The sequence below is a fragment of the Ovis canadensis genome, chromosome 8 (assembly GCF_042477335.2).
Source record: "Ovis canadensis isolate MfBH-ARS-UI-01 breed Bighorn chromosome 8, ARS-UI_OviCan_v2, whole genome shotgun sequence".
Classification (NCBI taxonomy): Eukaryota; Metazoa; Chordata; class Mammalia; order Artiodactyla; family Bovidae; genus Ovis; species Ovis canadensis.
The window spans coordinates 93,202,636-93,705,780 of NC_091252.1; the positions used below are offsets into that span (position 1 = coordinate 93,202,636).

General features: G+C 45.7%; 3 protein-coding genes, 2 long non-coding RNA genes and 1 pseudogene across 8 annotated transcripts; 1 reads left to right on the forward strand and 5 right to left on the reverse strand.

Annotated features, from left to right (window-relative positions):
- Positions 1-407: 407 nt before the first annotated feature.
- Positions 408-44,257, reverse strand: TMEM242 (transmembrane protein 242). Its single transcript, XM_069598791.1, has 4 exons — positions 43,873-44,257; positions 43,258-43,358; positions 34,985-35,122; positions 408-2,876 (listed from the first exon to the last, which is right to left on the reverse strand). Exons 1-4 carry the CDS (start codon positions 43,958-43,960, stop codon positions 2,778-2,780), a joined length of 426 nt encoding a protein of 141 aa, XP_069454892.1. The 5' UTR covers positions 43,961-44,257; the 3' UTR covers positions 408-2,777.
- LDHAL6B (lactate dehydrogenase A like 6B) lies at positions 15,579-19,091 on the reverse strand. The gene has a single exon (XM_069598790.1). The coding sequence runs from the start codon at positions 17,188-17,190 to the stop codon at positions 16,045-16,047; it is 1,146 nt and encodes a 381-aa protein (XP_069454891.1). The 5' UTR covers positions 17,191-19,091; the 3' UTR covers positions 15,579-16,044.
- A 36,290-nt stretch (positions 44,258-80,547) lies between the features above and the next one.
- LOC138445031 (uncharacterized) lies at positions 80,548-88,888 on the reverse strand. Its single transcript, XR_011258714.1, has 3 exons — positions 88,607-88,888; positions 86,893-87,143; positions 80,548-81,472 (listed from the first exon to the last, which is right to left on the reverse strand). It is a non-coding gene; the product is annotated as an uncharacterized lncRNA (long non-coding RNA).
- A 1,059-nt stretch (positions 88,889-89,947) lies between these two features.
- Positions 89,948-379,631, forward strand: ZDHHC14 (zinc finger DHHC-type palmitoyltransferase 14). Of its 4 annotated transcripts, none has more exons than XM_069598801.1 (9): positions 89,948-91,121; positions 260,726-260,898; positions 303,936-304,094; positions 338,129-338,266; positions 341,686-341,734; positions 358,322-358,424; positions 359,677-359,786; positions 366,116-366,218; positions 378,351-379,631. In XM_069598801.1, exons 1-9 carry the CDS (start codon positions 90,877-90,879, stop codon positions 378,747-378,749), a joined length of 1,479 nt encoding a protein of 492 aa, XP_069454902.1. In that variant the 5' UTR covers positions 89,948-90,876; the 3' UTR covers positions 378,750-379,631. The 4 variants fall into 4 exon arrangements, with proteins under 4 accessions (XP_069454902.1, XP_069454904.1, XP_069454903.1 ...); XM_069598803.1 differs by having other exon boundaries at positions 378,396-379,631; XM_069598802.1 differs by having other exon boundaries at positions 260,726-260,886.
- A 27,401-nt stretch (positions 379,632-407,032) lies between these two features.
- LOC138445132 (uncharacterized) lies at positions 407,033-409,053 on the reverse strand. Its single transcript, XR_011258740.1, has 3 exons — positions 408,460-409,053; positions 407,737-407,925; positions 407,033-407,635 (listed from the first exon to the last, which is right to left on the reverse strand). It is a non-coding gene; the product is annotated as an uncharacterized lncRNA (long non-coding RNA).
- Positions 409,054-472,564: 63,511 nt separating this feature from the next.
- Positions 472,565-473,177, reverse strand: LOC138445372 (protein S100-A10 pseudogene; annotated as a pseudogene).
- Between the last annotated feature and the right edge of the window lie 29,968 nt (positions 473,178-503,145).

Genomic DNA, 503,145 nt, shown 5'->3' on the forward strand with positions numbered 1-503,145 from the left:
ATAACCTGATAAATTTCACAATCCTTTTTTAAAAAGCCTTGGATTTTAAACAGGTTACATATGAATCCCAGACGCTGATTACACCTGTTTAATTAACAATACCGCAATTTTAACAGGGTAAAATAGTCCAGAGAAAAATGTTAATTATGCACTTGACATTTCATTTAAAACTTTTTCTTAAAACTAAAAGGTTTCATTATAAGAGATAAATTTCAAATGTACTTTATTAAACTAATTGCTAATTAGAGCCTAAGCAATTATAAAGAAAATACACAATGATATTCAACCAGAGGTTATTTTTCTGGACATACTGACATAGTAAATGTGTCTTTAAAAATTTTTAATTCACCTGGAGACTCAATACTTAGGCAGGTACATTTCTGGTTAGAAACACTTGTTAAGATAGGTGATAATTGATCTATTTATTTATTTATTTATTTATTTTTTCAGTATTACAGCTCTATTTTCTCAATGAATTTTTGAGTCCCGGGAGAGAGCTGAAGGACAGGAGGAAAAAGCAGTGGGAAAAATGTGCCAAGGAATCCCCTTCATAGCCCGCTGGAAAATTTGCTAAATATCTGACCGGTGCTCACAATTTCATTGGTCTGATCCTTGCCACAGAGAAGAAAAAGGACAGAAGAACCCCCACCGGCTTGTGTAACAGCTACTGGGGCTCAGCAGATAGCACCTTTGGGACATGCTGAGGAGTAGCCTCTCCAGAGTCCCTTAATTGTGCTGCCTGCCACCCGCCTGTTCAAGGGAACAAGAAATGAGAGATTGTAAAGGAATTAAGATTTCGTCAGGCATGTCCCTCCAGCCAGAGGAGTGAGGACTTCTTACCTTAACCGGAGGTCTTCTGGGATCTGAGACTGGGCTGTGACCTTTCTGCTGTGTTTGTTTTTTGCTGTCCTGGTTTCCAGCACGATGGGCCTTCCCCTGCGCTGGGTTTCTTCGCCTTCTGCTTCTAGCGAGGGAGCTTCGCTGAGTTGGGCTCCTGCTGTGCTTGGCCTCTTCCACGGGGAGGTTGTTTCAGCCAGGTTAAACCCGAGTCATGGCACCATAGATGTCACGTGAGTGTATGTTCCTCAGTTCTGTCTCCACAGCAAAGATTTGGAGCGACAGACATTAAAGCCCTTGGCGCATCACAGCTCTTGGGTCTTGGACAAACCGTGTTATAGCTCTTAGGCAAATCAGTGTTACAGCTCTATTTTATTTAGAGGATAGCAGAAGAATCCATGCTCGAAGCATGAGGGCATGCCAACCCAAAGACTCGAAGAGAAGAGAGTGGAGGAGCGCAGGGGAGGGAGAGAGAGAGAGAGAGAGAAAGAGGGCACGCACGCGGGAGAGAAAGAGAGCAGTCTATTTTAATATTGACAACTGAGATAAAACTACAAACTGTCAGGCAATGTTTAGGGACTCAGAATCAACTTGTCAAAAAAGTACATTTTATACCCACAATATCATTGCTTTTGCATGATATCCTTTCAGGTCATCACAGTCTGTTACTGGCTTCTTATCTAAGAATGTACAGGTTTACAGGGCCTTTCATGGCATCTGGTCCCATCACTCCATGGGAAATAGAGGGGGAAACGGTGGAAACAGTGGCAGACTTTATGTTTTTGGGCTCCAGAATCACTGTGGATGGTGACTGCAGCCATGAAATTAAAAGACGCTTACTCCTTGGAAGAAAAGTTATGACCAACCTAGATAGCATATTCAAAAGCAGAGACATTACTTTGCCGACTAAGATCCGTCTAGTCAAGGCTATGGTTTTTCCTGTGGTCATGCATGGATGTGAGAGTTGGACTGTGAAGAAGGCTGAGCGCCGAAGAATTGATGCTTTTGAACTGTGGTGTTAGAGAAGACTCTTGAGAGTCCCTTGGACTGCAAGGAGATCCAACCAGTCCATTCTGAAGGAGATCGGCCCTGGGATTTCTTTGGAAGGACTGATGCTAAAGCTGAAACTCCAGTACTTTGGCCACCTCATGCGAAGAGTTGACTCACTGGAAAAAACTGATGCTGGGAGGGATTGGGGGCAGGAGGAGAAGGGGACGACTGAGGATGAGATGGCTGGATGGCATCACGGACTCGATGGACGTGAGTCTGGGTGAACTCCGGGAGTTGGTGATGGACAGGGAGGCCTGGCGTGCTGTGATTCATGGGGTCACAAAGAGTCGGACACGACTGAGCGACTGAACTGATCTGAACTGAAAGAGATACCTAGCACACACACCACAGAGCGCGTTCGGGGCAGCAGCACGACTCCACTGCCTGACGGGCAGGACTCACTTCCAGGAGCGAGTCCTCCGCGCTCTGACAGCCACACACTCACAAGCAAGGCTGCTAAAACTTATTTAACTGGACACACTGAGGTACCACTGTCTGTTTATAAAGATTTTCCATCATACATTATTATTTTCAGGTAGAAAACTTGGCTTTCAACTTTTACAGTCATAAAAGTATTTCCCCTGGGATTTCCTTTACCTAGAGAAGATACCCATGTAATTATTTTGAAACAGTCTTCCTAACTTTTCAAACTTTGCTAACCCTAACCCCCTCCCCCTCCTGTGAACGTCACCAGATCAGCTGTAAAGGAGCAGCGCCCAGTCATGACGGCAGGCCTCTGTGAGGACACTGAACGCCGTCCGTCCCAGAGGCTCAGTCAGCAACTGCGTGTGTTCCTGAGGAGAACTCACTTGAGTCCCTTCAGGGCTGCGAGAGCCCCAAAGCCAGCCTTCCCCGTAGCACTCGTCCAGACTTCATCCACTGTGCTCCTCTCATTTGGATCTCAGTGCTTCCTCCCACTCAACAGCTGACTCAGAGTTCTTGGGAATTGCTGGAAATATTGACTGCATTTTATTTCGAAAGTCTTTCATCTGAAAGATGAAAAAAATCAGTCATCAAATGTTAAAAGATGGGGAAAAGAGCCAAAATTAGAGATGGACCCCGTTACTGACTGACTGATACGCCATTGCTGTGGGTACCAAACAAAGGAAGACCAACAAAAGGAAAGACTGTCCTTGCTGCCTTGGAAGACAGCAAGACAGACCTCGTTTCTTCTTCCTAGTAAAAGTCTGCTGGGCCTTAAGTAACATAAAACTCTAAATCTGAAAGGCAACATGCTCTATATCGTCAACCCTCCATGACATGTATTTCCTACCAGAAGACAGCCTATGTTGTTGGCCTTCATATGTAAAGATGCAGTTGAGAATGGGATGTCTATCTAAATAAATGAATCTGCTGAGGCTAAGAATTTGGGGGCCAGAAGGAAGGAGTGGGGAGAAGAAACTTCAGTTCAGTTGCTCAGTCGTGTCTGACTCTTTGTGATCCCATGAATCGCAGCACGCCAGGCCTCTCTGTCCATCACCAACTCCAGTTCACTCAAACTCATGCCCACTGAGTCGGTGATGCCATCCAATCATCTCATCCTCCGTTGTCCCCTTCTCCTCCTGCCCCCAATCCCTCCCAGCATCAGAATCTTTTCCAATGAGTCACCTCTTCGCATGAGGTGGCCAAAGTATTGGAGTTTCTGCTTCAACATCAGTCCTTCCAAAGAAATCCCAGGGCTGATCTCCTTTAGATCTGGTGGACTGGCTAGATCTCCAGGGGACTCAAGAGTCTCCTCCAACACCACAGTGCAAAAGCATCAATTCTTCGGCGCTCAGCTTTCTTCACAGTCCAACTCTCACATCCATACATGACCACAGGAAAAACCATAGCCTTGACCAGACAGACCTTTGTTGGCAAAGTAATGCCTCTGCTTTTTAATATGCTGTCTAAGTTGGTCATAACTTTCCTTCCAAGGAGTAAGCGTCTTTTAATCTCATGGCTGCAATCACCAACTGCAGTGATTTTGGAGCCCCCCAAAATAAAGTCTGCCACTGTTTCCACTGTTTTCCCATCTATTTCCCATGAAGTGATGGGACGAGATGGCCATGATTTTCGTTTTCTGAATGTTGAGCTTTAAGCCAACTTTTTCACTCTCCTCTTTCACTTTCATCAAGAGGCTTTTTAGTTCCTCTTCACTTTCTGCCATAAGGGTTAAGGAGGAATCAATGAATGGCAGAGAATGTTCTTAGGCACCGACAGTGTTGAGGAATCTACGTAAAGGTGTTCCTGGCAGACAGTGATCTGGAATTGCGGGCCTGGAACAGGAGTTTGGCGGATCCTGACGTGCAGGGTCAAGTCCACCTCTGCACACGGCCCCGAGGGCAGGGACACTAATTTACAGGAGGTGGATAGTCTTTAGTGTCGGTGGCGCTAGCTGCACACCGATTCATTCTTCACACCTAGATGGCCCTGTTCTGAAGCCACTACTCCAGAAGCACCACAGCACAGTGCTGCGGTCTTCCTGTTGGCCACACCCCAACCGGGCCTCCCCGATGGCTAGGCAGCAAAGATTCTGCCTGCAATGCAAGAGACTCTATTTCAATCTCTGGGTCGGGAAGATCCCCTGGAGAAGAAAATGGCTATCCACTCCAGTATTCTTGCCTGGAGGACCCCATGGACAGAGAAGCGTGGCATGCTACAGTCCATGGGGTCACAAAGAGTCAGACACGACTGAACAACAACTCAACCATTATTTCTCAAGGATACAGATCTCCTCAGTCAAACTGTGAAGCACCCTGGAATCACAGCAACATATAAGTCATTTCTTGCAGTGACTGAGAGTCAGCTAGTATTTTTTTTGTTTGTTTATGTTGATGCTTAATTTCAATCAGAAGCTGGACCCCTGTGCTGTTTCCCAGTTCAGGAGGCGCACCCCCTTTGGGACTTGTCAGTTCCGAGGCATTTACTCCAGTCATGGTAGCACCGCCGTTAGCACAGACCCTGGTATCGAGTAGGCCTCTCTGTTCAAAGGCCAACTCACGTGCCTGGGGAGCCTGGTTACTCTCACTAGGGGCAGAGTTCATGTGTGCAGCATGGAGATGACGCCTGCTTACAGAGTTGAGGACTGAGGCAACGCGCGTGGAAGCCCCGCTCCTGGCAGTGCTCAGTATACGTCAGCTGTTGTCACTACAGTGGCTTCAAAATACCATGTTCCAGGAACAAAGCTCGTGTGGATATAAGTATTATGGCATGTTTGTCAAAAGCATTAATTTACAGTCACATCATTTTGGTTTAAATATTCTGATAACTGAAGACACACAAAGTTATCCATCGTAAGAGATCTGTAGGTCCAGGACCACCCTCTCAACGTCTGGGTCCCAGACACCAGTCTTGACACACACACCCCCAGGGTATTTATGTCTCCCCGCAACCCCCTCTTCCATGCAGCCCTCTAATTTGTACTGTGATGAACCCTTCATGAAAGGTTTCCAGCTAAAGGCAGTACTCTGTCCCTGGCGGTCGGGGGGGACGACTGGGAATGCAGTTCTAAGCAGAAGCTCTCTAAATAGAGAGTCCTGAGAGCCGGGCTGTCAGTCACAGGGGATCACCGTTGGCACTGGGGGCAGGGATGCTAACTGTCTAGGATGGCCCACAAAAAAAGCTGCCTTGTCCAAAATGCCCAAGAATGCCCCCTTGAAGGGCCTTGCAGACTTTCTCAGCTGAAAGGCGCCTCTGGCCAGGGTTTGCAATGAGCTGCTTGGTTCTTCCCGGTTGCCTCTCTGATGGAACATCTGTTACAGCTGAGCCTAATGACAGGGTTTCCTGGTGGGGTATCAGCTACCAGGACATGAAAAGAATCATCTACCGTCCCACCTTCTCGGGGAGACGGAAGGAGGTCGGTCATTGCGAAGGTGGAGGCAGGAATGCGGATGAGGCCTGGAGGCAGCATGCAGAATGGCTGCTCTCCTCGGGCCGGGGATGGGGGTTGTGCTCCCATTTCCTCTTCTTGGCCCACTTTTTTCCTTTGCTCTAATTTCCTAAGGATGGTTTACTTGTTCCCAGGGTCATAAGTGAGTAACTGAACCATTAGAAGGAATCATATCTGAAAAACAGCTAAGTAGGAACAGACAGGCTTCCGAGCCCAGTGAAGGGAGGGAGACACGTGGGATACAGAGCATCGCGTGGCCCTTTATTTATTTACAGCTGTGGAGGCGTCCAGCCAACACGGCAGAGCAGAAAGACCTGAGCTCACTCCCAGGAGCACACCAGCGTCACAACTACCACCACCGATGAAATGACTAGAACCTGCCCGAGAAGAGCTGTTACCACAAGAGATGTGAAAAAGGACCCCCAACAGGACACGGGGGAATGGTGGACCGGCAATACGGTTAAGCCCCACATCCCCAGGCGGGTGACCCACAGAACCAGTACTCTGCACAGGCTCTCCCAGAGAAGCGGAAGTTCCGGCCCCACTCCAGTTTCTGTAGCCTGGGGGTCCTGTACTGGACGGCAAGCCCCCAGGGAATCTGGCTTTGAAGGCCAGTGGGGCTTCATTTCAGGAGTCCAAGAGGACTGGGGCAATAGAGTTCACTCCTAAAGGGTGCGCACAGCATCTCACAGACACCAGGGTCCAGGACAGAGGCAGTCATTCGACAGGAGCCGGGGTCAGCCTAGCTGCTGCTCTTGGAGCGTCTGCTGGAGAGCTAGGCGGCCACTGCGGCTCACAGTGGAGCACAGAAACGGGGCAGCCGTTCTTGGGAGCTCCCTCTACCACTTGGCACTGGTGCTGGTGGCGCCAGCGTGGGATCCTCCCTATAGCTCCTCGGTGTCAAGACCTGGCCCCCCGCTGGGGTACCTCAGGCCAAGCAAGTCCCACCCCCCAGTAGGCAGGCTGCCAAAGACCTCTGGAGCCCAGTCGCCTCATTTAGACACAGGACCCCGCTCCACCCATCAGTGGGCAGGCACTGGCCCCAGAGTCCCCTGGGCCCGGGCCCTGCCCTCCAGGAAGCCTGCTCTCGCCTCCAGACCAGCCGCCTCCACCAGGGGCAGGCACCAGATGCAGGAACACTACAGTCGCACAGCCTACGGAGCCCGTCTCCCCAGCACCAGGCCAGCCCAACTGAGTCAGGAACCGTCTCCTCCGCCTCCCCCACCCCCCACCCCCTAACCGCCCCCCCCCCCCCCCCGCCAGGGACCCAACAGCAGCCCCCGGGGCCAGCTCTGCCTGCCAGCAGTGCAAACACTGAGTCAGGAACCACTCCCCCGCTTCCCCCACCCCCCATCCCCTGACCCCTGCCCAGGGACCCAACAGCAGCCCTGAGATCCTGGGCCGGTAACCAGACCCCGGGGCCAGCTCCGCCTGCCAGCAGTGTGAGCACTGAGTCCAGGACCTGGTCTCACCCTGCAGTGGGCAGACAGCAGCCCCAGAATCTTTTAGACTCTGACTCCACACGCCAGTACTAGCCCCAGGGCCCCTGAGGTTCTGCATTCAGCTGCCTTGTGACCCGGTCCAGCAGCTGGCAGCTTCCACACAAGGGTCTGGCAACCAACTGGACCAGAGGCCAACCAAAACAGTACGGTACTGACACAAAAACAGACACGCAATCAGTGGGACAGCACAGAGCCTAGAGATAAACCCACGCACTTACGGTCACTTAATCTGCGACACAGGAGGCAAAAACACATAATGGAGAAAAGACAGCCTCTTCAGTAAGTGCCGCTGGGAAAACTGGACAAGCGAAAGGATGAAATCAGAACGTTCTCTAACACCATACACAAAAATTTAAAAATGGGTTAAAGACCTAAATGTAAGATTGGAAACTATAAAACTCCTAGAGGAAAACATAGGCAGAACATTATTTGACATAAATCACAGCAATATATTTTTGGATCTGTCTCCTAAAGGAAATGAAAGCAAAAATAAATGAGACCTAATTAAACTTAAAAGGTTTTGTACAACAAAGGAAACCATCAACAAAGTAAAAAGGCAACCTACTGAATGGGAGAGGATATTTGCAAATGATATGACTGATGCAGGGTTAATATCCAACAAGTATAAACAGCTCATACGGCTCATAATTTAAAAAATCAAACAACCCAATTAAACATGGGCAGATGACATGAATAGACATGTTTTCAGAGAGGACATGCAGATGGCCAACAGGCTCATGAAAAGATGCTCAAGATCCCTGATCATCAGGGAAATGCAGATCAAAACTACACTGAGGTAACACCTCACACCTGTCAGAATGGCTGTCTGCAAAAAGAACGCAAATAACCAGTGCTGGCGAGAGTGTGGAGAAAAGGGAACACCTGTACAGTACTGGTGTAATTTGGCAAATTGGTGTAGGCACTGTGGAAAACAGTATGGAGGCTTCTCAGAAAACTGAGAACAGAACTACCACAGACCCAGCCAGTCCACTCCTGGAAATATATCCAAACAACACTGATTCAAAAGATACAGACAGCCCAATGCTCATTTAGCAGCATTATTTATGATTGCCAAGATATGGAAGCAACCTAAGTCTCCGTCAACAGATGAACGGACGAAGACAATGCGGTATGTATACACTGTGATACTAATCAGCCGTAAAAAGGAATGAAATCCTGCCACTTGCAACAACGTGGACGGACTTGGGGGCATTACGCTAAGTGAAACAAATCCCACAGGGAAAGACAAATACTGTATGATCTCAGTTATATGTGGGATCTAAAAATACACACCAGGCTAGTGAATATAACAACAACAAAAGCAGACTCAAAGATACAGAGAACAAACCAGTGGTTACCGCTGGGATAAAGGAAGGGGGGAGGGGCAATATAAGGGTAAGGGATTAAGACGTACAAACCACTGGTATAAAATAAGCTACAAGGATATACTGTACAACACAGGGTATATGGTCAATATTTTATAACTAAATGGAGTATAACTTTTCAAATTATGGACCATTATTTTGTACACCTGTTACTTACATAATATGGTATATCACCTATACTTCACTGAAAAAGCCTTTTAAATTTTACAGCTGTGGAAATGGAAACCCAGCATCTCCTTATAATCAGGGCCTCCAGTTGCTTTCAGCAGAAAGGCTCACAGAAAGTTTCTAAGCTTGTACTATTCATACTACATGGATAGTTAAATGAAGACCTTTAGTTTTTTCCCGCCTGTTTCAATTTCTGATACGCAGATCAGAGGTGTCGGTCCTCTCAGTGATACTCTATCACAGTTCAACAGAACATTCCTCTGCTTAAAAATGTGCCTGAGAAAAGACTTAGGGACTGAGCACATTTAAGCAAATTATGAAGTAAATATACTGAGTTCCAAGATAATAATTACAACTATTGCCACAAAAGCATCCCCCTACCCTAACACCAGAGAAGTCCAGTGAAGACAGGGCATGTTGGGGACCTGAGTGTCCATCCAGCAACTCAAGTCTCACTCTGAAGCATTTTCTGGACTCTGGGATTCTTCCCTGCAGTCCTCCTTATCCCTCTTCCTCTCTGACCAAGAAGAATTTCTCTGTGGTTACAGACGACAAGCCTACCCTTCTAAACAGGGCCACTGCATACTGCCCCACTCCAGGATGCTCTCCTCAAAGACTGGGACACAAACGGCACTCCTAGGCAGTGAGCCCACTCCTCCAAGAACCTCATCCTTGAGTCCGAATGTTTGTGTCCAACAGTGCTGGGCTGTAATACTATCAGAAAGTAGCAGTCTCTTCAACAGTACGTGAACTGTGAACTTCCAGATGTTCAAGCTGGATTTAGAAAAGGCAGAGGAACCAGAGATCAAATTGCCAACATCTGTTGGATCATGGAAAAAGCAAGAGAGTTCCAGAAAAACATTTACGTCTGCTTTATTAACTATGCCAAAGCCTTTGACTGCATGGACCACAACAAACTCTGGAAAATTCTAAAAGAGATGGGAATACCAGACCACCCAACCTGCCTCCTGAAAAATCTGTATGCAGGTCAGGAAGCAACAGTTAGAACTGGAAATGGAACAACAGACTGGTTCCAAATAGGGAAAAGAGTACATCAAGGCTGTATATTGTCACCCTGCTTATTTAACTTTTATGCAGAGTACATCATGAGAAATGCTGGGCTGGATGAAGCACAAGCTGGAATCAAGATTGCTGGGAGAAATATCAATAATCTCAGATATGCAGATAACACCACTCTTAAGGCAGAAAGCAAAGAGGAATAGAGAGCCCCTTGATGAAAGTGAAAGAGGAGAGTGAAAAAGTTGGGTTAAAACCCAACATTTAGAAAACTAAGATCTTGGCATCTGGTCCCATCATGGCAAACAGATGGAGAAACAATGGAAACAGTGAGAGACTTTATTTTCTTAGGCTCCAAAATCACTGCAGATTGTGATTGCAGCCATGAAATTAAAAGATGCTTGCTCCTTGGAAGAAAAGCTATGCCCAACCTAGACAACATATCAAAAAGCAGAGACATTACTTTACCAACAAAGGTCTATCTAGTCAAATCTACGGTTTTTCCAGTAGTTATGTATGGATGTGAGAGTTGGATTATAAAGAAAGCTGAGCGCCAAAGAATTGATGCTTTTGAACTGTGGTGTTGGAGAAGACTCTTGAGAGTCCCTTGGACTGCAAGGAGATCCAATCAGTCCACCCCAAAGGAGATCAGTCCTGAATATTCATTGGAAGGACTGATGCTGAAGCTGAAACTCCAATACTTTGGCCACCTGATATGAACAACTGACTCATTGTTAAAAACGGATGCTGGGAAAGATTGAAAGCAGGAGAAGGGGACGAGAGAGGATGAGATGGTTGGATGGTATCACTAACTCAATGGACATGAGCTTAAGTAACTCCAGAAGTTGGTGATGGACAGGGAGGCCTGGCATGCTGCAGTCCATGGGGTTGCAAAGACTCAGACATGACTAAGCGACTGAACTGAACTGAGCAGTCTCTAAGGCAGCAGTTCTCAGAGTATTATTGACAATAGGAAAATGATTACAAGTAATTTGTCACTAATATAGATTTTCTGATTGATATTCTAGGTTTAGAATAGATTCAAGATTATGCCTCCAATAACGTTACTACTCACATTCACACCGCAACAGCAACAGAAGGGCGATGTAGCCAGTATGCCAGGAGTGACCATGGGATATTACTACACATTTACTGTGTCTGTCTTGGCAAGGAAAAGAACAACATGAAATTTTTGGTGTTATATATAGTGTGCTGAAAAATTACTTAAAAGCTGAAGCTATGTCCTCAATTTAATGAATTTGAGAAAACCCTTATAGCATCTAATAAACAGACAGCTGGTGGAATTGAGCGCTCCAAATTTTAAAAAGTCTTTGCCATTGTATAGCTCATTTAGCTTCAATTTTCTCACTTGCAGGTACAGGATGGCTGCCAGCCTCGGTGCTGAGGTTAGAATAATGAAAGCTTTATAGGACCAACTGATGACAAAGCCTTTGGATATATCAATAATTACAGTGCCAACAGGAATTTTGAAGAACCTGGAAATTCAGCTTCTTCATAAAACCGAGTAAGACTGTAAATGTTTCCTGAACAAGAATAATGTCTGCCATTTAAGATCACCTATGTGCCAGACTCACCAAGCAGTAGACTTTTATGTAGCCTTCACAATTCTGGCGGAAATGAAGACCACCACTTTATATATGAGAAACCAGAGGTCAAAGAGGTTAACCCACCCATGGTGATCTGATTTGTAAGATCACAACTGCCTCACTGACATCCAGGCTCTTGCCCCACACCACTCTGGTTCTACGACCTAGAAAGACCTCTACAACTTCTACTCATGTGCCCGCTTTCCCTAAAAATGACTTAGCTTGAAATATGTACTTCTTGCAGTAGTGACCATGTTATACAGAATGCTAAGGTGATGCTGTGAAAGTGCTGCACTCAATACGCCAGCAAATTTGGAAAACTCAGCAGTGGCCACAGGACTGGAAAAGGTCAGTTTTTATTAATGCCAGTGTTTACTGACAGCCAGTACTCATCTGCTTCTGGACACAGGGGGTAATACTTCTCTCTATAAGGGAGAGATGAAGCCTTCTGAAGTGAACAGTGCAAAGAAGTAGAGGAAAACAATAGAATGGGAAAGACTGGAGATCTCTTCAAGAAAATTAGAGATACCAAGGAACATTTCATGCCAAGATGGGCACAATAAAGGACAGAAATGGTAAGGACCTAACGGAAGCAGAAGGATTAAAAGGTGGCAAGAATACACAGAACTGTACAAAAAAGGTCTTAATGACCCAGATAACCACAATGGTGTGATCCCTCACCTAGAGCCAGACATCGTGGAGTGTGAAGTCAAGTGGGCCTTAGGAATTACTACAAACAAAGCTAGTGGAGGTGATAAGAATTCCAGTTAAGCTATTTCAAATCCTGAAAGATGATGCTGTGAAAGTGCTGCACTCAATATGCCAGCAAATTTGGAAAACTCAGCAGTGGTCACAGGACTGGAAAAGGTCAGTTTTTATTCACATCCCAAAGAAGGGCAATACCAAAGAATGTTCAAACTACCACACAATTGCACTTATTTTACATGCTAGCAAGGTAATGCTCAAAATCCGTCAAACTAGGCTTCAGCAGTACATGAATTAAGAACTTCAAGACTTACAAGCTGGATTTAAAGAGACAGAAAACTGGATGAGAGGGGAGTTTGGGGGAGACTGGATACATGTGTATGTATGGCTAAGTCCCTTCACTGTTCACCTGAAATCATCACAACATTGTTACCTGGCTGTACCCCAATACATAATGTTTTTGGTGTTAATAAAAATTTCCGTGGCATTTTTTCAAAAAAGAAAAAAAGGGCAGAGGAACCAGAGATCAAATTGCCAACATCCGCTGGATCAAAAAATAAAAGAATTCCAGAAAAAACATCTGCTTCATTGATTACAGTAAACCTTTGACTGTGTGGATCACAACAAACTGTGGAAAATTCTTAAAGAGATGGGAATACCAGATCACCTTACCTACCTCCTGAAAAACCTGTATGCAGGTCAAGAAGCAACAGTCAGAACCAGACATGGAACAATGGACTGGTTTAAAATTGGGAAAGGAGTATGTCAAGGGTGTATATTGTCACCCTGCTTGTTTAATTTACATGTAGAGTACATCATTCAGAATGCTTGGATGGATGAATCACAAGCTGAAAGGAATCAAGATTGCTGGGAGAAATATTAGTAACCTCAGATATGCAGATGACACCACGATAATGAGAGAAAATGAAGAGGAACTAAAAAGCCTCATGATGAAAGTGAAAGAGGAGAGTGAAAAAGCTGGCTTAAAACTCAACATTCAAAACACTAAGATCATGCATGGCATCTGGTCCCATCACTTCATGGCAAACAGATGAGGAAACAGTGGAAACAGTAGCAGACTTTTTTTGGGGAGGCTCGAAAATCACTGCAGATGGTGACTACAACCATGAAACTAAAAGATGCTTGCTCCTTGGAAGAAAGGCTATGATAAACCTAGACACCATATTAAAAAGCAGAGACATCACTTTGCTGACAAAGGTCTGTCATCAAAGCTATGGGTTTTCCAGTAGTCATGTATGGATGTGAGAGTGGGGCCATAAAGAAAGCTGAATGCCGAAGAATTGACGCTTTTGAACTGTGGTGCTGGAGAAAACTCTTGAGAGTCCCTTGGACTGCAAGGAGATCAAACCAGTCAATCCTAAAGGAAATCAATCCTGAATATTCATTGGAAGAACTGAAGCTGAAGCTCCAATACTGTGACCATTTGATGTGAAGAGCCAACTCATTGGAAAAGATCCTGATGCTGGGAAAGGTTGAGGGCAGGAGAAGAGGTCAACAGAGGATGAGAATGGCTGGATGGCATCACCGACTCAATGGACATGAATTTGAGCAAATTTTGGGAGACAGTGAAGGACAGGGAAGGCTGGCATGCTGCAGTCCCTGTGGTCTCAAAGAGTCAGACACGACTGAGGGAGTGAACAATACTTCCCTACGCTCTTGAAGTTAGGCAACTATGTGACTCATTCTGGCTAATGAAATATGAGTAAAAGAAATCTGTGTCACTTCCAAGGTGAAACATATTATTGCAACTGTTCCAGCCTCCAGGCCCCTCTTCCCTTTCCGTAGCAATCACAGAAGCCTGTTTGCTGCAGTGGTGCCTCAAGATGAAAGAAACTTGAGGTATGAAGCCATCCTGTGGAGGTCCGGTTCCCTAGAGAGTTGCATAAACCCAGTGAATTTTAGGAAAGAAAGAAACCTTGAAGCCACACAGTTGGAGATTATTCTTTTACTGTAGTATAACCCAGCCTATCCTGACTGACATAGCTGCTGAAGAGAAATCACAGAACAGACCTAAGGCAGGCTCTGATATCCTACACTATTATGCTAAATTTGGCTAAAACATGGAAAAATAAAAACTTAAGGGTTGGACAAAGGGGAAGAGAAACTTGGTGTTAATTAAGCTTAAATAGGTTTTAGAATCACCTGGAAAAACCAAACCACCACTCTTCCCTTCAGGGAGCTCAGCACTTTGATTAATCCCATTATATGACACAGCCTCCGAGGAAATCAGAACATTTTGATATTTTCAATGAACTAGTGTGGGAACTCTTGATCAGCTTGGTTAAGTAGAGTCAGTTTTTTGGGGGTGGATTATAGTCCTATGTCTATGTAGTAAAACTGGACTAACCAAGACTAGGCTTAATTTAGAGAGTAGCTGCTGGTCTATTTCAATTTTTGATTAGGCCTGTTGATACCCACATAAATCTAAGAATGTCTGAACATACCATGTAATTTATTTCATATTCATTTGCATTAGGAAGGCTAAGATTCTCGTTTTCTATTAGTCCCACTATTTAGGTGAAGGTCAGACAAGCATCTTTCTCCTAAACCTTCACTGTATCACATCCATACAGCCTAGAATTTGTAGAAATGTCAATTGATTTAGGAATAAAAAGTGAACATGTAACTTTCCGAGCAATACAATCCCTGAATACTCATTAAAAAATGGTCAATAATTATGACAATGATTAACAGGGCACAATTCAAAAGCAAAAGCTTTCTGTTAATGCACAGTAAACTGAGCAACAGGGATGACCCTAGAGTGTCTTAGGGCCAGGGCATGCTCTGCAGCTAAGACTCAGCCCAATAAGAACAATTTATAACATGCTTCTTGATTTAAGGTGCTAACAGGTCAGGTTCTCAGCAGCAGTTCTAAAACTATTTCAATCAGCCTTATTTTTAGTAACTGAACCACCTATGACTGTCAGGCCTCTTCCTAAAAGCTTTATATTTTACTGCGCTAAATAATAAAAAATGTATGACATTTTGACTCGACTTGTTTGACTTCATATGATTAGAACGCTAGATTTTTAATTTTAAAAGATATGCAGCAAGCAACAAAGATTTATTGTATAGTACAGGGAACTACAGTATCTTGTAATAACCTATAACAGATAATCTGAAAAATAACATATATATACATTTAACTGAATGACCTTGCTGTACACCTGATACACTGTCAACTATACTTCAATAATATATAAAGAAAAACTTTGTAATAGTTACCAACCAAATCACTATCATTTTCATATTTTACCTAATGATCCTGCTTCACTGGCACACATACATGAGCATGCACAAACACAGAACACACAGGACCTGCTTGCACTCCCATTTTATGATGCTTTTTTTTTTTTAAGCCTGGCTGATAGATTGTCACAGGGGAATGAAGATACTGATGGCTCAATAACAAAGCTTCCATGTATACGTTTATTTTCACACTGTATAGGAAGTTACTTATAAATGAACATAGGTATAAGGCACTCAGAATAAAAGAACAAACATGTACTTAATGAAAAGAATCAATTTCTGTAACACAACAAATACCTGCATCCCACATTTTTTTTTAACAACTGGCAACTCTACATGCACATACACACAGAAAGTAAGGACTGGTAAATCACTGGTATAATGATTGATACAGCTAGTACAATCATTGGCACCTTATTTGATGCAGTCACTTAGGAACTGTTAAAAAGTATAACCTAGCATCTGGATGCTAAATAAAAGGGAGGGGAGGCTAAATAAACAGGGGAGTCACTCTACTCCCTTCTCTTTCCAAGTTTTAGGAATTCAAGTTTATTCAAAAACTAGACATACACAGAACCATAACCACTATCTTTCTTAAGTAACCTCAGAATGGTAGGTAGTTTTAAACAACTTTAAAACTTAAGCTCCTTTTGAATATCCCAAAGTGTTTTTGCACTCTTCTGCAGACGAGCCTCTTCTTCAGGGGCCAATTTTACTTTTATAAGGTCAGTAATACCACTCTCCCCCAGGATACAAGGAACACTGAGGAATACATCTTCATTTATTCCATAGAGACCCTTAATTCTGGTGGAAACTGGATGCACTCTCCTAAGATTCTTCAAAATACTTTCTGTTAGGTCAGCTACAGAGAGGCCAATGGCCCAAGAAGTATAACCTTTCATTTTAATAATCTCATAGGCACTAGCAACCACATCTTTGTGAACATTTTTCCACTGCTCGGGATCTTTATCAGTTCCTATATCTAAGTTCAGTTCCTTCAGAGGGACACCGGCGATGTTCACTCCACTCCACACAGGAACACTTGAGTCTCCATGCTCTCCAAGGATCCACCCATGACAGCTTTCAGAATGGATACTAAGCCTTTGCCCAATCAAGAAACGGAAACGGGCAGTGTCCAGATTACAACCACTTCCAATAACACGGTTTTGGGGAAACGCACTCAACTTCCAGGCTACGTACGTCAAGATATCCACCGGATTGGAAACCACAATCAGTTTGCAGCGGGGACTGTACTGAACGATACTGGACATCATTAGCTTAAAGATGGCCACATTTCGCTGAACTAAATTAAGGCGTGTTTCTCCTTTTTCCTGGCGTGCACCTGCCGTGATAATCACGAGGCTGGAGTTTGCAGTGACAAAATAATCTCTGCTGGAAACAATATTTGGCATTTTCACAAAAGGGCTGCCGTGCTGAAGATCCATGGTCTCACCCTTCAGTCGGCCTTCATCAACATCCACCAGGGCGAGTTCATCGCTCAAGCCTTTTAAGAGGATGCTGATAGCACAGGCCATGCCAACCGATCCAGTTCCTACGATGGAGATCTTACTGTTGCGAACAGGCTCCTCCGAAGTGCAATTCTTCATCAGCTCACACTTGACGGTCGCCATCTTGGACGCAGGGGCCATGGCCCAGGCGCCCCCAAGGGGAACGGCTGCCGGCGGGCGGGGGCTTGGGGCCATTCCCAGGCATAGGAAATTTGCCCTTACAGTGCCCGCTCTCTGGCTGGCCCGCAGGATTCCCACAGTCCAGCTCATGGCTACTCACTTGAGAGGTGAAGGCAGAAAGCAACAGGCACCCCTAGAAGCTCCAAAGGAAAGAGCTGTGACCGTTGGCCGGTTCTCAGCCCTCAATGCGGCTGCGTAAAGCCGGGGCCTCGCGACAGCTCCTCCAGCCCCTCCAGCCAGCTACTGCGGCTGCGCAAGGCCGAGGTCTCGCGACAGCCCCTCCCGCCCGCTACTGCGGCTGCGCAAGGCGGGCTCAGCTCACGTGGCCTCTAAAGGGCCTCTACGAAGTATCAAGAGGGGAGGCTACTTCTAGCAAATGAATTCTGGAGTTAAAAGTTTTAGAAACTTACTAATTCTCTAATGCATTGGAGAGAGAATTACACATACTTAGATGTGTAATGAGCCAACCCAGATCCTTGGGATTGCTTATTTTCTGTTTTTATGACATATGCCAATAAAAATATTTCCATTAAATACACATGAAAATACGGTTAAATGTTCTTAACGATATTCCTGCCAAGAATGATCAACCAGGTGCGAATCCTTTGTCTCCCAATGGCCTCCTGCACCATTTTCCTGCATCTGTGGGAAAAGCAGGCCTTCTGTTTCCCGTTGTACCCATTTCAAGAACCTTCTATTTGGAAAAACTTCCGCTGCCTTTATGCCTATTAGGACCGTAACTGTGGGGGAGTTGCAGGATCCTGACGACAGAGGGAAGGAGCCCACTGTGAGCCACACAGTAAGAACTCAGAGGGTTACTTCAGTTCAGTTCAGTTGCTCAGTCAAGTCTGACTCTTTGCGACCCCATGAATCGCAGCACGCCAGGCCTCCCTGTCCATCACCAACTCCCGGAGTTCACTCAGACTCACGTCCATCGGGTCGGTGATGCCATCCAGCCATCTCATCCTCTGTTGTCCCCTTCTCCTCCTGCCCCCAATCCCTCCCAGCATCAGAGTCTTTTCCAGTGAGTCACCTCTTCACATCAGGTGGCCAAAGAACTGGAGTTTCAGCTTTAGCATCATTCCTTTCAAAGAAATTCCAGGGCTGATCTCCTTCAGAATGGACTGGTTGGATCTCCTTGCAGTCCAACGGATTCTCAAGAGTCTTCTTCAACACCACAGTTCAAAAGCATCAATTCTTCAGCGCTCAGCCTTCTTCACAGTCCAACTCACATCCATACATGACCACAGGAAAAACCATAGCCTTGACTAGACGGACCTTAGTCAGCAAAGTAATGTCTCTGCTTTTGAATATACTATCTAGGTTGGTCATAACTTTTCTTCCAAGGAGTAAGCGTCTTTTAATTTCATGGCTGTAGTCACCATCTGCGGTGATTTTGGAGCCCAAAAAATAAAGTCTGACACTGTTTCCACTGTTTCCCCATCTATTTCCCATGAAGTGATGGGACCTGATGCCATGATCTTCATTTTCTGAATGTTGAGCTTTAAGCCAACTTTTTCACTCTCCTCTTTCACTTTCATCAAGAGGCTTTTGAGTTCCTCTTCACTTTCTGCCATAAGGGCGGTGTCATCTGCATATCTGAGGTTATTGATATTTCTCCCGGCCATCTTGACTCCAGCTTGTGTTTCTGCCAGTCCAGCGTTTCTCATGATGTACTCTGCATATAAGTTAATAAGCAGGGTGACAGTATAACAGCCTTGACGTACTCCTTTTCCTATTTGGAACCAGTCTGTTGTTCCATGTCCAGTTCTAACTGTTGCTTCCTGACCTGTATACAGATTTCTCAAGAGGCAGGTCAGGTGGTCTGGTATTCCCATCTCTTTCAAAATTTTCCACAGTTTATTGTGATCCACATAGTCAAAGGCTTTGGCATCGTCAATAAAGCAGAAATAGATGTTTTCCTGGAATATCTCTCATGAAAAGGAAAGCTCCTGGTCAAGAGTCCTGATTACAAATGACTTCTCATGTAAAAAGATGACGATACTATATCTTAAATGTCTTTAAAATGGCAAATTTTGACCCAGGCACAAATCAAATTGCTGATTAAAGTAGTTTGTACAACATGGCATCTTATATGAGATGTAATTCTTACTTAATTATGTAATTATATCTTGCATTCCTCTGCATATCTCTGGTCAGTCTTATGAACTTCCTTTCAAATTTCTAACAAAATAAAAAATTTACATTTGATGAAATGATGTACATATATTTGTATACACACACACACACACACACACACACACACACACACACCCTTAAACCCAATAAACTATGTAAGTCCAAATAAAATTAATGGTACTTTCTCCTCACTTATATAAACAGAAGTCTGACCATGTAATGATTTCTCAAAGCTTTCCTCTCATATAAGAAAGTGGTATGCTCTCCCCTAATGGAGCTCTTGGGCTTCCCTGGTGGCTCAGTGGTAAAGAATCCACCAGCCAAGCAGAAGATGTGGGTTCAATCCCTGGGTCGGGAAGACTCTCTGGAGAAGGAAATGGCAACCCACTCAAGTATTCTTTGCCTGGGAAATCCCATGGACAGAGGAGCCTGGCAAGTTGCTGTCCATGGGGGTCACAAAAGAGGTGGACACACTGAGCAACTAAACAGCAACATCAAATGGAGCTCTTGGATATGCAGGCTCCTCACGGGGTGGGGGGGGGAGGGGAACACCTGTGTATATGTACAAAAAAATACTGTGTTTGATGAGATGGCTGCATGGCATCAACAACTCGACGGACATGAGTTAGAGTGAACTCTGGGAGTTGGTGATGGACAGGGAGGCCTGGCGTGCTGCAATTCATGGGGTCGCAAAGAGTCGGACACACTGCGCAACTGAACTGAACTGAACTGATATATACATATATTCCATTTTAGAATACTAAATCTTGACAAAATGAATATTTTATATTCAGACTTGAAAAGCTATTCTCACTCTTCCTGCCACTGAGCTGCAGTCCAGGAGGAGAGGAACAACAAGCAAGGGAGTTGGTGAGGGTGAGCAAAGTGTGGTGATTAGCAGAGCTCCTGCATCCTGTTTCCGGATGACTTGCTGGCACCCTGTTTAGATGGCACAGCACAAGCTCCGTGATACATAAATTGGAACAGCACCATACATATGAATTCGCTTCACCCTGGTGGTCAGATACATGGTAACCATTTATCAAATTAAAAAGTGGAATCCTTTAAATGATCTTTATTTAACGGTGGCTGACATCTTAGAGGAATCCCCTTAAAACACCAACTTCTGATACCTACTGTTTCTTTTACCTGAGTCATAGCTTAAAATGTTTTAACCTGATGCCTGCTCCCACCTTCTCCCTATAATGACTCCTTTCACCAGTCATTTTCCTTATAAGTGTTCTTGAGGATGAAATTCAAGGACATAAAGACTTAGTTAGATGGCTTCTTTCTATATTAATTTTCTTCCTAGAGTTTGAACCTGTGCAGAAATACAATCACTATGACAGCTGCCTCTTCAGTCTTTCCCCTTAGCCACAACTAAATCAATTTTGAAAAAAATAACACTCTATAAAAGTATCTCAAACACAGCCTTTTATTTATAATAAGTCTTGCGATAAGAAGGAAAGAACTAAAAAAGATGAGATGACTTCAGTTCAGTTCAGTCTCTCAGTCGTGTCCGGCTCTTTGCAACCACATGAATTGCAGCACGCCAGGCCTCCCTGTCCATCACCAACTCTCGGAGTTCACTCAAACTCATGTCCATCGAGTCAGTGATGCCATCCAGCCGTCTCACCCTCTGTCATTCCCTTCTCCTCCTGCCCCCAATCCCTCCCAGCATCAGAGTCTTTTCCAGTGAGTCAACTCTTCACATGAGGTGGCCAAAGTACTGGAGTTTCAGCTTTAGCATCAGTCCTTCCAATGAACACTCAGGACTGATTTCCTTTAGAATGGACTGGTTGGATCTCCTTGCAGTCCAAGGGACAGACTCCCCCAAAATGGAGAAAGTCAGCTACAGTTAACCAGCTCCCTAATGACCTTCTATCTTAGGTGGCTCATTATTCCTTTTGAATGGAAAATCTAACTCAAATTATCTATTCCAAATTCACTTTAATATTACAGCTGAAGGCAGGATTATACCATACTACTATTGGTTACAGCACTTAGGAGGGAGGAAGCAGAAAATAAAGATGACCAGTGAGCAGCTGAACCAACACTGGTTGTAAACTAAGTCACCTGGACTTCCATCCCTAGCTCTCAATGCCCTTTTTCTCTCTAGGAATCCAGTTCAAATATTCTACCCTCTCCTAAGTCTTTTACAATCTCTCAAGGAGAAGTCTTTTTAAAAATCTGCCACCTCTGTGTACCTCTCTCCATTACAGGATTTATCACACACAAACGTAATTACTTAAGAAATTGTCACTCCAAAAGGAACACCTTTTATTTAACAGCATATCTTTATCCTCTAGCACAGAGCTTGGTACATGATCAGGGATTCAGTCACTGTTCATGGTAGAAAACAATGAGGAAATAACTACAGAACTGAGTCAAGTAAGGCTCTGGGAGCTAACAAGTGAGAATGAGATGGAAATACAGGGCTGGAGAATCCACCTGGTGTGGAGTTTTGAATAAAGGGGTAAGGAAAATGGTGCCTATTGGGGGTTTTTTTAGCAAGGTTGATACAATAAGTTTCAGATAAAGCTATGAGTAAACTAAAAGATTTCTTAATCCCTTTCAAAACTAGTATCTACCTTTACCAAGTTAGAACATAAAATTAAAAAAAAGTATACAGTGCTAGAAACACAGTAAAATAAATATGCAAAGGCAGAAGGAATATTTTTATCCTTGGAAGTTATTTAAAATATTTTTTTCTATGGAAAGTTTTAGAAAAAATAATCCATGTGCAAATGGATTTGAAAAAGAAAAAAAAGATGCAATGAGGGTTGTGTTAATATTACAAGCAGCAAGCAGAGCATTATATAAACACAATTATTTTTTTAAATCTTGTGATTTAAAAATCGTACCATGCAAATTGTAGTTTTTAAAAAATTAGTGGGCTGTGATTCTATTGCTCATAAATACACGCTCTATCTAACTTTGTAATCCTCATGTGGGGGTCTTTAGAAATCACAGAACCTGAAAGCATTTTCTTTCATCAGCAATAGTGGGACTGCTCGGGGAAGGACAAAAGCAGGGCCACAAAGCTCTGCTCTGTGAGTAGAACAAAGGCAGAACGTCAATTCAAAAAAACCCAGGGGCCACCTTCCTACTCATGGCATATTCAAATACTGTAACATCAACTGGGAAGCTGCTCGTATTAACCATTAAAAAGGAAAACATGAAAACATGGCACAAAGAAACTAAAATTCATTAATGTGTGTTTAAACACACTAAATCGTATCTAAAGAGTGAGAAAGAGCCTATGGTCGAAAAATTAAACTAACTGCATAGGTGCTGTTTACTAAGTCAGCTCATTTATTCTCTGCAACTGGACTAATAATACATATACTACTGTAGTCCTCAGTTACAACAGCCTTACCCATCCAAAAAAAAAAAAAAGAAGAATGTTTGTGTATGGAAGTTACTTTCAATTTGAGGTAGAAACTTAAGTTATCTTTATTTAAAAAAACTCCAAACTGCTAAAACAGATTTAATTTCATGTTGTAAAGGTTAAAGCTTAATTTGCCTCCATCAAGGCCATGAACAGGGTCAACAGCAGCTGGGAACAGTAAAGAGGGGAAGGAGTGTCCCAGGCGGGCAAAAGGACAAGGCTCTGTTGCTAGAAAGAACACGACCTTTCAGCAGGCGTAGACCTCTGACCATGACAAAGGATGAGAGGAACAGCTAGACTCTCAACGGTGGCACTCCTGACATTTCGGAATAGACTATTCTTTGTGGCCTGTCCTATGCACTGTGGGATGTTTAGCAGCAGCCTGCAATGCAGGAGACGGGGGTTCGATCCCGGGGTCAGGAAGATCCCCTGGAAGAGGAAATGGCACCCCACTCCAGTACTCTTGTCTGAGAAATCCCATGGACAAAGGAGCCTGGTGGGTACAGTCCATGGGGTCCCAAGAGTTGGCCAGGACTTGCAACTAAACCACCACTGACCTCCATCCGTTAGATGCCCCCCTGCAGTTATGACGGCCGAGAGGACCTCCAGACACTGCCAGCTCTCTCTCGTGGCTGGGGGTGGGACCCAGCAAAACCGCCCCCCACACTTCCCCCACCCCAGCTGAGAATCAACGAGTTAAAGCATAAGCAGGGGCCGGGCCACAGAGGGACTCATAAACCGTATCAGGGAATCTGGAATGTACTCTCAAGGGAAGAAGGAGCCACTGAAACAACACAGCGGCGTGATCAGATTTCACCCCGCAGAGCACCTCCTCCGTTCGAGGCTCTGGTGGGTGCTGAGGACACAGCAGGGAATGAGGGAAATGACGGTGCCACCTTCTTAGAATTTAGGTTCTTCTCGCAAAGACAGAAACAGTTTTTAAGTGGTTAGTGTAACTTCATTTTGCAACAAGCATTATGAGGAAAAGAAAATCGGGCAACACCAAAGAGGAACTGAGTGGAGGGAGTGAAGAGGCTCTTGCATTTGGACAATTAATCAGATAGTCTGGGGAAGTGTCTCTGAGGAGGGGAAATAAATCTGGGCTGAAACCCCAGATGGCCACGTGGAACCAGCCGTGCAAAGACCCAGGGAAGCAGTGTCCTGGGCAAAGCTAGAAAGGCTCTGTGCAGAAATAAGGCAGGTGTGCTGAAGGAACAAGAAGGTCCAGGGCCAGGTTAGTGCAGGGGATGGGAGGGGTCCTTGTCGGGGCTCAGGTGAGGTCAGGGAGGTTGGTGGGGCTACATCCTATAAGATTTCCTCAACAGGAGATGCTGAAGGGTTTCTAGATAAAGGAGTGACGTGATATGACTTACATTTAAAACATATCTGTCTGGGAAAAAATTCTAGGGAAAGTGAAGCTGAGATACTAGATAAGAAACCATTTCAATACACCAGGCAAAAATGGAGGTGGAGAGAGATGAAAGAGCTGGGCTATGTTTAGCAGCAGAGCTAACAAGCACTCATGGTTTAGATGAAGGGAAAGATGGGAAATGAGAAAATCTAAGATGATTCTCTGCTGGGTTTTTGGCTTGAACGATTGGGGAGATGGGTGTGGCACTCACTGAAATGGAGGAGACTGAGGGAGAAGCAAGTTGGGGAGAAGGTAAGGAAACCCAAGAGTTCTGGTTAGGAGCTGGGGCTTTGACATGCCGTGAGACACAAGAGATGGACCACGAGTGGTTTCAAGGCAAATCTGAAGGTCAGGCTGGAACTGTATATGTGGACACTGTCAGACTGTAGATTGCTTTTAATCACCGGCACCAAGGACTGAGTTCAGATGGAGAACAGGGGTCCAAGTATGCAGCCACCTGACACGCCAATGCTTCAGGGTCTGCAGGGGATGAGCTGGCAAAGGAGACACACACAAAGGGCAAAGTGAAAGGCACAGAAGCCGAGAGACAGCGTCCATGGAGGGGAGAAGGCTCACTTGTGTCAAACGTTGCTGAGAGATCAAGTAACAGAAGAGTAAAGACCAGACCTGGACCCGGCAACACGCAGGGCACCAGAGCCCTGACACCAGCAGTTTCAGGGGTGCTGGGAAAGAAGCTGGACTGAGGATAAACGGGGGAGGAAGTAGAGACAGGGATCACAGGCAACTCTTTCAGAATCTCTTCTATGACAGGAAGCAGGCAAATGGGCTGGTAGCCAGAGAAGACAAGACTTCTAGGTGGGAGAGACTAGAGCACGTCTCTACACACTGCAGCAGAGGGAAGGCCATTGATCAGCAAAGGCTGGGGATAATTACGGGAGCGAGGTCCTCGGGCAGAGGCAGGTGGGAGGAGGTCGAATGCCCTCATGGGAGTGAGGCTTTGGTAGTAGCATCTCTTGGCTCTCACAGGCATGTCAAAAGGCCCACCATATCCATGGTATGGCTGTAGGCAGAGGTGATTGGTACAGCCTACCTCAGCTGCAGGCAGGTGTGGGGAAGATGAAGCCCAGTGTGTCCTAGCCGCGTGTGGAGAAAGACTACAGCAGGGCCAGGTGGGAGGCAGGCAGAACCAGCGTTAGCTATGATAAGACGTGTGGGGCAGGAAGGTGCCCCCAGCCACAGGGCTGTGGGGGCCGAGTAGCAGCAGGACTTGGTGACACATCAGACTGAGGCGGGGAGAAAGCGTGTGGTCATGAATAAAATCCAGCTTTTCAGTCTAGGCAGCACTGCTGGATGGTGGATGCTGCTGCCATTCACGCAAGTGATGCTGGGAGTAGGCTGGAGGCTGAAACGGGAAGTAAATGACAATTCAAGTGGAACCACACACGACCCCAGCAGGACATCCAAGATCAGTGTCCAGTCAAATGCGCCCACGAGCTAGGAGTTCAGGGGTCTGGCTGGAGATGCAGTCCTGGCAGTTGTCTGCATGAGGAGGAAGCCACTGGAATGAACAGAACCATGGAGAAAATATAAGGGCAGAGGAGGAAACTACAGTAAACAGGGGGGTGGGAAGCGAAAAACAACAGCCAAAGCAGGGTCATGAAAAAGTACAAAAACAACAAGAGCTTTGAAAGCCCTGAGTCTTGTCACAGCTAACATTGCTTAAAATTGTTAGAAGTATTTCAGTCAGGAAAACTACAGAGAATATTTCATATTCTGATTGATAAACTGAAAGTTAAAGTGTCTGCTGCTCAGTCGTGTCCGGCTCTTTGTGACCCCACGGACTACAGCCCACCAGGCTCCTCTGTCCATGGCATTTTCCAGGCAAGAATACTGGAGTGGGTTGCCATTTCCTTCCCCAGGGGATCTCCCCAACCCAGGGACCAAACCCAGATCTCCTGCGTCACAAGCAGATTCTTCACTGTCTGAGCCACCAGGGAAGCCCAATTGATATATTTTTTTCCATAGTTTTAGATATTTGTAAGGGACTAACCAATAAGAGGTTGGAGCAGGAAATGGCAACCCACTCCAGTGTTCTTGGCTGGAGAATCCCATGGACAGAGCAGCCTGGTGGGCTACAGACCATGGGGTCGCCGAGGGTCAGAGGTGAAGGAGTAGGTGCCTCTGAATAGAAAGCTTAAGGGGAAAGCGTGCGCTCTCAGGTCTTCACCCCAGAGCACTCTGGCCAGAGATCAGCTCACGTGAGCCCAGTTTTCTACGCTCAGGGAAGAAAGTAAGGACAAAGGAAAGGAGAACACGCGACACCGAGGCTGCCAGCCCTCCAGCGGCGTTAAGACTGAGAACACTCTTCAGGTACTCAGGCCTGATTTGGGTCAGGCCCGGAACGAGAAGGCTTCTGAGGCAGGGCTTGTCTTCCCTGGTAACTGTTGCACATTCTTACTGTAATATGCTGGGGGCCCTATTTTACTTATAGAAGGAAACTGATGGGTTTTTAAAAGAGGAATCTTGCCAATATGCCAGAACAGCTGAATCCCTTCTTCCCTCCTCCCTTGGCTTTAAAAAAGAAAAAGAAAAAAGAAAGTGCATCAATCATTATCTCCCATTTTAAGCAGAGCAAGCCCCTTTGACTCGGTCTCCCTGTCACCGAATTGCTTCTCCACACTCACAGAGTGCCTCTCACCACTGGGAGGCCCAGCCCATCAGAGCTGCCCTGGAATGGGAAGGAAGGGGTATAGAGATGTTCTTGTCACCTCAGACCTGAATTTAACCGGTACACAGTGCCACTTCCAATTAATTTAAAAACGATTCTAGGAAAAACATTTCTCAACACTTAAGCTGTTTGAAGGCCCGAGAGCTTGACAGATGGAGCCATTTCTGCAAGGTCATGATGACGTGTTCTGAGTTGTCAAGGAGGTACCATCAGGAAGAGGAAGCCAGGCTGGGGCTGCTGACAGGCGGTAAGCAGCATAAGAAACTGAAGCTCTCTTCCTTGAGGCAGAAGCTGGTAGAAATCTCTGGAAGCACTTAAGCTAGACTAGGCGAGGACACAGAAAAATGTTTCAGCCTCTTTTCAGACTTCCCCTGCAGACCACTCAGAAGTGGCTACCAAGAAACCATTTGCCAGGAGACTCCAATTTGTTTTTAATCTTTAACCTAAACCAATGAATAGTATATAGCAAGAAGTCTGCTTCCTTCTCAGATATCTTAGAAGTGGAAAACTCTAAAGCTTTCCCTTAGTTTTATTTTACATATGGCATTTGAGCATTCACCCTACAATGCTGCTTTCATCTGAAACATAGTGAAAGAATAAATGCACTTAATATGAGATACACCAGAATGTTGGTAAAAACCGAAATTAGCAAAAAGTCAAGAGATCTGACTGTAACTAGCAAAAGCCCTCAAGCTGGTCATAAGGTAATTAAGAAGTGGGCCTAAATATTAATATAAAAGTATTCCTAGCAACAGCTACCAAAAAGAGACTGGAGAAAGTAAGTTTTATTAGAGTACATCCCATATTGTCTCAGAGATGGGTGTAACAGTCCTTCCTGTAAAAGATCTTTCTTAGAATACATTCAGATGGCCCACAGGCACATGAAAAGGTGCTCAACACCGCTCATTACTAAAGAAATGCAAATTAAAACTACAATGAGGTACCACCTCAGACCAGTGAGAATGGCCATCATCAAAAAGTCTACAAATAACAAATGCTGGAGAGGGTGTGGAGAAAAGGGAACTCTCCCACACTGCTGGTGGCAATGCTGGTCCAGCCACTATGGAGAACAGTATGGAGGGTCCTCAAAAAACTAAAACTAAAAAACAGAGTTGCCATTATGATCCAGTAATCTCACTCCTGGGAATATATTAACAGAAAACTGTAGCTCAGAAAGAGACACGCACCCCTATATTCACAACAGCACTATTTACAACCACCAAGACATGGAGACAACCTAAACACCCAGCAACAGATGCGTGCATAAAGATACGGTACACACGTACACAATGGAATATTACTCGGCCAGAAAAAAGAACAAAACAATGCCACTGGCAGCAACATGGATAGATCTACAGGTTATCATATTGATACTAAGTGAAGGAAGTCAGAAAGAGAAAGACAAATGCCAAAGGATCTCACTTCTATGCAGAATCTAAACCATGACACACAGGACTTACCTACAGAACAGACAAAGGGAGCCGACTTGCAGCTGCAGGGGGCAGGGAGGGCTGGCTTGGGAATCTGGGACTAGCAGGTGCAAACTAATATACAGAGAATGGATAAACAAGGTCCTATTGTAGGGCACAGGGAACTACATTCAATATCCTGTAATAAGCCATAATGGAAAAGAACTTATTAAATAAGATCTTCCTTAGACCAGGAAAGGGCTTTCCTGGTGGCTCAGCTGGTAAAGAATCCGCCTGCAGTGCAGGAGATCTGGGTTCGATTCCTGGGTTGGGAAGATCCCCTGGAGAAGGGAAAGGCTACCCCCTCCAGTATTCTGGCCTGGAGAATCCCATGGACTGTAATAATCCATGGGGTTGCAAAGAGTCGGACATGACCAAGTGAGTTTCACTTTCACTTACAACAGGAAAAGTCAAATGACAACTTTTAGAGAGATGTTTAAAATATGTTTGTCTTCACATGTTTAACTTTTAGTTTTTTAAAGAAAAAGAGGTCTGGGCTTTTGAGAAAAAAGCAACCTATATTAAATGAAGAAGATTGGGGCTGTAATCGCAGATCATTCCCATAAAAGCCTGTACAGCAGCAGGGTCTTCAGAGAGACAGGTAAAAGGAGACATTTTCCATATGTCAGACTGGCAAAACTTCAGAGTAATGAAAGCCACTAATGGCAAGGAGGCTAGGCAACTTGTATACATTGCTGACATCTTCTAAATTTTATACATTTTCCTGTGGGGAAATTTTAACAACAGATATCAGAAACATTTTTAAAAAAATACACTTTGATTCAACAACAACATCTTGTCTTTAGAACACATTTCTTGACAAAACACAGTACAGAGAGACGTGTGCCCACAGAGGTTCACCATGGCGCCTGAGAGCAGAAAATCACAATCCAAACGCCGCCGGCTGCCCAGGTAAATCACAACTCACAGCTGAGCACCACACAGCCATTAAAAGCAATGGAGACTGAGGCACTCCACGGTGCAAAGATGTTCCTGCGACTATTCAGTGAAAAAAGTTCTAGAGTAGTACAATAAAAAAATATTTTACAATTATACGAACATGCCTATACAAGGTCTAAATGGATGTTTCTACTCTAACAAGTGATTACAACTCAGAGATTTCTGGTGATTTTTTTTTAACTTTTCTGCATTGACTTTTTAAGCAATAGGTACATATTTTTTTACAAAACACAAAATCATCTTTGTTTAACAAAAGATAGGTCCTAAATATTTTTCTTTAAAAATAAATACCAATATATATAAATAAAAACAAATACCTCTTATCCCATGGTTTAAAAAAAAAACCATTTATAAATTCATTTTTAAATTAAAATCTTGGGACAACTTAAGTATTTCACAATAAATGAAAATGTTTCCATTCATGGTTTTATTACTATCAAGGTTTTAGCTCCTGTGAAGACAACTGTAAGTGACTTGTAAATTTTAACTATACCAAGTACCATGAATATATTCTATACAAACTACAGTAAATGTTAGCAGTGGGTGATTCTGACCAGTATTTTGAGATAACCTCACCTCAAACAAATGTAGAACACAGGTCCATTAGGCATGAAAAGCTATAATGATTTCTATCATATTAATCAGGAATTTTTTATACACCAAATGCTTTTCCTTCAAAGGGAAGGAAAAAAAGACCAAGACAGTCTAACCATAAATATGCTCAACCTCTCAGTCTATATCGACTACAAACAATAAAAGGTAAAGAAGTTACCGTTTAAACAACTGTAGGTGGCACAGTTTTCCTTTTGACAATTGAGGGGTCACCAGTTAATATCACTAATGCCCTTATTACCTGCTTGAAAAGCATTTGCTCTCCACAAGTCTCTAAACTTAACATGAACCCATACTAAATGTTCATTCTTTCCACAGTTCAGATGCTGTGATAAAATAATCACATGATAAAATACCATAATTCAAAGTAATTGATGAGCCCATTCTGAGCAATGAGGCCATGCCCACAGCTGGTGAGCAGGGTGGAGCTGGTGTGGTGATGCCAGGCTGGACCTGCACTGATTCTGACTCGAAGGTAGGCAGGGGTCCCACTTTAAACCCTGGGTACCCTGATCTGCTTCAGCTGGCTGACAAGACAGCTTCCACTAGCTCTCTCCTTTTCTGGAATCTCTTCTTAAATGATCCACCATTGTGTAAATTAAAATTTTTTCTTTATATCTGATACATTAAACATGTTCCATGTGAAATGAACTTCTACACTAACTCTGAATAAACAACGAGTAAATCCAAAATATTTCTAAGAAACTGAAGAGCTTTGCTTTAGGGCTTCCCTGGCCACTCAGTGGTAAAGAATCCACCTGCCAACGCAGGAGACACTGGGTTCGACCCCAGACCCAGGAAGATCCCAGAGGCCGTGGATCAGCTAAGCCCGGGGGCCACAATTATGGAGCCCACGTGCCGCAACTACTGAGGTCTGCACGTCGTAGAGCCCGAGCTCCCCACTAGAGAAGCCGCCACAGTGAGAAGCCTCTGTACCGGGAAGGCAGCGCACCACAGCCAGAGAGCAGCCCCCGCTCACCGAAACCACAGAAAGGCCCACGCAGCAACCAAGACCAGCACAGCCCAAAATAAAATAAGTGGGGAAAAAAAAAAAAAAGCTTTGCTTTAAGCATTTTCAACATGGTCCCTTTTAGGCCAGCAGATGGAGCTGTGAATTAAAACAGGGAACGCGAGCTGCTCTAGGTCAGCCACTAGAGGGCACCCTTTTTCATGGAACTGGTTTATACCAGAGATTTATTTACAATTTAACTATCTGAAGCAGGAATTGATTCTGATTTACATGTGTTTATCTAGAATGTCCATCTCAATACTATGTGAATGCAAAGGCTAGGACCATTTTTGCTCAACATTTTTTGACTAAAACTTTTCCTTCCTCACAGAAGAATGATATTTCCTAGTTCAGTTTAGGCACTCAGTTGTGTCCGACTCTTTGCGACCCCATGAATCACAGCACGCCAGGCCTCCCTGTCCATCACCAACTCCCAGAGTTCACCCAAACTCATATGCATTGAGTCGGTGATGCCATCCAGCCATCTCATCCTCTGTCGTCCCCTTCTCCTCCTACCCCCAATCCCTCCCAGCATCAGAGTCTTTTCCAATGAGTCAACTCTTTGCATGAGGTGGCCAAAGTACTGGAGTCTCAGCTTCAGCATCAGTCTTTCCAATGAACACCCAGGACTGCTCTCCTTTAGGATGGACTGACTGGATCTCCTTGCAGTCCATGGGACTCTCAAGAGTCTTCTCCAACTCCACAGTGCAAAAGCATCAATTCTTCGGCGCTCAGCTTTCTTCACAGTCCAACTCTCACACCCATTCATGACCCCTGGAAAAACCACAGACTTGACTAGATGGACCTTTGTTGGTAAAGTAATATCTCTGCTCCTTAATATGTTATTTAGGTTGTTCATAATTTCCTAGTAAGAGGCAGTAAATAGTAATAAAAGTTCATCCCTGGAATCAGGGCAACCTCATGGTTATCATCAAAACTCTAAATGCAGAACTGAAATATATACCACATTGCTCTCCATAAGCCTCAGAGCAGAGTCATCTAACAAGAATTTCTTTGGAAAATCACCCATACTGTCCACCAGGGAGCTCTGTCTTAGCTCAGTGCCAGGCTGAGGGAAGACCCACATTTGTCGTTTGAATAAACAAATTGATAAACACTGCAGCTTTTAAGAGATGTATCCTAAAAAATTACCAGCGGGTTCATTTTTCTGAGACTTCTCAGACATGGCAAAAGTGCCAATCTAAAGAATCAATAGTGCCAATCAGAAAAGAATTCGGCCCCTCAGATATTTTATTTAGGTAATAATCTCTAATCAGTGCCATAAAACAAAAAGTTCACATCCTAGAAACTAAAATAGCACAGCTAGGGGACACATGTACACCAGTGGCTGATCCATGTCAATATATAGCAAAACCCACAATATTGTAATTAGCCTCCAATTAAAATAAATATTTTAAAAATAGCACAGTCTAGCCCATAAAGCCCAAGTTCTCAAGCATATAATGTAGAGCCTAATTTTGTTGGTCTATGAAAATCTGGATTCATTATGACTCTTCTAAATCAGACTGTTCATATTTGTAAATACCTTAAAACTTCACTACTTGATTTATGACCTATGCTGAACTCTAGAAACATTATCAATTCTGTGCACTCAATGTGATGTGCTAACAGACTGCCATTTTTATAGAAATCAAAAACTTAATAACTTGACTCTTACTCGCATCCCCCTCAACCCCGACACAGAGTTCATATGTGGTCAAGGAGGCTTTGTGAACTCCCCAGCAGTTGTGCTTTATAGTCAGCATAAATTAATAAAAATAAAACCTAGGACTATTTTTTTAAAGCAGTATTACTGTTAAAGCAATACATATTTAAGAGTTACAAAGAAAAGTAAAATAAGAAATTGACCCACACACCCATAATTCATTCACATATTATCACCAGACATATTTCCTCCCAACCTTTTCCATTTGTTTTCAAATAACGGCTCTCATACTATAGGAGGAAAGAACAGCCCATCCTATACCAGACTGAGGTCAATTCTGTTAGGAGATGAGGTTCACATTGAAGATACCCAGTAAAATCTGTCAAGTTATCAAGACTGTGGATCATGCCACAATCAAAACCAAATTCACTCGCTCCGTGCCCCTGCCCTGGCCCCTTGGACCTATTCCTTTATTGTCCATCTTAGCCAAGGGAGGTAAAACTGGAAACAGGCTAGGTTCTGCAGATCATCAGATATGCCTTCAAATCTTGACTCTGCCAATTACATGCTGCGTGATCTTGGGCAAGTGACTGACCTGAGTCCTCATTTCCTAATTTATAACACGGGAGATATTAATACCTCCTTCATAGTTATTGAGAGGACTAAATAATCTGCTATGTCTAAAATGTCTGGTACAATGCCTGAAATGAAGAGATTTTACATTGGTCAAAAGGAAAACTGAGGTGTCTAAAACTCATCAAAAAATCTTCAGCCACAAGTTCTCTAACTTTTTCAATCAATCCCCATTTTATTGTTACAGTGACTATTGGGCAGTTACTTTAAAATATAAAGATTAGACTAGGAAAAAAGCAGTCTGTCAATATATTTTAAGTGAAAAGTACACTAATGCCTATGTAGTTATGATTAAGCCAAATGTGAACAATTTAATAATAACACCTGTTACTCCAACAACCCCCCCCCCCAACCCTTGCATTAATTTCTCCACACCTATCAGCACACACTATTGTCAACCCGCAATGCGGGAGACCTGGGTTCGATCCCTGGGTTGGGAAGATCCCCTGGAGAAGGAAATGGCAACCCACTCCAGTACTCTTGCCAAGAAAATTCCACGGATGGAGGAGCCTGGTGGGCTACAGTCCATGGAGTCACAGAGTCAGACACGACTGAACGACTTCACTTTATCAGCACACACACATGCTGTTAACTCAACCAATTTAAAAAACACACACTCTCTTGATCCCATTCCCCCTTGTAGCTACGACCCCATTTCTTCCTTTCCCTTTAGAGCCAAACTCAAGACTTGCCCACACACAGCCTCCAATCTCTCTCCTCCGTCTCCTTCACATCCACTCCACTCAGGCTTTATCCACCACGACTCCGCGTCGCCAGCTCAGCAAAGGATCGGTTCTCATTCTAACGCGACGTGTACCCAGCATCCACCTGTTTTCACTGGATCCAGGTCGCCATTCTCCTGGGTTTCTCTTCCTCTTTGGTAGGGAAACCTCCTCGATATTCCTTAACCTCGAAACCTTAGAAACGCCCAAGAGCTCCTTCCTCAGATTTCCTCTTTCTGCTCTGCTTTGTGAGCTCATCTGATCTCATGCTACAGAAACATCCCAACGAACTTTTTGGCCAACTCAATAGTACCCACATACTGAGGAGTCTCCAATTTATACCTTCACCTGACCTCTCCCCTGAATTCCACCCATCTATATCTAACTGCTTACTTGACTCTCCACCTGGCTCCTGGCTATCTAAAAGCTCTCCCAAACTCACAAGCCCCGGACTGGGCTCCTCACATGATCCCCTAATATCTGTTCCACTCACACTGATCCCGTTGATTTCCTAGTTGCTCAGACCAAACCCTGGAGACATCCTTGACTTGACTTTCACCTCTGACATTCAATTTATAACAAATCCTTATTGCCCCTACCTTTGAAACACTGATATAACTGGAACTTCTTTTCATCAACTCTACTGCAGCCACCCATTCTAAACCACTACCAACTCCCATCTGTCACAAAGAGCCTGGTCCACAGAACTTCCCATTATTCTGAATGCACAGCTCTTCAGCTTGGAGTATAAATTACACACACACAGGCACTAAGTCTTTTCCCAATAATGTGTAAACACATTAATAATTGAAATAACAATTTTAAAATGCTTTAACTATTTTACAACGATGTTTATAAATATGGATGTCAAACAGCATAGAAAGCTATTCCAAATTAAATTTTCCTGAACAAGTAGCTCTTGCCAATTTATACAGAAAGACCATTTGCTATGAATTAGTCATTACTTTAATTATATTTGAAGTTTTACCACCTTCAAATATTTAAATTATTTATATGATTTACTAGTAATGACAAGCCGCCTAGTTATTAGCAAGAATTCAGTCAATTCTCTGTCATCACTTCCTAAGACAATAAATAAACGATACACAAATTTCAAAATCTGGACGATTTAGGCAGGACAAAACAGAATCCAGATACCAACTGTAAGACTGTAGTTACTTACACTGTGCACTCCTAAAGCCTTCCAGACTGCGAAGCTGATCACACCGACCCCACACCAAGCATAAAGTGAGCCCCAGCCCAGGGCTCGCAAGGCCAGGGAAGACCCGCTCTCCGGTAAGGCAGCTGTGGCCATACTTCCCTGCAATGAAGACAGAAAGGCTGAGGTAAAAATCATCACTTTGAAAGAATAAATATTTGGAGAGCGTTTGCAATTAACGACTCTCTGGTAAGCACCATGATAACTGGAACATTGGACCAATCCAAGTTCAAATTCCAGCTCTGCTACTTAACAACTGCATAACTTAAATCACAATTTCTCTGAAAAACATCTGAGTGTGCAAGGCACTGTGCCAGAAGCCAGGCTAGGTACACAGAGCAACTTCTTTCTGACCAAATACTTCGGTCCTGGGGTGGGACTGGGGGACACAGCCACCGAGAAGTTATGACCGAAATGGAAAGGGCAACAGCACAGCATGTATGGACAGGCCATTATGGACCCAGAGGAAGGGGCCACCCGATCCACTCGCAGCAAAGGGACGCTCTACTGAATGTGGTTAGCCGCTCTTCCACATCTCCTGGTTTATGAATAAGCTGCACAAGTGGTATCCACACACTAAACGCTTCTTTTCACTACTGATACTAATGATTAAATTAGACTGATCAGAAGGACCAAAGCCACACTTTTCCTTATGCCATTAAATGACCATGAATCCTATTTCTAAATGAGATTAATTTTTTATAAGATTGCAGGACTGCAATCTCCCAGGGATCCTGTATTTCCAAATACTACATAACAGTTAATAATTATATATGAAAAGAAAAGTGAAGAGTGTTAGCTGCTCAGTTGTCTCCGCCTCTTTGAGACTTCGTGGACTACAGCCCGCCATACTCCTCTGTCCGTGGAATTCTCCAGGCAAGAATGCTGGAATGGGTTGCCATTCCCTTGTCTAGGGGATCTTGCTGACTCAGGGATCAAACCCAGGTCTCTTGCACTGCATCAGATTCTTTGCCATCTGAGCTACCAGGAAAGCCCCGATAATTATATATAGCTTTATATACATATATATATATAGGCAGGCAGATATATGTATATATGGCTTATATTGCGCCCTTACTATATGACAAGCACTGTTTAAAGCATTTTGCATGTATTAATTCACTCAGCCTCACTCTGTGAGACAGGTACTATGATCCTCCTTTCACTAAAGACCAAACTAAGGCAGAGAGAGATTAAATAGACTTGTTCAAGGCTTCACAACTTATAAAAGCTAGAGCACTTCAGCAGTCTAGCTTTATAGACTAACAGGAATTTGCCATTCAGTCATTTCTCAGTTCTGATTCTAAATACAACACAACACAAAATGTAAATGAAAGTATCTTTTTAAGTGGAAACAAATCCACAGTGTAAATTAGAATAAAAACCATCATTACTTAGGGTAATTCAAATATTCACACTGCTGAAAGAGACAAAGGTGTGATAATACTTATGGTTCTACTTGAAACCAACTATGGGACAGTCACTTATTCCCACAGTTTGAACTGAATATGAAATATAATTTATCCTTTGGAAAAATCTTAAAGGAAACTGTAGAATTTAGGAAATCTTAAGAATTTATTATTTTTCTCCATGGGCCTGTCTGCTAAAACACATTAAACATCAACAAACAAAAATAAAAATTTTAACTTCCTCAAAAGCTGAATCTTACTTTTTTCTGATTATACAATCACTGAGGAAAATTTGGTATGTATAAAAAATACGATGAAATAAAAAAAACTTCCATATTATCCAGTAAACCATGGTAAATATTTTGACATTTTAAAAACAACTTAACACCACTAAAATGTTTTTAATCTTCAACTTTCATCTTCTCACAGTGTCAAGAACTCAAATATTTTTAAAGGTTACACTGCACTGACATCATAATTTACTTAGCCATTCGTTATTAATATACACTAGCTTCAGGTTTTTATATTAATTTTTTTGTATTAAAAACTTCCTTGTGCCTAAACAATTATCCACATTTCTGATAAAGTCCTTGGGGGAAATTCCTCAAAACAGAATTACTAAGTGAAGGAATCATGAATATTTTATAAGCTGATAGACATACAAAGTGTTTTTCAAAACGTTTTACTAAGTCACAATGCTGTTTTATGAGGACCATTTCAAGCTAGCCAGCATCAGATGGTCTCAGGTAAACTAAAAACACAAAAAAGAAACCTCTGAAATTTACATAAGACTATTTATATTTCTACTGTTACTGAGAATGCGTATTTGTCCAAGTTATGAGCCAACGTTTACGCCTTTTGAATTGCACATTCATGTTATATACTTAGAGTCTTCTAATTTGTATATTCTTTCTGTATTAATGTACTCTGAAGCCCTATCACATGTGCTGTATTATTCCCCTAGCTTGCTTGCTTGTTTATGATGGGCTCTTACTTTCTTGACCAAGGACGGAACCCACCCCCCCTGTAGTGGAGGCGCAGTCTCAACCACTGGACTCTCAGAGAAGTCCCAGGTTAATCTTTTTATTTTGCTTGTTTGTTTTTGGTCAAGGATGCATTCTAAAGATTTTAAGCTACCTGCCCACATCTAAGTCACAGTCATTTCTCTTTCCTTCTAGCTATACTTTTGTTTAAAAAACTTCTTTACCCCTAGCTTTTTTATTCATCTGATATTTACTTTAGTCCTGTTAGAAGCTGATAACTAAAGGGAGTTCACTTCCCCCAACAGTTTAGCAACTGCCCCAACACCATTCTATGAATTAATCCTTCTCCTCTCAAACTTTTTTGAGAAAATTATATACAGAGGTTTCTAAGCTAACTTCATACTATGAATTTTATACCAGAATCACATAGATGTAATTACAGAATCAGAAGTCTGAATATTCAGAAAGTATTTACATCATACACATTCAGTTAAGTTCAGTCGCTCAGTCGTGTGCGACTCTTTGCAACTCCATGAATTGCAGCACGCCAGGCCTCCCTGTCCATCACCAACTCCAGGAGTTCACTCAGACTCACGTCCATGGAGTCAGTGATGCCATCCAGCCATCTCATCCTCTGTCATCCCCTTCTCCTCTTGCCCCTAATCCCTCCCAGCATCAGAGTCTTTTCCAATGAGTCAACTCTTCGCATGAGGTGGCCAAAGTACTGGAGTTTCAGCTTTAGCATCATTCCTTCCAAAGAAATCCCGGGGCTGATCTCCTTCAGAATGGACTGGTTGGATCTCCTTGCAGTCCAAGAGACTCTCAAGAGTCTTCTCCAACACCACAGTTCAAAAGCATCAATTCTTCAGCGCTCTGCCTTCTTCACAGTCTAACTTTTACATCCATACATGACCACAGGAAAAACCATAGCCTTGACTAGACAGACCTTAGTCAGCAAAGTAATGTCTCTGCTTTTGAATATACTATCTAGGTTGGTCATAATCTAGGTTGGTCATAACTTTTCTTCCAAGGAATAAGCGTCTTTTAATTTCATGGCTGCAATCACCATCTGCAGTGATTTTGGAGCCCCCAAAAATAAAGTCTGACACTGTTTCCACTTTATCAATTATTTCTTAAGTTTTTACCTATTCATTCTTCCAGAAAAACCCTAGAACATTTTGTCAAGAGTCCTTCCAACTCCCACTCACCCCATTCATTGACATTTTCATTAGAATAACATCAAACATTAGCTAACTGATAAGAGAAAATCTGTAACATCCTGTCTTTCATCTGGAAATATATTTTCATTTACTCGTCTTTTTTTTCTTTTTTAGAAAATTGTCTTTATATTGCTCAACCCATTTATTTTTTATTCAACCCATTCTTAATAAAGGTTTTGTATTTTTTTTAGGCATGTATTTGTGATTGAGAATACTATTCACAGTACATAGAAACATTTTGTTTATCTGTATCCCCACACCTAAAACCTAACAGATCCTATCTAAAGGCATACTTTTTGCAGAAATAGCCTGGTCCCGACCAGATTCTCAAGAGATTTTCCTTAGCCATTTTCTATGATGAAAACTATTCTCTTATTTTATTCCTTCTCTCAGGCTGCTATAATTTCAGCGGTTCCCTAGACACTACAGACCTCACATAAATACACCAACTTCTAACTGGCTTATTTCCATCCAGAAGCAGTATCATTAACCAAATATTATTACACCAGGCTCAGTTTAGGTGCTCTGGCTTAAGTTTTATTTTTGAAACTTAAATTAAAAATTTCATATTTCCCTGAGGACAAAAACTGTATGTTATAGATATACAGAAATCCATGTTTTGCTAAGTAAAAAAGGTAACAATGGGTTATAAATACAACCCTTAATAACACAGCAATACTTCCAACAAAATCTTAAGTTTGCTAAACTTTCAGATTTTTTTTAAAAAAAGGTACATGCTGTATTCGTCTGTCAGTCTCAGAAACTGACTGTGAGGGAAGTGAGTTATTATCAGCTACTGTCTATATACTCTAAAACTAATTTTAGTCAAAATGATGTTAAAAACTGATTTGTTCTTAAGTTTTTAAAAGTCTAGTCATCAAGCTTTATCCACTGGAGTTATATGTCACATGGCCTTTATACAGCCTGCTCGAAGTTTTAAAAATGAACTCTCACGGACTGACAGCAGCAAAGACTGACTTGCCAAACAACAATGTTGCTCTTTAGATATAACTACACATGCATAAATCAAAGCTGTATTTTTCTTCAGCACATTGTTTATTCTTTTCATTTAAATTAAAATGAAGGCGTGTGTGCATGGAAGTTGATCTTAGCAAATCACAATGCAGTTATGATACTTAAAATCTAAAACAGAATAATTGTTTTCCATTATTTTGTATTTATAATACCTCTTATGCTGAAATACATGGTGCCTTTTATATTCTATATATTCTTAGGAAGATTTAATCTATTATTCACAGGTACAGAAACTATCAAAACAAATTTTTCGGTTTGTCAGAAAGTCAACTGCTTCCCTAAGAATAAGGTTCATGTTTTCAGTTTTTTTCTTTTTCAGTTTAATCTTGGGATAAATCTGATATAAATCAAATTCTGATATTTAAAAAGAATGTTCAATCTAGCGATTTCCCCCACACAGCATTCTTAGCTGATATATTTTGCTATATTCTTTACATCATAGAAAGAGCTGTGTTGCATTATACCAAAGTAAAGATTTGTTCTTATAATTTCTCAGAAGTTATAGCTGTATCAGAAAGATGATGACTCACCCTTTCTGTCTGTTCATTTCCTAAATGGGTCTTGAAATAACTCAGTTATTTGAAGAATATTTAACTTCCAAAAGAGGATGTGCTCAAATTTCCTGGTCTCAGGATCCATTTATACTTGGATCCCAAAGATTTCTGATTATGTGAATTAAAATAACCATCCTACAAAACATTTAGCACAAAAAGAAGCAATGTTTTACATTTTTGCTAATCTTTTAAATGTCTGGTTTAACAAAAGAGCTTTATTTTCACACATGCATCTATATTCCATCCGTTGCAATGTTTTTTGGTTGGAGTATACAAATACTCAAGACAGTAAAGAATCCGCCTGCAATGCAGGAGACCCAGGTTCAATCCTCAGGTTGGGAAGATCCCCTGGAGAAGGGAATGGCTACCCTCCTCCAATCTTCTTGCCTGGAGAATTCCATGGACAGAAGACTTGGCAGGGTACAGTCCATGGGGTCACAAACAATCAGACACAACTGAGCGACTAACACTTTCACTTTTTTTTTTTTAACTACAAATAAAATCTATCCTCACACAGGTATGTGGTCAGAAAAAGGAGTATTTTAATAGCCTCCCTTCTTTGATATATACCCAAACTCAACAAACAGTTTCTTAAAAATGATCTGCAATATGGAATAAAAAATCGTATCAATAAATTGTACTTTGTTACATTAAAATCCATTGGTCTATTTTGCATTTTGAATGGAACTTTCATCCATGCATCATGATCACTCAGAAAATACTGACTTGCCAAAAGAAGTTATCTTTCAAACTCCTGACATCATTTATTAAATATTAAAATCACATCATTAATATCACTACCAATCTCAGAAAAAAGCTTCAGGTGTTTAAGCAGCTGGCAAGCTCACAATGGCAGACACAAGTTTTCTAAATTCAATTTTTACCTATAAAGGGTGGAATTTTATTATCAGCGACACATACTAACAATTGCTTGCTTGAAGAGAAGGTTCATTTTGTTCATTTTGAAGAAAATGTCTACATACTTCTGAATAACTATCGTTTGTCAGTTGCTCTTTCAAGTGAAAACAATATATCATGAAAAAAAAGTGGCTAGTTCAGACTGTAACTCAATCACACAAGTGCTTTATCTTGAGAAAAACATATTACTTTGGTATAATGCAAAATGCTTTATGCGTACTTCCCATTTCTTCACACAGACTTCACAAAGAGGTTATGTTCAAGGGCCAAGATATTAAAAATAATTTTACTGCTTCAACAAGGATATTCTTCTGCAAAGATGGCATTAACCACAGGTGCGCTTAGAGGACCACAATGCCTGCTAGCAGGCCTGGGGCCACTGCCTCAACTACAGCACGACACAGCACTTTGTGCTTTACTGCTTCTGTACCACTAGCGCAAGTGTCTTAGCAGGATCACCATAGTAACTGACTTTACAGACCCCCCCAAAGGGTCTCAAGAATCCCCAGGGTTCTGTGGGCCTCAGGTTGAAAATCACTGTGTTAGATCACAAAGGCCATATGTGGAATCAAATCTTAGAACTGCAAAATAGAATGCAAAGTTGTGAACGTGTTTTTTTTTTTGAGAGAGAGAATTGCTAGCTTTCATCAGATTCTCAAAAGATCTGTAAACCAAAGGTTATCATGTTAACTTGGATTTAGAAATCAACCAAAACTCCACTATTAAAGCATCACTATCACTCAGGTTTCACTGATTTCTGCCTCAAGATACATATTTCTGCTCTGAAAATATTCTGTAACATAGGGAGGAAATGACCATGAAGTTCCTAACAGTGATTCGGAAAACTCCCTATGAATCCTGAATATATTCAGAGGGGAAACCAAATGCACTTTAATGTGGTCTCCCACCATTCTTAAGGCTTAAATATAATTGTAAGATTATTAAAGATAAATACAAGTCAAAAAGGAATTCAACTGGTTTATGATTTTTCACCTAACACTTTTTCCAAAGAAAATATCAAATTGTAATTATATTGATACTTGTGTGATTAGCTATATAACATTTGTCTCCCACACCAGACCTAGCTTCCTGAGGGGCACATGTTCTGTACATTTTTGTATCTCTTACACCTAGCTAGCACAGTGCCTGCACATAAAAGATCCTAAATAAACATTTATTTATTAAACATTTAAATTATTTATTGAAGAAATAAGTTAATGGATAAATGAACCATAAGATGTAGGTAGGGTAGAGACAGGACAATGCAGAAAAACCACCACAATGGGAAGAAAATTACTCAACTTGTCCATGACAGGCGACTGCTCAAACTTGCTCATGGAATTAGATTTTCTGCCCTCAGCTGGTTAGGCTCATTCAACCAAAATTTATTGAACACCTACTATGAGCTAAGGGCTTCCCTGGTGGCTCAGTGGTAAAGAATCCACCTGCCAACACAGAAGTGGGTTCGATCCCTGGGCGGGGCAGATCTGTGAAGGAAGAAATGGCAATGCACTCTAGTATTCTTGACTGGGAGATCCAATGGATAGAGCCTGATGGGCTACAGTCCACGGGGTGGCAAAAGAGTTGCACACAACTTATGTGACTAAACAACCACTCCATGCCAGACAATTTTCTAGGGAGCGGGGCTGCTGTACTGCACAAACATGCACGGTTTCCAGGTTCAAAAAGTTGGCCTGTGTTTTTCATCTATACTAAGATGCACTATATTTCAACATTTTAACATCTCTGAGCCAGAAATGGCTACTGCAGTGCTCTCAAGAATTTAACTGGCACTTTTGTGTGTGTGCTACATACAATATGGGGCCCCTTACAACTGAGTATAATTTACCTAGGTTGAGATTTAAGGTCATGTTGTGAATAGGAAATGTATTGGACGAGCTTTCAAAGTCTTGTTCTGCTAACAGTTTAAAAAGCACATAATTACTTTTTTAAATGAAAATAAAGACAGTTGATTAATTGCACCCTTTTGAATCTCAAAGTCCACACTGGTTTATTTCTTAGAGTAATAGGAAAGGCCATCAACACTTTCTATTCAAAACAGCTGCCACTGATTTATAAACAGTAATTGTGCTACCAACGGATTTCTATGTCACAAACCTTATTGAACCACTCAGGACTTTTCTTTTTAGCCAAAGACAACGTTGTGGCAAATCCAGCTAGCATTCCTGCTGCAGCAACAGAACCAAGGAAAATTCCACCTGTCAAGAGTTTGGGAGGAAGGAAATAGAGGGTGGGGAGAAGGAAGAAAAAAAACAAAAAACCTGAAGTTAAAAAGATGGACACAAATAAGTTTCAGATACTATTTAAAAATCAATTTGGAAATTCGAGAAACGATAGCTAAGAAGCTCCTGGCAAAGGTAAATGATGGCGGCTGTGAAACCTGCGTGGCCGCACGACCTCTGGTTCCTGAGGCCATTCCAGTGTAAGCGTCCCAAGAGCACAGAATAGGCACAGGGTCTCCTCTTTCTCCCGGGGACGAAAAAAGAGACACTGGGAGTTAGAAAGGGGAGGTGCGGGGGGAGACAGACAGAAACTGCAGAGGGAACGGGGTAAACGCAGCCTATACAGAACAGCTCGCGGGACCAGTCCACTGGACTCAGGGCACTCAAACCAAGGTCCGCCCCGGCAGCGTGTGCGTGGGGACGCCCGCTCCAGCGCAGGCTAGCGCCCCGGGTGACCCTGACCTGACACCCGCACCTCGCCCCACCACACCTTTAACCAGGAAAAGCCGGTCATCGGCAGACACCGAGGCCTCCGGCCGAGAGGACGGTCCAGCAGTCCCCGCGTCCCCCGCCTCCATGTTTCTGAGCCTTCGCTACTGCGTCCGGAGCCAACTGGACCCGGGTGGAAACGAGAGCGAGATTGAAGAGAAAGGTTCCGCTGCCACCTCCCTCTGTGCAACCCGAATATCCGTCCGAAGAACGACCTCTGCATGCAAACCTTCTCTGCTGCCCTCGGGGCCCGGGCGGAGAAGATGCTGTGGCTTGCACCCTGGGGGACAGTGTCTTCCAAGACTGTCTAACCCGGGAGGATCATTTGCCCGCTCCAAGGTGATGATCGCTGCGCTTCAATACCATACCTACTTGAAGCACTGCTCGGCTCTGACTCTAGGAGGCAGTGAGGCGTCGTAGATTGCGCCAGGAACTTAGTCTCAGCCTGGTTAGAGACCCCGCAGCTCGGTTTCCCGATCGGCTTCATACGGTGTCCAGGGAGTTGGCTTAGTCTTTCCTCCGTACTTTGCTGGGAAATTTCGTAACCGTAAAGCTGTCACTTTAGATGTAAGTGACAGGGTGAATATATGCTTTCATTTCTTTGGGGAAAATACCTAGAGGTGGAATTGCTGAGTCAGAGAATAGACATATACTTAGTTTTATAAGAACTGACTCATTTGAAAAGACCTTGATGCTGGGAAAGATTGAGGGCAGGAGGAGAAGGGGACGACAGAGGATGACATGGTTGGATGGCATCACTGACTCAATGGACATGAGTTTGAATAAACTCCGGGAGTTGGTGATGGACCGGGAGGCCTGGCGCGCTGCAGTCCATGGGGTCGCAAAGAGTCGGACACCGCTGAGTGACTGAAATGAACTGACCTGACAAGTTTTATGCTTGTAAGACTGCCGGCCAGCCCGGTGGTGATGCGCTTCCTACCCTAAAGGTTTGGTTGATCGGCCATCCGAGGGGATTGGATGCTAACTGAAGTGAATGGCATAACCCCAGCTGGGAGAGCAAAGGACCACCCTAAGGAGTTGCTAACTGGGAACTTCAAGGCAGCGCTAGAACGCTCACCATCTGTGGCCAGCAGACAGACCCGATCTTCAGACTCGGTGGCTGGTTTGCAGACACTGGTGGGTTCATTAAATGGCCACTGAGAGGAAGAAGCTGGTAGCCATAGAAAATCTTTTCAACCTCTCAAACACAGACACCTGAGGTCATCCTTGGAAAAATAAGGCAATCTGTCATTCCTGTTAGTTCTGAGCAACAACAAAAGCCATGAACTTCTTGAGGATGGGAATGGAGATATCTGTTCATTTTTACATGCCCCGGCTCTTAGGGTTATTACCTGGTTATGTAAAATAAATTTTGGGTGAATGAGTAAGGGAATGTGTCAGTTAAAATGCAACTAATAGCCCAAACATTAGGTCCTCAATCGCTTCTAAGCTCTGAGAACTTGATTGAGGCTCAGGTACCTCAGTTTCCCCACCTGCAAAATATAGAAACTGATAGTACCCCCCTCACAGTATTGCTATAAGAATTAAATGAAGCAAGGTAGGTAAAGGAGTTAGCATAGTGCCTGACCCAGACACTCAGCATATCTTAGGTCTAGTTATCATCCCCCTCAATTCCAGTAGCTGTTTGCAGCATTGATGCCCAGGTCCTATCACTGAAGATGGTGGCTCTGAAGGTCCAAGCAGGACAGATTACAAGCTCAACAGGGCTTCTGACAATGAGCCAGGTTGAGCACTACTGCTGTGTTTAAGTTTCTGACTGGGAGAAATCTCAAAGAATTTAAACTGGATTCTTTGGAAGCACAGCGTCAGAATCTGAAAGAGCTCTTTAAGTTGGCAAATGCTAAGCTAATTTGTTTAAGGTCGAAAACTCTGGGATTGGGCACTGGCAATTGGCTGTCAACAAACCCACACAGAAGAAGGGCTTCCCCTTATACACAGCGACCATAGCAGCTATTAATAACATTTATTTAGTGTTTTCTGTGCCTCTGACATTGCCCTGAATGCCTCAAATGAATTATCTCATTTGATCTTCTCCATTGTGGACCCTCACAAAAAATATTGCCTGCTGTTTCAATAAGCAAAGAATATTGCCCTCCATCCAGCTATCAGCCACTGAAGCTGCCCCAACGGGGCACCCTGAGGTGAAATTTGGATGAAGAAAAACAGGATACTAGCCCGAGATAGTTAAGGTGCATATCAAAGGAATGATTTCAATGAGCCAGTCTCTTGTGTCTTCTCATACAAAGAAAAACACTAAAATCAACTTGAGATGTCTTGCTTTTTTGATTAGCAGTAATCTTTTGATGTTCCACTACTTGTTTGTTTTTCAGCAAAAGCTCCTCAATATCCTGGCTCCTCCCTTCTTTTCTAACAGTTCCTCACAGCTATCTAAAAGGCTGACTTCCAGGCTATTTAGTCCTCAGTAAGGTCCTTAAGCGGAGAAGGCAATGGCACCCCACTCCAGTACTCTTGCCTGAAAAAATCCCATGGATGGAGGAGCCTGGTAGGTTGTAGTCCATGGGGTCGAAAAGAGTCGGACAGGACTGAGCGACTTCATTTTCACTTTTCACTTTCATGCATTGGAGAAGGAAATGGCAACCCACTCCTGTGTTCTTGCCTGGAGAATCCCAGGGATGGGGAGCCTGGTGGGCTGCAGTCTATGGGGTCGCACAGAGTCGGACACAACTGAAGCGACTTAGCAGCAGCAGCAAGGTCCTTAAGACTTAATTCAACTTTTCGGTTATGTGTTTTCAGTCAACATCATAAACTTTGAAAAACTAACTTGCTCAACGCATACAGCTGTTAAGCGGCAGAGCCAGGATTTTAAAGCAGCCGCATCAAGTCTTTATCCACTGCCGAGGGGCCCTCAAGCTTGAGGCTGATAACTGGAAGCACCTGGAAGGGCTTGATGACAACTAATTGCCATGCTGGGCTGTACTCAGTCGCTCAGTTGCATTGGAGTCTTTGCGACCCCATGGAATGTAGCCCACCAGGTTCCTTTGTCCATGGAATTTTCCAGGCAAGAATACTGGAACAGGTTGTCATTTCCTACATTAGGGGATCTTCCTAAAATCCATAGATTAGGATGCAGGACTGCTTTAACACTTGAAATTCTCTTCTCGCAAGACTATTTAGAGAGGAAAAGTCCTGGTTCCTCAACTCTCCCCATTCTTTGATGTCCCCCCACCAAAAGCACAGAAATTGTTTTTTTATTTTAAGGATTATATTACTATTTACTGTAATAAACAGAAGACAGGTAAAACATCTTTAAAAGTTACAGCGGCCAGGGCTCTGGAGCCTGTGTCTAGTTTGAGACAGCAATCTCAGACCCTGGGGGCATCTGTCTGTCCTTATTTCTGAGGACACGGTTCACAAACTTCTCCCTTCTTTCTAATTCCTAAAAGTAAAGGACAACTTTCCTCCTTCCTACATGAAAGCTCGTTTTCCTGGTAAAGAGAAGGTGGAGGGGCAATTCAAGCAAACGGACAGATACTCTGCCATAGAGAGCAATTTGCATTTTGACGATTCTTGTCAGACACACGCTTTGGAGAGGAGGGACTGAGACCTACTTGGACAAGGCGAGCTTTCGAAGGAATTACAACCCCATTCCTCATTGGCCCCAACTTCCTGTGCCTTGTTCTCTCCCAGGCCTAGCAAACGTGCCTGATAAAAGAATGGAAAGTCCCTGGCCCGGAGATTAGGCATCCCAGGCACCCCAAGTTAGAAGTCTTAAAGACAGTATTACCCAAGGTCTCATATTTCTACTGTGCCCACAACTGGGTATTTCAAGTGCAATCTGAATAATTGGTCTATTCTAGGATCCCTGAAATCTCATCTAGACTGGTTTCTATGGAAATGCAGGATACAAGCTCCAAACAGGAGGCTTGCAAACATCTGGAGCATAATGTGTTTGTAAGACAGGGACACTAGTTCTAAAAGAGCCAGACAGAGCATTTCCAAGTGGAAACCAGTGATAAGAAAGTTCCTAAATGATGCACCATGCAATTCAAGCGGGGCTGCCTTTTCAACGGAAGTATGAGTCCCTTTCAGCAAAATGTAATAGAACGGTCTGGCAAGCAAAAGAGGCTGCTGGGAAAACAAGTTCATCCAAGACAGGCTCTGTTGCTATTTTGGTGTTAGTTTTTAGTCAGCTCAGAGTCCATACCAGTGATGCCTCTCACCACATTCTTATTTCAAACCTTTTGGCCCCTGTAGGTTCTATTTCAAAATTTGACAGCTAGGAACCTGTTAGCATTGCAGTTCCCAGAATCTGGGTAGCCCTAGCTCTAGCTAGTTCCAAACACTGATGGGCTTTCCCCTCCAACTATTTAAAATAAATATTTCTTGAGAACTTTAGTTTCACCCTATTTAAAGTATGAGGTTGAATTCTTTTAAAAATCTGATAAGGATCACATATTGGCCATGCTTCTCACTGCTTCTTGATTTAAGGTAGCTGTCAAAAATGTAGTACAGAGATCTTTAAAAATTGCCTAAGTGTCTGCATTCCCAGATGGTGCAGTGGTAAAGAACCTGCCTGCCAACGCAGAAGACACAAGAGACACAGGTTTAATCATCCCCTGAAGTAGGAAATGGCCATCTACTCCAGTATTCTTGCCTGGAAAATTTCATGGAAAGAGCAGTCTAGTAGACTACAGTCTATGGGGTCACAAAGAGTCAGGCACAACTGAGTGACTGAACACAGTGCACAGAAGAAAAGATCCATTGGATCTTACACAAATCTATTAATGGAGCTTACCTTGAGGAAAGAGGGGTGGAAACTTTTTAATTGTATGTCTTCCACTTTCCACCTTAATAAGTAAAATGACTAAAGTGAAACTGAAAGTCTCTCAGTCACCTTTGATTCTTTGCAACCCCAAGCACTATATAGCCTGCCAGGTTTTTCTATCCGTGGAATTCTCTGGGCAATAATACTGGAGTGGGTAGCTGTTCTCTTCTCCAGGGGATCTTCCCAATCCATGGATTGAACCCAGGTCTCTTGCCTTGCAGGCAGATTCTTTACCGTCTGAGCCACCAGGGAAGCCCCCGGGAATCAACATTTTTACATATTTCTATAATGTTAAACCATTTTCAACAAGGGACCTAGTACTTTTATGGAAAGGGGAAAAAAGGAAAGAAAACAGTAAAAATGTTTTAAAACAGATCACCTGTTTAAAAGATGAATTTTCTGTTTAAGTAGAAATGTTATGTAGGCTTCCAGAGTAACTCACCAGACTCTGCAGTGGGCTATCAAGTGACAACTCTTGAAAATCATGGAAGCAAGAGTGAGAAGCATGTGTCAGGAGACTCTAGGCTAGCTGGGAACCCTGCCTAGAATCTGCATCCTACAGTGAACTACCAGAGCCTCTTAAACTCTTCCCAGTACCTGCTCTGGATTCCCAAAGTACAGCTGTTTGGAAGGGCACGGCAATCAATATCATGTGATATAAACGATAAGTATGGTAATAATTCCTCTTCAGTGAGCTGAAACCAGACTTCCAAAGTCTGAGTCTCATTACTCACTTTGGGCATCTCATTCCTTTGTCTCTTAGAATTGTAGTCTATAACCACAGTTCGTAACTGTTAAGTAACATGTCTGTCTTCATCACAGTGAATGAAAGTTGCCATTATAGGTTCTTTCCTTTCATTGTTTCTTTATTACAGAGAGTATCCTTTCTATCTTTTTTCTCTGCTATCAGTTGAGTTGTTATTGTTAATGATGGACCAGAAATCTTTTTGAAAGCTCTTATATTTCAGCCTCCACTAGATATTTTCCTATGAAAGAGTCATGCATATAATTTCAACTGTGTTCCTCGACTTCCTTGTGAGGATCAAATATGATCACATTTGTTCAAGCATTTTGTAAATTGTCAAGTAGTCTGGCAACATGAAGCAGGATTATTTTTAGTCCCGTGTGTGTATCCCAGTCATAGAAAACCCTCTAACATTGCCAAAAGTAAAATAGCTTTCCATTTATGCCAACATTATTCACTGCTTCACAACCCATTTTGAACTAGAATAAGAAAAACGCTCGAATTTGCTTTTTGTCTAACATCATTTCCATAGTCAAAGATAAATGTAAACAGCAAGTAATGTCATTAGCAAAAAATAAAGTGAGAAATGTGCAGTAGAATGTATTCCAGTATCAAATGCAAAGTTCAGCAATGCCAAACAGCAATTACTTTTGCACCAACCTACTATTTCACATATAGCCCCATGTTTCCTTCATGTTTACTAAGATCCATGATATCAACCAGTAGGGTCATTGTAAGGTCCTCAGATAAGACAGAATTCAACTTTTAGGTTAGGCGTTTTTTCAATTGACACCATAAACACTGAGAAACTAAGTTTCTCAATGCACACCTGTGAAGTGACAGAGCCAGGATTTTAAAGCAGCTTCATCAAGTCCTTATCCAGTGTGGAGGGATCCTCAAGCTTGAGGCTGATAACTGGAATCACCTGAAAGGGCTTGTTGACAACCAGTTGCTGTGCTGTGCTCAGTCACTCAGTGGTGTCTGCCTCTTTGCAACCCCAGGGACTATAGCCCACCAGGCTCCTCTGTCCATGGAATTTTCCAGGCAAGAATACTGGAGTGGGTTTCCATTTCCTCCTCCGGGGGAACTTTGTGACCCAAGGATCCGACCTGCGTTTCCTGCATTGATAGATGGATTCTTTACCACTGAGCCGCCTGGGAAGCCCCACTAGTATCATTCGTGCTTATTATGTGTATTGTGTTTATTTTTATTAACTATCCCTCTTATTCTGATATATTAAAGGTAATAAACTACAAAATGACTGAAAAACAAGTTCTCACATGTATGATAAAAGAGTGACTACATGAACTAGAACAAGAAAACTTTCTTGACTAAGTGAGATGTTTAGACTGAATTTAGTTTTCACTCATTCAGCAAGTATTAACTGAGCACCTATTATGGTCTTGGCCCTGGCTTTACTGTGATGGAGTCAAAAGGCACAGCCCTTGGTTCATTGGAGCTTATAGTTCCATGGCCCCTGCTTTTCTAAGTAAGTGAGAATTTCGTCAAAGCACTTTTTTGCTTCAACCTTTATGATTGATATTCTTTCTAGCTGTATTTTTTTCTATGTTATGCCTCAAAAAGTAAAATATGGACTGAACGGAAATTTTTATTTCTTGCTTTTGAAATCCGCACTGCTAGAAATCACCCCTTTAAATAGTAACTATCATTGCACATGTGGTTGTAGAGAGCCTAGAAGATTGGTCACCATCTGTCCTGGACTGTGTGAGCGTGCATCCTAAGTCGCTTCAGTGGTGTCCAGCTCTTTGTGACCCTATGAATTGTAGCCCGCCAGGCTCCTCCGTCCATGGGATTCTCCAGGCAAGAATACTGGATTAAATACTGGTTGCCATGCCCTCCTCCAGGGTATCCTCCCAACTCAGGGATTGAACCTGTTTCTCTTATGTCTTCTGCATTGGCAGGCAGCTTTTACTACTAAGCCTGTGCTGGGATCTTGGAATTCAGAGCAGGGCTTGTGGAGAATGGGCTGCCTCCTAGAAATATGCTCAGCAACTAAGACCCCAACAAATGATTCAGAAGCAAGCAGGCTTGTTCTGGGGGACAAAGAACATGGCTAAGCGGTCATGGGAAGAGACGTCTTCACTCTCCAGGAACTAGGCGGTCTAGTTGCGAGATGAAGCAGGAGGAATTCTAAGTCATTAGTATGGCATCATGAGATGCAGGGCAGGGGAGAGAGTCAGAAATTCAGACAAGAAGGTTGACATCACCAAGACATCTGCTCATGGAGAAGTCCTGACCTGGGCAGAACGAAAGACCCGGAGATGGTGACTGATCATTGCAAGGCACAGATCCAGTTAAAAGAGCAAGGGCGTTTTTAAAAAGAGCCCGTGGTCAGGAGGCCCGTTGTCAGATCCTGAGCCCTGAGCATTAGCAGGACTCTGTAAATCACAAGATGAGTTGAGAGGCCCATAGCGTGTAGACAGAACCTGATCAGGTCAGGGTGAAGGCCTGGGTGGTCAGGTCAGGTCAGGTCAGGTCAGGTCAGGCGTGGAAGGCTAGAGGAGAGGAAGGGAAGCAGATAAGACCTCTGCTTTATTTGTTCAACTTGTTCATTTTCAGGAGGGCCTCCATCCAGGGGTCAGGTGGGACTGCAGTTCAGTCTGCAGTTCACTCATCAAGACTGGTGCCCTCAGGCAGGGCTACAGTTGCCCCCAGGAAGGGGCGCTTTCTCTGGTTCATGAAACAGTATCACAGGAGTCAGGACTGGCTTTGGAAACATATTTGAAAACTTGATTTTCAGAAGCTAGGAACCAATTTAAAATATCCCTCCTGATTGGGGTATATCCCTTACCTGAAGTGTGTGTGTGCAAGCTAAGTCATTTCAGTCGTGTCTGACTCTTTGCAGCCCCATGGACTGTAGCCCTCCAGGCTTCTCTCCATGGGATTTCCCAAACAAGAATACTGGAGTGGGTTGCCATTTCCTTCTCCAGCGGATCTTCCTGACCCAGGGATTGAATGCTTGTCTCTTACGCCTCCTGCATTGGCAGGTGTGTTCTTTACCACTAGTGCCACTTGGGAAGCTCTACCTCAAGTATCAGTTCAGTTGCTCAGTCGTGTCCGACTCTTTTGACCCCATAGACTGCAGCACACCAGGCCTCCCTGTCCATCACCAACTCCCAGAGCTTACTCAAACTCACATCCATTGAGTTGGTGATGCCATCTGCCGGGGTCCAGCCCCGGTGGATCCAGGGAATTCGAAGGGTGGACGGCGTCGGCGTGGAAAGACTTGTTTATTTATTAATGAAAGATTAGATTAAGAAACTATAGTGTAGTAAGAAGATTAAGTGGAAGAAGAGGGCTGAATAGCTTGGTTTACGCGGAAGGCCAATAAAATCCCAGACAAGGAATTTGCACCATCTACGTTGGGCCACCGGCGCCCGCTTGAATATCTAAGGGTGCCTCGCCTTAAGCTCCCTTTCTCGCGGGTCTTAACAGCCGGGGCAAGTAAGTAGACGTGGAGAGCCTCCGCGCTCCAGGTGGAAATTCAGCCCGAAATTAAAGTAAAGAGCAGAGAGAGGGAAAGAGAGAGAAGAAGAAAGAGAGAGAGACACGGGGGGAGCCAGAGTGCCAAGAAACCAGGCCGGGAGACTAGTTAGAGAAGCTGGTCCAAGAAGCTGGCCCCCGGCCCCAGAAGCTGGCCCCTGGTGCTGGCCCCCGGAGCTGGCCCCCGGAGCTGGCCCCCGGAGCTGGCCCCTGGTGCTGGCCCCTGGAGCTGGCCCCATCCTTTATTGTTCAGAAGGCCTTTTATACTTTTTGATAAAACAGAGATCAATGGGTAACACAAGATTATGTAGCGTTCGCAGCTCAAGCTCTTTCTATACATCATTTGGCATACAAAAGGTCTCAGGTGATTTACATTATCTTCTGGCCAAGAGGCTTGTTAACACTTTTTGGCTCTCTTCCTTAATGAATGTTAATCTTGTTTCCCCTGAAGTGTTTTTCTTTAATCTACATTTCCTTAAAGCATTAGCATTAAAGTTACATCTCTATAGAACAAAGGTGCAGTGGGATATAACAAAGAAGGTACTTAACTCAAAGATCTAATGTTGCTAACACAAGGTCTACTACTTGTTATTTTAACTATATCTACAACTAAAGGATGTGAAAATTTGGCAGCAAATATTGATTCAACAAATGAAACCTTTAATCAGTCCTATTCTAAAGATTTTGACTCCTCGGAAGCTCCTACATTCCTAGGATGTTTTAAGCTTCCTGTGCCTCCTGCGGTCAGGAGGCCTCAAACAATCACACGCGCAGCTGTACGAGTCCTGCAGGCAGGCTAGAAAGCCATCAGAGGGTTTTTTGGATTAAAACACTCTTTTAAATGCAGAAGACTAAAGCCCTGAATTGACTTTTTCCAGAAAATGTCAGAAGAGTGGAAACGCAGAGCACAAAAGCCGGCAGATTTTTGTTGGGGTACATGCTTAGGAATTTCCAGAGGGGTCCCTGAAGTCTGAGCACGCCTTGCGTATGTCAGCTTCCTTCCTCATGACCTTGTCACGGGCGGGATTCCTCACACTGGCTCCCGGCAGCCATCCAACCATTTCATCCTCTGTCGTCCTCTTCTGCCTTCAATCTTTCCCAGCATGAGGGTCTTTTCCAATGAGTCAGTTCTTTGCATCAGGGGGCCAAAGTATTGGAGTTTCAGCTTTAGCATCAGCCCTTTCAATGAATATTCAGGACTGATTTCCTTTAGGATGGACTGGTTGGATCTCCTTGCAGTCCAAGGGACTCTCAAGAGTCTTCTCCAACACCACAGTTCAAAAGTATCAGTTCTTCGGTGCTCAGCTTTCTTTATAGTCCAACTCTCACATCCATACATGACTACTGGAAAAACCATAGCTTTGACCAGATGGACTTTTGTTGGCAAAGAAGAGAAGCCTGGTGGGCTACACTCCATGGGGTCCCAAAGAGTTGGACATGACTAAGTGACTAACATGCATGCTAGAAGTGGCAAATACCTTAAGGGTATTCAGGCAGAATAATAAAAAAAAAAATCTCAAGAAAGATTTCGAAGTATCCAGAACTAGATCGCATAAATAATTGCATGACTCGAGAAGTGCTAAAATGCATATAGATTCACAAAAATGTGTGAATTTATACATATTTGGGGGGGGGGGGTGTTCTTGCTTTTCAAAACTTTCCAGATAACTCTGATCAGCCTGGTTTGGAGACCATTGCTGGAGAATGAGGTGAAGATGCAGAGACCCAGGCCTTCCCTATGAAACGATTCTGGGCTTCTGAGTCTCTGTTAGTTCTCCAGGTGATTTTGACAAACACCAGACCTTGAAAACCACTGTCTTAAGAGAGATCAGAAGCCAAATATTGGAACCTTCGGTGGCTTGTTTGATTTTAATGAGGATTGCTATTGATTTTGCACGATCTTTTGAGAACTTCGAGTTCTCTTTTGTATTACTCTTTCCAGGTAACGTTTTCATCACAATGATTCTGAAAATAATAGTAGAAATCAAGTTCTTTGTGAAAAGAAAACTTATTTTTATTAACTGGTTTGAACCCCTGCAAAAATCACAAATAAATGGGAAATAAGTATTGTTAAAAAATGCATATAAATTCAAAATGCATTTTCAGAAAGTAAGTCACAAAAAGGTTGCTTCCAAAGAATGCTCAAACTACTTGAATTTGCACAATTTGAAAAAATATACATGTGACCTTTGGACAACTTTGTATAATTTTGGTTCACCAACTATTGCACTCTGTATTTAAAAGAACAGTCTATGATTACTTCTCACTGGGCCATATGTTTTCATTTTAGTGACATATTTTACTGAGATGTCTTTCTGATTTACTCTTTTATTTAAATTAATAACCTTCTAGAATGGGATATATAGCATGATAAAATATTTCACTATATAGTAAATTATATGCAATTTAAAAGAGAATGTTTTATCCAGGTCAGCTGTACAGGGCCCAATGCCCTTTTAGAAACATTCAGAGCATTTGATGGATTCACTGCTGAGTGCACTATAAATAAATACCACCTCAAATTCCAGACAATGAAAATGTACTAGGGGATACATCAAAGCTACCACCATTAATGACACCTCTTTCAAGGTGAGAGAAAGAGCCTGGACTAGTTGTCTGGAAACCAGGGTCAATTTCCCAGCCCTGCCAGGCATGGGGGATAACTGTCTCTATGTCTCTTCATTTGGGCCTCATTGTCCTCCTCTGTGAATAGATCAGCACTATTTAAAGTGTGTTCCATGTCATGTCAGTTCCCAAAGCTGTTACTTTCTATCTAGACAAAAAGGGGGGATGTGTTCAGATAAGACTGGCAAACAAAATGTAACCCATTGCTTTGCTTTACGGCCTTCCAGAGTCTTCAAGTGGAGAAGGCAGTAGGCAGACATTCTGTAGGGAATCTGACCACGGAACCCTTTGTTAGGGAGCATCCTGTACACTTTATAGTTTGAGAAACTGTGAACTAATTGATCATGAGGATTGTTTCTGCTGTCTCCCTCCGAACTTTATGATTGTAGTAAGGTTTGGAGACACGAGGCTGTTCCGTTCAGGGAGCAGAGAGCAATGCTTCCCCTTCGTACAGCTCAAGGTCAGGTCTAAAATGTAATGTGTCCACCCTTCAGTTAGTCTGAACCCAAAGGGTGGTCGGGTTAGTAAAGACCAGATTTCACTCAGGGGTGGAAGTTTTAATTCTACTTGAGCCAAAAATAACATCTCACTTTCCCATGTCAAGTTTAGAGCTATGCTTCACATTCTAAGAGAGAAGAAATAGAACTGTTTGTTGGGGGAGGGGGGGTCAGGGGAAGGGGAAATCCAAAAAGGTCATGAATAATCTATCGTTCCAATCAATTAGGAAGAAAAATACAGTCCCCAAAGCACATTCTGAATTCGTACAGTTGAGAAACCAAAATAGACTGACTTACAGCAGAATTAGATTTACTATTTCAAGCCCTGCTATATATTTATCCTTATTTGGTTGCATTTCATGGAGTTTCATGACTATGAAAATAGGAGTGACCTTATGAGATCACGGGGTGGGCTATCTTATATCCAGGAAGGATTTTACTGAAATTCTCCTAATAACAGTAGCAGGTCCATCTTGACTCCTGGTTGTAGAGCAACCAGTTGGCTCAGACCCGTTCTACATTCTACATAATTTCTCTTAAAGGAACACCGTGTGCTGCAGTTATAGGAGTGGCACATACTGGAAAAATCCAATGGTGTGTTGTTATAGGCTGATCACAACCTCAGCTTCTGCGCGACACTTGCAGAGGTTTATAGGTTTCCTGTCACACAATCATGTGACCCAGTTGCTCTAGCCAAAGCAAACTGGACCAGGATCACCACCAGACCCAAAGACCATGTCATCTGTAGGCCAGCAACTCTGCCCCATAGGAGCCCCGTTTATTGCATGGTTCCCTGGATCTGCAACACGTATGAAAGCCATGATCCAACTACTCCCCGCTCCTGAAACCCTGTGGGTCTCTGTCCTCAAGTCCTGAAGCTGTCCCCCAGGGTCTCCTATTCAGCTCCTCTTCCTCTGGCAGCCACCATCTGCTCATGTGTGATGCTGTCCCTAGCTCTTACGGCCTCTTTGCTAAAATTGGGAAAACGCACCCCTCTCTAACATAAAATTGTTTTGCATCAGTATATCATTGAAGAGCTGCACACCTGTGCCCCACGCTTCCCCACTCAACACACCCTCTGGAAGCCAGGGCCCACAAAGCTGCCAGGAGCTGAGTAGCTTGCTGTGTTTCCGATTATTACCAGCAGTGGGTTCTCGTACCCCACACTTCACCTTCAGTCCATTGTGGTGTCCCTCCAGGAGTCACATCTTATTCCAGGCCCTGGCTTTCTCCCTGTGTGCTGTGTTCCACTGAAGCACATCACGGATGAGTCAAAGGGGATCATTAATCACTGTGGATTACTAGTATACTGTTTTACTTCAGTAGACGTTTGACAAAGTCCTTTCTTCCATAACTCTATCAATAAGGTTGCTTGTATTTTAAAATTTTCTGTTTGTTGGTTTTTGTATTTTATTTGGCTGCATTGAGTCTTAATTGTGCCGATTAGGACCTTTGAGCTTCGTTGCAGTATGTGGGATCTTTAGTCGTGGCAGATGGGATCTAGTTCCCTAACCAGGGGTCGAACCCAGGGCCCCCTGCATTGGGAGCTTGGAGTCTTAGCCACTGACCACTAGGGAAGTCCCAGTCAGGTTGGTCGTATTTGAAGCTGGTGAGCACCAATTCCCAGAGAGTACTGATTTATGTCCCACTTGGAAGGAAACAGGGGTTCCCTAGTAGCTCAGTTGGTAAAGAATCTGCCTACAATGCGGGAGACCTGGGTTTGTTTCCTGGGTTGGGAAGATCCCCTGGAGAAGGGAATGGCAACCACTCTAGTACTCTTGCTTGGAGAATTCCATGGACAGAGGACTTGGTGGGCTACAGTCCATGGGATCGCAAAACGTCGGACACAACTATGCGACTCACTTTCCTTTCCTTTCCTTTTCCTGGAAGGAAACACCTGAAGCCACACTGTGGATCTCTCTCCTCGGCTCTGGCTGTTTTATTGTATTTGTAGATAACTTGGGCCTAGACCTAGAGGGCATGCTTGTTACATTTTACAGAAGGCACACAACAGGGAGGTTTCATGATTCAGTGAGTGAGAGAAATGTCTCAGAATTGCTTAGGCAGATTAGTGAAAGTGTTCGTCGTTCAGTCGTATCCAACTCTTTGCGACTCCATGGACTGTAGGCCACCAGCCTCCTCTGTTCATGGAATTCTCTAGGCAGGAATGCTGGAATGGGTTGCCATTCCCTTCTCCAGGGGATCTTCCAGACCCAGGGATTGAACCCAGGTCTCATGCATTACAGGCAGATTCTCCACCAACTGAGCCACCAGGAAGCCCCAGGCAGATTAGAACTAATGTCAAAAACAATCAAATTTTCAGAAAAATACAGAAGTACAGCATGGGAGTTTTGGCATAAAGCATTTCCTGTGAAAAAGACATGGGCCTGCAGTGATGCTGAAGCAGTGAAGGTGGGTGCCTGCTTGTGAGGGGTCTGCCCCTCAGCTCTGGCGTCTCTGGTCCATCTCGGTGGGAACATCCTCAGAGAGTAGGGCAGATGTAGGGGATGTAACTGGGATGAAGGGAAAGCTTAACCATGTCATCTAAGAAAAAAGAGTTCAGGGAAAGTGCTAAAGGAGGAGGGGGACTATCCCAGGAAACATGGGGAAAAGGGAGACCACGTAGATTAGGTTTCTTCACTGTAAGTAAGAATCTTCTGAAAATGTGAAACATCCCCTAAATGGATTTAGGGGCCTTGAATTATACTGTTTCCTGTCCCTAGGGCTTTCTGAGCAGAAGTAGGATTAATATCTGATGGCAATGAGCTAGAAGAAATTCTTGCCCTCGTGACAGGTTAGAATATCCCAGAAGGCTTATGTCACAGGACACGGGCCAGCTCAGCTCTGCTTGTCTCTGCAGCTTGGTTTTGTCAGCAGAGCAAGAACAGATTTATCTCTCAGGGAAGAATCACATTAATCAGGCTCCTGAGTCCAAATGCCAACTTAATACAGTGTAATGAGAAATATGGTAAAAACCATAATAGGAAGGCAGATAAGAATCAGAAGGTTGTGTTGACACCACCCCCCTTTTCCAGGCTGTGGCGGATTAAGGAGCCAAAAAACAAGGTGAGGAAAACTTTTAGAAAGAAATGGGGGTTCAGTAAGGTGGACGGCAGTAAAGTCAATCTTAGAAAAATCTTTTATCTTTCCTATATATTACGTGGAGAAGGCAATGGCACCCCACTCTAGTACTCTTGCCTGGAAAATCCCATGGACGGAGGAGCCTGGTGGGCTGCAGTCCATGGGGTGGCAAAGAGTCGGACTTGACTGAGTGACTTCACTTTCACTTTTCACTTTCATGCATTGGAGAAGGACATGGCAACCCACTCCAGTGTTCTTGCCTGGAGAATCCCAGGGATGGGGGAGCCTGGTGGGCTGCCATCTATGGGGTCGCACAGGGTCGGACACGACTGAGGCGACTTAGCAGTAGCAGCAGCAGCATATATTACAGTATATATACATATATACAATACATATATACAGTATATGTACATATATAGTACAGCTGATTAAAATACAAGCCAGAGAAAAAAGATCCCACTCTGTGTTGCTCACAAAACTTTACTACCACACAAGAGACCTGGAATACACCAGATTTCAGGTTCAAAAAACTTACCTGTAACGAGCTGTCAATTCTTAAAACTTGACAAAATGATTCAAAATTCATCTGAATAATAAACATTCAAGAAGGGCCAAGACATTTTTGAAAAAGCAATATCACAAGGGAACTTGCCCTGAAATGTTAAAATGCATGGTAATAAATTTAATTAAAGTACCAACAATACAGGGGTAACTAACTAGATCTGTGGAACTAAACAGAGTGTTTAATAGCTTACTAAACAATGAAGATATTTCACATCAGTGGAGAAAGTCCAAAAAATGGTTTTGGGACAACTGGCTGATTATCTGGGGGAAAAAAAAAGTTTAATTTCTATTGCATGTTACAATGAAACTATAAGTATTATGAAAGAAAATATAGATGACTATCTACTGGAATGCGTCCTTGAGTTGGAGAAGAACTTTCTAAGTGTGAAACCAAAGAAATAGATACAGACCAATTTGACTATTTGCATCTTAAAACTGCTCTATAGTAGAGAGTGCAAACGTGCTTGCTTAATCCCATCTCCTCTTTGTTCTTGCTGCTGGCAGTACCCATGAGACCAGTTCTGTCCAATGGGCATAAGTAAGAGTCAGCCAGTAGTCTCTTCCTCTGCCCTTTTTCCTCTGCCTGAAACAGAAACTTGACGGCAATGGCACCCCACTCCAGTCCTCCTGCCTGGAGAATCCCATGGACGGAGGAGCCTGGTGGGCTGCAGTCCATAGGGTCGAGAAGAGTCGGACACGACTGAGCGACTTCACTTTCACTTTTCACTTTCATGCATTGAAGAAGGAAATGGCTACCCACTCCAGAGTTCTTGCCTGGAGAATCCCAGGGATGGGGGAGCCTGGTGGGCTGCCATCTATGGGGTGGCACAGAGTCGGACACGACTGAAGCAACTTAGCAGCAGCAGCTGCAGCAGCCATTTAGTGACCATAAGATGACAAGCAGGAGGAGGTCAAAACAGGGCAGAGATGTGAACCCTCACATTATCAACCCTTTGAACCAGTTCCAACAGCTTGCTCTCTATACGGTGCTTGTTATGTGAGAGAATAAGTCTTTGTTTAAACCAGTGGAGTTGGTTTCTTTGCTACTTAAAATTCATTCCTGAGTCTGAGCTTAAGGCAAAATACCATATTTCAGTAAAAGTCAAATAGCAAACTGGGAAAAGTATCTGTAATATATGTCTAAAAGTTAATATTCCTATTGCTATAAAGAGCTCTATAATAAATGAGATGAATGAAAAATGGAAAAGAATATGAAAAGGGACATTAAAAAGTTCAAATGTCTAATAAATTAATGAAAAATTCAACTTCACTAGTAATCAGAAAAATATGTTAAAATAGTAACCTAATGATTTATCATCTATAAAAATTGGTGAACACTGGAACAATTATAATGTTTTCTGGAAGGCAATCTGTCAAAATATATCAAATGTCTTGGAATGCCCATGCCCTTTGGGAAACTGCAGAGAAATGTCTAAAGAGGTCCAAAGATTTGCCATGTTTGCTGCAGTTCTGTTGGTAATTTCAAAATGATGGAAATGGCAAAACTGTGCAATAACACAGCTCTGGATAAGTAAATTATAGAATTGCCTATCTTAAAAATTATGTATCCATATAACCTGCTGTATTAGAGGTATATTTGTTGACACACAAAAATGTTCATTATTCATTATTAAGTGAAGAGCAAGTTGAAAAACACCTCAATAAGGGTGAAAGATTTCTATGTTTATCAATATGTATGTCTGTGTATTTATGTGTGTGAAAACGGCATGGAGGAAAATGTATTGAGACATTAACATTATCCCTGGGTTTGGCCCACATTTTCAGATTATTTCCCTAATAAACATGTACTGCTTTTGAAATAAGAAAATCATTAATGTAAGAATATTTCTTGGTGAGCGCAGAGTTGAAACACAGGGATTTAGGATTGATTATTTAATGGTATCTGGCTGAGATTAACTGAGGTGTTTGTCTCATTATAAGGCTATCGGAACATTTTGAGTTATTCAAGCTTCTTCCCCTGCAAAGTAATTCGTTGGACACAGCTGATGCTTTTGAACTGTAGTGTTGGAGAAGACTCTTGAGAGTCCCTTGGACTGCAAGGAGATCCAACCAGTCCATCCTACAGGAGATCAGTCCTGGGTGTTCATTGGAAGGACTGATGTTGAGGCTGAAACTCCAGTACTTTGGCCACCTCATGCAAAGAGTTGACTCATTGGAAAAGACCCTGATGCTGGGAAAGATTGAGGGCAGGAGGAGAAGGGGACGACAGACGATGAGATGGCTGGATGGCATCATCAACTCGATGGAGATGGGTTTGGGTGGACTCTGGGAGTTGGTGATGGACAGGGAGGCCTGGCGAGCTGCGTTTCATGGGGTTGCAAAGAGTCAAACACGACTGAGCGACTGAACTGAACTGATGTTTGTTTCTGTGCTTCTCCTTTGACTGACCTGGCTTCAGATCATTTAATGTTTTCAGGCCAGCTAAGGCAATGGCACCCCACTCCAGTACTCTTGCCTGGAAAATCCCATGGACGGAGGAGCCTGGTAGGCTGCAGTCCATGGGGTCCTAAGAGTCAGACACGACTGAGTGACTTCACTTTCACTTTTCACTTTCATGCACTGGAGAAGGAAATGGCTACCCACTCCAGTGTTCTTGCCTGGAGAATCCCTGGGAAAGGGGAGCCTGGTGGGCTGCTGTCTCTGGGGTCGCACAGAGTCGGACATGACTGAAGTGACTTAGCAGCAAGCTAAGCCATATAGGTCTAAGGGTCCTTCTGCTTTTATTTTTTTATTTTTCTCTCTCATTATCACTCTGCACCAGGATGTCTCTCCCTATTCTGGGGACCCCTCACCCTTAGTGTGGGAGTTATATTTAATTGCTATTAAAGCAGCTATCTATATTTCTTAGTAGGTAATATGTTGTTCACCATGTCACATAAGCAAAATGAATTTGAGGGGCTTCTCTGGTGGCTCAGTGGAAAAGGAATCTGCCTGCCAATGCAGGAGACTTGGGTTCAATCCCTGGTCCAGGCAGATCCCAGAAGCCACAGAACAACTAAGCCCGTGCACCATAACGATTGGAGCCACAATTACTGAGCCCACGTGCTACTGAAGCCCGTGGACACTACAGCCTATGCTCCTCAACAGCGGAAGCCACCGCAATGAGGAGGCCATGCATCCCTATAGAGGAGCTCCTGCTTACGGCAACTAGAGAAAAGCCCGTGCATCAGCGGAGACCCAGAGCAGCCAAAAGCAAATGACTGGGGAAAAAAGCATTTGTGAAGGAAGAGCCTAAGGGTCTTTCTGCTTTTAAAGTAACTTCCTTTCTCTTTTCTGACCCAATCCAAGGGAGTTAAAGTTGAATTCTTTGATATGCAGAGTCTAAAAAGAAATGATACAGATGAACTTATTTCCAAAACAGAAACAGACAGACTTAGAGAGTGAACTTGTGGTTGTCTTGGGGGAAGGTTGGAGGTTAGATAGGGAGTTTTGGATCAACGTGTACACACTGCTATATTTAAAATGGATAACAAACAAGGACCTACTGTGTAGCACAGGGAACTCTGCTCAATGTTATGTGGCAGCCTGAATGGGAGGGTGGATATGTGTATATTTATGACTGAGTCCCTTTGTTCTCCATCTGAAACTATCACCACATTGTTAATCAGCTGTACCCAATATAAAATTAAATTTTTTTTAAAAAAATTGAACTCTCTGAAAGGAATCTTATTTCCCTGTTCCAAGATTTGGGGGAAGGGAAATGAGGGTAAGCCTCATGGGGTAGCCCCTAAATATTAGCTGAGGGATAGATATTGGAATCCTATACAAAGATAATTAGTACTTTGCTTTAAAGTGGGAATGCAAATGAGAAATGATCAAATGATCTTTTGATAACTCAATTCTGTGAATTCCTGTTCTGACTTCTAATTTCCCATTTATCACATCTCTTAAGACATCAAGCCATGAGCATAGATTGTATTTCCTTGACTGTATTTCTCAATCTCGTTTCCAAGCAATACTAAAAATGACTATTTCCCTTAAGGCAATTATCATCATGACCTTGCAAAAGCTGCATGTGCCAGTTGGAAATTCTCCAGAATTTCTTTTTTAATGATGGAAAATATTTTATTAAACTAAGAGCATGACTGATAGGGAAGTAGGTTGCATGAGAAAATATTGAAATTTATTGTAATTGCATATATCAACCAGGGTCCCAGAGGAGATAGAAAACCTCTTAGGTGGTTCAGCAAAAGATTCCTTAATGAAGGGACTGGACAGTGGAGTGGGCAGGTTAAGAGAGTTCGGAGCGCCAGAAATGAAAACAGTGGGAAGCTGTTACAGACCCTGGCTTGGTGGGAAGTGGGGGGCCTGGTGAGAGCTGGACTCAGACGGGAGGTGCTCACCCTGGCAGAAGGTGTGTTACAGGGACACATTGCCACTTGCTGAGCCAGACAATGAAGCGTGACGGGAACGGGGAACACTGCCTACTTCCTGCCTTCATTGCCCTCTGGTGCCTCCCACTGCCGGATCCTATCAGTTCAGTTCATTTCAGTCGCTCAGTCGTGTCTGACTCTTTGCAACCCCATGAACCACAGCACGCCAGGCCTCCCTATCCATCACCAACTCCCAGAGCCTACCCAAACCCATGTCCATCGAGTTGGTGATGCCATCCTATCAGAAACCCGCCAAAAGGGACCCCATGAGAGCTCCTCGGAGCGTGGAGAAGGGCAGGGAGGGTATGGAAGGGATTGGAGGGCACAAGCAGAGAAGGACCTTCTCCCACCTTAAAGGACGTTCTGTTCTTTACAGGAGACAATGCAGCAAGGACAACTTTGGCCATGCTCAGTTATGCTTCCTCAAGTTTTATCTAGGTATGTTTCCAAAAATGTGTCATTTGCAAGAGATTCTTAAAAAATAATCCAGCCCACCAGAGTCTCAGACAAATACACTGTTACGGACTGTAAGTTTGTATCCCCCTTCCCTCCCAACCGCCCAAATTCATAGGTTGGAACCCTAACCTCCTGCGTGAGGCTACTTGGAGGTAAAGCTTCTGGAAGATCATTAGGTTTGGATGAGATCCTGAGAACGGGACTCAGGGGACTAATGTCCTTGTAAGAAGAGGCCGAGACCGAAACGTGCTCTCTCTCTGCATGTGGGGACACAGTGAGAGGATGGCTGTCTGCAAGCCAGGGGGAGAGTCCACATCAGAACCCAACCAGGCTGGCACGTTGATCTGAGACCTCCAGACCCCCGGAACAGTGAGAACTAATTTTCTGATGTTAAACCGTGGCATTCCATCATAGCAACCTGAACTAAGGAAGATACATATCTAAAATGAAAAATGCAACTATTGAAGATGGTGGTTGCTAGGTTGTTCAATCATGAACTCTTTTGTGACCCCATGGACTGTCCCCACCAGACAGATTCCTCTGTCCATGGGGTTTCCTAGCAAGAATACTGGAATGGGTTGCCATTTCCTCCTCCAGGGGATCTTCCTGACCTGGGGATTGAACCCACATCTCTTGCATTGGCAGGCAGATTCTTTACTGCTGAGCCACCAGGCAAGCACTGAAGATAGTCATAGCTATCGTTTATCAAGCACATGCTCAGTGCCAGGCACTGCCAAGTGCTTTGCCTGAATGAGCTCCTTTAATCCCCATTTGACATAGGAAGAAACTGTTGTCTAAGGAATTTCTCCTCTCTTGCTCCAGATCATGCAGCTAGCCAGAGTGGAAGCTTCTATCACGGGAGGGCAGACTGTTGGAACCAGAGCAGGTGCTGTCAAAAAAACAGCACATCCCACTGTGCCAAAGTGCCCAGGGTGTGGGGGTGCGTGTAGTGGTTCTCAGCCACAGGAAGCTGTGTGCATCTGAGGGACCACTGGGGAGTTCTGGTAGGGTCGGTCCATCACCAGCTCCACGCTCCCTAGCACACCATGGTGCTGGTGGTTTAGTCGCTTAGTGGTGTCCGACTCCTTTTGACCCCATGGACTGCAGCCCACCAGGCTCCTCTGTCCATGGGATTTCTCAGGCAAGAATACTGGAGTCGGTTGCCATTTCCTTCTCCAGGGGATCTTCCTGACCCAGGGAATGAACGTGGGTCTCCTTCCTTACAGAGAGATTCTTTACCAATTGAGCCACCAGGGAAGCCCCCAAGCACACAAGAGCTGCTCTAATGAATCTAATACATGACCAGCACCGGAGTGAATCAGTGGCATTCTTTCACCCAGTCACCTCATGGTCCCTTTAATCAACAGGAAGTCTACCTAAATGTTTTTAGCTCAGTAGTTTGGAGGTGTGTTTGAACACAGAGAAAGGTTGCCACTTTTGGTCTGGATTACTCAGGTCAGCAGCCCACTAGATGGCCCCGCCAGGACAAGGTGCAGTGGGGCCAGCATCGTTCGCATGATAACAGAGGCAGGTGGCAGCAGGACCTCAGCAAAACCAACCAGATGTAATTTCAATGTCTGGAAGAGGTGTGGCCTGGCCACAGCGGAGAATCAAAAGAATTCAAATTCCAACAGGCAATGAGGAGTTAGAGAAGGTTAACTGAAACCTTAACGCAGATGCAGGTCTCCATCACCCCATCAGGCAGTCATGCTGAATGAAGATTTGGAAGATTAGATTATGCTACTCCTTGAGCCCAGGCTGGCCAGATCTTCAAGATCAACATCCCCTGCGAGTAAAGGACTTGAAGTCCCTCAGTGTCTGATTACAAAAGCTCACAGGTGCACCATTGTCTCGGGCAAATGCAGGCTCTGACAAATGTAGGCTCCTCTGGGACTCACTGCCGGGACAATAGTTGCAGTGTAGTTAGTTGCTCAGTCGTATCTGACTCTTTGCGACCCTATGGACTGTAGCCCAACAGGCTCCTCTGTTCATGGAATTCTCCAGGCAAGAGTACTGGAGTGGGTTGCCATTTCCTTCTCCAGTGGATCTTCCTGACCCAGGGGTTGAACCCACGTCTCCTGCATTGGCAGGTGAATTTTTTTTTTTTTTTTTTTTACTGCTGAGCCACCAGGGAAGACAATAAGTGATTTCAACACCTTGAGAGTACGACCCAGGTTTGGGGGAATGATGAAATTGTTCCCTCAATGGGTGAACTGTATTTCTAGTCCTAGGAAAGTTTAAAATTAAGTATGGAGTTGTTAAAGTCAATCAAAACATCACATTCATACTTTTTTGTAGTTTAGGAATACGTTTAAAATCCCCGAGGAACTTCCCTTGTGCCTGGCTTGGACGGTAATGAGGGAATTGGATGTGTGAACACAAAGACAGGCTAGCCTTGTGACTTCAATTTTAAATGTGTAATTAAGTAATTGATTTTAGACTTGTGATTTAAATTAAGTACAAAAATTTGATTAAATTTATAAACAGTATTGGAATGTTTAAGTGAACTGAGAATCACAGTATTTATAGGTTTAATTTATTAGATTTATTACAGTTGTTTTAAGTACTTTGAAAGGCTTTGCTGTTTAGGATAGGCGTTTAAAGCAGTTCAAAAGAAAATGGAATACATTAAATTTATAACTGCAGTTTTACATATTTGAAGGAATTTAATTAACCAAGATGTAGATGAGAGTGATTTTTAAAAGTTTCGTCTCTTTAACTTAATATAATTGGTCATCAGTGAAAGAAAAAGTGAAATTAATTATTCTTGTTTTACTAGATGTATAAATAGCCCAAGAGTTGTAATTTGAACTTGGAGGTGCAAGGAAAACTCAGTGTGAAATTCGGGCACGGCTTCCTCCTTTCCAAGCCCCTCACATCTTTGTCCAAGAGGCTGGGGGTCCCTGTGGCTTTATGAGGCTTTATGAGATTAGTGGAGAGGCTGCCCAGGCAGTGAGATGTGCAGTCACCTCTCCTGAAGGGACCGGGGACTTATACTGCTTACAAGGCCAGAAGGAGATCAGGCTTTGTCTCTGGGGAAATGCACTTGAGAAAGCCCCAGTTACTGTTCCTAAAAGAAATCTCCTCAGAGACAGGGGCCTGCACGGGCTACAGCAGACTACCGCTGAGAGAGCGCAGGACACCTCACCCACCCCACACGTACACACTTTATACTTTTAAAAAATATATATTTATTTGACTGTGCTGGGTTTTAGCTGCAGCATGTGGGATCTAGTTCCCTAACCAGGGATCGAATCCAGGCTCCCTGCATTGGGAGCCTGGAGCCTTAGTCACTGGTCCACCAGGGAAGTCTATACTTGACACTTTTGCCTAGATCAGAACTCTAGCCCTCGAGAAATAGTAGCTATTACTATTTGTCCAGACACTGTCGCTGCTTACCTCTGCCTCAAGTTCATTTGGTAGCTGGTCTAAAGGAATTACAATTTGTATTTTAAAGACAATGAATATTACTCAGCTTTTAATACGGCATAGATCTGTGGCCTGACACGATATAGCAGAAGGTACACTCATCTGAAGAGTTGACTCATTGGAAAAGACTCTGATGCTGGGAGGGGTTGGGGGCAGGAGGAGAGGGGGACAACAGAGGATGAGATGGCTGGATGGCATCACTGACTCGGTGGACGTGAGTCTGAGTGAACTCCGGGAGTTGGTGATGGACAGGGAGGCCTGGCGTGCTACGATTCATGGGGTCACAAAGAGTCGGACATGACTGAGCGACTGAACTGAACTGAACACTCATCTGACTGGCAGCAATTAGAAACAGAGTGACGTATTTTGAGCCAAGGAATTAAACAGCCCCCAAAGGAAAGAGTTGGTACTGTAAGACTGACACACCAGTTATATCTGAGTCATTCACTGAAATCTCCAGCTAACACTCACACCTGGGTACATAAATATGCAGCATCATCCCCAAATATACACCATGAGTCAGAGAAGGACAAGGATGACGTCAATGTGATGGGTACCAGATAAAAACCTATTGACAAGGTTGGACACACAGGAGTTACATCTAGGGTCTCATAGATGGTTGTGATAAAGCAAGTTTCAGTTAAGATAAAATCTAAATTATGTGGATTCCAGTTAAAACAGGGACTTAGTAAAAGATAAGTTTCTCTACTAACAGTAAAGGTACTTTTCTCCACCAACACTGATAATTTATTTTAGACCCCAAATTGAAGTGGTATAATTGATATGCATCTGAATAGGCTTACTAAGACATGCTAACATCCTTTAGAAGCACTATCTTGCTGTAACTGATATAGAACATATCTGTAATTTTCCAAGGCAATCAAGAGAATCTATTGGTAAGACTATCTTTTCCATCTATCAGATGCAATTTCCTTGATGGGAAAGTGAAAGGGGGCCATCTCTCCCATGTTGGCTGTTGCTGCTGGCAAGCAAAATTATGCATACTGCTGCTGCTGCTGCTGCTAAGTCACTTCAGTCGTGTCTGACTCTGTGAGACACCATAGACGGCAGCCCACCAGGCTCCCCCGTCCCTGGGATTCTCCAGGCAAGAACACTGGAGTGGGTTGCCATGTCCTTCTCCAATGCATGAAAGTGAAAAGCGAAAGTGAAGTCGCTCAGTTGTGTCCGACTTCGCTACCCCATGGACTGCAGCCTACCAGGCTCCTCCACCCATGGGATTTTCCAGGCAAGAGTACTGGAGCGGGTTGCCGTTGCCTTCTCCGAAATTATGCATAGATTTAATTTATTCTGAAATGTCCAGTCACTAGTGTTACAAGTTTTGAGTATTTTCATGAGATGGCTGGCTGGCTTCCGGATATCTGGATTGCCACTGCGATGGGATATTTCTGAACTCAGCACTTCCTTGATGGCCTCCTGCAGTTTACTTGCCTGATCGTGGCTGAGGTAGAACTCTCCAGGAGACCCACTTTGTTGGTCTTGCTTTGGGGAGGGTCATTCCTGGAGGTCAGCCTGAAGAAAGCTCCTCCATCCTTTCAATAATTCTTCTGTTTTTAAAAATTATTTGGCCGCACTGTGGGGCACGTGGGATCTTAGTTCCCTTACCAGGGATTGAACCTGTATTTCCTGCATTGAAAGTGTGGAGTTTTAAGCACTGCACCACCAAGGAAGCCTTCAGTTCAGTTCAGTTCAGTTCAGTCGCTCAGTCGTGTCCAACTGTTTGCGACCCCATGAATCGCAGCACGCCAGGCCTCCCTGTCCATCACCAACTCCCAGAGTTCACTCAGACTCACATCCATCGAGTCAGTGATGCCATCCAGCCATCTCATCCTGTCGTCCCCTTCTCCTCCTGCCCCCAATTCCTCCCAGCATCAGAGTCTTTTCCAATGAGTCAACTCTTTGTATCAGGTGTCCAAAGTACTGGAGTTTCAGCTTTAGCATCATTCCTTCCAAAGAAATCCCAGGGTTGATCTCCTTCAGAATGGACTGGTTGGATCTCCTTGCAGTCCAAGAGACTCTCAAGAGTCTTCTCCAACACCACAGTTCAAAAGCATCAATTCTTCGGCTCTCAGCTTTCTTCACAGTCCAACTCTCACATCCATACATGACCACAGGAAAAACCATAGCCTTGACTAGACGGACCTTAGTCGGCAAAGTAATGTCTCTGCTTTTGAATATACTATCTAGGTTGGTCATAACTTTTCTTCCAAGGAGTAAGCGTCTTTTAATTTTATGGCTGCAGTCACCATCTGCAGTGATTCTGGAGCCCCCAAAAATAAAGTCTGACACTGTTTCTACTGTTTCCCCATCTATTTCCCATGAAGTGATGGAACCAGATGACATGATCTTCGTTTTCTGAATGTTGAGCTTTAAGCCAACTTTTTAACTCTACACTTTCACTTTCATCAAGAGGCTTTTTAGCTCCTCTTCACTTTCTGCCATAAGGTGGTGTCATCTGCATATATGAGGTTATTGATATTTCTCCCAGCAATCTTGATTCCAGCTTGTGTTTCTTCCAGTCCAGCGTTTCTCATGAGGTACTCTGCATAGAAGTTAAATAAGCAGGGTGACAATAGACAGCCTTGATGTACTCCTTTTCCTATTTGGAACCAGTCTGTTGTTCCATGTCCAGTTCTAACTGTTGCTTCCTGACCTGCATACAGATTTCTCAGAAAGCAGGTTAGGTGGTCTGGTGTTCCCATCTCTTTCAGAATTTTCCACAGTTTATTGTGATCCACACAGTGAAAGGCTTTGGCATATTCAATAAAGCAGCAATAGATGTTTTTCTGGAACTCTCTTGCTTTTTCCATGATCCAGCGGATGTTGGCAATTTGATCTCTGGTTCCTCTGCCTTTTCTAAAACCAGCTTGAACATCAGGGAGTTCACGATTCACGTGTTGCTGAAGTCTGGCTTGGAGAATTTTGAGCATTACTTTACTAACATGTGAGATGAGTGCAATTGTGCAGTAGTTTGAGCATTCTTTAGCATTACCTTTCTTTGGGATTGGAATGAAAACTGACCTTTTCCAGTCCTGTGGCCACTGCTGAGTTTTCCAACTTTGCTGGCATATTGAGTGCAGCACTTTCACAGCATCATCTTTCAGGATTTGAAACAGCTCAACTGGAATTCCATCACCTCCACTAGCTTTGTTCGTAGTGATGCTTTCTAAGGCCCACTTGACTTCACATTCCAAGATGTCTGGCTCTAGATTAGTGATCACATCATCATGATTATCTGGGTTGTGAAGATCTTTTTTGTACAGTTCTTCTGTGTATTCTTGCCACTTCTTAATATCTTCTGCTTCTGTTAGGTCCATACCATTTCTGTCCTTTATCGAGCCCATCTTTGCATGAAATGTTCCCTTGGTATCTCTAATTTTCTTGAAGAGATCTCTAGTCTTTCCCATTCTGTTGTTTGCCTCTATTTCTTTGCACTGATTGCGGAAGAAGGCTTTCTTATCTCTTCTTGCTATTCTTTGGAACTCTGCATTCAGATGCTTATATCTTTCCTTTTCTCCTTTGCTTTTTGCCTCTCTTCTTTCCATAGCTATTTGTAAGGCCTCCCCAGACAGCCATTTTGCTTTTTTGCATTTCTTTTCCATGGGGATGGTCTTGATCTCTGTCTCCTCTACAATGTCACGAACCTCATTCCATAGTTCATGAAGCACTCTATCTATCAGATCTAGGCCCTTAAATCTATTTCTCACTTCCACTGTATAATCATAAGGGATTGAGTTAGGTCATACCTGAATGGTCTAACGGTTTTCCCTACTTTCTTCAATTTAAGTCTGAATTTGGCAATAAGGAGTTCATGATCTGAGCCACAGTCAGCTCCTGGTCTTGTTTTTGTTGACTGTATAGAGCTTCTCCATTTTTGGCTGCAAAGAATATAATCAATCTGATTTCGGTGTTGACCATCTGGTGATGTCCATGTGTAGAGTCTTCTCTTGTGTTGTTGGAAGAGGGTGTTTGCTATGACCAGTGCATTTTCTTGGCAAAACTCTACTAGTCTTTGCCCTGCTTCATTCTGCATTCCAAGGCCAAATTTGCCTGTTACTCCAGGTGTTTCTTGACTTCCTACTTTTGCATTCCAGTCCCCTATAATGAAAAGGACATCTTTTTTGGGTGTTAGTTCTAAAAGATCTTGTAGGTCTTCATAAACGCATTCAACTTCGGTTTCTTCAGCGTTACTGGTTGGGGCATAGACTTGGATAACTGAGAGATAAGAGGTAAGGAAGCCTTACCTCTCAACAACTCTTTAAGCCCAAGTTCCTTGTATTGCATCTTTTCCTCCTGAAGATAACTGGAGTGGTTTCTGTCTCCTGGCTCTGAACTCTGACACAGTGGAAAGGAGAAAAGGAGACAACTGAAGGAAAATCCAAAGGAATTATTGATAGGACTTGACGTGAAGTGGAGAGAAGGCAGAGAGGTGCCTGAGAAGGTACTTGGAAATGAGGAGCCTTGTTAACCACATACATGCGGGAGGTGAGGCTTGTTCCGTCTTAGACTCTGCTTTCATCACATTAATGGACCAAGAAGGACAGATGGCTACGGAAGGACTGGAGAGTGACAGGCCCTGGGGACAGAGATTTAAGTCATCAGCAAAAATCCAGTAACTGAAAGTGTGTAACGATAGATAAACTCCTTGCAGAAAACATTGTAGAGAAAAGAACCAAGAATAGTTCTTTATAGTTTTATGTTTTTATACTTTTAAAACAGGGCATCCCCTCGTAGTCCAGTGGGAGCTTTCACTGGAGCTTGGAGCTTTCATTGCTACAGCACAGGTTCAATCCTTAGTTCAGTCTTTGGTCAGGGAACTAAGATCTTGTAAGGTGTGTGGTATGGTAAAAAAAAAAAAAAAAGTTTGCTTAAAATAGAAGTATAACAAAAAGGGCACACATCTTGGGTACTCAATTCAGGAATTTTGACAGAGTAAACAAAATTGAACAAATAAAGATATAAACCATTACTGTCGCCCAGAAACCTCCCTTGTGCTTCCTGCCAGCCCAAAATCCTTCCAAAGGTAATCGTTATTCTGATTGCTATCACTGCATATTTTTTCCTTGCTTCTGAGTTTTATAAATGAAATCATGCAGTATGTAGCTTCCCTGGTGGATCAGGCGGTAAAGAGTCTTCCTCCAAAGCAGGAGACCTAGCTTCGATCCCTGGGTTGGGAAGATCCCCTGGAGAAGGAAATAGCAAACCACTTCAGTATTCTTGCCTGGAAAAATCTCAAGGAGTTGGAGGAGCCTGGTGGACTACAGTCCATGGGGTTGATTGCAAGGAGTTGAACACGACTGAGTGACTAACACTTTCATGTAGTATGTATTCTCTTGTATTTGCATTTTTTTTTTAACTCGACATAACATTTGTGGGATTCATCCATGCTGAACATTTACCAATAGTTTGTTAATTTTTGTTGCCATGTTGTATTCCATTGCATGCCTATCCCATAATATATTTATGCATTCTACTCTTGCTGGGTGTTTGTGTTATTTTCAGTTTGGGCTATTGTGAATAGCTTTACCAAAAACATTCTTCTTGTACACGTCTTCTGATGCATTTCTGCTGGGTATATAACTAGGAGTGGAAATGAGGAGCAGGGTATTTTGCCAAACGATTTTCCAATGTGGCTTTTTTAGTTAACTTTTGCTGCATCACAGACCACCTGGAAATGTAGTGACTTAATAGCTCATTGTTCTTTGCATCAGCGTAATGGAATGAACTCACCCGAGATGGCTTGTTCGTGCTCTCTATGTGTCTTCTGGAAGCAGTACTGCATTAGCAGTCAGCCACTGGCCTCAGACCCCTCTCTGGCTGGTTGTCTGTAGGAGGGGCGGAGCTAACTGGACAGTGAGTCACCCGTCATCCAGCAAGCCACCCTGGGCTCATTCACTGGGTGGTGGTAGCAGAGTCGCCAAGAGCAGCAGAAGAGAGCAAACTCCAACACACCAGCTCTTTTCAAGCCTCTTCTGGTATCACATTTGGTGATCCCATCAGCCAAAGCATGTCCCACGGCCAGGCCCTGTTTCAAGGAAACTTCATAGACCTTTTGGAGGCATAAACAGCAAAGTCAGTTGCAAATTGTGTGTCGACTGCAAATGCACACACAGACGGGAAAGATTGTGGCCATTTAAAAATCTGCGACAGGATTTGTTCCAATTCACACCCCTACCAGCAGTGATGAGAGGTCAATTACCGTGTCCTCACCAATCCTGGTTTTACCAATCTTTTTCATTTTAGCCATTCTGCTGGGTGGGTGGTGGCATCTTATTGTGTTTTTAATTTCCACTTTCCTGGTGACAAAGGCTATCAAACACCTTTCATGTGCTGATTATCTACTTGAATATACTTTTTCGGGAAGAACCTATTCAAGTCTTTGGTCCATTTTTAATGGAATTATCTGTCTTCTCAACTATTTATAGGACTCACACATATACAGACATATATATTCATGATTTATGTATTCTCACAGCTTGTTGCTTGCCTTTTCTTTATTTTAATGGTACTTCTGATAAATAGAAGTTCTTTTTAATAAAGTCCAATTTTCATCTCCTACTTTACATTTAGTTTTTGGGGTCCTATTTAAGAACTATTTGCCTAACCAAGCGATGAGGATATTGTTATTTTCTAAAAGCTGTATTATTTTACCTTTCCCAGTTAGATCTATGATCCACCTGGAATTGATTTGGGGGTGCATGCAGAGGATTAAGGTTAATCTTTTCCCATATTGATCCACCACCATTTGTTGAAAAGACTACTTATTTTTTTTCTGAGCTCTCTGGTTTATTCCAGTGACCTATTTTATTTCCTTTCACCAATACCACAGTTATTGAATTTAGCTTTCTAATAAATCTTGATGTCTGGTAGTGGAAGGCTTCCAAGTTTTCTTTCTTCATCAACATGTTTCCACTTTTCTTGGTCCTTTGCATTTCCATATAAATTTTAAAATCAATTTGCCAATTTTCAACTTCTCAGTCATCTACAGGCATTTTTTTTGGGGGGGTTACAATGACTGATTGCAATATTGATTGCTTTGGATAGAATTAACCCTTAAAAATGAGTCTTCTAATCTTCGAATTTGATATATTCTTTCATTTATTTAGGTCTATTTACAATTCTCTTAGGAATGTTTTGTAGTGTTCAGTGAAGAAACCTTGTGCATTTGATTTATTTCTATCAATTTGATGATTTTTGCTGTTATAAGGGCATTGAAATAGAGTGTTTCCCTCAAAACTGTTTTATTGCTGCTTCTTTGTATTTTTTCCCTCTATTTTCCCTATTTAGGATTTTTTTCTCTTTCAACCCCAGCAATCTTACTATGATGTGCCTAAGTGCGTTTGCTTTTGTATTTTCTGGCTTAGAGGTCACAGAGCTTCTCGAATCTGTGGCTTGCTGTCTTTTGTCGGTTAAGGGAAATAGTTTCTGCCCCATTCCTTCCCCTCTCCTGGAATTTTAATTACATGTATGTCAGAATTTTCCACCATGTCCCATGCATCTCTCACACTCTACTCACTATTTTCCTGTCTTTTTTTTCCCTTCTTCTCTGTGCTTCAGTCTGGATTTTTGAACTGACCTATCTGCCAGTTTGTGAATTCTTTCTTCTGCTTTTAATCTATAATTAAATCTAGTTTTTGAATTCTCAATTAAGTTACTGTATTTTTCAGTTCTTGAACTGCCATTTAATACTTTTTTAATAGACTCCAGTTCTTGGTGAAACTCTCTGTATTTTTAATAAGTTTCCATGACTATTTCAATCATAGTTATTTTCAAGCCTGGGCCTGAGAACCTCAATGTCTGGATCACACGTGATTCTCTATCGTTTTTTTCTTTTTTCTCTTGAATTTTGCTTATTCATCATATTTTCTGGCATGTCTGATAGTTTGGATTGAATGATGCACATTATGTATAAACAACATAGAGACTCTAGATGCTGATTACCTTTCCACAGAGAAGATTTACTTTAAGTTGACAAGCACATCACCTTGGTCTGGTCTGAGCTGACAGGAGGTGAGTTTCAGGTTTTGTAAGGGCTGTTTTTATCTCTCAGTTACCATACCCTTCCTCTCAGGGTAGGACTCTTCAGGGGTCTGAACTGAAAGTTTATAGAGTATGTGCCTTCGTTTTTGGAGGGTTCTGAATTACAGGTCTTGTTTTCCTAGCACCAGCAAACCACTTAGACTATAATGATTCTTTTAGCCTGAGAAGCTGTCTGTTGGGTGGTTTCTTGGGTTTTTCTTCTTGGACTGTGCCTGCTTTTTTGGGAATAGGTCAAAGCCTGAGGAAAAATGCAAGGGAAAGAGGAGAGCACTTCTCTAGAACGCTGTCTCCTCAGATCCTTTCAGTTTGATACCCCTGACTTCCACTTTTTTTCTCCCCAGCCCAGTGAGGCTCCTGCAGCACTGGATTATCTATCTATTCTCTACACCTCAGCAAATTCCCTGAGGAAAAGCATAGTGACATCTATCTGATTCCCCACAATGTTCTTTTTTTTTCTCTCTCTCTCCAAGATGATGCTTACTCCTTGGAAGGAAAGTTATGACCAACCTAGATAGCATATTAAAAAGCAGAGACATTACTTTGCCAACAAAGGTCTGTCTAGTCAAAGCTATGGTTTTTCCAATAGTCATGTATGGATATGAGAGTTGGACCATAAAGAAAGCTGAGGGCCGAAGAATTGATGCTTTTGAACTGTGGTGTTGGAGAAGACTCTTGAGAGTCCCTTGGACTGCAAGGAGATCAAACCAGTCCATCCTAAAGGAGATCAGTCCTGGGTGTTCATTGGAAGGACTGATGTTGAAGCTGAAGCTCCAATACTTTGTCCACCTGATGTGAAGAGCTGACTCATTGGAAAAGACCCTGATGCTGAGAAAGATTGAGGGCAGGAGGAGAAGGGGACGACAGAGGATGAGGTGGTTGGATGGCATCACTGATTCAATGAAGATGAGTTTGAGTAGGCTTTGGGAGTTGGTGATGGACAGAGAGGCCTGGCATGCTGTGGTCCATGGGATTGTGAAGAGTTGGATACGACTGAATGACTAAACTGAACTGAAGATCTTGACCTCTTCAGTTCTGGCAAGCTTTGGTTATTCTCTGTTGTTTTAATAGTTTGTTTTTATTTGGAGAGGGTGTTTTTTATAGCTGCTTTAATGAGAGAGTTGGACTTCCCAGGTGGCACAGTGGTAAAGAATCCACCTGCCAGTGAAGGAGACGTGGGTTTGATTTCTGGACTGGGAAGATTCCCTGCAGAAGGAAATGGCAACCCACTCCAGTATTCTTGTTGGGAAATCCCATGCACAGAGAAGCCTAGTGGGCTACAGGCCATGGGGTCGCAAAAGTTGGACAGGACTGAGCTACTGAGCAAGTGCATGCGCGCACATGCACGCACACACACACACACACGAGTTAGTTTGTTACAAGCTACTCATTTATAGATGTGATAAGTTTCTCATTCCTTAATATTTAAAAAAGTATTATGCAAAGGGAAAGTTATGTTGCCCTTGTGCAAACATCACTCAGTTCTTTCGCTCCCGTGTGAGCCTTCTTGAGATGCTTGTGTGTCTTCTGAGCCTGATTGCATTACTTGACATTTGGCCTCAAGCAGATCTGGAAGAGTTCTGACAATTTGGTCACAGCTTTTGTAAATTTCCATTAGCCACTGGGGACCTGAAGTTCCCCAAACTGATCTCTAGGGAACAGACTGGCTTCTGTGGCTGGGAGAGTGACTCTGGAGAGTTAGATGTTCCTTCAAGAGTGGGTAGGGGTGGTCCTTGCAAAATCTATGGGGATAAAATATGAGTTCATGTCACCCAAAATTTAACAAGGGCAACTGGCTTAAATAAATAATTCCCTATTAAGATATGGCTGTTGCTGCGTTGAGGGAAACGGTTTCCATAGGAAACAATAATAAAAATAGCATTATTTTTAAACTGAGAAGAAATGACACTTTGGCATCCAGATTTTAAAATAACACAGAAAAACAGAGGAAATGTTTGAAGATTAAGCTATTTTGGTTTTACAGCATCCTTGCTGTACTCTTTAGATTACATTACCTGGAACCACAAATTGGATGGTAATCCAGGATTCATGTAATGCATTCTGGGGATGCTGGAAATGAGGGTTGTGAGTGGGTGGTGGTTTACCCCACTCTTAGGGACAGTTAAAATTGCAATCTTTTTAATGTCTTATTTTATAATCATAATTTATAAATAAGGATTTTTTTCAAATTATGTAATCTTCACTGTTTTCCAAATTAAATTCCTCTGAAGAGATGGAGAAGAGGTCATTCCCTATAACAACATATGCTTGAAAGAGGTACTGAAACATCTTCAGCCTTTCCTGCAGGTCAAAAATATAAAACTGACCCTGGAATCAAAGGGTCAGGGAACTAAGATCCTGCACGCCCTGCAGCGTGGCTAGAAAAAAAAGGAAAATCTTCGTGCACTCTCTGGGACTTCTGGATAGTCCATTGGCTAAGACCCTGTGCTCCCAGTGGATGGAGCTTGGGTTCAATTCCTGATCCGGGAACTAGATCTCACATGCTGCCACTAAGAGTTAGCATGCAACTGAAGAAAGATCCTGTATGAGGCAACTAGGATATGGTGCAGCCAAACTAAATTATATTAAATTTTTTTAAAAATGAGCTCACTTTGTGCCCTTTGGAGACCCAGAAATGACCTTAAATCAAGTAATCTGTGTAATCTCAAGCAAATAACATAGCTTTTCTTCATCTCAGGGACCTCCCTGGTGGCTCAGAGGTCAAAGCGTCTGCCTCCAATGCGGGAGACCTGCGTTTGATCCCTGGGTCGGGAAGATCCCCTGGAGAAGGAAATGGCAATCCACTCCAGTATTCTTGCCTGGAGAATCCCACGGACAGAGAAGCCTAGTAGATTACAGTCCACGGGGTCGCAAAGAGTCGTACACGACTGAGCTACTTTACCTTACCTTACCTTCTTCATCTCAGTTTCCTCTGATATTAGTTACCCCTAATGAAAAGGGAAATTAAGTATTCACCCAACTGAAATTTGGGGATTGCATAAAAATTAAATTAAAAATTAAGTAATGTGTGTAATATGCTTCTTGATGCATGATTCTCAGGTACGTGTATTGTTTTATATGTATTATGTTATATATGTAATCAAACATGTATGATTGCCATGCATTGATGATATGCCATTCCAGGGCCACCTGGCTAAAATGAAAGGAGAAAGAGCCGTGCCTGGCACACTTTCTAAACACATACCCTCTCCCTCTCTCTCTCTCCTCTTTTAGTCTATTTAGCTTCTTTTAAATTAATAAGCTTCACTTTTAAAAATAATTTTATTTCTATATTTATTAGTTTTGGCTGTGCTGGGCCTTCACCACCGTGAGGATTTTTCTCTAGTTGCGGCGAGCAGGGGCCGCTCTCGAGTTGTGGTGCATGGGCCTCTCATCGCAGTGCCTTCTCTTGTTGCGATGCACTGGCTCTAGGGCTCGAGGACTCCAGCAGTTGTGGTCTGTGGGCTCTAAGCACGGGCGCAATAGTTGTGGTTCAAGGGCTTAGTGGTTCCACGGCATGTAGGATCTTCCCAGAACACGGATCAGACCTGTATCTCCTGCATTGGCAGGTGGATTCTTCACCACTGAGCCATCAGGGAAACCCCGGTCTATTGAGTTTAATCGTGTCTTCATCCCAAGGGAACCTGGCTAATAGATAGGGAAACTAGACAAGAAACCATGTCCCCTGGTAGTCACGTAAGGTTATAAACACTTTCTTGTGACATCATGGAGTCTTTCTAATAACAGACCTTGCTGCTTGCTGTCAGCCCCTGTGCCATTCTAGAGAGACTACAAAGTGATCTCATTGTCAAGGCCTTTGGTTTATAGAAACATCTTTCCTATTCATCAGAAAGCACAGGCTAACTGACACAATACACATGAGAATGGGTCCATAAACATCTCAGGTGCCATGCAGGATAGAGCGGTTTGGTACATGTTGCTAAGGTACTCGTCCCTGGGTTTCTAGGGTAACAGGCATCTCAACATCCCTGGGTCTGGATTCAGGCTATTCCTAGTATGATGATGATGACAGTCTGCTGCAGTCCCTAAAGATCTGTAATTTTTAATACCTCTTCACGACTCTGCTGTGTTCCTTCCTCACTGCACTGCCCATTCTTTCCACAAACTGGCCCACAACTTCTTCAAAGCATTCTCAGAAGCCAGAGTGACTTTCTAATTTCCACATGCAACATCCTCCTGCTAGACTGGGCAGCCTTTCTCTGTGGCATTTCACACTGAGTAGCGCCCTGTTCCTTCTAGAAGTCTGCCCTTCATTGGCTTCTTCAGAATTATCCTCCAAGATTTTTTCTCTGGACAAGCCTTCTTTGTTGCCTTGCTCGCTCTCATCTTCTGTCCCTTAAATATCAGCATTCCCCAAGGTTCTGCCCTGAGCTACATTCTCTCCTTGCTCTATATATTTATTCCCACATGAATCCATCACTCACATGCTTATTAAAATAATGAACCAGTGCAGAAAAGCCTAATGGAGAAAGTAAAAAAAAAAAAATTAACACAAAACTTTAGAGACAACGATTGTCACCTGTCAAACTATATTTAAGCATTATAGTTGCAGCGTTTTTATCAGAGTTGGATCACTCTACGCATGTGTTCTGGAGAAGGCAATGGCAACCCACTCCAGTACTCTTGCCTGGAAAATCCCATGGATGGAGGAGCCTGGAGGGCTGCAGTCCATGGGGTCACACAGAGTTGGACACGACTGAGCAACTTCACTTTCACTTTTCACTTTCATGCATTGGAGAAGGAAATGGCAACCCACTCCAGTGTTCTTGCCTAGAGAATCCCAGGGATGGGGGAGCCCGGTGGGCTGCCGTCTACGGGATCGCACAGAGTCGGACATGACTGAAGTGACTTAGCAGCAGCAGCAGCCCCAACTTCAGTATCTCCTGGAGCTCCCTGTGACTGAGCTCTTTCTGCAAATGGTGTAGCTGTGCCTTTCCTGTGGCCTTCACAGCATTAATTCAAGGGCACCCGAGGTCACACAGGAGAAGGTGGGCTTGCGGTGGTGGCACCTGTAGCATCAGGAGAGTTGTCTTTCTTCCTTGACTTTGGAATTTTCTTTTTTTGCCTCTGATTCAGGGTGAGTACAGATCCAGAGTGAATGTCAGATCCCATGTTAGCCACAGTACTCACCTGTGGCCCCTTGCTCTATTGTGTGCACAATCACTATTGAGAGTGCCCTTAGTTGCCTTCTGGATGCGACAGTTAATGCCAGAGGCTGCTTCTCACTTGTCTCTGCAGTCCCGCAGTCTGCAGCACATGCTTGGGACTCTGATGGATAAGACACAGTTCATCAGCATTACTCAAATTTATCTTGGGAGCCCAAAGCTTTTAAAGTTCAGACCTTAAATGTTTCATATCAGTTAGACTCCTCTTGTCTCCTTTTTCTTCTCCGTTCTCCTCTTCTATAGTCTTTTTTTTTTAGCCTACAAGAGATTTTTCAAAGCTTTGCTATATAAGCTCACTGAACATCTGCGAGATACCAAAACTTAACAAAATGGAACTTTTGTTACCTACTTTCCCATTTGCCAGAGGGGTGATAAATGTTTATCAGACAAAAGCTTGTTGAGATCATGGTAAGCTTTTCTTGTGGTGACAGATTTCCACGTGGACAGAGTCATCATGGGGGCTTGACAATATTCATGTTCAACTTAGCACTTTAACCTATTTTCATTTTTCTACTAAACTAAACATGTCTTTTCTTCTGTTCCAGGTATTCCTTCTTACAAAACGCCCATATTTTGCCTAAATATCAACAATCAACCTTGCTAATAAAGCGTTGCTCTGTATCTGAGTATCTGGATATCCCACAAAGCCAGAACGACACTCACTAACAACAGAATAGGCAATGTCAAAATAGAAAGTCCCTTACCTTTGGTGGTTTCTGGAGGGTAGATTTTTAATTGAGAAAACATATTGTTTGCAAATTCTTTTATTCATTGCAAAACAAATTGGGGTATGGAAATACAAAGGTAATCTCTGTTCTTCCAAAAAATGTTAAGAAATACTGTAGGAATATAAAAAGTTTAGATAATAATACATTAAAGATATAAAAACTCCCTCTTAGAATCATACAGGTTTCCTAGGTGGCTCAGTGGTAAAGAATCCACATATAATGCAGGAGACGTGGGTTTGATCACTATGTTGGGAAGATTCCCTGAATGAGGAAATGGCAACCAGTTCCAGTATTCTTGCTGGGGAAATTCCATGGACAGAAGAGCCTGGGGGGCTACAGTCCATGGGGTTGCAGAGTCAGACAGGACTGAGCAACTAACGCTTTGACTTTCTACTAGTGGACATACAGTTCTTCTAAGTTTTAATTTTTTTTTTTTACTATTAACAGCAACAACAACGTTTCAGTGAAACAGTACCAATGCTGGTGAGGAAATAAAAGGTGAAAAACAATCCTAGCTTATTAAAACACACATACACAAACACAAAAACCTTGGAACCTATGTCATTCCAGAAAGGATGTAAGATAAAGTTAACAGTTCGAAATAATTTTAAACCCAGAAATAAGCCTGTACTAGAATAAATTAAACTGTTTCTGAAGATGAAATATAACTATAGGAACAATAGAAAGTTATAAAAATGAAAACTTCCTGAAAATATATTAGATCAGCTATAAGTAAGACTATCCTGGATATTTTATATCCAAAGCAGGGATAACCTTCAGATTTCATTAGTGTATAGTTATGCACATGTCTGTAGAAGAATAAGGACCCACAGGTTTTCTGAATTAGCAATCAGGTAAATGACACCCCAAAGAAATCCTTGTGAGTGAGCAGACATATGTATATAAGTCTCAACTTCCTTTTGAAAGAAAATGATAGAAATAGTGAAAACTAATGAGAAAAGGAAAAATAATAAGAATACAAGTAATACCTGCTTGTGAACTTACTATTGATGAGCACTTTCACGTATTTTTTTGATCTCACAACAACACTTGAGGTGGGCTGATTTTAGTTATTCATTCCGATGAGGTTTTTATTTCCCACAAATGCCAAGGATGCCAAGAAAATTTGTCCTTGGACTTGGTTTCCATGTATTCAGAAAATAAATAGAAGTCAAAGAAGCCGTTTTACTGACTAGCTTTAGTTCAGAAATAGCATTAAACATTTCTCAAAAGCCATTCTTTACAGAGGAGACAAGACATTTTTGAAATCTACTTTGGATTCTTTTGAAATTCTTTCTAAGTAGCATTTCTAGTTAAGAAAGTGTTTCTTTGTTCTGCTCACATCCTTTGAGGAGCAAATGGGTATTGACTGTCCAGAGGTAGGTGTTTTGAAAACCAGGCTGGGCTCTCACCATTGTAACCAGAGTTGCAGAACTCAGGAGCTTTAGTCGTCCCCGTCTTCCTGCGAGGGCTAAATCTGAGACGTGGGAGAACTGTTTCTCATTGCCCTGAGGAAGCTTCTTTTTTCCCCATTATATTACTGGTTACTGTTCTTTTGTATATTTTATAAGTAACCAACAAAATCGTTTTGGAAACTTTGTACTTCATAATTTTTTGCTTCTTTAAAACTGCTGAGTCCATACATTTTTGCCTCTCAATTAATAAGTGCCTGTACTTTGGGGTGTCAGTTTAGCCTTGGGCTGGAGGCACATTTGGCTTTATCCTGCACCTGCAGCTGAAAGCAGTATGAACATGTTTCTTTGAAATTCTGCGAGGAACTGCAGGCCCAGAAGCAGCAGCAGTTGTCACCTAGACAGATATCTTGTAGTTTCGCAACATCACCTTCATGCCCGTGGCTGAAATCTGATGAGCGCCCCGACGTGTATTATACTGTGAAGAAACGCCAGACAAACCCCAAATGGACTGACATCATACAAAATTAGTGGTCTGGTTGTGGTTTAGTTGCTAAGTTGTGTCTGACTCTGCGATCCTATAGCCTACCAGGCCCCTATATCCATGGTATTTCTCAGGCAAGAATACTGGAGTGGGTTGCCATTTCCTTCTCCAGGGGAGCTTCCCGACTCAGGAATTGAACCCAGGTCTACCTACACTGCAAGCAAATTCTTTACTGACTGAGCTATGAGGGAATCCCAAAACGTCAAGATCAAGAAATTAAAAGGAGGTAGAACTGTTTCATACTGAAGGAGTAACTGCTAGATATGAACCTGGGCTGGATCTCGAACTAGGGAAGATCAACTATAAAGAGCATCATTCAGACATTTGATGAATTGGATTATGGACTGCATATATGTGTGTATACATGTTGCATGCTATGTCACTTCAGTCGTGTCCGACTCTGTGAGACTCTATGGACTGCAGCCCGCCAGGCTCCTCTGTCCATGGGATTCTCCAGGCAAGATTACTGGAGTGGGTTGCCATGCTCTCCTCCAGATCTTCCTGACCCAGGGATTGAACCCGCATCTCTTAACACCTACCTGCATTGGCAGGCAGGTTCTTTACCACTAGAGCCACTTGGGAAGCCCCATATATGTTTGCCTATAATTATATGAACCTCAAGAAAGATATATACTAAGTTGTTAACAGTGATTACTTGGGAAAGAGCGGGGATTGAGGATGAAAGGGAAAAATACCACACTTCAAAAAAGCAGAAAGGATGAATAGCACGCGTGACTTGATTCCATTTTTGTTAAGTGATAGATACATGTATGTGTGTGCATAGCATGAATTTCATAAGGATGGTCAACAAAGCCTTAATGACTGTTATCTTAAGGTGATGGGAATTTGAGCAACTTTTACATTTTTCGTATTTATGTGTAAGATAATGTTTTTTAACACAATGGTTTCCAATGCATGTTTATTGCTTTTATTGAAATACAAAAAAGTAATTTTTTAGCATTAGAAGCGCCAACAAAAAGTCACTGGGGAAATTATAAGAACATTTTGGATTAAATTTTTTCTGTCTCATCCAATTTTCTCTTGTGGTGCCGAGTTTATTAAACATCTTACATGTTTTGACACAAGATGTTCCCAGATGTGCAGAGTACATGTAAAAATCTGAGCAAACTCTCTGGTTTGGAAGGAGTTAGGTTGCCTGATTGATTTTCTGAGGAATTTTGTTTGGTATAGGAGCTTCAGCAATCACTTCCTAAGCTAAACGTCAGTCGCTCAGTCATGTCCGACTCTTTGTGACCCCATGGACTGTAGCCTGCCAGGCTCCTCTGTCCATGGGATTCTCCAGGCAAGAATGTTGGAGTGGGTTGCTATTTCCTTCTCCAGGGGATCTTCCTGACCCAGGGGAGAGATCTTCTTGAACCCAGATTTCCTGCATTGCAGGCAGATTCTTTACCATCTGAGCCACCAGTTACTTCCTGCCGGCCCTGAACTCTCAGAAGAAATCCTCTGGCATGCTCAAAGTTCTTCAAGGACCTGGTCCCTTTGACTTGGGCACTTTCACCACCCAGGTGCACTCATCCTGTCCTCCAAAGGTATACAAATCATTGCTGGGGGATCCCAATGTCCTCCCTCTTCACTGTGGAGACCACACCTTCTCCTGACTGGAGGGATTCTAAGAATGACTGACGTGGGTTTGTGGACTGCTTTGAGCAGGACTGGCCACCCACTCCAGTATGCTTGCCTGGAAAGTTCCAGGAATAGAGGAGCCGAGCGGGCTACAGTCCATGGGGTCCTAAGAACCAGACACGACTGAGCAACTAACACACTTTGAGCTGCTCAGATGCAAGTAACAAAGCTCTAATTTTGTGAGTAACACAACCCGTGTTGTCAGTAGACTCACTGAGGCAGATGAGACAAGGGAAAGAGCCTCTGAATTAAAGATGCACCAGCATACCAGGGAGGGCCAGCTCGGAGCCCTCGGGGAGGGCTCTAGGAGGGCGGTCCCATGTAACCAAGATGAAGAGTGAATGCTCCCGGGAGTTCTCAGCTGATAACACAGTTCAGCTTCCTCACCCTTCAGGAGGAGAAGCAGGGAGGCAGGTTCTGTGCCACTTCCCACAGTGGCCTGGAGGGTCTGAGCTCCAGCTGCCCACAGTGGTAGCTTCTGGGGGCGAGCCTCACAGGCTCCTCCTTCCCTAGCTCACTTCCCGATTATCTCAGCAGTGTTATCTGGAATCTTCTCCCAAGTAAACTACTTGCCCTTGAATCCTTGTCAATTTCTAATTGGAAACATCATGTGTTTTCCCACCCTTCCCATTTCCTTGGGAGCCTGACCCTTTAGTCCTGCCTATCAAATTCTGAGTCCTGGGGTCCCACTTTGCTACAGTCTAGCAGAGATCTCTCCTGCTGACATCAAGATATTCTTCCCTCCTCAGTTGGCAGTCAGACATGTATACTCTTCCATTGTGTAGTGGAATCAGACACGCAAACCTAGCCCCCAATCCTGACTCTGTTACTTACCAGCTGTGAAACCTTGGACCAATCACCTAACTTCTCTGATCTTTGGTATTATCCTCTGGGAAAGGAAGATAATAATCCTTACCTCATCAGGTTGAAAGTGAAAGTCATTCAGTCATGTCTGACTCTTTGCAACCCCAGGGAATAATACAGTCCATGGAATTCTCCAGGCCAGAATACTGGAGAGGGTAGCCTTTCCCTTCTCCAGAGGATCTTCCCAATCCAGGGATCGAACCCAGGTCTGCCTCATTGCGGGCGGATTCTTTACCAGCTGAGCCACCAGGGAAGCCCAGGAGCCCTGGAGTGGGTAGCCTATCCCTTCTCCAGCAGGTCTTCCTGACCCAGAAATCAAACCGGGGTCTCCTGCATTGCAGGCGGATTCTTTACCAACTGAGTTATGAGGGAATTGTCTCTTGATTTGATAAGCTAAATGTATAGCGAACCAAGACACTGCCTAATACAAGAAGGTATTCCAGAAATAATAGTGTTTTTATTATGTAATTTTCTTTCATTACTTACTTTCTCACGTGTCTGCATCTTGTTTTCCCAACCAGACGATAGCTTCTCTGCCATATTCAGCTTCTTTTATCATACTGTCTTGCAAGTGATAGGCACTAAATAATCACTAGTTATCAAATGGCAACCCACTCCAGTATTCTTGCCTGGAGAGTCCTGTGGATGAAGGAGCCTGGTGGGCTGATGTCCATAGGGTCGCACAGAGTCGGACACGACTGAAGTGACTTAGCAGCAGCAGCATCAGTTTTCTAAAGCTTTAAATCAAATAACGCACTCTTTCAATTCAAAGTTCGTTTATAAATTGCTATTCTGAGGCATTTTTAAGGAATTTTTTGCAGGTGACGCCTTTTCTGGACCTCAATCTTCTCACACTCAAAACAAATGTTTTGGTCTATAATTCCAGATGTACTGGGTCTTTATAGCATTAAAATATGGAATCTATATATTATTTTTAAATTTTTATTATATTGAACCATAGTTGATTTAGCCTTCAGAACTGTAAGATGTTACATTTGTGTGTGGGTGCTAAGTAGCTTCAGTCATGCCTGCCTCCCTGCCCCAACCTCAGCCCTGACCCTGACCTGGCTTTGCAGCAAAGGTGGGGAGTTTGGGGGCCCCCATCACGTGAAAGGAAAGGGTGTGCCATGAGTGTTAGGTTGCTTCAGTCATGTCCAATTCTTCGCGACCCCACAGACTGTATGCAGCCTGCCAGGCTCTTCTGTCCATGGGATTCTCCAGGCAAGACTACTGGAGTGGATTGTCATGCCCTCCTCCAGGGATGGAACCCAAGGCTCCTGTCACCTGCATTGGCAGGAGGGTTCTCCAGCACTAATGCCACCTGGGAAGACCAATTAATAGCCATGGTGGTGGTTTAGTTGCCATTGTTGTTATTCAGTCACTCGGTTGTGTCTGATTCTTTGGACTGTAGCACACAAGGCTTCTCTATCCTTCACTGTCTCCCAGAGTTTGCTCAAAGTCATGTCCGTTGAAACCCTGATGCCGTCCAACCATCTCATCCTCTGCGTCCCCTCCTTCTCCTGCCTTCAATCTATCCCATAAGTTTGAGCAAATATGGAATAGGAAGAAGCAAGGAATTCTTAGGAAGACAACTGCAAACAATCATATCAACTTATCTGGAAACTTGCTTGCAGTGGGAAATTTAGAGATAATTTTTAAAGACAGAGTTTGTTATCCTCCAACTAAACAATAACTAAAAAATAAAAAGTATAACCAAGACTCCAAAAAAAAAAAATTAGATCTTAATTGAGAACAAGAATCGTCATTTTAAAGCCACAAAGTCAATGGATTTAGTATACTAACTGGGCACCTGGAGAAAATGCGTTTGCAGTAAGTCGAATAACATCCCGTTGATCCCATGAGCTAAAGGAAAGGAAAGCATGGGAGAGTTTTCATTTGAAATGTCTGAGGCTTGGATCTGTTTCTTTAAAATTGTACAGCCTCAGAGTACTCTCTTTAATGTGCTCATTGGTCAAACCATTCGAACCTATTTCTAATCAAGATCCTACCCATCCTCCAATCTGATTTAGAATGGACCCTTGTAAATATTTTTTATTCATGGCTCCTTCTAATTTCATTTCATATTCTAACTGCCATTCCCGCCACTTTTTCCTCATTACAGGAAGCTCTTCCCAAATGGCCCCAGTTCTTTTTCTCTCTTGATTAAATCAAATCTCACCTCCCTTTGAAAACTGCTCACCTAGGCAGTGTTTAAGAAGGCAAATTCTCAGGGCTCTGGGTTCGATCCCATCTCTACCACCCGGCGCTTCGTGACTTCTGGCAAGTAGCTGTGCGTTCTCTTAAGCCGGATACAACAGTGTCTCGCAGGGTTGTCGTGAAGATTAGATAAAGAACATGTGTCATGCGGGAAGTGCCCCAGCACAGGAAAGGGGCAGCAGTCCACACCGTTCCCTTTGTTGGTTTCCATCTCCAACGGAGAGCACCAGCACGCTCAATACCGCGCCTCTCCCGCCCTCGTTGCGGAGCATGCAGGGATTTGTAGTTTTTTGGTCCCCTAGTTCCGGTTTCTCTCGGAGCAGCGGCGTGAGAGGAAGAACTACACATCCCATTGGGCCGTGAAAGGAAAGTGGGGCGCGGAAAACCGAGCGTCCCCGCCCGGCAGGCTTCGCTCCTGCGGCCCACCGGCTATGCCTGCGGCGGGAGGGCTCAGACCCCGCGGCAAACCTGGGGCCGAGCGCTGGCGCCGATCCGCGGGGACCGCCCGGCTTGGGCGGGAGACCAGAACTGGCCCTGCCGCCGTGGGAGCGCGCGGGGGTCGGGGGGAGAGAAATAAAGCGAGCAAATTGTGGAAGCCCATGGGAGAGAAGAAGTGAGAAAGGGCAGGGGAGGCAGCAACCCACGCAGAACCGGCTGCCACCGGGGGCTTGTCCTCCGAAAGGGAGTCGGAGGCCGGAGGGTGACCGAGACCGATTTCGCTGCCCCCTCCTTCCCGCAGAAACCTGGAAACCCGGCCTGGAAGCCGGCCGGGAGGCGGAGATCCTCCCCCGCCAGCAGCTCCCATCCTGGATTCTGGCCCGCCTCGGCACGCCCCTACCCACCCTGTCGCCCGGGCACCCCTATCGCCTTCCCGGGCAGCATTAGAGAACCCCCGCCCCTCAACACCGCGACCCGACCACGCGCCCCGCCTGGGAGGGTCACGCCTCCGCGCCGGTTCCTCGGGCCCCCGGGACTCGCAAGAATGGGTTTGCGTGTTGCCGGGTGAATGGGTGTCCCCAAGGCGGCTGCGACCGCGGGAATAAACCGGGAGGAGAAGCGGGGAAGCGGACAGAAATCTGCGGGGGAGCGATCAGCGGGTACCCGGCTGGAGCGGCCCCGGGGCGATGCTGGAGGGAACCTAGTGCCCACCCCCGCCCGGACACTGGCCTCGCCCGGACCGCCGGTGGGGACCGGGGCAGGGGCGCGGCAGTGCCCGTGCGGACTTCGCGGGGCGAGAAGGAGGGGCCGGAGGAGGAGCCCGGCGGGCGAGGCGCGGGCCACCGCCCACCGGGCAGGGAGGAGGAGGCGGACCCGCTCGGAGCTCGGCGCGCGCGCCGGGGCTCAGCCTTGCAAACAAGTGTCTGTGGCGCTCGCCCCGCGGCCCGGACACTAGCGCTTCGCCGCCCCCGGCGGCCCTCCTTGTGCCGGGCCTGGCTCCTATGGGGCAGGACCGATCCAGCGAGCCCCTGGGCGCGCAGTCTGCCACCCGCCGCCGCCGCCGCGACCCTCGGGCCGGGCGGCCCCGGCAGCTTCACGCGGGGGCCGCGGACTCGGCTCGGCTGGCGGGCGCGCCGGCGCGGGGTCGCCGCGCGATCAGCGGCGCCCAGGCTGTCGCCGAGCCCGCTCCCGACAGAATAACGTGCTTGGTTTCCCCACCCACCCCTGGGAGGGGTTGCCGGGGCCGCGAGCGGCCTCCCAGTTTCCATCGCTCTCTCCTGGGGAGGATCCGCCGCCGGGAGGAAGGATTAGAATAAACCTGAACCGCAGCGCAGAAGTGGCTCCCGGGGAAGCCGGCGCGGGGGCCGCCGCCTCGTGTCCCCTCGGGGCGCAGCGCTCGGGGGTCGGCGGGCCGGAGCCCAGGCGCGGCCCGCGGGCCGGGGGCAGCGGGGCCGAGCGAGCAGCCGTGCGAGTGGGCGGGCGCGCGGCCCACCGGGGGGCGGCCAGGCAGCCCCCTGCACCCCGCGGGGGCCCCGAGCCCCGGCACGCGGGCTGGACGCGAGCGAGGACCGCCGCCGCGGGCTGCGGGCGAGCCCCGTCCCTCTCGGCAGGGGATCGGGCTATGACAGCTGGGCGCCCCAAAGGGTTAACCTGGGTGTCCTCGGCAAAGTTGTCGCCGAGCCGGGAGCCCGTGTAGGGGCCGCGGCACCGAGGCTCGGGGGGCGGCCGGGCGGCCGGCGGCGGTCGTGGCTCGGCGGGGCCCGCGCGGCCGGGGGGCTGCTGGGGGTGTGCGCCCCCAGCCGGCTGCCCTCGTGGATGCCTCCCGGCGGCGGCGGGCCCATGAAAGACTGCGAGTACAGTCAGATCAGCACCCACAGCTCCTCCCCCATGGAGTCGCCCCACAAGAAGAAGAAAATCGCGGCCCGGAGGAAATGGGAGGTTTTCCCGGGAAGAAACAAGTTCTTCTGCAACGGGAGGATCATGATGGCCCGGCAGACGGGCGTCTTCTACCTGACCCTCGTCCTCATCCTGGTCACTAGCGGACTCTTCTTCGCCTTCGAGTAAGTGGCGGCGAAAGCTTCCCCGACGCCTGCACCCCCTCGATCCCTGACCCTCCCCTCGATACTTTCGTTTTCTAGAAGCTTTATCTGTTGTATATCGTTATATAATACAGACGCCCCACCACCACCACCTTTTTTTTTTTTTCTTTCAAAGGTCTGTTTGCTGGTCCGTCCCCAGAGATAATGCAGTTTTGGGTCGGACTCTAGGAGTGGAGGACAGGGCAGAGGGGGACACTTGGAAGGTGTACCCGCCTTGTTGAGTGGCACTTTGGCAGGTGGCTGATTCTTGGTGCTGGCCCGACTCCTAGAGTTTGGGGAATAGCAGTCCAGCCCAGATGTAGCCTTCTGTAGGAAGCGGGAAGGAGGTAGATCACAGAGGGGATCCACAGAGTTGGCCTCCTTTCCTAGTCAAGAGCTGTAAGGGCATCATGTTAAGCTCGACTTCCGAAATCTTCTACGCGTCTTTGCTGAATATCAAGAAATCTTGGTTGGTTGAGGTCTCAGAGTGTAGGCCACCCCATGTGGCCTGGAAGGATAATTTCATTTTTCATTCCCCTTTAGATGTTCACTCTTGGTCAACAGTTTCTGATTTACTATCAGGTGTCTAAACGCTTCACTGTTTTAAAAAAAGTTTCAATAAAAAAATGTTCCAAGCAAACACTTCTCCCACCCCTTCCTGATATTTGGAAACAGGTTAAAAAGGAGACTGTAGGCCTATTTTCAGGAAGAGTATGACACTGCTTGGTAACTTCTGACTCCAGAAACAATACTTGGGGACTTTAGAGCTTTAACTGGAAAAACAAAGTACATGCATGTCTTCTGTTTTCAGGAAAATCAGATTGGCTGGTAGCAGCTATCCTCCTGCCAACTAATGAGGGATCTTCTTACTGATTAATAGTATTAGATAAAGTAGTTTAACCACATTCCGGAATCAATTTCAATTGCTCTTATTAGGTCCAACATTTGCAATGCAACTTCTTATGTAATTCTTGGTATCTGATGCTCAATGAAACTTGTAGCTACTACTCCCCACCACCATTAAAAAAAAAAGCAATATATTTATTGGGGGTTCTTTGCTTTTGCTGTATCCTGGTTATTATGGGGCATGATAACGCTTCCTGCTTCTGTTGGGTAGGGTTCATTAAAACTTTCTGTGTATATTTACTTTTGTCTCTGATAAGTATTAATAGGCTCTGATTTTGTGCCTGATGTTTGATATTCCAAATGCTGACTCAGTCAGAAATGGATGACAGTGTAATACTATTCACTTAAAGCCCTCTGACTCTGAGGGGAAGCATTTTGCATCTGAACATTGTGCCATGATGAACAATTTTAACAGGATTGAATTAGAACAGGTGAGGAGAGAGATCTCAGATATAAGCCCCTGCCTCCCCCAGCCTTTCTTTCAGACAGCCCCTCCATTTCTGACTATGCAAAATGCTCAGGTCTCTCCCAGAGGTTTTAACTTTGGTGCACCTTTGAGACTAGTTGGTGGAGTCTGTCGAGGGGACAGAGGGCTGGAGGGTCAGGGTGTGGAGAGGCTTTCGGAATGACCCAATAAATGCCCTGTTGTTGCTGCTTCCGTTCTCCTTGCCTTCATCCAGAGTCATCCTCTGGTCCTTACGGACCTGGGGAACTGGAGCAAGGGGCCAGAGTTTGCAGCACAGTCGTAACTGTGCGCTGACTTGATGATTCCATGTGGCTGAACAGAAATGCCATTCTTCTAATGGCGGCTTTCATGACAGGGGGTCCCCTAGTCAGTGTTCACTATGTTCCTAACGTTAACAAAGTTTTCAGTGGATCCGTATTGCCATCTTTGCTCTTTTTAGCAAGGTTAAGAGTGGAGAAAGTGGATTAACTTTGTGATTGCATTGCACAGCTTCAGCCACAAGTGTGTTACATGTAGAATCATGAATATTTCAGCTTCTTTAACACAAATCCCCACTGGATGGTTAGGGGTCCCCTCCAGTTATTACTTACCATCTTTTATTTTCTTCTTTTCAAACATTGCTTTTTACTAAACCATCATAAATTCATTTCTACTTCTTCATCTCTGTGTGTGTTTCTTCCAAGAGTTCCCCGAAGTCCTCACTAGCAGGTTGTTAGGGATTTTTTTTTTTTTTTTCCTGCGTCAGTGTTAATGGATGGCTGTAGGAATAAACATGTGCTCTGGGATTTTGTTAGCTACTGTCGGCAGCTTCATTTTTAGATCGGCTCTACGTGTACATGTATCTTTGGTGTCCGTGAGCGTCACTTCAATTAGGTGATTTCAGATTTCAAGGAAAGAAGGCTCATCGCAGCACGAAACCTCAGTTGCAAAAAATCATAGGGCCATTCAAACTATAGAATATTATGCTTTGGCAAGAATATTTGTCCCTGTATTGCTTTTAAGTTCATTACCGTTGGTAATGCCAGAGTGAAATTAATTTGACTGAGTCTCAGAGAACCGATTAGTTACATGCTTGGGAAATGAAATGCCAGTAGACTAACAGAGATCAAGACAGAACGCCAGCTTTGTTTTGCTCATTGTCTGCCCTCCTGCTGCCATTCCTCCGTTATTTATTGAGCATATACTATGTGGTTGTCTGTTTGGGTAAATTTCATGTCTGGATAACTTTAATATTAGCAGAGTTCCATTTTTAAACATTAGACTCTGCTTCTCCATTCTGTCACACGAAGGCAAATACGAAATTCGAAAATAAGACATAATAACTTCTAAACTCAGTTTTAGACCTCCTTTACTGGAGCTCTTCTCCACCCCACGTCTCCTTTCTGACCTTGAGCAGATGGACAGGGAAGTGGACTTCCTGGGATGCAGCAATAGGTATTGATACTGTCTTCAACCCTGGAAGAAAGGCCGGGTAGAACAGTTATTCCCAACTTGAAGATGAAGTGACAGAGGCTTGGAAAGCAACCACCTAACATCACACACTAATTAGTGATGGGGCTTCAGGCAGCAAAGCCTGTGACCCTTCTGATGGTCTGGGTTGCTCCTCCTCCACGTGTAGAATAGTGGTCACAGGTGTGTGTGCATTTTGGCAAGACAGATCCCAAGATTCTGCCCAGAAGTATAACCCTAGACGCATAATTTGACTCTTCTAAGCCTTAGTTTCCCAGTCTGTTGAATGGGATTAATAATATCAACCGTTAAGTGTTGTGAAGATTAAAAGAAATATATTTAGTACAACATCTGATGAGTACCATCTACTCATTAGATGGTACCTATTATTAGAGAAGGGCTTCCCAGGTGACATTAGTGGTAAAGAACCCATCTGCCAATTCAGGAGACGTAAGAGATGTCTGTTTGATCCCTGGGGAAGATCCCTTGGAGGAAGACATGGCAATCCGCTCCAATGTTCTTGCCTGGAGAATCCCATGGACAGAGGATCCTGGTGGGCTACAGTCCATAGATTCAGAAAGAGTCTGACATGACTGAAGCAACTTAGCATGCGTTATTAGAGCAATAGCCTCCCAGGGACACTGGTCCCCCTTTCTGAGAACCTGTGAAGGAGGGAGTATGGGGGTTATGAAGCAAGCATGACAGGGATAGCATATTAGGGCTGAAAAAATGTGGAACTGTACAGCCAGCGGTTGAAACAGAGGAGCAGCTTTGCCCCCCCCCCGCCCCTTTTATCCAGACCCTGAGCAAGAACAGGGGAAACCTCCAAGAAGCAGGGACTGGATTTCATTTCCATTTTTGGAGCTACCATCTCAGAATGGAGAAGACAGAAAGAAAGCAACTAGAAGTCCACCTAAAGCAGCTCTCCAGTCTTTGCCAGTTAGGGCGGGGCTGTTTACCTTTGGGCATCTTTTATTCAACCTATAGAGGGCTGGTCCATTCCATGGGTGTTTAAGAGGGAAGAGAGGAGGTTGGTTGCAGTGCCATTGAGATGTCTCGCTACTCCTTGTACTTATTGAGGGCTGGCTCGTCAGAGACTCTCTGCAGTGTCTTTAGACTCACACCCCAGAATAGTCATTTGAAAAGATCCGTCTGCTAAGTCACTTCAGTCGTGTCCGACTCTGTGCGAGCCCATAGACGGCAGCCCACCAGGCTCCCCCATCCCTGGGATTCTCCAGGCAAGAACACTGGAGTGGGTTGCCATGTCCTTCTCCAATGCATGAAAGTGAAAAGTGAAAGTGAAGTCGCTCAGTTGTGTGTGACTCTTCGAGACGCCATGGACTGCAGCCCACCAGGCTCCTCCGTCCATGGGATTTTCCAGAAAAAAGTACTGGAGTGGGGTGTCATTGCCTTCTCCGGAAAAAATCAGTGAACATTATCAATTTCTTTCTCTCTGACATACACACACACAGAGCCCACTGTAGAGTTGAAAATTTGAGGGGAAAAAAAGCAAAAGTCTTGGTCCTAAAGTATTGAACTTTCATAGTCTCTTGATCACCAGGGCAGAAAGAAGGAGATGAACTGGGGTGCACATGACGTTCTTGTTTCCAGGAGCACCCCCTGAGGCCGGGGGAGCGATGCTCAGATCTTGGAGTTGACCGTCCCTTGCTCCTGTGCTGTCACCACAGACAGTTTGGAGACGTTACTAGAGCTGAAGCTGAGATTGCGGTACCGTTCTTAAATTTCTCCCCGCTGAGAAGTCCATTGGTGATTCTTTAAAAAAAAGTCCTGTTTTCTTCTCTCTTGTCGTCCCCTTGCCTTCCTGCCCTTCATTACTTCCTCTTCCTCCTTCTCCTCCTTTTTTTTCTTACCTTGGCTCCTCCCCTCTGAAATAACTGATAAATAATTGGTAGTCATTGGAACTGGAGTCCTGTTTGCCTTGAAGCTGGAACGAGAGACTGTCCTCCATAAATAAAAGTGTGATTTCCAGTAATAATGTCTCCCTTTTAGATTGGAAATCCTATATTATCTAGTAGAGGGTACTGCCTTATAATACATAAAGATAACCCATTCATTTATGTGTGATTAACACATAGAGAAGGAAATGGCAACGCACTCCAGTACTGTTGCCTGGAGAATCCCATGGACGGAGGAGCCTGGCGGGCCATGGTCCATGGGGTCGCAGAGAGTCGGACACGACTGAAGTGACTGAGCACGCAGGCAACACGTATAAATTCCCTGGGGATAGGGACTCTGTTTTGTTCACTCATATTCCCCCAGCATTTATAGTAGTACCTTGTGCATAGCAGGCTCTCAGTAAATATTTATCATTTAATGAAATACTGGTAAAACTGAAATACACTGAAAAACAACTTCTATGTGCTTTGCTTTTTCATTTTGTAAAGTTGGGAACTTTAATAAAATGTGGAATTAATAATATCTTATAGAACATTTGCCTTAGAAACATTGATTATAATGTAATTCAGAATCAAATATCATCCTTTTTCAAATGCATCAGTTGAAACAGAAGAAATCAAAGATTTTCTTGGTTACTTAGAAAACTAATGATAGAGTTGGGATGTTCTCTTCACCAACCAATATTTCTTTTTTTTTTTTTCTGTATTTTTTAACTAAATGCTTTAAACAAACAAAGCACTCTGTGATATATATCAAGGTTACCCAACAACCACCGGCGCCTAGAATAATTTTACGTTTTATACTGTCTTGACTTTGGATACTTGAATTTATATAATAGGATTCTTAAGAATTCTATTGACTACTTATATTTCACTGTTTGCTATTAGCTTAGTGACATCATGTTATGCAAAAAGGACTCCTGTAGGTTCCTATAATAGGGTGATGATGGTCAGTTATTTAATGGACTGTATCTATGTGCGTGTTTGCTTGCTCAGTTGTGTACGACTCTTGTGACCCCGTGGACTATAGCCCACCAGGCTCCTCTGTCCATGGGATTTTCCAGGCAAGAATAGTGGAGTGGGTCGTCATTTTCCTCCTTCAGGAGATCTTCCCAACCCAGGGGTCAAACCCACGGCATCTCCTGTGTCCCCTGCATTGCAAGTGGCTCCTTTTCTCTGCTGAGCCATCAGGGAAGCCCGTAGCTACATAACCTGGAGATTTTTCTTTTGCAGTACAATGCTGCACATAATTTATTCAAAGCAGAGTTTTTATTTCTTAGCAAGAGAACTTAAATTAAGGGTTTCAAGGACATGTGCTCCTTGCTTTGTAGATGAGGTTGTCAGGAAAGGGAAAATGGTGGTGGTCAATAGATGCTTATGGTCTTCCTTGGTGGCTCAGTGGAAAAGAATCCACCTGCTAATGCAGGAGACACAGGAGGTTCGGGTTCGATCCCTGGGTCAGGAAGATCCCCTGAAGGAAGAAATGGCAACTCATTCCAGTATTATTGCCTGGAAAATCCTATGAACAGAGGAGCCTTGTGGGCTATATAGTTCATCGGGTTACAAAGAGTTGGACATGACTGGGACCCAAATCAGTAGATGCTTTAATTAGATACACCCAGAAATTTGAATCTGATAAAGCGTTAGTTGGTTCAAGTAAGAGCTGGGGACCCTCTTAATGCTTTTGTTTAGTTCTTCACTAAATATAAAAGTTGGTCTGAATTCAAGCTAGTTTTTATAAATTGGATGATCTGTTTCTTCTGTTTACCCCCTATTTAAAAAATGTAGTATTAGATTGATACAGAAGATTTATGTAACACACGTGCAAATTTGAAATAAAATATTATAAAGAGCACCCATGAAACTGCCACTCACTCAAGAACCACATTAATATCAGGGCTTCTGAGTATTACATCCTCTGGGTTTCAGCCCTGGGCCATCTTCCTGCCACTCCCTGAGGTCATCAGTACCTGAGCTAGTCATTATTAATGCCTTGCCTTTTTACCCTCAAGCTTGTTGAATGTATGCATTCCCCAATAATACGTTGTTTCAGTTCAGTTCAGTTCAGTTGCTCAGTCCTGTCCGACTCTTTGCAACCCCATGAATTATAGCACGCCAGGCCTCCCTGTCCATCACTAACTCCTGGAGTTCACTCAAACTCACGCCCATCGAGTTGGTGATGCCATCCAGCCATCTCATCCTCTGTCGTCCCCTTCTCCTGCCCCCAATCCCTCCTAGAATCAGGGTCTTTTCCAAGGAGTCACCTCTTTGCATCAGGTGGCCAAAGTACTGGAGTTTCAGCTTTAGCATCAGTCCTTCCAAAGAACACCCAGGACTGATCTCCTTCAGAATGGACTGGTTGGATCTCCTTGCAGTCCAAGAGACTCTCAAGAGTCTTCTCCAACACCACAGTTGAAAAGCATCAATTCTTCGGCCCTCAGCTTTCTTCACAGTCCAACTCTCACATCCATACATGACCACTGGAAAAACCATAGCCTTGACTAGACGGACCTTTGCTGGCAGAGTATTGTCTTTGCTTTTGAATATGCTGTCTAGGTTGATTATAACTTTCCTTCCAAGGAGCAAGCGTCTTTTAATTTCATGGCTGCAGTCACCATCTGCAGTGATTTTGGAGTCCCCCAAAATAAAGTCTGACACTGTTTCCACTGTTTCCCCATCTATTTCCCATGAAGTGATGGGACCAGATGCCATGATCTTTGTTTTCTGAATGTTGAGCTTTAAGCCAACTTTTTCACTCTCCACTTTCACTTTCATCAAGAGGCTTTTTAGTTCCTCTTCGCTTTCTGCCATAAGGGTGGTGTCATCTGCATATATGAGGTTATTGATATTTCTTCCGGCAATCTTGATTCCAGCTTGTGTGATGTACTCTACATATAAGTTAAATAAGCAGGGTGACAATATACAGCCTTGACGTACTCCTTTTCCTATCTGGAACCAGCCTGTTGTTCCATGTCCAGTTCTGACTGTGGCTCCTGGCCTGCTTTTAGTTTGGCTTATTTTTCTATATAAAAATGTGAAGGGACTCCCCTGGTGGTCTGGTGGCTAAGGCGCCATGGTCCCAGTGCAGGGGGCCCAGGTTCAATCCCTGATCAGGGAACTAGATTCGCATGTTGCAACTTAGAGTTAGCATGCTACAACTAAAGATCCTGAATGCTGCAACTAAGACCTGGCACAGCCAAATAAATAAATATAAACATTTAAAAAATACATATAAATAAAATTTTCTTATATATAAAAAAGTAATGGAAAACATCTTTCCCTTTTGATGCCATTGCTTAGAAGGGTTGTTCAAAAGGTCCTGATACCGCAGGTCCGAAGGAAAACAGCTAATTGAGAAAATGCCGCCTCTTGAAACGAGTATAGCGGTGAAAACAGAAGAGATAGCAAGGATTAAGTATCATATCGCACCAGACCTTAAAGACCTATGCTTAATGATAAAAATTGCTCTTGTCGGAGCACTTGAAAAGTGCGAGGGAGCTGAGAGAACGGAAATGTTCAAGTCTGATGGGGCACAAAATCGAATTACTGAAGTGAACGCAAAACGAGAAATTTTCACACCATGCAGGGAAAAGAAAAAAAAAACAGTAAAAGGAATCAAGTAAAGAGAAGAAGGAAGCCCTCGATGACCTGTCCAGGTGATAACATCTATGCATAATAGGAATACCTGAAACAGAAGACAAAGCAAATGAAGCTGAAACTGTAATTAAGGAACTAACTGAAGAAAAATATTCAAAGTTAAGAAACTAGATCTACAAGTAGAAAAGGCCTGCAGGGTGCCATTAAGTTTTAGTGAAAAGAAAGCAGTACCTAGATATATCGTGCTAGTTTTTTTTAATTAGGAAAGGTAAAGAAAAAAAGTCCACAAGTATCCCAGAGAAGACAAGCCACTTATAAGAGGATAAAAGTTAGCCTGACCTCAAATTTTTCCCTTGCAACTGTAAATGTCAGAAGATAGTATCTACAGTTTTTGCTCAGAGGCTCAGTCTTATATCCGGCTCTTTACGACCCCGTGGACTATCAGGCTTCTCTAACTGGGGGATTCTCCCAGCAGGAATGGTGGAGTGGGGTGCCATTTTCTCCTCCAGGGGATCTTCCCCACCCCAAGATGGAACAGGTGTCTCTTTTGCCTCATTCATTGGCAGGCGGATTCTTTACCATGTGGGGAGCCCATCTATGGTTTTAAGGGCGAATAGTTTTGAACCAGTTAGATGTCCTGACAAGTTATTTCTGTACCAAGGCAATTGGAAGCGTTCACAGATATGCAGAGGCTGAGAAAATATATCTTTTAAGTACTGCCATTGAAAACTTTGTTAAATGATATACTGCAGCCAACAAAAAACATGGATTAAAATAATAAGACTAAGGAGGCAAAGGGATTAAAAACTTGGTGGTAAGGTTTAGTTAAACAGCCTTAAGGTTACAGTGTTATGTAGAATTATAAAACTAAACGCAAACATAAATATGTAAACTGGGTCTAAAATTTCAGCTTATGTCTTTATAAGCTTAAAAGGCATGCTAAATGTTCAATATGTAAAACAAAAAGATACTGCTTTATTTTTAGCATGTAAAGATATGCATTTTCTTAAGTTAAACATTAAAATAAACGGACTTTGTCACTGTGGACAGAACCTGTAGAATAAAGGCATATCAAATGTTAACCTGACAAAATGGGAAAACCAGTAGTATAGTTTTGTTTCCACTAGTTTTAATTACAGGGGTGGGAAAGTAGCAAATTTGTAATGCTAATACTACTAGTATAAAAAGAAACTTTATAAATTATCGATTGGGGTAGTACTGGATTGAAACCTTGTTTAAAGTACATCTTGCCTGTGGAAAATCAGTACCTACTGCTTTATGTAGTAGATCCTTGAAGGTAAATTTGACAATAAATGCTACAAATAGAGTACATATTCAAATTGTAGGGGAAGTGGTGGAAAACAGCAAGGAAGCATTAAAATTGGCATAAAGTAGATTGATACAGGTACTGCTGAGTTACCACACTCAAACTGGTTAAATATTCCTATTTTAAAAGATTAAATTGGATCAAAACTCAATCTATAATCCTGGATACCCACATTTGTAGAAAACCGTAAAAGAATTTAAAGAATATGAAAACAATTAGTCATAAGGGAGCAATATTTTTATTAGACAACTCAAGCTATAACATTTATAAAATATACAGTACAGGTTGTGATATTTAAGATGCTTTATGTGGTAGATAACATGAATCCATTGTAAAATAAATGTTCAATATCTTCCTGTAAGTGACAGTTTTACTGATGTATACATGTTTTTTAAAATTGTACATTTAACATTAGTACACTTTATGTACTTAGAATTAATAAAGTAATCCTTTAAAGAAAAAAAAAAAAGTAATGAAAATCTTTTATTTAGAAAAGCTCTCCCTCCCTCCTCTCTCCTTCCCTTTTCTGACCTGTTGAAGAGTAAGTTTCAGATGTCATGCTCTTTATATCCATATTTTTCTGCATGTAGTTCTTACAAGAAAGGTTATTCTGTTATACACACACAGTATTAGTATCCGTTTCAGGAAATTTAACATGGGTACGATAGTCCACATTCAAATTTTGCCTCTATCCTAGGACCAGTGGGTTAAAGTTTATCATCATGGTATTTGTTTTCTATTTATCTGTTTTTTTCTCTTTTCTTCCTTCTTGCCTCCTTTTAGATGAATTGCCTATTTTTAGCATTCTAATTTATTTCCTTTAAAAAATGTGGGCTATATTTCCTTGTTTTTTTTTAAAGTAGTTGTTTGAGAAATTAGAATATGCATCTTTACTCTTTAATAGTCTGCTTCCAAATAGTAATGTTGAACTTCAAAACTAATATGAGAAACTTATAATATTATAGTCCCACTTCTTTTACCCTTTGACTCTTATTCCCATATAGTTTATATCTGTGTATGATACAAATCCAGTAATGTTATTATTTAAAAGTGGTCAGTAGTATTTAAAGGACACAAATGTAACTATGTATATATATATATAAAATGAATATACTTTAAAACAAAACCTGTACACATATATAAAATCTAAAAGACACATACACTTGTACATATATGAAAAAGCAATAATTTAAAATAGAATTTTGTATTTATTCTCATGTATTTACCATTTACAGTACTATTTATTTCTTTAATATGCATTATTTCTCTTGGCCAAAGTACTTTTTAGCATTTCTCGTATGCAGGTCTGCTGGTGACAAGTTCTTAGTTCTTGTTTTGACAGTATTTGTTTCTGCCTTCATTTTTAAAGGATATTTTCACTGGATAGAGAATTCTAGTTTGACAGTTTCTTTTTATCCTGCCAGAACTTTGAAGATGTTGGCCCATTGTCTTCTGGCCTCTTGAATTTCTAAGATAAGTTAGTTCTTACATTTTCTATTTCCCCCTGTATGTAATGGGTGATTTTTTTTTTTCCAGCTGACTTTCTTTTTTTTTTTTTTCAACACTTGAATGAAGACATACTGAGGTGTAATTTTTCTTATAGGGATCCTGCTTTAGATTTACTAAAGCTTCTTGGATCTGTAGATTGATATCTTGAAGTTTTGGTAACTTTCCATCCATTGTTTCTTCAAAAATCTTTTGTCCTATTCTCTTTCCTTGCCTGGAACTTCATTAATTTATGCATGATACCATATTATATAGTGTCAGTAATGTCTAACATGGTGGCACAGCCGCAACCCCCTCTCCTCATCTTGCAGACATGGTTCTGGGATGAAGGAATATAGTCCCATACATCTTGGATTTTTAAAATTGTTTCACTTTTTTTTTCTCTTTGTGTTTCAGTTTAAATAATTCCTGCTGGTCTGTCTGCAAGTTTACTGATCTTTTTCTCTGCTGTGTCCTATCTATGATGAGCCCTCTTTGATACCTTACTTTTTGTTCTGAGCATTCCTGTGTTTGAAAAACTAGTTTTTAAACATGAGTTAAGAAAAATAGTCTCCATTCTTCTGCTGAAAATTTCTGTTTGTGTCCATAATTTCTACTGGATCCTTTAACACATTCTTTTTTGGTAGTTATTTCAGAGTCCTTGCCTTACGATGGCAGTATATCATCTCTGGACCCACTTCTTTTGGCTATTTCTTCTCCTGACTGGGGCTTACAGTTTCTACCTTCTTTGTGTTCCTCATAATTTTTGATTGCAAGCTAGATATTGTGTGTAAAAGAATTGCAGAGGCTTCAGTAACTTAAAAGGGCATGGACTTCTTTCAGGCCAGTAGTGTGTGGGCTGAGTCAATCTCATTTGTAATTGAAATGGGTGTGACCTTTGGTGAAGCTTTAGTTACATTCATTTAATCACTGACTTCAGATATTTTGAGGGAAGAATGAGAACTTTCCCTTTAGCAGGGACTGGGATCTGAATCCTGATAAAAACTCTTAATGCTCCACAGCTCAGCACCAGCTTACTGAGCTGTGGGAGATTTGCTTTTCAGGCAAAATGCCAGCTTTTGGGGATACTGGAGAGCTTTCTTTGCAGTCTTGTCCCTGCATCTATACCTAGGACATCTCTTTCTGCCCAGCTGTTTGCTCTCAGCTTTTGGATGGCTGCTGCAGTGCCCTGCGTAAAGGCTTGAAGTGCCTGAGAGAAATTCTCATTTTTCTATGCTGTGACCCCTGCCCTATCCTTGGGAAAGGTCCCATAAGTGTCAGGGCAGGTCTTTCTTAAGTGTCCTGCCCCATCCCAAGCTTTTGGTGTATTCTTGCCTGTATTTGGTGACGATCCACAGGGAAGAGTTGGCTGGTGGTACAGATCTACTCTGTGGCTGAGTCTCCGTGGAATTCGAATCCATATAGCAGTCCACATGTGGCCATTAGCCTGGTTAAAATTTTGCTAGTTTTTCCTTAAATCCTGTTCATGGTAGATTCCTGTTCTCCCTGCCATTTTGGTAGGAATGAAAGCTACTCTTGGCCTTTTTTTTCTCTGGGGATGGGCTTGACACGTTTATACTTCTTTGCATCCTCAGCTCCCTGATATATTTTAAAAACTGTCCTTTTGTAGCTAATCTGGCTTACTCTCATTGACAGAGTGGGAGTGATTGCTCTTATAACTTTCAACTTGTGATTTTTTTTTAACTTAATGTTGTGTTTCTCAGATTCATTTATGTTGTTGTACATCTATGTAATTAGTTTTTATTGCTTAAATATTTGGTTTATATACATATGCTCAATTTATTCATCATACTCTTTCTAATATTTCTTTGACTTCTCACTGGTTCTTGGCATTTACTTTCACTTTACAGAATATGCAAGACTGCCTCCGCATAGGCTTTGATTTCTTCTGAAGGGTGTCCTGGCACTGCCTGTGATATCTAGACCCAAATGCTTAGGTCTGGGTAACAGAGAGTTTAGCATGGGATGCATTCTGTTATGCTTCTGCATGATGATATTAATATATTTATAAAAGTAACAAATCATCACCATTGAAGTTGTATACAATTAAGAGCAAGGTTTAAAGAAATATACATCCTTACTATTTGACCTAAGTAGTGCAGTGGTGAAGAATCTGCCTGCCAATGCAGGAGACACAAAAGAGGTGGGTTCAATCCCTGGGCTGGGAAGATCCCCTAGTGTAGGAAATGGCTACCCAGTATTTTTGCCTGGAAAATTCCACGGACAGAAGAGCCTGGTGCGCTGCAGTCCATGGGGTTGCAAAGAGTCAGATACAATTGAGTCTACACGAATATGATGAGTGAGGTACTTTATCACAGATTTTATCTTCATCGTCATAGTTTGATGCTAGTTTTTAATAGATTTTAAGAGAAAGCTTTAGCTTTTCCCCCCTCATTGACAGCACTCTAGGTTTGGAAGCTCTTCCCTGATCTCATGCCTGACTTAGACACAGCCCCTCAGAGGACCTGTAGTTAAGATTCTGTTATTGACCTCTTCTCATGTAGCTGCTTTTCTTTGACAGTCCTGATAGAAGGATTTCTGATTGAATTTGCCAGCCCTCCCTGCTCTTATAGACTCTTTGGTCTCCCTGCTCTACTTGAGAGAGAAAAATCTCTTCCCCTTTCGTGATCGGCCCAGAATGAAGGGAAACGTGACAGCTGTGTGTGTGTGTGTGTGTGTGCGCGCGCGTGCGCGCGTGCATCCGTGTGTGTGTGTGTGTGTCCGTGTGTGTCTGTGTCTCCTTTTCTCTGGACTGCATTTCTCCAGTCGCTAGAGGTTGTCCTATGCTTCATTTAGGCTTGTTTTGATCCCTTCCTCCTTGACCCTTCCTCTGAGAGCTGTCCTGCCATTCGAATGGACTTCCCCATGGCCCCTAGAGAGTTTGGAAGTAGAACTGCCTTCAAGGGAGACTGTTTTCTTTTAGAACATTTTAAACATATTTGAACAGAACCAACTATTAAGAAATGTGAATTTCCATACATCTTCAAACTGGGCTTTCAGAACTTCCGACTTCAGAGGCCAACTGCCTGGTCTTTCTTCTGAGAACCACCAGAAGGTGACCAGGCTGGGCAGGGTGGCTGATAGAGGAGGGTGTAGCCAACGGTCTCAGGGGCTGTATGTGGTCTGCCTGGAGATAGTCTTATCAGTGGGGGAGTGGCTGGCCGTCCCACTCATTTGGGAAAGAGCTTAAGCTTTAGAGTCTGCTCTCTTTTGGTAGCTTTCAGGTGCTTCTGATGAAAACAGAGGAATAGCTTATTTTAACACAAAACACTGGAGTCTGTGAGAGGCGTTAGTCCCACTTACTGTGATGGAAAATTACTGTGTCTCCTTGTACAGACAGCAGAAAGAGGTTGGGTCCCCAACAGTGTGTGTTCCTGGCTGCTTCCTTGACAAAATTCAGCGTCCTTCCTCCCCATGCCCCCCTCCCCCGGCCTGGTCAGTTTTTCTTTTTCCTTTTCTCTCAGTGGTATAAGAGCATTTGACTATTTTTTTTCTCTCTCTCCTTTTTTTTTCTTTTTTAACTTTTTAAATTTACTTTGGCTGGGCTGGGTCTGCGGGCTGCATGGGCTTTTCTCTAACTGAGGGGCGTGGGCTTCATCGCAGAGGTTCTCTTATTGTGAAGCACCAGGCGTGTCTAGGGCGTGCAGGCTTCAGTAGTTGCTGCTGTGGGCTCAGCAGTTGCAGCTCCTGGACTCTGGAGCACAACCTCAATAGTTATGGCAAGAGGGCTCAGTTGGCACGTGGCATCTTCCTGGATCAGGGATCGAATCTGCGTCTCCCGCATTGGCAGGCGGATTCTTTACCACTGAGCCACCAGGGAAGCCCAGTGATCTGATCATTCAGGTTATATAATCAATGCCACTTATTGTCTTGAATGGTACTGTTTTGGGGGTTTTAATGCCATGAATTTCCCATCCATCCCTTCTTGATGGCAGATAAGGTCATACTTGAACATAAAAGCCAAAGTGAGGTTAAATTCTCCAACTCTATATAGTCTGTCTTTCTACCCAGGGAGAAGAATTCTGTACTCAGGTTATCTCACACCTATCAACTTGATATAAATTTCTCTGCTCCTTTTTAAGATAGTGAGCCATGCGAATTAAACTCCAGAATGGTCCCCACACACACGTTCAAATGATGATTTCTACTCTGTTTAGGAGAGCTGCTAGTTCATGTTTATACACCTATTCCATTAGCTTTAAGCATATTTTGCACAGAATATTTCAAAAGGTATGCTCTTTTCTTTTAAAAAATAAATAGATACTGAAAGATAACTGTCACAAAATTATTATTTAGTCAGGATTAACACTGAATAACATTGTGTAAAAAGAACCTCTTCTTTGGCTCAAAATTAAAAAAAATGGTAAAAACTATTACTTAGAATTATTAATTATGCCTTTATGGAAGTAGGAAGCTATTGCCACTATATATATTTGCATATGTATATTTTCAAATGTGGGCCATTTTTAAAGTTTTTATTGAATTTGTCGCAATATTGCTTCTGTGGTTTATGTTCTGGTGTTTTGACCTTGAGGCATGTAGGACCTTACCTCCTCCACCAAGGGACTGAACACACACCCCCTGCATTCTGTTTTCATTTAGAAGTTGAAGTGACAGCCAAACAGAGTCCCACTCATTTATAACTAAACTCTTCCGCCTCTTGGCTATGGATAGTTAGGATTGATGGCTCGGGCTAATGTCGTCTCCTAGAACATGAGAATAGTATTCTTCTTTCTAAAGAAGGTGTGAGGTTGTTGATTTCAGACTGTGGTATGGGTTTGTTCCTGCCACCCAGTGTTGACCCTAGTTATTTTCAAGAAAAATATGAAACGTTCCTGAGCGGGAGCCCGAATCAGCACACGAGGGGAGAGCTGCAGTGTGGAAACAAGTGAAGACGCCTTTTCCTTTCTCCTGAGTCTCTCTTTCTCCTGTATGAGTTTTCTCTTGCTATCTGTCGCAGCAAATCACCACACACTCAGTGGCTTAAAATGACCCAGATTTATTATCCAACAATTTTGTGGGTTAGAAGTCCAACACAGGCCCCCTGGACTGAAGTCTAAGCGTCCGCAGGGCATTCTCTTCTGGAAGTCCTCGGGTGATGTCCACACTGGCGCCTTTTCCAGCTTCTAGAGCTAACGTGCAAGCCCCTCTCTGCCTGTAGAGCCATCAGTGTTCTCTCTCTGGCTGCTTTCCTTCTGTAATCACACCTTCCTCTGACCACAGCCAGGAAAGGCCCTCCACTTTTAGGAGGAGACTTCCCTGGTGGTCCAGTGGCTGTCTCCGCACTCCCAGTGCAGACCTGGCTTTGATCCCTGGTCCGGTAACTAGATCTCACATGCTGCAACTAAAAGATCCCCCATGCCACAATAAAGATCTGATACAGCCAATTAATTAATTAATAGTAAAAAGAAGAACTCATGTGATTAGATTGGGCCCACACCCAGTATAATGCCCCAACTCGAAGCCTTTAATCACAGCAGCAGTCCCTTTGGTAATGTTAGGTAACACATTTGCAAGTACCAAGGTTAGGACATGGAGGTCTTTGGGTGGCTGTTATTCTGTCTGCTACACCCCCAACCCTTATCATTTCCATATTAAACTGGACTTGAAATGCTGAAGACTTTTATATACCCTCAAAGAAGGACTTGTTAATTAGACATCATAAAATGGGTAGACCCCTTATTTGCAGAATTCCAAGGTATTCCAAATGAGATGAGGCAGAGTATCTCAGGGATGGACTGAAGTTGACTCACCTGGTTAACGTCACAGGTAGGGTCCCCGGGGAAGCCGACGCTGAGACAGATTTGCCTGTAGAGCACTTAGCAGGGAGCACTCTCGGATCAGCACCTGTAAGGGGGCAAAGGGAGCCGCACCGGCTAGACAAAGTCTGTCTGTGGACCATCTTTCTGGCCGAGGGAAGAGGCTTTTATACCCCTGCATTGAAGGCAGGAGAAGGGGACGGCAGAGGATGAGATGGTGGGATGGCATCACCGACTCAATGGACATGAGTTTGAGCAAACTCTGGGAGATAGTGAAGGACAGGGAAGCCTGGCCTGCTGCAGTCCATGGGGTCTCAAAGAGCTGGACACGACTGAGTGACTGAACAACAATTAACCAGTGTTAGATGTTGACTGCCCCAGGAAGGGGACATGACCTCCAGTGGCTTCCTGAGATAGACTCTCTTAAAGCTGGCAGATGCCAACATCCTCAGCAGCTGGGGGCATGGGTACTTCTCTCCTGAAAGAATAGGTGGTGGGGTGGGACCGGGAGGGGAGGACGATTATCTGTCTGCCTGATGACAGCATCCAGTACAGTTAGGCACAACTGAGTCCTGCAGATAGCTCAGCTGCCCGGAGAGATGACCCAGGCTTTGTGGACAAACCAGCCGCAGGGAGAAAGAGGGAATCCAGCCTAACAGGTGGAGAAGACAATGGCAACCCACTCCAGTACTCTTGCCTGGAAAATCCCATGGACAAAAAAAAAAAAGAAAGAAAAAGAAAATCCCATGGACAGAGGAACCTGGTAGGCTGCAGTCCATGGGGTCGCTAAGAGTTGGAGACGACTGAGCGACTTCACTTTCACTTTTCACTTTCATGCATTGGAGAAGGAAATGGCAACCCACTCCAGTGTTCTTGCCTGGAGAATCCCAGGGAAGGGGCGCCTAGTAGGCTGCTGTCTATGGAGTTGCACAGAGTCGGACACGATTGAAGTGACTTAGCAGGAACAGCAGCCCAACAGGCAGAAGGCAGGCTCAGGGTGGCCCAGAGATTCAGTCTTGTTTGGAGACAGAGAGGTGTGTCGGGGAGGGCAGGGTCTCAGGCTCAAGGCTGAGGTTAAGTGAGAAGTTTGGTGCCTGGGGGGCTAGGTGGGGCTCTAAGTGCCAGGAGAGGCTCTTGTTCTTGAGACAAGACCAAGGTAGGGATGTGTTTCTAGGACTGGACATGGTGTCAGAGTAGAGTCGCAGCCTCTTGGCAGAGGGGAGAGCCCCCAAAGGCGGGGCTTCTGCTCTGACCCCTCTGGGTTTTCGTCTAAGGGCCAGCCTGGGTTTGGGGGTAGAAAAGAATAATGATGCTGGAAACCAGGCTGAACTTATAACTCAATTTCTTTCTCAGTGCATTAAAGACCTGTCTCCCCCAAAGAAGATTTTTAAATATTCCATTGTTTTCCTCCCCTCGGTCTACCTAAGACAGGATAATGGGGGTAATTAGTGATGCTCTAGAAAAAGACTGGGAAGAAGTACTGTCTGTTCTGAGTCAGGAAGACTGTGGATTATTTTATAGGAACACAGTACATTGTATCCAGTGAAACTATTTCTTCTTTAGAACAAATATCGCCATTCTTATTTATTTTCCATTTTTTTTTTCTATTTGTTTAGAGAAAGGCATTTTGTAGTTAGAGTGATTCCATTGTCAATACGGCCGCTGTTTGCATCTCCATGGACCAGCACCAGGGAAGAGAGGCAAAGCTTTGCCTGTGTGTCTGTGTGATTAACATAAGTGCAGGTTTGACAAATAGCCTGCTCACTTTCTCAGTATCCACAGGTTAATTCAGGCTCCAGAGAAAAAAATGGCTTTACTTGAAGTGTCTGGTCTGATACACTGATTAACATAACGACACTTAAGAAACCTGTGTGATTTTCTGGAGAGAGCCTCGCCCTGGAGAGTGGTGGGGCGGAGCCTCCCTGGGCTCCCCAGCTCCTTGTCTTCTGTTCTGCTGACCCCCGCCGTGTGCCCACCCACCTCGGGGGTGGGGGTGGGGGCCTGAGTGTTCCCTCTGCACCCGACATTCCAAAACTGCGGCTTTTTCAGACTTTAGGAGAGTGACCTACAGCCAGCACTCCATCCCTGAGATCCAGGACACAGTCCTAAAAGAGATGAAAATTGTACAAAGCTGCCCTTCTCTAACCATGTGCAGGGAGCCTTATTCTATTCTACCCTATTGTTTTATTCTAGGATATTTCACTTAAAAATGCCTCTTGACCCACTGAATAGATTTCATGACCCATAGCCTAGCACCCTCCACATGCTGTCCCCAGGCCTCCTGTCTTCACCCCCTGCTGTGCTCTCCATTTGACCTCCTCCCACTTGCAACCTTGCCTGGGTGAGGCTGCCCGCAACCCATCTTTCCTGCTCTTACTCCTGCCCGCGTGCCTCCCCAGGCCTTCCCGATGCCCCGGATGGTGATTCTTCCCACATGTCTGGCAGGCAAGGTGCTCCCTTCCTCTCCGAGGGCCGTGAGTGGGATGAGCACTCAACCTGGCCCGATGGCAGTCCCTCTGTTCCCGTGCCTCTGGACTGCTGGGAGGCACAGGCAGGCACCAAGTCAGTGCCTCCAGAGCTGCATGAAAACAATAATGCCCTTGGGTGGACAGGCCAGCTGAAACCTGCCTTTCCAAGGTTCTGACATCTGTTTCCAGGTTCCCATCCAGGCGTGGAGTGTTGGCGTCAACCGCCTTCATTTTTGATGTGTCAGACGCTGAAGCCTTTCTGCAAGATTCATTGCAGGAACACCAATGACCCAGCATTTAGACGTAGAGGTCAAAGACAGAAACGCTGGTGTTTCAAGTAATGGACTTCTAAAAACTATTTTTAGAAGCACAGAAATATGTAAACATAAGTACTTTTCAAAATAATGCTTTTCCCATGATTCATGTTGACTCTGGTCAATCTCTTGGCAAACTGTATTCTAGAATTTTACTTGCTGCATCTGGGAATCCTTTTCTTTTACTTCTGATTTTGTAATAGTAGAACTGTTTTTTTGTTTTTTTTTTTAATCTCCCCATTTTGCAGATGAGAAAACTAAGGCCTGGTAGACTAGATGACTCATTCAAGGTAACACAGAGGCCTAACAGCAGAGGCAGGGTGAGAATATATGTCTTCTGATTGCCGACCTAGGCCTCCCCTGCCCATCATCCCTTCTTGAGGTAAGGGAGGTAGTGAGAGGAAGTGTGATTTTTCTTCATCCTTGTAACTGTCAACAGATCTTGTCTTCAAGGTGAAATCCCTTTGAAAATTAAAAAATTTTAAAAGTCTTTATTTAATTTATTACAATATTGCTTCTGTTTTATGTTTTGGTGTTTTTGGCCATGAGGCATGTTGGAATCTTAGCTCCCTGACTGGGGTGTGAAGCCGCACTCCCTGCCTTGGAAGGTGAAGTCTTAACCACTGGATCGCCAGTGAAGTCCTGAAAATTTCTTGCTTTAAGCTTGTATTTCTTCACTGGGAAAAGTGATGAGTGAGCCACTATTTCCTCCCTCATTCTCAGACCGGTACATACTATTGCATTCTGAACTGTATCTGTTGCATTTCACAATAAAAAATTATGTTCATCTTCACCTGAGTTCATAGAGTTGGCTTTATTTTAGAGCACCTGCTTTCATTAAAGTCTAAGCACATGCAAGAAAATGCAAATGCAGTTCCTAATAAGCACGCTTGGATGGGAGATGGGTTTTTAACAAAATTTCTTTGTCTTGTCCCTTCCAGCAAATACCATTTTGCTGTTTCACCATCTATGATGAAAGTAAATAATCTTCTAGGTAATGAACCAAAGACTACATTTTGTGAAACTTGTGGTCATTTAGTTGGATTAGAATGAAATAGTCATTGGTGTTCCTTTATTTTTTCTTCCATTAAAAAAAAATTTTATTTTTACTTTATTTTGCTTTTCAATACTGTATTGGTTTTGCCATACATTGACATGAATCAGCCACGGGTGTACATGAGTTCCCAATCCTGAACCCCCCTCCCACCTCCCACTCCATATCATCTCTCTGGATCATCCCTGCCTTACCAGCCTGTGAAGGAAATGGCAACCCACTCCAGTATTCTTGCCTGGAGAATCCCAGGGACAGAGGAGCCTGGTGGCCTGATGTCTATGGGGTCACACAGAGTCAGACACGACTGAAGCGACTTAGCAGCAGCAGCCTATGAAGGGGCCTTCCCAGGTGGCACTAGTGGTAAAGAACCCACCTGCCCGTGCAGGAGACTCAGGAAACGTGGGTTCGATCCCTGGGTCAGGAAGATCCCCTGGAGGAGGGCATGGCAGCCCACTCCACTATTCTTGCCTGGAGAATCCCCATGGACAGAGGAGCCTGGCGGGCTACACTCTCCAGGGTGTCAAAGAGTCGGACACGACTAAAGCCACGTGGCGCCCATGCAGCCTGTGAAGAAGTCTGTTTCTTTCTTCCCTGACCAATGGACTCAAGGCTCCCAGGACCCAAAACTCCTGCACTATTGTTCCCTTAAGCATTCCAAAGGGCTGGCCTGAGAACCCTGCCTTCGTTTATCACGTTATTTCTCTGAGAACGCATTCCCACTTTCAAACTCCCGACGTAGGAATTAGCTTTGGGTGCTGCCTATTCACCAGAAAAGAAAGCTCTTTTCTCAGGAGCTGATTAGCTAAGCAGAGCTCATTAGCTTAGCTTAGTTTAGCAAGTATGATCTCATTAGCTAACGTGATATCATAACACACATGCTCACTGTGGGTCGAGGAGAAGGCGAGGCGGCCAAGGGAGGCAGCTCCCCCACTGCGAGGCTGCAGGCCCCGGGGCTCCTGCTAGACCAGTGGCAACCTGCGCCCAGATGGGTGCCCGGTGCGGGGCGGGGGCACTGCCCAGGCACACAGCCCGAGACTGGTACCCAGCGTGGCATGGGGACAGTGCCTGTCAGTGCCAGGTGCCTATGAAGGGCTTTCGTGCTTTATCTTGCTTGATCCTCACACGACCTGGACGCTAGCTGCTGTTATCAGTCCTGTTTTACAGATGAGAAAACAGATTCAGTCACCGGTCATTGGAATCTGTTGTCCATAAAACAGCATTTGCTAAAAGTGGCAGATGGCTGTTTTGGGCCGAGGTATAGGGCCGGGGAGTTTGTGTCCTGATCTGCTTTAGTCTAGCAATGATTCAATATTCTTTGCTTTCTGAAGACATCCTGCTACTGACAGAAGCAGACTATGAGTAGATGCTCTGAGCTGCTTTATGGAGGGTCTCTTTCTGCATTTCTTCCAAAGTGCAGCTGTTTGGGACTTCCCTGGTGGTTCAGTGGTTAAGACTCTGCACTGTCAACACGGGGATGAGGGTTCAATCCCTGGTGGTGGAACTGAGATCCCACAGGTGCTGCCAAAAGATTAAGAAAAAAAAAAAAGCCACAGCTGTCTTAAACCTCAGTTTTTTCTTCTAAACATGATATAGTAATAGCCTCTGGCGGTGAATGGCGGAGAAAACATTTCTGGAGCTTTTAAGCACTGTGCTTAACTCACTGCCACAGATGACTTGTTTTAAAATAAACTTTTAATTTTAGTGTGCTTTTAGAATTACAGAAAAATTGTGAAAATAGGTAACTTTTTAATTTGCTTGTTCATATTTCGCCTCTTCCTCGTATGCTCTTTAGCCATTGATAGATTTTTCTCCTTGGGTGTTAAGAGTGCATGAGTAAATTCTTTATGCACTTCTGGCATTTCAGGAAAAAAGATATACACAAATACATTAGAAACAGTGGGTGAAAAAAACAGTTCTCCCAAGTCAGCCCATGCCGTACACTCTTCCCCGCATGCCTTCAGAGGTGGTGAAGTTCAACTTTGGTGTGTGAAGAGCAGCAAAGCTTTCTCTCCTCTGTTTCATTTATTTTCCTGGTTAATTAAAAAAATATATTCCAAGTAGCTCAGGAACATTTTATCTCAAGGTCTGACTCCAGAAATGTGAAACAGGGAGAGACACCCATCTGGGAACATTTTTGTATCTCCAAGATCCTGTGTAACACCTAAGTAGGTTCAAAAAAGGTTTTTAATGTTCTTTCCTCATCTGGGGTGTGGAAATTTGACCAATAAACCTGACCAAGTGTATGTATCATGATTTAAGAAGTATGTTGTGTTTTTAATAACTCCACTACATATTTGCGTAAGGAACTGAATTTGAAGCAACGATTTACTCAAATAGAAATTTTTTTTTTTATCATAACAGCCTAGCAATGGTTTCACTTTACAAGTGAGGCTGTGGTTCAGTGTTTATAGACATAATGATTGATCTGAAAAAATAAAGCATTGTTAAAAGAAATTTTGTCGTGATTTTGTAATAATTCAGAATGGGGTATCAACTGAGAATTCTGGGTAATTATTCCCCAGCCCACCTGCTGTGACCTCAGTCTTTTCCTCTTTGTTCCCTTTTCTATTTGGAACATGCCACCCTTGGCATCATTTGTTGAATTAAGTCTTGTCCTTTTGAGGGAACACTCTTTTAAATATTAATTCCCAAGGGGAGGTAATAGTTAAGTTTGTATTACACCATCTCCAGAGTGTGTGTTCACTTGTCACTTTCTTACCAGGCCTGGGCTCTGAATAGGAAGCTACTTTGGGGGATGGTGAGGGATGGTGTCATTTGACTCAGGAGGGAGGGGCCCTGAGAAGCACAAAGGAAGAGGAAGTAGCTTGAAAGGATTCCAGCCAGAGTCACAGGGGCCCGTGTGTCTGTTTGGCTTTTCCTGACCCTGTGATGGGTTCACAGGTTTTGCTGTAAATGGGGTCATGATGATTATGTTGAGTTGATGATGTTGCTAGACCAGGACATTGAATTGATATGCCTTTGGTTGAGTATGATTTCAGAGCAGTTTAGCTCCAGAAATTGGATGGAATTTGGCTTGTTGAGTTAGTAGAGGGCGTAGTCCTAGACTCAGGAGGAGTATCTGTTTAAGCCAGAGGTTTCCCAAACAGCATCCTGATTGCTCCGTCACTTACATGGTACCTTTGTGTAAACTGGAGAAAGTCATTCCTTTAAGGTGATTTGTTTCCAGCTGTCAGAAAATTATCACTATGTAAATATTTGTTATTAAAACAAAGACATGTCTATGCTGGAAAATTATGAAAATAAAGCTATAACTCTGTGATGTCTACAGTGTAAATAGCGCCCCTTAATTGTGATGCTTTTGTCCAGAGCCCAAGCTGTACAACTGAACAGGCAGCCCTCCTTCTTTTTTCTCTAGTCTTCCTCTTCTTCCATTTGAGTGCTCACTGACCTACCAGCCTGAAGTGCAGAAAAGCCTGTGCCTAACTGCAGGTCAGAAAGGGAGGCAGGGAAAAGGAAGATAGAGTCCTGCTTTCGAACATCCAGGTATCCGCCGATAGTGTATGCACTGGCTTTTCATTGAAGCAGCACCATTTTCAAACCTTGGATTGCGAATGCCCTGGATATAGAATAATATTTCCATAAATATAAGAGGTACCCATGATGGGCCAGGAATTTGGATGTGTGCATGCTCAGTTGCTAAGTCGAGTACAAGCAGCATTGCAGAGATGACGTCTGGATGGGGAACCCTCCGCCCCACGGTACGGTTGTCATTTGGATGAAGGTCCCAGGCATGTCATATTCTCCCAAGGTTTTGCTGGCCTGATTTCCCTTTGTTCAGCCAAAATTTATTGGCTGCAAGAAAACTTCCCATCTATCCCTTAGAAGGAAAACTCACTCTTAATATTCTTCCCATTATGAAATTAAATTCTCCAAATAATTGTTTTAGACTGCTTAGACCAAGACAATTTTCACTGGAGAGGACACTGAAGCTATCTCAGCCTCAAAGTAAAAGCAAAAAAACAAAAACAAAAAAAAACGAACTCTGGGTGCTTTGGCCACATGATTATAATAAAATCGGTGTACTTTCAAGAAGGGCAGACCTGGGTGCCTACATGTTCATTTAATTAGTCTGATGGGACAAGCACTTCTTGTTTGCCTGGCTCCATGTTCTGTATTTATTTCGAGTTGATTAGGATGGCATGTGAACTTGGAAGTAAATAAACTTTGATTGGATGGATTGCTTGGCTAAGTAAACTCACCATCTACTTCTCAGAAATCAAATAATTAGGAAGCAGGTTGTTTTTCTGTGAGTGCTCTGTGCTCTTGTAAGTATTGTTGTCGTGCAGCTAGGAAATATGAGAGTCTTTCCTCAAGAAATGATAAAGGCCGAAGGTAGAACTGGGCCCAAGAAGGAGCCAGATATATTAATGATGATAAATCTTTAAGGGGTCATTTTGTTGGCTGGATCTGATATGTAGGGGATATGTCTGTTTTATACATCCATTTTCAGCTAGGATTAGGCTTGTTGTGGATAATAAAAAAACACCCCCAAGTAACTGACTTAATCAAGATAAACGTTTATTTTTCTCCCATATAAAATGTTAGAGGTCAGCAGTGCAGGCCAGGCAGCTCTGTCCCTCAAGGTCTCCAGAGACCCAGGCTCCTTCCTCTTATCCTTTCCTTATTTCCTGGGGTGACCTTTGTTCCTGTGATCAAGATGGCAGCCAGGGCTCCAGCAATTGCATCTGAGTTCCAGGCACCAGGATGGAAAAGAGAAGAAGAAGAAGGGGCCAAGAGGGACCCCCAACTGTGGCCTCCCCCCTTGCATTCCATCTGCCACGTCCTGGTCGTCAGGTCCTACCTACATGCAAAGGCAATTGGGAAATGAGTCAGATCTGAGCTTCTGCAAGCCTGCTTGACCTTCTGTGACTGAGGAAGAAGGGGCAAACTGTTCTTCCTTCCTCTGTGTCTGGGGAAGTGGCTGTGTTGAATTCACAGGGTGGCAGTGGGTGGTATCTTCTGAGGCCGGACTGGGTGGGACAGGAGGCGGGCCCTCTGGGGCCTTGATGCCGCAGCTCCTCAGCCTTCTAGTTTTGGAAGCTCTGATTAGATGCTGCCTCCTGGGGGCCAGGTCACCCTCTCCTGTGGCTGCCCTCTGCTCTTCCCAGTGTGGATAGCCCAGCGCTAGAACACAGCCGGTGACAGAAGACACCATGCCTCTGGCTGGTGGCGAGACTCCAGAATCCACAGAAGTGGTCAAGCAAATGAATCACCCTCAGCCTGCGCGTTTCTTCTTTCTCTTCACTGCCACCCTCATCCTAGGAGAGTGTTCTGTGGTTCCTGATGCCTCTACGGGTGTGGTGGCCTCCCGGTGGACAGGTTTTCTTCTCCTCGCCTGGCCGCTGTCCTAAGAGGTGGCCAGTGCCTCCTGGGAGCGGGCCTGGCTTGTCAGCACGTCCCCAGCGGCTTCTGTTTGTGGCTGGGAGCCTGCCCAGCCCAATGGCATCTGGTTTTCATTTCTGGTTTGGGATCCTCTGGGTCCCAAAGGTCAGCCAAGCTGCAGTCAAGAAATATGTTGTGCTTACGGTGTAATCACTTCCCACTGAAGGTGGGAAAACTCTAAGGGTAGAGTGTACCACATCATTTTAGTGTTATTCGGGCGTGGGGAATACTTGTCTAGGAAAATTGGCTGGTTTTCTAGACAAGAAAGCAAGAAAGAAACTGGCTGGTTTTCTAGAAAGGCTTCCCTGGTGGCTCAGATGGTAAAGAATCTGCCTGCAATGTGGGAGACCCAGGACGATCCCCTGGAGAAGGAAATGGCAACCCACTCCAGTATTCTAGCCTGGAGAATTCCGAGGACAGAGGAGCCTGGCAGGCAACAGTCCATGAGGTCGCAGAGCCAGACACTTTGACTTTCACTTCACTTTACAAAGAACAGGCTCTGAAGAAACAGTTGAGTAGGGAAGTAGCCCATCAGACGAGTCTAGTTCTCTTGGAAGTGTGGTGTGGTGTGGCAGGTGAAGGAAGCGATGGATGGAGTGTTACCTGCCTTTAGCAGGATACTTGACTCCTTCTTTAACACCATGAGCAGGAAGAAATAGCCCAGGCCAGTGGCTCATAGAACCACAGTTGATAAAAATTCCTGGGAAATTTTTGTTTTTTCTTCTGTATTTTCCACTTATATTTTTGACCACGCCTTTTCAGCTTTCTTCAAAGATAGTCTTTATCCAGGAGAAACTTAAATGTTTATTTTCTCTTAGATTCTGACTTGGCAATCCTGGTGAATTTCATTTATCTTTACCAAAAATCTGTTTTCCCTCCTGGGAGAGGATTATATTTTGTGACACCTCCGAAGTCAGAACTTAAGACTTGTTTTGACCATGGAAATGTGAGCAGAGTTTGTTCTTTTTTAGAAATTAATTTTTATTGGAATATAGTTGATTTACAGTGTTATGTTAGTTTCAGGTGTACAACAAAGTGATTTAGTTATATGTAGGAGAGAGGAGCCTGGTGGGCTACAGTCCGCAGAGTCAAACTCGATTGAAGTGACTTAGGACGCATGCACATACATAGATATGCTCTTGCTTAGATTCTTTTCCCATGTAGATCATTACAGAGTATTGAATGGAGTTCCCTGTGCCATACAGTAGGTCTTTATTAGTTGTCTATTTTATATATGTGTGTTAGTCAGTCAGGCGTGTCCAGCTCTTTCTGACCGCATGGACTGTGGCCCACTAGGCTCTTCTGTCCTTGGAATTCTCCAGGCAAGACTACTGGAGTGGGTTGCCATTTCCTCCTCCAATTTTAGCGTGTATATGGGAAGCTTTTTAAATGCCATCTTTTGCCTCTTGCCTTGGACCTAGTGAATCAGTATCCTAGGGCTTGGGTTGATATAGTGAGAGCAGCGATAAGACTCGGGAGATGTTATTTATTCAAAGCTATCAGTAGGTAGAAGAATTATCTCCAAAGTCTCAAGAGGTTGTATATATTTTATGATGCCATTTCCATCACGTTCTTGAGATGACAGCACTGTAGCAGTGAGCAGGCTGGGGGTTAGCGATGGGGTGGGAGGCCGTGACTGTGACAGGCCATAGCAGGGGTTTCCTTGTGTTTCCAGGACAGTTCTGTATCTTGGTATATTATACAGGAGATAAATGTCATAAAATTATATGCAAAGACACACCAAATAAACGAGTACATGCAAAAATGGTGCAGTCTGAGTAGAGCTCATAGTCCAGTTCACAGTGCTGTGCCAACCACCCTCCTTCAGCCCTGTAAGATGTCACTAACGGGGCAGGTGGGGTGATGAGTACTTTCTTACATAGAAAATGTGATCTGAGAGAAGTAGCTTAGGAGAACAAGAAGAGGAAGAGGAGAAATGAAGAGGTTGAGTATTCTGCACTATTTTTACAACTTCTTGTGAGTCTATAACTATTTCAAAATAAGAAGTTAAGAACTTTCCAGGTGCCTCTGATGTGCAAAGGCTGGTTGAGGGCCCACAGTCACTGGGTGGTGTGTGTGCCCTTGTTGGCTAGGGGTGGATTCGGGTGAAAGTGACGGGGGCAGGAAGATCAGCCTTGGAGCTGAAGTTCGTTGACTGTGTTGTCAATGGCTGCTTGATGGGATACAGTTTGCAGTGGGAAGTGTCTTAGCTTGAAGTGATCATTGCGTTCGAAATTCAGGTGAAAGTGATGATACAACTAAGTGATTTTGGTCAACTGGAGAATGAAGGGTCATAAGAACAAGATCACCTGCAAGGGGAAAGAGTCCAATTCGTAACACAGGTTGGAATCTAAGCAGAATCATGAAGCTCTAGGAGTCAGTTTGAAGGAGAGCAGCAGTGAGCATAAAGACTTGGAAAGGAAGGTCTTGGAAAAAAGGTACCAAAATGAGATTTTTTTTTTGCCCCAGAGCTTACAGATATGACAGCTTCTAGATCTATAGGCTTTAGAGTGCCAGCGGGTTAGCTGTTTGGGATTGTCAGCAAAGTGAAAAGGTTAGCTGACACTTCTGAGCGACAGATTGAAGTGAGGCTTCAGGAATAAAGTCTTGGAAGTAAGGGTGAGGGTGCATGAGGGAGGAAGAGAACTCCCTTCTGTGAAACGTTTAAATGCCAAGGGTGGCGCCTGGGATAGAGTGAGACTCAGTAAGTCTTTGTAGACGTGATGGCTATGGGATCCCACTGGGAGGGGAGAGGCAGCCAGGTAACTGCCTGTCAGGTCAGGACTTTGTCCTCACGACATCTAACACCTCGGAGACACCTCTCTAAAATACAGATGAGAAGCTGCCAAAGATGTATGTGTAGAGAGAGCGTGGATGGACACCCTCCCCTTCATATCTCATCACCTGCGTCTCATGGGTACTTTGTTGCTATTGTTAAGTCACTAAGTTGTGTCTGACTCCTTGCAACCCCATGGACTGCAGCATGCCAGGCTGCCCTGTCCTTCACTGTCTCCCGGAGCTTGCTCACGCTCATGTCCATTGAGTCGGTGATGCCATCCTCCGTCACCGCCCTTCCTTGCCCTCAGTCTTTCCCAGCATCAGGGTCTTTTCCAATGAGTCAGCTCTTCACATAAGGTGGCCAGATTTTTGGAGCTCCAGCTTCAGCATCAGTCCTTCCAATGAGTGTTCGAGTTCCTTTAGCATTGACATGGGGGCTTGCAGTTACAGTCTCTCTAATTCACTGTTACCAGTACTCACTGGTGTGAAGTCACTGCCTTAGGCACTTGGCCTGAGGAGGGAGAGGTATTATTTCATAGCTTTAAAATTACCTGAAATGGACAATGTTCTTTCAGAATGACGTTTTAAAAAAATTCTGCTTAAGGTGTCTCTCTTTTGGAGCATTTCTTTGAAGTCAGAAGGCAGCCAAAAAACTTCTCACATTCAGATACTTAGTGGGAAGAAAGTGTGGGTGATGGAGCGCCTTCTACACCGCATTTTCTAAAATGTCTTTTTTCTGGCTAAAGCACATCTCTGTGGAACCTCGGAACTCTTCTCTACCCACAAATCTCTTTTCTTTCTCCAGAAATGTGCCTGAATTCAGGGTTCTGCCAGTGGTGGCTTCTTACGGACAGTCCACTCCCTCTGGTCTATAAGTTTTCTATTAGATGCCATTGTATGCCTTGCTCTCAGGAAAGGCAAAGGAGTGCCAGAGCGTGGAAGACACGGTGAAGGTTTCCCAATGCATTTCTTTCTGTGCTTCTCTACTGTTGGTAGAGATTCACGAACCGTTCCCGTTGCCAGGAGACAGACGGATTGGGTTCCACTGCAGGTGATGTGGGACCTTGCCCTGACTCAGTGACTGCCTCGCAAGTACTCAGGGTTTTATGTAGATACATGCGGCACTAAGTCGAGGGTATAAAGGCAACCAGTGGCTTTGGATGCTTGGATTCTAGGAGCCCCCACATATATGTGTTTTATGTATGCATTATGTGTTATTGCACGTGTTAGCTGCTCAGTTGTGTCCGACTCTTTGCAACCCCATGGGCTCCTCTGTCCATAGGATTCTCAAGGCAAGAACACCAGAGCGGGTTGCCATTTCCTTCTCCAGTTATTGCATGAGGCATTGGAAATTAACTAGCAACTGAAACAGGCAAAGTTCTTACACTCACGGGGCTTCCAGTTCGAGGATTGTGTTAGTCTGCATCCTTGGAGAAGTGGAGGCAAAGGGATCACCAGTGTCTGATTGTATTAGGAGAAATGCCCTAATGGGGAGCGGGGGCGGGAAACAGGGAAGAAGCCAGAAGTGTGGGAGAGTCTTTGGACCTGCAGGTCTGACCCCAGTGAAGGTGACAAGGAGAGAAACGTGTGTAGAAGCATCCTGTGTGGTCTAGAGAGGTTTGGCAAAGCTGCTGGAGAGTCTTTGAGTCAGAATCAGAAGACAGGGGGTCCCAGGTCTCCCAGGAAATGGTGTGTCTTAGTATTTCCTCTGCTATCAGTCAGTGATTGGGGCGGTCCCTGGGAGTCGTGGCCCCAGCATGCACACCCAGAGATGGATGTCCAAGGACAGCAGCTAGGCTCTCCTTAGTCCATGACACTCTCTTCTCAAGGCTGCCGTGGAAAGGGCAAAGATATTAACAAAAACACACGAAAAAATGTAACATTAGAGCCGTGATGAACTCCGACAAAAGCCAAGTATATGGTGTTAGGAGAGTGCCATGGGGCTGTCTAACCTGTTGGGAAGTGGGGCTAGGGAGAGGGAACCAGGCCAGGGCAGGCTTCCCCAGGGAGCTTCGGTCTGAAGAATCCGGAGGAGTTAACTGGGAAAGTTGGGGAGGGGCAGCTCTCTTTGGGGCACTTTGTGATGATGGCTGTGGTCTGAGTGTGGGAGTTGCTGAGAGGAGCAGGAGTGGGCGGGGGAGAGAGTTAGAAGGCTGTCGAGGATAACCTGGTGGGGCGTGGACCAGGTGGGGCAGAGGAGATGGCGAGGGGTGAGGACCCCTTGGAGAAGGGAGGGTGGGCTGTGCTTAGATTGGATGTGGGGGTGGGGGTTGTGAATGACTCCCAGCTTCCTGCTTTGCAGCATCAGGTGCATAGGGAGGGGTGGAGGGGGCAGGGGGAGAGATGAAGAGAGAGTGTTTGGACTTGTTGAGCTTGGGATGCTCTTGTCTAACCTGTGAGTCACCTGTGTCTTGCAGGTAGTGATGTATCTAGGGAGAAAGTTTAAAATGAGAGCGAGGCCCCCTGGGATTTGAGAGGTCGAGCCGGGGAAGATGTCACAGTTACTGAGAAGTGGCAGAGAGGGAGGCGGAGGATAGGAGGGGCTGGTGTGGGACAGGAGCGGGGGAGGAGAGTGTTTTGAAGAGGGGGTGGTCAGCAGAATTGAATGCCGTGCTGAAAAGGATCGCTGCCTTGGGTAGCATGGAGGTGACCTTCACAAAGACTGTTGTGATGGACAGATGGTCCAGACTGGAGTGGGCTGAGGAATCAGTAGGAGACAGGGAGCAACCATCTCTTTAAAAGTTTGGCCACGAAGGGAAGACTAGCAGGAGGTCAGCAGCTGGAAATGGGCTTTCCTGGTGGCTCAGTGGGAAAGAACCCACCTGCCATCGCAGGAGACAGAGGTTCCATCCCTGGGTCAGGAAGATCTTGGCCACGAAGGGAAGACTAGCAGGAGGTCAGCAGCTGGAAATGGGCTTTCCTGGTGGCTCAGTGGTAGAGAACCCACCTGCCAAGGCAGGAGACAGAGGTTCCATCCCTGGGTCGGGAAGATCCCTGGAGAAGGAAATGGCCACCCACTCCAATATTCTTGCCGGATAAACCCCCCTGGCAAGCTACAGTCCATCAGGTTGCAATAAGAGTTGGATGCTGTTAGTTGGACTGAGCAACTAACAACAACAAAAACAACAGCAGCTGAAAGGGGAATGGGGCTGAGAGCCTTTTTCTCCTCCTTTTTTCAAACAGGAGAGACTGAAGTACATTTACAAGAACCCAGTTAACTCTCAGAGGAAGGGTCGGTTTACTTGGCAGTGCAGGGTTCCCCGAGAGGGCAGGACGGGTGGGTCAAAGCCCGGGTGGAGGGCTTGGTCTTGGGAAGAGGGACACTTCTCTGTGTAGTCAGAGAGAGGAGACTTGGAGGAAGACAGATTCTAAATATGGCGCTGGCAGTGGCCAAAGGTTTACTTTAAAATCCCCATGACGTTCTCATGTGCCTCCCTGACCGGGCACATTTACCTTGGACTTTAGCCTGAATGATAACAGTGTTTCATATTTAGTACCTAGACCCAACTACATATGAGGAAATTATCCAGTGCTTTTTGGGGGCAGTATTTCCTGTAGCTTTTAACATTGGTGATGATGCGGTGGACAAAATTAAACTCTACAGCTATATCTTTAGTACTAAATGCTAATAGTGTTTACCAAGGAAGGGGCAGGGGGCTAAGAAAAAAAAGAAGAATGTGGTGGACCATTTCAGACTGAGCAAAGCAGAGAGCAGAAACCTGCTGAAGACATCTGCTTTCACGCAATGGTTTTTTTTAAAACTCAGTTGCCCACCAGCCGGGTTTAGGCGGTAGGGGTGGGGGTGAGGGTCACTTTAAACGAACCTGGGGCCGTAGCTGAATGGCCCTCACACCTGCTGGAAGCTTCTGTGGTGACTGAATTCCCTGCAGGTTCTGCAGAGAGGCAGCTAGCCAACCCTAAATGCTTTGGGCAATGGTCTTCTTAGTGGAAACTGAGCCAGTTCTCTTGTTTGCCTGGGCTGACTTGGCCAGGTGAGGAAAAGTCGTCACCTGCGATAGAAACTTCCAGCCACCTTGATCAGCCCATCCATTTCCAGGAACCGAGGACCTGGGCTTCTTAACGTGACAGAAGTTTGAGCTGTGCTTCTTGTTCTTTCAAAAGGGAGGGTGATCATCTCTAGTTGCACCCATGTTGCTGCCAGACAGAGGCAGACTCAGACACAGAAGAGACTTGTGGTTGCCAGGAGCGGGGAGGGAGGGGAGGGATGGAGCCGGAGTTGGGGGTTAGTAGAAGCGAACTATTCCATTTAGAAAGGATAAGCACAAGGTCCTACTGTAGAGCACAGGGAACCATATTCAGTCTTCCGAGATAAACCATAACGGGAAGGAATATGAAAAAGAATATATATGTAGGTGTATAACTGAGTCACTGCCGTACAGCAGAAAATTAGCACAGCATTGTAAATCGACCATACTTTAATAAGATAAAGGAAAAGGTCTAGAGATTGCTTCATACATTGGGACGTCAGGCGCTGGGCAGGGAACGTTGAGTGTTGAGCTTGTTTCTGTAAGAATAAAATCTAAAGCGACCTTAGACATAAGAGGGTCACAGAGACAGTGCCAGCTCTGATGCTACCACCTGTGTGTCCGTGGCCAGCTCCCTTCCCCGCTCTGGGCTTTGACTTCCTCCTCTGGAAAAATGACTGAATGGCCTCCACTGTTGTCAAGACAAATTATTGATATTGTATTTATTGCCAGTTTATCAAAGAACCTTGCACGAGATCGGAAAGTATTAAAAAAAAAAAACACCACTCAGATGAATTTATAGAGGCGGGAAGGGGAGGAGAGTAGTAAATAAAGAATGAACAGATCCCTGCAACAAATACTGGAGTGGGTAGCCTATCCCTTCTCCAGGGGATCGTCCTGACCCAGGAATCGAACCGGGGTCTCCTGCATTGCAGGCAGATTCTTTACCAGCTGAGCTATCAGGAAAGCCCTGCTTATTGAATAAAGAGTGGTAACTGGGTCATATTAGGGCTTTTATAGAACAGGTAGGATGTGCTTCATGGGAGAAAAGCTTATCAGAAAAGAACTTGTCAGAAATCTGACATCCATTTTGTAAAATCCTGAAAGACTTTAGAAAGATGGATTAGAGGTTGGTGGTCCAAAGACCTCCACGGGAGGTATAATTTTCTAACCTGAAAAAATACCAAAGAGAATGTGTTCAGTGCCTTGGTGATTCTGATGATGAGCCAGGACAGTTGGCAGCCCTGGGTCTCAGGAGGTGGAGCCTTGAGTGCAGGGCTCCTAGAAGCAGATGACATTGAAGTTTTTTAAAAAGTGTGCATCTTGCTATTTCTTTTCAATCTGTAGTTCCTCTTCCCGTCTGAAACATTCGAATGAGGCTTGTTTCCTTGGGAGATTTTTTTTTTCCTCTGCATATAATCAGGCACACATTTTCAATGTTTCCAAACTGTTTATTTTTCTTGGATCCTTCAAAGGCGCACCGAGGAGGCAGGTCAGCTCTTTGTACGGTGAACCTATATAAAGCCGTAAAGTAGGTCACACTTGCATATCGGGTACAGCTCTGCCTGCCTCTTCTCCGCTGTGGAAATAATTGATCTAGAAGCACCCGGGTGGAGTTCTCAAGGACTGGTTCTTCTGTCCCTAAGATTTTATGTAGTGTGTGTGCTTCAGTCGCTTCAGTGCGTCTGACTCTTTGGGACCCTATGGACTGTAGCTCGCCAGGCTCCTCTGTCCATGAGACTCTCTAGGCAAGAACACTGGAGTGGCTTGGTTGCCGTGCCTTCCTCCAGGGGATCTTCCCAACCCAGGGATGGAACCTGCGTCTCCTGTGTCTCCTGCATTACAGGAGGACATTAAATAATTTCACTTAGGTGGAACGTGATGTGATAGGAAAAGGGCAGGGTTCGCAGGAAAGATATCCTTCAGCTTTTGAATGAGTTTCTTCAAGGCTGGAGCACAGTTCTTCGATGAAGGCTAGAGAAAAGTTCTTGCCAGCCAGGATTTTAAGTGTAAAACTGATGAAAGAGAAGGCAAACCCTGTTGAAGAAACACTGCTTTGGATGGCTGAGACTAGAGCTCTGCAGACATCCCCATGTTTGGCATTTAGTGTGGGTGGACAGTGGGTCAGAGTTGCCTTCACGTGGCCAGGACTGTCTGTTTAAGAACTCTTCAGCCTGAACTTCGTGTTGATGTGATGGAACCGCTGGCTGGACTGGGATAGTTGAGCCCAGCTGTGCAAGAGAACAAGGCTCTTCAGACCAGTTTATCCGCCGGGCAGCTGTTTTTATCTTCGTTATTGCCTTTAGTACTGCTCCCACCACCCTGGGGACCAACTGTGAATATATGATGACTTCACTTTGGCATGTAGGCCACCCTAGCTCAGAGTCATCAAGGAGCTCCTCCAAAGTCATCTGGGGGTTTCCCTGGCAGCTCAGTGGTAAATAAGTAGATAAAATTATCTTTGAAAAAAGCTAATGGGTCTTCATAGAACCATTCAACTTCAGTTTCTTCAGCATTACTGGTCAGGGCATAGACTTGGATTCCCATGATATTGAATAGTGTGCCTTGGAAATGAACAGAGATCATGTCACCCTGCTTATTTAACTTATATGCAGAAGACATCATGAGAAACGCTGGGCTGGAGGAAGCACAAGCTAGAATCAAGATTGCCGGGAGAAATATCAGTAATCTCAGATATGCAGATAACACCACCCTTATGGCAGAAAGTGAAGAAGAGCTAAAGAGCCTCTTGATGAAAGTGAAAGAGGAGAGTGAGAAAGTTGGCTTAAAGTCCAACATTCAGAAAACTAAGATCCGGTCCCATCACTTCATGGGAAATAGATGGGGAAACAGTGTCAGACTTTATTTTTCTGGGCTCCAAAATCACTGCAGATGGTGACTGCAGCCATGAAATAAAAAGATGCTTACTCCTTGGAAGGAAAGTTATAAGCAACCTAGATAGCATATTAAAAAGCAGAGACATTACTTTGCCAACAAATGCCCGTCTAGTAAAAGCTATGGTTTTTCCAATAGTCATGTATGGATGTGAGAGTTGGACTGTGAAGAAAGCTGAGTGCCGAAGAATTGATGCTTTTGAACTGTGGTGTTGGAGAAGACTCTTGAGAGTTCCTTGGACTGCAAGGACATCCAACCAGTCCATCCTAAAGGAGATCAGTCCTGGGTGTTCACTGGAAGGACTGATGCTGGAGCTGAAACTCCAATACTTTGGCCACCTGATGCGAAGAGCTGATTCATTGGAAGAGACCCTGATGCTGGGAAAGATTGGGGGCAGAAGGAGAAGGGGATGACAGAGGATGAGATGGTTGGATGGCATCATCGACTCAATGGACATGAGTTTGGGTGAACTGTGGGAGTTGGTGATGGACAGGGAGGCCTAGTGTGCTGCGGTTCATGGGGTCGCAAAGAGTCAGACACAACTGAGAAACTGAACTGAAGAGTGAATCTGGAAAACTATGTAAAACCTGGATTATCTTAAAATTATTCTTAAAGTATTATTGGCAGCTCTAGTTTCTCAGAGGGTAATAGTGGTGTGGATCATTGGTGTAAGTCTTGTTTGATTTTGGACTTTGTGTGCATTTGGGCTGTGTCTTTTAAGTTTTGTTCTGGGTAGGCAAGGTGAAAATTAGCTTGTTCCCCAGTTCACACTGACAGCAGGTAGCTAGAAAGATGATAAGGTTTTTGAGGACAGGGAGTGAAAAGAACTAAAAAAAATGAACACTTTCTTTTGGCTAATCTTAGAATGTATACATAGAGTCTTATGTGGATGAACTTTTAGGCACTGTTTTTTTATATGTTTGTTTTCCATGTGAGTTTCTGTGGATTGCTGGAGTTCTTTGGCCTTAATGAAAGCACTTTTCATCTTGATTTAAGAAATTGTGATAAGTACTTCCTACATTAAAAAATTCAAATAGTCCAGAGGCTATCAAATGAAAACTAGTTCACCTCCTCTTTGGTGCTTCTCCTCTATTTGTAACTCCTAGCAGTTTTATCGTGTCCTTCCAGAAATGCACACGCAAGTGTGTGTGTGTGTGTGCACGTGTGTAAAAGCATATATGTGTATGTGTATATATGTATGGGGACTTCCCTGGTGGCTCAGATGGTAAAGAATCTGCCTGCAATGTGGGAGACCTGGGTTTGATCCCTAGGTCAGGAAGATCCCCTGGAGAAGGGAATGACTCCAGTATTCTTGCCTGGAATATTCTATGGACAGAGTATATGCATATATATGTTTACTATGCAAATGGTTTTTGTCAGCTAATCACATATCTTGGGTATCTTTCCCTATTACCATATACAGAGCCTCTATCTCTTTTTAGGGTCTGCATAGCATCCTATAGTAGAGATGGACCATAATTTACTTAGCCAGAAAGGACTTCTAAGTTTCCAAGTTTTTAAGGCTGTTGTTAACTAGGCTGCAGTAAACATTCCTGTACTTACACAATGGCACATATATGTGACTTTGTCTATGGGACTGAATAAAAGGATGTTAACTGTTTCAGAAAATAATGACTTGAACTGATATAAAGTGGTGAGACCACTGCTTCCAGTGTGTCCTTCCCAGGATGAGGAGGCCTTTCCTAGAAGATCACTCAGTCATGTCTGACTCTTTGTAACCCCATGGACCGTAGCCCGGCAGACTACTCTGTCCTTGGAATTTCCCAGGCAAGACTACTGGACCAGTATCGCCATTTCCTACTCCAGGGGCTCTTCTGAACCCAGGGATCGAACCTGCCTCTCTTGCATCTCCTCCAGTGGCAAAAGGATTCTTTACCACTGCACCACTTGGGAAGCCCCAGCTGGTCCCATTATCCAGTCTTATACCGCTCACCAACTTCTGAGGGAAATACGTGTTGAGAGATCAACTTTTATACTCGTTAAAAAGATAAAGTCCCACAAGAGGGATTACCGGATTAGCAATTTTAATGCTAAATTTAAAAATTTCCTAAACTGCTTTAGGAAGATGTGGCCCCAGTTTATACTTCTGTAGAAGGCAATGGCACCCCACTCCAGTACTCTTGCCTGGAAAATCCCATGGACGGAGGAGCCTGGTAAGCTGCAGTGCATGGGGTCGCACAGAGTCGGACACGCCCGAGCGACTTCACTTTGACTTTTCACTTTCATGCACTGAAGAAGGAAATGGCAACCCACTCAAGTGTTCTTGCCTGGAGAATCCCAGGGATGGGGAAGCCTGGTGGGCTCTATGGGGTCACACAGAGTTAGACACGACTGAAGCGATGTAGCAGCAGGCATAAATCAGGGTCAGGCAGTTGTTCAGGAAGTGATCAGTGCTTTTTGGAGTGAACTTTGCTTTTTGGAGCCTGTCTAGGAAATGTGACATGTTTTTATTTAACTGTCCATTGTCAGGTGTGTGTGCCCTTTAGAAAGGATGGCAAAAGCAGTGGGGGAGAATGACAGTTTAAAAACTGTAGGGTTGGACAGGTGGGTGGACAAGACCTGTTCGTACTTCAGGGGCAGAAAGAGGCCTTTAAATTATTGATAGATGAAATACCCCACGGCTTTGAGTGCCTTTTTAATGCACAATGAAAACGAGACTCGTCCACCCATCCTGCTCTCCTCCACTCTCTCCATCTCCAGTCAGTATTCAAGAAACATGGTAGTGGGGTCTTCAAAGATAGCCGTTTTGAATAATTCACCAGGCATTTGTTGCCCTGTCAGTCGGAGCCCCACATGTGTGCTCTGAGATAAGAGCACTGAATTGAGTAGGGTGTGTGGTGGGGGGTGCGGGGGGCGGGGGTGCTAGTGAGGGCACTTTAGTGATTAGATCACTGCACTGGACTATTGAAGAGTCAGAGTGATTGAACTCTGAAATTCTAGAATGCCATACTTGTACTCAATTTAAAATGCTCTCAAGGGCTTGGAGCCCATCTTGTGGGACTTGAAATAGGGCTGGCCGTTCATGAGCCGTGGGCTCCCCAGATGGGCAAAAATGAGCTTAAATTTTCTGGCTTCTTCCTCTTGGGTTGTCCCTCCAGTCTTTGGTCTATGATGACGATAGTGCGGTACATTTATTACAATGAATCACCTGATCAACCTATACTGACACATTAACTGAAGTCCATAGTTTATATTAGGGTTCATTCTTTGTGTTGAAGTGTGGTATGGGTTTTGACAAATGTATAATGTTCAAGCACCTTTAGTTCTAGTATCAATCTATTATCAGTGTTGCTGGTATTGTGGAGCCTGGAAGAGAAGTTAAGAAGACTTTTTACAAAGAACTTGGAGTCTAGAAGTTTTCTATAAACCAGAGTACCAGCACACTGCCTGCTGATTGTGGGTTATTGGAATATTATGAGCTTTGAGAGCTTGATAGGAAAGTGTTAAAAAAGAAAAATAATAACTCACATTTGGGTTGTGTTTTGCATAATTATCTCACCCGAAAACTCATGCATTCATTCAGCATTTTCTGAAGCCCTTCTAGGTTTCGGGAGAGCCTTTTAGCAGCTCCCCAGATTGGGGGTAATTTATCTCCACTGCGCAGGTGAGAAAATGGATGAGATGGAGGAGTAACTTGAACCCAGGCATCTGATTCTCAGTACAGAGCCCTTTTCAACAGGCCACACTTCAGCCTGGTGGGAAAAGCCATTTTTCAGGCAGCTGGAGACATTTCTCAGGATGCTGTTGGCTCAGCGATCTTATTTAAGGGGATTGCAGCAGCAGAGGAGAGTGGGTTGAGGGCAGAATGTCAGAAAACTCTCCATGTCGTTAAGATGAATGTGGACATCTGTCCAAGTGTTACTGTTGGAGAAGCAATGCCAACTCTTTACTCATTGCTAGACGTTTCCCATACCTGTCTAATGAGTGTTCCAGGATTTATTTTAAAAAAAGAAAAACACAAATCTGCATCTCCACTTCTGGATTTTGCACCTCCATCCCACCCTTCCCAGATTTAAGTGAATAGCAGGAGACCAGTTCACTCCTGTGAAGGTAAACTCAGCCTGTGGCGTGATGTTACCAAGGGAAGCAATTAGCTCTGATTATATGGTGGGAAGGTGTTCAGTGGAAGGTTACTAGTCTTAATAAAACCCAAGTTAATTAAAAACTTCTCATGGGTCATTATTATTTGAGCATACTGTGTGGTCTATTTTTATTTAATGATTTTTAAAGATGTCTCATGTTTTTAAGCACTAGCCCGCCTCGGCCCCCATTATCAGAGCAGGCACGGTGGACTCTGATGACCAACCAGGAGGAGGAAGAGCTATGTGAGGCATTTGGATAGACCTATTCTGTGCATTTTTTTTGAGTTTGGATTTTTATATTTTGTACCTTTTTATTCTTTTGCACATTTCTTTGTGAGATAGAGTGACTCTTTCATAATCTGACTACCCTGCTGGCCTTTTGTATGCAGGAGTAAGGATCTGTGTAGTTTTCAGAAAAAAGCAAAACAGCTTAAATGTATGCATTTCAGTTACTTCACTTCCCTCTTTTTAAAAAGCAGTTGATTTACTTTCTTATGCATTCCTCTTTTCAGTTGATAAGGAAACGTTTCTGTTTCTCAAGGCCAGACAACTAGACTGTGAGATTGTTTGTCAAGAGACACACATACCTTCCCTCAAGACAGCTGGTACTTGAGTGGGTAGAGTTTAATGCCACTGGCATTCCTTAGCTTAATAAGGTCCTGAAAATAGTATTGACCTTGGATTCTAGTCATCTCTCCTGTGACAATAGGCCTTAGTTTTTCCACCTCAAAAACGGGTAAAATGAAGCCAATGGACAGGTTTCTAATGACGGAACTGGCACTGATACTTATGTGTTAGAGTCTTTTTATTATATGTGCAGGAGCACTTTTGAAATTCTATTTCCTTTTATTTAGAATTTGTGATAATTCATATAACACCTGGAAAGGCTGAGATATTTTACTTTTTTGTAGATTGTAAATGAAATAGGGCAAACATCCAGAGGAAGATATATGAAATATTTAAAAGAGCAAACTGTTTTTCCAACTCCTGAAATTTGTTTACCCCTTGAAATTGAAAGTAAGAAGTCTGACTGTATTTTTAAAATACTAAATTGAAGCTTCTCTTTCATTCAAGTGGGTGAGGCTTTGCTGAGTATTGCAGGATTTCCTGAGTATGATTCTTTTTAGCAAATATAACATCTAGGTTAGATTGGGATGGAGTATTCTGACTTGCAGATATTGGTGGAAGTCTGAAGAGACTTTCAAGCTTTCACTTGTTATATCTGAGGCTCTTTGACATAGGAGAGTGGTAAAGTCTCCATTATGTAAATTGGGAGAATGACTTCCAATCAACAGGTTAACTTTTTTTCCTTAAAGTTAAAAAAAATAAATTTTTTTTTTTGGCCTCGTGGCATTTGGGATCCTAGTTCTCTGACTGAGGATCTAACCTGTGCCCCCTGCATTATAAGCTTGGAGTCAACCACTGACTGCCACGGGAGTCCTCGAGGTTAACTTTTTAAAAATACAGCTTCTAAGTTGTTGAACCCGGCTAAACTCTAGGTGCTTCAAGTGCCATTTTGGGATTTGCAGGAAGGCGTCAACTAGGAGCTCATTAGACATGCAGAATCCCAGCCCCCACCCTGAGCTGTAGATTAGGAATCTGCTCTTACTAAGCCCCTCCCCCCACTCGCCCAGTGATCTGCGGGATCTGCGTTCAGATCAGGTTTCAGAGCACAGCCCAGACACCCCATCAGTGCCCTATGTCCACTCGGAAGCAAGCTGACCTGACACCCCATCAGTGCCCTATGTCTACTCGGAAGCAAGCCGACCTGGCTGACCTTCGAGGTCAGCTGGGTTTGTACTTCGAGTTCAGCTGGGTTTGAACTTGTCTCCTCCAAGGCACAGGCTTCTTTCACCTGCATTTTAACAGACACAGCCTTGTGCTGAAAACAAGTACAATCCTCCTTCCTATCAAGCAACACATTCACTGAAATGATTTCCGTAGACGTTTGAGAGGCAACCACTGTGTGATATATTTAAACTCACATTGTTCTGTTTGCAAATGTGTTGGAAAGAGTTATGAACAGGGGGAAAAAGCAAACCGTCAAGGCAGACTGCTGCTGACAGAATGACAGACAGTGGACATGAGGATTTTTGTTGAAGATTAAGGATTTATTGTTTATTAAGCAGAAAGAGTAGAGATCTGGTGGTGATGGTGTACAGCCCCAGCAAAAGTAGCATTGAGTCTGATGAGGTCAAACTCATAATCACTGCCCTTTTTTTTTTTTTTTCCCTAGCACAATTTTGAATTACAAGGGGGAAAACGGCAGACAGAGAACAAACAAGATCAGCAGGTTTTCTGAGGCTGAGACCATTCTGTCCACTCATGATCTGCACCGAACGCCTAATTAACAGAGTCAGAAAACAAAATCGGTGCTTCACTTTACTGTGGACAAACAACCAGTTACAAAGCCTTTCTGCGGGGCCTTGTTAAGTCTGTTCTAGGCCTGAGGCCCAGAAATACCGCCCCAAACAGTGATTTTAGTGAAGAGGTGGTACGTTGGTAAGAGATTTGGTTAATTATTAAATATACAAACCCCAAATCAGGAGTCATCGTTGGCCATCTCTCTTGTACCTCCCATGTCCAATCGATCACCAGGTCCTGTGAATTTTACCAAGTACTGATAAATATCTCCCAGATACACGCCTTCTCTGCATTCCACGGGCCCAGGCCCAGCTCTCTGCAGCTCTCACTGGGACCACTACAAGGTCGAGCTCACCCCCGTCCACCCCGCCTGCACCCTCCACTTCACTCTTTAAGGTCCAGCCACACTAGCCAGAAGGCTTCCCGGGTGGCGCAGTGGTAAAGAGTCTGCCTGCCAATGCAGGAGATGCAGGAGACACGGGTTTGATCCCTGGGTCGGGAAGATCCCCTGGAGGAGGAAATGGCAACCCGCTCCAGTATTCTTGCCTGGAGAATCCCATGGACAGAGGAGCCTAGTGGGCTACAGTCCATGGGATCACAAAGACTTGGATACAAGTGAGCGACTGGGCACACGTGCACGCACACTAGCTGGAGGGATCTTTTCATATAAACTCCAAAATCACATTGTTCTAATTTTAAAAAAAGAAACCATTATTTTTATTGGGATTGCATTTTACATTTCTAGATTAATTTAGGAAGAATCAACATAGTTATGTTACTGAATCTTTCAGTCTAGGAATAGACTTTTTGTCTTCTTTTGTGTCTTCCAGGTTAATTTAAATTCTCTTCATATAGATCTTGTCCAATCTTGTTACATTTATTCTTAAGAATTTCCCTCTTTTGTTCCTATTATAATCAGAGGCCTGTGCTTTCAATACCTCTTCAAACTGGTCATTGTTTGTATACAAAGTTTTGTTCTCCCTGAACTCTCTCGTGGTTAGCATAGTTTCTTAGTGGATTCTTTTGGGGTTTTTAGCTATACCAGAAGATCACATGCACATAGTGATAAGCTTATCTCTTTTTTCCCAATCTTTAAATCTCTGATTTCTTTCTCTCACTCAGGTGTGTTGGCCAGCTCCTCAGTGACCAATGATAGTGGACATTCTGTCTTACTCCTGAGTAGTGAAATGCTGTTAGTGTTCCCATGCTAGCTGCTGACTTTCAGGTCAAGATAGCTGTATTTTCTCATGTTAGGGAATTATCCATCATTTCTTCATTACCAATGCTGGTAAAGATTGAAGGCAGGAGGAGAAGGGGACAACAGAGGGTGAAATGGCGGGATGGCATCACCGATTCAGTGGACATGCTGCTGCTGCTAAGTCGCTTCAGTCGTGTCTGACTCTGTGCGACCCCATAGACGGCAGCCCACCAGGCTCCCCCGTCCCTGGGATTCTCCAGGCAAGAACACTGGAGTGGGCTGCCATTTCCTTCTCCAGTGCATGAAAGTGAAAACTGAGAGTGAAATCGCTCAGTCGTGTCCGACTCCTAGCAACCCCATGGACTGCAGCCTACCAGGCTCCTCCATCCATGGGATTTTCCAGGCAAGAGTACTGGAGTGGGGTGCCATTGCCTTCTCCGCAATGGACATGAGTTTGAGTAAACTCCGGGAGTTGGTGATGGACAGGGAGGCCTGGTGTGCTGCAGTCCATGGGGTTGTAAAAAGTTGGACGCGACTGAGTGACTGAACTGAATCTTCTTTACTGAGCGATTTAAAAAATTCTGACCTGATTGCATCACTCTGGTGCCTTTCATTGCTCTGAAGAGGAAGCTTTCTCACCTGTGTTCATCGCCTGGTCCTCCCGAGCCTCATCTGGTGCTTCTAGGGAATGCTGGGCCTCTTCTAAAGTTAGGACCCTTGGACACCTGTTTCCTCTGCTGTAGGGGTACCACTCTGCCTCCCACCCCAGGGCCTTTGCTTGAACAGCTCCCACCATCTTTCTGAGCTTGTCTCAGACTGGATTCCCACCCAGTAGAGAGCCAGAGTCAGGTCACGAGGTGCCTGGCGCAGTGAGTTCCAGGTGGCTGGGAGGTTGGGAGAAGGCCCTCAAGCTGGTTCAAGTTCTGATGACGAGAGCTGAGTGTCAAGCGGTGGTCCTGGGCTGGGAAGGAGGAACCGACCTGGGAGGTATTTTGGAAATAAATCCTCTACAGCTCGTCCACTGAATTCAGGCAGAGGTGGGGGACAGGAAAGGGACATCTAGGGTGCCCTGAGGTTACCTCTTGTGTGATTTGATGATGCCACGCACTGAGATGGGGATTTCACAAACAGGAGCAGGTTTGAGAGAAATGGGGGTGAATTCGGTTCAGACAGTCATCCAGCGATCATGGACGGTCTGGCTTTGGTGTGCTGGGCGCTACACCAGGCTCTCTTTTTTTTCCACGTGACGTGACAGGCACAGAGCTGTGAGCCTGCTGGGTTGGAGGGGCCTGGAGGGCACCCGAGGGGAGGAGAACGCCGGGTCCCTGGATCTGTGGGTCTGGAGCTGAGGGAGGGGCAGGACTGGGGACTCGTCTGTGGTGGGTTAGGATGGGGACTGCTCCCACCCTCTGCAGTGCTGGGCCTGGCCAGCTCTTCGGTCATGGCAATCTACCCAGGAAAGGGGGCTGGCTTTGCAGAGCAGGGTAGTGTTTTCTAAACCAGTGATCTGTGAACTGGTGTCCATCTAAAATTAGCCTGTGAAAAGATAGGCTCTAGCATGTATCATTAGGTGGAATGACAAGTAATTGAGGGTGAAATTTCCCACTTAAAAAAAAATCTCTATGCATATCAGGCCCGCTTACGTAAAAGAAGAGTGGGGGGACTTTCCCAGCTGCTCTTTCCAGTGGGCTCCCTGAAGCTGCGGGCTGGCGGGCACCCAGTACCCAGTGGGGGAGCACCGGGGAGGGGGCCCTTCTTTCTCCTGCCGCCTTCAGCTCAGGCCTGGGAGGATGTGGACAGAGAATGGACCTGTGGCATGTTCACTGGTGCCCTTCCCGCTGGTGCTGGGGGCTTCCAGAAGTTAACCACAGCACGCCTTTCGTCATTCGGGGTTCTGGCAGACATGCAGTGTTTCTGCCTGTGTCACGTCCCATCCCCTGGCCTTGGTGGGCCTTGTTGGCTCTTGACGCCCTTGGGTTTTGGCAGTCTGAGGTCTCCGCGCCCAGCGCTGGCACTGTTGTTCGTCATTGTTCCTGCCTCTCGCTTCGATCGCGCTTGAGTGACGTTCATGGTTGTGTACCTGGGTGACAGGAACAGTGAGTCACAGTTTCCCACACCCAGGACCTTTACTTCCTCCCCTTCAGGGGTGACGAGATTGTGTGTGTGGGTGGGGAGAGGTGGGTGACGGCCACAGTCCAATGACTGGGATCCAGGCGGGGGTCTGAGTCATCCCGCCCGGGGTTGGCGGTGGTGGGCAGGGAGGGGAGTGGTCGGGGGTGGAGGCCTGGAGGAGCTTCCTGAGGTTGCCTTGCCAGCATCTGGATACAGGGCACCTGGATACTGGTATCAAGACTTCTGGGTCATGCTCTTCCAGCTGAGAGGTGGAATCCCAAACTGGGTCATGAAATCAATTTAATAGGTTCCTGGTCAGAATTAAGAATGGAATAGAAGAGAACAGAAGATGGTACAGATGACCCTATTCGAAGGGCAGGAATAAAGATGCAGACGCAGAGAAGAGACAATTGGACACGGGAGGGAAGAGGGGGTGGGGTGAACTGGGAGACTGGGACTGTCATATATACACGACCGTGTGTAGAAAAGATACTTAGTGGGAGCTGCTGTGGAGCACAGGGAGCTTCGCTTGGTGCTCTGTGATGACCTAGAGGGGTGGGATGGGGAGTGGGGGGCCCTCAAGAGGGAGGGGATGTATTTATGCATAATGCTGATCCACTTCGTTGCATGCCAGAAGCTAACACAACACTGTAAAGCAGCTATATCCCGATTTTTGTTTTAAAAAAAAGAATAGAAAATAGAGTATATCTCCTTTGGTAAGGGTAAGGATTATTTTGTAAAATTTTATTTCAGTTTGTATGTGTGTGTGTTTTAGACTATGATATAAAAATGCATTTATTGCTATGGTTAATGGGCCCTAAAGTGTAAAAAAGCACTGCTCTGGATGGATGGTTGTCTTTAATGAGCTCTTTGGATAAGGATTGAGGATTATTTCTCCATTTTTGTATTCCCTTGCCTCTAGCTACATGTAGCATATATTAGGCACATCTGTAGATAGCTACTTGTGAGTGAAAGAAAGGGAGGAAAGAAGGGAAGAGAAGAAAAAGGAAGAAAGGAACACAGAGGAAGGACAATGGAGGAGAGGAGAGAAAGCTCTGACTTCATAGCCCCGAAGGGCTGGAATAAGGGGCAGATCTGCGGATCAGACTTTCAGTCTTCAAGCGCCTGCCGGGAGCTCTTTTCTTTTTTCAAAACATCTTCCTGGGTGATCTGAAAGGTGACTCAGTGAAGGCTCTCATAAGGATGGGTAGGGGGAACCAGCTCCAAACCAGACAGCTGAAGGTCAGGATCATCAGGGATGAAGGAAATGTCTCAGAAAAAGTTCCTGGAGTTTGTGTAATCTCTGCTCAAGGGACCTTGATTGGGTAAACGGTCCATTAAGTTTCTACTGCTGCTGGAACAAATTTCCACAAATTTGGTGACTTAAAACAGCACACGTTGATTATCTTATAGTTCAAGAGGTCGGAAGTCCAAAGTGGGTCTTACTGGGCTACAGTCAAGGTGTCAGCAGACAAGAGGGAATCACTGTTTCGTTGCTTTTTCCAGGGTCTGCAGGCCGCCACGTTCCTTGGCTTGTGGCTCCTGCCTCTGTTTCCTAAGCCAGCAATATTGGACTGAGTCCCTCTCATGCTGTCTCCTCTCCCGTGTTCAGTCCCAATTTTCTCTTCCACTTTTAAAGACCCCCGTGTTTATATCTAGGATGGAACTAGACAGGCTAATCTCTCTGTCTTAATATCAGCTGATTGGCAGCCTTCATTCCGCCTGCAGCCTTAATCGTGCTTTGCCGTGTAATCTAACATATTCACAGGTTTCGGGCATTAGCACGGAGACATCTTGTAGGGGCCATCTTTCTGCCTGCTGCGTGTGGTCCATTCTAAGATTGCCAATCAGTGGTGACCCCTGCCAGAGCCTTTGTGTTTATGTGGTGCACAGTCAGGCTGGGCATATGTGCCATGAGCATGTCATGGATGTGATAAATAGCTCCATTCATACAGAGTGGGGTAGCTGTCCCAGGGGAAAGGCTGATCTGACAGCTGGCTTTGGCTCCGTTAATTGTACAGCTAGGTTTGGGGATGCTCTCGTGTGGTACTTTCATAGAGCTGTTGTGGTATTGCTGATTCACTTGGTGAGGCTGATCGCGGTAAATAGCAACCATGTTCATCTGGCTCACCTACCCCCGTCTGCCGGATTGTGTGTGGAACACAGGGTGAAAGGGGTGAGTACGGGTAGTAGTGACTGAGTGCCTGCATCAGGCACTGGGCCGTGTCATTTGACTTCAGTCTTCAGAACAGCTGTCTTGAGGTTGGTGCATTACTCTCCATATCTAGACAAGAGGTAGGCAGGGCTCAGGAGGATGAGTAGTTCATCCAGCTGGTTTAAGTGGCAGGGCTGGATTCCAACTCTAACATTCTCCTCTTGGGAACCATCAAGAGGGCAGATGAATGCCTGGCTCCTAGCCCTGGACAGGAATGTTTCTTTGTTGGGTCAACTGTGTATGGAGGTTTCCCCCTCTAGAGAGGGGATGACAGTACCAGCATCTATATCCAGTACAAGGTGATGGGTCAATGACGGGGAAGCTGCTGTGGATGGGAATTCTGCTTTGATGACTAAGGATTGGTGACCTTAGTGTATCTGATGAAGGTTAAGGAGCAAGTTTCTACGTCAGTTGGTGATGGACCCGGAGGCCTGGCGTGCTGCAATTCATGGGGTTGCAGAGTCGGACACGACTGAGCGACTGAACTAACTGACTGACTAGTATGGCTGATGTTGAAATCTCTTAACTGTTGAGAGTATCCTTAGGAAATTTAGTCTGAACTGGGGGCCACAGCAAACTAGACCAGTTACCTAACATTTTCCCTTTGGCTTTTTGAAGAAATGTTCCTTTAGGGACTTCCCTGGCAGCATTTAAAGCTCCCTGCTTACAATGCAGGGAGTGCAGATTCGATCCCTGGATGGGGAACTAAGATCCGGCATGCTGCATGGTGCGACCAAAACAGAAGGGGTAAAACAAGAAACGCTCCTTTAGTTTCCCCCCCTTGGAAATGCTCAGCCAATAGCAATCTACCGAAGGGGCTCACTGGTTGGCCTCGTAGGAAGCCGTGGGAAGAAGCAGAGTTCACTTGCAGTTTCTGTTTGTGGCGAAATTTGTGTTCAGGTGCAGTTTGAGGCTTTTTGTGCTTGTATATATTTGATTTTTAAAATAAATAAAAAACAGTTCAGGCAAACAAAAGAACTTTGGCTTACTCATCTTTGTACCTCCAGTACTTGTCAGAATGGATGCTCGACAACTGTGTTGAATGAATGGTCATATTACTAATTCCTTTCTTGGATAAAATATCATATGAATAAGAGGCTGTGGGGGACAGAAGAGAGCAGGGTGGAGGCCTTACTTCAAGGTGCTTCCTGTCTCACAGATGCGTGTGCCCAGTGCTTTTCCTAGGGCTGTTAGTTGTATAGAAGGTGGAAAGCTTATGATGGAAGAGTTCATAAGTCAGCTGAGATTTGTAGGCACTGCTGCTTTCCTGAACAATTTAGTTTCTTTGTTGGGTAGCCTTCCAAAAGGAGGTGGTTTCTTGGATAATTTCCATTATAATTTAACTTAAAATTTGACTTTCTTTGAGATAGAATAAAGGGGTTTCCCAGGTGGTGCAGTGGTAAAGAATCCAGGAAAACCCATGAGACGCGGGTTCGATCCCTGGGTCGGGAAGAGCCCCTGGAGGAGGACAACCCACTCCAGTATTCTTGCCTGGAAAATCCCATGAACAGAGGAGCCCGGCGGGCTGCTGTCCATGGGGTCACAAAGAGTCGGACATGACTGAGCACACACATCATGTCACGTCATGTCAAATCACAAGGTAGGAAAGGTTTAAGATTGCGTGGAGACAGACCAACCAAAGCTGTTTCCGCATAATTTGTGAGCGGCAAAATGGCTTTCTTGCTGCTTAAGCCACTGACATGAGCCAAGTGTTTCCACCTATGGTGGCTGCTAAATTAATGTAGAAAAATGTAATAGGAAAAGCATCTTTTCCATGCTTCTTAATGTTGCCACATACTCTTGACATTTAAGCATGTGCAATTTTCTGGGACCATTTTTGTGTTTCTGAATCCAGATGGTTGTTCCAAAAGGAGCACTGTCCCTGCTGATCAAGTGGGAAGCAAAGAAATAAGTTTTCCTTCTGCATGAAAATCTACTTGGAGGGCAGTCCCGCTGTCGTCAAGGGACTGCAGCGCCTCACCTCCCAACATGCAGTGGGTCTGTTTCTAATGAAGATTTTCAATGGCCTGCGGTCACTTTTCTTTGAAAACCTTGTCATGTGCCTCAGCAGATGGCAAGTTTGCATTTGGGCTTGAAATCTAGCACGCTGCTGGCACGGTCGCTCTATTTCTTGAGACTTATTTGGGTAATAAGAATTTATAATTGAATTAAGTTGGCCCTCATACCTAATTATTTTAATTTCATGTGGGCACACGTTTGCAAGCTAAATGCCAAATGCCACTGTGTGTCTTTCCTGATCATGAAAAGAGGGTACTTTCCTTAGAGTAATTATAGCCTGTTCTTTTTTTTTTTTTTTTAGCCTGTTCTTGAATAATGATTTTTATTTGCCTGCACAGAGAAACTCATAGATATTCTCTGAATAATGGAAGAAGAAAATTGCAAAAGTCATGACTAAGACAAAGCCAGAGACTTAGGGCACTCTGAGGCTGGCCTGGGGCGAGATATTCGAGAACAGGTGTCTAACTACAGCTAACTTCCTTTTTTTAAAACAAAAACAAAAACCATTATTTATATTTAATTGGAGGATGAATGCTTTACAATGTGTTGGTTTCTGCCATGCATCAACATGAATCAGCCATGGGTTTATGTATGTCCCCTCCCTGTGAACCTCCCTCTCACCTCTCACCGTATCCCACCCCTCTAGTTGTCACAGAGTACCAGGCTGAGCTCCCTGTGTGTTGTACGGCAACTTCCCATCACCTTTCTCTTTTACATATGGTAATGCATATATTTCAGTGCTACTCTCTCAATTCATCCCACCCTCTCCTGCCCCCACTGTGTGCATAAGTCTGTTCTCTGCATCTGAATCTCAGTTCCTGCCCTGCAAACAGGTTCATCAGCACCACTTTGCTGGACAAACCACTTAACCCCCACGGCACTGTTTTGCCCGGCTTAACAGTGGCGGTGGGGTAGACACAGGGTCTCTTCTGCTTCTGATGACTCTCAGGTTGCATAACTGGGCTGCTGCGAAGGGCGGCTGTTGGTACCAACAGCAGGGCAGAGTGGCGTGTGCAAACATGCACAGATGCACCCGCTCGTGATGCGGTGGCCTTGACCAGTGTCCTTTCGGATGGAGACATTAACGAGCTGTGACATGACATGTGCCATGAAAATGGAGGATGCTTGGATGGCTTCCAGTTGGCTGGCTTGCATCTTCCCTGAGGGTGCGCTGGACTTGTGGGGAAAGGAAGTAGCAGCCACCAGGAGGGGAGGAAAACAAAAAACAAAAAAGAAGAGGTCCATTCCCTCCACGCTCTCACTCGGTTCCCGGTTATCGTGTCAGTGTGTGACTGCGCCAAGTGAACACATCATCAACAGTGTCAAGCCTGCGTGATGCCGGAGACGGAGCCTCAGGATGGGGTTTTTGACACTGTGTAAAGATGTGCTAAAGGATTTTGGAAAAACCCACCTGCAAAATTAGAGAACCTCCAACAACGAAAAGAAGCTAAGAAAGGAAAGCAGTATCGTGTTCTAACATAATTGCATGCCGATCATTTCAGTGTTAAGAGAAGCTAGCTTTTAAAATATATACTTATATCTGATAGCTCTGTTATATTTTGAGTTCAGGTCATGAATGATTCTGATGCTCTGAAAAGACTGATGTTGGGGGAGGACAGAGTCTCTTTCCCACCCACCCAGGTGAGGACCCTGCCAGAAACTGAGGCCTACTTACACTGGGCAGTTCTTATCAGCCCAAACCATGGCCAGGGTAGAAGAAAGTATTCTTTCTTCTGCTCTGTAAGTCCCCAAGAGGACTCTGCCTGATTAAATGATTTCAGCTTGAGGATGCTATCTGATGAAATGATTTCAGCTTGGTGGTCACTTCCCGCCCACTCATCTTGTGATGCTCCTAGGCGCCCTTAACCGTCATATGTGCGTCTCTGAAAGTACACGTCTGTGAATCATCCAGGCCACCGCAATAGCTGCCACAGGGCCTTCTTTTCCTATCCCCTGGGTACTTTCCAAATGGATCTTTCACCCAGTTTTATTCAGTTTCTCAAATTTGGTCCCTGTGGGTCAAGCCTCATGAAGATGCATGCTCAACAAGCTTTACGAGCAAGGTTACCAAAAAAAAGAAAAGAAAAAAAAAGGCACACCTGGCCTTTTCCCTTCATTTATAGTCCCGTGGAGCCATTTGCTTAATGAAACTGGACCCGCTCCACACCGGAGAGAACCCTTGTGCCACGAAGGGCTGGCTGCAGTCTTGGGAGAGGGTGCCTGCTCAGGGTTTCCATTCCTGTCTGCCCGCAGAGCCTTCAGAGCGTGAGCTGCCTGGGTCTCTCCCTCGGCTCATTTGCATTGACCTTGGCGCAAGGACATGATGCAGTTGTTCTGCCATCACTGAGCCAAGGCTGTCTGCCCTGGTGCTTGTAGAAGTCAGTGCATTGCCCTGTTAGGTCCTCCAGGTGGTACACACGTTCAGCCCTCTTCATTCTCATACCGGCGGTAAGAGCCTCACAGATGGGGAAACTGAGGATCTGTGACGGCACCAGGTGGGAAGGTCTAGTGTGTGACCTGATCTCCAAGGAGATTTGGTAAGTGTGTAAATCAATGAGAAAGATGCTAGCACGTGTGGAGATGTGAGAGAGTGCGGGAAGGGGGTGTTCTGGAAAGCTCTTACGGAGTCGGTGACATTGGGATGAAACATGAGGAGAGGCAGGCATGTAGACAGGTCTGTGCTTACTTGGCCAGCGTGTGTGTCTCTGGCATTAGACTGTGAGCTCAGTAGGGAACCCCCCCAATTCTTTTTTTTCTCTGTGTTGTATCTCAAGGCCTGGCGGAGTTGGGGAGAGCCCAGCACACGTGGGTGTGTGTGGTCCATGTGCAGCTGGGTCGTTCGAATGGGTGTGAACGTGGAGGGTGTCTTAGGGAGAAGAGCACGGGTGTGAAGAACTGCACTCTGTCTGGTTTGTTTTGATCTCCTGGGCAAGGAGAGGGTGCGAGGAGTTGCTGATGAGATAGGACAAGTGGGTGGACGTCACACTGGGGGAGCCTTTGGAAGTCTAGTTAAAGACTCTTTTGAGGCCAGTCCCCAGAGTCCTGCCAGAGGTCAGCTGTGAAAGAAGTCCTCTGCTTCTTCCTTAGTCGTAAAATGGAGACACTGAAGGTGGAACCTCTTGAGATTAAAAGATTAGTCATGTAAGTTCTGGCAAGTGTTTAGCACATACTGACCCATGATAAGTACCTGCTTGATTAGCAGTGGGCTATGACTGCTGTTCTTCACTCACAAGCCATCAGAGAAGTGTTGCTTTCTTGGAGGAAGAGATGTGATTGGGCTTTTAGGAAGATTAATCTGGCAGCAATCAAGGTAAGAGACACGGGTTCGATCCCTGGGTGGGGGAGATCCCATGGAGAAGGAAATGGCAACCCACTCCAATATTCTTGCCTGGAAAATCCCATGGACCGAGGAGCCTGATGGGCTACAGTCCATGGGGTCACGAAGACTCAGATGCGACTGAGTGACTGAGCGTGAGCGCGCCACCTGGCAGCAGCAGTAGGAAGGTCTGGAATGCCGGCAGAGACCTCACGGGAGTCAAAATGAGTTAGTAGGCGTTTGAGTAGCAGGTCCCGGTGGGGGGTCACAAGGACTTGAGTTGGAGGTTCTGGGAAGAATGTAGTGGTGGGCGCAGGGGCCAGAGATCTCACGGAGGCTGAGTCTGCAGGACCTGGTGACTCACTCAAGGGAAAGTGAAGGTGGGACCCTGAGTCCCCAGGGGAGTAACAATCCTGTTCATGACAGGAAGAGCTCCAAGCGGGTGCATCTTGCAAAGCTTATGTGCTGTTTGGGTTGTGTTGGCTCCGTGGTCCCCTGGGATTCCCAGATCTAGAGGTTCTGGTGAGTTAGGAGATCCTTTCTAGAACTCTGGAGCGAGATCAGGCAGGTGAGTCCATGGGGAGGTCATCTGTACAGCCCACCAGATAGAGGGGCTGAAGACAGGCCTGAGCTACTGAGAAGGGGCTGGAGTGGCAGGTGGCAGGGTAGCTGAAGAAGCTGAAAAGGGGTGGAGGGGCGTGGTCCTGCTTGTGACATGGTGATAACAATGAGCCCTGCTTACCTGGCCCCAACCTATGTCCACCGGTCTCCGCAGCGCACCTCAGGCCTCTCCCAATTGGTGTGGCCTAAACGAGGGCTGGGAGCCTGGGGTGCTGCGTCGGGGACCTCCACCGGTTGCCTTTTGCTGCAAGGTCATTATTTTCTGGTCATACGAAGCTTCACACTGGACAGCACATTTTCACTTTCGGATGGCACCCACATCGGCTATGCGGGACACCAAACTAGGTTAATGGACGTGTCCTTCTTCCTTAAGGAGGCCATGTCCCCCAAGAGGGTACCCAGATTCCCTTTATAGAGGCTTCATGTGCACTGAGCAGCTCGCGGGCCTCCTTGCCCCAGGCTGGAATGGGTTTGTTTTGCAGTGAGATTCAGGTTCTTAATATTTTTTAAAAGGAAGTAATGAGCCCCCTCGTGCCCTGAAAAATTCTTGTTTGTGCCTCTGTACAGCACTTGGGTCAATCCAGGGTCTCACGGATCCCCTGGAGACCCCAGTTTAAGAATCCTTCCCAGGGCTTCCCTGGTGACTCAGGGATAAAAAAATCCGTCTGCCGGTGTAAGAGACACAGGTTCAATCCCTGGTCCAGGAAGATCCCACGTGTCATGGAGCAACGGAGTTCGTGAGCTGCCACTACTGGGCTTGTGCTCTGGAGCCCAGGAGCCGAAACTACTGAAGCTCGAACGCTCTAGAGCCTGTGTTCTGCACCAAGAGAAGCCACCACGACGAGAAGCCTGAACACCGCGTCTAGAGAGTAGCCCTGCTCTCTGCAACTAGAGAAAAGCCCAGGCGTCAGTGAAGACCCAGCACAGCCAAATAAATAAATTAAAAAGAAAATCTTTCCCTTAAAGACCCAGTCTCAGCATTTCCTTGTTGCTAGTAAAGACCTTCTGTGTCAGGGTATGTATCTGTGTGCTTTGTCCCTCAGTTGTGTCCGACTCTTTGAGCCCGCCAGGCTCCTCTGTCCATGAGATTCTCCAGCAAGAATACTGGAGTGGGTTGCCAAGCCCTCCTTCAGGGGATCTTCCCAACCCAGGGATCCAACCCAGGTATCCCACATTGCAGGTGGATTCTTTACCAGTGAACCACCTGGGAATCCCATATTGTTGATGATAGTAGGATAATAAATTTGTACATTGAAAACTGGGAAAAATAGTCCTGTGAATGCTATGATTCATCCTTCCTCATGTGAAATTATGGGGTCATGAAGGCCACATTTCTGCAGAATAAAGAAAGAGCAAGTTGGACAAATTAATAGACCTCAGTGTCTGTATGGAATGGTGGGGTAAAAAATACAGCCAGATTTACTTTCTCTTTATTTTATAAATTATTTGATTTTCTGAATAGGGATTAAGCTAGTTAGAAGTTACATGTACTGAACTATTGTCTGATTTTTTTGAAGTAGAATATATGTAACATAAAATTTACCATTTTAGCCATTTTAAAGTATACAGTTCAGAAGGGTCACGTACAATTGTAATTAATTTCTAAATCTCCAAAAAGGTATGAAAAAGTGGAAAAGAGTGTAGGAAGATATTTGCCCAGAAAAATATACTTTTTCTTGTTAAATGTATTTGGTTGCACGAGTCTTAGTTGCAGTATCCAAGATCTAGTTCCCTGAGCAGGGATTGAACCCCCAGGTCCCCTGCATTTGGAGCATGGAATCTTAACCACTGCACCACCAGGGAAGACTTGGAAAAATATACTTCTTGAACTGAATGCTAAGGTGTCACAAGTTTAGGCTTCCCTGAGCAAGAAGAAAGCAAGCAAAAATGCTTAATGAGACTTCTCAGATTCTTGAGGTTGGATTTTTTTTATATGTAATGATTATTTTTATTTTGCAAGTGAAGTAGGGAAATCTCTAAGGTGTCCAAATGAAGAGAATTTTAGATTATAAAATTAAAGTCTGGACTTTGAGTTGCTTTTGGAAGTACGGAAAATCAGTGAGACACTTGAAAACAAATGTCAACTATAGAGAAATCTCTGTATTTTTCATCAGCTGAAGTTAACAAGTTATCTTCACATTTTTCCACAGTACAGCACAATGCTAAAATCCCATGTAGATTTGCAAATGTGGGGATCACCATAGTAACATCTATATTAAACTTTACATTTTAACGTTGTTAGTAAAAGATGCTGTGCCTTTATGAAAGGGCTTTCTCGGGGAATAAAATAATATTTTCCCTTTGACTCTACCACAGGATAGTTTCCCTTCTCCCAGGCTTTGTTTTTGAAATCCCAAAGTCTGAATGTCATGTTAGAAGCAATCAAAAGATTGGTGTTGGTATCCGGAAGCTGGGATCTTATTTCCAATAGCAGTTCGAGCCAAAATTATAGAATTTGTGGATGTGTTTGGCGAACGCGGAGAGTAGGGAAAGCTTTGGACAAATGTGTTTTATGTGATAAATTCGAGATATTGTACAGTCTGTGGTGAGTTCCAGGAGCTGAATTCCTCTAGAACTGGGCATTCATGCTGAGTGAGCTGCTTCACTGCTCAAAGAATCGTATTGCCAACAGAGGGCCTTCATTGCAGTAAATTGTGAGGGTCACGGAATGACTTTTCCTTAACACCCTGTCGCGTAGGGTTGGCACAGTTCCCCATCTAAAGAAATTGTCATTTCCCCCATTTTAGTGTAGGCATTTACATTCTAAGTTTCCTATTTTTCCTTTCTGCATTCGAAAAACATCTTTAGAGCCCTTAAGAAAATGGCAACTATAGTTGTAGAGTACTAGAATTATTTTTAAGAAATTGTAGGAGATATGTGAAGTTTTGTAAAGGTTGGAGAAGGACTGATTCTAAGGTATCTCTTTCTAACAAGAAAATAACTCTTCATGGAGATTGATTTATGGTTTAACTTTACTGGTTCTTGCTGTTGTTGTTTAGTCATTAAATCATGTCCAATACTGTGACCCTATGGACTGTAGCCCGCCAGGATCCTCTGTCCGTGGGATTTTCCAGGCAAGAATACTAGAGTGGGTTGCCATTTGCTTCTCCAGGGGAACTTCCTGACCCAGGGATCAAACCTGGGTCTCCTGTATTGGCAGGCAGGATATTTACCACTGAGCCACCTGGGAAGCCCCTAACTTTACATACATGTACAAATTAGATGTGTAAGCCATCTGCAAACAGGTGCTGAGAAGTCCCAGGGTCCTGAGTCTCACCACCTGGACTCCAGGAAGAGGAGAGGATGCTGGCCTAACCAAGCGTCTCTGTAGGAGGGACATGGGAGGTTCTCCACTCAGAAAGTGCTCCTCACTGGACTAAGGCCTGTGGAAGGGCCAGGGAAAGCAGGAGTCTTTCCTAGTCCACACACAGAGCAGTTTTAGAGGACAAGGTAATCGTGCATGAACAATAGAATTATTTTTGTTGTTCAGTCGATAGTTGCGTCCAACACTTTGCGATCCCATGAACTCCAGCACGCCCAGCTTCCCTGTCCTTCGTTCTCTTGGAGTTTGCTCACACTTGTCCATTCAGTCAGTGATGCCATCCAGTCATCTCATTCTCTGTCATCCCCTTCTCCTCCTGCCCTCGATCTTTCCCAGCATCAGGGTCTTTTCCAGTAACTTGGCTCTTCACATCAGGTGGCCAAAGTATTGGAGCTTCAGCTTTAGCGTCGCTCCTCCCAGTGAACAATAGAATAATGAAAGCTAAACTCCTTGCGATCCAACAGAGCTGTGTGTGAAGGGGAGAAGCAGCCAGCTGCTTGGGGTTCACTAGGTGGTTTTTATTTTTTTTTAGTTTGCAGAGAGAGATGAGCAGTGGTTCAGAGCATGAGCTCTCTAGCCAGGCTGGCTGGGTTCAAATCCCAGCCTTGCCACTTAGCAGCTGTGTGAACTACTTAACCTTTCAGGGCCTCAGTTCTCTGTCTTTAAAATGGGGATAATGATTGGAACCCAGGTGAGAGGGATGCTGAGGGATTAAGTGAGACAGTAAATGTGAAGTGCCTGGTTCACAGTATATGGTATGTAAATATTTGCTATGTTTATTTCTCTGTAACCTCATCGTGTTCTTCATGAAAGCCTGACTTCGTGCCTAGGGTCCCTATTGCTAGGGTGGGTTTAGCTTGACCTGCAGCGTCTAGGTGCTTCTCCCAGGGAAACTCTGCAAAGCTTGTGCCAAGTGGAATGAAGGGCCCTAAGAGAATGGCGATCGCTCTGAGGGTTCTGAAATTTCAACATGAGTATTTACAGAGGATTCACCTTCCTCAAACGCCGCATTTGCCAAATCTTGATTACTTTATTTCCTGAGGGATAGCTCTTCGTGCCTCAGATTTGCTCGAAGGAGGAGTTTGTCTGAGCAGTTAGTCAGGGAGATGGTGCTCCATCCCTTCCTCACCCATGGGCCATGTGATGTGCTGGGTGGGTCAGCCTCGTTTCTAGCATTTTCCTGATTAACAGCTGTGTGACCCAGGGCACGTTATCTGACTTCCCTAAGCCTTAGTTTCCTTATCTGCGAAAGGGGCTGATAATGATGTTTACCTCATAAAAGTTGAAAAAAACCTTCTGTAAGATGTTACCTTTGGGGGAAACTGGGTGAAGAGGACATGGGACCTCAGTGGACTGTTTTTGCAACTTCCTATGAATCTGTTTCGAAATAAAAACTTAAAAAATAGAAAAGCATGCAAAGCATTGCTCTTGGTCCACAAGTGCAAAGAAATTTATTGAGTATGCAGATTAATTTATTGAGCTCAGATGTACTCTGCCAAATATTTTGTGTGTATTCACTTATTTCATCCTCTGATCACCCCAATATGTAGATCCTGGGGTTACCCCCATTTTGCACAGAGGGAATCTGAGTCAAGCGAAGAGTGGGTCACTTCCCTTGGACCACTTCCTAGGTCCCCTTGAAATGAGTGGCGGAGCTGGTGGTTGGCTGGGAGCTGGGGTTATGCTGCCACGCTGCGTGCCTCTCCCGTCTTCTGTTGGTGGTGGAGCTCTGGGAGCCCTCTTCTCAGAAGCTATGGGCGCCTCTTTCGTCTGTGATTCATGCAGGGGAAGAGAGCCCTCGGATTTGAGAGTGCACTTGTGGCTAGTGTTACTTAATATATTTTTGGCAGCCTGGATGAAGTAGAGGTGCACATGTTTATGGATTAGTCGCTCAGTCGTGTCTGACTCTTTTGTGACCCCATTGACTGTAGCCCACCAGGCTCCTCTGTCTGTGGGATTCTCCAGGCAGGAGTATTGGAGTGGGTTGCCATTTCCTTCTCCAGGGGATCTTCCCAACTCAGGGATCGAACCTGGCTCTCCTGCCTTGCAGGCAGATTCTTTACCAACAGAGCCATCACGGAAGCCCAGGCAAGTTTATAACACTTACATACACCACCATGGTGGATTTGTTAGCATCATGAAAGATGAGAATAGAGTTCACAGCGGCCTTGCAAACAATGTATTAGGAAATAGCCATCAAAACAGCAGAGGCTTGACAGAGACCAGTTGAAATATAATTGCTGCATGGGAAGGGAGAGACTGGCACGGTCACAGATACGCTCCAAGAGGGCTGGCCATCTCCCTGGATGCCACTGGGGCGCTGCGGGGTTTCCTTGAATCAAATGTCCTCGGTATATTAATAGCAGCATGGCAAGGCCAGCTCAGGGAGTTATCTTCCCTCCGGCATTATCAGGCTCTTTTCAGAATACGATGTTGAGTTTCCTTGCTCAGTTTCAAGGGTAACGTGAAATTGTCCAGAGAAGAGCAATAAAAGCGATTGGGGTAGCCATGGCAACAGGGAAACTAAGAGACAGTGACCCATGGGCCTGCTCCGACTCAAGGTGTGTAAGGGTGTCTTCTTTTCTGGTTAGCAGCTCCCGTTTTACTTTAAAGAGCATCTTATTGCTGAGTTACAATCACCTTGAAGTTTGTACTAGAAAGAGCCTGCTCGATTCTCAGCTGTTCAACGGGCTGCCCTGTGTGTGGACTACGTGGGTCATCTTAGGGAGTCTTTTATAGTGCCTCCCTGGTGTTCATCACTGTCTACGGTCATCATCGGATCTGATCACTGTTGTTATGCCCGTGTTTTATATTATAAATGTGGATATGGGATCTCAGGCACTCTCCAGGCAGACTCCCCTTCTCCACAGTAATTAAACACTGAGACACCCTCCATTCCCGACCCAGGGCGTGATGGCCCTTGGCAGTCCCCCCGGGGCTTTCATGCGCCATCCTGCTTTGGAGAACATGCAGGTGAACGCGACTAGACGTCATCACCGCCTCCACGGCTGCCTTGCACCCAGCACCGCTGCCCCCCCGCCCCACATCCTTACCTCCTGAAGGTCTCCCCAATCTCTCAACATCAACTCCAACCCTGTTCTCAACACAGCGACAGGAGTAGTCTTAAACAGAAGTCCGATCCTGCCTCGCCTCTGCTCAGAACTGCCAGAGGCCTTGGTGGCCGGGAAGTCTCCGCGAGCTTGCCTGTTTGAATTGCCCTGGGCAGCCTCAGCCTCCACACTCTCCCACCCCCACGCGCTCCAGCCACCCTGGCTGCTAGGCTGCCCCCCGTCACCCCGGCCCTGTCTTTCCGGGTCTACACTCTTCCTATTTCTTCCTTTGGGAAGTCTTTCCCCTCAGATGCACACATGGCTTACTCCCTGTCTTCCTTCAGGGGTTCAGTCAACCTCCTCTTGCCTACCTGATTTTACTTCAATTTTTTTTCCCAAAGAGATCAGATAGGGTGCACCTCCTATTGTACCCCATACCCCTTAACTGCCCTACCTGAAGTAGGAAACCCCCCTATACTTCTTAGCTCCCTTCCTTCCTTATTTTGATTCCTTTGTTCTGATCGCTAATATAATGTATGCCTTACTTTTTAAAAAGTCTTGTTTATGACCTCTTCCATTAAAATGTATGCTTCTCAAGGGCAGTTTTAAACATTTCTTTTAGTCTCTATGGAATCTTCAGTATCAAGAATAGGGCCCCGATACTTAATATAGATATTTGTTGAAGAAATAGTGAGTAATATGGTTCATAATCAGTGTAAGTCTCCTGAAAGCAGCTTCATGGATAATTAATGATATGCACCCATTTTTGTATCCCCTTGAGGACTTGACATGATGCCTGGCACGCAGTATGCCCTCAATAAGTATTAGGTACCTTCAACCTATCTGGTGGGGTACAGTCCATGGGGTCACAAAGAGACACGACTGAGCAACTAACACTTTTACCTTCAACCTGCAAACAGGGCAGAGAGTCTCCAGGTTGGGAAGCTGACCTGTTCGCAGGGAGAGAACTGGGCCATCGACTTATTAGAGTCTTTTCTTGTTCCAGGGTCTTTGACCATTTCAGTGCCAGCCTAGAGTGAACCTGCCAGCCCCCAGATTTCTGTTTCTGCCCCTTTTTTTGTGTCTGTAATAATTCTGTGTCTTTAAATAAGTTATTAGGGGAAGCTGGAAAGAGGGGCCTAGTGATCTTTTAGGAGATGGAGACCATGGCAGAGGTGGAAAAATAGATGTAGCATTTTGTCTGAAAAGATCGCTGTGGCTTGGATCTTTCTGGGCTTTGCAAATCCTGTATTCAGTCCCAGCAGGTTTCTTCTCTTTCTGAGAAGAGAGCTCTTCAGCTGGAAGTTTCCAAGCAGACACCAAATACTTGTTCTTATTTCCAAATCTCTGTTAATTTGGTTATTATTTGTTCTCTGAGGCTGTAGCCTCCCCATCGCTTACTGCTTCTTGCAAGTGTTAGATTGGCAGATGTGCCGTGTGGGAGGAAGGAAGGAAAATTTCCTATGTTAATTTCTCTTCGACAAACACGTGCAAATCTAGACACAGCCTCTGATATAAAAAAGTAAACAATAAAAGAAGAATAAAAGAGAAAAGTTTCCAGTCTTGTATGTGTGTTATTTCCATACGGAAAAGATCCCATATTTTATGGAAACCTATGTTCAAAATATGTATGCACTTCTTTCTCATACACAGGATTTAACCAGGAGAGAAGGTCCTTCAATATCTCAGCTACAGTGGTTTATTAATGGAGAACACTGGGAGAAGTAAAATTGTTAAGAGAAAAATAATAAGACAAAGTAGCTCTACTTGAGGACCATTGGTACAGAATTAGAGTCAGTAATATGTGTTGAATTCTTATTTAGAGCCAGGATAACTTCCTGGCAATTTGTATGCTTTTCTTATTTATTCCTCACAAAAAGCCAGTGAGGTAGATGCTCTTACAGATGTAGAAACTGAGGCTTGGAGAGGTCTTTGTTCAAGGTCGTTCAGCCCCTGAGTAGCAGCACCACAAGGTCAAAGCTGGTCTCTGACTTCAGAGCCTGTGTTCGTACTTCTTGCCCTACGCTGCTTCCCTGGAACCCAGGGAAAGGGGCATGGTAATGCGAAAAGTATTCTGTACTTAACACCTCTGGCATACAGTGGTGCCTAGTAAATACTCACGGGATGAATTTTGGCATGAACAAGCTTCAGTAACGGTGAACACCAGAAGGTCGAGATTACACAAGAAAGGCAGTTTAGAGAATTCAGTTCTCCTTAGCTCAAACTGGCCCACACAGTCCAGCACTGCACTTGTAAGGAATTTTTCAAATCCAGCTGTCTAATAATCAGTGCCATCAATTATTGATAATCATTTGTTCTGGTAACCATGCAGTTTTCTGTGTGATTGAAAATAGCTCAAGCATGTTGCGTATCGCTGTTGGTCCCCTGGGCTCTTCTAGTGAGCGAGGCAGATGAAGATCAAACTCACTAGTGAAGTGGCTCTGATGACTTAGGCCAATGTATGTATGGATTTATGTTTTACTTTGGCTGTGCTGGGTGTTTGTTGCTGCACGTGGGCTTTCTCTAGTCGCAATATGCAGGCTTTTCATTGCGGTGGATTCTCTTGTTTCAGCACAAGCTCTAGAGTGTGGGGACTTCCCTCGTAGCTCAGTTGGTAAAGACTCTGCCTGCAGTGCAGGAGACCCGGGTTCGATTCTTGGGTCAGGAACATCCCCTGGAGTAGGAAATGACAACCCACTCCAGTATTCTTGCCTGGTGAATCCCATGGACAGAGGAGCCTGGAGGGCTACAGTCCATGGGGTCGCAAGAGTTGAACACAGCTTAGCAACTAGCCACGCCTCCCTGCAACCAGAGTGTGGACTCTGTACTAACTGTTGTGCACACGGGCTTACTTGCTTGCACAGCATGTGCATCTTCCTGGACCAGGGATCATACCAGCGTCCCCTTCACTGGCTGGCAGATTCCCAACCATCGGACCACCAGGGAAGTCTGGGCCAATGTATATGTCAGCTTTGCTACTGTAGCACACGGTTCCAAAAGGTCACTGGCTTTCAGGAGCAAATGTTTATTTCTTGTTCATGTCACACAGGGCTGCCCTTCAGACTGCAGGTTCCTGCATGGGTTTTCTCATTCCAGGAGCAGCATTTGTCTCTATGGCCTAGGCAGAAGCAGGGCGCCGCAAGGACCCCTGGCATGACGTTAAAGCTTTTCCTCTAAGCTGGCTGGTGGCACGTTTGTGTGCATTCTGTCTACTGCAACAAACTCCATGGCTAGTCTGGCCAGTGGAGCTGGAGGTATAGCCTAGCTACCAGGATGCATTGCAGGTCATGTGACAACGGCTTGTGGTGTGCAGTCTTCTTGGGGATGAAGACAGCGGGAGACATGGTCTATGCTGGAGAAGCTGGCAGTTGGCACCTTGTCTCTGCCTGTGTCAGGGGGAAGTCTGCATGCCGTCACCACTGTGGTTTAGGTAATCAATCCTGATTTATAAATATGCTCAGGGCAACTAAGTTCACAGTTCATTGCTCTCACTTCCAGTATCTGAACTCTCTTTGGGAACTGCTTTGGGAATGGTCATACCTGAATGGTCTACTGGTTTTCCCTGCTTTTTTCAATTTAAGTCTGAATTGGGTAATAAGGAGTTCATGATCTGAGCCACAGATTTAAGGGACTAGATCTGATAGATAGAGTGCCTGATGAATTATGGACGGAGGTTTGTGACATTGTACAGGAGACAGGGATCAAGACCATCGCCATGGAAAAGAAATGCAAAAAAGCAAAATGGCTGTCTGAGGAGGCCTTACAAATAGCTGTGAAAAGAAGAGAAGCAAAAAGCAAAGGAGAAAAGGAAAGATATAAGTATCTGAAGGCAGAGTTCCAAAGAATAGCAAGAAGAGATAAGAAAGCCTTCCTCAGCGATCAATGCAAAGAAATAGAGGCAAACAAAAGAATGGGAAAGACTAGAGATCTCTTCAAGAAAATTAGGGATGCCAAGGGAACATTTCATGCAAAGATGGGCTCTATAAAGGACAGAAATGGTATGGACCTAACAGAAGCAGAAGATATTAAGAAGAGGTGGCAAGAATACACAGAAGAATGGTACAAAAAAGATCTTCACGACCAAGATAATCACGATGGTGTGATCATTCACCTAGAGCCAGACATCCTGGAATGTGAAGTCAAGTGGGCCTTAGAAAGCATCACTACGAACAAAGCTAGTGGAGGTGATGGACCTATTTCAAATTCTGAAAGGTGATGCTATGAAAGTGCTGCACTCAATATGCCAGCAAATTTGGAAAACTCAGCAGTGGCCACAGGACTGGAAAAGGTCAGTTTTCATTCCAATCCCCAAAAAAGGTAATGCCAAAGAATGCTCAGACTACTGCACTATTGCACTCATCTCACACGCTAGTAAGTGAAAGTTAAAGTGAAGTCGCTCAGTCGTGTCTGACTCTTTGCGACCCTGTGGACTGTAGCCCACCAGGTTCCTCCATCCATGGGATTCTCTGGGCAAGAATACTGGAGTGGGTTGCCATTTCCTTCTCCAACATGCTAGTAAAGTAAGGCTAAAAATTCTCCAAGCCAGGCTTCAGCAATATGTGAACCATGAACTTCCAGATGTTCAAGCTGGTTTTAGAAAAGTCAGAGGAACCAGAGATCAAATTGCCAACATCCGCTGGATCATCAAAGAAGCAGGAGATTTCCAGAAAAACATCTATTTCTGCTTTATTGACTATGCCAAAGCCTTTGACTGTGTGGATCACAATAAACTGTGGAAAATTCTGAAAGAGATGGGAATACCAGACCACCTGACCTGACTCTTGAGAAACCTATATGCAGGTCAGGAAGCAACAGTTAGAACTGGACATGGAACAATAGGCTGGTTCCAAATAGGAAAAGGAGTACATCAAGGCTGTATATTGTCACCCTGCTTATTTAACTTCTATGCAGAGTACATCATGAGAAACGCTGGGCTGGAAGAAGCACAAGCTGGAAGCAAGATTGCCGGGAGAAATATCAATAAGCTCAGATATGCAGATGACACCACCCTTATGGCAGAAAGTGAAGAGGAACTAAAAAGCCTCTTGATGAAAGTGAAAGAGGAGCGTGAAAAAGTTGGCTTAAAGCTCAACATTCAGAAAACGAAGATCATGGCATCTGGTCCCATCACTTCATGGGAAATAGATGGGGAAACAGTGGAAACAGTGTCAGACTTTATTTTTTGGGGCTCCAAAATCACTGCAGATGGTGATTGCAGCCATGAAATTAAAAGACGCTTACTCCTTGGAAGAAAAGTTATGACCAACCTAGATAGCATATTCAAAAGCAGAGACATTACTTTGCCAACTAAGTTCCATCTAGTCAAGGCTATGGTTTTTCCAGTGATCATGTATGGATGTGAGAGTTGGACTGTGAAGAAGGCTGAACGCCGAAGAATTGATGCTTTTGAACTGTGGTGTTGGAGAAGACTCTTGAGAGTGCCTTGGACTGCAAGGAGATCCAACCAGTCCATTCTGAAGGAGATCAACCCTGGGAGTTCTTTGGAAGGAATGATGCTAAAGCTGAAGCTCCAGTACTTTGGCCACCTGATACAAAGAGTTGACTCATTGGAAAAGACTCTGATGCTGGGAGGGATTGGGGGCAGGAGGAGAAGGGGACGACAGAGGATGAGATGGCTGGATGGCATCACCGACTCGATGGACGTGAGTTTAAGTGAACTCGGGGAGTTGGTGATGGACAGGGAGGCCTGGCGTGCTGCGATTCATGGGGTCGCAAAGAGTCAGACACAACTGAGTGACTGAACTGAACTGAACTGAACTTGGGAATGGTAGGAAAGAGCAGGGTGATGGATTCTCCAGTCTCTGGTGTAAGAAGCTCTGTCTTGAGATGTGTGACCGTGGCTTTCAGAATACTTGCGGCCCAAGCTTCGGTTCTCTTTGTTTTTTGGCTGCTAGACACAGCATGCGGGATCTGAGCTCTCTGCTTAGGGATTGAACCCACGTCCCCCTGTGGTGGAAGCACAGAGTCTTAACTGCTGGACTGCAATGGAAGTCCCAGGATCCAAGTGTTTGGATAAGTGTGTGCTCACAACATGCTGGGGCATCACGTGGCCCTGGACTAAGAGAGCCAGTGCCTGGGAAGGGAGGAGGCAGTGGGTCAGTGGGACTCTGTGGGTGCTGGCCTGGAGGGCAGCTGGTGGCTGCAGAGCCCATAACATAGGACCTCCAGGTCACAGTCAGGGTACTGGAGTTAATAAGGTCAAGTAGTAGCCTGAGGGTTCAATAGGGAGGGTGGAAAGTGAACTCGTGCTGGAAATTGCAGCTTTGGTGTATGGATCTGTGATACAAACTTCTTTGGGAATAAAGCCATAAAGCACATTCCTGTTTAACCTCAGATAAATTTTTCAGAGCTTTCTGGAGTCAACGTCTTATTTTAAAAAATAAATAGCATTATTAATTCATTTATTCACAAGGCTCAGAAATCAAAAAAGGACAAAAGTATTTTCCGTGTAAAGTCTCTCCCTGTCTCCCAACTTCCTTCAGTTCCACTCATTCGTGAAACCATTATTAGTTTCTTATGTATCTGTCCTTCCAGAGACCCTTTGTGTGTGTACATAAAACATATTCTTTGTTGCTGAGAAAACTTCCTACAGAACAAAAATTACAATAGAAATGAATTGTGCTACATATATTATGTTGGATCTTTCAACAGGTGTTACCTCTGAACCTGATTGTTTCTCAGTATAAAGATTTTATTACTCAATATACTATAGGAAGGCCTTCCCAGGTGCCACTAGTGGTAAGAAACCTGCCTGCCAGTGCAGGAGACGTAAGAGACTCGAGTCTGATCCCTGAGTCAGGAAGGTCCCCTGGAGGAGGGCATGGCAAGCCACTCCGGTATTCTTGTCCATGGGAAATCCCATGGACAGAGGAGCCTGGCGGGCTGCAGTCCATGGCATCCCAAAGAGTCAGAGACGATAGAAGTGACTTAGCATGTACGCACATACTATAGGAAAAGTATTTTGTGTCAATATAAGCCTTTGCTCTCCAGTTAAATAATGTAAGAAAACAATGTTTATAAAAAGAGATAATACCTGTCCCAGCCCTGAGGCTGCTTGAGTTTAGCATCAGCATTACGGTTAACTCGGGACACAAATCCTTTATCCTCTGGGTGCCTTGGCTTTGATTGTTATTGTTCAGTTTCTCAGTCATGTCTGACTCTCTGCGACCCCATGGACTGCAGCACACCAGGCCTCCCTGTCCCTCCCCATCTCCTGGAGTTCACCCAAGTTCATGTCCATTGAGTCAGTGATGCCATTCAACCTAAAGCCTCAGCTTTAGTAACTACAGAATTGATGGAGTAATACTTTTTATCCAGCCTCAGAAGAGTAGAAGCCATGCTCTGTTGAAGGCACGCATAATATGCGTGAAGTTACTGGAAAAACGTCCACATGCTACACTAATTACTGTAGGAACTATGGCTGTTATCAGAGAATTCGTTTGGTAGAAAGGAGATGAGTAGATTAGAAATGGAACATAACAGCCCTCTTTCCTCTGCCTTCAAAGCTCCTCACAGGTTCCTAAACCTATTTCTCCAGCTTGCCTGTTTGTCGATGGCCAAGTAAATATTATTTCCATTAACTAAAAAGAAAAAAAAGAATGTTTGCAATACATCATTTCCCTGGCACTTTGCCCAGGGCTCTTTTATGCGGGTGTAGAAAGCGTTCCCGGGCGGGCACCAAGTAATACGCCTTTGCTGCCCCTGCAGAGATGCCTGCAGCCGCCCAGCCCCAGCCCTCTGGTCAGGTGCAGCTGGGGGGAGACCTTCGCTCCCCTCCTCTGGCTAGTCCTCAGCAGCTGCCCTCTTAGAGGCATCCGCTGCCCCTGGTAAGGCTCGTTGGTTTTTTTTTTTTAGAGCAATAATTCTAAGACTTTTTCAAGGAGGATTGACCCAGAACTTGGTCAAAAAACATCACTGGGCAAACATGAAGGAGTCATTTACCCTGTTACTAGTTTGAGGCTGACGTAGGTAACTGTCTACAGGTCAGACGGGTTAGGGTCCCCCTGCCGGAGTTAGGGGGAGCCCTGCGGAGCCTGTGTCTCACCACCCCCCAACCCCGCTCCTCTCCTGCCCCTCCAGTCTCAACCTTGGCGTTCATGTGAGGGAGAGGAACACGGACTTAAAGGAAACCAGGCTGTGGGACTTCCCTGCTGGTCCAATGGCCAAGACGCCACACTCCTGATGCGGGGGGCCCCGGGGTTCCATCCCTGGTCAGGGAACTGGATCCCACGTGCTGCAATGAAGACCTGGCGCAGCCCAATAAATAAATATTTAAACAGAAGAAAGAAATCAGGTTGTGGACTTTGAGCAAGACCAGAACAGCAGCCAGGGAACCGCTGGGACTGCTCACTGACCCGAATGGCTGCTCCCAGTGATGGTGAAACCATCCGTGTGGAGAGGAGCCACCCACACCCAGGTTTGCCATGAATGATTGGCTTTTCCAGCCCAACCAGGCAGGTGAATGAGCCGCTTGTGGTTATTTATGGCTCCTGATGATCTCATAACACTGCCCAGATGGCTAGTGTTAGAAACCGAGTTCTCTTCTTACTGGCTATGTGACCGACTGGGTAACACCCTGACCTTTCTGGGTCTCAAGTTTTTCTTCTTCTAATCAATATAAAGTGCAGGTATCTGCCTTTTTCGGTTATGTTAGAAATTAGATGTCTTAACATAGGTAAAACTTTCAGAACAGCGCCTGGCATATTGGACATACCGAGTGAACCCATGCATGCGTGAATAAATAAATATTATTTTATTATGTTTTGGAGTCAGCTAACATTGATGAACGTCTTCTGTGTGCCAGGCTTTGTGCAATCTTTACATAATACTTTAGTCCTCACAATGATCTCATGAACTTAATTTTTTTACATAAGTGAAGCAAACGAGAATCAGGAGATCAAGGAACTGGCCCAAAGTCAAACAGTGAATAAGTGGCAGAGGGAAAGTTTTAATTTGTCTTTCTGACTCCATATTCCATGCTTCCAGAATATGATTTTATGGGCAGTCTCTACATCCACAGTGAAACGCTTAGCGAGCACGACCTGGCTGCCAGCAGCGTCTCAGGATGTGAGTCTCCACATCCATATTTGTAATGGGATGGGCTTCCCAGGTGCCATGAGTGGTAAAGAACCCACCTGCCAGTTCAGGAGACGTAAGAGATACAGGTTCGATCCCTGGGTCGGGAAGACGCCCTGGTGGAGGGAATGGAAACCCACTCCAGTATTCTTGCCTGGAGAATCCCATGGACAGGGAAGCCTGGTGGGCTACAGTGCGTGGGGTCACACACGAGTCAGACACAACTGAAACAACTTTGCACACATGCACACAGTGGGATGGCAGATTTGGTATCACCAGGAGCCAGTGACGAGTCAAGCAGTTCTGAGGATGAAAAAGGCTCTGAGATAACACTACAGTTAGAGGACATGCTGCTTGCTAAATCCAGGAGAGTCAGTGAGTATTTTCCCACCTCAATTGCAGAAGACATTTTGGGGGCAGCCTTTGGTAAAAAGGCCTTCGTGGGCCGGCATTTCCCCACCGAAGGTTTTCCTCCAGCATCTGGAAGGTCCTACAAGAATGAGACCAAACAGGTGGAGGAGGGGCTGGTGGTCAGGGAAGGGCCGGGCAGGAGGACCGATGCAATGACCCAGGCAAATCTGAAGGGAACAGGGAGCCGGAAGTTGGCGTCAACACTTGTCAGGAACAAGGAGCCCAGTGGGAAGGGTCCCTGCGGAAACGGGAGTTGGGGGCAGTGATTCTGAGCAGACTGACAGAGCTTGGGCCTGGGACAGGAACCAGGGAACACTCCCAGTGACTCCTAGCAAAGAGAGCACACATGTGCATCCATGTGTATACAGAGCTTATGTATATACAGTTTGTGTGTGTGAGTCACTCAGTCACGTCCAGCTCTTTGCAATCACATGGACCATAGCCCTCCAGGCTACTCTGCCCACGGGATTTTCCAGGCAAGAAGTCTGGAGTGGGTTGTGATTTCCTTCTCCAGCAGATCTTCCCGACCTAGGGATGGAGCCCAGGTCTCCTGCATTGTAGGCAGATTCTTTACTATCTGAGCCACCAGGAAAGCCCCTATGTATAGTTTATATACACCTAAAACCATTGAAAACAATGGCTCTGAATTACTGGAGAGAAATTGCCCAGAGGGATGAGAGATTCTAAGAGTTACTTTAGCCTCTGCCAGCTTCTTACAGCATTTTTGATTAGACAAAGCCATCACAGTTTATTAAAAATAAACAAAATCAAGTTGGGCCAGAAATAGACAAAACCTTGGTTCATTCGTCTTGCCTCGTCTTCTTCCTGTGACATCTCCATTTCATGCGGTTGTCTGGCCAAAACAGTTTCTATTTTTAAAGCAGCAGAGGATGCTTTGGGGCTTGGGTTAGAGAGGCCAGCGCGGGTGTGCTTGGGGTACAGTGACTCGCTTTGGGCCAGTGTCCTTTCTCAGTTTCTGCCACCTCGGGGTAAACAGGCCACACGAGTGCAAGGCACCAGGTGTGGGGTGGAGGTGAGTTCTTTTAAGCCTGACGTCCTAGAGAAATTATTTGGGAAGTCTATTAAAAAGAGTCTGGTCTGAAAGTGAAACATCTCTCTTCTACTTTTTGATCCCAACCCTTTAATTTTTTTTAAAACTATATTTAGATGCAGAAAAAATAATTAACTGAGGCAAGATGGTTTTAGTTTGGAAAAAGCCTGGTTAACAGGGGTTGGGGGTGGGGTTAGGGTGTAAGACTAAAAGCTTCCAAATGCCTAGAGTTAAGTAGTTATGAAAGTAAGACGTCAAACTTAATCTCCTTCTCCCAGCAATTACTCCAGCACAAAGCCATCTCCGGGGCCCATGCCCCTTCCCCAGCTCCGCTGGCTTCGTGCGCAGTGCTGACCCAAAAGACTGAGTCCGTGGGTGGCGTGGAATTCATGAGGACCATTGCATGTCTTAGCGATTACCTTTCAACTTGATCATACGTCTCTGTTTATAACCTTACTCCAAAAACAATTTGGAGTGGCCATACTTCTTCCCTTTGACTTCCTGCAACCAAGTCTGAATGTGGTCATATCCATCATGTTAGGAATACTTGGCACCCATCTGAGCCCTTATCAGGATCCAGGTTCTGGGTCATCTAGATGCCAACTCCAGAAACCTATCCTTTATTCCCTAATGCACATGCTGTGTTCACACTCAGCTTTGCAGTTACCACTGACACACTCTAGCCTGTCCACAGCCACGTTCTCTCCATTCCTAAAACTCAGTTCAGGCCCTCTGCTGTGCTACGCTGAGTCACTTCTGTCGTGTCCAACTCTTTATGGCTCTATGGACTGCAGCCTTCCAGGTTCCTCTGTCTGTGGGATTCTCCAGGCAAGAATACTGGCGTGGGTTGCCATGCCCTCTTCCAGGGGATCTTCCCAACCCAGGGATCAAACACACAGCTCCTGCACCTCCTGCTTTGCAGGTAGATTCTTTACCACTGAGCCACCAGGGAAGCCAGCTCAATCCCTCAGCTCAGTTCAGTTCAGTCGCTCAGTCGTGTCTAACTCTTTGTGACCCCATGAGCTGTAGCACGCCAGGCCTCCCTGTCTAACACTAACTCCCGGAGCCCACCCAAACTCATGTCCATTGAGTCAGTGATGCCATGCAACCATCTATCCTCTGTCGTCACCTTCTCTTCCTGCCCTCAGTCTTTCCCAGCATCAGGGTCTTTTCCAATGAGTCAGCTCTTCCCATTAGGTGGCTGAAGTATTGGAGTTTCAGCTTCAACATCAGACCTTCCAGTGAACACCCAAGACTGATCTCCTTTAGGATGATCTGGTTGGATCTCCTTGCAGTCCAAGGGACTCTCAAGAGTCTGCTCCAACACCACAGTTCAAAAACATCAGTTCTTTGGTGTTCAGCTTTCTTTATAGTCCAACTCTCACATCCATACATGACTACTGGAAAAACCATAGCCTTGACTAGATGGACATTTGTTGGCAAAGTAATGTCTCTGCTTTTGAATATGCTATCTAGGTTGGCCATAACTTTCCTTCCAAGGAGTAAGTGTCTTTTGATTTCATGGCTGCAGTCACCGTCTGCAATGATTTTGGAGCCCCCCAAAATAGTCTCTCACTATTTCCACTGTTTCCCTATCTCATCCCAAATGTCTTTCTTGACCCTTCAGTTGACACATAGCTCTTCCTTTTCTAACTCCCTGATGTATTGTCTGCATCACGTGACTTGCTTTATCAGAATTACATACCAATATAATTATGTGTGTGTAGGCTTCCCTGGTGGCTCAGTGCTAAAGAATCCACCTGTTAAGTAGGAGACACGGGTTCGATCTCAGTTGTAAAGATCCCCTGGAGGAGGAAATGGCAACTTGATACAGTGTCTTTGCCTGCAAAATCCCATGGACAAAGGAGCCTGGCTTGCTACAGTCCATGGGGTCACAAAGAGTCAGACACAGCAACTAAACAACAACAGTATATTAATAATCACGCATATAGAGCATACACATGCATACAGACATTTATAAATATATAGTCTGAATATAATACTGTTATATCTGCTGAAGGTTTATTTGTGTATTTAGTCTCCAGAAGCCTCTGTTCTGGGATGAGTGGGTCTCCACTCAGAGCTTTCTGTTGCCGTGTGTCTCCCCATGGGGTCAGGAGCCCCAGGGCCAGATGGACACACCTCTACCTCCTTATAGACCGTGCTTTGGGTACTCAGGACCTGGAATTCCTTATCCAAGTGACCTTGAACCCACTTTCAGAGGCCGAGCAGGCTCTTCTCCACACTCAGGAGTGTCACTGTGGAACCAGGGGGGCCAGGGTAGGTCTAGGGGAGGGCGGGAGGGTCAATGGTGCTTGGACATGTTAGGTGGGCTGTCCCCATGCAAGGGACAAGGAACGGGGCCACGAGGGTGGGGTGGGGAGGTAGGAAGGCCAGGCTGGGAGCTGGGCCAGGAACGCTCAGGAGTTGAAGCATCGTGAATCGGAACTCGGCCTTCCAGGTTCATGTGGAGGACGTTTGTCGCGAAAAGAGGATCCTCCCTTTTTCATTCGCATTGTTACCTTGATTCATAACGTTTGCATATTAGGTACAGGGCGAATGGGTCCCCTGTACTTATCTATGACACCACGGATGTCGGGGCTTTCCTCCACTAAGCCACACTTAGAAGCTCCTTCCAGCAGTGTTGAAAAATATTTTTATTTTATTTTTTTTTAATTGTGGTGCTTAGTTCTGACTTGGAGTATCTGGAAGGCAATATAGGGAAACTTTGTCCTACCATGAAGCTTATCTTTCTACCAACTGAGGGTTTTTTCCTGTCTGGAGTATGTGTGGTGGGGAGATAAAATTTACTATATCTATTCAATGACTGTGTTGAATACAGCAACTTCACAACTAATCATAAAAAATCATTTTGCTCAACATATATATAATATATATACTTCAACAAACACTGTTTTTTCCATCTCTGTTGCATTCACCTCTACTGACATATACTGATCCTATCCTGCCCCCTCCTATTGTCATCTTTTATTGTTAATTACACAGGAATCGTGACCAGGCTGAGTGAACAATACACAAGGTCCCTCTCAGATTCTAGTCCTGTGCTTGGAACAGTGAAAGAAGTTTAATAAAACTTTGTATTTTTATGGCTTCCAACTGTTGGTACTATCATGGAGTGTCAGTTTCTTAAAGAGATTACCTTCCTATCTTTTTAAGTGTAAGAACTTATTAACATATTAAAATAGTAAAAAAGAAAAGGCTTTTATTTATAATTAGCCAATAAACCCTTAAAGGGAGACACTGTTATCTTCATTTTATAAAACAGAAAATTTAGGCTCTGAGAAGTTGGGTGACTTGCCCAAGGTCACACAGCTATGAGTCAAGAGTGAAAGTCATTTGACTTTGAGTGCAGGCCTCTTTGCACGTACCTGGCATCTCCCAGGCACCCAGGATTACAATCTTATAAACAAGCACAAACGTGTCAGAGAAAGATAAATTTCCTGTGGGGTGGTTAGGTTCATAAAGAAATAAGAAGCTTCAAACCCTGAAAGACTGCAGTTCTTCAAATGTATTCAAGACTTCCCCACCAAACATAGGTTTAATTGAAGATTAGATTTAAAAGGAATAATAGATATATATATAGTATATTATGTGAGTATTATTCAATTTCCTTTTAGGCCTGCTTTAAAAAAATCAGGTTTGAGGTATAATTTACATAAAATAGAATTCACACATTTAAGTGTACTGTTAGGTGAGTTGGACAAATAGGTTCAGTCGTGAAGGCATCCCACATAATAATGAAGGTTCATCCATCGGGTGTCTCTGGTGCTGTTTTGAAGTCAGTCCCTCCCCTGGCCCCTGGCAGCCACAGATTCACTACAGCTTTCCTTTTCTAGAATGTCATGTAAATGGAATCATACCAGATGTAGTCTTCTGCATCTGGCTTCTTTTACTTTCTTTGGGCCCACTTTTCATTGTTTATACTTTCACTCTTCGTCCTCGGGGCACATGACCTGTGCTTTACTCTCCTGAGGAATCAGAAAGCTCCTAGATGCCTTCTGATTTCTTACTGATGGGAAAATTCATTCTGAAGCTTCAGGGACCCCGGGCAAACCTCTACTCTGAATTTTTTCATGTACATTGATGGACTTCGTTGTCAGGCAGATTTACAGTTTGAACTGCAGCTTTTCCACTTTGTAACCATGGGGTCTTGAGCAGGTTTAATTTCTCTGGGCCGTGGTGTTTTCACCTCTAAAGTGGGGATAATAGCAGTATATACTGCAGAGGATTGTTTTGAGAGCACAATGAGATTCCATGTGTAAAGCACTTAGCACAACGTGGTACATCGTAAGAATTAACACATAACAACGAGCATTGAGACAGAGCCTTTACATCTGCTTTTTGTCTCATCAGAGGCCTCTGATGAGGTGAGGTTAAGGAAATGACCCGTTTACAGTATTTCTCAAGCCAAACGAATTTGCAGACTTTTCCATAACTGATCATGAGCCTTATCTGATGATGTTTTCAAGATACATGGTAACAACTTCAATAAATATTTATAAATGTTAGCAAATAAAATCATTCGAAGAGTAATAGTTCTGAGTCCATGAAGTGCACTGAGTTCAGAACGAAAGGAAGAAGTAAATCACCAACTTGTTTCATGAACTTCAGGAATTCCTGAACTCTCAATAGTCTCCTCCTTTCATTTTTTTGTAGACAGTTTTCTTTGTGAACTGAAGGGCCTGAAACTAACCAGCCCATGAATGGATCAACTTTATCACTTCAAGAGATAAATTAAAAAAAAAAACCAGTTTCTTAAGAAGTCATATATTTACTGCAAATCTGCTCGTGCATCTTAATAATTGGATTTAGACACCCACTCCTCGCATCTGACTCAGGTCAGCTAATGCAGGTGTGCAGATCGCAATAAAGTAGAAGGCAGCTGTGCTTCCATAAATATTATCCATGAAGATTCTTGAGTCATGTTTCCTCAAGGCACGTATCTGTGATCAGCACTTAATTTTACCCAGATTTTGACTTCTTACAATACTATGGATCTCTACATGCCCAAACCTGCTAGTGTTTTTATTTCATAATTATTGTCAACTGTGGGAGGGACTTTGATGTCAAAAATCTGCTCTTCCATTTTGCATGTCTCTGGAGGCTGATCCTGCCCTTCTTTCCTGTGTGATCTGACCCTCCCATCAGGATGGAATTTTGAGATGATGAACTGGAATGCCTACGCTTATGATTTCCAAAGAAACCAATTAACCTTTGCTGTGATCTTGACCTTCATCAGAGCTTGGAAATGCTAATCCTTGGTGCATCTTCCTTTGATAAATTTAGCACAAATCAATATCAGAAATAACAATTTCTGAGGTATTTGGAGAAGTAGCAATGACCTTGGCCATTTCCCCTGTCACGTGTTGTCTGGATGAAGAAAGCTGAAGTTCACACCTGCTCCTGAGCAGAAAGCAGAGTCATTCTATGAGTTGGACTGTGAGCGCCACAAGGCCAGTGTATTTGCAAGTCCCCACACCATTCCTGGCACATAGTAGGCTCTCTATTCCATAAACATTGTTTTGATAAATATGTCTTTCTTCAGTGAGCCTTTACTAATAAGGGAATGCATGGAACAATGAACTAATAAATTTATCTATTGCTGTACTGGGCTTCTCCACTGGCTCAACAGCATGGAATCTGCCTGCAATGCAGGAGACACGGGTTCGATCCCTGGGTAGGGAAGATCCCCTGGAGAAGGAAATGGCAACCTACTCCAGTGTTCTTACCTGAAGAATCCCATGGACAGAGGAGCCTGGAGGGCTACAGTCCATGGGGTTGCAAGAGTCAGACAGGACTTAGTGACTAAACCACCACCACCATGTTGTTGGACTACAGTTAAAAAATGTATTAAGTAAGAGAGCATTTGGTTCAGGTTAAACCAAGCTCATTTCTTTATTGTAATGGAAGAAGCATTTCAGAGAAATTAAACAAAGAATTCTGATACTCAGGTTATTTCCTGGAAGCCTTGGTTCTTGGCTGTAGGTTATTGAAGATGGCATATACTTTTGAGGAGAAATGAGAAAGCAGAGTAAAGGGACAGAAGGTGTCTGCTGGAGTCCCCAGGGGTGAATGAGGGTCTCCAGAACTGTGGGGGTCACAGAGGATCTGATGGTTCTTGGGTCCTGGGAACTCTTGTGAGTGGGTCAGAAAGTTGGATGCCCCTGGTGGTGCTGGCTAAGTCAGCGCTATAATGATACCTGGTCAGTGTGTTCTGAGGCTGAGGTCATGGCCCTCCATCGGCCCCTCCCTGCACCTGCATCTGACCTTGGACTGGACAGATTACCAGCCTCTGACTTATGTTTTACTGATATTTCTAAACTGCCTACCTACTGCCTGTGCTACTAATTTCCTAATGCTCTTAGTATTTCCCTATAAATGGATTCACTGGAAAGGACTTAAGTTTGTCCAAGAACCACTTAAACCATCTGCTTTATGAGTCACCCTTTGGGAAACACTGGCTTACTCAGCCTCAACCTGAAATACACCACCATTGCTGAAACTCCTTTCTCTCTAAGCAATATCTCTGATGTAGGATTCTTGTGTGTGTGTGTGTGTGTTGCATACGATCTCATATGCTGTCGCTTCAGTCGTGTCTGACTCTGTGACCCCATAGACGGCAGCCCGCAAGGCTCCTCCGTCCATGGGGTTTTCCAGGCAAGAGTACTGGAGTGGGTCGCCATTTCCTTCTCCAATGATCTCATATGGAACTTGCCTAACACAATTATGGATTTTTTTTTTTAAAGATTCAGTGTCTTATGCTTATTTAAAAATACAATACCCCCATGCTCTAAACGCTGTAATTTCAGTCTTTGCTTTTCATAGAGCCTATGAATTTCTTAATTTTATGTACTGTCAAGGAAATAGACTTAGATTTTATAACCTAAGTTAGAAAGATGTTTAACAAATCTCGTGAAAGATTGCTAAAACATAGGAAGTGTTCTTTTGAATACAGAAAGTGCAGTTGATCCTTAGAGGAGGGTAAGAAACTCAGTATCCTTATTCTCCTTGCCCCTGCCCTGTTACCTATTATAATTAGCTTTTTTATATGATAGAAATCTTCCGTTCTATGGAGTTTCTCTTATGAGCTGGGTTTATTTAGAATAACAGCAGATGTTGTTGATATTGGTTATCCTCAGGTTCTGAGGGGCATGTTCTTGAGGCAGGAATTCCAAAGGGATCTGCGCTTTTCATCTGTGTCCTTTAGATTCAGACAGACACTGTCTGAGTGTTGATCCTTTATTTCTAAGCTTTATGAAATCAGAATGACAGTGTATCCATACATAGAAACCCTAAAGTTTCTAGATTGACTATTCTCAGATCCCTCAGAATAAAGCTGTAAATCCTTACTACCTGTTAACTTTATTTTCTCTTGACACTCTGTGGGGACTCTTGAACCACTGAAGGGCTTTGATTCTAAGGCACATTTTTACACAAAATTGAGAGTTTGAAGTTTTATTATTTTGTTCTGTACTGAAAGGGATATTCTAATAATTGGTCCCCTGGGCTTAGATTTTAGTTTGACTAACTATCCTTGGTTTCAACTCCATTCTTTCAGTAGGTATTTATTGAGCACCTACTGTGTACCAGACATAGTGTTAGATGGTAGACGTGCAGCATCTTTCCTTCAAAGACCAGATGGAAGACTAGCCAGCCCGCCTGAACTTCTACTAGATTTCATTCAAAGACCATTGTGTTTTTTCATTTGTTTGCTTTATTTTGGTTTCGAACAGCTGTTGACCCATATATTTGCCATTTACTTCTGGTGGCCAGTGTGTTCTTTTCAATTCTGGCTCTGAAAATAACCTTCCTTTTTAGTTGACAGGTGTTGTTCCAAACTTTATGCTTATCTCAAGGGTTTTAAGTATGGGATGTATAACTTAGGTTGAGAGTGGTGAACAGTAGGGAAAATGTCATTTGCTTTGCAAAGTCCTCAAGGCCACAGATTCCTTGTTGGTAGCTGCATCTGGCTTTCATTTCCAAGATTCCCTCCTAGTGCAAGACAGTTACTTCAGCTCCAGTCATCACGTCTGCATTTTAGCCACCCAAAAGGTGAAGGGTCGAAGAAATAAGGTTAAAGTGTATGCATCAGCCAATTTCCCTGCCACATTCTCAATCTTTGCTACTTGTGAATGTACTTTTCTTCTAATATCAAAGTCATCTCTCTAAATCCTGTAACAGGTCACACTCTTTAACTCTAGAAGATCCTTGGATATGAAATATGTTTACCCAAAGAAGAAAGAAAAATGCAACATAATATTATTAAATTTTTTAATGTTTCTAATATATCTTTAAACACTAGCTAACAAAACTAAAAGTAGATACTAGAAATGAGTGCTCCCATTTTTCTCCCAGCATATTAAAATGTCTCCAAAAGTTTTGATAGTTTTCTCCATATTATTCAAAGAGTTATTTGATGGCAACTGCAGGCCAAGCTGGTGTTTTCTTTTGCTAATGCTATATTTGGTACTGACATCAGGTTTAAATGCTACCTAAACGACAGCATAAGCACAATATTGATTTCAGTCGGATCAGAAAGCATCCTTTCGTGAGTGTCTTGGACAGCCCTGGAAACAAGGCCGTTGGGCTGAAAACAACCCTCAGTTTAGGTGTTACCCATCTTAAAAATCTCATTTATCGCAAATTGAAGAGCTTTGCCCAGGCCGTCTTTCTTACTGCACGTCTATTGCCTAATGTTTCCTGGGAGACGATGCCAGGCCACTCTGAAAGGCAGCAGAAAGCTTTTAGAAGCGAAGTGAGCTGGCTATTCACCACAGTACCACTTTCTTCTGAAGTCCCCGAAGGGTTTCACAGTCTGAACTGGCAGGTTGCAGGGCGGCCACAGGGGGTCTGGTGCCCCTCGAGGCAGACAGTGTTGACCTTTCCGAAGCTGCACCGTCTACTCGGGCAGCGGAGGTGTGCCAGAGACGTAGGCAGAGCGGGGTGACCCGTGCCCCTGTCTAAGGGGAGGAGTACTCAGGAACAAAAAGGGACGAAGGCAAGGAAGAAGGCATCTGGGCCTCGGGGGGTTGTGGGGGTGAGAGAGGCTCATGTTGAGCTGTCGTCCCTTTTTATTACCGCCCTGCTCCCCTAAATGAAGCAGGAGAATCATGTGGAATCCCCACGAAGCTTTTTGTGGAGACTAGTTTTCCTCAAAGGCTGCTTCTCAATCCGGAGGCCCCTGTGATCTGGCTTTTGTTTGGTTTTGTTTTGTTTTCTCAGCAGGTAGGACAGTGGCGTCCTGGGCAGGGGACCCTGCCCCGTGGCTGCCCCACTGGCCGGCTGCGCTCATCTTCAGGACTTGGGCCACATACCGACCATTGTGATTTTCTTCGTGAGGAACAGAATGTAATCTTTCTTATAGTCAGCTGGGGATACAAGCGGCTCTTGTTAGAAGGAAAATGACTGTGGAACACAGCCTTTTCACTCAGATAAAGCAGTTAGTTTTAGACGGGTAATCAGAGAAACATGCTGGCCTGTTGTGCATCTGAGCAGAGCTCTCCCCGGCGCTTAGCTCAGTGTCAGATGACATTCTTTGATAGCTACTGGGTACCAGTTCCCATCCCCTTAATCTGACTCTGGGAGGAAGGTAGGGGAGGGCTGAGAAGAGAATTAACTGCAGGCCTGAGAGAAGAAACAGAGGAAATGGGAGTTTTGCTGTGTTGGTGATGCCTAGGTTTCATGAGGGCTCACTGATGTTTGCAGATTGCTGCCGCTGTTGTGAAATCACATTCTCTTCTGCTTCAGGAGGAGGCCTGCTGCTGCTGGCGGGCAGCTTTTCCTGCTTTCTGCATCCCAAGGAAGCCTTGCAGGCCTGTAGCCCTAGATTCTGAGTGGAGGTGCCGGGTTAGGGCTCAAGCAAAGACTGGTCCAGTCATGTGTTGATGCTGGTAGACTTTCGAGTTTGCAGTCTATCTCGAGGGCCTAAAAGTACTCTCTTGATATTCTCAGTTGATTTGCTTTAATACAGGTGCTGTTTTTGCAGTTTGTGGTCCAGGCGGCCCTCTGCTTGTATCGTTGTGTTTGAAAGCACTGGGTGGGGCAGTGAGACCTGGCTGGAGGCCTGGGCTCTCTGAGTTGGTGCCGGGTAACTGTGGGTGAGTCCCCTAAGCCATGGAAGTTGGTTTCTGCAAAGTGGGAAGGATGACCGGTGGCCAGGGCAGCACCTGGTGTTGCTAGGGGCATGCCATGACGTAACTTGTCTGAGAACACTTTTGAAATCGTCAAGAATTAAAGAGAGAGAAAGCATGGGCATCCCCATCTCGGCCATCTGCACTTCTTTGGAGTGCAGGGATGGAGAGAGGAGGGAACGCATCCAGTCATCCTGCCCTTTAATCACTTGCAGAAATTTATTTAGTTTTGATGCGGACCATTTTTAAAGACTTCATTGAATTTGTTAAAATATAGCCTCTATGTTTTTGTTTTTTTTGGCCAGGAGACATGTGGGAGTCTTAGGTCCCCAACCAGGGATTAAACCCAGGACATCCTGCATTGGAAGGTGAAATCTTAACCACTGGACTGCTAGGGAAGCCCCTCACTGTTTTTTAAGTTTGGAAATTTGCCAAGGAAGAAGGAGGGTTAGGAAGAGTTGTTTTCTTTTCTTTTTTTGTTTTACCATTATTTGGAGAATTCATTTAACCCTTTTGGTTCTGTCCACCTCTGCTTGAAGGGACTTCCCTGGTGGCTCAGATGGTAAAGCGTCTGTCTACAATGCTGGAGACCTGGGTTCGATCCCTGGGTCAGGAAGATTCCCTGGAGAAGGAAATGGCAACCCAGTCCAGTACAATTGCCTAGAAAATCCCGTGGACAGAAGAGCCTGGTGCAGGCTACTGTCCATGGGGTCACAAAGAGTCGGACACGACTGAGCGACTTCACTTTCACTATCACCTCTGCTTGAAATTACTGTGAAATGTTATAACATTGTCATGACTAATTCTGTTACACATGCTGGTAAAAGAAAACCAACTGAGTTGTCATCATCGTTTGGTTGGCAGCTGAGTTGGCCACCTGAGTGGTCAAGGTGTCCAGTGGTCATGGTGTCCAGTGATGGAGGGGCTGGGCCCAGGCTTCTTGGACCACATGGAACATAAAGGGAATTCAGGCCGTTCTTGGAACTCAGAGCAGGAATATTAGTTGGTGTCATAAAATCTGTTTTGTAGTTTGGGTTGGTCAAGGTCATTTGGGAAGGATATTTTCTGTAATCAGAATATGAGCTTAGCAATTTGCTTTAAGAATTCTAGAGGAGAACTTTATCCTTTAATGTTTTAAACTAGAAATAAAACTTGTACTGTTCTCTCTTTAGCCTTTGCCTTTGTCAGCAAGCAAGAATACGAGGAATCAAGTAAAGATAGCATAGTATTCAGCTGGAATCCTTACCAATCCTTGACATGCTATGTCTTGCTTTTTAAAAAAAATAAACCCGAAATTATAAAAATGTGATTTTTCTATAAACTGCTAGTAGGTGATATTCACATCAAGGATTGTGCCTGGAAATGAATTGCCCTTGGCCCTGGGATCTCTTTGGGGTCTGATTCCATGTAGATTCTGTGCTCTCTGTTTTAGTTGTTCTGAGGGGGTCTCATCCAGAGTCCCTGCTACCTGGTCCCCTAGCACCGTCCCAGCCAAATGCACCATTGAGAAAAGGACCCAGTGACAGAGCTTGAACGTCCATGTGGAGGTTTTACAGTTGGGGACTTGGGGTTGTCTCTGTCATGGAGACAGAGAAGGGCAAATCTGAACACCTTAAAACACAAGACCAAAGAAACCAAGTCACAAAACACTCGTGAGTACATCTGCTTAGACTGGCTTTGCAGGAGAGATGAATAAACAGCTGGTGTCTGTCTCCCCGCCGCCCCCCATCACCTGGGGCTGTTTCTCCTCTTTCCACAGTCAGTGTGTATGAGAGTCTGGTTATTGACATTTATTTATGTTTAAGCCTCGGAGTGTTTTTGTAGGGGAATAGGTGGAAGGAGTGTTATTCAGGGTAATTCTGTGAGATTGCTAACAAAAGTCTTTTTTCCTCTTCATAGTTCCCATGGTGATTTTTTTTGTTCAGTGCAGCATTGATCTTCTGGGTTTTAATTAGATTTTAATAGTCCCTAGGAGCAGAGTGTTGTGATTCGTTAGTATCTTCTTTTATTTAATATTTGTTGGCAGTTACATAAAATGGTAGGAAATCTATTCTGTTGATATCTGTTATGTTGCTTAATATCATAACAAGAATAGGAGGGTGCCATAAAAGGAAAAAAAATTAAATAGTAAATGATTTTGCTTCTTTTCCTCTTGAAAATGTCAATCCAGAATTCCTTTAGGATCAGCTAGTAAAATTCTGGGTTTTGGAATTCATAAAACTAGATAGGTCATAGAGGTTCTCAGTATATAGGCCTTAGCCTGGGCGATGCTTGGAATGGTGGGGTTACTGCAAGGAGAAAAGATCCAGTGTTGGCTGTAAGCAATACTTAGACACCGTATGTATGCATGCAAGTGCATGTAGAGCCTATTGTGACTAAGAAAGCAAGTTCAAGTTAAAAATATTAGTGGATTGACGATAGCCCTCTATAATTGTGTATTTTCTTAATAATCAAAAAATATAAAATACAACTGCTACCATATGGAGGTACAGACTTTTTTAACATTAAAAAACAGTCCCTATCCTTGAAATGGTCAGGAGCCCCTATTCTGAGCTACTTACCAGAGTAGCATAGATCCATATGTGAACTTAGAGATATATAGGATAAAGATATTTCTCCAAAAGTGTCTATGGAAAGAACTTTCTGGAAAATAGTTGCCATTCATTATAATGTAGAAAGAGGCGGGCATGGCAACCCACTCCAGTATTCTTGCCTGGAGAATCCCATGGACAGAGGAGCCTCCTGGTGGGCTGCAGTCCAAAGGGTCGTAGAGACTCGGACACAACTGAAGCAACTTAGCATCCATGCACGCATAATGCAGAAAAGGTGCTTTACAGCCCCTGCCATCCCGGCAGCACTCTGTGTTAGCGTGGGGTGGCGGCCCAAGCCTTAGAAACAGCTTGAGTTGGTCTCTCCTTGGCATCTCCGTTTCCCCTTCCCTACAGGCTTTAAGGTTTTCCCAAGTGTTAGGAGGGAGACAGTTCTTTGTTTCCACTTCACTGAAGGGGCAGTGGGGATTACAGGAAAATAAGAAACATGGAGTATGTTTACATACAGATCCAGGTTAAGTCACGTTATTTTCTGCCTCTGTGTGACTCACGTGTGCAAGTAACAACTGGCACTCTTGATTCCAGTTGATCCAGAACTCAAGATTCCAGACCTCTAGGAAGGTTCCAGGCTTCTAGGAAGCAACTTAGCACCCACGCTTGACCAAGCTTCTGCCATGCCTTGGAGTCACTTGCTAAGGAACACTGCCCATGATGTGGGTGGGGTTGAGGTTTGTGGGGAGACCAGAGCAGAGGTAACTGGAGGGAAGCTTGGTGTGGGAATCTCCGGAATGAGCACGCTTGAGAGCCTGGCAGGGGAGGGTGGCCTGTGTGTCCCTGAATGGGATGCCCCTAAATGGTGGCCAGGAGTGGGGCACAGTTAATGGGCGAGGCCCCCACTTCGTCATTCCTCTGCATCAGTCCATCAGCACAGAGCTGAGATGTCTTTTAAAAAGACTTCTTCCGGTATCTGCTTCTCCAAAGGTCGTTGTCAACACCCACGCAGCAATTCGCAAATTCCTATGATGAAGCTTGCTGCTTGAGGAATAGAAAAAAAAAACCAACTCTGAATCAGGAAGGCGTCAACATCATTCAATCTAATTTCCCTCCCTGTACAGAAATGCTTCTATACAAAGGCTTCCTAGAAGCCTGGAACCTTCCTAGAGGTCTGGAATCTTGAGTTCTGGATCAACTGGAATCAAGAGTGCCAGTTGTTACTTGCACACGTGAGTCACACAGAGGCAGGAAATGACGTGACTGACCCTGGATCTGTATGTAAACATACTCCACTTGCTTATGACTGGAGAGGTGTCAGAAAAGCTGAGGGAAAGAGTTTTAAAGAAGAGTGATCCGTGTGCACAGTATCGTGCAGAGAAGTGGCCGTGTGCCTTCGGACCATGGTTTTCTGCTCAGTTATGTTTCTTTGTCAGCAGAGATTGGTAACAACAGGAGGTAGGCGAGTATTTCCTGTATCTATTTTTTCCTGTTTGGACAATGAATCAAATGTGCATGTGCTCAAGAAAGCTACTTTTCCTGATTACCAGCCACAGCGATTGGCTTAGCAAGGAGCCAAGTTAAGGGCCGGCTAAAAGGCACATGCAGTTTGAAGTGGAGAATGTGATATCATGGCTGTGCACTTTTGTTTTTGGAGTCTGAAATAACACACGCATTCCAGGGCCTGGGAAATTCCCAGGTGGCCACCGCCCTGAACACTCTCTCATTGAATCTCATTAGGCTGTGGTAGTGGGTCCAGCTTATCACCTACATGGGGACATCTGGGGAGAGACGCCAGCAGTGGACAGAGTCTTCTGGGCCTCTGTGAATACATTTAATATAAGTTTCTCTTCCCCCTTGTTGAATAATGACTGTTACTAAAAATATCCTTAAAAGTGACCTCAGGGTACATCAGCAAAACGGAAATCAGGTCGATCACTGCAGGTCTTGAAACTTTGCTTCCCTGAACTCAAGGTACATACATTTTATTACCAGCCGGCAGTCTCATGGCTCACAGCACCCCCAAAGGCAGAGGCATTTGAATTGAATGTCCCCCAGTCATGCTTCCTGCGTGCGTGCTAAGTCACTTCAGTCATGTCTGACTCTTTGCGACGCTACGGTCGCCAGGCTCCTCTGTCCATGGGATTCTCCAGGCAAGAATACTGGAGTGGGTTGCCATTCCCCTCTCCAGGGGATCTTCCCAAATCAGGGATCTTTTTACATCTCCTGCAAGTGGATTCTTTACTGCTAGCACCACCTGGGAAGCCCCAGCCATGTCTCCTGATTTCCAGTTGTTAAGCAGCTATATTTTAGCTGCTGCTAAGTGCTAGGTCGCTTCAGTCGTGTCCGGCTCTGTGAGATCCCAGAGATGGCAGCCCACCAGGCTCCCCCGTCCCTGGGATTCTCCAGGCAAGAACACTGGAGTGGGTTGCCATTTCCTTCTCCAATGCATGAAAGTGAAAAGTGAAAGCAAAGTCCCTCAGTCATGTCTGAGTCTTCGCGACCCCATGGACTGCAGCCCACCAGGCTCCTCCGTCCATGGGATTCTCCAGGCAAGAGTACTGGAGTGAGGTGCCATTGCCTTCTCATGAGATGGCCTCTAATGTTACGTGTACAGTTGTGGATTGTTTGAGAATTTCAGCAGCAAAATTACCTCAAAGCTGTAAGCCTGTATCATGTTCTGACTTACAGGGAAGACTGCATTTTTCTTTCTCTTTGCTGCTGTTACTGTCTTCTACCACACCAGGGAAAAGAAGCAGTGTGGTCTCTTGTTCTCTGAGTTTTTAACTGACATGGTGCACATTCCAGGGACTTTTGACAAATGTCTGGCTCTTTTTGGTTAGGGAGAGAAATTTTATGTTCTCTCTTGTTTTCTTTTTTTATTGAAATATAGTTGATTTACAATATTTTGTTAGTTTCAGATGTACAGCAAGGTGATTTAGTTATTTTTTTTCAGACTATCTTCCATTATAGGTTATTACAAGATATTGAATATACTTATGCTATACATTAAATCCTTGTTGTTTATTTTACTTATAGTAATGTGTATCTGTTAACACCATACTCCTTATTACCCCTCCCTGCACTTCCTTTTTGGTAACCATAAGTTTTTCTATGTCTGAGAGTCTATTTCTGTTTTATAAATTCATTTTTTTAGATTCCACATGTAAGTGATACCATATAATATTTATCTTTCTTGAAGACTTACTTCACTTAGTATATCATATGTGTTGCTGAAAATGGCATTACTTCATTCTTTTTTAATGGCTGACTAATGTTGCTGCTCGGAGAAGGCAACGGCACCCAACTCCAGTACTCTTGCCTGGAGAATCCCATGGATGGAGGAACCTGGTGGGCTGCAGTCCATGGGGTCACGAAGCGACTGAGCGACTGAGCGACTTCCCTTTCACTTTTCACTTTCATGCATTGGAGAAGGAAATGGCAACTCACTCCAGCGTTCTTGCCTGGAGAATCCCAGGGATGGGGGAGCCTGGTGGGCTGCCGTCTATGGGGTCACACAGAGTCGGACACGACTTAGCATTGCTGCTAAGTCACTTCAGTCGTGTCCGACTCTGTGCAACCCCTTGGACTGCGGCCCACCAGGCTCCTCCGTCCCTGGGATTCTCTAGGCACGGGTGCTGGAGTGGGGTGCCACTGCCTGCTCTGATAGTTCCTTGCATAAATGTACCACATCTTCTTTATCCATCCCTCTGTTGAGGAACACTTAGGTCACTTCCATGTCTTGGCCATTGTGAATAGTGCTGCTGTGAACATTGGGGTGCATATATCTTTTTGAATTAAGAGTTATTGTATTTCCCAGCTGTGTCCAGAAGTGGATTGCAGGGTCATATGTTTTTAGTTTTTTAAGGAATCTCCATGGTGGCTGCACCAACTTGCGTTCCCACCAATAGTGTAGAAGGGTTGCTTTTTCTCCACACTCTCTCCTGCATTTATTGTTTGTAGACTTTTTGATGACGGCCAGTCTGACCAGTGTGAAGTGATACCTCACTGTAGTTTTGTATATTCTCTGGCTTCTAAAGCTCTCTGTTAGAACCTCTTTAGAAGATTAAGCATATTCTTGCTTTGCAGTACAATAGAATTTTCAGAAATAATTGATTATGTTTATAACTCTGCCTCTAGATGTCTGTTGTTTGCAGTGCCTGCCAGGGTATCCTGTAGCCTGGCTCTGTTTTCCAGGAATGAGCTCCCAGATTTGAGCTGAATCACCCACTGTCCCTAGTGGCTCAGTGGTAAAGAATCTGTTTGCAATGCTGGAGACCCGGGTTCGATCCCTAGGTTGGGAAGATCCCCTGGAGGTGGAAATGGAAGCCCACTCCAGTATTCTTACCTGGAAAATCCCATGGACAGAGGAGCCTGGTGGGCTACAGTCCACAGGATCGCCAAGAGTCAGGCATGCCTGAGAGACTAACACTTTGACTTTCAGCCGCTGTGAGGTGCCAGATGTGTGTACACATGACGCATGACAGATTTAGTTGTTTAATTGTGATCCTCACACAATTACTAAGAAGAAAAGGTTCAATTTCCTGAAATCCCATTGCAACAGTTGATGCCGAGGAGCATCGTCTCTTTCAGAGCAGGTCATGTGGAAGCTGAGTTCTCGTAGGTGGATGCACACGACATAGAGAATATTATCGTATTAGTCATTAGATATGCAGACACACAGGAGCGTGTGAAATCGTCGGAAACTAGATCCTTTGGTGGGAAACGCTCAATTTGGAATGTGGATACCTGAGATGAGAAGAAAACAGGAGAATGTCACAGCCCTCTGTTGTCTCTTTGGTGTTTGAAATACGGCATTAAGTAGGAATGTCAACCACTGAAAATTGTTTGTCAAGCCCACAACCTTGATCTTACACTGCTAAGTGTTGATAGTGTATGTGTGTGTGTGTTAGTCACTCAATTGTGTGCAACACTTTGTGACCCTATGGACTGTAGCCCACCAGGCTCCTCTGTCCATGGAAATCTCAGGCATGAACTGGATTAGAGTGCCATTCCCTTCTCCAGGGGATCTTCCCAACCCAGGGACTGAACCCAGACTTCCTGCATTGCGGGCAGATTCTTTACGTCTGAGGCACCAGGGAATATTGATAGTGATGTTTTACGAAATTGTCCTCCTAACTCCTACCTAGCACCTCACCAGAAGACATAGTTATTGAACCTAGAGGGAGAATCACCCAAAAAGAAAATAACCCAATGGATTGATCAGTCTTCCAGCTCTAGATTCTTCCAGATGAAGACAGCTATTTGGATTGATAGACTCTTAGACGTAAAATAATTCTCAAGCCGAGCAGATGTTGCTGGAGCTTTGTCTTCTCCCCCAACCCACTATTGTTCTGATAAAAAAAAAAAAAGAACATTACACTGATGATAAAACGTTAAAAATCACAGTAAACAAATATTTTTTTTCCAAAGCAGTAATAGAAATTCAGTCCATGCTTAAATATTTTGTCATTACAGCCACACACATATGTTGGAAATCTTTCCTTCTTCTGGAAGTTCTGAGCTTCTTAGAGGTTGGTTGGAATCATTCCCAGCTCTTGAGAAGACTGTACAGGCCTGTGTGCTCAGTTGGGTCTGACTCTTTGGTGACCCCATGGTCTGCAGCCCACCAGGCTCCTCTGTCCTTGGGATTTTCCAGGCAAGAATACTGTGGTTGCCATTTCCACCTCCAGGGGATCTTCCCGACCCAGGGACTGAACCTGGGTCTCCTGCATTGCAGGCAGATTGTTTACCGTCTGAGCCACCAGGGAATTCACTTAGAGGTGTATACATAATTTCAAACTCATCAAATTGTTTATGCTAAATATGAACAGCTTTGTGTATGTCAATCATACCTCAATAAATTTTTTTTTTTTTTTTTAAGAAAAAAGTAATGTACTGAGGCCTTCCCGAGGGCAGGCCAGCTTCTGTTCCTTAGTATTTATCCAAAAGTCTGAGTTGGGCACGCAGGCTCGTTCTGCCCTGACGTGGTCCATAGCCACCTCTGAGCCCACTCAGAGCTCTCAGAGGGAGATCCGGGCAGGGCCTTCCGCAGCCTCTGGGCTGCCGCCTCTACCTATGGGAACGTGTCTGCCAGCGATTGTTGTTCAGTTGCTCAGTCGTGTCCAGCTCTTTGAGGACATGTGTCTGACTTCGTGTCCAACTCTTTCCCATCTGCCTACAGGAACGTGTCTACCAGTGATTCTGGTTCCCATGACAACCCAGGGCCTCAGTTTGCCAGGCATCTGGTCCGTGGTAGCATTGTCCCCATAGACAGAGAACCCATTCCTTAAGGTCCCAGATCGGGTATATTCCTGGCCCTGTGCCCGGCACACATTAGCCATCCAGACAGCATCTGCTTAATAAGCAGCAAAAGGCAGAAGTCACATCTGTGGATTTTAAATATATTGAACTAGTTACAAAAATCGAAATACAAAAAATTTCAACTAAAACTCAAGATTGGCTTTTTCTGAAGAAAACCTGAAAACCTGGCCACACTGGGACTGTTGGGCAATAATTGGTGAGAGCTGTGCAGTGGCTATTACAGATAGAAAAACTTTGGGAAAGCATCCTAAATACATTTATTGAGCCACTGGGAAAATATTAAGAGAATTTGAATTGGAAATGAGATACATTGATATCACAGTAGACTGGTGCTACATAGGTTTTCACCTGTTAATGAACCCAGTGGAAGAAATTGGACCAGAAATAAAAGAAAATGCTTCTAGGAAGCAAAAATAACAGAGCATCATCTGCGTGTGTGCACACAGATTATGATGACTTCCAAATGTGAGTAGGGCTGGTGAAGTTTTGCAACCTGAAACATTCTTTAGGAGGAAAGCTTTTCAGACCTTGCCTGGGGAGCTGGGTTAGCAGGCATCACTCAGTTCAGTTCAGTTCAGTTGCTCAGTCATGTCTAACTCTTTGCGACCCCATGGACTGCAGCACGCCAGGCCTCCCTGTCCTTCACCAACTCCCGGAGCTTACTCAAACTCACATCCATTGAGTCAGTGATGCCATCCAACCATCTCATCCTCTGTAATCCCCTTCTCTGCCTGCTTTCAATCTTTCCCAGCATCAGGGTCTTTTCAAATGAGTCAGCTCTACGCATGAGATGGCCAAAGTACTGGAGTTTCAGCTTCAACATCAGTCCTTCCAATGAATGAATATTCAGGACTTTAGGATGGACTGGTTGGATCTCCTTGCAGTCCAAGGGACTCTCAAGAGTCTTCTCCAACACCACAGTTCAAAAGCATCAATTCTTCAGTGCTCAGCTTTCTTTATAGTCCAACTCTCACATCCATACGTGATTGCTGGAAAAACCATAGTCTTGACTAGACGGACCAAAGGCATCACTCGCCTTTGGTAATTATCATTGAGTCATCATGTGGGTCTCCCCCAGAGACATGAAAGCCTTGTGTGTGTGAGAAATGTGTCCTTTTCATTTCTGTGCTTCTCGGGTCTGTTCCGGCCCCTGCCACAGGCTAGCTCTATGGTCCTCACAGGCTCCCAGGGTCTAATTTAAAGCTTAGATCTGTGTGTCCCCACACCCAGAATTTTGACTTGGAAAGTCTGCAGTAGGGTCTGGGAACCTGATTCTGTGCTCTCTGTAGCTTGTATACAGCAGGAAATCCTCTATGATGTATTGCTAAGACGAACAAACTTAATAAGACTTGTGAGGAATTTAGCTTTTAAAAAATTTTTCTGGGCTGCACTGAGTCTTCCTTGCAGCATACAGTCTTGTCTTGTAGTAGCTCTTGGGCTTTCTCTAGTAGCAGCTCATGGGCTTAGCTGCTGCATGGCATGTAGGGATCTAAGTTTCCTGACCAGGGATGGAACCCAAGTCCCCTGCACTGGAAGGCAGATGCTTAACCTTGACCACCAGGGAAGTCCCAGGAATTTAGCTTTAAAATACAGTCTGTGGGTCTATGGTTCTTGCATTTTCCTGGTGATTTCTGTGTCTACGGGGCCACTGGCCTCCAAGCCCCCTCTTCCTGCGGAACCCACCCCCCAAACACACCTGCTTCTCCCCTGGGGATCCCAGGGGACACAGGGTTTATTTTACACTGTGCGACGGGCCCCCACAGAGAGATTCCAGCAGACCCACAGAAGTGGGTTTGTGCTGGTTAAAACTGTCTCATATGAGAAGGGAGAAATTATCCCAGGAGGGAGCTATTCAAAATTAAGAGTTTGAGGACTCGAAATAGCTGGGGAAATGGCTGATTTTGTGCAGGAAGCTGAACCTGTTTTGTTGAACCCAGTGGTTATAAAGCACCTGGGGGGAGCCGATGGTCTTGAAAGTGGTAGGACAGGGAAGGAAACAAAAGTTTAATCATTTCAGCCTTGGGAAAGAGCCCTTGGAGCCAGCACCATGCACACTTGCTGGTCAGACACAGAAGAGCTATCTCAGAGACGTTCAGAGGTCGTGTGTGTCTGTTTTCTCACCCGTGAAATGGACCTTGGGCTTCCCAGGTGGCTCGATGGTGAAGAACCGACCTGTAGGGCAGGATACATTGGGTGGGGAAGATCCCCCACAGAAGGAATGGCAGCCCATCCCAGTATTCTTGCCTGGAGAATCCCTCGGACAGAGGAGCCTGGCAGGCTACAGTCTATGAGGACACAAAGAGTTGGACACCACCGAGCAACTAAACAACAACAAAACAAAAACGGGCCTCACCAGGGCCTCCCTCCTGGGTCGAATGAAATGCTATAGCACCTCCGTGCTATTTCACCACCACTCCGTGGTCACCACGAAGGTCACCACGCTGCTGTTGTTTTTCTGATCAGAGGACACAAGTGGGATTCCTGCAGGTGCAGACCGCCTGGTGAAGGGGCTAATGGGAGAGCCACTTCCATGGTCCTTATAGGTGTATAAAAGGGCAGCTTGGCTCCTAGGGACTTCTCAAGTTTTCCAGCATTTATTGAACCAGGTGCAGACAAAAACAAGTGCCAGGTTTACAGTAGCGTTGATCAGAGGTGCTGTGCTGGACTGTGTCATGCTGAGTTGCTTTTCTGAATTAAAATGAACATTTTGTGCCTTGAAAAGCAAAGACAATGAGACCACTCGTGCTTTTGAAAATCTGGCTCATCTTAAGGCCTGTATTCATTTTTGAGTTCTCAATATAGTCTCAAGAACTTATAAATGTAGACACTCCCCCAGACTATGAGCTTCGTTTTCTTTGTCCTCCACTGGGGAAGTTTTTATAGTTTTTATACATATATTTTTTTTCTTTTAAACTTGTAAGAAAAAACTCTTTTGGCTCACTGGTCCATATTAGGCAGATGCTGGCAAAGGTGGATTACAGTAAAGATTAATTCCAAATAATTGTTTTAATTTTTTCCCTCTATTTTTAGCCTATCTGAACCATGGCATAGCTCTAGATCGTGAAGCTGCATTGTTTATTTACTTTCAGGAAGTTGTGACACTGTCTTGTGGCTCTGGGATCTTTGTCATTTCTTTACATTGCTGTTACAAAATAGGAAGAAGAAGGGCGTTTCCCACCCTCTACATTAATGTGTTAGGAGTTTTATTAAATTGTTCTACAAATGATGTTACATTTCCTTTGACACAGGCAAAATAATTAGCAGTTCCTATTGTGTTTTAATGCTGTGACTTTTATCCTCCTAGACTTTAATTAAATACCCTTTGCTGTTCAGTTAATGTATCTGTCTATTTACATCAATTTGACTGTAACACAGAGCACCTAGGTAATTAAATCAGTGCCCCATCCTGGATTAATGAAAGGGTTCTAGTTTAGGAGCACATCATCGGACTTTGGATAAAATTTGGAGAACTTTGCTCAGGAGCTTGCAATATATTGTCTTTGTAGCAAGCATGATTCAAATCACAGAGGTTTTTAAAATTATTATTATTATGTATTACTTGATAGCATATACGTAAGTTACGAAGCCAAGAAATAAAATGAACACTCCTAAGTCCACCATCTGGTCTACCACCATGCTGTGCTTCTCTTACAACAATCTCACAACCTTAGACTCTTTAACTTTGCCCAAATGTTAACACAAGGCTAATTTTATTTTACTTTTTTAAAAGAAGGAAATTGTAGATTCAAATTTGAGACCTATTTTCACTTCTCCTTCTGAATCATTTTGCTGAAGGTGACTTTCCATGAAGTGGATGATATACACCTTGATCATGGGTTTTTACTGTCCTTGTACACACATGTGATGGACAAAGAATGGTACCCTAACTATTTCTAGAGAGTTTCCATGAAGCACATGATTTCCTGCAGTGAAGGTCCTATTTCTTAAATCTGCTGTTAGTAACTCTCTGAGTATCAGAAGCACTAGAAAATTTATCTTTGTATCCCTAACACTTAGAATAGTGCCTGGGACTTAGTAAAGGCTCAGCAAATGTCTATTGTATTGGATAATTTAATAAATGGTCATAGAAAAAATTTGGGTAGAAGACTGTTTCAATACCATTTCATATAAGATCAGTTTGGGCATGTGAAGTCAAATGAATATGTACTGTTATCATTGTTGTTCAGTTGCTGAGTTGTGTCTGACTCTTCGCAACCTCATGGACCATAGCCCACCAGGCTCCTCTGTCCACAGGATTTCCCAGGCAAGAATACTGGAGTAGGTTGCTGTTTCCTTCTCCAAGGGATCTTCCTGACCCAGGGATGGAACCCGTATCTGCTGATTGGCAGGTGGATCCTTTACCACTGAGGCACCACGGAAGCCTGTATATACTGTATATATGTGTTGTTGTTGTTGTTTTAATGGGCTTCCCTGGTGGCTCAGCTGGTAAAGAGTCCGCTTGCAATGCAGGAGACCTGGGTTCGATCCCTGGGTTGGGAAGATCCCCTGGAGAAGGGAAAGGCTACCCACTCCAGGATTCTGGCCTGGAGAAGTACATGGACTATACAGTCCATGGAGTCACAAAGAGTTGGACAGGATGAGCAACTTGCACTTTCGCTTTCATATGTTTTTATAAACTGTGGATTATGAAGGGTCTACAAGTGAGTCAAACCCATCCCTCTTTAAACCCAGGGGCACCAGGGAGTGGTCCATGGGGAGACTGCATTGAGGTGCAGCCCTCTCCTCCTGTAATCACTCTCTAGTCTCTCAGTCAGAAAGGCAGCATGATGATGGGATTAGAACCCTGGAGTCCAGCTTCCTGGGTTCAGGGTCCTAGCTCAGTTGCTAATCAGCTGTGTGACCGTAGGTAAGTTACTTAACTTCTCTGTGCCTCCATTTTCCTCTCATGGGAGATGGGGCTATAGTACTGACCTCATAGGGATGTTTGGGGGATTAAATGAGTACAGTTACACACAGCTCTTAGACCTGCGATGGATACATCATAAGTGTAGTGTAAGGACTTGCTATTACTTTCTGGGCCTAGAGACGTTGTCTGTGGTGTTCAGAGTGTTTGCTGGCCTTGGGAAGTTGGTTCCTCACAGCAGGGCAAGTGGAGGGGTTCTTCCTCTCAGGTACCCCCGGTGGCCTTGCTCAGGGCTCCAGGAGGGCCCTCCCGGTGGACTCCAGGCCTTGGCATTTATCTGTCTCTTCCCCTGCCCTTTCCAAGTGTCCCTCAGGCCCTTTCACAGAAGAGTCTCTCAGAGCTTAAATAGATTTTCAGCCACTGCCTTTGCCTGAGGCTTCTGAGATCACAGGAGGTTGGTTTTCTTTCTTGAAGGTGTAAACAGAAGTGGCTGGGAGATGTTTACCTTTGAACCTGAGCATGTTATTATGAGGACGGATATGTCTAGGAGAGGCTTCACTTGGTCCCAAACGTGTGTTAAGTGGGGTCACACTCGGTGTTCACGCTCGTGCTCAGTCGCTCAGGTGTGTCCGACTCTTTGCGACCCCCTGGCCTGCAGCCCACCAGGCTCCTCTGTCCATGGGATCCTCCAGGCAAGAATACTGGAGTGGGTTGCTGTGTTCCCGACCCAGGGATCGAACCTGCGTCTCCTACGTTGCAGATGGTTTCTTTACCCACTGCATTGGGGTTGCACCGGGAAGCCTCATGAGACACTTTGCTGTCCCCTCCCTATCACAGAGGAGCCCTGCAATCTTAAGGAGTAGTTTCTGTGATTTCAACATGAATCTGATAAAGCACAGGCTTTCTACCTCTGGGAGTCGAAGTAGACAGACCCTTATCAAGTTAGACAGCGCTCACAAAAGAAGCAGCCAGTGTATTCTCCAGGGGCCGAGGAGGGGGCTTGGTTCGCTGACAGCTGCGGAGGGCCAGGTGCACAGGAGCAGTGTGACTCCTGGGGGCAGGGAGTGGTGGAGGGGGAAGGCCGCCCAGAGTGCGCGCTGACTCTGCTGGTCCCCTTGCTCCTGGGAGCATGGCTGCACTTGACCTCAGAAAGGCAGCACCTCAGAAGAGGCATAAAAAGTAAGGGCAGGAGCCTCCTACACTCGCTTTGGAATCTGGAGGAAGCATTCTGTAGCGATGCTTCCCAGGTGGTGCGGTGGTTAAAAAAAAAAAAGTCTGCCTGCCAGTGCAGGAAGACTCAAGAAATGCGGGTTGGATTCCTGGGTCGGCAAGATCCCCTGGAGGAGGAAATGGCAACCCACTCCAGTATTCTTGCCCGGAGGATCCCATGGACAGAGGAGCCTGGCGGGCTACAGTCCATGCGATTGCACGGAGTCGGGCTCGACTGAGCATGCACACAGGCCCAGACAGAGACAAGACGCTTCATCAACAGGAGGTTCATCTGATGACTCCTTTTCTGCCTCTGGCACAGGCGCTGCTGGAATAGCAGATGAACTATTTTAAGAGCAATGGGCTGTTGCGTTCCCTGGTGTCACAGCTGTGGGCTTTGGAGCGGTCCTGAGGCTGGGAAGAATTCTGTCACTGATGCTCTCTCAAATCGTCTGCCTGTGGCAGCGCCAGGCAGCAGAGATTGACCTTAGATTCCTCGTTGGTGGTGAGCCTGCTATGGCTACACCAGGCTCACTGCTTCTACTCTGCTACCCAAAGTTTCTCTGGATCGGATGTTCTTGAAGGGCTGACTAAGATGGTAAAGAATCTGCCTGCAGTACAGGAGACCCGGGTTTGGTCCCTAGGTCAGGAAGATCCCCTGGAGAAGGGATTGGCTACCCACTCCAGTATTCTTGCCTGGAGAATTCCATGGACAGAGGAGCCTGGCAACCCACTGATCATGGGGTCGCAAAGAGTCAGACCCAACTGAGCAACTAATACTTCCACTTCCTGAGGAAAATGGTTTTAAGAAAAACCCTCTCTGGGGCTTTCCTTGTAGCTCAGTTGGTAAAGAATCTGCCTGCAATGCAAGAGACCTGGGTTCGATTCCTGGGTCAGGAAGATCCCCTGGAGAAGGAAATGGCAACCCACTCCAGTATTCTTGCCTGGAGAATCCCATGGACAGAGGAGCCTGGCAGGCTACAGTCCATGAGGTCCCAAGAGTTGGACACAGTTTAGCAACTACACCACCACCACCACTCTCTGAGGGTAGTGGTACTATCACTGGGCACATTAGACCTCTTCACTATGTTGTTGTTTAGTCGCCAAGTCCTGTCCGTCTCTTTGTGACCCCATGGATGGCAGCACACTAGGCTTCCCTGTCCTTTACCATCTCCCTGAGTTTGCTCAAATTCATGTCCATTGAGTCAGTGATGTCATCCAACCATCTCATCCTGTTGCCCCCTTCTTCTTTTGCCCTAAACCTTACCAAGCATCAGGATCTTTTCCAATGAGTTGGCTCTTTGCAGCAGGTGACCAAAGAATTGAGCTTCAGCTTCAGCATCAGTCTTTCCAATGAATATTTAGGGTTGATCTCCTTTAGGATTGACTGGTTTGATCTTGCAGACCAAGGGACTCTCAAAAGTCTTCTCCAGCACCACACTTCAAAAGCACCAATTCTTCGGCGCTCAGCCTCCTCAGCCTTCTTCAGAGTGTAAATAGCACTCACTTGCTGTTCCTTACTCTGTGTTAGATGCTCTGATGTGGATGTTACATGTTTGAACAGGCTTCCATCGTTTTTATATAATAAAATAGACAATTTTCATATTACATGCAAAAAGGTGTAAGTATTACATACTCCTTATTCTCCAACCTTGAAAATAATTTTATAGGAGTTTTAAATAAAATTTGCTTTGCAGTGTTTATTTTTATGTTATTTTGTTATGAGGGAGTCATAAGATTGTCTGTGTAGGCTGAAACAGGCTGGTGAAAACCTCTGACAGCAGACTATTCAATTGAAAGCGTGGTTTTCTGTTCTAGCCTGGAGCTAACCTCTGTCGGCTACAGAGTCCTCTCAGTGCTAAGATTTTGTGTATACATTTTAACACTCCCACCAATTTTTCCCATGTGAAATGCGGAATGAAGAGAGTTGATATTTTATTGTATTTCATCTCAATAATCTCTAGAAATGTGAGGTAATACTTTCTGTAGATGAAGAACTTGGTAGTGGTTTTATCTTATTCTTTTCTTCCTTTTCTCTTAAAGTCTACACAGAAAATGGACAATTAACTAAGGAGAGGTTGAGGAGTCATGAGAATGCAGATTGCGTCCACATGCAGGAACCAGCTGCTCAGTGAACAGTCCACAGCAAGTCTCCTCCCCATCATCCTGGCCTCACCTCCCGCACCCCACAGACCCTCTGCTTTGAGGAGCTGCTCTAGTCACCAAGCAGTGGACACTGGCCCCTTCCCACATAGTTAACGTTGTTCTTATACATAGAATCATTTCCCCCATCAATTTCCTTTCCTCTTCCTGCCCAAACCCCACCACATGCACTTGCAGAAATTTCCCTCTAGTAATTATACCTAACAGAAAAATGTCACTTCCTCCAGGAAGTCTTCCCTTTTTACTCCAAAGGGAACTGAGTATTAATTCCTGATACTGCTTCATTACCTGCTTTTGGCACCAGTCCTAGTGTTGATGGTACCCATGCTTGGAACTGCTGTAATCAATCTATCGTCCGTCTACATCTATCCATCAATTAGTCATCTATCTATCGATCAAACATCAACTGTCTGTCATTTGTCAATCATTACTCTCTCTCTGGTCCCATCACTTCATGGGAAATAGATGGGGAAACAGTGGAAACAGTGTCAGACTTTATTTTTTGGGGCTCCAAAATCACTGCAGATGGTGATTGCAGCCATGAAATTTCTCCTTGGAAGAAAAGTTATAACCAACCTAGATAGCATATTGAAAAGCAGAGACATTACTTTGTCATCAAAGGTCCATCTAGTCAAGACTATGGTTCTTCCAGTGGTCATGTATGGATGTGAGAGTTGGACTGTGAAGAAAGCTGAGCGCCGAAGTGTTTGAACTGTGGTGTTGGAGAAGACTCTTGAGAGTCCCTTGGACTGCAGGGAGATCCAACCAGTCCATTCTGAAGGAGGTCAGCCCTGGGATTTCTTTGAAGGGAATGATGCTGAAGCTGAAACTCCAGTACTTTGGCCACCTCATGCAAAGAGTTGACTCACTGGAAAAGACCCTGATGCTGGGAGGGATTAGGGGCAGGAGGCGAAGGGGACGACAGAGGATGAGATGGCTGGATGGCATCACTAACTCAATGGATGTGAGTCTGAGTGAACTCCGGGAGTCGTTGATGGACAGGGAGGCCTGGCGTGCTGCGATTCTTGGGGTCGCAAAGAGTCGGACACGACTGAGCGACTGAACTGACTAACTCTCTCTTATTAGATCTTAAGGTACACAGTGTGGTCCTAAAGACAGATGTCCTTGATTCAAGAGTAGGGCTGAGGTCAGAGGGTGGGGCTGAGACTGGGCTGTGGCCAGAGGTAGGCGTGCAGTCTGGATGTCTGCAGGGAGTTGCTCTGGCTTATGAAAAATGAAAGTGAAGTCGCTCAGTCGTGTCTGACGCTTTGCGACCCGATGAACTGTAGCCCACAAGTTTCCTCTGTCCATACGATTTCCCAGGCTAGAATACTGGAGTGGGTTGCCATTTCCTTCTCCAGGGGATTTTCCCGACCCAAGGATCGAACCTAGGTCTCCGCTTTGGCTTATAATCCTCGGTAAAAGCATCGGAGTCTGTAGCTACCCTGGGGACAGGCAGGCAGAGGCCACAGTCCACAGGCAGGGGGGCCAGCCGGGCTGTGTTGGGAGCTGCACTCAGGGGGAGGAAGAAGCCAGGGTGAGTGGTGTGTTCCCAGCCACTATCAGCCTCAGTGGCTTTTCAGCTGCGGCAGGTCGGGGTGTTGCAGATTCCCCTGGGGCCAGCCAGGGCCCCCCTCCACCCATAGGCCTGCCTCTCAGCTACCAGGCGGCTGCTTCTGCTGTGGATGAGGGGATGGGCTCCTGGGCTTGGCCTCCAGCTCTTTGCTCTCTGGAGTGGCTGGGCTTTCCAGAGCTCAGGAGCATGGTTCCTGGTGACCGGCGGATCCTAGCTGGTCTCAGCTCCACTGTTACATGTATTCAGCTGGACAAGCATGTTCATTTCTGAGATGTGTCTTAGGTTCTTGTGACTATGACTCATCATCACGAGGATACCTGACTAGTCCTCAGGTTACAGATATAGCCCTGAGTCGCCTTGTCAAGGAAGAAACAGATTTTTTTTTTTTTAGTTTCTAATGATTTGTATTGTTTCAGCTGTATTTGAGGCATATACAACATATCCATATACGCATTTATAGATCAGTCAGTCAGTCAGTTCAGTTGCTCAGTTGTGTCCAACTCTTTGCGACTCCCTGGATTGCAGCACACCAGGCTTCCCTGTCCATCATCAACTCCCAGAGCTTGCTCAAACTCATGTCCATTGAGTCAGTGATGCCATCCAACCATCTCATCCTCTGTCGTCCCCTTCTCCACCTGCCTTCAATCTTTCCCAGCATTAGGGTCTTCTCAAATGAGTCGTTTGCATCAGGTGGCCAAAGTATTAGAGTTTCAGCTTCAGCATCAGTGCTTCGAATGAATATTCAGGACTGATTTCCTTTAGCATTGGCTTGTTTGATCTTGCACTCCAAGGGACTCTCAAGAGTCTTCTCCAATATCACAGTTCAAAAGGATCAGTTCTTTGGCACTCAGCTTTCTTTATAGTCCAACTCTCACATCCATACATGACTACTGGAAAAACCATAGCTATGACTATACAGACCTTTGTTGGCAAAGTAATGTCTCTGCTTTTTAATATGCTGTCTAGGTTGGTCATAGCTTTTCTTCCAAGGAGCAAACATCTTTTAATCTCATGGCTGCAGTCACCATCTGCAGTGATTTTGGGCACAAGAAAATAGTCTGTTAACTATTTCCATTGTTTCCCCATCTATTTGCCATGAAGTGACAGGACTGGATGCCATGATCTTAGTTTTTTGAATGTTGAGGTTTAAGCAAACTTTTTCACTCTCCTCTTTCACTTTCATCAAGAGGCTCTTTTGTTCTTCACTTTCTGCCGCAAGGGTGGTGTCATCAGCACATCTGAGGTTGTTGATATTTCTCCCGGCAATCTTGATTCCAGCTTATGCTTCATCCAGCCCAGCATTTTGCATGATATACTCTGCATATAAGTTAAATAAGCAAGGTGACAATATACAGTCTTGATGTACTCCTTTCCCAATTTGGAACCAGTCCTTTGTTTTATGTCCGGCTCTAACTGTTGCTTCTTGACCTGCATACAGATTTCTCAGGAGGCAGGTAAGGTCTGGTATTCCCATCTCTTTAAGAATCCTCCACAATTTGTTTTGATCCACACAGTCAAAGACTTTGGCATAGTCCATGAAACAAAAGTAGATGTTTTTCTGAAATTCCCTTGCTTTTTGTATGATCCAACAGATGTTGGCAATTTGACCTCTGGTTCCTCTGCCCTTTCTAAATCCAGCTTGAACATTTGGAAATTCCCAGTTCACATACTGTTGAAGCCTGGCTTGAAGAATTTAGAGCATTACTTTGCTGGCATGTGAGATGATTGCAATTGTGTGATAGTTTGAACATTCTTTGTCATTGCCTTTCTTTGGGATTGGAATGAAAACGGACCTATTTCAGTCCTGTGGACCTTTTTCAGTCCACTGCTGAGTTTTCCAAATTTGCTGGCATATTGGGTGCAGCACTTTCACAGCATCATCTTTTAGGATTTGGAATAGCTCAACTGGAATTCCATCACCTCCACTAGCTTTGTTCGTAGTGATGCTTCCTAAGGCCCACTTGACTTTGCATTCCAGGATGTCTGGCTCTAGGTGAGTGATTACACCATCGTGGTTATCTAGGTCGTGAAGATCTTTTGTACAGTTCTTCTGTGTATTCTTGCCACCTCTTCTTAATATCTTCTGCTTCTCTTAGGTCCATACTGTTTCTGTCCTTTATTGAGCCCATCTTTGCATGAAATGTTCCCTTGATATCTCTAATCTTCTTGACGAGATCTCTAGTCTTTCCCATTCTGTTGTTTTCCACTATTTCTTTGCACTGATCACTGAGGAAGGCTTTCTTATCTCTCCTTCCTATTTGTTGGAATCTGCATTCAGATGGGTGTATCTTTCCTTTTCTCTTTTGCCTTTAGCTTCTCTTCTTTTCTCAGCTATTTGTAAGGCCTCCTCAGACACACATTTTGATTTTCTGCATTTCTTTTTCTTGAGAATAGTTTTGATCACAGCCTCCTGTACAATGTCACAAACCTCCATCCATAGTTCTCATAAAAGTCACCAAGGGAACTTCCCTGGTGGTTTAGTGGTTACAACTCCACACTCCCAATGCAGGGGGCTCAAGTTCGATTCAGGATAGGATCCCGAATGCCAAGTGGAGTGGCCAAGAAAAGAAGAGAAGAAATAGTCACTGAGAAGTGTAACAAGACGCTGTAAGAGAACGTCTTGGGCGACAGGGCCTTACAGTTTCTGAAGCCCTCCTGGAGAGGTGACGTCCTTTAAGCTGGGCTGTGAAGGCGGAGTGGAGCTGAGAGTATGGAGGTGGGGGCTGCACGCCCCCTGGACAGGCAGGGATGAGAGGGACCGTGGCTGGAGCACAGAGCCCTGGGGTGGCCGCGGGAGAAGATGCCCACAGGGAAGGCCTCGTGGGCTGTGCTGGGGAGCGTGGATTTTATCTGAAGTAGGATGAAAAGCCGCCTGATGTTTTGAGAGGACCGTCATGGCTCCTGTGGGGAACAAATCCACAGGCGGGTGTGCTGGCCATCTTCTGTCTGTCTCTCCAGAGTCACGCTGACTCTGGTCCACTGTACTGGCCTCTGTGACCCTCTCACCAGGCCTGTCGGTCCTTTGCGGGGAGGATGGGCTGTGGGAAGCACTGCTAGTCCACTGGACACGGGAAGAAAGAGGACCCGGGGGTGTTATTTCTGCATCCCATCCCGTGGGCAGCAGCTGGGGGGTGGTTGAGCGTCTGCCACTGTCCCAGCCCGACAGGTGGCCCTTCCTGGGTCTCCCGTCCCTGGATGTCTGTTGTCCGCTTTCCTTCCGGCCCAGGGCTGGGAACGACTGCTTCTTATTGTCAGCCCTGGGGCCCCTCACCTTCTCTAGTTGGTTCCCTAATTCTGCCAGCATGCTGGTTAAGAGCCCCTTTGTTAAACTGTCCCCAGAACCCCTTTCTGAGTGCCAGATGCTTCCTCTTGGGACCCTGAGCCATGGGTGGGGACAGGAGAGGCAGAAAGGAAATCAGGTTTCGAAATCCCAGGTGGGAGATGGTGGCAGCTTGTGGCGGGGTAGGGACAGTGGAGATGCAGTGAGAGAAGCTAGGCTTGGGGTACATTCTGAAGCCTGATTGTGGCTTGTTGCGGAATGACAGTGGCCACCAGCACAGAGGTGACTGTGTCTCCAGGACAGGCGGTGGGACTTTGGGACTTTGTTTAGTTTCCTAATCTTGAGTTCCAGCCGAGCCACCTCCTCTTCTTATGCTGCGTCACGGCACGTGTCTCTCCGTTTTGGGAGTTCTCTGCCCTTGAGCTTGGTGCCAGGGTTCCCTAGAGGACCACACACCTCTGAAGGCCCCGAAGCTCTTTGTTATGTTGATGTGTCTTTCAGCATGGTATTGTCTTGATGGGGCCATTCAAGCTGCTTTAAATTTATCTCATTGTTTAGGAATCAGAGTGCAAAGAATTATGTTTATGGTTCTGCCTCAGGTATGTGTGACTTGTACAGGTTAGAACGGCCATGTCAAGGTGCTGTCTTCCTGCCCTTTAAATTTCACCTTGCAGACATTAGTTATCCTCAATAATTCCCATCATTATAATTGAAATAATCCAGTGACTCTAGGTTCATTGCTTATTTCTAAGTGCCTGTGAGGGCAAAGACCTTTTCTGTCATTGCTTTGATGCCAGCCCTTAGAACTGTGCCTGACACGTTGTTGGGGCTCAGTCAACACTAACAGATTAAATGTACACGTGTTGGCCACGAAGCATTTTCCTAATGGGAGTCGAGCTCTTCTTTCCTGTCATGCTCACACCGTCAGACTGCGGTGAAGGTTTCGTCTGGCGGTGGGGGTGCTGGCCGTGGAGGGCATTGTGGAGAGGCGCCGGGGAAACCGCATTTGGTAGTGACTGCTACATTTCCACCACACCATCACCAATATCACCAATACCCCTTGATCAGGTATTAGGATGTGTGGGGGCAGAGAAGAGTTCAGAGGATAAACTGATGAAGCGAGGCCTTTTGTGTTTCGTAGCTTGATCAGTTTTTGGCAGGTGACCTTCCCACGGATACTATTTCACATAGAAAACACTCACACAAAAAAGTGATTCACCATCTTTGTATTTTGGGAGTTGAGGCTTTCTGGGAAATGATGCTGAAATATAAACTTGGCTTCTGATTGTAGCTGGTTGGAAATGTTTGGCTCGAATGCCTGAAGCAGGGTGAGGGCACTTCACAAGCCTGTAGAACATTCTAATGTCCATGTTCCACGTGCTGTTTACCCTCTCCCCCCAGATACTCTGCCTACGCTCAAGCTGATCAACACTCGCTTCACAGCCCGTCAGCACCCCAACTTATTTGGCCTGAGTTGTTGCTCTCGGTGTGAACGGTGTGCTTCATTCTCAAGTCTGGATTTGATGACATCTAATGGTCCTCAAAGCGCATCCAGGCAGGCTGGAGTGGAGTGTGTGTGAAAGGCTGCTGCCAGCGTGCTGAGTGCCTTTGCAGTCACACTCTTTGCTCCAGCAGCCCTTCCAGCCGCATCCTCTCACAGGGCATCCAGACTGTCCTGAAACTGTGTTTTTTTGCACGGAAGCAAAGGCAAACCCCACCATCCCAGCCCTTCCCTAATCAACTCCATTTTAGAAATTTGGGTTTCCTACCTGCTGACACTCAGTAAGCATTTCAGTACTAGCCTTGTTCTTTGCAGGGGGTTATGCCTAACAAAACAGCAGTTCTGGTACAAGGAGTCTGACTGGGAGCCTTGAGCAGTGCATTATTTGTCTGTGAAGTTCATCTTTGTAAGAGAACAGCCGTTAATATTGGATGAATTGGCGAGTGAATTTCTTTTATACAAAATCACAGCGGGAAGATGTCCAAGTGATGTGGGCTCACAGGAATAATATTAATAGTAATGACTGGCCTCGACTGAGATGTAATACCATCCCTTAACCATATCATGATCATCAGCAACTAATTCCTAGAATCCCGTCTGTGGGAGGGTGGTGATTACTGTTCCTGCTGGGAGTATGGGAGGAGCAGGTCAGGGAGGGGGACTGTGGATGGGGCTCTGTGCACCCCGCTTTGCTTCCCCGAGGTGTGTGTGTGGACACACTCACTCCACAGAGGAGGGCATGCGTGCGAGCTCACTCAGTCGAGTCCGACTCTTTGTGACCCCATGGACTGTAGCCCATCAGGCTCCTCTGTCTAGGGAATTCTCCAGACAAGAATACTGGAGTGGGTTTGCCATTTCTTCCCTCCAGGAGATCGTCCCAACCCAGGGGTTGAACCTGCCCCTCCTGCTGCATTGGCAGGCAGGTTCTTTACCACTGAGCCACCTGGGAAGCCAGAGGAGGGCGGGCTGCTTTATTTGGAGGCCTTTGAGATACTGTCTTCGCCTGCATGCTAAGTCTGCTTCAGTCGTGTCTGACTCTTTGCAACCCCATGGACTGCAGCCCACCAGGCTCCTCTGTCCATGGGGATTCTCCAGTCAAGAATACTGGAGTGGGTTGCCATGCCTTAGTGTCCTCTTTATCTCTATTATTTGCTGAAAACCTCCCTGTGTGATGAAAAATGCAAAGGTATCCAAGGATTTGGGGGGCACAGACACAGCTGAACAAAACTGCGGCCAGGAATCCTCCCTTTGAAAATTCCTCACAGTGTTATAATCAGAGATAAGTGAAGTTGATAGAAATGGGAAGATTTGCTCCTTACAAAACAATGCTGATGTTAGAGTATGGACCCTCAGACCTAGAAATGAACTTGAGCCCTACCCCCCACCCCACCCTCCCAGTTAGGACTCCTTTGACAGGTGGGGAGGTTTGGACCTGGGGCAGAGTGTGGTGCTGGAGTATTGCTGGAGCAAGATCTGCTTTCTTCGGGTTGGGGTGCGGGAGGGCTTCACTTACCGGTAAAACTCCCCAGACCCACCCCAGGGCAGCAGTTTTGTTTGTAGAGAGGTTTCTACGAGAAAGTATAGGAGCAAGAAAGTTTATAACATCATTTCCCTTGTCCTGCCGGTGTGTTTCTGTATTTAAAATGTTCCTTCCTGAGCCTTAGCCAAAATGTTGTTTCTTCTAGACTATTCCCATTTGTTTATGCGGTTGGGTTTTGTTTTTGCTTTTTGTTCTGCTTTTCTGGCTCTCCCTGGGCTGCTCTGGGCTGAAAAACATAATTTTCCCACACTGATTTTGTGCGTCTTGTCTGTGATGTGCAGAGTTCCAGTGGCTGCATCTTAAAAAAAAGCGAAACCTTTTAAAAACCTGTAATTTAAAATCCATATCTGTAGCTCTTCAATTTTTTTTTTTTTTCTGTCTTGACACTTAGGAAATGAAGTGATTGCACTTGTTTTTCAGCTGGTGCTATTTATCGTTTGACGCTGTCAGCTACGTAACTGCATAACTGTCTCCCAGGGTGTTCTGGGGGACTCCTCTCTTGTGTAGGAGCCATTGTGTTATCACAGCCAGTGACGTCACTAAGTGCATCCTCCTAAGCCCGTCACGGGGTGATACTCAGCTGGTACTAGAGTACTCTTGCCAGGTCGAGCATCTCCTACCTTTATTATCTTCCGAAGCTGGCAAACTCTAGTTGACCAAGCTTCCCATAAAATGAAAGCCCTGGACAGGATGACTGTGTGTATTCCTTCCGGCTGTGAGATTCGACCGTCCTGATTCTTGCTCCTCTTTCTGTGCATTTAGTTCTCCAAGTGAGATCTTGAACCATTTATATAAAATTTCCGTCTCATTTCAACAAGCACATAAAGAGTGCCTACGAAATGCTAGGAAGACTGGGGTCCAGGGGCAGGAGAGGCCATTGTGCTCTCAAGGAACACAGTACAGTGGAGGAGACAGGAACACAACCAGCCTCTGGGCTTGGAGGGAAACCCTTTCCAGAGGACGTGGTGCTGCCTGGGAATCTTGAAAGAGAAATACGATTGAACCGGGTAGAGAAGCAGGGCCAGATGGAATGGATGGATGAGGCTCGGGAAAGAGGATGTGGACTGGGGTGCTGCCCTTCCACGTCAGGGTGAGGTGACCTTGGGAGCATGGCAGGAGTAGGGCTGGGCATCAGCGTGACGGTGTGCTGGTTACTGCGTGCCTCCGCTCAGCTAAACACGCCAGGTGAACATCATTTTGCAAGTTAGGATGCTGAGACTTAGAAAGGTTGAGGAACTTCCAGAAGGACACAAACGTCATGGTTAAAAGAGCCGGATCTGAATTTGGGTCTTTGTGAGACCAAACCTCAACCCCTTTCCTGGGGTGGGCATCTCTATGTCCCCCACCCCACCCCTCTGTCTCTGACGGGGGAAATCATCAGAGATGACAATAACCCCTCTTTGCCCCTGGCCCTGACTGCCCTGCTGGGAAGGTGGGTTTCACCCTGGATCTCAGAAGGACGTCAGAAAGGAGGATGGGGAACAACAGAGTAGAAAGTTTGGTGGGAAAGTGGCAGGTGATCTGGGTCGGCTGGCCCGTCCTTCCAGAGTGGACTCCGTTCCAGCAGTGCTGGAGAGAGCATTGCTGAGTGGTGAGTGCTGAGTGGTGTTTAGGGTCCCACAGACCTGGTCTTCTGTCTCCCGCCCACCATCAGCCTTTCTTGTGACCTCGGACCTCAGTTTCTCTGCGAATCTGTAAGGGTGAACAAAAATCCAAAGGAAATAAAAAATATTGATCATATCACTAGGTAGTTATTGAGCCTTTGCTGAGCATTATGCCAATTAATCCTCATAACAACCCTATGAGAGAGAAACGATGAGCATCCCCAGTGTATACTCACTGACTTGCCCAAGACCACACAGTGTAAATGGTGGAGCTGGGATTAAACCCGGATGAGAACCTAGACAGCATATTAAAAAGCAGAGACATTACTTTGCCAATAAAAGTCCATCTAGTCAGAGCTATGGTTTTTCCAGTACTTATGTATGGATGTGAGAGTTGGACATAAAGAAAGCTGAGTGCCGAAGAATTGATGCTTTTGTACTGTGGTGTTGGAGCAGACTCCTGAGAGTCCCTTGGACTGCAAGGAGATCCAACCAGTCCATCCTAAAGGAGATCAGTCCTGGGTGTTCACTGGAAGGACTGATGTTGAAGCTGAAACTCCAATATTTTGGCCACCTGATATGAAGAGCTGACTCACTTGAAAAGACCTTGATGCTGGGAAAGATTGAGGGCAGAGGGAGAAGGGGACAACAGAGAATGAGGTGGTTGGATGGCATCACCGATTCAATGGACATGAGTTTGGGTAAACTCTAGGAGCTGGTGATGGACAGGGAGGCCTGGCATGCTGCAGTCCATGGGGTCGCAAAGAGTTGGACACTGAGTGACTGAACTGAACTGAACTGAACTGAAAGCCTTTAACCTCCATGCCTACTGCCTTCTAGAAGCATGGGGTCCAGTGCATGGTTGAGAGTTAGAGCTTCTATCAGTATGATCCGAGTTGTTTATTATGATTCATTATTATTAGACAGAGATGGAGAACCAGGCAAGAGCTGAAGGGAGAGGGTGGAACCCAGGCTGGCAGCCTCATGACGGCCAGCCAGGAGCTTTCTCTTCCCCTGGGTCCCTCTCCCACCCTAGGCGGGCATGCTGGGGCAGCTTTCTCCCCCTTGCATCCAGGCCTCAGAGGCTCCCTCAGCCTTTCCTGTCCTTGCAGCTAGAAGATGCCCGGGGCTGGGAGCCACATGCTGGAGAAGCGTCCCCCTGCCTCCTGCTAGAAGTGGACGTATCAGGAGCGGGCTGTCCCCACTCACAGCCCTCGTGGGGTCTGAGGCCCACACCACCCCTTCCTGGGGGAACCACCACCAGCCCCCCTGCGTTCCCCCCCTCCACCCTCTGGGCGTCCCCAGCACATGGTTCCCTCTTCCTGGTCAGCCCTCACCTGGCCTTTGGCAGCTGACTTGTATCTTCATTTCTGAGGAGAGGAATGTGAAGGAGGGTTTGGTTTGGAGCAAGTGTTTGCTGTGCTTCTTTCCTCCTCTGTGACCGGGGTTCAGGCCCAGGGAAACCTCTCTCTTGGAGCCCAGGGAGCCAGGCCGCTCCTTGACTTGGGCGCAGGCATTTCAGGGTGTTCTCTCTTGGCATCTTAAGTCCACTTCCCCTGTGCCCCCCACCCCAGCTCTGAATTGGGGGTATGTTCTAGGAGATGTTGTGGAACTCGTGTTTATTTAATAGGTGTAGTCATCTCGTAGAGAAAGTTGAAAACTTGAATCTGCAATGCCTACCTGTTTTAGGGGTATTTATGACATGGGTTTGGGTGGACTCTAGCAGTTGGTGATGGACAGGGAGGGCTGGCGTGCTGCAGTTCGTGGGGTCGCAAAGAGTCGGACACGACTGAGCGACTGAACTGAACGAGCTTACATGTCACATCCCAAGCAGTCACTTCTTCCGTTGCAGCGTGTAGCCTGGCTTTGCAGGGGAGAGCCACGTCTTCCTGGGCCCTCCTCCTGTGAAGGGCCCCGGGGTCACGCCATGTCACTGCAGCATTCACTACTGTGTAGCGGTTATCCATCTTCGGGTTGGTAGAGCGTAGCTGTCCGCAAGGCTGAGGGCCTGGTTAAGCATCTTGGCGTTTCTTTGCTTACGTGGGTTGTGCTTTAAGAATAGCACAGGCGTTGGCCTGGACAGGCGTGGCTGCCAGGCCCAGGGCAGCCTCTCCCCTCCCAGGAGTTTGCATTCTGAGCAGCGGTCATGCCACCTATTTAATTTTCATAAATGAATGGAGCGTCTGTGTCTTGTGAGCTTGGGAAAGAGTTGTTACTCATTTTAATGGATTTTCAGGCTAACCTGACACTGTGCTGTGTTTACACTCGTCGCTTGATGGGGTTCGGTACAAGTCCATGGGTGGGGGGTGGTGTTGGGGGGTGGCTGTCAGCTGAAGTCCGTCTCCTGAAGAGTAAAAGCAGCCTGCTTATTTGGTTCACAGCTAATTCTGAAAACGGAGAGGGACTCTCAGGTTGCTCATTTTAGTTTTATTCTTGCTTTTCTCAAAGAAGACTGTTTAGAGTTGAAATTTTTTAGCAAATGAAAACATCGCTGGAGACTTAAATTGTCATGTTAACCTGATATACAGGCAAACTCATGTGTAGCTGCTTTTTTCATGAAAGTTGTCATACCTTAAAGGGAAAGTGTTAGTTGCTCAGTCATGTCCGACTCTTTGTGACCCCATGGACTGTAGCCCGCCAGGCTCCTCTGTCCGTGGGGATTCTCCAGGCAAGAATACTGGAGTGGGTTGCCATGCCCTCCTCCCAGGGCTCTTCCTGACCCAGGTATTGAACCCGGGTCTCCTGCATTGCAGGCGGATTCTTTACCATCTGAGCTACCAGGGAATCGCTGTAATACCCTAAAGTGGCACCAAAGAAAATCCCCTGACAGGGAATGTTAGTTTCTGAAATTTGCAAGAAAAAAATGGACAGATGTTTTTAAACACATTTTTTCAATTGTTTTCATTGAATGCTATAATAATGTTGTGACATTATTTCATTTCTTAGACATCTTAAATTTTATTTTATTTGGTTGCATTGGGTCTTCGTTGGGGCACATGGGATCTAGTTCCCTGACCAGGGATTGAACCTGTGTCCCTTCATTGGAAAGCAGATTCTTAACCATTGGACCACCAGGGAGGTCCCTAGATGTTTCAAATATTAAAAGCGTGTTGAGGGTAGAATGTAAATCTTGCCAAGCTATTCCGATGTTAGTGGCACCTAGATTTGGACATGGGGGTGGTGGTTATTCTTGGGGAAGGGGCTGGATTTGGTAGAACTAGAATCCAAAGCCCCGCCTGAGCTGTACCAGACCCAGGCCAGTACACGGGGGCAAGTCTGAAAATGCCCAGGATCAGGACAGAACACTCTGCCCTTTTAAGGCCACATGTATTTGAAAACAGTTTTTGCTCAGTCCTACGACATCCTTGGGAGGTGGTCAGAGTAGGTCCTCTGTTTCTGTGTGTGAATCTGCAGCTCAAAGTGGCCAGGTGGTTTTCTCAAACCTCCAAATCCGATCAGTTACAGGGCTTGGATGGGCCTGCGCTCTTACGTTCATTCCACAAAGGTTCATTGAGCATTTTGTGCGCCAGGACCTATGCCTGGAAAGAAGATGGGCCTGAGGAGCCTGGCTGTCTCAATGCCCTGCGAGCTTCCCTGATCCATGGGAAGGAGCTTTCACAACTTGGGCGTCTTCATACACTCAACTGAGATTTACTGACGGCTTCCTGGGGGCTTAATAGGAGTAAGACCCCCGTGACCCACTCCCCCATAGAGCTCACAGTCCGAAGAGAAACAGACTGAAGCAAGACAACACTTACTTGTTGTGAGACTGTGAGAAGGAAGCTCTGAGATCAAGACAAATATTTCAGGGTGGGATGGGGAGTGACCTCAGGTAATCGATAGGAAAGGCCTGCAGGAGGAGCTGGGGCCAGCAAGATGGTGACTGGGATGGCAACGTAGTTGGGGCTGGGGCCAGCGTGCAGAGCTCAGAATGTGGGATTTCCTCCTAGGGGATGGGAAGCCACTGTTTCTATGAGTGATAAGGTCAGAGGTATTGCTTTGAAAGCTTGGTCTGGCTGTTGGGTGAGGAGCAGGTTGGGTGGGAAGAGGGCCAGAAGGGGACATTACCAAGCTGCTGTAAACGTCAAGGGAGGGCTGACGCGGACCTGAACCTGAACGGGATGCTGGCAGGGAAGTGAGTGGATAGAAGAGGACAGACTGGGAGGTTGAACCTGTCTTCGGACTTCAGTGGGATGGATGGAAGTGAAAGAAAAGGAGGGATCGAGGGTGTCTCATAGGTTTCAAAACAGAGAAACAGAGCGGGTAGTTGTGCTGTTTACTGAAATGAGGAAGTTGGTGGAGGAGCAGAAAGAGATCATTTGTGGGTGAAGTCGGGGGGAGATGAAGGTTTATGAGGGTCTCAGAAATTACTTTCCATGTCTATAAGGACAGAGGTCATTGTGTACTCACGGTTTTCCAGTTCTGCTTTACATGCTTGAATTTGAATTAGGAAAATTACTTGGGTCCTTTTATCCACTTAATAAATGTAAAAAGTAATTAAACTTTTGTATCTTCTCATCTGGATGCACAGCCCTGTTCAAGGCCCAGGGTCTGTGAGCAATCAAGAAGCAGCAGATGTGATCCTTGGCCTTAGAAAGCTTTTAATCTAATTAGAAAGGATACATGAAAACCAACAGGTAATTTCCACTTGTAATTACCTAGAAAGTTCTAAAGGCAACACGTGATCAAGTGCATGGTGTAGGACGGACTGGATTTAAAATGTTGAGAGAATACACACACACAGGAGAGTTTGGGACACATTCATTAAGACAACTAGGGGGTCTTGGAGCAGTTGAGTCATGAATTGGACTTTGAAGGACATGTTGGCTGTTGCCTCGTATGGTGGACAAGGAAGTTAAGGCTCTTGGTGAGGTGTGTGGAAGGTTGGGGGAAGTGCCTGAATAAAGCCACAGAGGAGGGGAACAGCGATGAGAATGATAGTAATAACTATCAGTTCAGTTCAGTCGTGCCCGACTCTTTGTGACCCCATGGACTGCAGCACGCCAGGCCTCCCTGTCCATCACCAAATCCCAGAATTTACTCAAACTCATGTCCATTGAGTTGGTGATGCCATCCAACCATCTCATCCTCTGTCGTCCCCTTCTTCTCCCACCCTCAATCTTTCCCAGCATCAGGGCCTTTTCAAATGAGTCAGCTCTTCTCATCAGGTGGCCAAAGTATTGGAGTTTTAGCTTCAGCATCAGTCCTCCCAATGAATATTCAGGACTGATTTCCTTTAGGATGGACTGGTTGAATCTCCTTGCAGTCCAAGGGACTTCTTAAGAGTCTTCTCCAACACCACAGTTCAAAAGCATCCATTCTTCAGCGCTCAGCTTTCTATAGTCCAACTCTCACATCCATACATGACCACTGGAAAAACCATAGCCTTGACTAGTTAGTGAGTACCCTCAAATACCAAACACTTTGGTGGGAGCTATACAATGATCTCACTTAAATGTTAAAGTAATACTGCAACATGTGTCCCTCTTTTACATATACGAAAAACAAGCCTTCAAGATATACATTGCATGGAGTTGTGTAATTGGTGATTTGTACAGCGAGGATTCTAGCCTTACTCCTTTGGGATTTCATTCCTTCCTGATGAGAAGAGGGGCCCATGGTGGGACGTGCAAGGAGGAGGTTAACGTGGTACCCATGCACAAGGACGGGGCAGCAGGCCCATCACTGGGCTCCCTAAGAGCCAGTTGGAGGAGATTTGAGTTTGAAGTCAATTCATCGAGTGGTTCAAATACTCCTGGTTTCTAAAGCAGCACAATAAACCAAATAACCCCATGGCCAATACCATCCATATAGATAAAAGTGGTAAAAATACAGGCTGGATGATCACACCGGTCATCGTAGAATGTCGAAACACTCTCAGGGAAGTTAAGGGCAAGACAAGGATGCTCCCTCGAGTGCCGTCATTTAACGCTCTTCTGGAAGAGACTGCCAGTTCAATTAGATAAAGAAATAAAAGGTATAACGTAGGGGAAAGAAAGAGCAAAATTATCATTATTGCCAAAGATGAAGAGAATGAAAACTCAAGAGAACCAAAGCAGTTAGAAATGATATAAGAGATACCTCAGATGGCTAGTTACAGACTTTTAAAAAATGCTCCCTTAATATATGACCAATGAAAAATATAAAAATCATTCAAAAATTTAACCCAATATCTTAGTAATTTATACCTAGGAAAAATATTAGTTCAGTACTTCTAGGGAAAAAAAGTATAAAACCTACTGAGGGATATAAATGCATATTTAAATAAATGAAGAATTATTTTAAGTATCTAGATAGAATGTTGAATATAGCAAAGATGTCAATTCTCCCCCAAAATTAATCTATACATTTTAAAGAATTCTAGTTGAATTACAGCATGATTTTTGACTACTCAGATGCTCAGCGAGTGGTGTCCAGCTCTTTGCGACCCCATGGCCTATAGCCATCCAGGGTCCTCTGTCCATGGGACTGATTCTTCTGGCAATAATACTGGAGTAAGTTGCCCTTTCCTCCTGCAGGGGATCTTCCTGACCCTGGGCTCGAACCTCTTATGTCTCCTGCATTGACAAGCAGATTCTTTACCTAGCACATGTGGATTCTAGCGCCACCAATGGTTGGGGGAGGATTTAAAAAGTAATTCATGAGTTCATCTGAAAGAAAGAAAAGCTATGAGCATATATGGAATGGTTCTGAAAAGTAAATAACGATGGATGGAGAATGCGGGCATTTTTTGTTTTAAAACAATTAAATTATTAATTTAATTCTAATTAAAGCTGTGTGTTTCTGCTTTCAGGAGCGTCAGAAAAGTGGCACAGAATAAGACCTAAGAATATGTAAGAATTTAATCTGTTATAAACTCAGATAGGTTTATGATAAACTTTACATCAATGTGAGACAGATTAAAATTTTTTTAAGAAATGAGACCATATATAAATGCAGTAGAAAATAGCAATGACTATTTGTATAATATTGGGTCCAGGTAGTACAGTGGTAAAGAACTCACCTGCCAATGTTGGAGACATAGGAGACGCAGGTTTAATCCCTAGGCTGGAAGACCCCCTGGAGAAGGAAATGGCACTCTACTCCAGTACTCTTGCCTGGACAGAGGAGCCCAGCAGGCTATAGACCATAGGGTCGCAAAGAGTCAGACATGGAGGGATGTGAAGAAAGCAAGTACTCCGTGAAAGACAGAAAAGTTTGGTAAATTTTACTACAGGAAGTTTAAAATTTCTGTAAAAACAAACCCTCTTAAGTTTAAGGACGACAAAGCTGGACAAGTATTTGCAAGATATTCGTTACACAAAAGACTAATATCCTGAGACCAATAAGACAAAAGCATTCACTTAGTAAGACCTGAGTTCGATCCCTGGGTTGGGAAGGTCCCCTGGAGGAGGGCATGGCAACCCACTCCAGTGTTCTTGCCTGGAGAATCCCATCGACAGAGGAGCCTGGCAGGCTACAGTCCGTGGGGTCTTAAAGAGTCAGACACGGCTGCGCGACTAAGCACAGTGCAGCAGTAAGAAAACAGGTAAGTGTGACTATGCACAGGCCGGTGCACACACAAAAGAAACACAAATGGCTAACAAACATGAGAGAAAGGGACTCACCCCTTTAGTAATCAAAGAAATGAAAAGCAGAGTGCATCTGCCACAGGTGGCCCTGTAATGGCAACCACAGGGGACAGGTGGGGACTCGGACGCTGTCCTGGGTAGATTCACTGTGCAGCTGTTTTGGTGAGCATGCAGCGATGTCTATCAACAGGTAAAAGAAAGAGACAGATATCCTTGACCCTGATGTCCCATTCTAGGGATTTATCCCAAGAAAATTCTGTAATTCAGGTAAGCATGAGATATGGATGAGGCTTTTCACTGAAGTATTATTTATACCCCTATTGTTTATAATAGTGAAAGTGAAAGTCGCTCAGTCGAATCCGACTCTTTGCAACCCCATGGACTATACAGTCCATGGAATTCTCCAAGCCAGAATACTGGAGTGGGTAGCCTTTCCCTTCTCTAGGGGATCTTCCCAACCCAGGGATGGAACCCAGGTCTCCTGCACTGCAGGCAGATTCTTTACCAGCTGAGCCACAGGGGAAGCAATGTCTGTAATAGAAATGCCCAAACATTCTGAATGCCTGGCCAGCACTGAAAGCATCAGTTCCTGAGCAGCACAGACAGCGCGGCCCCCTTCTTGGTCTCATCCACTGTTCTCACCGTGTCTGCCCGGTTCCTGCAGGGCTCTGCCCACCTGCCCTCCCGTCCTTAGCCTCCAGCACGGATCCTGCGTGCTTCAGTGCGCTGTAATGTCACCCCGCTTTTGCCAGATCCTTCAGGGCCCCCTTCATGGCCCTGAAGCCATGTCCATGCTGCTGGCCTGCCAGGGCTGATTCTCCTCTCTCCCACCTGAACCTCCTCCCTGCCATCCACCTCCCCAGAACCTGCCCTGAACCTGGGAAAGGGGGGCCCATGCCCTACTTCCGTTAGGTCTTTCACCACTTCCTGCCTGAACCTGCCTTGTGAAGAGATGGATGGGGTGGCAGAAGCCAGGGATGTGTGAGGTCAGTAGGTCCATGAGTGGTCAGAGCTGGGGGCAGCACAGGCGGAAGGAGAAGTAGAGCAATGGGGAGCCAGGGAGGGGGCAGGGCCCCCTGAGGGCATGTCCTGAGGGTCCAGGGGCCGTGGCCACAGCTGTGGTCCTGATGAGGGGCCGCCTCCCTCTCTGCATGTCATCAGCAGGCCACACCCCCACCTGCCACCTCGGGCTACACGGCCACCTTCAGGGGTGTGTGCCCACCTGCCGCAGGTGGGGGGACAGGTGCGAGGAGGCCCCATCACTTTCTCTTCTGGTTGGGGTTTTCCCTGTTGCTGGAGCTAGAGCCCACACGTGGGGCTTTTTTCTGTGTTCTTCTCAGAGTCAGGGCAGGAGCCACGATTGCCCTTCGCTTCTGTCGCCCCAGCACCTGGCGCACCACCTTGCGTGCCGTGCGTGCTAAGTCTTGCCCGACTCTTTGTAGCCCCTGGACTGTAGCCCTCCAGGCTCCTCTGTCTATGGGATTCTCCAGGCAAGGATACTGGGGCGGGTTGCCATTTCCTCCTCCAGGGGATCTTCCCGACCCAGGGATCGAACCCACGTCTCTTATGTCTCCTGCAGTGGCAGGTGGGTTCTATACCACTACTGCCAAAGGGGAGCCCTTGCAGGTAGTGGGTACTCAATCAATATTTATGGAGTGATTGATCAGTCTAGGTCAGTGTCCCTGGAAACGGAAAGAAAGGAGAGGATGGTAAGGCTTTATAAATGGAAAAACCGTGGGACTTGATGACTGCGTTTACTTTTTTAAACCGACTTCTGTGAATGAGCCGGATGTGAATTTCTGTATTAAAATATAATTTGCTTAACTCAGAAATCGAAGGCGCAAAGCAGCCATTTGGGTGGAGAGTCCCCAGTCCTCAGGCCCCTCCATCTGGCTCGAGTCTAAAACCAGGCAGGCGCTTTATTGACAGGTGGCCTTGGCTGTCACCCTTCCTGACAGCTCTGGCTCCACAAACCCACAAATGAAAGGGGATTGGAATGGACGTGGGCTCGGAGGAAAGCGGCTGTAATGATTGATTGCATCTGTAAGTGGCAAGCGCCTTCATTGTAATCCTGTAATCATTATTTTGATTATCGCATTAGCCCTCGTGCTGATTTGCCGTTTTCAGAAGCACTCAGAGCTCACCCACTTCAACTGTGTGGGCCCCCCAGTTTCTATCACAGGGATTGGCTCACAGAAGCCAAGCTACCCCTCCCTGCCAGCACCATCTTCCCCTTAACTGTAACAGCAACCGCCGGCTGTGACAGCTCTGCAGTGAGCGTCTCCTCATTTATTCCAGGGAGCAGCCTTCCAGGCAGGCTCCACTTCACAGGGGAAGAAAGCCAGTCCCTCACTTATCTCTTCTCCCAGCACCGTAGTCTAAAACCACCAGCACCTCCTTCTTACATACCGGTCTCCCCACCTCCACTCTGGAGCCAGGTGAGTCCTTCCATAGTCACACCCCCTCTGTCACCTCCCTGCTCAGAACTAGCGCGAGTGGCTCCTTCATGGCAAGTACTGGGTCCCATCTGGATAGCTCCTCTGGTTCATCCTGCCTCCCACTGCCCTCCCTCTTGAGTTCCAGCCACCCTTGTTGTTCAATTGCTCAGTTGTATCCAACTCTTGGCGACCCCATGGACTGCAGCATACCGGGCTTCCCTGTCCTTCACTATCTCCCACGGTTTGCTCAAACTCATGTCTACTAAGTCAGTGACACCATCCAACCGTCTCATCCTCTGTTACTCCCTTCTACTCTTGCCCTCAATCTTTCCCAGAATCAGGCGCTTTTCCAGTGAGTCATCTCTTCGCATCAGGTTGCCAAAGATTTGGAGCTTCAGCTTCAGCATCAGTCCTTCCAGTGAATATTCACAGCTGATTTCCTTTAGGATTGACTGGTTTGATCTCCTTGCTGTCCAAAGGACTCTCAAGAGTCTTCTCCAACACTACAGTTCGAAAGCAATAATTTTTCAACACTAAGCTTTCTTTATGGTCCAACTCTCACATCCATACATGACTACTGGAAAAACCATAGCTTTAACTATACAGACGTTTGTCAGCAAAAGTGATATCTCTGCTTTTTAATACGCTGTCTAGGTTTGTCATAGCTTTTCTTCCAAGGAGCAAGCATTTTTTAATTTCGTGACTGAAGTCACAGTCTGCAGTGATCTTGGAGTCACCAAAAATAAAGTTTGTCACTGTTGCCATTTTTGACCCATCTATTTGCCATGAGGTGATGGGACCAGATGCCGTGATCTTAAGTTTTTTCAATGTTGAGTTTTAAGCCAGCTTTTTCACTGTCCAGCCACCCTGCCTGTCTCTTATTCCAGAAACCTTGGTGCTGCTCCCCACCCTGGGGTTCCGACTGCCTGTACGCCTGTTCCCTGCCCTGTCCCCAGCCCACCCTTCCCAGGGAGGCACAGCCAGTTCTGGAACGGTGGTGGTGGTGGGATGAGCCTTGAGGGCAGACTCTGCTCTCGTGTGCCTTGGGCTGACGCATGGAGGGAAGTGCTGTTCTTCGCCCGTTTAAGTCCTGTGGTACCTGTGACATGTCAGTCCCTGCTCTAGCTGCTGGGAATGTCACTGTGACCCCAGTGAAGACCTTCTCGTGGACCTTGCAGCCTAGGACAACTGAGAAATAAATTCAGGACAGGACAGGCAGGTTCTGAGAGCGAAAGAACATCAAGCAGGAGAGGTGCGATCGAGCAGGGGGTCAGGAGAGGGGCATTTCAGCCAAGATGGCCTGGAGAAGGCCTGGAGGAGGCCTTGCACAGGGGCCCCTGTGGAATGAGGGGGGCGAGGCAAACAGCCAAGGCCTGCCGCGCTCTTGGAGCGGTGAGAAGGCAGAAGGGGGCAAGGAAAGGACACGGGACATGATGACAGGATAGCGTCCTGGGGGTCAGAGTTGGGTTTATGCTGAGTGGGATGGGAAGCCAATGGAGGGTTTTAAGCAGAGGAGTTGCCACGTAGGTTTTAAAGTTTCCCCTGGCCCTTGCAAGGGCAGAGGCAGGGAGACTATGGAGGTGCTCCTGCAGTGGTCCAGGCAAAGATGGCGGAGCTCGGACAAGGCCCCTTTGGGGGACACAGTCCCGTGTGAGATGTGGCTTGAGGTGGAGCCACAGGCTTTGCTGAGGGATTGGATGTGAGTGTGAAAGGAGTCAAGGACGGGAGTGACTCCAAGATTCGATGGGGCATTTACTCGGGGCCTTTCCTTGTGATCTTTCACCTGTGAAATGCGCCTCCTCAGAGAAGATGCTCAGCCGTATGCCTCCAGTCTGGGTCCCTCCCTTGGTTTCACACTGAAAGAAAGACCCCTTTCCTCAGGCCCTTAGCTCATCTGTTAATTAGTGTGACAGCTCTGCTGAGTCTCTGCAAAGCCAGTGGAGCTGCTGCCTGCCGCCCCCACCCACCCTTTCCCTGTTCCTTCCCCCTCTTCTCCACACTGCTCCCTCCCACATCCTCTCCCCCTTCCTCCCATCCCATTCCTCCCCCTCCTCTCCTCTTCCTCCTTTTTTTAATATTTATTTTTTAAATTGATTGGTGATTGCTTTCCAATATTGGTTTGACTTTTGTCACACATCAACATGAATTAACTGTAATGTACATGTCCCCTCCCTCTTGAATCTCCCTCCCAACTCCTACTCTTTCCCACCCCTCTAGGTTGTTACAGAGCCCCAGTCTGAGTTCCCTGAGTCATAGAGCAAATTCCCATTGGCAATGTATTTACATCAGTTCACTTGCTCAGTCGTGTCCAACTCTTTGTGACCCCATGGACTACAGCACGCCAGGCCTCCCTGTCCATCACCAACTCCTGGAGTTTACTCAAACTTACATCCATCAGCTCGGTGATGCCATCCAACCATCTCATCTCTGTCATCCCCTTCTCCTCCCGCCTTCAATCTTTCCCATCATCAGGGGCTTTTCCAATGGATCAGCTCTTCACATCAGGTGGCCAAAGGATTGAAGCTTCAGCTTCAGCATCAGTCCTTCCAATGAATATTCAGGACTGATTTCCTTTAGGATAGACTGGTTGGATCTCCTTGCAGTCCAAGGGACTCTCAAGAGTCTTCTCCAACACTACAGTTCAAAAGCATGAATTCTTTGGCACTCAGCTTTCTTTATGGTCCAACTCTCGCATCCACACATAACCATTGGAAAAATCAAAACTTTGACTATGGGGCCCTTTGTTGGCAAAGTACTGTCTCTGCTGTTTAGTATGCTGTTGGTCATAGCTTTCCTTCCAAGGAGTAAGCATCTTTTAATCTCATGGCTGCAGTCACCATCTGCAGTGATTTTGGAGCCCAAGAAAATAAAGTCTGTCACTGTTTTCATTGTTTCCCCATCTACTTGCCATGAAGTGATGGGACCAGATGCCAAGATCTTAATTTTTTGAATGTTGAGTTTTACTCAACAGCTTTTTCACTCTCCTCTTTCACTTTCATCAAGAGGCTTTTTAGTTCCTCTTCATGTTCTGCCGTAAGGGTGGTATCATCTGCGTATCTGAGGTTATTGATATTTCTCCCAGAAATCTTGATTCCAGCTCGTGCTTCATCCGGCCCGGCATTTTGCATGATGTACTCTACATGTAAGTTAAATAAGCAGGTACATGCATCCGCGCTAGCCTATCCTTTCCTCCCACCCCTCCCTCTTCTCCCCCGCCCTGGTCCATAGGTCCTTCTCTGTGTCTGCGTCTCCACTGCTGCCCTACTAACACACTCGTCAGTGCTATCCTTCTAGATTCCGTGTATATGGTTAACTTGCTCTCTTCCTCCTTCTCCTCCCCCTCTCCTCCCCCTTCACCCCTCCTCTCTCCCTCCAACTCCCCCATCCCCTTCCTCCACCCCACCCCATCCCTCCTCCTTGGCGCCCTTCCCCCTCAGCACCTGGCTTTATATCTCTGGAGCCTGGCACAGGGTTTGGTACATAGTAGGCTTGCAACAAATGCTTGACTGAATGAATAGATGAAAGGGGCTTAGAGAGGTTCCGAAATTGCCCACATCACGTCGGTGGTGAGCCTCCTTTGACACCACTGTTCTCCCCAAGGAGCCCTTCTCCCTACTTCACGTGCCCTCCGTGGCTGCAGGGGCAGCATCGGCAGTGAGATTTCCAAACGGACGGGTGTGAGCTGGCCTCTGCTGGTTGCTTTGGATCCTCTCGCCAACGTGAGCACCTGTTCTCTGTCCGCCTCTCCTCTCCTCTCCCTCCCTCCCTCCCTTCTGGCTCCCCCCACCCTCAAGTGTTACCTTCTGGAGCACCTAATGACCCCTCTGGATGGGTCTGTTTGTTGTCGTATGTCACCCTGTGATGTGTGGCTTTTCCCTTGGTTGAGGAAATATGCCGAATGGGCCCTATGTCCCACCGGGGCTGCAGCCTGGCTTAGACCCTCCAGCCGTGTTTGGGTTTCAGACACACTCTCGGAAACTTCTGTCCCCTTTGCTCTGTTCTTTCTGAGCAGCCACCATGTCGGGGACAGAAGGTGGTCTTCTGAGGCCTCGGTGCAGTGGTGTCTCCTCTTTCTCCTCCTCCAGTGACCCCCTGGGGGAAATAGAAGCCACTGTCCATGAGGGTCCTGTGGAAGGTGGTGGGGCTCAGGGTCAGGTTACAGCCCCACGAGAGACAGGGAAACGGGCAGGCCCTGGGGTGAGGACCAGTGCAATGCTGAGTAACTGCATCCGCCTCCTACTGGGGGCCCCGTGGGGCCTGCTCAGGTTAAGAGAGAAAGGAAGTCCGGCCCACGAGCCTGGAGTGCGGTCCTACAGCAGCCACCGGGACACACAGAAGAGGGAGCTTTGTTCCCATGCCTTAGTGACACCTTCCTCTCCTGCAGCTGATGGATTCAGAACTCCCTGCAGTGTGCCAATCAAATGTGTTTTCTGGGGAGAATAAGGAAAAAGGAAAGTGAAGTCGTTCAGTCATGTCTGACTCTTTGCCACCCCACGGACTGTAGCCTACCAGGCTCCTCTGTCCATGGGATTTTCCAGGCAGGAATACTGGAGTGCGTTGCCATTTCCATCTCCAGGGGATCTTCCCGACCCAGGGATCGAACCCGGGCAGACGCTTTACTGTCTGAGCCACCAGGGAAGCCCCCCTGGGGAGAATAGTCACCCATATAAAAGCCCTTCCTGCATGGACTGGCTGCTGTGAGAGAAAAGTTGAGCTTGGATATGACCCTGGTGCCCGGGGCACCCCCAGGAGAAGTTCTGAGCCAGCACAACTCTGGAGACTCGTGGGGTTCTGCCAGGGAGCTTCTTGTCCTGCTCAGTGATGCTGTGCTGGGGATCCTGGGAGTTTGGGGTGCAGAAGCCTCTCCTGGGAGGTGGCCCCTCGGTGTCCGCAGGTCTGGGCGATGGGCTGGCCATGGTAAGATGCCTAGACCTGAGCCTTCAGAAGCTGTCCCGCCCCTAGGCGGCTTCCGCGGCTCCTCCTATTCAAGTGCAGTCCCGTTCTATATCTTCAAACCGCAGCAGCAGCACACTTAGGTATCAAAGCATCAGTGCCTGAGAAAGAGAGAACCAGGCAGTGTATTTTCACCTGGTCCTGCGTGCCCTTGTTTGTGAAGCTGTGTGGTCTACACCAGAACCCAGCAGGTGCTGACTCTTCAGAGGCTGTGGACATTCCCCAGTTGCTCAGCTGTAACACAAGTCAGTTGGGCCTCATCATTTCTAAGGTACTTTTGTGTGTGTATGCTAAGTCGTTTCAGTCGTGTCCGACTTAGGGACTCCATGGACTGTAGCCCACCAGGCTCCTCTGTCCCCAGGATTCTCCAGGCAAGAATACTGGAGTGGGTTGCTGTGCCCTCCTCCAGGGGATCTTCCCGACCCAGGAATCGAACCCACATCTCTTAGACCCCTGCATTGACAGGCAAATTCTTTACCATTAGTGCTCCCTGGGAAGGAACTTTATAAAGTCCCTTAATTTTGAAGGGCCAGAGACTATGAGTGGTCACCCTCATGCTCTCTGTGAAGTGCTGGGCTCTGCCTACCAACTGTTGCCCAGAAGGCAGGAGACACAAGGTCCCAGGATGTCTGTCTCTTCCCTGGCCTCTCCTGAGCCCTCTCCGCCAGCCACCCTCTGGCCCCACCCTCCTTGGAGGCTCTGCAGGCCTCTGTGCAGACATCCGATGGCAGTGACGACAATAATATCCATCCTCTATGAATCTTTCAATCCAGAGGGACAGGCAGGGCATTTGTTATTATTTCCATTTGAAAGATGATGACATGAAATTGAGAGAGGGCAGCCAGGATACAACACGTGGACTTTAATCCCAGGCTTCTGAAGTTCTTCCCAAATCCATGCAAGAGGCCTGCTACTGGAGGCAGATCTTTATAAAGAAGAACATAACTTATTTTCCTTGTAGATCTCAGCCCCTTTGGGAACACTGATTCCCGTAAAATCTCTCATTGCAATGCAGTTTGCTTTGTTTCATTAAGGAAGTTCAAAAGGAAATAACTTTTTTTAAAAATCCAATAAATTTGAAGAGAAAGAATGTTGAATTGCATTTTGTCGGCTGTAGGGCCTCAAATATATTTCATTTCCTGAATGTACAATCTCAAATGTGTTTTATATTCTGACTACATATCCTGCTTTTAAATAATAACCAGGGACAGCCAAACCAATAGGCAAGTGATAATATGCTCATTGACAACTTGAAAGGTTCTTCCTGCCCACAAAAAGACTGTGTTTTCCTATTTCATGTTTCTCTAGAAATAACATAAGTTGGAACTGGTATCTCAGCTTTTCTCTCTAGTTATATTACATGATTAAATAAGGCTAGGGCCTCCTAGAAGGCCTCTTCGGCTTTGTTTTTCTTTCCTTTGAAAAATGGATGTGGGAGGGATTTCCCTGGTGGTCCAGTGGCTAAGACTCTGCCTGCCAATTTAGGAGGTCTGGGTTCGACCCCTGGTCAGGGAGCTAGATCCCACATGCTGCAACTAAAAAGAGTTTGCTTGCGACTAAAAGAGTAGTTTGCTGCAACTAAAAGAGTCAGTAAACTGAAGTTTACTTCAGTTCAGTTCAGTCGCTCAGTCGTGTTTGACTCTTTAACTGCAGCACGACAGGCCTCCCTGTCCATCACCAACTCCTGGAGTTCACTTAAACTCACGTCCATCGAGTCAGTGATGCCATCCAGCCATCTCATCCTCTGTTGTCCCCTTCTCCTCCTGCCCCCAATCCCTCCCAGCATCAGAGTCTTTTCCAATGAGTCAACTCTTCGCATGAGGTGGCCAAAGTACTGGAGTTTCAGCTTTAGTATCATTCCTTCCAAAGAACACCTAAGGCTGATCTCCTTTAGTGCAGCCAAGTAAACTAACTTTAAAAAATGCATGTGGGAAAAGTGTACCCCACAGAGATTGAAAGTTTTTGCAACCCCTGCCCCCACCATCCTGTGCAAACTTCCATTTGTAGATTTCTTGCCAAACACCAATGAGATGCAGTCTTATATATTTTACAGTATTTAAATAGCTCTAATTTTGTTGTCATAAGTAACTATGTTTTTTTTTTCTAAAATTGGAATACAATAGATGTTTTTTCCTGTTTCATTTGCTTAACAGATGTTCATGATGCGTGAGCACTGAGGTGTTTGGAGAAGGAGGCGTAGTGGAGGTGCCCTTTGGGGGATGCAGGATTTTAGCAGGAGAAAGAGGCAGGAAAGAATGGCATTAATAAAGGTATAGGAGGACAGTGCAGGCATTTTGGGGAAATGTTGAAGAGTCTGGGTTAATGATTGTAGCTTAGTTATAGGGGATAATCCTGGAAAGCAGGTTGGGGTATAAGGGAAGCCAAGGTGTCTGTGCTCTCCCCAACAGCAGGGAGCAGTTGGAGGTTTTAGAATAATATTTGTGTGCACATTCAGTCTTGTTGACTCTTTGCAACCCCATGGACTGTAGCCTGCCATGCTCCTCTGTCCATGGAGTTTTCCAGGCAAGAATACTGGAGTCAGTTGCCATGCCCTCCTCCAGAGGATCTTCCCAACTCAGGAATCAAACCTGAGTCTCCTATGTCTCCTGCATTGGCAGATGGATTCTTTACTACTGAGCCACCTGGGAATCCCAATAGGGGAATAACATCCAGCGTGTGTGTTGCTCTGAAGCCTGAACCTTGCCCAGGCCATGAGTTCTCTGCTGCCTGGAGCAGCCCTGAGGGAGAGGGAGAGGGGCTGTGGGACTCAGCTGACCCAGCTAGCAGGGGCTGTCGAGCTTCAGCAACGAGGAGTGTGGCTGAGAAGAGATGAGATGAGGGAGGGGAAATGTGGGCAAGGAGAGGGTGGGACGGTCGGTGAGCAGCAGGGCTGCAAGGTCGGGGGAGCAGGGAGGACACTGCAAGGCACAGGCCTGGTCCAGCACGCAGACTCGAGGCTGTAGATGTCAACAGTGTGTTCACTAACCCACGGGCCTCCTAGGATAGGGGCCACCTTCAGGCCGCTGGCCCCTGCTCCCACGCTTCCCACAGGGGCGCTGGGCTCCCAGTGTTGCATCCAGCTCGCTTCTGATTCAATGCTTGGTGCATCTGCAGAGGGGTGATGCAGGCAGAGTGGAGGTTCTGGTGGGGGTGGGTGGACAGGGAGCACCTCCCAAGGTGCTGGCCTCTAGCACCATCGTCCTTATGTTGTGTCTCAGTCTGATCAGGCTGCTATAACAAAAATATTGTTGAATGTGTTAGTTGCTCAATCGTGTCTGACCCTTTGTAACCCCATGGACTGTATGTAGCCTGCCAGATTCCTCTGTCTATGGAATTCTCCAGGCAAGAATACTGGAGTAGGTTGCCATTCCCTTCCCCAGGGGATCTTCCTGACCCAGGGGTGAAACCTGGGTCTCCCGCATTGCAGGCAGATTCTTTACCGTCTGAGCCGTACCGTAGAATGGTAACTTAGATACAGAAATCTATTGCTTACAGTTCTGAAGGCTAAGTAACGCAAGATCAAGGCTCCAGCAGATTTGGTGTCTGGCCAGCATCTGCTTCCTGGTTCTTTTTGCTCTGACCTCACACAGCAAAAGAGGTGAGAGCTGTCTGGATTCTCTTTTATAAGGGCACTGACCCCATTTGTGAGGGCTCCATCCTCATGACTTAATCACCTCCCAAAGGAACGACCGCCAGATACCATCACACTGGGGTTTAGGTTTCAACACATGAACTTTGAGGGCAGATATACATGAAGTCTATAGCATGTTAGGTGGTGGATGGGCTTATGGATTGCTAAACTAGATAAGCTTTTCTGAAAACAGTGTTCTATAATTTTAAAGCAGTGTTTTCACTAGGGGGGAAAAAAAAACCCAAAGGCGGTTTCAACACAAAACACAAACAAAGAAGCCTGAATCCTTGCTATTCATTATGCACCATGTACTCAAAAATGCATCTAATGATGATGAGTTAGACTTCTACATTTTCTCATCCTAAAGCTCGAAATACATCTTGAATTAAATTTAAGATGCTTGAGTTCTCCATAGTCATTTTTGTAGACATGCTTGCAGGGAGTCAACATTTTGTGTATCGCTGCTGTGTGTGTGTAACTCTGAAATGTCCTCAGACAAGTATAAGCTAATGTTTCTTTCCACTGTTATTCTTACGGGATCAGAGAATCGTTAAAAATGTTTTTCTCAGGGTGAGCTCTAAGTCTGCGTTATTGTTATAAACATTCTGTAGTAACCCACTAGTGTTTACACGGTTTCATTTTTATTTGAGTGTGGCAGGTGGGTGTGCAATAGGTGTTTACTGAACATCTTAATATGAGATTTGCTTTAAGAACAAACTGCATTTATCAACATTATTCAGCAAACTTGTGTGAACTCAAACTACACTAACATTCTTTTTATTTAACGTCTATAACATTCTTATGCCAGTAAAGGCTGTCCTTTGAGAAGACAAAACAAGTTTGGGCTTTCATCTTGCCTTCTTTTTTTCTCTCTCTTCACTCTCTCAGTACAAGATAAAAGAATGAAATGCCTGATGGCTTCTCACCAGTCAGGCAGCGTGTGGGTGGAGGGTGTTTTAAACATTCCCACTCACGACAGAGAGTGCCTGTGAGAGGGAAGAAAATGCACGGATCACCATGATGCTTATTGAACTGGAGCTGGTGTAGCCAGGAGGGGCTGCGACAAACACTTCTACCAGCCCAAAGACAAGGCCGCATCGAAAAGCGCCTGTGGTCTTCTTGCTCCCAAAGCCCCTCTCTGTGTCTCCATTCTATCAAGTCTGTACCTTTCATGGGGCGTCCCTGGTGGCTTAGTGGTAGAGAATCCGCCTGCCAATGCAGGAGATGTGGGTTCAATGCCTGCGATGGGAAGATCCCCTGGAGAAGGAAGTGGCTTCCCATTCCAGTATTCTTGTCTGGGAAATTACATGGACAGAGGAGGTGGCAGGCTACAGTCCATGAGGCTGCAAAAGAGTCAGACACGACTTAGTGGCTTAACGACAATAGCTGCTTCACAAACTTGTGTTAGTTTCTGCTGCACAGCAGAATGGGTCAGCCATAAACATACGCACATCCCCTCCCTTTTGGACTGTTTCCTGTGCGATGCAGTATGTTCTCATTAGTTATCTATTTTGCATATAGTATCAATAGCATATATCCATGGGTCAGTCCCAATCTCCCAAGTCCTCCCACCCCCGATAATACAATTCTGATGTTTTAAGTCACCTGGGTTGTTGTACTTCCTTATGGCAGCCCTAGGAAATGAATACACATGCCAACTTGCACAAGCCTTCAAAGGGCTTCCTTTGATGCAGATCACAGACACCAGACTCATTATCCTCTTTATCTGCCCTTCTTGTGAACACAGTGACATAAAATGTTTTGTGGGTATAGAGGTAGGGCGGTCTAGCCAAGCAGAAACCCATGGTTATTCTCCCTGCTGTGGGTAGGCTGGTAAGTGGAGAAGAGTTGCTGGGAGTCTGCCGCCATAAGAGAGACCAGACACCAGGGGCCTTGGAGGGTCAGGGTCAGGCCAAGTAGGCATGGAAAGAAGCCAGAGTCTGCTCAGAATAGACTTGGAGAGAGAAGGAGTTATTGTTTAGTCACTAGGTCATGTCTGACTCTTTGTGATCTTATGGACTGTAGCTCGCCAGGCTCCTCTGTCTATGGGATTTCCCAGGCAAGAATACTCGAGTGGGTTGCCATTTCCTTCTCCAAGGGATCTTCCCGGCCCAGGGATCTAACCCGTGTTTCCTGCATTGCAGGCGGTTTCTTTACTGCTGAGTCATCACAGAAGCCCATTAAGAAGGAGACAGAGGGCAAAATACAGAATAACTTCATGACTTTGAACTTCAAGACTCTCTGGCTTTGAAAAATGATTCCTGGCTCTGGAGAGGGAGTATGATGACACTAATGAGAAAAGTGGGAAGGAATTTCCATTTTAGGAACAATTGTGAGTTCTGTTGCCAACTCATTAACTTCAGGAATTGGAAAGGGTGGAGTTCTTAGGTCTCCGGAAGTTCAGTAGTTGTAGAGAGCCTGAAAGGTGTGGATTTGAGAAGATGATGGGATTTAGGCATTCACGGATTATGAATGAGTTTTTACCGCCCTGTGAGGATTCCCCGAAAAATATCTATGAATAGACTAACTGATGATGGGTCTGTTTCCACTCCGTCACGTGTGGTATGGTCAGCATTATGGGCGTAATTCATGTTGTGCATGGGAATCCCAGGAGGGAGAAGTCAGAGGATTAGGTTCCAGTGGGCCCAGGGAAGCCTTCATCACATTTACAGGAGTTCTTGAATTTGGGGATTTGACCATTTGAGATTTGCGAGGCTCTCCTGATAGCACTGGCAGAAGGCCTCAGCCAAAGACAAGCAGAGTCTGTGAGCATGTGGCTCATGAATTATGGGATCAGAGAGTCAGTGCCAGCTTTCATTTCCCAAATGTTCCCCCTCATTTGGGCAGATGAGGAATCTGTGTCTTGGTGTCTTGCTGCCAGTTATACCGGTGATAGTGAGTCAGAATCAGAATCCAGTTTTTATGGCTCTTTCCACCATCCCAGTCAACAAACTTTTTAAAGTAATTGCCACGTGGCCAGTACTGGGAGATATACTTTCTTCTTTTCCTAACCTAGAACCTCATCCAAGGGACAAAGCCAGTCTCCCAGAGTTTGTGTGGTGAAGACAAACTCAACAGCAGCTCAATAGAAGGCAAGTGACCCTTTACACCAGAAAACTCAGGAAGCTTGCCTATTTCCTATCTATATCCTGGAATCATAATATTTGTCTTGTGTCCCGAGCTAGTGATATGAGAAAGCTTTGAGAGCTATAAAATGCACTGCTGTTGGAGAAGTATTATTAGCAATGAATGTTCAGAGAAGTGAGGAATTGGTGTAGACTTGAAGAGGCGGACTGAATGCAGCATTGGTAATGGGTAGTTTTGACAGAAGACATCTGGGACTGAGGCGGGTGCCAAGGATGAAAGACCATGAGCAGAGTCGGAAAAGTGTGAACTGGGGAGTATTTGGATCAGTTCATCAGTCTGACTGGGATGGGGAGTCACCATTCCTCTTCCAGCCAGTAGTTGAGGTCAAGTTTAAGTCAAAGCCACTTGAGGGACTTGAGGCGGAAAAGCACCATTATAGATATCACCATTGCACAGATGATTATTTTTTATTTGTGCAAGGTCTTTAAGGCACATTATCTCTGGAATCTCTTAACAAATGTCTGCCCTGCTGAGCATGGAGAAAAAATACATTACTGAAACAGATGTTAGCACTTTATCCATCCTCATTCTTGTCCTCCTCTGTTTATTTCTTTTACATGTATAAAACATCAAAATAAAAAGTAGAAAATTCAAATAAAGGTGGTAGTATATGCAAAAAACAGTGCCAAAACATCTGTTAATTTAAACCTAGGATTTTATTAATAGATTAAAGGTACCCATCGCTTTTATCTGTGTTTACTTTGAGTTGACTTCAATGGCTATTAGGCAGGGACAGCTGGCCGGGCAGGTTTTGACCCCGTCCGCTCAATGTTAATTCGATTCACATGGGTTCTTAACTGCTTTGCTAAAATGGAACTGTGTATGACTCTGTTTTTGTCTGTGGCTAGATGATGCATTCAGTTCTGAAAACTTGAAGAAAAAAAAACAAAACAGAAAATGCTGACAACCTGCCCAGTTTTAATCCCTTTTGCCCTCCTGCTCCTCATTAAAAAAAAAAAAAGCTCTTGCAGCTAAACTTTCCCTGGGGATCAAAAACATTTGGTGTGTGGGCACTGCTACGGGATCCTTGGCCAAAGAGCATTTAGTCAGTCAGGGCTGAGCTCTCCAGAGGCTTGGGTTACTGATGGGGGTCTTGAGGGAGGCTCACAGGATAAGAGTGGCATAAAATGCTGTGTGCCGTGTTGCATGATGGACTGGCTTTTCCTCACAGATCATCCTAAGCATACAAGTGACCACCTGCTTATGATGTTGGTGTGATATAATATTGAAGAAATACAGATTTATTTGAATTTTGCAACTCATAAGTCTGCGGTTTTTAGGACACCAGTAGCTTCATTCAAGGGCTTTCCAGGTGGCTCAGTGGTAAAGAACCCACTTGCCAATGCAGGAGACATTGGGAACACAGGTTCAATCCCTGGATTGGGAAGCTTCCATGGAGGAGGAAATGGCAACCCACTCCAATATTCTTGCCTGAAATCCCATGGACAGAGGAGCCTGGTGGGTTAGAGTCCATGGGGTTGCAAAGAGTTAGGTGCAACTGAGCGCACGCACGCACACAGACACACTCACCGATCCATTTATTCCTTCGACAAATATTCAGTGAGGACTGGGCATTGTTCTAGGACCACGTGCTAGCAATGAAGACGACACAGTCTCTGCTTTCAGTGGGCTTAAGGTCTAGTAGGGGTCACAGACCGCACATCCACAAATAGAGGTGTAATGCGATATCACAACTGTTGGGAGAAAATTCCAGAGGGGAAGACAACAGACCATGACTTGGGGCAGATTAGGCTGTTTCGGAGAAATTGCTGGGGAAAGCGTCTTTGAAGAGGTGACACTGAGCAGCTATAGGGAAGAAGTGTGGGATTCAGACTAGAGGATGTGAGGGAAGGGCATCCTAGGGAGAGGGGACAGGGAGAACAAAGACCCTGAGTGGGATGAACTTGGCCTGTTTGGGAATGGAAGAAGGTCATTGTGATCAGAGTGCTTTGAATGAAGGGGAAAGTGATAAAGATGACGCCAGAGTGATAACCAGAGGCCAGATCAGGGAGAGCCTTATGGACCGTGGTGAGGATATTAGGTTTTGTTCTGAGTATAATGGGAAGTCATTAAAAAGAAATCACCCTAGCAGCTGTGTGGAGAGTGGAGTGTAGGGGAGCAGGAGGGGAAACGGGGAAACGCAGAAGCTACTACAAGAGTCCATAGGACAGAGGAGGGCGGCCTTGATGGGGGCTGGTGATGGAGGAGATGAGGGGTAGTTGGGATGAGGAGTATTTCGATGGTTGACAGGATTTATTGGTGGAGGAATGTGGGGTGCGGTTACCTGGGAAACAGCTTTACTCGTATTCTCCAATTAGTGATGCCCCCAGGCCACAGTGACTAGCCCCCACCCCATCGCCCTAGAGTGACTGTGATCCCCAGTAGCTGAGCCCATGGTCCCTACATGAAGCTGAAGAATGATCAAGCCTTAAATGGCTTTTGAAATTTTAAATAAAAGTTTACATTTTAAATATGTTTTCCGTGAAGAATAGAATAAAGACTTTGCTTGCTTTGTATCACCTTTTAAAAAACCTTTCCTTAGCAACCTTTCAAAACCACAGCAGATGTTTCTTAGAAAAATTAAGTAAATTGCGGTTTCCAGGAAGAAGAGACCCATTACGGTGGGCTCATTAAGAAGTTCATTATTTAGTGTATTGGGAAGGCTGAGTTTAATTTACAGTTTCTTCTGCTGGGTAAGAATCCTAGACAGAATCAGGACAGCTAATGGTGAAAAGAAAGCAAATAATGAAAATTCAGATTTTTCTTTCCTCAGTTCTAGCATTTGAAATTTTAAATCTCAACTCAGTGTTGGGTGGACTCATTTTGGATTTCCTGTTTCCTTTTGTTCTGTTGTTATTCCTTCCTTCCTCCAAGGCTGATTATCAGATGTTTTTTCCCACTGCAAAAAATAATTCAACATACATTATATGGTTTCCAAATATTTCTATGATAACTATGTTATTGCTTTAGGATACTTTTGTAAAAAAAAATGTGTAAAATTGAAATAATGTGATATGGGAGATATTAACCATTTCTTGATCTTTTTCTGAATAAATAATCATCTTGGGAATCTATTCTATTCTAAATTAGCTGTATCCTTGAATATTTTTTGTTCTTTAAGATTACATTGATAGCCTGCAATTAGATACATTTCATTGCACTAATGAAATGCAATAGTTATATATCTATATATATATTTTTAAGATTTTTTTGATGTGGACCGTTTTTAACATCTTTATTGAGTTTGTTATAGCATTGCTTCTTTTCTGTGTTTTGTTTGGCTGGAGGCATATGCAAGGATTGAAACTGCACCCCTTGCTTTGGAGGGTGAAGTCTTAACCACTGGACTGCCAGTGAAATGCAGCCTCTAAGTGCTGATATTAAATCTGTGTTGGCTCTTGTTCTGGATCCACAAACACATGGAGTTAGAAAGAGTGTGTTTGTGTTCAGCGTGCTCCTCGGTGCCCAAAGCCAATATTGTTTTACCTGGAGATGCACAGTCAAGACCACCTCTGTGACTGGTTTCCTCATCTGTGGATCATGGATTTAGCTGTTCACTGGTTTGTAGCACTGGTCGCAGTCTATCAGTGGTTGGTTTTATGATGAATCTGGTTTGATAACAAGATCATCGTTCTTCGGCTTGCATATGTTGCTCAGAGTCTCCTTGGTTGTTGAGAATATAATTTAATGAGGCTTTACTTTTCTCAAAGAGGAAAAGTATTTCCAGACTCCTTAGGGACACAGGATTCTATTCTGGGCTGAAAGGAATTCTGAGACTAAGACTCAGCTGTTGACCACACGTGTTCAAGAACACGGGCCCTTATCAGCATCAGTCATTAACAAAGCACGGCTCTTATTCATTGACCATTTAGTATGTGATGCTGTAAATCCACCCAACAGTCTTACAATATTCTTCTGGTGGCAGAGAGAGAAAATGAGACTCCCAGAGAATGAATGGCTCTCTCAGGGGCCATGGGAATTGTCAGCAGGACCAGAGTCCACACTGGGTGGAAAGGAGACTGCAGAGTCGGAGCCAGCGTAATGCTTTTCCTTTAGGATATATACACCCTGGAAGGGAAGACCAAGAAGGTAATTGTTGAAGCTTCAAGAAGACAAGTCTATGTAAGCCAGGGCACCATGACTGAGTGTGAGTTGCCCACTTCGCCTGAGTGCTGAGAGACAGAGGATAAGGGAGCCATCAGACTTTGGTGGCGTTAGTCAGCTCTTCCAGGAGATACCTCGAGTGGAGTTTAGTTGATAACAGCTATTCTAAATGGTCCTTTTTAGGAGGTTTCGAAGCTTGTGCTCTGCAATCCCAGGTTGCTGACTGTCATCCCTGCACCTGGTCCCCCCCTCCCGTCAATCACCAGTCCACTAATGTGGTGACAGTCAGGGGTATCAGTTCATCTACCCGACTCCACCTTTTGCTCTTGGCCTGCTCGCTACAAGTGTCAGAAACGCCATTCGTGGCTCATTCATGGCTCATTGAGTTTTGTTGGTTTTGTTTGTTCGTTTTAAACCACATAACTCGTATCAGGATTCTTTTAGTTAAGGTAGTAGAAAGCCAGGTTTGAATTGGCTTAAGCAACAGGGAAGCACATTGGTTTATATAACTTGGCTCCTAAAGATAGAGTGATTCAGTGTTGATTCATCTGGCAGTTTCAGCAACGCTATCAGAGACCCAGGTTTTTTCCATCTGTCTGCTCTGCTGCCGCACAGACCACTTTATTCTTGATTGGCTCTCCTTGTGAGTGCAGGATGGCTGTGGGAAGCAGGTGGGTTTTCCCAGAAGTCTCCAGTAGTCCTCTCTTTGTATCTCCTTAGACCAGTTTCTTGTCTCCATTCCTGAACCAATCAATGCAAGAGGGGTGGGAGTCCCATACATGGTGCGTGGCTACCTTTTGAGCTGAGCTTAAATCCCGAAGCCACAGACTGCTGCTAACCGAGCAGCAATAAGTTGAATGACTGCTGCGTCAGCAACAGGGTCCATTTTACACAAAGACTCAGAGCCGCCAGAGCTTTCTGATGTGTCCTGTTTCCCATCCTTCCAGGCAAGATTTGGGGCTGATGAATAGTTTGATAGGCACGGCTACAAAATGCATTGCCTAAAGTTATTAGGAGCCAGGTGGTAGACAAAAACATCAAAACTTGCTCAGCCTCATTAGCAATCCAGGAAATGTAAATTAGGATCACAGTGACATACTTCTTTACTCCCACGAGAATGTGAAGTGTTGGCGATGATGTGTGTGTGGGAACTGGGCCCTTCATGTCCTCCTGGTGGAAGTGTCATCTGGCACCATCATCACTCTGGGAGAGGAGATTGTACTGTCCTGTAAAGTGGAACACACACGTACCGTTTGACTTAACAAAGGGAAATACACATTTATAGGTGTCAGTTCAGTTCAGTTCAGTCGCTCAGTCGTGTCCGACTCTTTGCGACCCCATGAATTGCAGCATGCCAGGCCTCCCTGTCCATCACCAACTCCCGGAGTTCACTCAGACTCACGTCCATCGAGTCAGTGATGCCATCCAGCCGTCTCATCCTCTGTCGTCCCCTTCTCCTCCTGCCCCCAATCCCTCCCAGCATCAGAGTCTTTTCCAATGAGTCAACTCTTCGCATCAGGAAAGGCTTTAGAATGGACTGGTTGGATCTCCTTGTAGTCCAAGGGACTCCCAAGAGTCTTCTCAAGAATTCAAAAGCATCAATTCTTTGGCACTCAGCTTTCTTCACAGTCCAACTCTCCCATCCATACATGACCACAGGATTAACCATAGCCTTGACTACACTGACCTTTGTTGGCAAAGTAATGTCTCTGCTTTTCAACATGCTATCTAGGTTGGTCATAACTTTTCTTCCAAGGAGTAAGCGTCTTTTAATTTCATGGCTGCAGTCACCATCTGCGGTAATTTTGGAGCCCAAAAAGATAAAGTCTGACACTATTTCCACTGTTTCCCCATCTATTTGCCATGAAGTGATGGGACCAGATGCCATGATCTTCGTTTTCTGAATGTTGAGCTTTAAGCCAACTTTTTCCCTCTCCTCTTTCACTTTCATCAAGAGGCTTTTTAGTTCCTCTTCACTTTCTGCCATAAGGGTGGTGTCATCTGCATATCTGAGCTTATTGATATTTCTCCCGGCAATCTTGATTCCAGCCTGTGTTTCTTCCAGCCGAGCATTTCTCATGATGTACTCTGCATATAAGTTAAATAAGCAGGGTGACAATATACAGCCTTGACGTACACCTTTTCCTATTTGGAACCAGTCTGTTGCTCCATGTCCAGTTCTAATTGTTGCTTCCTGACCTGCATACAGGTTTCTCAAGAGGCAGTTCAGGTGGTCTGGTATTCCCATCTCTTGAAGAATTTTCCACAGTTTATTGTGATCCACACAGTCAAAGGCTTTGGCATATAAAGCAGAAATAGGTGTATATACCAGGAAAAAATGTGCAATTCCTCCAAGAGACATGTTTGAGAATGTTCATTACAATACTGGTTGTAATAGCAAAAAAAAAAGACAAAAAACAAAACAAAACTTGAAACCAATCTCAATGTCCCAGAGCAGAACAACAAAATGCAACTGTGGTATGTTCACACAAAGGATTATTATACAGCAGTGGAAAATGAAGAAACTACAGCTGCATTTAGCAACATGGATATATCTTAAAAGCTTAATATTTAATTTAAAAAAGCAAGTTGCCAAAGATTACCTACAGTGGAATACCATGCTTAGCAAACTCAAAAGCAAGTAGATTTAAGCAGTACATTGTTAGGATATATCCATATGTGGTGAAACTATGTTGGAGAGCAAGGGTTGTTCTCTAAGGAGGGGTAGTTGTGAAGGTGAGATGCAGGCAGAACACAAAGTTGACCTCCAGTGGCGCTGATAATGAGAGCTGATCTTTAGTCTATTGACAGAAACTGGGGTGTTTTATTTGGGGCTTCATAACTATGGATGTGAGAGTTGGACTGTGAAGAAGGCTGAGCGCCGAAGAATTGATGCTTTTGAACTGTGGTGTTGGATAAGACTCCTGAGAGTCCCTTGGACTGCAAGGAGATCCAACCAGTCCATTCTGAAGGAGATCAGCCCTGGGAGCTCTTTGGAAGGAATGATGCTAAAGCTGAAACTCCAGTACTTTGGCCACCTCGAACGAAGAGTTGACTCATTGGAAAAGACTCTGATGCTGGGAGGGATTGGGGGCAGGAGGAGAAGGGGACGACAGAGGATGAGACGGCTGGATGGCATCACTGACTCGATGGACGTGAGTCTGAGTGAACTCCGGGAGTTGGTGATGGACAGGGAGGCCTGGAATGCTGCAATTCATGGGGTCGCAAAGAGTCGGACACGACTGAGCGACTGAACTGAACTGAACTGAAGATTTTTTTTTTATTGAGATATAGCTGATTTACAATGTTGTGTTAGCTTCAGGTGTATAGGAAACTGATTCATTTTTAGATATCTATTCTTTTTTAGATTCGTTTCCATTATAGTTTATTACAAGATATTACATATATTTCCCTGTGCTATATAGTTAGGTCTTTGTTGGTTATCTCATAACTTTCTTTCTATCCATCTCTCTATATTTCTACATGTCAACTATTACATAATAATTTTAAACATATAAGCTCCTGAGCACTTAAGCAAATGTGATTGGTTGCAGAAGAGTGGCAAAGTAACATGATTCTTGTAAAAGGAGGCCACATCTGATGAATCAATTAATGTTCCATGAGGGAACGAGCCATCGTATGGCTGGGGAAACCAGCAGCTGTCATCTATTTGGAAAAGCCTTTGGTTGAAGACTATCATAAGTCAAGGTATATAAAGTTATTGAAACCCCGACATCATTGTAGGTTGGGGAAATATTTACTCACAGTTAGGGAGGCAGGGATCAGAAGTGAAAAATAAATAAAGGCATTTTTTTTTTAGAAAGGAGGAGTAAACGAGCCTTCCTCTGTGGTGGCCAGTCAACCTTTGCCATATAAGACTTTTTTTTGGCCATGCCAGATGGCATGTGGGATCTTGGTTTCCTGACCTGGGATCGAACCTGCATCCCTTGCGTAAGAAGCATGGAATCTTGACCACCAGACAGCCAGTAAAGTCCCACCTTGTAAGATATTTTTAACGATTGATTTGAAGGAGTGATGTACAGGCAGGAGAATCCTTTGGATAGAGGGGGTACTGAGTACAGCCTGGGAAAACCCTGAGCGAGTGAAATTTAAACTCAAGACTAGGGCCTGTGTGGCTCCAAAATAGAGCAGGTGAGCTTTCGTTCAGACAGCTCATTTCCACTTCTCGTTCAGTTCTCCCCGGGGTGTCAATGTTCGGTGAGAAGACACTGTCGCTCTTGTGGTGAATGGCTTTTGCCAACTTAGCCTCAGAGAATATCCTGTCCTAGACTCTCTCAATGGTTAAATAACAGGTTCTGTTTCTCGTGAGGGCGGGTCTTTTGATGTCATTCACTTGATTCAGTACAGTCTTTCCATCTCCTTCTAGCAACTGCCTTCATCTCCCTCAACACAAAGTCTAACCACGAGTGTCTCCATTGGACAAGCGTGTTTTTTATCAACCTTTCTCTCAATGTCCCCATGAGTAAAAGGAGAAGGTTGAACTAGATGACGTCTTTTTTTCTTAGAAAAAAAATCGAAGTTTAATAACGTGTAAATGGAGAGACCAAGAAAAACTGAGAAACTCCCAAACTAGATGAGTTCTGAGGTCACTTGGAAATCCAAGCTTCTGTGACTCTGGGAATCTCTGTGTCAAGGGCCACATGTCCCCAGCGCCCCGCCTCTCCCAGAGTCAACACTAAGTTGATGTCCACTTGTTCTGCCCCTGCCCTTTGTGCTTCCGATAACGCAGACCTCTGTCATTCCCTGCAAACATTATTTCTCATTCGTTTTAGTTAATATTCCAGGTCCCTCTCCCTGAACCACACGATGATAGTAAACGTAGCAATGACAAGCCCGATCTTTGCAAAATCTTTTCCAGATTTATATTAGATATAGAACTTAGATGGAGGCGTGAACAAGCCCATCAACTTTAGGGGGCCTTCATCTGCTCACTATGTGAAACTTATCAATGGATGAGTTCTACTGGGGTCCAGGGGTATGTCAGTGTGAGCCACTGTCGGCAGCAAAGGAAAATAATCCTTCAGGGTATCGGGTAGTAGACACCACTGTGCTTCCACAAGGCCCCCCAGACAGCTGTCTGTCCACCAGAGGGAAGGAGGCACCTAGGACAGCAGAGGGCTGGCTTGTCCTGAGCTTCCTGTCCTCGGTGTCCACAGTCCCGCAGACTTGAGGCTTGGATGGCCACACCAGCTCGTGTCAGCTTGCTGGTGAGCTCTCTTCCTTCACCCACGTGTAACGTGGCCCCTCAGTGCTTGACGATCTCACCTCTTCCGGAACTTTCTCCTCTACGCTTTCCGCTGCTGCTGCTCTCTCGGGTTCTTCTTTTATTTTCTGAACACTCTTTCATAGTCACTGTTCTTTCTTGGCCTGTCTTCCAAAGTTCACTGTTTCTAGGGCTCTGCCACTGGCCTGCTCTGCAGTCTGCCGAAGAAGAAGCACATATGGGCAGATGGGTGTAGCAGGAAGCAGAGGGTCACCAGGGACAATAGGCTTGTGCAAACCGCAGCGGGCACGGCTGCTGTGTGACCCAGCGCCCTGCCCAGCAGCCACGTACGGCCCTCGGGCCCCAGTTTCCAGCAACGTCCCTCCTCCTCGGAAACCACCGGCCCTTCAGTGGCTTCAGCTTTACGTGTTCTGCCTATGATTTTGCCATTTTCCTTTTGATTTTTCCCCCCTCTTTTTAGGATTGAAAAATTAATGATATAAATGATTGTAAAAGTGTAATCAGAACTTACCTTTGTGATCTAGAAATCAAGTCGTGGAAAGTAACTGGCTGCAGCTCCACCTTTGCCAACCCCAGTCTTCATCTCAGAGCCGAGGCCTCAGTGTCGTCTAAATCTACTTGTAAAGTTCAGATCTTTTTTGTGAGTGAGTCCCAGAGTCACACTGTGGGGACAAAACAGCCTTGATTGCTCACTTCACATTTCTTTCTGGATGGTGGTTCCCTTTACTGCTGAGGTCGGACGGAATTTTAAGGTATAAAGTACCTTAAATCACCCTGGGCCAGGTATTTCTCTCTTAATATATTTGCTTCCTGGTGTCGTTTTCTATGATACAGAACAAATCATTCTGCTTGGAATGGAGTGGTGGGGTGGAGTAAAATAAATGGTTAGTGAGTAGAAAGCAAGAGTTGCTCAGTCTTGTCTGATTCTTTTTAATCCCACGGACTAATACAGTCTATGGAATTCTCCAGGCCAGAATCCTGGAGTGGGTAGCCTTTCCCTTCTCCAGGGGATCTTCCCAACCCAGGGATCGAATCCAGGTCTCCTGCATTGCAGGCAGATTCTTTACCAGCTGAGCCACAAAGGAAGCCCAAGGGTACTGGAATGGGTAGCCTATCCCTTCTCCAGTGGATCTTCCCAACCCAGGGATCGAATCCAGGTCTCCTGCACTGCAGGTGGATTCTTTACCAACTGAGCTATCAGGGAAGCCCTAGTGAGTAGAGGGGAAGAGAAATTTCATGTGACAGGACATCCGCTAGCAAGTACGGTAAATGTCCAGCAGATTTCATTTCCATGTTTGTTCAGCACACGTGTCGCATGTCCTAACTTCTTTACATCCTGTGATGTTCTAGAGGACCCGTGTACGTGTGTTCAGTGTAGCACCTAGTACAGTGCCATGCGTGCTTGCTAAGTCACTTCAGTCTTGTCCAGCTCTTTGCCACCCCATGGACTATAAGCCTGCCAGGCTCCTCTGTCCGTGGGATTCTCCAGGCAAGAATACTGGAGTTCGTTACCATGCTATCTTCCAGGGGATCTTCCCGACCCAAGGATCAAACAGGTGTCACCTGGGTCTCCGGCACTGCAGATGGATTCTTTACTGCTGAGCCACTGGGGAAGCCCAGAACAATGCCGTAAGCAAATGCTACTTTGGTAATGTTTGTGCAGTTGATTGTATTCATAGTAACTGGTAGACGAGGTGTTTGTTGTACCTGTTAGTGGTCTTGATTTATTAGACGCAGATGCACACACCATGTGCTCTAGGTGTGGAGGTGATGAACAGGAGCGATTCAAAGGTGGTAATAACCTGCATTGAGGAGGACAGTGATCAGCACTACCGTAAGCGCATTATTTGTATTAGACATTGCACAATACCCTCCTGCATAGGTCTGACACTTATCTTCATTTTAGAATTGATGTAACTCAAGCAGAGGGAGGTTAGGGAACTTGAAGTCACGCACCAAGTAAGCTGGAGAAGGCAATGGCACCCCACTCCAGTACTCTTGCCTGGAAAACCCCATGGACGGAGGAGCCTGGTAGGCTGCAGTCCATGGGGTCGAAAAGAGTCGGACATGACTGAGCGACTTCATTTTCACGCATTGGAGAAGGAAATGGCAACCCACTGCAGTGTTCTTGCCTGGAGAATCCCAGGGACGGGGGAGCCTGGTGGGCTGCCATTTATGGGGTCTCACAGAGTTGGACATGACTGGAGCGACTTAGCAGCAGCAGCAGCAGCAAGTAAGTGTGGAGCCGGGATTTAGCACAGTTACCCTGATGCAGGAGGCTTCCCTGTTGGCTCAGCGGTAAAGAACCTGCCTGCCAATGCAGAAGACACAGGTTTGATCCCTGGGTCAGGAAGATCCCCTGGAGAAGGAAATGGAAACCCACTCCGGTATTCTCGGGTGGGAAATCCTATGGACAGAGGAGCCTGGCGGGCTGTGGTCCATGGGGTTGCAAAGAGTCAGGCACAACTGAGTGACTAAACACCACCCTGAACCAGGGTCCACACCCCTGGCCACCCGGCCGACAGGGGGCTCCCTGCCAGGCTGGCTTGCCCACCCAAGAGCCCCTCCTTAGCCTGTGGCCGCCTGGACCTATGCAGCCTTGCAGTTCTGCTCTGGGTTTTGGCTGTTTCCTCAGGATTTTTACAGTTCATCCTGGCACGACATTTCTGTACCACGTAGAAGATAGTCTGTGGCTTCAAACACATTCAGACACACACCATGGGCTGCTTTTGGGAAAGAGCGGTAATAAATACATAGCTTATTTTGATGTGGGTGAACTTGTTGGGACAGATCAAAATACATCTGTCTTTCAGCATGCGTATTTTCTGATTTCTGCACTCATCAGAGTCCAGGATTCGGGAGTTCCCTGGGAGTCCAGTGGTTAGGCCTCTGTGCTTTCACTGCAGGGGACACAGTTTCAATGTCAGGGAATTAAGATCCTGCAAGCCGAGAGGCAAAAAAAAAACAAAACAGAGAACAGAGGATTCAACAACGCTAAATATTTTTCAAGCCATATTGTCGTCATTATTGAGGAGTTACGCATTTTACATATTACAGTTAAATACTTGTCCTAACCCCAGGAAATGCCTGTGTTTCTGCCTTTATATACAGTTAGTATTTCACTGTCAAGACAGAAAGCTCAAAAGAACCCAGAAGAGAGACAAAATCCTAGTATTCGGCACACGGAACAAGGCATGTGTGTAACTGTCATAACACTGATGTTTTATTTTCTGAAATAAAGCTTATACAGCCCGTCATTAAATAATGTATCCGCTTCTAAATCAGGCATAGTTGATGCTGTTATTCTTAAGGAGATTCTTTAGTGGAGGACACCAGGGGAGCTGGCCCCCCTTGTCTGTTACATCTTGCTGTTAAGCACAGATTGCTCTTAATAGCTTACTGCTCTCTGTAAGATGAAAACAAAATTGACTGTTCAGCACCATTCGCCTTCTCTTAGTGTCTACCATTAGCTTCCGTGAACGCGCACTAAAGTCTCAGGAACCGCCTATAGAAAAGATGTCTCACAGCTGCCAGTAAAGCCAGCGTCGGTCATTTAAAGAGTCAGGGTCAGATCTGATGGTAATTCAGCCCTTTCTGAATGTTCACACCATTACCTTAGCTGTTATTGCTCCCAATTACAATCTGTGTCCCATTTGAGATTCTGTCAGTGAAAGCACTCACGGCTTGTTTTGCCTTTTGCTATTTATTATTTAGTGGCTTCCCATGTGGCGCTAGTGGTTAAGAACCCATCTGCCAATGCAGGAGACATAAGAGATTGTGGGTTTGATCCCTGCGTCAGGAAGATCCCCTGAAGGAGGGCATGGCAACCCACTCCAGTATTCTTGCCTGGAGAACCCCATGGACAGAGGAGCCTGGCGGGCTACAGTCCACAGTGTCGCACAGACTTGGACACAACTGAAGTGACTTAGAACGCACATTTATTATTTACACTGTGCTGGGTACCTCACTAAATGCCATACATATTAACTTCATCCAGTCTTCATTATTACTATTGTAGCATCATAGTATTTGTATATTATATACTGTGTTATCATTATATATAATCACTATTGCTTTTGTTTTACAAATTAAGAACCTGAGGTTCAGAGCGTTTAGGCAACTTGCGATAGTCACACAGCTAGTGATGAAATATGAGCTCAGAATCTAGGCCTTCTCTGATCTGAAATTGGCTCCTTACCCACCCATCATACATCTGGAAGAGAACTCAGAAGCGTCAGTTTCCAGCCCCTTATTTTATGGACGAGCACTCGTGGCTCAGAGAAGAGCGATGTGCCCAGGGTCTCGCTCGTGTAAGTGTTGTAAGACCCCACACCCTTCCCACTGTGTCACTTGATGTCACAGTCCTTGCCCTTCTCTGACGGCGGCTGATGACTCCCATCAGTCTTCCTAACTGAGTTTGCTTCTCCAGAACTGGCTGTGTCTGCAGGAACAAAAGGAGTTGAGTTTTCATTGGGAAGTGCAGAAAATATAGCTTCAGAGATCAAAAGAAAAAAACAACAACTGGGATGTGGCATATTGAAGGCAAGCGAGTGTAAGTGGATTCTGGGCTCTTCCTCTGGGAGCCCATGGCTGTTAGGCTGGCGCTGGCTGCGGCTGCCTTCCCCTCTCGGGGTCCAGCGGGGAGTCACTGCCCCTATGTAAGGAGGTCTCCCTGCTCCCTCTGCAGGGGTTTCCGTCTCTATGGTCAGAATGCTGGCATGACATGACTTTCCTCTTTCCGCACCTCTGGTCACTTTCACCTGTGCTTACAGTGAGCTGTGCAAAGAGCAGACCCTGGATTCCCTGCTGTGGCTGCTGTGGCTTTGGTCTTCCTGGAGGGGGAGGAAGGGGTGGAAGGGCTTTGTTTTACGGGATAGGACAGCTCTGTATAATCAAAGTTATAGTTTTTCCAGTAGTCATGTACAGATATGAGAGTTGGATCATAAAGTATTGATGCTTTCGAACTGTGATGCTGGACAAGACTGTTGAGAGTCCCTCGGACTGCAAGGAGATCAAACCAGTCAATCCTAAAGGAAATCAACCCTGAATATTCATTGGAAGAACTTGTTGCTGAAGCTGAAGCTCCAATACTTTGGCCACCTGATGTCAAGAGCTGACTCATTGGAAAAGACCCTGATGCTGGGAAAGATTGAAGGCAGGAGGAGAAGGGGATGACAGAGGATGAGATGGTTGGGTGGCATCACTTACTCAATGGACATAAATTTGAGCAAGCTCCAGGAGATAGTGGAGGACAGAGGAGCCTGGCATGCTGCCGTCCATGGGTTGCAAAGAGTTGGACATGACTTAGTGACCGAACAATAATGACAACACAGCAGAAATATCCCTGGATGAGCCTGTTGTTTAATATTCAGATCTCACTGAGAGGTTGGACTGGAAAGGATACCAGGACCCCAGTGTGATACTTAGTCTCTCTGTGTGTTAGTGGATAGGGGAACCGAGGAGCGATCTGTGACAAATGTCACACTACTTGAAGGAACCCCTGAGGCTAGGCACAGCCCCCTGACTCTGGCTGTTTGAGTCCTGAAGCCTCTTGACCACTGAAAAGTCTCCCTGGACCTGACCTTGGGAAGGCTGACCAGCCTCTGCTCCCGAGGGGCAGTGGGGAGTGGCCACCTGGGATCCAAGCACTGGACACACGCCTTGAGTCTCCAGTTCCAGGAGGATGGAGTGTCGGGGCAGGGCTCTGTGCTCTGGTGACGTCTCCACTGTCCAGGGTCTGGTTCTTGAGCCTGGCAGGTCCAGAAGCTCCCCGTTGCCACTGTTTTCAGCAGCATTTGCATCCGGGTCCTCTCAGGTGTCTGTGGTATCAGAAAGATGCCTGTCGATTTAGTGTGACTGTTTTATAAGGACAGAATGTCCTTCTCACCTCTCCAGTGTGTCCCAGGCTAGGGACACTGAATGGATGGTTGGAAGGCAGTTGGGCAAGTGAGCAGTGAGAGTGAAGGGAGAGATGACCTTATTTGACATGTCGTCCGAGAATGGCGAGGCCCGATGACCCCCTCCATTGAACACAGCTCTGCTGACCAGAATATTGCCAGCCTCCTGATGGACCAAGAGGCACAAACACTGCAAACTTCCTCTCCGCCTCTCTTTCACTGTTTTTTTGAGCCGAGCACTGAGTGCACTCTGGCTGACGTGATTATAATCTCAGTTAGGCTTTCTTTTCTGAGCTTCGGGCCAAATCACACACAGAACGGAGAGCACCCCAAGCTTCTTAGCTGTCCTTTTTCAGACAGTCTCCGGAGTGACTTCCAGAGTTGCCTGCTAGCACCAACTGCGTGTACGAATAGATGTACATATGCATGATGGAGAAGGAAATGGCAACCCACTCCAGTGTTCTTGCCTGGAGAATCCCAGGGATGGGGGAGCCTGGTGGGCTGCCGGCTATGGAGTCGCACAGAGTGGGACACGACTGAAGTGACTTAGTAGTAGTAGTAGTAGTATGCATTTTGACGTAAACATTTGATCAAAATACAGGCAGGAAAGTGTACAAAATTATAAGCACAGCTCAGTAAAAGTTATGGGGTCATAGAGCAGCACTCAGAGCAAGAAGAAAACTGTCGGCATCCCACAAGCCCCCTTCCTGTCCCCCTAAGCCACTGTGTTCTCAAGAGGGACTGCTGTCCTGTGGGCACACTAGGTTGCTTCAGTCTTGTCTGACCCTTTGTGACCCCATGGACTGTAGCCCACCAGGCTCCTCTGTCCATGAGATTCTCCAGGCAAGAGTACTGAAGTGGGTAGCCATTTCCTTCTCCAACAACTGTCCTGCCCTCTAATAAATCATAGGTTTAATTTTGCTTGTTTTGAGCTTCCTATAAAGGAAACTCCCAGTGTACTCTTTTTGCCCAACATCATATTGTGATTATGTCCGTGTGTTGCATTGGGTACATTGATATCCTTACTGTACAGTGATATATAACTTATGAATACATCCTGCTATGGATGTGCTTGTAGTGTTGCTGTGAACATTTTGTGCAGGCTTCTGGCACAGATCAACGATATTTTGAATCTATCTAAGTTTGCTCTTAAAATAATTTTGTCCGAGTTCTGGGAGCATGTTCCCGTCACCCCTGTGGACAGGCAACAGTACCCTGAGTGCTCGTCTCTGCCGTACCATGGTGCCAAATGTGGACCTGGCCTATCTTTTCCGCCCAGACTATTAATCCATGTACTAAGTAATTCGTAATTATTTTAAAAATTTTTTGTTTTATGATGTGATTTTGTTTATTTACATATTTATTTATTTTTTGGCTGTGCTGTGTGACATGCAGGATCTTAGTTCCCCCACCAGGGATGGAACCCTTACCCCCTGCATTGGAAGGTGGAGAGAGTCTTAGCCATTGGACCACCAGGAAAGCCCCAATCCATAATTATTAGTTAAATGAATGTTTTGATGAGAGAATGGGACCTAAAATATTGGGCTGCCATAAAAAATGAAAATTAAGGCTTTGGTCTTTCCTGGTGGCGCAGACGGTAAAGAATCCACCTGCAATGCAGGAGACCTGGGTTTGATCCCTGAGTTCAATCCCTGGATCGGAAAGATCCCCTGGAGGAGGGCATGGCAACCCACTCTGGTATTCTTGCCTAGAGAATCCCATGGACAGAGGAGCCCGGCAGGCTACAGTCCCTGGGGCTGCAAAGAGTCAGACATGACTGAGCGATCAACACATTTGTGTTTGACCATTGCCACATTCCACCAGCAACAGGAAGGGTGCAAGAAAGGCGGAATCAGGGAGAAAAAAGGTCAGGTCTGAAGTGCAACAGGGCAAGAGGACTGAGAGGCTAGCAGATACAGAGGCTCTATGGGCCATCCTGGGAGCGTGTGAGTCACCAGACACAGGAAGATGCGTGGAGCTGATAAATGTCTCAGCCCCTGCAGGTGCAACATCATCCTCCAGAAGAAACCTGCGCCCCACGCCCACCCCATCTGCCCAACACAGACCAGAAGATGGTGGTGCTGGGCAGGAGGGGGGTGGCAGGGCTTCCTTTGCTTTCCTTTCTGAAAGCTCCAGCAATGTTGTGAGAGTGTACACCCACAGACCCGCGTGGAGGGCACAGGGGTCATTTGCAGCCAGGAAGCAGCGACATGACCGTGGGGCCCAGGCAAGGCCTCATGCATCACAGGGATCCTCGTCGCCTCGAACACCATGTCACTGAGCCCTTCCTCAGGAAACTGTGAGCCAAGAACAGTTCCCCCAAAGCAGGGGACTGGCGACTTTCCAGCCAATGTGATAGGGGAGGGTTGCACCCCAAAGGCCCGTCTTCCCCTAAAGGACCCCCAGAGCAATCAGCCGTATGGTGCATCTTGAAACTCAGCCAGATACACCCAAAACAGTGACCTCTGACCCTAAGGACATCAGCCCAGCTCAGACCTGAACCAAGAGTCCATTCAGGGGTTGGGGGCACCCGTGGTACCTCACCCTACATCCTTCAGCCACAGAGCCACCTACAGCCTTGGCACTTAGTACATTTCAGAAGCAGTGCTGGTATTTGATTTTCCTTTTTTATTTTTCAAGAAGATAATGTCATCACCTCGAGAGGAGAGAGTTGTTTTTTTAAAGGCTGCTGTGAGCAATGCCTGTGTTTGTCATCAAAGCCCTCATGCTGGCCACAGTGTGAGCTGACAGGTGAGCACCACTGGGTCACTATGAAAAGCCGTCACCTGTGACAACTTGAAAAGGTGTCTGTGTACGTGTGTGTGTGCGCGCGTGCGCACCCGCATGCATGTGTGTGTGCACGCGTGTATATGCATGTGTACACACACCCGAGCACTCATGGTTGTGGGCACACCGCCTGCAGGAAGCTGTTGGGCAGGCGGGTGGGGGCAGTGACCTTGCTGCTTCTGCACACACAGCAGGCTGCTTGCAGCTTTGTTTATTTTCTTGGAGTTTGAGGTTCCCTTGCCGGGTGGGAGGCCTGCTAGAACAAAGACCACCCACCTGCCATTGCTTTTCTTTCCTTTTTTATCTCCACCGAGGCCCTGAGTCTTAGTCCTGCTTGGGTGAAAGAACTGGCTCCTGCTTGACCTTCCTTAAGCCAAGGCGACGGGTTTACCATGAGTGGTTACATGTGGGATTCCAGCAAGTGGTACCTAACAGCAGTCACTTATGGGCACCAGAGGGGCTCTTAGGTATAGCCGGGCAGCTCCTCCTGTTCCCAGACCTCCTCTCTGTCCCTCCCACTCAGTCTTTGCTGCTTCGGTTTTCAGAAGCCATCTCAAAATGCGTCTTCTGGAACCTGGATTTAAGCCAAGAGCCCTTGTGTTTGTAGACCTCTCCCTACCTCCGCGTCCTGGTCTTGGGGATGATTTGCACAGTGAATTGATCACAAGGCTCGAGATCAGCGTAGTGTTGGTACCGTGTGATTTGTGGTTTGGGGGAGACACAGAGCAGGAGGAGGGCTACACGCCGCCCAGCAGCCGGTGTGAGCACGTCTGCATGTGACAGAAGCTACGTGAGCATCACTCTGTCATTGTTGCCCGCTGAGCCCCAGTGCCCAGCACCTCCCCTGAGTTAACCAGTGCTCTGTGGGCTGACTCATGATGAACCTGCTCTGCTAGGCAACAGGAGCCCCAGCAGCTCAGGCATGTGGGCGGAGGTGGAGTTCTCTCCTTTTCCCTGAAGTTTGTGGGCAAATGAGCAACTAAGTTTCAGTCCTATTTTCTATGTTGTGTTTTTCCATTCCTGATCTTAAAACCGTGGTAATGTCTCTACCTCCAATTAGAAGCAGAGAGACAAATTTTGCTTTGAAACAATCATAGGAAACAATGTCTGATTTTAAAAAACACCAAGACAAGTAGGACATTGCAAGGAAAAGAGACGGAGTCCTTACATTAAGTGCTAAGAATGCATGTGTCGAGTTTATCGGCTTGGCCAGAGGGATGGGCTCTTTGAGAAGAGAGAATTTTCTCAAAGGCCCTATCTTGGTTGCTCTAGACATGAATTGCCTTTGCATCAGTTCTGGAGGCGACTTTAACTGATCTAGTGAAGGTTCAGAACCATCGCGTCCCAGGTGACCAGCAGGTGAAGGTCTTGGAGCCAGGAGATTTGGGATTAGTCTCAGCTCCCGTCATTGGGAACGTGTGGTCCAAGAAAGGCCCTCTCCTCTCAGATCTTCCTCTGTTAATGGAAAAGATTCTGCTCTTTGATTGATCAGACATCTACAGGACACCCACCCGAGCCTGTCTCTTTGCTAGATCGTGGGGATGAAAAGCTAACCAACTGGTCCCTGCTCCCAGGGAACTCATGGGCTCCTGATGAGAAAGGAAATAAAATCAGCACTTAGGGTGCACTGGGGATGTTGATAGTCCAGGGTGGACACTGGGGAGCTGAGAGTGTCGCTCAGAAAAGACTTCTTTGAGTGGACAACACTTCAGCTGAGTTGAAGGGAAGGGCATTTGCAGGACAAGGTCACTTCCCATCTGAAATGTTGAGTCTGCCTGAGGCGTTGGGTTTCCAGGGTTCCATCCCAGCCCTATCCTGGTCTGGTTAGTGCAAGTACTTAAACAGGTTTGGGGCAGGAGTGTAATAGAGCTGACAGTTCACTTCCTGCCAACCTTGCAATGATAAGGTTCTTATCTGCTTATCTGGCTGTGCTGGGTGTTCACTGCAGCATGTTGGCTCTTGTTCCCTGACCAGGGATCAAACCGGGCCTCCTGCGTTGGGAGCACGGCACTGTCACCACTGGCCCACCAGGGAAGTCCCCCAAATGATATGGCTCTTGACAATTTTGTTTTAATTTAGAGGAATTTGGATTTTCACACATAAAATGAAACTTTATTATAAACCCCTTTACAATCGTACACCTTTCAAATTCACATCAAATTTAAAACCACATAAAATGTACTCTGTTTGCCAGTGGGTAACTGAACTGGGGAAGAAGGGAAAGACAAAATGTACATGCAGATATATATTTGCAGCCGTAGAATGTTGAGACTCAAGGGCTCACGGTGTGGGCAGTCCGTCCAACTCCATTCATAGATGAGCCGCGGGGACCCACACAGTGTCAGGCCTTTCTCATTTTGCTTCGTGGTGTAGAGTCAGGCATGTTAGCAAAGTTTGAAGATCTAGTAATCCAGCACCATTCCTGTTGCAGAGTACAGGCTCAGGAAATTCTGGAGAGCAGCCTTGAGTAAGGGGTTCTTATGGTTTCTACTCTGAACCTTAAGCTTTAGGGCAGGAGAAGTCTTGGGTGTGGGGAGAGTCTCCTCTGTTTCCTGGAGTGAAGAGGAAGGAGGCGCTGACCATGGATTCCTGGTTGGACCATTGGCCACACGTCTCCCCTACTGGGAGCACAGAGAGCGACTGTGATTCCTCCACTGACAGTTGACTGATTGAGGCTTCCCATCTGTATCGAGGAATGCTTGGTTTAGAAACTAAGGCCACATCATAGAGGGAAGACATTTGTGATGGTTGCATTAACCTAATTACCTGAAAATTGCTGAAGTATGTGTTGATAATGTATTTTTTTTTTCTAAGTCACAAAGTGGGGCTTCACCAGCTTTGGCGTATGGTGGTCCTGGAGTTGCCCTTTTCACTTCTACCTAGATGGCCTTTGACAGTGTGCTTAGGCACTGTTTAGTCATCAATCACAGCACCCACTCATAGGATGCTGTGAAAATTAAATGCATCTTTGTTTCAGGTCCCTAAGCCTATTCGTGAAAAATGTTAGTTCCTGCCTTTATAGACACAAATATTATGTCAAATGCCAAGCAGATAAAATGGCTTTGACGACTAAAATTGAGAAATTCTACCATCAGATAATTAGAGTGTAGACTTGATGCCCAATTTCCAATTAAATTCAGATGCCTGTGAGAAGCTGATAAATCCTGAACAGGAATGGACTTGACACCGTGTCCCTGGTTTTCATATCAGCTCTTTCATTACGTATGGGGCACACGATCTTGTTTGGGGCCCTCTTGTGTTGTTTTTTCCCATTTTCTGCTTCTGTGATCTTAGAGAAGTAACTAATTTAGGAAATATAGGCGTAGAAAAGGAAGTTCAGTATTATTTTTAATGCTATGGATTTTAAGGAAATTATTTCTTTTCTGATCTCAAAAAGCTACCAAGACCATTTTTAATATTTTTTTCTTATTTAAAAAGTAATTTTTAAGTAATTTAAAAATTATTTTTAGGAGTCTACACTCTGTAATTTTTCTCTTCTCTTTCTCTCCACCACCTTCCCATCCCCTTTCCTTCCTTCCACAAAGAAAGGGTTTAAAAAAGAAGAGGCCTTAAACAGTCAGGCTCTGGGCTCTTATTTCCAGAGTGCCCTCTAAGAGCCTGCCTTGCTGTCCACACTGCCACGCACTCTCTTTGTCTGCCGCCGGCTTCCTCCTTTTCTCAAGCCTTAGGGGCATTTGTCAATGGGAATCTACAAATGGCATTTTTAATTTCCATTTCTTGGATTACTAGGGAGGTTGATGGCCATTTTACTTTCTCCTTCTGAGTTAAGGTCCTTTCCTGCCCTTGGTGGAGGGGTGGGGATGGGCATCTGCTTTGTCCTGTTTTATAGCTTCTGAACTTTGAGATGTGTGATCCAAACACGGCTTTCTCAGCTTCCTGCACACCCCACCCCTCCCACCGCCACATCAACCATGTATTAACGGAAACCCCCTGGACTTTGGCCTGTGGTGTGCTCTTATCTTCAGCCTTCATTGCTATTGACATTTTTTTCTTTCTGTGTCATTATGAGGGTTCTAATGGGAGGCTGGGAAGAAAGTATCAGACTTGTTTAGCCCACTCCTATGCAAGCCCCACCATGAAGACTTGACTTTTTAATGCCACTCGCGATAACCTCAAACCCCGGGGCATAAAAGTTGGCATTGCCTGATTCCAGAAAGACTATTCTGTTAAGTCATTAACAGACAAAGGCTCACTGGTAAATGTTTCTTTCTTATTATTTTGCATAAAAGATGGAAATATTTTCTTGGGAAATTAAAAGAGGGGAGGAAATTACATGTTTGGTGGTATCTAGCACAGGATTAAAGAACTACTGTGGGGAAATAAAGAGATTTAAGACTATCTGTAGGAAATGCCAGAATGACTTATTGATATTCACTTCATTATTAACTTCACTTCTATTTGCAGTGTTTTAATAGGCAGTGTTTTCTAGCTCCCCGGTTTAATTTTAATGGCTCTTCTCCGGCATATGGTTGTGCATAAACTGTTTTCTTTTTCCATATTAGTTCCTTATATGTGTCTTTTTTTACACATGAAAAAATTGCATTTTCTGGTGGTCATTGTTCCTGTAAGATTCTCACGTTTCCTTGAGCACAGTCTTTAGACCACAGAGAAGTAGCTGAAGTTTTAGTTAAGTAGTAACAGAACCCAAACAAATAGTTCATAAGTTTTCCTTTCAGCCAGAAGAATCTCTGTATACTACTTTTTTAGTTGGGGGAAGTCACAGGTAGAAAGAATGTTCAGGATTTATTTCATGCATTGATGCTGCTCTATGACTGTAGAAAGAAGAATATTCCATTTTATTTGGCATAGGTAACTTCCAAATCTAGTCTGTGCCTGACAGACCCGTGTGTGTTCATGAGCTAGTGGTGTGTAACAAACGACCCCAGAATTTAGTAGCTTAAAACAACAGACATTTATTATCTTATAGTTTCTGAGTCAGAAATCCAGTTAGCTGCATCGTCTGGGGCAGGACTAGAGCCGCCTTTGTCTCCACGCTACTTGGAGGGGAGTGTCTGCTCCCAGACTCACTTTGTGCTTCTTGGCCAGCGGCCACCCTCATGACCTTGACCCCATGAGCCTCTCCATGGGACAGCTCACAGCATGATTCCAGGCCTCCCTCAGAGAGAGTCAGCAAGAGACAGTGAGCAAGCGGGGGAGTTGCTGTCTGTTTTGTAACTTCATCTTGAAAGTGATACCCCACCACTTGTTATTTCTAGAAGTCACTATGGCCACCCCCAAGTCAAGGGGAGCGTGAATATGAGAGGCAGGGATCTCTGGAGCCTTCCCGGGCGCTACCTCCTTGCCATGTAAGGACTTCTCTCTGTGGAGTTTCAATTACGATTCTGGGCATCAGAAGGCATGAAAGTATTGCCCCCTCTAGTCCCACCGCTGTTTCTGGATGTGGGGGAAGGGACTTTCCTGCCAGTTAAAGCCACAGGGTTAGTGACTGCTTTCAGACTGTCCCCACACACATCTCTCTCTCACAGACTCCTGAGGAACTGGCCGACTGGCCCACTCACCCATGCTTGCAGTGGCCACCAGTCACTTCTCTGTTTGAATTCCTCTTTGAGCTTGGAAGCCCCAACCTTCTTCTTCCCAGCCCCCCTGGCCTCTGAAGCAAATGGACAGCTGTCAGGGGCTTTTACGGTAAACTGCATGGAAGCCAGCTGGACTAAACCAAAATGAGGAACAGCGGCTAAGTGTGGAAATTACAGAAATGCACACAAGGGCAAGGCTAGCTCTCCTAGGAAGAAGGGGATAATATTGAGGGAGAGGTCCAGAATTGGCCTGCCATGCAGGAGACTCAAGAGACGCCGGTTTGATGCCTGGGTTGGGAAGATCCCCTGAAGGAGGAAATGGCACCCACTCCAGTATTCTTGCCCCTATCCATGGACAGGGAGCCTTGTCCCTGGGGTCGCAGAGTTGGACACGACTGAAGTGACTTAACACGCATACACGCACAGTATAGAGCCGGAGGCTCTGCTAAGGGTCTTCCACACAGTGACTCCTCCTCTCTCACACAAGCACTACCAGGGCCTGTCATCCCCTGTTGTTTGCGTTATTCCAGTTTAACCCCTAAGGAAACTGAGACCCCAGAGAAGAAGTCCCTTGGTCAGGTTGACACAGTAACTTCCAGACTTAAGAGCAGAAGCCAGTCGGTCCAATTCCAGGCCCAAGGCCTTCCCACAACCCTGCGGGGCTTTTCCCGGCAGCCCTCTGGACCTGACTGCTGGTTCCCAGGTGGAAGTGGGTCACGGTCTTGTCTGAACCGTGAGTCTGCTCGGTCTCACCAAGGTGAAGTTCTCAGGCTCCAGGCAAGGCTGTGGGGAGGGGATGGTGCCCTCCTCAGTTTCCTCCAGAACCTTCTTTGCTCTTTCAGGTTCACCTCAGGGCTCTTTTCCTTCTTCACACACAGGAGGCCTTTCAACATCCAGGCGTCTTGCCCACCCTCAGGCTCAGCATGGACAAGGAAGGGGCTTCATGCCTGCCCCTCCCTCAGGATTCTGTGAGCCCAGCCTTGGGTTGGACCCATGTGTGTGCACCAGCGCTCCACTGAGGGGGCTGGTTCCACTTCCTAAGACCTGTGGGCAGACCTCACGGCCGAGTTAGCCAACAACCACTGGAGGCCCCCAGCCAGGCAGGCGTTCAACTTTGTTTGCAGGCTGGGGTGTGCACTCCTGTGTAAGGAGATGGGTGCACGCGTACCTCCCTCCCGAAGAGGAGCAGAGCCGTTCATAAGACTTTGGGGTCACGAATCCTTTGACGAATCTATGGCCCGAGTAAAGGCTCAGCCTCCTCTTCTTCTGCCGGGCGCCTGGGCTGAGCATCAATCCCCATCACCAGGGCAGCTTCCTGGGGCCCCCACCTCCTCCCAGACCTGCGGTCCTCCTGACCCCCACGCTGCTTCCCGCACCCAGGAGGGGCTGAGCTATCAGCTTGTTGGCAGAACAGCCTCTACTGAGATTTCTTTGCTCACTTTACCTGTTTGCCTAGTTTCATCCCAGACATCCTATTCAAGAACACAGCATCTTGGCAAAGCCTGCTATTGCATTGAGACCACATTAAGATCCTTCCATCTTGCTCAGCCTCTTACATCTCACTCAGGGAAGAAGAGGAGGCAAACACCAATGGAAACTTCAAGAAACGGGCCAGAATAAGCCGACTGCCAGGAGATTTTTGTCCCTGGACACGCAGGCACAGCCAGAGCGTCTAGAATCTTCTTTTCGGTGTCCCTGCTTGGGGAGCTCTGCTGTTCGACATCATAAAGTCTCAGGGGCACTTAAGGTGTGAAGCGATGGCCTTCTATTTGGCAGTCACGTGCAGACAGCACTGTCAGGCGGGTGTCTCTGGAAATCTAGAATACCATCCCCAGAACCTGACACTTCTTTTGGGCTCCGCTAATTCTACTGACAAGTTTAACCCCCCTGGACGATGTAGGGCCCAAAATCTGGATGATGAAGACCTGGTCCAGTGGGAGATGTTGGCGTCTGATCTTCTCCCCTCCCCCTCGTCTCACTCTCCAGCTCCCCGGTTGACCCTCCAGCTTTGCCATCTGCTGGGCAAAAAAAAAACTCAAGGAATGCGGCCGCCGTCACTTAATTTATTGTACCGTTCATGACAGTAAACATCCTCCAAAAATTCCATCAGGAGAGCCAGGCATGGTTTCCTTTGCCTGAATTCCTGTTAGGGACTCTTTTATTAAATACTTTTTTCCCAGATGTGTCTCTGCCGTCTCCCTTAAGGTTGTCTCCACGATTTCCCCCAGAACTAATGAACTTCATTCTGCCTTTTGACCCCCTCTTTTAAAAACTTATCTAATAGCCATGTTTGCCCCTGGGCAGTCCTCAGGAACCTGTTCTATTTTAAAATGAACTGAAAAGATTTTTATCTCAGAAGTGCGTGGCTTAAAAGAAAACAAGAGACAACATGAAAGTCTAACCCCAAAAGAGTGTCATTGGAAAGGCACAGTTAGATGGCAGTTGAGGCATTAGCTGGCCAACAGCAACATGGTATTTTTCTGCTTGTCTTTTTTTCTAGTGAGTTCCAAGAGTTTCAGAAAGAGAGTATCATGGGACTTAGTAGTAGGCAGACTTCCAGGTGTTACCTGGCACCTGTATCTTCTGAGGTCCTCTGTCTCACTGTCTTGACAGGAGTGTGTGTTACAGTATGTTCAGTTCCGCACTGGGCTTCTTGTAAGTGGGGGGCTTTGGGCTTTCTGCACACCACCCTCTTCTCACAGGAAGCAAGTTACTTCTTGAGCATAACCTGGCAATTTTAGGAAGATTCTCTTTTTTTCATAAATGAAAATTTAGCATTATAACTGTCAGAATCTACCCCCCCCATTATATATAATGGATATATCCATTATATCCATGCAAAATCCACAATTTTACATAATACTGAAGCAAAACTAACTAGTACTATCTCTGTGTGGCATAGGGTATTTTGAAATAGCCAGAACAGTCTTAAGCATTTGCGGTCAAAGCTTGATTAACAGGGACTCCGGGAACACAAGCTCTGGTCTGTGTAGAAACTATGGAGCTGGTTATTTAGCAACTGGAATCGGGAAGCAGAGCCCAGGTTCTTGACCTTGGGGCGCTAAGGTGTTAGTCCCCCATTCATTTCACTGAAGCTCAGGGAGTGTCCTGAGCCATGTAGGGACCTGTGAGTGCCTAGAAGCGCAGAAACCAACAGGTGGGCTCTGGCCCCTGCCCTTGTGTCCTGCACATGCGTGGACCTGGTCCCACACCCCTCTCAGCCGCCCACACCTTTCCTTGGATGGAGTGGCCACTTCCCACTGCTCACGCCCCACGTGTTGGGGCTCCATCCTCTGCTCACAGCAGCCAGGATCCTGTGCTTAGCTATCTTTTTGGCAGGACAGCGAATCGTTTCCTTTCCTGCCCATCTGGTGACAATCCATCACAGACAGGTACCGTTGCCCATGACTCCTGAGCCTCCATTCACCCCAAACTGGGCAGGGCACCTTCCAGCTGAATCAAGTTTCAGGTTTTCTAGGCATCTTAATTTTATAGAATGAGGGTAACTGAGATCATTATAAAAAGGTGGAATCTTTTAAAAACTGTATTCCCTTATGGCTTAGATGGTAAAGAATCTACCTGCAATGCAGGAGACCTGAGTTCAGTCCCTGGGTTAGGAAGATGCCCTGGAGAAGAGAACGGCAACCCACTCCAGAATTCTTGGCTGGAGAATCTCATGGACAGAAGAGCCTGGTAGGTTACAGTCTATGATCTTGCAAAGAGTCGGACGTGACTGAGTGACTTCACACTTTCACTACCAAGAAAATGTGGAGGGTACAAATCAGAGATACAGACCTCATTGGGGGTTAATTGAGATGATGGGCTGTCATGCACAGGATTTAAAGACAGCAACATCTGATTTGAATGCTGGTTCTGAAACTTCAGTTGTGTGTATGTGTGTGTGTGTGTGTGCGCACTCAGTAGTGTCCAACTATTTTGCGACCCCATGGACTGTAGCCTGCCAGGATCCTCTGACCATGGAATTCTCCAGGCAAGAATATTGGCGTGGGTTGCTATTCCCTTCTCCAGGGGATCTTCCTGACCCGGGGATCAAACCTGTGTCTCCTCCATTGGCAGGCGGACTCTTTACCACTGCACCACCTGGGATGCTCCTAGCTGGACGGCCTTGGTAACATTAGTGATGCTCTTAGGGCTTAGTTTCCTCATCTGTAAAATGGTCTCAGTAATACCAAGGTCAGAGTCTTTTTTGTAGAGTGTACATGAAATTTAAAGTGAAGCTGTTTGAAGTGTAGATACTTGATCAAAAAAGGTTTGAAGTGTAGATACTTGATCAAAAAAGGTAAATTTTCATCCTCTCCCTGCAGTCTCCCTGTCCTGCTGCTTGTTACTGTAAAAGCTGTGCAACCACGTCTGTGTGTCTAGCAAGAGCAGACCTTCAGAGTTTATCAGTCCGTTCTGACCTTGTCTTCTGATCGGCTGGATAATTACACGGTGGGAGTCCTCCCCACCACTGGTGAAGAGACATGCATTTATTTTTTTTTCTTCTAGTGCAAAAGCATTTTCTTTACAAAGGAGCATAGTCAATACTGCAGGCAGCATTTTGGTGGTGGAAACAGGCCTTGTCTGTCAATGAACACGAAGTGTTGCCCCTTTAGACCAGGGGAAGATTAAATCCGCAGCCCCCAATAGCAAAAACCCAGTGAATTCCACATTGCTTTCTTTCCTACTAAACATAGGCACCTAAAGCTGTCTCTGCCTCATGGCCCCCAGCTTGGTGTCAAAATGTTCATGGGCTTGTTAATATGTTCACCTTATTTTGTGTTCATTTCTCTTCTTCGGTGGGGGGGAGGGGGGGCGGTGGTGGTGGTGGGACTTTTTTTCTTAAAACACATATGCAGCATTTTGCTTCTCCACTCAAAAGAACCATAGTTCCATTTTATAGAAGTATTATGTACTATTTTTCAAATTATGGTTTCTCTGCCATTGAAAATGACATTGTTTTTTGAGTTTACGAGTGAAATAGCTTAACCATCCAAACTCACACGCATCTCTGTCTAAATGGTTGGCTGCTTCTAACCTGTATTTATCCTCTATTATCTGCTTCTAAGAGGTTTGTGATGATGGGTATGTTAAAAACCACTCTTTGGTTCCTCTGCAACCTTAGGAAAATATTAAAAAGGAAGATTTACTTGGTAATTCACCTTCCTTTGCAAAAGGAGGAAGGTGCCCTCTTTCTGTTCTGGTAATGGGGGGAAATTAACCATGACATCTGGGTGAAGAGAGCTTTAGCAGAGGAGGAGTGGGAGCACGCGGAAATGAGTGCCTGCTCGGCTCCATGGAAGATTTCTTTAACTTTTCAACCGCACAGCAATCTTTGCTACAGATTGCCTTGCAGTTCACCACCCACAGCATGGATCCAGGTCTCTCAGGTCTGCTGTGATGATTATATCAAATTCAACTCAGCAAATGTTTGCAGAGTGGCTACTCTGCAGCAACAAGTGTCTGGGGGCTGGGGATACAGCAGTGGCTAAACAACCTGCAAAGACCCCTCCTGAGAGGTTGCCCCTGTAATGGGGTCCAATCTGGGCAGGTCTGAGAAGGCTTCATCTCACCCCATGTCAGTCAGCCATTTTCAACGTAGTTGCTTCGTGCTTGGTCGTGCCTGACTCTTTGCAACCCCATGGACTATAGCCCAGCAGGCTCCTCTGTGCATGGAATCTTTCAGGCTGGAGTGGGTTGCCATTTCCTGCTCCTGGGAATCCTACCAACCCGGAGATCGAACCTGTGTTTCTTGTACCTCCTGTATTGCGGGGTGGCTCCTTTAAAGCTGAGCCACTAGGGAAACCCATGGAAGGCCTGGAAACTATATACACAGTGATGGGTTTGGGGGCTCCATGTCCTTGTTGATGTCCTTCCTATTTGGCGATCTAATTCCTACTTAGCCATCAACACCCCATGCAGAAACCTTCTCCGAGTCCATCCAGGCCCACTGCACTGGTCCCCTTCACTTTCCCTCTTTGTGCTCTGTTATCTCTCACCTAACTTGCTGTTTTGTTTGTAGTTGACTCACTTGGGGTCTGTCTGTCTTACTGGAGAGTGAGCAGCTTGAGATCAGGGCTCTGGCCTTGATCTGCGTCCATTCCTGGCATTCAGTCCAGAGTGTTGGCGTGTAGCGGGTCCTCAATAAAAGTGTGTGAAGTGACTGAGTAAAGGAGCGAATAACGCTCAGGGACATGGGATACCCACTGTATCCGTGGTTCTTGCTTTCTATCTTTTAAAAAAATTAATTTGTTTTTTAACTGAAGGATAATTGCTTTACAGAATTGTGTTGGTTTCTGCCAAACATCAACATTTCTGCCAAACATCAACACTCTCTTTCTTTGTAGATAGCTTCCCCAGTGGCGCTAGTGGTAAAGAATCTGTCTGCTAATGCAGGAGGCATTAGAGACATGGGTTCAGTCTCTGGGTCTGGAAGATCCCCTGGAGGAGGACATGGCAACCCACTCTAGAATTCTTGCCTGGAGAATCCTGTGGACAGAGGAGCCTGCAGGGCCAGCGTCCATGGAGTCACCAAGAGTCGGGCACGACTGAAGCAACATAGCACACACACATCTTTGTAGAAACTTTCCAAAACTCACACAAAGGCCAACGTATTCTGACTTAGTACTACTTTATAACACCCAAGACCATTTTCCACAGCAGTAACTTCTGGACACTGGAGGGAGAGGACTTGGCCCAGTGTGACGGTCATGGCAGAGGCCTCAGAAATGCATAAAACCTTGTTCTCTGCTTTACCAAACTTGGGAGGGCGACCAATGCTCTAGGGGTGGAGCTCCTCAGAGCTGAAGCCCTGGGAGTAGCAGGGCTATTCCCTGCTAGTATGAGGGAGGAGAAAACAGGCTGCACAAACTGCAATGATACGCCGAGTGGTCCCGCAGCATCGCACCCGAGGCATCCCTGGGTCACATCCCAGGAGAGTGCCTGATGCCCCAAGGGTCTCAGGACAGGAGGAGAAGGCTCTCTGATGTTCACCGTGCAGTCTCAAAAGAGGACAGGGCTTCTTCATCCCACATAGGTTTCCTTGAACACATGATGATTAAACTAGTTTGAAGTTAGTTGAAAATGTTCCTATGTTGAATTATCCGTTCCCCAACAATGCTTATAACTGAGATATCCAGCCTTTGGATGCAACTCCAAGAACACTGGGTGTTCAGGGGTTGAATTTGCATAGCTTTTCATTCCCTCTCCTTCCCCAAGGCCCCCTTCCGCTTCCTGCTCCCCTTGGACCCACCCCGACCCAAGGAAAGAGAAAAGGAAAAGCCTTCGCTGAGTCTGAAGCTCTGGATCTGCAGAGGGTTTGCTGGGCACCTGTGACTGACGCCTGTGTTCCTGCCTCTCAGGCTTCTCTCAACTGCGTCTCTGAGGTCATTTTTCTTCTTGTTCCTGCAACATAGGAACACCAGGGTGCAGTGTCTCTTCCTTTCATCTGTAAATATGCAGTGTAAGGTAGAAATCTACAAGGATAGTGGAAGAACTTCGCAGTCACACTCCTGTAAGAAACTGCCTACAGACTAGCGCTGAGATGGGAGATAACTTGAGTTTCCTATTCTTGAATGTATGATACCCCATACCTCACAACACGCCAATCTGACAAGAGGCAACCTGCAGAAATCAAGGACTTTAGCCTTTTGAGGCTTTGATCTAACCTAGACCATGCCTTATTGTCGAGCATCTTTTCTATTGATCATTGGTTTTTTAAAATCACAGGTAGATTTTAATATTTTGTTAAACCTCCCCTTCTTTTTCAGTTCCATGAGTATTTATACACTTACATTAAAAAAAATTTTTTTTGGTAGCCCTGGGTCTTCATTGCTACAAGAACTTTTCTCCAGTTGCGATGAGCGGGGGCTGCTCTCTGTTGCGATGCTCAGGCTTCCCATTGCAGTAGCTTCTCTTATTGTGGAGCACAGGCTCCTAGGGCCACGGGCTTCAGTAGTTGCAGCACGTGGGCTCAGTAGTCGCGGCTCCCGGGCTCTCGAGCACAGGCTCAATAGTTGTGATGCACACGGCTTAGTAGCTTCACAGCATGTGGGATCTTCTTGGATTGGGGATCGAACCCGTGTCTCCACATTGGTAGATTTTTTTTTTTTTTTAACCACTGAGCCACTAGGGAAGCCCTATACACTTGCTTTTAATAATACATTTTTCCACTGCAAAAACAAGCCCTGTTTGATTAAGAAATATAAATTTCTTGGCCACAAGAGAAACCACTGCAGTGAGGAACCCGCACACCGCAGCTAGAGAGTGGCCCCCCTTGCCGCAACTAGAGAAAGCCCAAAGATGTAACCTATGGGTGCCTGGAGCTGGCTCCACCACACAGTCTCTGAATAAGTATCTGTTGAATGAACTGAAAACACAGGATAATAGGAAGTAGACTCGGGACGATCCTGTGTTTGTTTCAAGCATACATTTATATTCATAACTGGAAGAATATACCCTAAAGTATGACCTTGTTTTCCACGGGGAAAAGTGTTGAACCTGTGTCCCCTGAATCGGCAAGCAGATTCCAGGGAAGTTCCTGACCTGCTGATTTCTTATGGGTTCTGGGAGGCACCGAAAACAAGATGATGGCATTACTGTGGACATACTCCCTCTGAAAATGACACCAACAGCTGTGTGAGTGAGGACTCCAGTGGATGTATGGTTGCCGTGCCTAGGTGACCCCGTTAGGTCATTAAAGAACCAGTTTGGGGACAGAGAGATACTGACTTTCTTCTCCGTGATCCACATGGAAGCCTTTGGCTCCCCGGAATTTTGAATCAAATGCAAAATCATTTAACCAAAAAAGTTGGAAACGCCACAATTTCCCCTAACCATCCCTTGTACATTCTCAATAGTAAATGGGGAAAGGGGGCTGTTTACACACTGGGATTTGAAGCCTGTATTTTTAAACTAAGGCTCCCTTGGGTTCTGTGTCTATAAATAGACCTGTCTGGGTGGTCTGCGAGGCCCTGAATTAAGAATAATGACACTGCTTTTGTCACACAGGCGCTCCACAGGCTTCAGGCGAGACTGTGCTGTACAGAACCTTGCCTGTTGGAACCACATGTGGCCGGGAGGCCTGGGGAGAAAGCAGAGTCCTTAGTGACTGTCCTCTCCTCGGGAGAGAGAGCTTTACCACCTCTTCCCTTAATGAGCCTGGAAACTGCTGCTTCTGATGAGGGAGCCGCAGCCTAACACAGAGATGGTCCACGAGTCTCTGATGACACCGGGAGTCATCCTCGCGTTTCTGCCTGGAGTTCTCCTCTCCCTATTCTTCCTCTCGGGGTTTAAGCTTTCCCTTCCAATCTCTTTGGTTTCTGTTTTTTCCCTTTGGTCCCGCGTCCATTTATTTCAACTCCCTCCTTCGTATAGCATTGGTAGATTCATCACTACATGCAGCTGGTGAGAAAGGGCTTCAAACAATGGGTGCAGCCGTGGGGTGTCTTGAAGGGGGTTGTTGTTTTCAGTCTCAACCGACTCTTTCGACCCCGTGGACTGCAGCATGCCAGACTCCTCTGTCCTCCACTATCTCCCGGAGTTTGCTCAAACTCCTGTCCATTGAGTCAGGGATGCTATCTAACCGTCTCGTCCTTGGCCATCCCCTTCTCCTTTTGACTTCAGTCTTTCCCAGCATCAGGATCTTTTGCACTGTATAAAATCATCTCTTTTTTTCCATTCTAGGGTGTGAATGGATGTTATTTCTGAGACCACTTCTTTTCTCTATTTGTTTCCAACTAATGTGCTTATCTTTGCCCTGTAGTGCTACATTTATTTCTAAATACGTGATTAAGGAACAAATTATAAAAGTAATGGTGTTTATGTCCCTGCCTATAAATGAAAAATAACATTTATTTTAGAATGACTCATACGAAAGGGAGAAAGATCGTTTTTATTACCACCCTCATAATGCTGCTCTGTTATTACTTTAGACATGTGAGTCACTGGCTCAGATTATTTCATTTTGTGATCACTTGCCTTAGCTATTTATTACTGAAATGCATTGCAATCTAAAGTCTGACATTTAAAATAATCGCTGAACTTTGTGATTTCTAAAATATGGAGACTTCCTTCATGAGAATGCAACATCAATAAAGCAAGGCCACGCCCTCCTTGGTATCAGTTTTAATTGTGTGCCTCATTTCTGCGTATCAGTTCAGTTCAGTTCAGTTCAGTCGCTCAGTTGTGTCGGACTCTTTGTGACCCCACGAATTGCAGCCCGCCAGGCCTCCCTGTCCATCACCAACTCCCGGAGTTCACTCAGACTCATGTCCATCGAGTCGGTGATGCCATCCAACCATCTCATCTTCTGTCGTCCCCTTCTCCTCCTGCCCCCAATCCCTCCCAGCATCAGGGTCTTTTCCAATGAGTCAACTCTTCGCATGAGGTGGCCAAAGGACTGGAGTTTCAGCTTCAGCATCAGTCCTTCCAATGCACACCCAGGACTGATCTCCTTCAGGATGGACTGGTTGGATCTCCTTGCAGACCAAGGGACTCTCAAGAGTCTTCTCCAACACCACAGTTCAAAAGCATCAATTCTTCAGTGCTCAGCTTTCTTCACAGTCCAACTCTCACATCCATACATGACCACTGGAAAAACCATAGCCTTGACTAGAAGGATTTTGTTGGCAAAGTAATGTCTCTGCTTTTGAATATGCTACCTAGGTTGGTCATAACTTTCCTTCCAAGGAGTAAGCATCTTTTAATTTCATGGCTGCAGTCACCATCTGCAGTGATTTTCTAGCCCCCTAAAATAAAGTCTGACACTGTTTCCACTGTTTCCCCATCTATTTGCTATGAAGTGATGGGACCAGATGCCATGATCTTCGTTTTCTGAATGTTGAGCTTTAAGCCAACTTTTTCACTCTCCTCTTTCACTTTCATCAAGAGGTTTTTTAGTTCCTCCTCACTTTCTGCCATAAGGGTGGTGTCATTTGCATATCTGAGCTTATTGATATTTCTCCTGGCAATCTTGATTCCAGCTTGTGTTTCTTCTAGCCCAGCATTTCTCATGAGATACTCTGCATAGAAGTTAAATAAGCAGGGTGACAATATACAGCCTAGACATACTCCTTTTCCTATTTGGAACCAGTCTGTTGTTCCATGTCCAGTTCTCACTGTTGCTTCCTGACCTGCATACAGATTTCTCAAGAGGCAAGAATAGTTATTCTTGTGTTTATGCTTTCATATGTACAGGACAGAACAAAAATGTCAAACGTAGGGGGGTCATGAGCTACAGTTAACGGGAATTTTTTTTTTGTATGTGTATCCATTTGCCAGCAAAATATTAAAAGATGACTCAAATTGTTTTGCTATGGGAAAAAATTCTCTACTTTTTTGTTGTTATTGTTATGTAATATTATTAATATTACATGTTTATTGTGTCTTTCTGCTTACCTTCCTATACTTCAAAGGGCCATTCACATTGACAAGTAGATTCTACGTCTATTATCAATTGCGAAAGATTTTCCAAAGGCCACATGATCTTAATGTCTCTGTTACATCTTGTTAATATTGTTTCATTTTGTTTTATTTTTGTCTTCAAGTAAAGCTAATCTCCCAAAGAATGTCCTGTGAGGAAACAGAGAGCCCTAAACACCCAATAATGAACTCCAGATTTTCTATGTGAAATGTTTAAGACATTAGTTTAGTTCCAGGATTTTAACACAAAGTATCAATTTTAACCACCAGTAAATTCTAACCTGAGAGCCATTCTCTAAATAGAAATATAGAATTAATGAGAGTATTGATTCTGGAAAGGTCAGAATCTGGTGGTAAAATAATTTTGTCATGTGTGCTAAGTAGCTTCAGTCATGTTGAACTCTCCGTGACCCTATGTATTGTAGGCCTCCAGGCTCCTCTATCTATGGGATTCTTCAGGCAAGAATACTGGAGTGGGTTGCCATGCCCTTTTCTAGGGCCTCTTCCCTACCCAGAGATCAAACCCAGGTCTCCTGCATTGCAGGCAGATTCTTTACCATCTGAACCACTAGGAAATACATTAATTGCATAGTCTCTGATAATATAGCATCTAGAAAATGGCTCTATCCTTCATGTATAGACATCAAAATACAAATAATTCTTTTTTCTTAAAGATTTGAGAAGATTGCTATTAGAACTGAAAAAACTCCCTGTAACCTTTTTCCAGTGCTGTATGGTCTAATTATCACCTGGAAGGACCCTTCTTTACCTCTGATGTAGAGTGAGTTGACAGTTTGTAGTAGATATTTAACCATCGTATCTAAAGGCAAACAGCTCACTGATGTATATCACAGGAGCGGGATTATTATACAAACTTTTCATCATGATAGCCTTTGTTTTGTCTGGTGCTAAATTAACTCATTTCTTTTATGTTATGAAAATGCATGCTTTCAGATTCTTTTTTTTCTCTCCTGCACTTTCTCATTGAGCTTTATGAAGACAAAGATGCTTGTAGCCAGTTACCCACCCGGCTCTGGGTTGTATGTAGGTCACAATTCTTCAGACCGAAAGAGAGGACTCCATTTGGTGTTTATATCTTTGGCAGCTGCACCCTCGTCTTGTATCAGATCCAGGCCCTCGGGGGAAGGCGTCTTCCTCATCACAGATGGCTCTCAGAATCGGAGATCCCAGCCACGGTTGCTCAGAAATGTGAAGGGCCGTTTTCAAGTTGTCTGAGCTCGAGCTAAGAATTTTCTTTGCCGCTCACAGTGGTTCAGCTATTAGGTCGCACCAGTGGCTATGGGTTGGCTGAGATTTTCCCATCGGTCTTGGCTCCTCCTGGGGGTTTGGCAATCACCTTCCTGAGCTGGGTCTGCTTATTCCTGAGTCTTCACCAGCAGGACTGCAGATGCTCTCGGCTTTTTCTGAGCAGCAGCTTGAAGGTGTCAGTGTAGCCCTGATCTCCTTGTTTGCTTGGGGATCTGAATTCTTTTATACAAACCCATGCCCAAGACTCCAGTGAGTAACCGAACATTGTCCTTTGAAATACAGAGAGCGCCTGCTGTGAACATATGGTGTTTCATCTGCTAGAACTTTAGAGAGTGTTGCACACACTCAGCTCAGGTGCAGTCTTGCCTTTTCTCATGGGCAGAAGCATCCTAGATAGGACAGATCCTTAGCACCCGTTTGAAGGAGGTTCTAACAAGCTTAGAAGAGAGAGAAGCAAGTTCTGGACAGAGTACATTGTGATCTTGATGGTATGGCTGACTTGACTTCCCTGTAGTTTCCTCTATTACTGTAAAATTCAGTGACTAGGTCCCATTCATTCAACTACTCAACAAATACTTAACAAATACCTACCCTACGTGAGGCGTCATGCCCGGTGCTATGAAGGGCACATGGTAACCAGGGACTTCCAGTCCAGTGAGGTTCATGAGGCATGTCCACAAACAGCCACAAGTACCATCGAGAGCAGCAAACAAAGATACCAGGGAAGTTTAGAAAAAGAAACCAGCTCTTTGGCTTGGGGGTGAGCCAAGAAAATCTTGTCACCAGGTCTTTATGGAAACTTGAAAGTTGGGGAGGCTTTAACAAGGTGAGATGGGGGTGGGGGTGCTCCAGACCCCAGGGCTGGGTCACGGGCCCCTGTCTGGGAAGGTGGAGACAACGGGAGGCCTCCAGAGTCATCAACCTGGAGACGTGGCTGGGTGGCCCTGCGTCCAGTGCACTTGGGACAACGAGAAACCATTTAGGACATGTCTTACTCACTAACAGGGCTTCCCTGGTGGCTCAGGGTAAGAAATCTACCTCAGTGCAGGACACCTGGGTTCGATCCCTGGGTTGGTAAGAGCCTCTGGAGGAGGAAATGGCAACCCACTCCAGTATTCTGGCTTGGAAAATCCCATGGACAGAGGAGCCTGGCAGGCTACAGTCCACAGGGTCGCAAAGCGACTTAACGTTTTGACTTTGACGTGACTTACTCGTTAATGACATCTTGCTCTGGGAAGGCATACCTTTACGACTATGAGCAGGCAACCTCTGAGGTCAACCAAGTTACATTTCAGAACCAAAAGGGAAAAACGAAAACACTGAAGATCCACTAAATCTCCTTCACGGGAGGGTTCCAACAGCACCCAGGTCTCCATCCTGGGAGAGGCCAATGGAGCTCAAGGTGGGTCCCATCCTGTGGACTGGTCATCCAGGTCACGTTGTCCAGCTATGACCCGGCTGCAGCTGCTGAACAACTGTTCCAGTTGCTTCTTATTCAAACTCATCAATAATGAGAAGAGGAGAAAGCTGGCCTGTTGTGTTCTCTGCCCTTATTCAAACAGCCATTCGTCTGTTGAATTCTGAATTTAAATTCTAGAAAAATTCTCTCAACACAACTGATCATTTTTCTAACCATTTTATTAAAAAAAAAGAGGTACACCTAGAGTAGGTTCTTTAGACTAAAAACATTTTTGACTAATCTATATAAACCAAAATGTATTAGTATCAGGGTCAGTTTTATGCCTTCAGTTACGTATTGTGTTTATTTCTTTTCTAAAACAATCCTTTTATTTTATATTGCTGGATAGCCAATTAATAATCTTGTGGTAGTTTCAGGTGAACAGTGAAGGGACTCAGCCATGCATGTACATGTATCCTTTCTCCCCCAAACTCCCCTCCCTGAACTGTGTTGATTTCTGATTGTGGTACACTATCAGCAGCCTGGTGGGCTGCTGTCTATGGGGTCGCACAGAGTCGGACACGACTGAAGCGACTTAGCAGCAGCAGTAGCAGCACATTTTCAAGGCTTAATACAACTTCAGGTGGCTTTTTATATGACAGTAAGAGGAACAAAGATAATGCCATATTTTATGACACAAATGCTTTTTAATGATCTTTAGAGCCTGAGTTCCTTGCTATTAACTTGATTGACATCACAGTCAGAGATTTAATCAATAGCCTTGCAGCAGTTGATATTTATCACCAGCTCTTCACAGACATTCCATGTCGGAGTCCTCATTTACTTTAATGGACGTGCCCTGAGAAGGTGTTTATTTCTGTAGCCCGCAGCACTGCACCATATCCCAGAGCTGGGCCACAGTCCTGTGTGAAGGTTTCAGTGCAGTATTAAATGATTGTCACTTTATATTTAATATCTGAAGGGAAGATGGTCATTTGATGACAATTCTGCAGGACTGAGCCCCCTGCTCATCTCTTAAGCAAAGCTTTCCAACCCTTTCTCTTCCAGCTCCCTCTCTTTGTTTGGGGTTGAGTGTCTGAGGATCCTCCCCTGGTGAGGCAGACCATCTGGGAGGCACTTTGCACTCTGGGCGTTACTTTGCGCTCTGGGCGTTATTTTGCACTCTGGGTGTTACTTTGCGCTCTGGGCGTTATGACTCTGTGAGTCCATGAGGTGTTCCTTGATGCCCACCATGTCCCTAAATGTGACAACAGACTGACCGTGGTCCCTGCGGGGCCCATCCTTCACTGGGCTCCAGGCACCAGGCTGGTCTTCACTCTGCCTCTCACCACCTCTGCAGAGTGAGGGGGCAATGACGGTGGGTCAGGGCAGTGCTTAAAGCTGCCTTGGCTCCTGGGTCCCCGGAGCCGGCTGGCATAGATGTCCGTCTGTCGCAAGGGCACCTCTCCCCGACTCATCAAGACCCTGCCGCGTGTCAGTGCATTCACTGGGGACAGTGAAGGGGGTTTGAGAGTCAACTTGGGCCGTGTTTATCCGTTGGTAGCTCATCTTCTTCTGGAAGTGCACGTTCAGTTCAGTTCATTCGCTCAGTTGTGTCTGACTCTGTGACCCTATGGACTGCAGCTCACCAGTCCTCCCTTGTCCATCACCAACTCCTGTAGTTTACCCAAACTCATGTCCATTGAGTTGGTGATGCCATCCAACCATCTCATACTCTGTCATCCCCTTCTCCTATTTTCAATCTTTCCCAGCATCAGGGTCTTTTCCAATGAGTTAGTTCTTCAAATCAGATGGCCAAAGTATTGGAGTTTCAGCTTCAACATCAGTCCTACCAATGAACATCCAGGACTGATCTCCTTTAGGATGGACTGGTTGGATCTCCTTGCAGTCCAGGGGACTCTCAAGAGTCTTCTCCAACACCACAGTTCAAAAGCATCGATTCTCCGGCGCTCAGCTTTCTTCACAATCCAACTCTCACCTCCATACATGACTACCGGAAAAACCATAACTTTGACTAGATGGACCTTTGTTAGCAAAGCAATGTCTCTGCTTTTTAATATGCTGTCTAGGTTGGTCATAGCTTTCTGCCTGCCTACATCCTTTTAGTCCTTTTGGGAAACTGGTCCACCAGTATGTTCCCATATCTCATTAACCTCTTTTGGATAGATTAGGTCCAAAATATTGAAAAAAAAACACTTTCTTGCCTTTTGAGGGTGGCTTGCAGTTCTCTGCGTTCTGTGCCCTGAGCTGCCTGACCCAGGGAGGAAAGGCCGGGTCTAATGAAAACTGGTTCTAAGCCAGTGTCTCCTGTGTTAATATGATTCCAGGACTGGGTGGAGAATCATGTAATTCATGTGCTGTGTTCCCAACACAAAGGGTGCAAGCTCTGTGCATCTTACATCAATTATACAAGCAGGATTATTTTCATTTTTCTGCCAGTGTTTTTCCAAGCAGCCAAGGTTTATCTTAGCTAAGAAGGGAGGGTTAAACTGTCCATGAGAGAGAACTGCAGACCTCCTCAAATGTAGATATTTAACACAGATGAATTTTTAATGGAAATCAATTTTGCTTCTCCAAAGAAAAAAAAAAAGCCTGTAGGTTCTTGGAAAACACAGACTGCTTACTGTTATTACTGACATTGTATTTCTTTTCTTTCTCCCCTCCCTTCCTGCTTCCCCCACCTGTTGGCAGCTGCCCGTACCTAGCAGTGAAAATCACTCCTGCCATCCCGGTGGTCGGTGGCATTTTGTTCTTCTTTGTGATGGGGACCCTGCTGCGCACCAGCTTCAGTGACCCCGGCGTTCTTCCGCGAGCCACGCCTGATGAAGCCGCCGACCTGGAAAGGCAAATAGGTAACCCTGAAGGTCCGCCCTTAGCCTGTCTGTGGTCACTACCCACCTGTGCTCAGCCCCAGTGCGGGAGGACGGGCGAGGAGCCCTTGGAGGAAGGGCTGAGTCCCTAGGGAGGAGTCCCGATGTCTTCATTCACTTGGCCCGAGGATGACCTGAGTAGGAGGTGGGATGGAAAGTGGTTGGAGGTAAGGCCGACAGACTGGTGCGCTGGAGGTGGGCTGGTGGTACTGGCAGGCAGGCCGCCACCAGCCAGGCTCTCTGGAATCCGGGTGTCTGAGTCCGCTCTGAGAAGGGGCCTGCGAGGGCACTGCTGTGAAAGCTGTGGTTCTCGGTGGCTGCTCTTTCCTCTGCTTTCTAAAATATCAATCAGGAAAGGTTACACCTTAGACTCTGTCCTATTTATCCAGCCTAGGCTCCAGCATTTCTTTATTAAGGTTTGACAAAGATAATATGTTTCTGATATATATTGAGATGAATGGCTTTATTTTTCCTTAGATATTGGAAAGCCTGGGATTAAAAACTTACCGCAATCCATTTTAAAAATATTAAAAAACCAATCCCTATCCCTCATACAAAGAACCCTTAAAATCTCTTTTTTAATTAAAAAGAGAGCTCCCGCTTGCTCTTAAAAGTTTGCCTTTGTGAATGTATAGCTTTGCCGTGGTGCAACAATCATTTCACAAGCATGGCAGTGGTACTGTGGTGTCTCAGTGTGAATGTGAAGGATAGGTATGAAAAATCATTTGACAGAAATAGTTCTCTCCCAGTGGGCTTCCCTTCCCAGCCCACTCGGCTGAAAGACCCTCACTTTCCACTGTATAAAGAGGTACAAGTGTGAGTCTTGAAAAACAGTGCCTGCTTTGGTTCACTTCCCCAGATGCTGAAGTACAGTCATGTCCTTCTCTGAGCATCTGCCTTCATCCTTCATCCCTGGGAGGGGAGCAGTAAAGGGGTCAATAATGGGAGTGTGTGTGAGTTGTCTGCTGGGCTGCAGCCTTCTTGTGTCCTGAGGTAGGGAAGTAGGGAGACAATCTCTTAGCCACCACATATTGAGATTTGAACACAGGGCAATAATCTATAGTGTAAAGCCTTTGGTTTGCCATTCCCTTCTCCAGTGGACCACACTGTGTCAGACCTCTCTACCATGCCCCCCCACCCCGCCCCATCTTAGGTGGCCCCACAGGGCATGGCTTAGTTTCATTGAGTTAAAACTTTCTGTGATTATGGTTTCAGTTTGTCTGCCCTCTTGCAACACCTACCATCTTACTTGGGTTTCTCTTACCTTGTATGTGGGGTATCTCTTCATGGCTGCTCCAGCAAAGCGCAGCTGCTGCTCCTTACCTTGAATGAGGGGTATCTCCTCACCGCCACCCCTCCCGACCTTGAATGTGGAATAGCTCCTCTCAGCCCTCCTGTGCCCGCGCAGCCACCACTCCTTGGACGTGGGGTCGCTCCTCCTGGCCGCCGCCCCTGGCCTCGGGCGGGGGTATCTCCTCTCGGCTGCTCCTGCACTGTCGCAGCCTGGCACTCTTGGCCGCCACCCCTGACCTCAGACACGGAGCAGCAAATTTGGAAAACTCAGAAGTGGCCACAGGACTGGAAAAGGTCAGTTTTCATTCCAATCCCAAAGAAAGGCAATGCCAAAGAATGCTCAAACTACCACACAATTGCACTCATCTCACATGCTAGTAAAGTAATGCTCAAAATTCTCCAAGCCAGGCTTCAGCAATACGTGAACCGTGAACTTCCAGATGTTCAAGCTGGTTTTAGAAAAGGCAGAAGAAACAGAGATCAAATTGCCAACATCCGCTGGATCATCGAAAAAGCAAGAGAGGTCCAGAAAAACATCTATTTCTGCTTTATTGACTATGCCAAGGCCTTTGACTGTGTGGATCACAATAAACTGGACAATTCTGAAAGAGATGGGAATACCAGACCACCTGACCTGCCTCTTGAGAAACCTACATGCAGGTCAGGAAGCAACAGTTAGAACTGGACATGGAACAACAGGCTGGTTCCAAATAGGAAAAGGAGTACGTCAAGGCTGTATATTGTCACCCTGCTTATTTAACTTCTATGCAGAGTACATCATGAGAAACGCTGGGCTGGAAGAAGCATAAGCTGGAATCAAGATTGCCAGGAGAAATATCAATAAGCTCAGATATGCAGATGACACCACCCTTATGGCAGAAAGTGAAGAGGAACTAAAAAGCCTCTTGATGAAAGTGGAGAGTGAAAAAGTTGGCTTAAAGCTCAACATTCAGAAAATGAGATCATGGCATCTGGTCCCATCACTTCATAGCAAATAGATGGGGAAACAATGGAAACAGTGTCAGACTTTATCTTTTTGGGCTCCAAAATCACTGCAGATGGTGACTGCAGCCATGAAATTAAAAGACGCTTACTCCTTGGAAGAAAAGTTATGACCAACCTAGATAGCATATTCAAAAGCAAGTCAAGGCTATGGTTTTTCCTGTGGTCATGTATGGATGTGAGAGTTGGACTGTGAAGAAAGCTGACTGCCAAAGAATTGATTCTTTTGAACTGTGGTGTTGGAGAAGACTCTTGAGAGTCCCTTGTACTGCAAGGAGATCCAACCAGTCCATCCTAAAGATCAGTCCTGGGATTTATTTGGAGGGAATGATGCTGAAGCTGAAACTGCAGTATTTTGGCCACCTCATGTGAAGAGTTGACCCATTGGAAAAGACTCTGATGCTGGGAGGGGTTGGGGGCAGGAGGAGAAGGGGACGACAGAGGATGAGATGGCTGGATGGCATCACGGACTCGATGGACGTGAGTCTGAGTGAACTCTGGGAGTTGGTGACGGACAGGGAGGCCTGCCGTGCTGCGATTCATGGGGTCGCAAAGAGTCGGACATGACTGAGTCACTGAACTGAACTGAACTGAACTGAACTGAACTGAAAGCCTTTGGAGCCCAAGAAGATAAAATCTGTCACTGCTTCCACTTTTTCCACTTCTATTAATATTTGCCATGACATGATGGGAGTGGGTGCCATGATCTTAGTTTTTGTAATGTTGAATTTCAGGCCAGCTTTTTCACTCTCCTTTTTCACCCTCATGAAGAGGCTGCATTTATATAGCTCATCAATAATTTGTAAAGGCCACCCATGACGATCATTGAATTTGATCACATCCCAGCAATTTTGTGAGGAAGACTTTATCATTGCACCCATTTTACAAATAAGAAAACCCCAAGGGATTAGATGGAAGAAGATAGCAGAGCCAGACTCTTCAACCCAGGTCCCTTGGATCTCAGTCGTAGTTCTTTAGTTCATGTCATAAGGAAGAGAAAGAGGCCAGGGCCCAGTTTCCTGCAGGGACTAGGCTGGAGCCTGTAGACAGTGCATAGTCTATGCCCACGTCACTTCTGCATGAGCTTAAAACTCCTACTGGTGCAGTAGGCAGAGAGCCCAGTTCCTACACTGGCTGTTAACCATTTTCCTGCTGTGATCCTGTTTTCTCTCCCCTCTCCCCATTAGTGCTGGGAGCATCTGAAGAAGCAGCAAGATCAGGATTTTTTTTTTTTTTTTTTTTGCCTTTCTTACAAAGCGGATAATATAAGAGTGCCATTGGAATTCTCTATTATAAATGCAGATTCTAAGAGGCATTGCGTTTCCATTATTAATATTGAAGAAGTTGAATGATTCATTAAAATGCAATTTTCTTGTTGTTTCGTTTTCTTAAAGTTGATAACCTCAGAGCAGTATTTTTCAACATACTTTTCCACATAAGCCATTTTTAAAACCCAGCTCTGGCTGCATGCCCCTTCCCCCCAGAAACACAGATTGTGTGAGAGATGAAACCAGATTTCGTTTCCTGTGAAGGAGAGGAAAGGAGCTTCAGAGACAGAGCTTTGGAGTGGCAGAAATTAGTAGCCCGATACGTCCTTCCCCAAAGGCAATTAGATGAAACATTATAGATAAGATGAGACAAAGTAGTCAGAAATAGTCATTTCATGGCTCTAGAACCCAGCTGTATTAAGGAGCAGGTATTCATGAAAAACTGATGAACTTTGGGGCAGAACAGTGGGAGTCAGTGACAGTCCCTCTGGGACCGCTGTCATCCCCAGCCTGCGTTCCGAAGGTGAGGAAGCTCTATGTGGACACCATGCGCCCTGCGGTGTCCTTGTCTGAGGGGCTGACTCTGTTCGAAGTGGAGCATATGAATTTCCAGGTGGTGCTAGTGGTAAAGAACCCGCCTGCCAGAGCCGGAGATGTAAGAGACTTGGGTTCAGTCCCCAGGTCGGAAAGATCCCATGGAAGAGGAAATGACCACCCACTCCAGTATTCTCTCCTGGAGAATCCCATGGACAGAGGAGCTTAGCAGGTTACAGTCAACGGGGTCACAAAGAGTTGGACACAACTGAGGTGACTTGGCATGACGCATGCATGGAAAAAAACCTAGAAATGGAAACTTCCACCTTAAGAACTAGAAAAGGCAGAGCAAACCAAGCTCAAAGCAATTAGTAGGAAGGAAATGGTAAAGCTGAGAGTAGAAATCAGTGAAACAGAACACACAAATCAACAGAGGAAATCAGTGAGCCCCAAAATTAGTCCTTTGAGAAGATCAACAAAATTGACAAAACTTCAGCTATACTTCCCTGACTCCCCACTCCAAAAAGAAGACAAGGAGCAAGAGAGAAGATACGAGTTACCAAAATTAGGGATAAAAAGCAGAGGTGTCACCATTAAACCTACAAAAATTAAGAGGATTTTGATTTTATGCTACAAATTTAGACAGTTTAGATGAATGGACAAATTCTTAGAAAGCCACAGTTACCAAAAAAAAAAAAAACTCAAGAAAAAAAAATCTGAAAAAAAAAAAAAACCAACACACCACATAGCAAGTTAAGAAACTGCTTAGCCATATTTGGATTCATTTGAATCCAAGGATTAATTTGAGTCCTTCCTTTATGTTATACACAAAATTTTAATTTGAAATGGATCATAGACCTAAATATAAGAGCTAAAATGATAAACTTCTGAAGGAAATGTAGAGGAAATTTGCCTGACCTTGTATTAGGCAGAGTGCTTAGATAGGACACCAAAAGCAGGATCTATAATTTCCAAAAGGTGATAGGTTGAATTTCACCAAATTAGAAACTTTTGTGTTTCAAAAGCTACCATTAAGAAAATGAAAAGACAAGCTACATACAGATTGGGAGAAAATAGTCATGAATCCTATATCTGATAAAATATCTTATACTATATCTAGAACATATTAAGATCTCTTACAACATAATAAGGAGACAAACAACCCAGATACAAGTGGGTAAAGAATCCAACAGACATTTTGCCAAAGGAGATGTGTGGATGAACAATAAGCCCATGAAAAGATCCTCAGCATCTTTAATTATGAGGGAAATGCGAATCAAAGCCACAAAGATATACCACTTGACACCCTCTAAAATGGTTCCAACCAAGAGAGACTGCCGCTGTTGGTGAGGATATGGAGAAATTGGAACCCTCATGCATTACAGGTGGGGGTGTAAAATGGTGCCACCACTTTGGAAAATACTTCCTCAAAATCCCTCAAGAAGTTAAAGTCACCATATGACCCAGCAGTTCTATCCTACATATATATCCAAGAGAAATGAAACACGTGTCCTTGTATGCGCATTTTATCTAGTAGCCTAAACCTGGAAATAACCCAAATGTCCGTTGGCGGGTAAACTGATGAGCAATATGTGGTCAGTCCACATAATAGGATATTATTAAGCAGTGAAATAGAGCAAAGTGTCGACACAGGCTCCGACTTGGATAAACCTTAAAAATACTATGACAGTAAGTGAAAGAAACCAAATCCGAAGACTGTAGATTTTGTGATTCCAGTTAGATGAAGTGTCCAGAAAGGGCAAACTTTTAGAGACAGCAGATCAAGGATTGCCTGGGCTGGGGATAGGACTGAGGGCTGACCACACACGGACTTGTTGAGAGAATTTGTCAGGGGAGGATGAAAATGGTCCAAAACTGGATTGTGGTGATGGTTGCATAATCTAATAAATTGACTAATGATTATTGTATTGTACACTTACAGTGGATAACTGTTGTGTAAGGTAGCTTATACTGCAATAAGGCTGTCTAAAATAAAAGGGAAGAAGAGAGGAAAGGAGAGAGGAGGAGGAGGGTGGAGGAAAAGGAAGAAGGCTCTCCCATCCTCTGGGTGTGTGACTTAAGGCTAGCTGTACACTTTTTAAACCTCATCCTACCATATTCTTAACTTTAACATGGAAATGTTAAATGTTAGTTGCTCAGTCGAGTCCGACTCTTTGCTACCCCATGAACTGTAGCCCACCAGGCTCCTCTGTCCATGGAATTCTCCATACAAGAATACTGGAGTGGGTTGCCATTCCCTTCTCCAGGGAATCTTTCTGACCCAGGGATCAAATCCATGTCTCTTATGTCTCCTGCATTGGCAGGCAGGTTCTTTACCAGTAGCGCCACCTGGGAAGCCCCTTAACATGGGAATAAGAACCCATAGCCTGTGAGGTTCTTGTCAGGATTGGCTCATTAAATGCTAGAATCTTTTAAGAAAAATTCTCCTCTTTCCCCAGTCGGATCTCTCATCACCTTCTACAAACATAGATTCTCGTAAAAAAACGACCTGCTTTGTGATGGAAATAAACAGCAGAGCTAGTCTAATGCTTTATAAGCATTCCTCCCATATATCACTTGGCTGTGGAAAATAAGATAATGTTTCAATGAAATCTTAGCACGTTTATTTCATGCTCTCTAAAGAAGCAAAACACGAGATTTGGAAACTTTTTATTATTAGAGCTATTAATTCCAATTATCCATTGTATTCCTCTGAGTGTAGAAGCCCAGAATAGTCCCTTGAAACCAGCCATCTGAGGAACTGATTGATTTGCCAAGAATCTGAACAACGTTCCCGTCCTCAGATTTCTGGAGGGGAGTGGGTGGCAAGGCAGAGACTGTGTGTCTGTCTGTTCCAAGTCTGGAAACGCCTTACGCTTCTTTCTTCTGAAAGAGCTTTCCCAATAAATAACTCATGCTGTCACTGAAAAGACAGTGAAGGGGTCCAGGCAGTGGGGTCATTGAAGTCCTGCTTGGCAGCTTTACAGTTTGGGAAACTGCTCTTTCATTCCACTCAGGATTGATCATATACTAAGCAACTGATTTGGGGGCTAGAAAAAAATGATGATACCACATGCACAGGCTCCAAGCTTTTCACTTCAATTACCTTTCCAGGGATTCAAAATGGGGGAAAGGGCTGCTCTCCCTCCCGTCTTCCGTTCTGTGTGCATCTCGCCCCATCCCCTCCAGCATCCTGAGGATCAGGGGAGGCAGTCGTGAACTCAAACGTGCAGTCCTCCCGTTGGGCTCCAAAAACGAGGCTAGTTATTGAGGTAACTCTCGCCCTGTGTCACGGTAACCCTGACATCAGCAAGTGACCTCATGGCGGCTTGCTGAGGGTGGAATGAGATCAAAGGAAGCTGGTTGGCCTTTAAAATCACCTGGGCTGCGGTAGAATCTTAAGATTTATTGCCTCCACTCTGAACCTTTGACTGGGCGGCTAGAATGTCTGCTGGGCAGCACCCATCTACGTGCCTCCCTTCTATCTATTCTGACTCCCTGAGTCTCTTTCCCTCCCCTCCTTCCCTCTCTTTTCCCCCTCCTCTCCCTCCTCCTCCCCCCTCCTCTCCCCCTCCCTCCTCCCCCTCCTCCCTCCTCCTCCCTTTTCTTCCTTCCTCCTCCCCCATCCTCTCTTCTCCTCCTCCCCCCTCCTGTCTCTTCCCTCCTCTCTTCCTCCCCTACCTCCTTCCCTTTCTATCCTCCTCCTCCCTCCTTCCCCCTCCTCCTCCCCTTTCTTCCCTCCTCCCTCCTCCTCCCCCTCCCCTCCCTCCTCCCCTTTCTTCCCTCCCTCCTCCCCTCTCTCCTCTTCCCTCCTCCTCCCCCTCCCCTCCCTCCTCCCCTTTCTTCCCTCCCTCCTCCCCTCTCTCCTCTTCCCTCCTCCTCCCCCTCCCCTCCCTCCTCCCCTTTCTTCCCTCCCTCCTCCCCTTTCTTCCCTCCTTCCTCCCCTCTCCTCTTCCCTCCTCCTCCCCCTCCTTCCTTCCTCTTCTTTCTCTCTCTCACTCTTCAACACTGTTGGTCAAATTCTCATCATCCAAGAGTTTTCCTTGTAGTACACAGAACCAGTCACCTTTTCCAAGACAGGAGTCTGTCTTTCATTTCCTCCTAAAGTACCCTTGGGGCCAGGAGTCGTCTGGAGGAGCCGTCTAGGAAGCAGGCAGGCAGCATCTTGCCCCTGGGGAGGCACTGGCCTTGTCAGCAGCCTGGGTCTATACCATCCCAGGGAGCGCGGTTCCTGGGAAGTGTTCCTGGGAAACAAGATATGTTCACCATCTATTTGACTTGCTAGTTTTTTTTTCCAAAGACATTTTAACTCTTTGCGACCCCATGGACTGTAGCCTGCCAGGCTCCTCTGTCCATAGGATTCTCCAGGCAAGAATACTGGAGTGGGTTGCCATGCCCTCCTCCAGGGGATCTTCCCCACCCTGGGATCGAACCCAGGTCTCCTGCTTTGCAGGTGGAATCTTTACCATCTGAGCCACCAGGGAAGCCCTGTGTTTAAGTGTGGAAACATTTTATTTAGTTCTTCAGAAAGTTCACTTGGGTTTCCATTACCTCTTACAGAACAATCTGAACAAACTTTGAGGCCAACCCAATAACTGGAATTTAAATAACACTGGTGGATTTTCATTGAAGAAAATACTTTCTGAGGAGGACATTCTTAAGCCAGTTTAAGACCTTAATCAATATTCTCTATTGTAAACCTACACTATTTCCAATTTTTCCCATTTTGGCAATTTTTATTCTGCCAAAATTCTTTTTATTGGAGTGATTTCTGCATAAAATTTATAACTAAGATTTTTTATTGATTGGTTTTTATATTATGAAAGTTGCCATTATGAATTTTGTTATAGAACTATTATTCCAATATGACAGATTTTCCCTGTGCTTTAGTTTTTTACTATGTGAAATTTTTAAGCCATGATTGGTTTATTTTCATGTTAGTTATTTCTACTGGTAATATTCACCATAAAATCGCTTTTTAAGTTGATGGTTTCATTTATTGTTTTGCCTTATAATGAATGAGTCTCTTAGTGGTGATTAGTCTGTGACGGCCTCTCCCACAGACTTTGCAGGCGCTCTGTGTGCTGCATGCTAGACAGCCAGCCTCGAACACGCAAGAAAAAAAGGGCATCAAAAAGGGTTGCTGCAACTGGTTTTGCCAGTTTTCTTTTCAGAAGGTGACATTTTCTGATCGTTTCTCCAGTTCCTTCAGTTTGTTTCTTTTTAACTGGAGGATAAACGTTTTACAGTGTTGTGTTGGTTTCTGCCATACATCAACGTGAATCGGCCATAGGTGTGTATGTGTGTCCCCTCCCTCTTGAACTTCCTTCCCACCTCCAACCCTATCCCACCCCCTAGGTTACTTGCATCTCCCTCCTCACGTCCAAGGCGTCCCTGGTGGCTCAGTAGTAAAGAATCTGCCTGCTGATGCCGGAGACATGTGTTTGATCCCTGGGCCAGGAAGATCCCCTCCCTGGAGGAGGAACTGGTGACCCAGTCCAGTATCCTTGCCTGGGAAATCCCGTGGATAGAGGAGCCTGGCGGGCTACGGTCCATAGGGTAGCAAACAGTCTCACCTCCAAAATTACCACAGTTTATCCTTTGTGTAACTCTTATTTGCAGTGTGGTCATTTCAGGACCTCAGGAGCATTCTGCCAAACCAAGAACTCTGCCCAGAACTGAACTGCACCTGCCTCTGTGGGGGTCCTTCCTGCCTTTGCTATTCCCTGCCCCCTGCCACCTGCTTTCTGCCCTGTTTGTGCCAGGGTTACGATACTACTTCAATAGCTGTCGGACTCTCTTTTAAGTACCAACCTCAGCATTCACCTGTGTCCACTGAAATAAAATAGTCTCTGCTCTGTCCTGTGAAGCAATTGGCTTATTGGTCTGTGATGTCAGGTAGGATAGTATTAATAGCTATTTTCATTAAGTTTCTCTCTTGTGCCAGGCATTATGCTAAGCTCTTTGTATGTATGATCTCATTTAAGACTCACAACTCCATAATGTTTAGATACTATTCATGTTCCTATTTTATGTGGGAGAAAGCCGGTACTCAGAAAAGAAGGTCATTTGCTGAAGATCGTTTGACCATACCTTAAGTGTTAGTCGCTCAGTCATGTCCAACTCTTTGCGACCCCATGGACTGTAACCCATCAGGCTCCTCTGTCCATGGGATTTCCCAGGCAAGAATACTGGAGTGGGTTGCCATTCCCTTCTCCAGGGGACCTTTACGACCCAGGGATTGAACCCGGGGCTCTTGCATTGCAGGCAGATTCTTCACTGTGTGAGCCACCAGAGCTGGGAGTCAAATGCAGGTTCATCTGCCGTGACACCCTATGCCCTTAACCCCTGCTTGCTACTGTCCACCTGCTGGCCTGAGGGGAGATTTCTGGGACACCTGGAGTGGGTAGCACATCCCTTCTCTGTAAGTTACGTTCTCTCTCCCCCAGATTGTCAGTATCATCTGGCCCTCCAACTTCCCTGTCCCCATTGGCTGGGTCTCCCCATCATTGCCGCGGCTCAGAAATAAAGAGCTGTGTCTAGCCCACTGTGGCTAGTGGGCCCCGGTCTCACATCCTGAGCCCAAGTGGGAGGAGAAGAAGGACTACAGGGAAACACTGGACAATCGGACAGCCTGTTGGAGCTGCCTCGCTGAAGTCTAGACGTTCCCTGCTGCTGGTGGAGGACTTATGGGAAGAGGGGGCAGGGTGCCCTACTGCATCTGAAACGGCTTTCAAAAGAGGAAGAGATGAAGAGTTGTGAAGAAAATGACATCCTAGTAATAAAAGCAGATTCCTTGTTTGGGGGAAAACGCCAGAATCGTCAAGTGTGTACTCATGCCAGGGGAAGGGAAGGCAGTGAGAAACTCGGTGGGTGCTTATGATGTCAGAATTCCTGATTGTCTCTTTAAAAGCAAGTCCCAGCCTGGGAGAGCTGGGAACCAGATGTCACAATTCAGAATCTTGGTATTTAAGGAAATACCACAAGGTTCTGAAGGCTCTGGCTCTGAGGGAAGGAAGGAGCTGGAGATTTTGTTTGTCCCAAGGTTTTGGAAGGATGGGTGTGTTTCATCCAGGATGTTCAGTGAAGCCTAGGTTATTTCTTCTTCCTGTAGAAATCCGAACTTTGGGGAATGTACTATGCTGGAACTGAGGCTGGTTTCTCATGCAAACCTGTTTCCTTGTTTGTGAGTAAGGACATTTTACTGTGTGATGGTTGTTGTGAAGAATTATCATCCTCTCTTCTGGTGGAGACCCTGTACAGAATTGTCTTCGATCTCCTCCTGATATTGTTGTGTGTGGCAAGTGGTATTTTTTTTTCTTCTTCTTCTTATAGGAAAGGAAATTGAGGCAAGGTTGGGGGGGGGCTGCTATTTAATTCATTGAGATCACACTCTCGTGCCCCCATTGCACTGAGCCTAAATTCCTAAATCTCCATAGGTAATTTAGTGACCTCCCTCTATATTCCCTATCCTGAATCTATTGGGTGTCTCTTAACACAGTGAAGATTTGGCTTATATATATGTACATATGTTGGGGTTCTCTGGTGGCTCGACTGGTAAAGAATCCAGCTGCAGTGTGGGAGACCTGAGTTCGATCCCTGGGTTGGGAAGATCCCCTGGAGAAGGGAAAGGCTACCCACTCCAGTATTCTGGCCTGGAGAATTCCACGGACTGAACAGTTCGTGGGGTCACCAAGAGTCTGACACCACTGAGCAACTAACACTTTCACTTTACTTTCCCTTTCACATACGTACAGATTGGAAGCTCTTCTGTAGAATTGGTGAGCACCCTAAAACCAGTACTATCACTTCATTTCAGATAAGGGCAAATCTCTCTCTCTCCCCCTGTCTCTCACTGTGTCACAGTCTTTAAAGAGTTTGTGTTAAATCAGCAAAATGGGGACTTCCCTGGTGGCCCAGTGGTTAAAACGTTGCCTTCCAGTGCAGGGGGTGCAGGTTCGATCCCCGGTCAGGGAGCTATGATCCCACATGCCTCATGACCAACATAAAATAGAAACAGTATTGTAACAAATTCAGTAGAGACTTTGAAAATGGTCCACATTAAAAAAGAGAATCTTTTTAAATCAGCAAAGTGATGGCATAGAGCAATATTGTCATGCTTTACTTAAAAAAGAAAGTACAGTAATTGTAATCATTTCTCATATAGGAAGCCACAAAAGGGGAAAGGATGATGAAAGAACCAGGGCGAGGAAAAGGTCAGCTTCAAGGGAGCAGAGGAAGCCAGATGCTGCAAGGAGGGGAAGTGAAGGATCAAGTGGCATGAAAGGGATGGGAAAATTGGGACCACGTGGTTCAAGACTATGGCTGAAGGAAAGAGCAGGGGTCTGGAGCGAGTTAATGGGAATTAGAACCCCCGCCCCGCCACCCAGCAGTTAGGAAACTGCTGACTCATGGATCTCTAATACAAGAGCTTCTGAACCCACCTCCCTGACTGCAGGTAGCCTGGCGTGCTGCAATGCTCTGAGTCATAGGACACCCCCTCTGAAAGGGACCTCAGCAATCGTGGAAACCATCCAAAACAACTCCCTTGGTTTACCGAGATGAGTAAACCCAAGCCCAGAGAGAGACAGGTACAACTCTGCCCATGCTCACACAGTGCAACAGACCCGGGACTCCAGCCCTGGGACTCCAGCCCTGAGGTCCTGGTGCCACGGCCAGATACTATATCTCCTCTTTGACATTTTTGCTTCTGCAACTGCATCCCTAAATCCTTGCTACTCAAAGTGAGTCCATGGAAGAGCAACATCAACATCACCTAGGAGCTGCGTAGACCCCTAGGACCTCAGCCCCAAGCTCACCTACTGAAGCAGAATCTATGGTTTAAGGCAGACGTCTGCAGGTGATTCACGAGAAAGCGCAATAGCCCCACCCCCTAAAGCCTTCCACCGCCCACCCTGAGACCAGTGCCCAATCCCATGACCATCTCTCCAGCAGGCCGCGTTTGCTTCCTCTCCTGATAAGCTCCAAGCGATTGTATTTTCAGGAGTTTGGCTCACTCAACTTCATTTACCTTGAGCATTCAGTGTGATCACCCCGCCCTGTAGCCTTTCTGAGTAGGTGGCTTCACATTCTTTAATATTACTTGTTAATAACAACTAGTACACCCATGGCTGGTTCGTGTGAATGTATGGCAAAACCACCACAATACTGTAAAGTAATTAGCCTCCAAGTAAAATTTTTAAAAAGGTAAAAAAATATTACTTGTTAATAACAACTGTATCAATGGCTCAGAAGGTCAAGAATCTGCCTGCAATGCAGGAGACCTGGGTTTGATCCTTGGGTCAGGAAGATCCCCTGGAGGAGGAAATGGCAACCCACTCCAGTGTTCTTGCCTGGAGAATCCCAGAGGCAGAGGAGCCTGGCAGGCTACAGTCTATAGGGTCACAAAAAGTCGGACACAACTGAGCAACTAACACACATATCAATAAATACTTTCTCTTTGGATAGTGCTTTGCAGAGTTCAAAGTTCCTCTATGTTTTTATCATCAACAAACCACTATGAGACCCGGCTCTGTCACTAAGTTGACTGAGCCCCAGCTGTTCCACTTGATATGTAACCCTGAGAAGTGTTTTAACTTCTCTGGGCCTTGATTCTGATCCGTATAAAATAGATACACTAAGTGCAAAGTTCCATGCTAGTATTGTTATTCCATGGTTCTTAAACCCTTTTTCCTCCTTTGCTTGACCATGAAAATCTGGGGACCTAGATGCTTTAGAAGGTTATGAAGCTTATTCAGTGACTTAAACAGGAGTTGACATATTCTGTTAATAATTTTAGAATGCAAAGCTACATGCACACCCATGTAAATCCAGCAAGTAAACTGTAGTTGCTATGAAGCGAGATATTTATGTGACTCACTGGAATATTACTATCATTATTACTTTAACTGGTATGCTTGGGGGAGGATAAAGCAAGATGATGAAACAGTAGCTCTTGAGAGTGAAGGAATGAGTCAGCTAGTCACTAGGTTTTAGAGGGAAGTCAAAGCTAAGGCTGGAGGAGGAAATGGCAACCCACTCCAGTATTCTTGCCTGGAGAAGCCTGTGGACGGAGGAGCCTGGTGGGCTGCTGTCCATGGGGTCGCACAGAGTCAGACATGACTGAAGCAACTTAGCATGCATGCATGCATGCATTGGAGAAGGAAATGGTGACCCACTCCAGTGTTTTTGCCTGGAGAATCCCAGTGACAGAGGAGCCTGGTGGGCTGCCATCTGTGGGGTTGCACAGAGTCGGACATGAGTGAAGCAACTTAGCAGCAGCAACAGCAAAGCTAAGGCACTTCTCCAGGCAGGGCCTTTTGGGCAGAATGGGCTCTGGAGCAGGGATCTGGCCGCACCAGTGCGTGTGCTGGGCAGGAGGAGGAGGGAGGTAAGAACAGCCTTTCAGGAGAGAGATCCCCCCAGAGGAGGAGGTTAATCAGAAGAGTGGGCAGGCTCTTTGTGCTGGGGAGTGGGAGGCATTTTCTTATTACAAGTATAGAGCAGCATGAAAGGCAGGGAGGAATAAAAGGAAACAAAGGCTCCGGGAGAAGAGAGGAAATGGATGGGCGAGGAGGCGGGGCAGGGGCTTAGCTGGGAGGAGACCGAGAGGCCGATGAACAGGTGCGGGTCCCGGAAGGATTACGCGCCACGCTGAGCAGCGGACGCTGTGGTCAGAAAAGCAAGAGGTCTGCCTTGAAGTTTTCTTGGGAGGAGCTTTTTTATTTCTTCTTTTAACAACCCAGGGAGCCATCCCACTTGTTGCTTGGTAACATCTGCTGTTGAGTCTAAACTTAGTGTGAAAGTCGCTCAGTCGTGTCCGAGTCTTTATGACCCCATGGACTGTAGCCCGCCAGGCTCCTCTGTCCATGGGGATTCTCCAGGCCAGGATGCTGGAGTGGGTAGCCATTTCCTTCTCCAGGGGATCTTCCCAACTCAGGGATCGAACCCAGGTCTCCCGAATTGCAGGAGGATTTCTTTACCATCTGAGCCACCAGGGAATCCCTAAACTTAGGGATCCAACTTAACTGAGGGATCAGTTGTCAGCAGCCCCTTCTGTAGTGTCTGTGCTCATCCCTCACCCGCCAGATGCCCATGTGTCATTTATGCTCTCCCATGGGCTTTCCTGGTGGCTCAGATAGTAAAGGATCCGCCTGCTATGCTGGATACCCAGGTTTGATCCCTGGGTTGGGCAGATCCCCTGGAAAAGGGAATGGCTACCCTTTCCAGTATTCTGGCCTGGAAAATTCCATGGACAGAGGAGCCTGGCGGGCTACAGTCCATGGGGTCGCAAAGAGTCAACACGACACTTTCACTTTTTTTATACTCTGGGAAAGTTGAACTTTGCTGACATGTTACCTTGGCAGGGGTGGGGGTGGGAAGGTCAATGAAACTATGTCACAGTCATCACCCTCTGAAATTTTGATATCACCCACCCAACTCACTGTTGTTTTCCAAGTGAAATTTCTTCCTCCTCCTTTGGAATTTAGGACTGCAATGTAGGGATTTACAGCTGGTTTGAGGAGGGGTAGTAATATCTCTCTCCCTTCCTGTGTTCTCGAAAACTCAAATGTAAGTTATGAGAGATAGAACAACTGTTGTGTTTCTTGTTGATGAGTTCTGAGGCTAAGATCTGTTGCCTAAGAATATGAGTAGACTCCTGGCTGCTCTGTAGTCCAGATTTGTGATGGACATTAGCACTCAGAGGCTGCAAGTCACGTGAAAGAGGGCAGAGAAGGCTTGAGATGGTTCCGTCCGGAAGAACAGTGGGCTCCTCCAGTGGCTCTTCCTGCCACCACAGTAGGAGGTAAGGAGAAAATCCCTAACATTTTTCATGTATCCGAATTTATCTTCCAAGGCTCCTGTAGGAAAAAAAAATTAGCTTACGTAAGGTCAGAAGTGAAGACCATTTATATGGACACTGTAGATTAACACTTTCTAAGAGAAAACGGAAACCCGAGTGGGTGAACGCCACATTGCATGCCATCAGAACCTGGAGTGTGTGCTCCACAAGATCTCTTTACTTTCCTTTAAGGGTGGAAACTTGAAGTCCAAGGGTCCTTGAGTGAGTGAATGGATTGGGTTACTCCTTGTGCTCTATAGAAATCAATAGGACAGAAATAGGCTAAAACTTCCTGTGGTTTTATCCAAGCCCTCAGCCAGTTATGGGTGCTGCCACCAGGGGAGCAAGTGATGGTCTCTTCTGCCCCATTATCATCTCTGTGGCAGACCAGGAGACAGTGGCCGGGTGTTTCATTTCCCTCCATGTCGTTCACCTGTGCCTTCATCCACTCGACATCAGATTTAGCTGGAGACACCTTCCGAATCGCCTCTGCTGCTCTGCAAAAAAAGAAAGACACATCTTCTCTTAGATGCAGATGAGAAAGTTTTGCTGTCGTATATGATATTTATTGCACAAATGCCAACAAAAATGTCAAGTTCTAAGAGAAGAACTCAGAAATGAAAGCGGTTGAGAACAGGTCATGTGTGTGACTGTGGCTGGGGTTGAGAAGAAGCCGTTTGTCGTTGGACAGACTTCCGCACGGTGACGACAGAGAGATGACTGCATTTTTCTCTCCATGGGCACAGGATGCTTCAAACATTTATGTGACTATTTTTTATCTTGTGATGACATATCCCAGACACTTAATGAAAAATATTCCTGGCTGCCTGTTTAGTTAGAAAATGAATCATTATCAGTTCCTCTATTTTAAGCACAGCACTATCTTAAGTACTGTGGAAGAATCAAAAGAAGTCTAGCTGAAAACACTAAAAAGTGAAAGTGAAGTCGCTCAGTCGTGACCGACTCTGTGCGACCTCATGGACTGTCGCCTACTAGGCTCCTCTGTCCATGGGGATTCTCCAGGCAGGAATACTGGCGTGGGTTGCCATGCCCTCCTCCAAGGGATCTTCCCAACCCAGGGATTGAACCCGGGTCTCCCACATTGTAGACAGATGCTTTACCATCTGAGCCACCAGGGAAGTTCACTGAAAACACTGAAAGGCTTTAAAAAAAAAATGCATTTTTTTTTCACAGTTCTGGAGACTAGATGTCCCAGATCAAGGTGTTGGCAGGTTTGATTTCTCCTGAGGCATCTCTCTTGGGTGAGAAGGCTTTTTAAAACAAACAAACAAAAAGAAGGTCATCAAAGGCAGGTGGTCATAATGCAGGGTCTACAGTCATCACACTGTGGACCGCTTGAGGCAGAGACTCTTCGTGGTGGGGGCCATCCTGTGCAGCAGCGACCTCCCCTCTACCCACCCCACCCCTGCCCCAGCCGTGACAAGAGAAGTGTCTCTTGACAGTGCCCACTGTCCCCTGGGTGGTAGAATCACCCTGGACTGAGAAATTAAATTTGTGAGACTCAAGGGAACCAGGAACCAAGAGAAGTTAATGGGCGGAGGGGATTGTCGGGAGAAAGCAGATCCGAGCTGGCTCTCCAAAGACAAGGGGATGAGAACTGCCCCAGGCGATGTTCCTGGGGGTGGAGGTGGGCAGAGAACAGGAGAAAGGGGACACTTTTAGAAAGCAGGGACTGAAAAGGGCAGTCTAGGCACCCAAACGACATTTCTCCGCTAGCACGAGTGGTATGTAATAGTAGGGGCAATAGCTCACGGATCTGGCTGGTGTGTGAGGCAGGTCACAGCCACTCGGTGCAGATTCAACAGGCTAGAAAACAACCAGGCAAGGATGCAAATGACTCACGGTCTAGCAGCGCACGCTGTAGGCTGAGCGCTGCCTTCTTGTGTCAAGGATGTTCACTTCATCCTCTCAGCCCCTCGAGGAGGCAGGTGCTGTTGTTATTCCTGTTTTACAGCCGGAGAAACTGAGGCATGGAAAGGATGAGTCACCTCCAAAAGTCTCAACCAGTACATGGCAGAGCCCTGGACTTACCCCACCGTCCAGACACTAAGCCCATGCTCAGGGCAGGGGTTAGTCCAGGTGGTTTCCCGGGTTCCGGCATTGTCAACAAGAGGCAGGATGGAACCCAGGTGGACAAAGCGGGGGTTGAAAGGAATAAAAAAAACTCCAGTTTACAAAAACGTCAGGAATGTGTTGGAAGAGTCAAATAGACGCTCAGACTGTAGAGGAAGCGAGGGAAGAGGAGTCAAACGGACAGCTCGGATCCATCAGCCTAGGAGTCAGGATGAGGGGTAGAAGGTGAACTCTGGAGCTGGGGCTTTGAGCAGGAAAGACGGGAGGCCTGGGCTTGGGAGAGGGTGGCGGGTAGGCCATGAATGGGCACAGGTGGGTCTCAGCTGAGCTGAGGCAGAGTTTGGACTCTGCTGCTAAAGCAAGCCCGGAGAAGGCAATGGCACCCCACTCCAGTACTCTTGCCTAGAAAATCCCATGGACGGAGGAGCCTGGTAGGCTGCAGTCCATGGGGTCACGAAGAGTCAGACATGACTGAGTAACTTCTCTTTCACTTTTCACTTTGATGCATTGGAGAAGGAAATGGCAACCCACTCCAGTGTTCTTGCATGGAGAATCCCAGGGACAGGGGAGCCTGGTGGGCTGCTGTCTATGGGGTCGCACAGAGTCGGACTCGACTGAGGCGACTTAGCAACAGCAGCAGCAGCTGAAGCAAGCCAGAGGTGGGGGTAACCAGAAGGGAAGGTTGGGGCAGACGGAGGTTGGCCTGGAGCTGAGTCTGGGCCTGCTGGGGGGAACATGGGTGCAGAGGGACGCTCCGTGAGACAGGCCACGTGGTGGAACAGCAGGTGGGAGGAGGCAGCCTGGACCCTGGCAGCTCCATTCATGTGGTCTGGGCCCTTTGCTCAGCCCTCCAACCTGGGGGCCCAGTGTAGCGGGGGCTGTCCTCTTGAACCTGTCTGTTAGGTCATTGAAACAGTTGAATGAGATGCTGTACATGTGGGGCCTAGTACAGATCCACATGGGCATGCGTGCTCAGTCACATCAGTCATGTCTGATTCTTTGTCACCCCATGGACTATAGCCACCAGGCTCCTCTGTCCACGGGGATTCTCCAGGCAGGAATACTGGAGTGGGTTGCCATGCCCTCCTCCAAGGGGTCTTCCCAACCCAAGGATTGAGCCCACTTGTCTTATGTCTCCAGCCTTGACAGGAGGGTTTTTTTTCTTTTTTAAAGATTTAATTAAAGGAGGAGACTCTTGAGAGTCCCTTGGACTGCAAGGAGATCCAACCAGTCCATCCTAAAGGAAATCAGTCCTGAATATTCGTTGGAAGGACTGATGCTGAAGCTGAAACTCCAGTACTTTGGCCACTGGATGTGAAGAACTGACTCATTGGAAAAGACCCTGATTCTGGGAAAGATTGAGGGCAGGAGGAGAAGGGGAGGACAGAGGATGAGATGGTTGGATGGCATCACTGAGTCAATGGACATGAGTTTGAGCAAGCTCCGGGGGTTGGTGATGGACAGGGAGGCCTGGCATGCTGCAGTCCATGGGGTCTCTAAGAGTCGGACATGACGGAGTGAACTGAACCGAACCGAATTGCTTTACAGAATTTTGTGGTTTTCTGTCATACATCAACAAGAATCAGCCATAGGTACAGGGTGATTCTTTACGGCTGAGCCTCCAGGGAACCCCACACACAGCCTGCCGAGAGAGGTGCCCTAAGGATGATGTCAGCTGGAGGGGGACAAGCCTGAGGGCGCCATCAAGTGGCAATAACGGGGGGAGGCTCTGGTGGGGGCAGCGGCTCTGGGAGAGGACCACGGGGCTGTTGGAGTTTGCAGGTGCTGTTCTGATAGGAGAGGAAAGAAACTTGGCTTCCGCCGTGTTGGGCTTCTTTTCTCCCATGGGTCATCCAGTCCGTAACAGTCTTTATCTAAATGGCCAGAAATTGAGCCTCAGCGAAGGGCTGATGTTCATGCTTGGTGGAGGTACCTGGTTGGGTGGTTATGTGCAGTGTTGTGTTAGGTTGAAGAATGAGATCAAAGCGGATTTTTATTCCAGGGGCAGGACTTCCGTTGTTCTCATTTGTGAATTTAGTTCTAAAAAGAACTTCAGCCTCCAGACCCTTCAAAGGGCTTGTGGTGCCTCTTGTGAGCCGGGCACATCCCCGTCTGCAGACTTCCCAATTTCATTCCCTCGCCACTGAGAAAACAGCGTGAACAGCAGATGACTCCTCGGGCTGACAGACAGGAGAAGAGCTGAAGGCTGTGCCCCAGCATGAGGCCTCGTGCCGTGCCGTGCAGACCTGGGCAGAGTATCACGGAATGCCCTCCCCATTAACACCTAAAAATAAATATAAATAGAGATTTTTCACTGATTTCCAAAGAATTTTATTTAAAAAACTTTTTTGCCACACTGCATAGCCTGTGGGATCTCAGTTGCCCGACCAGGGATTGAACCCACACCCTCTACGTGAAGTGTTAGCTACTGGACCTTCAAGGAAGTCCCTCCGATGAATGTTTCACTTCAGTTCAGTTCAGCCGCTCAGTCATATCTGACTCTTTGCGACCCCATGAATCGCAGCACGCCAGGCCTCCCTGTCCATCACCATCTCCCGGAGTTCACTCAGACTCATGTCCATCGAGTCAGTGATGCCATCCAGCCATCTCATCCTCTGTTGTCCCCTTCTCCTCCTGCCCCCCAATCCCTCCCAGCATCAGAGTCTTTTCCAATGAGTCAACTCTTCCCATGAGGTGGCCAAAGTACTGGAGTTTCAGCTTTAGCATCATTCCTTCCAAAGAAATCTCAGGGTTGATCTCCTTCAGAATGGAATGAATGTTTAAACTGCCTCTAAACCAGCACTGTCCAATGGAACTATACTGTGAGCTGCAAATGCAAGCCCACACGTATCATTTTAAATTCTCTGGTGGCCACTTTATAAAGTGGTAAAAAGAAACAGATGAGATTAATTTTAGCAATATATTCTATTTCAGTCAGTTCTTCACTGTATTATCATATGAAGCGGGAATCAACATTTAGAGAGCATTGAGACATTTTACTTTTATCCTAAATCTTCCAAATGGAGGGTGTGTTTTACACATCTCAGTGAGATGAGCCTCACTTTTAGTGCCCAACAGCCACAATGGCAGAGGCCAGCGCGCTGGAGAGCGAGGCCCACACTCCCCAGCTGCACGCTGCCTGTCCAGAAACAGGCTGGTGATCAACTCTGAGCTTGATGGCATCAGCGTCACCCTGGCTCCCATTTGACTGACGCCTATGTACAGGAGTGCAGGTTTGTGGTTCATTTCCCACCTCATCTAGTTTGCATCGCCAGAGTGAGACGGTGTCAGAGCCATCCCCCCACCAGAGCACCCCAGATGGGCCGTTTAGTGACTGGGGCGGCCCATCCAGGCCATTACCAACTCCAGAGAAAAACAAAACTAGTAACTTCGGTGCCAAAATGGAACGCAAGCTTGTGAGAAGGAGGAATTCCTAGTATAAGAAAGGCAACAGCCCATTAATAAAGAAAGATTGCTTTCAGCCCAAAGCAACAGAAGACAGAATTGTGTCCCTGGTTTCATCTCTCCTGGCTGAGATCCTCCTTTCAGGTCCTTGTGATTCCATTTTTCCGCTCGACGGTGCACAGGGCGGTTCTAGGGGAGTCAATACTAAAATAATAATTACTGGTTTGACATTTCGCAAAAATCACCAAGAGAACTTTGGGGGTATAAAACAATATAACAGAGCGCAAAGCATGTGGAATGGGGATTTCTCTTCCCCGCGGGAGGCTCGTTTTTTTTTCCTGGCACAGAGGGGAGGGAGGAAGAGCTGGCTGGAAGAGAAAACATCTGGAAATGTGACCTGCGGAGAGGGAGAGGGCAGCCCAGCCCCCCGCCCTCCGGAACCCGGGTTCCCCTCCAGCTCTCAGCAAGAACGCAGAGGAAGCCCTTCTGATTGGAATCATACTTCAGAGTCACTGCCGCTCAAAACACAGTGTGACGGGTGAGCGCTTCCTGGGGCTTCCCATAAAGCCCTCCTGAGATAAAAGCCGTGAACAACTGCTCTTCCGGGCTGATAAACGGCTGTTGGTTTTCTCTCATCAATATTTGAATACCTATTTGTACAGTTGGGCAATTACGGATGCAGAGAGGCTGATGGTGATCACAGAAGCAGATCTCGGAGGTGATTCACGGGACACACTTGGCCGTCAGAAGTGACAAGCAGGGTTCAGCCCCGGCTCCTGGCTGCCTGGCCACCGCCTGGAACCGCGGTGCCCATGGCTTCGGTGCAGAGCGGTTAGCTGGCCGCCTCCCCCCTCAGATGCTCTCTGCTCTTGGAAGAAAAGTGCTGTCGTCTTCCACGTGTGCTTCTCATTTCTCAATATGTGTGTGCTCAGTCGCTCAGTCCTGTCCAACTCTTTACGACCCCATGGACTGTAGCCCACGAGGCTTCTCTGTCCATGAAATTTTCCAGGCAGGAATACTGGCATGGGTTGCCTGTCCTCCTCCAGGGGATCTTCCCAACCCAGGGATCGAACCCATGTTTCCTGTGTCTCCTGCCTTGGCAAGGGGATTCTTTACAACTAGCACCACCTGGGAAGCCCCTCTCAATTCTCAAAGTAATATTCAGATCACTAATTTCACTGTTCTGTGTTCCCTCATTTCAAGCCCCAGGTCCTCCTCACATGAGTACTATTTTGCAGGCTACCAGTTATACAAGTTTTACCCAGAAAGGAGTCTGGAAAAAAAGTTTTTAAAGGCCTGGAATTCATAGGAGCTTTAGGAGGTGTCTTTCCTCATTGTTAAAGGTTTTAGAGATGAATGTGAGAACCAAAATAACAAGATGATAGAAGGAATACAATCTGAAAGGAAATTAAAATAGAGCCCACTTCATGGAACTTAAGGGAGCAAAATTTAAACCTTACATGAAAAATAAATATGAGGATACTCACTGTAGAGTTATTTATAACAGTGTAAAGAATTAGGCTTCCCTGGTGGCTCAGTGGTAAGGAATTCACCTGCTAATGCAGGAAACTTGGGTTCAATCCCTGGGCTGGGAAGATCCCCTGGAGAAGGAAATGGCAACCCACTCCAGTATTCTGGCCTGGAAAATCCCAAGGACAGAGGAACCTGTCGGGCTACAGTCCATGGGGTCACAAAGAGTCGGACATGACTAAGCAACAAAACACAAAAAGCATTTGGAGCTTAAACGTACACCAGTAAAAAAATGGATAAATGAATTATTGTATGCTTCTGTGATGACTGCTATGAAGGAAGCCATTAAAACACTAATTTCAAAAATATATAATGACTATGGAAAAGATCCTAACACAATGTGAAATTAAGGTACACAGAATATAAAACTGTGTGTCCTGTGGAATGTTAATATGTACATAAGCATAGCAAAATTACTGGTAAGAAATATAAACAGGAGTTTTTGCAGTTGGATTGACCATAATTTTTTTAAAAAAGATATTTATCTTTACCTTGGATTAGACTATTTTATTTTTCTATTTTTTATTTTTGGCCTTTCTGTGTGGCATGCAGGATCTTTGTTCTCCGACCAGGGATTGAACCCAGGCCCCCTGCATTTGGAGCCGAGTCTTAATCATGGACCACCACGGAAGTCTCTGTTTTTCTTGGCCACATCGAGCAACTTGTGGGATGTTAGTTCCCTGACCAGGGATTGAACCCATTCCCTTGGCAATGATAGCACAGAGTCCTAATCAGTGGACAGCCCAGGAATCCCAAATTCCCCAAAATTATCTTAAAGTAAGTTTTCATTTTTTTCTTCATGTATTTCTGATATTCCAAATTCTCTATGATGAGCATATACTACTTTCATAATCAGGAAAAAAAAAGTAAATGTCATTACATAAACTCTAGCTGGTGTCATTGCAACCAATATTTACTAGACTGCTTGCCTGACCTTGACATATCACACACAGCGGGAGAGGGGAGTCTGAACTGCTGTCTGTCACCCTGAGTCTGCAGAACCCCCTGGGTGTCTCACCTAAACTGCTCATTAGAAAGCAGATTCCTAGGCCTCCTCCTGAACCTGCAGATCAGAGCATCTAGGAGATTATGGCCTGGGGGTCTGCTTCTAGCACACCCTCCAGGCTAGCCTTTTACAAAGTAATGCTTGAGGCCCACTGCCTTTGTGTGCTTGCGTGCCAAGTCACTTCAGTCATGTCCAATTCTTTGTGACTGTATGGACTGTAGCCCTCCAGGCTCCTCTGTCCATGGGGTTCTCCAGGCAAGAATACTGGAGTGGGTTGCCGTGCCCTCCTCCAGGGGAATCTTTCTGACCCAGGGATCGAATCTACATCTCTTAACGTCTCCTGCACTGGCAGGCGGGTTATTTACAGCTAGTGCCACTCGGGTATCCAGTGTCACTACCTTTAAGTATCAGCAGTGCGTATGGAGCATCTCCCACGTGTGAGGCTTAGACAGCACTGGGGGACGTGATGCTGATCTCAGGATGGAGGACACACAAGCCAGGAAGCCACTGAGTGAGGACCCCACCCATCGTCCCCTCACCACCTCCTACCTCCCCCTACACTCCACACCTCTCAAGTCAGGGAAGAGACCAGGACCCCTCAGAAACTTCTGGGTTCCTGGCAGGTGGCTGCCCAGGAGGTGAAAGAGAGAGAGGCAGGCTGGCTAATGCCTGGACCACTCACACATGAACATCTGTCATCTCAGCACCCACAGAGTGTCTCCCAGATACCAGGCACTGGAGCACCCCCTGGGATTTCTAGGAGAGTAGGATAGAGTGCTTGCCCAGATATAAGTCTGGAATCTGGAAGGGAAGGAGAGAGTTGACCCAAGGCCTGGACAGAGGAACGCCTGACCCGCAGAGAACGACGTGGCAGCATCCGGGAGTACTTTTTGGAAAGACCTTACCCAGGCTCAGCTGGGCTGGGAAGGAACCTGCCTCGTCCCCCAGCTCCGCGCTGGAAGAGGAGCCAGGGCAGGTCTGGGTGAGCGCACCCACGAGTGGTGGGCTCTTCCATTGCCCGGCTCTGACCACGTGGATGGGAGAGGAAGTATCCTCGCCATCCCCCACCCCCAGCGGAATTTCTTTGCATAAAGGGAGAAACATGTGCTCTTGCCTTATTTCCAGTTCCTGGTTCTTGAGAGATGCCTAGTAGACACCCTGCGAGGAACTGTACAGGCCAGGCAGCTCCATTTATTAACACTCTTCGTGTGTGCGTGCTGAGTCACTTCAGTCAGGTCTGACTCTTTGTGACCCTATGGGCTGTAGCCCTCCAGGCTCCTCTGTCCCTGGGATGCTCTAGGCAAGAATACTGGAGTGGGTTGCCACGCCCTCCTCCAGGGGATCTTCCCTATCCAGGGATCAAACCTGCATCTCTTGTCTCCTACATTAGCAGGTGGGTTCTTTACTACTAGCGTCACCTGGGTGTCCAGAACGAATTTGGCCATTTCTTTTTATTGGATGCAAAAAAGATGGAAGCGGGCAGGGGCCGCCTGGCTGGCCTGTCCAGGACTGAGTGCTGGGGGAGCCAGAGACTCAGCCTGGTGCTCCTGTGGTCCAGCTATGCAGGAACTGGTATGGGCAGCAAATGGGGGATGGGGGTTGTCCACCCCTTCTGTTTCAAAGACAAGCAGCTGAGGGCCTCTGAAAGCCAAACTTATGGGCTCTTCCAGTTTGTGGGGCTGCACTGCAATTCTGGGACTTTTCTAGAAGCCTGATTAAAATTGAAACACAAGATACTCTGGTCAGTTAATGGGCTCCAGGTGTGCAGTCACCCTGAGGGGCCCTTCTGAGCAGCTCTGTCCCGGGGAGGAGGCCTTAGTGTCCAGGCCAGCTCGAGGGCGCAGAACAGACCAGGTCATGCTTCCCTCTGGGACCATCAGGGCCCCCGCAGAAATGAAATTAGGCTGAACCTCGAAGAATTTCTCTGTCCTATTTCTTTCCAGTTGACAAAAGAATTAAGAAATTCCTACCCTGCTGACCAGATAATTTAAAAAATATATCAAGCATCACATTCTTGAGAGCTGAAACTGTTGTTTGGCAGTGGTCTCAGCTGGCGTCTGCTTACTATTGGGAAATGGGGGGGGGGCGGGGCTTCCCTTGGATAATCAGAGGCAAAAGGCATTATGTGTCAGACTCTAACTCACTCTTCATGCCAGCCAAGCTGGGGACCTGAGCGAGTCAAGTGATGTGCCAGAGGGAGGGAAAAAACCATCATCACGTTCAGAGGCATTGATATGTCTATATGGCTGGAAAATTGTTGGCCTCTAGAAAGTTTCATAGGGTGCATGTGTATTTTAAAAATAATATATATTTTATTATTGACTGACTAGTACATGCTAGTCTTTAGAATTGGATGCTGAATTCCCTTCTTGTCCAAAAGATGTTCAGTGAGCCTTGACTTTGACTGCAAGTCACGTTGTGCGCTTCGGAAAGAAAACAAAGAAAAATGACATTGTTGGTTTTCTTTTTGTCAAAATCCAGACTATGCTGCCATTGACTGCAAGGTTCTTACTCATAAATAAATTGCCTGAATTCTGTTCCACTCACACATTTTTATTTCCCGGTGCTTATAGTCCTTTGTTGGCTTCCCCGGAGTGGCTCAGCGGTAAAGAAACTGCCTGCCGTGCAGGAGACACAGGTTCAATCCCTGGGTCGGGAAGATCCCCTGGAGGAGGGCATGGAAACTCACTCCAGTATTCTTGCCTGGATAATCCCACGGACAGAGAAACCTGGTGGGCTACATAGTCCATAGGGTCACAGAGAGTCGGACACGACTAAAGTGACTTAGCACGCACACACGCATAGTTCTTTATTGAAGTCACGTTGAGCGCCAGTAAGGGCAGACAAAGTCACTACTGCTAATCTTAGGGGCAAAGGTAGATGCAGCTCTTCTTGCCTGATTTTCCACAGCCTTGATCATTTTTCAGACCTGGCCCTGGAGAACTCAGAGGTTTGGGCCTCTGAGGACTGCTGTGGGCCCCTCATGGTGAGGGTGAGATGCTAGAGATCGGTGGGTGAGCTCTTGGTGCTGCTATTTTTAGTAAAGGAATCACATCACTTCCTCAGGGACACAACCCAGAGTAAGAGGATTTGAATAATTTTATTTTAATCGCGGTAAGTGGAAAGGTGGTGATTTGAGGTTATTGGTTTAATAGTGATCCAGATGAACAAGCATTTATTAAGTGCTTACCTATGGTGTGTCTTCAACCCATTTACCATCTGCTTGTGGGACTAAAGCAGGAATACAAGAATGAGTTCACGGAGAACATAGGCAAGTTATTTAGCATTATTCAAACTTAGTCACACGCATATGGAAAAGCACAAAGCAAAGTGGAATCAGAAAGTTGGAGAACATGAGCCCTATGCCTCAGAACAGTTAGGAAACTCACTGGTCATCTCTCCAGTCCCCTGTTATACAGACTGGAGTAACCTAGGAGAGTTAAGTCACTCAGAGATGGCAGGGCGTGGAAGATGTAACTCGGTGTCTCGACTCCCAGGAAAAAGCACTTTTCCTCTTGCTTCCTCATGGCACAAATCTGAACAGTTATTTTGGCAGCTGAAAGCATGCTCTGCCCAGTAGCATGAGAGAAATACTATGCTGAGGTAATCTATGTTAAGTAAGTGAGCTAATTTTGTGACTTGGCCCCATGTCGTAATCTGTGGCTGCCAGAAGATCAGAAGGAGAATTAAAATTCTATGAGCTACACATGGCCCCCGACGAGTCAAATAACCTCCTTCTGCAGAGTTTCAGGAATGAGGGAAAAAAATCTAAAAAATATCTCACAACCCATCTTTAGAAGATGTAGAGAGGACATCTTTTTAAAATTACTGAATAAATTTGTGAATTCAAAACTGTTTTTCAAAGCAGTATACATCCATTGACATCTCATTTATGACACATAGGGAGCCAAAGTCTTCTCAACCCCTTCACAAATATTCTATGCCTCTTTCCAAACTGTTTTAAAAGTAAAATTATTTTTCTTCACAAAGTAATAATATATGTTGATTGTGGAAACCTTGATAAGCATAAAAGGAAAAATAGATTTTAACTTACATAGATTTAAATGTATTTCATTCATCCTACGAATCAGGTATATCCATGGTTAAGATCTGATGTATCCTAGTTTTGCTTCTCTGAGTAATGTATTTTTACACAAACATGGGCTCACATTGTGCATTACTATTTTGAAACGGATCTTTTTCTCTCTCTTAATGTGCTATGAACCATTCGCCTCCATATATAATGGGTGTATAGTAGTCCACTGTATGATCCTACGTCATAACTCTTTTAACCAATGTCCTCTATTGACATTGATGTTGTTCTCAGTTTTTAATAATCAAAAGCAGTGATGCAGTCAGTATTCCTGAAAGTTTCCCTTAGGTCAAAAGGCCTAAGTGTGCTGGGCCAAAGAATATATTACATTGTTAAGGTTTTGCGATATGTAGCCAACTTATTCCGCAGGAGGTAATATTAATTTATATTCACACAGAAAGTAATGAGATGTCTGTTCTCCTTTCTCTCACTGATGCTAAATGTTATCATTTAAAACTAATTTCTGGGTACTTGTCTTTTTGTTTGGTGGTTAAGACTCTGTACCCCTAGTTCAGGGGCCCAGGTTCAGTTCCTGGTCAGGGAGCTAAATCTCTCATGCTTCAACTAAAGAGCCCACACAAGGCAGAGAAGATCAGTAAGACCCCAGTGCAGACAAATTAAAATGAATGAAACTAAACTTTGACTTCATTTCTTTGAAACTGGGAGAAACAAACCATTTGTTTGAAACTGGGAGGAGCAAACCACGAACTTCTTAAATGTGTTTACTGCCCCTTTTCCTTTTGTGTGTGTGTGTGTGTTGCCTGTTCATTCTTTTTGCCCATTTTTTTAAATTGGAATATTTGCCTTTTTCCTAATCATTTGCAAGAGCTCTTTAAAGATACCCCTTTGTTACATATGAAAACAAATATATTTGTAATTTATAATTTGCATTTTATGGAGTTTTTTGACATACAGATTTTAAAACTTTAATCAAGACATCTTTTCCTTATGTATGCTACCTTGTCATATATTTAGAAAGGGTTTCCCCAACCCCCAAATCTTAAGTTTATATATATTTTTCTAGTTCTTGTATCTTTTTATTTTTTTACATTTAAATCCTTGGTATAAGATTCGAGGTATGGCTCCAACTTTAGATTTTTTTCCCCCTAAAAGATTGTTTATCCTGATTCCATTTATTGGATAATCCATGCTTACCCTACTGATTTGAAATTCTATATCAGACACAAAATCTCATAGAATTTGCATCTATTTGGGAATACTCTATTTTGTTTCAATGTTTTCATTCTCCCCCTGCCCCGCCCCCGCCCAGGACAATTATTTCCCCTCATTATTTTATTTTTGCAAATATTGTCACCTGTGTATTCTTCCAGATGGAACTTAGAATCATTTTTTTCCAGGTTGTCAAAATTTCCCCAGATTATATTGAGACTTTGCTTGGCAGTGTAATAGATACATGAAGTAGGCTAGGCAGAGAATGTCTCTCCATGTTTTTAAAAATATCCTTCAAGTCTCTATATGTGTTTTATAGTTCTCTTCATGAGATCTCCCTACTATTTTGGGGGGGTTAGGTTTATTCCTAGAATTTTGTGACTGTTTTTTCTGTTGTAAATAGGATTCTATCCCCCTTATAGTTTCCAAATGGTTGTTGCTAATATGATATATTCTAAACCTTCTGAAATGTGTTGATAGATAGATAGGTTTATAATAGTCAGCTTACTCAAGATTCTTATTCATTTTAACCATCCTGTGTTGACTAAAAAGAAAAGAGTATATGATCATAGTGGATGAGCATTTTTTATTAAAGTACAGTATATTTATAAATAGTATCCACTAGTTCTGTACTTCCACCCTTAATTTTCTTTTCCTCAGTGCTAAAGATAAAATCTTATTATTGTACAGAATGAGATAGAAGCTGGTTCTTGCATCCTTGCTGCTGCCCTCATATTAATGCCATTCAAATTTCAGTAAAAGCTGATCAGATTTTCCTGGTGATAGTGGTGACACACTGCCCTGCCCTCTCATGATTTCTAGTGCCCTGTTTTTACCTTTGTTCTCATCTGCTTGTCTTATAATATTGCAAACACTGACAACCCGAATTGATCTCTATCATTGTACAATATTTAGTAGCTTCTGACAATGCAGAAACTGTGCCCCATGGAGTAAAAACACACACAAATATTTCTCGCTCTGGCCTTCAATAGAGGAATTGATTTTCATTTATGCAGCACAGCAGTTTTCTGTGTGTGTTCAGAGAACTTTGACCAAATTTGAGGGAAATTAAAACTTTGCAAGCACAAAGCCATCTTTATTTTGTGTTTGTTTAAGGGTAAGTCTTTGCCATCCATGTGGGAAAAGAAACAGTATGGCAAAAAAAAAAAAGATAGTCATTAATTTTCATTTTGCTTTGATCATGTTTTGAATTAACTCAGTTTAAAAAGATCATAGCTACTAAACACTTTCTTTTTCTCCTTCCTTTAATTTTGATAATTAGTGATGTGTATGTATGTGTGTGTGTGTTACACATAGATAGATAGATAGATTAGGTAGAGATAATTTTGCCCTATAGGATTTGGACAGACCCTCCCCAAAAGAAATTATGATAATTATCAACATAGTAGCATTTGACAGTTCAGGGTCTTTTCATGAAATACAATGCCCTGAACTACAGGCACCCAAATTGTCATAGTTTCAACTAAGGCCTATTTTCTCCATTGGATCAATTAAAAAAAAAAAAAGACTCTCTTCGTCAGTGCCATTCAATGTTCCTATTTTCAGGAATGTATGCTTTCAGAACTATCTTAAAGAATATTGGATTTATACTCGTGGAATTATTTTTGCAATAGAATGAAGGCTGATGTTTGCCGCTCACAGTCACAAAGTTCATCGTCATAGTCGTCTCCTGAACTGTATGAGAGCACACACACGGGACCAAGCCTCCCCTTTAATGAAGTTTAATTTAATGGGCCTTCCTTACCTGAACTTGGCTTCCACTCCAGACCACAGCTATTATCTCTCATGGTATTTTTCTATCTGTGCTTCTTGGAACCGCAACACAAGACAAGTAGGTTGAGAATCACTGCTCCAGGCGATCTTGATCATCAGCCAAGTTTAAGATCTATTATTAAAAGTTATTTGTTTTTTGTTTGGTTGATTTTTAAAAAATATTTATTTATTTGGCTGTCCTGGGTCTTAGTTGCAGTACACAGGATCTTGGATCCTCGCTGTGGCATGCTGGATCTTAATTGCAGCATGGGGAATCTATTTCCCTGACCAGGGATCAAATAGGAAAAGGAGTACGTCAAGGCTGTATATTGTCACCCTGCTTATTTAACTTATATGCAGAGTACATCATGAGAAACACTGGGCTGGAGGAAGCACAAGCTGGACTCAAGATTGCTGGGAGAAATATCAATAACCTCAGATATGCAGATGACACCACCCTTATGGCAGAAAGTGAAGAGGAACTAAAGAGACTCTTGATGAAAGTGAAGAGGAGAGTGAAAAAGTTGGCTTAAAGCTCAACTTCAGAAAATGAAGATCATGGCATATGGGCCCATCACTTCATGGCAAATAGATGGGGAAACAGTGGCTGACTTTATTTTTCTGGGCTCCAAAATCACTGCAGATGGTGATTGCAGCCATGAAATTAAAAGACGCTTACTCCTTGGAAGGAAAGTTATGACCAACCTAGACAGCATGTTAAAAAGCAGAGACATTACTTTGCCAACAAAGGTCCGTCTAGTCAAGGCGATGGTTTTTCCAGTGGTCATGTATGGATGTGAGAGTTGGACTCTAAAGAAAGCTGGGCACTGAAGAATTGATGCTTTTGAACTGTGGTATTGGAGAAGACTCTTGAGAGTCCCTTGGACTACAAGGAGATCCAACCAGTCCATCCTAAAGGAGATCAGTCCTGAGTGTTCATTTGTAGGACTGATTTTGAAGCTGAAACTTCAGTACTTTGGCCACCTGATGTGAAGAGCTGACTCATTTGAAAAGACTCTGATGCTGGGAAAGATTGAGGGCAGGAGGAGAAGGGGACGATGGAGGATGAGATGGTTGATGGCATCACCAACTCGATGGACATGGGTTTGGGTGGACTCCAGGAGTTGGTGATGGACAGGGAGGCCTGGCGTGCTGCGGTTCATGGGGTCTCAAAGAGTCGGACACGACTGAACAACTGAACTGAACTGAACTGAAGTACCTAATACATATTCAAATGGGTGAATAAATGAAACCAGCACTGAGTAGCACCTGAAGCTCATTCTTTGAGGCTACCCTTTCTGTCTCCTATGAAGTAGACAGAAAAAGTTTGCTTTGCCCAACTCTCTACAAATACTTCTATTGTGTTTTTCTCAGTGTCTTGTTAAAGTCCTAAGTAGTCAAGTTCTCATGGGCCTAAGAAATGCCTGTTAAGGTTCTCATCTGACAAATGTTCTTTTCTTGACAAAGTTCTCCTCGAAAGGAGATCCAGCCTACAAGCCTTCTGATGACCCAGTCTAGAAGAAGCCCCACTCCTGTGTGGTTTCTAAGTGTAATTTTGCAACTCAAAACCGCATGCAGGGGAGGCAAGGTCAAGCCCAAGCCTCTTTATGAAATGTGGGTTTGCCCTTTACACTCATCATTTCTCCCTTCTTTGCCTGTCAGAGCTCACAATGTAAGCATTCCCACCACTTCTGACTTCTCAATTTATGCAGGTGAGGGGCTTGACGTCCCTCCCACTCAGAGCCAGAGAGCGTGGCTCCTGCCCTGTTCAGTTCTGATCACTGAGGACTTCCTAGGCAGCCATGGTCCCCGCAGCCAGCTGTGCTGGCCCTGCTGTGCTCCTGAAAGCAGGACCACCAGAACAGGGTTGAGCCTCAGTGGAATAAAGTTGGTACCCAGCACCACCATCACCCGCACCTCCAGCAGGCAGGCCAGTCTCTTATGGAAGATGCCGGGTCCCCTTGCAGCTCCCCATCCCCAGGAATTTGTCGTAGGTACCTTCATCCCTGCTTGGGAATTCCTCTCTGCATCTTTAGATGACTCTTCTCCATTTGAGGGCAAGTCTGTGGTCTCTTATGGTGGCCAGCCCCAGGCTCTTGCCATCTCCGTGCACATGGGCATGATGGTTAATCCCCTCTCACCAGCCAGCAATCTGGTTTGTTTCCAAGGCTCTCAGTCCAGCCCCAAGGGGGTGCAGTTGCTTCCCGCTCCACCTTGGCATCCACTCGTCTCTCACAGCCTCACCCTCTTTTCCCTAAGGTCCCCACCAGCTCCCGTCTCTTGCATCTCATTTCCTCTGCTGGTGTGCCAAACGGCACATCGGCTCCCTGCCCCACACTGCAGAACAGGGGTGTCCTCGGATGGCAGGAGAGCTAAGCACGCTGGGGAAAGCCTGCGCTTCCTTTCCAGCGTCTTTGCTGTGCTGATGCTCAGTCTCCCAAAGGGAACCCAGGATTTGGGTTTTCCTGAGAGCGGATGGCACACACTAAGGGATGCAGCCACACTGTGCTCTCCTTCCACCCGCTGGGCACTCCTTGCTTTCAAACATAGGCATGAGCACCTCAAGGCTCAGCCCTTGGCCCTCTCACCTTCCCACACCTTCTGACGTTACCTTCCTCCCCCGTGTCACTGTTGGACGTTTATCTCCAGCCTTGGCCCTTCCTCTGAGGTCCCGGTCTGTACACACACCTGCCCGTATGGTGATTCCTCCTGCTTAATACCAGGAGGTGATCCCCCATCCTCACTGCACCTTCCTGCAAATCCTGAAGCTCATCCTGGTCACTTGTTTACCACATCCGTTAATAACTGATGTTCAGTTCAGTTCAGTCACTCAGTCATGTCCGACTCTGTGACCCCATGGACTGCAGCACACCAGGCTTCTCGGTCCATCACCAACTCCTGGAGCTCACTCAAACTCATGTCCATTGAGTCGGTGATGCCATCCAACCATCTCATCCTCTGTTGTCCCCTTCTTCTCCTGTCTTCCATCTTTCCAAGCATCACGGTCTTTTCTAATGAGTCAGTTCTTTGCATCAGGTGGCCAAAGTATTGGAGTTTCAGCTTCAGCATCGGTCCTTCCAATGAATATTCAGGACTGATTTCCTCCAGGATTGACTGCTTTGATCTCCTTGCAAGGAGATAACTGATGTTACCATTTCAATATTTCTTTAATCCATTTATTTCTCTCCATCGTCACAGCACCACCATGTTGCAGAACGTTTTCATCTCTAGCTTATATTTCAAATCCCTTCTAACTGGTCCTAAATCCATCTTGCTTCTCCCTCCCCCCACCCAATCCATCTTTGAAATTGCAGTCAGTGTGATATTTTTAATTCCTACACAGCATAGAACTCTCCTTGGCTACTATGTTAGCGTTCTCTGTCTGGAGAAAAAGAACCAACAGGAGCTATAGATAACAGGAGTTATAGAAAAATAAATCCATAGATTTATTTTTAAGGAATTGGCTCATGCACTTGTAGGGGCTGGCAAGTTTGAAATTTGTTGGGTAAGCTGAAAAGTCGGGCAAGAGTTGTAGTCTTGAGTCCAAATTACTCTGGGCAGCAGGCTGGAAACCCAGAGGAAGTTTCTTCCATTGCCATCTCGAGGAGAATGTCTTCTGTGTTGGGGAAACTCCATCTTTGTTCTTAAGGCCTGCAACTGATTGGCTGAGGCCCACAATCCGCTTTACTCAAAGTCTACCAATTTAAATGCTCATCTCACCTAAAATTACCTGCAGAGTGACACCTAGACTGATGTTTAATGAACATCTGGGCACAGAGCTTAGCCAAGCTGACGTGAAACTAACAGTCAAGCTTCCTTTTGCATTTAGGCTGAAGGCCAACACCCCAAATCTGACTACAGGGTTCTGAGCCATCTAGCCCCAACCGCCTCCCCTGGAACTGTCCCCTGGTTGTTCTGATCCTGGTCACACTGGCCTCCCTTGGATTCCAGATATACCACCTGCCTCCAGTCTCAGGACTAGAAACAAGTTACTTACTCTCTCACCCAAAACGCCCTGCTCCCACTCCCAGTGTGCATGCACGCTCATACACACGTACATACATACACAACCAAGTAGCCCCACCCCCATCCCCACCGCCCGACACACACACGTTGCCTAGGGAAGCCCAGCTCAGTGGTCCTTCAGATCCTGGTTCCAATGCCACCTCTTCCGGGAAGAGGCCCCACACCAGGCAGCCTTCCCTGCTACTCTGACTCATCTGTGCATGACGAGCATTCAGTCGTGTGATTATAATTCATATCTGTCTCCTCCACTAGACTGCAAACTCTTTGAAGGCAGGGACCAGATCTCCTTGACGGTCTGCGTTGCCCGCCAGGGTGCCTCCAACTCTCGTGGGTGTTGAGAGAGTGAGTGAACTCTCTGGAAAGCATACCTGGCCTTGGATGTCACGTGTCTTCCATTTCTTGCAGCACTCATTCGGGCGACGCAGGGCCTGCCCTTGCCTCTGGCCCCCCCACGTCGGCTTCCCTTGTTCTCTCGGTCTGGCTTTACAGACACTCTCTGCTCCTCCTTGGGATGAGACCCCCTAAGGAGAGGACACCCCCCCTGACTGCCTGACATGTGGTTCAGCTTTGAAACTCTGTCTGCCTGAGCCTTAACTCAGGCATCAGCTTCAGTCCTTGAAGGCAAACGTTTAAGACAAAGTGACTTACAAAGCTTTTATTTTTTTTTAACTTTTTATTTCGCATTGGGGTATAGCCGATTAACAAACCATGTTGTGGTAGTTTCAGGTGAACAGCAAAGGGACTCAGCCATACATTCATGTATCCATTTTCCCCACAAGCCCCCTCCCGTCCGGGCTGGACTTGGCAAAGCGTTTAACTGGAGGAAGAGGACTGTCACCCTCCATGAACCCTCATATGCACTTTTGTATTTAAATATGTGTGGAAGCAAAGATGCTGCCACCCAAAATACTTGTGAGAAAAACTCCACATTTTTACTCTCTCGAGTGGAAACCTGACCAACTCTGTAGACAGACCAGCATTTCTTCTGCCTTTTCTCCCAAGCACTTAAAATAATAAGAGGTTGACTTGTCTGACATCGTCATGGTTAATATTTTTCTGTAAACTTGGAAGTTTACAAACTGTTAGCTAAGAGATTGCTTTAAATGGCTCTAAAAATAGCCATTCTGTGATAGATCAACCATTCCAAGGTTGGGTAGTTTGTGTCCCAGATGCTTCAGAGCGTCAGTGAAATGAGCCTTATGAAAACTGCAGGTTCGTTAGATCCAACAGCTGTCCTCCAGCACATGCAACTGGTATAGTCACGGAGGCTTGCGTATGAAGCAAGTCATACGGTTCCTGTGACTGTATCCTAATGCAGAGATGCTTTATCTTCATTCTTCCCAGTCTGGCAGACAGGGTATCAGCTAGTGAATGGTCTGTAAAACACCCATACGTCAGGGTATGATGCGTTCTGCATCTTTTTGATAAAGGAAAAGAATCTTAATCTACATTTTTTTGCAAATTGGGATTTTTTTTTTCCCATATGCATTTTTAAAAAGTGGAGTTTCAGGGACTGCCCTGGTGGTCCAGTGGTTAAGATTCCATGCTTCCATTGTAGGGGGCATGGGTTCAATCCCTAGTCAGGGAACTAGATCCCACATGCTGCACACTGTGGGCCAAAAAAAAAAGTGGAGTTGCGTTACTTTTCATGGTGGATTTCAGCAACTTTTAAAGCTCATCCATTTTCCCCCTGAATTTGGGGCGAGATTAAATCAGACGGCAGACAAATGGGTCTCTCAGCGTGTTAGCACTCTGATTCCTCCCAAGAAAAGATGGCTTGCTTTTTGGAGAGTGGCTTTGAAATAGGCATATATTAACAAACAACTTACTTAAGACCTCTGGAAGCCCAGGATTTCTCTGTGAGTGATAAGCTTAGTGAGCAGGCCATTTTGTGTCCCTGAACACATCGGCCTCCCATCCCCTCTCCCCAGCTCTCCTAATTCTTTGCCTGTAGGCTGACTTCGAGGTTAATACTAGACAGAAATTCCGTGACTGTTTCTGCCCCTGTGCCAACAACTCCCAGCCATTTGGAGGGGTGGTGGGGGCAAGGACTTTATGAAGCAGAAGACCATTTCAACCTTTTAAGTTTTTTTTCAAAATGCTAGTGTATAAAAACGTCCTTGAAAAATACTGACTCATATAAACTTGCAGAACTGTTAGAGGTTTTTTCCCCCCAAATTCTAGTGTTCTTTACCCATTAGCTGTTGCAGACTTTGACTATTCTTTTTCAACAGCTGCATTGTAAACCACAAAGAGCAGGTCTAAGAAGCAGAGGCACCACTGTGGTCAACAGTAAAAGCCAAAACCCAAACCACAGAGTAACTGAGGACTAGATCGGGAACTCCCCCACTGGGCCCTGAGATGCAGCCCTGGGTGTTTGCCATCCTTCCAGCTGAGGAGCAGGTCATGGCCGGCCCCTCCGGCCAGTGTGAATGTCGACGGAGCATGTATTTTGTCCTCAGGTGGGTGTTTGAAGCCTTGGGTTTCAAGGCTCCATTATCCCATCTGCCCTTAATTTGGGCATGCTAGGAAGCCACTGGTCTGGGGCAACAGTTGAATGTATTATGTGAAAGAAACAACAATTTGGAGGTACCCTGAAATACAATGAGAAGAAGAACTAAAGAGCCTCTTGATGAAAGTGAAAGAGAAGAGTGAAAAAGTTGGCTTAAACTCAACATTCGGAAAACTAAGATCATGGCATTCAGTCCCATCACTTCTTGGAAAATAGATGGGGAAAGAATGGAAATAGTGACAGACTTTACTTTGGGGGGCTCCAAAATCACTGCAGATGGTGACTGCAGCCATGAAATTAAAAGATGCTTACTCCTTGGAAGGAAAGCTATGACCAATCTAGACAGCATATTAAAAAGCAGAGACATCATTTTGCCAACAAAGTTCCATCTGGTCAAAGCTATGGTTTTTCCAGTAGTCATGTAGGGATATGAGAATTGGACTGTAAAGAAAGCTGAGCACCGAAGAACTGATGCTTTTGAACTGTGGTGTTGGAGAAAACTCTTGAGAGTCCCTTGGACAGCAAGGAGATCCAACCAGTTCATCCTAAATGAAATCAGTCCTGAATATTCATTGGAAGGACTGATGCTGAAGCAGAAGCTCCAATACTTTGTCCGCTTGATGCAAAGAACTGACTCATTGGAAAAGACCCTGATGCTGGGAAAGATTGAAGGCAGGAGGAGAAGGGGATGACAGAGGAGGAGATGGTTGGATGGCATCACCGACTCAATGGACATGAGTTTGAGGAAACTCCAGGAGTTGGTGATGGATGGGGAAGCCTGGCGTGCTGAAGTCCATGCGGTCGCAAAGAGTTGGACACGAGAGACTGAACTGAACTGAACTGAGATACACAGCTACCCATGTTGCCCGCCCCTTCCAGGTGGCGATGACTAAATGGGTCTCTGGACCAGCAAAAGATGTAAGGAGGACATGTAAAGGGACTTCCCTGCTGGTCCAGTTGTTAAGAATCTGCCTTGCAATGCAGGGAATGTAGGTTCAATCCCTGGCTGGGTAACTATGATCCCACATGCCTCGGAGAAACTAAAGAGATCCTGCCACAGTTAAGACCCGAAGCAGTCAAATGTTTTTAGAAAGAGAGAGAGGACCAGTAAAGAGCAACAGCCTCAAAAGGACCTTGAGAGAGGCGCTTCTGGGGCAGGGCGAGTCCCCAAGCTATGTGACTCTGACTGGTGGGCATGTAGGACTTGGGACATCGATCCCGTGCTTCCTGCATCCTTCCTCCAGACCGGCCAGGACAACCGGCCTTCCATTTGGCAGGCAGTTCCTGGGGACCTACTGTGTGCTGGACCCTCTGCAGGACAGCGGGAACACGAAAGCAGTCAGGCCTCGTCCCCCTCCCGGCACCACGTCTGAGGGAAGACTCAGAGATAAACCCTCATGGTCACCCCCCTGGTAGAGGGTCTCCCCTAGGGCCTGCGAGCCTCTCCAGCTGTTAAGTTCCTGCAACATCCCCAGCTCCCAGCACCCAGCTGGCAACTACGAGCACGACACAGATCTGTTGGCTGGATAAACACGCAGTCAAGTGCAGTGAGAGCCCTAGGAAGCAAGTGCCCTCAGCGCTTTTGCACAGGAGAGGCTTAAGTGGACCTTCTAGGACAAGGCACATCCAGAAGACAGGATGGCCCGAGCAGAGAAGAGATGCTGGGAGCCTGAACAGCAGGGCCTCGGACTCGGGTGAGATTGTGCAGCAGGAAGGGAAGGACCAGCCCGCACGGACGACCTTGGTGCACTTAGGAAGCAAGCTCTGAAGGCTAGTAGGACAGCAGACCAGGGGTGGCCGGGGACTCACGGCTCATCAAACAGTCTAGCAGGACCCCTCGCTCACCGCTGCTCATGTGACATCTCTGTTGTTTAAGGGTCCTCCATTGCCTCTGGTGCAGTAGTTTGCATATATTAAATAGGGAATCATTTATAACGGTAAACCTATTCAGCTTCCCAGGTGGCGCCAGTGGTAAAGAACCCTCCTGCCCGTGCAGCAGACTTTTGAAACGCAAGTTCCATCCCTGGGTCGGGAAAACCCCCTGGAGAAGGGAATGGCAGCCCACTTCAGTGTTCTTGCCTGGAGAATCCCATGGACAGAGAAGCCTGGAGGGCTACAGTCCATGGGCTAGCAAAGAGTCGGACACGACTAAAGAGATTTAACACACTTGCTACTTAAAACTGGGGTTTTTTAGGAGTCATTCTAGTGTGAATAAGTGCTTCTTAAAATATTTTTCTTGGCAAAGCAGTTTTTAAACTTTTCTGGTTAAACTAACACAAGTGTTATTGATTGGGTTATTGTTACTTTTAAACCTCTATCTGACTCTCTGGTTTTCCTAGTTTTTCTAGTTTTCCATGTTTGCAAGAGCTAAAGAGATACAGTAGATTTCACAGCTGACATAAGGCTAGTCATATGTCACAATTAAAGTCATAATTAATTTAGACCTCAGTGGCATTCCGTTGGCACTGGAAGAGCTCTGACCTTATCTTTGATGTGTTCAAAGCCAGTTATTTTTACCCTGATGCTGCAGGAAGTACACAGCCCCGTTGCCTCTTTATTTTCTCATCACAGAATCAGTTGGGATGCCACCCTCTTCCCATTATACATGCTTTGGAAGCTGGTGCTTCTCTGGTGCCTGCTGAACTCTGTTGTTTCATGGGGCAGCCACCTGGGCTGCCAGGCAGGTGGGGGATATGCCAAGAGAGGGTGTCCTGCCTGGCAAGGCCACCCAGAGTCCTTGGTTTATTATAACCGTCCCGCTGTTTCATTATTCCAAGTAGAATGACTGTCCTCAGTGGAAAGGTAAAGTAGAAGGGCTGTTCCTCACTCTCTCCCTGTCCCTGTTCCATGCCATTTACCCATTCACTATAAGAATTTAAAAATTTTTTTGTAAGAATTGTCTAAGATTCAAAGAGATCAAGGAGATCAAGCCAGTCAGTCCTAAAGGAAATCAGTCCTGAGTATTCATTGGAAGTATTGATGCTGAAGCTCCAATACTTTGGCCACCTGACGCAAAGCAGTGACTCATTGGAAAAGACCCTGATGCTGGGAAAGATCGAAGGCGGGAGGAGAAGGGGACAACAGAGGATGAGATGGTTGGATGGCATCACCAACTCAATGGACATGAGTTTGGGTAAACTCTGGGAGTTGGTGATGGGCAGGGAGGCCTGGCGTGCTGCGGTTCATGGGGTCGCAAAGAGTCAGACATGACTGAGCGACTGAACTGAACTGAAGATGCAAAGAGCACGATAAGGTCTTGGATAGTTAGGAGAGGGGGATTAAAAAGAAGATTGCGGTAAATGGGGCACCTCCTGAAATCATGACTTGTGAATTCTGTGAGTGAGAGCAGCCTGGAGGCACCGAGGGTGCCGCTCTGCAGAGACCATTGGCTGTTCCTGGTCACCAGGTTCTCCGTGTGAAAATGCTTGGGGCGCTGACTGTGCTGTGTGAAGCGGCCCCCTCCTGCCCACAAAGTTTTTCTAGATTTCTATGTTCTGTGAGTTTAGCTCTCTGCCACATACATGAGTGTATAGGGGTACAGAACCAAGAGGCATGTGAGGTTCAGAGGTGCACATGATGTGTGGATGGGCAGTGTTTATAGGCATCCCGGAGCTAGGTTCTCAAACTTCAAGATGTGTGGCACCCTCCCCCCTGGTGGGGAGGGGGCACAGTGACCTCGGTAGCTATGGGCGGGACTGAGAGAGAGCTCACATCTCTGACAAGCTCTCAGTCAGTGTGGATTCTGTGTGGACCGCAGTGACCAGGCCCTGCAATGGAGGTTCTCAGCTTTGGCTGTAAATTTCCATACATGAGGAGCTCTTGAAACCTCTGATGGCAGGCTGCACCCCTCCAAGGACATCAGAACATACATATATCTGAGGGTGGGTCAGTAGCATCAGTAGTTTTGAAAGCTCTCCATGCAATTCCTGCCCAGGTTGAGTTTGTGGGGTGGAGGGTGGGGGAGAGCTGAGTGGATCGTGGGACTCCTTCCTGTCACTTTGGAAATTTACCAAAAGTATATTGCAGCTGTCACTGTCTGACAGTTTCTGAGTTAAATGAACAGCTACCTTTAGTGTTTCCATCTCTGTTTTTGAAGAACACCGTGAAGTTTCCCAAGATTCCCTCTACCCACCAGGCTCTGCTCCACCTGTTTATCAGCCGCGGAGTCTCAGCTGAAGCCCTCACGGATATTCTCACTCTTCTCCATTGACCTGTGGCCTCCTGTTTCCACTGCTAGCTGCCCTCAATTCTTTATGGCTGTGAGGGGTCTAGATGAAAAGAGTGTTTTAGCTTCTTGTGGAGCAGGGGCTCTCAGCCCTACAGCACATTACAGTCACCAGGGGCGATTCTGATTTATTGGATCTGGGGCAGGTCTCTGTGCTAGGGGAGTTTGAGAAGCTTCCTGGGTGATTCTCATGTGAACTCAGGGAGGTTATAAGATTAAAAGAAACTTTAAAAAATAGTAGTTTCTTCAACATTTTGAAAACTGGTTCTAAAAATATTAAAGATGCTGGTCAGACAATAAACTACAGAAATTATTTTTTGTAATGTACATTGAATGATTTAGTTGGGGCTTTCCAGGTGGTGCTAAGTAGTAAAGAACCTGCCTGCTAATGGAGGTGGAGAAGGAAATGGTAACCCACTCCAGTATTCTTGCCTGGAAAATCCCATGGACAGAGGAGCCTGGTAGGCTACAGTCCATGGGGTCACGAAGAATCGGACAGGACTGAGCAACTTCACTTTCACTTTTCACTTTCATGCATTGGAGAAGGAAATGGCAACCCACTCCAGTATTCTTGCCTGGAGAATCTCAGGGACAGAGGAGCCTGGTGGGCTATAGTCCATGGGGTCACAAAGAGTCGGAGACTTAGGGACTGAAAGTGTCCAACACAGTTGGACACTCAGTCGTGTCCAACTCTTTGTGACCCCATGGACTATAGCCCACCAGGCTCCTCTGTCCATGGAATTCTCCAGGCAAGAATACTGGAGTGGGTTGCCATTTCCTTCTCCAGGGAAGGGACTGAGCAACAATGTTTATTAGGACAATGCTAACTGGGGAAGGATTTTGGTGCACAACAGTATGGCCCAGTGAGGCAGTCACAGGGGCATAGTCATTCAGGGCCCCCAGTTTGTATCTCCAAGGTGACCTCGGATGGATGGGGGAAGAGTGGGTGTGGCTCAGGGGAGGATCCCATCGGCTGGGCGGGGCCACGTGTGCAGCACCCCATTGGCCAGAGCTCAGTCACGTGGTCTCTCCCTCGTGCTTGGATTCCTGATTGCAGTCCCAGGCTCCAAAGGAGCGTAAATTCCGTGGGACAGCCGGCGCTCTGTGTTCTCCCGCATTTGTGTGTCAGGGGTCAGGTGCCTGTGGGCCTTGCACTTGGAAGTGCAGACTCCAGGCCGCCTGGGGGCAGGATCCTGCAGAGTTCACCTGCTGTGTTAAGCGCCTGTGCTCTTTTTTTTTTTTCTTTTCTTTTCTCCAGATATCGCAAACGGCACCAGTTCAGGGGGGTACCGCCCACCTCCCAGAACCAAAGAAGTCATCATCAATGGCCAGACTGTGAAACTTAAATATTGTTTCACCTGCAAGATTTTCCGGCCCCCTCGTGCCTCTCACTGTAGCCTTTGCGATAACTGCGTAGGTGAGTCAAAGCCAAAATTGCCTCTGTTCCATTTAAGGCTTGTGCTAAAATGTCTGCAGCTGATGGAGTAGCCTGATTTCCTTTGACCAGACCTTGTACTTAACGACAGCCAGCATGTGTGTCTCTTTAAACTTTCAAAACTAAGCAACTGGGTAACAGTTATTTCAGTCCTGTTGCCTCTGATTTGATCAACCGTCTGCCGCTGATCCAGTTCACCAAGCCTAGCATCGCAGGATATCTTTTTTCTTTTTACATCCTACAACACATCCCTATGACAGCACAATGCCCCAGGTCTTCTCTTTCCAGGGACCACGCACGCCAGAGTGGGGGTTCGTGTTCCCTGGAGGTTCCAGATCGGCAGACACTGAAATAAAACCATGACACCCGTAGACCCTCCATTGCCGGAGGGGCTGGCCACGTGTGTAGCCGGATTCTCCCAGCTCTTCAGAAGGCATTCTGCTTGGGGAGCTGGACGTCATGGAAGCCCAAGGAGAGGGAAAGGGGCAAAGGCCCAGAGACCGCTGGGCCCACAGTTATGTTGTTAGGAGGCCCCAGAGACCACCAAGACTTGCCCTCGCTGTCAGCTTGCTTCCTCCAGGACAGGCTAGGAAACGGGCAGAGGAAACATGGTGGAGCACAGAGGGCCTCAGCTGCAAGGCTTAGCCCTGCTGCTCGGCTGCCAGCACCGCAGCACAGCATTTCTGCCTCTATATGGGTCCCAGCCCCTGGGGACTACTTGGCAAGCTCATCCCATGACACCGAGAGATGTTACCCACACTTGCAGACCATTACTCTGCCCGGGGATGGAGCGTCTCAGAGATGAGGTTGGCAAGGAGACGGTGGAAGCCCCAAGTGACAGAAAGGGTAATGAGAAAGGGACCACAGCTTTGCCATGTGGGGGAAGACCCACAGGGAAGACCTGTCCGCCTTTAACAGAAATAACCAGGGGCTTTCCTGGAAAAACAGGCATGGAAGTCCTGTTAACCTCACACCTGAAAAGACAGAACACCTCAGAACACACCTGTTCCACTTAGTAACACACAGTCGACTGCTAACATTTTCCGAGCCTATTAGAATTCGTGGTCTCTATTCTTCTTCAGAAAAAAAAAAATTATATAATGTGTTTCCTGCTGTGCAAAGCTTTTTTGTTTAGTGGCCTGAAATTTACTATAACTTTTAATCTACAGTTTGGTAGGAAGTCCATGTCTTCCCTCTCAGACCTTTTCTTAGTTTTATTCACTTGGAAAAATTACTGTTAGCCTTTGCCTCCCCAGCAAAACATCATGGAATTTTGTGGTCTTTCTTGTGTAGTGAGAAGCAGTTAAGAGCCTGAAATCTGGCACCCAGTGACCTGGGTACAAATACTAGCTTCATGATTTAGGCATGCTACCTCAACTCTGTATGCCTTGATTTTCTCATCTTTATAATGAAGTCAGTTGCAGTGTCTACCTCTCCGGACGATTGAAAGAGCAAATGAGTTAAAGTGTGCAAAGCACTCAGCCTAGTGCCTGGCTTTTGGTAAATTCTCTGTGGTTGTTAGCTGTTACTCTGTTACTGCTTCTGCTCCCTTGACACTTCTGATTGGCTTTCTCGGACCAATGTCTGGGTCTACTGTAGCCCTCTGCAGGTGTGATGACCAAACCCGTCCCTGCTCCTGTATGTGAGGACACACACCAGGGTTTACAAGGTCATGAGACAGCCTTTGTGTGATTTCTGATACCCTTCCGGGTGACTCCAACCCCAGTGACCATCCCATGCCCATCTTGAGGACACTCAAGCCAAAGCAGCCCGGTGGCTTAAATATCTTCAGGGAAACAATCCATAGGGATTCACAGGATCCTTTCTTGGGTTGTAATTTTGGGATTACATGATGGAATATTATATGATAGGATAATATGTAACTTACACTCTTTCACCTAAAAATCTTCTGTTATTTTGCATATCTTCTCCTGGAGGTCTAATGACTTGTTCCAGTTGGCATTTACAGGGAGGGAGTGGTTACCTACAGACCTGAAGAGTTTATGGGACATCTCTCTTTTTTGTTTTTTAATCATTTATAAATGTGTTTACCCATTGCTAGATAACTGGCTGTTTCTATTTGTTCATTTATATTCCATCTGTAGGGTAGATGCCTAATCATGATAAAACGTTCCTTTCTGTCTCATAGTGTTTTAAAATTCTCTTCAATTATATCATAAAACACTTTCTGAAAGTTCCTCAAATTCTCTTGTTTGTTCCCTCCACCGTAGGTTTAAGAACCCTGATGTATTAGGTGTAAAATCCTCTTACCAGAATTATTCATCTAGTTAATGGTATACTTCTATGGTGGTTTAGTTGCTAAATCATGTCCAACTCTTGCGACCCCATGGACAGTAGCCTGACAAACTCCTCTGCCCATGGGATTCTTCAGGGAAGAATACTGGAGTGGGTTGCCATTTCCTTCTCCAGGGGATCTTCCCAATCCAGGAATCGAACCCAGTCTCCAGCATTGCAGGCAGATTCTTTACCAACTGAGCTACTAGAAATGCCCAGTGAGACAGTAAGAGCCATCAGTCCATAGTGTCCAAGAGCCCTTCTGATAGGTTCTGAGCAACCTTTCTGGTAACTCCAAGTCAGCATGGTAACCCAGAATTCCACAAGCAAGCCTGATGCTGTCCAACGAGAGGATGCAGAGCCGCAAAGGGAAAGGAGAGGAAGGGGGAAGGTTTGGGGTGGGCTCAGAGGAGAGAACTAGGCAAGGAGCACATTGCCAGTATCTGCCTCTAAGCTCCGTTTGACGGTCCTTGGGCTGAAAGTGGGCAAACTGTAATCAGGGCCCCGCTCTGTGGGGGATAGGTGAGGGGAGTAGCACACAGCTGATGGAAAGTAAATGTACTTGCTGCACTCGGGGAACAACCACACAGCGACTCAGACCTACATCGTTTTGGCTTTCGAGTTCATTACACTACATTTGGGCCGTGGGTGTGACCCATTAGCTAACCAACAGATTGGACCTTGTCCATTTGGGAAAATAAACTGGAAAGCAGTTGTCTCCAATGGAGAAGTATAATTGCAGAGTTTGCCACTACTTTATTTTTAGATGGCAAGTTTTTATTGAATTCTACTTTTGCAGCCAGGGGAAAAAAGTACAATGATGTGCTGAAAGCCAGCATTCAAACATGTGGCTTCCCTTCCATGGTAATGAATGGGCTCAGGTTGGTCCTTCCTAGGCGTGCAAATCAATGTCACTTTGTGCTGGTAGAGGAGAGAGGAAAATGCAGCTTTCGAAGTATATTTTTCTTTGTTAAGTAAGTTTGGAATGAGAGCAAAGTCGTAGGGGCTCTGTAGTTTGAGTCAAGGGCTGAGGGAAAAGCTTTTTGGGGAGCACACTCTGTTGCTAACATAGAACAGGTTAGCAGAGCCAGGGGGTTGGGACACGGCTCTAAGGACAGATGCCCAGGACTAGGTCCTGGTCGTGCCCTTGGATAATATGGGAACCTGGGCAGGTTACCCTCAACTGTTTCCACATCTGTAAGATGGGATGATCCCAGTACTGCCTTGTAGGTTTCTTCTAAGGATGAAGCGAGACAGTGCCCAGCACGCACCGACCTGGTGCCCTCCGAGGACTCACAAAGAGCCTGCCAGTGAAGTGTTGTTACCGTGTGTAATGGGAGCAGGCCTGCCACAATGCTCCCAGGTAACTGTAGAATGAGATTGTTATCACAGAGCGATGGGAGCCCACTTGTTTTCCTGTAATCTGGGAGGCTTTCCATGAGCTGCAGCTGCAGGAATGAATACATTGTCTCTCTCTCTCTGACTTTGTCTCTTTTTATCTCTGTTTCTCTCCCGTTGTCTCCTTGTATTGCCATCAAATTGCTTCTGTACATTTGAAACAGAATGTTTGGGGTCGTTTGTTTATCCAGGCAATTTTTGATGTTATAAAACATTTTTATACAACTGACAGCTGGGGCTAAGGGGTCATCTCTGTTTGCTCAGACCCCTAGGAGCCCTCAGGTCATTTAAAGGAGAATAACAGATGGAGTTGGAAAGCAAAAACTGCCCTGGGAAGGTCTTCTCAGACTAACTCTGTACGTTCCAGCCCCAAGTGAGCCCCCTCCACCTCCCCACCACCCCGGTGTTGGCCAGGGTGGACCCTTTCAGGGAAGTCTGCCCTTTGGTGGACTCTGGGCCAGTGTCAGAGTAGCCAGCAGCTTTCCCTGGAATTGGGTATGTTTTTCTTAACACAACCTAAACCTGTAATAAAAAAGGACTGACTTGAAAGTAATTTATTCACACACTGTGAACTAAATTAAGTTTGCCAAACACCGGGAAGGATCATTGCAAGCCTGCTCTACGAGAGCCTGTCTGATTTTGACCAGCTCAGCATGAAAGCAGCAGAAACTGGATCCCCAACTTTCTACCTCCTCTGGGCAGAGGGGAGCCCGTCTTTCTCTGAGACGCCACATCTGGAGGTGCCGTGAGGGCAGAGGAGGTGGTGCAGGAAGCCCTCGTGTTGTCAGCCCTGCAGGTCTCTTCCCTTTCACAGCAGATGCCCTGGCCCCTTTTTCTCCCTTCCCCTTCTGTCCCTTCTGGTGTGGATAGCACAGAGAGCCTCCAGACACCCTCTGCTGGGGCTCGTGCCCAGCAGTTTTTGTTTTGGAAGAGTTTAATTGTTCTTGCTTTTTTTTTTTTTTGGTGTTTTTTTGGTGTGGACCATTTTTAAAGTCTTATTGAATTTGTTACAGTGTTTCTTCTTCTTTTTTTTTTTTTTCCCTTTTGACCAAGAGGCAGATGGAGTCCCATTTTCCAGACCAAATATGGAACCCGCACCCCCAACACTGGAAGGCAGTCTTAACCAGTGGACCACCAGGGAAGCGCCTTCATGGCTGTCTTTAAATGCTCGCTCTTTCTCCCCTGGGCTCTCTACTCTGCTCTCCCTTCTGACCACAGTGTCCCCTCCTGTCCGACCAGATGCTTCCTCTGTGATGCGGATCTCTGAGTCGGAACTGCAGATGTCTTGTCTGCTCGGCACACTCTGCTGAGCCCAGTCACTGCTTCACAGCTGTACTCAATGTTAAGACGTCTGGTATATTTGAGAGCTAGAATCCTAGCTACCTTCTGATGTAGGGCAGCACTCTGGAACTTCTTTTTAACTGTTTGGGTATGCTGAGAGGGTATTCGTTTTCCGTAGGAAAACAGATCATTTGAAGAGAATGCAGCAAGCTAGCATTTTCATCTTCTTGGGGACCAAAAGAACCCAGGGATTTATGGTGCCCCTCCTGGTTTCCAGTATCCTTGCTTTTTACTGACATGTAATGAGCTTCTATGCGTCAGGCACTGTACTAGTATCTAGATGCTTCAAATCACTATTAAGAATCACTATTCAAGATCACTATGCAAGAATCACTATTAAGAACAGACCAAAGAGAATTCAGCACAGAAGGTATTGTGTTTATCACATTACATGGATCAAAAAGAGTAATTTTACATGTGTGAAGAGGTTATTTAAAAATTCAGTCATCAGTTATATACATCAAAAAATATTGCATCAACATACCTAAGGTAAACATTGTTACAAAATGCAAGGAAAGTTTGGTATAAACATCATGCTAGTGAGAAACAATACCTCTGGCTTTGTTGGCTCAGGTAAGCAAAATAAAAGTAAGAAAATAAAAGGTATCAATATACAGTTAAGAAATACATGTTGAACTGTTTTGGCAAAGTATGCTGATATTTTTTAACTGATTGTGGAGCATTTGCAAAATTAATCAGAGTAGCTGCACAAAAATCCCTAACCTCCTGAAAGCTACTAGGTACTTCACAGTGTGTCATCTAATGACACAATAGAAATCAACCACACACACAAAAAAATACACAAACCTAACCAATTATAATGGTTTTTTCAGGAGTAATTTTTATTTATTTATCTGACTGCACTGAGTCTTGGTTGTGACAAGTGGGCTCTTTTGTTGTAGCATGCAGGTTCTGTAGTTTAAGCACACAGGCTCGGTTGCCCCCATGACATGTGGGATCTTAGTTCCCCAACCAGGAATCGAACCCACATTCCCTGCATTGCAAGGCAGGTTCTGAACCACTGGACCACCAGGGAAGTCCCGAATTGCATTGTTTTTTTTTAAGAACCTTTTCATTAGCTCGTGGGTGACAGAGATTCCAAAATGGCAAGGGTGGAATAGTTGGAAAGCGACAATAAAAATAATGCAAAATAGAACTCCATGAGAAGGAATGGTTTGGAAAGCTATCAGGTAGCTTGTTGAAATGAAGTTGGAGGCTGCAGAACCAGGAGCGGCAGCCCGGAGGAGCCAAGGGAGGCTGGGTGGCTGAGCGCCGCGAGTCACACCTGCGATAGGATGGTCCCAGGAGGCGCAGGCTCTACCAGCAGGACGTCTGCGGAGCCGCCGATTCTGACTCTGCTGCTGCCATCGACTTGGAGCCAGGACTTGTCTGCAGCGAGCGTGGGCTCTGGAGGCAGAGATCGGGGTGGGAGGGAGCACCTGGACCTGATTCGTTTCCACACTTGGGTGACCAGTGAGAGGAAGAGGTAGCTGCTCCACCCTCCCAGGGGTGGGGCTCACCTCCCATCTATTCTGGGATTCTCTACAAACAGGAAGTTTACTTGGATGTCGGATGGCCAATGAAATGGAAAGTTTAGAAAAGTCTAGTACAAGACAAAACTGGATTTAGAAGCCAGTAAAGGAACAAAGCGGCCATCTCAAGAAGACAGAAAAAAAGAATAGCAAAACAAACTTTAGAACAGAAAAATAAAAACAGTACCAGATCTAATTCTTTGGCAAATAAACAGCCAAAAGATAGACTTCTGGTAGCAATGAAGTGGAAATAACAGATTCAAATGAGACATTCTCTCCACAAACGTAGGTATAAATTAAATGCAGTTTGAGGGAGGAGACGAGGTAGAACATGTCCAGTTTGATTACCAATACCGTTTTGGAAAAAGCTGATGTTTAGTCCATCAGTCGTGTCTGACTCTTTGCAATCCCATGAACTGCAGCACACCAGGCTTCCCTGTCCTTCACCGTCTCCCGGAGTTTGCTCAGACTCACGTCCATTGAGTCGATGATGCCATCCAACCATCTCATCTCCTCCTCCTGCCTGATTATTGGAAACTGTATAATTTCTACGTTCACTTTGGGGCTGCCCCTAAGCTTTCTGTAGTGGCACATGGGTTTTGTTCTGTTCCTGAGGGTTTCCTGTCCCTTTGTGTTAACCTTTATTTCAGTTTCTTTTTTCCTAGGGTCTGGAGTTTTATCCTTTTTGGTATAAGCAACAGGTCCTGTAACTGAAAAGTGTGTCAAGCAACCTAATTAGTGCTTTCTTTAAAAAATTGGGTGATAATTGTTTTACAATTTTGTGTTGATTTCTGCTGTACAACAGTGCGAATCAGTCATTATTGTATCCCCTCCCTTTTGAGCCCCCTTCCCTCCTCCATCCCACCCCTCTATGTCATTCACAGAGTGTGAGGCTGGGCTCCCTATGTTATATAGCAGCTTCCCACTGGCTATTTTACACATGATAGTGCTTATGTTAATGCTACTTTCTCAATTCGGCCTACCCTCTTCTTCCCCCACTGTGCCCACAAGTCCGTTCTCTACGTCTGCATCTCTATTCCTGCCCTGCAAATCGATTCATCAGTACCGTTTTTCTAGATTCCATATATATGCATTAATGATATTTATTTTTCTCTTTCTGACTTACTTCACTCTGTGTAACAGGCTGTAAGTTCATCCACCTTAATTAGTACTTTTGGATTCAAGTTATTAATCATATTTTCACCCTCTCCCATCCACTGACCTCTCTGGAGAGCTTCGTTTGCCACTAATTGTGTCTCCAACTCTTAACTTGAAATGAATAAATATAGATGTGAGATCTTTTGGCTGAAAACAAACTAGGAGGTTTTTCTTTTCACGGATAATCTATTGCAGTGTACCAAGGGTTTAAAGAAACTTGCAAAATGATGGATAACTTCAAGGCATATTACCGTCATTGTCGTGTAACTCACACTGTGTGAGAGTGTAGAGAAACCGGGATCCATTTCATGGCCGTGGGGAAGACTGCCGTTTGTTCATAAAAGGTCTTATTCATTGGTTAGACGGAAACACAGAGCCAGATGTAGCCAGCTCTAAACAATGTAAATGAAACTTTGGGGTGTGTATTTTTGGTATTAACTTATTCCCGGTTTTCTTATGAGCCACTCAAGTCCTTCTCAGAAAGTGAGGAGCTTTAATTAAGTCACTTATTATCAATGATTCATTGTTACAGCTCAAGTGACAGATGGCAGAATTCCAAGTAACCTTCCTAACTCACTTGACCATAAGATGACATTCTTTCCTGGAAGACTTTTCATCTCCTCTTATGTCAGATTAAGACTGACCCTGGTTGTCAGTACGTTGGGTTTTTCCTGTCTCTTCCGACCAGTTCACATTTCCTGTATTTCCCCGTTGGTTCCCATCCTGTAGGAGCCAGTAGCTCTTCTGTTGGCCCCTCCGTGACCTCTTCCCGGCCTTCCCCCCTGTTCTTCTCTTGGCTCCGCTCATCCTCCACGGAGTCTTCCTGCTGTAGCTGGGGACGCTCTTTTGTTGCATCCAGACAAGCTGGTCCTTTCTCTGGCCACCTCGTTCTCGACATGCCTTTCCCGCAATAGGACCCGCTGTATTGTGCCACCAAGAGTTCCTTCCAAAAAAATTAAAATTGAGAAAGCATGGAGGTACGTTTGAGGCAATAACCAAAATAAAATAAAATTCTACAAAGTCTCTTAGCTTTCAGAAGAAGTTCCTTCGTGACATGTTTGTTAAGGATGTGAGAATATGTAAGTAGATGTAAATTCCTCAAGATGGAGTACCCAGGCCTGGGGAGTAGAAGGAGGAGGGGATCGTACGCATGGGCAAGGTTGAGAGCCATAGGAACAGACTCTCGCTGACTCACCCTGGGTTCCACCACTGAGGTTAGGCTACCTGGGTGTTCTGGGAATTGCTCGTCTCTTGCAAGATCAGTGGTCAACAGTGAGGCCTCCCATGGGAGGTGTGGCTGACTTGCAACCTTGAAAAACCAGTATTAGTAAAATATCTACCATCTTTTGAGGCCTATTGGAAGCCATGCATTGTAAGTATAATTTTACAGATGAAAATTCATCAGTGTTGGTATTTCTTCTCTAACTCACCTTAGGGCCATAGTCCTCCGGGTGTCTGAGGTGGACACTAACAGGGTCTGACAACATGGGTAGAAGTCCACCAAGCTCAGTGGCCAGAGCAGGGCCCAGGGGTGGATGTTGAGAGTCAAGAGGCAGAATCAGGCCATGTCTGCAGAAGGCTTTGTAAAGCAAGCATTTGCAACTAATCCAAAAGGATTTCTTCATTGGCTGCCATGTGTAAGTAGAATGCAAAGAAGTGTAAAGTGGGCTTCCTGCCCTTGATGAGTTTTCTGCCGACTCACAACAAGTGAACTAACACCATAAAGAAATATTTGAAGGAATTCCCTGGTGGCCTCATGGTTAGGATCCCAGGCTTTCACTCTCGTGGCCCAGGTTCAATCCCAGCTCAAGAAACTGAGATCCCACACAGTGTGCACCCCCCAAAAAAAAGAAGGAAAGAAAAAAAATTGACCAGGTTGTAGCACTCAGGATATCTAATCTGACTTTAGGAGGGTGAAATGGGAGGAAAGGCTGGAAGAATTCAGGGGCAGCCACCCTGAAGCTCTTGGATATCTGTGGAGAAAGAGGGTCTAGACTGAGCTCCTATGTGCCAGGTTTGGGCAGGGCCCTGAGACAGTCTGATCTCACACATCAGTGTAAAGCGGAGATGCAGGATTGCAGAGATGTCTTCGCTGACTCTTGGCCAGTGATACAGTATAGCAAACACCCTCCAGAATCCCAGTGGCTTTGAACCAGCAGCATTTCTTTTCCTCACGTGTCTGTAGGTCAGTTCTGGGTTTAGCTCCAGGCACCGCTCAGGTTCATCTTCTCAGATTTGATTCCAGGACCCTGGTGGAAGGGCCTGCAGCTGCCAGGCATGTTTTCCTCATGGGGAGTCACTGGACTATATGATGGGGGAGCAAATAAGCAATATCTGTTACAGCTTCTGCTTCCAGTACATCTGCCGAGCCTCTAGCCTAACAAGGCACGCGACCATGACCATCAATGGGGCAGGGAAGGATGCAGCCCCTCAGGACAGGGAGCAGTGCGTATTTGCTGAAATTACCCAGTCTGTCACATGCAGGGAGACTTGAAGGCTGAAGATCAATTACCTCCTAAGCAGCAGTTGTGTGTCTTAATTCATCTCTTTAAAGCAGACGGTGCCTTCCAGTAGATGCCCAACAATCAGTTGTTTACTTGAGTTGACTAGACTTGAAACTGGCCTCTAGCAACAGATTTGGGAGTTAGGGAAGTTAAGGATGAAGCATACTTTACCAGCCCTGAAGTTTCTTCTTTCAAGATATTTGTGGAAGCAGCTGATCCAGCTGCTCTCTGTTGGGTGTTAAACAATAAATGGGAGTTGGGCAGGACTGAACTGTTAAAAGCCTGCAGAATGAATAGTGAAAAATAACCTGTGTGCCTTAGTTTTGAAAGCTTAATACATGTTTGGACATTGTTTTTAAAAAGCTATACAAATAATTTGGTTTGTTGGAACAGATTAAGTTTTATTTTTTAAAGGTTGAAAATACTTTAAATAAAGGACTAATTGAAATTTGGAATAAAGGAAGAAGAATCATTTCCTTAAGAACCTAGTACCTTGTTGTTCAGTTGGTAAGTCATGTCCAACTGTTTGCAACCCCATGGACTACAGCATGCCAGGCCCCTCTGTCCTCCACCATCTCCCAGAATTTACTCAAGTTCATGTCCATTTATTCGGTGATGCTGTCTAACCATCTCATCCTCTGCCGCCACCTTCTCCTTTTGCCTTCAATCTTTCCCAGCACCAGGGTCTTTTCCAATGAGTCGACTCTTTGCATCAGGTGGCCAAAGTATTGGGGCTTCAGCTTCAGCATCAGCCCTTCCAATGAATATTTAGGGCTGATTTTCTTTAGGATTAACTGGATTCATCTCCTTGCAGTCCAAGGGACTCTCAAGAGTCTTCTCCAGCACCACAATTCAAAAGCATCAATTCTTCAGCACTCAGCCTTCTTTATGGTACAACTCTCACATCCATACATGACTTCTGGAAAAAGCATAGCTTTGACTATATGAACCTTTGTCAGCAAAGTGGTGTCTCTGCTTTTTAATATGCTGTCAAGATTTATAATAGCTTTTCTTCCAAGGAGCAAGTGTCTTTTAATTTCATGGCTGAAGTCACCATCTGCAGTGATTTTAGAGCCCAAGAAAATAAAATCTATCACTGCTTCCACTTTTCCCCTTCTATTTGCCATGAAGTGATGGCAAAGTGATGGGGCTGGGTGCTATGATCTTGGTTTTTTGAATGTTGAGTTTTAATCTAGCTTTTTTTCACTCTCCTCTTTCACCCTCATCAAGAGGCTCTTTAGTTTCTCTTCTCTCTGTGGCATTAGAGTGGTATCAATCTAGTACCTATGAAAATGTAATTATCTTTTTTGATTAAAGAAGTGAAATGGACACATAGAAACAATTATACTAAAATAACTTGCATTTTATGATGCCATCATGTGTTTATGTTGGGTTTTTGACTTTTGGAGGAAGTTCTATGTACTACGTTATCTTCTTCACTGCTCACAACCAGCCTAGGCCTCCGTCAAGTGAGAAAGTATCACCCCCATTTGCGACAGAACTCAAATTCAGAGAGGGCAGGAACTGTCCACGGTCACACAGCAAGACTCTAGCAGCTGGGACCGGAAGACAGCCTCCCGACCCTTGTGTGAAAGTTCATAAACCACAGACGTAGAGCAGAAAGAAACCCAGCTGGGCCTGAAAGTCCACAGCAGGTGGACAAGTAAGACCTAAACAGGTGAGAAAAGGTGATCATTTCTGCCCCAGCCTGGGAGCAACGCTGGTCATCCAGCAGTTTGTGTCCGCCATGAGTGAGGCTCTGTGGATACAGGGCTGGGGCCGCTTGCAGGGTGAGATAGGCCAGCTGAATCACACATGGTCACCAGCGGAGGGAAGGCAGGCGTCTGGCACAACCTCGTTGGGCCTGAGCAAAATCATAAGTAAGCTCCGCATGCCAGTTGTTTCCTGGGATTATTGGGTTATCAGGACAAGATATGTGCAGAAGTACTTCAGATTTTTAAAAACCTCTCAGATGCATATGAAGATTATACTCTCTTCCCACAATTTTACCGCCTGAGTATCCTAGTTTTTATATGACAGAGGCTCTCTGTGCCTCCAGTCGGGCCTTCTCCTCCCCAGGGTTCCTGTGAGTCCTTTACGATCCCGGGGGAGAGTTTAATAGATCATCAGATAAAGCAAAGCTGATGGGAACACAGCAACTTGAGTGGAAGCAGTGAGCCCCAAACCTGAGGAGAGTGCACTGATCTACCCCGGGGCCTGGACAGAACAAGTTCCCCAAAAGGCCCCAAGCGGGGCCCCGAGTGAGATGCCCTGAGGACAGACAGTGGGACTGTGGCCTTACGCAGAGGCCTTATGCAGAAGTGCAGCCACTTGCTGGACCCAACTCCTTCCAAGGACGGACCTGAGCAGTGGCTGATACTCTTGGTTCTCCAGGTACTTAGAGCAGAGATCCCAGCTCTGGGCACTATGGATGAGACTCTGGGAGTCCACGAGCTTGGATGGGGAAACACTGACGTCTTCCATCTTACTGAAATCTAAAGGAGATCTACCATTTCCTCCTGTGGTGAACACAGGCATAACCAACCACGTCAGTCGTTTTAGTGACCCCTAGAAGCCACAGACATTTTCGTATGACACTGCGGACACGGACGATAGATCATTCACATTTGCTCCTACTTTGAAACCACAGTCGTTGATAAACTGTAGCTCTTGTAATTTGATATCGGAATAAACAAGCATGTATTCTACTATGTCACAACTTTTAAACTATTTTGAAAATGGTGTTTCTTACTGGTTTCTTTTGTTACCGTATGTATTCCATCAACATTCTTAGACAGGCCTGTGGCTTCATGAGATGCTGACAGGGTTCATGGTGCACAAACTAAGTTAAGAACCTAGGTTAAATCTTGTGTCGATTCTGCAGTTGTTAGAAAACAGACTCCTTCAGGTGGCAGGTAGTATCTCCCCACCCCAGAAGATTGCTGTTGATTTTTCTCAAGTAGTAGGCAGCAACATTTATTTCAAGAGTGCCGTTTTCCCCCAAATATTTATTTATTCATTTGGCTGCACTGGGTCTTAGATGCGGCATGTGGAATCTTTAGTTGCCACACGTGGGATCTAGCTCCCTGACCAGGGGTCGAACCCGGGATCCCTGTGTTGGGAGCATGGAGTTCTAGCCACTGGACCACCAGGGAAGTCCAGTGGAAGCCATTCTGGAAGTCCCACCATTTTTAAAAGCTGCTTTTTTTAAAAAAAGAATAACTATACTGGGCTTGTTCTTCCTTCCTCTCTTTCTTCCTCTTTCACTCTCAACCCAAACCCAGGTGTGCAGCACACACACACGCAGACACACACACACACACACACACACAGAGCTTCCTGCACTGGGCAGGCAGGCCTGGGCCACCCACCCAGGGTTCCTGCCAGCCCTGGTGTCCCGCCTGCTCTAGAGTCTTGGTTGTTTTGGGGGGACATCTGTGTCACCCTTTTGTTACAAAGTGGAGCACAGAGAGGTCAGGCAGGACAAGGGCTCTGCCACTGACCCCTCCCGGACCCTTCCTCCCCATCTCTGCACTCTCAGGCCAATAGACCCCTTCTTTAAAATTGTTGAGAATTTATTCCTTCCATTGTTCTTGCCTCAAGCCTTTTATGCTACTGAGAAATACTGGGAAGATAAGAACCCTTGGTATAGTTAAAGAAATTTAAATTTTCCCACAAAAGATAATATAATATTGTCTTAAAACTTGAAGCCAAGATTGTTTCTAAGTCCCACAAGGGTTTTGTCATGGTTTGGATCGTATGCCTTTTCACTGGAAGTTAGCAAAAATAAGTGTTACAGGGTTGACTCTTGGCTCTTACACATTCAGTTCGCAACAACATCACAGTAGCAGGGCTTGCCCTTGTGCCGTTCATCCTGTGATAGAAGTAACCAGTTTTCTAACCAAGCTGTTTGTGCCTAAAAAACTGTTGGCTATTACTAACTGATTTATGGGTTTGTTTTTCAGTCTGATGAACCAAAAATGCATTTTTCCATCTTTAATCATGCTGAATATTTGCTGGAGGACAGGAAATCACCAGCATGTGTGCCTGGAATTACTATAATGCTGTGCTCGGGGAGGCAGGGAACTTCTAGGCTAATGGCCCTTCAGAGCTGTACACAGGGCCATGCCAGCACTTCCTTCACTCTCCTGCTGAAGGCGCATCTTTTGGCTGTTGCTGGCGTGCCGGGCTTTGTCTAGGCAGGCTTTGGGGAGATGGTGGTGACAGTGATCAGCCCAGTCCTGCCTGCAGAGCTTCCCTACTGGGGAACCCGGGCAGATTCACAAACACCTGTGGCGCACGGTCATGCCTGCACACCTGTGGGAGCCTCAGAGGCTCCTCCCGTCTGATGGACACATCAGAAGAGGACGAGCTGTGCGGAGATCCAGAGCAGCAGGCGGCAAAAGACTAGAGGGACTAGAGAAGGTGGAGACTGCAGGCGGAGGGGCAGGACGCGAGCACTTGCCTTCCCGGTCGTGCTGAGGAGTTTCAATCTTATCCCAAGGTGGAGTGGGTGTATCAGCCACATGTTTCAGAAAGTGCCTTCTGTCTCCATTGCAGAGAGTGTACTGGTTGGTGATAAGGCCAAGGACAGGTATGAGGGCTGCTGCTACCCTGTCACGAGGGTCACAGTCATGGATGGATTCCAGGAATACTGGAAAAAGCCATGGGACTCGGTGCTTCATTAAACTCATGGAGTTGGGGCAAAAAAGAGTGTTTGATCCTCTGTCTCCTGAGTATGTGATTATCTCCCTATGTTAGAGAATTAATGCTTTGAAAGAAAAATCGAGTTCGCATATTTTCAGGGAATCATGACACAGTGACCTGAGTCTATAAAGAACTTTGTTGCTGTTGTTGCTGCTGCTGTTTAGTCGCTAAGTTGTGTCCGACTCTTTGCGACCCCATGGACTCCAAGTTTCTGTGTCCTTCACCATCTTCTGGAGTTAGCTCAAACTCATGCCCATTGAGTCAGTGATGCCAACCAACCATCTCATCCTCTGTCACCCCCTTCTTCTCCCACCTTCATTCTTTCCCAGCATGAAGGGCTTTTCCAGTGAGTTGGCTCTTCACATAAGATAGCCAGATTATTGGAGCTTCAGCTTTAGCATCAGTTCTTCCAGTGAATATTCAGGGTTGATTTCCTTTTGGATTGACTGGTTTGATCTCCTTGCAGACCAAGGGACTCTCAGGAGTCTTCTCCAACACCATAGTTCAAAAGCATCAATTCTTCAGTGCTCAGCCTTCTTTATGATCCAACTCATATATCTGTACTTGACTACTGGAAAAGCCATAGCTTCGACTATGCAGACCTTTGTCAGCAAAGCGATGTCTCTGCCTTTTAATACTCTTTCTAGGTTTGTCGTAGCTTTTCTTTCAAGGAGTGCATAACTCGCTTTAAGCACCAGAATCCTCTGGCTCTCGATCCAGAACGGGATCTGCAGAAACTTAAACACGAGGTCCCAGAGTCAGCAACGTCAGCCTCAGGGAACTGGGCACTGTGTGTGTCCAGCTGTGAGTGGTTGGCTGGTGTCTGAAGTCAAACACAGAGAAGTAAAACAAAGAGGGGTGGGGAGAGGGGGAAAAAGAAGTGCTAGAAAGTAGTAGGAAGAGAAATACAAAAGGGAGGGGGCAAGAGAGGCAAACGTGGAGAGGAAGTGAAACCTTGTGAGACGGATGTGGCGATGAAGGTGCTGAATCAGAGCCATCCATCTGGGGCGGAGATGTGGGAGGGAGATGTCCCTCACCTCTCACAGGGCTGGCCCAGAGCTGCCCAGGCTGCCTGCTGTGCCCACAGGGCAGACTCACAGGAACTCAACCCTGTCATCCATAACGCCCCTCACTTCCACAGTGACCACTTCTCCCTTCTGTCCAGCTGTTTACACAGTGATGTGAAGAGCAGTGTGAGCTTTGTGGTGTGTGATGTTTGGTCTCCGGCTTATAAGTCCATTGTCAATCCTGCTCTAAGCAGAAAGTGTCTCCTCCCCTATCCTGGGGCCTCAGGTCAGAGAACAGAAAGGGTGGAAGCAATGTTGAGAAGAAGCAGCAAGCCCTGCAAGAGCCCACAGATAACAAAACAAGGGACATCTGTGGACAAAGGCTGGGTCTGGGGCGAGTGCTTTAGCGAGCCTGGAGGAAGAAGAGCCTCGTCTCAAGGTGTCGGAATGAGCAAGGGGACCCCAGAGGTGCATCCAGGCTGGGCCGGTCCAGTCTCCTCGAGTGGCTGGCTGAAAGTCTTCAGCATTTCCTTGGAGAGAAAGACTCACAGATAACACCCTAACAGGTGTGTGTAGGAGTCTTGCCCATGACTTGGTAGGATGAGTCCTCAAGTGCTCATACCAGAGGAGGCTTCAGACATTCCCGACAGAGTCCTTCACTGGCATCATAGAGGCCCAAGGCATGACCCCACCCGCCTCCGTTCATGTTGTTCGTAGGCAGCTGAACTGGGTGGATCCTGTCTGAGTCAAGAATCCAGACCTAGAGTGGGCACCATCAAGTAAATTGCCTTCCCCCGTGAGGTTCTCAGAGGCTCATTTTGCGCATGCTTGTCACCATGGGAACCTCATAACCAGCCCCAGGAGGCAGAGATGGGGAGAAAGTCCGCAGACACAAAGGAGAAACAGCAGGCAAGGTTGGTTCACACCCTGGCAAGCAGGGGCCGCCGCCAGAGCCGTCGCAGAGCAGCTCTGCTCTTTGCAGGGTTGGGTCCTGGCTTGCTGGCCTCTCAGGTTCAGAGCCACCCTTTGGGAAAGGCCCCATTAGCCAAGCTGTCACTCTGAACCTGCGAAACGAGGTTGCCCACGTGTTCATCTTCAGCACATGACTCTGTGACTGGTCAGACTACAGGGGCAGCCAGGTCATAGTCAGAGGCTAATTTGTACCTGTAGGATGAGAAATATAACCCTCATGGGAAGTAGAACCTGCAGGGCTAGTCCTGGGGGTGCTTTCTGGGTTTTTGGGTCAGGTTCTGTCTTGTAAGTCCATGTATACTTTAGAAAAATGCTTTGCTAGAAGACTCTAGTAATGTTAAATAATGCATTTAAGAGTAAATCTTAAAACATGTCTTTTCTTATTCTGTGCATCTGTTTATGTATTTTAAAACTGTTTTCAACAAAAGAAAGAGACTGTATGTCCAGTGCCATGTTTTGGAAAATGTGTCCTTCACCTACAGGCAAGTCTCAACAGCAGGCCCTCTGGGGCACCCGGGCATATTTTTAGCCTGTCTTGGGTCCCTGCCATGGAATTCAACCACAGGGCCTCTGAGCGGCACTCAGGTCTACTTCTAATGCAAAGGTAAACTGGACCTAACCCAGAGGCGAGGATCTTGGGCCATGTTTTATTTTTATCTGACCAAGAATGCTCACCTCATTTCTGCCCGTAATTGTCAAACTGCAACTCGGCTTTAAAAATACTTTTCTTCGATACCCGGAAAAGCCACAAGCAGTTACTCCGGGCAAGCCTGTTTCTGTTGGTCTCTCTCCCCATGCGTGTGCCTGTGAGCCCGTTTGTGTGTGGCCCCTGGCTTCATGTCTCTGGGGGGGTCCATGAGCTCATCTCTGACCTCACGTTTGCTGCCTTTTGCCTTCCTGAAGGCTGTGTCTTGCTCTCGTGTCTCCAGCTCAGACCTCTCTTCAGAGCCTCAGACTTGCAGATGCATCTCTTTCCCAGGCACTTGGGGAGCTTAGAGACACCCCAAATGAGCATCCCCCAGGACCCCCACCTCGCTGAGTCCCCACACCGCCATTGGTTGCACAAGGTAAACACACCCTGTTTCTTCCTAGGTGGATGCATCTCCACTGGTGGGGCCAACCACAAGCTACCTTCTCACCTCACCTGGACGGGGGTCTCCTAGTGGACCCCCACCAACCACTCCTCTCACTATCCAGTCCACCTGCTCCCGTCCCCAACAGAATCTGATCACACCACCTCTCTCCTTAGAAGAGCCACTGCTGGTGGCTCATAGGCAGGAAGCCAACATCCTTTTTGTCTGGCCCACAGATCCGAGCCTGCCCGCCTCATGCCTCACGGCCTGGTCTCCAGCCTCAAGGGCCTCCTCTCAGTTCCTGGAAAAAGCCACATCCTCTCTGTGGACTCCTGGCCACCCCTCACGGTGGGCTTGAGGTGGTTCCCAGGGAGGCACACTCCTCCCTGGGCTTTCTGTGCTCCTTTAATGCTCTGATTGGTTATTTCTGATGGTCTCTGCCCCCAGGAGAAGGAGATGGTAACCCACTCCAGTACTCTTGCTTGGAAAATCCCATGGACGAAGAAGCCTGGTAGACTACAGTCCATGGGGTCACAGAGTTGGACCCAACTGAGCGATTTCACTTCACTTCTGCCCCCAGGAGATGAATAAGCTCCCTAAGCATAGCTCTGCCTGTTCCCCACCAAGAGTTCTCAGCAACCTGTGTCTCCCTGGCCTGCGGCTGCTCAGTTAACATTTGCTGAAGGAAGGAGTTCTCAAGACAAGAATATTAAAGTGGGTTGCCATTCCCTTCTCCAGTTTTACATAGGAACAATGATGCATAGGAACCTGGAATGTTAGGCCCGTGAATCAAGGTAAAATGGAAGTGGTCAAACAGGCGATGGTAAGAGTGAACATTGACATTTTAGGAATCAGTGAACTAAAATGGATCGGAATGGGTGAATTTAATTCAGATGACCATTATATCTGCTACTGTGGGCAAGAATCCTTAGAGAAATGGAGTAGCTCTCATAATCAACAAAAAAGTCTGAAATGCAGTACTTGGATGCAATCTCAAAAACGACAGTATGATCTCTGTTTGTTTCCAAGGCAAACCATTCAATATCACGGTAATTGAAGTATATGCGCCAACCACTAATGCCAAAGAAGCTGAAGTTGAACAGTTCTATAAAGACCTAACTAACGCCAAAAAATATGTCATTTTCATCATATGGGGACTGGAATGCGAAAGTAGGAGGTCAGGAGATGCTTGGAGTAACAGGCAAGTTTGGCCTTGGAGTACAAAATGAAGCAGGTCAAAGGCTAAGAGTTTTGTCAAGAGAATGCACTGGTCATAGCAAACACCCTCTTCCAACGACATAAGAGATGACTATGGACATCACCAGATGGTCAATACTGAAATCAGATTGATTATATTCTTTGCAGCCAAAGATGGAGAAGCTCTATACAGTCAGCAAAAATAAGACCGGGAGCTGACTGTGGCTCAGATCCTGAACTCCTTATTGCCAAATTCAGACTGAAATTGAAGAAAGTAGGGAAAACCACTAGACCATTCAGGTATGACCTAAATCAAATCCCTTACAGTGGACATGACAAATAGATTCAAGGGATTAGATCTGATAGACAGAGTGCCTGAAGAACTATGGGTGGAGGTTTGTGACATTGTATGGTGGTGATTAAAACTATCTCCAAGAAAAAGGAATGCAAAATGGCAAAATGGTTGTCTGAAGAGGCCTTACAAATAGCTGTGAAAAGAGAGGCAAAAGGCAAAGGAAAAAAGGAACGATATATCCATCTGAATGCAGAGTTCCAAAGAATAGCAAGAAGAGATTAAAAAAAAAAAAAAAACCCCTTCCTCAGTGATCAATGCAAAGAAATAGAGGAAAACAATAGAACAGGAAACACTAGAGATCTCTTCAAGAAAATTAGAGATACCAAGGGAACTTTTCATGCAAAGATGGACACTAAAGGACAGAAATGATATGGACCTAAGAGAAGCAGAAGATATTAAGAAGAGGTGGCAAAAATACACAGGAGAACTGTACAAAAAAGATCTTCATGACCCAGATAATCATGATCGTGTGATCACTCACCTAGAGCTAGATATCCTGGAACACAAGTCAAGTGGAGCTTAGGAAGCATCACTACGAACAAAGCTAGTGGAGGTGATGGAATTCCATTTGAGCTATTTCAAATCCTAAAAGATGCTATGAAAGTGCTGCATTCAATATGCCAGCAAATTTGGAAAACTCAGCAGTGGCCACAAGACTGGAAAAGGTGGGTTTTTATTCCAACCCCAAAGAAAGGCAATGCCAAAGAATATTCAAACTACCACACAATTGCACTCATCTCACATGCCAGCAAACTAATGCTCAAAATTCTCCAAGCTAGGCTTCAACAGTACATGAACCCAGAACTTCTTGACATTCAACATGGATTTAGAAAAGGCAGAGGAACCAGAGATCAAGTTGCCAGCATCTGTTGGATCATAGAAAAAGCAAGAGAGTTCCAGAAAAACACCTACTTCTGCTTTATTGACTAGGCCAAAGCCTTTGACTGTGTGGATCACAACAAACTGTGGAACGTTCTTAAAGAGATGGGAATACCAGACCACCTTACCTGCCTCCTTCAAAACCTGTATGCAGGTCAAGAAGCAACAGTTAGAACCAAACATGGAACAAAGGACTGGTTCCAAATTGGGAAAGGAGTAAAACAAGGCTGTACATTGTCACCCTGCTTATTTAACTTCTATGCAGAGTACATCATGAGAAATGCTGGGCTGGATAAAGCACAAGCTGGAATCAAGATTGCTGGGAGGAAATCTCAATAACCTCAGATAGGCAGATGACACCACCCTTATGGCAGAAAGTGAAGGAGAACTAAAGAGCCTCTTGATGAAGCTAAAAGAGAAGAGTGAAAAAGCTGGCTTCATACTCAACATTCAAAAAACGAAGATCATGGTATCCAGTCCTGTCACTTCATGGCAAATAGATGGGGAAACAATGGAAACAGTGAGAGACGTTATTTTCTTGGGCTCCAAAATCACTGCAGATGGTGACTGCAGCCATGAAATTAAAAGACGCATGCTCCTTGGAAGAAAAGCTATGACCAACCTAGATAGCATATTAAAAAGCAGAGACATTACTTTGCCAACAAAGGTCCATCTAGTCAACTATGGTTTTTCCACTAGTCATGTATGGATGTGAGAGTTGGACCATAACGAAAGCTGAGCACTGAAGAATTGATGTTTTTGAACTGGTGTTGAAGAAGACTCTTCAGAATCCCTTGGACTGCAAGGAGATCCAGCCAGTCCATCCTAGAGGAAATCAGTCCTAAATGTTCTTTGGAAGGACTGATGCTCAAGCTGAAGCTCCAATCCTTTGCCCACCTGATGCAAAGAACTGACTCATTTGAAAAGACCCTGATGCTGGGAAAGATTGAAGACAGGAGGAGAAGGGGACAACAGAGGATGAGATGGTTGGATGGCATCACCAACTTGAGGGACATGAATTTGAGCAAGCTCTCAGAGAAGCCTGGTGTGCCGCAGTCCACGGGTCACAAAGAGTCAGTCATGACTGAGGGACTGAACTGAATTGAACCGAACTGAAGGAAGGAGGGAAGGATAAAAGGGAGGGAGGAAGGAGGAAAGGAAAGCTGGATACTCCCCTGCCTTCTGCTTCACCTCTCCACAGTACCATTCTCTCTTTAAAAAGAGAAAAGCCTGTTATTTTTTTAGCTCAATGACTAGGCTACTGTTCTCCACTGAAACAAGAAAGTTTCTTTCCCCCAAGTCTAAGGTAAACAAAACTCATTTCTTATACCCTCAAGACCTCCCAGCAGTACAAACGAAAAATTTTAAACACCAAGAAAAAAGAGATGTAAGTCCGATCAGGGACCCTGATACCCCTGTGGGAGGGTGGAAATGACAGTTTTAAATGACTCACGATGTATTTAGGCTCCGTTACAGGTATAATATATGAAGTGAAGTGAAAGGCGCCGTCATGTCAGACTCTCTGCGACCCCGTGGACTCTACAGTCCATAGAATTCTCCAGGCCAGAATACCGGAGTGGGTAGCCCTTCCCTTCTCCAAGAGATCTTCCCAACCCAGGGATCGAACTCAGGTCTCCCATGTTGCAGGCGGATTCTTTACCAGCTGAGCCACACAAGGGAAGTGGTATAATATACATATGTGTTTATTTACTCAACAAATGTTTGAGGGCCTGTTAGGTGCCAGCTACAAATTTGAATAAATCAATAGTTTTCAAACTTGTTACCCCCTGCAACTCACAGTAAGGAATGCATTTTACATGGGAACTCAATGTACACAAATACTCAGATAGTTTAATGAAACAGAACTTGAGTATATGAAATGCCTTGATATTTTCTGTTTTATTCTTTTTTCATTGCTAAAAAAGTTAATTTAGACCAACTGCATTAATGTTATGACCCACTACTTGATCACAGCCCTTAGCTTGGAAAACCCCAAATAAACATAGGCCTTTCCTGTACGTAAAGCAGCTCTTGAACTGTGCCCGATGGCCTGTGGTGCTTATCCGGGGCGAGCTGAGTGCCATCCCCAAGAGGGCTGGGGTTTTGGGTGTGTCCCTTCAGGACCTGAGAATGGCACTTTTAGCAAAGCCAGTCAAAGGTAGGTACCTGCCTGTCCACCTTCTTAGAACAACTGAACTTAGAAAATCGATTGTCAAAATGAGTCACTTCAGTCTCAGCAAACTAAACCAATAGGTCCACTATTAACTAAGAATAGGCTGCAGGAAGTTGTATGTAAAAGGCTGGCTGTGAGTCCATGAGGGTGGCAGGGACCCTGGTTTTCATTAGATCTTTCAAAGCATTAGGAAATAAAAAAATAGAAGAATTGGTGCTCTCGAGGTTAAAAACAGAGCTCCTGGTATTTGTGAGGGACAGCACACGCGAGGATGGGCAGGGTTAACACTTGCTGCTCCGCACCACGCGTGCTCCTTCACATGGTCCCCCTTCCTCAGTCTCATCCCATCGCACCTCCCCCGGGCTGGCAGAACCCTGTGAGCCCCCTCCCCGCCCCACCAGGGGATGGGAGCTTGGTAGCTCTAGCGAGTATCAGCCAGGAGGCTTTTGCTGCTTGCCCCTACGTTTCTCTATGTGGAACGGAGATATTAGCCTATTGCTAAGCTTGACTCCTAATTTAAAGTTTTTCTGTTTTGTTTTTGGCTGTGCTGGGCCTTCCTTCATGCACGAAGGTTTTCTCGAGTTGCAGCAAGTAGGGGCTGCTCTTCCAGTTGCGGCGCTTGGCCTTCTCATTGTGGGGGCTCCTCTTGTTGGGCTTCCCTCGTAGCTCAGACGGTAAAGCGTCCGCCTGCAGCGCAGGAGACCTGGGCTCGATTCCTGGCTCGGGAAGAGCCCCTGGAGAAGGACATGGCACCCCACTCCAGTACTCTTGCCTGGAAAATCATACGGATGGAGGAGCCTGGTAGGCTACAGTCCATGGGGTCGCAAAGAGTCAGACACGACTGAGCGACTTCACTTTCTCAATTTCTTTCTTGCTCTTCTCTCTTGTTGGGGAGTGCAGGCTCTGTGTGTAGGCTTAGTAGCTGTGGCACATGGGCCCACGTGGGAGCTTCCTGGAGCAGGCATTGAACCTGTGTCCCCTGCATTGGCAGGCGGATTCTTAACCACTGGACCACCAGGGAGGTCCATTAACTCCTCATTAATCACAACTTCCTCCCTGAACTTGGCTCTTAGCAGCCCTCTCTAAGTCCTTTTGGGCAACCCAGTGGAATCTCTAGACAGTCATCTGTCACAAATTAGAAAAGCCACATTTCCAGGCCATAAATATTAATAGTTAACAGGTTGGTATGGGGATCCAAAGCGGATTTCATGTTCTGCTCTTGCCGTCTTGAAATTCTGAGTAATTTTTCAACAAAATGCCTTATAGTTCCTGTTGCAGTGGACCCCCACAGCCAGTCCTGGCAGTTAGACTCTTTGACCTGTTCTTTTGCGTGCCTGTGTTTAGAAAGGTAATTAAGGACCCGCTGACTAGAGCGTGGTGACTCAGTAAAGGGCTGGCATGGTTTGTACAAACAACCGCAACAAACAAGAAAACAGCACAATATTTAGAGTCTAAGAAGTCTGCTGACCCAGTTCTGGTGGTGGGGGTGATTATGTGGTACTCCGAAGTCTCTGAGTGTTTTAGGGTCACCGGTCAGCTCTGGGCCTAAGCTGGGTCTATAAGAGGGCCAGTTCTTATGAATTACATGTAGAGTTTCTACTGCAGAGGCCTGCCAGCATGTCCTAATTTTGTGTAGAGTGGGCACAACTGACTTCAGTTCTTGACAGGTTTTATTTAGCCACACAACCCTAATGTTTGAGTGGAAAAGAACCTTTAATGGCATATCTGATGGCAGAAGCCCAGAAACCTGCCTGGGTTTGAGATCCATTACCTTAAGAATCCCATGTCTTTTCCATAGCACACCACCAACAGTGGGATACCATGAGGCCTGGAATACAATATCAGGAATACTGGAAACTTAACTTGGGACTGCTTAGAACAACTCAGTAACCATTTGCTAGCTGATTGTTACTTTTTTTTTTTTTAGTGGTTGTAAATAGTGGATCATTTTAGAAAATGGAGGACTTCCCTGGGGGTCCTGTGGCTCCCAATACAGGGTGCCCGGGTTCAACACCTGGTCAGGGAACTAAGATCTCACCTGCTGCAACTAAGACCCAGTGCAGCCAAATAAATAAATAATAAATGAACATTTTAACAGGACACTCAAAGCCAGCGCACTGGGACAACCCAGAGGGGTGGGATGGGGAGGGAGGTGGGAGGGGGTTCAGGATAGGGACGCATGTACACCCATGGCTGATTCATGTCACTGTATGGCAGAAACCACCACAATAAAGTAATCAGCCTCCAATTAAAACAAATACATTTTGTAAAAAGAAAATAGAATATAATGAGGAAGCCAATACAGAAAGCAGATACGATACAGGTCTGTCTGCTCTAGTTGAAGGGGAAGGAAAGGTGGACCTCCCAGCACCCAGGAGCTGAATTAGGAGATGCGTCAGCCCCCTGGGGCTGCAGGAGCCGCCCTGGAACACAGGCAGAGGGCTGCCCTGATCTTATTTGCTTGGCGGTCCCTCCAGCAGCAGCGTGGAGTACAGACAGACTGGGCGGCCCAGGAAGGTTTCACAGTGGCTCATGAAAGAGGCGACAGGGCCTACGGCTGCAGTGGCCTTCAGAGTCAGGGAGCAGAAGCACAGAAAACGTGGCAGGAATAACACGATAAAATGAACTATCTTGTTGACCAGCCGGACGCGAGGGGTGTGAGCCAAGGGCGGAAATGAATGCGTTGTCTACCTTGGGCAGCTGGATGCATGGGGCCGCCGATTACTAAGAAAAGGCAGGTTAGCAAGGAGCAGGGAGGCTTAATGAACACAGCTGAGGGCCCGCTGAGTGAGAGGTGCCTATGGACGATTAGGTGGAAATGTCCAGCGGGCAGCTGGAAAGGGTGTGAACTCACCCACGGAAAATACATCAGTGAGAAGCGTAAAGGCGCCAGGGTGCACCCTCAGCTAGTGCCCGTGTGCTCGAGGAAGGGCTGGGGTTTATCCACTCCCAGCCGCACCCTGCCACACCTGGATGTTTGCAGCGAATCACCAAAGCTTGAACCGAAAGGACACGGGGATTGTGGAATCCCAGACACATGTCCCGAATTGCCCCCCAGGCAGCTGGAGAAGCAGGTATTCCAGAGGGTGGAAGGCCTGGGCAGAGTCAGCATGCTCCAAGGGTTTGGGAAAGCCCTACGGATGACTTCTGAGCATCACACTCCCCTTCTGCCCATCTGTGTCTAGCTCTGTTCTCTCTAGCTTCTGTTCTGTATCCACAGTGGGGAAGCCAGTGCTTGTCCACAGAGAGCCAGCCTGAGCCGCAGGAATCCTTGACTCTGGGAGGGCTGGGCACCTGAGGGTCTTCTGATCAGCAGATCTATCTCAGGGTATAAGTTGCTTCAAAGTGCATCTCCCATGCCTGCTTGTCTCTCCTCCTAGAAGTCCAGAATTTCCTCAACACTGGAAGCAGGAGCTGAAAACACATGTTAAACAAACCTAGACATTTTGAGGAAATAAATGTATAAAGTTGCCCTTTTGAGGCATTGTCGGTTGGTCAAGCCCCCTCTTTTGCTGTCCAAAGATGCTCAGCACTGTGCCAGGTTGTGGCAAAGCCAGGGCGGAGGCAAATGAAACCATGTGGGTTGGGATGGGGCGGGGGGTACAGGCCAAGGTTATGTTAAATTGTAATGTAAAGGTTACAACAGTTATGCAGTTACTAACTGGTTTTACACTGAAAAATTAGAGGTTTTTTTTTTTTTTTTTAAAAAATGGAGCTAAAACCTGCAGAATCTTAATTTGTGGGACATTGGTAAGGACTCAGGACCAGAAGAATCCATACAGGTACAGATAAAACACAGTCCCTTTACATTTAATTATACATCTCAAAGGGGTCTTGAAGTTTATTTCATCCAACTTTTTACATGTAAAGAAACTTAAGTCCTCATGTACAAGAGATGTATTAATACATTCAGCCCCACAGAGTTAGTTAATAAAATTTCTTTTTTTTTCATCTGCTTGTTTTTTAATTTTTACAATGTCATGTTGCTTTCTGCTGTACAACAGCTCGAATCAACCATAATTACATCCCCTCCCTCATGAGGCTTCTTCCTCCCACCTCTCTAGGTCATCACAGAGGCCCAGGGAAGCAATGGAGATGAAGGTGTAGAGGGTGGACTTGAGGACACGGTGGAGAGGGAAAGAGCGGGACAAATGGAAGAGGTCGCATCCATATGTGTACACGACCTCATGTGAAATGCATGGGGCTTCCTGGGTGGTGCTCGTGGAAAAGGATCTGCCTGCCAAAGCAAGAGACCAAAGATCCCTGGGTTGGGATGATCCCCTGAAGGCGGGCACTCCAGTATTCACGCCTGGAGAATCCCATAGACAGAGGAGCCTGGCGGGCTGCACTCCATAGGGTTGCCAAGAGTTGAGCACAACTGAAGTGACTGAGCGTGCGTGTGTATAATGGATAGCTGGTGAGAAGTTGCAGCTAATATGATTCCTTGATTTTATTCCTCTGTAAAGTTAAACAGATAGAACTCGTTTTCAGGAAAGGGGCTGAGAAGCAGTGAGAGGGAAGGAGGTAAGAAATCTTCCCTGATACATCGCTTTGCCCCAGATAGCACCCAAGGGCCACCATCTCAATAAACAATGTTTGCCAAGTAGGTTTGTCAAATCTGGACATCTCCATAAGAAGTTCAGTTCTTCTGATGTTCGATTTGCTGAGAATGAGGTCATTTTTTCACACGTTAGAGCACTTCTCGGTTGAGAGTGGGCCCCCCAGATATGAGCTAGGTCTTCATGTCCCCCAAAGCATAGATGCCCTGAACCAGAAGAAGACCACGGGGCCCCTGGCACAACTACCAGTCCTGGCGTGCCTGCGGTCCGCTTGTGTTCGCATTCCTGCCGATGTTCGGTGCCTGGAGCTGCAGGGGCCCAAGTGGGCTGCCCCAGGAGGAAGGGGCCGGGTCCTCAGGCTCACCTGGCACAGTGACCCGCAGAGAACTGGCATGGGAGGCAGGAACAGGTGGTTAAGTGTTCACCTGGGTTCCCACGCCAGCTCCTCCGTCTGCACGTTCCTCTTCTGTACGACGGGCACAATAGAACTGACCTCACCAGGTTTTGTGAGAATTAAGTGATGCCATACATGGGAAATACTTAACACAGTGCCTGGCAGGTAGCAAGGACTCAAGAAAGTTTGGATAAAAGTGAGAGGAGGAGGAGGAGATGGGGTAAGCAGGTGAGGTTGCTTTCCAGAAAACTCACCAGTCATTAAACACAGTGGCAAGGCTATTATTAGATTTTACCAAAAGATTTAGAACAGCATGAATTATTTCGTGTCTAAGAATGTGTTCCTCTAATACTTTAGCTTCATATTTAAATGTTTCTATTATATAATTCTTTGAATTACCTGGGAACAGTAAAGGCCTGGTAATAATATGTACCACTAGATCTCAGCATTCATCATGCAAAAAGCATACCTCATGAGACAAAAGACCAAAAAGATACCTCATGAGACAACATTTTTCTAATTATGGAGGGAAAAAAAAAATCCTGGTTTTCAAGGAAAAGTAATTTTCCACTTCATACCTTTAAAAATATTTAACTTAATTTAAATGTAATTGACATTTAAATGAGAAGTTTTACATCGCAGGTTTCACATGATTCTCAAGACACCCTCAGAGAGAGAAGTTGGGAGGACTATTCTCGAGATGCGGTCCATGGAGCCCAGGACCGCTACTATGGAAAACTCAGAACTGCTTGGCCTGAGGATATGACTTTATTTATCTCTTGGGGGCCTGACTTCTGGGAGATTTCAAATTCTTAACATTTTCAAACACTTTTATTCCTTTAACTGGCAACCTTCAAACACAGCTTTTGCAAATATGCTTCCCTTAATACTTCAGTGCATTTTTCTACCTCTGTCCAGTTTTAATATGTCTCCATTTCTCCTTATTTTTAAGGCCTCTTTTCCATGTTCCATCTCTTTGGAAAATCAAATCTTCCTTTAGTCAGAGTGGCCTAGTCCCTCAGCTCAGCCCCTGCTGGTCCTCAGTTGGCTCAATAGCGCCCTCCTCTGAAAAGTGTGGGGATAGCACCTACCTCGTGGGGCTGGATAAATGAATGGCACTCAGTGAAAGGTAGGGTTAATCATCATTGATAATGTTCTGTTCATTAGTATTAGTATCTAGAGTTTGGGGTTCCCAAGATAGGATCATAATTCCACCTGAGCTATGTTCCCACTGGCCATTTTAATGGAATCTCCTTTCTCCACTTAGGATCTGGTAACTCTGAAGTTGCCTGGAATTCCTCCTGGCTTAGAATTCTAGCTGAAGCCTCAGAGTCTCCCAATAGCCCCAAGCACCCTACAGAGGTTTCTAATAAACTCACCTCTGCTTCCCACCATTGCCAGACCGGACAGAGCCTGCTTCTGCGAGAGCTTATTCACACTAATAACCGTCCCATCAGTTCTTTTCTGCTTCCATCAGCATCTTCCAGCTCTCAGACTTCTCTGAACATCTTCAGATTTCCTAGTCCCCTGCCCTTTCCTGTGGTTGCCTGTGTGCATGTGTGCTTAGCCGTGTCCAACTCTTTGCGACCCCATGGACTGTAGCCCACCAGGCTCCTCTGTCCATGGGATTCTTCAGGCAAGAATACTGGAGTGGGTTGCCATTCCCTTCTCCAGGGGATCTTTCCCACCCAGGGATCGAACTTGGGTCTCCTGAGGCTCCTGCATTGGCAGGTGGATTCTCTACTACTGGCACCACCTGGAAATCTCATCTTCCATCAGAATATTCCAGTCTCTGCACCTGGCGGCCAGAAATAGTGATCACAGAGGAAACTGCCAAAGGCAGTTAAAGGCATTTCTTCCTGTGCTCAGCGCGTGTCTGTCGGGTGTGTGCTTCATGCCAGGCACTCAGGTACTGGAGCTGTTAGGGGACTAGACATGGCTTCTCACCTCAAGGCTTCACCTGGGAAAGGAGAGGAAAGAAGCCCAGAAACCACGCCAGGGAGCGTGATGCCCACCGAGGTGTGCGCAGGGTGCTCCAGCTGGCTGCCTCCAACCTCACGTTATTTTAGAGAAATTTCTAGGTTTGGCCCACGCCACCCTGTGCTCCATGTTCCTTTCCTCTTGCCCTGAGGCTCTGTCCCTCCATTCAGCACAGCCGAGCACAGACACCCCCACCACCTGCAACAGCCTAGCTTCGGGAAGGGCTCCTCATTCGATTAAGGGAACCCTCCACAGAGGCTGCAAGGGCAGAAACCACACCCTTCTGGCAGGATCCAGACCTCAGAGTAACAAGTTTAAAGTGTTTTTTTTTTTTTTAAATAAAAAAAAGAGCCTTCATCTCATCCACGGAGCTTCCCTGGTGGCTCAGGGGTAAAGAAGCCACCTGCCAGTGCTGGAGATGAAGGAGATGCGAGTTCGATCCCTGGGGGGGAAGATCCCCTGGAGAAGGGCATGGCAACCCACTCCCCTATTCTTGCCTGGGAAATCCAATGGACAAAGGAGGCTGGCGGGCCACTGTCCACGGGGTCGCAAAGAGTCGGGCACGATGGGTTAGGACATCACACACGCCCACCTCACCCCCAGGGCATAGGACACCAGTCAGTCTTCCCACACGGAAAATGGCAGTCTGCCCTCTAATGATGGTTGCCTGAGGAGTCTCAGATGCTGTGGCTGCACGCCACCACGTTGCCAGCAGTGCCCCCTCCCCAGGTGTCCTGGCCCGGCCAGCCCTGCCTCACTCAGGCCCTGGGAGTCAGCGTGTGTCGGCCCACCCAGGCTGAGCTCCTGCCACTCCATTTCTTGCCCTCAGCCCCTCAGGAAGGATGCTGTGTGCGGCCAGCGTCGCGAGCAGACGGAAATCACCGTATTCGATGTCCCTCTGTTAGACATTCGTTCTTGGGGTCTGGGTGCTGAAGCATCCTCACCAATGAGACAAGGAACCCCTGGAAGCCAGGGCGTGTTGGATACGCTGTTGTAGGTTGCCTGATACAGTGCGGGGCTCGCGGGGACACTTCCCCCAGGCAGTGGGGGCTGGCGGGCGAGGGTTCTGGACGCAGCTAGAGCCCGCCAGCCTGGCTGCCGATAGCCCTGCCACCCTGGGCAGTGTGCTTGCTCATGGGGATGTCCTTGGGGTAGCGTGGGGGCTTAGTCAGTCCTTGAAAAACATTTACTAAAGGCTCAGAGTAGAGTCAGCGGACAAAAGCAAGTAAAAATAAATAAGGTGATTTTTAGATAAGGTGGGTGAAGGCGGCAGTGGCTGTTTTGGCATCATCGGTGTAGAGCTGACATTTGAACCTGGGGGGGAATAAGGAGATTACTGGGTGAGACAGAGAGTCTGCAAGAAAAGAAGAGGTGCAGGCATAGCCTGGGGTGAGGGAGGCTCTGACACCCTTGAAATCAAGAGGAGGGAGGAGGGCACCAGAGTTTGGGGTTAGAGGATACTGGGAGGTGGCCCTGGGTTCTGAGCATCCTCCTTCCACAGAGATGCACGCCCAGCTCTCAGGCTCATTTGTGTGTGTGTGTGTGCATCACTCGGTCGTGTCTGACTCTTTGTGACCCCATGCATTGTAGCCCACCAGGCTCCTCTGTCCATGGAATTCTCCAGGCAAGAACACTGGAGTGGGTTGCCATTGCCTTCTCCAGGGGATCTTCCCGACTCAGGGATGGAACCCGAGTCTCCCGCTTTGCAGGCAGACGCTTTACTGACTGACCCACCAGGCTCGCTTACCACCAGGTATCCAACAGTCACAAAGGGGACCATGAAAAGCATTAAATCAAAGTCTTTCTCAGCAAGCCTACACTGTTAGCAGGATTTTGTCAGCCAAGAAAAGGGTTTTCAATAAGGCAAGTTTCCAAATGGAAATTGCTTCCACTGAGGGCTGCTGGAGAGCCACACCCACCCTGAGAGATTGCTCGTCTCCTCCGAAGCCCCCAGACCCGGTGCCCAGGGGTTTCGTGTGCATCATCTGTTGCTTTCCTCCCCTAGCAGCTCTGCCTCCCTCAGGAAAGTGCGTTAGCTTAGCTCACGGTGAGCTTTCTAAGCTAAGAATACACCTACCCCCTGCCCCCATAGAAATGATCACGGTGCCCCATTAAGACCTTGGTACTTGGAGTGGGGGCATCCATCGTGTTAATTCTGCCTCCCCAGCTCTGATGTCTCCTCTGCTGGTGGGCAACTCTCGATATAGTGGGCAGGCTCGTCCACCACTCACTTGGCATCTGGAGATCAGCTTTCACAGCTGGAACCAGAGGTCCCACCCTGACCTGGCCTTCTGTGTCCCCAGCCTCCACGTCTTAGTTTCATCTTCCATAGGTGTGTATTAAGCAGAAAAGAGGTTTCTCAAATGACAGCCTCAGAGTCTTAGGAAAATTTGGTTGATCCCAATTTCTTTTCTCTTTCTGCATGTTCTGTATAGACTTTTCCAGTGTATAGCCCATGTAGATCACTGACTTGGGGAAATGAGGTTGTTTTATGCAAGGTTTGGGCTTCCGTTGTGGCTCAGCTGGTAAAGAATCTGCCTGCAATGCGGGAGACCTGGGTTTGATCCCTGGGTTGGGAAGATCCCCTGGAGAAGGGAAAGGCTGCCCATTCCAGTTTTCTGTCCTGGAGAATTCCATGAACCATATATACTTCATGGGGTTGCAAAGAGTCGGACATGATTGAGTGACTTTCACTTTTCACTGTAACTTTTCCAGCTGTGTGGGGTTGACTACATGTTGACCTGTGACTCACACAGACACACCGTAGGAGTTGCTTTCCTTTCAGTGTCAGCATCTTACAGGCCATTGAGTTGTCACCAGGCTGGTGAGCTTTGAGATTTCTCTCGGGGTGACCAGCTGCTGCTTGCTTTTTTTGCGTGCAGACAACGATGACTCTTACCGTTCCTCTGCCACCATGGTCTCCAAGCATCTTCATGACCTTTTCAAGAAGTAAGCTTGCACTGGGCTTCCCAGGTGGCGCAGCAGTAAAGAATCTGCCTGCAGTGCAGGAGACCCAGGTTCGATCCCTGGGTTGGGAAGATCCCCTGGAGAAGGGAAGGGCAACCCACTCCACTATTCTTGCCTGGGAAATCCTACAGACAGACAGTCTGTGGGGTTGCAAAGAGTCAGACAGGATTGAGTGACTAACACACACAGGCTTGCACTGAACATAAAATATGAGATGAGTGATTTATGATAGGTGACCGGAAAGGAAGGAAACCCTGCCTCGCATAACTTTATAATGTTAATTTACATAGTCCCACCTCACAGCCTTCTCTGTATCTTTTCAAAGTACACATAGAGAGGTGTGAGATTTGGGTAAAAGCTAAGCTTGGATAAGAGTCCAAGTGAAAAGCTTAGCATTTTTCCCGTGGCAGGTGGTCTGCTGCGAGTGGCTGCGTCAGACACCCTGGATAGGCCTTTTGAGTAGAAGATCAGCTGAAAAGTAGAGCAGCACTCAGCCATTATTTAGAAGAGGAAGAGCGAATCGCAAACGCCTTACAGACTGGTGAAATCCCCAAGGTGGGAGGACACAGGTTTGGGATAACAGGATAAAAACGCCCAAAGTAGCGCTCTTTTCCAAATGCTCGATGCAGCTTGGGCATTGGCAAGACGGGATGAGTCCTGAAAAAGACCTGACCTCAACCCTAGTTCCACTGCCTCTGGGCTGTACAGACCCTGCAGGCAGCTTCCCTCCTAAACCGCAGTTTGCTCATCTGTAAAATAGGGTAGCAGCATCATTATCCTCATAGGAATGTTTCAGGGTCAAATGGATGGGTGTATGTGACATCTCTTCACAAGCTATAAAGCACCACATGCTGGTTCTTTTAAAAATGCTTTCCCAGAGAGTATTTGGCCCCACAGGACTCTATATGGTATCCTTGTTTGACAGGTAAGGAAGCCGGGAGTTGTGGGACTACAAGATCAGGTGTATTACATTATTTGAAGATCATAGATATAAATTTTTTTATGACTAGTGAAATGGCAGAGACATTTCTTGGAAAACAGCAGTAGCTGGAATGGGAGAACCGGGATTGTCCCTCTGTCCTGTCCTAGGCTCCTAGTGACCTCTCTCTCGGCCACTTACCATAAGAGATGGTCGCTCAGCACCACACACCGTGAAAGGCAGAGCCCCAGCCCCACGCAGCCCAGCAGTTACCATCAGAAGTGTTGTTACCATCTTAAAGGAAGATTATTCTATGAACCAAAGAGCTTTCTTGTACAAAAGAGGGAAATCTTTGAGTTTTCTATTGTAATAAAAATAGAATGCACATCCTTTGTTTTTTCAAAACAGCTAAGTTCCGTTGAAAGAATTATTGCTTTCTTGATGTGTCTTAACGTTGCGCGTTTCTCTGAGCAGTGCATTTGGAAATACAAGCAGAGAATGCTTTATTATGTTATCAGAGAATGGGAGGGGGAGCTCCCTCAAGTCAAAAAACATTCTATTAATTGATTTTCTGTTTGTTTTTTTTCTTTCTGCCTCTCATTTCAGAACGATTTGATCACCACTGTCCCTGGGTAGGCAACTGTGTGGGGAAAAGAAACTACAGATTTTTTTATATGTTTATTTTATCTCTGTCTTTTCTGACAGTCTTTATATTTGCATTCGTTATCACCCACGTCATCCTTCGTAAGTATGCTGGCGAAATCAGATTACGTATGTAACCATTTGCCTGACTTCAGTTTTCTGATTTAATTTTGATTTAAGATTTTTGGTCATTCCAGGCTCTCTCTTTTCTTTGTCCTTCTCCCTGCCCCCTCCTCCCTTCCAGCCGCCCCCCTCCTTTCCGTTTCTCCCCTCCCTCCCCTTCCCTCCTACCCCCATCTTCCTAAGGGATCAGACTCTTTCACTTACAAGACTTTCTCCTTGACACGTGGTCCCTGTTCCAACCTTGTAACTTCACTTTCTCTTCCACTTGAGGGATCCCCAGGAGGAACCATCCCCACATTTTCCCAGAGGATAATGTGTTGTCATGATACCCACTGAAAAACAGAACCTTTTTTTAAAATGTGAATCTACTTAAGCAGGAATTGTTACCCTCCCTAAAAAAAAAAAATGGGGGATAAAGACTGAGCTTTCTTACACACAAATCTATAAATGTGAGATACACATTTGATAAGATGTTTAATTATCTGCCAGAACATTGGCAAGCTATGAAGGAAGCAACTTTATTAAAAATGAAATTGGGATATAGGTGATTTTAATATGTATTTGCCTTAACAGATGGCATTTTTCACTCCCTTTTCAAAGGTCATAACTTTGAACTCACTTTCCTATAATAGGGGTGTGATGAGAAGGAAGCCACTTGGCTTTGACCTGTAAAGGTGAGCCTTTAAACTTCCATTACAGCTCCATTAGCAACATTAAAGACCAGCATCGCCTCTGTCCATATTCCTGAAGTACAACCATCCATTAGCAAGTCCAGAGCCTCTCTCTGGAATGTTTCTGGAAGTATCTAGACACACGCCTCACTTTCTTCCCCGAAGCAGTGGTTAGACCGATTAGACTGCAGCGTGCTAAGACCAAATTTAGATAGACACGTTCTCTACTTGCTCTCTTGGTGGGTTTGAATGGGGGTTGGGGGGAGCAGGTGGTATTGGAAGTTTCATATTAGTTTTTTACTTTGGACCTTCATGGACTATTCCAAATTTTCACAGGCATTTTAAATGCTAGTTTCCATTCATTCCTTCCCAGTCTTTTCATCTAAATGTAACACAAATTTGTAATATATGTATGAGAGCCATAACTTGCTGGGACAACAGGAAGAGGATTGTCACCGGTCAGAGACCCCTTTACCCTTCCTCACCACCTGGGAAGGATGGTCTGAGGGCTCTCTGGGGCACCTGTTTTATTTTCAGAGTCTCAAAGTGGCAACAATGTAACTAGGGTCCTCAGTTCAGTTCAGTTCAGTCGCTCAGTCATGTCCGACTCTTTGCAGCCCCATGGACTGCAGCATGCCAGGCCCCCCTGTCCATCACCAACTCCTGGAGCTTGTTCAAACTCATGTCCATTGAGTCAGTGATGCCATCCAACCATCTATCTCATCCTCGGTTGTCCGCTTCTCTTCCCGCCTTCAATCTTTCCCAGCATCAGGATCTTTTCAAATGAGTCAGTTCTTCGCATCATGTGGCCAAAGTATTGGAGTTTCAGCTTCAGCATCAGTCCTTCCAAAGAAAATGTATATATTAGCAGACAGAAGAAGCAGTTATTTATACAACTAGAGAAGGAAGAAGTACTGATATTCCAGCATATTTATGATACTGAAAAATAGTCTTTAAACATTACCTCTTATATCATCTTTAGCAACTTCAAAATGCCTACACATATATATAATATATAATCACACTGTATTTATGGCCTTGCCCCTACATTCTGGGTATCAGGCAGTTTTTACCTCACACATTAACTCTGGTAACACACAGGCACTCTCACACACACCGTGAAGCCCGTCACTTTCCACCACACTGGCATTTTCATTTCCGCTGCAGTCCATGGGGTCATAAAAGAGTTAGACACGACTGAACGACAAATTTTTGCTCATTCTGGTTTCAGCAAAATGGAGTTTGCTCTAGCTTATTCTGATATATTGTTAACCCAATCTTCCACCACCAGCCTCCCAAAAAACGCCTGCAAGTTACTGCAATATTTTGGACAAAAGCAAATAGAGGTTTTCCTCTCCCAGTTCTCCAGCCCCCACCACAACCCCACCCCGACCCCCGATTTGTGCTCAAGAAGGGCAGAAGCTTTACGTGACTCCGTGATCCCCCCTATGATTCTGAAAGCCTTGGCAAAGACAGAGAGCTGTTTGAGAGCAGCTGGGGACCGTGCCCCGAGTCCTCCCTGTCAGGAAGTGGACTCTGAGAGGGGACACCGGATAGCCAGGGGTGGCCAGGGAGGAAGCCTGTCATCCAGAGATCACCGGGAAGGTGACGTCTGGATTTCCTCTTAGAGGAAGCAGAGCTTGAGAAAGCGATATGGTCTGAGTTAAGCAGGAAAAGAGAAACCATCCCTTCTTGTCCCTCCTTGTGCCTCAAGATTGCATTTGCTCCAAGACCCACAGCACGTCCACGCCACCCCGGCCTAGCAGGGAGGGACGGGAACACCTCAAGCTTTCCTCATCAGTTCTTCAATCAGTTGGCGTCCTTAGAGAACACGGCACATTCTCGGGGCTCCAAGGTGGCCAGTGGACAAGAGGGGGTGGGAACTCGGGGAAGAACTGGAGCCATCACACCATTAGCCTCCCCCCAGCCAGCCTGGCTTCCGGTTCCACCGAGGGTCTGGAACAGACGACGCCAGGGAGATGCGCTAGAACCGGTCCCGAGGCGTCTGTCCTGTTTGGTCACTTCACTGCCGAGCCAGGGCCAGTTTATGTCCCCAGAACACGGGGACCCAGCCTTGCCAACCCAAGGTGGGGCCACTAAGAGCTCCTCCAAATGGGCTTTTCTTTCTCAAAAGCCTCTAACGCCAAAACACAAAATAAAAACCGCTTTTTGTCAGATGCATCGTCCCTCCGGCCCCTGAAGAAATGTTTTCTTGCACAGACAGTCTGTATTCACATGTCTCAAACCCCAAAGCAGTCAGCAATATAGACTTCAGGTTTATGAGTTTGTTTACTCTGGGTGCAGGAAAGGCGTCTTTGATACTTAGTCTAGTTTACAGGATGCCCAGGGTCAAACGTTAACCAACTTCGGGGAAACAGTCTTTGGTAAAAGAAGAGAGAAAATAGCATACAGTATTCTATTTCCCTATTAAAATGAGGAAAACAAAGGAGTAATCAGAACTGTAACTTATGGGAATGTATGCAGACATCCATCTGCTTTTACTGAACAAATATCCTCCAGATGTTGGGTCTGCTTATGAAATCTGCCATTTTCTTGTTGAATAACTTTGGTGGAATCTCACTGTCCAATCAGTATCGGAGCTCTACCAAATGTAATTTTATTGATCTCGAGGCACCGATTATTTTTGTGTAGATGAGAGGGCTTTCAGCATGAAGGCTGTTTCTTGGAAGTGATGTCTGGTTACTAAATTCTGTCTCATTCCCCCAGGTTCACAGCAGGCGGGATTCCTCAACGCTCTTAAGGACAGTCCTGCAAGATATCCTTTCCAGGCTGTGGTTTTTCACCACGTTAACGTGTTAAGTATTGGACTGGCCTTCTCCTCAGTAACTTCATCTTGGGCCTTGGCTTTCCTTCTCATAAATCATATTCCTTCTCCTTCTGTGAAGCATCCAAAGAGCTCCTTGATATTCACCTGCGTGAGTAACAGCCTTTGAATTGCTTAAACCTCGAAGTGACTCATTTAGCCTCGTTGAAACTGAAGTGCTCTTTCGCTGGGAAACTAAGCGTGAATTCTTGCCCACCTCCAGAAACCCACACTGATTTGTGTTAAGTCACATTGGTTTACAGAGTAGCCAGGCTGAGTTCCAGCTAACTTCATTTTGATCAGCAGGTGGTCCCTGCAGAATATTTATGGGCGCCCCTGTGTGGGGCCCTTCTTGTTGCCATCACATGGAGATTCTCTGGCCCTCTGTAGGTTCTGTTTAGGGGTTCAGTTTGGTGTCTGGGCAGTATGGATAACCCTGCAATTACTTCTCGAAACTGAACATCCGTTCATAGCCCTGAGTAGAGATGGGCAGTCTCAAGTCATCTGGAGTCATCCCATCCTCCCAGTGTACTCAAGCACGTAGCATAGTATTTTGAACTGCTTGAAAGAAAAACGTTCACCCCTGAAGTGCTTGAATGGTCTCCCACAGCCTCCCCTGCCCTCCTGGGTTTGACACTAATTGGTGTAGAGTCAGCCAGCTGGACGCACTGACCTGGCTCCATCTGAGACCCAGCTGTCTGTCTTTTTCATATAACCAGTTAGACTGGATTTGGGCCTCTCTAGTGGCTCAGATGGTGAAGGATCTGCCTGCGATATGGGAGACCTGTACAATCCCTGGGTTGGGAAAGTCCTCTGGAGAGGAGAATGGCAACCCACTCCAGTATTCTTGCTGGGATAATCTCCTGGACAGAGGAGCCTGGCAGGCTATAGTCATGGGGTCACAAAGAGTCGGACGTGACTGAGAAGCTACCCCTGGGAGTAAGCTTCATCATGTGGCAGAGAATTCTTAAAGAATGAAGAACTCTGCTAAAATGTACCTGTCATGACCATCATTTAGCTGTTAAGGTGAACCAGCTTGTGTGCCTAGAAGCTGGTTGTGTGCATGTATGTGTGTGGTAATAGCAGTAGTGGAGGTGGTGGTATTTAGTTAAATCTGTATGTCCTGTGTGTGTGTGTGTGTGTGTGTGTGTGTACTTAGATGGTACAAAGTGTCTCCTTTCTGGCATCTCTGTGTTTATGGGCAGCACAGAATGTTGGCAGTGAGTGCAGACTCTCTAGTCAGTTGCTAGTCTCTTAGAAAGGGGACAGGGGCATATGAAGATATATGAAGGCTCTTGGCGAGTACATCTCACAGGTTTGTCCTGTCTTCTGTTAATGATCTGAGAAGGTAGAGTTAGCTAGAAGTTGGCCAGAAGTCAAGGTTCTGCTGAGAATGAAATTCTCGACCTCTGTGGCTGCTAAAAGCAGGTCCTTTGGGAAATGCCATCTTTGTTTCTCTCCCCAACCCTGCCAGGGGTGATCATCCTCCTCCATCATCACCCCTCTGTGTCCTTTGGTTTTCAAGGCACATTGCTTTGGCAAATTTATAGCCAAGCCTTGCCTTTTCTTTCCTTAAGAAGAGGCTCGTCTCGGTCTTTCAGGAAATCAGTTCCATTATGAAAACATGCTGGTCTTGTTAAGTTTAATAAATGCAACTCGGAACCGGACTTGATATCTTAGGCTGTCAGCTGGAATGCTTCCTGAAGCCTCGGGAGTGTGGCAGCCTCAGCCACCTCCCCTCCCCTGTCCCCGGGCACATGCGTCTCTCCTGAGACCGTGGGTCTGTGCTGGATGCCCAGGAAACATTTCAGGCCATGGCAGCGGTCAATGAAGGGACTCCTCTCCGTGGGGTTTCCCTGGTGGCTCAGATGGTAAAGAATCTGCCTGCAATGCAGGAGACCTGGGTTCAGTCCCTGGGTCAGGAAGATCCCCTGGAGAAGGAAACGGCTACACACTCCAGTATTCTTGTCTGGAAAATCCCATGGACAGAGGAGCCTGGCAGGCTACAGTCCACGTGGGGTTGCAAAGAGACGGACACGACTGAGCGACTAACACTTTCCCTTTCTCAGCGGGGAGGGTGGAGAAGGGCTGACCCGAGCCTGGGGCATTTCAGCTGTTCGTTCTCCTTTGGGTCCCGCAGTTCCCACTGGAGCAGAGAGGGGCTGGGTGATTGGGTTTGTTGTTGCTGAGTCTTCCTGGTATCTGCTCCAGACCTCCTCACTCGAATCATAATCCCAGAGAAGGAGTCACAAAAGACAGGCAAGCGAGTCCTAGTCTGGAGTAAAAGCCTTTTAATTTCCGCTCTGCCACAATTAATAAGGTCTGGGGTCCTTTCTTTTAACTCTTCTGTATCTGTTGTTTGGCCTGTAATCGTGAACTGCCCTGAACTTAGCAATGCTAAGCTGACAAATGCAATGACATGGAACATAAGGGAGAATACTGAAGGCCAGAGCAATGCTTCCGTGCAAGGCAGGAGTGGTTTCAGAGAGGCTTCTTTCAGTGGCACTGTCTGCGACGGGCAGGCTCTGCCGGAACGTCCTCCTAGAGCACACACGTCTGCTTGTTCTCATGGTTGACTGTGCCTGTCATCTGTGTCATCAAGAGCACCGTGTTCCCCAGCAAGGGGAGCAGAAAAATGGTGCCGAGAGGAGCAACAGTGTATTTGAGTGGCACGCTGTTCATATGGAAAGGGGAGGAAGGAGAGAAATGCTCTTATTTGGTTTAGAGCAAATTTTAGCTGATTTTCCTTTGAAATATCATTCTCAGGTAGAGGTAAAGAGTTTCTCCTGTGGCCCAGAAAACTCATGAAAATCTCAACCACTGACTTTCCAAACTGCATTGCCGTATCCAGGGCTGACCCTCTCCAGCAACAACCGGGCATATTCCCCTTTTGTGGGTGCTCCCCAGGCATGTCCTCCACATTCGGGAGCTTGGCAGCCACATCTGTGATAGCACAATGGCTCTGAGTGCATGACCGACCCCTTCTGGCCTCCAGACACAGGTCCAAGGCCCCCTGGCACATCCAGGCTGGGGCCTGCTCTTGCACATGCCAGCTCTATCAGCTCCCAGCTGCTGTGTAACAAATGGCCACAAATGTAGAGACTTAAAGCAACGGAAATGTACCATCGCCCAGTTCTGCAGACCAGAAGTTCAGAAGGCTTGGCTGATTGGTACCCTAGATCCAAGGCTGAAACCACCGTGAGGCTGGCCTGGATGCTGATCTGAGGTCTCAGGGGAGCATCCTCTTCTGGCTCATTCGGGTACTTGACTAAAATCATGGGGTGTAGGACTGAGGCTCCTTTCCTGGCTCTGTCCCCTGACTCCAGACTCCCTCTGTCTTCAAGGCCAGTAACGGGGGAGCTCACACTCTGCATCTCTCCTGCCTCGTCCACTCGCGTCTCTGACCTCAGCCAGAAAGACTATCTGGTTTTAAGGAGAGGATGCACCCAGATCACTCAGGAAAATCTCCCTGTCTCTAGGTTCGCGGCCTTCAGTCTGCAAACTCCCCTTTGCCATGTGCATAAAGTATTCACAGATACCAGGGATTAGGGCATCTTTGGGGAGGCCACTATCCTGTCTACCCCACAAGCCCTCAGGTAAGGGGTACCCCAGGAATCAGGCACTCATGTGCAGGTGGATTTGAGAGGATTTTTCTCTGAACCCATTTGGGAAGCTCACTAGAAGTCACCAAGTCACTTTTCTTCTTTTTAATATTTATTTATTTAGTTGCTCCAAGTCTTAGTTGCAGCATGCAGAATCCTTAGATGTGGCATGCAAACTCTTAGCTGTGGCAGGTGGGATCTTGGTTCCCCAGCCAGGGATTGAACCTGGGCATCCTGCACTGGTCCAGAGTCCTCGCCACTGGACCACCAGGGAAGTCCCCACCAGGTCACTTCTGTGTCTTCCTTCCCTTCCTTTTCTGTCCTTCTGTTAATCTAGGAGAGAGGCGATGGGAGACAAAAATGGCTTTTGAAAATTTATATATATATTATACATACATAAATATATATACATTTATACATATGTAAATCTGTACTCACATATATGCACATATGTGTATATATGTGTATATGTGAGGGAAGCCAGGTGGGGCTAGTGGTAAAGAACCCATCTGCCAATGCAGGAGACATAAGAGACGTAGGTTGCATTCCTGGGTTGGGAAGATCCCCCGGAAGAGGGCATGGCGACCCGCTCTAGTATTCTTGCCTGGAGAATCCTGGTGAGGATCCTGGCGAGCTATGGTCCATGGGATCGCAAAGAATCAGACACGACTGAAATGATTTAACACACATATACACACCTGTGTATATATGTGCGTGTGTGTGTGTATACACACACATAGAAGAATCCGTACACACACACACATATGTATCTCCACCCTGAGTTCAGGTTGAAAATGTTAGTAGAATGCCTTAGGAGGTCCTCATTGAATTAGCCAGCCCTTCCCAGGGCGTGGGGACCACTATTGTCTAACTTGACTCCCACTGACTTGGTCCTCACTTGGTTTTGTGGGACCTCCTGACCCACTGTCACTCTGGGCTCCTGCCTGGAGAAAGATGACCTAAAGCTGAAGCCTGAATATCCCAGGGAGCTGCCCAGCCAAGCTACAGACCCTCTAATCAAACCACTCCATTTCTCTCTCAGGGAAAAGCAGAACCAACAGCAAGGCTGAGGAGGAATGTGAAGCAAAGCTGCCCAGTAGGGAGGGAGGAGCAGGGAGGGGACTTGAGAGGCCTGGGCAACACCCCCAACCCGGATCTTCTTTATTTTTTTCAAAAGTAGTGGAGCATTTGGGGAATGTCAAACATATCCGTACGTCAAAGTGAGGTGTTTCTTCTTCACAAAGCACAGACACTTTTTAGGTGTGCCTCTCACACTCCTCCCCAATCAATGCTCTGTCTTGACCAGGTACTTGCTGTTTGAAATACATGTTTTGAAGGAGAGTTCCTCTAATTGAGTGAGTCTCTTAAGAAGTGCTGAGTTCTGATGTTTTATCATAAACTCATATTCCAGAAGAAAAAGTATGCTTTGGGTCTTACTGGGTTATGATGTATTTTTGAAAAAAAAAAAAAACAAAACACCTCTGGTTATAAGGGATAAATGTCTTCCCTGGCGGCTCAGCGGTAAAGAATCCACCTGCCAATGCAGGAGACGTGGCTCAATCCCTGGGTCAGGAAGATCCCCTGGAGGAGGGCATGGCAATCCACTCCAGTAATCTTGCCTGGAGAATCCCATGGACAGAGGAGCCTGGCGGGCTACAGTCCATGGGGTTGCAAAGAGTCAGACACGACTTAGCAACTGAACAACATGAGTAATAAGTAAAGCTGGAGCCCCTCAGGTGGCTTGTTCAGTATTTCTGGCTCCTGCTGTTCCTCTGGACACCTGTATGACTTTGGAAGCAGCCTGGAGGTGGCTGGGTGGAAGCTTCTAAGGGCAGCTTTTAGTGCAGAGAAAGCCGCGTAAACCACCAGGCTGCTCAGGAATGGCATGGCCTGGGGAGGACAGGTCACAGGGACAGAGGTCCTCAAAAAGAGGATGCATCCTGCTGATCAGGGTGCTTGGAGATTCCAGCATCAGATAGATGTTAAACTCCGTGGCTCTAGCTCCCTCCCTCTGCTGAGGCGCTAGTTTGGGAGTCTCTTTTGAGGTGGTTGATTTATGATGGGTGAGACTGATGTGTGAAGTTTCACGCCCACAAAAGCTGTCTTCTGATGACAGCGGCACTGCCCACGGCGCGTCCTCACCGGACCTGCAGTCTGTGTGTGAATAGGAATCTGCAAAGCACCAAGTTCTTAAACAAGAGGAGGTTTTCCGGCTAAACTGCCCCAACCCAGGAGTGTCCAAGGCAGCCTCTGCAAGTGACCTCTGCAGAAGTGATCTCAGGCAATAATTTAAAACATTTCAGTAGCCTCTGATCTGATCTCCTGACCATGATACAAACCAGGCAAAGGTTTCTCACTGTGGGTGTCATCTGCAAAACAGCCAACTCAAAACAGTGTCATTGATGAAGCGAGAGAGATTAGAAACCAAAACGGCGAGGTAACCAGGACTCGAAAAATACTGCTATGAATGATGGGAACATGGATAAACTAAAAGCTTGTCATCGGGCCCACGTGGAACCGGTAAGGCCTTTGGGAGAAGAGCATCAGCCAGCTTGTTCAGGAAGTGAGCCCGGTGTCCGGGGGGTGGGGTCTGGTTCCAGAGGGGTGCAAAGCCCGAAAGGAGGCGGGCAGGGGATGCAGGTGAGAAACGGGCAAAGAGAGAGGGAGCGTCATCAGTGGCTGGGGCAAGAGTGCCTGGCTCTGACTCATTGGCCGGCACTGCACAGGCCCTTCCCTGACTGCACCTTGCCCTGCCAGTGTGGAGGGAGGGACCACCAGAATCACCCTTGGTAGGAGCACGTCCAGCCTGGAGCATCCCCTGTCCTCCTCTTCCTCCTCCCTCTCCACCTCCCGTTACCTGTCCTGGCTCCCTGTGACCATTTTCTCCCTTTGGTGTCTGCATCAGAGAAGCACGGGCATGCGGCGGCTGCCCGGACTTTCAGCGCCCCCTTCCCCACCTCCCCTGGGGGAAGAGACTAAAGGAGAATCTCCAGGGCAGTGGTCTTCAGTCCCCCCAGCCAGGTGGGTACGGGAAAGGAGGCCCTCCCTGTATCTGCGTCCTTCACGGTCATTGTGCTGAACACCCACCACATGCAGCATCTGCCAGGGTGATAAAGTCTAGAACAATCCGACAGCCCTGAGCCTCGAGGCACATTGACCAGAGGCCAGAGCAGCCATGGGCGGCAGAGGGACTCATTCTTCTCAACGAACGTCTGCGGATGCCAAGATCTGAGCTCTGACTCTGGTTTCTGAAAAGCAGAGGAAGTCTTCAGTGGCATAAAAATGCCAGAGTGTGCCCAGAGGAGGGGGAAGTTCCAGAAGGAGCCTGCACCTCCTGCAGGGAAGTCAAGAGGCTTCAGCAGGTGGCATGAGCACAGGGCTACAGAAGGTGCAATTCTGACCAGGATGAGTGTGGGGCGAGTAGGGGAGGCAGGAGGCTGTCTGCAGGGCTGGGGCCGGGCTTGGGTTCACTCCTTCACTCAGCACGGTTAGCAAAGCGGGCGCTGGGAGCCCTAATAGTGTCAGCACCCAGATGCTCTCACAGATGGACACACACACACACACACACACACACACACACACGGTGGGGCTGGGGGAGGACACCGTGATGGCTGAGCCCTGCCTGGGGGCCCAGATTGCGCTTATTTCACAGCACTGTCTGACAGGCATCCATGGCCTGATGGGCACCATTCTATTTTAGTGGAATTTGGTGGAAGGCTTCGAGTTGGCCCAGGGGCTGTCAGAAAGGGGGCACCTGGGGCCAATGGAAAATTTGTGAAGGCAGGACAGTTCAGTTCAGTTGCTGTCGTGTCTGACTCTTTGCGACCCCATGGACTGCAGCACGCCAGGCTTCCCTGACCATCACCAACTCCAGGAGCTCACTCAAACTCATGTCCATCAAGTCGGTGATGCCATCCAGCCATCTCATCCTCTGTTGTCCCCTTTTCCTCCGACCTTCAATCTTTCCCAGCTTCAGAATCTTTTCCAATGAGTTAGTTCTTTGCATCAGGTGGCCAAAGTATTGGAGTTTCAGCTTCAACATCAGTTCTTCCAATGAACACCCAGGACTGATCTCCTTTAGGATGGACTGGTTGGATCTCCTTGCAGTCCAAGGGACTCTCAAGAGTCTTCTCCAACACCACAGTTCAAAAGCATCAATTCTTCAGTGCTCAGCTTTCTTTATGATCTAACTCTCACATGCATACATGACTACTGGAAAAACCATAGCTTTGACTAGATGGACCTTTGAAGGCAGGACAGGTCTTCACTCACCCAGCTTTCAGGGCCCATCCATCCTAGAGTCTGATGCTGCTCACGGGGCCCAGGAAAAGATAGGACAGGTGCCTGAGGTCTCCCAGCAGGATCTCATGGGGAGGTTAATTGCCGGGGTCCAGCCCCTACAGGATCCAGGGGAACCTGAAGGAAAAATGGCATCGGCGGATGATTTAGAAAGAGATAAGGAAAGAATATTGTAGATAAGAAAACAGAGGCGAGAAAGAGGCTGATATTCCTTGGTTTACATAGAAAGCCAATAAAACTTCGAGACATAAAGTTTGCCCTGTTCACGGAGGCCACAGGTGCCTTCCCGGTCTCCCGAGGGAGCAAAGACGCAGAACGTCTTCCCGTTCAGGTCTTAGAAACCCAGGCAGATAAGTGAAAGCAGGGAGCCTCTATGCTCCAAGGGATCAGCCTGAAAAAGAAAGTAAGCGAGAAAAAAAAAAGAGAAAAAAATTAAAACACGGGGTGACCAAGCTTCTTTGAGCGAGGCCCAATAGCTTTATATTTAAAGGTACTTTTATACCTTGTCTTATACATAGAGGGAAATGAAAGATGCAAAGTCATACAGAGTCAGCCCAAACATTACATCTGTTTTGTCTTTATCGAAACCAGGATTTTTTCTGTAAACCTTTCCCATAAACAATATTGTGTACATTATCTTCTGGCCTTGGAGGCCTGTGAACATCTTATGACCCTCTTTTGATAAAGGCTGTTCAACCAGAAAACTTATTTTCCCTTGAAATGTTTTTTCTTATATTTCTAATCTATGTCAGCCTCATAAAATAACAAACAGAGTTACATTCGCACGAAGCAAAGCTGCAGTGAGTTACAAGAAAGAACCAATTAGCTCAAAGTCTGATGTGGTTAATTTCAAGGCTACACTTGTTTTTCTTACTTTTCAACTATGTTAACTAATGCATTCCCAGGTGCACAGTGGATAAGAGATATGGGAACTTAGCAACAAGCATTGGCCCAATAATGAAATCCTACGCCAGCACTACTCTAATAACTTTTAACTCTTTGAAAGGCTCTATGTTTTAGGCTTTCCGAGCGTCTCACAGTTCGGAGGCTGTAAATAATCGTATGTGTAGTTGCAAGAGTCTGGATATACCTGCCAAGCAAGCTAGAATGCTAACAGAGGGGTTTTGATTTGAAATATTCCTCTCATGTCCAGGAGACTTATTAGCTATAGCCTTAAGTTAATTTTCTCCAGAGAAAGGTGGTCAGAGATAGCCCCCTGTTAATGTCAGAGAAGTTGGTGAAAGTCATGAAATAGTAAAACAGACAGATTCTGGTTTGGGGGTAGATGCTCGAGAAAGCCTAGGGAGCCCCTTGAGTGCTGAAGCCTTGCTTAACAGTTCTCTTCCACATGACCTTTGTCATGGGTGGGATCTCCCGTGGTGGCTCCTGGCCACCCCCCATTTAAGCTCAGTGGCATTTCCAGAACTAGAGCTCAGCCCCCTCCACCCAGGGAACTGAGACTCTCCTCTGCTGCCGTGACCAGGCGGATGGAGGGAGTTCTGTGAAGAAGCACAGATTATGTCTCAGAAGATTGCAGAGTGGGCATGAAGTTTTGGGTTTTTTAAACCACCCAACTGATACAGGAACATATTCTCACAGAATGAATTTTAGTCATCAGGATAAAAAGGAAGTTTTGCCCTTGACCCCTCATCATTCTGTAGAGGGCTTGTGGGGTTTTGTGAGTCTTTCCGTACGATCTCCTCAGAGTTCAAATACGTATACTGTACGTGTGCGTTCATACACAGCAGATGGGGGGGACTGCTTTACCTGAAGGGAATCATATGTACCCTTTGAATTGTTCTACAATTTGATTTTCAAATATTTTCTGAAGGCATGTCAACACAAAGATGGCATTCTTCTTTCAACTGCTTAATAGAATTCCAGAGTATAGATGAACCATAGTGTATTCTTCTATAAATGACTGTTTAGACTTTTTTTTATTACTCAGAAAATGAGATAGTGGATTTTCTTGTATCTCTTTGTGCACAAGTGTTAGTATTTCTCTAGGATTGACAACTAGATGTAGAGTCACTGGGTTAGAAGCTAACATAGTTTAAATACTGTTTGTGGTGGTGGAGTTGCTCAGTCATGGCCAACTCTTTGTGACTCCATGGACTGTGGCCCGCCAGGCTCCTCAGTCCATGGGATTTTTCCAGGCAAGAATACTGGAGTGGGTTACCATTGCCCTCTCCAAGGGATCTTCCTGACCCAGGGATCAAACCTGAGTCTCCTGCACTGCAGGCAGATTCTTTACCAACTGAGCCACTGGGGAATATTGTCCCCTGAAGAGAGTGTGCCAGCTCATGCTCCATTTCTCCCCACCTTCACCCATGTCGGTGACAATCTCGTCAGGACCTTGATTTTGCCAATTTGATGGGAAGGGAAAAAAATCGTTGTTTCAGCTTGCACATATTTCCATGATTGTTGACCCTTTTTCTCACCTTGGTGCCAGTTCAAACTCTTTGAACGTATTTCCGTTGTTTGTTCTTTTCCTATTAGCGTGTTTTTTGTATATTCTCAGTAATAATTTTATAACTAGCTTTTCCCAATATTTTTCTCCTGACCTGTCACTTGCCTTTAAACTTAACTTTTTAACCCAAAAGTATAATTTATTAACAAGTTTTATCTATAAATCTCATCCTACATGGCTCCTGGGCTTCCCTGGTAACTCAGTGGCAAAGAACCCACCTGCCAGTGCAAGGACTTGAGCTCGATCCCTAGGTTGGGAAGACCCCCTGGAGGAGGGCATGGCGACCCACTCCAGTACTCTTGCCTGGAAAATTCCATGAAAGGAGGAGCCTGGTGGGCTGCAGTCCATGGGGTCGCTAAGAGTCAGACACGACTGAGCGACTTAACTTTCACTTTTCACTTTCATGCACTGGAAAAGGAAATGGCAACTCACTCCAGTGTTCTTGCCTGGAGAATCCTAGGGACGGGGGAGCCTGGTGGGCTGCCGTCTATGGGGTCACACAGAGTCAAACATGACTGACTCGACTTAGCAGCAGCAGCAGCAGCAGCATGCACCTCTATGGAGAAGAAAATGGCAACCCACTCCAATATTCTTGCCTGGAGAATCTCATGGATGGAGGAGCCTGGTGGGCTGCAGTCCATGGGGTCACAAGGAGTCAGACACGACTAAGTTACTTCACTTTCACTTTTATGCACCTCTATATAAGCATTTCGGAGAAGGCAATGGCACCCCACTCCAGTACTCTTGCCTGGAGAATCCCAGGGATGGGGGGGGGCAGGCCTGGTGGGCTGCCATCTATGGGGTCGCACAGAGTCAGACACGACTGACGCGACTTAGCAGGGGCAGCAGCAGCATATAAGCATTTAAGAGAAAGAGTTGGAAAGATGGAAAGACGATGGCCCAGTGATCCAGTCTGAAGGGTCCTGGTAACTTGATCTTCAATGTGTCTGTCGTGTAAATCATCAGAAAGTCAGCACCCCCAACCCCAGACTCAGTGACAGGCCCTCAAGTGACAGGAACACAAGCTGTAGTTTCTTATCTCTGTCTAAGGATTCAAGAATCATCTAACTGATGAGAAAAATAGGCTGACAAGTTCCTGAACCTAAATATGTAAGAGCATTAAAGGCTAATGTAGACATTCCATCTGGAGAACAAAGGGGTCTGTTGTTGATGTCTACTCATCCATCAGAGCCCTTCCTGTAAGTGAGCATGGCCTATCTTACCATCATTTGTAGAAAAACTAAAGGACAAAAAGATTACCCATATCATCTGTTCCTTGTATTTTAAGTATCAGAACCTCAGACAGAGACCTGAAGCAGAAAAAGATACAGGAAGACCCAGGGGTGGGTGGCCAGTGCCCACTGAGAAAGGCCACCTGGCACTAAGTGGCACCCCAGTCACATACGGGTGCTCAGAGCAGAAAGGGTCCAAGGCAAGCGTTCCCTGGCCGTTCTGGAATCTGGGGATTTTGGTCAATGAGGAAATTCACATGAAATACAGACTTTTCAAAATAAACTGTTATCTGGATTTGGCACTTGGCAAAAAAAAAATCCCGTGGCCAGCCTGGCAGCTGGAATGTGAGGAACTGGGCGATGACATGTCAGCAGAGACAAGTTCTTCCCCCGGGGCAGTGCTGAGGCTGTGGGACTGGTGAACGGGGTGTGATGTCGTGGGCAGTTTCAGCCGTGCTGTCGGAGCTCTGAGGCCTCAGAGTTAGGGCCTGTCATGGGATGCTCCATGGCCTGGGGCCTCAGGAAGCTCTTTCTCTCCTGCAAGTCTGGAGACCATGTTCTGTTCTGCTGTAAATTGCTGTCTGAGTTTTTATAAGTGGCTTGACTTCTCTGGGCCTTAGCTCTTCATTTTACAAATAACTATTTTGTCAAATGAAAGGATTAGAATAAATCAGGACATCTTTACTTAAAGTTCATGACTATCCATGGAGAGGCATCAGGGGCGTTTTTAAGCCTCCTGAAATTTAAGGGAAAAAAAAGTGTCTGTGTGGACATTTTTTTACTTTGCCAACAAAGATCTGTCTAGTCAAAGCTAGGATTTTTCCAGTAGTCATGTATGGATATGAGAGTTGGACCATAAAGAAAGCTGAGTGCCAAAGATTTGATGCTTCTGAACTGTGGTGTTGGAGAAGAGTCTTGAGAGTCCCTTGGACTGCAAGGAGATCCAACCAGTCCATCCTAAAGGAAATCAGTCCTGAATATTCTTTGGAAGGACTGATGCTGAAGCTGAAACTCCAACACTTTGGCCACCAGAAGTAAAGAACGATTCATTTGAAAAGACCCTGATGCTGGGAAACGGTGAAGGCGGGAGGAGAAGGGGATGACAGGATGAGGTGGTTGGATGGCATCACCGACTCAATGGATGTGAGTTTGAGTAATCTCCGGGAGTTGGAGATGGACAGGGAGGCCTGGTATGCTGCAGTCCATGGGGTCTCAAAGAGTCGGACATGACTGAACGACTGAACTGAACTGAAATGAAGGTTAAAAACCTTTGGTTCCATGACCTCTCACCTTTTACAATTCCCCAAATACTGAGGTGCCCTCACCATTGTGCCCGGCAATATTTCTGCATCTTTGCCAGGCCGCCTCTTCTTATTTACCTTCCCACGGGCAAGCAGACCCCTATTCCCTGAGGGTGGGGAGCTTACCTTCCCCCACTGTCCTGAGTGCAGGGCTGGGTGCCCCAAAAGGCACAGAGCAGGCATTTCTGGGATCGTGTGGAAACCCGAGGAGGGACACCCACCCACCGGCGTTTTTAGTCTTTTTCAATTCCCTAGCACCTCGGCGTGCAGCAGGTTGAGCTGGGGTTGAGGGGCATTTGAAACCATACTCTTGGCCACAGAGGAGGCTCTTGTCTTCCTGGGGGCTGGGGAAGACACATGGAGGCTGGCAGAGGTCACTGCTGTGCTTTGAAACATCTTTGAGGCAGTAAACATCCAGCTGCTTATTAAATTGGCTCCTACTGCTGTTGGCCTATTTCCACTCATGTCTTTTTTTTTTTTTAATCAGTAAATGGGTTTTGATACATTAAAGCAGAATTTATTTTTCTTAATCTTATTATGGTGTAGATGTTTTCAACATGAAGCTGTCGGGTCAGTGAGAGGATGCATTCTTCAGATATTCAGAGAGTGAATTTGAGGGGAGCGCAGTCTTTAAGGTGCCATGGGTTTGAGAATCCCTGATGAAGAGGGTCCCCATGTCCCCCAGCCGAGGTTGGGAACAGCCTAGAGCTGCCTGTCCCTCAGCAAGAATCAGGAAAGGACCCAGCCTTCCACACTTTGAAGGTTCAAATCCCTGCTCTGCTGTTTCCTATGCAAATTGCGTAACTGCTTCCTGCCTCGGTTTCCCTACAGGTCCAGTGGGAATCAGACTTCTCACCGCGTTGCTCTCTTATTCCACGTGAAGCCTTTGGAGCAGGGCCTGACACACAGCCTGTGATGCCAGCATTGTTAGGAATGGCAATGACTGTTTCTCCAGATGTCCTGTGGGTGATGGGGCAGCTATAGGGGGAGAGTCAGAGGGGCCTGCATCTCGCATGCTACCTGGAGTCTGTGTCGTTTTGACCCAGCTGTGAGCAAACAGTGGAGCTGCATTCTATTATTTGTAAAATGTTTCCAAAGCACGTGAGACATTAATATAGAACACTGCGTATTTGTTGGGGGAGGGGTGGCTATAAACCTTTAAAACGCCGCGTCTGCTGGTAACACTGCCTCCTTTTGGAGGTACTCCCGTCAGTGGCATTGCGAAAGGAATAGCAGCTGTGGAGCAAGCCCTAGCCACACTACGTGCTATGACCCCCTTCCACCTTCACATGCTAGCTTTCATATGTTCACGGATGGATATTACATATGTTTTGACAGGCCCATTGTTCTGCCTGGATTGTAAACTGTTCATGATGCATAAGTATTTCTGAGACTGTAGATGGGCTCTTCGTGTGTGTGTGTGTGTGTGTGTGTGTGTGCGCGTGCGTGTATGTGTGTGAGTCACTCAGTAGTTTCTGACTCTGCGATCCCATGGGCTGCAGCTAGCCAGATGCCTCTGTCCGTGGAATTCTCCAGGCAAGAAGACTGGAGTTGGGTGCCATTCCAGGCTCTTTGTGTGCGATTCAGTAAATAGATCTTTTGGTTCATTCTTCATTCTCTTTCCTACCCTGTTTCCATTCCGTTTGTCACTTCCTCTTTGACCTCTCTGCCCTCTCGATTTTCCCTTCCCGCCTGCACAAGCTCCGTGCCAGCGTCAGCTTCTCTCACACCACCCAGTTCTCCCAACTCAGGCTTCCTTGTCAGTTGCCCTGGGCTGCACTTCATCTCTGTTTCCCAGCCAGGCTCCCGTGTTGCTGCCTCCCTCCATCTGTGCCCTTTTGGGTAGGGAGATGAGGCTGGGAGGAGGGGCGTCTGTGAGCCCTGACCTGCAGGCAGGCAGTTGAGAACAGGATCATCTGCTATCTGAGCCAACGTCCCCATGCCCCCATGTGCAGCGAGACCTCCACTGTAACCATTTCCCTGTAACCCTGGCAGAAATCAGAGGGTTGCCCAGGTTGGTGGCAGGGGTCTGCTTCTCTCCATCTCTCTCTTCTCACTCCAATCCTCCCTACCCCTCTGTCCTTACCCACTTTTCCAGAATCCACCATAGACTTCTTCTTGGGATGTGCAGCTCCTCCTCCATCCCATTCACCTCCTTCCTCCGTGAGGACCGGGTGGGACCCCTGGAGCTCTGTGTGTTGGATCCGTAAGAGCCCAACTGCTCACACTGTTGGCACCTTGGCCAGCTGGGCATCGTTCTCTTGAAATGTCCTTTTAATTTCTGAGTAGGACTCTTCTGAGACCTTGCAGTTTCTAGAAATTTAAACCTTAGAAAGAAAAGCAAAGCATGTTTCCACTTTTCCAAGAGCAGACCCAGTGGTTTATTCTGATGTTGAATGTCAGTCAACAGGCGGGAGCCCATTCATGCCTCCTGTTTCATGCGCAGCCGGACAGTGGCATTTGTTAATCATGACATGGCAGATGGTGGCATTGCCCTGGCTGATATATTCATTTCTCTGGTCCAAAGAGAAATTATATCCAAACCTGAAAAAAATCAATGGTGATATATTACAGCATGATCTTAGCTTCCGTCCTTGGCACCATGAGGAAAGCACAAGTATTTTACTTTCTCTGGCCTGTCATTTATCAATGGCAAATGCATGATGTATATTTAAACTCCCAGACTTCTGACAATTTTTTTTCCCTGAGATCCATCTGTGTCTTGTAAACAGAATCTTATCAATATTTGTGGGACAGAAAAATTCTCTAGTCTTTTCAAATGGCCACACTCTTGGTTGATTTATCTCATCTGTTGAAGAATGCCAGGCTTTTTTTTCCCTTTGGTTTTAGCATATCTTGTGGAACTCACAGCTCCCCATCACTCAATGTCTGGTGTGGATCCAAGTTTCCTAGTTGCCTGTCAAATAGCTGAGGACAGACCTATGTGTCAGGGTTGGCTGAGGGGCTGGGATAAGGTCCCCTAAGAAAAAACCCCACTCACCCTGATGCCACATTGAGAAATGCCCCCGCAGTGTCAGAAGCCCATCCACAATGGGAGTGGGCATCCCATGGGGAGAAGGGCCATCCAGGGAGGGAGACACCAGGAAGATAAACTCTGCCTGGGTTCCAGTCGCCTGTGGTCAGCCCTGCAAGTGGCTGTCACAGCCTCAAATCAGGTCGGGAGAGAAACTTGTCAGTGCTCCAGCCCAGCTTTCAGAAGCCAAGGGTAGAGGTGGCGATTGAAGTGAGATTCAATATTGAGTCCATTCATTGAAGACCCAGGCCGCTGCCCACGCCAACCAGCATGCTCCCTGGTTTTGCTGCCACTGCCTGTGGCTGCACGGTGGGTCACGAGGAAAGTGCCAAGGTCAGGCGTGAGAAAGGAACAAGGCCTGTTCAGCAAGCCCACCAACCCCCTGCTGAGCATAAACGCTGCACCGTGAAGGAGGATGTGGCCTTTGTGTCTGCCCCGGAGGGCCTTCCCTGGCTGGGAGACCACCGACGCCAGGCTAGGTGGACGCCAGGGCCTGAGTGAGGGCCTGTGGGTGGCTCCTGTCCAAATCTCATTCATCCGTCTCCCCTGGGGCCCTGAGAATGTCACGGTCCTGCCAGTTCACCTCCTTGACTCCGGGCACCGTGCTGGAGGCCGTGGTCTGCTTCTTCTCCGTCTGGTCCATCGTGGGGCTCTCGGGTTTCCACACCTACCTGATAAGCTCCAACCAGACCACGAATGAAGACGTAAGTTCCTGTGGGGTGGGGCACGGGCGTGTTCTTTGGAGGGAAATAGAGAAAGAAGAGGTGGAGGCCGCCAGGTCTTCCGAGTTCCCTTTCCAAATGTGAGCCCCTGGGAGAAAAGAGCCTGCGGGAAAAGCATTTTCCGACGCCCATCTCCAATTTCTCTATTGCAAATCATCACATTGTCCTGACCATACCACTTAGATACTCAGGTCGGCCGGCTGACCCCTAATTCGAGGCCTGAGGTGGGCTTCTGCTCTGTTCCTTTGCAATGTTTTGGGAGCAACTTGCCACCCTGCCCCACTGAAGAGAGACAGTGCAGGCTGGCTTCTCGCAGATAATGATTCCATCATATTTTGGGAGGCAACTTCCTTGACCCCAAGTTTAACCTTTTATCTAGGATTATCTGCCTGTATTTAATGATGACAGAGAGGAGATATAAAACCAGAAAACCTAATGTTGGAAAATGTTTTGTCATGACTCTGGTCCCTTTTGCTCCGAATATTTGGATTCTGACAGAAGTCTCTGTCAGTACATGAACTAAATGTCTCAGAATTAGTCAGGTTGCCTTAAAGACTTGAAAAATCAGTGCTGATGAGATGCATGAGTTCAGAGACTATTAAGACAGTTACTTATGGTTGGTAACTAAAAACATCAGAAGTACTCTGCAGGAGTATTTAGGAGCTGAATCCAGGCTATCAATGGGCAATTGGAGGAGGCACGTTACTCCATTAATTCCATTACTATTTATCACATTAAATGTGGTATGAAAACATCCTCCACTGGTAGGACATCCCTGGTGGTCCAGTGGCTAGGACTTCATCTTCCAATGCAAGGGATGCAGGTTCGAACCCTGCGCAGGGAGCTGAGATCCCATAAGCCTCATGGCCAAAAAAAAAAAACCAAAACGTAAAACAGAAGCACTATGGTAACAAATTCAATAAAGACTTTAAAAACGGTGTTTAAAAGAAAAAGATCTCCACTGGCTTATGTGAACTGGCCTTTAATACCAGGTTGTGGAAATAAGAGATTATTTTCCCCAGAGAATGCTACTTCTCCCCCTGGTCTGACCTGCTGTTTGGGAATATTTCCAAGTTTAAATGCCAGTTGTCCTTGAGAAAAGTTCCTCGGTTTCCCCTGCTGAAGAAATGAGTAAAGACCATCACCCTCTTTATGGATTTCTCATGGTCCGATTGACCCAACCTGGGGCATTGGTGCGAGGCAGACTGTGTCACTGACTGTCCTTTTCTTTCAGATTAAAGGATCTTGGTCAAATAAAAGAGGTAAAGAAAATTACAACCCCTACAGCTACGGAAACATCTTTACAAACTGCTGTGTCGCGCTGTGTGGACCAATCTCTCCAAGGTAAGATTCAGACAGCTTTTGTTATTGTTCAGCCGCTCAGTCGTGTCCAACTCTTTGTGACCCCCATGGACTTCCACACTCCGGGCTTCCCTGTCCTTCACCATCTCCCAGAGCTTGCTCAAACTTATGTGCTTCCCTCATGGCTCAGCTGGTAAAGAATCCACCTGCAATGCGGGAGATCTGGGTTCAGTCTCTAGATTGGGAAGATTCCCCTGGAGAAGGGAATGACTACCCACTCCAGTCTTCTGTCCTGGAGAGTCCCATGGACTGTATAATCCATGGGGTCGCAAAGAGTCAGACACGACTAAGCAACTTTCACTTTCACTGTGTCCACTGCGTCGGTGATGCCATCCAGCCATCTCATCCTCTGTCATCCCTTTCTCCTCCTGCCTTCAGTCTTTCCCAGCATCAGGGTCGACCCAGGGAAGTGCACAGCCTCGTGTGTTAGCAGAGGGCTCAGGCGGCCACTGTACCCACTCCAGTGTGCCTGCCTGGAGAATCCCAGGGATGGGGGAGCCTGGTGGGCTGCCATCTATAGGGTCACACAGAGTCGGACACGACTGACGCGACTTAGCAGGAGCAGCAGCAGGCAGCCACTGTGGAGACTGCCAGCCCAGTCAGCTCTCTGCTCATACTACAGAGACACAGCCTTAAAGAAATAGAGATGTGACTTGTGTTATGCTTATTGTGTTATGCTTGGCATAACATTCCACTGAATTTGTGTCAAGTTTGGGAAAATCCCCTCAAGATCAAAATAGGGAAACTGAGGCACGGGACCCCCCATGAATTACTATAAGATGTTGAATGTCTGTGATGTGCAGGGGACTGTAGGGCGGGGCCTGGGACACAGTGGAGGAAGTGATTAGAAAGCCTGTAGAGGTAAGTGGTGAGAGCTGAGTCGTACGGAATAGACATGCTAGAATAGTTCAGAGGGAGCAGTCGTGTGGCCTGAAGGAGCTGAGACTCTGGTGATGGCGAGACGGCAGTCATGTTAATAATGGCTGTGGCTGACGTTTGTAGAAGAGCATTATGCTCTAAGTGCTTTACATGGGTGAACTTTTAAAACCTCACTCTGTACTTATGTGCTAAGTCGCTTCGGTTGTGTCTGACTCTGCAACCCTGTAAATTCCAGGCTTCTCTGTCCATGGGATTCTCCAGGCAAGAATACTACAGTTGGTTGCCATTTCCTTCTCCAGGGGATCTTCCCAACCCAGGGATCCAAGTGGTGTCTCTTAAGTCTCCTGCATTGGCAGGCAGGTTCTTTATCACTAGCACCACCTGGGAAGCCCTTCTGTACTTATGAGGTACTATTACATCCCATTATATAGAAGAGGAAACCGAAGCACAGAGAGGTTAAATAACACACCCAAGATCACACAGCTAGTAAGTCCTGACTCATCAGGACCCAGACCTAGGCATCTGACATCAGAACCTGTGTGTGTTAGCTAGTACCTGCTGCCTCCAAGTCAGAACTATGCAGAACACAGTCAGCTCTAGACTTTTCATGAGTTACACCCACGTATATAGACTATTTCCAACTGATTAGCCAAACAATCATCAACAGTATTTACTGAGTACGTTTTCCAGGTTTCTAGGGTGAGTTTCCAAGCCTTCCTCTCTTTTGACCTCTAACTGTGTAAATGGAGAGAAACCACAAAGCTGCTGGTTTATCTCAACTTTGGGCTTCCCTGATAGCTCAGTTGGTAAAGAATCCACCTGCAATGCAGGAGACCCTGGTTCGATTCCTGGGTCAGGAAGATCTGCTGGAGAAGGGATAGGCTACCCACTCCAGTATTCTTGGGCTTCCCGTGTGGCTCAGCTGGTAAAGAATCTGCCTGCGATATGGGAGACCTGAGTTGGAAAGATCCCATGGAGAAGGGAAAGGCTACCTACTCCAGTATTCTGGCCTGGAGAATTCCATGACTGTATGGCCCACGGGATTGCAAAGAGTCAGACACAATGGAGCGACTTTCACTTTCACTTTTCTCTATAGCTCCATGGCCAGTCATCACTGACATGTGCTCATGGATTGCAAACTGGGTTTGATCGTCAGGGAAACTTCATTAGGGAAGGAAGAGTGATCCTCACCCCACCCCACCCCCCAAAGAATATCAAGCATAGATTCCAAGGCCACTTGTTAATTGGCACTACCTTATAGTTCCTGGTGTCATTGGGTAATTGGAAATTGGCCATTTTCCAGTTTGTGTCTAGAAAGCTGAGAGCCCAGTTTGCCACACTTGACCTGAATTTGGGGGTGTCAGGGGGCCCTCCAACCTGTCCCTCCGAGGCCTCCTGTGGGGAGTGACGGCAGAAGGAACAGCCAAGGGCTCAGATGGAAGGGCCGCACCAGGCCAGAGAGTCAGGCATGCCCGGAGGGCACCCTCTCCAAGCGAGCACTAGGCTCACCCAGGAATCCCTCTTGGGGCTCTCCAGGCCAGAAAAACCCTCCAGAGATGCTTGGATTTTCACAGTTGAACTGTTTCCTCCTGGTGTGTGTTTATTTGTGGACACTGGGGATAGGCCGTGAAACACAGGGTAGACGAGGCCAAAGAGACCTGGACAAGCACCTCCCGTCGTCTCTAAAGTAGACATCTGCATCCAGGAGAAGAATTCAAAGGTCTCCCGTTTTATCCAGATCTCTTTTCTGGTTCCCAAGTCTTCGATTTGCACTTGGCAGGCACTGCTTTGTGTTGTTTATAGATCAAATCTTGTCGTAGCTGAAATTATTACTCCCACAACTGGATTAAATTTGCTGGTTTGGCCGAGTTGGGACTGAATTCTTTCCACACTCCAAGCCCCTCTGGAGCGGGGCATTTCTCAGCACTGGCCCTCTACTCGGAAGAGCTTGGCCGCTCTAGGGTCTGTGCAGAAAGCTGGGTGTTGCCCTCTGTCCCAGGTCCCTGGGCTCCCAGAGCTGGCATTGATGAAAGGAGGGGTGCTGCTTGTCTTCACTGCTCCCTCCCGTGGGCCTTGCTTCTCTCTGCCCTGCCTCACCCAACCCTGGGCCCCAAAGAGCGCCAGGGCATCTCACTGGCATCCCCGAGAAGCCTGTAGAATGAGCAGAGTCCCTCACCTCAGACGGGGGCCCAGGACCCCCCCTTGTGCCCAGCATCCTTGCCTCAGACAGGGGCCCAGGACCCCCCGTGTGCCCAGCATCCTTGCCTCAGACAGGGGCCCAGGACCCCCCGTGTGCCCAGCATCCTTGCCTCAGACAGAGGCCCAAGACCCCCCGTGTGCCCAGCATCCTTGCTTCAGACAGGGGCCCAGGACCCCCCGTGTGCCCAGCATCTTGCCTCAGACAGGGGCCCAGGATCCCCCATGTGCCCAGCATCCTTGCCTCAGACAGGTGTCTCTAAAGCATTCTCAGTGCAACAATGTGCTCACGAGGAAGGAAGAGTGTGTCTTCAAGTTTCCCCACAAGAGCCAGAGACCACGAGGACAAAGACCCACGATCGGTTCCTTGCAGAGCCTCCGGGGAGGTGGGGGCAGCAGGATGGAGACAGCCAGGTTTGGGGGAGGGGATTCTCGTAACCGCAGGAAGAATCGAAGACTGGAAAAGCAGAAAGTCCCAAGATGTGTTCAGGGTCAGGCCCTACAGGCTGATGCTGTGGGTCAGTTGGTTGTAAGAATTCTCTTGGCCACTGTTCCTGGGCTGGGGATGTCCTCTAGAGAATGTCAACATAAAGGTCCATCAAAGACAAGTCTGAGCAGTGGGAGGGGCTGTGATGGGGTCGGGGTGCAGGCCCCATGGGACAAGTGGGAGGGCTTCCCAGAGGAGGGGTTGTAAGGTGCAAGCTAAAGGAGCAGGAGGAGCTGGGGGAAAGGAATCACGGGAGGAGAGCGGGGACGGCATGTGCAAAGGCCCACAGGTGAGGGGAGAGCCCGGCTTGTCAGAGGAGGAACTGAGGGAGTGATGGGGAGGGGGGGCGGTCCCGGGGGGCAAGCAAGGCAAGAGATGAGATGAGGGACTTCCCTGGTGGCCCAGGGGTTAAGAATCCACCTGCCAACGCAGGGGGCACAAGTTCGATCTCTGATCCTGGTCTGGGAAGATTCCCACATTCCAGGGAGCAGCTAAGCCCGAGCACCACACCCACCACTGAAGCCCCCCACACTACCCCAAAGAGTAGCCTCTCCTTGCCGCAACTAGAGAACACCCCCGTGGCAATAAAGACCCAGCACAGCCAAAAATAAATAAATAAAACAAACTTTTAGAAAAGAGAGAGATGAGATGAGTTTAGGGAAGCTCTCAGGGCTTTCTAAAGGCCCAGGAGGAGACTTGGGGGTGGGGGCGGGCAGTGTCACAGTCCTGGGGGCATGGCTGGGCCTTGAAACAGGCTGAACACACAGGAGGGGGGCCCAGAACCACTTTTTCTATAATCCCTCCCGTCCCTTCTGACTCTCTTGATGACCTAGTTCTTTTTCTTCTCCTGGATGAAATCCCCTGCATGTCCTTTAATTTCTCCTGTCAGTTGGGGAAAAAAAAAAAAAGGACTCAGGGCACTTTCATTTCCTCCAAAATAGTGTCATTTCAGTAAATCAGAACTTCAAAGTTCCCTGAGAGTTAACACTTTCCTCCCCTTCCTCCCTACCAGAGCCAGCTAGATTCCAACATATCTTTTGGGGGGCAGACAATTTGACCCCCAACATGCCCCTTCCAGCCACCTCCCACCAGCTCTCCCCCAGGGCTGTGCCCAGCCCTTGCCCTCACCTCACCAGCCTCTGCCCTGGAACTCATCACTGGCGGGAGCTGGGGACCCCTCTCCCCAAGACGTCCTTCTGTGCCCTTTCACCTTTGATCTTTGATACCCTTGAAGATGGCTGCACACTTGCTAAGAGAACCCCTCTGATGGTCCTGTGTGGGGTCCAGCACCTCTCATTTGGCAGATGGAGGTTCTTGTTGCCTCTTTTTTTTTTTTTCTAAACCTTCGGGGGATTTGACTGAAACTGGATCAGAATCCCACTTGAGATTCTGCCACAGGTGTCTTTTAAGGGGTCATTAGTCTGTCACTTGACCTGAGGTGGCGGCTGTGACAACAACCCCTGTCTTCTGAGAGTAGACCTGCCACCTGGAGCAGCTTTCAGCCGCCCAGCCCCTACCCCACGAAGGGGAGTAGGTGGATACCTGGGTGTGCTCGGGACGTCTCTCAGAGGCTGCCGGGAGTGTGCCCCCTACACCGTGGGAGGCCTCAGCGGGAGCCCCACTTACTGACCAAACTGCCTGAGGCCCTTTTCAGTTCTGCCCTTAGACCCAAGGTCATCTCAGAGTCTTCAGTCAGGGAGAGAAACAGGCAACCCTTTTGATGGCAAAGTAACCTTCGCCCTTACTCCCACCTGGGCAACTGGGCCATAGAGTAAAGACAGACATTGCCCAGGAAACTTGTCTGCTGGAGACCGAGGACCCGGTGTTATCTGTTCAATCAGCAAGTGTCTGCTCGGAACTGGTGGCAGAGCCTGCGCTGCATGGCAAGCACGTGGGCACAGGCAGAGCCAGCGTGCAGTGGTATGATGCCCAGGGTGCCCGAGGCTGCAGGAGAGGGGCCGATGCTCTGGGGCGGGCACCCTGGGGCAGACAAGATGAAGCCTGCCCTCCCTCGGGAGCTTGCAGGCTGCTCGATGGAGAAGACGTGGGTGGAGATCCCTGTGACCCCAGCCAACAGTGACGTGGGCCATCGGGAGGGTCACAGGCAGGGCTGAGAGGAGCCAGGTGGGAAGAAAGCCAATGAAGCGTCAGGAGCGAGGCTGGGGGCCTCTAAAGACCAACACAGATGGGCAGGGGAGTGGAGGGTCTGGGCAGTTAAAAGCCAGAGGCTGCACAAAAAAATGCAGAGACAGCGAAGCAGATAGCACACAGTGGATGCGTGGTTTCTAGTCTGGGCCACGCGGGCACAGCGATGCTCAGACGCGCTGATTATGGAATGACGCTGGGAATGCGGTGTGCAATAAGATCTGGATTTAAGCCTGGAGAGGAAGGCTGGGGACAGGCTGTGGGCAGCAGGAAGGCCAAGCACAGGGGTCTGGGCTCTGCTGGCAGGTGATGGAGGCAGTGCAGCCAGGAGGGATGATGAGATCAGGATGGGACTGGACAGCGGTAGGGGGTGGGTCACAGCAGGTGGCAGGGAGGAGTCAGATGCTCCAGGCATTTTTAAGGACAGAAGTCTCCGACTCTGGAGGCTGACCATATGTGAAGGTGAGCAGAGGTGTTTTCAAAGGGGCTCAGGATCGGGGGGCATCACAGAGAGGGGGACCCCCCAGGGATGGAAATTAAGTGTTGTCGGCATTTTCAGCTTTTGATCCACTCGTCTCCTGCGTTGTTCTGTGTTCTCTTGTAGCCTTATCGACCGAAGAGGGTACATTCAGCCCGACACCCCGCAGCCAGCCGCGCCCTCCAACGGGATGGCCGCATACGGGGCCACACAGTCCCAGAGTGACATGGTAGGACCCAGGGCGCCCCACGAGGGCTCTTTCCCGAATCGGTGTTCACTGACCTGTAACAACCAATCGCCTAGCTTCCTAGGACACGCATGGCTCAGGGAGGGAAAGGAAGCTTGAAGTGAAGGCAGTGTCCATTGAAGGGTTAGCCCACCTGCAACAGGGGTGGGTGGTGGGTCGTTTTGTTCAGGGCTGTGTGGGAGGACTACTCACACAACATTGCCTCCAGAAACATCTTGGACTGGAAAGCCCCCTCAGCCAGAACCAGGCTGCTGTCCAGAGCGAGACAGAGCTGCCCAAGCAGGATGGACCTCTGGAGAGTCCCTGAGTCCCCTGCTGTCCCCTTGCCACAGTCTGTACCCACTTCCCCACCCCCTCTTTAAGTGTGCAGCTGGGTGGGGGGGTACTTGGCCACCAGTTCTCCCCACTTGCAGCCCAAATCTTAATCAGCCCTGCACGCCTTAGTGCAGAAAATCAGACAAGCTGTTCAGGCATTGACAGCAAAAAACAGACTGGGCTGGTCTCCAGAGAGGTCCCCGTGTCATGCATCTGTGAAGGTGGGGACGGATGCTTTGTTTTCAATCTGCACCTGGGAGGTGGGGCTGGGGTGGGTCTTTCCACGGGCACCTGAACTCACAGCCTGGTGGTCTTGACCCTCAGGGCCTTCACATTCCTCAGTGGTCTGGCAGGCACGGCCTCTCCATCAGGAGCAAACCTCTCTAAAGAAGTGTTTCTGGAAGGGACCCAGTGTGGCCCCCAGCGCTGTCTGTAGACCTGAATCACCCACAACAGAGGCCATGAAAACGGACTGGGACCGCAGATGTGTGTTCAGAAAAGAGGCAGTGACCCTCCAGGACTTGGGCATGGAGTCCATGTGAGGCCTGGGAGTGGGGAGCCAGGAATGCCCCCTGCCTGTCAGCTTGGGGACAAGATGACCATACAAGTCCCCAGTGGGAAATATCAAAGGAGGTGCCAGTTAGGGGAACTCTGATGTCAGTATGTGGACTTGGGGTCCCCTTGGATGCTTGGGGGTAGGGGGGCTGTCCTGCAGGCATCTGTACAGAAAGCTCGGGGGAGGTCTGCTCCCCCATACTTAGGAAGAAATGACGTGGTTTGTAGAAATTCACTTTGAAGTAGTGGAAATGTGAATCAACTTTATTTTATTTATCCTAGAAGTACTCCATCTGACATTTAAAGAGAAAAAAATATTATAACGTGTCCATGTTTATCATCAGGCTATTAATCTGATTTCATCTCACAGACTAGAAGATTATTTTTTTAAATCAACATTTATTATCCTTTGCTAACTTTCTCTCTACCTGCCCCTGCCAATTCTGGCCCCACCAGATCAAATCAAGTTTCTTGATCTAATAGAATAAGAGAGTAGTTTCCCAGAAACCAACACAATATTGTAAAAACAGTTATCCTTCAATTAAAAAATAAATAAATTTAATTATAAAAAAATAACCACGGGGGTGGGGGGATAATAGAATAGGATGATTCTGAAAGACAGTGGAAGGAAAAACTTTGCAAACAGGCAGATTTAAATAATACTGGACACGGCGGGAAAAGGCAAGAGTGTGGGGTGTAGGATCAGAGAGCCGGGGTCACAGTGACTGAGTCAGGGCTGCGTGATGTCAGTGAGTCGATTTATCCAGAGAGCCTTAAGTTAGCAAACCATACAATGAAGAGGCGGGTAATGATGTTCACCTCCCTCCTATCACCACTTTATAACAAAGGGCCTGGCACGCAGTAGGTTGGGGCTGGTTAAACATTCCCCTGCAGGGGATTGCTTTAAGGGAAGTTCTAAACAAATATTTAGTTTCTTCCTGTCTTCTTTTCCTCATTCCTTCCTTCCCTCGATTCCATCATATCTAGAAAAGGCTCCACCCAGAATGTGGAAGCAGGAACTAAGAGAAAAGGAGTTCCCTTTGGTGCCGTGACGTGGCCACACGGCTTCATGCAGTGATGGCTTCGGTAGGCTCAAAGTAACCCACAGGGCCAAGAGACAGGACAGGCGCATTTTGCCCACTAGACACTGTAAGCAAAGCACCTGTGTACTTCTCTGAGGACTATGAAAAGTCTTAAGACCTGAAAGAACTTATAAGCTCCGAAACATGAAAACAGCAAAATCAAAATTAATAAATGTTTAATGTTTGCAAGACCCATGAATATGTCAACTTCATTAATTGTTAAATCTAGCTTTCATTAAAATTTCATTACCTCTTAGAAATGATTTGTAGGTTGGGTTTTTCTCACTTCATAAGAATTCCCCAGCACACATGTAATTACAGAGAAATCATTACCAATTATAGAGCGAGTTGCTTATAGACAGATATATTTAAATATTAACTGCCTTGGGGCCCCCTGCACTTCCTGTCTCTCCATGGCCCCTGTGTTCGGAGAAACCCAGGCTTCCACTGGGCTTAAGGCTGGGAGAAGTCTTTTTGGCCCCTAAGGCTCCTACCCGCTGCAGGGAGTGCCCCCAGTATGTCAGAACATGTTCAGGGGGAGGCTGGATCTGAAAGGTCTTTAGGGGACTAAGATGAGACATGCTGTTCATGGCCCCACAGGTTGGAAACTGGGACCGGAAGGTGGGCCAGGAGGCAACCTGTGCTTAGCCCAAGAGGGAAATGCCCAACACCCAGAGCTCCCGGCGGGAGGGACCCCCGCCCACCCCCCCACCCCCCGGAGGCGCTCAGGCTGGGGCAGTCGGCGCCCCCGCGGTGGGAAACAGAGGACTCAGCGTTGGTGGAAGGGCTCAGGGTTCCTTCCGGTGCAGAGCCTGTCGTCCCGGCTGCCGCCATTCACTGCGCCAGATAACCTTCCATTCCTCTGTGCATTTATAGGCCATTCAGGCACTAGAGCATGAGTCTTTTTATTATTTCCGTTCTTCTTTATGGCGTCTGTGGTGTATGGACCGTGTTAACGGGAGTAAGGGGAGAGGAGACAGGTCTGAATGGGCAGGGCTGGCACCAAGCAGAACACGAAGGCTGACGAGTCTCTGCCCCGCCCTCCTCCCTCCAGTTCCTTCATGTTCACACGGCATAGTGTGTACCGAACCGCACACCTCAGCGGCACGGAGTATTACCATGCGCCCTTCCAAGGCTTTTATATAACTCACGCTGGCCCTCCGAGACTACTACTGATTTTATCCCCATTTTACAGACCAATAAACAGAGGCACAGAGGACTTCGGTAAACTTGCCCAATTCAGACACCACACTTTGACCCCAACAGTTCATGCTCCCCATATGCTTACCCTCTCCACATCCCATTACCCTCACCCTCTCTCCTCTGTCAATATCTACTCCTAGGAAAAGATCTCTTTTCAATCGTCTATGCATTGAAGGGAATTTAAGACAAATTTTCAGGAATATATGAATTCTAATTGTGGATGAAAGATTTTGTCCTCTATCAAAAGCATTTTAATAGACTTCCCTGGTGGCTCAGACAGTAAAGAATCTGCCTGCAGGAGACCCAGGTTTGATCCCTGGGTCAAGAAGATCCCCTGGAGAAGGGAATGGCAACCCACTCCAGTATTCTTGCCTGGAGAATTCCATGGACAGAGGAACCTGGCAGGCTACCATTCATGGGATTGCAAAGAGTTGGATACAACTGAGCGACAAACACTTACTTACTAAAAGCATTTCAAGCAATAATAATAACTGAATGTTTAATACTGTTTGTTCAGCACTATATCCCCATTGTCTAGACTAGTTCCTATGGTAGTTGAATTCAGAAGTGTTGGTTACATGAGAGAAGGAAAGTGAGAGAGAGATGGATTGCTATGTGCCAGGCACTGGGTTAAATGCGTTGCAATGCATTATCATCTCATTGAATCCTTACAGAATCACCTGATGTGAGTATTCTAATCGCCCCTTTGAAGAGACTGAGATTCGGGGAGGCTAAGTTCGTGAAATAGCTAACCAGTGGCTAAGCTACTATTTCGTCCTTAGAAGTCCGACTCTAAGGAAAGTACTCTTCTTAACTGTGTTCCAAAGTATCCCAGGTGCGTGGTCTTATGGGACAGAGTGACATGAAGTCTTCTCCCAGGGCAGGGAAACCACTCCGCCCAGGCCTTCTGTGCAGAAGGATGATAAATCTGCTGTGGTCTGTCACAAAACCAGCGGGGGACTGAAGGCAACCTCTCCATAATCTAACCTTGACCAAGCAAAAATCTATGAAGCTTCAGCCTCTCCTCTGTTACAATGAGTCTTAACCAATGACACATTAGCTCTTTTTTCCCTCTTCACTTGCTCCCCTAAGCACGAACCATTTCACAGCACTTTAGTATAAGTGTTGACGGTTTGTCCAGGTAGAAACATCAGTACCAAATGAGTTATTGACCTAGTCCAAGGGTGATCTCCACTGTTAAACTGCTCAGAGTTCATTCAGTTTCTTGGATCTGAAAGTTACCGTTTTTCATCAAACTGGGACATTTTGCCTATTATGTCTTCAATTTATTAATTTATTTATTTTTCCATATCTCATTTTCTCTCCTCCTGGGACTCCAATTACTCGTATGTTAAACCATTTGATGACATTGCCCCAAAGGATAAGTCCCTGAGGCTCTGTGCATTTTTCTTCAAACTTTCTATCTCATTTCTTCAAATTAGATCATTTCTTTTGATCTATCTTCATGTTCACTGATTCTTTTTCCTGCCCCCTCCAACTACTATTAAGTGAATGCAGAGAATTCTTCACTTTGGTTAGTATGCTTTTTAGTTCTAGAATTTTCTTTCGGTTCTTTTAATTTCTCTGCTGAATTTTATTTCTGTACTGAGATTCCTTATCTGTTTACTCATTGAAGCCATATTTTTGTATAGTATTTGAACATTATTATACTGCTTGAAGTCTATATCTGCTAAACATATCTAGGCTACCTTGGGTTTGGTGTCCACTTTTCCCCTTAACTCTAGATTACTTTTTTCTATTTATTTATATGTGTATTGATATTTTATTAAATACATTTTGGATAGTATATTTGTAGAGACTAGATTTTGTTATCTTCTAAAGAGTGTTGATCCTTGTTTTAGCAGGCAGTTCAATTAGTGGCTAATCATCTTGAACTTGTACAGGTGTGATTTATATTTTGTTAATGCAGATTTATGGGCAGTCCAAGATGTTTCTCAGGCCCTCTAGTTTGAGGGAGCTCAGCCTCCAAATTCTGTCTCTTCCAAATACGTGGTCAGGGTTTGACTTCTCCATCATTAGGGGTGGTCCTGGGTCTCCATTTAGGGCATGAGTCTTTCTCCTAAGGTTCAGCCTTCTGAATGCCCTAGCTGGGTGAGAAGAATGTTGACAAGGTTTGGGGGATGTTAATGTGATCAGTCGTCCCTAACACTCTTTTTCTCAACTTCCACTGTCTGTGTGCCTCTCTCAGCCTTATTACAGCTGCCGTCTCATTGGCTTCAGGGGAAGGGGGACAGGAGAGGGGACTCATCCTGCACGTTGGCAGCACAGCTGTTGGCTACAGACTTGGGGCGTTGGCCCTCATTAGGATCTCTGGCCCCCTTCTCTACATAGCGTCCTCTTCTGCAATGCCCTGCCCTACAGATCCAGCCGCTTAAGCTTCTGATCCTCTGATCTCTGCTTTCTCTACTCAGAAAAACTTCTGTATTCTGTTCAGCCTATACCACAGTGGGGAAATTCTCCCCAAGGAAAGGACTGCTTGACTACGGGGCTCACCTGTGAGTTTCTTCCCTTTCAGGGATCGCAGCCTTGCATTTTCTGTTGTGCCCTATTGAAAAATGTTTGCCTCACATATTTTGGCCAGTTTTGTATACGTCCTGTACACAGAGGGAATACTAGTCCAGTAGAGGTTACCATTCCTGGGAATAGAAGCCTTATCTTTGTGATCAGAGGACACTTTGCAACCAACACTGCCATATTCCTCAGACACACAATTTTGCTGCCCACTCCATCAACAGTAAATACTGATTTAGCTGTGGAACATGATTCCTCTGACCTAGAAGTATTTCTAGTGCTCACCTAGAAAGGAGGAACATTTGGAGACTTTATATTTAGCACCAGACTTGGCATGTTCCTTTGCAGAGAGAGTCTAGGTATCTCAGGCCAAATTTTTGCCAGCTGTTTTATGATTAAAGTCTAGATCAGAAAGGCATTTCGCAAATGATAGGAAAAGTGCTCCTAGGGAAGTTGCACTGTTTCAGAAGGTGAAGGTAAAGGCTTTAAGTCTTAGAAAAACATACTGATATTGCAGGGCCAGAGAATCAGGTAAATATTAATAGAGAGCTGTCATCAAAGTACCCACTGAGGTCTTACTTAGCATCTCAAAAATGGGACAATTCACTGTTAACTTACCATCTCACATAATTGGGGAATGGAGATGGTTAGTTAGTACCTAAATGATCTTCCCTCTACCACAGATTCCCAAGGAAGAAACATTAGAGAAGTAATGAAGTGACATCAAAAGTATTAAAATGATGTATGTGACCCAAGTATAGCCCTTGTCATATAAATACCTATGAATTTCTGAGGAGCCCACACTAGAATTTCGTGCACATAACCCCAGGGCCAACTGAAGATCATATTTTCATTATTCCTACTTTCCTTATTATTGGCATTTATTATTACCTTATTTTACTATGCATATCTCATTTGATTGTCAAATAATTTAAGTTCTGTGTTACATCAGGGTCATAGCTTGTTTAAAGCTGGCACGTGTAGCTACAAAGATCCTTTCAGATCATGTGCTAAACACGAAGATAGAAACAGTACATAACTGTTGGGCCATTTTTTTTTTAATCATTTGCTATATTTACGTAAACTCATTTTTAAAAAATAAATTTATTTATTTTTTAATTGAAGGATAATTGCTTTACAGAATTTTGTTGTTTTTCTGTCAAACCTCAACATGAATCAGCCATAATTAACGTCATTGTTAAATCCCCTCCATCCAATAGAAAAACAAATTAAAGTTGGCAGTTGCAAGATTTATTAAACTGGTCTCACAGGAGTCCTCTCCATGCAAAGTCTGAAAGTTCAAATATGATAGAGAAAAATAACTTGAGCAAACTTAAATGATAATGTTTTAAAAGAGAATAAAAACAAAGAACTCCTTCTAACCTACATTTTAGGTGAATTTTAGAAACCGATAGTGTTTTTATTAAAGTAAATGAGCATTCATAAGACCCCAGAACACAGCTTCACAGACAAGCAGAGATAACCAGTGCCTGATGCTAATACTTTTGACAGAATTGGAGCAAAAGAAGTAAATAATTTCCTTTATTCTTAATTCGTATAGGAGACCATCTAGAAAACTTCTGGCTTTGGGTTTGGCAGCATTTAATCTGTTTGCTAGGTTTATTTCAGACAAGAAAAAAAAAATAACATGTATGCCAGCAAGAACAATTTTATTTGAAAATCTGCAGAAACAAAAATAACTTATCTCTATGGCATTTTAAACTGTAACATTAAGTGATAATGTGTGTGACATCCGAACATCTGAAATGATACAGTTCTTTGCAAGTTAAATGCCAGCACTTCCTTTAGACAGTAAGTCAGCCAGCTGTCAGGGACTTCCTGCAACCACCGCAAATGTTCCAGCACTCCAGACAGGATTAGTTTTATGGTGCCGACAGAAGGGTCTGCCCATAGACATTCTCACAAGCAGTCTGGTTTCTAATCTATTAGTAGTCAGCGTTTGGATGATTTTTGGCCTAAAATAAAAAGGCGATTTCATAGGGTTCAACCTCGTATTTCATAAATGTTGTTTTGGAATGAAAGCAGGAGTTTCTCAATTTCCTCTTCTCAGTGATGGATTCTCACTGTCCAATCTCTGGCTGCTTGGTTGTTTTTCCTTAAGATTATATAACTGGTTAGATACATTGAAATATACCTCCTGGCTTCTTGGTGTTAATGCTGGACTATCAGCCCTTCTCCGAGGAGTGAGAGAACTAAGTGAGCAGGGATGGCTCCCTCTACTGGTTGAGGATAAGAGTCCTCAGATAAACAGCCAGCAAGGCAGGTTGGTGGAGTAAAAAGGTCAGAGAAGGGTTGTTGAGTTCAGTGGCTCAGCCGTGTCCCATTCTTTGTGACCCCGTGGACTGCAGCATGCCAGGCCTCCCTGTCCATAGCCAACTCCTGGAGCTTGCTCAAACTCATGTCCGTTCAGTTGGTAATGCCAGAGGGAGGGGAGGAAAAACAGAAGAAAGAGAGAAGAGGGGGAATAAAGTGGGAGGAAAGTCAACAAAGGAAAAATGGAGAAGGAAAGAGGAGGAAGAGAGTTGGTGAAATCAGAGAGAAAGAAAATTAAATAGAAAAATCAACAAGAAATGGGCCAATAAGGATTAGAAACAAAGGTTTAAAAAGGCAGAGGTGTAAGGACATTTTTTCATGGGTCATCTTCACAGTAACCCTAAAAATATTGGCCATTTTCTCCCTGGAAGTTCTCACACAGGAATTACAGCCAGGAAGGTTTACCAGCCCACTCTCCTTGGAATTCTGGCACTGTGCAAAATGAGGAAAAGGCTGGACTTTTTCCTTTTTCAATCAGATATCCCCTAGTCATCCAGTTTCTTCTAAGAAGATACTCAAAACATGCAAAGTTAATATCATGAGAATTATGAATTCCACTGGGGAGAGGCATCACGCTCTCCTTGGTTGGAACCCACATTAGTATCCTGTTCCATGCTGGTAGGAAATTTTTAAGGACAATATCCTGTGGAAGAAAGCCTGGTCCCTGGGCATCCCCAAATGGGAGCTGGTCTTCTAAACAGAAATCAGTTTGAATGTGGCAAACGGTTTTCAAAGTCATGGGTTACAGCAGGATTTAGACACTAAGGTTCAAGCTGGTCCCAGCAATGAGTGTGTGTGCTCACTGATAGAAGCTGGCCACAAGGGAAACTGGGGGAGCGGCCAGAGGGTAAGTTCATCATCAACATGAAAGCAGTCCCCATAGCAAGGGAAGTAGCCACAGCCAGGCTCCGAGAGACAGTCATCTTTTAAAATATTTAAAGAAATCCCTGTAGAAGAGATGATCATGTCAGATAATATGTCGGCATTCAAAACAGTCATTTTGAAAAGACTTGTAACATTTTCATTTTTGAAAGAAATTAAATGGTTTAGGCTACATGTTTTCTTTCACATATTTAAGTCCTTAAGCTTCACCCCTGGAAAATCAGAGAGCATGTTCAGCATGAGGCTGAGCACAGACTGGCTACAGTTGTAGCATGTTGTGGGTCTGGCCACAGGAAAGCATCGATAGACATATGCAGGAAGGGACCCAGGTTTGGAGGTACCTGAGTCATGCAATCGGAAGCTCTTTGGAAGAAAAAGAAACCAACTTGCAAAACAAAGCAAGTAAGGCCTTGGAAAACAAGCAAGCAAGAGGCCCTGAACTTAAGCTCATAGCTTCGGAGTAAACCACCTCCAGGCGTTGACTAGCAAGGGATCGCTGCCCAAGGTACGAAAGAAGCCAAGACTGCAGCATCGGTTTTTGAAGTGAGAAAGAACTTTATTGAAAGGTTGACCCTCAAGGAGACAGGACTCAACTGTCTCCTCCATCCAGTTTTGGGGCTAAAATGAAAGGGGTTGGGGGAATTTCAAACTTGGAAGCTGGTCGACTGGTCTTGAGTCAGCCCATACAAACCACGAGTGCTGCCAGAAACCAGGTTTTCCTTATTGAAGGACTTCTCGATTCCTGTAGGGCTCCAGTGCCAACACTTCTGTGGGTTCCATAAACTGAAGATTCCTGGTTCCAGGGTCATCCCGGAGACTTGGATTCCCATCTTGCATATGCACAGTGCTGTCTCTGTAAATATTTTCCTTGATTAAATCAACAATCTAAGCAGGCAAAACCAGTTTAAGTTGGTGCTGTTTCATAGGTGTCTCGTCTAAGTCAGCACAGGGGTGCTTTAGTTAAACTCTCAGAGGACCCCTCAAACTTCACATCAACTTCCCAGTGCATATGAACTCTCCAGAACTTAATAGACCATGGTTGGCAGCCCTTTTATCCCAGGGTTTTCTGATGGATGTCCCTGAGCTCTGTTGCACAGCATGGCTGGAAAGGCATGAACAGGGAAGGGAAAAGGTGCCTGATGGGAGAGACAGGAAGGAAGAGATAAAGAGATTGGGGAGCCATCTTCTCCCCTTGTGCCACTTGACCTTGGAAATTTCCTCCAGCTCAGACCTCTGACATTTTCCTGTGAGTCTGGAAGAGGTAGTCACAAGTACTTCGGCTGATCCCTAAAACAGAATTTGCCAATCAGTTTTCAATGTTTTAATAAGAGGCTTTCTTCAGGTCCGCAGAGACGAGCAAATCTGGTTGGAATTTCATCTTTCTCAAGATTGGGGGTATTGTGGGGACAGAGGTTTTAGGATGAACGAGGGCTTTCCAGAAAGAAAAGCTGAGAACCAGTTTTCATCATCCAGAAAGTGGCCTGACTCGAGCAGCATCTCAGCCCGGGGGTCGCAGGCCAGCTCAGAGGCTAAGTTTGAGCTCTAGGAAATGAAGGCAGCACGGAAGTTGAGCCACCATCAGCCAGGACACTAATTGGATTTTCATAACATGTTCTTTGCAAACCACAATATATCCAGAACCCTGGCATAGTTTCCAGGAGATGAATGTTAAATAAAGAAGGTTGCCCTTCCCCACCTCTGTTCTGTCAAGACTGAGCCCAGGTGCTGAACAGAACTGACAGTGTTGGAGACCGTGAGGGTCCCTGAGCTGCCTGCCTCCCTCAGTAGCCCCACGGCTCAGCACTCCCCAGCGGCCAGGGTCCCTGCTCCGAGCTGCAGCTCCCTGCAGGAGCGGAGAAAGCTGCACCCACTGCATAAGCACTGCTGTGGCAAAAGGTTCAGGTGATGATTTGGAAAATGCAGACACTAAAGGACCCAACGCCTGATAGCCCCTTTCTAGCACTTTTTAGTGGTATTTCTGTCTCATTCAAGTGGCTCCTCCACCCCTCTTCTGAAAGTTCCCTTGGCTGGGATGAAGCCATGATAGAAATGCCAGGATCTTCCCTGAGATTTGCTTTCCATTCTTAAAGCTCCATCGTGAGCCCTATTCTTGTCTGGAAGTGAGGTCTTTGAACTTCTGAAACCCACATACATAAAATATACCATTTTAACCACGTTTAAGTGTGATTCACAGCATCAAGCACATTCCCATTGTTACCCAACCCTCACTACCATTCATCTCCAGAATGCTTTTCTTCTTGCAAAGCAACACTCCATACATCAAGGGGTAACTCCCCAACCCTTTCCCTGTGGACCCCAGAAGCCCCCATCCTACTGGACTCCTCGAGGTGCCTCCTATAAGTGGATTCATACAGTAGTTTTCCTTTGTGTCTGGCTTTTGTCACTGAGCATGATGTCTTCAGGGTTCATCCACGTCACAGCGTGTGTCAGGATGTCCTTCCTTTTTACAGATAAATGTCTGTATCAGTTGGTCAGTCGATGGATGCTTACTTCCACCTTTTGGCTGCTGTGAATAATGCTGCTGGGAACATGGGTGTACACGCCCCGGGGGCAGGTGGGGTTGGTTTTGGTTTTGTTTTTTCTAACTGTTGTGTTTTTTGGTTTTTTGCTGTTGTGTTTTGGTGTTTTATTTTGGGTTTGTTTGTTTGTTTTTTTGCTGTGCTGGGGTTTAACTGCAGCATGCCGGATCTAGTTTCCTGACCAGAGATAGAACCTAGGCCCCCCCAACATTGTGAGCGAGCACAGAGTCTTAAGCACTGGACCAGGAGGGAAGTCCCAGGTGCCTGTATTTGCAAAATAGTGTGGGTAAACGTGGTTTTCAGCACAGGAGCCGCATCGACCTCCGCCCAGGGCAGGTGCCAAAGCCTGTGCCTCTGTCCCCGGGATTGTTTTTAAGTTGAGGCCTGTCTGCAAACAGGGGCCGGAGCATCCAGCGGCCGGGACCCTCCACCCCAGGTCCCCATGGGTGACTGTTAGTTTGAGCAGCTATTCAGACTCCAGGTGTCTCCAAGTGGAGCTGGGCTACCGCGCACGCTCTCCACCCTGTCTGACCCAGATGTCACTAACGGGTTTCTCTCTCTCTCGCATCCCGCCCCTTCCTGCCCTCTGTGTCCCCTTTCCTACCCGCCCCTCCCGCCAACCCCCTTGCCATCTCTCGCCTCCTCTTTGCTGGCTCCCTGCCACTCTCCAGTGCGACCAAGACCAGTGCATTCAGAGCACCAAATTCGTTTTGCAGGCCGCGGCCACGCCCCTGCTGCAGAGCGAGCCCAGCCTCACCAGCGACGAGCTGCACCTGCCCGGAAAACCGGGCCTGGGCACGCCCTGCGCCAGCCTGACGCTCGGGCCGCCCACGCCACCCTCCTCCATGCCCAACCTCGCCGCCGAGGCCGCGCTCACGGACATCCTGCCCCTGAAAGACGAGCACATGGGCCACCAGTTCCTGACCCCAGATGAGGCGCCCTCACCGCCCACGATGCTAGCAGGCAGCCCGCTGGCTCACAGCCGCACCATGCACGTGCTGGGCCTCGCCAGCCAGGACTCCCTGCACGAGGACTCGGTGCGTGGCCTGGTGAAGCTCAGCTCCGTGTGATCGCGGGGCCCCGGCCCGCCCAGGGGGTGCGGCCCACCGTGGGAGCGGCAGGCGCAGTGCCCTCACCTCGATCCCCCGCCGTGTGACCCATGCGCGGGTGGCCAGCACAGCTCTAAACCCTGGGGTAGGAAGACCCTTCCTTGGGAGAGAAATCGGAGGGCCCAGACGGGCAGGACCTCAAAGGCTGACAGCTTGGTTTCATTTGAATTTTCTTCCCCACCCTGACCGGCTTTGCTAACAATGAAAATAGAGACCCGACTATTTTCAGGTGTTTGGAATATGAAGGGTGGGCCGTGGGGGAGGGAGACAGCCTCGGGAGGCCCCCCAGCAGAATCTGGGAGGAGAGGGGGCCACCTGGGGGGCTCCTCTTGCTGCTCTGGACCAGGTAACAGAAGGTTTAGGACCCTTGTGGCTGGACTGAGGTTGCACTTAAGTGTTAGGCTACTAATATTTGAAATAGACATGCCATTCCATTTGTTAATTTAAAAAAGGGAAAAAAACACAACCAGATGTGGACTGCATGCCGCGCTCCAGTCTGTGCACGGTGGTGATGGTATTGGAAAGGAACTGCTGCTGCTTTTCTTTCTTCTTTTTTTTTTTAAATTTTGTGAATTCTCAATGCTGTTTTATGGGAAGACGGTGCAACAGACCAAGGCTAATGGACCTTGCCATCCTCGCCAGCTTCTTCAGCTTAATTCTACACGAGTAGGTGGCGCTTGGGCTGCGGAAGGGCGGGTTTTATCCTATCCAGTATCAGTTAACCTTCTGTTTAGTAGTTAACCTGAGGTAGTGTGTTGCACACACCCATCGCCTCAATCTTCACCTCCTTGTGTGACCAAATTCCTGTGGACAGCCAATAAAATGACGTCCTCTGTTGTTTCAGATCTGTGTACAGTTATCCTTCTCAGCTGACATGACACCACCACCACCCAGATGGCCTGCAGAGAGTTCGGTTTTACTGAAGCAGCTCTAGTGAAGAATGGTCCCCAGTCAAAACACCAGCTCTTTGAATTGTGGGGGATTCATGGGATGATGGGGCTTCCCTGGTGGCTCAGACAGTAAAGAATCTGCCTGCAATGAGGGATACCTGGATTTGATCCCTGGGTTGAAAAGATCCCCTGGAGGAGGAAATGGCAACCCACTCCAGTATTCTTGCCTGGAGAATTCCATGGACAGAGGAGCCTGGCGGGTTACAGTTGTTGGGGTCACAAAAAGTTGGACACGACTGAGTGACTAACGCTGTAGTGGACTTTGTTCCCTTTTTACAGATTGGGCCGTGATTGCGGATCTGTGGCCAGTTGTGGGGAGAGGGCTCAGGGAGAAGGTGGGCTGGGGGCGTCTGCTCTGCCTTGGGCTGTGTTTGACTGTTGCCAGAGCTCAAGGGTCACTTGAGATCCTGGTAAAGGTGTCAACAGAGAGGAGGAGAAACTGGCTTATTTTAGGCGGGGATCATGTAGATTGCCATTCTTATCCAGACAGTAATCAGAATGGAATTAAGAAAATTACCGCTTCACTCAGGTTTGTGTATCATCTAAAAGGGAACTCACCAGCTCTGCATTTAGGAGGGAAGCCACTTTGGAGGCAGCTGCAGGGACTAAACCCCCTTCTGTCCTTTCCAGATGATAAACCCAGCAAGCAGACCCACTCAAGTTCAAAGCTGTGCGCTTGCTCCTCACAGCCACATGAAAGCAAGGTGCACTGGTCGGTGACACCAGAAGCCCTGAATGATATGCACTGATCGAAAAGGGCTGTTTCTCCTGAGAAAGAGTTGCCCTTTTATAGACGAAAAGCAGAAAAGAAGAAAGAAATAGAGAACACAATTTCAAGTCTTCTTTGGAATAAGGTCATTTGTTCGTAGGTAAAAAAATAATCTGTGCTGAAAATAGCTGCAGTCAGTGAGTTCCCTTCTAGATGATACATGAGCCCGAATGAAGCGGTAATTTTCTGCAGCGAATCTTTGAACCATCCTTATGTTTCATACTCTGTACATGAATAGAAAGTGGGAAAGGTAAATTATGTGCAGCCATTTTTTATTTTCTGGGCCGCTTCACTTGTGAATTTATACTTCACAGTCGGAATTTATACTCACAGGGAGAGAGTCCTTCCTTACGCAGCCACACATACCCACTGTCATATACACACACAAAATTCTCCTTGCAAACGCTGCTTGTGAGCAAAAAGTGGCAGCCCCTCAAAGTGTCTTCCTTGACTTCCCAAATTCTCTCTGTTCCTTGCCTCCTTCTGTCTGCTCCTCAGAGACCCGGAAGAGAGTTGGACCAGGTGACAAGAGAAAGGTGGCTCAGTTCTCACTGCTCCCTGTGTGGACAAGTCCATTCTCGGCTTCTTCACCTGGAGGAAAATACAATGGCCTGTCTATCTCTAACATCCTCTGATTCAGTGATTGCAATTTCCCATGACCAGTCCTCTTCCCACCTCACTGGGAAAAAGTCCACGGAGCAAGGATCCTTACTCACTTTTCTCTACATAAGGCATGTTTGCTTAATATTTAATGTCAATCCTCCATCCCACCTTCAAGTCCATCCCCTATACACGCTTGATACCGCTTATCAAAGAGGGGATTGGGGGTATTGGTGACACCCAGCTAGGATCTTCAGGGTCCAAGAGGAAGATGAACTTGAGTGGGCCGATTTGCTAAGACAATTAACCTCTTAAAACCCCCAAACCAGAGGGATCCCCTTAGTCCTTCACTCTATGGCTTGAAAAAGAATGGAGTGTCTACAGGTTGAACAGTTGTGCTCCCAGGAGCTGCCTTCTTCCCTGTGGGTGGAGGGTTGATCTTTAGCAGACTGATTTCCCCGGTTATGGGTCTGCATTTCCCATCACCTGATTGCATATAAATCTATTTAATATTGAGTAGTTCCATCTAGTTGTGGCTGAACAGACCTTGATCTTTCTACATTCTGTCAGTGGGTTATGGATTGATTGCATACTAGCTATAAAATATAGGATAAATATTTTACCATGCTATTAAAGCTTGGACCGTTCTCAAAAACACTCACGTACACACTCATTTTGTTGTTTAAAAATTCATCTGCTTCCATCCTTCCAGGAGGGCTCAGGTGCTTCAGGCTTTCTCAGGCATGTGAAGGCTGGATTTAGCCTGAATGCCCTCGTTCCCAGGAAGGCCGTGAGATGGAATACCAGGGCAGCTAACAGCCTGCAACTGAAAGGGCATGGTGACATGTCGCTCTGTGCCTGGGGAGAATCAGCCCAGTGCTTGTGCTGTGCTCACTCAAAAATGCTCATTCCAGCTTTCAGATGTAATCATTTCAGCCTGTGGGAAGGATGGCACATTCTCACCCTGAGCCAGCAAAAAAGCCAGATACCTGTTCTGGTCCGGAATAGCACCAAGGAAGGATGTCCTCAGAGCTCTTCCCAGCTCCTCCACGTGCACTGCCATCTTCCCCTGCTGCATTTAGGATGCTGACTGGGGTTCAAAACGAGAGGCAAACCCCATGTTAGGAGGCATGAGTGGCTCACGCCCTTTCTGTGGCTTGGAAAGCACCTTAACTCTTCATGCCCTGATTCAACCCCAAGAAAAATGGGTTTGCCAACACTGGCAGTGGTGCCCATGATGCTGAGGTGGGTGACGGCATCTCCAGGGAAGCACTGGAACTCAAGCTACTTGGGGTCCCTGGCGCAGCCTTTTGGGGGTACAGAGCTGGTGACCTGCCCCTCTGTGGGTCTCAGAGCCTCCCAGCCCTCCACCCCACAAATGATTCTCTGTAACATCACTGCCCCGTTCCAGAGCTCAGCCCACAAACCACCCTCTTCACCTGGAACCCTGTGTTTCTCTGCCTTGGCTTAAACAGTTTTTTAAGTTAGCTGAAAGGCATCAGGGGTTGGGGATAATAGTATACAGGATATTTCCAAAGTTAGTTGCCTTTCATTTTTCCACACTGGTTAAGCCCACTTGGTTCTTGACAGGCAAGAGATGAGGATAAAGGGAATAAATGTTAAATATACATTTCTGATTAATGCCTTACCACTGTTTTGAAGCTGAGCCGAAATCAAATCAATGTTTACATTTTGTATTAAGTACCTATGTGTCTTGCATGTGTCAAAAGGAGAGAGCCTTTCAGAAGAATTCTTAATCCTTCTGGCCCCTGCACCTGCCCCGGAGACGTGCACGTGTCACTGAATGTTGTTTCCCATGTTACCTCGTTTAAAAAAAAAAAAAAAAAACTGCCTCTCATTTGTTCTCTTGAAATGTGTCTCACTCTGTCTTACAAGATTAAGTTATCATTGAAATATTAAATAAGCCGAAGCGCCGTTTTCTTGCAAATAAATGTCAAAGATGCTAACAGTTTCGTAAATCAGTAAATCCTGTCTACTTGCCCTTTGTATGTGGTCCTGATAATACAGCCAAGATGGATTTTCAAATACAAGTAGTTAGTACATTAATCCAGCCATTCAAAATAATAGGGAGGTCAGAGAGTGGATTGTTTCTGGAGCAACCGAATTTGCAGCTGCCACAAAACTAAATAAACGGCCTCCACTGAAATTATTTTTTCAATCTCATAAACCCCAGGAATTACATACAGAATAGATTGGAAATGAGCATCTTGTGCTAATGCAAAGACTTTTCCTCCATCAATTGCTGATTTTTTAAAAAGATACTTGGTATTGCTTCTGAAGATGTAAATGAAAAACTCTAATTGCCCTTGGTCTTTTAAGGTGGATTGTTAAACCAAGAGGCTGTATGGCATATCCAGAGACCTATTTTCTAGGTTTACATGAATGGAGATAGTTTTGGCCTGCAGCTTAAAAAAAAAAAAAAAAGAGAGAAAAATGTTGAAGCCTTGCTGACTGTGCGGGGCATCCTGGGTTAGTATTTCACAATAGTCAAACATTTTGGCATAGAAGGGAAAAAAAGCATTTTAAATTTAAGAGGTTTCAAAGCCCTACATCTGAACCATGGTGATCAAACAACACATAGCATTGCACGTTTTCAGAGAAATTATGCTTATTTATATGCCTTTCATGTTTTACTCAATATTTGCAGAATTGATCTTAAATCTGAAATGAAACAAGAAAGTATTTTCCTCCTTTAATAAAAAATGCAAATGGCATCAAATATAAAGCTCAGTCTTCATAGGCTAGACACTGGGTAATTCAAAAGGTGTTCAGGGGCTTTCCTAGTGGCTCAGTGATAAAGAATCCACCTACCTATGCAGGAGACATGGGTTTGATCCCGGATCCAGGAAGATCCCACGTGCCATGGAGCAGCTAAGCCTGTGCATCACAACAATTAAGCCTGTGCTCTAGAGCCTGGGAGCTGTGACTACAGAAGCCTGTGGGCCCTGGAGACCGTGTTCTGCAACAAGAGAAGCCACTGCAATGAGAAGTCCTTGCCCCGTAACTAGAGAAAAGCCCGAGCAGCAGCAAAGACCTCGCACAGTCAAAAATAAATAAACAGAATGATATTCTTTAAAAAGTGTACAGGAGAGGAGAAGTGACTTGCAGTACTGAATTTGCACTGTGGAGATACCCATCTGGATAATAACAGGGTTTTCCGACCATGGATAGCCTGACTGGTTTCTTGCTGCTTTGATTCTTAACTTTTTATGTTTACTAATGACTTTAGAGCTTCCTTGGTGGCTCAGATGGTAAAGAAGTGGGAAGTGGAAGTGTTAGTAGCTCAGTTATGTCCGACTCTATGTGATCCCCAAGGAACACAGCCCACTAGGCTCCTCTGTCCATGGAATTCTCCAGGCAAGAATACTGGAGTGGGTTGCCACGCCCTCCTCCAGGGGTTCTTCCTGACCCAGGGATCAAACATGCGTCGCATACATCTCCTTCAGTGACAGGCAGATTCTTACCATTAGCGCCACATGGGAAGCCCTGCCTGCGATGCGGGAGGCTTTAGAACAACGCAGAACTTCAAACCCCCCTAATCCACTTGTTCTGTGTTCCACTTTCTAACACACAGACACGCACACCAACTTGCAATCTCACCATATAGGAATCGTGTTTGGCTACTAGGAACAACACCCCCTCCCCCCCAAAACAAAACAGTGCCTTAGACCAGAGGATGTCTTTGCTGTCATGCAAAGTAAGTCCAGAGACAGGCAATCCAGAGTCCACAAGGTCATCAATGTCCAGACTTCTTTCTCTTTCTGTCTTGCCATTCCTAGCACTGGCTTTCATCCTCAAGGTCACTTCATGGTCAGAATTTCTGCTGCAGCTCCAGCCCTCGATGCTGGAAAGGAGAGAGTGGGAGGAATAAGATGGACACATGAGAATTTAGATGGCTCCTTCTAGAGAACTTTACTAGAAACTCACTCTGATTTCTTCATGGCCAAAGTTGAGTCACATGACCACCCCTGGGTGCAAAAGAGGCTGGGGAATGCGGTGTTTCAGCGGGGCACTTTGCTGCCCCAAATAATATCGGGGTTCTGTTAGTATGGAAGAAGGGGAAATGAGTATTTGCTAAATAATCACAATAGATAACTTCACCTCCTTCTTATGAGCTCTCTCAACCCTTCTCTTCTCCACCAAAAAACAACAACAACAACAACAAAGCTCTGTTTTTATCCACTTTGCTCTCCCTTTAGAAAGTTCCTATTTCCTAAAGTAGGCTTGACCCCTCTCTCCCACGACCTCTAGGATCCAGGCCCTTCTGTCTTGCATCTTCTATTTTTGTCTTTCCATTAGTTGCTTTTTCTAGGCCATCAAATAATTTCCTTAAAAAAAATCATCTCCTTTTTAAAACAAATGAAAACACCCAAGAAGCTCTTCCTTGTCCCTCATGCCCAGTTTCCCCACCTGGCACATTTCTAGGATGGTCTCTCCAGGGTCTTCAGTGGTCAAACCCAGTGGCCTCAGTCTGCGTTCTCTAGCACCTCAGAGGCCCCTGAACTGTGGTGCGGCCATCAGTGGGATGAACAGCAGGAGAAAGGCAGGCACACGGGGTGGGGGTGGTCCTGAGGGCCCTGCTCTCACAAGCCCTCTGTGCTTTTCCAAGGGGCTCCCACTTGGTAGCAGGACTCTGTTATTTCAGTTGGCATCTCCTTGCTCTCTGCTTTCTTTGCATGCCCCCTACACGAGGACACGTGGCAAGGCTCGGTCCTTGCCCTCTGCCCTTTGCTCTTCTCCTATCATCCCCCTGCAAAACCTTCCCTACTCCCACGCCTTCTACTCTCACCTCTCCTGTGGATTTGAACTCCTTGTCTCCTCACCTCTCCAAGCACTAGCCCCACATCTGACAGCTGCCTGGTAGGAGGAAGAGCCTCAGAACCCAGGATTCTGGCTCCAGCTTGTCAACAGCATGCTCTGTAACCTCAGGCAAGGGTGAGAGTCTCTGCACCCAGTTTCTGTGCCCGTGAATGAGCTGCTTCTGGGGTCATCACGTCACGGCTGGCTCAATGTCCTCTTCACGTCCCATCATCACCCCAAACCCAGCATGCCTAAGATTGAATTCAACATCCTTGCCCCAAACCAGTGCTTATTTTAGTTGCTGCTCTTCTCGTGGAGTCCTAAGCTGAAGACTCTAGAGTGGCCTTTGAGCTTCCTTCTCCATCCAGTCAAGTATCAAGTCCTGTTGGCTCTTCTCATACAGTATCCATCAAATCTGCATTGCCACCTTTGCTATCCATCCCCCACTGCATTGCCACCTTTGCTGACTACCTCCAGAATGTTGTGACGGCTGCCAAGATCTCCTCCTCTTAAATCTTTTCCTATGCTTGTCCATCCCATACAACCCAGGGAAATTAATCTTCCCAAGCCACTGCTAGGCATGTGTCAGATCCCAGGTGTAAGATTACAAGGCTTTTCTTGCCCATATGCTGCTTGATCTCTGTAATCTAGCCCCAATTGGTGTTCCTGCCTACTGTCCCTCCCTTCCTGGGTGTCCCTCTCTGACCGCCTGGCCTCTTCCTCTTCTAGCAGGACCCATGTGCTTCCCCCCACCCCACCTTCACTCTGCTCCTCCTGAATCTCTCCTCTTCCCTCACTCCTTCCTTTCAAGGCTGTGCTCAGGGACCAACACCTCCATGAGATAGCTGGCCGCTGGAGGGATCCCCTGTTTTCCTGAATTCCTCTGTATTCCTCAAATACTAGGTCTGTCACATATTTTCTTTAACTGAGATACAGCTCACATACCGTGAACGCATCCTTTGAGAAATTCATGTGGGGGTCTCAAGTATACTTGGAAGTACATTCCTACCATCACCATGAATTCCACATTTCCATCACATATTTGATGCTCCTTCCAGACCTCCTGGTATTTCTATTTTCACGTGAATGTCCTCTCTCCCAGTAAAACATGGGGGCCTTTCCAGGCAGGATACCTCAGCCCAAGGTGGCACTCGAAGGCTCAGGAAGGCAGAGGCGGAAATGAGAGGACACGTGACAACAGTTCAAGAAACGAAGACCAAACTCCTAAGGGGACCCCAACCTAAGATGTGAGGGCCTCAGAGAAAAGTCATTTTGCCTTTTTACCCTCTTATGTGTCCCCGTGGTAAGGAAATGAATTGTTGGAAAATGCAAGTTCCTGCGCAGAGATCAGCTTGAACTAGGAGCAAGTCCTGCTGGGTGCTCAGAAGACCGCCAGCTCCCCTCCACAAGTCCACCCAAGGCCCCTACTTCATGTTTTGTAGCAAGGCATTTATTCTAATTTGGGATAAAATTGGTGCCTTAAGTCAATTGTCTCAAATAATTCCAACAGAAAAAAATGAAAAGACTTTGAAAATATAAAATCTGTGATCAATAGGAAACTAACTTGGATTATTTGTGGATTGCATGATTTCTAAAAAAAAGTTTTAAAATAAAAATCCATGAACCAGTTCTGTTGACACTTACTGGACACACAACAGTGTGAGTCATTGACCAGTGCTCATCGCTTTCTGTGCTGTGATGTTCGGTGGCTAAGTCGAGTCTGACTCTTTGCCACCCCGTGGACTGCAGCACGCCTTCCCTGTCCTTCACTATCTCCCAGAGTTTGCTCAAACTCTTGTCCATTGAGTTAGTGATGCCATCCAACTATCATTACCAGCTTCTGCTCCTGCCCTCTGTCTTTCCCAGCGTCAGGGTCTTTTCCAGTGAGTCAGCTCTTCACATCAGGTAGCCAAAGTATTGAAGTTTCAGTTTCAGCATCAGTCCTTCCAATGAATAATCAGGGTTGATTTCCTTTAGGATTGACTGGTTTGATCTCCTTGATGTCCAAGGGACTCTCAAGAGTCTTCTCCAGCACCACAGTTCAAAAGCATCAATTCTTCAGTGCTCAGCCTCATTTATGCTCTCACATACATACATGACTACTGGAAAAGTCATAGCTTTGACTAGATGGACCTTTGTTGGTCAAGTGATGTCTCTGCTTTTAAATACGCTGTCTAGACTAATGCATTTTGGTGTATACTACTTTTCTTATAATACATATCATATACACTTTTTACCAATAGAGTAAAAAGTCATTCCATAAATTGGCTTGAAACTCCGAATATATTTTTTCATGGAAACAAAATTTTAAAAGAGTATTTAGGCCCCCAGTCAGTCCACAAAACAGTCCATAATTGATCTGAAGTCATACAAATGACTATCCTAGAGTCTAATCTCCCCAAGGCACTTATGAACCCCAAACTTCTCCAAGTTCTGGCCCCTGAGCCTGGCTCCACAACCCTGGGAACCCTGCCCACCCCTGGAGACTGGACTCCCCTCTGCTGCTCTTTCTACCAAGTAGATCCAAATCCATTTTAAGGGAACTCGCTGGATTTCTTTAAAAATTGCAACTCAAACCTAAAAAACTGGAAGAAATCCTTAAGTTTTCTATTTCCAGAGATTCAAAAAAGTTCAATTCACCTTCACAAGTTATGCATCAAGGTATCTCTTGAAAATAAGCTTTTTCTTTTTCTTTAAAGCCTTCAGGAATTTCAGCTGAGATGATTTTCTGGCAAAAACTCTAGCTAAATCCAACTTGACCAAACATGGACAACTCACGGAGATTGAGAATTTATTTTTTTGCTGATATCCTGAATCAAAACATACAATGTTCTTTGAGGAATGTCTAGCTGACACTGAAATCATGTTTAAAAAGACATTATTTTGTAAAGCCTTTTTAAAAGGTTTCCTTGACCTAATCAACACACTCTGGAAAGGTACAAAGGAGATGCAAAAATTCTTCTTAATGTCCTTTTTGGAGAAATCTGGCCAGAAAACATATCTGTTGGCGGCATCTATGTTTTCTGATTGATATCTAGTCTGAAAATTAAATGTAATTCATTTGTTAGGTCAGTCTGGAAGCTTCACTGGAAAACACAATTTCTGGGGATAATGAAAACAGATGGCTTCAGAGCCCAAACCCACTGTTCTCATGGGAATGCCAAAAGGGGTTCTCCATGTCCCTAAATAACAGCCTTGGATCAGCTGTATTGAGGCCACAGAAAGGGCCTGTGCCCTGATGCTCTATTATTTCCTGAAATCCTGGATGTCTTGCCTGAGGCAAGTCAGCTTTCTAAGACCTCAGTAAAAATTAACTTCCTACTATAAAACCTAAATTAGAACATGATAGAAGGTAACTAGAAATGTAAGATCCTTCCATCTCACTCTTTTTCTAAATTTTGGTTTGTTTTAATTTATTATTATTATTATTATTATTTGCCGCATGGCATGTGGGATCTTAGTTTCCTGATCTGAGATTGAACCTGTACCCCTTGCCGTGGAAGCTCAGAATCTTAACTGCTGGACCACCAAGGGAGTCCCATCCCATTCCTGGGGTCAATGTTATGGATGGCAATGACCTTCTGAAAGTTTAGTTTCGTAGTTTCTTTCATGATCAAGCTACAGGCTAGGCATACACTATTCTCCCATTTTACCACTCTCAGTTTGTCTAGGCTAGAGATTTGAAGTTTAAAAGACACTCAAGGGAGAGCCCATTTATGAAACCCAGAACCACTGCAACTTTACCTGTTATACCGGTTGAAGCTCCCTGCATGCCCCCTCCTCTTCACAAGGACACCAACTTGAATCTGTCACGTACAGGATATAAACTAGAGGCCTCATAAAACAGACCTGGTCACCTCTGGACACACCAGCTCCCTGTGACTTGGCCCCTCCTTGTGGCCAGTGGACCTCTATCATTTGCAGGAATTCACCTGTAAACTTCTACCTTCTGTAACTGATCATTTTAAGGTTCCATATCATCAAAGGAAGGGGCTGGTATACATTTCTGCCAAACATGCCCTTATGTGTTCAGTATCAGGTGGTACCTGTTGCTGAGAAAAATTCCTTAAACCCTTTTCTGAGCACCGTTTCCCTGCCAGGAAGGAGACCCAACCACTTTGAGCTGAGTAGAAGAGTAGTGCTTTATTCTAAAAGGAGAGCAGATCTTTTTCTTTTCTAAAACTTTAAAAAAGAAAAAACACAGAGTCTATGTTTTTGTAATCCACAGTAACCAGATGAACTATATTCAATTCTCAGTGTTTTATAGAAAATCCATTGAGCATACAGATAATCCACAAGAAGCCGTCAGAAGTCATTTGACAGTAGACTCGATTCTGAGATGATCTGCAGTGGTGAGGAAGGAAGAAAATGCATTTGAGGGGACTGGGTTACCTACAAAGCAAGGACTGGGCCTCAAGTCATCCCAAGTTTAAAACCCTTTTCTAAGTGAAACTCGGGTGCATACTTGGAGAGAATTAAGTGTTGACAGTTTCTCTCAATTCACAGAACTGGGACATCCCTGACACACATACCATGGTGATAAGCAGTAAAACTCTCATATGAATATTTGGGTTTTTAACTTTTGTTCTAAGGTAAGGCATAAAGGAAAAAGATGCCCAAGCAGTGTGGTCATAGAATGCTTGTAATTGGCTATGAGCATCTTAGTCCTCAGAACTTCCCAGCTGCACCCCAGGAAGCCCTTTCTTTCTTCTCGGCTCACTCGGTCCCAGGCTCAGACTCAGGGGAATCTTGTTAAAGGTTCCTGTGGTGGCAGGAAGTCACTTTAAAAGCCACCTAACAGAGTGTTTCTCGCCGCAGGTTGGGGTCCACGAGCAGGTCACGGAATAAGTTTAGTGGATCTGAAACTGTGGGTAAGCCTTAGGAAAATCCATTCTAACTGTATCCTGCCTGCACTGATCAAGGTCACTTTAATTGTTGCTACAAAAGATGTGCTTGCATGTTCTTCAAGTAGCACGTGGTCCTAAACAACACAATGTTTGCCTGAGTCCTTTCCCAGTTACTTGGAGTCAGCTGTGTCTAGTTCGAGCTGAGCTGGTTAGGATTGGTTAGGACCACCCACCCTCCAAATGGGCATGCGCGAGTGTCCGCTTGATAACCTTGTGACGTCAGAGGTCCCGTAGATTGGTCACCCCTGCACAGGATGACAATTACTGCATGTTTTTCCAATCAGCTTTCCCAACACTCCCCACCTTCCCCATGCCTCAGACCACCCTGCTGCTTTATGCTCCATCACATAAATATCCCCGTCCCTTTGTCTTCAGAGACATTCATCTGAGGTCTGTTTCCTGTCTCTGCACTTGGCTGCCGTTTGAATAAACCCTCTCTTCGCGGCAAACCTTGGCATCTCAGGGGTTTAGCTTGCTGTGGGTGGGGCAAAACAAACCTGGTTCAATAAGAGATCCAGACTCAGGCTCTTTTTAGTTGGAACAGACGAGACCAGAAGGGTAGACTAGGAAGTGTCAAATTGCTTTGCCTGTAACAAGAATAGACACTGTACTGGATCTGGGTCTATACATTGATATAAATATTTTCTTACCATTGGCCCCATAAAGACTCCGCAAATCCCCCACCTCTCCCACCCGCAGGTCACAGCACCTCAAAGTCTGTGTTGCGGACACTGAAGGCCTTTCTCATGGAGCGAACCTATTAAAATTATGACCATGATAGGGATCACAGACATTTTAGCAAACCTTTCATTAAATTACGTTAACTGGCAAAGAACAAGAGGGCAAGGAAGTTTTAGTCAGAAAAACCTGGCAAGATAAACTGTTTTGGAGGTATAAGGTGTTAGGGATTTGGGAGTTTTCAGAAGGGAAACATTTAATAAATAAATCTGGAGCAAATGTAAATAGCATAATGCTGACTCTACAAGCCTTTATACAGCTAGGCTAATTTGTTAGCTTAAAAAACATGCAGAAAAACATTACATATACCTTGTTTTGCTCTTAATAACTGTCAAGCTTAACATATTTAGGAATAAAGGGGAGATAAAGGCAGTAATTTAGGGTTTTTTTCTCCCAGTTTTCTAAAGTAAATAATAAAAATCCTCTTTAAAAAATTAATTGTTGCTTAAAATATCAAGAGGTGTTGCAGGCCTTGGCATTTTAAGATGTCAGCTGAGACGAAGAAGCAGAGGAGCCTGGATCCGGGCAGACCCCGAGCTTGGGCAGAGGGAGTCTCTGCAGTCAGGGCCCCGTGTCGGTTCCCTTGATGCCATTTTTTTGAGAATCACACCTGTCTTCCTCCTGCTGCTGAAACATGGCGGCTTGCTTGGCTGTGAACTTATGGCTGGGCCACACTCAGTAGATAATGACTCAGAACCTCGCAGGACGCACGTGGGGAAGACCTATGTGTCACCTGTGTGGTCTGCTCACATAAGGGACTGCTCTAATTCTGAAGATCTCCTTTGAGAACTGAAAACTTCTGTCATAAAGGTCACATTGCCAGCAAGGAACAGGAGACACCCAGAGCGTAAAGGCAGGTGAGGCAGGAATGCACCGGGCATTTTCGGAACTCCCCACGAAGGAGAGGAAGCAGCCTCCTTCAGCTTGGTTCAGTATAACAGCCTCCCGTCAACCCTCTGCCCAACCCTAATGGCAGCCAGCCGAGCCAGAGATGCTGCTGCCGTTGTTCAGTCACTCAGTTGTGTCCAACTCTCTGCGACTCCATGGACTGCAGCACACCAGGTCTCCCTGTCCTTCACTATCTTCCAGAATTTGCTCAAACTCATGTCCACTGAGTCAATGATGCCATCCAACCATCTCGTCCTCTGTCATCCCCTTCTCCTCCTGCCCTCAATCTTTCCCAGCATCAGGATCTTTTCCAATGAGTTGGCTTTTCACATCAGGTGGCCAAAGTATTGGAGTTTCAGCATCAGTCCTGCCAATGAATATTCAGGGTTGATTTCCTTTAGGATTGACTGGTTTGATCTCCTGATGTCCAAGGGGTTCTCAAGAATCTTCTTCAGCACCACCATTCAAAAACATCAATTCTTTGGCCCTCAGGCTTCTTGATGATCTAGGTGCTCGAGCCCTTTTAAAGAGACACATCTCAAATTTCAGGAAGCACTAGAATCACCTGGAGGGCTGGGAAGAACACATTTTGCTGGGCTCCACTGCAGAGTTTCCGACTCAGTGGGTCTGGTGTGGGGCCGGAGGCTGTGCATTTCCAGTAAATTTCCAGGTGATGTTGATGCCCTGATTCAGGATCACACTTTTGGAACCATGATGCAAAAGTCTGGCTGGTTGGTCTGTTTCTGGGGAAGGGGAGAGGGATGCCAGGAATCAGAGTGATGAAGAGTCCACAGGAGAGAAGGGACCAAAGAGGCCGGGCTCCTACGGCACTCACAGCCACCACCAAGCAATTTCCAGCAAGGGGCCACTTTGCTGAGACGGTGTCTTCAGGGATCAGGCATCAACACGTGCTGGGTGAGCAGGACTTTGCAGTCACATCTTTGTGCCCCACTCATTCCGGGAAGAATTCACAGCCACATCAAAGATGATCTACAGGGTGGAAAACAAAGTGGTTTCCTGTTGATTCTTTGTGGTGCCAGCGCCCTCCACACCTTGAGTCCGTGGCCCCTTAAGGGGGTTCTGGAAAAGCCCAGAAGACAGAAGTCAAACCTTACCCTGGAGCTTCTACACAGACTTTTGTAAGGCCAGGCAGAGACAATCACTTGAAGAAAAAGTGAGTCTGGGTGTAAACAAAGGTTTGGGAGGATATCAACTGGCTACTTTCTTCCACCACAATGAAAAGAGTTTAGAATTTTGTCTGGACTAAAGGCAGGAGATTTTTGAGCAGTGGAGGACAACCCTTGGTGGGGTCTCAGCATGGAAAGCTTGCCCAGGCCCGTGGCTTTTGGGGGAAATCTGAGGGCAGAGGTGACGAGACCTCGCTCTTCGGGTCACATCTAAGGACAGAGTTGGTCTCTGCCAGCCGGCATTAGAGCAGTGAGCAGAAATCCCAATTCATTTCAATCGCTCACTTGTGTCTGACTCTTTGTGACCCCATGGTCTGCAGCACGCCTCCCTGTCCATCACCAGCTCCCAGAGCTTGCTCAAACTCATGTCCATCACATCGGTGATACCATCTGACCATCTCATCCTCTGTCATCCCCTTCTCCTCCCACCTTCAATCTTTCCTAGCATCATGGTCTTTTCCAATGAGTCGGTTTTTCACATCAGGTGGCCAAAGTATTGGAGTTTCAGCTTCAGCAGTGGGTCTGTAAAAGCAGCAAGATAGAGAGATGCCCATCCCCTCACCCCCTAGCCCCACAAGAGCAGACTGGATCAGCCAGGTGTGTCCAGCGCCCCCAGCCAGATGGAACACCTGTGCATGGACGAGGGAAAGGACCTCAAGACCCATGACTTCCATCTGTTGGGGGAATTCCTGAGAACCTGGGTATCATAGGAAGACAGCACTTTACCACCATATGCTACAGATTTTCTAAGCAAACACACAGATCTGTCATGTTTATGGTGTGAAAATGGCACTAGGCTGGAGTGGTGCTCCATGTAGTCAGGTGGATGGCCGTGAGTGGATGTGGCTGGACGCCAGAGCTACAGCCTTACTGCTGCTGATGGAGACCCAGAAGACACGTCAAGAGGGGGTCACATCTCTGCAGAGGCATGATCCAGGACCAGAAGCTTGGTCCCAAAGGACACCTCGACTGAAACCAGGCGGGCTGTAGAGAAGACCCAAGTGCTTTTAGTTTTGTAGCTGGTGGTGTGGGGGGAGGGCGCTCAAGTCAGAAACTCACTCTTTTACACTCTGGTGTGTGACTGTGGCTTTTGTACCACCACAGACAGGTGCTTGGTTTCCCACCCACGTGGAGTGTCTGCCTCACTGGTCTCCAGGGCAACCCAGGGAGGAATTGGCCCTCTATCCACACCCCCTGCCTCCTGGTTGTTTTCCGTGATGCCAATCTCTGCCCTTCACACACACTGTTTCCCAAGCTTGGTCCCTGGGCTCGGAACCCCACTCCAATAGCTCGAATCACTGTCTCTAAAACACTCACCCCCTCCATCCACCTCCAGTTCCTTAGCCTGCTATAAATTTTTCACTGCTGCTTTTGCTTCCTGAAATTACATTATATGTGATGTTGAAGTTGTTTACATCCTGTTTCCCTCAATAGAACATAAATTCCATAAAAACAGGCTTCCCAGGTGGCTCAGCAGCAAAGAATCTGCTTGCAAGGCAGAAGACAGGGGGGACACAGGTTTGATCCCTGAGTTGGGAAGATCCCTTTGAAGTGGAAATGGCAACCCACTCCAGTATCCTTGCCTGGAAAATCCCATGGGCAGAGGAGCCTGGTGGGCTACAGTCCATGGGGTCACAAGGAGTTGGACACAGCTGAGCAACTGAGCATGCACTGTCCTGCCCATTACTGTGTACCTACTGCCTGGAGTAGTGCCTAATGCATAGTAGGCACTCAGTGTTTTTAAATGGATGAAGGGTCTTCACGCAGAGGAAACTCCACGTCACAGCCACAGGAGCACACCCCACCCCCAAAAGCCTATCCTTCAGAGGCTGCACTCGCTGTGTTTTCTGCAGGCCTTGGCTCTGACTTCAGAAGGTGTGTGATTCCCCTACTGACTTCAGAAATACCAATATCCTGCATTTGTGGAAAAGATTTTACATTTCTCTCCTTTATGGATTTTTAGCACAGTCGTCCTAATTGGTGGGATTAATGGTGTGTGAGTGCTGCTGGTTTTAGTTTAAAAGACAAAAACAAGGAGGCTGTGGGGGCCATCTCCTATCCTAAAGCAGGACGAAGCTTCCCCCATCGTCCTTGCCTCCCAGTCGGTGACCTTTGCATAGACACTCATGGAGATGCTGAGCTGGGAGATGTTCTGCGGTTAGGGTGGGCAGGGGAGAGAGCCGGGGGTGACAACAGCTGTCTTCAAGGGACTCAAGGGCAGTGGCAGCATGTGTGGGTCCCACCTGACGTCTGCTTATGGCCATTTCATGACTCATTGAGCCTCCACCTGAGCGTGAGTCAAGGAGAGAGGAATCAATAACCTGAACCCATCCTCTTCCGAAATAGCTTGTCAGCAGCTCTGGGCCCCGCTCTGAGGAGTAGAGGAGAGGTCTAAACTCTCCCTAAAGCCAGGGTTTGGATAATTTGCTGCTAGACCTGAGGCCCTCCCAGGGCAGGAACCACTGCTTCGTAAGCATTTGGAGCAGGAACACCAGCCAGTGGAGATCTGCAGACCCCACCCCCACATTTGCAGTTCCCTGCCTGCTGGCCCAGGAAAAGCAGACCCCGTCGCATCCCTTGCCTGTTTGCTTCCTCATCCTTGAAGCGGAAACTCCAACAGCCCTGAAATAGCAAACTGCAACCTCTAGCCTCTAACCCCCACCCTCTGACGAGGCTCTAGGTCGCCTTCTGGGCCGGCCTGCCCGTCCCCTCTCCATCTTAGCTTGCAGCCCCTTTTTGAGGCTTCCCTCCAGCACAGCACCCTATGCCACATACCTCTCAGGTGCTAACTGTCACTCCATTCTGGTCTTTCTACCCCACTGGGCTGTGAGCTCCTTGAGGACCCAGAAAGCATCCTTTATTTGAGGATTCCCATGCCAAAAACAGACACAGACTCAGAGAACAAACGTATGGACACCAAGGGGAGAAGGGGGCGTTGGGATGAACTGGGATCTGGAGACTGACATACATGCACTTCTCTGTGTAAAGTAGATGACTAATGAGAACCTGCTCGGTGGTGCCGGGAACTCTACTCAGGACTCTGGTGACCTAAGTGGGAAGAAAACCCAAAACAGAGGAAATATATGTACATGTGTAGCTGATTCGCTTTGATGTACAGCCAAAAATAACATTATAAAGCAACGACAATAAAAATTTTTCTAAAAGAATGATTTTAGTAACATCTATACAGTAAAAATTGTGGTGCTGGAGAAGACCCTTGAGAGTCCCTGGGACAGCAAGGAGATCAAACCAGTCAATCCTAAAGGAAATCAGACCTGAATATTCACTGCAAAGACTGAGGCTGAAGCTGAATCTCCAATACTTTGCCACCTGAAGTGAAGAGCTGACTCTTTGGAAAAGGCCCTGATGCTGGGAAAGATTGAAAGCAAAAGGAGAAGGGGACGACAGAGGATGAGTTGGTTGGATGGCATCACTGGTTCAATGGACATGAGTCTGAGCAAACTTCGGGAGATAGTGAAGGACAGGCAAGCCTGGCGTGCTGCAGTGCATGGGGTCACAAAGAGTCAGACACGACTTAGGGTTTGAAAAGCAACAACACATATGGTAAAAAACAAAAAAAAACAGCAACAACAAAAAAACTCCCACATTTGAGTAGTAAATGAATGAAGAATGTCTGAGTTGGTTCTCTTACACTTTTATTCAAGAGGATCTAACTACAGCCTCCAAAGTCAGAACTTGAAATATCGCCCCAAATGTAACTAAGAGGAAACGCTGGCTTCCCCTTCATACCGATTAAGATAGCCAATATCCAAAACACTGACACCAACAAGGGCTGGAAAGGGTGTGGAACAATAGGAACTCTTGTTCATCACTGATAGAAGGCGAAATGGTACAGCCACTCTCGGAGACAGTCTGGTGATTTCTTACAAAACTAAACATACTCTTACCATGGGATTTCAGCAACTACGCTCCTTGGGATTTACCAAGGACTGAATTTACAACTTACGTCCGCAGAAAAACCTTTACACATACGCTGATAGCATCTTTACCCACACCTGCCAAATTGTTATTTGGCACTAAAAATACACGAGCTCTCAAGCTATGAAAAACAAAGAGGAAATTTCAATGCACATTAAGCCAAAGAAGCTAACCTGAAAAGGCTGTATGATCTCAACTACATGACTTTCTGGAAAAGGCAAAACTATGGAGACAATAAAGAAATCAGTGATTGCCAAGGGTTTGAGAGAGGAAGGGATAAATAGGGAGAACACAGGGTTTTTTTTTTTAATTTTTATAAATTTTGATTGTTTATCATGGGCTGTGCCGAGTTCTCGCTGCTGCGTGCGGGCTTTCCTTAGTTGCGATAAGCAGGGGCGACTCTCTAGCTGTGGGGCACGGGCTTCTCATCATGCAGTCTTCTCTTGCTGCGGAACACAGGCTCTAGGGCGCAGGTTTCAGTAGCTGTTATACCCGGACACGTGGCATCTTCCCTGGGCAGGGACTGAACCTGTGTCCTCTGCATTGGCAGGATTCTTAAGCCCTGGACAACCAAGGAAGTCCCCACAGTGAAAATACTCTGTACAATATTATAATGATGGATTCATGACATTATACATTTGTACAAACCCATAGGGTACAACACAAAGAATGAACCCTAAGGTAACTATGGATTTTGGATGTTATTAATTACCCGGTGGCAGAGAGGTAAAGAACCCGCCTGCCAAAGCAGGAGATGCAGGAGACAAGGGTTCGACTCTGGGTCAGGAACATCCCCTGGAGAAGGAAATGGCAGCTCATTCCAGTATTCTTGCCTGGAGAATTCCATGGCTAGAGGAGTCTGGCGGGATACAGTCCATGGGGTCGCAAAGAGTCAGACTTGACTGAGCTCTCAGGCACACAGTGTGTAGATTCACGTGCTGTAACAAAGGTAGCACGTAGTGCAGCTGTTGATAACGGGGAGGAAGGGGGGAAGGATGCAAGAACTTTCGGTATTTTCTGTTCAGTTGGGCTATGAATTGAAAAGACCTCTAAAAATCAGTCTAGTAATTAAAAACACACACACACACACACATGCAAAGGATAAACACTGACCGTATCTTCAAGGAAATAATGATAGAATCCTAATGATCAAAGAAAATATACGCGTAGTAGATAAATTATGAAATCAACAGAGGACATTCCCAAGTGTCCCTCCAGGCAAGGTCACAGCAGGTACGAGGGTCCCATGAGATGCCCTTGGCTTTGGCATGGGTCAGCCCCTCCTCCCTGGCCGGGACGCTGGATGGGATGTGGAAGTCCATCTGTCTCTCTGGGAAGCCGGGAGTGTTCGCAGTATAAGCGGCAGTCAGCAGAATCGGCTCAGGATTTCCCTGGTTGAGGCTATTTTAGGCTCCCTCTCTGGCACTTGGCTTCCTTTGCAGAGTAAAAGCTCTGTTCAGCCCTGCGCACGTCCAACTGCCTGATCTTAAGGGCATCCTAAGAGGAAATGTGTGAAAAAACAGAATGATTCTACTGATGCGAGAGGAAGAAGGAACTCAGCCGAGGCTTCAGCCATGTGTGTGCTGACCTCCGAAGACTTTGAGGAAATGAGTGTCTTCCTGCCCCTTTGCAATTTTCACCTCCTTATGAGAGTTTTTCTAGAACCTCTGTAGTTACCAACATGCATTCTCTTCTACAAACGACTGGATTTTCCCAAGACCCTGCAAGGGAGTAAGACTTCCTAGGGTGCTCTGGGCTCCCCTCGTCGTTACCTAAAAGTCTCTGCTTCTCAGAGGTGGAGGCAGGGTGAAAAGACCACGCTCAGAGCGGGGCTCAGGCACCGGGTTCCGGCCTTGCGTTCACCACCACCCACAGGTGTGGAGGGATGTTCATTCTGTGTGCCTCAATTTCCAATTCAGTGTCTCTGACTTCAAAAGAAGGTTAAATGATTGTGCAGAGTAACAGAAAAATTGTGAGGAAGAAACAAAGCCTCGACAAGGTGAACTGTCATTCTAGCAAATTCCTTCAGATGGACCCCGCCTTCCCCAGGGCTGGGCAGGAGACAACCAGAGGGATGGGAAAGAACCCGAAAGAGCATTCTGGAGCCCCGTGGCTCCAGAATGTTCAATTCGTTTCTCCAGTTATGAGTACAAGTACCCAGCAAGGTAAGCACATTAACCAGGACGTTAAAACTCATTGGTTGCAAATGACAGAAACCAAAGTCAAAGTTGCTTAAGCAAAATGAAAAGCTTTACTGCTTCACAAGGATTATCTAGCATCACCCCAGCTTGATCTGAGGGCCCTGTTTACATCATCTGTGCTTCAGTTGGTCAGTCATCTCTGACTCTTTGTGACCCCATGGACTGCAACACGCCAGGCTTCCCTGTCCTTCACTATCTCCCAGAGTTTGCTCAGACTCATGTCCATTGAGTCAGTGATGCCATCAAACCATCTCATCCTCCGCTGCCCTTTTCTCCTTTTGCCTTTGGTCTTTCCCAGCATCAGGGGCTTTTCCAATGAGACAGCTTTTCCCATCAGGTGGCCAAAGTATTGGAACTTCAGATTCAGCATCAGTCCTTCTAATGAATACTCAGGGTTGATTTCCTTTAGGATTGACAGGTTTGACCTCCTTGCAGTCCAAGGGACTCACAAGAGTCTTCTCCAGCACCACAGTTGGAAACCATCAATTCTTCAGCACTCAGCTTTGAAGGGCAGAGTCAGCACTTGGAGAGTGAGAGGTGGTGTCCACACCAGACCTTGAGCCCAGGTGTGACTGACTGCCTGTGGCAGCCATGAGGACTGTGTTCGGGGCTTGCATGGGTTCTTTACGTGCCTTGAGTTTAGATCAATCTGAACAGTGTAGCAACAGAATATTATATATTTAAATCATATTTAGTAACTAAAGAGCAAACGTGCCCTCAATCCAGCAGTACAATATTGCTATAAAATGTCTGGGGAAGGTACCCAAAACTACTGCAGCAGTTTCAGCAAGGGTTCCTCACCTTTTCACCCACTAAGACTGCTTTACTTAATTTTCTCTCCAGGGATCCTGTGGGGATCCATAATGAGATCATAATTATTTCATGTTCCTATTTTCTTATAAATCAAGGAAGTGTGTATCTACAGATCTTGCTTCCAGCATGAAGCAGTGTTTCCACAGTGAGTTTGTTTAATTCTAGCCAAAAACAAAACACGTGTTAGCGTGTGTGGTGTGGTTGTGAGCAAGAGGGTAATTTCCCACAAACTTTGTGATATGTTGAAAATAAGCCATGGCCTCTTGCGGACTTACACACATGATGCCCTAGAGTCGAGAAATATGTACTTGGGAACCAATGGACTACAGCTGGAAAGACCAAGAGCAATTCGACCCAAACATCCCTTGACCAATAAAAAAATAACACCTATAGCTCCTCTCCACCAAGGTTAACCTCTTAAGGACAATATCATATCCCTATGTGTTCCATCCGTCATGATAAGCATTTTCTATGCATTTTTCTCAGTGAAATATCATAGCCATCATATGAAACAGGCTCATGGAAGTACAGTGAAACCCAGGTCCCTGCTAAATAGGAAGCCAAGCTGAAGCTCAGACGCCCTGACTGCAGAGCCTGTGCTCTAGCCCCAGCACTGTGTTGGAATGTAGGTTTTGAGGGGCTCTAAAGAAAACTGCATTAGTCTGCTCAGGCTGCGGTGCCGCAATGCTGGGCGGCCTGAACAGAGACTTCTTTTCTCAGAGTTCTGGAGGCTAGAAGTCCAAGATCAAGGTGGCACCTGGGCTGGTTTCTGGTAAGGTCTCTTTGGCTGGCATGTAGATGGCTGCTTTCTTGCTGTGTCTTCACATGGCCTCTTCTGTGTGTGTGCAAAGTTGTGAAAGACAGACAGATAGGAACTAGCTGGTATCTTTCTCTCTTCTAAGGACACCAGTCCTACATGTTTAAGGCCCGCCATGATGACCTCTTTTAACCTTGATTACCTCCTTCAAGGTCCTTTCTCCAAATGCTATCACATTGGGGTTTGGGGTTTCAACATATGAATCTGAAGAACACAATTAAGTTCATAGCAAAAATCATTGCACTTTTCGTGCATTCCCTTGAAAGCTAACACCTGGGGGCAGGTGAAGCATCCAGGCTTTGTGTGTCTCCTTCTAGGTAGAATAACACTCATCTGAGCGGTCCAGGCATTTGATGTTCAGGCTTATCAGTAGAGAAAGGTGATCTCATAAGAAGGTGGGCTGCCAGGTGTGAAAAGAACTAAAGCCTGGTCCCTGGGAATGCTGCAGGATTTCAGGCTAGAGAGGAGGACCAGCACGCCCGGTCCATAGCCGCTCTGAGCTGGCATCTCCTAGCCCCTGTGGATGGCGTCCTCTCCAACAGAGGACCCTCATCCTGAGATTCCTGATCACAGACTCAGAACAGGTCAACAAGGCAACTCACTGACTTTCCCTTCCGTGATAAGGTTTCCCTTTTGTGGTTAGTATGTTTCCCTCAGTGGGAAGATGGAAATTTTCAGCATCATAATGTTCCTTTGCTGATTCCCCACCAGAGAACAAGCAGTTGTGCATGAGGTGTAACCCAGGTAAGGAGGTGTTTCTTTTACTCACCCCTTCTCGACCTCTGCTGGGCTCCACAATTTCTCCTTAATGACTTTAGAGTTAAAAGACTAAAGAAACCTCTGGGGCTTCCCAGATGGTGCTAATGGTAAAGAACCCGTCTGCCAATGTAGGAGACATGAGATGCAGGTTTGATCCCTGGGTCAGGAAGATCCCCTGGAGGAGGACATGGCAACCCACTCCAGTGTTCTTGCCTGGAGAATCCCAGGGACGGGGGAGCCTGGTGGGCTGCCGTCTATGGGGTCGCACAGAGTCAGACACGACTGAAGCAACTGAGCATGCTTATGTGCTATGCATTTACCCCAGACTCTGTCTTCAAGTCGGTTCTGCCTAATGGCTCAGAACATACTTGACAAACCAGTATGTTATACTCAGATATTGTTTCCCTAATCTATGTAAACAAAACTATTTGTATGGTAATCTGTCCTTCTACAAGATTCAAGTTAATCATTTTACGGCCCAGGATGAATTGTCTGGTGCCAAGATTATCCCAAAATGCATCTTATGGGTGAGGGGCCTGGTGCCATTCTGAGTTTTAAGACATTCCTTTCTTTCATTACCAGACTGTTAGTGACTATATAATATCCAGCTGAAGGCTAGTAGGAGGGTACTCTTTCTGCCCCCTTCTGATGCTTATGTCAGAAGCTTTCTCGATCTCCTCTATACTTTAATAAAACTTTATTACACAAAGCTCTGAGCGATCAAGCCTTGTCTCTAAACTTGGGTTGAATTCTTCTCCTCCGGAGGCCGAGAATCCCAGGGACTTTTAATTCAGCAACAACCTTTCAAGAAGGGGTTGCCCATAGCATGGCAACCAGAAAGAGGTTGTCTAGTGGCCATTCATTTCTTGCTCATTGATGGAGAGGGAAAGAAAGACAAAGCAAGTATCAGGCATATCAGGGAAAACTTGTTCAAAATAGCTCACCCCAAATTCCAAAAAAAACATCTACTTCTGCTTTATTGACTATGCCAAAGCTTTTGACTGTGCGGATCGCCACAAACTGTGGAAAATTCAAGAGATGGGTATACCAGACCACCTTACCTGCTTCCCAAGAAATCTGTATGCAGGTCAGGAAGCAGCAGTTTGAACTGAACATGGAATAACAGACTGGTTTCAAATTGGAAAAGGAATACCCCAAGGCTGTGTATTGTCACCCTGCTTATTTAACTTCTATGCAGAGCACATCATGAGACACGCTGGGGAGATGAAGCACAGGCTGGAATCAAGATTGCCAGGAGAAATATCAATAACCTCAGATATGCAGATGATACCATCTGCAGAAAGCGAAGAGGAGAGTGAAAAGCTGGCTTAAAACTCAACATTCAAAAAACTAAGATAATTGCATCCAGTACTGTCACTTCATGGCAAATAGATGGGGAGACAATGGAAATAGTGACAGACTGTATTTTCTTGGGCTCCAAAATCACTGCAGATGGTGACTGCAGCCAAGAAATTAAAAGATGCTTCCTCCTTGGAAGAAAAGCTCTGACCAACCTAGCCAGCATATTAAAAAGCAGAGACATTACTTCACCAGCAAAGTTCCATCTAGTCAAAGCTATGGTTTTTCTAGTAGTGATGTATAGCTGAGCACCGAAGAATTGATGTTTTTGAACTAAAGTGTTGGAGAAGACTCTTGAAAGTCCCTTGGACTGGAAGGAGACCAAACCAGTAAATCCTAGAGGATATCAGTCCTGAATGTTCATGAGAAGAACTGATGCCCAAGCTCCAATACTTTGGGCAACTGATGTGAAAAACTGACTTATTGGAAAAGACCCTGATGCTGGGGAAGATTGAAGGCAGGAGGAGAAGGGGTTTGACAGAGAATAAGATGGTTGGATGGCATCACCAACTCAATGGAAATAAGTTTGAGCAAGCTCTGGGAGTTGGTAATGGACAGGAAAGCCTGGCATGCTGCAGTCCACGAGGTCGTAAAGAGTCGGACATGGGTGAGCAACTGAACTGAAACCATCCCTTCCCTAGAGGAGCATCGGACTGGATGGTGCACTCTGATTGGCTTAATGGATTGATAAACCAATCGCTGACAAGCAGCTGGAGTTACCATGATTGGTTAGGCCTATCAAAATCCTCCTCTAAGGCAGGATTCTGTTAAGAAGGAGGGAGGGATCCTGGCTGCTGGGCAGATTAAATGACAGTGTCTGTCACCCAATCAAGGAAGCCGCTTCAAAGCTGAAGGGAGTTGCCTGCCATGGGCAGGGGTTTGTAGTGTCCAGAAGAGACCCCTTGTGCTAGGGTGGTCCGGATGCAGAAGTGCAGTCAGGTCCGGGTTATTTGTACTCATGGTGGGGAATGCAATGTCAAGATCAGGAACTGGTTTGGCAGGCTCTTGGGACTAAGCTCATCATCACCTGCACTGTGCAAAATCCTTAGTGTGCCAGGAGGAGCAGAGAATCAGATGTGCCCTGGACCTGCTCACCTTTCCCCGTCTCTCATCCTCGAGGCCCCCTCCAACCTCCTCTTCACCTCTTACTGCTTTCAATAGCTCAGCCCTAGAAGAGAACTTCTGCCTGCCAAGGGCTCCATCAGATCCCACTCAGTCTAAAAAAAGGTGCCGGGGACAGAGGTGTCCACATGTGGGGGCCTTGAACTACCATCATCCCAAATGACAGCAGATGCCTGCTTCTTACCTGAACGAGCCTTGCTTTGATCGCATTATCTTTGGAATTATCGTGGCCTAACTAATTGGGAATACATAACTTCAGAAAACAATTTCATTGACTCATCTCTCTAAAATGGTTTTCTGGGTCAACTACTATGTGAGAAGCAGCCAGTGGTTTATGTTTTGGAAGAGAATAGGTCATTGTCTACCCCAAGGTAGCTGAAACATCTCATCAATCCAAATTCACATGATGGTCTGACCTTCAGCATGGTGACTAAAACTCACCCCTGATGTCTACATGGAAAGATTGTTGGTGACAGTCCAGAGCATCAGGTTGAGAAGGATGCTGAGGCTGCACAAGGAAGAGGGCTGAAGAGGGCTGCGTGCCACGAGCAAAGCATAGGAACAATGTATTTACCATGAACCTGATATGCCTAGTCTAGCCTGCCACCCTCAGTGGGCCTCACTGTACATTCTAAGGTAAAGGAAATGGGTGATCCTGTCATAGCTGGATGGAGGCTTCCGCTGAAACCGCTCTGGCCCAAACTGAAGGAACTGGGGCAGTGGAGAGAACTTTTCTTTTCTCATACTTTTCTATGCTTTTCTCCTGCTCAGTGTCTGCATCCAGTGCTTTTCTGCATTAAACCTCTTTCTAAGCCCTAAGGTACGACTGCCATATAAAACAACCCTGTCTGTGTCTGTTTTTATTATCCTCCTTTGTCAAGGTTATGGGATAAATGACCCACATACAGAAAAAAAAAAAAAAGATAGTCTGAAAAACAAGCCTCCTGGCCGGTTTTGATCAACTCTTATGTGTTCTTGCCATGTGACTCATCTCGGAGAAAAACTCCAATTACATTAAATTTATGAGTAACTTGATGGTGTGCGACCAAGGAATGAAGAAATTTTGCAACATAGCTTTGTTTTCCAGAGTTGAGTTTCCAAACTGTGAATTAGAACAACCCTCATGACCAAACTGGCCCAGGCCCTGGAATCCTGGCTGACCTGCCCCCAGGCACTTGGGGGAGAACCCTGGGCTCTGGGCAGCAAAGGGCTGACCTCTGCTGTCTCAGCCCCGACCCGTAACCCCACCCAGCAGGGGGAACAGGCAGCTATTCCCAAAAAAGGAAAGTGGAATGCTGGGAACCCATCCCCTGTCCAAAGCTTAACTGAAACCAGAGCGAAGTGGACCCCACCCACCAGGAACATCTCCTCAAATGACAGGAAGTCATCATGTGTCTTGTATTTAATGAAGCAGAGACACTCCTTCATGGGTTTTGCCCCTCTCACAGAGAGGAGGGAAGGCAAGGTGAGAGTAAGGCAGCATGTCCACCCCGTTGTCTCAGCCAGGTCAGGGGAGCAGCAGGTAAGGAAACAGGGAATCTAAATTTAAAAACAACTCTTGGGGCTGCCCTGGTGGCTTAGTGGTAAAGAATCCACTCGCCAATGCGGGAGACACAGGTTCGATCCCTGGTGCGGGAAGATCCCACATGCAGAGGCACAACGAAGCCTGTGTAGCACAGCTACTGAGTCTGTGCTCTAGAGCCCAGGAACTGCAACTGCGGAGCCCACACGCCACGGTTACTGAAGCCTGTGTGCCCTAGAGCCTCTGCTCCCCGGTGGGAACAACAAATGCAATGAGCAGCTCACACACAGCAACGAAGATCCCAGCACAGCCAAAAATAAATAAAATTATAAAAATTAAAAAAAAATTAAAACAACCGTCATGGCAGGGAAGGAGGAGAAAACCATCAGAAAATATTCGGAAACTCCCCCGGAAGAGGAAAAATAAGCTTGGTGCTTTGACGAAATTGATCAACAAATTACCAGTCAGTCAGTAATCACTTTATTGCCCTAAAATGTTATTTTTCTCCTTGACACCTATACATCTTTGACCTCAAGGCAAAAACAAGTACTACATGTAAAAACTGGGGGGAAAAAAACCAACTGGCTTCTAAACTCCTGAATTTTGCCTAAAGAACAGCATAATAGCGCTTTGCTTTTTTCTAAAGTTCATTATTGCAAAAGAAAACACATAAGCTGTAGAAGTATTGTTTGTTCGTTTCCTACTAAATGTACTTTCGAGAGTAAATTGTTCACAGGCAAAGGTAAGAGTAAACAGGTTATTTACTATCCAAAAAACACCCCACAAGCATCATGCTTGTAGGGTAAAGGAGTTAGAGAAGGCGAGGTTAGGGAAAAGAACGAGACCAGCACGTTAGAGGAACAGGTCACCTTTAATGAGGCAAGAAGGGGCAGCAGTCAGATTAGTGAGCTGCTGTACTAACCCAAGAAAAGAGGAAGTATGTATAGGCATATATGTGGGAATCTACTGTCTTAAGGGGGCCTGTTCTCCAAGATTGTTTGGAGTAGTTATCTCTTAAACGGCTGAGGCAAGGAATTCTGGAGATAAGCCAGAGGGTGGACCAGCTGGGAACTGGGTGTAATCAACCTTAATGTCCTTTTTTTTTCTCTTCTTAAGGTGAGTGAGTTATTTGTTTTGCATAGAATGGTGGGGAGGACCTGGAGGGGAGTTTTAACTCCAGGTTATTTTGAGCTGTGTAACTTTCCTTCAATGCTGGCTGTCAAGTTTTCAGGCAAGGGCTATTTTCAGTCCTTTGTAATGGTTTCTCATTTCTAATCACAATTGCACTGTATGTGTCCATTGAACAGATGAGAAAACTGAGGCTCCGTAATTGGTATTATTTGCCTGAGGTCCCACAGCCAGAGGGACAGAGCTGGGTCCAAGAGTGTCCTTTCCACCACACTTGGAAGTGAGCTCTGCGTCTGGTGGAGAGGCCAGCCAGCCTCTCAAGGTCCCCTGAAGAGAAGGAAGGAGAGCTTTCAGTTTGGAGCATTTTGCTTCAAAAATATTCAAGCTTGTGCACTTTGCGGGAGGGATTTCCCTGGCTGATGTATTACCTTTTCAAGTCAATGTCCTCGAAGATCCTGCAGAGACCGGACGAAATCCATTCAGCTTGTTGATTTATAGCTTTTCAGCATTTAGAAGGAGCGGCTTTCGATGTGAAATTGGTTGTGTGCTGCCGCCCATTTTAGAAATTTATCTCGTTTTGCCCGTAAGTGATTTATGCCATGCTTCCATTATTGCCTCTTTTTGGAAGGAGAGAAAAAAAAAAAAAAGAACATCAACACAAAGCTCAGTCAGTGTCCAATATCTTTGTGATTTTGCTCAGCACTCCCATGGCCCATCCGTGTGTTTTTATAGACTGACCAGTAAGAGCCAGGGTGTCGGGTACACGGCCAACCACCTGCTCTTTTGCCAGCAATGACAAGGCCCTTGCTTCAGAGATTCAAGGTGAGGACGGGCAGGGCTGACTCTCTCCATCCTGCCTGCCTTGCCCGTCTTCTTCCAACGTGCTGTGAAGGGAAGGAAGCAGAGGTGCCATCATGCCCCCCCACCCACCTTGACTGTTGGTGCCACTGGGAGACAGTGCTCCCTCTGTCCTCAGGGCCTCCTCACCCGCGGGCCCACAGGGGGGCCCACTCAGACCCCACCCCCAGGGCACATCCTGCAGCTTCCAGGATGGAAGGCAACAGCCTTCCTTTTGGCTGGAGGCAACAGCCAAAGGGCCCACGTCTGGCTGCCTCTCCCCTGGTATCCCTTGACCCAACAAAAATGCTCACCTACTGGCTAGAGAGCAGTGACCCCATCGCTGACCTCTCCTCCACGGTTCATGTCAGGTGGGCATGGCTGGAAGGATAAGACCTGGCTTTCCAGAAGTGGCTCCAGGATCAAGAGAAAAAGATCAACTTCACTCTTCTCCAAGCTCAGGATAAAATCATCTAAGTCGTCCCCCAGATTACGACGTCAGCTACTGTATTAACGCACAAGCACCAAAAGCCAGAAAAGACAAAACAATGGTCAGTTTTAAAGTGCTTACATTTTAATTCAAAGATTTGAATTAAGGATTCCAAGTCAGAGGTAGACACATTCAGATGCTGATTCCGGTTTGTCTTTTCCTGACCCAGTCTCAGTGACTCCTGGGACTGAGAAAAAGTAATTTGTGGAGGATAAAGTTGTGAAGGCTGAGTCAGTACTAGGGATAAAGTATATAATATACCATATCAGGAGCTCAGTGACACCAAAACGAATAGAAAGGAAAACACAGAAGTGAATTTCAGCTTCCAAATGAATCTGAAAGAGTCAGTTCTTAAGTCTCCTGGTTTCTTGGATGTTCTCGAATTCCCTTGAGTGTGTCTGGTCGCAGATTTGCTAATGAGGTATGTCGTGAGGAATTTTGTTGTCCCTTAAAGGCAAAGGGCTCTCCCCTTCTAAAAGGTTACAGTGGTTGGAAGGTGATCTGACCACATCTGCCACCCTGTTGGTCGCCAGGCTTGGGTCCCCTGAACTGGCTGGTTAGCAGATCCCCTCCCTCCCCCACTGCTCCAGGTGCTTCCTCCTGAGGCTGAGCACTCAGTCGAAGAAGACAATCTTCCCCCAAAGAGGGGGAAGGGTATATGCTAGAACTGCCAAACAGCTCCCCGACACCCCTCAACAACAGAGGAATCCTCCTGTCCTCGCGTCCTGTGTTGTCCACCTTCATTCACCGCATCTGGAATCCATCCTCCCTTGTTGCTTTCCCAAAGGAATTCAGATTTTCACCTAAGTCCCCTCCCCTACTTCATGCAGCCCATGGACTTTGCGGGGAGGTGGACCCCCAAATCAGGAGGCCCTGGATCAGTCTAAGACAAAAAAGGGGCTAATTCTATCTCGTGCCCTGCAGTTGTGGGTTCAGGCGCAGAGCGGCATTCAGCCAGCCGTGGCGTCAGGTCGCTGGTGGCCTGTGACCCAGTCTGGGCGAATGAGACACAAGCAGAGACTTGCTGGAAGAGAACGTCTCTCTGCACGGTGTGAAGCCAGGCTGTGGCAGGGCTGACACCCTGGGAGGCCGAGTAGAGAAGAAGGCTGGTAAAGATACCCTGCACCAGATAAACAGCCAACCCTGAGGCTGCCCTCGCTCTGGCCTCTCTCAGAAGGACAGTCAGGAGTCACCCTTGCCCACAAGCCAGTCTGTTGGGTGTTCTGTAACAGCGAGTAAAGATATTCTAGCAAAAGCAAGCGTATAATTCGTTGCCCAAACTCAGCCACTTTTGAGAGTGGATGGGCACTATTAATAATCATGTCAGGACCATAGATCTAAATGAGGGCTGCTCCAGGCAAACTGGGATGCAGGGTCCCTGTAACCTTAACTAATCCAAGCTATAGCATTATCCACATAAATCACCTAAGCTTGAAGAAGTAAAATAAGAGTTATTCAAAGAAATAAAGCAACTTGACTCAGGCTCTTCTCTAATTCATCCTCCAAGTTAGTCACTCAGTCGTGTCCGACTATGACCCCATGGATTGTAGCCGGCCAGACTCCTCTGTCCATGGGATTCTCCAGGCAAGAATACTGGAGTGGGTTGCCATGCCCTCTTCCAGGGGATCTTCCCGACCCAGGGATCAAACCCGGTCTCCTGCACTGCAGGCAGATTCTTTACCATCTGAGCCACCAGGCCTTAGCCAAAGTGATCCCCTCAATGCCCTTCCCGACTTACAACACTATTACAGTGTCCCATTCCTCTTGGGATGAAGACTTAGAGCCTGTGGGGCCTCTTTCAGCTCCATCCTCTGCTCTGCAGGAAGTGCCATCCCTCCCTCCCTCACCTGCCCTTGACTTACCAGCCACCCTCCTGCTCCAGCACCTCATCCCTGGGGCAGTCCGCCCATCACCCTCCAGCCTCTGCCCCAGCCCAGCCAGTTCAGGTTCCTCTGTTGTAGACCCTGGCGGACACCGTTCTTACCCTTTCTAGTGCCTCTCTTGGCTCTTCACTTCATTACAGAGAGCAGGGATGTGTCTGTTCCTGTTCTTGGTGTGATGCAAGCCCCTTGAGCGATGGCTGGCCTCTAAGAGCTACTCAAAACACACGTGTTGATTGAATTAAGGAGTCCTAGGAATGCAAAGCAGAGAAGGCGATGGCACCCCACTCCAGTACTCTTGCCTGGAAAATCCCATGGATGGAGGAGCCTGGTAGGCTGCAGACCATGCGGTCTCGAAGAGTCGAACACGACTGAGCGATTTCACTTTCACTTTTCACTTTCATGCATTGGAGAAGGCAATGGCAACCCACTCCAGTGTTCTTGCCTGGAGAATCCCAGGCACAGGGGAGCCTGGTGGGCTGCCATCTATGGGGTCGCACAGAGTCGGACACGACTGAAGCGACTTAGCAGCAGCAGCAGCAGCAGCAGGAATGCAAAGACTGAGGCAGTGGCAGAAATCCTGAAAGACTCACCTTCAGAGTTCAAAGTGGTCCTTGCCCTGGTCAGCAGAGCCTTTCCGAGTTCTCCAGGAGGACAGACCAGCTCTCCCCAGTCACGGCTGTGACTCTGGGTGCTGAGATTTGCAGGCGCTCTCCCAGAAAGCAGTGCCCACAAGCGCACACTTTCAAAGCCTCACCTGCAGCGACCAGGGTGCTAGTGGAAATCCTTTACAACCATCCAAACTGATGCGGTGCTTGAGGCTCAAGAGTTAAAGTATCATGATGTTTTCTTCCTATAACCTAAGCTGCAAAGAGGCAATTTTTTCTTCTACTTTTCGTTATCCAAAGGTCAAATCTCTTTCTCCAATAATTACCTCCTATATTTGGCTGGTGTAACTGAAGGTAAAATCATTTCTTTTGTTACCTCCGTTGGCTAATGAGCTCCCTAACAGGGATTCCTTTAGAGAAATCCGCATCGGTGCTCTAGACAAAGACTTTGAAGTCTTGCCTGAGTCTGGGGTCGCCTTCTTAAATCTGTATTCTGTGAGTAACAGGGTTTCACATCCTCTGTAATTATTTTTGTTGCAAATTCACTTTTCTCTTCTTGTTCTCTTAACTCCAGCGGTTACTGGCAGCTCCTCCTACGGCCCCCTTTTTTGTCTTTTTGCTCTCCTCCAGCAATTTTAGCAAAGGCTTTCTCTTTGCCTTTAGTTACCTAGTGAGATTGGCAGGTGGGGGGAGAGAAGGCAAGAATCTGGTCATCCTACAAATGAACACCAAGCCTTACTCACGTTTTCTTGGTCTTTTCTCTTTATTGTTGCTTTTACGCTGCTGCTGCTGCTGCTTGGTCGTGTCCGACTCTGTGCAACCCCATGGACTGCAGCCCGCCAGGCTCCTAAGTCCACAGGATTCTCTAGGCAAGAATACTGGAGTGGGTTGCCATGCCCTCCTCCAGGGGATCTTCCCAACCCAGGGACCAAACCCAGGTCTCCTGCATTGCAGGCAGATTCTTTACTGCTGAGCCACCAGGGAAGCCCTGTTGGTTTTATACCTTTTACCAAATCACTGCAAAGAGATTATTCAAGTTACTCTCCAGTGCCCCTCCTATGAGGAATAATGGGCTTCCCAGGTGGTGCTAGTGGCAAAGAACCCGCCTTCCAATGCAGGAGATGTGAGAGATGCCGGGTCGATCCCTGGTTCTCGAAGATCCCCTGGAGGAGGAAATGGCACCCTACTCCCCTGTTCTTGCCTGGGAAACCCCATGGATAGAGGAGCCTGGTGGGCTACAGTCTATGGGATCACAAAGAGTCAGACATGACTGAAGTGACTTAGCACGCGCACACACACACACACACACATGTGAAGAATAACCTCAGAAAAATTCAGTACCTGGAAAGATATCCATCTCTTTAGAAGGTTTTCTCTAACCAGGCTACATGAACTGCACAACCTGTCACGACCACGTTTATGTCCTGAGTTAGAAGCTTCTAGAACAAGCACTAAATTTATCCACGTCGCCCTTAGCCCCTGGTTTCTGAGCTGCTTCTTATCTCTACTTCCACTGCCCTACTTTAGACTGGCTTTAATATTTTAAGCCACCTCAAAAAACCCTTTTTAAAGTCGACAGGGCATAAATGATAAAAATTCTTTTTTCCCTTAATATTAAAAGTTTCCTTAATCTTACAAAACCACATTCTCTTAAAAGAGTGGTTCAGAATCACATTTTCACAAAATCCCCAGGAGAGAGAAACTCTCCCTGTGAGCTCCTAACTTCAGGTCGGCTGTGCAGCAAACCTGGTTTCTTGTCATTTCATTTCCTCACACTCTGGATTCCCACCCCCGAGCCTCATCTTTCATTCAGTTCAGCCTGGGAGTTGTCCTCCAGGAACTGAGAAAACCAGCCTCCCAGAGGCTGCCGGGAGCCAGGCAGGCTATTCCTGTTTGCGTTTGAATGAATATTTCATACAAAACCTCTGAGCATCTTATATACGCTGAGCCCAAGGACTCAAAGTCGATGGAGAAAGGAGATTTAACTCCCAATACAACCCAGTAGCAAGGACTTCTGTGGCCTTCAGGAGGCTCAGACCTCATCAGGGACAAGTGTCCATTGGACATCCCCCTTGGGGACAGGGTCCAGGTCCCTGCCTGACTGATCAAAGCCCTGGATGCTGCCAGGATGCTGACAGTCTCCAGCTGGTCTTAGATGCCATACGCATTGCGTCCCATCAATTCTCGGCAGTGCTGCCTCGAATTTTTTAATCAGTAGTTGGATAATCAGGCAACAAGGACAAAAGAAGTTGGGGCAGACGCAGCCAGAGCTTGTTATCATCCAGCTTTAAACTGATGATACAGTACTGCGACGTATAATCATTGTCACGCTTCTGGCCCCCCTGGACTGTCAGCTTTATGAAGACAAGTTTCATCTCTTTATCATTCACAGCAACATGATATTCCTGGCCCCACCTCACTGTTTAACTACCATATTTTAAAAAATATAACACAGGAGTTAAATAAAATTCAGAAATACCATAAAGTTGCTCTCACCAGGAATTGTCCATGTATCCAAAATAAAACAATATTTACCCACTAACACCAGTGTTCGGCTCAGGAAAAAAAAAAACAAAAACAACTGCCTTTGTTTTAAAAAAATACTTTGATAGATTTCTCTAGTTGGGAAGTGAGGCTTCAGTTGTTTGTCTGGAAGAGGCAGTGTAAAGAAACAGCCAAAATGCTGTGTATAAGAGGTTAGGGGAAATTTGGGTAAAGTGGAGAGAATTGAATTATTGAGCACAGAGAAAAGGTCAGGGAGGGCTTTCCAGGTAGCTCAGTGGTAAAGAACCCACCTTCAATGCAGGAGACACCGGAGACATGGGTTTGATCCCTGGGTCGGGAAGATCCCCTGGAGGAGGAAATGGGAACCCACTGCAGTGTTCTTGCCCAGGAAATCCCGTGGACAGAGGAGCCGGGCGGGCTACAGTCCATGGGGTAGCAAAGAGTCAGACACGACTTCGTGACTAAGCAACAACAGGTCAGAAAGGGGTGAGGGCACAGAAGTGGGGAGAAATAAGGGCGGTAAGACAGCCCATAGAACTCTTGATGAACCAGACAAAATACAAGTGCTGGGATGTCCAATGCCAGCAAGTTTGGAAAACTCAGCAGTGGCCACAGGACTGGAAAAGGTCAGTTTTCATTCCAATCCCAAAGAAAGGCAATGCCAAAGAATGCTCAAACTACTGCACAATTGCACTCATCTCACATGCTAGTAAAGGAATGCTCAAAATTCTCCAAGCCAGACTTCAGCAATACGTGAACCATGAACTCCCTGATGTTAGAAAAGGCAGAGGAACCAGAGATCAAATTGCCAATATCTGCTGGATCATGGAAAAAGCAAGAGAGTTCCAGAAAAACATCTATTTCTGCTTTATTAACTATGCCAAAGCCTTTGACTGTGTGGATCACAAGAAACTGTGGAAAATTCTTCAAGAGATGGGAATACCAGACCACCTAACCTGCCTCTTGAGAAACCTGTATGCAGGTCAGGAAGGAACAGTTAGAACTGGACATGGAACAACAGACTGGTTCCAAATAGGAAAAGGAGTACGTCAAGGCTGTATATTGTCACCCTGCTTATTTAACTTCTATGCAGAGTACATCATGAGAAACGCTGGACTGGAAGAAACACAAGCTGGAATCAAGATTGCCGGGAGAAATATCAATCACCTCAGATATGCAGATGACACCACCTTTATGGCAGAAAGTGAAGAGGAACTAAAAAGCCTCTTGATGAAAGTGAAAGAGGAGAGTGAAAAAGTTGGCCTAAAGCTCAACATTCAGAAAATGAAGATCATGGCATCTGGTCCCATCACTTCATGGGAAACAGTTGGGGAAACAGTAGAGACAGTGTCAGACTTTATTTTTTAGGGCTCCAAAATCACTGCAGATGGTGACTGCAGCCATGAAATTAAAAGACACTTACCCCTTGGAAGAAAAGTTACGACCAACCTAGACAGTATATTCAAAAGCAGAGACATTACTTTGCTGACTAAGGTCTGTCTAGTCAAGGCTATGGTTTTTCCTGTGGTCATGTATGGATGTGAGAGTTGGACTGTGAAGAAGACTGAGCACCGAAGAATTGATGCTTTTGAACTGTGGTGTTGGAGAAGACTCTTGAGAGTCCCTTGGACTGCAAGGAGATCAACCCTGGGATTTCTTTGGAAGGAATGATGCTAAAGCTGAAGCTCCAGTACTTTGGCCACCTCATGCGAAGAGCTGACTCATTGGAAAAGACTCTGATGCTGGGAGGGATTGGGGGCAGGAGGAGAAGGGGACGACCCAGGATAAGATGGCTGGATGGCATCACGGACTCGATGGACGTGAGTCTGAGTGAACTCCGGGAGATGGTGATGGACAGGGAGGCCTGGCATGCTGCGATTCATGGGGTCGCAAAGAGTCGGACACGACTGAGCGACTGAACTGAACTGAACTGAGATTTAATTCAGATTTGACTTCAGACTCAGATTCAGATGCTGATATAAAACCCTCAAGGCTGATATAAACCTCTCAATGACCTCAAACTGTCAGCAAAAGTCAGCTACACATACAGCCTTGGTCAATGGCATTTTGAAAAACAAAATTGCCCAAATCATGGCCAGTTAAGGCAGTGAGGTGCAAGTTGGAATGAAGAGATGTTTCATAAACTGAATTGATTTTGTGGAATTGAGATCTCAAAGTTGGAGGGTGACCAGGGGAAATATAATACTTACAGCCCTCACCCTGTGAATTCCTCAAAAAGCCTGAAAGGGTTACTAGGTCTCCAAGTATGTGATGGGAAGTACAAGTCAATTTCACGCAAACCCTTACGGACAAAGTCATTTCCAGTTGACCTGTAAGTTAAACATAATTAATTCTCAAATTACTGGCATCAACAAGGAGTGGTCAAAGCTCAAAGCAGAGTCTGTCGCTGTGACATGGTCTGGCTGCCTGAATATCTGTCTGAACTACATTCTGCCTTTGCCTTTGCTTCTGCCCTGAGAATAGCTGTTTCCCAGCATTCACAGTACATAAATTCACGATGTTATCTGTTCTCCACAGCAAGTATGATATCTGCTCAGCAATATTACCTTTTCCCCCACAAGGTTAGATTGTTCCTGTGATTCCTCACTCCAGTCTGACTCTTGGATTCGCTGAGAATGTTGCATGGCTGTTTATAGAGGGCAGAATGGTTTCTTCTAAAAGGGATCTATCTCCCTTATCTTCCCCACAGCCCCTTGCTCTAAGGAAGACAGCTGATACGGGGCTTCAGGCAGGTTTTAAAGACCTTCCTGCCTGTCATTCAGTGATCTTGGGAACACATTTTCAACTGGTTGGTTATTTTCCCTGGTAAAGATGAAGGGTGTTGAGGCCATCTCCTCTTGCCTACTAATCTTCACACCTCTTCCAAAGTTGATTTCTTTACAAGGCTCTATGAGAGGCCTGAGGTTAAAATGTTCAGTTACTCCAGTGTTCACTGAGCCTTGAATAATCTACAAAGTCAAGGGAGCTGTACCTCTCGCCGCCTTAATGCTGAAGTAGGGCATAGTTTCGAATCCCAGCACAGAAGACACAATGCAAAATCCTCCCCTGCTTCTAAGTGTAAGGTTTTACTCAATCTGTTATTAAATTCTAGAAAGGATATCCTTCCCTCACAGAGATTATTTGCTCCCTTTGCCCACTGTTTACCTGGGCCCTTCCGGCTGGGAGCCCAACTAGGTTTCTTAGTGGAAACCTCGGTCCTGTGGGTGGAAATCTAATCAGCTGTGATCCTTATCCTCAAGGAACTCATGGTGTGGTGGAGACAGCAGGTTAGGGAGGCAGAAACCCAATCACCAAAAGCTGCAAGCGCCAAAGGGAACATGTGGAAGTCATTCTTTGTCAACCAGACTAGAAGGGCCCTGCCAAAGAGTCTCAGGCAGAGACATCCTGTTTATGTTTGAGAAGACCTCCTTGACTCCTGAGTAGAGAGTTGGATTGGTGTCAGGTGAGCCTGGAGGCAAGGGAGGACAGGGAGAGAGGGAGGTCACTTAGAAGTTCCAGCACTGAAGTCAGATTGCTATGAAAGCAACACATACTCACCAGCTGCAGGTCACCAGTTCCTTTCAGCAGCGAGGAAGACTTCCCAAAGGAGTTCTCATAGCATTTAGCACCTTCCAAGATTCTGTGTATGCGTGCTAAGTCACTCAGTCGTGTCTGACTCTTTGCGACCCCATGGACTGTAGCCCGCCAGGCTCCTCTGTCCATGGGATTCTCCAGGAAAGAATACAGGAGTGGGTTGCCATGCCTTCTTCCGAGGATCTTTCCAACGCAGGGATTGAACTGGCGTCTCCTGAGGCTCCTGCACTTCAGGCCACCTGGGAAGCCCCGAAGATTCTATACTGCACTGTCTTTACAGTGCCGTCAGTGGCTGTAGGCCTGCGCCACCTGCTTGCCTGAGGCTCTTACTTCCTAGAGGAGGGGGTCAGGGCCTTGCTGCCCAAATGCGGTGCTGAAAACCTAGAGGGGTGGGGTGCAGGGGGAGGTGGGAGGGAGGTTTAAAATGGAGGGGACATGATTCATGTCAATGTATGGCAGAAATCATCACAATATTGGAAAGCAATTATCCTCCAATTAAAAAATAAAACATTTTTTAAATTCCAGGACTTAAAAAATTCTGAGATTGGGCAAGTGGGCAATGCCCTCCCTCTGCCTTGTTCAGCTCCAGCCCTGTGTGGCCCCCTGAGGGGACTTAGGAAGTTTCCCAAGACAAAGTTGTCTTCAGACAGCCTCCGTGCACCTTTGCAGGCAATGACTGCTCCCAGGCTTCTAAGTTGACTTGGAAAAACATTTGAAGGCTCTGCCAAAGGGTAATATTCCTTATGCCAGGCTTACTTAGCTACAAAATAAACATGCTCAGGGCACCCCCTCCAAAGCTTTGGCAGCAGGTCCAGTGCACTTAGGAAATCTGTGTTGGGAAGATCTGTCCCAAGTTCAGTTCAGTTCAGTGGCTCAGTTGTGTCTGACTCTTTGCAACCCCATGAACCGCAGCATGCCAGGCCTCCCTGTCCATCACCAACTCCCGGAGTCCACCCAAACCCATGTCCATTGAGTCGGTGATGCCATCCAGCCATCTCATCCTCTGTCGTCCCCTTCTCCTCCTGCCCTCAATCTTTCCCAGCATCAGGGTTTTTTCAAATGAGTCAGCTCTTCACATCAGGTGGCCAAAGTATTGGAGTTTCAGCTTCAACATCAGTCCTACCAATGAACACCCAGGACTGATCTCCTTTTGAATGAACTGGTTGGATCTCCTTGCAGTCCAAGGGACTCTCAAGAGTCTTCTCCAACATCACAGTTCAAAAGCATCAATTCTTCGGCACTCAGCTTTCTTTATAGTCCAACTCTCACATCCATACATGACCACTGGAAAAACCATAGCCTTGACTAGATGGACCTTTGTTGACAAAGTAATGTCTCTGCGTTTTAGAGGCCCTCACTTTGGCTTGTAAGCCTGCATATTCTGTTTTATAATTTTATTTATTTCTGGTTTCACTGGGTCTTCACCGTTGCACACAGGCTTTCTCTAGTTGTAACGAGTGGCCCTCTCAGTGTGGTGGCTTCTCGCTGCGGAGCACCGGCTCTCAGGTGCTTGGGCTTCACTAGTTGCGGCCAGTGGGCTCAGGAGTTGCGGTTCCTGGCTCGAGAGCACAGGCTCAATAGCTGTGGCATATGGGCCTCGTTGCTCCGCAGCATGTGGGATCTTCTCAGACCAGGGATGGAACCTGTGTCTCCTGAACTGGCAGGCGGATTCTTTACCACTGAGCCACCAGGGAGGCCCTGCGTATTCTGTTAAAAAAAAAAAAATTCAACCGAGTAAAATTGAAGCTCTAATTGGCTTTATTAGGGTGATTCATGAATCGATTGGACGTCATCCCATCTAGCAACTAGAAGGCTCTCCAAGGGATTGTACAAAATGGAAGGTTTTTATGGGAAGAAGGGAGGAGCAGGGGAGCTGTTGTTGAAGGAAAAGGATTGTTTTTAGCTCAGGATGGTGGGGGGCAGAGGGGATTGGTGGGGACATGGAGGATTTTGCCATACACTTGCCTCTTCTCCCTCTATCAGTGCTGACCAGAAAATTCCAGACCAGCTGATGACATTTCTGGTGACGGTCAAAACTGCAGTTGGGTTAGATATTAAATCTAGGCTTGGTGTCATGGGTTTTAGCACAAGCGATACCATTCGGGGCCGATGTTTTCTGTTGTTGTTTGACAGTACAGTAGCTAGGATCATGAACAAAGCTGGAGGGGTGCTTCTAAATTTGTTCATAGGTTCCAAAAGGGACAGAGCATCCACCAAGTCTCTTCTGTAAGCACGAGATAGTCCCTGTCTCCAGAGGGATCTGGAATATTTGAGGAGTCTCAGCTTTCAAAGAGACACCAGCCAGTACAGCAATATGTAGCTACATCTTAGGTGAACCCTCCTAGCCATCTTTGTTAAATCAGATACCAATTTGGCACAGGGAAACTCTGCCTAATGTGGCATAACAACAACTTTATCATCTATGACAAGAACAACAAGAATAAAAATAATGATGAATAACAGCAATAACAGTCATGTGATCATCATGACGTAGGTGGTAACAGTTTTAACGGTGATAAAATATTAAACCGAGGAGATGGAAAATAAATGAACACTCAGCCGCCCTCTCCTCTGGGTGTCAAGACTGCTTCGGTTTGGGACTTGCTTTGCAGTGTGTGACCTCTTTGAAGATCTGCTTGTTCTCTGTACTGAGCATGGGTAATTGCACTCATGGGAGAGGAAGTCTGTATTTTTAAAAACCACTGAAACATCATTTACTCCATTGTAAGATGTTCAAGGAAAACAACCAGCATTTTGCAGAAGAATTTCTACCATGGATTCAAGCTGAGCAGTTTGGCAGAGGCCTGCCAGGAAGTGGAGGGTCAGGGGTCAGGGAAGGTTCTCGAAGTGAAGGGACAGAGACTAGCAGAACTCAGGTCAGACCAGGAAGTTTCTAGACAGACAAGCATCCTGAGGAAGCAGACAGTTAAAGGCCCAGGGGAAATGAAAGCTCAGAGCCTTGGCTTTGCAAGACCGGGGGTGGGATTGAGGGGTGGGCGGGAGCCAAGTTTGCTGCCAGCAGGGGCTTGATTATCTGGGCCCTGCCTCTCCCTTGGGGCCTTGCAGCTGGAACTGCTCCTCGCTGGGCAGCCAAGGTCCTGCCTGATCGATCCTCCCAAAGATTCTGAACCTACGAGGTTTATCCTCTCAGGAGAGCTGCAGGGTAAACTAACTTCAATTCAGTTTAGCCGCTCAGTCGTGTCCAACTTTTTGCGACCCCATGGACTGCAGCACGCCAGGCTTCCCTGTCCATCACCAGCTCCGGGAGCTTGCTCAGACTCACGTCCATTGCATCAGTGATGCCATCCAACCATCTCATCCTCTGTCATCCCCTTCTCCTGCTGCTGCTGCTAAGTCGCTTCAGTCGTGTCCAACTCTGTGCGACCCCATAGACGCCAGCCCACCAGGCTCCCCCATCCCTGGGATTCTCCAGGCAAGAACACTGGAGTGGGTTGCCATTTCCTTCTCCAATGCATGAAAGTGGAAAGTGAAAGTGAAAGTGAATTCGCTCAGTCGTGTCCGACTCTGTGCTACCCCATGGACTGCAGCCCACCAGGCTCCTCCATCTATGGGATTTTCCAGGCAAAAGTACTAGAGTGGGGTGCCCTTCTCCTCCTGCCTTCAATCTTTCCCAACATCAGGGTCTTTTCCAATGAGTCAGTTCTTCGCATCAGATGGCCAAAGTATTGGAGTTTCAGCTTCATCATCAGTCCTTCCAATGAATATTCAGGACTGATTTCCTTTAGGATGGACTGGTTGGACTAACCAGGACTAAACTAACTACAGGAGGCTCCAGAATCAGGCTTTTGTTAAATAAGGAGAGCAGCAGAGTTTAACCAGAAAGCCTGCTGACTGTGCCTAGGCAGTTCAGTGTTTCCAAATCTGTTTTTGGTTGGTGCTAGCGAGTAAACCTGGGGCTGGTGGTACCAGGCGGTGCCCTGGTTCAGGAAATCCCACTCTCCGTGCACAGCCAAGCCTCCCGACTCTGGGGGCGGGGTGGGCTTGGGGGCGCCCTTCCCCGCCTTTCGGCCTGAACAGTAGCAGCCTTCCCACCTTCCCGAGGGGCTCTGTCCACCTAGAAGCCTGTGTGCTGGCCCCCGCTAGCGTTGTGCGACAGCCCAGCCTCTTCCAAGGGAGCTGCTGGGATGGCTCTTGGCAAGGGAACCCCCAGAAATCCCTCTCAGGAACCTGCCGGGGGGGTTTTCTCTCTCTCATCAACAAGAGCTGGGTCACTTGCCCACGGCTGAATCACTGACAAGCAGGATGGCATTCCCAGTATAATTGAGCTAATTAGGAGCAGTCACACACCCGGGGGGTGGCGGGACCCAGTCCCTCTGGCCAGCACACAGTCCTCCGGCCCTGGGAGGGGGGCAGATGGGGGTTGGGTGGTTCCCAACAGCCTCTCACACTGTTGCTTCTCATCAGAATTTTCTAAAAGATGGGTGCCGGGGTCAGCTAAAGTGCCCTGTCCAGTAGGGAGCATGGACTCCCCAGAGGTGTGAGACCCCCGCCATGGTTAAAAGGAGGATAAATACAAAATAATATAAGGGAGAGGTCACAATTGCCATCCACCTCTCACAAAGGTAGGAGACTGTCCTGCCCCTATTCCCTGCTGTCTCCATGATGATATATGGGCATCACCCAAGGCCTGGCCACCCTGAGACCTCTGTCGGAATATGGGGGCAATTTGCAAAGGGGACAGAAATTTAGAATTAGGTGGACCTTTCTTTGAATCTTGGCCTTGCCATTTACTAGCTATGTGATTTTAGAGATATTATTCAATTTTCCAAGCTTTGGTTTTGTCAACTACAAATTGGCACGTGCCAAGATGGTTGCCAGCGACTGAACAACAAGGGCATTTGCCATTTGCCATTTTCCTCTGTGGAGACTAAACCCTTCACTGTCGAAGCTGTTGACCTTCAACACCCCCTGAGGGATTTCAGGGTGGAGTAAGGCACTCTGTGCTCCAGGCAATCTGGTGAGACAGGTCTTTAGATGTTTTCAGTTCAGTCGCTCAGTCATGTCCGACTCTTTGTGACCCCAGATGGGAATACCAGACCACCTAATCTGCCTCTTGAGAAATCTGTATGCAGGTCAGGAAGCAACAGTTAGAACTGGACATGGAACAACAGACTGGTTCCAAACAGGAAAAGGAGTATGTCAAGGCTGTATATTGTTACCCTGCTTATTTAACTTCTATGCAGAGTACATCATGAGAAACGCTGGACTGGAAGAAACACAAGCTGGAATCAAGATTGCCGGGAGAAATCTCAATAACCTCAGATATGCAGATGACACCACCCTTATGGCAGAAAGTGAAGAGGAGCTAAAAAGCCTCTTGATGAAAGTGAAAGAGGAGAGCGAAAAAGTTGGCTTAAAGCCCAACATTCAGAAAACGAAGATCATGGCATCTGGTCCCATCACTTCATGGGAAACAGTTGGGAAAACAGTAGAGACAGTGTCAGACTTTATTTTGGGGGGCTCCAAAATCACTGCAGATGGTGACTGCAGCCATGAAATTAAAAGACACTTACTCCTTGGAAGAAAAGTTACGACCAACCTAGATAGTATATTCAAAAGCAGAGACATTACTTTGCCTACTAAGGTCCATCTAGTCAAGGCTATGGTTTTTCCTGTGGTCATGTATGGATGTGAGAGTTGGACTGTGAAGAAGGCTGAGTGCCGAAGAATTGATGCTTTTGAACTGTGGTGTTGGAGAAGACTCTTGAGAGTCCCTTAGACTGCAAGGAGATCCAACCAGTCCATCCTAATGGAGACCAGTCCTGGGTGTTCATTGGTAGGACTGATGTTGAAGCTGAAACTCCAATACTTTGGCCACCTGATGTGAAGAGCTGACTCATTTGAAAAAACCCTGATGCTAGGAAAGATTGAAGGCATGAGGAGAAGGGGACGACAGAGGATGAGATGGCTGGATGGCATCACCGACTCAATGGACATGGGTTTGGGTGGACTCCGGGAGTTGGTGATGGACAGGGAGGCCTGGCATGCTGCAGTTCATGGGGTTGCAAAGAGTTAGACACGACTGAGCGACTGAACTGAACTGAGCCTTACAAGATGGTTGAGAAAATTTTTTTCTAGTAAGATAATGTCTCTAACCCATAATAGATATTCATTAAAGGCCTCTTTGGAATTCTTTTTTTTTTTTTTTCAAGATTTTCTTTTGGACCATTTTTAAAGTTTTTATTGAATCTGTTACAACACTGCTTTGATTTTTAGGCCATGCAGCAAGTGGGATCTTGGCTGCCTGACCAGGGATCGAACCCACACCTCCTGCATTGGAAGGTGAAGTCTTAACCACTGGACTGCCAGGGAAGTCTCTGCAATTCTTAAGGGTCACCTGAAAGTCTATCTAAGCATGCAGATTCCTGGGCCTCACACCTCAGATATTCTGACTTCAGGCACCTGGGCCCAGGAATCTGCATTTTCCGCAACCCACCGCACCCTCCCCCGGGGTGGGGGTGGGGATTCTGATGTAAATGAATCACTGGCACACAGCAGTTGCTGGTGGTGTTATCTGCACAGTTATAAGGCAAAATCTGAGCATGCTGAGGAGCTAATGCAATAAGAAAATTTATCTTAATTTTAATTATCTATCTATACCGCCATTAAATTAGCTGCATCCCATTAAAAATAATTAAATCTGCAGTTTTTGAGGTATGCCCTGGGCCTGTAGGTAAATGCTGAATAATTCTGGTGGTGTTCTTCTTGCACATAGCAACTGTGCGCAGGGACCTCAAGGACGGAAGGCCTCTCCCAGGGGAGAAGGGCAACCACCTCGACCTTTGCAGCCAAAATAAAACTCTTACTAAAATTACCAAACATCTCATTTCCAGCAGACAACCTCCTTCCAAACTCTGGTCTGGATTAGTAGAGTCAGGCCCCACCCGGCTCTAAAATTCTGTTGTCCAATTCACTTCCTGCCCCAGGAAGGGGAAAGTCCTGGTAAGGGCAAAGATCAACCTCTCCCTCCCTCTCTTCCCATCCCCACACCCGCGGTAACTCTGGCCCTGCTGAGTCTCAGGATATACCACTGCTTCTTTCCTATTTCCACTCTCTTGACCTCCAGCAACAATAGAGCTCTTACCCTGAAGTCCGTGCTACTGCCCATTATTGCAAAATGAGAAGAGAAAACATATTGCAGGGAAGAGTAGAGACAGGCCAGCCAGCATCTGAGAGTAGAGGAAATTTAAGGACAGTGCAAAGCATGAGATTTGGAAGGGGAAGGGCACCTAGGGAAGTAAGTTATTAGGGACTGGGAGGGCTTGAGGTGGAAAAGGGTTGGAGACAAAGCCATGTTTCACTGGGTCATGAACGGCATTGGGCTCATCCTGCCTGGCTGAGAAAGACTTGGCAGCAGTCAAGTTCATGAAGATGAGAGCAATCAGCTGTTCTTTTCCAAAAGGGCAAACCTAGGACAAAATGAAATGAACTGAGATGGGGGAGGAACTCTGGTTAAAGTCCAGTCATTCCCAAAACCGGTCTGTTAGAATCATCTGGAGTGCTGGTTAAAACACCCATCCCCAGGCATCACCCGGACTCCCTTCCAGTTTTGAATAATCGGGTAGTTTTGAATAATCGGGTAGATTTGAGAACCACTGGGTTAATGGCTCCCAGAGGTTCCTGGCTGGAGGACTTTGGGGGCAATGACACTTCTTCTGTAGACCTTTCCAGGTGATAAATGCAGATGGTAAATGTATGCATGCTGAGTCATGTCCAAGTCTTTGTGACCCTATGGACTGTACCCGCGCCCCCCCACCCCCACATCCCTATCCCCACCCCCTAGGATCCTCTGTCCATGGGATTTTCCAGGCAAGAATACTGGAGTGGGTTGCCATTTCCTGTTCCAGGGGATCTTCCCTACCCAGAGATCAAACTCATGTCTCTTGTGTCTCCTACATTGGCAGACGGATTCTTTACCAGTGAGCCACCTGGGAAGCCTGTTCACTAAACACGTATGTAAAGCCCTTAAGCCTCATAACTCACATTATTTGAAGATCACCCTGGGTCCTCAGACTGAGTTTTGGAGCTTCCCGCATCATAACAAACATACTGAAATGTACCCATAACTCACTTTAAATAGAATTTTATCGTAGTAATTTAAAATTGCTTGCTTTGCTCAAGTTATATAATTTAGGGTCAGCAATCATTCCTTGGAGATCATCTAGATTCTCAGGAATTTTTGCAAAGTAAAAAAAAAAAAATTAACGCACAACTAATTTTCTAATGTAGTGAGAGCTTCAAAAACACTAAACTACTAAAAAAAATGGATCTAATGTTATATCTTTTTAGGTGTTTAGTTGTTTTCTTATTAAATTTCATTTTGAAGCTTTATCTTTATAATTTGGGTCTAATTATCTGGGCCAGATAATTACTTTTGAAGGGCCTCTGTATGAGTCCTAGGTCCTGTTCCAGCAGTGTCTAATGAGCCAACAAAAACTCCATGAGGTAATACTGCTTTAGAGATGAGATAAACCACACAAAGTGACTTCTCTACAATCACATGGCCACTAAGCTAGATCTTGTGATTCCGAACTCCATACTCTTTCCATTGCCCGAGGAGGATACACTAGATGGCTTCTGAGCACACATGCCTCCTTGGACAGCTATTACTTTCTATATTGCACAAGACTCGGGGGAGTTGGTATCAGAGGCCTACAGCCTGGGCAAAAGATAGGTCTGAAAATGGAGGAGGTCAAGACTCAGTGAAAGCAGTAACAGATGGAGCTCACTGAACAAGTGGTTTTGGCCAGCATCTATTGATTCATTATATTTTCAAAGCATGTCATAGAATGTTCATAACAGGAATTGATTTCATGGGATCTGTAACTATTGGCATGCACGACTGAAGGTTTGATAGAAATGGGAAACTTACTATCTAACCAAGACACACAGAATAAGATGAAAAGGAAGAAGAAAACACGACTTGAGAGATATATTGTTCCTTTCTTGGATAGGGATGAGATGCGGGTGGTAGGACTCTGGACAGGGGACAGTGTGAGGGAATATAGGAGGGCATTGTCAAATTCTCTGTAAGAGGGTCAGAAGAGACGTCAGACTCTCCCCGAGCTGAGTCCTCCTGAGAGAAAGGGCACCCTCAGGCAGAAGGCAGCATGAGTTCTGAATCGGTGACCTACTCATTAGCAGAACTGATGGTGAAATTGAAGCTCCAATAATTTGGCCACCTGATGCAAAGAATCAACTTACTGGAAAAGACCCTGATGCTAGGAAAGACTGAGGGCAGGAAGAGAAGGGGATGACAGAGGATGAGATGGTTGGCTGGCATCCCTGACTCAATGGACATGAGTTTGAGCAAACTCCGGGAGATGGTGAAGGACAGGGAAGCCTGGTGTGCTGCAATCCATGGGATCACAAGGAGTCAGACACGACTGAGCGACTAAACAACTTAGGTCCCAAGAGACAGCCTTGGAGAGATGTCCAGTAAACAGCAGGTTATTAGTACTGATATCGTCTCTCCAGGGTCACGGACTCCATGTTCTTCTGGGTGGTGTCACAGAGAAAGCTGCATTCTAGCCTACCCTCTTAGAGTTTCTTTACTACCTGGTACCAGTGTCACTCTCTGGGCACCATCTGGGCTCTGTCTCTGCAATAAGCAAATATGGAGCAGAAAATAGAAAGAGAACAAGTTTTGAGTCAAGCAGAGCTAAGGTCAAAGCCCAATTTCACTATTTACTGGGTATGTGACTTAGACAAGTTTCAAGCTTCTCTGACCCTCTGTTTCCTTCATCTATGAAATCAGGATAAGATTACCTTTCTTGCTGGGCTTCCCTGTGGCTCAGCTGGTAAAGAATCTGCCTGCAATGTGGGAGACTTGGGTTGGATCCCTGGGTTGGGAAGATAGATCCCCTGGAGAAGGGAAAGGCTACCCACTCCAGTATTCTGGCCTGGAGAATTCCATGGACTGTATAGTTCATGGGGGCACAAAGAATTGGGCACGACTGAGCGACTTTCACTTTACCTTTTTTGCTGGGTTATTGTGGGGAGGCGAAATTATACATGTCAAAAGCCTGGCATACAGTTAGTGCTCAGCTAATGGCAGCAGTTATTACAGCACAGCCAGATGCCAATGAACGCTGTGGCACTAGAGGTGAAAAGGCCATTTTTGGCTAACCTGAAAGTCCTGGATTTTTATCTTTGGCTTCAGAATCTTTTCTTCCTTTTCTTCTCTCTCATGCAAACCTAGTAAACTCTGCAGGCAGAGACCCCTTGCCATTAAGTGGCATTGATGTTAATTCCTCTAGGATTCTCTGAGCCTTAAAGAGGACTTAATCCTTCACAGCCCCTTGATTTTAACTCTGGAAAAGTTGACTTGCAAGTTTGGCATTTCCATTCTGCCTGCGGTGGTTTTAGCTGACGTTTTGCTTGCCTGAGCTGAGGAAGGGCAAGTCCCTGAGAGAACACGTGTTTTTCTTCTTTTAAACAAGAATATGAAAGATTTACTTACAAGGAGGAGAGAGTGGGAGCAGCAAATGTATGAGAGAGAGCGTATCCCAGGTCGGATGCATATCTTGGGTGGATTGTAAGTAAGGGTTTTTACGTTTTGAACCATTCCAACCTAACCAGTTTCTCAAGCACTGCTGCTGCTGCTGCTAAGTCGCTTCAGTCGTGTCCAACTCTGTGCGACCCCATAGACAGAAGCCCACCAGGCTCCCCAGTCCTTGGGATTCTCCAGGCAAAAATACAGGAGTGGGTTGCCATTTCCTTCTCCAATGCATGAAAGTGAAAAGTGAAAGTGAAGTCACTCAGTTGTATCCAACTCCTAGTGACCCCATGGAGTGCAGCCCACCAGGCTCCTCCGTCCATGGGATTTTCCAGGCAAGAGTACTGGAGTGGGCTGCCATTTGCATCCAAAATTGCTTTTTCTTTCTTCAATTATGCCTTTGAAAGCATGGAAACAGAAATCAATTTAGAGAAGAATTTTCAATCTTGCTGCTTAAATATACCACTACATAAATACTTCGTTATTCTTTGTGAAAACCCACTAGCCCTGGAATATTGGTTTTCCTGTACACATGAGCACAAAAACATAGATACAGAATTCCAAACAGGAATCAATAAAAAATACACCAAATATCAGAATTAACAAATGGGATCCAGAAATTCAGTGTACCAGGAGTTACTTTTTAATTTGTAATTACTTGTATGTGTGTGGTTTTTTTTTCCTCATAAGCCTGTAAAACCCTGAAAGCTGTGAGGAGCATTTCAGCTCAAATTGAAGTATTCTAAGATTGAACTTGCATATATTTATGGCACAGGTTGTTTCTCTTTCTACAAGAAAGTATTAGAGATGCTAGTATGTAAAACAGGTGATTTGTGGTAGTTAAGTTGCCTGCATACAGATTTCCAGCATAAACTAGTTAACAGTCACCCTCCTGGGCTTCTGTCTTCAGGCAGAATATTGTCCTCAAATATTGAATACCCAGGGGCTGTGTTTCTGCCCATTGGGATAACCTGTTTTCAGGAAGCTACTCTTCCTGCCAAATGGAGAACAGCAAAACACCCTGCCATCCCGGGCCCAGAGTGAAACTCAAGAGTGAGACAAGGGAGCCTTTCCAGGTAGACCCCTAACAGTAGCAAGCGTTTCTATGGAGCTTCTGGAGGGAACCAAAGGCTTCTTGGCGATCAGATAAAGACCGTCACTTGACATTTGAACTCTGAGAAAGCACATTCTCCAAAACACAAAATAAAGACCAACCTGCAAAAAAGTGATGTCCCAGCACAGAACAGAAAACATCTGAGGGAACTGGACAAAACGCACACACACCTACACACATGCTTTTACCTAACAAAAGCATCTATTTCTTAGCCATACCTGACCAAATAATGCCTTTTAGAAATAGTTCACATTTTTTAAAAGAGTGGTCAACAAATTGAGCCTTCATAAGCACAGGGTAGAATTCAGTGCTTGGTACCCCTAACCTTGAAAGTAGCCAAGGGGTTTTTTTCATTCCATCTTCTTTTATCAGCTTGTGCTAAGTTCAAGAGTAATTAGGTAATGAAAAGTTTTTCATTCATTCATTTCAGAAATAACTATATTAACTACTCAGGTGAGGCAAATTTTAATACCGTCTGAGCCACCAGGGAAGCCCAATACAGCAGCAACTTCAGCTTATTTTCAAGTGATAAGGCTGTTTTATATTGTTACTGAGTGACACCTCTTTAGCACTTGGAGAAGGCAATGACACCTCACTCCAGTACTCTTGCCTGGAAAATCCTATGGACGGAGGAGCCTGGTGGGCTGCAGTCCATGGGGTCGCACAGAGTCGGACACGACTGAGCGACTTCACTTTCCCTTTTCACTTTCCTGCATTGGAGAAGGAAATGGCAACCCACTCCAGTGTTCTTGCCTGGAGAATCCCAGGGATGGGGGAGCCTGGTGGGCTGCCATTATGGGGTCGCACAGAGTCAGACACGACTGAAGCAACTTAGCAACAGCAGCAGTAGCATTAGCACTTGCATCCAAGGGTCATTTGCTAACAAAGCTTGCTTGAATATCAGAGCTGATCATCTTGAATTTGAAAAGTCTCAAAGTTATTAACTCTATACAAAGCACACTTATGGAAAATAGGAACCTCCTTAACTCCCATTAATGAAGTAAAACAAGTAACATTAGTAATAATAACAGCTAACATTTACTGAGCCCCTATTATTTTCTAGGCACTGTGCTAAGTAATTGATTTACTGTTAGGGCTCAGTGCAGGCAGCCCCCAAATATGCCTCAATAGCATGTATTTGTCCCACGTGAAAGGTGCCCTCCCTGTACCAGGAGGTAGAAAGACATCCTTATTAACAGAGATAGGGAATTTAAAGCTGAGAACGCCGTATAAACAAACCTTGTTGCTTCTTTACTAATTTTCTACCCAAACCCAAACTTTTCTTAAATTCTTTACTAATTAAGCATCCAAACTCAACTTCTTTGTCTGGTCAGTGCCTCTCAAACTTATTGTTTCTTTGTCTAAAAATTATAAAAGCTGCCTGCTTTGGTCACTCCTGCAGTTCCATTTCTGTGAGACCTCTGTGTGTGTAAATTAACATTTGTTTCTTTTTCTCCTGTTATCAATCTGATGTCTATTTTATTCTTAGTCTAACCGCAGAACTCAAGATGGATAAAGAGTGAAATTTCACCTCCCCAACATTATCATCTTTCATCTTCACTAGACCTTTCTTCAGTTCAGTTCGGTTCATTTCAGTTTCTCAGTTGGGTCCGACTCTTTGCGACCCCATGGACTACAGCACGCCAGGCCTCCCTGTCCATCACCAACTCCCGGAGTTTACTCAAATTCATGTCATTGAGTCGGTGATGCCATCCAACCATCTCATCCTCAGTCATCCTGATGCCATCCTCTGTCATCCCCTTCTCCTTCTGCCTTCAACCTTTCACAATATCAGGGTCTTTTCCAATGAGTCAGTTCTTCGCATTAGGTGGCCAGAATACTGGAGTTTCAGCTTCAGCATCAGTCCTTCCAGTGAATATTCAGGACTGATTTCCTTTAGGATGAACTGGTTGGATCTCCTTGCAGTCCAAGGGACTCTCAAGAGTCTTCTCCAACACCATAGTTCAAAAGCATCAATTCTTCAATGCTCATCTTTCTTTATAGTCCAACTCTCACATCCATACATGACTACTGGAAAAAACATAGCTTTGACTAGATGGACCTTTACTGACAAAGTAATGTCTCTGTTTTTTAATAAGCTGTCTAGGTTGGTCATAACTTTTCTTCCAAGGAGCAAGCATTTTTTAATTTCATGGCTTCAGTCACCATGAAATCTGTAATCCAAAATCTGTAGTGATTTTGGAGCCCCCCAAAATAAAGTCTGTCACTGTTTCCACTGTTTTCTCCATCTATTTGCCATGAAGCGATGGGACCGGATGCCATGATCTTAGTTTTCTGAATGTTGAGCTTTAAGCCAACCTTTTCACTCTCCTCTTTCACTTTCATTAAGAGGCTCTTTACTTCTTCACTTTCTGCCATAAGGGTGGTGTCATCTGCATATCTGAGGTTACTGATTTTTCTCCCGGCAGTCTTAAGTCCAGCTTCTGCTTCATCCAGCCCAGCGTTTCTCATGATGTACTCTGCATATAAGTTAAATAAGCAGGGTGACAATATACAGCCTTGACATATTCCTTTCCCGATTTGGAACCAGTCTGTTGTTCCAGGCCCAGTTCTAACTGTTGCTTCTTGACCTGCATACAGATTTCTCAGGAAGCAGGTCAGGTGGTCTGGTATTCCCATCTCTTGAAGAATTTTCCACAGTTTGTTGTGATCCACACAGTCAAAGGCTTTGGCATAGTCAATAAAGTAGAAGTAGATATTTTTCTGGAATTATCTTACTGTTTTAATGATCGAATGGATGTTGGCAATTTGATCTCTGGTTCCTCTGCCTTTTCTAAATCCATCTTGACTATCTGGAAGTTCATAGTTCACGTAATATTATTGAAGCCTGGCTTGGAGAATTTTGAGCATACTTTGCTGGTATGTGAGATGAGTGCAATTGTGTGGTAGTTTGAACATTCTTTGGCATTGCCTTTCTTTGGGATTGGAATGAAAACCGACCTTTTCCAGGCCTGTGGCTACTGCTGAGTTTTCCAAAATTGCTGACATATTGAGTGCAGCACTTTCACAGCATCATCCTTCAGGATTTGAAATAGCTCAACTGGAATTCCATCACCTCTGCTAGCTTTGTTCGTAGTGATGCTTCCTAAGGCCCACTTGACTTCACATTCCAGGATGTCTGGCTCTAGGTGAGTGATCACACCATCATGATTATCTGGGTCATGAAGATCTTTTTTGTATAGTTCTTCTGTGTATTTTTGCCACCTCTTCTTGATAGCTTCTGCTTCTGTTTCGTCCATACCATTTCTGTTATTTATTGAGCCCATCTTTGCATGAAATATTCCCTTGTTATCTCTAATTTTCTTGAAGGGATCTCTAGTCTTTCCCATGCTATTATTTTCCTCTATTTCTTTGCACTGATCGTTGAGGAAGGCTTTATCTCTTCTTGCTATTCTTTGGAACTCTGCCTTCAAATGGGTAAATCTTTCATTTTCTCCTTTGCTGTTCACTCCTCTTCTTTCCATAGCTCTTTGTAAGACCTCCTCAGACAACCATTTTGCCTTTTTGAATTTGTTTTTCTTGGGGATGGTCTTGATCACTGCCTCCTATACAATGTCACGAACCCCCTGTCCATAGTTCTTCAGGCACTCTATCAGATCTAATCCCTTTAATCTATTTCTCACTTTCTCTGTATAATCGCGAGGGATTTGATTTAGTTCATACCTGAATGGTCTAGTGGTTTTCCCTACTTTCTTCAATTTTATTCTGAATTTGGCAATAAGGAGTTCAGGATCTGAGCCACAGTCAGCTCCTGGTCTTGTTTTGGCTGACCGTATAGAGCTTTTTCATCTTTGGCTGCAAAGAATATAATCAATCTGATTTCTGTGTTGACCATCTGGTGATGCCCATGTGTAGAGTCTTCTCTCATGTTGTTGGAAGAGGGTGTTTGCTATTAACAGTGTGTTCTCTTGGCAAAACCCTGTTAGCCTTTGCCCTGCTTCATTCTGTACTCCAAAGCCAAATTTGGCTGTTAGTCCAGGTATTTCTTGACTTCCTATTTTTGCATTCCAGTCTCCTATAATGAAAAGGACATCTTTTGGCGGTGTTAGTTCTAGAAGGTCTTGTAGGTCTTCATAGAACCATTCAACTTCAGCTTCTTCAGCATTACTGGTCAGAGCATAGACTTGGGTTACTGTGATATGAATAGTTTACCTTGGAAATGAACAGAGATCATTCTGTCATTTTTGAGACTGTATCCAAGAACTGCATTTCAAACTCTTTTGTTGACTATGATGGCTACTCCATTTCTTCTAAGGGATTCTTGCCCACAGTAGTAGATACAATGGTCACCTAAGTTAAACTCACCCATTCCAGTCCATTTTAGTTTGCTGATTTCTAGAATGTCGACGTTCACTCTTGCCTTCTCCTGTTTGACCACTTCCAATTTGCCTTGATTCATGGACTTAATATTCCAGGTTCCTATGCAATATTGCTCTTTATAGCATTGGACTTAACTTCTATCACCAGTCACATCCAAAACTGGGTGGTGTTTTTGCTTTTCATTCTTTCTGGAGTTATTTCTCCACTGATCTCCAGTAGCATATTGGGCACTTACCGACTGGGGGAGTTCCTCTTTCAGTATCCTATCATTTTGCCTTTTCATACTGTTCATGGGGTTCTCAAGGCAAGAATACTGAAGTGGCTTGCCATTCTCTTCTCTAGTGGACCATGTTTTGTCAGAACTCTCCACTATGACCCATCTGTCTTGGTGTGGCCCTACATGGCATTGCTCAAAGTTTCATTGAGTTAGACAAGGCTGTTATCCATGTGATCAGATTGGTTAGTTTTCTGTGATTATGGTTTTCAGTCTGTCTGCCCTCTGATGGAGAAGGATAAGAGGCTTATGGGAGCTTCCTGATGGGAGAGACTGACCGGGGGGGGGGGGGGGGGGTGAGGGGGGGGGGAACTGGGTCTTTCTTAGGTGACTGCTATTATCTCCATTTTTCTGTTAAGGGACAGAGTCTCGGGGAGATTAAATAACTTACCCAGAGTCACACAGCTGTTAAGAAGCAAAGTTGAGATTTTAACCCAGTCTGAGTCTAGAACCAGAACTCTGAAACTTCTAGAATCAAACAAGAGTTTTCCTTTGTCAAATCCAACTTCTTTTATTTCAACAAAACACACTGTCCAACTATTAAATTAATGGTATTAGTCTAAGTTTTTTGGTTTGGCCTTTTTGTTTTTATCTAATTTGTAAATTTATCTGTTTTATATTAGATCTTCCAGCATAAGGACTCTGCACCTAGGGTAACTTTGCTCATATTTAAGTAACATAATAAAAATAATTAGTGCAGATATAGGATATCTGTAAGAACTATTTCCTCTAAGAAAGGGTCCATCCTTTGCCTGTTTTACAAACACCTCTGTACAAGAGGAACAATGGCCCCTTCTCACAAACCTCATCTTCTGTCCAGTGCAAAATCTTATTCATTAAAGAATATTTGACCAGAAGCTGAAAATACATCTGCTTTCTCATTTTCATTTTCACAGAGCCTTTTCTCTTGAGAGTTTAAGGAGCCATATGGAAAATTTTCAACAAATTAAGATGTTCCATTACACTATGAATAGCCTAAGAGTTGGGAGGAGCTATTAAAATCCCATTAACAGTGGCCTGACTTTCCATAGTACTTTTCCTCTCAATATCACAAAATGCTTTTAGATAAAATGCTATCACATTTATCTTCTCATATCCTGGGGAAGTAGGCAGTGGAAAGTCTCTGTCACAACCTCACAAATTAGAGGCTCTAAATTATAGACAGGTTAAATAAAACTCACAAGAGAACATGGGTGAAACGGTGAAGTCTACTCAGTTACCTTTAGAGTCTAATTAGATTTCATATCTCTCGGGGAACTTGTGTATTGATCCTAAGAAACCACTGGGTGCAGAGGTCCCTGCCCTCAGCGAGTCTTCTGTCCCCACAATTAGTGAGTGGGGAGAGGTCAGAGTTGATGCACTAGGATGTGGCCAGTCTGGTTTGACCCTTAACTTTGCCACTTACTAGCTTTGAGACCTGGAGAAAACTACTTAGCTTTTGTGACCTTCAGTTTTCTCATCAATCACATGAGAATAGTTATAGTCCCTACTATGTCCCTACCTTACAGTTACTAACATGGAGCCCTTTCAATAATTAAGATAGTGGGTACACACCCATGGCTGATTCATGTCAATGTATGTCAAAAACCACTATAATATTGTAAAGTAATTAGCCTCCAATTAAAATTAATTAATTAATTTTAAAAAGATAGTGTGTACAAAGGGCTTGGTGCTGGCCTCACACCAAGGATATGCTAAAGAAATGGGGGTAGTTACCATCAGTGGTGATAACTGTGCCCATGTGTATTTCTGTTCTTCAGGGTGAGCTTCAGACATCGAGACCCCCCCCCCCCAACATCTTACATGAACTCCTGCTGAGGTGGAGGGTGGAAGAACCGATATGGGGCAGAGGGACACAGTAACCCATGAGTAGAGACGAGAGCTAGTTATGAATATTACTTTAAGATGCTTTCAGATTTAGCTCAATTTGGTCTCAGCAAGGAGATACAGTCTCATATGACAAGAGGTTCAGAGGTAGAACTGCTTGGTTAATTCAGCAACTCAAAATTCTCAAGGATCCAAGTGACTTATATTTGGATATAAATTCATATCCAAATATAAATTTCATAGGTTCTGCCCTCGGGCTTGTTCCCTTTATCTTCACCAGACAATTGCCGCATCCTAAGATTACAAAGAACCGATGTGTGACAAAATTCAGAAGAGGATGAGAAGCCATCTCTTTCTATGACTATTTTTTAAGAAACAAAGAAACATTTCCCAAAAGCCTCCAGATTTTGCACCATGTCTCACTTGCCAGAACCGGTCATAGAGTCACTCTAACCCAGTCACTGAAATCACTGCAATTCTCCCAGAGTCATCAAGATGCTGCTTCTAGGGCTGGAAATGGGAAACAAAGGACAGAGACCTGGACACATCAGAGTTCTGTTGGCAAGGAGAAAGTTGGGTTGGCAGTTGGGTAGGATACTTGCTAACAACGTCTGCACTTACTGGGTGCCTACTAAGACTTGAAGCCTAAAAATGCTTTCTTGTTGTTGTTGTTGTTCAGTGGCTCAGTTATGTCCAACTTTTTGAAACCCCATGGACTGCAGCATGCCAGGCCTCCCTGTCCTTCACCATCTCCTAGAACCTGCTCAAACTCATGTCCATTGAGTCCGTGAAGCCACCCAACCATCTCATTCTCTGTCATCCCCTTCTCCTCCTGCCTTCAATCTTTCCCAGCATCAGGGTCCTTTCAAATGAGTCGGCTGTTCACATCAGGTGGCCAGAGTATTGGTGCTGCGGCTTCAGGCCTTCCAGTGAATATTCAGGATTGATTTCCTTTAGGCTGGACTGATTTGATCTCCTTGCAATCCAAGGGACTCTCAAGAGTCTTCTTCAACACCACAGTTCAAAAGCATTAAACCTTTGGCGCTCAGCATTCTTTATGGTCCAACTCTCATATTCATACATGACAACTGGAAAAACCATAGCTTTGACTATATGGACCTTTGTTGACAAAATAACGTCTCTGCTTTTTAACATGCTGTTGGTCACAGCTTTTCTTTTAATTTCATGGCTACAGTCACCATCTGCAATGATTTTGGAGCCCAAGAAAATAAGTCTGTCACTATTTCCATTGTTTCCCCACTATTTGCCATGAAGTGAGGGGATCAGATACCGTGATCTTCATTTTTTGAATGCTGAGTTTTAAGCCAACTTTTTCACTCTCCTCTTTCACTTTCATCAAGAGGCTCTTTAGTTCTCTTTTGCTTTCTGCCATAAGGATGGTGTCATCTGCGTATCTGAGGTTATAGATATTTCTCCCAGCAATCTTGATTCCAGTTTGTGCTTCATCCAGCCTGCCATTTCACATGATGTACTCTGCATATAAGATAAATAAGAAGGATGACAATATACAGCCTTGATGTACTTCTTTCCCAGTCTGTTATTCCATGTCCAGTTCTAACTGTTGCTTCTTGACCTGCATATAGGTTTCAAAGGAGGCAGGTAAGGTGGTCTGGTATTCCCCTCTCTTTTAAGAATTTTCCACAGTTTGTTGTGCTCCACACAGTCGAAGGCTTTAGCGTAATCAATGAAGCAGAAGTAGATGTTTTTCTGGAATGCTTTCTTGAAACAGGGTCTATATATACATCACATTGTGTGAAATGGGCATGCAAATACCTAGACATTAGCACGTTGTAACTCTGCTCTATGCCTTTGAATTTCTGTAGCAAAATTTCGAAATGAGAACTCTGCCATCAGAACCTCAAAACTTCAAATGCTGTAGTCAGAGCAAGAGTGCAAGGGGATAAACAGAGACATAGCCGAGAAGACAGACATACTGCTAGAGACCTGTTTTAAAGGCTTATCCCTTGATAGACTGAAACCCAAGACCAGCAGAACTGAAAGGATCCAGAGGCAAGATCCAGGGGATCTCTTTCCCTTCTCCCAACTAGACTCCTGACAAGCCTCACTTTGGCCCTCCACTGATCTGACTGTTCTTTAGTTACAACTTCCGGGAAACTATTTCAGGAAGCTAAGGCATTTCCGGAAAGAGGAAAACTCTCAGGGAAAGGAAATGCTGTCCTAGGTCTGATTCTTCTGAACCACAGGGACCCTGCTGGTCTCATGAGGCAAATGGATCCTGGAGAAAACAAACTCCAATTGTCCTGCATTCGGTGGCTGCCCCTTGGAAAGTAAGGTCAAAAGTTTCATTTTACATCTAAGGTGCTTCTGGTCCCACATCAGAGGACTTTTATTTTGGCTAAAAGTAAATTGAAATCTGAGTTAAAGAAGTTATTCACACAATGTCATTATTAACCCCAGGGGCCGCTCAGAAACCCAAAGAGGATCTTTCCCCTTCTCCAGGGGATTTTTTGACCCAGGGATTGAACCTGGGTCTCCTACATGGCAGGCGGACTCTTTTACCATTTGAGTCACCAGGGAAACCCCCAATTAAGACACGGCACAGCCTAAATAAAAAAAAAAATTTTTTTTTTAGAGTCCTGGCATTGAAGATTTTAGCCATGAGACCATGAATTGTCCACAAGTACATAACAGATGTGCCCTGCTCTTCAAATTTGGAGTACAAATGTAATCACGTCTCTTTTTTTTTGGCTTTCACTTAATCCCCAAAGACCTTCAAGCCCTTTGATCTGCCTAAAAACAAAAAACATCTGATCTGGCTACCACTGTTTCCATACGCAGTATCCAAAATTGTGGTTAACTCCCCAATATCCATTCTACCCCAAAAGAATTGTCCAAACTGCTCATGGTAACCCATTTCCCCAGGCTACTACTGGGTGGTTTAGCAATAGACACGAGATAGACATATGACCCAGCCCTAACCACTGAGATGTAAGGGAAACTGGGGGCTCCAGGGAAAAAACTATTTCACAATATCCAAGGAAACATTCTATTTTCTCTCTTTCCTAGGGGCCTTCCTTGGCACCATATTCCTGAATGTTAGTCATTCCTGGTGGGGAAGAGAGTGCATTCGGGAAAGAAAAACACCAGCTCAGAGTTTGTAGAGCTTTCTCTCTGAATGTGTGGAGCACTGGAGACTACAGATAGACAGCCATAATTTTGGAGTTTGCCCTTTTTCATGCAAGATTAAAGGAAGAACGGACCCTTTCCCATTATTCAATTTAACTCACTTAAATAGATAATAATATGACTAATGTCACTGTGATTTAAGCTTGAATGTGAGGAATTCAAAAGTACTTGCTTGAAAAAGTTTGTGCCACATCTTAAAAAAAAAAAAAAAAACTTCAGGATGATCTTAATTTTTCATTCCTAGGGAAAAACAAAGCTAAATGCTTTTCATCCTGAAAAAGCCCTTTTCATAACTTCTAGGATCTTGGTTGCAAAGCAGAAATTGAACACCACCCCCAGGAAACCTTTCCAGTAATTGCATCTGTCTATCCCACGCTTTGATCTTCTCAGAGTTTATTGGTAGAGCTGGGATAGAAAGATCAGGTGCTACTGAGAGATAACACTGGTGAGTTATACTCATGGGATTTTTTTTTTCCCCTCTGAAGCTAGACTTTGTTTCATGTGTGACCTTTGGGATGAGACATAACATCAGCTGACTGACAAGACAGTGGTCAATAGCCATATCTGATGCCAACATGTCAGTCTATGATATTTTATCAATATCATCCTTATTAGTATCGGTTGACAGGTTTAAATGAGAAAATGTATGCTGCAGTTCTTGTGGCTCAGCTGGTAAAGAATCTGCCTGCAATGTGGGAGACCTGGGTTCAATCCCTGGATCGAGAAGATCCCCTGGAGAAGGGAGCAGCTACCCACTCCAGTATTCCGACCTGGAGAATTCCGTGGACTGTATAGTCCATGGGGTCTCAAAGAATCAGACATGACTGAGAGACTCATTTTCACTTTGTTTTCTTTCACTCTTTCTGTTAATTATAAAGTTATACATAAATATGATTCCTTGTGTGGTTCATGCAATCTCTGACTTGGTACAATAACTTAATTGTATGGTAGGTTCTTTCAGTTTTCAGTCCTGATTTATGCTTTTCCCACATTATCAGTTTCTAGCTCTCTGAACATGGACATCGTTCCTTAAAGACAGGATGCAATCCCCGCAGGTTCTAACAGCGCACAGGTAGGAGATACTCCAGCCAGTGAGGAAATATTTATGGAAACTTGGACCTGATTCCTCCTGGCAATAGAGTCAAATGAATTGAGAAGATCTGGCTGCAGACAGCAGAGGGCAGTGGCAACGAAGCTGAGCATCTCAGCAACAGAGTACTGGTGCCAATATGCAAATGAGGCCAGGCTCCTAGCCCTAAAGCTTGGGAACAATCGAATCATTCAGGTGGTTTGACAGGATTTCCCTCAGATTTTAGCTATTGTGTGTGCCGGGGGTGGGGGGAGGGTGAGTGTGCAAGTGTGCCACATTACCCCACACAAGATCCACAATCTTCGATCTTTTATACCCAATCACCCCTACACACACACACATATCCACACTGCCATCCCATCCACATCCTAAGAGCCAGCAGTTAGAAATACCTGTAATACCATCTGTGCTTAGTCGGGTCCGACTCTTTGTGACCGTGTGAACTGTAGCCTGCCAGGCTCCTCTGTCCATGGGATTTTTCGGGCAAGAACACTGGAGTGGCTTGCCCTTTCCTCCTCCAAGAGATCTTCCTGATGCAGGGATTGAAACTGCATCTCCTGCGTTGGCAGGCAGATTCTTTATCACTGAGCCACCTGGGAAGCCCCCCAAATACCTATACCATCAGAATTACGCCCCTTCCTAGTGACAATCAGGAAGATTAAGATAGTAATGATCATGTTAACGAAGGGAGTCCAGAAAAGTAATCTGTGAAGCACAACACGGAAACTACTTTAAGTGCCTAAAAATATTCAGTCGTTACCATAGTTACCACTTATGACCTATGTGTGGAGAGCTTGGCCACCACTTCACTCTCTAAGTCACGCACTCATGGTCTAAAGTAGCGACTTTGTGCAGCGTGGTTGCCCCACGACTCTACATGGAGCCCCAGGGTTCACTTGGGGTCCGGTGCCCTTGGCCCCCTCAGCCGGCCGCCACTGACACAATCATTCATTCAACAAGAGTTTATTGACTGCTTTCTGGGGCTCTGCACACACCTTGTGGTCAGGGATAAAAGACACAGTCTCCTCCTTTACAAGCTCGTTTTCCAAAGAAGCGTGATTAACGCCTACTTGTCAGTCGTGTCCAACTCTTTGTGACCCCATGGACTGTAGCCAACCAGGCTCCTCCGTTCATGGGATTCTCCAGGCCAGAATACTGGAGTGGGTTGCTGTTTCCTATTCCAGGGGATCTTCCTGACCCAGGGATTTAACCCATGTTTCTTGAGTCTCCTGCTTTGGCAGGCGGATTCTCTACCAACTGCGCCACCTTGCACGGAGACTGATAAGCAGATGAGTGCTGTATAGCATGACACCGCTTGGACAGAGAGACAAGTCACCTAAGGGCAGCCTGAGAGGGCCAGCAGCCACCTCCAGGAGTTCATGACAGGGACAGCCCTATGACACAGCCACAGTGGCAAACTTGCATCAGCACAAGATTTTTTGGTTTGTTTTAAAGATGTTTTCACGTGGACCATTTTAAAAGCCTTCATTGAATTTGTTACAACATTGCTTGTAGTTTATGTTTGGATTTTTGGCCCTGAAGTGTGTGGGGTGTTAGTTCCCCAACCAGGGGATCAGACCTGCAACCCCTCCATTGGAAGGCGAGGTCTTAACCCCTGGACCACCAGGGAAGCCTCCGCAGCAGGACAAGTTTTGAAGGATGAGTGGGAGGAGCAGACAGGCAAAGAAGGGAATGGGGATGGGGTAGTGCGGGCCAGCAAAGGGATTCTAGACAGAAGGAATCGCCTGAGAGTAGTCCCAAGAGGAATGACGACAAGCAGACCAAGAGGCGGACAGGGCCCAGATCACATAGAAGGTCTTTCCACGAAGCCAAGGAGCACATGTTTCATTCTGCAGACTAAGAGGGAGTCGGGGAGGATGTTATACTGGGCAATCGATGGCTGTATCATAAATGTGGTTTCAGAATGTGGCTGTATCATAAATGTGGTTTCAGAAATATTGTCAGACCAGCATTGTAGAGAATGGATTCCAATGCAGTGAGTCTCTGGATGGAAAGAGTGGAGGGCCTCCTGCATAATCCAGGAGAAAAATGATAAAGACCTGAGAAGACAGCCATGGTGGGGGTGGAAGAGGAAGATAGGTTCCAGGCTTGTTTAGGAAGTAGAGGTGGACAAGTTTACTGACCAAATGATTATGAATAAGTCATGTGGGAGAGGCAGGGCTCAAAGATGACTCCAGGGTTCTGGCCTAGGTCACTGGGTGGAGGTGATGCCATTTCCTGTGAGTCAGTTCCATGAGGACTGTGGCTTAATTAGCACGTGGCACGGTGACTAGGATGTTGTAGGTGTTCAGTAAATATTTATGGAACGAACGATGGCATGAATGCCTGGATGAGGAATATAAAGGAAGAACAAGAGGTTGGGGGTGGGATTGGAATGATGGTACATGTTGAGTGTGAGATGCTTATGAAATGGTCAGATAAAGATGTGCTGAAGACAGTCACACCTGTAGGTCTGGAGGTCAAAGCAGAGATCTGAGCCAAAGGTGGCTTCCCTGGTGGCTCAGATGGTAAAGAGTCTGCCTGCAATGTGGGAGACCTGGATTTGATCCCTGGGTCAGGAAGATCCCCTGGAGAAGGAAATGGCAACCCACTCCAGTATTCTCGCCTGGGCAATCCCATGGACGGAGGAGTCTGACAGGCTATATAGTCCATGGGGTCACCAAAGGTATGGATGTGGGAAACATTCACGTTCAAAAGAAGGAGATGGAAGACCAAAGAAACCATGGTCAGATCCTGGGGCGCATCCACAGTTAAAGGGCCAGCAGAGGAACAGGAGCCCTCAGAAAAGGTTCAAAAGTAAAGGCAGGGGACTTCCCCAGTGATCCAATGGCTAAGACTCCGAGCTCCCAATGCAGAGAGCCTGCACTGATTCCTGGTCAGGGAATTAGATCCCATACGCTGCAACGAAGAGTTCCCATGCCGAAACTAAAGATATTTTTAAAAAATTAATAATAATAACAGAAGGGCCTTTCCTGGTGGTCCAGTGGTTAAAGCTCTGCTGTTCTACTGCAGGGGGTGCAGGTTCAATCCCTGGCTGGGGAACAGGGATCCCACACTGCACGGCCAAAAAATAAAATAAAATAATGGCAAGAAAGGAAAGAATGGTGTTGCAGAGTTTCAAGACGGGTGGGGTGTCACAAGCCCCTGAAAGGCCAAGGAGAATAAAGGCTGGAATTTATGCACTGAATTTAGCAACCAAGGGAACAGAAGTCATACGGCCCTGGCTAGAAGGAACGCTGAGATTCTGCAGACCGGCCCTGGCTAGAAGGAACGCTGAGATCCTGCAGACCGCTGGCGGGGCGAAATGAAACACAGCTGAAGCTGTGGGAGGGGAGGGGCTGAGAGATATCCCGGGCAGTGCTGTGCCAGAGTCAGCCCCAGGGAGGAGCAAGTGAACCAACTGTTACACTTTCAGGAATTCTAAGAGCTGATGTTCAACGTAGCCATTATTTAAAAATAAATTATTATATAAATGTGAAAATTTGAATAAATTATACAAAGAACAACAGTTATAAACACCTACAACTCACTTCCTAATTATTTACTTTTTAGTGTATCCTCAGCTGTTGAGGTTGTTAACATCTATTATCTCTCTGTGTGTCAGAAATATTCTATAACCCTGTGCTACTGCAGATCTCTTCCCACCCCCACATCCAGGGCCATCGGGGTGATGGACTGAAACTGGCCACAGTGGGAGTATTTATACCAGGTGCAAATGTTATGTGTCAGGGCTCTTGTTTAGTCCCTAAGTCGAGTCTGGAGTCGGTGATGCCATCCAACCATCTCATCCTCTGTTGTCCCCTTCTCCTACCTTCAGACTTTCCCAGCATCAGGGTTTTTTCAAATGAGTCAGCTCTTCCCATAGGTGGCCAAAGTATTAGAATTTCAGCTTCAGCATCAGTCCTTCCAATGAACACCCAGGACTGATTTCCCTTAGGATGGACTGGTTGGATCTCCTTGCAGACCAAGGGACTCTCAAGAGTCTTCTCCAACACCACAGTTCAAAAGCATGAATTCTTCAGTGCTCAGCCTTCTTCACAGTCCAACTCTCACATCCATACATGACTACTGAAAAAATCATAGCCTTCACTAGGCAGACCTTTGTTGCCAAAGTAATGTCTCTGCTTTTGAATATACTGTCTAGGTTGGTTATAACTTTTCTTCCAAGGAGTAAGCATCTTTTAATTTCATGGTTGCAGTCACCATCTGCAGTGATTCTGGAGCCCCCCAAAATAAAATCTGACACTGTTTCCACTGTTTCCCCATCTATTTCCCATGAAGTGATGGGACTAGATGCCAGGATCTTGGTTTTCTGAACGTTGAGCTTTAAGGCAACTTTTTCACTCTATTCTTTCACTTTTATCAAGAGGCTTTTTAGTTCCTCTTCACTTTCTGCCTTAAGGGTGGTGTCATCTGCATATCTGAGCTTATTGATATTTCTTCCAGCAATCTTGACTCCAGCTTGTGCTTCCTCCAGCCCAGTGTTTCTCATGATGTACTCTGCATATAAGTTAAATAAGGAGGGTGACAATATACAGCCTTGACGTACTCCTTTTCCTAATGGGAACCAGTCTGTTGTTTCTAACTGTTGCTTCCTGACCTGCATACAGGTTTCTCAAGAGGCAGGTCAGGTGGTCTGGTATTCCCATCTCTTGAAGAATTTTCCACAGTTTATTGTGATCCACACAGTCAAAGGATTTGGTATGGTCAATAAAGCAGAAATAGATGTTTTTCTGGAATTCTCTTGCTTTTTCAATGATCCAGCAGATGTTGGCAATTTGATCTCTGGTTCCTCTGTCTTTTCTAAAACCAGCTTGTACATCTGGAAGTTCACGGTTCACATATTGCTGAAGTCTGGCTTGGAGAATTTTGAGCATTACTTTACTAGCATGTGAGATCAGTGCAATTGTGCAGTAGTTTGAGCATTCTTTGGCATTGCCTTTCTTTGGGATTGGAATGGAAACTAAGCTTTCCCAGTCCTGTGGCCACTGCTGAGTTTTCCCAATTTGCTGGCATATTGAGTGCAGCACTTTCACAGCATCGTCTTTTAGGATTTGAAACAGCTCAACTGGAATTCCATCACCTCCACTAGCTTTGTTCGTAGTGATGCTTCCTAAGGCCCACTTGACTTCACATTCCAGGATGTCTGGCTCTAGGTGAGTGATAGCACCATTGTGATTATCTGGGTCGTGAAGATATTTTCTGTACAGTTCTCCTGTGTCTTCTTGCCACCTCTTCTTAATATCTTCTGCTTCTGTTATGTCCATACCATTTCTGTCATTTATTGAGCCCATCTTTGCATGAAATGTTCCCTTGGCATCTCTAATTTTCTTGAAGAAATGTCTAGTCTTTCCCATTCTGTTGTTTTCCTTTATTTCTTTGCACTGATCACTGAGGAAGGCTTTCTTATCTCTGCTTGCTATTCTTTGGAACTCTGCCTTCAAATGGGTATATCTTTCATTTTCTCCTTTGCTTTTTGCTTCTCTTCTTTTCACATCTATTTGTAAGGCCTCCTCAGATGACCATTTTGCCTTTTTGAATTTATTTTTCTTGGGGACAGTCTTGATCCCTGTCTCCTGTACAATGTCATGAACCCCAGTCCATAGTTCATCAGGCACTCTGTCTATCAGATCTAGTCCCTTAAATCTATTTCTCACTTCCACTGTATAGTTGTAAGGGATTTGATTTAGGTCATACCTGAATGGTCTAGTGGTTTTCCCTACTTTCTTCAATTTAAGTCTGCATTTGGCAATAAAGGAGTTCATGATCTGAGCCACAGTCAACTCCCGGTCTTGTTTTCCTGACTGTATAGAGCTCCTCCATCTTTGGCTACAAAGAATATAATCAATCTGATTTCGGTGTTGGCTATCTAGTGATGTCCATGTGTACAGTCTTCTCTTGTGTTTGTTGGAAGAGGGTGTTTGCTATGACCAGTGCGTTCTCCTGACAAAACCCTGTTAGCGTTTGCCCTGCTTCATTCTGTACTCTAAGGCCAAATTTGCCTGTTACTCCAGGTGTTTAACTTCCTACTTTTACATTTCAGTCCCCTATAATGAAAAGGGCATCTTTTTTGAGTGTTAGTTCTAGAAGGTCTTGTAGGTCTTCATAGAACCATTCAACTTCAGCTTCTTCAGCATTACTGGTTGGGGCATAGACTTGGATTACAGTGATATAGAATGGTTTGACTTGGAAAAGTCAGTTTTCCTTCCAATTCCAAAGAAAGGCAATGCCAAAGAATGCTCAAACTACCGCACAATTGCACTGATCTCACATGCTAGTAAAGGAATGCTCAAAATTCTCCAAGCCAGGCTTCAGCAATACGTGAACCGTGAACTCCCTGATGTTCAAGCTGGTTTTAGAAAAGGCAGAGGAACCAGAGATCAAATTGCCAACATCCGCTGGATTATTGAAAAAGCAAGAGAGTTCCAGAAAAACATCTATTTCTGCTTTATTGACCATGCTAAATCCTTTGACTGTGTGGATCACAATAAACTGTGGAAAATTCTTCAAGAGATGGGAATACCAGACCACCTGACCTACCTCTTGAGAAATCTGTGTGCAGGTCAGGAAGCAACAGTTAGAACTGGACATGGAACAACAGACTGGTTCCAAATAGGAAAAGGAGTACGTCAAGGCTGTATATTGTCACCCTCCTTATTTAACTTATATGCAGAATACATGATGAGAAACACTGGACTGGAAGAAGCACAAGCTGGAGTCAAGATTGCCGGAAGAAATATCAATAACCTCAGACATGCAGATGACACCACCCTTATGGCAGAAAGTGAAGAGGAGCTAAAAAGCCTCTTGAAAGCGAAAGAGGAGAGCGAAAAAGTTGGCCTAAAGCTCAACATTCAGAAAACGAAGATCATGGCATCTGGTCCCATCACTTCATGGGAAATAGATGGGGAAACAGTGGAAATGGTGTCAGACTTTATTTTGGGGGGCTCCAGAATCACTGCAGATGGTGACTGCAGCCATGAAATTAAAAGACGCTTACTCCTTGGAAGAAAAGTTATGAGCAACCTAGATAGCATATTCAAGGGCAGAGACATTACTTTGCTGACTAAGGTCCGTCTAGTCAAGGCTATGGTTTTTCCTGTGGTCATGTATGGATGTGAGAGTTGAACTGTGAAGAAGGCTGAGCGCCGAAGAATTGATGCTTTTGAACTGTGGTGCTGGAGAAGACTCTTGAGAGTCCCTTGGACTGCAAGGATCCAACCAATCCATTCTGAAGGAGATCAACCCTGGGATTTCTTTGGAAGGAATGATGCTAAAGCTGAAACTCCAGTACTTTGGCCACCTCATGCGAAGAGTTGACTCATTGGAAAAGACTCTGATGCTGGGAGGGATTGGGGGCAGGAGGAGAAGGGGACGACAGAGGATGAGATGGCTGGATGGCATCACAGACTCGATGGATGTGAGTCTGGGTGAACTCCGGGAGTTGGTGATGGACAGGGAGGCCTGGCGTGCTGTGATTCATGGGGTTGCAAAGACTGAGCAACTGAACTGACTTGGAAATGAACAAGATCATTCTATTGTTTTTGAAACTGCATGCAAGTACTGCATTTCAGACTCTTTTGTTGACCATGATGGCTACTCCATTTCTTCTAAGGAATTCCTGCCCACAGTAGTAGATGTAATAGTCATCTGAGTTAAATTCACCCATTCCAGTCCATTTTAGTTCACTGATTCCTAGAATGTCAATGTTCACTCTTGCCATCTCCTGTTTGACCACTTCCAATTTGCCTTGACTCATGGACCTAACATTCCAGGTTCCTATGCAGTTATTACTCTTTATAGCATCGGACCTTGCTTCTATCACCAGTCACATCCACAACTGGGTATTGTTTTTGCTTTGGCTCCATCCCTTCATTCTTTCTGGAGTTATTTCTCCACTGATCTCCAGTAGCATATTGGGCACCTACCGACCCGGGGAGTCCCTCTTTCAGTGTTCTATCTTTCTGCCTTTTCATACTGTTCATGGGGTTCTCAAGGCAAGAATACTGAAGTGGCTTGCCATTCTCTTCTCCAGTGGACCACATTCTGTCAGACCTCTCCACCATGACCCGTCTGTCTTGGGTGGCCCCACAGGCATGGCTTCGTTTCACTGAGTAAGACATGGCTGTGGTCCATGTGATCATATTGGCTAGTTTTCCATAATTGTTGTCAGTCTGTCTGCCCTCTGATGCCCTCTCTCAGCACCTACTGTCTTAGTGCGGTTTCTCTTATCTTGGATGTGGGGTATCTTTTCACGGCTGCTCCAGGAAAGCATAGCTGCTGCTCCTGACCTTGGATGTGGGGTACCTCCTCTCAGCCTCTGGCTGCTCCAGTGCCGCACAGCCACTGTGATCCAAGTGATCCAAGCAGAGGGGCTGACTGTGAAAGAATTAGACAAGGATAGTTCTTCGCTTCAGGGGGATGCTCAGGTCACTTTTCTAAAAAGTTCTCTCCAGGTTGATGATGTCGCTGTTAAGTTGCTCAGTCATGTCCAACTCTTTGTAACCCTTTGGACTGCAGCCCGCCAGGCTCCTCTGTCCATGGGATTTCCCAAGCAAGAATACTCGGGTGGGTTGCCATTTCCTCCTCCAGGGGATCTTCCCGACCCAGGGATCAAACCCATGTCTCCTGCATTGACAGATTCTTTACTGCTGAGCCACCAGGGAAGCCCCCAGGTTGATGTCAGGGCCAGCCAGTGAGGATTCAGAGGATTTGGGGACAGGGAGGAAATAGGTGGCAGGAACAGGGACTGGGGTACCAGTGGCCTGGCCCGACACTCAGAGCTGGATTTCAGGGCAGAGGTCAACGTGGTGAACTGGTCACCACACTGCTCTCAGGTGCGGATGACCCCAGCCACTAGTTCCTAACTGGGGGGAAGGGGGTTCAGTGCCTCAGGCCTGGCTGACAAAAACCTGCAGGCAGCTGGGGAAAACCAGACCACAGAGGGCAGGATTTGTCAACCTAGCAGGGGGAAATGAGATGTATTTATTTAGGAGAGAAAAAAAAAAAATAAGAGAGACCAATTAAAATAATTCCAAAACAATCTGATCTGATGGGTGCAGTGAATCACTGGTTACACTTGGTGGTGTACTGGAAGGTGAGGGGGCGTTGGAGCTGGGGTGCACTGTCTGTAGAGAATGAACAAATAAAAGGGAAATAAGCTAATGAGCCCGCTTTTTATTATCACCGGATGTGGCAATTCTAAACCACAGCAGTGATAAAATACATCTCCTTCGGGGCAGACTCCTCTCACTGCCACCCTCTAGCACATGTGTATTTTTGAGAACATTCTAGGTAATCAGTTGATTGTATTAGAACAGCTGACACACACGTATTTAGTTCCTTTTTGCACTGTTAATTTCATAGAATCACTTATTTTTAGAGTACTGGGGGCAGGTCTTGTTTTTCCATTCCTGTATCAAGAGTCCCTGAGGTGCTATCAGCTACAGTTAGAGATTAAGAGCATCTGTAAAGATGTAATACATTCTTTGGAAGAATTGGTATACAAAACAAGAGCCTTGTATGTGCAAAAAAATAAGTCAGAAGTTGGTTATGAATCACCACTTTCCTATTATTCTAGCACTGTGCCCTGTGGAGCAGAAAGGGGTTTTAAGCATCAGAAAGGTTTTTTAAAAAAAGACCTAAGCACACAGGATGTGGAAGGTTTGGCCTAGAAGCAAGTTCTGTTGCACTTCAGTTGTGTGACCCTAGACGTATTCTACTCAATTGCCCTGAGTCTCAGTTTCCCCAACTGTAAAGACAATGGGGCTAACCACTTTCAACCAGCTTCTTCCTGGGACCAGTTCCTCAGAATCCAGGAAGAGTGGGGCATGGAGCCCAGAGCAAGTGAATCTGAGGAGGCTAAATGCCCTTTACACCTGGAACTTTGATTTCCACTGCAGACCCCAGCGTGCTCTGACATGTCCGGGAACATCAAAGTGAAAACTGGAACTCGGAAACTGGGAAAACAGCTCGGTGGGGCAAGAAGCCAGGTCGGGGCTCTGCCAGAGTGGGGCTCACCTCGGGGAACAAAGTGAAAAGGATCTGAGGCAGCTGTGATCACGTGGTAGGTCAGCACCCCCACCCACTCCGAGCTGTGATGTCCATTCTGGAAGGAAAAGTCGGTTCCAGAGGCGGCTCTGGCAGCAGTGCCAACACCATTGCCAACTGGCAGGTCCAACGTGAACCAGAAGCCTCTTCTCTTCTCTTCTTGGCCGCATTATTGAAGACTGGATGTTTCTTGTATAAAGGAGGATTATAAAAATCCTATGAACCCCACTGAATCACCCAAATCAAATGGAAAAGAAAACAGACAAAATGCCCCATGGCCTCTTTTCAGCTCCTTCTACACAGATTATGTGCTGCAAAGTAAACCACAGACTTTTTCTTTCCTGCCTGAAAGTGGGTGGACGGTTACTTCCAGAGGGCGCTGATATCGGCACGCCGATGACGGACGATGTACGGCCACTCCTCTCGGTCCATCAGCCTTCTTCGATGCTGAGCAGGGACGGGGTCTTTAGTCACAGGGCAGGGAAGGAAGAGGGCTGGGGAGGCTGCCCAGGCTCCCAGGCCAGACCGTCCCAGCGTGAAAGAACTTTCCACATGCAGTTCCAATACTTTCCCGTGGAATTTAAATAAGCAAAGGGAAAGATGGAAAAGGGCCCTCTCCCCCGTCTCAAGCTCATGTGACATGGTGTCTGACTCTTTGCGACCCCATGGACCGTAGCCCGCCAGGCTTCTTTGTCCATGGAATTTTCCAGGCAAGGAGACTTGAGTGGGTTGCTATTTCCTGCTCCAGGGGATCTTCCCAACTCAGGGATCGAACCCACATCACCTGTGTCTCCTGCATTGGCAGGCAGCGTCTTTACCACTGAGCCACCTGGGACGCCCCTTGCTCCTTCCTAAGGAGCGGTTAACAAACAGGGTGAGAAGGGAGCAGAACGAATCAGATTTGAAGAAACTAGCCTTTGAGACGGTCCTGGGGTTCCGATGGCTCACCTGGGAACAAGGCAGGCAGGGAGCCGTGAATCCAGGTCCAGGGCAGGCAGCCCCAAAAAGTGCCTCCTCGGCATATTGATTACTTAGAGTTACTTAAGACGTGGCCAACCAAGAGGGGTGCTCTGGCTGTCCTTTCCTGTTGCCCTGAAAGCAGGAAATAAATCTCTCATGCGAAAGGTGCTCTCCTTGCCTCTGGAGGTAGAGGACATCTTTGTCACCAAAGACCAGAAATCCAGCCAAGAAGCCTGTAGAAATAAGTAAATTACTTCTTTAATTTACTACCCCAAGCCCAAACTCTGTTTAGATCCTTGATTGAGCACCCCAAGCCCAAATTTCTTTCTTTCATGTCAATTACTCACAAATGTATTGTTTGTCTGAAAAGTATGAAAGCTGCACACTGCCTGTTCTGGTTACTTCTTAGGTCCCGTGTCTTGTCTTTTCTCTCCCCCACCCCCACCCCCGCCGTTTTTTGGGCTTTTTTTGCCTTGCTGCGTAGCTTGCAGGATCTTAGTTCCCTGACCAGGGATTGAACCCAGGCCCAGCAGTGAAAGCACCGAGTCTTAACCACTGGATTGCCAGGGAGTTCCCTTAGGGCTCATTTCTCTGAGACCTCCTTGTATGTGATTTAAATTATTTCCTTTTTCTCCTGTTAATCCTTCTTGTGTCAGTTTTATTATTAGTCCAGCCACAAGAATTCAAGAGGGAAGAAGGGGCATTCCTCTCCCCGACACTAGTGACTCATTTTTCCTACCTGGAGAGACACTAGGTAAGCTTCCCTCCCCTGTGGAAGCTGCCTTCTCCATGAGTCACCCCTTCTTTCTGTACACCTGCCTGATGCCAGTGGCCCAACTCCCCGTGCCAATTAACAGCTTACATTCCCCACAGGCCTGACACTCTGTCTTGCTGGCAATTCCTCAAAACACCGAGGTGAGTAGTATGAAATTCTATCCCGGGAAACTTAGACTAAGAAACATGACCAAGTATCCCAATTAATTACTAGCAAATCCAGATGAGCAGACGCAAACCACCCAGCCATGCTGCTGCTTGTTCTCCAAACACAGTATCTGTGCAGCATGCCAGAGTCTCGCCAGAATCTCACCGGGCAGGATTTTTACAGCAGATGATGAAGGCAAAGTAGATGTCAAGGGTCATTAACCTCACCCTAGTCCCTTTCCAAAAACTGACACACTGACGTGTCCAGGCTGCCTTTTAAAGCTCTGTGTGTGTATGATGCAAATTTACACTTGCTTTGTGTGTCCATCTTGGGGTCTATTTTTGAGCCAGTTGCTTCACTGAATCAAGACAGTTTTAATTCTGATATCCTGGATCAAACATGGTCTGCTGTGGTATTTCCCATCCCTGGGTCCTCTTTGAATCAATTTCCTAACCATTATTTTGCTCATGCTCATTGGCTTTCAACCTAGGGAATGGCCGGTGGATGGCAGAGCAACACAGCCTTCACATTTAACTGAGGCGAAGAAGGCCTTTTCCTGGGTAGTACCAAGGGGAAAGTACAAATTCCAGAAGCAGGAACCAGAAAACAGACCTTCTATCGGAGCCTGCTTCTCTCCCCCAGCCATGTCCGAAAACCTCTGTGAATGTGCAGAGGAAGGAAGCCTTAACCACACTAAAGCTAAAAAAACATGACACTGGTTTCTGTATGTGGCTTTTGTAAATCAGTTTAATTACGTCACATTTCCACCTCAAATGTGTGATAATAAGGTCAGGGTTCCCCAGCAAAGACAGCAGAAAAAACCCCAATGTATCACCATATGGCACTTTCCTACACAGTCTGTTTTTCCCTTCGAGCTGACAGTGAATCATTTGTTGGCATCGGTGGGGCCATCACGAGGCAGACACAAAATGAGAATAAATGTGCCTGGCGGAGCAGTGATGTTGCTGGAGTGGAGTGGCCCTGGCACCTCCTTGTGGAGGCCAAACGTGACGAAGGCTCTTTCTCTGTACTGTATGGAGTTAAATAACCATGTGTCCAAAAGTTACAACTCCTGCCTTGCAACACTAAACTGTACAACGTGCTGGCAGGGCCTAATACCTCTTGCAAAATATCATTACAGATACCAGTGCTTTCAGAGTTTGCATGGACGTGACCCAACTCAACTCAAAATAGTAACTAAGGCTGACTCTAAACCTGTGACAGAGATTCTCTGAGAGGGACCAAGAGTCAAGCCAAGAGCTAATAAGCCTTTTTGGATCTGAAGGAGACTGCCTGACTCTGACCCTGCTCTCCACAAAGGATTAGATCTGAAATCCTTAAGGGCAAGTATTTTTGCTCATATTCCTAGCCCCACCATTGCAGAAATGAACTGAGGTGCACAGCTACAATGAGGGGGAGGGGGACTTTGAGGTGTTTGTTTTTTTAATTTATTTATCATTTGAATGTAGTTTGGTCATTTCCTGGAGGGAAAAGATCTGAGGTAGATAGTTCATAATCCATCAACAGAAGCCAAAAATTTCACATCTGTTAATCTTTCATCCTGATTCTCTTGCAAAAAGACCATAATATTTATTCACAAGAGAGATCTGGAAACAAGTCAGATATTATCAAAGGAGGTCTATGGTGCCAGATGCCTTTGTACCAGGAAACTCACAAAGGGTCTTGGGCCCTCATTGTAGTCAGCTGCCAGTTACTTTAGCATATTTGCCCACTATGTTAGCAATACAAAAATTTCTGGAGTTTTAGAAACAGCACACAGCAACAATAAAGACAATATTCACGTTACATACATATTTTCTGGAAGATTTGCATGAAATAAATGGTTAAGTATCTTTTCTCTAATTCAGGCACTGTTCAAGTGTGCCATGGTAAATATTTAGATTCATTATAACGCTTCATCCTAACTTAGTTTGGATTCTGACACCTGGACACATTCTGGATCATCCATCCAGCTTACAATGATGCCCATTTCTTGTCCCCGTCTTCCAAGGGGTTGGGCTGGCCCTGTTTGTCCTGTGTCCCCTGCCTCCTGTCCACAGCAGTGTGACTAGGGGTACCCTCCCCACACAGGCTTACACACTCACAGGCCCTTCTGGAAAATGAAACAAACCTTTCCCATTAGCTGTACTTAAAAATGTAGAAACCTAAAGGCAGCCAGGGACCTTGTCCCATCCTAGCACTGAGGAGCAGAGGATTTTGGTCTACAAAAAAACAGAGAGAAAGCCCCGATTTCTCCCCCGATTTATTGTGTCTGGCCCCTCCCCAAGGCCCATTCCTGTCTGTGACACTCCTGAAAGCTTGCATTTCTCCTGCTTGTTTAACTCTGGGGGACTTTTGTCCCACACAACCAAAGGATGCCTACCTGGAACAAGCTCCTACCTGAGAATCGCATCTTTCCATGGGGCTTTGGGCTCCAGGCACATTTGCATCTAAAACCTTGCAGCATCTCACAGGCACTGGTACTCAGTTCCCTATGGAGAGGCTTCTGGCAACTTAGGTGTGAGGTCTGATCCTGTTCCCTCTAAGGATGTGAACTCAGCAAGTCTTTTAGCCTCAGTGCATCTTAGTTTCCTCAACTGTAAAATGAGGGAAACTAATGACAGAGGATGAGATGGCTGGATGGCATCACTGGCTCGATGGACGAGAGTTTGAGTGAACTTCAGGAGTTGGTGATGGACAGGGAGGCCTGGTGTGCTGCAATTCATTGGGTCACAGAGTCGGACATGACTGAGCAACTGAACTGAACTGAACTAAAGATCGATAATGTGATAAACACAAAAAACGTGAACTTTGGGGTTGTTGCTGTTGAGTTGCTAAGTCATGTCCAGCTCCTTTGCCACCCCATGGACTGTAGCCCACCAGGATCCTCCGACAATAGGATTCCCCAGGCAAGAACACTGTAGTGTGTTGCCATTTCCTTCTTAAGGGGATCTTCCCAACCCAAGGATTGAACCCACATCTCCTGAACTGGCAGGTGGGATTCTTTACCACTGAGTCACCAGGGAAGACTTGAACTTTGGGGTTACTCTCGGATTAAAGTCCCAGCTCTGTCACTTCGTGGAGCCTCGGTGTCTTCATTGGATTGTTTTAAAAGTTAGAAAAAAAATTAAGGTAAATGCACCTGATGCGTTACAAGCCCTATGTAACAGGCACTTTTATTATTATCGCTATTACTGTTATTAGTGCTCCTGTTCATCTTCCTCTTCCCAACAAATGTAAAAGTTCTCTGCAGTCTGCAGAAAACAATTCTCTAAAGAATGGATATATTTATAGAATCTTTCTTGAGAAATAAAAAGCAGTTCCTGACACACTCTCATACTCAGCCAGTGGTGTTTAGCTCTCTGGTGGTGACGGACAGGGAGGCCTGGTGTGCCGCAATTCATGGGGTCACAAAGAGTCGGACACGACTGAGCAACTGAACTGAACATAACTTCCGAGTTCTGATTGGGTGATCTAGCACGAGAGCTAGAAAACGGGAAGAAAACATGCTTTCCGCTCTCAGGAAGAGGAGCTTTGGCCTGGCAATAGTGGGAATACTGCTGACTCTGGATACAACCAAGCCTGGACGCCTGTCCTCGGGCCGCTTAAGTCTGAGATTTTTCTCACTAGAACCAGGATGACAATGTCATCTACTCTTGGAACCCTGGAAACATTGGAGGTAGTAGGTATGAAGTGTTGCTTCACACAAATTGTTTTTGAACAGTCCTCACTTAGAACTTAGCCGAACTTTCCTGTCTTCCACTCCCTGCAACGGAAAAAGCAAAATCATCCTGGCAGCCAGTATGGCTCTGTGTTGGGCAGGAACCCCCAAAATGTTTTTCAGCAATTTTCCTACTGGGTCATCATTTTAGGAAAAGAGATAAACCAAACCTCCTTCCCTTAAGATGTGTTGCATTATTCGGATGTTTTAGGAACTGAAATTTGCATTCAGCGCAACTTAAAGGAAATGATTTTGACAGCTCAAATGTATCAGAAGCTCAGTTCACACCAGGATCCTGTTTTCTCTTTAATCACAAAACATTTTGAGACAAAGTTAAAGGGGTTTCATTCTAGAAAGTAAAGAGTAAATGGCATGCTGCAGATCAAATTGTGGTCTGGGTTGCCCACTTCCGGCCAGAGTTGATTCGCAAAAAGGCCCTGGGAAATGGCCATGCTCAGATGAAGACTGGGGAGAAATGCTGAGCCGTGTGGCTTCACAGTGGGGACATCATGCTGGGGGCTGGGCCTGGGAGAGATGCTGCTGGAACCACAGACCATCAGGTGGCAGGCAGGGTGATCAACTCACCCTGCTTGGTCCAGACCACCTCAGCTTTAATGCCAGGGTCAGATAACTCCTTAGTCCTGGGTCAGCCCATCAGGTGCCGCTCTGACCTGCCCCATGTGCACCTAATCCTTAAGCGTTCCTAGACTTTCTGATCCCTGCCTAATCAACTCCATAGACTTTTTAAAATATATATTCCTTTTCTTATCTATAGAGCAGAAGACAAACATAACAGGACAGGGGGTTTGTGTTTGAGGACAACTATCAGCAAGGCTATTAACCATTGCTTATACAGCCATGACCTTGGACTGGAAGGAGACTGCCTTCAATTTTCTCTCAGTTTAGAACCTCAGAAGCAGTAAACACCATCCCTGGGGATCAGCACTGCTCAGGGTCCAGCTTTATGGCTGTGTTTGCTTTCTTCCTTTTAGATAACTTTGTTAAAAGAATATCGGGCCTCCCAAGTAAAGAACCTGCCTGCCAATGCAGGAGACATAAGAGACATGGGCTCAGTCCCTGGGTCAGGAAGATTCCCTGGAGGAGGGCACAGCAACCCACTCCTGTATTCTTGCCTGGCAGATCCCATGGACAGAGGAGCCTGGTGGGCTACAGTCCATAGGGTCGCAAAGAGTCAGACACGACTGAAATGACTTAGCATGCATGCACGTGTTAAAAGATTATTACTTGGCAGCATTGACACTAGCGCTAACTTCCTCTTCAGACTATTTCTTTGGTGGTGTGTGGAGCAGAGGAGGAAGGACGTTTCCTCTTTCCAGCCAGAGGAAGCATATTTGCAAAGAAAATGAACCCCCAAAGGAAATTCCTCTTGCCTGGTACTTTTTTTTTTTTAAGCAAAATTTGCTAGGGAGGGGTGATTCATCACGATTGTCAAAGTATTGATAATACATGCATATTGTCACTAACTAGAAAAATAGAGGGGAATTAAAAAAAAAAAAAAACCACAGTCACACATAATCCCAGAAAGCTACCTTTGAAAACACACTGAACACAAACAGTGGGCATCTTCAATTAGCAGGGCTTGTTCGGACGGGTCACACTGTCACTCAGCAGAGCCACCCGCTCTCAGAACACTCTCCACCCCACTGCTTTTACACAGTAGCAGCAATGGCAAGCCCGTTTCCCTCATGACTAAATGACAGTACACTGTCTTCCTCCTCCAGGATACTGAATCTGTGAGAGCCTTGACTCAACCAACCCATCCACCAACAAACACCTGTAAAGTTTCTACCACGGTGCAGGTACCCTGGGAACAAGGCCAGGGAGGACCCCACCTTCACGGACAAAAATGCACTCAGCAGGTGTAATGGGTTACACTGCCTGACAGAGAGCGTGCTGGGTGAGTGGCTCGCCAGGGGACCTATGCTTGTCTGAGAGGCAGGGAAAGCCTCCTAAGGAAGTTATGTGCATCCATGCTGTCACTTCAGCCGTGTCCGACTCTTTGCGACCCCATGGACTGTAGCCCGCCAGGCTCCTCCGTCCATGGGATTCTCCAGGCAAGAATACTGGAGTGGGGAGGATGTGATACCTAAGCCAAAGCCTGCTGATGGCTACAAGTGAGGCAGGTGGAGACACAGGAAGGAAGCAGAAGCAGCGTCCCGGGGGAAGGCGTGGAGGTGGGAGCATCCTCTTTGAAGGGCAGCAGAGAGAGGGTCAGGTGATGAAAATAGGCGGGGTCAGGGAGGGCGAGGCAGGAGCCAAGGATGCTGGGGAAGGGTGCAGGGCACAGAAAGGGCGTGGTCTGGAGGTCCCTGTTCTGGTCTGCGGGCTTCCACCAAAAGCCATGAGAAGCTGCCCCAGGCTGGTCCACGGGAGCAGGACAAGCCCCATGCCATGAGCTGGGAGGGCAGCAGAGAGCAGGTTGGGGGGCGGTGGGGGAGGCCGCTTCAGAAGGGAGGAACTGGAGGGGAGAGACGTCTGGAGAGGGAGATGGGAACGTGGGTGTGTTTGCAAGGATCTAGGTGACAGGACCAGTGGAACTTGGTGACTGAATGAATGGTGGTGAGGGCCCCAGAGTGGTTGCAGAAGGAGGAGTCTGAAAGCTGGAAGGATGACCCCCAGGGCAGGGCCAGCTTCTAGGCATGGGGTCTGTGCAGTGGCACAAGCATGTGCTCGGAAGGGTCCAGGGCTTGGTTGAAGGCTCTGCTGTCACTGTCTTGAAATACTTAACATTTTTGACCACGGGCCCCTGCCTTTCCATCTTGCAAATTGCGTGAAAGTCACTCAGTCCTGTCTGACTTTTTGAGACCCCGTGGACTATAAAGTCCATGGAATTCTCCAGGCCAGAATACTGGAGTGGGTAGCCTTTCCCTTCTCCAGGGGATCTTCCCAACCCAGGGATGCAACCCAGGTCTCCCGCATGGCAGGCCGATTCTTTACCAGCTGAGCCACAAGGGAAACCCAAATTACATCCCTAGGAACATGCAACTGTCTGCTGCATTTTTATGCAGAAACTTTGCTCATGGACTCTATCCATGGCCTTGTGATCCTTGATTTACCCTGTCAGGCAGGATGCGAGTCTAAAGAAGGCTGAGTGGGCTCTGGTCAGTACAGTTTGTGTCTGTGAGTGCATCAAGGAAGGTCTGTGATTAAAGTTCCCGAGAGCAAGAAGAAGACAAGAGATTTACGGTGTACGAGCCTTGGAGGCAGTCAGCAGATTGAGGGCATCTTAATAACATTAGCTCTAAGTTTGTCACTTGAGTAAAACAGGAATTTCCCTCACCCAAGTTTCGTTTAGTTTAGTAATTGGGTATCCCAAGTGGCGCTAGTGGTAAAGAACCCAGCTGCCAATGCAAGTTAAACCTAAGAGATGCGGGTTTGACCCCTGGGTCAGAAGATTCCCTGGAGGAGGGCATGGAAACCCACTCCAGTATTCTTGCTGGAGAATCCCATGGACACAGGAGCCTGGCGGGCTACAGTCCATAGGGTTGCACAGAGTCGGACACGACTGAAGTAACTTAGCACAGCACACAAATGGGCATACCATTTGGCAGAAAATATGTATATATTTTAATCAGTGCTTTATTATTTTATTTGGCTAAAAAATCTCAGGTTACACAAAATTTTCACTTGAAAGTAAATTATTATTGTAAGGATTTAAAAGAAAATTTGTGAAAACTCCTATGTTTGAACTTCAGGAAAAAGAAAAAGACTGTCCTTTACAAAAGCGAAGGTATAACAACTCCTGTAACTGATTATTCAAGGAACCATCAGCAGACAGAATTGTTATGCGGGTTTGTAGGCTCAGGACAAAATAATAATTATTACTTTCACTATTAAATGAGAAAATAAAGTATTAAGAATAACTGAGCTGCAGATCACCGTTATGAGTTTCTTATATTCACTTATAGCAGCAAGCGTCTATAAAATACTAATATTATAGAAAAAATAGGGAAAATTTGGCAAGCCCCTCCAAATGTTTACAAGGCTACATCTGTTGAAACCAACTTAGTTATGTGCTTAAAAGGAAGGGCTTGGAAGTCATATTGTTGTTGTTGTGTTCAGTCGCTCAGCTGTGTCCGACCCTTTGTGACCCTATGGACCGTAGCCCGTCAGACAGTTTCAGTTTAAACCTCAGATCTGTCTTGGGCAAGTTGTTTAACCTGCTGGAGCCTCAGTTTCCCCAGATGTAAATGAAGCTAATCCCTACTTGCTGTTTGTAATTTACATGTTGTAATCATTCAACAACATGTATTTTTGTAAGCAGCTGTTAACAGAGGATTATCTGTGTGAGTCTTCATGTATTTCCTTAAAAACAGCTTTTATTCTTCTGATAAGTCACTCAAGTAACTCTGAGGACTGGGGGCTAAGAAGAGTTGGCTACACTGCCCTGCCTATGACCAAGATTAAAAGAAAGTGAAAGTGAAGTCGCTCAGTCGTGTCCGACTCTTTGCGACCCCACGGACTGTAGCCTGCCAGGCTCCTCCATCCATGGAATTTTCCAGGCAAGAGTACTGGAGTGGGTTGCCATTCCCTTCTCCAGGAGATCTTCCCAACCCAGGGATTAAACCTGGGTCTACCGCACTGTAGGCAGATGTTTGAAGTTTAGAGAGGGACGGAGGTAGGGTAAGTGGGCAAGAGAGAGGAGTCAGTGAGCTGGGTCACTCTGAGGGGTTCACGTGGAGGAAGCAGCCCAGGACGCATCCAGAGAAGCAGACTGCCCGCGGGTCTCTAGGGACCACTCTTTGATGTCAGCCAGTATTTCCCTAAGTGTACCCCCACAGATAAAGTGATACTATTGGTGTATGCTGCTCAGTTATATCCAACTCCTTGTGACCCATAGACAGTAGCCCACCAGGCTCCTCTGTCAACAGGATTCTGTAGGCAAGAATGCTGGAATGGGTTGCCATTCCCTTCTCCAGGGGATCTTCCAGGTCGGGGGATCAAACCCCCGTCTCTTGCATCTCCTGGTGGATTCTTTACCCCTGGGCCAACTGGGAAGCCCAGTTCAGCACCTGTATTGGTGCCTTGGAGTTTCTGCAGCACGGGATCCAAACTACAGGCTTTACAGCAGCAGCAATGTATTCTTGCGTGGTTCTGGAGGCCGGAAGGCTGAAGCCGGGGTAGCGGCAGAGTTGGGCCTCTCTAGAGGCCCGTGTCGCTCTCCCAGCCTCTGGTGCTTCTTGCCCTTTAGATATACCCCTCCCATCCCAGCCTTCCTTGTCACACAGCCTTTCCTGTGGTGGGCCTTTCTCTCCGTGTCTTCATGCAGCACCTTGGACATTTTTAAAACTCAGGACCCAGAGTGGGCTTTCCCTGGCCCCGTTCTTCCTTCCTCTGGGCCAGGCCAATGTCCTGAGGCTTGGGCCCGCTCCCCTCTGAGTCTGCACTCGGGGGCCGATGCCGTGTCTCCTCCGGAAGTAGGGGCTCCCAAGGCCGGCTCAAGAGTGGTTAGGAGCCGAGGAGGTGCTGATGGACCCAGCTGTCGGGATCACACTCGTGTTTCACCCCCCAGTTCGGAGGTCTATTAATTAGAATTAGAAAATGGACTCTCCAGATGTAGTGTCTTTCCCAAAGTCACACAGTTGTGCAGTGGTAAATAAAGCTGGAATCCAGGTCCAAGCAATACAAAAGCAATCTGGCTTCAAGCCACATCCACTGCCCTGTACCAGCACCTGGGAGGAACCAGCAGGGTGGGAGTGCGTGAAGGAAGGTTACACAGTTCAAAATAACCTGGAGTTAAAACTCCCCTCCAGGTCCTCCCCACCATTCTATGCAAAACAAAGAACTCTCTCACCCAAAGAAAAAAAATGGACTTTAAGGTTGATTATGCCTAGCCCCCAGCCTCTGGCCAGATCTCCAGAATTCCTTGCCCCACCCGTTTAAGAGATAACTAACCAGAACAACCTTGGAGAAGAACAGGCCCCCTAAGACAGTAGATTTCCACATATATGCCTATATATACTTACTCTTGGGTAAGTATAGCAGCACACTGATCTGACTGCTACCCCTTCTCGCCTCATGAAAGGTGATCTGTTCCTGTAAAGTGCTGGTCTCGTTCTTTTTCCGAACCTCGCCTTCTCTAACTCCCTTACCCTATAGTGTGGAGGTGGTCAGGTGGGCATCCTGCGGGGCAGGAACACCACCTGTCTGGCCTGAATGGGCAGGTTCCTAAAGGGAAGGGAGGGAAGGAGGCTGGGTGGGTGGGTCAGAGGAGAATGGTGGGGGGATTCCACATCACACCTAGAGTCTCTAGAACAAAAGAGCCCTTATAAGGGAATTTGCAGGGAGTCTTCTCCCCAGCTGTCGTGGGACAGGACATAGAAAACATATAAAGAAAAATGGCATTAATCAAGTTGCAGATTAGGAATGATTACTGTAATTTTCTCAGCCTTTTGCAAGGACATGGCAAGAGTTGAAAGATATGTTCTAGTCCCACCTTTGGTCCTTATATCAGGAAAATCCCTTACTTCTGTTTGCTGATTTTGTGGGGGAGACCTGCCAGGATAGTGTTTGGGGGAGCATTATTACAGAGCCTGGAGCCTTGGAACAACTCTCTGAGTGGCTGTGCCTGGCCCTTGTCCTACGATTGCTTTAGAATTCATGAGACAAACAGGCAAAAGGTAATTTAAACAGTATTAGAAAAGACAATTTAATTAGATTTGGGTGGGTCAGAAAAAAATGCTGATTTTTTTTTCCCGTATCTGGGTGGAAAGATCTACGCAGAAAATGGTACATGCGCTCCAGTCAGGCAAGACCTAGGCTTGAATCTCAGCCCCTCTACTTCACAGCAGTGTGTGTCTCTAAAGGCTCTTGGGCTCTCTGAACCTAAACCTTCCCATCCATAAAGTGGGCTCTCCTGGTGGCTCAGATGGTAAAGAATCTGCCTGCAATGCAGGAGACCTGGGTTTGATCCCTGGGTCCGGAAGATCCCCTGGAGAAAGGAATGACTCCCCATTCCAGTATTCTTGCTTGGAGAATTTCATGGATAGAGGAGTCTGGTAGGCTACTGTCCGTGGGATTGCAAAGAGGTGGACATGATTGAGTGAATAACACATCCATAAAGTGGGGAAATGCAGACTTGTTGCAAAGATTCAGTCAAATATGAAACTGCCCAATATAGGAGGTACTCAGTTAATGCCCATAGGTTTTACAGGTGGGACAATTTTGCTTCTCTTATGGTCTTTTTTCCAGGCACTGAGAAGAGAATTCACCGTTGCTTGGGGAGAAACAAAGGGTCAGCAGACTATTCCTCCTCTAGGGGAAAAAAAATCTGCCTTGGACAGTTCTCTTTCTATATTTTTTTTGTTCTGGTCTGTTTTATTTAACAACAATAGGGCTGTTTAGAATGTGGCATTTTCACGGGTTTCAGAGCATCTATTTTCTTACTCTTCTCTGATTTTTGGGGGGCTTTCCTGTCGCTAGGGCCGGCCCTGGGCGACCCCACCTGAGAACCCACAGCTCGGGACTGCAGGCCCCCGCCTGAGCTCCCTGCCTGGCCTCTCCCGCCTGGCTGGGCTACCCTGTGAGTCAGCCACCTCCTCCTCTACCCCTGCTGACTTCATTGCAAAATGAGGACAGCAGCATTATCTACCAACTACAACAGGATGTTGTGTCAATTAACAAATGAGTAATTATAGAGTGCACTCCTATATAAAGCTTCTGATAAGGCTAAATACTATTTTCATAGGAGCTCTCAAAAGGAATATTTTATTTACTAATGTCCAGCTGGTGACTCTCTGGGTGGCTCATGAACTTGGCCTCCCAGCTGGGTGTGCTTCTTCCTCCCAGGAACAGGATTGTGAACATCCAACTGGATGCCAGTTTCCCCAGAATTCTGTCCTCCTTGGCAGCACTGAATGGGGACCGTGGAGCTGGCAGTTAAATTTGCCAGGACTCCCAGGTACACTTAAATTTCAGGTCAATGGCAAATAACTTTCTTAGTATAAGTATGCTTCATGCAATCGTTGTGAGAGAAGCAAAACACTTATACTAAAAGAAAAAGTATGTTTGTTTGAAATTCAAATTTGACTGAGCATCTTATTTTAATTAATTTGTTTGTTTGTTTTGACTAAATACAGCTATAGACCCTAGAGTTCAGAGTGTTTTGGTAGCAACATCTCAGGACCATAATATTTAGACATCACAGTCATCAACTCCTGCCTTCAAGGGATCACAAATATCTGTTATTGGGGGTTTATGTTAATGTATAACATTATACAGATAGAAACATAGAGATAGATAGATACGATCTTATGGAAAAACCTGAATAAACTGTTTGGCCAACCCAATAGATATCAACAGTACAACCGTGTGTGTGTGTGTGTGTGTGTGTGTGCATGATGTGCGTGTCTGTGTTCTAATTAATAAATGTATTTATAATGAGATATCAGGCTGGATTTGACCACAGGCTCAAGTTCACCAACTTCTGTTGTAGAAAATGAGATTGAACATGCTTGGGAGTCATACTGCCTGGGTTCAAGTTCTAACATTGCCATTCACTAGCTGTGTGACCCAGAGCAAGTAACTTAGCCTCACAGTGTTCTCTCATCCATAGGATGAGAATAAAAATAGTACTTATATTGTTGTGCAGTTGCTCAGTTGTGTCTGACTCTTTGCGACCCCATGGACTGCAGCACACCAGGCTTCCCTGTCCTTCACCATCTCCTGGAGCTTGCTTCAGACTCACGTCCATTGAGTCCGTGATGCCATCCAATAATAGTACTTCTTACAGGGTTGTTGTATTAAATGAGTTAATAAACCTAAAACTCTTAAAACCCTACCTGGAACAGACTAAGTATTCAAACAACGTTATCTGCTATTTTAACTTAAATCCAGTTACACCGCATGTATCAGTTGGGCTTAGGTCTGAGTAACAGAAAACCCAAAATGGCAAATGCTGGAATAAGAGAGACCTTATTTGGCCCTCAGGTCAGTTACGGTAGAGTCGCTAGAGGAGCTCCATTACTGGTAGGACCCCAGGCTCTTTTAATCTTATTGCTTCACCAGCATCAACATCTGGTCCCAGCTGGTGCTTGAGTTTTAGCATCTTGCCAGTGTTCCACATTCCCACCAGCAGAGGCATGAGGGCCGGGAGGAAGGGATGCTCTCTCCCGTTGAGATCCTCCCAAAAGTTGCTGCACAAACCTGCCACTTATTTCCCATTGACCGGGACTTAGTCTCAGGGCCACAGGGAGCTGCAAGGGGTGCTGGGAAGTGTAGTCATGACTCTGGGTTTCCCCTAGGAGTTCTATTACCAAGGAGAAAAAAACAGGTATGGGGAAAACCAGCAGTCTCTAACACAGCAGTGCTTTCCAAAACCTGCTAAATTAAAATCAAACCACCTAATTTAGCAAAGTGTCTTAACGGCCATTGTAAAAGGGTGGCTGATGGAGAAAGAAAGGGAAATTTGAAACAAGCAGAGCACGGCCAATAAAGGAAGAGTCAGAGTAAAGTCGCCCAGGTGGTTTCTTGGATTTCGTTCATGTAAGTCTGCTCGTTGTGCAGTTGACCCGGAGGGTCGGGGCCCAGGAGTCACGTCCAGCAGACTTCCTCCTCTGTTGCCGTTTACCCAGGAGTGCGAAACACTGGCTTCTCCCCTTATCCCGGTTCTCTCTTCTGAGCCTAAGCAGGGCAACAGAAGAAAAGCAGGGGTGAGTGTGGTCATGGGAGGAGATTCCAGGGACACACTGGGATCTCAGAGGACCAGTGTCTGTTCTACAGAGAAGAAATGAGTCTTAATACACACAATGGTAATTAGTTTCCCCAGTCGTGAAGCAGAGAATAAATTTAGCCTCTGTCTTTGAATGTCAGCTGGTCCACTCTGGGACCGTGCAGTCCGTCTCCTGTTTGGATTGACTGAAAATGCCTGAAATAACCATAAACCGTAGCCCTTAGGCCTGGTCCCTGGTAGGTTTTCAATAACTTTTTGAGGAAATAAATGAGAATCATGATTATGCTTACTAACGCTTTTGAAAAGCTGTGCTGGTCTTCCTCAAAAAATATTTCTCCAACACTTGGCAACTTAACACCTCTCCTCTTGGCACAAACTGTGGTGATACATCAGTAAGGTGACAAGCTGGGCATGAGTCCACAACCATCACTAATTAACCCACTTGAGGGGAGCACTTGATGTGACCAGCAGGACAAGCTCCTGCATTGCATAAGGTAGTGATGGCTTTTCTCTTACTCATTTCTTAGCTTGGAGTCAGCACCAAGTAACATCATTAAGTAACTACTTAAAGAAATTTCTAGTCAACATAAAAGATATTTATTGAGATGACTGTGAAGGAATCATTTAACAGAAGGTTTAGGAAAAAACAAACCAGCAAATATCTAGCACCACCGAAAAAACCGAAACTAGGTTATTTCATTTGGGTTAAATATTAACCCTTCAGTGTCCCTGATTCATAAAAGAGCATTTACTAATTTTTTAAAAAAATTATTACTGACACAGGACCCAGATAATCATGATGGTGTGATCACTCACCTAGAGCCAGACATCCTGGAATGTGAAGTCAAATGGGCCTTAGAAAGCATCACTACGAACAAAACTAGTGGAAATGATAGAATTCCAGTTGAGCTATTTCAAATCCTAAAAGATAATGCTGTGAAAGGGCTGCACTCAATATGCCAGCAAATTTGGAAAACTCAACAGTGGCCACGGGACTGGAAAAGGTCAGTTTTCATTCCAATCCCAAAGAAAGGCAATGCCAAAGAATGCTCAAACTACCACATAACTATACTCATCTCACACGCTAGTAAAGTAATGCTCAAAATTTTCCAAGCCAGGCTTCAGCAATACGTGAACCGTGAACTTCCAGATGTTCAAGCTGGTTTTAGAAAAGACAGAGGAACCAGAGGTCAAATTGCCAACATCTGCTGGGTCATCAAAAACTCAAGAGAGTTCCAGAAAAACATCTATTTCTGCTTTATTAACTATGCCAAAGCCTTTGACTGTGTGGATCACAATAAACTGTGGACAATTCTGAAAGAGATGGGAATACCAGACCACCTGACCTGCCTCTTGAGAAGCCTGTATGCAGGTCAGGAAGCAACAGTTAGAACTGGACATGGAACCACAGCCTGGTTCCAAATAGGGAAAGGAGAACATCAAGGCTGTATATTGTTACCCTGCTTATTTAACTTATATGCAGAGTACATCATGAGAAATGCTGGGCTGGAGGAAGCACAAGCTAGAATCAAAATTGCTGGGAGAAATATCAATAACCTCAGATATGCAGATGACACCACCCTTATGGCAGAAAGTGAAGAAGAAGGAAAGAGTCTCTTGATTAAAGTGAAAGTGGAGAGTGAAAAAGTTGGCTTAAAGCTCAACATTCAGAAAACTAAGATCATGGCATCTAGTCCCATCACTTCTTGGCAAATAGATGGGGAAAAACAGTGGAAACAGTGGCTGACTTTATTTTTCTGGGCTCTAAAATCATTGTAGACGGTGATTGCAGTCATGAAATTAAAAGACGCTTACTCCTTGGAAGGAAAGTTATGACCAACCTAGACAGCATATTGAAAAGCAGAGACATTACTTTGTCAACAAAGGTCTGTCTAGTCAAAGCTATGGTTTTTCCAGTGGTCATGTATGGATGTGAGAGTTGGACTATAAAGAAAGCTGAGGGCCAAAGAATTGATGCTTTTGAACTGTGGTGTTGGAGAAGACTCTTGAGAGTCCCTTGGACTGCAAGGCAATCCAACCAGTCCATCCTAAAGGAAATCAGTCCTGAATATTCATTGGAAGGACTGATGCTGAAGCTGAAACTCCAGTACTTTGGCCACCTGATGTGAAGGGCTCACTCATTTGAAAAGACCCTGATGCTGGGAAAGGGTGAGGGCAAGAGGAAAAGGAGGTGACAGAGGATGAGATGGTTGGACGGCATCACCGACTCAACGGAAATGAGTCTGAGCAAACTCTGGGAGATGGTGAAGGACAGGGAAGCCTGGCGTGCTGCAGTCCATGGGGTGGCAAAGCGTCAGACTCAGCAACTGAACAACAACAGTTGAGTGTGAAATGTGTTTGCTTTGGTTTCAACCTTGTCAAAATGATGCTCTTGAAGTTTTAACTTCTAGCTGTTGTTCATGTCTCCACCCAGTGCTAAACTGATGACACTGGAATCACTTTTGATTAATATCAAAGAGTTGCTTTATCAGTCTCAAAATATAAGTTATGGTCTCCATACACCAAAGAGGTCCATTTCTCAAACCCATGGATCTTGGCTTTGGGGATATTAATGCTGTTGTGGAGATAATTCCATTCCCTAAAGTTTTCATTTACTCCTTTTGATCGTTTTGTGCTTGCATCTCCCCCAGACCCCACAACCAGATGGCTGGTTACTTAACAGGCAGGAACTTTTATTCACCTTAGTCCCCACCCTTCCTTGGCAACTCCAGCACCCAGGTGAGCTCTTTGTGTAAGCAGCAAATCTGCAATTAATATTCACTAAATAAAAGAGAAAATACGGCCGTTAGCTTTTTGTCATCATTCATTCACTAAGTGGTATCCAACTCTTTGCAACCCCATGGACTGCAGCACACCAGGCTCCCTGTCCTTCACTATCTCCTGAAGTTTGCTCAAATTCATGTCCATTGAGTCGGTGATGCCATCCAACCATCTCATCCTCTGCCGCCCACAATCTTTCCCAGATCTTTTCCAGTGAGTCAGCTCTTCGCATCAGGTGGCCAAAGTATTGGAGCTTCAGCTTCAGCATCAGTCCCTTCAATGAATATTCAGTGTTGATTTCCTTTAGGATTGACTGGTTTGATCTCCTTGCTGTCCAAGGATTCTCAGGAGTCTTCTCCAGCACCACAATTTAAAAGCATCAATTCTTCGACGCTCAGCCTTCTCTATGGTCCAACTCTCACATCCATACATGACTACAGGAAAAACCATATCTTTGACTACATGGACCTTTGTCAGCAAGGTAATGTCTCTGCTTTGTAATATGCTATCTAGGTTCGCCATAGCTTTTCTTCCAAGGAGCAAACATCTTTTCATTTCATGGCTGCAGTCACCATCTGCAATGATTTCAGAGCCCAAGAAAATAAAGTCTGTCGTTGCTTCCCCTTTTTTCCTTCCTATTTGCCATGAGGAGATGCACCCAGATGCCATGACCCCAGTTTTTTAAATGTTGAGATTCAAGGCAGCTTGTTCACTCTCCTTTCATTCTCATCAAGAGATGAGGTTCCTCTTTAGTTCCTCTTCACTTTCTGCCATTAGGGTGGTGTCATCTGCATATCCGAGGTTGTTGATATTTCTCTCAGCAATCTTGACTCCAGCTTGGGATTCATCCAGCCCAGCATTTCACATGAAGTACTCTGCATATAAGTTAAATAAGCAGGGTGACAGTATACAACCTTGATGTGCTCCTTTCCTGATTTTGAACCAGTCAATTGTTTCATGTCTGGTTCTAACTGTCACTTCTTGGCCCACTTACCGGTGTCTCAGGAAGTAGTGTTTATTGTGCTAGAAGCACTTATAGCAGAGTTATTGTGCGGCTTGTAAACTGATTCTGCAAATAGTTACAGAAATGTTTGTGGTGTGGCAGCATCGGGGGAAATAGTTCATGGCTGCAAAGGGCCTGCTTTGAAGACAGTCCTCACTGGGAAGCCTAAGACCTGGGATATTTGTCAGAGGGACAAAAGGCTTTGTTGTTTTCAGTCACATTTTATTGTAAAATTATATAATGTTACCTGTATATATTGTCTATCAACCAAGACAAACTTTCTTATGAATTAACCATGGCTCAGGCAACTTATAGTACTTATTCAAATCATTAGTTCATCTTAAAGGTAGAACCAAACCTCAGTCTTCTAATTCTAAATCTCTGCCAATATTTTTCCTTCCTACTATTGTATCACATTGCCTCTAGAAAGTGCTAAAAACAAACAATACGATTTTCTCTCTCTCTTTTTTTTTAACAAGAAAACTTCTTTGAGGAATGAATGAGAAAAGTCTTAATTCTGAGAGAGGGCCCTTACAATTAAATATTTATGATAAAAGAGCTTCTTTTTCTGACTCAGATGAATTTTGCAAACATGAAAAATATAAAACTAAGTAATACATCCCCAAAGTTTTGCTTTTAATCTCTAGCTCCTTAGTAGCTATTTTCAAAGATATACTTTAGAAAAATAGTGTTTGGCTAACATACACACACACTCACACATTTATATATATATATATAACATTCAAAACACACACACACACACACACACACACACACACACACACATATATATATATATATATATATATATATATATATATAACATGCGAAGAGTTGACTCATTGGAAAAGACTCTGATGCTGGGAGGGATTGGGGGCAGGAGGAGAAGGGGACGACAGAGGCTGAGATGGTTGGATGGCATCATCGACTCGATGGATGTGAGTTTGAGTGAACTCCGGGAGTTGGTGATGGACAGGGAGGCCTGGCGTGCTGCAATTCATGGGGTCGTAAAGAGTCCGACGCTACTGAGCGACTGAGCTGACTGAACTGATACATATATAAAGACCAGGGATATTGAGATACATAAACAAGGAATTAGATTGCCCCACACTCAAGATGAGAATACTGTCTTGCTCAAACTTCCCCCACCAAAAAAATAAATAAAGTAGAATTTTAAAAATAGAAGAAAAGTAAAAGGAAACAAATCAAGATAACTTTCTTTTTCTGGCTACACTACTCAGCATGTGGGATCTTAGTTCCCCAGCCAGAGATCAAACCCACCCCTCCACAGTGGAAGCTGGGAGCCCTACCCACTGGACCACTAGGCAAGTCCAAAGATGGATTTTTAAGGAAAGTAAGTTGATGAGCAGAGATTAGAAACTGAACAATCAAATATAATATGTGACACAGTTTAGACCACAAGTCAAACTAAATGTAAAATGAAATATCAAAATATAGCTTGGGTACATTTGGGATCATTTGAATTTGGGCTGGCTGTTGGATAATATGAAGGGGTTTATTGTTGGGTAACATTATGGTCATGTAAGAAAGCATCCTCATTTTTAAGAAATGTGCAGTGAAGTATTTCAGGGTGAAATATTAGGGGAACAAAAAAGTTTTCTTTTTTTCTGGGGGGGAGACTAGTTTCAAACTACTTTAGCAAAAGGAAAAAATAAAGCAAGTATGACAAAATGTTAATTATAAAATCAAAATGACAGTTTTATGAGGATTTGTTATTCTCTCTACTTTTACACATAAAATTGTTATAATAATTTTTATATGAATAATGTTTAAAAGAACATTAGATGAAGAAAATAGCCTTCCTAACTCAGCCTTAAATACTATTTCAGTGTTGGGACAACTCTTGGTATTAGCATAACTGGAAAAATATCTTTGATGTGGAAGTCCTAAGCTACCTGGTTGCTGGACAAACGTCGTACTTCTTACCTTCCTTTCAGTGGAAGAGACGTTAGAACTTAAAACAGCAACAACAAAAATAAAACTATGAACAAAATCAGTATTTTCTTTAAAGAGGACATGTGATGCAGAGAATTGGTACTGTAGGAATAAAGGAAATTAGATCTGAAGTCACTCAGAAATGATTCACAGAAGATTCAAGGCAAGCAGCTCTGTTGGTACACCTTGAATTTCAAGAATTTGGGTGCTCTTTTTTTTTTAGCCAACGTTTCTTTGTTCCTCAATGCTTCCTTTTCACTTGAATATCCTTGTAACAGTGTCTCTACTACTATATCTCACAACTAGCATTTGCTTACACTGACACCTCAATTGTGTTTGAACTATTTGTTGGGGATACAATATTTTTTACTATTTAAATTGTATCTCTGCTGGAGAGGTGAGAGGGAGGCTTGAGATGGAGGAAATGTACGTACAGTTATGGCTGAATCACATTGTTACGTGGCAGAAACCAACACACCATTGGAAAGCAATTATCCTTCAATTAAAAATAGATTTAAAAAATTTTTTTTAATTTGTAACTCTGAGACTAGGAAAGAGAGTTATAAGTCAGGATAGGGTAGGTTATGCTGCAGAAAAATTTCAATGGCTTCAAAACTTCATTTCTCACAAAAGATCTCCTGTGGGTCAGCAAAGCAGTTGAGGGGCAAAGGGGAGAGAGACTGGGTACCTGAACCTTTCCCACCCTGAAGCTGCCACATCTGGAGCTTGGCCTCTGCAAGATGAGAGTGACCAGGGCAAACCCCAAGGGCTTTTCACCAGTCACTTCTGCTCACATTGCTTTCACCAGAACAGGTCACGAGATTCCAAGGAGGCAGGAAAGGGTGGCTTTCTAGAGGTCCTCAAAGGAAAAGAGGCCCTGTTTTGGTGAACACTGTTTCTGCCTCATTATCACTGCGTGCTTCGTAGACGTAAAGATAGTTCATCCACCCAGGCAAAGACTATTGCCTGAATACCTGCTATGTGCAGGCACCATGCTAGGCATTGGTGATTTCCAGAGACTTCATTAAATGACTGCACTCCAAACGGAGCTCTGTTATCTTTTTTTTTTTTTTTGACCTTTGACCTTGATTTTATTACAGATATCCTTTCACCAAAGATAGTTTTGGACTATCCTGTTCCCTTTTACATGCTTTTCCTGGTGACAGTGGATGACCTTACATTGAACTTTTTCCCAGAATTATGTCAATTGAACTCTTTAATTGGTACAGTTTCAGGTGCCAATTCATACCTCATCTTTCCATAAAGAATATTATATTATTAATAAGTATAGCTGTTTAATAATACCTATGGAATGCACCTCTGCTGAAGCTTGTAACAGACACAGAAAGGATTAGGAGAAACACTTTGCTTTTTATCAAGACATAAGCACTGGCATATCAATTTCAACAAAACACCTATTATATATCATGGCCACGTTAATTCTTGACATCACAATACAATCATGGCATCTCATGACAACTCAAAAAATGTTAATGCGGTATTGTTCCTGAGTTATCACACTTGTCTCTGATTTTAATTAGTTGTCTTATGGACTTATTTTTACCCTAGTTTGCTGAAACGTTGCTATGAAAAATGGACTAAAGATATTTCAGGCATACAGGGTGCTGGTTGGAAAGGCACTGATTTAACTGGGCAGGACTATGCTCAGAAATTATAAAGTTGGAATATATTCCTGAAGTGCGCTCTTTTAATCCTTGAAGGTTTTGTCCTTCAGCTAGACACAGCTACAAGGCAGGTCAATCTGAGAAGTCAGACTGCAAGCCTGAGTGGAGAATGCTTTCTCACCTTGCAGATTCTGTGGAAAGAGCTCTGCCTCATGCCAGATGCTCAAGGACATGTAGGAAAAAGCATTTCTGAAGAAGGAATAAGCATTCTGTCTGCAGTTCAGAACTAAAAAAGGAGTTTGTTTATTGAGAGCAAGATGATGCAAGCAATATAAAAATCAAAAGCTTATCTGGCTTTAATTGACTTTTCTTTCTCTGCTTCTCAAAATGGAGTTGGATTTTATTTGCACATTTTCTATGGGTCCCATCTGCTCAGAAATCCTTATACAGGGGAAGCTGTGGGGCAGATTCCTTAAGTGACCCTTTATGAGAATTCTTATCAGGGTGGGAGTAATTACTCAATGCTGCCTACTTCTTCCCCTTCTGCTTCATGTGTACTACAAAATAGTCATTGCATGCGATGGTGAGCCCAGCGATTAGCGAGAAGCAGCTCTGGAAGCCCACTTTGCCATCTCGACACTGGTCCAGGTCCTTCATTATTTTGTCCACAGCCAGAGGGTCTTTTTGATTTTCCAAAAATCCAGGGAACTCCTTTTCCATGAGTACTCTGAGGTCTTCTTTTGTTAAGTAACCTTTATCACCTGCAAATTTGTGAAATGTGAACATCATGGTTTCCATGGCGTGTTCCATTTGAGACGGCATTTTGGTGAAGTCTGTTGAAACCTTGGCGGGAGGCGCAGCGGGGACGCTCGGCTGGCGGGGACGCGCGGCCAGTCAGGAGCTCTGTTATCTTGAGACGATCGTAAGCTCTTTTTTTTTTAATTGATACCAGAATATAAACTCAAAGAATAGAGATTTTTAAAAAATGTGTTTCACGACATACCTAGAAGGTGTTATAGATTGAAAATACTTAACCTTTCACACATTAATATTGACAGTGACCTTTGGGGTGCCACACACTAGATTCTCTCCTAGCAGTGCCTCCCACCATGAAACTCTCCAAGCCTCCATCATCTCCTTTGTAAAATGAACAAAAGAGCAATATCATGTACCTCAGAGAATTGTTACAAGGATTAGATGAGCTGATGCCTCTAAAGTGCACACAGTATCTGGCACACAGCAGGTGCTCGGTAGTGTGAAGAACATACGTAATTTCTAATTAAAGTGAAATAAGTTAAAATAATCAAAAGAATGGAATTTAATTTGTGAAGAAGCCTTTTCTGTTTCATTCCAGCTTTCCTTCCTGCATGACTTGGTTTGAAAGTCACCAAGTGGAGGTCCAGCAAGGCAGCGCCCCCCCACGTCCGGGAACTGTGGGTACAGGGTGTCGGAGCCCAGGAAAGATGAGGGCAGCAAGTTGGTCACTTACAGAGAACATGTGATAAGTAAACATCTTGAAGAAAATGGGAGCCAGGCTTCACACTGTCAAAGTAGGAAGTTACAAATATAGAAAATAAACTAGAATGAATCCTGGGGTGTTGGATCTGGAATTGGAAGTATTCATATGAACTCATGATTTATATTGTATTTTTATTGTTGTTGTTCAGTTGCCAAATCGCATTCAACTCTTCTCAACCCCGTGGCCTGCAGCATGCCAGGCTTCCGTGTCCCTTACCATCTCCCAGAGTTTGCCCAAGTTCATGTCCATTGAGTCGGTGATACCATCCAGCCATCTTATCCTCTGTTGCCTCTTCTCCTTCTGCCCTCAATCTTTCGCAGCATCGGGGTCTTTCCCAATGAGTGGGCTCTTCGAATCAGGTAGCCAAAGTATTGGAGCTTCTGCTTCAGCATCAGTCCTTCAAAAGAGTATTCCGAGTTGATTTCCTGTAAGATTGACTGGTTTGATCTCCTTGCTCTCGAAGGGACTCTCAAGAGTCTTCTCCAGCACCACAGTTGGAAAGCATAAATTCTTCAGCACTCTGCCTTCTTTATTGTCCATCTCTCACATCCATACATGATTATTGGAAAGACCATAGCCTTGACTATATGGACCTTTGTCAGTAAAGTGATGTCTTTGCTTTTTAACACACTGTCTAGGTTTGTCATAGTTTTCCTACCAAGAACCAATTGCCTTCTAATTTCATGGCTGCAGTCACCATCCACAGTGTTTTTAGAGCCCAAGAAGAGGCAATCTGTCACTGCTTCCACCTTTTCCCCTTCTATTTGCCTTTTGTATTATCTAGAATAAAGAAATTATCTCTAGGGGACAACAGAGGATGACATGGTTGGATGGTATCACCGACTTGATGGACATGAGTTTGAGTGAACTCTGGGAGATGGTCATGGACAGGGAGGCCTGGCATGCTGCGATTCATGGGGTTGCAAACAGTTGGACACAACTGAGCGACTGAACTGAACTGAACTGAAATTTCACTGGGAGGCAACCCCAGACAAACAAATTGAGGGACATTTTAAAAAGTAACTGGCTTATAATCTGTGAAAATGTCAAGATCCCAGAAGTCAAAGATAAACTGAGAAACTGATTGAGCAAGATTAAACAGACAGATGAGAAAGTTGCCCTTTCCTGCTTTCTGGCCCTATGTCCCAGGTCCATCTTGCACTCTCCCTGCCCAGCTAACCGCAGTGACTCATCCTAGACTGGACCTTTTCCTCTAAAGAACATTATTGAAACCACTGGTGAAGCCCGTATGGGGTCCGAGGACTAGATGGTGGAACATTGCAGAGTCAGTCTCCTGATTTTGATGACTCTCCTGGGGCTATTTAGGAGAATGTCCCTGTTCTTTGGAATTTCATACCAAAATATTCAGGGGTAAGATATTATAGCAGCAACTTACTTAACTTACTCTTAAATGGTTCAGGAGAAAAAGTTCTTTGTGCCATTTTTACAACCTTGCTCTAAATTTAAGTAAATTCCATATATAAAAAGGCTAGAAGCCAAGTGCTGGTGATGGTTGCATAACGTGAATGTCCTTAATGCCGCTGAACTGTACACTCAAAACTAGTAAGTTTTTCAATATTTATTTATATTTATTTATTTGGCTGTGTCTGGTCTTCCTTGCAACACGCAGGATCTTTAGTTGTGGCACTGGGATCTAGTTCTCTGACCAGGGATGGAATGTGGGCCCCCTGCTTTGGGAGTGTGAAGTCTTAGCCACTGGACCACCAGAGAAGTCCCCAAACTAGGGACTTTATGATACACTTTATGATACGTTTCTTTAAAAACTAGAAAAAATGGAAAACGAAGAATAGAGAAAGAAATGACTGCTCGGGACACACATTGGAAGCTATTTTTGTCCTGTACACCAAAATTGCACCCATGTGTGGAGAGGGATTTGATCAGGCTGGCACTTCCTGTGTCCTGCAAAAGGAAATTAAATCAATTACCCTACACAGTGGGCATCCTTGGGGCAGCATCACCTTGAGGGTCTTCTGGAATTTTGTGGGAACGTTTTTCTTCTATTGTCACTATTCCTGGGGAAGGAGTACACGACCAGAATTCAGGAGATGAATTCAGCTGGAGATGCTGGACTTCCTGCTTGTGGGGGCTGTACCTGGAGATAAAGAATTGCCCCCATGTTGCTGTGTATCTCAGATGTCTCACCAGATGTTCGCAAGGTGAAAAAAGCTTTTTATAACTCTCTGAGCCTAGAACTCCATTTGCACATAAATACAAAGTACTTTTTCCCCGCAGTTTCCATATTCACTGAATTTTCCAAGAATGCAACTACCGTGTAAATTAAGAAGACTCTACTTTGTTTTATTTGAGACTTTACCAAGAAGCTGCTATTTGGGGAAAATGAGGTCACCAATGGCAAAGCCGCCTGCCTGTGGAATTGGAGTAGCCGATATACGCACCTCCATCACTCCATTTTTGCAATTTTCATGTATTATATAACTATGTCACTGGGCTGGTGGAATTCTTCTTTTAACTGCTTTACAACCCCCAAATTATCAAATTAGTGGAGAGATATGAATATAAAGATCTAGTTTAATTTCTTTAAAATGATTCCTTTAAAATATTTCATGTGGGTGGAAGGGGAAGGAGACTCAAGGAAGGGATATCTGTATACTTACAGCTGTTTCATGCTGTAGTAGAGCAGAAACCAACACAACATTGTAAAGCAAGTATTCTCCAATTAAAAATAAATTTTAAAAACAAAATATTTCATATGATTGTTATCACATGTATACTGAATTTTTCATTCAATGTTAAGAAACACGTTGTGAATTTGCATGTTGAGATTATTTATTCTTTGTCTTATGCTCAGTCAGTGGTGTCCAACTCCTTATGACCCCATGCACTGTAGCCCATCAGGCTCCTCTGTCCGTGGGATTTCACAGGCGAGAATATTGGAGTGAGTGGCCGTTTTCTGCTCCAGGGGATCTTCCTGACCCAGGGATCGAGCCTGGGTCTCCTGCATTGGCAGGCAGATACTTTACCACTGCGCCACCTGGGAAGCCTGTAATTTTTTAGTCTCCATCCCTAACTGTCCCCAGAGGCCTCCTGCAGATGCTCTCTGCACCCTACTGCTTCTCTTTACAACCCAGTGTCCCCACCCGTTACTGCTGAAGCCCGCGTTCTCCAAGGTTCAGTTACTAAACAGTGAATTTTTATTGGAGTGTAGTTGATTTATACTGTTGTATTAGTTTCAGGTGTACAGCAAAGTGATTCAGTTGTATCTATATCTATACATATATTCTTTATCAAGTTCTTTTCCATTATAGGTTATTACAAGATAGTGACTATTATTCCCTGTGCTATACAGTAGGACCTTGTTATTTATCTCATTTTTATAAAGAAGATGGAATTCCAGTTGAGCTGTTTCAGATCCCGAAAGATGATGCTGTGAAAGTGCTGCACTCAGTATGACAGCAAATTTGGAAAACTCAGCAGTGGCCACAGGACTGGAAAAGGTCAGTTTTCATTCCAATTCCAGAGAAAGGCAATGCCAAAGAATGCTCAAACTACCGCACAATTGCACTCATCTCACACGCTAGTCAAGTAATGCTCAAAATTCTCCAAGCCAGGCTTCAGCGATATGTGAACCGTGAACTCCCTGATGTTCAAGTTGGTTTTAGAAAAGACAGAGGAACCAGAGATCAAATTGCCAACATCCACTGGATCATGGAAAAAGCAAGAGAGTTCCAGAAAAACATCTATTTCTGCTTTATTGACTATGCCAAAGCCTTTGACTGTGTGGATCACAATAAACTGTGGAAAATTCTGAAAGAGATGGGAACACCAGACCACCTAATCTGACTCTTGAGAAATCTGTATGCAGGTCAGGAAGCAACAGTTAGAACTGGACATGGAACAACAGATTGGTTCCAAATAGGAAAAGGAGTACATCAAGGCTATATATCGTCACCCTGCTTATTTAACTTATATGCAGAGTACGTCATGAGAAACTCTGGGCTGGAAGAAGCACAAGCTGGAATCAAGATTGCTGGGAGAAATATCAATAACCTCACATATGCAGATAACACCACCCTTATGGCAGAAAGTGAAGAGGAGCTAAAAAGCCTCTTGATGAAAGTGAAAGAGGAGAGCGAAAAAGTTGGCTTAAAGCTCAACGTTCAGAAAATGAAGATCATGGCATCTGGTCCCATCACTTCATGGGAAATAGATGGGGAAACAGTAGAAACAGTGTCAGACTTTATTTTCGGGGGCTCCAAAATCACTGCAGATGGTGATTGCAGCCATGAAATTAAAAGACACTTACTCCTTGGAAGAAAAGTTATGACCAACCTAGATAGTATATTCAAAAGCAGAGACATTACTTTGCCGACTAAGGTCCGTCTAGTCAAGGCTATGGTTTTTCCTGTGGTCATGTATGGATGTGAGAGTTGGACTGTGAAGAAGGCTGAGTGCTGAAGAATTGATGCTTTTGAACTGTGGTGTTGGAGAAGACTCTAGAGAGTCCCTTGGACTGCAAGGAGATCCAACCAGTCTATTCTGAAGGAGATCAACCCTGGGATTTCTTTGGAAGGAATGATGCTAAAGTTGAAGCTCCAGTACTCTGGCTACCTCATGCAAAGAGTTGACTCATTGGAAAAGACTCTGATGCTGGGAGGGATTGGGGGCAGGAGGAGAAGGGGACGACCGAGAATGAGATGGCTGGATGGCATCACGGACTCAGTGGACGTGAGTCTGAGTGAACTCCGGGAGTTGGTGATGGACAGGGAGGCCTGGTGTGCTGCGATTCATGGAGTCGCAAAGAGTCGGACATGACTTAGAGACTCAACTGAACTGAACTGATATATCTGTTAATCCCAAGCTCCAAATTATCCCTCCCCAACTCCTTTCCCCTTTAGTAACCATAGTTTTCTTTCCTGTGTTCTCCAGAGTGAATTTAAGGAGATCAAAATAGGAGATATGTTTTTGGCAATTCACTCTCCTATGTCAAAAGGCAGCAAATTATTTTGAGAGTACCCTTAGAGGCGAATTCACAGTTTGCCTGTGAGAATATCATACTTCCTCATTTTCATCCATTTATAATTTGAGGAACAAGAGATGAAATTGCCAACATCCACTGGATCATTGAAAAAGCAAGAGAGTTCCAGAAAAACATCTATTTCTGCTTTATTGACTATGCCAAAGCCTTTGACTGTGTGGATCACAATAAACTGTGGAAAATTCCTCAAGAGATGGGAATACTGGACCACCTGACCTGCCTCTTGAGAAACCTGTATGCAGGTCAGGAAGCAACAGTTAGAACTGGACATGGAACAACAGACTGGTTCCAAATCGGGAAAGGAGTACGTCAAGGCTGTATATTGTCACCCTGCTTATTCAGCTTATATGCAGAGTACATTATGAGAAACTCTGGGCTGGAAGAAGCACAAGCTGGAATCAAGATTGCCGGGAGAAATATCAATAACCTCAGATATGCAGATGACACCACCCTTATGGCAGAAAGTGAAGAGGAGCTAAAAAGCCTCTTGATGAAAGTGAAAGAAGAGAGTGAAAAAGTTGGCTTAAAGCTCAACATTCAGAAAATGAAGATCATGGAATCTGGTCCCATCACTTCATGGGAAATAGATGGGGAAACAGTAGAAACAGTGTCAGACTTTATTTTGGGGGGCTCCAGAATCACTGCAGATGGTGACTGCAGCCATGAAATTAAAAGACGCTGACTCCTTGGAAGGAAAGTTTTGACCAACCTAGATAGCATATTCAAAAGCAGAGACATTACTTTGTCAACAAAGGTCCGTCTAGTCAAGGCTATGGTTTTTCCTGTGGTCATGTATGGATGTGAGAGTTGGACTGTGAAGAAGGCTGAGTGCTGAAGAATTGATGCTTTTGAACTGTGGTGTTGGAGAAGACTCTTGAGAGTCCCTTGGACTGCAAGGAGATCCAACCAGTCCATTCTAAAGGAGATCAGTCCTGGGTGTTCTTTGGAAGGAATGATTCTAAAGCTGAAACTCCAGTACTTTGGCCACCTCATGCGAAGATTTGACTTATTGGAAAAGACTCTGATGCTGGGTGACAGAGGATGAGATGGCTGGATGGCATCACCGACTCGATGGACATGATTCTGGGTGAACTCTGGGAGTTGGTGATGGACAGGGAGTCCTGGTGTGCTGTGATTCATGGGGTCACAAAGAGTCGGACACGACTGAGCCACTGAACTGAAATGAACTGAACTGAACTGATGGCACATATCATGACTCTAAATAAGTCTCTTCCCTTTTTTTCATTGTATGTAAATAATTTTGGCCTTTATTTGTCCAGTGCATTTTTATACTTTTACTTTTTCATTTTCTGTACTTGTTCTGCAGAGGGCCTTCTAATCTCACTTCTTGTGAATACAAGCATTTATTATAGTGAAGTGAAGTTGTTCAGTCATGTCCAACTTTTTGCAACCCCATGGACTGTAGCCCACCAGGCTCCTCAGTCCATGGAATTTTCCAGGCAAGAGTACTGGAGTGGGGTTCCATTTCCTTCTCCAGGGGATCTTCCCAACCCAGGGATTGAACCCGGGTCTCCTGCACTGCAGGCAGACACTTTACCATCTGAGCCACCAGGCAAGCCCTAACATTTATGTCAATTCAGTTCAGCTCAGTTCAGTCGCTCAGTCATGTCTGACTCTTTCCGACCCCATGAACTGCAGCACGCCAGGCCTCCCTGTCCATCACCAAACTCCAGGAGTTTACTCAAACTCCTGTCCATTGAGTCAGTGATGCCATCCAGCCATCTCTGTCATCCACTTCTCCTCCTGCCCCCAATCCCTCCCAGCATCAGAGTCTTTTCCAATGAGTCAACTCTTCCCATCAGGTGGCCAAAGTATTGGAGTTTCAGCTTCAGCATTAGTCCTTCCAAAGAACACCCAGGACTGATCTCCTTTAGAATGGACTGGTTGGATCTCCTTGCAGTCCAAGGGACTCTCAAGAGTCTTCTCCAACACCACAGTTCAAAAGCATCAATCAATTCTTCAGCACTCAGCCTTCTTCACAGTCCAACTCTCACATCCATACATGACCACAGGAAAAACCATAGCCTTGACTAGATGGACCTTTGTTGACAAAGTAATGTCTCTGCTTTTGAATATGCTATCTAGGTTGGTTATAACTTTCCTTCCAAGGAGTAAGTGTCTTTTAATTTCATGGCTGCAGTCACCATCTGCAGTGATTTTGGAGCCCCCGAAAATAAAGTCTGACACTGTTTCCCCATCTATTTCCCATGAAGTGATGAGACCAGATTCCATGATCTTCATTTTCTAAATGTTGAGCTTTAAGCCAACTTTTTCACTCTCTTCTTTCACTTTCATCAAAAGGCATTTTAGTCCTCTTCACTTTCTGCCATAAGGGTGGTGTTATCTGCATATCTGAGGTTATTGATATTTCTCCCAGCAATCTTGATTCCAGCTTGTGCTTCTTCCAGCCCAGCATTATTATAAACAGGTACAAATAATTTTTAAATTATGTCTTCTAATGTAGCTGTGCCTGAGCACATATTATTTTTTCATATATTACTTTCCTTTTATTCCTTCTGAATTTTATAGTTAGGACATTTGCTTTAGTTATGTGAGTAGGTAGCTGCATAGACGTTCATATATATGTGTATGTGTACATGTATATACTTTTTATTCTGTAACTGCAACCTCCAAACAGAGTGTTCAGTTGAGTTCAGTCGGTCAGTCATGTCCGACTCGTTGTGACCCCATGAACTGCAACACGCCAGGCCTCCCTGTCCATCACCAACTCCTGGAGTTTACTCAAACTCATGTCCATTGAGTTAGTGATGCCATCCAACCACCTCATCCTGTCTTCTCTTTCTCCTTCTGTCTTCAATCTTTCCCAGCATCAGGGTCTTTTCAAATGAGTCAGCTCTTTGCATCAGGAGGCCAAATATTGGAGTTTCAGCTTCAACATCAGTCCTTTCAATGAATATTCCAGACTAATTTCCTTTAGGATTGACTGGTTGGATCTCCTTGCAGTCCAAGGGACTCTCTAGAGTCTTCTCCAACACCACAGTTCAAAAGCATCAATTCTTCAGTGCTCAGCTTTCTTCACAGTCCAACTCTCACATAACTGCTGGAAAAACCATAGCCTTGACTAGACGGACCTTTGTTGGCAAAATAACGTCTCTGCTTTTTAATATGCTGTCTAGGTTGGTCATAACTTTTCTCCCAAGGAATAAGCATCTTTTAATTTCATGGCTGCAATCACCATCTGCAGTGATTTTGGAGCCCCCAAAAATAAAGTCTGCCACTGTTTCCACTGTTTCTCCATCTATTTGCCATGAAGCGATGGGACTGGATGCCATGATCTTTGTTTTCTGAATGTTGACCTCTAAGTTAACTTTTTCACTCTCCTCTTTCACTTTAATCAAGAGGCTCTTTAGCTCTTCTTCACTTACCGTCCAAACAGGATGACAGTAAGGGCAAGGGCAAGTGAAGTTGCTCAGTTGTGTCCGACTCTTTGCGACCCCGTGGACTGTAGCCCACCAGGCTCCTCCGTCCATGGGATTCTCCAGGCAAGAATACTGGAGTGGGTTGCCATTTCCCTCTCCAGGGGATCTTCCCGACCCAGGGATCAAACCCAGGTCTTCCGCATTGCGGGCAGCCGCTTTAACCTCTGAGCCACCAGGGAAGCCCAGTAGGGCAACTTGATTTCTGTCTCCGTTTCCTCGTAGGTCTAGTGCAGCTCAGTTCAGTTGCTCAGCCATGTCTGACTCTTTGCAACCCCATGGACTGCAGCACGCCAGGCTTTCCAGTCCATCACCAGCTCCCAAAGCTTGCTCAAACTCATGTCCATCTAGTTGGTGATGCCATCCAACCATCTCATCCTCTGTCATCCCCTTTGCCTCCTGCCTTCAATCTTTCCCAGCATCAGGGTCTTTTTCAATGAGTCCATTCTCTGCATCAGTGGCCAAAGTATTGGAGTTGCAGCTTCAGCATCAGTCCTTCCAATGAATATTCAGGACTGATTTCCTTTAGGTTGGACTGGTTGTATCTCCTTGCAGACCACGGGACTCTCAAGAGTCTTCTCCAACACCACAGTTCAAAAGCACCAATTCTTCAGCCCTCAGCTTTCTTTATAGTCCAACTCTCACATACATGACTACTGGAAAAACCATAGCTTGGACTAGACAGACCTTTGCTTGCAAAGTAATGTCTGCTTTTTAATATGCTGTCTAAGTTTGTCACAGCTTTTCTTCCAAGGAGCAGGCATCTTTTAAGTTCATGGCAGCAGCCACCATCTGCAGTAATTTTGGAGCCCCTCAAAATAAAGTCTGTCTCTGTTTCCATTGTTTCCCCATCTATTTGCCATGAAGTGATGGGACTAGATGCCATGATCTTCATTTTTTGAATGTTGAGTTTTAAGCCAATGTTTCCACTCTCCTCTTTCACTTTCATGAAAAGGCTCTTTAGTTCCTCTTCACTTTCTGCTATAAGGGTGGTGTCATCTGCATATCTGGGGTTATTGATATGTCTCCCTTCAATCTTGATTCCATCTTGTGCTTCATTCCAGTCTGGAATGGATTTTGCACAATATACTCTGCATATAAGATAAATAAACAGGATGACAATATACAGCCTTGATGGACTCCTTTCCCAATTTGGAACCAGTTCCATTGTTCCATGTCTGGTTCTAACTGTTGCTTCTTGACCTGCATACAGATTTCTCAGGAAGCAGGTAAGGTGGTCTGGTATTCCCATCTTTTTAAGAATTTTCCACAGTTTGTTGTAATCCGCACAGTCAAAGGCTTTGGCAAGTCAATAAAGCTCAAGTAGATGTTTTTCTGGAATTTTCTTGCTTTTTGTATGATTCAACAGATGTTGGCAATTTGATCTCTGGTTCCTCTGCCATTTCTAAATCCAGCTTGAACATCTGGAAGTTCTTGGTTCACATACTGTTGAAGCCTAGCTTGGAGAATTTTGAGCATTACTTTGCTGGCATGTGAGATGAGTGCAATTGTGTGGTAGTTTGAACATTCTTCGGCAGTTTTTTCTTTTGGTAGATCTAGTGCAGATGAGTTTAAAAAAAATACCTTTCTCCAAGAGCTTTCATAGCATAGACTAAATAATCAGCAGACATCAATGATTGCTATTAATCTTTATGAATCACTGCATCAAGAAATGGACTTCCCTGCTGGCTCAGGTGGTAAAGAATTCTCCTACCATGCAGGAGACCTGGGTTTGACCCCTGGGTTGGGAAGTTCCCCTGGAGGAGGGCATGGCAACCCACTCAAGTATTATTGCCTGGAGAATCCCCATGGACAGAGGAGCCTGGCGGGCTATGGTCCATTGGGTCGAAAGAGTTGGACACAAACTGAGCGACTAAGAACCGCACAGCACAGCATCAAGAAACAGAGATGAGAAATGGTGAGTCCTAAGAGCTCTTCCCTTCCCTATTAAAGCCCACTTTCCTTTTTACTCTTGGGTTCCATGAAATTTTCCTGTATTCTGTGATAGTTACTTTTTCTATTTATGCTGTAAGTTAGTTTCAATTATCTGCAGCCAAAGAAACTTGACTAATACAGATCAAGAAAGTCTAAGAACCTAAAATAGCCTCTGAAAATATGGCTAAGAAATTCAGAAGAGCTGACTAACACAGGGCCAGCATTGGGGGGCAATACAGAGGCAGATCTCAGTTCTTACTTGTGAGACCCTCTCTGAACTTCCCACTAGAACATTTATGAATAAATAAGTACTCAAAAATATGTGACCTGTCAACACCACTGGACACTGTGAGAGAAAACCAAGGGCCAGAATGTAGGGGACTTTCCAGTATCTTCCAAATGGATGAGGTTGGGTTGAAAATTATCCTTTTGATCATGCCTCTGTGTTCTGTAAACTAGCACAGTAATGGATGGCTGGGGGAAAACTTGAGAGGTCTGACTCACCTCCATTAGGAGTTACCATTACTAACTTGAGAACACCTCTCTGAGCAAGCCAGCTTGTCATTCATCTGTGAAAATGACAAAGATGTTCTCAAGGCAAGGGCTCAGAAAACACACCATCGTATAGCTTCCTGTAAATGTCATTCAAAGAATAAGAACACCATGCAGTAAGTATGGAAACTAAGGTGTGCGTGCCTGCTAAGTTGCTTCAGTCGTGTCTGGCTCTGTGACCCTATGGACCCTAAAGTAGCCCACCAGGCTCCTCTGTCCATGGGATTCTCCAGGCAAGAATACTGGAATGGGTTGCCATTTCCTTTGCCAGGGGATCTTCCCAACCCCAGGATGGAACCCACATATCTTATGTCTCCTGCATTGGTAGGCTGGTTCTTTACCACTAGCACCATCTGGGAAACCCTTGAAACTAATTGAATGTACACTTAATATTTTGGAAGCGGTGGGGGACATGGTTTCAAAATTGACTAAGCAAAAAACAATCCTTTAAAAATGTTTATATGAGCAAATGCTTAACATATGTTAAACTATAACACAAAAAACAGGGAGGGGGGCTGAAGAAAGGAGATCTGTACATAATAGCAAATGTTGTTTTTAACTTTAATAGCCATAGAAATTGATTTTAACCATGTGGCTCTTAAACCTATAACCTCAAACAGCTTTAAACGGGTTGTCTACTTCCAAATCACTTTAAGATATGAAAGCAAATAAAATACAGTATAGGTCCCAGATGACAAGAGTTGCAAACAAAGAAAATAAGGGAGCATAAGGAACAGAGAACATATATCAAGAGGACTGAAAAAGCACAAAGAATATTGCTAATGTTGTTAATATTAATATCATTAATGTTAATATTATTAAGATATCGTTAATGACATGTCAAAACGTTTTATAATAGAATGTTAAGGGGACAAACAGGCTAAAATGCTCACACAAATGAATGCAACTGTGTAAAACATGTATAGAAAAATCTGGAAGGAAAATGAAAGAATGTTTAAATTAGTTGCATCAGGGTATATCTGAATTTCTTCCATTTCTTTGTTCTTTTCTGGTGTTTGAATTTGGCAACAATGAACATGTATTACTATATTAGGCAAGGCTGATTATTGCAAGCAACAGAAACTGACTTTGGCTTTCTTCAATTTGGAAGGCAAGTAGGCAGGCTGGAAACCCAGGTAAAACTTGACATTGCAGCCAGCAGAATTCTCTCTGCTTCAGAGGGACATCAGTATTTTTTTTTTTTCCTCTTAAGGTTTTCAACTGATTACATGAGTCCCATCAACATTATGGAGGGTAATCTGCTGTACACAAAGTCTGCCGATTTAAATGTTAATCTAACCTAAAAATACCTTCACAGCAACATCTAGACTAGTGTTTAACCAAATATCTGGGTACTGTGGCCAAGCCAAGTCGTTGTGGTTTAATTGCTAAATCTTCTCCAACTCTTGGCAACCCCATGAACTATATAGCCCATCAGGCTCCTCTGTCCATGGAATTCCCCAGGCAAGAATATTGGAGTGGGTTGCCATGTCCTTCTCCAGGGGATCTTCCTGACCCGGGGATCAAACCCATGTCTCCTGCTTTGGCAAGTGAATTCTTTACTGCTGAGCCACCAGGGAGGTCCCTAGCCAAGCTGATGTGTACAATTAACCATCATGGCATCCAACTGGTTGAACCCAGGCCGTGTACCAGAGTCCTGGCAGCCAGAGTGTGGGGAAGGAGGGAACTCAGGTTCACTCCTACAGTGGGAAGCAGTGCTCTGAGTCCCACCAAAACGATCTATGGTGGGGGGTATCCCAGCAACAGGATAGGGAGCTAGGTGTTGCAAAGCACTTTTTTAAGAAGACAAACATTTGACACAGCTATGTTTATAAACGACAAATTTTTTTTTCCTTATGAACAAACTGCAAGTTCATCAGCAAATCCTTGGTGAGATTTAGAGACCATGAGTCATAGTAGCAGGGTTCTGTGACCTCATTCAGTTGCCTGCGAGCTCTGCACCAATTTCCCCACCCACCTCCCTCATGCTTTTCACTGCCTGCCTCTTCTGTATAGGGGAGCCCACCTAATCACCCACACCAGGAAACTGGGCATCATCACTGACCCTCCCTCTATCTCACTCTGTAGAACCAATCAGTCACCAAGCTCTACCATCTCAAATGTCCCTCCCCTCTGTCCCGCTGGCTCCCATCCTGATGCAGGTGCTTATTGTCTCTCTCTGGGACTGTTTCCTGATTCTCCCAGTGCGATTTGAATATTCACCGAAAGAACTGATGCTAAAGCTGAAGCTCCAATACTTCGGCCACCTGATGTGAAAAGCCAACTCATTGGAAAAGACCCTGATGCTCGGAAAGACTGAAGGCAGGAGGAGAAAGGGATGGCAGAGGAGAAGACGGTTGGATGGCATCACCAACTCAGTGGACATGGAGCAAACTCCAGGAGATGATGAAGGACAGGGACGCCTGGCGCGTGCTGCAGTCCATAAGGTCGCAGAGTCAGACATGACTTAGCTATTGAACAACAACAACTAATTGGTTTTGTCTCTCTTATTTTTTCTTCTACCCTCTCTAACCATGCTCACTGTGCCTTCAGAGTTGAGTTTCTAAAAACCAATATACACCTGCTGTTCTGAGCCTTGCCCCTCTTCCTGCCTTCATGTGGGTTCCCAGAGTGTGGAGACAGGCAGCAGCTACTTCCACTTGGCAGACATATAAGGAGACTATACTTTTGTAATAATATTTATTTATTTATTTGTCTGTATCGGGTCTCAGTTGCAGCACATGGGATCTTTATTTGCAGCATGTAGGAGCTTTATTTGCAGCATGTAGGAGCTTTAGTTGCAGCATGCGGGATCTAGTTCCCTGACCAGGGATTGAACTCAGGCCCTCTGCACTGGGAGTGTGGAGTCTTAGCCACTGGACCACCAAGGAATCCTAGATGTGGGGGACTCTTGATACAATTTTTCTCATGGTTTATGAGAGATAGAGGTGCTAGAATGCATTGTCTCCGACTACTCACAACAGAAGTCATGATACCAATTGAAAGATGGAAATGACAGAATTTTTAATAAATCTGATTTTCTAACCTGATGAAGTAAATGAAGCTTAGTTCACTCCACTTTACTCAGTATTTCTCTGAATAAAATTTTTATTCAGTTTACAGCCTCTGTAGTAGACCTTATTATCTAAATATATGTTCATGGTATCCTAGCTTACCTTTCATGCATTCATTTACATATGCATTCGGTGGATCAGCAAAGCCTTATCGAGTGTCTGCCCTCCACCAGACTCCGTGGCAGGTATGTAAGAAAAGTCCTATTTGTCCTATTTTAGCACCTAATCAGTTCTTCCTGGCTGTAGGCCTGGTATTGGGATAATACTATCAAGTGTCTGCAGTAAGAAACACTCATCTCACTGGCCGCCTGTGAGTTGAAATCTGTGATTTGGACATTTTATTGGAACTCTACACACACAAAATTAATAAAGGCATGTTTATATCTTTTCATCAGATTATGAAGACAGATAAGCAGCCAAAACAGTATTGGCCTAAAATTGAGCTACTCTATAACTATTCATCATTTTCCGAAGAAGAAAACAAATGTCTCTTTCTCTTGGCTTCCTTTTCTGCTCAGTGTGGTAAATCCATCATCTAGAGATTTTCTGTCTCTTTATTTTCATTTCTCCATTTCTGCATATGCCCTAGGTTACTGAGTCACTTATCTTCAACAGATGTAGCAGTTACTCAAACTCTCCAAAATATTTGATAGTTGTGGAGTGAAATGCAATTGTGAAACATTATTCCATGGGTATAATCTTGGCTATGTGATTTTTAGTGGGAAAAATAAAGAAAAACATCCTAAAGTTTCTGTCTAAATACCCACCAATCTCCTTTTTTGAACTATAAAGCAAACGAAACCACCAATCCCACTAAATAATCTTAAAATCAAGTAAAAAATGGTAGCTGGCAGCAACCACACCAACACGTTGTTTTGATGTAGTCGGAAGTGGATGATTTGAATTATTACCAAATATTTATTTTCTTTCAGAAATTTTAGCTCAGAATTGTCATGTCAAGAGAACATTTGGATGATCTGAAAACTGGGACAGCTACATTTTTGGACCCAATTGCCTTCATATGTTAATCTAAACAAAACATCCTCTTTGGCTTCTGCACTGGTACAGTGTTTGCAAAAATGCTGTTAATAATCACCTACACATGAGAATATCTTTAGGGATTAAACAGCCTTTTCAATCGGGTTCCTTTACAGTTGTTCCAACTATGTTCCACTGTCCCCTCTTGCCTCCTTGTATGGTCAAGCCACTAAGGAGAGCTGTTTTCTGGTTTTCTGTTCATCCCCCTGCTCAACTGGTGCCTGCTTCACTTACACCCTACTCACATGACTAAACTTCTTACAAACTTGCTCCAGGCCCCAGCTAATGATTGTTCTAGCTTTGGATCAGAATATCTCCACTATGATAGCTTATCGAAGGTGGGAGGGGGGATAAGGGACTGGTTTCCCTGGTAAATATTGAGCCAGTGTATCAGACACTCAGTCGTGTCCGACTCTTTGTAACTCCATGGACTGGCTCCTCTGTCCAGGAATTCCCCAGGCAAGAAACACTAGAGTGGATTGCCATTTCCTTCTCCTGGGGATCTTCCCAACCCAAGGATCAAACCCAGGTCTCCTGCATTATAGGCAGAATCTTTACCATCTGAGCCACCGGGGCAGCCACTAATGAGCCAACTTGATGTCCATTTCCCCTGTAACTGGTAACTTCCCCTCCTCCCATTCCCACCCCCCTTCAAAGACTGCTTGCAGCCGTGTCCTGCCTGCCATGATCTGCACACATTGGGATGTCACTCCAGGACCTACTTCAAACGCGTAAGATCCCCCATCCATTAGACCACTGACATCTCTTGCTGACTCTGTGTTCTTTCTTTGGTCTTGAAGCTGGGCAGTCTTGATTCCAGCTTGTGCTTCATCCAGTCTGGCATTTCTCATGATGTACTCTGCATATAAGTTAAATAAGCAGGGTGACAATATGCAGCCTTGATGTACTCCTTTCCCAATTTGGAACTAGTCTGTTGTTCCATGTCCAGTTCTTACTGTTGCTTCTTGACCTGCCTACAGATTTCTCAGGAGGCAGGTAAGGTGTTCTGGTATTCCCATCTCTTTAAGAATTGTCCACAAATTTTTGTGATCCACAGAATCAAAGGCTTTAGCATAGTCAATAAAGCAGAAGTAGACATTTTTCTGTAACTCTCTTGCTTTTTCTATAATTCAGTGGGTGTTTCAATTTGATCTCTGGTTCCTCTGCCTTTTCTAAATCCAGCTTGAACATCTGGAAGTTCACAGTTCACATACTGTTGAAGCCTGACTTGGAGAATTTTGAGCATTACTTTGCTGGCGTATGAGATGAGTGCAATTGTGCAGTAGTTTGAACATTCTTGGCATTGCCTTTCTTTGGGACTGGAATGAAGACTGACCTTTTCCAGTCCTGTGGCCACTGTTGAGTTTTCCAGATTTGCTGGCATACTGAGTGCAGCACTTTAGCAGCTGCATCTTTTAATATTTGATATAGCTCAAATGGAATTCCATCACCTCCACTGGCTTTGTTTGTAGTGATGCTTCCTAAGGCCCACTTGACTTTGCATTCTAGGATGTCTGGCTCTAGGTGGGCTTTTAGATAGTTAGATATTTTCAGGAACTGATTTCATGATCCCAATCCTTGCATCTCTTCACACCTAGAAAGGCCCTAAATCCCTTCATGGTGCCATCAGCTCCTCATGACTAGCAGAAAACCTTTTGTAAAGTCCGCACTTGATTGCTTTGAACTCCTTTTTCACCAAAATCTTATAAATTGACCTTCTCCCATTACCTCTTTAGAGCAGTCTCTCAGAGCTCTCTGAGGTGCTGTCTCCCGGGCTGCAGCCCTCATTTTACCCCAAATAAAACTCAACTCACGACTCTCATGTTGTGCATCTTTTTAGTCGACAATGTAAAAGCAATCTGGGTCCCTGAGTCACACTTGGAGCAGATAAGCCTTAGAGAGCTGCTCAGTCAGGAGCTCCACATTGAGTTTTGTGTGAGCAATAATATATAAAGTTTTATTGTGGTATATGGCTAAAATATTGGTGCTTATTTGTTATTAGAGCAGACCATAGACTACCCTGGCAGATATAAATGTGAGAGGCAAAACTTTAAAACTGAGGTCATACAAGTTATGACCTCAGAATAAGAAAGAATTCCTCAAACAAGACATAAAAATCATAAGCTGTAAATGAATAAAACAGTAATTGAAGAACACTAAGGTTAAGAACTTTTATTCACCCATAGGTATGATAGAGAGAGACAAGCCCATCTTGGGATGATATCTGTAACATGAATGGTTGACAAAGACATGATTCCCAGAATAAAAAAGATCTCCTTTGAATCAGTCAGAAATAAGCGAATATCCCAGCAGAAAAATGGGCAAAAGATATAAACAAGAATTTCGCAGAAAAGAAAATATGAATGGCCCCCAAACAAACAAAAAACATATTTATCCTGATTGGAACTAGGGAAAAATTAAAAGCACAGTGATATACTGTGTTATATCCTAAAGGAAATCAGTCCTGAGTATTCACTGGACTCAGGTCTGAGGCTGAAGGACTTATGCTGAAGCTGAAACTCCAATACTCTGGCCACCGGATATGAAGAACTGACCCTTAGAAAAGACCCTGATGCTGGGAAAGATTGAGGGCAGGAAGAGAAGGCGACAACAGAGGATGAGATGGTTAGATGGCATCACTGACTCAATGGACATGAATTTGAGCAAGTTCTGGGAGTTGATGATGGACAGGGAAGCCTGGTGTGCTGCAGTCCATGGGGTCGCAAAGAGTCGGACCTAACCGAGTGACTGAACTGATACTGTATTATACCTATCAGATTGACAAAAATCAAGTAACTGGACAATACTAAGTGTCAGAAACAATAAGAACTCTTAAACGATTCTTTTGGGGAAAAAACTGATAGTTTCTGGTAAAATTGAAAACATGAATATTCTGTGACCCAATAGTACCAGGCCTAAGCATATATATATACCTACAACTTCAAAATAGTACTGTGTATTATTGCAAAAACTAGAGACAAACCTCATCCATTCACAGTAAAGTTAACAAGTACATCGTGGTGTATATTCAATGGGATACTATATAGTAGTGAAAATGAATAAAATATAGCTATGAACGAATCTCAAAAACATGTTAAAAACCAAAGTCACATTAGAAAACCTATATTTCACTCATTTAAAATATAAAAATCAGGCAAAACTAAACAATACATTGCTTAGAGATATCTACATAGGGTAAGGCAGAAAAAGTACACGTTTTTACAAAATTGAGGAGAGTGATCACTCCAGAAACGAAAGCAGAGGATGTACTTGGGATGAAGCATATAGCTTCAGAGGAGCTGCAAACCCTCTGTTCTTAAGCTGCATGGTGCTAGCTTTTAAACATTTTTTTATTTTCTTTTTTCAATTGTGGTAAAATACACAAAACACAGGATTAGCTCTCTTAACCATTTTTAAAATATTCATTTATTTGGCTGCACCAGATCTTAGTTGCAGCACTGGGGATCTGTGTTGCTATGTGTGGGATTTTCATTGCTACATGCGGGATCTTAGTTCCCTGACCAGGGACCTAACCTGGGCCCCCTGGATTGGGAGCATGGAGTTTTAACCACTGAACCACCAGGGAAGTCTGTCTTAACCATTTTTAATTGTACAGTTCAGTGCTATTAAATGCTTTTACGTTGTTGTACAACCACCACCATCATCCTCCATTTCCATAACTCTTAAAGTTTTTAAAATATTTTAATTTAAAATGTGCATATATATTATATGCACTTCTGCATGCTGACACAGTTCGTGTTTTTAAAAGCCAAAAAAAAAAAAAACCAATCCTTGTAGAACTATATTTATTGTCCTGCAGCTGCATCCACTGTATATTCTAAATATAAAGTGGAATGATACGGTGGTATATACATACAATACAATGCTATCCAACCATACAAAAGAATGAAATTCTCATACATACTATAACCTGGGAAGACCTTTAAAATATTATGCTGAGTAAAATAAGCCAGTCACAAAAGCACAAATATTGTATAACTGCACTTATACAAAATATCTAGAATAGCCAAATTTATAGAGACAGAACGTGGATAAGCATTTACAAGGGACTGAAGGGGAGAGAAAATGTGGGGAGATTGCTTAATGGGTACCGAATTTCTATTTGGGGTTTCGAAAGAGTTTTGTAAACACCCGAGATTGTGGTGCAGCCTGTGAATGTAATTGATGACACTGTACAAGTAAAAATAGTTAAAATGGAAATACTATAAGTATTGCTGCTGGGTACTGAATTCTGTTTCAACAGGAGCTTTCTTTACCACTTTAAAAATGGCACTGCACTGATACCTGTCTTGTTTATATTGAGAACTTAGCTATCAGCCATTGTCTTGCTTACTTGCCCTCTGTAGTCTCTGAAGTCTTTCTTGTTATCTTTGGGTTTTAGACCATAATGTAGCTCATTACACTAAATATTCAGTGTATTTACTTTGCTTAGGGGATGCTGAGTTACTTGAATCTGTGGATTGATGTCTTTATCAATTTGGACCATGCTTGTGATTTTCACTCCTAATATCAATTGCTCTCGATTTCTCTACTCTCTTTTTGATCACGTCCCATTTATCTTTTAAATCTGTCCTGAATTTTCTGATATTATTCACCCTGTGCTTCTTTTGAGATATCTACTCTCTTTTCAGCTTTATTTTTAAATTAAAAATATTACCCAGCTTTATTAAGATATAATTGACAAATAGGAAACATTTGCATTTAGGATGTACAACATAATGATTTAATATATGTACACATTGTGTATTAACACTATGTTAACACATCACCTCACATAGTTGCCATTTTTGTGTGTGTCATCAGAATACTTGTGATCTACTCTATTAGCAAATTTCAAGAATACAAAACAGTATCATTAACTATAGTCACCATTCTGTACATTAGATCACAAGAACATATTCATCTTAAAACTAAAACATTTCCCAATTCTTCACCCTCTGTCTCCTCAGCCCCTTGCAGCCACCATTCTACTCTATCATTCTATGAGTTCAACTTTGTTAGATCCCACATGTAAGTGAGATCATACAATATTTGTCTTTCTGTATCTGACATATTTTACATAGTATTGGATTGACCAAAAAGTTCATTCAGGTTTTTCTGTAACATCTTACAGTATCTTCCAAGTTCATCCACATTATTGCAAATGTCGGGGTTTCCTTCTTTTTTACGGTTGAATCATATGCTATCTGGAGAAGGTAATGCAACCCACTCCAGTATTCTTGCCTGGAGAATCCTTCGGACAGAGGAGCCTGGTGGGCTACAGTCCACGGGATTGCAGAGTCGGACATGACTGATGGACTAACACTCTACATTGCAAGGCAGATTCTCAACCATTGGACCACCAGCTGCTGCTGCTGCTGCTGCTAAGTCACTTCAGTTGTGTCCAACCCTGTGCGAGCCCAGAGATGGCGGCCCACCAGGCTCCGCCGTCCCTGGGATTCTCCAGGCAAGAACACTGGAGTGGGTTGCCACTTCCTTCTCCAATGCATGAAAGTGAAAAGTGAAAGAAGTCGCTTAGTCGTGTCCAACTCTTTGCAACCCCATGGACTGCAGCCTACCAGGCTCCTCCGTCCATGGGATTTTCCAGGGCAAGAGTCCTGGAATGGGGTGCCATTGCCTTCTCCATTGGACCACCAGAGAAGCCCCTTAATCATTTTTGAACATTTTCCTTTTGATCTTGGGCCTGTAAATTATGTAGCCAAGCCTGATAACATTGCCCACTGAGAAAAAACTTGGATCCCTGTTTTAGGTGATCTAGTCCTGCTCAGAGTACAGGTATCTGATTTCTAACACAGTTAGTATCTGCGTTACAAAAGTATTCACTTCCCCTTCATTTAAATGAATTCTATCTACTGAATATGTATCCGGTTGGTTTTACACAAGTTACCAATAATTCCTTAACCCCCTCTCCTGCTGCTGCTGCTACTAAGTTGCTTCAGTCGTGTCCGACTCTGTGCAGCCCCATAGACGGCAGCCTACCAGGCTCCCTCGTCCCTGGGATTCTCCAGGCAAGAACACTGGAGTGGGTTGCCATTTCCTTCTCCAGTGCATGAAAGTGAAAAGTGAAAGTGAAGTTGCTCAGTCGTGTCTGACTCTTCTCGACCCCGTGGGCTGCAGCCCCCCGGGCTCCTCCATCCATGGGATTCTCCAGGCAAAAGTACTGGAGTGGGGTGCCATTGCCTTCTCCAAATCCCCTCTCCAAAAAATTACATTTTCAAAAAATATGCTGAGTTAGTCTCATTGTCCCAGAGGGAGACAACTAAGGCAGGAGGTGATTGCAAAGCACACCAGCCCTGGCGTGAGTGTGTTGGGGTTTGAGGTCGGAGCAGTGTGTCTTTGACTGACTCCCCTAAATTGTTCTGCTTTTCACAACTTCTCCCCTGCTTCTACTTCTGAAACCACAGGTTCTCTAAAACACAAGCGTTTCTCCTAGTAGTTCTCATGGCAATCGCATGCGAGTTTTCTTTCTAGGAAGGAGTAAAGGACTTTTGTCAAATAAGACCGAATAGACAGTCGGGACTGTATTAGGGCCTCAGAGTTTGGTAGCATTGGCAATATTTCTTGTGATGTATCCTTGTGGTATTTCAAATTCTAGGGGAGCACCAAATGCTTTTTTTCATGACTTTGAGCCTATCTACCATGGCTCTTTGGACATAGCTCTCAACGAATGATTTGTGAATGAAATAAAAAGAAGCTAACAGACCAAACTAGCTCTAAAAAGAGCCACTGCTTCTTGAACACCTACTGTGTGCCACCCACTGGGTCAGGTCCCTTATGGCCATTACTCTAGTCAATGACCTGACAATTGTCCCCTGAAAACCACATCGTTACTTTATAGATGTTGACATGGACAGGTAACTGGCAGATAGTGAGTTTATGAGAACTACATGTGTTTCTTAACAGTCCTTTATTTAATATTTAAAAATAATTAAGTTTGGAACACCTCCATTTCTACAAAGTGTAACATTAAACTGGTTATATATTTTGAAATTAATGCAGAGCTTATCTTTACAGGAATTGTGAGTTTCTGTGCATTTATTTACTTACAGAATATTTTGCGCTTTGACATTTTCTGACTTAATCGAAGCTTTAATGATCTAAATAAGCAGAAAAATTGCTGTGGTGCCTGTAAAAGTTTTGAGAAACTAGGGTAAAGATGCTAGACGCATTAGGGAAGAGATTCACTATATCACGTGACTAAATGAAACCCAGTGAGGATGAAGAAAGAGGATGTTGAAGAAAGAGATGAATGACTAGGAAGGGAAAGGAGACAGAAATCCCAGAGGATTAAAAAAAAAAAAACGATACTGGTTGTGAGCTATAAAACGGCTGTAATCATTGTGGGCCAGCATTTTAGGACATTTGTTGTAGATCTGAGATCTGCAATAAGAAACTGACACCTAGGAATAAAGCTCACCAAATGCGTAGTTATTGGTAACCATTTCACAGAATCTTCTACGAAAGCTTCAGGGTATTATCAGTATAAATGAGAAAATTCAGAATCAAGGTTAAATAATCTGCTCATATTCACACATCTAGTGAGCCGCAGAAATAAATTTCACTCCAAGGACTATCCAAGCCCAGGGTCATCTGCTTACCATTCAGGCCTCAGCAGCAGGCAGTCTTCTCGATCAAAATGTGGGAAAAGACAGAACTCTAAGAGACAGAGGCTGTAATCCACAGTACCCAGCTCCAAATCAGGGCAGCAGTGGCAAATGTCTTGCACTTGTGTCTCTCAACCACTGTCACTAGACTTGCCTCTCACAAAGAAGGAATATAGAAGTGTGTGTGTGTGTGTGTGTGCGTGCGCGCTAGCATGTTAAGTGGGACTCAGTCTTTAAAAGTAACGGCATAGTCTTCGACTTGAGCAATGACACATGAACCAGCAAAATGTCCTTTGCCACCCAACTATTTCTTTTTTAAAAAAGGAAAAAATATATTTATTTATTTGTTTGACCGCGCCAAGTCTCAGTTGTGGATCTTCAAATCTTCATCACAGCATGCAGGATCTTCAGCTACGGCATGTAAGCTCTCAGTTGTGGCATTTGTGGGATCTAGCTCCCTGACCCGGGTGCGCCCCCCTGCATTGGGAGCTTGGAGTCTCAGCCGCTGGACCACCAAGAAAGTCCCACCACCCAACTACTCCTACCCCCACTGCTGTCAACTTCGTGCCCAGTCACTGAGCATAAATACACATCTGAGCATTCACATCCGAGTCTGTCCGCAACAGGTCAGAAAATCAGGCGACATCCTAGGGTAAAGTTTTAGGGGACACTGGTGATCCTGGAGGCTGGGAACCCATTTGGCAAGCCAACTGGTTGGCCAATCCTACCATCACTACCCTGACTTCAATCTCCTGTCCAAACCATCCTCTGGGAGTCAGTTCAGTTCAGTTCACTCACTCAGTCATGTCCAACTCTTTGTGACCCCATGGACTGCAGCACGCCAGGCTTCCCTGTCCATCACCAACTCCCAGAGCTTACTCAAACTCATGTCCATCTAGCTGGTGATACCATCCAACCATCTCATTCTCTGTTGTCCCCTTCTCCTCCTGCTTTCAAGCTTTCCCAGCAGCAGGGTCTTTTCCAATGAGTTAGTTCTTCACATCAGGTAGCCAAAGTATTGGAGTTTCAGCTTCAGCATCAGTCCTTCCAATGAATATTCAGGACTGATTTCCTTCGGGATGGACTGGTTGGATCTCCTTGCTGTCCAAGGGACTCTCAAGAGTCTTCTCCAACACCACAGTTCAAAAGCATTAATTCTTTGGCCCTCAGCTTTCTTTATAGTGCAACTCTCACATCTACACATGACTACTGGAAAAACCATAGCTTTGACTAGCTGGATCTTTGTTGGCAAAGTAATGTCGCTGCTTTTTAATATGCTGTCTAGGTTGTTCATGACTTTGCTTCCAAAGAGCAAGCACCTTTTAATTGCATGGCTGCAGTGACCATCTGCAGTGATTTGGGGAATCAGGGCTACCCAAACTGAACCAGCAGTCTTCTACAGGATCCAGAGCAAACAGTCTCCGCTGTGACCCAACCCTGGCTGCCAGTGCCTCCGTTCTATCTGTGCAGCTTCACCAACCTCCAGCATCTTCCCACCGTTACCTCCCACTCCTTCCTGCCTGCTCAGATCCTAGGAATCAGATTCCTATTAAATCTTCAATTCTGGACACTACTCCTTTTATTATACATGGATTGTGTCTTCCAAACAGTGTCGAGAGAGAAATGACATAGTCACAATGAAACAAAAATTAAAACCAACCAATTAGCCTACCAGCCAAAACAAATAAAAAACCCAAACATTTATATATGTATTGTCAGCTATCCTAACACCAAAGAAAAGCCTTCTTCTATAAAATAACCTCTCCCTCCTCTCCGTATACCCTTGTCTGGCTTGATTTCCCTTCAAGGACTTGCTAAAGCACCTGACTTGTATCCTTATTTGTAGTTTATCATTTCTTTCCACCCTCTGCAGATTGTCAGTTCTAAGGGAGCCGGGACTTGTGTCCTCAGTGCCTGTAACAGTGCCCAGCGTTGGGCACAAGATGAAGACTTCATACACTTATTGTGACTGGAAAAGCACCTGTTGAACCCCTTTTTGCTGTTTATTTTCAAGGCCACCTTTGAGATTCACTTTAACCTCATTTAACTCATACAGTGGGAAATGGTATACCCGTGTGCTGGACCCAGGCTGACTCTGGGATCCACACTATTCTCCACTTTTTCCATCCTCCAACATGTATGGTAGGTGACCATCATGTGTTTTCATCTTGTTCACGTTACTTCTGAGAGTTTCATATCCCCACATTAGCTTCACATTAGCCGACTGCCAACTGAAGAAAAATGCTCAACCAAAAAGTTGTGAGTTAAGTTTTATTGGGAGACCTTGCTGAGGACTATAGCCTGGGAGACAGCTCAGATAGATCCAAAGAATGGCTCCAATGAGGTAAGGGAGGGGCCGGCATGGAACCAAGCAGACCCCTGTGCTCCTCCCCCACCAAAGTACAAAGGCCCTCCCTGTCCCCTACCTCTTATTTATAGAAAAGCTGAAAACTTGCATGCTTCCTTGACTCACAAAAAAGCAGGCTCAAGCAGTTAATGATTAGGATCACAGAGTCACAGACTCCGTGTTGTTTTACAGATCCTATAACTGCCACCATAGAGGAAAAACTAACTACATGATAACCAGACTGTATCCATGACATAAACTGTTCCATGTTAAGCAGAACTGAGTCTATGGCTAACAAAATTCCAAGAACTGGCCTCAAGAGAGTGAGATTAACATTGTTGCTCATAATAATCGATATCTTTGTGAAAATCAAAATAATTATAGCTTGTTCTTCCCATATATGTAAGCAAGCAGGCAACTAAAAGTGTCAGCAAAGAGATGCTTCAAATCCATGTCTGTATCATTCACTCTAAGACCTCAATGCCCTTTCTCAGCATGAAGAAATTACAGAAGACTGACCTTCCTCCCTGATTCTATAGAAACAGAATGATATCTGACAGGGGGGATTTGCAAGCAGCTTTTTGCAGGAAACTGCCCTCAACAGGACGGAGAAGGCAATGGCAACCCACTCCAGTACTCTTGTCTGGAAAATCCCATGGGCGGAGGAGCCTGGTAGGCTGCAGTCCATGGGGTCGTGAAGAGTCGGACACAACTGAGCAACTTCACTTTCACTTTTCACTTTCATGCACTGGAGAAGGAAATGGCAACCCACTCCAGTGTTCTTGCCTGGAGAATTCCAGGGACAGGGGAGCCTGATGGGCTGCCGTCTATGGGGTCGCACAGAGTTGGACACGACTGAAGCAACTTAGCAGCAGCAGCAGCAGCAGCAGCAGCAGCAGCAGCAGCCCTCAACAGGAAGCCCTTTTCTTGTCACTTCAACAACGCTATGAGAAATGGAATATTTCCTGCCATATCAGTAAACAAGGATGTCACAGTCATTAACAATTGCAAAATCACTGCAGATGGTGACTTCAGCCAAGAAATTAAAAGGCGCTTGCTCCTTGAAAGAAAAGCTTTGACCAACTTAGATGGCATATTAAAAAGCAGAGATATTACTTTGCCAACAAAGGTCCAGCTAGTCAAAGCTATGTTTTTTCCAGTAGTCATGTGTAGATGTGAGAGTTGGACTATAAAGAAAGCTGAGCGCTAAAGAATTGATGCTTTTGAACTGTGGTGTTGGAGAAGACTCTTGAGAGTCCCTTGGACAGCAAGGAGATCCAGCCAGTCCAACCTAAAGGAAATTAGTCCTGAATATTCACTAGAAGGACAGATGCTGAAGTTGAAACTCCAATACTTTAGCTACCTGATGTGAAGAACTGACTCAATGGAAAAGACCCTGCTGCTGGGAAAGATTGAAAGCAGGAGGAGAAGGGGACGACAGAGGATGAGATGATTGGATGGTATCACCGACTAGATGGACATGAGTTTGAGTAAGCTCTAGGAGTTGGTGATGGACAGGGAAGTCTGGCATGCTGTGGTCCATGGGGTCACAAAGAGTCGGACATGACTGAGCGACTGAACTGAACCGGTGAGCTGGTGAGCCCTCAGGGTACTCAGGAAGGAGAATACCTGCCATCTAGGAGCCAGGAGACTGTAGCCACTCCCTACAGTGAGCCTCACGGGAGCTCAGAATGTAAAAAACACAGGATACTGGCCCCGATACCTGAGATGTATATGAAATTTCAGTGAGCCCAGAATCTTCCATCTCCCCATACCTAGGAAAGAGCTAAATTCCTTTACTTGGGATATCTGATATTTTTAATTAACAATAATCTTTTGATGTTAGACTACCAGCCTTTGTTGTAAAACTTCTGTATAACCTGACTCTTCCCCTCACCTTCTCAGGGTGGTAATCTCAAAGTCACTTAAGATGCTATCACCGGGGCTTGATGTCCTAAAACTTCCCACTGAATAAAACATAACTCTCAATGTTTAGGTTTTGAGTATTTTTTTTTTTTTAAGTCCACAGCTATACTATAACTAACCTTAAGCCAGGCACCCCCGGGCTCTGCTCATCTCTAGCCTAAGCACACTTTTCAAATCTTTTGATCATACAATACTTGCCTAACCTGTTGGTTCCTTCAGTAGATCAAAGAAATAGAAATGAAGAATAAGTAATTAACAGATGACCAGTTCTCTCCCCTAGCTACCCCTTCAGTAATCTCTCAGAAAGATTGTGGGAACAAGATAGCATTTAAAGATCATAAATCCACAAGCCAGCATGCAGTGAGAGATGACTACAATCATTTCACTTGATCCCCTACCTTGGTGATCAAGATTACTTCCCCTTTAAAAGGGCTTAAAAGGGTTTCTCTGGTGATTCATGCAGTTCAGGAGACCTAGGTTCAATCCCTGAGTCAGGAAGATTCCCTGGAGGAGGAAATGGCAAGCCACTCGAGTATTCTTGCCTGGAGAATTTCATGGACAGAGGAACCTGGCAGGCTATAGTTCACTGGGTCACAAAGAGCCTGACGTGGCTGAGCGACTCACACCTTCACTTTCACTTCACTTTCCCCTTTAAAAACTTTCATGGCTCAGCAGAATCTTCAGAGCTGGTTTTTTGAGGAGATATGAGTCTGCCTTCTCCCCAGGTTGCCGGCTTTTTTATTAAAAACAACTTTCCTTTCTCCCAACATGTGCCCCTCAAGTATTGATTTTTTGAGTGGCAAGCAACTGGGCTTGAGTTTTTTAACAAGGATATATATGAGGTTTTGCTGGAAAAAGTGTAGTTAAACATCAAAAGATTACTGAGGGGGTGGGGAGATGACTGCTAATCACAAATACCAGACATCTTAAGTTAATGATTTTAGTGCTTTTCTATATATGGGAAAATGCATGAATTGGGTCTTGGACTTCCCTGGTGGTCCAATGATTGAGAATCCGCCTGCCAACGCAGGGTTCACAGGTTTGATCCCTGGCCCAGGAAGATTTCACATGGCATAGAGCAACTAAGCCCATGCACCACAACTGCTGGGACCCGAGCATCTGGAGCCCACGCTCTGCAAGGAGAGCAGCCACGGCAGTGAGAAGCCTGCACATCACAACCAGAAAAGAGCTCGCACAGCAGTGAGGACCCAGCCCGGCCATAAGTCAATAAATAATTTTTTAAAAACAGTCTGGGCTCATTGAAATTATTCCTTAGATATGTGTCTTAACTATCTCGGGTCAGTGTCCAGAGCATAGACTGCTTCCTGTTGTTCCCCATCCTGAATTCCCCTCAGGGTGCACCTCTGAGTGGTGGGGAGCAGCAGCTGCTGGCTTGATGGTGGCAACATTCCTTGTTCAATGGAAGGGCAGGCAACATTCTCTTGCCACATGACCTGCCTCTTAGCTGCGCTCTGAGGTACTGCAACATGAAAGGAAGTTGCTTCAGTCGTGTCCGACTCTTTGCGACCCTGCGGACTGTAGCCCGCCAGGCTCCTCTGTCCTTGGGATTCTGCAGGCAAGAATACCAGAATGGGTTGCCACGCCCTTCTCCAGGGGATCTTCCTGACCCAGGGATTGAATCCAGGTCTCCCGCATTGCAGACAGATTCTTTACCAACTGAGCCTCCAGGGAAGCCTCCTCACAAGGACAACCTCATTTTGACTCAAGGCTGAAACAAGAATTATACTAATATTTCCTGAGTGCTTATTCTGCTAAGTCCTACAAGCTCACTAACTAGTTTAACCCACACAACAAACCCATGCAGAGGGTATTTTTATCCCTTTTGCAGTTCAGGAAACTGGGGATGAAAGAAGTAAGGTACTTAAAGTCACACACTATGTAAGCAACAGAATCCAGATCTGTTGACAGCAAAATCTGGGCTCATTAGGAAGAAAGAAGGAAAAAGAGAGAACGGGGAAGTAGCGTGGGGACTATGTGTTTTGCTGAGTCATCATAGTTGTATCTAAGAAACTTCCAAGTTTTGGAAAGACAAATTTTAAAAACAGTCATTTCACTGTGAGAAAATGAGTTTGAGACTTTCTGAACTGCAACAAGGAAGTCAATATTAATTTCTGCAGTTAAAACAAAAGTGGTTTAATATCCTGAGAGTACAGTCATAATGCACGACCGTTACTAAACAAACCCAGGGCAAGCATTAAGGGCCATTCTCTTCCCATCGCCACCAGCTGTGTCAGGAGCACAGACTTCCCAGGAATCCTTATCACTGCCTCTTCCTAGGCGTGAAAAAGAGAGTGCAAAGCCCAAAGGAAGCAGCTCTGTTGCTCTGGCTACAGCTCTTTAATTCTTTT

Excerpts from the sequence above, each read along its gene's own strand:
- ZDHHC14 (XM_069598801.1), top strand. The coding sequence starts at position 90,877 with ATGCCTCCCGGCGGCGGCGGGCCCATGAAAGACTGCGAGTACAGTCAG. Across the intron at positions 91,122-260,725 it reads GGACTCTTCTTCGCCTTCGA|CTGCCCGTACCTAGCAGTGA; the intron begins GTAAGTGGCGGC and ends ACCTGTTGGCAG. Across the intron at positions 260,899-303,935 it reads GCAAATAGGTAACCCTGAAG|ATATCGCAAACGGCACCAGT; the intron begins GTCCGCCCTTAG and ends TCTTTTCTCCAG.
- LDHAL6B (XM_069598790.1), bottom strand. The coding sequence starts at position 17,190 with ATGAGCTGGACTGTGGGAATCCTGCGGGCCAGCCAGAGAGCGGGCACT.
- TMEM242 (XM_069598791.1), bottom strand. The coding sequence starts at position 43,960 with ATGGAGGCGGGGGACGCGGGGACTGCTGGACCGTCCTCTCGGCCGGAG. Across the intron at positions 35,123-43,257 it reads GTCCTGAGTGGTTCAATAAG|GGAAGTATGGCCACAGCTGC; the intron begins GTTTGTGACATA and ends TCTTCATTGCAG. Across the intron at positions 2,877-34,984 it reads AGGCTTTAGGAGTGCACAGT|ATGAAAGACTTTCGAAATAA; the intron begins GTAAGTAACTAC and ends TTCATCTTTCAG.